The 576,716-nt window shown below is 35.7% G+C and overlaps 6 protein-coding genes and 5 pseudogenes across 20 annotated transcripts; 7 read left to right on the top strand and 4 right to left on the bottom strand.

Annotated features, from left to right (window-relative positions):
• Window positions 1-165,709: 165,709 nt before the first annotated feature.
• METTL4 (methyltransferase like 4) lies at window positions 165,710-202,069 on the bottom strand. Of its 3 annotated transcripts, none has more exons than XM_016156829.2 (9): window positions 201,983-202,069; window positions 199,713-200,115; window positions 197,708-197,770; window positions 183,382-183,751; window positions 181,354-181,423; window positions 175,592-175,766; window positions 173,852-173,958; window positions 173,287-173,378; window positions 165,710-167,421 (listed from the first exon to the last, which is right to left on the bottom strand). In XM_016156829.2, the coding sequence occupies exons 1-9, from the start codon at window positions 202,060-202,062 to the stop codon at window positions 167,276-167,278; spliced, it is 1,506 nt and encodes a 501-aa protein (XP_016012315.2). In that variant the 5' UTR covers window positions 202,063-202,069; the 3' UTR covers window positions 165,710-167,275. The 3 variants fall into 3 exon arrangements, with proteins under 3 accessions (XP_016012315.2, XP_016012321.2, XP_016012330.2); XM_016156835.2 differs by having other exon boundaries at window positions 201,893-202,066; XM_016156844.2 differs by lacking the exon at window positions 201,983-202,069 and adding an exon at window positions 201,656-201,875.
• Window positions 170,889-171,007, top strand: LOC118610620 (annotated as a pseudogene).
• Window positions 184,844-186,345, bottom strand: LOC107516769 (annotated as a pseudogene).
• A 36-nt stretch (window positions 202,070-202,105) lies between the features above and the next one.
• Window positions 202,106-240,100, top strand: NDC80 (NDC80 kinetochore complex component). The gene is made up of 17 exons (XM_016156871.2): window positions 202,106-202,197; window positions 202,949-203,058; window positions 205,890-205,967; window positions 208,806-208,929; window positions 209,013-209,185; window positions 209,834-209,936; window positions 212,299-212,388; window positions 214,552-214,645; window positions 215,682-215,788; window positions 216,538-216,682; window positions 219,213-219,418; window positions 223,547-223,699; window positions 225,921-226,010; window positions 230,795-230,887; window positions 232,111-232,241; window positions 234,151-234,253; window positions 238,164-240,100. Exons 2-17 carry the CDS (start codon window positions 202,958-202,960, stop codon window positions 238,299-238,301), a joined length of 1,929 nt encoding a protein of 642 aa, XP_016012357.1. The 5' UTR covers window positions 202,106-202,197; window positions 202,949-202,957; the 3' UTR covers window positions 238,302-240,100.
• Window positions 240,101-255,811: 15,711 nt separating this feature from the next.
• On the top strand, window positions 255,812-256,813 carry LOC118609948 (annotated as a pseudogene).
• A 3,393-nt stretch (window positions 256,814-260,206) lies between these two features.
• LOC107516991 lies at window positions 260,207-260,663 on the top strand (annotated as a pseudogene).
• A 7,901-nt stretch (window positions 260,664-268,564) lies between these two features.
• LOC118610029 lies at window positions 268,565-288,416 on the top strand. Of its 6 annotated transcripts, none has more exons than XM_036229887.1 (4): window positions 268,566-269,410; window positions 283,244-284,017; window positions 284,172-284,294; window positions 287,846-288,416. In XM_036229887.1, the coding sequence occupies exons 3-4, from the start codon at window positions 284,260-284,262 to the stop codon at window positions 288,264-288,266; spliced, it is 456 nt and encodes a 151-aa protein (XP_036085780.1). In that variant the 5' UTR covers window positions 268,566-269,410; window positions 283,244-284,017; window positions 284,172-284,259; the 3' UTR covers window positions 288,267-288,416. The 6 variants fall into 6 exon arrangements, 5 of the variants coding, with proteins under 5 accessions (XP_036085777.1, XP_036085780.1, XP_036085781.1 ...); XM_036229885.1 differs by having other exon boundaries at window positions 268,567-269,410; window positions 283,244-283,394; XM_036229884.1 differs by having other exon boundaries at window positions 268,565-269,410; window positions 283,244-284,294.
• On the bottom strand, window positions 285,772-287,849 carry LOC107516790 (annotated as a pseudogene).
• Window positions 288,417-288,657: 241 nt separating the features above from the next.
• On the top strand, window positions 288,658-421,827 carry SMCHD1 (structural maintenance of chromosomes flexible hinge domain containing 1). Of its 2 annotated transcripts, XM_016156884.2 has the most exons (48): window positions 288,658-289,023; window positions 295,642-295,717; window positions 296,381-296,542; window positions 300,694-300,776; window positions 301,433-301,563; window positions 320,555-320,669; window positions 320,791-320,910; window positions 324,695-324,861; window positions 326,711-326,801; window positions 327,498-327,708; window positions 329,783-329,903; window positions 329,982-330,165; window positions 332,424-332,618; window positions 334,135-334,248; window positions 334,793-334,899; window positions 335,583-335,665; window positions 335,829-335,942; window positions 347,405-347,482; window positions 347,558-347,677; window positions 350,289-350,433; window positions 357,202-357,298; window positions 358,650-358,722; window positions 360,965-361,104; window positions 361,743-361,877; window positions 363,656-363,883; window positions 366,637-366,785; window positions 367,701-367,789; window positions 368,274-368,392; window positions 372,786-372,953; window positions 375,517-375,642; window positions 377,463-377,542; window positions 377,768-377,925; window positions 379,649-379,764; window positions 380,859-380,923; window positions 386,758-386,842; window positions 387,776-387,907; window positions 388,778-388,930; window positions 393,008-393,134; window positions 393,308-393,427; window positions 394,482-394,567; window positions 395,192-395,314; window positions 398,359-398,549; window positions 400,286-400,395; window positions 400,659-400,729; window positions 404,163-404,334; window positions 414,498-414,656; window positions 414,946-415,060; window positions 421,631-421,827. In XM_016156884.2, exons 1-48 carry the CDS (start codon window positions 288,847-288,849, stop codon window positions 421,653-421,655), a joined length of 6,006 nt encoding a protein of 2,001 aa, XP_016012370.2. In that variant the 5' UTR covers window positions 288,658-288,846; the 3' UTR covers window positions 421,656-421,827. The 2 variants fall into 2 exon arrangements, with proteins under 2 accessions (XP_016012370.2, XP_036085776.1); XM_036229883.1 differs by lacking the exons at window positions 288,658-289,023; window positions 295,642-295,717; window positions 296,381-296,542; window positions 300,694-300,776; window positions 301,433-301,563 and adding an exon at window positions 303,382-303,598.
• Window positions 421,828-447,895: 26,068 nt separating this feature from the next.
• On the top strand, window positions 447,896-501,483 carry EMILIN2 (elastin microfibril interfacer 2). Of its 4 annotated transcripts, none has more exons than XM_016156939.2 (8): window positions 447,896-448,201; window positions 448,692-448,814; window positions 468,946-469,121; window positions 472,949-474,877; window positions 488,865-489,275; window positions 490,483-490,515; window positions 491,176-491,304; window positions 492,940-501,483. In XM_016156939.2, the coding sequence occupies exons 1-8, from the start codon at window positions 448,068-448,070 to the stop codon at window positions 493,275-493,277; spliced, it is 3,273 nt and encodes a 1,090-aa protein (XP_016012425.2). In that variant the 5' UTR covers window positions 447,896-448,067; the 3' UTR covers window positions 493,278-501,483. The 4 variants fall into 4 exon arrangements, with proteins under 4 accessions (XP_016012425.2, XP_016012415.2, XP_036085774.1 ...); XM_016156929.2 differs by having other exon boundaries at window positions 488,862-489,275; XM_036229881.1 differs by lacking the exons at window positions 447,896-448,201; window positions 448,692-448,814 and adding an exon at window positions 455,376-455,779 and having other exon boundaries at window positions 488,862-489,275.
• LPIN2 (lipin 2) lies at window positions 496,641-575,884 on the bottom strand. Of its 4 annotated transcripts, XM_016156962.2 has the most exons (21): window positions 550,420-550,513; window positions 535,086-535,328; window positions 528,581-528,781; window positions 525,276-525,371; window positions 522,245-522,543; window positions 516,872-516,979; window positions 516,104-516,227; window positions 514,375-514,720; window positions 512,844-512,943; window positions 509,333-509,520; window positions 507,366-507,459; window positions 506,850-506,919; window positions 505,995-506,084; window positions 505,500-505,582; window positions 503,719-503,863; window positions 502,714-502,862; window positions 502,047-502,133; window positions 501,337-501,489; window positions 500,832-500,946; window positions 500,077-500,180; window positions 496,641-499,755 (listed from the first exon to the last, which is right to left on the bottom strand). In XM_016156962.2, exons 2-21 carry the CDS (start codon window positions 535,185-535,187, stop codon window positions 499,611-499,613), a joined length of 2,799 nt encoding a protein of 932 aa, XP_016012448.2. In that variant the 5' UTR covers window positions 535,188-535,328; window positions 550,420-550,513; the 3' UTR covers window positions 496,641-499,610. The 4 variants fall into 4 exon arrangements, with proteins under 4 accessions (XP_016012448.2, XP_016012457.2, XP_016012440.2 ...); XM_016156971.2 differs by lacking the exons at window positions 535,086-535,328; window positions 550,420-550,513 and adding an exon at window positions 575,768-575,884; XM_016156954.2 differs by lacking the exon at window positions 535,086-535,328 and having other exon boundaries at window positions 550,420-551,114.
• Window positions 575,885-576,716: the final 832 nt, after the last annotated feature.

Below are 576,716 nucleotides of genomic sequence, written 5' to 3'. Positions count from 1 at the left end.
TCCCCAAATTTGCCAGGGTGCTCTATTCTGCCAAAATGAACTACTTCAAACTCACCCCTTTTGAATTCAGAATCATTTAACTTAAACAAAAATAATCTACTTTTAACTATATTACAGACATGAAAACCAATATCAGAGAGAGAACATGATGAGTTTGAACCATTAAGTCTGGTATATCATGACATCTTAACAAATAGCAATGATATGGACGTGATTTAAAAAGTAATAATCACAGAACTAAACTATTCATTTATGTGAAGTTTGAGAACAGATAAAGCTAGTTATCATGATAGAAGTCAGAAAAATAGTTACCTCTTGAAAGAGAGTCTTTTTAATTATTAAGGGGAAAGAAGGAACTTTTAGGGTTATGAGAATGCTCTTTAAATCATCTGGATCTGGTTAATGGTTATACTTAAGATTTGAGCATTTTATTGCATGTAAATTATGCCTAGATTTTTAAAATTCAAAAATAAAAGAGGATAGACAGAGTTTGAGAACTGATTCATTTGATCTGTTTCTGGTTTTCAAATATGTTTATCCTTAACCACTCAATACAGATGAATACATTGAAATTTTTTTTTGTCTACAAAGCAGATATTCCATCTCTCACCATCAAATCCTACTAATATTACTTAGTAAAAAACAAAATTATTTAGTTAAAGTCAAAGAAAGACAAAATTTTCAAAACATTTTCTTCTCTGACCTAAAAAAAGGAAGCAAGCCTAGTAAGATCTGGCAACTGGCAAGAATAAACTAAATTCACTCACATTTTTTGTAAAAAAATTCAATTATATAAATCTGGCTACATTAAGGTGATTGATATAAATTATAGTTGACATACAATATTACGTTAGTTTTAGATGTAAAACAAAGTGATTCAATATTTATATACATTCCAAAATGACCACCACACTAAGTCTAGTAACTGCCACTGTATAGTTATTATCATATTATCGATTGCACTCCCTATGCTGTACATTATATTCCCATGACTTTTTTTTATAACTTGAAGCTTGCACTTCTTAATCCTCTTCACCTTTTATGCTCATCCTTCCATTTCCTTCTCTCTGGTAACCATTAGTTAGTCCTCTGTCTCTGTGACTCTAATTCTGTTTTGTTTTGCTTTACTTGTTCATTGTCTTGTTTTTTAGATTCTACACATAAGTGAAATCATATGGTATTCGTCTTTCTCTATCTGACTTACATCACTTAGCATTATAGCCTCTAGGTCCATCCATGTTGTCACAAATAGAAAACTTCATTGCTGACTAATATTCCTGTGTGTGTGTGTGTGTGTGTGTGTGTGTGTGTGTGTCACATCTTCTTTATCCATTTATCTATCAATGGACACCTAGATTGCTTCCATACCTTGGCTATTGTAAATAATGCTGCAGTGAACATAGGGGGCATAAATCTTTTCAAATTATTGTTTTTGATTTCTTTAGATAAGTACCTAGAAGTGGAATTACTAGGTTGTGTGGTAATTCCATTTTTAATTTTTTGAGGTATCTCTATATTGTTTTCCATAGTGGCTGAACCAATTTATAATCTCACCACAATGCATGAGAGTTCACTTTCCTTCACATCCTCACCAACACTTGTGCTTTATTGTCTTTATTATAATAGCTGTTCTGATGAGTGTGAGATAATCTCTTATTGTGGTTTTGATTTGCATTTCCTTGATGATAACAATGTTAAGCATATTTTTCATGTGCCTGTTAGCCATAATTCTTTGGAGAATTATGTATTCAGGTCCTCTGCTCATTTTTTAATCGAATTGGTTTGTTTGAGATTTTTTGATGTTGAGCTCTATGAGTTCTTTATATTTTTAGGAAATTAACCCCTCAATGGATATATCGTTGCAAATATCTTCTCCCATTCAGTAGCTTGCCTTTTTGTTTCATTGATGGTTTCCTTTCCTATGCAAATACTTTTCAGTTTGATGCAGTCTCATTTGTTTGTTTTTGCTTTGCCTGAGGAGACTTATCTTAAAAAAATATTGCCAGGAAAATTGGTAAAGTGTTTACTACCTATGTTTTCTTCTAGGAATTTTATTTATGGTTTCAGGTTTTATATGTAAGTCCTTAATCAATTGGAGTTTATACTTGTGTATAGTGTAAGAAAGTGGTCTAGTTTCATTTTTTGCATCTGTCCAGTTTTCCCAATACTGTGTATTGAAGAGACTGTCTTTTAACCACTGTATACTCTTGCCTCCTTTGTCATATAGATTAATTGACGGTTATAAGCATAAATTTATTTCTGAGCTCTGTGATCTATGTGTCTGTATTGTGACAGCACCATACGGTTTTGATTACTATAGAAGTTGGTTTATTTTTGCTTGGCCATCTGTAGCCAAGCATTAGTTAGAAAGAAAATTTTTTAAACAAAATCTCAACATCGTTACGATCTCTTGATGTTCTTAAGTTTTCTCCTCATTATGCTTTTGTCCCCTACCTCAGACTTTAAGTGTTGCTTATTCCTTATATCAAAAAATTTAATATTGCATTTTTAACTATAAATACAAATTACTCTAAATACAAATTACTTTGAGAAGTTCTGTTAAGACATTAAAAACAATTACCAGTTACTTAATTACATTAACTATCATACAACTACCATATAGAATCACTCTGTGGAACATAAGATCAATGAATTCAATGTCTTTGTGGGTATCATTTCGAAATGACAAAAGAGTAAAATTGTGTTAAGCTAAAGTAAATGGAAACAGTGCATTACTTAATAATGTATGAACTGAATTATGATTGCTTGCATAAACACTCATCAATCTTACCATCTTCTAGGGACACAGAGGATAAAATTCCCTATTACCTGACACAAAATAAATATGAAAAAGTCTTCTATAAATTTTTGGTTTTCAAGTAAACTAAACAATTGAAAATTGAAATGTAGTTTTCAATTATTCTTAGAATTGGATTTTGTCACAAGATGACAAGTTAAATTTAGAGTATAACAAACTATTGGCTGGGGCTGGTGAAGTTGTTGTAGCAATCACTAGATTTAATTTTTAAGGGCTTTTTCTCCTCCTCATATCTTTCTCAGAAAAATAAGGTAAGGCTTGGCCCTAAATTAAAATTTTGGCATTGCCTGTATTTTGTTGAATTAGTAAACAAATTTAAAGATAGAAATTCTTTTTCATCATGTTTTATAAGTTTGAGGTATGAATAACTTGTCAAAGAAACTACAGAGTAAGTCTAGTTATAGAGTTAAAATAGAGTGTTGTCTTCGATACAAACTCCTTTTCACTTTTTTAATGCAGATCATTGTGACCTTGTAACAACCCAGCATTAGTGACCTCTCTATTCCAATGAAGCACTTGTTAAGACTATGGTAATTATTTGTTAATGTGTCTTCACAATTGGAAAATTGGCTCCACAAAGGAAGGGATGTCTTTTACATATTTATATCTCTAAGGCAAAGTGGTCTGATATGTAAAGGATTTCCAACAAATAGATGATGGAATAAGTGAATTATCCCTACCTCCTCTATTTTTCTATTATAATACCTGATTCTCTCCCCCCAAAAAATTACCACTTTATTTTTCATTTTTCCCACAATGTCTCTAACAATGACTTTCTCTTGCAAGTGTATTCCATAACATTCTTAGGACCTAGACTCTAGTTTTAATTGGTGTTGCTTTCATTCCATACTAATTTCATTAAGTCTCTCATCTTACTAACCTGTAGTGTACCCTTCTAAAGTGGCCTTAAAATTGTAATCATTAAGTCAAATCTTTTCCACAAAATATTAGAATCTGAAGGCTGGAGAAACCTTAGCTATCATCTAAGTCCACTCCTTCATTTACCAGGAAAGAAAACTGAGAACTACATAAAATAAGCAACTTACCTCAAGTCATACATTATTTTTTCTCAGTTTTGCTTTTTTTTTTGGTCAAAATTACAACTCAATACTTCTGTCAAGAATTTGTCTCATTAGAGAGATAAGAATTAAAGGCTAGACAAAATGAAAGACAATTTGGAAATAAAGCTGCCCTCACAAATAATAAAAATGAGCAGCAGCCCTCATTACGGTAAGCCTAAGACAAGTACACTGTGTAAGGTAGCGATGCCAACTGCATGCCTAAGTGCCTGAAGTACTCCAACAGGAAACTAAATAATGCCTTAGTACTCCAAAATGTTGACTACAGTAGAACTTGTGGGTTTTTTCTTCTTTCTTTTCCAAATTTTCTATAATCAATAGGCATAATTTTTATGACTAGATAAAATTAACTCTATTTTTGATAGGCTTTTTAAATGTTTATTTCAGAATTTCCTATTAAATGTTTATTCACCCATTGTAGGATAAACCTCTTGAGAGTCACAGAACACCTCACCAGGTCACTTGCCAACTAGATTACTTATGGAGCATCATTCTGAGAAAACAGAATACTAGAGTGGTTTGGGGGAGTGAGAATAACAGCACATGTGAAGAGGCTAAAAAGAAACAGAAAGGACACACCAAAGATAAACTTTACTTGTCTTAGAGTTTGGCCTAAAGCAGAAGATAACAAAAAATGGCCCAAGGGCCAAATCTAGCCACCAGCCATTTTTGTAGATAAATTAACTACAACACAGTCATGCTCATTTGTTTACATATTGTCTATGGTTGCTTTCTTGCTGTAATAGCAGAGTTGAGTAGTTGAGACAAACCATATAGCCTGCCCTTTACAGAAGGACCTATGGAATCACCATCCAGATAATGTGGCCTCTTATCCAAGGTAACCCCATCCTGTGGGCTTCAAAGAGAATACCATGTCTCTACTCAGTGCATAAAGCATGCTGACAGAGGCCTTCCTTTACACATATCTGCCCTAAATTTTCAATAACTTTCTTTTTTTGTAATGATATTCTAATTGATACACTAATACAAAGGCTTATGAAGCTAAATAAAATATTTGACCTATTTGCATCACAATGATGTTTTAAAAGGCAAAATAAAACAAAAAATCCAAATGCTTTCTTTTACCTCCCTTGGACACAACTATTTGTATATTTCTCTATAGCCTGTATGAACTCATTCTAGAATGTTTCCAAGAAACTGAGAAATACATTAAGCTATTCTTCTTTTTTTAGTTTCGTGGTACTCCATTAGGAACCATCATTTATACAATTAATCCTCTGTTGATGGATAGCTGGATTATTTTTAGTCTGTAACTATTACAAATGATGCTGCATTGAAAAACTTTATGCATTTGTCATTTTGCATTTTTTTCTAGCATATTTTGGGTTATGTAACCTAGAAATTTTTCAGTTGCCTTTCAGTATCCCAAGCTTAAATGGGATATATGGAACTACATAAATAATATGGCTTACTTTTTCAGTAGCTAGTATGGCAGATCGCTCTTTGAGACAGAACTAGCTGTCCAACTCTAAGGAATGTGGTTAGTTAACAACTTCTGTTTCCTCCTTTGTGCTCAACCTGGCTTCTAAGCCATGATCATGTTCCTCCCCAGGCTCTCCCAGCCAATGAATGAGAAAGACGTTTTAAGAACCTGGGCATTTTGATGCAACAAGACACTCTTCTAGTTTGAGAAGGTTTTGCTCTAGAGCTCCCCCGTGGGCTGGCAGAGGCTTTGTCAGGTCTGTATTGTGGTCCAATAGCTCTTCTGGTCCAATTATATTTCTTTCCTTTTCTTCCACCAGTGTTACTCTTCAACAAACCTTTCATACTTCTAACTCTGTATTAACATCTATAACCTAGAAATCCCATCCAACAAAGCTTGATGCTAGAGCTCCAAATAATGTGACCAGAATCTGATTATTCTCTCTTTATCTCTTGGCTCCAACATCCTCAGCTTTGATGTCATGCTGAGAATCTATGTGGGAGCAAGATGGCTGTAGCGCTTCTTCACATATTCTCTTGTTCAAGTATAGCAAAAAAAAAAAAAAAAGACCCCTCTTCCTGAAGTCTCATAAAAAACCTCATTGTTTGGGTCCTATTTTTATCTCTAAACCATGACCAGGGGGATAGCATGTGCTCATTGGTTAAGGCTAAGAAAGGCCCATTCCTGGAACTAATTTGGAATCTGCTCACCCAAACCACATGGGCTAAGAATGGAATTCTCCAAAAAAAAAAATTGGGGCTATTCAAAGTTGCTGTTCCCTCGATGTGTGTAGCCTTCTTGCCCCTATGTGACCTGGGACTTCGTCACACTAACATTCCTCCCAGACTGTGCTGTGGAACTCTGCCACAGAACCTCAAATAAGAGACTTTTCTTCCACAAGGCAAGTTCTCTTTTACCAACTGTGTGCCTCCACCAGGGACCCATTTCACACTCCTCTGAAGTAATTCTGCCACATATTTGAGAAACTCTTCTACTATCACTATCAACTTCCTGCAGCCAATGCATTTATCTCAATCCTCTCAAATTCTTTATGGAAGAAATAAGCATAAATTTTGTGGTTCCACCTGATCTGCTCCAAAGCAGAAAATCATTGTGTTCTTCACACAATGGCAATGTGAGTTTCCACTAGTGTCTGTCTCAGTTTCAAGGAACATGAGTAAGAAAGTTGAAATAGGCCTGTCCCCAGAAATTCCCCTCTTCAGCTCTCAGTAATGCAGGAGTAAGTTGCATTATTATCATTTCCTTGATATTAAAAGTAATCAATAAAAATATGTTAATTTTAGCTAGTTAAATTGAGCTTCAGGGCTTTTACTTTGTAAAAGAAACACTGAATCTGGACTAAAAATAAAGAAATATTTTTTAGGCTTTGAGGCTATTTTTCTCCACATGTTTGGAAACACGTGATTTTATTGTTTCAGTAATAACTAAGTTCTATAAGCAAACTTAGATCCAAGAGAAAAATGTACACCCTTAGAAACTAATCAAACTACAAATTTAATTGTGTTGCTTATTATGGCCTGAATGATCAATCCTATTGTCAAAATATATCGATAGTGAATTACTAAATCCTACTTATTTTCCAATTAACAAATATTTTAAATCAATAGGAAAAAAAAAAAAAAAAGCTTAACTCAAAATGTACACAATACTCCGTGGTCTTGCCTGGAAAGGGAGAAAGAGAGTGAGATGAAATTTGCTAGGGGACCAAGGGTAAAATACATTTACATAGAATGCTTTTGTACCAGGCAACAGCCTACTCTCTATTGTCTTTCTACATTTTATTTACTTGCTGACCAGCTTGTTTGCCTGTTACTTAACAAAATGGGAGGATAAAGCAGGTAATGGTTATTGTTACAGTAATTTATTACATGGGGATTGTGAGTTTATTTGCCCTTGTGTGAACTAGATTTGAATTAAATTACATGTGTGTAAAATGGCTCTACTAGTATTAAACCGCAGAAATGTAAACAACCTGTTTTGCTGAACTGAAAATGTTTACCCCAAGAGTGAAATTGTTTTAACCAATAGTGATAACCAGACACCCATGCGCCTGGCTGATAAAACACTGAAGACGTCACCGCTACACATAAAATCTCCAGGACTCTCTGCCTGAATCAGAGCACTCTGTCTCACAAGAGCATGTCTCTCTGTCCCTTGATTTCCTTCTTGACCCAAGACTGTCCATCCAAATGAGAGGCCTCTTCGCCGATCGACAGTTGATCGCCCGGCAATTGACCCAGCATTGATACGGCGCCGTTACTGCTCACCGTGTGTCTGTTTCAGCCAGCATCGCCGGGTGGTCTGCTAGGACTGAAAACCATCAGGATCTGCTATGAATAAACCCTAGCATGCTTGCAATCTTATTTGTTTGTGTGTCTGCATCCTTACTTAGTTGTTGTCTCGCTGGGCTCTTCATATTTAAGTATATTAAGCAAAGTGCAATCACGGGTTCGAACTGGCTTAAGGGCCTTAAGGAACAAGCGAAGCCACTTGTGCATAAGTCCAAGAAAGAGAGTAACTTGGACAGTTATATTTGAAATATTCCTCATCAACCTAAAGAAAGGTGGTAAATCTGTAATGTGAAAAAAACATTTTTTGAACAGGGAAAAACATAAGTTTTTAGTATGACTTTATTTTTTGATTTTGAAATCAATTTATGGACTATTATTTTAAAACAGATTTTCCAAATACAAAAAGCAAATTATTTTATTCAAAAATAGACATACCAAGAACTATTACAAGGTAATTTGTTATGATTGTGACTAAACAAAGTTTTAAATAGGACTCACATAATTCTTAAAATTTAGCTGGCTCTCCTATGTATTCTCCTGTTTATCTCTTACTCTCTCACACAACATCTCTCCCAATAGGGAATGTTGATGGTTAAATAACTGTTCCGCAGTTTTCAAACTCCTTAGATATTTCTGCTATTGTTTTGTGAAATCACCTTTTGCTCCGTGCACTTGTCATGGGGACTGAAATAATCTCCTTTTGGCAAGTGATGGCAGATCCCTTCCGCTACTGACATCTCCAAACTCTAGCATCACAGCATACCTCAGTCTCTCTGGACTAAATGCATTCTTAATTTACTCTCTTCGTCTCTTATCCCACCTCCCCTTCTCCCAATGGATTGTTTTTCTCTAATTAGAGTCTTGGAATTATCATCTGCTATTCTCTCATGACCTGTGCAGCAATAGACAATATTTATAATTTATGAATTGAAACATCTTCAAAGACTAAATGGAACCCAGGGTGTAATCCAGGCCTCACATTTGTACAACAGGTTAGAAAGTCCCATCCCCTACTCTTCCTCCTGTTGGTATGCGCAGCAGCCGGTCCTACCACTCTGTCAAGTGACACACTGACTTTGCTGATCATTTGACAGTTTACTGCCAAGGCAGGAAAATCCAGTCAAAGGTTTCAGATGATCTGAGCACCCATGTAGGATTTTGGAGCAGCAAGGTTAGTTGTTATATGACCTCGCCTGTCTTTAAGGTGATTGACAGTCCAGAAAATTGAGTTGCCTCCACAAGCTGATTCATAACCTGCCCCATGTCTTTTGGTACTGTCAGATAAAGTTGCCAGCACATAGCAATTCATAAGTAGCCATCTCAAATACTTTGTGGGAAGTTATATAAAGCACCTTTTTTCCAAGAATCTCAGGGAACTGCTCAAAAGATATATCCTAAAATATATCCTAACAGTAGCATTCAAGTCAGATGTTACTTCTTTACTTGCAGGAAAATATTAAACACATTGAGGTGAACATTAAGCTCACTTCAAAGACATGATTCATATAATTAATAATGGGAAATTATCATACCAAAAACCACAAATGTAAAATCTCTTGCCATGCTATCATCAGATTATCTCTAAGTGCAAATAAATAAACTGTGACAAGTAAGACTTTTTGCCAGTTCCAGTTCTTAAAATTTAATGAAGTTAGCTAGAAAAGTTGGGATTCATCTAATAATGAGTAACTTTGAAATTCTTAAAGATGTACCCAATTGTCAAAAGTTACAGTTTTATAATCCATTCTGAATCTCTTTTCCATCAATATTTTACCTTTTAATTGTTGATGTCTATAAAGGCCATAATGTGAGGAATATCTTACCCAAGTCCAAAGAACTTAAAAGTAACAGAAAGTAAGTTGCAGTAAAGCTAATAATGTATACACACAATTAGATGGGAATGAGCTTCGAGACTTTCAGCCCCTCTAAGAGTAATCCAAACACTGTATAAATGAATGACCAGAGAATTTGCAAATATCTAACATTCACTCTAAATGGACTGAATGAAATCTCCAAATGAGAACTAGAATGTGATTGGAAGTTAGTAAACAGTAACAACCCATATGATTGTAATTAATCTGGAGGAAGATGCTAAGAACAAAATTGCAATGGAGAACTTGTAACATAGAAAGTGGAATAAATGAGAACTTGTTTATACCTCACTATCCTGAGAAGAAATACATAATCCAGGAAAAAACAAACTACCCTTAGAGAGATAAAATACTATAAAGAATGTTGGCTTTGGAATCCGATTGCCTGGGTTTGAATCCAACCTCTGAAATTTGCAAGCCCTGCAACCTTGTGAGAGTTATTTAAACTCTGGCTCCTCTTTTCTCATCTACTTAGTGGGGAGGACACCTTCTAGGAGTTGCTGGGAGCATTTATGAATCAATATAAGTAAAGCATTTATAATGTACCTGACAAAGTGATTAATAAATATTATCATATATTATAACTCCATTGTGGCTCAGGGACGATTCAATAGTCCTCATCAGCTGGTTGAAATCTCCAAAATTACCCACCACCCTTTGCTTTAATTCCATGATTACCAAACAATCTTTAAATTATTAATTTGGTCTCCTAGGTATCCTGATGCAACAAAGAGGGCCCCCTGGATGAGGCTATTGATATTCCTTCTCATCTCCCCCTACTCCATTGAGATATGATAAATTAGCAGCCTTGTTTTGTGTATTTTAGTCTCTTTTGGAATGAGTAGCATGAGATCTCTCAGTCAGCTCAACTCCAGCATGCTGACAAAACCAGATAAACATCAACTTAATGCCAAATGTGGGGTCTCTGTGAGAATATTAAACCTTCACTCCTTTCCCTGAAAACATTCAAACTAACATGCTTTGGCTTTTCTACCTGCAATGTCAGTTAAAATATCCATGCTGTAGAATAAATGTAACATTCTTTATGCGTTACTGTGAGTTTATTTAATTATAAGATTGTTCAGCTTGAACCCTGAGATTAAGCTTAATTTAAATCTGAATGGATGCTTTATATCTTTTGCTTAAAAACAAAATAAAATTGATCCATCATACTGAAAAGAGGCACTTAGAGCTAATTTTACCGATTAATGTAAAACTAAAAATTATACCTCATTAGGCAGAATGAAATAAAGTAGGAAAATGCAGATGCTATGGTAAAATCTTTAATTTTAAAGGTAATATGTTTTTAATAAGTTATCCTCAACAATCCCTTCTGCTTTTCTATATTTATATATTTTCACAATGGTATTTCTTGGAGAGTCCAACAGATATAATAAAATAATATTTTCTTTATCAAAAAAATAAATATTTCTAAACTTTATTATTCATTCTTCCTCAGTTTAGGTAAAAAAAAAAAAGAAGAAGAAAGAAAGAAAGTCTGCCAATATAATTTAATTTTTCTTGATAGATCAAGGATTGTCATTGTGAATATTAATTATTGTGCTATGCTGTGCACTATAGGATTATGATATATGGAGTTGATTATTCCTCCTCTGAACCTTCCCCCAAAACTGAGCTCTTTTATTTTTCCTTTTTCTTTCCAACTTCACGTTTGCTATTTACTGTCTTCTTTTCACCTTCTATCATTTCATGTTTAATTTTTTTAAGCTATATAAGAAAAGGAACATAGTTGAGTCAAAACATAATCTCCTCTTTTTCCCAACTTACTTCTGAACCAAACTGATCAGAAAAGTATATATAAATGAATAATCAAATATTGCTTTTAATATTGATATCACTGATATTCATGAATGTAATTTAGGTTCTGACAAACCTGAGATTCTTGAAACTGAACTTCAGAATATAACAGACTTGCTGATCAATACTAGGCTGTGTTCTAGGTGCTGACCCTCTGAAAGGTATAGGATAGAGGGACAGACCAGAATCCAGCTTCCTGTAAGCAGCTAGTTCTCAAAAAAAAAAAAAAAAGCTAAAATTTTGCCTTCAAATTAACGAGTAACTTCTAAAAGGGTGTAGGGTATAGAAGGTCCAATGAATATGTTTATATATGAATCAATTAACAATGGGAAAGGAAATTCCATCCCAAAAGAGCCAAATAGGTAAAGACTGGAACCTCATTTCTACCAATAGCCATGTGAAGATGATTTCAATCAAACTACCAAAACTTACTAATCCTCAATTTTTTTGTCTTTAAATTATACACACACACACACACACACACACGCATGTATGTGTGTATGTATGTATGTATGTATGTGTGTATATATATATATATATATATATGTATATGCTGTGCCTCTTTCAGTGAGTTATTGCAATGATTAAATTAAATAATGTATGGCAGAGTAAAGGCTCTTCATAATTGTAGCTGCCCTCCCTCCCCCCACCTCTTCTTGCCTGTTCCTTGGCTTTGGTACAAAGGAGATATGCCATGAGTAGCCTCTGCAAACTAATGAGCATATCATTCTATTAGTGACTTATCAGTTACTTAGGTCATCTTAGCTTTGGCTCTTCTTGTTCATCATACCTTGTGTTTAGAAGCTTTTCAGTCTTATATTATTTGGAGGCTATTTAGAGGTTTATTGTTACTGGGTAGCTGGTAGCAAAATCCCTCATTTGCTACTTTTTAAATAGAATAGCAAATACTATGTCCATGAGTTTACAAAAATAGAAAACATAATCCCATCTTTTCCAGAAGCTCAAAACCTAATTTAAAGACAGCTATAATAATCGCTTCAACTCTAATACATTTGTAGTGGACAGTACAGTTAGAAGAGCCAACTTAATCGAATAAAAGCAACAATAAAAGGTTGCTGTTATGCATCTGATATGGGAGGGAGTGAAAGAGAGTCTAAGTTCAATACTGAAGTTCAAAGTCTATATTCACAGGGCCAAAATGGAGATGGAAACACTATCGAGATTTTAGAATGACAGAGTTTCTTAACATTAAATAAATCACTATATCTGAAAACTGGTAACTTAAATAAAGTCATAGAACCTAAAACTGGACAAAAGTCCCTGAGGAAGAGGCTAGCATGATCCAGATGACAAGTATAGGTTTCCTAGTCTGGGGACTGAGATTCAGAGCCAGATTCCAGGCTTCAGATAGCTAGTAACAGGTGGGATTTGGGCAAAAATTGTCACTTGAACACTCCAGCCACACCAATAGTAAGTTAGGTTCAGGACAATAGACCAACTCCAGGGTGATCCCAGGAACAATCAGTCACTTAAACATTGGTTAGCTGACTATTTCCTAGGCTAAGATGAGTAGAGAAAGAGATGCTGCTCATACATCCATAACTCATTTGTAAATGCATGCATTCATTTATTCACATGAAAACTCTCTACAGAGCACACTCTTATAGAGAAGGCTTTCAAAGTTAGACAAGTCCGAGTCCAAATAACAGCTTCCCACTTGTATAGTCATTTGATGCGCAACATTTGTTCTACTTTCTTTTCAGTTTGACTTCTTGTCCTGAAAACCACTTCTCCCAGTTTCCCTTGCAACTAAAGTTCAAGAGGTGTTTTAGCACTTATGCAATATTTAGAAAACAGATGTTTCCAGAAACCACTTCTGCAGCTTCTACTACTTCTGCTGCCATGTAGAGATATGAGGATCACAGAGATTTTGTTTCTCTAAAACAACATTAGCAAAGGTCTGAGTATCCAGTAACTAGCTTCGTTGAAAGGCAGGAAGCAGATTATCCATTTTGCTAGTATATGTGTTGCAGGCTTGGCTTGGCTCTGGAGCCCCTAGTTCTGATGTCAGCATTTAAACCCCAGATCACAATTATGACAGTATGGTATTAGAGCAGCAACTGACATAAGGCTTCAAAATTCTTACTTGCCCAAATGCGGTATGGGTGAAAGTTCCCTTGGCTAGATCGTGCTGTGGTGGTGTTCTGGGGGTCATTCCAGGATATCCAGGTTAAGGGATGCTGCTTCAGCTCTTTCCATAATTTTGTAAACATCTAAATTTTTTAAAATAAATCCCTTTTCATTTAAAACAACTCGAGTGATTTCTGTCCTCTGCAACTGAAACGTCATAAGTTGTTTTCTCTCTCTTAAACCCAGTTTCTTCATGTAAAAATAAATAAAATGCCTCTTATCTTGCAGGCCAATTACGATCATCAGTGATAATTCATTTCATGTTGTGAGTAGAAAGTCAATAAAAGTAACTGAAGAAGGCTATATACAGGTCTGCACATGGGTCTTCAGCACTGTGGACAGTTCTGGCTTGGCCAAAGCTTGTGCAACACATCTCGAAATGCAATTCGCCAATCTTCCCACTCCTAGAAATCTTATTACATTCTTCAAGATTAAGTACTCTCCTTCTCAGATCAACCATTTCTTCCCCAGGTAGCTGACACCATGAAAAATTTCACTCCTCTGAAAAGCTCCATAACCCACACATTGTTCCCTCCACAACCCCAATCACCAAAATACTATAGCATAATACAATAAGCACAACAATATAACAAGATTTATAAACAAAAATTAACAAGACAGTCATTTCCCTACAAAGTGTATTACTCAAGAATTGAGCGGAGCCTGATGTACACTAGGTATTAAATACTTTTTTAATAAATAAATGACAGATAACATGCATGAATAAGCCAACTATGTTAAAAATTATTTTGGATCTTTATATTATTGTTTTCTACTACCATTTTAGCAATAATCCAAGTAAAATTTTCTCTGTTCAAAGAAAATTAATTTGTTCTATGTCATGCATTAGTTTAAAGGCACATTGCTTTTCTTCTCTCTTTAGGGTATTTAGTTGTTTTAATAAAAGCCAAAATAAATAAATGGGACTTTATCAAACTAAAAAGCTTCTGCACAGCAAAAGAGAACATCAACAAAACAAAGAGGCAAACAACTGAATGCAAGAAAATATTTGCAAACAACACCTCTGATAAGGGGCTAATATACAAAATATATAAAGAACTCATACAACTCAACAACAAAACAATGAACAATCCAGTTTAAAAATGTGCAGAGGACCTGAACAGACATTTCTCCCAAGAAGATATACAAATGACCAACAGACATATGAAAAGATGCTCAATTTCACTAGCTATTAGAGAAATGCAACTCAAAACCACAATGAGATACCACCTCATATCTATTAGAATGGCTATTATAAACAGGACAAGTAATAACAAGTGCTGGAGAGGTTTTAAGGGGAAAGTAACCCTCATACACTGCTGGTGGGAATGTAAATTGGTATAGGTGCTAAAGAAAACAATATGGAGGTTCCTCAAAAAATTAAGAATAGAGCTACCATATGATCCAGCAATTCCTCTTTTTGATATCTACCCCCCAAATTTGAAAACATTTATAATAAAGATATATGCACTCATATGTTCATTGCAGCATTATTCAAGGTGGCCAAGACTGTAAACAACCAAAATGTTCTTTAATTGATGACTGGATAAGGAATTTAGCCATAACAAAAGATGAAATACTGCCATTTGTGGCAATATGGATGAATCTTGAGATTATCAACCTAAGCAAATAAAGTCAGACAGAAAAAGTTGAGAACCACATGATTTCACTGAGATGTGGGATATAAAAATGAAAGCAACAATGAACAAGATAAACAAACAGAAACTCATGACCACAGACAACAGCTTAGTGGTTCCCAGAGGGAAATAAGGGAGGGGAGAGGTATACAAGGGTAAAGAGGATCAAATATATGGTAACAGAAGGAGATCTGACTTTGGGTGGTGAACATATAATCCAATAGACATATGATTTATTATTGAATCATAATATCTATATAATTTTATTAACCAATATCACCCCAATAAACAATTTTTTAAAAAGTGATGGTTTATCTCAGTCACAGTATCCTGAATACAGACAAGTTTTAGGGTGTTTGTAGCACTGGTTCAGCTCATTCATGGTGCCTCAAAGCAAAAAAAGAGCCATTTTAAGAGTTCCTGAGTTAGATGCCCTAATCAATATGACCTACATATCATAATCCAGAGAACCTTATTAAATTTCATTATATAATTCCTTGTTCAGAACTTCTAAAATCCCTAGTTCTCCTCATCTTATGAAGAAAAGAAAAAAGAGGAATGCTACTGGGAAAAAGGTTTGTTACTTCTAAGTTGTGAGTATTAGTATGTCTAAGAACCAGTGCTATTAATTTAAAGTCACAAATCCCAAGTAAAAATTCAAACCATTATTCTCAAATATATATCTCATAGTACCACATTACAATGAAGTCATCACTGTAAAATCTCTTGTGTCCCTGGGACACTGCAAGGTAGAAGCTTGACAGCAATTAGAGAATAAGGTATTTTACAAATCACGTTTCATAAGTGATACTTGGGGCCAATGATCCTAAGGAATCTCTGTTTAGTATGTGATTTAAAGAATATGCTGTATTTAATTATATGCAAATATATTCATGGTATTGATGGTGTAAAAGACTAATTATAAAACAGTAAGATTTCATGGTTATTTATATATATTATTTAATTACACAGAAAACATCCTGGGGAGTGCTACATACTAAATTAGTAATAGTTATCTCTGGATCGTAAGATTGCAGAACTTTTTTTTCTTTTTTTCCGTGTGGTTACTGGTATCTTCTAAATGTTCTAAAATGAGCTTGTTTGTCTTATAAGAATAGACCATTAGTATTTTGAAAGGTATATGTGAAGAGTGGACTTAATCCTTCTCTCTATCTGATTTCTCTGATCACTTATCACTCTGTTAATTCACCTGATAGTCAGTTCCCACCCACACCATCCACACTACAAGAGTTGCTTTGTTACAATGAACACCAACCGACATTAATTAATCCTAAGTAAAGTTTGGAAATTTGGGTCATCTTAAAGACATATTCATATACAACATAAGCATGTTCCTGAGCTTATAGAATCTCATCTGCACCCTATAAACTGAGACATTCTCAAGCATTTCAGTTAAAAGGTACAGTTATAACGAGCAAATATGTTTCAACTTCTCAGTGATTGAACTGAAAATATACATTTGTATATAAGGCAAACTGAAGGCCTGGTTCATAACCAAATTTAGAAGTGTTCTGAAAATATAAAAACTAAGTCCATGAGGGTAAATAAATGCTACTTCCACCCAAAGTCTCCTATGATAAAGCAAAAGTCAGCACCTAAATGATAAGAGTAAAACTATTCCCACATTTAGATGCATATTTCTACCAGTTTGTGGGGACACCTGATTTAAAGGGTGCTGTTGTTGTGTACAAAGACTAATGCTTATTTAATTTAAATATCCAAGGGTAAATGTCACGATGGCCTCCATTATGGTGTTATATTTATGTAGGTAACCTCTTTTCCCTTATGTTACTTTATTCTTTTTAACGAATTTCTTATTAATAGAAGGCTACATGTTCATGAATTCAGAATTGTGACACTCTGCTTTCTGTTATTTATCAACCACCAGCAACCTTACTGGGTAGTCACTTTAGCCCTATAACCTGCTTTCTCCACTATAAATGACCAGCGTGCACTAAATAGCACATTTTCCTTTATTAATTTCCTTTCATAATCAATGAAATATCTTCAGTCTATCCTTAGTTCCTTCATTTCATCACTTTACCCTATATTATAAAACAAAAACAAAAAGCTTTGTATTTCTTTGTACTCCTAAATACATTATCTTACTTGTCCCTCACCACAATCCTGAGAGGTAAAATGTCTCTGCCACAGATATCTCTGCAGATATAATGGATAGAACTTAGAAGATTGGCCAGGCATTGGATTAATATTTAAGATCCAAGGACCAGTGATCTGAAGTTCCTGGACTTATCTAGCAAAGCATTTGTAGACAGGTAGCATATTTATCATTTCTAGCTAAATGGCACAGACACAATATAGCGTAACATGGTATAGCTCACCCTTTTTGTCCTGGCAATCTCCTTTAAAATGATCTAGTCCAACCACCTTATATTATAAGGGAAAATTTGCAGGTCTAGACTCTTTCCCATAAACACAGTTCAAAGCATTTTCTCTTTTCAATCTGAGTCTTCCTTCCTCAATCAATTGTGCCCATCTAGAATGAATAATTTTCTCTAGAGGCCAGGGAAATAGATGGAGTAAATTCCACTGAATCTCTTTGTAAATGGTGTGTAGTTTATCTGGTTGTCAGGTCTTTTTTTTAAAGGTCACTCTTCCGTGGTAAGAAACTTTCAGATGTTCTTGTTAAAAATAAACTGAGTTGTTTGGAGAATGAGGAAAATATAATTGTACATGAATGCTTTTTCTCTGGAGGTTTTCTCAATTTTGGAGATTTTACATATATATAAAATTTTATTTATATATATATAAATATACACACACACATGCACAAATATATAAATATATATTCATACAAATATATACACAAATATTTATATATATAAAAATTTTGAGATAAATACATACACAGATATATATATGTATATGTACAAATTGATCATGAAACTTGAAAATGCAGAGTATGACAAAATAAATATGATATATGGCAAGTTGTAAGTAATATTTTATTTATTGTTTTATCAATACTTTAATGTATAGAATAAGCTTGTCCTATGGATAATTTTGTGTTTTCCTATCTAACAAAGGTCATTTCTGATGTTTAACCCAAATACCAAGACTGTTATCTTTGTTCTGATCTTTCTTGTATTCCTCACAGACAACAAGGGATCTTCTTGTTCAGCAGGGATCTTAACAAAAGGCGGCCACCCAGTAGAACAAGCCCCAGTCTACAAGGAATGGACTGATAACAATAACTAAAATATATTGAGCATTGGCATTTTAAATAAGTGCTTTTATGAATTAATTCATTTACCCTCACAGCAGCCTCTGAGCTAAGTATAATATCAGAGGTTATGGAGTGAATGCTACTAAGGAAAATGTACAAACCCCGGAAAACATACCACTGGAGACGGAGACAAAGGACAAGCTCCATATAAGATAGTCAGAAGTACACTGTGAGGTAAAAAAAAAAAAAGTAAGGCAGAAAAGAAACAGATACATTCCTCACATGGTCCAGTTCCCCTTGTATACCTACCAGTAGAGTAGCTAACACATAGTGAATGCCAATAAAATTGAGTTGTATGAAAAACAGTGTAATGTCAAAGGTCCGTTTATGAACCATTGATCAGAGAAACTAAGGTTATGTATGATCTTCAAGGTCACCTAGAAGTCATCCATTATACCCCTGCTGTGTTGTCCTTTCTATACCTAAACATATACCTTTAGTGATTCTAGAGTGCTCTTTTAAAAAAACTATACCTACCAAAAGGCAATTATATGGGAAAAAAAATCTTGCATTGTGTTTCCAAAATTGACAGAAAAGAAAATTGGCAATAGAAAACAATGCAGTAAAAAGAAGTCATTTATATTGAATATTACATTATTTGCAATAAACTTACTCCTCATTTTCATATTTATGTATGAGGCAACTAATACAATGTTTTTTCTGTAGTATGTCCTGATGATTATTAGAATAACTCCTTCAGCCTCTGCTACTAAGTGTGTTGGGATCTTAAAAGCAAGTAGGAGAGATGAGACTATATTAGGATGGGTGGAGCAAAGGCCAAGAGGAAATAATGTAAATGCCTCCACAGACACAAATCAATATAGTGCCCTGGATCTTAAAAGCAAGTAGGAGAGATGAGACTATATTAGGATGGGTGGAGCAAAGGCCAAGAGGAAATAATGTAAATGTCTCCACAGACACAAATCAATATAGTGCCCTGGATCCAATATAAGTGAATGTCAATATCCAAAGTGCCTAGTATGGAGAATAGAGATCAGAGCAGCAGGAAACTGTGTAAAACCTAGAGGCAGGTTGTAAGGGACAAATTCTGGATAAAAGGTAATGTGCTCAGAATGAAGCAAAACAGAAGCCAACAGCTGGAAGCTCTGGAACAAGAAGTGCCTGTCAGGGGGAGTTGCTAGGGGCCCAGTCTAAAAGAATTCAAGTTCTAGCCCAGTTACATAGCATGGATATACGCAGGGGTTTTGAGGATATTGGGGGCTAAGGCTATAGCTTTCCAAGAAGTTCAAACTTCAGACATTTGACTAATTCCTCACATTACCTCCTAGAGAAGGTAAGGTACTAAATATCCTTTCAGATTAGTTTAGTATTGACACAAAGACTGAATGTAGCTATTTTTCCCAGCTGCAATTCTTTAAGGGTTGATGCTGAATAGGGCTAAGGGAAGCTGGGATTGACATACTCTCTGTGTGTGATAGAAATGACAGATATGTGGCCTTTGGTTTTGCAGATATAACTGATATTTATGGAGCCTCTTGCTATCTGCCTTTCAGGTTATGTCTAGACAGAAAAATATGCCTGAAGAACAGTCAATCCAAAACTTAACATTTTAAGAACAGAATTAAATAAACTGCTATCAGATGGATACATTATGTCTAATCTAATCCCAAAACGATCCTTTCTTACCAAAAAAAAAAAAAAAAAAAAAAAAAAAAAACCAGGGGAGGGGGGAATTATTCTCGAAAAAGGTCAATTCTATTGCACTGTGTGGTCAAGGCAAGAAATATTTGTATCTTAAAATCTCTGCTCCAAAGAAATATTTACAATTATGGTCACTCACTTGGACAACCTGCCTCTTCCTGTTGCTTCCACATAAGTCAGAACCATTATACTGTGGTAACATGTATCCCACAACGGCAAAAGTTTCTTTCACAATTTCTAAAACTTTCCAAACCATGTCTTTCTTAGCTCTCCAATCCATCATGAAATCTACGTCTCATTTCTTAATCACTTGGAAAAGCACATCTGTTCTTTAGTCTTAAACCTACTCCCTTAATTTCAAGGGATTTTTAAAAAATGCTCTTTTTACAACCACAACCCTGATTGAGTAAATCCATTGGTTGTATTAACAATGCTCTTTTCTGGGCATGTGATACCCTGCTCTGACCCTTAGAGCTGCCCTAGCTTCAAAAAAGGTTCCATTGTTCTTGTTAATCTTGATTGTTTCTAAAACAAATTTCCTTAAAATATTTAGTTTCATTCAAAACTTTTCTGCCCTAAAGTTGCCCTGACTCTTCATTCAATTTCATTACTAAGAATAACATCTAAAGAAGTAATCGTAAAGGAGCACAGAGACTTAGCTACAAATATATTTGTCAAAGGGTTATTAAAAGAATTAAAATGACCTAAAAGTCCATGTATAGAGTTCAGTTAGATAAACTATGGTTTATCTACACTCAAGAATCTGTACAACCTTTAAGAATAATATGGAAGAATATGTAATAACATGAATCTTATTCACAGTATACTGCTAAGTCATATAAATCTGGTAACAAAACAGAATGTATGATATCTTTATTTTATGTTTTAAAATCATATATATCTACATATAATCACTTTTTGTATAACATATTTTATATACATATATATAAAAATCATTTTCATATAAAATATGAAATAACACTTCCATACTGGCTTCAAAACATTTTCATGACAGAAGCCTCTAAATTAAAAATGAAAAGTAATATAATTATCATATGAGTTACAATTTACTGGAAAAAAAGGATTATTTAATTCTTGTTTGAGTCAAATAAATGGTTAATATGCATATTCCTCATCAACCATTAAAATGAACAGGAATTAAATAACCGTTTTTTTTTTCAGTCATATTGGTTTGAGGCAGATAAAAGCTGCACCAGTAAACCATCTTCTGATACAATATACATATAGATAGAGTGTTTATTACATTTCTCATAGCAAAAATAATATTGTGGATCATTCATCCTCCTTTTTAAAAATTCTAATAACCTTTTACCCTCATTTACCTCCTCCATCTCTTGTTGTTCAATGGCAGGCCAGGAAATTTCATGTCTTCTCTAGCTAGCAAAGAATGATAAAAATGGGAACAGACTCAAGCCTCTGATAGCTATTGCCATATTTTCTCTAACCTATCTAAATCTCAAGACATTTACTTTATAAATTTAGCAGTGTAACAGAAAGATAAAGTTCTACATAACATGTTCATTAAAATACGTATTTATACACTCATTGTGTAAACATGATATATAGTTTCCCAACTCTGAGGCAGCTATGTGACATATATGTATATATACCTACAGCCTCAGCTTTACAAACTATATTCCTTGGAAGTAACAGTGGAACCAACAACTAGGTACACAGTCAATAATCACTTTTATCTTTCTATTTTTATTTACTCTTTAAGAGATTCATTAAGAAGAAGAATGACAGCAGTATTTTGCTAAGCCATTTTGATTACTTTCCTAATTCATTTATTATGACCTTAGGAACTATTAGTTTAGTTTTTGCCTTTAGGTCACCCAGTATCTTGTTTTATTAAAGTTAAAAGAACCACCCTCAGGGTTCTTTTCAAATGAGCCTTTTGGCCTAAACACTATTTAATAGAAGAGACATATGGTAGAATTTTTCTTTTATAAAGACACACAAGTGTGTAATATACAACTGAGAGTTAGTATACATGTTTAAAATTGGTATTGGATTACTCATAAACTTTTTTAATAGCTATTCATTTTGTAGTCTCAAATCTTTCCACAAAATGAAGAGCTAAAGGAAGCAAAAAAGGTAAATAGTGTCTAATATGGGGCACACATATCACAAACTAGGTGCCATTACATATGCTATGTCATTTAACTCTCATAGCAACCCTGCAAATATAGGTAATATTCCACCGGTTTGAGAGATAAAGAAGTTGTTACTCAAAAAGAATAAGTGACTTACACAAACAAAATAACAAAATAACACTGAGTTTAAACTAATTACACTATGTGACTGGTGCCTTGTTTTGCTGATCTTCTCACTTCTCCCTTCTCAAACCTAAGTACCTAAAGTTCTGTTATATGTTAGATATATGACTCACTAGTATGAAATAAAGGTAAAAGTCCACATCACTTATGCTGTTCCTTTAGCTATTCCTTGGAGGAAACCTATTATTCTTTTACAAAGAATACCAATCTTTGGGAGGCTAAATGTGCAAAAAACTTACTTTATTTTGTGGCTGACTTAAAGTAGAAGTTTAATTATCAGAATATAAGCTGTTCATGCTCTGCAGAGATACTCTCAAGAGAGTGATAAGACAAGTCACAGACAGGGAAAAAATATTTGCAAAAGACATTAGAAAGAGGGCTGTTATCCAAATATACAAACAACTCTTAAAACTTGAACATAAATATCTCAATTTAAAAATAAACAAAAGATTCTACTAGATACCTTGCCAAAGAGGATATATATTTATACACAAACAGCTCCCAACTTACAATGGTTCAACTTACTTTTTTTGACTTTACAATGGTGCAATGCATATTCAGTAGAAACTGGCTACGCTTAGCTATGATGTTTAGTAGGTTAAGTGAATTAAACACATTTCTGATTTACAATACTTTTAATTTACATGGGTTTATCAGGACATTACCCCATCAAAAGTCGAGGAACTTCTATACATGGCAAATAAATAAGAGGAAATATGCTGTATATCATATGCCATTAGGGAATTGGAAATTAAAACAATAATGAGATACCACTATAAATCTATTAGAATAGCCATAATCCAAACCACTGACAATACCAAATGCTGGTGAGAATGTAGAGCAACAAGAATCATCATCCATTGCTGGTGGAATTAAAAAATTATACAACCATTTTGGAAGATATTTTGGTGGCTTTTTACAAAACTAAGCATAATACCACATGCCAGCAATCATGCTCCTTGGTATATACCTATAGGAGTCAAAATCTCAAGTCCATTCAAAAACCTGAACAGAGATGTTTATAGCAGCTTTATTCATGATAGCCAAAGCAACCAAGAAGTCCTTCAGTAGGTACATAGATAAATAAACTGTGGTATATCCAGACAGTTGAATATTATTAATAATTAGTGGTTGTTGGAAGTGACACCAGAAAAATGATAAACCAAGAACTCTCAACACTTATCATCCCCACAAAAACAACGAAAACAATAAATAAACAACTATGAACTGAGAAAGCTCTGGATTTCAAAAAAGAAACATCAGAAATACTCCGAAGCTCAAAAACTGAGAATGGCCATCTAGAAAAGTGTAGGAAGCATTTTATCTGCACCACCCCATACCCTAGTCTTGAGCAGCTCAGCACCAAGGGGGAGCCCTTCAGAAGGATTTTAACCACGGGAAAAGAAAGGAGAAACCTGGCGAGCCTCACTGCCATGGATGTTTTCAGCTTTTTATTCCTGAAGACCACCACAGTCTTTATCAAAACTGAACCTGGCTGACAGAGCTACACAGAATCCCTGTTATTGCACCTCTTCCTGAAGGATGTTGCTGAGCTGTCACTGCAGTAAGACCTGCTCACAGGTGCACCAGTAACAACTATGCCAGACACTATAAGGCAAGACACCACAGAGTCTTGACATCTAAGGGACTGGAACCAGCACTGTTCTGCACCTTGCCCTGGGTCTTAATTCAGGGCTTTGACCCACCATAACTGCACTGCTGCTGTTCTGTGTCCTCCCCCTGGGTCCCAAATCATGCTTTGACCCAACATTACTGGTGCTGAGCTGCTAATGCTCTGTATCACACCATCTGGGTCCCAAGTTAGAGCTTTGACTCTCCATCACAAGGCCCATGTTGCTGCTGCTCTGTGCCCCATCCCTTGATGCCATGAGTCAGAGATATGGCCTAGCATAACCAGTGCCCAGCTACAGCTGCTCTACACCCTGCCCACTAAGGACAAATCAAAAATTTAACCTGCAATCTCCAGGGCATGCTATTCCTGCACTTTATTCCCTGGGCTCAAGCTACCAATATACCCTGTCATCTTAGGGCCAATGCTGATAATGCATGCCTCTCCCTGGGCCCAAGTCACTACATAGAGCCCCAGAGCCCCAGACCCTCATTCCACAATAAATATTCATGCAGCCACACCTCAGACACTGGCACCATGCCACAGCAAGTACTCCTGTGCCCCAGGACCCCAGGCCCTGTGGTAGTTTCATATTGTACTTTCTTCCAGGATACCAGCTCTGCTGACACTTTGAGTGTCAACACACTAGATCTGATGTCAAAACGGATGCCCTTGGCAAAAACTGCCTCCAACAGGTGAAAACGGAGAATAGCAAGCAGCCTTTGCCTCTGAGAACTCCAATATCCATAACTGCCATATCGAGTATCTTTTCTGACCACAGTGTGCTTAAACTAGAAGTCAACAACAAAGGAAAGCTGGAAAATTCACAAATTTGTGGAATTTAAACAACAAATTCTGGAAAACAAATAGGTCAAAAAAAATGAAAAAGGAAATCAAAAAAAATATTTTGAGACAAATGAAAATGGAAACGACATAGCAAAACATGGGGTGCAATAAAAATTCCAAGAGAAAAATTTATAGAAATGAACGATACATTACTAGTTAAAAAAAAAAAAAAAGATCTGAAATAAACAACCTAACACCACACCTCAAGAACTAGAAGGTGGGGTGGGGAAAAAATGGCGTAGATGATAAAGGCTTTGTTCACCCCTGTGGTGACCAATTCAAAGTTGTGAAAGAAACAAGGAGGAATAGCAAGGAAAAACTAGGAAAAAATCCAAGAAATTGCCCTGCAACAGCGGAAGGTAGGATGGGGTGAGAGGACATGGGACTGCCTGGTCTCAGGCAGCTAAGGGAGAGAAGCTGTAGCGCGGCAGCTGCAGCAGCCTCTTAAAGGGGCCCCGTCCACGATCAGATTTTTGCAGTGATGGACCTGCTCGCTCTGAGCACCAGTGCCAATTCAGCTATGCACAGGGGTAACCAGGAACTTACAAAGAGACATTGTCAGAGTGAGGGCATAAGCAAGACTCGCTTTGTACAGAAGTACCAGCAGTATCCATTGTTCCTGGTTGAGCCCTCCCCGCATCCAGTGCACTGACACAGTGCACTATAGCTGTGACATCATCAAACTGGATAACAGGGGTCACCTCAGCCCAGAGGATTCCCTGAAACCCCTCCTCCCCCAACTCACAGCCCCAGCCAAGTCACATCCAGGTATATCCTCAGCGAGTTAGATGCGCCTTGCTGAATAGCGCTTTGACTCACACTGGAGGCAGCTGGCCTTGGTTTCTAGTGTGGCCTTTTGAGGCAACTATAAGTACAGCACCTGGGGATAGCTTGCTGAATCTTGACAGGTGGTCCGGGGGGGCAGAGGCTTGGGCTAAATTTGGCCTGCAGCTGAACCCCTCTCAGGACTGTGCCACTGGACACTTACTTCACAAATCCACAATAATAAGACCAGGAGACTTAGGAACTTTGCTTAATACATAGAAACAGACACAGAAAGGCAGCCAAAATGGGAAGACAAAGAAGCAGAAACCATATGAGAGAACAGGACAGCGATCAAGATATAATGGAATCAAATAATCTAAGAGATGCAGAGTTCAAAACACTGGTTATAAAGATGCTCAATGAACTTTTGGAAAGTAAATTCAGTGAGAACTTCAACAAAGAGATGATAAAAAAAACACATAGAAATGGAAATGGAAATTATAAAAGGGAACCAGTCTGAAATGAAGAACACATTTTCTGAGATGAGAAGTATATTAAATAGAATAAACAAAGGAATAAACAAAGTGAATAAAGAAAAGGATCAAATGTTCTATCAAGAGGATGGGAAAGCCAAGGACATGTAATCAGAATGGCAAGAGATAAGATGCCGAGACTATAAAAATAATTTAAGGAACATATGGGACACTATTAAGGGTCCAAATATCTGTCTGATCGGCGTAACTGAAGAAAATCAAGATGTTGAACAGCTATTTAAAGAAATAATGATAGAAAACTTTTCTAACCTGGCGAAGGACATGGACATAAAAACCCAGGAAACTCAGAGAATTCCAAAAATCAGGGATCCAAAGAGGCCCACACCAAGACACATCATAATTACAACGCCAAAGGTTAAATCAAAGAAAGAATGTGAAAGAGCAGCAAGAGAAAAACAGATAGTTACCTATAAGAGAAAACCCATAAGACTGGCTAGTGATTTTAAAGAAACTATGCAGGACAGAAGGGCATGGCACAAAATATTTGACAGGATAAAGACACAGGATCTACAACCAAGAATAATCCAGCAAAGCTGCCATTTAGAATTGAAGGGCAGATAAAGAGCTTCCCAGACAAAAATAAGCTAAAGTAATTTATCATCACCAAGCCATTATTACAGGAAATGTTGGAGGGACTTCTTTAAGAAGAAAAAGCATGTATCGAAACCAATAATAAAGAATGGTAACAACTACAGTCCTACCAATTAGTTCCACAAATGGAAAAGAATTAAGTGTTCCAATCAAAAGATAGAGTGGCTGAAAGGGTACGAAAACAAGACCTCTACATATGAAAAGGAAGAGGATGGAAAAAGATAGTGCTCTGATGGACCTAGAAGAGCTGATGCATGAACACAGAGATGGGGAGCACAGCATAGGGAATGCAGCTCGCATTAATACATTGGCTAGTTGGAGGTTCGGGGGTGGGAGGGAGCAGTTGGAGGGACCATTTTACAAACTATATAGCTGTCTAACCAATATACTGTATACTTGAAACTAATTAAAATAAAAGATAATTTTAAAAAATAGTCACATGGATGTCAAATACACCATAGGGAATATAGCCAATAATATTGTAATAACTCTGCATAGCGCCAGGTGGGTGCTAGACTAACTGGGGGATCACTGTAAGTTATATAAATGTCTAACCACTATGCTGCACTTCTGTAACTAATATAAAATAATAGTGAATGACAACTCTAATTGAAATATTAAATTTTTTTTAAAAAGGAGTCATAAATATACAATGGGGTAATGACAGTCTCTTCAGTAAATGGTTTTGGAAAAACTAGGCAACCATATGCAAAGGGATGAAACTAGACCACTATCTTACACTACACACAAAAATTAACTAAAAATGAGTTAAAGACCTAAACATAAGACCTGAAACCATAAAAATCCTAGAAGAAACTTAGGAGGTAAGCTCCTTGATATGAGTCTCAGTAATAATTTTTTGGATTTGACACAAAAAGCAAAGGCAACAAAAGCAAAAATAAACATGTGGGACTATATCGAACTAAAAGGCTTCTGCACGACAAACAAAACTATCAACAAAATGAAAAGGAAATCTACAGAATGTGAGAAAATATTTGCAAATCATATGTCTGACAAGAGGCTAGTATCCAAAGTTATAAAGAACTCATACAACTCAGTACAAAAAAAAAAATCTGATTAAAAAAAATAGGCAGACAATCTAAATAGACATTTTTTCAGAGAAGACATAGAGATGGCCAACAGATGTAAGACAAGATATTCAATATCACTAATCATCAGGGAAATATAAAGATGAGATATCACCTCACACCTGTTAGAATGACTATTATCAAAAGACATAAAATAACAATTGTTTGCAAGAATGTGGAAGAAATGGAACCTTTATGCATTTTTGGTGGAAACGAAAGTTGGTGTAGCCACTATGGAAAACAATATGGAGGTTCCTAAAATATTAAAGATACAACTACCATGTGATCTAGCCCTTTCATTTCTGGATATTTATCTGAAGACAACAAAAACACTAATTCAAAAAGATACATGCACTCCTGTGTCACGGCAGCATTATTTACAATAGCCAATATATGGAAGCAACCTAGGTGTCCATTGATAGAAGATTGGACAAAGAAGATATATATAAAATGTAATACTATTCAGCAATAAAAAAAGAATGAAATCTTTCATTTCAACAGAAAATTTCTGTTGTCAGAATATAAAAGAAAATAACCTTTAGTGTATTTTTATCTTTTGCTCAAGATTAAGATCTATTTGCAACCTTTTAGTTCCCCTGTTGGTACTAATCTGACAACAGCATAGAGGCAAATAAGGCCATTTATCCTGTGTTTTTATAGAATTAGTTCCTGTTTTCAAGATATCCAGTATTTGTGCCAACAGATGTTATCAGTCAGCAAAGTGATAATGTTTACAAAATAAATTGAGCAACGAGAAAATCACCAAGCCAGATAGAGACTAAGAATTTAGAAATAACTGTAAATTATTTACAACAAAGCACTACAAACTAAAGAGATATATTTTAATGCATTTATTTAATTATTTTGAATCATAGAATTTTTAAATTCTATTGAAGGTATTTTAGTTGATAAGTATCAAGTACAAAGTCATTAGCGACTAAACCTTAACAATTCGTTCAGTACAAAGTTGGAACCAGATAAAGTCCCTGATTTCAAACAGTTAGCAGATGGGTAAGGTAATTATTTTGGTCCTTGCTAGGGTAGCAAAGGGTAGTAAATCATATTGGGAGCCCCAGGACTCCTTTAAAGGGAGGTGATAATGAAGAGATTTAATGGTAGAGTACACATTAATTAGAAAAACAGGTGGTGGGAAGATGTTCCAAGCAGAGGGAAGAGCATATGGGAAGTCATGAGAGCATGACAGAGTATGACCTAATATCAACAATGCTAGCAGATCCATAGTTTTAAAGATGAGTCAAGAGTGGGAACTAGGAACCAGATAATAAAGGCTGAACTCAGTAGAACCTTTATATTGATAAGGATGGAATATTTGGGGGGCCATATCAAAAGAGAAGTGTCATGTTCAGCTTTGTATTTTAGTGGTGTGCAGGTTGGTTTGAGTAATGGGAAAGGGGAGGCATCAAAGTAAGTAAAAAGAGACATTAAAGCTATTACAATAATATAGACTAGAAGTAAATAAGGCTTAACCTAAGATAGTGACAGAAATTTGAGATAGTCAGATCCAGGAGCTATAGGATTTCTGAATTAGATGATAAGTGAACAGTAATGGTTTCAGTGACCAGGATAGGGAATATATGAGGAAAATGGGATTGGGGTTAGTAGGTGATTTTCAATTTTACATACACTGAATTCGAGATGCCAGAGAGTTATCCAACAGGAGATATTAAGTAGGCAGTTTAACATAAAGATATGACTCAGAAGAGATTACCCCAGTTTGTAGTTGTCTGAAAGGAGAGAGCAATCTGTTTGATTTGCTTCTCTGAACCCAGAGCCTAGAATAGTGCATGGAAAATAGTGTTTTTTTAGTAAAAAATCAGAGTCATTCACCTATTTGTGATTGTTTATATTATATATAGTTGAAAAAGAATTGGTTTTCAGTCAAAACTCATACCAGCTGAGACATCTGATAAAGGTAAGAACACTTCTAGTAACTTAATTCCATCATTTGTAAATAGGAATATAATGACTACTTCACCAAGTTGTGGCACTACTTAATTAAAAAGTTCTATGAAAACACTATAAATTCATAAAATGTTATAAAGATATAAGGTTTGATAATGTAATATTTTTTAATATAGAAATTTAAAATATCACCATTTATTCTTCAATGTAAAGGCCCCCAAACACCAATTCTAATCTAGATTATAAAAATATAAAGAGCAGGGACCAAAAATATGGACCACAAAATGAATTAGAAATAGTTACATTTGCTATTACATACTCCTCATATAAATTATCCACAGATTCTCTCCATTTTCAACATATCTTTGGTATCAGGGTACCTCACATAAGTGAAATCGATCCTGTATTTGTTCTTTTCTGACTAGCTTATCTCATTTAGTGTTATACTTTTAAGGTTTATCCATATTATAACATATATCAGAATTACCTTCCTTTTTAAGGTGAAATACTATTCCATCATATGTATATTATCACAATTTGGTTATCCATTCATCTGTAGATGAATATTTGGGTTTCTTCCACATTTTGGCTATTGAGCATAATGCTGCTATGAACAGAGGTATATAAATACCTCTTCAAGTCCTTGCTTTCAATTCCTTTGGGCATATACCCAGAAGTGGAATTGCTAGATCATACAACATTTGTTGAAAAAACTGTCCTTTCCCATTGAACAGTTGGCACCCGTAACAAAAAAACATTTGACTATATACATAAAGATTTATTTGGAGGCTCTCTATTTTATTGGTCTGTATGTCTGCTAGGACCAAAATGTTTTGATTACTATAGATTTGTGGCAATTTCTGAAATCAAGAATTTGAGATCTCCAATTTTTTTTTCCAATATTGTTTTGGCTATTTTGGGGTCCCTTGAGATTCCATATAAACTTTATGATGACTTTTTCTATTTCTGAAGAAATCATTAAAATTTTGGTAGGGATTACATTGAATCTGTAGATTTCTTTGGGTAGTATTGCCATCTTAACAATATTAAGTCTTCCAGTTCATGAACACAGGATGCCTTTTTATTTATTTAGTGTCTTCTTTAATTTCTCTAATGATCTGCTATTATTTTTCCAGTTCAGTGTCTTATAATGCTTTTTACTAGATTTTGCATTCTACCTCTGTAGTGTTTTGAGGCCTTTTAAACTAATACGTAGTTTGATCCTATTTGATATAAAATTTCAGCAATTTGAACTCTTCAATGTATAACATAAGGAGTAATGGGCTGTAGTAGTAATTGGATAGTCTAGAATAGTTGGTGACATCATGAATTTTACTACCTAAATTGGTAAAATTATGCTTATGCAATGATGAAAAAAAAATAAATCTAAGACCTCCTAAAAAGCATCAGAATCCTCCCATCCTATCTCTTTTAACAAGGGCTATAACTATTCAAAAAGGAATATGAGTTGTTATGGAGATGACAGAAAGTATAACTGGGAGCACATGAGATAAGATATAACAACAATAAATAGAATAGCATATAAAATTTTTTAAAATTTCCTTAGGCTTAAGTTTGAGTATAGCTTGTTTTCCTAATACCACTAACCTTCCAAAAGTTTTCAGTAAATTTCTTGAGATTCCACATGACTTTTGTTCTCTTTCCTATGTCCTCTAAGGAGTCATGAACCCTGAGTTTCCAGCAACAGATTTTACAAGGTATTGGAAACTGACAGCCAGTATATAATAGGCCATGAATACATGAGAATATCTGGTGCCCTGTGAGATACCGAAGTGACAAATGGCCTATTTTAAAGGGGACAATCTGAATTTATCCGATTCTTAATCTCTGGAACTGAAATTTGAAATTATAGAAATGTTCCGGCAATTAGGAGCAGGAACTAAAACAGAGAAGCTACAATGAAAGGGGTTTTGAGCAAAAAAATAAAATAAAATTAAGTTGGGTTACACAGTAACAGAAACTAGTAATAATCAGAGTTGTTAGATAGATGAGAAGATACAGAATAGAGATAGTAGGAAAGCTAATTAGCAGAAAAAAGAGAAGACACACAGAAAATGCAGAGACCATCATAGTAGCTGAGTGCATTAATGGTAGCATCCAAGTGACCGTCCTAGATTTTTCTACTGCTTGAGCCTGTAAAACCCACAGAATCCAAGTCATCCTCATCTGGCCCTGCTGTACTACGGTATCTGCTTTTCCTAGATGACTACCTATATAACTAAGAACCCCATTTTTTTCTCATTCCAAAATAACCCCTCTTGTACTTGAGGTAACTTAAATGATTTCTTATTCCTTTCAACAAAAATATCTTAAACTAAATATACATATTTTTGAAAGATGAGAAAGCAAATCAGGAAGGAAATATTAAATAAAGTAAGAAGATAGAAGAAAACGCTAGTGGTTCAGAATTTCTTGCCATTTTCTCTTTTCTCTCTGTACCTGTGTGATTGCCTTCTCCTCCAAAAGTTCATCTTTAACATCCATGTTACTGACCTTATGGTGCCTCCTCAGAGCTCTATTCTGTGTTCCAGACTCTATAGCTAATTAATTGCCTGCTGGACAACTCCATCTGGATATCTTCCAAGTGCTTCAAACTCAACCTCTCAAAAATTTCCAAAGTCAGCTTTCCCTTTAGTATTTCCTATGTCAATTAATGATGCTACCATTCATCGAGCTTCTCAAACTAGGGAGTGGATGGCAAAAAGGTTGGTATTAGCCTTGACACAGTCTTCCTAATCTTCCATATCCAATCAGTCGTAAAGTCCCATGATTCTGTTTTATTGGTATATTTAAAATAAGTGCAATTTTTAAATTTTAAATGCCATTCCATCATTCTCTCCTACTAAAATATTGTAACAACCTCTAATTGGTCCCCTCTGCTTCCAGACTAGCCCAAATCCTATCCATATCCCATATTATCATCAAAGGAATCACTCAAAAGCAGATCCAGTCAATTCACTCAACAACTTAAAATGGCTCTTGAAAATCTTCTGACTGAAGTTAAATCTCCTTACAGGAGGATCCATCATGAAAGGCCCCTCTTTGTCTCTCTAGCTCGCTCTCTCACTGTTCCCACTATTATTATCCCACAGCCTCAATGATTCAACCATACGCTAATACTTAACATTTTCTAGTATTGGTTATGCTCTCTCTCTCAGCTCTTGCCCTTTGGATGTTATTTTCTATCTAAAACATTCATCTCTGTCTCCTCTCCTAACAAATAACTCCTACTTATCTTTCAGGGCTCAAGACTACATCTACACTGGGAACACCTCCTGAGGGCTCCATCAGTGTTTTCTCAAATTATTTATTTGTTATCCAGCAGTGAAGTGTAATGTAAGCTCCTAGAGTATTGGTTGTCTTTGCCATTCTATCCCCAGGCTTAGCACAGTACCTGACACATAGTAGGAACACAATATATGTTTGTCAAATGAATTCAGTATTTCTTTTACTAAAAGTCAGACTTTCAGGTTGAGATTTAAAAGAAAATCCAATTATAGCAGCTTACAAAGGAATGGAAATGTAGGAGTGTCACAATTATGAAATTAAGTAGGATTGAAGTTAAACAAAGCAGGGGATCACTTTGTTTGACTACAAGATGCCCTGCTATCCTCCCCCCATCCAGTCTGGATTATGTTTTTCCCCAAACCCCTCACCTTTTTCGCAACCCTAACTATACTGTCATAATGTCTCTGAGTGGTTTACCCACTACTCTGTGAGACAGTGACCACATCTTGTTTATCTTTTTGTCTCCAGCTCTTTATAAATGTTGAATGAATGAATGAGACAAGGTCACAAATCTTTAGCACTAAATGACATAACATCAAAATATATAAAGAAAAACTTATAAAACTTATGAAAGCAGAAAGGACAGTTATGCAATCATGAGATATTTTAGCATACCACTATCAATCTATGACAAATCAATTCAATATAAAATAAATAAGGGCATAAAAGAATTGAACTATATAACAAGATTACATTAATATTGCTGAACTTGTTACCCTAGAAATAGAAAATGCTTCTATAAATCAAACATTTACAAAAATGAATCATGACTAGGCCACAAAGAAAACAACTTATCCCACACAGTGCAAATGCTACAGAATGAGTTCCTGAAGGAAATCCAAAAACAAAAAAGAATTAAAATAGAAATAACAGAAATTTAAAAAATACCCAATCATATGGAATATAAATTATATTTTCCTAAACGATTAAAATATTCTGCTAGAAGGAACATTTAAATTTAAAGACAATGAAAGTCAAATAAAAGCAAGTGAATAAATATGAGTAAATAAAATTTTAAAGTTAAACAAATTAAAAAATACAGCAAACAAAATAAAAAAGTAAGCAATAAGCTCTGAAAAATATTTGCCAAAAACATAAAAATTAACATCCTTAAAATCAAAGATTTTACATATTGGTGAAAGAAATACCAATACTAACATTTTAATGGTAAAAGATATCAATATACAATTCAATAATAATTAAATTGAAAGGAGTTATTAAATAATTAAATAGCCTAACCTCACTAAAAAAGAACTGCAATTTAAAACAAAATGTCATTTTTGCCTATTAAATTAGCAAAATATTTCAATTTTTTTTTTGTTTTGGTTTTTAAATGCTTGTTTCCAATAGTGATAAGGTATAATAAAAAACATACTCTAAGCACTCTATTTAAGGCAATGTCAATTTATTCAGTGTTTGTGGAGAACAACTTCGAAATCTTCCATGATGGCCATATAAAGAATGACATTAAAGCAATAATTCCCTTTCCAGATATCCAGCTCAAGGAAGTAATCCTAATTGTTTCCTCAGACTTATGCATAAAAATAATTCATAGCATTATTTATAATAAAGAATCAAAATAGGAAATGGGAAACTATGATGCATATGTATAATATCATATTCTGAAACCATCACAATAATGTTTTAAAGCTTTTAATGACATTAAAATATTTATGATTTATGATCATTTCAGTAAGAGTGCTATAAAACAAACCATGCAAAAAATCAATGCCTTAAAACAATTTATATTTCTCACAGTTCTGTGGGTTAAATGTGGCTGGGATCCTGGGAAAGCTGGAAGTGACCACCCTCATATTCCTAGACCTTGGTTCTCTTCCTATGAGTTGCTCCATAGGTTCCTTAGACTTCCTCAGAGAACTGGAACTGGAATCCAAAAAGAAATGTTCCAAGTAGCAAAAGTAGAAGCAATGGATCTCTTAAGGTCTAGCCCTTGAAGTTATACAGCAGCACTTCTGCTGCATCTAATTGGTCAAAACAAGTCCTGGGGCCAGTCCCCAATTCAAGGGAAGGGAAGAGAAATTGTCTCTCTCAGTGGGAGGAGCAGCAAAGAATATGTGTGCATTTTAATCCACCACAGTAATATGATATTAAATTAACAAAAAAGGATTAAAAATAAAATATACCAATATAAACTCAACTCTGATATGTAATATTTATACATATTTATATATGTTCTATGAATAAGAAGGCATATAATACATAGATTTATATTTTATTTATGATAAAAAAAAAGACTAGAGGATAAAATATCACAAAGATCATCTCTAGCTAGCAGAAGGAGTGTGTTTATGATGTTCTTAAATTCTGGTCTTTGCAAAGGAATTGGAATGTCTTAATTTTTCAAGTGGAATGTAAATAAAATTTAAAAGATATTTTCTTCCCACGAAGCAAATTTAAAGCCATTTCCTTAAAAAGAAAAGAAAAGAAAAGAAAAAACTAGAAAGCACTAGAGAAAATTGAATCAGAAATGAAGAAAAACTAACATCAAATTGAAAAGCCAAAAAAGTAAGACCTGTATAATTCTTTTCTTGACTGTACAGAATATTGAGACATTGGAATCCTCAAACATTTCATAGTAGGTCTATGACCATACTGAACAAACATTTAACTGATTTTTATCTTTCATTATACTTACATTATATAGTGAATATTTTTGTGCCTCCTAGAAGAAAAAAACAAAGCAAACTTTGTTTTCTCCACATAGATCTAAGCCAAGATAAAATAGGTGCAGCAGAAGCCTTGAGGTAAGACTAATAAAACTTGAAAAATTTTAGCAATGTACTATAACAAAATCTAAAAATAAAATAGACATTATCAAAAAAATAAAGTTTTACTATTATTTCTCCTGATTCTATGATTTTACAAAGTTAAAACATGAGATTTTTGTTTGTTTGTTTTTAACAAAGTCACCACTATTTCAATACAGCATCATGAAGGAAAAAAGCATGTATTCCTTATACGACCCTTTAGATAGATGTTATTTTCAAGGACCCAGAGACGCCATGCTATTTAATAGCTTCACTAGCTTTCGCAGAATTGTCAGAAGAGCCCAGTTTTCATCTTTGCACCCTGAAAGTTGGAAGGTCTAGAAATATTCATGGCTTACACCAAAATTTATGGATTTGAGGAAATAATTCTTTCCACTTCCAGAAAGCAATCTGTGCTCCCACACAATTTAAAAGAAGGAGAAATACTAGAAAAGCATTAGCTCCCCCCTCCCAAAAAAAGTGTGTGTGCCTGCTGCTGTGCTGTTTATAGATGTGCATCTACTGAACTTCAAAATATCACCCCTTCTCAGTTGCTTATAGACATACACCAGGTGAAGCCTCTTTGCCGAAACCTGAGGTTTCTAACCCCAGGCATTGAGTAACCCCCACCTTCATCTCATAAATGAATTTTTAGCATCTTTCTCAAAACACTTGTATATGCTAAGATATATTTTATTTGTGATAAAAAAAAAAAAAGACTAGAGGATAAAGTTGTTCGAAGTTGTTCCCCACAAACACTGAATAAATTGACATTGCCTTAAACAGAGTGCTTAGAGTATGTTTTTCACTATACCTTATCACTACTAGGCACCAACCAGTAATGATGCATGCCATGTAGAAAATATATGTGACATATGAGATTATTTTGAAATCATGAAACATAAAGCTCTTTCCCAGGGTCATCTGTTCAGAAGAAAAAATCCTATCAAAGCTTTGGTAATACATATTTTAGCTTCAGTTAAACTGTTTCAAACTCTGATACATAATTTCTGTTGACTAAGAGGCATTTCAGCCTCTTTAAACACTAATGAGATCTCAAGAGATTATCCTAAAAGACCTCTAATCCTTCCCTACTGTTTAATCACTGGTTCATATATAATTCTTTTACTTTCATTTAGCTTCAAATTTTTTAAAATAATTATTTTAGTTGTCAATGGTTCTGGATGGTTTGTAGTAGAAGATAAAACCACAGCTTAATTTGATTTTGTTTGTTTGTTCATCTTAAGGATTTATTTTAGATCTTTGAGATGTTTTCAGTTTTCATGGCTGATCAATCTCATTCAAGTTCAAATTTTTATTGACTTGCTACATCTTGGTAAGAGGAATTTAGTGTGCATTGGATACTATTTTGTTTCATGACTGGGTCTTTCTACACCTAAAAGTAGAAATCAAAATTAAAACTTTATGACACATTCAAATAAATTCATTTTTACAGACAAACCTCAGAAATATTGCAGGTTCAGTTAAAGACCAACCACCATAATAAAGCAAATATCATAATAAAGTCACATGAATTTCTTGGTTTCCCAGTACATATAAAAGTACGTTTACACTATACTATAGTCTACTAAGTGTGTCTTAAAACAAAACTTCCTTGCTAAGAAAAAAAAAACAAACAAAAAAAAACGCTAATCATCATCTAAGCTTTCAGCAAGGCATAATCTTTTTGCTGCTGTTGAGTATTTCCTGGATGTTGTTGGCTGCTGAGGGATCAAGGTGGTGGTTGCTGAAGGCTGGGGGGCAATGGCAATTTCTTAAAATAAGATTAAAATAAAGTTCACCACATAAGTTGACTCTTCATTTCACTTGAACACTTAGAGGCCACTGTAGGGTTATTAATTGGTCTAATTTTGATATTGTTGGGTCTCAGGGAATAAAGAGGCCCAAGAAGGGGAGTGACCGATAGGCGGAGCAATTAGAACACATACATTTATTGATTAAATTTGCTGTCTTATATGAACATAGATCATGGGGCCTCGAAACAATTATAATAGTAACATCAAAGATCACTGATCACAGACCACCATAACAAATATAATAATGATGAAAAAATTTGAAATACTGCAAGAATTAACAAAATGTGACAGAGACACCAAGTGAGAAAATCCCATTGGAAAAATGCTGCCAATAGACCTGCTCAATACAAGGTTGACACAAACTATCAATTTGTAAAAGCATAATATCTGCAAAATGTGATAAAGTGAAACATAACGAAACAAGATATACCTGTAAATATTCCTCTAGGTTCTATAAGGCACCAAGATTTTTTTCACATTCCTATTCCACATTTCTGACCTGATCCACATTTTCCCCATATATCCTGTATATTAAAAACACACACACACACACACACAGGGAAAAATAAATAAAAATTAAAAAATAGACAATAAAGGGGAATGAAAACCTACTGAAGCAACATAATTTAAGCAAACCAAAAGGAGATGGCTTTGTAATATGACAAGGAACCTGGGTTCGCTAGATGAGGCTGAATATCAAACAAGCTTCTGAAAATTTAATCTAATGATACTCAGCTAAAAATTAGGTCTTTCTTAGTCTCACTCTCCTTCCACCTTTTTCTTTCTATCAAAAATACACAAATAATCTTTCTTGTCCAAAGTTTCAAATTTAGCTAACCAAAAACTTTGACTAATAAATATACCCCATTCCCAAATCAAAGGAATAAAGTAGTTCCTGTTTTCAACACTTGAAGTGGGAGCTTTCTTTTTGTATAAGTTTCTTAATAGCTAGAGCTTTTGTTGTTAAAAAAAAAAGTATCATTTTCCATAAATTAAGAACATGCTCAAAAAGAGTTCACTTTAGTGTTACAGATAATGACAGAAATAAAAGAACTCCCACTTTTTATAATAATTTCATTGTCTGTCATACAATCTTTAGACTCCTTTTGTATGGATATATATATATATATATATATATATATATATATATATATATATATATATATACACAACCATCTTATTTCCACAAAAAGAATAGTTCCTTACCTTTGGACAGCAAAATATAAATTTGCATTTAGAAGGTAACATTTCTGGATGTTCTTCCTCAACAAAATGCTTTTATGTTTGACTAACAGCATAGTAGTACTTTTGGAGTTAATTATGTATGACAATTTATGTACTAATTTCAAAGTATTTTATAATATTAAATATTATCTAAATGCTCCTTAAAAGGTATTATATTTAGGGCATAAACTTCATAATCCTTTTCTTTCAGATTATTGTCATTTTCTTTTTAGCAATGAGTTAGATGTCCTTATTTCCTATCCTCTGGTAATTCAATGAACACTTAAATAATGTATTTGCATATTGGCTTATCGACAAAACTTGTGACTTTGTTCCTTTGGAGGTGCTCTTCAAGCTACTTAGACATGCATTCAGGTATATCCGTGAGTCTTTGGTCTACCCACATTTAAAAAAAAAAAACTACAAAGCAGGGACAATGTCATCAACATCAGTGCTCTATAATTATTTGTGGGGAAGGATTGGTAATTTTCTATTATTATTTCTAATCTGTCACTTCATATGGCTAGTACACAGTTCACACATGCAGGTTTACTAATACACAAAATGATCTATACTCATTTGATAAGACAGCCCTGATCCAACTTTGAATGTCAAGTCGCTGCAAAATTTTCTAAGTACTTATTCTTTATTTCTGTATTTATCTTCCTTCAGGCCAATAACAAACAGTTCATGGACATTGAGTAGCTCTGATCTACATTTTCCATATAGATCCATGACTTTAGAACAAAATTGTGACCACAGGAGGAGCTGTTGCCTAACAGAATGACTCTTCAGAAGGTAACTCTCAGCCTCATCAACTACATACCTTCTTCAATCGCTGAGCCTTCCAGTTCATTTCCTTGCTGTTAACATCTACTTTACTTCTTTTATATATAACATATGTCCAAGGGTGAACATTTTTAATGTAGCCTTCTTTATAATTGAAAGACATCTCATTTAAACGAGATGCTGTCTCTAACTCAAAATTAGAAGCTATATAACATTAACATGGTAAAAGTGTCATAAAGAACAGATGCAACTTACATCAGTGGTTAACAACTTAAGTGAACAACTTAAACCAATACAGTTTATACTACAGAAGTCAAACATATAAATATTTATGAAATATATGGATCTAAACCTTTGCTCCCTTACAGTACAAAAGGTATAACATAAGCATTTTTTTTAATTTTAAAAATAATTAGTAAAAGAATGAAAGTAATGGTGGACAGCTTCTAAAGCAGCATTATCTTCATTGTCACTAACTTGAGAAAGATAAATAAAAATGTTAGGGGAATGTACTATTGCTTTCCTAAAATCCTCCTCATGGTCCAAGAAGGCTACTGAAGGTCCTAGGTGGTAACCTTGGATGGCAATGGCAGGAACACTATTACTCTTTCCACATACCTCTTCTTAAAAATGAATTTTCTGAAATTCACTTGAATTTTAGACTGAGATTAGCCTAATTCTTTCTTTGTTTCATAAAGAGTTAAGAGTCAGAAAGATGTCCTAAGATCTTGCATCCCAACAAGTATGCACCTGATGAAAATTATATATTAATTTATCATTATTATAAATTGCAAAGAGAGCTTCTCAGTATCGACTTGAATGATAAAGGAATAACAACAAATACAACCGAATTTTTAAAAAGTAGCTTTTATGGGAGACATTGCAATGAACAGATTTGACATTTCTTTCACCAGAGAGTAGTCTCTAATATTATCCTCCAAGATCAGATCTGTAGGGAGATAAAAATCAGAAGATTATTCAGGCTCATAGATCATCCTCCTATTTTGAATGCTGAGTGTTTTGAGTACAATAAAACAAAGTTGCTTCAGATTTGGAGAATATTGTTCCTCATTTCTATTTAATTCATTCCTTTCCTAAATATCACTGACTCATTTACTGGACCTTGTTACTTGTTATTATTTTTACTTTTTAAAATCTCCTTACTATGGAAATAAAATATACATGTAGGAACCCTGGGCTGAATTTACATCAAGCTTCACTGGTTGTCATATTACAAAATAAATCCTGATATACAGACTTGAAAGTATAGACAGTTCTATGAAGTTGAGTTTCCAATTTATCTCTTTCCTAGAACCAGCCCTTAAGCACACATCTCCGCTTTTGTTTTATTTATACAGACTTTCAATCCTCTTTGCTATACTCAAAACATAGATATCAGAGCCAAAATGCAATTCAGGGTATTTTATGAACCTATGCCTTGCCTTCAGAAAACAAATATCTATTATCAACAACCACTGGTTCAATATTCACCTCTGAGGAGACTTAGAGACAATGAAACTATACCTCTTTCTATTACTAATAGGGAGAGATATTTATCTAAATATTCATATATTTCTCATTATACTTCTACTTTTTAAATAAAATATTTACTTATATGTCCTTTTAAAAATCTATCTACAGTCCTTTCTTCCATTTACAACTCAGACTTTCATTCTTTCCCCTCAGTCTATATTTCTTTTTTCTTTTGTATGCATTATCTCTGAAACAACATAATTGAAAGTATATGCTCTTCTGTTAATTTTTAAATCTCTCTTAGAATATGTAATAATATAAAATTAATTTTTTCCTTTCTAAAAAGTGTCATAATCCCTTGCCTAATAGTCTTAGCTACTATTTCCCAGAGGAAAACTGGGATTTGACAACAGAAATCTGGCTGGACCACATACATGTTTTTTTAAGCCAAATGTATTCTGAATGATTTGTCAGGCAAGTTCATAGGTAAGCTCTCTCTGAACAGTATCAACAAAATCAACTCATTAGGCCACATGTTCACAGCTGCATCTGCCCTGTGACATACAACTGTACCTGTCCATCCTAGACAACTCATCAGAAGAAAGAAGGGCAGCCATTAAAGTGGGGTGTGGGTGGGGCTGTCATCGTGAGGTGTAACAGGTGGAAACTGAATGGGCTATTCATGGATACTGTAGCAAGATGTCTGCTAGAAATGCCCAAACTCTGCTCTGTCATTCACCATTCCTCCCTGAAGAGTTCTCAAGAGAGACATACAAGAGGAACATTAGTAAAGAAACCAAAGTATCCCTTGATTATTAATGGAGACAGAGCAAGAATCTCTGATAAGAGGTTGCAGTACATACCTTTGTATCCAAGTAGGACCATCTATTTTCCTTCTGTTCAAATCAGAATTTGTGAATCTTTCACCTTCTAACCTGTGGGAAATCAAGGCAATGATTCAAACTCTCTGCTATATGGCAATAGAAAAGAAAAAAAAGACAAGATAACTGGCCCTCATGCAGGACCCTGACTCAACCTAGCAACTCTGCCTCCTAGAGTAAAAGAGAAAAAGAATATGTGTGGTGCATGCTCTGTTAACATCAGTTACCTTGGCCACCTGCAAACAGCCAAATCAATCCAACTGAACTTTAACAATCTAAATGTCCTTCTTTTGTTTTGGGAAAGAAATCGGATAAGAAAGAAAGGTAAACACTAGTGAAAGCCTGGTTAAAGCATTCTGTTCCCTACAGGCCCATGTGGTGGATTGAGTAATGTCACCCAAAAAATTCCTGGTTCACCCAGAACCTCAGAATGTAACCTAATGAAGAATAAATGTCTTTGCAGATGTAATTAAGTTAAGGATCTCAAGATGAGATCATTTTGGATTTAGGTGAGTCCTAAATCCAGTGACATGTTCATATAAGAGATAGGTGAAGGAGATTTGAGATACATAGATACAGGGGAGAAAACAAAGAAGAAGCTATATAAAGATGGAGGCAAAGATGAGAGTGATGTGTCTATAGGCCAAAGAATGCCAAGGATTGCCAGCAATCACCAGAAGCTGGGAGAGAGACATGGAATGGATTCTCCCTCAGAGCCTCCAGAAGAAACCAATTGTGTGATTTTGGTCTTCTGGCCTACTGAACTGTGAGAAAATACATTTCTGTTGCTTTAAGCCACCCAGATTATAGTAATTTGTTACAGAAGCCCAAGGAAACTAATATACTTATTAACACCCCTCTACTATATGATCATAAAAAATATATCCAGTTGGTTACAAGGTAAATTAGACAAGAAAATATAAATCAAGGATATAAATCATTCATCACAACCAATAAATTATATTTAGAATTTGTATCCTATTGGTGAGGGAGCAATAAAATTATTATTGGATGTATAATGACTTAATACAGAAACCCGGGTTTGAAACCTAGCTTCACCACTTACTTGCTATATGTACTTATCCTATGTCTCAGTTTCTTCATTTGTAAAATGAAGGTAATAATAGAATAACAGTATGTACCTCAAGTGATTATTATGTGAATTAAATGAGATAATATCCTAGCACATGCCTGGAACCTAGTAAATGCTTTAAAAATGTTTATTATCTCTTAATGACATGCTTTTAACCACTAATACATCAAGAAACAAAATGAGTATTAAAAAATCTATTCCAACATTTCTAAAGAGGAATGTCACAACATTTAAAGTAAGGATAAGTTATAAGTGGAATCTGAATAGGGCCATTGGAGAAAGAAAAGCCATATTTAGTAACAATAAACTATTAGCAAATTATGAGATGATGAGACTTATCCAGCCAGATACAAAGTAGTACTTTCCTCATGTGAAATGATTTTCTTTTCCAGACTTTTAAGGCAGTTTTTTATTCACACACACATACAAATAATGTGTTCTGAAACAATGCAAAAAATTTTACTACTGAAATTTTAGAGGTCTGTAATAGTTTTCCTAAATGATAAAGACTTAACAAATTGATTCAGTTGATGGAATAGCCTTGGCAATATCTTAAGAGTTTAAAAGATAGTATCAGAATTAGATTTTTCAAGTATTTATCTTGAACTGGTTATAGTAATCACCCTTAAAAATTGGTTTTGTTTTCTACTGTTTAGACTAAAAATTTTCTTCATTAAATAACTTTTAAAATAGGCTGATGGTATAAAATGTATATAGAAATGCAGAGAAATTAGAATATTGAAACAACTTTGAAAAAGAGTAACAGAGTTGGAGGACCTACTAGTCCCAAATTAAAAACTTACTATAAAGCTTCACTCATCAAAACAGTGTGGTATCGGTAAAAAAAAAAAAAAAAAAAAGAGGAACAAACAAACAAACAAACAAGACAAACAGAGACTCATGGACATGGACAACAGCTTAGTAGTTACCAGAGGGAAGAGGGGGAGAAGAGGAGATGGATAAGAGTAATGGGGGTCAAATACATGATGATGAAAGGAGAATTAAATTTGAGTGGTAAACATATAGTATAATATACAGATGATGTATTATTGAATTGTACACTTAAAACCTACGTAATTTTATTAAACAATGTCACCCCAATAAATTTAATTTTTAAAAAGATAAACTTTTTTAAAAAATGTATCAATGAAACTGAATAAACTATTTCTGAAACAGAAATAGACCCACACATATATGTTTTTAATAGTTCAGGCTGCCCTAACAAGATACCACAGACTGGGTGGCTTAAACAACAAACCATTATTTTCACACAGTTCTGGAGGCTAGAAGCTTAAGATCAAGGTGCCAACAGAGCTGATTTCTGGGAGGCCTCTCTTCCTGGCTGCTATGTCCTCACATGGCCCCTTCCTCTGCTGAGGAGAGACAGAGATGGAAAAAGAGAGAGAGAAAGAGAGAGCACACTCTGGTGTCTCTTCCTCGTCTTATAACTTCCTTTAACTTCAGTTACCTCCTTATAGGCTTTATGTCCTAAAATGTCACACTGGGGGTTAGGACATCAACATATGAATTTGGGGGAATATAATTCATTCAATAACAGTAATGGATTTATTTTTTATGAAGTTATAAAGAAATGTCAGAAAAGGTAGTCTTTTCAATAAATGGCGCTGGAACAATTGGATATCCACAGCCAACAGGGTGAAATGAACATGTTACAAAAACAAACTCAAAAATGAATTAGAAACAAAAACTAACCAAAAAATAATAATTACAGACCTAAAAAGAAGACCTAAAAAGAAGACCTAAAACCACAGAACTTTTAAAGACACGATTTATAAAGTGAAAAGACAAACAATAGAATGGGGAAAAAATATTTGCGAATTATATATCTGATAAAGACTTGTATTCAGAATATTAAAAACTCTCAAAACTGAATAAGAAAATGAACAATCCAATTTTTTTAATAGGCAACAGATTTGAACAGACACTTCACCAAGGAAAATATGTAGTTGTCGACTAAGCACAGGAGAAAATGTTCTATATGATTAATCACTAGGAAAAGACAGTTTAAGACCACAGTAGGATAACTGTACACCTATTAGTATGGCTAAAATTTAAAAACTGACTATACCAATTGTTGGGAATGGAGCATAACTCTGTTCTATTACTGTCTACCCAGCATTTGGTACAGTGTCTGGCACCTACATATACCTACCTACGTACGTAACTCCTCTTAAACTGAACTGATAAGAGAAAATTATATCAAAGGAGGAATTGTCATCAATGTCAAATGCTGCATGGATGTAAGGTAGAATAAAGAGAAGAGCCAAGCTATAATTTGTCCTTTTTTTTTATTTTGTGGATCATACTTTTAGTGTCTTATTTAAGAAACTTTGGTTTAATTAATGTTACAAAAGTTTTCTCCTATGTTTTCACAGATGAGCGTGTAATCCAAGCTTGATAAATGAAAGTCAGATCTGAACCCTCTTCTGTGATTGATGCACTCTCTTTCACTGAGATTGATAAATTGGTAAAATAAGAACTTACATCTCATAGGGCAACCTTTACTATTGCCCTATTAGACTACAGAGTTCTGACTTGAGAAAATATATATATATATAAGATCCCAAGAGAGAAAAAGAGGGACTTTCTGACTTTACCTGCCTGGAACCAACATTAAGTTCTACACTTTTCATTTGCATAACCCAATGTCTTCTCTTTATTTATGGAAATTTGAGTTTGTTTCTCGTATTAGTAACCAAAAAGTTCTGAAGAAAAGAGTGACCTTTTCTGACACAACTTCAATATAAACAAAATGAAATTTCTAATACCTATCCATAAATTACTGCAAGGAAAGAATGATAATATATGTCATTTGCTTAGCCCCACTCCCGATAAATATCAATCACTGAATAAATGTAAGTGTCTGTAACCACACTGCAGTAGGTTGAAAAGAAAATGGGAGATAAGAATAGAAATGAGTATAGGCAAGTATTCAAGTATTTTTGCTATCAAGAGATATGAAGAAAGGAGATAAGGCTGACAGAAGGTGATCTGGAATAAGAAAGTTTTAAGTGGAACTTCTCTTCTTGAGGTATTTCATTGTAGAAAAAAAATTGGTTTATCATGTTCACACAATATCATACTAAATTTAATTTTGGTTGTTTGCCTAATACCTTCAGATTCTTAATTATTATTGCTCTGAGGCTCACTGATTTTATAAAATTTTATTACTTTAAGAGAATACATGAGAAAAGTACAATAAAACATTTATGAATTAGACCTTTGGATTGAAGACTTTAATGAAACTTTCTTTAAAATTAGTGAAATATTTTCTAGATTTGCTTCTATTGATCCACCTTTCTCTGATATTGTTAAGATACAATTATATTAAGATGTTATGTATTATTCTTTGGTGCCCAAAGTGATCACATTAGAGTCATATCAAGTTATCGTTCTATTGTAATGAATCCAAAGCTCAAAATTAGAGTTTAGATTGATAGATATGACAGTAAACATGTCTCTAAGTTATAAGAATATTATCATCTTGATTCTTACTTCTTTATTATACAACGTTAATTATCAGTGAATCACAAGTCATTTTGTTATTCCTCCTAAAAAGGCATTATTTGAATTTCAATAATGGACTCCGGTATACACAATGTCTCATTTTGAAATGCAAACTCACTAATGGTATAGTTTATGACACTATATTAGAAACTCAAAATATGTTGATTTGAACCAAACTAATGTTACATGCTTCTCCAATTACCGATATGAAAATATCTTATCCTATATATAATTTTACAGTTAGTGTTGCTGGGGAAAATGGAGCATGTCAAAATATGAACCAATTAAGCAGATCTATGATAACTAAATTTTTATTTGTATAACACCAAGAATTATAGCAACATAACTAAAAAGTATTGCCATCCATTTTTCGGCACAATAACAGATAATTTATTCTACTTTCTATAAACCTCTAGTAAAATTTTCTAAATTGTATTAAAGACAACTAACATTTGTATCTCTCATTGCTTATACAATCCTTTTACATAAGTATCTCATTTGATCTCACTCAACTCTGTGAAGTAAATAAGACCTTTCAAAGGTGTGGAAAGCTAAAGTTCAGAAACATTCATTGACATATAAAATGAAGAGTTACTAAAACCTGAAACCAAAATTCGAACTCATCATTCAACTCAAAATTTTATTTTGTTTTATTTGTATATGTATGTGTGTACACACACACACACGCACACACACACACACACAATCTCTTCTAACAAGAAACCAAATGAAGTTCTCTCATACAAATTTTAAAATAATAAAAATGAGAACACCATAAATTCTTCAGATCAGATCAAGTTTCATATTGATCTTCTGTCTCTTGCAGTCAAAGCTGTGCTTTCACAAAACATCTTTTAAATTTTGATTCTCTATTTAAAAAAAAAAAAAAATCCAAGGGCATTAGTCTGATCCATGGCTGTGGGCATCTTCCAGAACACATTAACCAGAGCACGTCCCTCTTTAACTTCAGAAGTCTGGGAACACGGATTGTGACTGCTTACCTCCTGCTAAGCACCTGAAACCTACTGGGCTCCAACCTTTGCTGCAACCAGCAGGTTTCTCTGCTCGGATTGCTCTTTTAATGAGCAGAACCAGATGGTAGACAGTGAGTTTACCAGACAACAGGAGCTTCCTTTTCCATGAAGTCTGACTGAGTTTTCATTAAAGAAACACTATTTCTTCTTTTCTGTACCTTCCTATAAACTTATATTCTTATACATTTAATCCTAAAGAAATTTCTAAAAACGTTTTGCATTCAAAATGAGTTTTATATAGATGTAAATTTTTATGTCATTACATGTGTTCTTACTTTCTCTCAACTAGATTACACAAATTTTAAACTTCAGGGATTGAGACAGGGCTGGTTTCCTCCTTCTCTACCCCTACTAAACTGATTTATCCTTTATACACACTCCCCTGGTATGTTCTTTGATATTCAGTAGGCACTTAGCTAATTGTACTAGTTACATTGTAGACTGGGGTTTAAAGCAGACCTACACTCAAGGAACATAAAATCTAAACAGATAGCATTAGTTTAAAAAAAAACCTACAAAAGAAATTCACTAGGGAATTCCATGACCTGCACGGCTAGGGGGTTAATATACCTGAGAAGAGAGCAAGGGAAGGATTGAGGAAAACACAGAGACAGGATATACAAAAGCTGAGGCCAGGTGGGACAGTGCACTTTACTCAGATACAGTGACCCCAAGGCAAGCTCAGCACATTTATTACATACTTTTGAAGGTTGAGGAGGGAGTGGGAGTCTTTTTTTCAGGACTTGAAACTTGCTGGCAACAATAATTTCCTAAGGCCTGTCAGCATTGGTTATCTACGCTGAACTAGAAGCAGCTGTCTGTTAACTGTTTCACTTCTCTTTGGCTGAATGCTACACAGGCAAGCATGGCTTTGCCAATGCTTCAACCAGGTCCCGCTCATATTTGGCTCTCTACAAGAGATGATTTATAAATGCACTAGGAAATTCATTTTAAAACATTATTAGAAGTATGTCCACTAGGGAGAGGTATCTCTATTCAGGTCTCCCTAGAAGACATACAAATGGCCAACAACAAATACATGAAAAGATGATCCACATCACTAGCTATTAGTAAAATACAAATAAAAACCACTATGAGATACCATCTCACACCTTTTAGAGTAGCTATTATCAATAGGACAAGTAATAACAAGTGTTGGAGAGGATGTGGAGAAAAAGGAACTCTCATACGCTGCTGTTGGGACTGCAAATTGATACAGCCACTATGGAAAACAGTATGGTGGTTCCTCAAAAAACTAAGAATTTATCTATCATATGATCCAGCAATCCCTCTACTGGGTATTTACCTCAAAGACTTGAAAACCCATATCCGAAAAGATATTTGCACACAGATGTTCATAGCAGCATTATTCACAGTGGCCAGGACATGGAAGTAACTGAAGTGTCCTATGATAGATGATTGGCTAAAGAAGCTGTGGTACATATATGCAATGGAATATTACTCAGCCATAAGAAAAAATGAAATACTGCCATTTGTGACAACATAGATGGACCTCGAGGTAATCATGCTAAGCGAAATAAGCCAAAAAGAAAAAGTTGAAAATCACATGATATCACTTATATGTGAGATATAAACCTAAAAGGAACAAATGAACAGGACAATCAAACAGAGACTCATGGAAAGGACTATAGACTAGTGATTACCAGAGGATAGGAGGGATCGGGGTAGTAGACAGGGTAAGGGGGTCAAAGTGTGATGACAGAAAGAAATCTAACTATGGGAGGTGCGCACGCAGTGTAAACATAAATATGTCTTACTGTTAAAGTGTTCAGCTGAAACTTATTGAATTTCGTTAACCAATGACACTATAAAAATAATTAATTAAATAAAAAAAATAATTTATAAAAATTTGTTTAAGAAAAAGACATTATTATTATATTTAAGTAAAGGATTGAATTACTACTAAGAGACTGTAAATAACTTACTTTATTGCTATGTATACCTAGGGAAATAAAGAGTATTTGTATAGGTCTGAGATAAGCTACATATTAAAGACAGGAGTTTGGAAGAAAGGGAAAATGAAAATGAAGCTATGTTAATAAAGGACATTCCAACTTTTAAATGAGTCCTAGGGAAAATCTTAGAGGCCCAAATAGGATTAAAGCTCCTAATTAACATGCTCCAGGTTGAACTTTACAAAATTGACATTTTTCGTTTGTCAAAAATGGTCAAATATTGAAAATTTCAGATTGTTTCTCCTCATGAATATAGTCATCAAGTATACTCATCATATAATCATAACTTATTCAATAAACATGAGTAAATGTCTATCCCCAGAAAGAGAATATTGATGGAAGAATTCAACAAGTGACTTGATAGGCCATATAAAAAGGTTATCCCAACATTAAACAGAGTTGAGCAGTAAGTTTTTGTAAAGACAATATTTGTAAAGTAAATATTGGAACATAATAATCTCTTCTCCCTTCAGTCCATTTGTAAATTATATGCTTCTCTAAAGGTAAAAAAAATAAATCATTCTCCAGATGATGAGTTGACAGATTTCTTACAAAAAAAATTAGACATATATAACATGAGGTTATAATTGATTTTTAAGTTCAGAAAAAATAAGCAATTATTAGATTATCATTTGAAAAATATCAAATTCTCCATTAAATATCACTAGGGATCACTCAAAATATTACTTTTTTTTTTTAACTCAATGAGGACAAGAGGTTAAATTATGCTTTCTATTTTTACATCTTTACCTTTTCCCACAGTGATGTTTGTGTATGTGTGTATGTGTGAATGATTGCCTCATTGTCCAGTTATATCTTATCCAGTTCAACATACACACACACACACACACACACACACACACGCATATACACAAAGACACTTCAGAACAATTTAATTCCTATTATAAATAGCTTTCATTGCACCTTGTTTCTATAGCTGAGTAAATAAGATGCATATTTACCTATTTCTAAATGAATGGACAGATATTTTTTATTATATGGTTCAATTTCACAAGTTTTACCTTTTTAACATTAACCTATAAATTATGGAGCCCAGTTTGGAGAAATGCTCATATTTTGACCCATTAGCCATTAGGCTTAAATTTAATGTATATACATATCCTTGATATTTTATTATTTAGTTAATAAAATGGATATTACTGCCAGCTCTTCCTCTGCAGATTGTCACACTTCCTTATATTTTCTGTTTATTCAATTTTAAGATTTCTAAGCTGGATTTGGACAAATTTCTTTTGAAAGATTAATAAAAATAGTCAAGAGAAAGACTTTGCTATTTTTCTCTGCAGTATATATGGTAGGGAGTTCCAATCCATATTTCTTTAATGATATTTTAAGAAGTTATTGATTTTATCATACTTAATTTTAAGCATAAGAGTACTATTATGGCCTACGTATGAAATAAATTTCATGCTGTCGAAGTTTATTCTAACTAAATGACAGTTATAGAATTATTTCCTAAAGACAGTATGTTACTAGCTGTAAAAAGCCATTAAAATATTTTTAAAACTTTAAAATTTTTTAAAGAATATTACTATCTTTTAAAAAGATAATATATAAGAAACTTCCAGCTATAATGGTGTGAAGAAGTCAGTGAACTCTCTCCACAAAAATAAATAAATAAATAAATAAATAAATAAATAAATAAATAAATAGATAGATAAAGAAAGAAAGAAAGAAATACAAGTATGCCAGAGCTCTGAAAATTAATCAAAATCACACAAAAAATGAGAATAATTTATTCTTGAAAAATTGCTCAAACTTTTGTTAAGAACGGCACGAGTCAGTAGCCTTTTTGTCTAGTGCTGCTTGCATTCACCCATCTTAGCCTTTATCCAGCTCAGTTGGCAAAAGCAGTGGCTTCACTAGTGTGGGGCTGTCTGAAAAAGACAGCAACTTTACTACCAGAGGGAATGTAGCAGTGATAAAAAGTGATAAAAATCAAGAACCTACAACCAAGAATACTTTACCCAGCAAAGCTATCAATTAAAATTGAAAGTGAAATTAAGAGCTTCCTAGACAGAAAAAAGATAAAGAAATTCATCACTAACAAGCAAGAATTATAAGAAATGTTAAGGGGAACTCTGTAAAAAGAAGGGGAGAAAAATTCATAAATATGAATCATAAAACGGCTAAAACTACGTACCTATCAATAATCACTTTAAATGTAAATTGATTAAATGCTCTAATAAAAAAATATAGGGTAGCCAAATGGATTAGAAAACAAGACCCATACATATGCTGTCTACAAGAGACCCACCTCAGATCAAATGACACATACAGACTGAGATATTTCATTCCAATGAAAATGAAAAAAAAAAAAAAACTGGGGTAGCAATACTTATATCAGATAAAATAGAAATTAAAACAAAGGCTATAATAAGAGACAAAGAAGGGCATTACACAATAATAAAGGGATCAATACAACAAGAGGACATAACCCTAGTAAACATGCACATCCACCTTGGGAGCACCCACATATATAAAGCAATTATTCACTGAATAAAGGGAGAAATTGATAGTAAGACACTCATAGTAGGAGACTTGAACACCCCATTGACGCCAAAGGACAGATCTTCCAGAGAGAATACCAATAAGGAAACAGCAGCCTTAAATGACACACTAGACCAGATGGATTTAGTTATTTTCAGAGCATTTCACCACAGAGCAGTAGAATATACATTCTTCTCAAGTGCACTTGAATCATTTTCCAAAATAGACCACATGTTAGGCCACAAAACAGGACTCAATAATTTTAAGAAGACTTGAAATCATATCAGGTGTCTTCTCTGACCACAGTGGTATGAAACTGGAAATCAACTACGAAAAAAAAAAAAGTGTAAAATACACAAACACTTGGAGGCTAAACAACATGTTACTAAACAATGAATGGCTTAACAAGGAAATCAAGGAAGAAATCAAAAGATACCTAAAAACAAACAAAAAAGAAAACACAAGGACTTAAAATCTATGGGACACAGAGAAAACAGTCCTAAGGAAAAAATTGGAGAACTATATGATTTCACTCATATGTGGGATATAAAACTGAAAACAAAAAAAATTGGAAAAGACAAACAAAAACTCATAGACACACATAATAGTTTAGTGGTCCCCAGAGGGAAAGAGGTTCAAACACATGGTGATGGAAGATTTCATTTTCAGTAGTGCAATATACAAATGATGTATTATAGAACTAGACACTTGAAAGCTGTATAATTTTATTAACCAATGTCACCTCAAAAAATTTAATTAAAATTTTTTTAAAAATAAAAAAATTAAAGTATAAAATGAAATGAAATACAAAAATAAAATAAAATAATAAATAAAATAAAATAAAATACTTTATGACCCAGCAATTCCACTTCTGGATATTGATCTCTAGACAACCAAAACACTAATTCAAAAAGATATATGCACCCCTATGTTCACTGAAGCACTATTTACAATAGCCAAAATATTGAAACGACCTAAATGTTCATTAATAGATGACTGAGCAAAGAAGTTGTGGTTCACATGCACGATGGATTATAACTCAGCCTTAAAAAAAAATTGAAGCCTTACCATTTTCAACAATGTAGATGAAGCTAGAAGGTATTATGTTAACTGAAATAAGTCAGACAGAGAAAGACAACTACCATATGATTTCACTTATATGCGGACTCTATAGAACAAAATAAACAAAGAAACAAAATGGAAACACACTCCTAGACACAGAGAACAAACTGGTGATTGCCAGATAGGAGGGGGATTGGGGAGCTGGGTAAAAAAAAAAGGTGAAGGGATTAAGTACAAATTGGTATTATAAAATAGTCAGAGGTGAGAGGAGGAAAAAATGACATAAATGATAGAGGCCCTGTTCATCCCTCTGGCGACCAAATCAAAGTTGTGACAGAAACAAGGAACAGCAGCAAGGAAAAATCATACAACTAAGAAGAAATCTAAGAAATCACCCTGCAACAGCAAAAGGTAGGACGGGGCGAGGACGCGGGGCTGTCCGGTCTCAAGCAGTTGAGTGAAATGGAGTCTGTGGCAGCACAGACGCTTCTTAAAGGGGCCACGTCTGCAAGTGGATTTTCATGGTGACAGACCTGCTCACTCTGAGCACCAGTACTGATTCGGCTGTCTGCAGAGGGCACCGGGGACTTACAAGGAGACTTTATCAGAGTGAGAGCCAAAGCAAGATACACTCAGTACAGAAGTGCTGGCGGTGTCCATTGTTCCCTGTTGAGCCCTCCCCGACTACCACTGCAAGGACTCAGCAGCTACCATAGCCATGACATCATCAAACTGGATAACAGAGGTCGCTCTGCCCAGAAAACTCCCTGAAACCCTGCCCCCCACCCCCCATCTATCTACCTCACCGAAGCTACATCCGGGTACATCCTCAGCAAATCAGGTGCTCCTTGCTAAGCAGCGCCTTGACTCACACTGGAAGCAGATGGCTTCCGTTTCCAGTGTGGCCTTTTGAGGCAACTATAAGCACAGCACCTGGGGATAGCTTGCTGAATCTTGACAGGTAGCCCAGGAGGAGCAGAGGCTTGGGCTAAATTTGGCCTGCAGCTGAACCCCTCTCAGGACTGTGCCACCGGACACTTACTTCACAAATCCACAATAATAAGACCAGGAGACTTAGGAACTTTGCTTAATACATAGAAACAGACACAGAAAGGCAGCCAAAATGGGAAGACAAAGAAGCAGAAACCATATGAGAGAACAGGACAGTGATCAAGATATAATGGAATCAAATAATCTAAGAGATGCAGAGTTCAAAACACTGGTTATAAAGATGCTCAGTGAACTTTTGGAAAGTAAATTCAGTGAGAACTTCAACAAAGAGATGATAAAAAAAAAACACATAGAAATGGAAATGGAAATTATAAAAGGGAACCAGTCTGAAATGAAGAACACATTTTCTGAGATGAGAAGTATATTAAATAGAATAAACAAAGGAATAAACAAAGTGAATAAAGAAAAGGATCAAATGTTCTATCAAGAGGATGGGAAAGCCAAGGACATGTAATCAGAATGGCAAGAGATAAGATGCCGAGACTATAAAAATAATTTAAGGAACATATGGGACACTATTAAGGGTCCAAATATCTGTCTGATCGGCGTAACTGAAGAAAATCAAGATGTTGAACAGCTATTTAAAGAAATAATGATAGAAAACTTTTCTAACCTGGTGAAGGACATGGACATAAAAACCCAGGAAGCTCAGAGAATTCCAAAAATCAGGGATCCAAAGAGGCCCACACCAAGACACATCATAATTACAATTACAAAGGTTAAATCAAAGAAAGAATGTGAAAGAGCAGCAAGAGAAAAACAGATAGTTACCTATAAGAGAAGACCCATAAGACTGGCAAGTGATTTAAAAGAAACTATGCAGGACAGAAGGGCATGGCACAAAATATTTGACAAGATAAAGACACAGGATCTACAACCAAGAATAATCCAGCAAAGCTGCCATTTAGAATTGAAGGGCAGATAAAGAGCTTCCCAGACAAAAATAAGCTAAAGTAATTTATCATCACCAAGCCATTATTACAGGAAATGTTGGAGAGACTTCTTTAAGAAGAAAAAGCATGTATCAAAACCAACAATAAAGAATGGTAAAACTACAGTCCTACCAATTAGTACCTCAAATGAAAAAGAATTAAGTGTTCCAATCAAAAGATGGAGTGGCTGAAAGGGTAAGAAAACAAGACCTCCACATATGAAAAGGAAGAGGATGGAAAAAGATAGTGCTCTGATGGACCTAGAAGAGAAAGATAGGTGGGTGCTAGACTAACTGGGGGATCACTGTAAGTTATATAAATGTCTAACCACTATGCTGCACTTCTGTAACTAATATAAAATAATATTAAATGACAACTCTAATTGAAATATTAAAATTTAAAAAAACCTTTCATCATAAGAAAAAAATTATAACTGTATAGTGATGAGTGTTAACTTATTGCGGTAAACATTTCACAATATATACATATATCAGATCATTGTTGTACACTGAAAAAAGATAAGTACATTCATCATAGCATCAAAAAATGAAATATTTAGGAACAAATTTAACAGAAGTATAACTCTGAGCTCTGAAAACTAAAAGCATTGTGTTTTAATTTTAAAATAAATTTTTAAAGTATAGAGTACATTGGTTAGACATTTATGTAGTTTATGAAATGATCCCCCTAATTGCTCTTTCTCTCCTCTGGCTCTCCACCTAGCCATTACATTAATGTAACTGCATTCCTTTTTATGTGTTCCCCATCCCCATGACCATCTATCAACAAAAGAACTGTTTCTTTATATTTGTTTATATTATCACGATTAACATTTGATATTTATTAAAAATGATTATTAACCGGGTATGTACTTTACTAGTTATTCTAGGTAGGATGTTGGCTATTATATAGTTACACTTATTTTTTCCTGTGTCTTTATCCTGTCAAACATTTTGTGCAAGAACTAAACTGATTAATTGTTGTATACAACCACTAAAATGAAATATCATTTCTTTTACTGAAATAAACTATCTGTTTATGAGGTTTTCTATACACTGAAATGAATCTCAATAAAATACTAAGTTGTTTAGTTTAAAAGATGATAAAAATGATTGAAAACTAAAGAATACCTGTGGAAATCATATATGTAAAGCTGCCTCTGTATGGCTAATATTTCACCTTTTATTGAAGGTAGTCAGAATCAAATTAATCTTACTCAGATATGCCTTTGTATCAGACACAACTCCTGATCCTTCTCTCTGCCAAATGCAGAGAAACGTCATTTCCTGGCAACTAGAGAATGCAAATCCCTAACACTGATTAAATTGCCTAGCATATACTAGGCATCCAAGAACTTTTTTATGTTTCAAAGTTATTTCTCCTCTAGAATGCAAAAGAGAAATTGCTATAGTTCAAATGATGACTGCACAGAAATGTGACCTAAGTAGAAAATGTAACATGCAGTTTCCAAGCATCAAATTCTCCGACATAAGCCTTATAGCCAAGTGAATACTACTCATGATAAGTTCACAGAAAAGGAGAAAATTGCTGGGATGTTAACAATGTGGTTTTATTTTAGTTTTCTAATGCAAAAAAAAAAAAAACAAATCCATATTGGTCAATAATATTTATTATGTGTGTTATAAACTAAATTGGGGCTATGTTCTGGTAAAGATCATAGTTACTTTACCCCCTTGACAATCTGAGAGATCTGTAGGCTGTGCTTAGTTCACATTACCACAAAGGGAGTAGAATAGAAATATAAAAGGAAAAGAGGAGTAGAACTAAAATCTGACTTTCACTGGGTTATCTGGATGAAATCATTTATCACTGATTGGAACTTCAAAATGTTCAGAAAGCACTTTTAGTTCATGGTAGAGAATACCTAATTCCTAGAAGATAGCTTATATAATGCACCTTGTCTTTGAATTTACTCTAAAGATCAAAAATAAAAGGTATAAGGTGGTCATAAAAAAGTTTTCCTAGACATCTCCATTATATATCCATTGTCCCCTTAAAATACTTTGGAAAAATGACAATGAAACTTGGGGTTATTATTTTTTTTTTAACCCTATTGGTGAGTACCGGAGTGAAGCAGAATGTCATCCCAATGACTCTAGGAGAAAAATGCATCCATTATACACTACTATTTTGCTGCTTTTGGTTCTGTTGTTACTGTTATCTGAAACTAACAGGTCATCACTCTCAACCCAATTAGCAGTGTTAGAGCCACTTTAGGATGCTGTGATTTCCGGGTGTTTGCTAGCTGAGCATAACCTAGCCAACCTGAACTGGTACACTCTCTCTTTAAAGAGACTGTGTATATATTCTTTTTGCTAGCAACCCTATTCTGAAGGACATACACATAGTAAACTGAGCAACTGCCAAGTCTGTCACATCTTCAAATAAACCCTGGTGATCAATGGAGCAGTAAATGTCACAGTTAAATCACCTTCACTTCAAAACCAACATTATTATCCCCAACTCAGACAGTGAAAGGTTAGATTACTTTTTAGATATTTCCAAAAGCTCAAGGAAGGATTTAAGATATCAATATAGCTTTCCTAATCTCTCAAAGAGTACCCTACATCTACATTATCTGCTTTATGTTTTTGTAATAATGCACAATTCGAAATATGATTCACACTGTTCTACTATCCTCCTCCTCAAGCCTCAAACTTCTCTTGAATCAGTGAAAACATTTTCAAAAAGTTTTGATCTTTTATTTTTTCAATCTATTTGAAAGGAAACTCCCCCAAAACGTGGGACTGTATTTTCTGGGCATTGTGTGGGCTGCTTTGAACATTATATAACAAAAGTTATTCATCATCCTTACACATGCTTCCCTCAAATTAGTATAGAATTGATTGTAATCCAAAGTCCTACACATGGAGTCAGAGACTAAAAAAAAAAAAGAATACAAGAAAGAATTATTTCCTCATTTGTGTTAATATAGATAAATCTGTTCAATATGGAATAGACAATTCTTCACGGCTTTTTGCCATTGTATGATTTTAAGAGCATTGTGCATTAGTAATAGAAAAATTGTTTTCAACTTACTTTATAATTAAAACTCTCTTTTTACTTCTTTTCAAACCTAAACTTAGGTAGTGAAAGACTATGCACTGAAACTGAATAAAATCCATCTCATTGAAGGTCACATTTAGAACTTTGAACCTCCAATTGTTAAATGTTTCTTTTACTCTGCAAATACTGTAATCAGATAAAAAAAAATCTTAACATTATCATGTGAATGATAATCATTATTCTACTTGGCAAAATACATAAATATCTGAATTGACAACCAAGGTCAACAGCTTTTTTGCACAGTCCAAGAATAAAAATTAAGCCTCAACATTTTGATGCTTCAGAGAGAAAATTCAAAACACATTTTTAAGTTTAGAAAATCATACATTTTATAAACTATAACTGTGATTTTGAAATATCTAGTTCTTCTGTTTTTTCATAAATTCTAGAAAAATATTTCTAATTCCAGTTGAAAACTATTCTTCATTCCTCTACCATTCAATTAAAAAGAAATGATGAGTTAGAACACTGTTTGCTTTTATTTATATAAATCAAGAATGATTCTGAGTAGGTGCTTGTTCTTCTAAAAGTGATGCAGTTGGCTATCCATATCTGTAATTCCACATCCATGGATTCAACCAACCGTAGATCAAAACTATTTGAAAAAAAAAAATGTTACATTGTTTCTGATGTGTAGTATGTAGTTAGCCTATGCAGGGTTGCTTCTGTGCTGCATTATTCCCTAAACAATACATATAACAACTATTTATATAGTATTTACATTGTATTTGGTATTATAAGTAATTTAAAGATTATTTAAGGTATATTGGAGAATGTGCACAGGTTATATGTGAATACTATGTCATTTTGTATAAGGGACTGGAATATCCATGGATTTTGGTATCCAAGAGGGTCTCTGGAACTTATCCCTGTGAGATACTGAGGAGCAATTGCATTTGTTTTCATATATCATTTTTTTGCTCTGATGTTAATATTTATACCTATCTCATTTCACATTATATTATACCCTTTTCCTACAGTTTAGGAATCTATAGTTATTATTATTACAAGAGGTAGGATGTTTTTTACACCACCTTTTATTATAGTCTACAATCAAGACATTCATTTCTCAGGTTCCTTTTTAGCCTTCCTTAACCAATAACAACAATAATGTTTGAAATGAAATGATCCTCCTTAATTAATATTATTTGTGATAATCTGTTAAAACTCAGTTTTTACTGAACTTTGCAGTAAAGCCTCAAGTTCAGCATATGTTTTTCTATACTGAATTAAACTAGAAAGAATTCACAAATTCACCGGAGCCCCACTATTGGACATTACCCATAACAAAACAGAGAGTCTCTGTATAACCAAGTCTTCCTTACTCAGTCTTTCCATATTTCCACGTGCATGTCTGTTTATAGTCCTGCCTGTTGATTAATTACAACAGCCCGATAATAATGGCAGTTTGCTTTATTTTGCATTGAACCAGATTGGCCTGGAGAAAACAGTGAGATCCACATCTATGGGGGCTCTCAGACAATATCAAATATTACCAAATAATGTTATTGCATTAATGCCATAACAACATGTAAATGACTAGTAAAAGCTATTATATGTAGTAAAAACCTAAATCTAATGTTTACTCATGCTTATGTGTGCATGTGTGCCTGTGTGTGTAAATGATGTATGTAACTGGTATGTGAATGCCCTTGGTGTCACATGTGTGTGTTTGTGTGACATCTGTGTAGGGTATCTTTATATATAATGTCCATGGCGTCTGTGTGCATATGTGTGTGATGTCTATGAGTGTCTGTGTGTGTGTGTGCATGGTATGTGTGTGCATAGTGTCTGTTGAGTGTCTGTGTGTATCTCTGTGTGCATGTGTGATATCTGTGATGTGTGTGCATGTGTGTACAGGAGAGGCATGCAGGACGACAAAAAAATAGGAATGAGAGAAAAGGGAAAAAGATGGATGGTAGAAAGCCAAAGATCATTTTCCTTCTTTCAGAGCTGATCTCTCCTACGGGATCAGGGAGTTTTGGAGGCTATAGGTATGGAAAAATAGACATTTTAAAACCAGCTCATGTCACCTAAGCAAGTGTTCCGATGATGAAGAAAGCTCTGAAACTCCAATCCAGAGTAGCACTCACATTCCCAGTACAGCTGCATAGTCATAGTTTCTTTTTAGCAGTTTGATTTTTTTAATTTTAATTTTATAGTGCTGTGTATATAAGAAGGTATAGATGACAGAAGGATTGAATCTTTAAAAGCTTGAAATCCTACTGAGTATAAACAAAAAAGAATTCTGTCGATGTCTATTATAGTTCTCTGAGACTGAAAAAAAATAAAATTAGCAGCAAGGACATGTATTTTAGGAGACAAGAAGTAGGTTTGCTACTGAACTGCCTTGATCAACTTTTAAATTAATATTTTATATGACAGGAAAGAATCTCCTCTTCCCCACCTCCAGCTAAGGATTTTTTAATAGCTCTCCCTCAAGACACCAGCTGGAAGTGTGACCCAGAGGTATAGGAATTTCCCCCATCCATTATCTATCGAAGTTTTCTCTTATAGCAGTAGCTATAAACTGGCAGATGTGGAACAAAATAAGTTCAATTCAGAATTTTTCCCACTAACCTATATATTACTCTATGAAAAATTGTCTGTGTGTCAGTAAATCCAAGCTGTAAAAATGTTCTATTGTTTCACCAGCCTCCAATTCACAAATCCAAATTAATAAATAATAATAAAAATAATAATAATAATAATAATAATAAATTTCACTCACATAGCCCTGTACTTCCCTAGGGATCTGCCCCAAAAGATTATCAGAGGAGACCATGAGAACAAGTTTCCATATTTGGGCTGAAGTGTGCCAAAGTAGATCATGTTCTACCCTAAGGAGCACACTTCTGTACTCCACAGACTGTTTGCACGGCATTCCCACTATGAGCCAGGCTGCAGGGTGGCTTTGCCACTCTTTTCATACCTACAGTCCTGATATTTCTTTCCCAAAACCCCTGACTGCATGACCAAAGGTTACTTATGATCACTTGATTATCGCCACATGGAGACAAAGTATAAAGAGAGAACACAAAGGGGAAAAGCTGCAGAATTCAAAAACATATTTTGTTTCCTCAGCCTTCAAAGTATAACCACCAAGAATGAGGTCGATTTAGAGAAATAATGAAAAAAAATTATTGGAAATAAAATTTATTGGTAGTCCTCTAGAATTTATTCATCTTGTATAACTGAAACTTTATACTGTGGAACAGCAACTCCCCATTTCCTCCTCTTTTCAACCCTGTCAACTACTATTCCACTGTTTCTATGAGTTTGACTATGAACATAGGATTGCATATATCTCTTCAAGATACTAGTTCCAAGTCTTTTGGATATTTACCCAGAAGTGGGATTGATGAATCATACGATAGTTCTATTTTTAATTTTTTGAGGAACCTCCATACTGTTTTCAATAGCAGCCACACCAATTTGCATTCCTACTAACATTGTACAGGAGTTCTAATTTCTTCACATCCTCACCAATATTAATCAACTTTTGAGTTTTTGATAATAGCCATCCTAACCAATGTGAGGTGGTATTTCGCTGTGGTTTCAATTTACATTTCCTTGATGATTAGTGAGTTTGAACAGCGTTGCACATACCTGTTGACCATTTCTAAGTTTTCTTTGAAGAAATTTCTAGTCAAATCCATTGCTCATGTCTTAATTGGGTTTTATGTTGGTGTTTTCTTATTGAATTTTAGGAGTTTCTTATTTGGGGGAATATTAACCCCCTATAATATAGATAGCTTGAAAATATTTTCTCCCATTCTGCAGATTGCCTTTTTACTCAGTGACCTTTTCCTTTGTTTACAGAGCCTTTTAGTTTGATGTCATTCCACTTGTTCATTTTTGCTTTTCTTGCTTGTGCTTTTGGTGTCATAGGGTTCTTGCTTTAGGATGAATTTCTTTAAGCCGTATTACTGCCTCAAAAGCTTTCTTTGTTAAAGCTTTTGTTGTATATTGGTAAGTCACATAAGCTTCTAATTCATACTACCGGAAACAATGACAAATCCTCCTACTAGCATCGATTATTATTTTTAATGCAACAAGAATATAATAACTTTTTATTCTTATTTCACTTTATATTGCTCTGAACTAGAAAGCATAAACATTTTCTTTCCAGTCACATTCTCTTATAGTCTCTTCAAGTAATTTGTAAATGGTCTTCTTCTTTGTCAATTTATTTTTAACTAGATTGTTGTGTTTTAATTGATATTTATTTTTTAATATAGTGAAAATATTAGCTTTTTGTAACATGTACATGTATATGCTAGTTGTTTTATCTAGTTTTTTATTTGATTTTATTTTAGGATTTTAATTTTTCTTACATAAAAGGTCTTCTTATTTAAGTAAAACCCATTTAATTTTTCATGTAATTTCTTCTATCAGTTTAAGACTAGGAAGTACTTATAGATACAGATATAAGCTATTTATGCATGTATTCTAATTTTTTACAGCTTGATAGTTTTTAAAATAATTTTTAATTTTTGAATTACAGTTGGCATACAATATTATATTAGTTTCAGTCATACAACATAGTGCTTAGACATTTATATAACTTACAAAGCAATCATCCCAATAAATTCATTACCAATCTGACATATATAGTTATTACAATATTATCGACTATATTCCTTAGGCTATACTTTGCATTCTCATTACTATTTTATGAATGCCAATTTGTCCTTCTCAATCTCTTCTTTTTCACCCATCTTCCCAACATTCCTCCCATCTTGCAACCATCAAAATGTTCTGTTTTCTTTGTTTGTTTTGTTTTCTAGATTCTACACTCGAGTGGAATCACATCGCACTTACCCTTCTCTTTCTGATTCACTCCACTCGACACAATACCATCTAGGTCCTTCCATGTTATTGCAGATGGCAAGATTTCATTTCTTCTTTATGACTAATATTCCACCGTATATGTGTACCACCTCTTCTTTATCCATTCTTCCATCGATGCACATCCAGGTTGCCCCCATATCTTGAGTATTGTTAATGATGGTGCAATGAACATAGGCTTCTCATGTCCCTTCAAAGTAGTGTTTTGAGTTTCTTCGAATAAATATCCAGAAGTGGGATAACTGGGTCCTTCTTTATCTCTTGTTATAACTCTTGTTTTAAAGTCTATTTGCCTGGCATAAGCCTTGCTACCCCAGCTTTTTTGTTTCTTTGTTTCCATTTTCATAAATCATCTTTTCTATCTCTTTACTTTCAGTCTTTGTCTTTTATCTGAAGTGAGTTGTTTGTAGGCAACATATAGAAGGGTCTTATTTTTTTATCCATTCAGCCATGGTATGTCTTTTGATTGGAGCATTTAATCCATTTGCATTAAAAGTCATTGTTGATAGATACGTAGTTATTGTCATTTTATTATTCACATTTTTTATCTTTTTTTTAATTCTTAAAGAAGTCCCTCCAACATTACCTGTAATGCTGGCTTGGTGACGATGAATTCCTTTAGGTTTCCTTGTCTAGAAAGCTCTTCATGTGCCCTTCCATTCTAAATGATAGCTTTGCTGGGTAGAGTCATCTTGGTTGTAGGTCCTTGCTTTTTATCATTTTGAATATTTCATGCCAATCCCTTCTGGCCTGCAAAGTTTCTGTTGAAAATCAGCTGATAGTCTTATGGGAGCTCTGTTGTAGGTAACTAATTGCTTTTCTCTTGCTACTTCTAAGATTCTCTTTTTGTCTTCAATTTGGCATTTGAATTATGATGTGTCTTGGTGTGGGCCTCTTTGGGTTCATCTTGTTTGGAACTGTATGAGCTTCCTGGTCTTATATGTCTATTTCTTTTACCAGGTTAGAGAAGTTTTCCATCATTAATACTTGAAATAGGTTTCAATTCCTTTCTCTCTCTCTCTTCATTCTGATATCCCTATGATGAGAATACTGGTATGCTTGATGTTGTCCCAGAGGTTTCTTAAACTTTCCTCATTTTATTTTTGGATTTTTTTCTGTTTTTATTGGGTGTTTTCTAAAACTTGTACTCCAAATTGCTGATTTGATCCTCTGCTTCATCTAATCTATTGATTCCTCCTAAGGTATTCTTCATTTCAGTCATTGTATTCTGCACTTCTGCCTGGTTCTTTCTTATATTTTCTATCTCTAATTTTTATGTTTTCTATCTCTTTGTTAAAGTTTTCACTGAGTTCATCTAAACTCTCCCTAAGTTTATTGAGTATCCTTATAAGTAGTGTTTTAAACTCTGAATCTGATAGATGCTTGTCTCCATTTTGCTTAGTCCTTTTTCTAAAGCTTTGTTCTGTTCTTTCATTTGGGACATATTTCTTTGTCTCCCCATCTGAGCCACCTCCCTGTGTTTGTTTCTATTTATTAGGTAGGGATGATATGTCTCCCAGTCCTAGTAGAGTGGCCTTATATAATAGGTGTCCCGTGGGGACCAGTGGCACAGTCTCCCGGCCACCTGAGCTGGGTACTCCAAGTTCATCACTTATATGCGTTGTGTGTTCCTTCCTGTTGTAGTTGAGCCTTGGTTGCTATCAACGGGAGGGATTGACCCATGGGCTGATTGGTTGTGATGACTAGCCAGTGACTACAGTGGAGGATCTGTTGCAAAGAGGCTGTCCCTACAGAGCAGGAGTCACTTTAGCAGGGTTCTGGTGCTTGCCCAGTCTGTCCATTTGATGCGTCATCCTTAGATGTGGCTCTGGGTTGTGCTCTAGCTCAGATCAAAGTTGGTCACTGAGTGTGCCATCCCTGGGGCCTCCAGAGAGGGGCCCTGACATAGGCCAAGGTCTGCAGCAGTCTGTGTCTTGCCTGGAGCCACCTGGAATGAGCCACCAATCAATTTGCAGATGGCTATGACACACAGTGGTGTTGGTGGTGCCTCAAAAGGCTAAAAGAATTGAGGCCGGCTGCCACTAAAGCTGGGCTTGGGTCTGCTCAGCAGAGGTATGAGGCACACAGAGACTAGATATTCCTTGTTTAGGTTTTGCAAACCTTTAAGAGACTTAAGGAAAGTTTTCAGCATAAACCAAGATAATGGAAAGTCTACTGGAAGTGGCTTGTGTGAGCCCACAAGTTCTTTGAGGCAGGGTCTCAGGAAATCACCAGGGCAGGGCAACCAGTGTTAGTCAGGTTGATGGAGACTCAAATATGGTGGTCGACTGTGTCTGCATGCTGGGAGGGTGGAGGGCTCAACAAAAGAACAATATCTTCTGCCAGCACTTCTGTCTGGGAGAAAGCTGCCCCTCCAGCCTTTGCCTTGAAGCCAGACAACTTAGCTCCTCCTTGTATGTTCTCGGCACCTTTTTGAGCCGCTGCCTCAGCAGTGGAGCTCAAAGCAAGTGAGTCCATCACTAAGTCCACACATAAACCCCATAAGAAGAATGTCTGTGAAATCAGTGGTCCTCTGTCTCACTCAGCTATAATCTCTGCTGGTTTTTATAGTCATAAGTTGAGGGGATTTCTCTTCTCAGCACTGGAACCCTGGGTTGGGGATCCTGAGGTGCGTTCAGGACCCTATGCTCCTCTGGTGGGACCTCTGCAGCTAAGATAACTCTCCTGATTCTTAACCACCACGTGCAGGTGTGAGACTTGCCCATTCTGCATCTCTGCCCCTCCCACCAGTTTCAAGGTGGCCTCTTCTGTATGTCCCCAGTTGTAGGATTTCTATTCAGCTAGACTTCAGGTGACTCCCTATGCTGTCTGTCCTGGGGTTTAGTTGATGTGGTTGTGAAAGGAAGCAAGCACAGTGTTTACCTACTCCTCCATCTTAACCAGAAGCCCTAATTCATTTTTTTATCCTGATTTTTACCATGCATTGAGAGGAAAAACTTCTGATTACATCAGTTACATAAGAGATTTCCTAATATGGTTAGCTAAAGAAAGAAAAGAAAAAAAAAGAATTTGATGAAAAATTTGAAAAGTTATAACACATAGTACAAAGTTCAAACTAGGGCTATTTAATGAGAAGAAAGATTTCCAGAAATCTCCCTTTTGGAAGAGTGAGGAGGGACTTCCAGGGTAGTCTGACAAAGTAGTCAGAATAGATTAATCGAAGAGCACCTGCAAAGAATTATTGTTGTAAAATAATCACCCTATGTAAAATAATCAAGACATCTAAAATTTTATCATTAGAGTAACCTAAGGATACCCCTTCTCATACTCTCATTGAAAATGTAAATATTTCCAGGAGAAGTAACCCATATAATTAAACTCTCCTTGTGATTTATTAAGAGCTTCCTTCTCATGAGAAAAATTGAACATGTGAAAAGCATTAGATCCCTGAAGAAAAGAGAGTTTAAAGGAGTATGAATGATACCAAAACTTCAGTTAAAAGATGATTATTCCTCAGACTGGCATTTTACTGATTTTTTTCTAACCCATAATTTTCCTCTCTTCTCATTTTCCATCACCATCAATGTTTCCACAAAAACCTGAGCTCTAGTTTTATTTTTTCCAGGAACAGGAGGTACAGCTAATATCCAGGCCTTAATTTTCTATAAATTAAATATTTTAACAAAATGACCACTTTGAAGTTTTACAGTTTATAAGTGTTGAGATTTTAATGCTGTTTTTTAGGGGTAAAGGTAAAATATTCTACCAACTGTATTGATTACTGAAAGGCACAATGAAATTTTAATACTTTCTTTTGAGAATGAAGGAAAATAAAAGCGCTTACTGTCTAATCTAAAGCAAAAATGAAACATCCTGAAACCTGACATTTAATTATGGCATATTGAGTTGCTATTTTTGGACCATTGGACTTGAGAAACTAAACAAAATGTACATTGCTCTGTTTTAAAAATATTTTTTTCAGGCTGGTAATCATATGGAAGGTTGAATACACACAGTTATTTCCTCTCTCTTGTAATTCTCCATTAACAAAATTACAAAGATTTTTATTTTTTAAAAAAAGCATAAATTTACAAGCATAAGGATACCTGGAAAAAAATCATTGTCAGAGGTTGGGGAACAGACAAATGAATAAATGAAGTTCAAAGGAATTTTAGGGCAGTGAAACTACTCTGTATAATAAATAGTAAAATGATGGATACATGTCATTTTTCCAAACCAGAGAATTTACAACACCTAGAGTGAATCCAATAGTAACTATGGATTTTGAGTGATAATGATGTGTCAGTGTAGGTTCATCAATTATAACTAATGTAACTCTGAAGTGAGGAATATTTATAATGGGAGAGGCTGTGCATATGCAGGGCAATGAGGTATATGGGAAATCTCTATACTTTCCACCTAATCTTTCTATGAACCTAAAACTACTCTAAAATTGAAGTCTATTTTTTTAAATAACAGTAACATTTTGGGAGATGCAAAGCAAAGCATGAATGGATATTTACTTTGCAGACTGGAAAAAGCTGAATCCTAAGTTTTCAATGAAAAATAAAACTAAGCAAAAACCTAAATTACAAACTAAAATCTTCAAAGATCTCAGAAATCAGCATCTCTAGGAAATTCTCGTATTAAAATTAAAGGTATATCTAAAACTGGAAAGAAAGTTAAAAGTTTAAGAAAGCCCAAATGAGCTTCCTTGCTTTGTTCAGCTGAGTGACTGCCGCTCCTTCACCCCACAGAATGGGAAAATAGAGATCCTCTGGACCGGAACACCAAGTACAGTTGAAGTGAGGGGTACTCATAGTGAAGGCTTGAAGGGATACCATACTGAAGGAAACTGAATGTTGAAACCCTAACTGACAGGAGACTAGAAAACCCTTATATGCAGAATCTGACCACTGCACAAAAGAGAAGCTAAAGATATTGGTATTTTGAAACAACAAAGGGAAACAATTAAAATAAGCTCAGCCTGATGTGAAATCCATTGTCAGGATCCCCTACACATGCAATCAGCTTCTTAGCAGACCACACTTAAATATTAATTCACAGTCAAGAATCAACAGACTTAGAAAAAAGACTCTTTAGGAAAGAGATAAAACAACGACAGATAAAAGAAGTTGAAGAAAATAGAAACCTCCCTTGTTTCTTTAATTAAAGGAACATTTTAAATTGTACTATCAATTTAAAGAAAAATAATACTTTATATCAGTGAAACATAAATATAATACTGTAGAAAAGAAACTTTCAGAAAACAGAAACAAGCTTTGAGAATTTTTAAATGATCGTAGAAATGAAAAACTCAATCGAATGACTCAATGATAAAGGTGAGGATATCTCTCAGAAAGTAGAACAAAAGAAGACAAAGTCATAAAAAAAAAATAAGAAAGAAAAAAGTAAGAAAATTAGAGGCTAAGTTCAAGTGGTCCAACAGACATCTTTCCAGAATAGAAGGACAAAGAAAACAGAACATTTTCCAAAACTGAAGGATGTGTTTTCACACTGAAAAAATCCACAAGAACCCAGAATTGGATAAAAATAAACTTACTATAAGGTATATCGTCAGAAAATATTAGAAATCTAAAACAGAGAGACTGCTCTTAAAACTTTCAGAGAGTAATGAAAATCAGTTTATGCATAAAGGATTAAGAATCATTGGATTACACTTCTCAGTAGCAACACTGGAAGCTTGAAAGACAATGCCTGCAAAATTATGAGACAAAATTATTTTCAGTCTAGAATTCTATATCTGACCAAAATATAATGAAGTATGAGTCAAAAATAAAGGCATTTTCAAATATATCTCAAAAATTTGTCTCCCAGTTACCTCTACTGAAAAAGCCACTAGATGAATAAACCAAGAAAGATGAAGACATGGGGCCCTAATAAAAATTATCCAACCAAAAAGGACTTTCCCATAAAGTAAAAGAGGAATGAGCTAAGATATCAGCTTTGCAGAAGGCCTACAGAGCAACTAGTCTAGATAAGAGCAAGTCAAAAGCTTCATTTGGAAAGCATTTGGGGAAGATGGTAAAGTAGGAAACACCAGGAATTCACCTCCCCACTCAGATACAAATTACACTGGCAGAATCTATCTGATATAACTATTTTGGGACTCTAGAGTCTACTGAAGACTTGCCAGAGGAAAAATTAGACGGTAAATTTCAGTTAATTTTATTCAATTTTGATTTCAGCTCTTAGCTCTGCAGCAGCTACGTATCCTCCAGTCCCATGTCAGACAACTATATATGTACTCCTACAACAGCTTGCACATAGCTTGAGGGATATAGGGCGAGCAATAAGGGCACTATCCTCCATATATAAAGAAGTTATCATCATTAGTATTAATTTTACAGAAATAAAAAGAATTATAAGAGTGTACTATGAGCAAATGTATGTCAACAAATTGGATAACCTAGATAAAATGAACGAATTCCTAGAAACACATACTCTACCAAGATTAAATCACAAAGAAATTAAAAAAAAATAGACCTATAACTAATAGGAGATTGGATCAGTAATCAAAAACCCCCTGACAAAGAAAAACCCTGGTCCCGATGGATTCACTGGTGAATTCTACCAAACATTTAAAGAACTAACACCAATTATACTCAAACTGCTCCAAAAAAATTGAAGTGAGGAAAACACTTTCTAACTCATTTTATGAGGCCAGCATTACTCTGATAACAAAGTGAAACAAAAATACACACATGAAAGAAAGATAAACCAATAGCCCTTGTAAACACTGATGTAAACTACTCAACAAAATAATAGCAAACCAAATTCACAAGCATATTAAAAGGATTATACACCATGACCAAGTGGGATTTATTCTGGAATGCGAAGTGTTCAACACATGAAAATCGATCAGTGCAATACACAATATTAACAGAATGAAGAAAAAAACACAATATCACCTCAATTGATGCAAAAAAGCAATGGACAATATTCAACACACTTTCATGATTAAAATACTCAACAAACTAGGAATAGAAGTAACCTATCTCAACATTGTAAAACCCATAGACGAGAAACCCACAGCAAACATCATACTCAATGGTAAAAGACTGAAATCTTTTTCTCTATGATCAAGAACAAGACAAGGATTCCCACTTTCGCTACTTGTATTCAACATAGTATAAGAAATTCTAGTCACAGCAATTGAGCAAGAAAAAGAAATAAAAAACATCTAAATTAGACAGGAAAGAGTAAAAATGACCTCTGTTTACAAGTGACGATATCTTATGTGTAGAAAACTCTAAAGGTTCCACACCAAAAAAAGTTAGAATTAATAAATGAATTAAGCAAAATATCAAGTTTCAAAGTCAATACACAAACATTATTTGTATTTCTGTACAATAAACAATACAAAAAAGAAATGAAGAAAACAATCCATTTGTAATAGCATCAAAAAGAATGAAATGCTTAAAAATTAACCAAAGAGATAAAAGACTTTCACAATAAAAACTAAAAAATATTGTTCAAACATATTAAAGAAGATATAAATAAGTAGAAATACATTCTGTGTTCATGGGTTGGAAGTTAACATTATTAAAATGTCAAAACAACTCAAAGCAATCTACAGTTTTAATGTAATTCTTATAAAAATATCAGAGATGCTTTTTATAAAAATAGACCATCGTAAAATGTACATGAAATTTCAGGGAACCTCAAATAGCCAAAATAATTTTGAAAAAGATCAAAGCTGGAAGACTAACACTTCCTGATTCAAAACTTACCACTATGTTAAAGTAATTACTACAGTGTGGTTCTGGCATGAAGACTGACATATAAACCAACAATATAATAAAGAGAGCTCAGAAATAAATCATGCCATATGTAGTCACATAATATTTGACAAGTGTGCCAAGACCATTCAATGGGGATAGGATAATCTTTTTAGCAAATGGTGCTGGAAAAATTAAGTAAACATATGCAAAAGAATGAAGTTGGGTGCTAACATTATATATAAAAATTAACTCAAAATGTATCAAAGGTGTAACATAAACCTAAAACTATAAAACTCTTAGAATAAAACATAGAGAAAAAAGCTTCAAAATATTGCATTTAATGATTTCTTCAATGTTAAAGACATAGGCAACAAAAATAAAAACAGACAAATTGAAATTCATAAAAAAAATTTTTTTAATTTATCCATCAAAGGTCATTAGAGTAAATCTACCAAGAGTAAAAAGGCAACCTGCAGAATGGGTGAATATATTTGTAAGTCATATATCTAATAAGGGATTAAAATCTAGAATATATATAGAGAACTCCTAAAACTCAATGGCAACAATGTTTTTAAAATTCCAAAATAGCCAAAGACTTGGATAGACATTTCTCCAAAGATATACAAATTGTCAATAAGTACATTAAAAGATGCTCAACATCACTAATCATTAGGGAATTAAAAATCAAAACCACAGTGAGATACTACCCCACACCCATTAGGATGGCCACCTTAAAAAAATATATGATAAAACAAATAAAAACAAAACACGCAGAAAATAACAAGTGTTGGAGAGAATATGGAGAAATTGGAACCCTCATACACTATTGGTAGGAATGTAAAATAGTACAGCCACTGTACTATGGCATTTCCTCAAAAATTTTTAAATAGAATTACCATATGATTCAGCAATTCCACTTCTGGGTATATAACCAAAAGAACTGAAAGTAATTTCTCAATGAGATATTTGTATACCCATGTTCATAGCAGCATTATTTATAATAGTTAAAACATGGAACGAAACCATGTGTCCAATGATAAATGAAGAGATAAGCAAAATGTAATATATACATACAATGGAATATTATTCAGCCTTAAAAAGGAAGGAAATTCTGACATAGGGTACAATATATATGAACCTTGAGAATGTTATGCTAAGTTAAATAAGCCAATCACACACTCATACACACACACACACACACACACAAATACTGTATGGTTCCACTTACATGAGGTACTTAGAGTAATCAGAATCATAGAGGCAGGAATATAATAGTGGCTGCAAGGGGCTGGAGGGAGGGAGGAACAGGGAGTTATTGTTTAATGGGCATAGAGTTTCAGTTTTGCAAGATGGAAGAGTTCCAGAGTTGGATGATAGTGATGGCTACACAACAGTATTAATGTGCTTAATACTGAGTTAAGAGTTAAGGATAAATGTGCTTAATACTGAGCTAAGAGTTAAGGATAAATTTTATGTGTATTTTATCACAATTTTTAAATTGAAGAAAAGAAGCTCTGATAGGAATATCTCTAACAGATGACATAGATACATTATTTGACTTTTTTGATGAATTAAGAGGAGATTTAAACTTTTGAGGGATAAATTGAGGATAAGACATAAGTACAAAGAAATCAAAGCAAATGGAAAACAAAATAATTATGAATCCCAGCAAAATAAATTTGAAGTCTGTGTAAATAATAAAAATAATTACATGGCTGAACTAGGCCCACCTCTAACATTTTGAGGATCTGGACAGATAGGGTAAGATAAATGAAGGCCTATATATCACATGACTATACATTTTAAAAATAGAAATCAAACTTAAAAAAGTATTAAATAAAACATATTCTATCCTCCTACCTAGGTAAATGACTTAGAAGGCCAGGATTGAATTTAAAATCCTTATACTCCTCAGAATTCCACACAAGAACTTGGCACTGAAAGAAAAGCCAGCCACTGGCATAGACAGAGCCCACTCACTTCCCTTTAAGCATCAAGGTCATCCCATACACTGAAGAGCCCTGTGGCCATGTATCTGGACATCCACCCACAAGCTCTGACCTTTACAAATTTCCCCATGGGTGCACACACAGGTGGCGCCATCCGCCTTTAGCAGAACACATGAGGATGGGGTCTGCATGGGTCATGGAAGCAGCTTCGTGATGATTTGGGCAAGAAATTCTGAGGTCTCTGGCTCCAGAGTAAGATCTGGAAATGGAGCCTCCTTGGTCCTGTGAATTCCCTTCCCTGGAAGAAGAGACAGAGCAAAAGCTTCTAAAATGAGTCTTGGAAGACAAGGACCCTTTTGCAAGTGTCTAAGGGTAGCACCACCAGGTTCAGCTAAAATAGTATTTATGTAATCATGGTAACACAAATAATAAATATTAATTTAAAATGTTAACATGAAATATTTAAGAGGATGAGGATAGAAAACATGTACTGCAGTACTTGGTTAAGAAGAAGTGGGAAAGTATTAAAGAAAGATGAAACCTAACCTTTTATATTGGGAAGTCAATAGATAATGCCTGAAAGTGAAAAACTTAAAAGTTGCAGTACTGTCATGTTATTGACAGAGATGAAGAAAAATGAAAAAAGAAATAACTAAAAGTCATTTAGCTCTAGGAAACAGAAAACGAGGAAGAGCAGAGTGGTAGGGAGTGTTATTCTTCATCATAAGCATTATGGAACTATTTGACAACTAGGAACGTATTAACTTTAATACTAAAAACTAAAAAAGAGCATAGTGAAAAGAATAATTTTGCAAATGTATTAAATCAATTCCACATTAATATGAGCTCTGGGAAGCTTTTCATTAACCTGATCCTTCCAGAATAGCAAAAATGTAAGAGGCAGAGGTTTAGGGGAGAATATTAATACTTAACATGTATGATGAACATTGGTGATAGGAAAATGTTTCAGATAAACTAACATCCTTTTAGGATTATGAAGGCATTACATATGTGAATTAATTTATTTAAGATATTTATTGAATATCTATAAAAGTCATTGTGCTAGAAGGTGAAGATACAGAAATGTGACAAAAATGTTAAAAGACATGATTTCTGCCCTTACAATATTTAATATCCAGTCTAAGTGACATTATTGAATCAAATATTCATTCAATGAATATAAAATATCAACTGTGATTGTGCTATAAAGCAAAGTTCTTGGTGCAAGACTATGTAGAACAGGTAAACCTGGCTCAGTGAGGAGTATGAGAAAGTTTTCCCTAGAAAAAAACATTTGAATAACAATCTTAGGGATAAGTTCATTAGACAAATTCTGTGAGAGCTGAAAAAGGGGAAGGCAAAAGTATTCTGGGAGGAGAAAACAGCATTGCCAAAAGCACATTTGTTGTTTCCGGTTTAGTGGTTTGGCTTGGTTTGGTATGACATAGTTCAGTTCGGTTCAGTTTGGTTCCGTTCGGTTTGGTTTGATTGGGTTTGGTTTGGGGCTTTGTTTGCATTTTATTGACAAACTTCCATATTTTGCTTTGAATCTTCCTTGGTTGCTACTTTTCCAAAACATGGGAAGAAAATGGGCAATTAAAAAGAACTAAAGGGGGATAAAGTAGGTGGGTTGCAAAGTGAGATTCTGTCTATATAGGTTGGAGAGGTCTTACATACGGTCATCAAATTTTCTATTTTTCCTATGAGAGTACAAATAGGAAGGCTTTGCTGAGTATTTGCAGTAGTTCAGGTGCTCAAGAAAAGACACTACGTTGGGATTAAATATACAAGGATTTTATTAGGGGATACTCCTATGACAGGAAATGGGAGGGAGGCTAAGAAGCATTCAGGCCACAATTAAATCTGATCCTTACTGAGTTAGTGAGGAAAGAAAGATTAGGTGGAAGAATTTGTATGGGACATGAAACTAAAACAGACTTGGGCACACAAGGAAAGTTGGTCATGTTGGGTAGAGGTGTCCTAGACTGCCATACAGTTTTGGTAAGTCTATCAGAGAGGCTTTGAGCCAAACTAGCCTTTCAGAGGTGTCCTGTGTGCCCCAAGAAGGGCTTGCTTTGGTATCATCCTGTCGTTCTCAGTTATGGGCAAGGAGTAGCTCCAAGAAACTTAACTTTGGCGAAAATGTAGTAATGAAGTTAAGAGGGCAACAGTTGAGGCCCTCAGGCAATTATATACCCTGCAGATGAATATCTGTGAAGTACATCTTCATAGTCACCACAGTATTGGAGGACTTGTTGAAGAAAGAGGAAGTAGCACAGCAGATCGTTTTTGTAAAGACTACCCTGGCTGAAACATGAAAATAAATTGGAAAGATGAAATAGAGGTCAAGATGGCATAGTAGTTAAATGCTATGCTTGCCTCCTTCATGACCACATTAAAATTACAACTAAATTATAAAACAATCAACCTGGAGAACCATCTGAAAACTAGCTAAACAGTAGACCTATAACTAAGGACATAAATAAGAGGCAATATGAAAACTGGTAGGAAGAGTAGAGATGCAAAACAGACTGGCACTGCACCCATGTGTGGAGGTTGATAATTAGGAGGGCTATCTTGGCTGTAAAGGTACCCCCTGGAGGAGCGAGGAGTCCGAGCCCCATACTGAGCTTCCCAGCCCTGGGTTCTAGTGCCAGGAAGAAGAGTCCCCACAAAATCTGGCTATAAGGTCAGTAGAAATTACAACCATCAAGGTGAGAAGGAAGGCAGCTAGAAACCCAGACCTCACACAGACTCACTCTCAGGCACTCAGCTGGTGCTCCAGTGGAACAGCAGCCACTTAGGAAGCACCAGGGACATATAGGGAAAGACTGAGTTGTGTGGCTCCAAGATGAGGGCCAGAGAAACAGTAGCCATTATCCCTGTGTTAAGCCTCCTCCTGGGCACCATCTTGCCTATTTTGAGCCCTCTGCCCACACAGTTGAATCTGAATCTGCATTGGCCTGGTGAAATCTGCTTACTCCACCCTCTTAACTCACTGGGACCCTGCCCAACCCAATTCATGAATTGTTCCAGGCATATTTGTGGCTAGGAAATCAGCCCCATCCCACCCTCTCAGCAGAAGGCTCTTTCAACAACAATCAACAGGCCTCTGGTAACAGGAAACCAATCCAGACTAAGCTGCAGTATTTCTTAAACAAATCTTGGGGGTCTGTGGGCCTAAGAAAGGTAGTGGGTAGACTCGATGTGATCTGAGACTTTTCCTAGTGGGCACAGGCTCAGCACTGGCATTAAATCGGCATTGGCACTCACCTGGGGAACATGATGTGCCAAACCTAGTGACTTCCTTGGAGTCTGCATCACCCAACTTGCATATGACTTGAGGATTTCTCAGCTGCTGAGCTTTATGGGCAGGCATTAGGCAGCTATATGCCTTCAGGTGCCCTGAGCCTTCAGCTAAGCTGTCCCAGGCACTGAACTTGTGGCAGGCAGACTTGATTTGCAGGGTGGGCTCTCCCACATGCCTCCAGGTCCAGCATAGGCAGTGATCAACCACAGTTCGCTTTGTAGCTCCTTATTAACAACCCTGGGCCAGTCACAGGCATCAAGTGACCTTGGCCCCATGGGAGCCCCTCCCAAGAGGCCCCAGAACTATCATACCCAGAGGCTGGGATCAGACCACAACAGAGCACCACCCAACTAGCCCCATAAATGGCACAACCAAAAGGTGGTTTTAACAAGTACACCAGCCCACTGGAGCGAGTCGCATTCTGTAAGGTCAGCTCCCACACAGCAGCTGATAACCTGTGGGTAAGGCCAATCTTCACAGCCAGTCAGTCTGAGAATCAATCGCACCCACTAATATGCCAATAGCAATCAAGGCTTAACTATAACAGGAGAGTGCACACAACTTACACAAGAGACACTCCTGGAGCATCCAGTACAGGTGATCAGAGAGACAACAACCCAGTGCATCTACTACATAATGCCACCTGGCCAAGACTGGGAGACATAGTAAATCTACCTAATACATAGAAACAAACACAGAGAGGTAGCCAAAATGGAAAAACAAAGAAACATGTCCCAAATTAAAGAACAGGAGAAAACTACAGAAAAAAACTACATAAAATGGAAGTAAGCAAACTGCCAGACACAGGGTTCAAAACACTGGTTATAAAGATGCTCAATGAACTTAGAGGAAGAAGAAATGATCTCAGTGAGAACTTCAACAAAGAAATAATAAACATAAATAAAGACATAGAAACCATAAAAAGAACTAGACAGAAACAAAAAATACAAAAACTGAAATAAAGAATACACTAGAAGAAATCAACAGTAGATTAGATGAAGCAGAGGATGGAATTGGCAATTTGGAAGACAAGGTAACAGAAAACACCCAATTGAAACAAACAAACAAAAAGAATCCCCCCAAAATGAGGAAAGTTCAAGAAATCTCTGGGACATCAACCTTTACATCACAGGAGTACCAAAAGGAGAAAAGAGAAAGCAAGGGATTGAAAACATATTTGAAAAAATGATAACTGAAAACTTTCCTAACCTGGGGAAAGAAACAGACATACAAGTCAAGGAAGCATAGTGAGTCCCAAACAAGATGAACCCTAACAGGCCCACACCAAGACACATCATAATTCAAATGCCAAAGATTAAAGACAAAGAGAGAGTCCTAGAAGCAGCAAGAGAAAGGCAGTTAGTTATGTATAAGGAAGCTCCCATAAGATGGTCAGCTGATTTCTCACAGAAACTTTGCAGACCAGAAGAGATTGGCACTAAATATTCAAAGCGATGAAAAGCAAAGATCTACAACCAAAACTACTCTACCCGGCAATTAATTGAAGATGGGGTAAAAAGCTTCCCAGACAGGAAAGAGCTGAAAGAACTTATCACCACCAAGCCAATATTACAAGAAACATTAAAGAGACTTCTTTAAGGAGAAGAAGGATGGGTAAAAAACATAAATATAAATAATAAAATGGCAATAACTATGTACTAAATAATCACTTTAAACATAAATGAATTAAATGCTCCAATCAAAAGACATAGTGTAGCTAAAAGGATAGAAAAATAAGATCCATACATACACTGTCTAAAATGTCCATACTAACTAAAGCAATCTATAAATTTGATGCTATATTTATCAAAATACCAATGGTATAGAACTAGAAAAAAATAATGTAAAATTTATATAAAACCATAAAAGACCCCAAATAGCCATGGCAATCTTGAGAAAGAACAAAGTTAGAGGTATCATGCTACCTGATATCAAACTATACCACAAGGCTATAGTAATAAAAACAGCATGGTACTGGAATAAAAACAAATGCATAGATCAATAGAACAGAATATAGAGTCCAGAAATAAATTCATACCTACATGGTCATTTAATTTATGGCAAAAGAGGCAAGAATATGCAATGGAATAAAGCTACTCTATTCAGTAAATGGTGTTGGGAAAAAATGGACAAATATATGCAAAAATAAAAAATGAAACTGCATCAACTTCTTATACCACATAAGAGAATAAACTCAAAATAGATTAAAGACAAAAGTAAGAGTCAAAACAATAAAAAAAAAAATAGTAACCTCTCTGACATTGCTCTTAGTAATATTTTTCTGATATATCTCCATGTGCAAGGGAAACAAACAAACAAAATAAATAAATGAGACTACATCAAAATAAAAAGTTTTGCACAGCAAAGAAAACCATCAACAAAACAAAAATATAGCCTACTGAATGGAAGAAGATATTTGCCAATGATACATCTGATACGGGGTTAATATCCAAAATTTATGAAGAACACATGAAACTCAACACCATATAAACAAACAATCCAATTTAAAAATGGGCAGAGTGACTGAATAGCCTCATCTTCAATAGACAAATGAGAAGATTCTCAATTTCACTAATCATTGAAAAAATGCATTTTAAAACTACATGAGATACACTTCACTCCAGTCAGAATGGCTATCATCAATAAATCAAAAACAAACAAACAAAAAAAAAAAACAAGCACTAGTGAGGATGTAGAAAAAAGGAAACCATCGTGCACTGTTTGTGAGATTACAAATTGGTACAGCCACTATGGAAAACAATTTGGAGTTTCCTCAAACAAATTAAAAATAGAACTACCTTATGACCCAGCAACTGCACTTCTGAGTATTTACCTGAAGGAAACCAAAACACTAATTCAAAAGATATATGCACCCGATGTTCATGGTAATGCTATTTATAATAGCCATGATATGGAAGCAACATTAGTGCCCATCAGTAGATGATTGGATAAAGAGGAAGTGGTACATATATACCATGGAATATTAACCATAAAAAAAATGAAATCTTATCATTTGCAATGACATGGATGGACCTAGAGAATATTATGCTAAGTGAAATAAGTCAGACAGAGAAAGACAACCACCATATGATTTCACTTATATGGGGAATCTAAAGAACAAAATAAATGAACAAACAAGTCGAAAACAGATTCATCGATACGGAGAACAAATTAGTGATTGTCAAATGGGAGTGAAGGTTGGGGAGTTGGGTGAAAAAGTTGAAGGAATTAATAAGTACAAATTGGTAGTTACAAAGTAGTCATGGGGATATGAAGCAGAGTATATGGAATATAATCAATAATATTATAATAACTATGAATAGTGCCAGGTGGGTACTAGACTAATCGAGGAGGACCACTTTGTAAATTATATAAATGTCTAACCATTATGCTGCATACCTTAAATTAATATAAAATAATATTGAATGTCAACTCTAATTTAAAAATTAAAAAAATTTTAAAAATAAATTAGAGAGGGACAACGGTAGATGCAAGTAGATTATGTAGTAGGCCTAAAATAAAAACATTACAGATTGAGTGTATGAAAAGAAATAAATACTTTAAATGAGTACTTTAAATGTTACATAGTATATTTTATTATCTCTGATTTAAATTCTTTCAGTTAGGATTTTTATATTACCTTAAAACACAATATCTTTGAAAGGCATTTAACTAACTACTAAACCCATTAAGAGATTTTTTTTCATTTTATACCAATATTTATTACCAAGTGGGTCTTTAACCAATAAGTTCAATGATCAGAAATTGGTAATAACAATAAGCAAAAGAAACATCTAATTTACCTCAGAAAGGCCAAACTGGCCTCTCATCTGTTTCAGTGTTCTCTTTTTTTCAGATTGAGAGTAGTGTGCTGCTTTTATGGCTGTGTTCGCTTATTTGTTTCCATTTCAGGGCTTAAGAAAGAATTTTCTGGTAAAATTCTTAAAGATGTATAATGCCATGAGATTGAGCTAGTTTTACAGCCTGTTAATTTTCTTCAGCCTGTGACATATCATATCTATAAGACCACTGCTTTATGTTTTGTAACACAGACCAGCAGGATAATATCCATTTCGTTTTTGTTTATTTTCTCAGAATCAATTATTTTATGGGAATAGAGAAGATATTTCACTATTTGGAAGTTTTGGCAACTGTGAAAAACAGATTTTAGTATCCTACCCTGCAAACTTTCCTACAATGTCTTATTTCCATTACCTTAAGTTACAAATTCAAAAACAGACTTGATTTACAGTTATCTGCTCTATTCTAAATAACCCTAAATGTCTAAGATGTTCTGAGTTATTTTTGACAAGAGGCATGAATAAAACACACAATAAATTAACTTTTCTAACAAAATGCTACTCTGCCCACTATATTTTCCATGACCTCTTCTTTATTCTTTTAATCTACAAATTCATTGCATCTTTTCTCACACCAGATTCACCTTTTCAGACTTAAATTCTATATTTATACTTAATCTACTGTTCTCAATAGTCAGTCTATCAATGTATGTTTCACTTATTTTTATTAACATCCCCAAAAAAATCCATCCACTCTTTCTTCACTGGTGATCAGTGAATACGTTAGTAAGAAATAATTAGTATTTCAGTATGAAGACTCCCTATTCCTTACTAATTAACTTGCAGGCTGCCTTTTGTCATCTACCTGCCCCATGCCTCATGAATTCAATATAAAACAAAGAAATACTTGACCTCTACTCATGCATGAAAATATCAGAACTTATCATTTCTGACTTTCAGCAATAGGAACAGAGTAATTGGAAAATAAATAGTTCTTATAACTGAACAGCAGATTTGCTGTATGTTCTCATAAGGCAAAGAAAAAAGGTCTATAGAGCATAGAACCACTTGCAAGTGGCTAAAACAAGACCATTCATTATTTCGAGGAGAATTACATTAGTAATGAAAAACATTGTTCACACCTGCTGTGAAGGCATTTAAAATATTCTCAGTTTGGTACCCTGGTTCCCAAATTATGTTTCAAAAACTGAAGCAATTCTTCTTGGTATCTATTTACATGCCATAAAATGAACTTGTGACCAGTATAGACAATCTCAGTGGAATGAACTATAAGAGATTTTCAGAATTTCCAAAGTATCTGCCCTAATAAGCACTTAAATTTTGTCCCATGCATAATGTAGACATTTAACCTACCTGCTCCCCTCATTTACTATGTTGCGCATCTCTTTATGAAAGCCTTCTCATGACTAACCACTATCTCTTCCTGTGTACACTTTGTGCATTTACTAAATCAGAACAGCAGAGAACAGCTCCTCACAGTTCTTCAGATTTTTGCTATTGTCCTTTTTACCTTAACTAAGATATGGGCTTTTTGAAGGCATAGTACCTGCTTTTAAATTCTTTTCTAATATTCCAGTCATTAACCACACACACACACACACACACACACACACACACAAATCTCTTGCACAAGCTACACTTGCTTTTATTACAGAATTACTCAGCCTCTACTAATTCTACTCCAGAGGTTCTTCTATATCTGTACATCGGTTAATGAGCTCTGTTATGTTAGAATCTTTTAGTTAGAAGTAAGGAGGCAAAATCTCATATTGGAGTAAACACAAATGTGTTTGCTATCCAATTTAAATGAAAAGTCTGTACTAACTTCAGGTATGGCTTTATTCAGAACTCAGATGATATCATCTATTTTCTTTGCTTCCTCTGAGTTGACTCCATTTTCAGATTTCCTGCAGTGGTTTCTGCAACTGCAGCTTCCCATAACCATCATACACAATCCAGAGAGAAAGTCCGACAGACGCTCATAAAAAGTCTTAGAGTCTCTTTGGTTGAAATTGAACAGGTTGGTAGTGTTGACTGGCTTAGCTTGATTATGGGCTCCACCTCTGGAGCCCAGGGGTAGAGGCAGCTCCAACCCAAAACTTGTAGGCTAAGAGGGAAGGCAGAATGGGCTCAAAACAAAATTGTCGTAGGGAATACATGCACAAGGTAAGACAAAAGCACTCCAGAGCCACTTGCAGTGCTGCATCCACTTTTGACTTTCAGGTGATTCAGTATTATCTTTTCTGGTGATAAGTTTGATCAGAATAGTAATCCTCTGTGGGATCTGTGTTATAATACCATTATGTTTCCTAATGGCAAACACATTATACAGAGCTAACAAATGAAATTCTTATTTGTTTTTCCAGAAACAATTTCCAAATTTGTATAACATAAAAATAACAAATATACTAATAGTGCATCTAGACGCCCGCTGTCTATTAGTGTGCTCTTCTACAGCTCTCAGTTTAACAAAATTGTGCAATTTTTTTCATAATCTGTTTTGTTGATGTATGAACAACTATAACACCATAGGTAAATACCTTGTATTAATTTATAAAGCCTAATTTTTTGTATTAGTTGCCTCCAGTTCTTAATGGGGGTTCTAAAACATTCCCTTGAGCTAATAGTTCTTAATTCATGGTTTTAGTTATCTTACCCTTTTTAACATGGCACTAAAAGTTCCCCATGGCAAAGAGGAATGTGTTAAAACTCTCCAGTTAATATCTCCCCTGTGCCTAGGTACTTTCCTTAAAAGGTTCATTCCTTTTAGCACTTTCAAGCCAAGTAACTATGTTTATCAGTGTCACTGCCTTTCTCTCTTTTGTAAACACTTGAGAAACATGGGAAATGTCATTCTATCATTTCTTCACCCACTTGCTTCCCTTAATATTCTTTGATAGAAAAATTTTTTTGCCAAAACTATATTTGGCCTTATTCATCTATTAAAATTGAATCTTTGCATACTGTGGAATATTTTTAAGCAACACCAGAGTTTTTTCAGTTTAGTTAGTTTGCTTGTTTGACCTCTTGTCAGTGTCTTCCTACATTTATTCATTTTCATAAAATTGACAATTTTCATCCAAACTTTTGTCATATTTTTACTTGTTCCTTCTTTTCCTTAAGACATGTTATAGTACTTTCTTAAAGATACCTTCTCCAAACAACTCTTCAAAGGACTAGGATCCTGCTTAAACCTAAAACCACCGTTTAAAAAATATTTTTGTTTTTTATTCATATGTCAAAAATGCAAACTGAAAAAAGTCATAAAATATTCTTAAACTTATTAATTTTCATATTTACATATACAAATACTGTGAGTCCTAAAATAGTAGGACTTTTGTCTATTGATTTTAATTAAATTCACTTTAGGTTGTCTGAATTTCAAGTAAGAGAGAAAGGAAAAATAGACGGAAAAAAAAGTCACGAGCAAGCTTTTTATCTCAGCTCTTGGGGGAAAAAAACTAATAAGCTGCCTCCACAGTGAATTTCTAGTGAATCATTAACCAGGGATTTGTTGCCTTGGTTACTGAGCCAGGTAGAGATCCCAGTAAAAAAGCAATGTGACCTATGAGCTCAGGAAACTGAAGAAGTGAAATTTCTGCATGATGATATTTGCAGTTTCTAAAGGAAAAATGAAAAGAATAAAAAAAAGTATGTTAAAAAGGAAAAATAATACCTTGATTTCTCACTCAATGTCAAGGCATTTACATACACACTTAATAGCACTTCAGTGTTCATTTGCTTGTGAGATTTTACAAAATATAGAACATTTCCAATATATAAAACATCTCCCATTCTAGAAAACAAAGCACTTTTCTTATCAGTAGTCACTGGACATTCCATTGGTAGAGAATATTTTGTTAACAAAACGTTTCTAAAACAAGCATTCCAAAAGCAGAATAATTCAGTAGATTTCCCAAGAAAAGTATCTCTGTGGCTTTTTCATTGAGTTACTGGTCTATAGTTCTTTATATTACACTATATCAAAATAAAAACCACATGAATATTGTTAACAAACCTAAACCAAAGGCAAAAACAAGAGGCAGAATTTGAAGGCATGACTTTAATTATTATTTTATCTTTATTACTAAACTCAGGACACGTTGAAGATGTTGATAGTTTACTTAACATCCAATGGAGGCAGAAACTATGATGGTTCATTCTGTTCTGTTTCTCTGGAGAATGACAGAATCCAAGCTCTTCTTCTCATTCTTTCTGGCCAATTCTCCAAGCCACTCTAGTTTATGTTAAAACCAAGGCCCAAAAATAGAGAGTAAAGTGCCTACAGATTCACAGCTGCCCCATGGAACAATGGGTATTTAATAAGAAACAACAAGAACCTTAAATTCTACCAGCAGTTAGCTAACAGGATGGGGCTTTGATATCAGTTCGTCTGGGTTTGTATTCCAGCTGTACCACTTATTACTGGGCAGCCTTGAAAGTGAAACTGACTGAACCTCAGTTCCTCAGATATGCATTGGGAATAATCATAACTACTCCAGAAAATTGATTGTTATCAAAATTCAGTGAGATAATACATGCAAAGCTTCTAGCTCAATTAAAATTAGTAACTTTCTTTCTTCCTAAACCTCATCTGGCTCTCTTTTCCATTTTTTATTTAAAAAGTTAGATTTCCTGAAATGCTTAAAGTTGAGATTCCAAAATTTAGAACACCCTCATACACATTCTTTAAGTGATATTTTTTCTTTAAGTGTGATATTATTATTAGCTCTCTTAGTCTGGACCCCTTCTTCAATATACAGAAACAAATACTTTGAATCAAAGCTGGAAATAAAAGTTAAAAGGATAGGCTTAAAGTTCAGATTATATATGTAAATTCATATAACATACACATTGTCCAACCTGTGTCCAAACTTGAATGCAGTCACACAGAGCTCACACTAGGTCTTACAGTCCCAGACACGAAGTATTCATGATCAAGATATATTCTTAATCACAAATTACTTTGGATTTACAATCTTCCCACTATCTTGCAGGATATCTTCCCACTTTCTTTGACCATCATTAATCCAATTTGGAAAATGCTTAAAATACTCTGTTTGAGCTTAGAGCAGAACTAAATTAAACGAGATGAATGGCATCTGCGGTTTATTGCAAATTCAACAGAAGAAGCTGAGATTTGCTTTATTCCCAACCTGGCTTTATTTAGGCTTATTTAGTCTTTTTTTTTTTATGAACATAATGAGCTTTCTGCCTTTATTTCCTGTCAAAGTTCTTAGATGTTTATTACTTGATATTTATTTATCCCTTACCTTTCAGAGATAGCCAAATCCTAAGATGTTTAAATATATTGCACAGATTTTGAATTTTTTAGGATTCATTTTCATCTTACTGAAGACAACAACAAAATGACATAAATACTACTGGAGCTTTGAGTTATCTGCCTAGTAAAGTTTTTTTCTTTCTTTCTCCATAATTCAAATAACCACATTATATTTCATATTAAAGAAATTATTTTTAAATATTAGCTAATAAGATTGATTTAATAATAATAATTGAAGGTATCCACTTTACAATGAACATTTTTATTTTATGATTCCTTATATTTTCATGTAGAAATTTGTTATATGAATGTGGACTTTTGGCCTATTTTATGTCCGGTACTAAGGTAAATATAACAAAAAATATGACATGGTTCCTACTTTCAAGCAGTTTACAGTCTCCCAAAAGGAACAAGAACATAAATAAGTCATTATTATATTGTCTTGCCAGAATTCCCTGAAAAAACAGCCTGAGGCAGGATGAGGCTCTAAGGATATATTTGGGGCATACAATCCCCAAGGGGCAAGAATAAAAAAAAATAATAATAAGTAAAGCTGGAAAGACGGGAAACAATGCAAAGTAATGTATGACTGTGCTGGCGATTCCTTTGCAGTAAACCCTGAAAAGACACAGTCGGCCACTGGTAGTGCATTTGTTCATCTACTCAGATGTTTACACAGAAACCCTCTGTTTAGAGGAAGAAGTTCATGGAAAAGAAAGAGAGGACATAATAATATATAACATCTAAGTCTTAAGCCTATACTAATGTGGTGCCTTTCTCTAACAAGAAATCTCAGCTCCCCTGGGAACAATGGGCTTAACAAAGGATTGGTTCAGGAGGAACCAATAAGCCCATTGATTGCTACCCTTGGACATGTCGGAAGCTTTAGAATCAGTTTCCAGTGGCAGAAATTAATAGTTGTCCTGTTTCATCTTCTATGGCAGGTGATACGCTCTCTTTATTGTGTCTTGCTCATTGCCCTTGTGGTATTTTTAGCCTTTTTCAGATAAATTCCTTCAGAAGAGAAGAGAAGCAAAATCAAATACAGGGGTGATAACTAATCAAACTAAGATTTTTGGTTTTATGTTTCTATGATTTAATGTAAGCTGTAGCTTTTAGAATTCAGCCTCTATATAGGCTTCTGGTGAGAATTCAATTTGTGAATCCATTTACTCAGTCATTTTCTCACTCTATGGACATAAAAGTATAAGTAGATTAACAAAAAAATAGATATCAATGTCAATTTTATTCATTGACTATGAATGGTTTCATTCTGAATATCTATATCTTCTTCATGAAAGTGATTGTCTCATTAGATTTTTAAGATTTCAATTTAAATTCTTTTCAGTAATTAATACTATGCTTATTAGGCATCTACGTCCTTTTCATTGTTCTTAACATTATATGTGGTTCCCAAACAAATTAATCTCTCCTTTTATTCAGCTCACAATTTCATTAAGAAGACAATCTAGAATCAGAATTTCAAGGATGGAAGTTACTATGAAGATTTGTTAAGGCCAACACATACACCTGAAACAGTTAATAACTATAACTATATAAGGTAAAATGAACAAAACAGATCATTGTTATAATAGTTCGAGAGAGAAATCAGTACATTTGAGAATCTGAAGAATCTGAAGAAGATTGATAGAGGAAGTGGTAAATGAACTGTTACTTGAAGAAGTCCCAGACTTTAAATATGTAAAGCAGAAAGGAAAAGAACAGTCCAGTTATAGGGAAAGAGCATGAGCGAAGAAACGTAGAAATGAGCACAGCAAATTCTTAGGACAGTGGGATGAGTAGGAATAAGAAACTCAGTAGAACAGAGGGTACCAGTTGGAGAGAACAGGAACTAAAACTGGTATGGTGGCAGAGATTTAACGTCCTAACAACACCATAACATGGATTTTTAAGTACACATTAAATTCTATAGCCTAATTCTCCACTTAACTTTGTTCAACCTTGATAACCTTCTAGAAGTCCAAGATAGAATTACTAATAATCTAGTGTGTGGCTAGACCAGAACTAAGTGCCTGAAAATAGGAAAAGCCTATATAATTCCAATGAGACAGCATGAGTCACACCACATCATCTAGAATATGCACTCCAGTGTATTTTAAGTATCCCCCAAAATGATGACATATATATTCATAAAGCATAGATTTTTAACCAGAGGTTACCACTTTTCTTCCCCAAACACATACACATGCCTTTTGAGGAAAAAAAAAAAATGCACAATACCATTTCCTAACATGCAAAATATTCCCTCTCTTATGGCATGTGGAAAATTCCATCTGTAAAAGACTTTTTTCATATTTCTACAGCTTTTATTAACAAAGTATCCAAATGAATTATCTGTAACCACAACCTAAACTTTTATTATTTTCTTGGGATTTTTATTTTCTTATTAATGTTTTCTTAGTTGTTAGAATCAAGGAGGAACTGAACCCAGACAGTTTGATTCCAGAGCCCCTACTCTTTAAACCTTTGTTTAGAGTTTGCAAACTGACCACCAATCCAGAAGAGGGATTTGAGCCTGTACAGCTTATTTTTGAAGGGTGGAGGACTACATATTTTCAAAAAGAAATGTACTCTGAATGCCTTTAGGAGGTGTGCATCTTCATTACATTGCAGTCCTTGGAGCCTTCATCCTTCCACCTTTATCATGTAATTTACCTGCTGTACCAAGTGCATTCAAGTTGTTGAAACTTTCTCTACTGTGCTTCTTCCTTCAGTCTTTAGCTTGGCATGACTCTAAGGTCCAAAATACATATTCTGTTTCTACACACACACACACACACACACACACACACACACTACCAGCAACAACAACAACAGCACCATCAGGAAAAATAAAACAAAATAGGCTGTCCTTTCTTTCCATCCTTAATACTTTTCCCTGCGGTGATCATTCATAATACCTAAGGTTCTTACCTACATTTACATCTCCAAACTTAATTCAAGTCCAACTTATACAATGTAGGACAATTTTATTTTATTAATTATTATTATTATTATTATTGCTTAGAAGCACAGGGCTATGCTCTGATCATGTCCTATAATGGGAGAGACTCATCCTCCAAGAGATGCATGATCTCATTATTTGTTTGATTTCATTATATTGCTTATCTCTGAGCAGTAGCCTTTGACCTATATATGTGATTTAAGTGCAATTAAATTTAAAAGTTTTATTTTGAAATGGCAGTACCTCTACTGATAAGTGTTGCGTTATGAATTCATTCTTAATTACACATCCATATTCAGCACATAAGAATATTTTCTTAAATTACCTGTATCAGGAAATGAACACATTTCTTTTACTGTTTCTGGCTCTTGAGTACTAGGAAAAGCTCTGTGGTTATATCTCTTTTTTGGATTTGGGCAGTGGGAGGCAAAATCTGAAGTCTATGTGTAACCATTTTCTTTTTCCTTTAAAGAAAGTAGGAAGACATTTTAATAAAATCCTGTTTGCCGTTTTAAAAAATAATAAAAATGTTATTTATTTGTGAATATAAACTCTTGGGAATATTATCTTAGTACAGTATTAAAACTAGTTTTTTTAGAAGCTTCTCTTTGTATTGTAAGTACCAACAGAGCAGAGATAAAGACAGGAACTGAGCACTAAATTGGGCCAGCTGTGCTACATATTGAATGGGCTGGTGTTTGCACCTGGGGCAGTGAAAGAGCACATAGTCATTAACTTCTTGGAGTTTTTTGTTTTGGCAGACAAAGAGTTGGATTTCTCTTCCCTTTATACATTTTTACACAATAGATTATTTTAGCACTAAACCTAAAGAGTCACCTACTAAATGTTTAAAAATTAAATTCACTAATTAGAACTCCAGAACTTACAGTCACTTAGAATGTATTAAATACTTTAATATAATATAAAAATAATATAATATAAAAATAACCAATGTGCTCTGCTGACTTTACACACACATTAACAAATATAATTCACAAAATAATTCCAGTAATAAATAGCTATTACTATTATCCCCATTTCATATGTGAGGAAACTCTGAGAACAAAGACGCTTCCAAGATCACACAGCTGTAAGTGATAATGGAACAGGGACACCAACTCATGTCTTATCATTCCAAATCCCATGTCTTTCAATGAGTTGGCAGTCCCTGTTTTTTGACTGCCCTGATATTGGTGATAGACTGAATAGACCGGTAGCCCTCTCTCCCACCACTCGCAGTCAACAATCTGTATTAGAAATGGGTTAGGAGAATGAAAAATGCTCTTCTTTTCATCACCTGAAAACTTTCCCTTTGTCCACATAGGGATATAAAAAGCTGCAACAATTTGTTCCTAAACTGCTAGGCCAACCTTCTCCACAGAACTTTGGCTCTGCCAGGTGTTGCACATAGAGAGGTTTTGAGATCACATTTCCTCTTCTTTCAGGACCCTCAGTGTGTCAAAGACCATGATTCTCCTAGAAAAGGATATAATATAAAGTGTTTCCCTAGTGTATTTCACCACATAACCCATTTTATAGAGTCACTGGACTGGCTGGCGTACCACAGATGCTCTTGGAAAGCCACTATTCTTGTGAAGCCCTTCAACTTCTTAAATTCTGGAAAACTTGTCCTGGGAATCATCTCTCATAGCTTGAGAACCCACTGTTTAAGATGGTTAGTAGTAAACTTACAGAGTTCACTTTCAAAATTTGAAAAAGAACAAAATATAAATAGATTTAGAACCAGCTCTGAACAAATTTATGAATGGCATACTTATCATAGCTTACCAAAGGAAACTAGGAATGGTACAATTCAACATCCAGGCAGGTGTCACAGATGTCACTTAGCCTGTTTCCAACCTGCCCCTCTGTGCTACTCTCTGAGATTATGTTCCAAATTTTGTGGCCCAGGTCCAACCCAGGATCACAGCTTTTGTATTCTTAACTCTAATTTACTTCAGAGTGGCAACCTGCACTCTATTCATTCTTGTTGGCACTAGCAAGATGAACTCAAGGCTTAAAATTAATTGTGTTTAAATTTAAACTTATCTATGTTTAGAATCTTTCTCCAAATCTCAATATATTAATGCTCAAGCACTGCAGTATTTCAGCATATGGAGAATTCATGGGCATTCATGGGCACTAAATAATGGTAGCACCACCTTCATCATGACAATTCAAAACACATTTTCTCCTTAAGAAAATGACTTCTAAGCATCCATTTCTCCCCCTACTTAGAATCAGTGTATTAAAGAAATTTAATCACACTATCTAATATTAAACCATACTATAAGGTTATAGTAATCAAAACAGCACGGTACTGACACAAAAATAAACATAGAGGTCAACCAAACAGAACAGAGAGCCCAGACATAATCCATACTTATATCATCATTTAATCTATGACAAAGGCATTGAGAATATAAAATAGGGTAAGGACAGTCTATACAACAAATGGTGTTGGGAAAACTAGACAGATACATGCAAAAAATAAAACTGGACCAACTTCTTACACCACATACAAGAATAAACTCAAAATGGATTAAAGACTGAAGTGTAAGACCCAAAACCATAAAACTCCTAGAAGAAAATATAGACAATAACCTCTCTGACATTGTTCTTAGTAATATTTTTTTCTGGTATATCTCCTCACACCAGGGAAACAAAAGAAAAAATAAACAAATGGGACTACATCAAAATAAAAAGTTTTGCACAGCAAAGGAAACCATCAACAAAATGAAAAAACAATGTACTAAACAGAAGATATTTGCCGATGATACATCTAATAAGCGGTTAATAGCCAAAATTTATAAAGAACTCTTAAAACTTAACATCAAAAATAGCCAATCAAAAAATGGGTAGAAGCTCTGAACAGACCTGTCTCCAAAGAGGACATAAAGATGGCCAATAGACACATGAAAAGATGCTCAACATCACTTATCATCAGAGAAGCAAATTAAAACTGCAATGAGATATCACCTCACTCCTATCAGAATAGCTACCATCAATAAATCAAAAAACAAGTGTTGGCGAGGATAGGGAGAAAAGGGAACCCTTATGCACTGTTGATGGGGTTACAAATTGGTATAGCCACTATAGAAAACAGTTTGGAGCTTCCTCGAAAAAATTAAAAATAGAACTACCTTATAACCCAGCAACTGCACTTCTGGGTATTTATTTGAAGAAAACCAAAACACTAATTCAAAAAGATATATACACCCTTATATTCACAGCAGTGCTAATTACAATAGCCAAGATATGGAAGCCACTTAAATGCCCATCAGTAAACAACTGAATAAAGAAGAGGTGGTACATATGTACAATGGAATATTACTCAACCATAAAAAAAAATGAAATCTTACCGTTTGCAATGACATGGATGACCCCGAAGGGTATTATGCTAAGTGAAGTAAGTCAGACACACGAAGACAAATACCATATGATCTCACTTATATGTGGAATCTAAAAAAATAAAGAAAGAAAGAAACAAAATAAAAAAAGACTCATAGATACGGAGAAGAAACTGGTGATTGCCAGAAGGGAGGGGGTTGGAAGTTGGGTGAAAAAGGTAAAGGGATTAAAAAGTACAAATTAGTAGTTACAAAATAGTCAATGGAATGTAAAGTACAGCATAGGGAATATAATTAACAATATTGTAATAACTATGTATATTGCTGGGTGGGTATTAGACTAATTGGGGAGATCTCTTCATAAATTATATAAATGTCTAACCACAAAATAAACGATTGAAGTGTAAATTTTACATAGTATAATTTTATGGTATGTAAACTGTATCTTGATACACCTGTTAAAATTTTTTTAAAAAGAAATTTAAGTAAGAAGCAATACACTTCAGTTACTTCCTTGAAAGATCATTTTGGCACTTCTGTGGGTAATGAATCAGAAGGATAAAGGTAGAAACAGCAAAACCAGCCCAGAGGCCCTGCAATGATCTGAGCCTAAGATGCTAGCTACAATTCACTGCTACTGATAAACAAATCTGTCAGTCTGCTCCCTCTGTCCAGATGCTATTAGACATCTCTATTTGAATTTGCTGGTGATATGTAAACTATTTCAATTCTTGAATTAAATTTTAGAATCTCCCTCATTCTCCTGCAATAAACAAGCATCTCTAATTTTATCTTGATGTCAATCTTACAAGTCTTTTCTGCAGCATCTCTTGAATTGTTGCTTTGTTTTATATCAAATCCCAGCCTTGTTTTCCATCTAGCAAAAATGATAAAAGTAGTAATAGTAACTATTTCATAAGATTGTTCTGAGGAGTGTATGAGTTGTTATGTATAAAACACTTGGAATGGTACTTGACATGTAATAAGTATTTTTCAAGTATTAGCTGTTATTTTATTACTGCAGAAAAGTTTATACTTTAAGCAGTTTAAAATGCCTAATATATATTTAGGAATATAACATTTTATGAAATTAGTAGCCATTTTTAATAAAAATATGCAGCTTATTTATTTATAGCACTTATAATATCATCACAAAATTTTTTACAAATTAGCAATAGTTCATAGGGTCTAGAATGAAGGGAAGATGCAAAAGCAGTCAGGGTCCATTCATTACTTTTATAGAATATTTGTCACACTTTTAAATGGCTATGAAATAGGCCTAATGAGATCTTTTAGAAAAGCTGAGTTCTCAAAGTATGCTTCTTAAGAAACCTAATTTTATTTTATTGATGGCAATCTTTGGGCCACTATAGGAACTTTAATTTTCACTGAAATAACCAAAAAATTGCAGTACTAAGGTTCTTTCCCTTTCAGATCAGAAATGAAGATTGAGGGAAAACAAGTTTTTACTATTTTCTGAGTAGGTTACTCTCTCTGGAACCAAAAAAAAAATATCTTTTTTGATTCTGCTACTAAAAGCATATTTCAGTAAATGGGTATCAATAAAACATGCAGTTATTTTTTTAAAGCTTTTTGGTTGAAACTTTGGAATAATAATTACACAACAGCTTCCATAAATAGGCTCTTTATACAATAAACACATTAGTGTTTGGGTTTATATGTAACAAAACAAAACTTTATGTGGATTGATGCTCTCCTTGGTTCTTAAAGAACATAACACAATTGTAAAGAAGGAACAAAGAAAAAAAACATCAGATATATCCCAGAATCCCTTCACTGAAGTAGAAGACAATGGAATGTCATTATGTAAACTTCTTATAGACGAACATCATGTAGCATAATCTCTGAGTCAGGGCAGAGGGAAAATTTGAATTCACATTTTCACCTGCCAGACAACAACAACAAAACGGAAATTTGGTTCTGTTCCCTATATGTTCAATGATTTGTCTTAAACTCTCACTCAAATGTCCTGAAGTCTACTAAACGCTAGTGCCTCGTCATTTCCCCCAGACTCTACCAAGGTACTGGACACTTCTCAGAGATAATGGCCACTTTGAAGAACCCAAGAAGAGGTAGGATACTGGCCTCAGTTTCATCTTAAAAGGATCCCAGCAGAGGTGGGATTGTTTCATCAGCCATTTTTCTGTGATACAGACCTCGGCAGTGAGAGGCCTGAGCTCTACAGAGTCGTAATGGTAAAGTTCTGCTTAAAAACTCCCTGGTTTCCAAGAATAGTGTAATCAATCCCCGCCCCGCCCCCTGCCCCCAAAAAGAGCTATGATCTGGGCAGAACTCACACATGCAGTCTGGCTCAACCTATGCCCCCAGGGGGGCTTTTACTTTCTGTGTATTCCTACAGCAAGTGCTTTTAGTTTGCAAATTTTGACCATTATTAAAACATGCCTTTTAAAAATTAAATTTATTGGGGTAACATTGGTTAATAAAATTATATAGGTTTCAAATGTACAATTCAATAATATACATCTGTATAATGTGTTGTGTGTTTACCACATAGTCTCATCTTCTTCCATCTCTATATATTTGACCTGCCTTGAATTAATTCTTTCCTGAGCAATTTCTTATCAGAAAAATTGTAAACTTCTTTCATATATTAGAATGTTTCTTATAAATTCTGTTGGAGCCTAACATATGCATGTACTAAATCAACGTCAAATGAATGAATGAAGTTATTGGTGAAGGCCTTAAATAGCTTACAAACATTCCCTGTATCCCTGCAGTTTGATAAAACATCTTTATGTTTGTCTCTGATAAATAAAACAATTTAAAATGTTTTTTTAATTAATTCACTCAGTATTTAGTGCCTGCCCTTCAAGGGGAGAGATGCAGTGGAAGGTAAATGCTGAGTCCAGGTGCTGGACAATCTCGAACACCATCCTAAAAAAGCAGGTCAAAAATCATTGAGGACTCTTGCATGGTATGAAATGGTCAGTTTTGCTTTACAGATAGAACATGCTGATGTGAAAGATGGATTTGAAGGGCAGGACTAGAAGCAGGGCTAGGTGCAAGACACCAGAAGAGAAATGATGAGGATTTCAACAAGGGCCACAGTCTTATGGATATAGAAATGGCAACAGGTATAAGACACAAAATAGGTACAATTTGGTGGCTGACTTTTAGGGGTCAAAATTCAAGAATGACTGTCAGGTTTCTAACTTGGATAACTAGGTGGTGTGGTTTAGAAAATATGATTGGTTTCCTTTCTGATAAGAACCCTATACTTTTCTAATGCTTCTTTAATAATACTTATCACACTGAACAGGCCATATTTGTCCTTTCTGCTAGCCTATAAGCTGCAAGAGGTCCTGGACCACTCTGGATACTTACCATCTCTATCACCTGGCACAGGCTCCAGCTCATGCTAAACGCTTCATAAGTACTCCTTGACTTGAAAAAGGCATATTGATTTCACATAATTTCTATATATCTAGGAAGAAGATCATTTGGGGGCTGGGAGATCTCTTTTATCCTCTTCTAGCTCTGAGCCTACATGAGTCAATTTCAGTAACAAAAAATACATTGTTTTCATTGTTATCCCCTTCAGAAATGAAATTCCACAGTCTCTCTAATTTAACATTTCTATAGTTAAGAGATTTCACTATCAAAAATTCTTCCTAAGATATGGTACAAAATCATTTTTCCATTTAAATTATAATTGTATTTCATAAAATATAACTAGATTAGCTATTTTTTACGCAGTCTATTTACAGGAATCAAGAAAGAGTTGAAAGCAGACATACCTCCATAACGAAAAAAATGAAAGCTAGTACTCAAGCACCAAGCTGTTGGCTGCATACACAAAATTTTTTTTCCTTAAGAATGAATTCATAAAACCATGAGAGTTATATAGTCTTTGAAATCCTAACAGTCTTCATTTAATATTCTTCTAAGTAGTCATAGAAAATAATATTGCTATTTTCTTTTTTTGTGAGGTTAAGTGTTAAACATTGATCCAATGTAAATCTACCAACATTGTGTGCTTAATACACAGATCCTTAATAACTTTGCTTTCTAATGAATTTTTACCAATCAGAGTCACAACAGGAAATAGGCAGCACACTGGAAATAGGCTAATTTGAGAGGAGTTTATTTATAAAGGGATTAATTACAAAGGCAGCATTATTGGAGAACCACAGAAGAGACACCCAGGGCTGGTAGTAGCCTGGCTGTGACCATTTCTATGCCATAGTAAATGAGGGAGGCAGTGGTTACAGGAATCTGGAAGGAGAGAGTCAAATAGAGAAGAAACCCAGAGAAATAAATACCCATCAGCACTCTCCTCCCTTTCTCTGATCTTTTTTACCAGAGCTCTCCACTGGCGAAACCTTTCTGAAGACAGAGGGAAGGGGAGCCATATAGGTCAGCCTCCTGGGGTGGAGAACAGAGTGAAGAAAGGAGGAAAGTGGATCTAGAGGGTCAAATAGAAAATATCACTCAGGGTTACTCATTTGAGCTTTTGTGCCTAGAAAATACTACCTTCGTCCATTTTCCAGAGTCCAAAATATTTTCTATCACCTCCCTTTAGCAGAGGGGAAATTTGAGGGATTTGCATTTAAATTTCTAAATATAATTATCAATAAACCCCATGTTTCTCAGCTTTGCAACAGAAAATCCGAAAGTTGAGTGCAATTCTAGAACAATGGCAAAACAAGTACAGAGAAAATCCAAAGGGGAAAACTCAGTACAACTATATATATATATATATATATATATATATATATATATATATATATATATAAAATTATTTAGAATTCTTTAGAAAGTCTCTAGGAATTAGGGGTGGCCTTATGATTTGTGTCACTTGTACATATCAGGACCTTTGGTGCTAAAAGCATCGTTATCTCTTTTTGGAGATATAAAATCTGCTTATCTATGGAACTGTACTACAACAGTAATCTTCTTTATCAGTGCTTAGATATTTCTGTAAAAAGCAATGTTTCACTCTTAAAAATACCATTTTATTATTTATTTCTACTGCTTACAATAATATAAAATTTTTTTGTCATATATGCCCATTTGTCAAAATATATCCAAAGGCATTAGATTTCCATTCAACATTTTCTTGAACTATTGATATGTTTAGTACAGAGCATGACACTTAGTAAGTGCATAAAGTTAGCATAATGGTAGTAGGTAGTTGCTCTATGTGTTCTTCTTTTGAAGATATAGTATGTTTTTTCAAAGCATGGATTCAAATATGCACTCTTAAACATGAGATTAGAATTGAAGTTCTGTTTTACAATATAAACTGACGTGAATGTAAAATGTTTTTTTAAAAGGCACTATTTTCTCTTAATGAATATCTTGAACTTTAGGGTAAAGACACTAAAATCCAATGGACTACAGGGATTGTAGGTACAGCCAGATTGGCGAAGACTCTAAAATCAACCTCCGAATATAGTTTTTATTTATTCACTTACATCTGCTTTCTGCCCAAAAGAAATGAAATGTTTCATTGTTATTTTTGCCTTATTTTCCCTCTTTCTTTAGATTAGAAACTGACAGCTTAGATCACATTCTGTCAGAGCAATGAAACCACAGCTCAGCCATATTTTACTTAAAGACCTGGATTTCATTCGCCATATGTGAAGTTAACTGAAGTGAAAGAGCCTGATTTATATCACTGGGCTGCCAGCAGGATAAAGATCATAACCCCTGCTTCCCAGATAGACAAGATCTCTATAAAGGAAGCTGAGCCTCTATCTTTCCTCCAGGGCAAACATTTTACACAGTGCCAACTGACAGAATTTTCAAGAGCATAACTTCAGCCTGTAAAACATAAAGATCCCTCTAAGATTTTTAGAGAATAACTGGTCAAAAGATAGAAAATATAGAAAATACATGTTCATAGCATGACTTCTCTCAAATACTAGACAGGTAATAAGTGGAAAAAAAATTGTTATTTGAACCTGATATTGCTAATGCCATTCAGAATGAGTTGTATTGGTTAAATTTTCATTTGAAATACAAAGTTTAAAATGCTTATCTTATTCACTATTTCATGAGATGTTCATAGTCAGCCTACATACTCATGGTCTTCATTGTAAGAGTGCTATTTTCTTTATTAAAAATTATTGGGATGACATTAATCAACAAAATCCAATAAGTTTCAAGTGTACAATTCAACAGTATGTCTATGTGTACGTGTGTGTGTGTGTGTGTATAGTGTGTATGTGTGTGTGTGTGTGTATTGCATTGTGTGTTCACTGCTCATAGATTTCTTTCTGTCACCACATAGTTGACCCCTTGAAACCCTATCTTCTCCCTCCTTCTTTCTGGTAACCACTAGTGTACTGACCATGTCCATAATTCTCTGTTTTTTGTCATGTTTGTTTGTTGCTTTTAGAGTTATATCCCACTTATGAGTGATATCGTGTGGTTTTTAACTTTTTCTGTCTGACTTATTTTGCTTAGCATGATTGTCTCAAGATCCATCCATGCTATCACAAATGGCAGTATTTCATCTTTTCTTATAGCTGAGTAATATTTTATTGTATATATGAACCCTGTCTTCGTTATCCAATCATCTATTGAAGGACACTTTGGTTGCTTCAAAACAATTCCTTTTGCAATTGCAACAAAAAGAATAAAATACCTAGAAAAAACAAGGAAATATGTGAAGGACCTATACAATAAAAATATAAGACTCTATTAAAAGAAATTGAAGAAGACCCAAAGAAATGGAAAGATATTCCATATTCTTGGATTAGAAGAATCAACATAGTTAAAATTACTTTATTACCTAAAGCATTATACAGATTTAATGCAATAACCACCAAAATCCTATCAGCATTTTTTAAAAAAATAAAACAAAAAGTCATCCAATTTATATGGAAACATAAAAGACCTCTGAAGAATCCTAAAAAATAATAATAATAATAATACTGGAGGTATCACTTTGCCCAACTTAAAATTATACCATAAAGCACTGATAATCAAAACAGCATGGTATTAACAACAACAAAAAAGAGCAGATACACAGAACAATGGAACAGAATTGAGAGTCCAGAAGTAAACCCCATTTATAATGGGCAAATAATTTTTGACAAAAGTGCCAAAAACGTACAATGGAGAAAGCAAAGCCTCTTTTTAATAAATGGTGCTGGAAAAACTGGAAAGCCACCTGCAAAAGAATAAAAATAGACTGTTGTCTATCACTGAACACCAAAATTAACTAAAAGAAGACACGTAAGAATCCTATTTTAAAATATGACAATTTCCTCACCAGTGGTTATACTAGTCAATGTCTGTCTTAATTAGTCCTCTACTACAGTGGTCCCCAACCTTTTTGGCACCTGGGACCAGTGCTCCTATGAGAATCTAGTGCCTGACGATCTGAGGTGGAGTTCAGGTGGTGATGCTAGTGCTGGGAAGCAGCTGCAAATACAGATGAAGCTTCGCTTGTTCACTCGCTGCTCACCTCCTATTGTGCGGCTCAGTTCCCAACAGGCCATGGACCAGTACCAGTCCATGGTGCGGGAATTGGGAACTCTTGCTCTACTACACTGCTTTGAATAACACTCTGAGTGTAAATATTGCCAAAGCACCTTTAATGAAGGACTTTTATCAACCTCTTTCTTTTTATTAAAGGTATCAAATTAAATTCTACAACTCCATTTATACTTATTAAATATCATATTATAAAAGAATATGGCTCCTCCCATAACAAAAAAAAACCAGATAAACTAAAAAGTATGCTTTTTTAAAAAAGCCATTAAAGAAAAATGGACACAAAGAAGTCAAAATTCTAGAGGAGAGACAGCCCTTTCTTGGTGAGTAAAGACTGATGACTGCTTTTGTACCTGGGGAATATGTCTTATTTTCTCTCTTTCCCCTTTTTCACCCTTCTGCAACTCTCTCTTCACCCCTCCCCCCATCAGCCTCTGGAAACAGTTTGTACTCTGTATCTATGAACTTGCTTCTGCTTTATTTCATTGATTCATTAATTTTATTTTTATTTCTGTTTAATTACTCACTGTAATATTCTCTAGGTCCATCCTTGTTATTTCAAATGGCAAGATTTCATTTTTTTTATAGTGGATTAATATTTTATTGTATGTATGTACCACTCCTATATCCATTCATCTATCCATGGACATCACAGCTTGGCTATTGTAAATAATGCTTCAATGAACATACAGTTACATATATCTCTTTGAATTATTGTTTTCATTTTCTTTGGATAAATATCCAAACCTGGAATTTCTAGGTCATACAATAGATCTATTTTTAATTTTTAAAGGAATCTCCATACTGTTTTCCATAGTGACTACACTAACTTACAATCCTACCAACAATGCACAAGATTCCCTTTTCTCCATATCCTTGCCAACACTTGTTACTCATTGTCTTTTTGATAATGCCCATTCTGACAGGTGTCAGGTGAGAGCTTACTGTGATTTTGATTTGCATTTCCCTGATGATTAGTCATATTGAGTATTTTTTCATGTATCTGTTGTCTATTTGTATGTCTTCTTTGGAGAATTGTCTATTCATGTCTTTTGCCCATTTTTTGATTGGATTGTTTATTTTTTTCATGTTGAGTTGTATGAGTTCTTTATATATTTTGGATATTACTCCCTTATCAGATATATTATTTGCAAATATATTCTCCCATTCGATAGGTTGCCTTTTCATTTTGTTAATGGTTTTCTTGACTATGCAAAAGTTTTTTGGTTTAATGTAGTCCCATTTGTTTATTTTTGATTTTGCTGCCTCTGCCAAAGATACATATCCAAAAAATATTGCTAAGACCTATGGCAAAGGATTTATTGCCTGTGTTTTCTTCTAGGAGTTTTATGGTTTCAAGATTTACTTTTAATTCTAATTCATTTTGAGTATATTTTTATATGGTGTAAGAATATGGTCTAGTTTCTTTTCTTTTCTTCTTCTTCTTCTTCTTCTTCTTCTTTTTTTTTTTTTTTTGCATGTATCTGTCCGGGTTCCCCAGCACTATTTATTGAAGAGACTGTCTTTTCTCCTATGGTATATTATTTCCTCCTTGTTGTAGGTTAATTAACCACAACACAGCATTTCTTGCTCTCTATTCTGTTCCATTGATCTATGTATCTGTTTTTTATGTCAGCACCATAAAATTTTTATTACTATAGCTTTGTAGTATAATTTGAAACCAGGGAGAGTGATACCTCCAACTTTATTCTTTCTCAGGGTCGCCCTGGCTATTCAAAGTTATTTATGATTCCATATAAATTTTAGGATTATTTGTTTTAGTTCTGTGAAAAATGCTATTGGTATTTTGATACGGTTACATTGAATCTGTAGATTGCTCAACAATGTCAACAATGTATTATGTGATTTACAATATACACAAAAGAAAAATATATGACAATAATATCACAAAAGGTGGGAGTGAGCTAAATGAAATATACCTTTACAAGTTTCTTACATTGCTGTGATAAGTTAAGGATTTTTATTATAATTCTTAGCGTAACCACAAAGGAAATATTGAAACACATCAAAAAAGTCAACAGAGCAATCAAAATTTTTAAATATTTGATTAAAAGAAGGCAAGAAAAAATCACAAATGAAAAAATAGCAAAATGCTAGATATAAACCTGACCATATCAATAATTACATTATATGAATATGGAGAATGGCCAAGTAAGCTTTCAATTTGTTTGGTTACCAAATCCTTTTTGAAATAATATCTAACTATCATCCCACATATTTTGAAGGATAGATCTAGTTCAATCCTACAGTTTTACACTTTAATAATTATTTTCAAATCGTTATTTCACTTCAACCATGAGCATTTTAAAAGGAACGATAAATCAAGAAGACATAACACTTATCAATATACATGCTCCCAATCAGGAAGCATCAAAATATATAAAGCAACTACTAACAGAGCTAAAGGAAGAAACTGACAAAAACATAATTATAGTAGGGGACCTAAATACTCCAGTGATAGCTATGGATAGATCACCCAAACAGAAAATCAAGAAGAGAATAACATCCTTAAGTAACACATTAGAACAATTGGACATAATCAACATTTACAGAGCCTTTCATCCCAAAACACCAGGTTATACATTTTTGCCTAGTGTATATGAAACATTCTCCAGGGTAGACCATATGATGAGACACAAAACTAGCCTCAACAAATTTAAGAAGATTAAAATCATATCAAGCATATTCTCTAACCACAATGTTTTGAAATTGGAGATAATTACAAAAAGAAAGCAGGAAAAACCACAAATATATGGAGGTGAAACAATGTTCTACTAAAGAATGAATGGGTCAAAGAAGAAATAAAAGAAAAATTAAAAGATACATAAAAACAAATGAGAATAAACATATCAAAACTTTGGGATATAGCAAAAGCCATAACAAAAGGAAAGTTTATATCATTACAGGCCTATCTCAAGAAATAAGAAAGATCCCAAATAAACAACCTAACATTACATCTTTAAAAACTAAAAAAATAAGAACAAATGAAGCCCAAGGTCAGCAGAAGGAAGGAAATAATAAAAATTAGAGCATAATTAAATAAAATTGAGAATAAAAATACAATAGAAAAAATAATGCAACAAAGAGCTGGTTCTTTGAAAAGATCAATAAAATTGACAACCCTTTGGCTATAGTCACTAAGGAGAAAAGAGAAAAAACACAAATAAACAAAATCAGAAACTAAAGAGGAGAAGTTATAATGGATACCACAGAAATACAAAGGATCATTCAAGAATACTATGAAAGACAATATGCCACCAAGTTCAATAACCTAGAAGAAATGGACAAGATCTTAAAATATACGACCTTCTTAGATCAAATCACAAAGAATTGGAAAAAGCTAAATTAATCATTCAATCGTAAGGAAATTGAAACAAGCATCAAAACCTCCCAGAAAGTAAAAGTCTAGGACCAGATGGCTTCACCAGTGAATTCTACCAAACATTCAAAGATGATTTAATACCTGTCCTTTTTAAACTCTTCCAAAAATGTTGAAAAAGAGGCAATACATCCTAACTCATTTCATGAGGCCAACCGTACCGTATCAAAACCTGGTTTATATTCCCAAATATTCCTATGACTCTCTCTGCCATCCCATCTCTTTTAGATCTTTGCTCAAATATTAGCTTCTTAGTGAAAATGTCGCTGGCCATACTATCTAAAATTGCAAGTTCCACCCAACATCGCTTATCCTTCTTCTCTTATTTCCTTTTTGGCATTCATCACAATCTAACATAATTTAGATTGTACTCATGTGTCTCATTTCAATATTTGTTTGTTTTTTATGTACATAAGCTCCATGAAGGCATAATTTTTAAATGCTTTGTTCATTATCCTAATTGAACCAGTTGTGGCTCATAGTACCTATTAAATAAATATTTTTTGAATGCGTGTATAAAAGAACGACTTTCCAACTTGGAATCATATCAGAAGATAGATTCTCTGCCTGCAGAGTGCCATGAAATGTCCTAGGTAACAAATGCCCCCACTTAAACTACCAAGTAATAATAACTCCTGTACCTATATGAGTGTATAGTGATAATATTCTGGTGCTAAACACTTCTTACATGTCAATTTCATCCTTACAGCAATCCTATAGGTAGGTATCATTATCCGTTTTATAAATGATAAAACTAAAGCTTAGAGAACTTAACTAAATAGACTGAAGTCAAAGAACTAGTACGGATAGAGTTGGATTTCAAATTTAGATTTATGTGAGTACAAAGTCCTAGTTCTTCACTACCATGACAGGTTACCTCCCTTTAGAAAAAAAAATTACTTAGGGCATTACTCATGCAATATGTTTTACTACATCAAAATCAAGAATTTGAATGTAGATTGATTATATCACACTGTGTTAGGCATAAAACAAAATAATCTTATGTAAAATGATCAATGAGCAAAAAACTGTAAGACTCTTTGATGTTACCACTTCTCAAAAAAAAAAAAAAATCGCCTTCCTGTATATGCTCATCTGTGTCCTAAATCAAGTACTACCCCAAATAAAATATATCCTTTTCATTATTTGCTTCTATAAATTATTTATTCCAAAAATATTAACTTGAGATTTTTAGAAGGAAAAATTTGCATTGCCTTATCAGTTAATTTGATTAATTTTGTTGTTACCTTTTGTTTTATGTTCTTCTCAGGCATGACAGACCATTTCGTTTAGACTGTGGGGAACTTAGCATTATAGTAACATGGAAGCAACCGAACCGTCCTACAGTAAATGATTGGCTAAAGATGCTGCAGTATATATATACAATGGAATATTACTCGGCCACAAGAAGAGATGAAATACTGCCATTTGTGACAACTTGGATTGACCTCAAGATAATTATGCTAAGTGAAATAAGCCAGAATGAAAAAGTTGAAAATCACATGATATCACTTATTATGACATAAAACCTAAAAACAACAAATGAACAGGACAATCAAACAGAGGCTCATGGACATGGACTATAGACTAGTGGTTACCAGAGGATAGAGGATGGGGGAGGAGTGGGGAGGTAGACAGAGCAAAGGGGGTCAGATATGTGGTGACAGAAAGAAATCTAAATATGGGAAGTGAACACACAGTGTAAATATATATATGCCTTACTGTTAAAGGGTACAGCTAAAACTTATTGGATTTTGTTAACCAATATCACCATAAAAATAAAAATTAAAAAAAAGAAATGCAAAAATAAATTTAAATTATTATGCATAAATGAAGTATACACCATTTTCTTCTGTTTTTTATTAGCAACTTATGAATAATTTCTGATCCTAATGATAAATCCCATTCTCATCAGAGTACCTAAAGATTTAGACTTAGATTTACAGTTCATCACATAATAAAGTATTTAAATAAGCTAAAGAAAATGTTGCATAAGCAACTATTGTAAATACATATCTTTTAGGGAAAAGAGATGAAAAACATTCAGAGAAAAGTTTAAGACCGAGTACAAGTACAAGTACAAGACCAAAAGCAAACAATAATTAAAAGAAAGCACTGGAAATACACAAAGTAAAAGTGAAACTCCTTTAGTCTTCTTTCAGTTAAAAGAAGTGAATGTTATCTTCTCTTTTATTCTTTTACACGCAATTCAATAAGTACATTCAGGAGTTAGAAGAATGGATTAGAGCTATAATGCTGACATAGAAATATGCCTGTTATCTTTCATTAAGTGTGAAAAGAAAACTGAAGAGCAACATATATTTATAAACACCTTTATGGAAAAGCACTTTTAACCAAAGCAGTATATCACAATGGTATGTAAATGCATGGGAAAGTGTTTAAAAGAATGCACATCAAACTGTAAAAATGGGAGAGAATTATGATTGACATGGGGAAAAGAGAAATGTGATATTTATTCTAGGTATTTCTGTGTTGAAATATTCAGTAAGAACACATTTATATATTACAAGCCAATTTATTACATAAAGAATACAAATAGATAAATGTTTAATATTATGCACAACCTCTTCTTTAGTGGATAGAGCTATAGACTAATCCCACTAATCCCAAATGTGATTAGAATTGTGACCTTAGAAAAGTTATCAATCTGAACGAAGGATTTCCAATGTCCTCATCAGTACAAAAAGGACATTGAATTCAGTAATATCATAAGCTCCTTCTTACAAGTATTTATAAATTTACAATGTAAAGGAAGATTCTATGTCAATAAAACTGTTCTACTATCTGTTCTCTTGATAAATTTTTTCTCCAATCAAAGCTCATAATAGCTTATATAGTTCAAAATGCTCCAGTTTTATATAAACACTCATACTATTCACTTATATGTACACACATCCTTCAGGAGGAGCTCAAGACCAAGGTCACCTTCTGCACACCTTTACGTCCTTAACTGCAGTATTAAAAGAAATAAAGTCTTAGCTTTGTTACCGTATGTGAAGAAGTAATGATTAATGTTTATCTTTATTCACTCCTATTCTGTTTCAGCCCCAACTGGTGTACTTCAATTCATTCTTGGTATGAACCACCTAGAATTAACACAGACCCCACAAGTTAAAGGGCCAATCTACAAGACTGTCATCTCTTCAGACCAAGTGGCTACAAATTTGGGGGGTTTCCTTAGCCCTATGATATTTGATAATTCATTAGAATGATTCATAGAACCCAAAAAAGCACTAAACTTATGATTACAGTTTTATAAATGATACAACTTAGGAACAGCCAAATAAACACATAGCGTAAGGTCTGGGAGGGTCCCGAATGCAGAGATTTTGTGCCCAGTCTTCATGGAATCAAGACACATCACCCTCCTGGCACATCATTGTGTTCATCAACCAGAAAGTATCACTAAGCTTTGGTGTCCAGAGTTTTTACTGGGGTTTCATTATTTAAGCATAGTTAATCAAATCATTGGCTGTGATTTAACTCAAACTCTCCACCCTCTAATCACACGGTTGGTCTTTCTGATAACCATCTTGTAGTGACCTAGGGACTCACCATGTATTCCTTTATTAATCTAAACTCATATGTAACCTAAGGGATCATGAATAACAAAGACACTTTATGTTATCAATCTAAAAATCCCACCAATATAGCATCCTTAGATTATTTATTCCATTGATTAACTGACTTTCAGCAAATAATTTATACTTAAAATTTGTAGTTGCTTTATCTTTCTACAATCCTGACAGGCAGGACAGCATTTTGGTTAAGTACTATAAGCTCTAGAACTAGATTTCTTGGGTTCAAATCCAGGGCTCTTCCACATCTCAGTTCTCAGGCAAGTTATTCTACCTCCATGTGCCTCTGCTTTTCCATCAGAAAATGAGATATAAAAATTACACTCATCAGTGATAACCGTGATGATTAAATATGATAATATATGCAAGATGTTTAGAACAGTACCTGGGACTCAATAAACGTTCATTATTATTGTTATAGTGGAACTAGTAAAACCTATTTATTGTTTTATCTTGGCTTTAATGCTATACAAATTATTATTAAAGTTGAAAATCCTTCCCCAAAAGTGCATATATCATCCAGCTCCAAAAATAAAGGGTCTGAAGGTCTCCTCCAACTCAGAAATGTTACAATATATAACCGGCCTCTTGCCATCTAAGAGTTCTATGTAGCCTAATTGGTGTGACACCTTATGCATTCCCTTAATTTCTCTGATGCTAAAAACTGATTGCGAGTGATCATGAAAGAATTCTAATGTAATAATTCAGAACTGGTTTTTCAGTATTGTTTATTCAATGTATGAAGCAGGAATCTCTGCCAATATATCCCAGACAGGCTCTAATTCAGATCCGGAGATATCAGACAAAAGTTAAGAATACATCCGGATCTTCAGTCATCTATTAAAGCAGAATAGAGCTTTTAATTCTTTTCTACAAAGGAAAATCCACTTGATCCTTCCCCTGCTTGGGAGCAGAGAATAGAGCCTACCATCTGCCAAACTCATCCTCCATTATTAAGCAATACCACTCTGTGTTTGTCTTTCACTCATCTTCTTTTTTCCCATCTGGAACTGGTTCACAGCACTTGATGTGACAGATCCTAAGAATTGAATAAAACCATTTAGAATTTCTAGCATCCTGCCATCTCTTTGCCTCTGATCTTTTCTTATTATTTTACCCATAAGCAAGAATCCCAGAAGTTACATCTAGATAGGAGAAAATTAAACAATTTCTCCATTTCTATAAATCAATAATTTGAAGATAAAAATAATGCTTTGTTTGGTTTATTTAGAAAGCTAATATTCAAATGTTAAGAACCAATCAAGCTTAATGCTTAAAAGGTATAGTTCTTAATTCTCATATAAATAATAATTATTAATTTCCTTTGGGTATATGTATATGTATCAGCATATCTGCAATTATGTGTTCCATTTGATAGCAGAGCAGAGAGTAATGAGAATAAATCAAGAAGTAGTTTGGGAGGAGATGACAAAATAGCTTAATTAAACATAAATGAAAAGAATAAAAAAGAAATTAGGGAGAAAAATATTCTAATATTTAAGAATGTAGTACTATACTGGGAGAATGCTGTCTGTATCCCACACCTTGATTTTCGACATCTCCATTAAATTCTGAGCTTATTGGTTCATGTAGCTAAAACACAGATTTGGGCTACATGAGACTGGAGTTCCATGGCTTTGTGACTAGCTAATCTGCATGAAGTAACCATAATATTAACTAATGGCTAAATATCCACTTAAAGAAAAAAACTTTGTGCCAGGCCACAGGACTCTGACCTTGCTCCTGTCTCATTTAACAGTTTGTAATTTTTATCCAAATGAAGACATACTGATATCTTTATCATATTCTAATAGAAAGCCAAATAATAGTGTTGATGTGATGATTGATGGTTCAATATTCAAAATTATCTTGGAAGTTTGAAACAACAACAACAACAAAAATAGACGTAAGAATAAATGTAAAATCCTGCATTTAAATTTTGGGATTTTTTAAATTGCACAAATATAGCATGAGGAGATCCTCTTTAACCATATTTCTTATGAAAATTATCTGCTAATTTGATTTCAAATTATTTGATTTCAAATCATATGAGCCAACAGTATAAACCAGCCTAAAGAGGATAATGAAAACTTGAGCATTATTCCTAGAAAGAAAAAGTGGTCCAGATCAAGAATTTGAGAACATTGTGTGCTCATGATGTAGTTGGGGTTCTATTTAGATAATTAATGTAAATCATCAAGAGATACTATCAACCACTGAGAGTATTTGGATTTCCATTTCAGAAACAGGACTAAGGTTCTTTACTATTTATTCTGCCATAGACAGTTTTTTCCCAGTGCTACTTAGGAATTCAACAACAGCAGTCTATTTCTCCTCCATCTTCTATTTATTCTGAAACACAAAAAGAAAGAAATGGGGAGGGGGAAGATAAAGGTCATTGATGACTCCTCCTGTTCTTAACTTACTGAGCAAAGGTCAGAGATGTCCACAGAAATTGGAGATGAAAATCATCTTCGAAGTTGCTTCATCCTGGAATAGCTTCTCAGAGGATTTTATCTTCTACGTTGGATGGAGTAAGCTACCTGTGCTGTCTTTCCCTGCCAAAATGGATGGTTTTTATGTGGCACCACAGATTTCCTTTTGCTTTTGGCACACAATGTCATTCCCCAACATGTGTGCAATATTTTTATTTAACAATCATTGATTTCATCCTCTTAGTAGGTATGAACTTGCGCTACACAGATATTATGTATATTCTTAATACAGATGATTTTCTACTTTATAATTTTACTCACACAATTTTACTCATGAACTATATTTGCAAAGCATTCTCAAAGAGGAAGTAATTTTAAAAGGAATTGGGTTTATTAAAAAGAAGTGAAGATTACAAGTTTAAATTTCCCTCATAATCTTTCTCCAAAACAGAGATTACAAAGCAGGAAAATGTGAGTGGAGAATTAGGTTAGATATAACTCTTCAAATTGTTAAGATTCTCAAGGAAGAGGTAATAGGCATACTTCCATTATATTAACTAATGAGCAGAAATGACGATGACAGCTTTCTATCCAATTAAGAAGAATCTTCAACAATGAAAAGAACTTCAGCCAAAATAGTGAGTTCTAAGTCAGTGCAAGAGTTCAAGAAGAAGTTGGGTAGTCTTTCAATGATATTGTAAGAAATAAAATTAATGGAGTTCAAGGGTGACTAGAGGATCTTTAAGAAATATCTATCATTTAAGGGTCTGTGATCTCTGCTTATAATAAAGCTCAAAAATTTTTATATGAAAATTATCAAAGGGAAAACGTTGAGATTTTGCTATGTAGGTTTGCAACCACTGTACCCAAAACATGACTATCACTGATGAGTTAAACAATAGTAATGTTAATAGCAAGTATGCTGCAGTACATGTTCTATAATTTTAAAGACTGAAGTAGTATGAGCATGGGCCTTGAGAAAGGATGACAAATTTGTGAAACATTCTGGTTTTTTGTTGTTGTTGTTGTTCAAAAGGGAGATAAAATGGAGAGATAAGACAATAGATTTAAAAGTATGTTTAATGAGCTGGGGGGAAAAAAGAGCAAATAAAACTAAATAAAAGCACATGAACACAATCCTTCTTTAAAAGCTCATAGACAACAGTTTAGTGGTTACCAAAGGGAATCAGGGGAGGGTAGGTGGATAAGAAAACAGGGGGCCAAGTACATGGTAATGAAAGGAAATTTACCTTTGAGTGGTGAACACAATGCAATATACATGTGATGTATTATTGAATTGCGCACTTGAAACCTATAAATCTTTTTTTTAACAGTAAGGCATATATATATATATGCACTGCTTGTTCACCTCCCATAGTTAGATTTCTTTCTGTCACCACATATTTGACACTTTTTACCCCACCTACCTCTTCTCTCCTCCCCCAACCCCTATCCTTCGGTAACTACTTGTCTATAGTCCATATCCATGAGCCTCTGTTTGATTGTCCTGTTCATTTATTGTTTTTAGTTTTATATCTCTCATATAAGTGATATCACATGATTTTCAACTTTTTCAGTCTGGTTTATTTCACTTAGCATGATTATCTTGAGGTCCATCAAAGTTGTCGCAAATGGCAGTATTTCATCTCTTCTTGTGGCTGAGTAATATTCCATTGTATATATGTACCACAGCTTCTTTATCCAATCATCTATTGTAGGACACTTAGGTTGCTTCCATGTTCTGGCCACCATGAATAATACTGTTATGAACATCAGTGTGCAAATATGTTTTCAGATATGAGTTTTCAAGTCTTTGGAGTAAATACCAGTACAGGAATTGCAGGATCATAAGGCAGATCAATTCTTAGTTTTTTGAGGAACCTGCATACTGTTTTCTATAGTGGCTATACCATACCAATTTGCAGTCCCACCAGCAGTGTATGAGAATTCCTTTTTCTCCACATTCTCTCCAACATTTGTTATTATGTGTCCTGTTGATTATAGCTATTTTAATAGGTGTTGAATGGTATCTCGTTGTGGTTTTGATTTGCATTTCCCTAATAGCTAGTGATGCTGAGCATCTTTTCAAATATTTGCTGGACATTTGTATGTCCTCTAGGGAGAAGTGTCTGTGCAGGTCCTCTACCCATTTTTTGATTGGATCATTTGCTTTTTTGTTGTTATTGAGTTTTGTGAGTTCTTTGTATATTTTGGATTAGGTCCTTCTCGGAAGCATTGCTTGCAAATATATTTTCCCATTCGGATGGTTGTCTCTTTACCTTATTGACAGTTTCTTCTGCTGAATAGAAGCTTTTTAGTTTGATGTAGTCCCATTCATTTATTTTAGCTTTTATTTCCCTTGCTTTTGAGGTCAAATTCATAAAATCCTTTTTAAGTCCAAGGTCCTTCAGTTTAGTTCCTATGTTTTCCTCTATGCATTTTATTGTTTCAAGTCTTATATTCAGGTCCTTAATCCATTTGAGTTAATTTTGGTGTGTGGTGATAGACAACAGTCTAGTTTCATTTGCAGGTGTCTTTCCAGTTTTCCCAGCAACATTTATTGAAGAGGCTTTCCTTTCTCCACTGAATGTTTTTGGCTTTTTTGTTGAAAATTATTTGCCCATGTAAATATGGGTTTACTTCTGGACTCTCGATTCTGTCCCACTGGTCCATGTGTCTGTTTTGCTGCCAATACTATATCGTTTTCATTATTTTCGCTTTGTAGTATAATTTGAAGTCGAGCAGGCTGATGCCTCCAGCCTCCTTCTTTTTTCTCAGGATGGCTTTGGCAATTCAGGGCCTTTTTACTTCCATACAAATCTGATGATTTTTTAAATCTATTTCTTTAAAAACTGCTGATGGGATTTTGATGGAGATTGAATTAAATCTGTATAATGCTTTAGGTAATATGGCCATTTGAACTATGTTGATTCTTCCAATCCAAGAACATGGAATATCTTTCCATGTCTATGTATCTTCTTCAATTTCTTTTAATAGGGTCTTGTCGTTTTCATTATACAGGAACTTCACATGTTTCCTTAAAATTTATTCCTAGGTATTTTATTCTTTTTGCTGCAATTGCAAAAGGAATTAGTTTTTTCACTTCTTTTTCTGACACTTCAGTTTTAGAGTATAGGAAAGCTATGGATTTTTGAATGTTGACTTTATATCCAGAAACTTTATTGTATTTGCCTATTGTTTCTAGGAATGTTCTTGTGCCGTCTTTGGGGTTTTCTATATAGAGAATCATGTCATCTGCAAATAGTGATAGTTTGACTTCTTTGTTTCCAATTTGGATGATTCATATATATATATATCTTGCCTGATTGCACTTGCTAGGGCCCGAATGTTATATTGAATAACAGTGGTGATAGTGGACAGCCTTGCCTTGTTCCTGATCTTAGAGGGAAGGTTTTTAGTTTTTCACCATTAAGTGTAATGTTGGTTGAGGGTTTGTCATATATGGCCTTAATAATGTTAAGGTACTTTCCTTCTATACTTATTTTGTTAACGTTTGATCATAAATAGATGCTGTATATTGTCGAAGGCTTTTTCTGCATCTATTGATAGAACATATGATTCTTATTTTGAAATTTGTTTATGTGGTGTATCAAATTAATCAAATTGCATATGTTGAACCACCCCCATGCCCCTGAAATGAAGACCACTTAATTGTGGTGTAAAGCTTTTTCATATGTTGCTGTATTCAGTTTGCTAGTACCTTATTTAGGATTTTTTTATCTATGTTGATGAACAATATTGGTCTATAGTTGTGTGTGTGTTTGTGTGTGTGTGTGTGTGTATGTGTGTGTGTGTGTTATTTTTGCCTGGTTTTGGTATCCGGGTAATATTGGCCTCATAAAATGAGTTGGGAAGCATTGCCTCCTCTTTGATTATTTGGAAGAGTTTGAGGAAAATAGGTATGAAATCTTCTTGGAGTGTTTGGTAGAATTCACTGGTGAAGGCTTCTGGTCCTGGATTTTACATTTGGTAGGTTTTTGATGATTATTTCAATTTCCATACTGCTGATCAGTCTATTTAGATTTTTCAGTTCTTGATTCAGTCTAGGAAGGTCGTATTTTTCTAAGTACTGGTCCATTTCTTCTAGGTTTTTAAATTCGGTGTTATATACTTTTTCATAGTATTCTTAAATGATCCTTTGTATTTATGCAATGTCAGTCAAATTTCCTCTCTTTCATCCCTGATTTTGTTTATTTGTGTCCTTTCTCTTTTTTCTTTAGTGAGTCTAGCTGGGGGTTTGCCAATTTTACTAACCTCAAAGAACCAGCTCTTAGCTGCATTTATTTTTTCTATTTTTTTGTTTGTTTGTTTGCTTTGTTTTGTTTTCAATTTCATTTATTTCTACTCTAATTTTGATGATTTCTTTCCTTCAGCTGACTTTGGGCTTCATTTGTTCTTCCTTTTTTAGTTTTTTAAGATGAAGCATTAGGTTGTTTATTTGGGCTGTTCTTGTGTTTGGAGATAGGCCTGCAATGATATGAACTTTCCTCTTATGCCTGCTTTTGCTGTGTCCCAAAAGTTTTGATATGTTGTACTACCATTATAATTCATTTTTATGTATCTGTTTATCTTGATTTTTATTTATTTTCTGACCTAGTTATTCTTTGGTAGCATGTTGTTTAATCTCCATGTATTTGTGGTTCTTCCTGCTTTCTTTTGGCCGTTGATTCTAGTTTCAAAGCATTATGATCAGAGAATATGGTTGGTATGATTTCAACCCCCCTATATTTGTTGAGGCTATCTCTGTGTCCCAATATGTGGTCGATCCTTGAGAATGTTTCATGTGCACTACAGAAGAATGTATAAGCAGCTGTTTTGGGATGGAAGGCTCTGTAAATATCCATTTTGTCCAGTTGTTGTAATGTGTCATTTAAGGATTTTTTTTTCTTACTGATTTTCTGTTTGGATGTTCTGTCCATATCCAACAGTAGGTTATTTAGGTCCCCTACTATGATAGTGTTTTGATCTGTTTCTCCCTTTAGTCCTGTTAGTAATTGCTTTATATATTTTTGGGCTCCCTGATTGAGAGCATAGATATTAATAAGTGTTATGTCTTCTTAGTGCACGATCCCTTTATCACTGTGAAGTGTCCCTCAGTATCTTTCTTTACCTTTTTATTTTAAAGTCTATTTCATCCAATATTAGTACCGTTACTCTCACTATTCTCTGAATGCCATTTGCTTGAAATATCATTTTCCACCCTTTCCCTTTGAGTCTATATTTGTCTTTGGAGCTGAGATGTGTCTCCTGGAGGAAGCATATGGTTGGGTTTTGTCTTTTGATCCATTCTGCAACTCTGTGCCTTTTTATTGGTTAATTCAGTGCATTTACATTTAGTGTGATTATTGAAATATGAGGCCTTCTTATAGCCATTTTATCTTTTGCTTTCTGGTAGCTCAGTGTTTCCATTGCTTCCTTGCCCTTGTATTTCTGTTTTCTTTATTTTGGTTGGCTTTTGTGAGTTTTTCCTCTAGTCCTTGTTTTATGTTATATACTTCAGTTCTGAATCTTTGATATGTGGTTACCATTACAAATATGTAAAGGATAGTTATATACATACGGTCATCTGTTTTCTTCTGCATGTGCCTTATCACCATTCCCCTTTGTGAATTTGGGTCTTCGAATCTTCCCCTTTTCAGTCATTGTTATCTCTCTTTGTCCCTATGTGTGCTGAACATTTATTACTATCTTGCTATAGCAAATCTCTTATTATTATTTGAGCTTATAATGCCCTGTTCTTAGTAAGGGTTGTACTCCTCTGCTTCTATCAGCCTGCTACTCATTTTACTCCTAATTATGTATTTTTTATGTGTGTCATTTTGTTTTAGGTGAGCTGAACCTTTTCAGTATTTCCTGTAATGCAGGCCTCGTAGTGGAGAATTCCCTCAATTTTTGTATGCCTGGAAAGGTCTTAATTTCTCCTTCATATCTAAAGAGAACTTAGCTGGATACATTACTCTTGGCTTGTAGTGCCTTTCACTTAATAGTGTGAATATTTGATTCCACTCCTTTCTGGCTTGTAAGGTTTGTGCTGAGAAGTTCGTTGATAATCTAATGGCTTTTCCTTTATAGTTCACCATCTTCTTTTCCCTGGAGCCCTGAGAATTCTGTCTTTGTCATTGATTTTTGATAATTTTCATACAGTGTGTCTTGGGGAAGACCTTTTTTGGGTTGAGATGATTGGATGTTCTGTTGACTTCTTGAATTCCAAGCTCCAGCTCATTCCTTAGACTTGGGAAATTCTCACCAACTATTTGTCCGAAAATGCTTTCTGAGCCCTGCTCCTTTTCCTCCCCTTTGAGAATGACCTTTATTCTTATGTTTCCTCCCCTGATGGTATCAGCTAGTTCTTGTATTTCTCTTTCATTATTTTTCATTCTTCTGTTTCTTTCTTCTTTCTTCTGATTCATTTCTTGGTTTCTGTTTTTGATATTGCTGATCTTTTCCTCCATTTTCTGAACTCTGTTTTCCAAGCTTACTACTTCTTTTTTCATCTCTTTTAATGTGTTCCTCATCTCCAAAAGTTCTCTTGGTTCTTTTTGAAGGTTTCATTATCTTTGATAAAGAACTCATTTGGCTCATCTAGCTGATTTTCAAATTCCAAAATTGTTGATATGACTCATTTCAGAACTCACTGAGTTTTTTCAGAAGTATCATTCTGAATTCTCTGTCATTTAAGTCACATATTTTATGTCTGTAAGCTTATTTTTTTGGAGATTTTTCTCTTTCTTTCTGAGATGACTTGCCACTTTGGTTATTCACAATGTTTAATGGACTATTTCTCCACCTGGGCATTAATGGCTGTGTATTCTGCTTTTTTTCCCACAAAAAAAAAGTTTAATTATATAAAGGCCTCTCTAGCCTGTTACAAAGAAGACATTTTCCTTTTGGTTTCCAGTGGTGGCGTCTAAGCCTCTTGGATTCCTGCTTTATATAAAGCCTTAATAATGCCTTTTTATTTTCTTATAGATATTTAATCATGCTCGCTACCCTCAGTCTCAGTTTCTGTCAGTGTTAGTGACAATTTTGGTAGATTTGTTCTACTTTCCCTGGGGTTCCGCATTGTTCAGTCTCAGAGGATGGGGGCATGTGCCCTCTGGGTTGGGAGTTGGGGGCTACAGCTCAACCTCGGTTTTACCACTGCAGCTGGTAGAAATCAACTGTTATTTCACTGCTGTCTTTGGTTCTCTGCCATCCCTACTTCTCTGCTTTATGCCATGATGACTGGGCCCTGCCACCCGCCGTGTGGAGCTCACAACTCTCCTAGGTAGGGCTGTTCAGGGAACTGGCTGCACCTTCTCCCCTCCCCATCCCCCTACAGGGAGCTCTAGCTGTGAGAGGCAACTTCTTTGTTTCTCCCAACATCTGGAGTTCTGACCTATGGTAGCTCTTATGCGTAGATTCCATGCTCAGACCTGTTGGTGTGCAGTTTGGGTGTTTTTTGTTACGGTTTAGATGTTCAGCTTATTCTTATTTCAAGGGGAGAGATATGGGAACATCTCTGACTCTGCTATGTTTCTGATGTCACTTCCTATAAAATTTTATAACCGTCACCACAGTAAATTTAATTTTTAAAATTTTGAATAAAAAGAAATAAATAAAATCTACTGAATGAAAATTCCAATCAAAGAAAAGGTGAATAAAAATAAAGAACTCTAAAATGAAGACGCTATGGTAAAATAATGATTAGTGCAAAACTTTGAAATTATTTAATTAAATGCAGACCAAAATATAAATAACCATAGTGATTATGGCTACATGTAAAAAGGAACCTTCCTTATGAGGAGGATAGAAGACATCTTTATCTCCAGAGACAGGGAATTTAGGACCAAGAAAACCGTATATAAACAAACCTTGTTAAACTAACCATTCTCATCCTAGTTCTTCACCATTTACTACGCATAGCCAAATCTCTTTGTCTTGTCCATTCTTCACAAATTTATTGTTTCTTTGTCTAAAAGGTGTAAAAGCTTCCTGCTGTGGCCACTTCTGCAGCTGATTATTCTCTTGTAAAGAGTCCCATGCACATGTAAAAATTCAATAAAATATGTATACTTTGTTCAATTAAACTGTCTGTCAATTTAGTTCTCAAGCATAACCAAAGACCCAAAGAGGATAGAGGAGAAATTTTCCTCCCCTATATAAGTAATTCTATGTGAATATAAATTCATTGCTCTTTCCCCCTCTCCCAGGTTCTTTGATGTTGGTATTATAAATAAATGATTGCTCATAATTTTATGAATTTTTTTTAAATTATGAGTCTTCAATATAAACGTTTAAAGGGTATGCCAACCTTGATTCATTGCAAGACAAATAATTCACTAATTATATCTGGCAACAGACCATTAGGATTTTCTTTGGCAGGACTTCCATTATGGTAGAATTTTAAGGTATTACCGTCACAAGATAATGATAAACATTATTCACAGTGTGTGAGGAGGTTGTTCATAATTTAAAATGAAATTCCTTGTTCAAAGAAAAAAGCTTTCATCTGAGGTGCTCAAGGACCCTTCAAAATGTAAGAATGTGCTCATATGAACAAGGGAAAAGAGAAAAGTGACAAGTGACCAGAAGACCTAAACCAAAGCTATCGCTGGGGTCTTGTTAATGAGGATAAAAATACAATAAGTTTGGGACTTAATAACTGGCTAGATAACTGAGATTGAAGAAAAGAGTGATACCTGGTAACTACAAATTTACATTCCTGAAAGTAAGAAGGATGGCAGTTCTTTAATCAAAATAAAATTATGGGTAACAATCTGAATGGAAAGCTTGGTTCAAATCATGTTTTGCTTTTAGAGGGTCGGGAGACATCTATGGACAGCTATACTATAGATAGCAAGTAGTAGAATATTCGAAAGAAAATGGGGGACAGGGTCAGGATTAGAGAGGTATACTTATGTTTCATTGTCATGCCAGTTCCCGGCACCCACACACGCGGGCATTATAAATCTATGACTAGATTACAAAATCCACATTAGCTACAAAAATATCAATTGGTTTAAGGGCAAGAAACATTGAAAGAAACCAGGAAGAATAATTTCTTTCCATATTGTCTTTTAAAGATACACACACACACACACACACAGATTTTTTTTAATAAAAAACGTCTCCGGTGTAGCAAAATAGATAAACTATGACCTTATAATGTGATTAAGTCCATTGGCACTGATAAAAAATGGCAACACTTAATTACACAGTGCTTTCCATCTTCTAAGCTCTTTAGAAGTTATATATTAATTAACAATGGAAACCTGATGATTTTCGGAAAAGTGCTGTTGTTACTTTTTTCACCTTTTGGATGAACTTTTTTAAAATCTTGAAATATAACATACACAAAATGGGTGATATTTGAACTTTTCAAACTAACAATTACAGCAAGCAATTCATTTTCTTAGTCTTCAGAGCTGAATTACAATTAAAAAAGATATAGGTAAACTATCTAAAAAGAGAAACAACTTTACTGGCCCATGAAAGCCCATCTGGTGAACACTGATAATTGATGAAGCAGCAGTAATATGAAGATGTTTACTGTTAGACTATGGCTTCTACATCTTCCAGAAGCAAACCAGTAAAGGACACACATTCCCATATGTATTGAGCACTCTGGTGTGGGCACACAATTGAAATTGTCTCCTTCAGCTCCAGTAGTTTTAAAATTAGTGATCATCAAGTATTTGTCAAAAGAACATGGGGCGAATACAGTTTGTCCTCTTTGAAGACATGTGGTTCATGAAAAAGCCTCTTAAGGACTCATTTAAGAATCTAGATCAGGATGTGAAGCTATTTACTCATTCAACTAAAGGGTATTAAGTACCTATTATGAACAAAACCCTCCAGGGAGGGTTGGCCTGGTTTAGAGTCCCGTAGACATTTCTCTAGTCACCTTAAGAGCTGGGTGATTGGTCCTGTATCTCTCTAATTATCTAAGAGATGGGTGATTATCGTATACTCCTCCTGTCTGCCCAGGAAAATCCTGTCCCATTCTAGAGAAAAGCAGCATGAGATAGGGAAAAACAAATAGACTTGTATTTATATATGGGGTCTGCATATACTGTTCCAGCAGTAAAAATTTACAAAGTTATTTACCTCCTCTAGACTTCTGTTTCCTGATTTAAAAAAAAAAAAAAGTGAGAATGATACCTTCTCACAATTGTATAAGAGGGTGTATTAGAGTGTAACTGGTTTAGTTCTTCTGATTTTGAAAAATGCTTTTCCATTTCTAATATTATTAACTGTGTTCCTTCTTCATAAATGGTTGAGGTTACTATGTAAATTATAAATAATAATAATTTTTTGCAAGCCTATAGTAAATATTAATTAAAATAATGTAAGAAAAATACCTAGCCAACATTATAGTAAAATATATAGGATTTGGAGTCAGGTAGACCTGGTTATAAATCCTGATTATAACATTCAGTGAGTAGAAGCCATGTATTATGCCTTTCTGACATCTCGTAATATCTTTTACAATGCTAAGTATATAGAAAACATTCATTAAATTATTAGCCAGTCAAGTGAAATACACAGAATACAAGTATACTTTATTTGCCTTCCTTCAGCCATACAGTAACAGGCAGGTTTCAGCAGAGTCTATGAATTCTTCCTGGGTAAGGTTAGACCTAAAGTTACTAGAGTCAGAAAGAAATCGACACCTTTGTTTCTAAAGTACACAAATTCTCAGTTCAGCAGCTCCAAAATGAACTCCTAGGAGCAGTAGAGCCTGCTACTTCTCTTGTGATCTGAGCTTTAAGAATACAAGTATAGCGAGCTTTAGATATCTAATAATTATCAGTCTATGTATTGTTCCAACTCAGATATCTAAGAAATATTCTTTCTGATCTCTGCTTATGTGCCCTTCAGTAATTTACTTCAGAGGTCATGAATTACAAAGGCATGGATTATAATTCTAGTAAATATTTTCTTAGAATTCTGCTTTTTTCATTCTTCCCAGTCATCCTTTAATCAAAATAAGACCTGAGCAAACATGCACAAATTCTAATTTGTCTTATCCAGACAAATTTTAAATCCCTCTTGCCTATTTCTAACTTTGTTATTGATATTTATGATATAATATAAACTATATCTATACACATCTAGTGAAGAGCAATTGCAAAATTTATCAAGAATTCTCTTCAGAAAACTGTTCTCAAGTGCAAATTGTTAGCATCTATCACCATATGATGTAATCATATAAAAGCCTTTTCTAGCCTCATCCCCATAAGGTACCTCTCTATTACATTATAATGATAAATTGCAAAATATTTTGTATGACACTTAAACTATTACACAATTCTAGAGGGAATGCTATGATACTACTAGAGTTTTCTGATAAGTAGCTACAGCTAAAAGTCAGCCTCACATTCTTAAATCAACAGATTTCTTTCACAATATTTAATTCTGAAAAATAATTTACAGTTGATCATAACTATAGCTTAAGGTCAACACAAACATGTATCATAAGTAAATATGCCATTGTGTGTTTGAGGAGATAATATTTAAGTATTCAGCTTGGAAATTTGTTTCAGTTGAGACTAGTCTAAACCAGTCATGTTATTCTGTCCTGCAATGCAGCTAACTCCCAATTATCCCTGATGGCTGGATATGAGTAATGAGGATTCATAGATAAAGCCCAAATTTATATTAGCCAATAGTTAAATCCCAACCATTTGATGCTACTTAAAGCAAACACTACCTTTGAGGTAAATATAAATATTAGGTAATTTGTCCCTAAACTTTTCTTCTATTTCTTTCACTCTCAAATCAGCTGTTAAATCACAATTTATTCTTTTTTGTATGATGTTATTATTCTATTTATTTTCAATTTATAATCAATTTATTTAGTGGAACCTAGTTTTATTATGTCTCTTTGATTTTTACATTAACAAAAATTTTTTTTAAACAAAACATTCTATATATTCATTTTTGAGAATGTTCTACATGCTGTGCATCTTGATTACCAGACCATTTTTTTACTTTTGTGACTCAAGAGTGAAAATCATGAATACTTACAAAATTATTTATTTTTGAGAAACTTTTTTTTTTTTTTTACCAAATCCAGCCAATTTGTATACCTTCTCTGGAGCTTTTGTTGGTATTCTCAAATATAACAACTATAATATCTAATATTTATTGGGTATGTAATCTGTGCCAGCCATTGTGCTCCATGCTTCGCATCCATTACTTATGTAGCCTTGGGCAAGTACCATTATTATCCCATTTTACATATCAGGCAACTGAAAGCTAGAAAGGCTAAATAATTTTGCCAGCTTAAGCCAGGTACTAAGAGATGGAACAGAGAGTCATGCTGAGGCAACTGATTTCACAGCTTATGTTCTCAACTTCTTCACCATATTTCTTCTTTGTAGCTGCTTATATTTCAGTCTACATCCATATCCTTACTTAATACGTGTCTGGGATATAGTTAAAATAATTATATTAATAAAGCATCTACTTGCTTCTCAAATCAAGCTGTGCCGAAAGGCAGCTTAACCAATAAGAGGCATAACAAACAAACAAAAAAACATAACAAAAAATTCAGTGGTAGGACAATCACCAGAACCAAGGTGTTTTACCCTCCCTCTCTGGTATATCAGTATTGCCTCCTCTCATGGTCCAAGAGGCTACAATTCTAAGCATCAGGGGTGACAAACAGCATTCAGTGAAGAAGAGGGGCATTACACACTGGGCATCTGATTTAATTTTTTTATTTGTTGTTTTCTTTTTGAGTTAAAGAAACCTTTCCCAGAAGCTCCCAAGCTGGTTGACACTTAGGTTCCATTGCCTAGGATTGGGTCACCTGTCTATCTTCGAATTAAATAGCAAGGGAGACAAGACCATGTGACTGACTCTTTCCCATGTGTGGATAGATATAGATATACATATACATACATACATATGTACATACATACATATATGTATAAAGATAATTAGCACAAAACGTTATCTTCCGTCACCATAAGATAATCATATGAAAGTATTTCTAACCCAAGTATCGGGAGAGTCCTGCTCCAGGGGAATTATTGTTGCCATCCACCCAGTGAAATCAATATTATTCCCTTATTTTGAGATAAGAAGCTGTTAAGAATTACAGTGAAAGCTTGTGACCTGACCTGACAGTTAAGACTATTTTGAGAATCATAACAGAGACACTATTTCATTAATATTATTCTAGAAATTTCACTGAATTCCACTAGAATTTCAAGGCTTGTTATCCTTATTTTTTATTAAGAACATGCTCTCACCCTTGCTCTCTAAAAAGCCTTATACTCTTTGTGCTAGGCCTTCTCAAGAAAGAAGCAAAGACAAGTAGTCTGGAAACCATGAAAGTGTTGAGACAATTGCAAAAAATGACATTGGACAGGAAGAAGGGCATAGAGAACAAGAAGAGGCAGAGGAATTGAGATGGTTTCAGGCAAAAAGAAGAGAAGGAAAAGGAGTTCGAAGGTCAAGGAAAAAAAGAATGCCCTCAAAACCTCCAGTCCCTGCCTCTACAGACCAGAGGGCTTGTTTTAGAAACCACAACCATTACACTTTCCACAGGAAGCAAATTCAGTGCTTGTAGGTAATACCAAAAACCTTTCTCATTTCTCCTCTTCTTTTAGCATACTCTTAGCATATTCCCCACTTCAGATCCTGTATTTCTGATCATTATCTCAGTATTCCTCCTTCAGACCACTGACAACCTAAAGTAATACTTTCTAATGACATATATGTGTCAAATTCCAGCCAAGAGGCATGGCAAACTGAAGCATCCAAAGCAATTACTGATAGTCATTCCACTTCACAGTGTGTTTTCTCTTCATCACCAGAGCAAATACACTTAAACGACATAGTCCTTAAAACTATACCATATTCATATATTTATATCTGTAGAAAGTTTTTTTGCAGATAAGCAGCTTTCTGATTGTGTTCTTCTCAAGCAGCTAAGATGAAGAATGGAGGTTGAATGGAGGTACAGATTCATTTCTACAACCAGAGAAGAAAAAGTGGAACACTGTAGTTGGGGTTTCATGGCAATACCGAGCAGTTAGAAGGACTTTTTCTTACCCAATGCTCACAAGATCTCAAAAAGCAAGAGTGTGTGGAGTAAAGACTCACATAGCAATTAGAGAGTAAAGACTGAATGGGTGGTTGAATGGAGAAGCGCACATTAAGAGCCCACATTTAGGTTCTCAGAGTGGAGTCAGAAAATGGCAGAGTGAGTGATGTTCCCAATCTCTCTCCCTGAAAGAACAATAAGGTTTACATCTAAAACTCAACCAAAGACACCCAACCTGCACACCAGCACATCTGAGTGAGGGAATAGGAATAATCACAGGTCAGAATCCCAGGAGTCTTCGGGTGATAGACTGGGAGAAACAAAGAAGCTGCCTCTTGCAGCCAGAGCTCCCCATGGGAGGAGGGGAGGGGGACGGGAGAAGGTGCAGTGGGTTCCCTGAGAGAGCTATGAGTTACACTCAGTGGAAGTGCCCGGGGAACAGGGTAGAAAGCTGAGAAGCGGGGATGACAGAGAAGCAACAATTGATGATTACCAGCCTACCAGCCGGCTGAACTGCAGCTCTCAACCCCCGGCCCAGAGGGGCCCTCCCCCATATCCTCCAAGACTGAACACCACGGAGCCCCAGGGGAATCTGAGCAAATGCTACCAAAACTGTCGCTAACAGAGACTGAGAGTAGTGAGAGGAACTAAATATTTATAAGAGGGGGGAAAAAAGGCATTTTTAAGACTTTATATAAAGCAGGGATCCAAGAGGCTTACACGCCACCTACTGGAAACCAAAAGAAAAATGCCTTCTTAGCAACAGGCTAAAGAGAGAACAACTGGACATAATTGACATTTCCAAAGCCATCATCCCGAAACAGCTACGTATACATTATTCACATTCCCCATCAATTCTTAAATAAAATAACATACAAAGCACACTTTCCTGTACCTTACTACATCCTAGAGATCTTTCCATAGCAGTGTATAGAGATTTTCCTCATTTCTGTCTATATCTACATAGTAGTCCATTATATAACTATACCTATATTTATTCACCAATCACCTATGAATGAACAATTGTGTTGTTTCCATTTTTTCTATTACTGATGGTGCTGAAATAAATTTTTTATTTTGTGTTTTTGCCAGTAAAACTTAATAGATATTTAGAAGTAAGATTGCTGGGTCAAAAAGCAAGTGCAAATGTAATTTTGCTATATATTACCATACCCACCCCATAGGAATTATATAACTTTGCATCCCACCAGCAACATATGAGAGGCTTATTTTTATCCAGCTTTTCCAGTAAAATATGATACGAGTATCAAATAGTGATATTTACAAAGGTAGTTACTTTTGATAGGTAAGAAAAGGTAACATAATTTTTATTTAAATCTCAATGTGAGCAAGGTTGAATATCTATTTATATGTTGTAGAGCATTTTTGTTTCTTTTCCTAATAACTGCAAGTTCAAAGTCTGTGCCAATTTTCCTATAGAGTTTCAGTACTTTTCTTCTCTATACTTTAAGTTCTTATATATTATATAAATTAACTCTTTATGATGTTTATTATAAATTTTTTAATTTTTATTATTATTCACCCCTAGTGCCTAAATTACATAGATGTCATTGTTTGTACTATCAATTCAGTTATTATTAAAGGTTAATTTCAACCACAAAGAAAACTAAACATTGGCATTATAACATTTATGGCACTGTGAGATGTAGTCCCATTTTCCACTCTCTCCATTTAATTTCTGCTTTGATCTCTCACATTAGTCTGCTGTTTATCCTATACCACAAGTGCTTTGGGACAAATTCAAGATCCCTATCATAAAATAGAGCTTCCAGGTCTCACATATCTTCTAGGGAAGAGAGTGCCTTTTCCACCAAGATTAGACAGTCCAATCAACCTAGATACCAGTCCCTTAAGTTACTGGCTATGAAAATTAAAATACACTTTTTTCCTGGAAAGATTTTTAAATGCGCTATAAAGGAAGGAATGATTTATTTGGGACCTTGATCCTGAATAATAGAGTCAGGAAGTCAAGACCATGGAGAAGACTGGCTCCTGCAAGGAGTGCATACAACAGCTGACAACTCTAACAAGGGCTCTTTCTGATTCATAAAAAAGGAGTCTCTGAATGGGGGAGGGGAACAGGGATACAACATTCCTGTGTTGGCTCCTGAGGGCCAGAGCATTCCTTCAATCTTCAATCCTTCAGGTTCCAGGGGATTTTCACTTGTTGTGAGGCATAAGTATCATGAAGAAAGGATACATTCTCTGACTGTATAATGGGCAGTAAAAAATTAAAATCAGTAGGGAAAACAATGGGAAAAGTTTATAAGCAAGACCTCTTAATTAACTAAGTGAATGGATACAAATTATAACTTCTCCAATTGACTGAGGTTTTTGGAATTTGTTTTTAATGAGAGCAACACCTTTGATTTCTCCACTTGTGGGGTGGGGGGGTAAGACCTATACATGTAAATATTCTCAGAGAGGTGATTCTGTGCATTATTGACTGATGAGTCATTAAGGATATCATTCTTTCCTAAGAACAAGTTTTGATTTGAAGTAGGCAGAGGGAGAGCAGCCGGTGAATGAAGATAAAAGGGAAATAAGAAGGGAAGCAGCGAGGGGGGAAAGAAACAGAAAGACAGCCTGGAGGCACTAAAAATCAACTTCTCAGCTTCAGTGCTTTGCCTAGAGCAAGCCCTGGGTTTAAGATTTCATGGCCTGCCTGAAAAAGGAAAAAGAACTTCCCTTGAAAGCTTCATTAACTCCAAAAGCCAGTGATTACAGTAGCTTTTAATAGAGGAAGAAAGACTTTCCTTTTCACTGAAACCTTAAGAGAAGACACTCAAGTCAACTTTAGAAATGACTGCAGGAGAAGAAATGGAAAGGAGCAGAAGAGAGGCAGAGGGAGAGGGAAGAGGGAAAAGGGAAGAGAAAAAAGGATAAAAGGGGGGAGAGGTAAAGGGAGGGGAAGCATGATACAAGTCTTTGAGAAGAGTAGGACACCACAACCATATTTGAGTTTAAGGGGGATAGCTAACTCTGAGACAGCCCTTAATAAAGCAGATTAAATTCCACTAGTTAATTATTACAGATGGCAGAAAGTCGAGCCACAACATTCAAGAACAAAAGCTATATTGGTTAGGTGTTATTCTTTTTGGCTCCTAACTGCTGAACCCTCCCTCTTCTTATGTCTTGGGACTCCTCCACCCTATCGATCTTGAGGAAAAGCTGAGCAACCTCCTGCTATAAAAGCTGAAAATGTCTGCAACTAAATTTCCCAGCCTCTTTGGCAGGTACGGACATGTTACCTAGACGAGCACTTTTCAGACTTTAGTGCACATTGTGTACTACGTTCAAGGACTTCCCAAACCCAAATACCCCCAGAGATCCTGACTAAGTAGGATAGTGCCACCACATAATCTGCAATTCTAGCAAGCTCTCAATTTATGCCAATGCTGCTAGTATTTGGAACACTTTCGAGTAATCTGACAGCTGCCATTAATCTGATGAACCCACCTCAGGCTTTGAACTGGGCACTAGTGATACAAAGTAGAAACTGAAAAGAGTTCTCTCTGGTGACAAAGAAGATTTGTGGCAGGTCCAAGTTTCCAGGACTACATGGGTAGTGATGGTACTGGTGGCTTCCACCTCCCTGAGTCATCGATTTTGGAAGTACAAGTGCATGTGGGTAAGGGATAGAAGATTGGGGGAGGGGAGAGGCAAAGGTGTCTTCGCAGAATCACTTCTGTGGCCTAGACCCCAAGTCAGCTTTGCAAGACTTTCTGGTGGTTTTGTGAGCCACCAAAACATTTTTTCTGCTAAAATCTGTTGGTTACAAATAGGGCAATAGCCAAGACATGGAAAAAATCTGTGTGTCCACTGACAGATGAATAAAGAAAGTGTGAGATATATGATAGGTAGGTAGATAGATAGATAGATAGATAGATAGATAGATAGATAGATAGATATAAGTATCCAGTCATAAAAAAGAAGGAATAATGCCATTTGCAACAACATCAGTGGACTCTTAGTAAGGGGAAGAATAATATGCAATTGTTCACCTATCATTCGGGAGAGAGGAAAAAGATATTATGCTAAGTGAAATAAGTCAAACAGAAAAAGACAAATACTGTATGATATCACTTGTATGTGTACTCTAAAAAATACTAAGCTCATAGATACAGAAAACAGATTCGTGATTGCCAAAGATGGAGGCAGAGGTGAGAAAAATAGTTGAAGGTAGTAAAAAGGTACAAATTCTCAGTTTTAAAGTGAATAAGTCTTGGGGATGTAATATACAGCATAATGACTGTAGTTAGCAATACTGTATTGTATATTTGAAAGTTGCTAAGAGAATATATCATAAAATTTCTCATTACAAGAAAAATGTGTGTGATAACACATAGTAACTAAACTTAGTGTCATAATCATTTTTCAATGTATACATATATTATCATTATGTTCTGCACCTAAAACTAATACAATGTTATATGTTAATTATATCTCAATTTTAAAAAAAATATTAATTAAAATAGCAAAACCTCTAAAACATTTTGCTAAAAAAAGAAAATTCAGGAATAATACTTGGGCCAAGAAAAGATGGCTAGAGGTTCTTGGACCAACTGATAACCTTATCATAAGGATCACTACTGGGCTTCACTGGGACATTAAAATGAAACACATATAGAGAAACCACACTTTGATCAATTTAAAGTTAAGATTTGGTATGGATGTAACCCAACTCTTCTATCATTTTTAAGTAATATACAGTTACGAACTTCCTTATTGAACGAGCAGCCACTAAACAAAATCATTTTTCTGCCAACTAAATTAACAGGAGACTATGGTTTGGGCTTCATTACACCATGGTGTGCCCAAAAAAATAGAACCCCACTATCGAATGTCAAACTCTCCCTGTGGAATAATGCAATGCAAAATAGCACCATGATAGAACTTTAAATTCTAAACAATATTCAGTATTGTTTCCCTAAAAATACCTAAAGTATTATTGAATCAATGATTATTGAGTCATTATTTCTGTTGTGCATGTAGTCAAGATTAGTACTTCACATATTCATTATCTGATCAAATACAATCATTTACTTAATGACTCTTTCAGTGACTTTCATGACACCTTTATACCTACAAGACATGGTTCAGACATCTCACGGAGGCCTTTCGACAGCTGGCCTTTCTCTACCATTCTAGCCAAATTGAAGGGACATGTTCTCTAAATAGTACTGTCCTTTCATACAATCATGCTAACACAGCCCCTCCCCTTTATGAGGAAGGTTCTTTCATGTTTGCTCATTTGATGACCCATCATTTAAGGCTGGACTCAAATGTCATCCCCTCCCTCTACTTCCTCAGTAGGACTTCATTCCTTCCTTCATATTTCCATATTATAAGGTACTTATGAGCTATTTTAGTATGGTTATTACATGCCTATCTTCCCTAGTAAACCATAAATTATGGTATGGAAAACAGTACAAAGGTTCCTCAAAAAACAGTACAAAGGTTCCTCAAAAAATTACCATATGACCCAGCAATCCCTCTTCTTGGCATTGACTCCAAAAAAACTGAAAATGTTTATCTGTAAAGATATATGCACCCCAATGTTTACATGTTTACAGCAGCATTATTCATAGCGGCTAAGACATGGAAACGACCAAAATGCCCTTTGATAGATGACTGGATAAAGAAGATGTGAGATACACACACACACACACACACACACACACACACACACACACATACATGTACACAATAGAATTTTACTCAACCATAAAAAAAGATTAAATGCTGCTATTTGCAACAATATGGATGAATCTTGAGATAATTATGCTAAGTGAAATAAGTTGAGCAAAAAATGAACAAGACAAATAGAGACTCATGGACACGGACAACAGCTTAGTGGTTACCAGAGAGAAGCAGGAGAGGGGAGGTAGATAAGGGTAAAGGGGGTCAAATATATGGTGATGGAAGGAAATTTAATTTGGGTGGTAGACATACAATACAATATACATATGACATATTATTGAATTGTACACTTGAAACCTATATAGCTTTGTTTACCAATGTCACCCTCAATAAATTTAATAATTAATAAATAAATAAATAGATAGATAGATAGATAGATAGATAGATAGATTGTGGTGGCAGAAGCAATGTCTTATTTATCTGTGTTTCCCCTGCATATGGTAGATCACATAGGTAACTTTTCAATAAATCAAAATGCCAAATTTTATTTCATTTAGAAATTTTTTTCAAAAAATGTCTCTAGTTTCTACCATTATTTTAAACTACAGATTTTTTGCCAAATCAGAACTCTTGAGGTGACATGAGAAATAAGCTCAGCAAAACTTTAAATAACTTTTTCATTTCTGATAATATATAATTTCACTATAGAAATCTGAGAAAACACACTATGGTACAAAAAAGGGAAAACAAAAATAAATAACCTCATAACTCCGAAGGTATCCATTTTACATTTTATTATATTTCCCACTAGTATTTTTTAATTTACTTATGTGATGTGATTTATGTAATTTATTTATGTGATAAATCTTAATTTATTTATATTATACTCTACAAATGGTTTAGATGTCTGAGACTTTCAGCCATAATATTATATCATAAGAGTTTTCCATATCATTAAGAAAATTTTCAAGACAATTTATTAGATTCATATCTTGTGTTGGATATGTGTACTCTTCCATACTTTTTGCTATATTGAATAACTATAGGAGAAATACTTTTACACACAAATCTTAGTGAGCACTTATTACTGCCTTAGAATGGAACTATGTCCTTAGAATTTGAATTACTGGTTATGGATATTTTTAAGGCTCTTAATCCAAATTATTAATTTGGTTTCCAAAACCTTTGCCCCAATTCATAGTCCTAGTCACAGTAGAGAAATCTTATCCCACCATCTCTTCACCATATAGAATATTGTCATGGTTGCTTTTAATCTGCACTAATTTATTGGGTGAAAATGATAAAATTTGTATTACTTTAATTTGCATGTCACTGATGACTAATAAGGATGAATAATTTTCATTTCCATTAGCCATTTGTACTTCCTGTCTGCATATTTTCAATTCATTTCCTGCATTCTAATTTCAACTGGGTCTTTATAGTTTTTTTTTTTATGTGTATGTGCTCTTTTAAACTGAGGACATTAATCTTTTATCATATAATAACAAATATTTTTCTTAATATGCCATCAATTTTCCCATTTTGTTTATATTTTGATATCCTAAATGGAGAAAGAACCATAATTAATTACTTATTTGGAGAGAGGTCATAAACTCCTTGAAAATCTAATGAGTCTCTCATCAAAAAAATGAACATATGCACACACACAATTACAAACAATTTTAAAAGGCTTACAGACCTCTTGAATTCCAACTATGGGCTCTTTTAATTACATTATTCCTTCATTACTCTTTCATCTGGGTCCTAACCATCTCACAACCCAACAGGGTGATAGAAACTCATTGCAACTTCTTAGCAATTTTGATATGTGAAAAGGATGTAAAGTATGTTGTATGTAGTATTGTGCTGGGAAGAGGTGGTGTGCAATGAAAGAAGAAACTGTTTTAGGGTTCAGAAATCCTGAACTCTCATCCTAATTTTGTCACCAGCTCAGTAAGCTGAGAAAAGCTACTTAATCTTTGTCTCCAAATCTTCATCCATAAAGTATGTACAAATATATGTATTTACTCATGTGCATGTGTGTGTGTGTGTTTGTGTAGTGTAGGGTAGTGTAGTGTAGTGTAGTGTAGTGGGAGAATTAACATTCTCTAAAGTCCTTTCTATTTCTAAAAAGTACATATTTTATATGGAAAAGTAGTGCTCTGTTAAACGATGTTTTTATTTTGAAGTTATTAAAAACCATCCTGAAGAAAAGGAATGTAAACTCCAAACAACACAGTTGTGACTATTCCACACTCCTTAGTTACAAGTAGTTATACTACTATTTACTGGTGCTATTAAAAATGCATTGTCACCATAGTAACTGCAACATTATAAGACACAAAATCTTTTCCTGAAATACTTATACTGAGCAGCATACATTGTTTTATTTAATAGTTGCTTCCACCTTTTATTTTTTATTTTTTTAAAACACCTACAGCACTTGGTATTCCTAGGTGGTCTCCCTTCCAAGTACTAACCAGGCCTAACCCTGCTTAGCTTCCAAGATCAGATGAGATTGGGCCCACCTTTTATTTTTTTAACTGAAAATGTATAGCTTTCCCTTCTTCCTCAATTTATTTGTAACCACAAAAAACAATCGAGAATCTGCTTTAAAAAAAAAAAAAAACTTTCTGATATCTGGCAATATACAGTACCAGTTGTCAACAATGTCACTATTTTGTAGACTGGGAAACAAAAATGTTCCCACCAAATTCTGATGTAATCCTCCTCTTACCACCTTTTCATCTTTTTGTCCTTATTTTTTCTCCTGTCACCCTTTGCCTTTTAGCTCTGTTTTTATTTTTTAACTCTCCCATTCTGTCACTTGTACATCCTATATCCTATTTCTCCCTGGGTGGTCACTAGAAACTAAAGTATTAGTTGATTCAAGAAATGAACTCACAAGGTTATTTGCATTTTAAGAGGAAAATCTTTAAGGCTACAAATCTTTCAAGATTCAACAAAGTAAAGCTTAATCGTGGGACAGATAATATGGTCAGTAATTTGGAATACAGGAGCCCAGCCTCATGCTCCCTCAACTAACCCTAGAGGAGCTACCTTCTTCTCCATTTACTTTTGAGGTCTCTCTTTTTTTTATTAAAAAATGTTTGTTGAGACCTACCCAGTGCTCTCCTAGGCACATGGGCTACACCGTCAATAAGACACACAAGTGCACATCATATATTTCTACCTAGTTCAGAGGGAGAAAGAAAACCAAAGAGTAAACAAAAAAGATAAATTCAGCCCTGAAGATCTAAAAGAACTTTCTAAGTAAGGGAGCACATCGGTGCCAAGTCCTGAGATAGGGAAGAATTCTACGTGTTTTTGAAACACTAAAAGGTCGGTATGTCTAAAACACAAAATATGAAGAGGAAATTGGTTCAGGATGAGGTTTGAGAGAAAAACATGGGCCAGTTCCTGTAAGATCTTGAAGATGAAAATGCAGATTCTGGATTTTACCCAAAATTTAATGGAAAGTCAGTGAAAGATTTCAATGAGGGGAATGAAATGACTCTACTTATTTTTTCAAAAGATCACTCTTGGCTACTATATGAAGAATAAACTGTAATAAGAGACATAAAAAAGAAGAGACAAATCTGAGGAAACTGCAATGCTCAAAGTCAGCTTTGGTGGTGGTCATAACTGCCAGCAAGGGCAATGGCATTGGTGTCAGAAGCTTCTTTTCAATTAAAATGAAAGCCTTTCTCCAGGATGTTAGGAAGTTTTATTTGCTGTCAAATCCCCCCAAATGCCATCATGACTGCTTTTATAAGGTACAGATTCTGAAGGACAAGTGAAAAGAACTCTCCCATACATCTATTTCCTTCCTTTCTTGATTAGATTCCACCACTTCTTTCCTACTACAGAGCATTGCTCCTGCATTTGTCCCCATCTGTCTTGACTCACCCATTTCCCTTTCTAACTAGAGATACATGTACATTTATTCATGATTCTGCAGTTTAAGATGGGTTCAGGTGGGCAGTTCTGATGTGTCCACTTATGAGGTTACTCATGTGACTGCAGTCACCTAACAGGTTAACCAGAGCTAGACATCTAGTTAAACCTCACTCCTTTGCCTGGTGATTAGCTAGAGATGTTAGCCAGAGTGTTTTATGGCCTCACTTCTCTTCCACATTGCCTTTCTAGCAAGACGGCACCAATTTCTAGTACAATGGTGGAATAGTCTAAGAGGAAATGAACAGAAACCGCAAGACATCTTAAGACCTTGCTGAGAAGATACAAATCATTTCCACTGCTGTATATTGGCCAAAGCAAGTTACAAAGTCAACCCAGATTAAAAGGGAAGAGAAAGACACTTCATTTGTTGATAGGAAAGGCTGCAAATAATTTGTGGTCATATTTAATCCAACATAATCAAGGTAATTAAGGAAATGTCAATGTCTCATTTGCTGAAAGCAAAAAGAAGGCTCTTTGAACACTATCCTGCATCTTCAAGTGTTCTTATTAAACCTTCAGAGAAAGAATTATGCCCCAGGTTGGAGCTATATTAATCATGTTCTCCCAGAGTTCCACTTCTCAGTAACTTGGAAATAATTTTACAGAATTGTTCTTTCTTCCTTTCCAATCTCCCACCATTTGGTGTTAAAATGCACCACCAATTGAACAGCAAAGTAGTTGCCAAGAACAGTCGAGGGAATTAGAGAAAGGTAGGATTGAGGAATGGATTGCTAAATATGATACACTCATTTATTTTGAGTTAAATAAAAGTCATTTTAAACAACTGACTCAGTTAAATCATAAAATATGTAGAAATGGTAGAATTTCAAAGGTTTTCAATGAAAAAAAACAAATATTCAGATTATAATTCGTCAGCTCGGGATATAAGTGGTAGATTCTGCTGAGAGGTGTATCTAGGTTTCCACAGAATACTGAGTGGACAAAGAAAAGTACTAATATAAATTAGCTACTTAAAATAATATGTGTTGATATTAGGTCTTGAAAATGATAGTAGGGAGGTTAGTTAATGAGGAGAACAATCTAAGAACATTGCAGTGTTCTAATGTGGAGAAAATTGAATTCTCTTAGCAGTTAATACATAAATTCCTTTGTAGGGAAGAGCATCACTTTGTTAAGATGCTCTGATGAGTCCCTTTCAATAGGAGCAAATTGGCTGGGGCTGGGCTTTGGTTTCTTGAAAAAGAGAAAAAGTAGTCAGCAAGGAGAGAGAAGGGTGGGGAGAGGCAAGTGAGGAGAGGCTGTGGGCATTGGGGAGGTGCGGGGTGCAGGGTAAAGAGAAATGTCTTGCTTGAGTGAGTGGAGAAGAGAAAACCCAGGGTTGTTGATGCTAATAGGGGAGGGATTCTAGAGGGAGACACTGGTCTCATGGGAAGGAGAAACCTTGGTGCAATAACAGGCTGGAGGAAGATATTTTAAGGAAAATGTTGAGTGCAACCTCCTTCCAAAAAATTAAAAAAAAAGCAAAGTCTACTAAAATATATAAAATACTGTATGCGACTGAATTTTCTTTCTTTATAGACTCTTTAGGTTGCATGTGAGAAAAAAATCCTAATCCTAACTAGTTTAGGAAAAAGGGGGGGAAAGTAGGAGAAAGGGTATAAATGAGTCTTGAACCAGAACTAGAACACATCAATCTCTCCATCTCTCATCTCAGCTTGTCTTTGGATGCCAGCTTCACCCCTATCATTGCCAGTGGCAGGGAATAAGATGCAAACTGTCATCCTTTTGGATGCTGTTATTGCTCTAGGGATGGACATCTTACCCATGCTGGGCCAGCAATAGGAACAACTCTTGTCTCAGTGGGGTGCTAAAGCTGTGGAATGTGGGATGTGGGGCCTGGAGCTGCTGAGGGTCTTATTCTGTAAGAAACAACTTAGAGATGTGGGCAGAAATCTCTGTGTCAATATCCCTCCTAATAGACTCTTTTCTCCAAAGACTGCTGAAGATTTTCCATTTAGCCACTTTGAGAGAAATACCCTTAAAGGTCATTAACTTAGTCCATTCGGGTTGCTATAATAAATACCATGAACTGAGTGGGTTATGAACAACAGAAATTTATTTCTAACAAACAGTTCTGGCCTCAGTGACTGTTATAAGAGAATGGGCATGTGGCCTATACCAGGTTCCCATTCTCACCTGGACTTTTCTAACTGAACCCAAGATAAAGGATTCTTTTTCCTCTTGAATTGGGATGCTATTAGCCTCTAAGCCCAGCATTGCCTAAGGTTATGTGTCCTCATACATGGGAAAAGCTCATGTGAAATAGGAGAAAATTAAGTAAACAGCTTGAAAGAATCAAAACTAAAAGATGTTGAGAGTGCTTTGAAAACTGATTATCTTGGTCCAGTCATCCTTGAGATAGCTCTCCCATACCCCTTTCATAGTTGGCTACACAAACTAATTAATTCCCTATTTTTGTTAAAGTTTGTGCAAGTTAGGTTGCTGAAACTTCGAACCAAGAAGTCCGTACTAATATTTTCTATTTTTATACATAGATAAAGCCAGTCGTAAACACATTTTTCTGTATAAGATCATGGGTGAATTTAATGTTGTTTCACTGAATTTTGTATTTGAAATGAAGATATCAGTATTTCCTTTACCACATTTAGTTGAGAGTATGTTATTCTTAGCATATCTTCCCCTCAAAATGAATATATAATAGCACAAGTCACTACTACAACAGAGAAAAAAATGATTTTGAAAACCAAATGCTGTGTCTCTTTCTGTATTTTGAATGGGGAGATGGTGATGGGAAAATCTCTATTTCACTCTCTTCCTCCTGAAGGGCCAGATAGAGAAGGATGAAGAGGTGGGCCCAAAGTTGACAGCTCATTGCTTAGCATAAGCCTCATAAGGGTCCTCAGACACACAATGGACATCCACGGCCTGAGTTTGTAGATAGGTGCCATAAAAAGCTGATCTGAGCTGTACATAAAAGGAACAGGAATTAGGGACAGAGAAATAAGAAAAAGAAGGAAAAGACTAGAAGAGAAAAGAAGAGAGTCATACCCATATACTGGGAAACTGGAGCCACATTGGCCTATAAGGCTTTTTTGAGAACAAGGAAGCCAAATGTTAAATTTGATAAGTTATCTGCTGCCTGAAGTTATATATAACTAGAGCAACATGTAATTTATGACCCAAACTCGGGCACTTTGAGAGCAAAAAGGGGTGGTATTAATAACTATGCAGTGTCAACAAATATAATCTAGGCATGGGCAAACCAGACCTATTGTCCCATCCAGCATAAACTTCTTGTCATTATTCTCATTCAGTGAAGTCAGCCACACCCACGTGACCTGTGTGAAGTTTTCAGAGGGAAATTTAAAGATAAGAAAAAAGAACTCTGCTTCAGTTTTTAAATGTGAGTACTGAATAGGGACAACTATCTCATGATTCCAACACTCCATCCATTGCACTGCCCCAGTGGGGAGACAACTGAGAGCTGGTCATGGTGACAGAGAGAGGTCAGGTGGGAATAGGGGGCTCTCACCGCATGTGGATTTGGAATGAGCCAGTCATCTGAACCCTGGCCAACAAATTGGCTATACCTTATGCCATCTTTATTGCACTTTCTTTACACTTAGAAATTAGATAGGATTTAAATGCATTCTCACCTGGAAAACTAAGTATTTTAATTTTAATTTTAAAAAATTATCTGATGCTTCTTTCCCTATGGCACCTCTGGCTAACTTCTATGTCTTCTCCCTTAACTCATAAAAATAAAAAACAAAATTTTGATATGTTGCCAGAGTTTCCACATCTACTGAGATGACTACATAGAGTTTCCAGTGTGTTAGAATATGGTGAGAACATTCCTTGTGGCTGACAGTGTACGTAGCTCTAAGTCTTATGATCTGTACAGAAGACACAAGGCAGAAAAAAAAAAAAAAGTCGGTACAATGACTATCGCAAGTCCTGCTTCCTCGTTCTCAAGTACGATGATATAAGTATGGTAGAAAGAATTACGACTTTCAATTCAGACAGTCCCAGATTTGAATCCTAGTTCCATCATTTACCACTATTAACCATCACATTAATTACCTTCCTTGAATCTGCTTCTTCATCTTTATAATGTGATGATAGCATCTAAGTCATAAGGATATTATAAACACTAAATCAGTGTATCAGACACCTACTCTGCCTGACTTCACATTGTCTGGAAACAACTTTTTCACTCTAGCCATTGTGCAGCTTCACACAGTGTACCAGCTTCATGCAAAATAATCCAACAGCTGAAGAGAGCTATATAATTTTTAGAGCCCAGTGTGAAATGAAAATGAAAGGCCCCTTTTTCAAAAAATATTAAGAATTCTAAGACAATAACATGAGTGAATTAGACCAAGTGCAGAGCTGTGTGACTGCACATGTTGCGTGCCCATGGAGCTGGTCCCGCTTCTCCTCCTCTCTGCTGTACCAGTCAGCTGTCTCTTTCCACCTCAAGGCTTTTCTGACATGGTGGCATTTGTACATGTGCAATCTGGAAGCCTGAGTAAATTCCAACCCACGGGCAACCCTGGAGCAATGGAGGACAATAGCCAGTGAAAAAATTCCACCCTCCTCTGTCACCCAGGTGGACAATTCAGAGATGTATTCCACATGGCTCCTCAGAGAGTCCAGTAGGATCCAGCCTTAGCTATCCACAGTGGAAAATAGCCTGATGATGAACCCATAGATTAACTTATCCCTTTTCCGCATCTGCACACAAGTTTTTCTCTGAGGCTCAGACCAAGGCATACTTTGGATAAAGCACTTTGTAAAGACCTGGCTCATCAAAGCCCTCCCTTTCACCTTCCGAGTTGCAAGGGTCAGTGACCAGGAAAGAGAAGTGAGGACTAAATTCTGACCATAGTGCAGAAGAAGAAAACAAAAAGAGGCCTTTCATTCATTATGCTCATTCCACCCTTCCATCTTTTCAGTTCACCCCTCTCCCTAAATCATTGATCTCTCTTTGCCTCAACACCATATACTCATATTTTCTTTAAAACCCATCCAGCTTCTCCTTTGTACAAAAATTCTAGAAATTCTATTTATTGGTGTTCTGTTTTTCCTGACATTCATTTGGCCTTTATCCTGTAATAATCTCACTGCAAGAGAAAACACGATCATGACTCAGGATCTAAATGAGGAAGGAGAGCAACATTCATTATTTTACCAATAATACAATAAAAACATTTAAAGGAAGTAAAGCATTCTCAAGACGCCACTTTAAAAGACAAAAGGGCAATTAGATTCGTTGCTAGCTAAGAACCACATTCTGATAACTATAAAAAAGTATACATTTTACTTGCTTTGTATTATATGTTACAGTATTGTACTGTGTTCTCCCATAATAATATTCTTTCTTTCATATCTGTTATTCATCAGAATAATTATTCCATACCATCTCTAAGGAGCCATATTAGAACAACAACAACAACAAAACTATGTAAAACAGTAAAATAACCTTGGATGACCATACTGGCTGACCCGCCAATCTGGGTTCTGCTACCTACTAGACACCCACTCTTAGGCAAATTTCAGTAAACAAACAAACAAACAAACAAAAAACAATAATCCATCAGGGTCCAAACTGATACTGTACCTGTATCAGTATTGGATTTTTCTAAACTACTGAGTTAATACTAATTTGTTACAACTACTGATCCCATAGATATCAAAACATGTTTTCATCATCAAATATACAATATAACACTATAATATTTTATTATAAAAGCATAGTACTATAAGTAGCCAACATAATAGAAGAGAACTGAATAGAATGGACTGTCAATATGCTAGTCAATCAATATGATAAAAAGCAAAAATATTAGTTTGATTTTTTTACAGTGTACTTATTGATATGTTAGTATATAAAATAATTCATTGCAGAAGATTAGGGTGCAAACTATCTTCATTAAAAATATTTATGAAAACTTTTAAAAATTACTATACTATAACCTAAACAAGTTTTTTTTCACCAAAATCGTAATATACTATTTACACTAAATTTAACTTATCTAAATGTATTCACACATTTATTCATTCAATAAATATTTCTTGAAGACTACTATGTAGTAAAATAATACATAAAAGAAAAATGTATTCCAGCCTTCAGGAACTTATAGTCTAGTAATGAAAACAGACAACAACCACTTAGAATATAGAACAATGAGCTGGGCAAGAAGGTACACAGCATGAAGGGGGAAATCCAATCTGCTTTAGCAGTGCCTAAGAGGAGCACTGAACCCATACTTGAGGGGTCAGGAAAGCTTCCGAGAGGAAGGGACAATTAATCTGATACTCATAAAATGAAGAGTAAGGGTTGACCAAGGAGGAGTATAGAGACGGTGAAAATTTAAGGCAGAAAATCTATGTTCAAAGGCTTACAAGCAAGAGAGCAAAGTATATTCTTTGAGGGACATCTATTTCAAGGTTTTACAGTATCCAAAATTTTAAATGCTTTGTATTCCTTAATATGAATAAAATGTACTTGTATAAATTAATTTAAAACTCTCCTTTCTGTTGTGACTGTTCCATTGAAGAGATGGATGTAGCATTGATGTACTGATTCATTAATGGATTGACATCATTAATGCACTGATGCCACGATGCCAAAAATGTGTGGATGCATTGATGCCATCGATGCAGTCCCTCAGTGATCTTCAACCAGATGTCACCAAGAGAAATTCTTTCCTTTCCTCTTTGATAACTGTTAACTGATGTTATTAAAAGAAGTTCTGTGCTTTTTCTTAAATAAATTATTAACTATAATTAATATACCTTATTAATTATATAGTTAGATGTACTATTTCAGTAATATAATTCATCAAATTTTAGAATCATTTATTTAATTCCAACTTTATTTACCCCTGAGCTTTCCCCTGCCCCTCTTCCCCATTCACATATTGTGGCATATGTGGGTAATAGTTTGAATAATTTTTTCATCAACACCTCTTGGACAATAATGATAATTGATCATTTGTCTAAATGCAGTATATTTCAGATATTACTATAATACCAAGTTTATTTTCCTCCTTGTATATACTTTTATTATTTTCAGTTTCTAAGGTATCACCAGAAAATCTTGTTGCTCTGATTCTATCAGTTTACCACTGAAATCTATAACCACAGGTTTGAAGAGTTGGTTAAAAAAGCTGAACATAAGGATTACCTAGCTTATTTTCAAATAGAAAAAACTATTTTTGACTAAAACCTAAAATACTCATATCTACACTATAGATTGACACACTCATATGTTTTTGTTTTATTTAACTTCTTCAATCCTCAGTTTTGGTTTCCTCATCTTGTCAAGCGGGGAGAGTAATGTTTACATTCTTAACAAATGATGAGTGCCTAGTGTTAAAAAATATATAAAAAAAATTAAAAGCTGTTTCATATAGACAGAGAACAAAGCCTGAACCAATTTTTAATTAAACAAAATGAACTTTCAAAACTAAGTGCAAATGCAGGTCCTTAAGAAACTAGTATTCCCTAGAGAAAAAAAAGTTTATTTTTCCAGATGGTTGCAAATTTTTCAGCACTCATATGTTTCCATTCATTAAACCACAATAGAGGGCTTCTCTTGAAATGAATCCATAGCAGTTCTGAAGACTAAACCAACTAGAAATAAGCTCTTATTATAGTGTGCTGTTATATAAATTTCCTTTTAATAATTCCTCAACCCTATCAGATATAGTCAAGGGAAAAAAATTCTTGCCCTCAATAGATATAAGTATTCAAAACTAAATTTCTACTATCTTTTTCGAAAGCAAAGAGTGTGTCCTAGTCTAGTGTGGGGCACACATAATAGGATTAACAGGAAAAAATCACAATGTATCAAGTTCACTAATTTAGAAAGAATTTCCAAAAAAAAAAAAAATGATAAAGAAAATATCAGTAAACTAGTAGGAAAATGGTCCAAATATATAAACATTTCACAGAAAAGAGACAATTGCTCTGGAGTATATAATGTACAACTCCACTAAAAATAAGAGAAGTGCAAATTAAAATAATATTCAACCATCATTTCTCAACTATTAAACAGATATTGACTAAAAAGTTTAATAACACATTCTGTTGGTAAGTATATGGGGAATAAGCAATATCATATTGCTGGCAGAAATATAAATTGATTCAACCTCTATGAAGTGCATTTTGCAATGTATATTGGGCAATCTACTCTTAAACACACAGAATTCCTTTTGTATGAATTTGTCCCATACATATATCAAACATGTACAAAATGATACAGGTACAAAATATTTAACTGCAGCATTTTTGATATAACAAAGACTGGAAATAATTTACATATCCATCAATAGATGATTGGTTAAATAAATTATTATATATCTATTCAAAGAAATATTTTGTGGCCATAAAAATCAATGATGATTCTCTTTTTGTAATAAAATGAAATGATTTCAAATGTTGAGTTTAAAAACCACACAAAGAGCAAAATCATGTGAAGAGAATGCTACCATTTGAATGAAAAGAGAAGAGGAGAATATATATATTCACAATTGCACAAAATACTTCTAGGAGTATATTTATAGAACTGATAGCATTGTTTGCTCCCAAAGAGGTGACCTGGGTGGCTGACGAATTGAATGGAAGAGAGATTTTCATCATAAGCCCTTTTGTAATTGTTGGATTTTTTAATCACGTTGGTGTATTTCCTATACAAAAATAAATAAATAAAATTTAGATTAAAAAAAAAAAAAGACACCGTAGGCTTAACATCAAGAGTTCTGATGACTGGTTTTATCTCAGCCTCCAAATCATTTCCTTCTCAGTGGCTTGCTTTCGCCTTCAAAAAATAGGAATTTAGAGTGGCAGACCTCCAAGTTCCCCTCTAATTGCAGAGTTTTAGGTATATGTAAGAAGTCATAGCTTCATGGAAAAAAATTGAATAACACTTTTATGCATTTCACATATAAAGCTTAATGATAGCTCTGGCTAACATAATTGTGAGTCTTTTCTTTATCATCATATAGCGAAAGCCCAGATTCCATTCAAATAGTCCCACTCTCTTCTTACAAACACATGACAACAACATGGTCTTTATGGAAACTGGAGATATATATGCAGAGCCCCTGTAACTACATGCCAAGCAAGTTCATATCTGTCATTCTCCAACTCAGGACTCCTAAAGACAAGCGGTTCTCACTTTTTAATGCGGCCAACTTAAGGAATGCTAAAGACCCTAAAGACCATCCATTTTACCCATTCTCACTACAGTGTACATCTGCTTCATTCACAATGGAAATATGCTAGTCTATATCTGTGCATACACAACTTAGTGGTGCATATACAACTTAGTGGTTGGTATACACGATAATATATATATATATCAGTTATAATATGTATGTTATATGCATATAATAGATATTATATGTATTTATGTTAAGGAGTGTGGTATTGTTTTTAGTTGGTACTATTTTGCTTTGTAATCACAAAGTATTGTTAAAATATTGTGAGTCATTTGACTAACCTTATAGTGTAGAGTGCTACACAACAGTTATTTCAAATTTGCAGCATTCAACACTGCAAGGTTAACCAAACTACTCACAATATTCTGGCAATAATTTAATTATAGAGCAAAAATAACACCAACTAAAAACAATACTATATTCAAGGAAACAGGGATGAAATCTAAGGATTTCTCCTAGCTAATATGGGAATAGCAACTATCCACATGGGAACAAGTACAATAGGAATTTTGTGAACTTGCCAAGAACTACATAGTAGCCAGACTCTTTAGCCACAAATATACTACATTAGAGCCTTCTAGTTACCTATTAAGTTTTCTTTATGAAAGTTTAATTTTAACCAACTTGAATAACTCATCTAATGGATTATTGGTAACTAGCCCTTACTCATAACTCATTTTTGAAGTCTATAACATGTCATTTGCCTCCGCCTCATTTGTAAAATAGTAACAATATTTATTCCTATCTCACAGGATTATTTTAAGGATCAAATTACAAAAAAAGATTGTAATGATATTTTATAAACTGCTATGGAGTTGACATATTTTACAAATGTAAATTATTATTATTAAATCCTAAAATGGCCCTGGCTGCAATAGCTATGCAACCTTCATGGACAGTAACTGTTGAATTGTTAAAGGTCTCAAAGTTTCCCTTGTAAGACTGGCGAATTTTGATAAATGTTAATGTTTAGTTGAGCAGTTAAAATTAAAATCATTTCTAAAATACTGATTAGAAAATTATATGTTGAGGGTGAACTGATTTGTATAATATACATATATTCGGTCATTATAAACAAATTTCCTAACAAGTGTAATTTGCTGGTACACTCTGTAGCTTTTGATAAACAACTGCTGAGGAAGCAAAACAAGCCAAATTCTCACATTCTCCACTTGGTAAATAGGCCCTGTAGACATTTAATAACACATTTCTGCTTTTTTGAAATCATTATATTAGTCTATACAAACTTACCTTCAGGATCTGTTTTAATTACAAATGTTTTATGCATAAATCATGTGGCATCATTTCAATATGTTCATTATCTTTTGCCTCATTCTTCAGTTCACAAGGCAGATTTAATTGTAGTATATTCATCAACTCTTCTTTAGTCTTTAAGACTTCTGCAGATATTTGTTCAGCTGAAATTTATAGAAAATAGTCCTCTGGCAGGTCACACCTGATCGGATTCTACTTGAGAGGACAGCATACTAATCAATGTACTGGAAAACACTTAAGCACCAAAGCCACATTAACTCTATGCACCATCCCATAGGGTGCTGATTATGGAAACAGATCCACATATTGTAGTGATAATATAAGCAGCCACAATTGTTTCTCAAATGAAACCCTAAGCTGTCATACAGATTAGCACCAGTTTAACATTTTAAAACTTTGTTTTTAGTCGGGCTTCAGAGAAAATGATTGCAGCCTCCCTGCTTACTTATTCTTCCTGCTTCACTAGGGTAACATGAAGCTTAATTAGACTTATGTTAAGGCTATTTGCTCCTCTGAAGTTTAAGTTTCCACGAATGTTGAATCATTAAATAATTGCAGTGAAAACATTTTTTAAAAAAATCCTTTCCCCAAATCAAAAGAGATTCAAGAAATCCCAAGCTACCTGAGGCTAGAGGGATTGAAATGTAATTAGTTGGCAGACACACTAATATTTATTTGAAATGATGGACCAGAAGTTGATTCTGAGATGAGAAGCCAAAATAAAAAGCCATGGAGATTGAAAATAGAGAAGCAAACTTGTAAAGAAAGCTAGAGAACTTTAGGAGAAAAACAAAAGTAAAAAGTTATTAGAATTGGGTAATGGTGTTAAACATCAAAGGCATCTTAGGTGATTTTTTATAAGGGTTAGGTGCCCTGAGGAGAAAGGGTCTAATTGAATTGGTATTGTAGTGGCTGAAAGGAAAGCAATTTTGACCAGCCATCAAAAAGTGGTCTTGAGACCCAGATGAAAAAATTAAAAACCTTTCTTTCCCAATAAGGAAAGATGAGACCAGAGAGAAATAGTTCTGGCCTTGTTCTAAAGCAACTGTTTGGTATACTTTTTTCCACCAAGATACATATGACAAATGATGATTCCATTTAAGATACATCCCCCACAAGCACAAAGAAGCTGGGATGTTCTACATGTGCAATTTGTCACCATATTTTATCCTTCTCTCTTCAGTTTTAGAACTGTAATATGTGACTGTACCATCTTTGTGAGATAAGCACTCTAATGTGTAGGAAAAGTTAATTATTCATTACTTGGAATACACCTCACAAATGATTTGGACACCTCAGGTCAATACCATACCCAGGTGGAGGAAAGACGAATTAGAAAGAGTAACTGTAAATCCCTAGAGAAGGCCAAAATATCTATTTACCTGTCAATAAGCTCATGAGAGCACACAGGTTAAAAAAATTTGATATTCCCCAACGACTCACTCATTACCATTTCTCCATACCAGGAGCCAAGATATCTCTACTGAACTCAGAATAAGCAAAATCCAATCTAAATATTTAAAATTATAACCAATACATTTTAAATTTTGGAAACCTTTTGAAAATCTATCAGCTCACTCCCTCGCACACACCTAATATTGAATTTTCTAAACAATGCTCTATAAAGGATGGATAGAGAACAAAAAGAACTTCCTTCTGATTTGGATCTAGTAAAAAATAAGAAATTAAAAACTCACCACGGAGTATTGAAATATACAGAAAAAGATCAAAAAGTCTTTCTCATTTCACATCTTTTAGGAAGCTTATTTTGTACATATCTCTTTCATCTGAGATGTAGGACTTATTGTAGTTACTATTCAGACTGGTATTAAATCACATACTCTCTGCAGGTTTCTTTAATTTTTCTGCCTTGTCTTATCTCTCCAATTATATTGCAAGTTTCAGATGATCAGAATTGTACCCTTCTCAGCCCTTTGGGCAATGCCAGGCACCAATAAGTCATTCTGTTAAATTCTTATATGATTAATTATGCAAATTAATTAATTCTTACATTTCTCTAACTTTGTTTTCTTGCCATCTATTATTCCCTGTGGATTACTTAACTGTTATTACAATTAAAGTAAAACAAAACAAATAAGTGTGTGTGTGATACCTAAAGGGACTGGAAAATGTCATGAACTGAGCATTAAGACAATCTCTGCCTTTAATCAGATGCATCATCAAAACCTGAATACACTTTTACTCTTGGAGAGCAACTGCTTTTAGCATGAGAATGTTGGTGAACTCTTAAGATAAATTTTTAAAACTCAAATTTATGTGTAGCTATTCATAAATTATAAAACTTTAATATGAATTTAATAAAGCAGCACTGAAAGAAAAAAAGATAGATCAAAAGGAATATAAAGAATCTTTTTGTCCTATATATTAATTCCTAATGATATAAGTTGTGCTTATTTCCTATATCATTCTAATGGTTTTCTTTTGCATCAATTTTACTATTAAAAATTATCTTCTTCTAGAGTCATTTCCTTAAAAGCTCTTATTAGGATAAGTCTGAGAAAATATAAATCTAAGCAAGACAACTTAGAATAATTAAATTATAGAGATTTGTTTTTCCAGTCACATTATTAAATTCAAAATTAAAGGTGAGCAGTGCCTTATCATGTGTCTCTGACTAGTTTTGCAGAAATCCCAATCTAGAAAGCCAGCAACTTGATTTCTAATGTTATGCTCATTACAGGGAAAATTACAATGAGGAAAAGAGATAAACAAAAAGCCATGTATTGGTAACCTGAATTCTTCAAGGAATAGAGAAAAATATGAGGTTAGATCAAAGTTTCTTGACCCTCACTGAAAACTGAAACCTGAGAAGCTTTTAAGAATGGAGAGCACAGCATAGGGAATGCAGTTAGCATTAACGTAATGGCTAGGTGGAGGGCCAGAGGAAAAGCAATTAGGAGGGGGATTGTTTTATAAACTATATAAATGTCTAACCAATGTATTGTATACTTGAAACTAATAAAATAAAATCTTAAAATAAATAAATAAAATACTTAAAAAGAATACCAGTGCTCGGGTCCCAGCTCCAGAGACTCTAATGTACTTTGGGAGGATCCCAGGCATTGGTAGTTTTAAAAGTTCCTCAGATAATGTACAACCAGAGTTGAGAACCATTAAGTAAATTATACAAGATTACAAATAAGCTTTCTAAAAAAAAAAAAAAAAAATCATTACATTTTTCCTCTACTTCCAGTGCTAATTCAGGCAAAGTTTAAACTATGCTTTACGTACAGCTTGCTTTATGCAGACATAAACAAAAATACACACAAACAAACTTGAAAGCCATCTTTCAAAATTATACTATCTGTAACTAGAGCCAAAATAGTAAAGACTAAGTTTACAAATAATGTTAACTCTTTAATTATACTGCGTCTCCATGGAATCTTTTCGTCCGAAGTGGAAAAAGGGAGGGACTGGATTTATCAACCAATAACTAGAAAGAACTGTAATTGATTACTAACCACACTAGATCCAGGGTTCAAACAATGTCACCACAACTTGCTTTCTCACTCTCTCTCATTCTCCTTTCTTCTCATTCTTAGCTATGCTGCTCTCTAGATATTGGTCTCATTCTTTCTGTCAAGGAGTATTCTCCAAGTAATAGGAACTCCAGGTTCACATCTTTGCAGCATCCTGACCTGAAAGTCAAAAGATAGTCTTTCCTACTTCTCCAGAAGAAAAGTCCTATACAGTGGCTGTGATTGCCCTAAACTGGGTCATAAGCCCATTCTAAAAATTTCAAAATAGTATCTATTTACGAATATATCACTTGACAATCAAATTGAGTTTTAAAACATTAATAGGACTGGACATGAGAAAAAGCAGAGAATAGAAGACCAATATGAAGAAATCTACATTTGTCTGAAGTAAAATATACTTTACAGAAGATACAGCAGTTGAATTACTAAAATAGTCAAAGGTCATGTCAAGAACAGACTTTTATCTTAAAAGGATTAATTTAACTTTTATTCTGAGAACTAAGAGGGACACAAAAGGATTTCAGCAGAGGAATGAGATGATCAAAACTGTTTTAGAAAGATTATTTTGGTATGTGGGGATAGATTGAAGAGAATGCATTTTTTAAATAGAAACCAATTAGAAGGATATTGCAGTTATCCACAATAAAAGAAATCAAACTTGTACCAAGGCAATGATAAGACAATTAGAAACATCAGGTGGACTCGAGAGAGTTTAAGGTAGTAGTATTTACAATAACTAGATTGTATATGAAGTGCTCAGAATGGAAGAGAATTCAGGATGACTCACTGATTTCTGACTTGGGAAACTTTGAGGAAAGCAATGCTATTAACTAATAGCATTCAGGAACAGAGGCAAGTCTGGAAGAAATAGATTATATATTCAGTTTCATATGTTAAACTAGAATTATCTATAGGATAAAAATAGAGGTTGATTCATACTGTGAATTCAGATGTAAGATCAGCTTTAATCATAAAGTCATGTTGTTAGATGATTAGTACATAAATGTATTAAAATCACTACTTAGGACAAAGGTGGAACTAGGAGCAGTGAGGAGGATGATAAAACATATGACATTTTTAATACATGTGTAGGAGGGGAAAGTTAGTAAATTACCCCAACTAGAATGCTGTAGAGAGGGTATTCCAGTCATATGGCAAGATCCCCAAAGGAAGTCCAACATGAGAGGAGGAAAAAAGGTTTTAAACTGGTAGTAAGAACAAAAGAGATGCTGACCTCACTCCTTCCCAGATCTGTGATTCCTAACACTGAAGAGGAGCCCAGTCACTTGGTCAGGATGCTAAAGGGTAAAGACTTTGGATGAAAGCCAGGTGCTCTAGTGAAGATTTCTTTCTTTTTAGCTCCCCAGTATCCAAATCATACGTGGGGGACAGGGTTTGGCCTTGGGAGGAAAGAAGGTACCAAAGAAGAAGACTCTTCTTCCTCAGTACATGTAAAGGGAGCATTCACATGCCTCCCAGGTTCAGCCACGTCCATGTTCCATGCTCCACCCTGAGACTGTCACATAAAGGTGCAGCTGACTTATAAAATTCTTCAAGGCACAAACAGCTCTTTAAATGACAGGTAGGACATGAGGTATATTGTAAACATTAAGTGTTCCAACATACAATAACACCTGAGCAACAACAAGATAGGAAAGGACTCACAATACTCACTAAAAACACCATTTTCTGTCATGTAAATATATTCTTTTGTCTGTTCTAACTTGACAATTGGGCAAGGGAACATGGCAGGGAATAGAGAAGTATGACAACTTGAAAAACAGCAGCTGGTATAATTGTAAACATAAAATTCAGTACTTTTCAACTCTAAAATATTAATTTCCACATATATTTTATTATTAAACTAGAGAACATGGATGGTTGAGAGCCCAATGGTAGCAGTGATGGAGGTTGTGACCCAGTGGCAGTCCTCAAACAAACTATCCCAGTGCCAGACTTGGGCTGTGATTCCAGCTGTAGCTGCCCAGCTTCCCTTGGTTCTTACCAATTTTCTGAGCTTGGTTCTCAAGCCTTCCCATTATTGAATATCTTTGCAATAAATTTCTTTTCTGCTTAAATAACCAAATTGGTTTCTGTTACTTGCAACAGCTACAGTTGACAAGCACTTCTAGTAGCAAAATAGAGGATATAGTATGCTAGAGTCCCCAGCACTGTTAAGACTCCTAAATTGTAGAATTAGGAGTTTCATAGCGTTTCTAAACGTTACAGAAGAAAATCCTCTGGAACAAAATCAAGCATACCAACATTTGCATTATAGGGATACCAGAAAGAGAAGAGAGAACACCAAGAATTGAAAATCTATTTGAAAAAATAATGACTGAAAACTTCTCTAACCTGGTGAAGGAGATAGACATACAAGCTCAGGAACCTCAGAGAGTCCCAAAGAAGATAAACCCAAAGGGGCCCACACTAAGACACATCATAATTCAAATGCTAAAGGTCAAAGACAAAGAGAGAATCTTAAAAGCAGCAAGAGAAAAGCAGTTAATTACCTATAAGGGAGCTCCCATAAGACTTTCACCTGATTTCTCAACAGAATCTTTGCAGGCCAGAAGGGATTAGCACAAAATATTCAGTGATAAAAAGCAAAGACCTACAACAAAGATGACTCTAACAGCAAAGCTATCACTTAGAATCAAAGGACAGATAAAGAGCTCCCCAGATAAAGAAAAGCTAAAGGAGGTCATCACCGCCAAACCAGTACTACAAGGCATATTAAAGGAACTTCTTTAAGAAGAAGGAAAAAAAAAAAAAAAGAATAATAAAATGGCAATAACTATCTATCAATGATTACTTTAGTGTAAATGGATTAAATGCTCCAATCAAAAGACATTAGGTGATTGAGTGGATAAGAAAACAAGACACATATGCCGCCCACAAAGACTCAGATCAAAAGGCACACACAGACTAAACATTTTTTAAATGGAAAATGATTTTTCATTAAAAAAAAACCTGGGTAACAATACTTTTACCAGACAAAACAGACTTCAAAGGCTTTAACAAGAGAGAAAGAAGGACCTAGTAATTCTATTTCTGCGTATTTATCTGAAGAAACCCAAAATACTAATTCCAAAAGACATATGCATCTATATGTTCATTACAGCACTATTTTCAATAGCCAAGATATGGAAACAGCCTAAGTTCCATCAATAGATGAATGGATAAAGAAGAAGTGGTATATACATACAATGAAACATTATTCAGCCATAAAATATCATGAAATCTTGCCATCTGCAATAACATGGATGGACCTAGAGGGTATTATACTGAATAAAATAAATCAGACAAAGACAAATACCACATGATTTCACATGTATCTGAAATCTAAAGAACAAAATAAATGAACAAACAAAATAGAAACAAACTCATAGATACAGAGAACATTTCGTTGATTGCCAGAGGGAAGTGGGGTTGGGAAGATGGATAAAGTGGGGGGAAGGGATTAAGAGGTACAAATTGGTAGTTACAAAATAATCGTGAGGATATAAAGTATAGCATAGGAAATATAGTCAATAAAATTTTAATAACTATGTATGGTGTCAGGTGGGTAATAGATTTATGGGGGTGATCACTTCATAAGTTATATAAATGTCTAATCACTATGCTGTACATCTGAAACTATAAGAAATCCACTTTAAATATAAAGATATACATAAGTTAAAAATAAAATTATCAAAAGGATATTCATGAAAACAATAATAAGAAATTTGGAATGGCTAATAAATATCCATCAAATAGAGTAAACATAAAGACAAGCAATATTAGCAAGTATGTTTAATAATGATAAATGAAATGTTTACACATCCAATATTAGAGTTTCAAAATTCATGAAGCAGAAACTCACAAAAATGAAAGAAGAAATAGACAAATCAAAAAGTATACTGAAATGTCAGAAATTGATAGAACAAGTAGACAGGAAATCAGTAAGGATATAAAAGACTTAAACAACACCATAAACTAGTTTGAACTATTTGACTTTTATAGAACACTCCAACCAACAAGAGATGAAAACATATATTTTTTAAACACATACGGCATATTTGCCAAAATAACTCATATCCTGGGTGATAAAACGAGTCACAATGAATTTATAATTAAAATTGAGCCCAAACCTTATCTGCGGCCTTGACAAGTCATTTCATTTATTATTACCTTTGTAAAATAGAATAACAATATTGTCTCACAAATTTCTTAAGGATTAAGTTAATTCTTAAATGAAAGCTCTTAATGAGAGCTTAACACATGATAGCTGATATTATTGATCATGTCATTGTCATTATTCTTAACCTGGAGTAGCCTAAAGACCTCCCAAAGTAGGTCAAAACTGCTTATCAGATGATTCAAAATAAACACCTTCATCAGAAGGTAAAGGAGAAGGGGGAGGGAGGAAGTAGACAGGGTAAAGGGGGTCAAATACGTGGTGACAGAAAGAAATCTAACTATGGGAGCTGAACACATAATATATATATATATATATATATATATATATATATATATATGCCTTATTGTTAAAATGTACAGCTGATATTTATTGGATTTCATTAACCAATGTCACCATAAAAATAATTAATTAATTAGTTTGTTTTAAGAACACCTTCATATATATATATATATAGATGATATATATATTATCATCTTCATTGTTAACCTAATCTCAACCAAGAAAGAACTAAAACACCCGAATCTTCAGGTATCTATCATCAATGTTTTAGCCAATTAATTCCAATTTTCACAGCTATATAAATGATACAAACACTTTAAACAACATAAAATAATATAAAATATTTGTTTACAAGTCATTGCAGATAATGCAAAAGAAAAGCTAATCCACTCAAGATGAATCAGGGATTCTCATTCCCAGCACTAAAGGTCCCTGTGCTCACATGTCAACTCCAATTTTGCAGCTAAAAACTTTTTCCTCAATTTAGAATACATTGTCTTTAATGTTCCTATCAATCTAAGATATTCAAAAAAAATAAAAGGCTATTTAGATTATATTGCAAATGAGAAGGGAATAATAAGCAACTACAAAATGCAATGGCTAAAATACAGTAAATACGAAAATAAATAATTGTTGGAAAATTACTTACAGATATCACATCTATAAGTAATCCTTTGTAATTAAACCTACACGGTGGAATTTCATGTAATACAGTAAGAGTTATATTCCATAAATGTCCTGATTATTCAGAGTTGCCATTTTACTGATCCTTTAATAATGTCTCTTACTGTGGCTTGAAAGAAAACTAACTGAATTATTTTATCCACTTGTCTGCTTTATCAGGACAGATGATACTTCCCAGCTCTCAGCTGGTCTCAAGAAATGCACCATATTTCTCAAGATTCTAAATTAAAGTAATGATATCTGGAGGTTGGCATTTCATAGATGGCTAGTTAGTAAGAGCAACAACAGCACATATCACCTCCCCATAAAGACCAGAACAAAACAGATACATGCTGATTCATTCTCATATTTGTAACCAGAAAGTGCTAAACTTTATACTAAAAGAAGCATATTCTGGCATGACTTACAGCAACTGGCACAATGACCAGTACGGATGGATCTGGATAGTGGATATTAAAGAGTTTAGACTTTTGCCTGCTTGGCTTTGAATTCTAGTTCTGTCACTTACTAGCTGTGCAACCTTGGGTAAGGACTTAACATCCTTGAATCTCTTATCATCTGTAAAACAGTAAATATAATAGCTACTTTTCAGGGTTGTTGTGAGACTTAGAAATGATTATGTGGGACATGGACCTCATTTTTAAACTAGTTTTCTTTAAAAACACAAAATGTTCTCATCACTGGAAAACAGTTAAACAGAACTTAAAACAAAATGGCATTTATATTCTATGCTGAAATAGGTTACTTCTGTGTTAGGCTAATATAATCACAATTGAGTTATGTTTCAAAGCAAATTCATCCCTAAAATGTTTAAACAAAGTATGTCTCCTTTCACTTCTATCATTAGGTACCCCTTCCTTTCAAAAGAAGCTTCACAATGTAGCTGAAAGTAAAGTAATCTAGGCATTGAAACCCTGGAGTTCAGATTTCATTACTTATTAGCACTGTAAGCTATAGTCAATGATTTAACTTCTGAAGATTCTAATTTTCTCAACTAATAAGTCCATAAAATAACCCCAAATTCAGTCTATCTCAAGAAATACAAGGAAAATAAATGATATATGGAATCATAAATCAATAAAGTCATCAGTTTTTCCATACCTGAGAAATAGTGACTACACTGAGAAAATATTCAGATTATTTAGTAAAACACATTGCCCAGTTCACGCTTATGAAGACAGTAACCAATAGTACCTTGCCCTTTTTAGCAAAGTAAATTTATCAATACAGTGTTTTAGTAATGGTAAGAATATTTGACTTGAAATTAAGAAGTTTAGATTAATTCCCATTAATTAATACACAATAGTGCCTCGTTCATTTTAATGTACAAATAATGTATAAGAAACATTATTCATTTATTTATTTGTCCAACAAATATTTATTAAACACTATGTGCCATTGCTGTTCTAGGCACTAAGGCTAGAACAAAAACAAATTATTATTTATTTTAAGGAGTGTATCCACACATACATATTCTCATTTTAATACTCGAAACCACCAAATTAGGTGAGCAGGTGAGGTTCAGAAATGTCAATACACTTTACCAGGATCAATAACAAGTTGTGACAACTTCAATCCAGTTCTAACACTTAACACAGATCTCTCAATATACAATATTTTCTGTGAAAGGCTAAATCCTGATTTTTCAAAGAACTGCACTCTACTTAACTAGATTATACTATCCTCAGATCACCAGAACCCATATTTATTCCCACTAGCTCTTCAAGAACTAAAAAGTTTTATTCGTAATGAAATAGCAAGACTTTTGAAATACTGCTTCCAGTAACTGTTCCATTTTTCTGCTTTCTTTGTAACAGAATTTCTTAAATGAGTGATTTATATTTAGTCTTTATATTCTTCCTCCATTTTCTCTTTAATTTACTCCAGCTAAACTTTTATCCCACCACCCCACTAACGTAACCACTGTCAGTGTGACCAAAAACTTCTCCCTTGTCAAATCTGATGTGCATTCACCTTATTCCAAACATACACAGCATTGATGCTGTTGGTTGGTTATTTACTCCCTGTTTAAGCATTTTCTTTACTTGGATTCAGAAATCTCAGTCTTGTTCCATCCCTTCCCAGATCCTTTCCATTTTCCATTTTCTCATCTTTTCCCATTTTCCTTTTCCAACTTCTTTTCCTGGAGTAGGAGAATTAATGGCGGGCAGAGGTACAGAGTAGGGAAAGGGCATGTAAAGCATCTTGACAGCATGCCTACTGGAGTCTAAGGATGTGGGATATGAAGGAGTGAATGAGAGAAGCTACACGGAAGCATAATTTTAGCATACTCAACAGTGCCCAAGAATGCAGGATACTGCAGAAGTTAGGGGAAGGGCCTGGACAGTGGCTGCCAACACAAAGATACACTGGCAAGTGTCCCCATATGAATGGATTCAATTTATCTCAATCAATACTCAGTAGGTATATTTATATAAATGGGCAATCTTGTTGTAAAATGTATATAGAATTTCAAAGTACCTAGAATAGCCAAAATGACATGATAAGTAAAATAAACTAGCACCGAAAGAGAAATATAGTATGACCTCACTTATATGTAAAATCTAAAATAGTCGAACTCATAGAAACAGAAAGTAGAATGGTGGTTACCAGGGGCTGAGGAAAGGGGAAAATGGGGAGGTGATAGTCAAAGGACACAAAGTTCAGTTATTCAAGATAAGTTAAGGTCTGCAGATCTACTGTACAGCATGGTGCCTATAGCTAACAATACTGTATTATACACTTGAAATTTCCTGAGGACAAACCTTATGTTAAATGTTCTGAACACAAAAAAATTAATAAATAATAATTAAAAATAAAAAGAAAAGAAAAAAAAACAAAAAAAAAACAGAAAAAGAAAAAATAATAATAGGGTAAGGTATGAAGAAACTTTGAGAGGTGATAAGATTATTTTTATGGCCTTGATGGCAGTGATGGTTTTACAGGTGTACAGTTATCCACAAACTCCTCAAGTTTTATACTTTAAATGTGCGCAGCTTTTTACTAAAAAGTTTTACTAAAAAAGTTAACTAAAAAGTTCAATCACACCACAGTAAAGTAGTTTAAAGATAAATAGATAAACAAATAAATAAGTAAAAGCATAGCTTTCAAGTGAAACAAACTGGGGTTTGGATGCCAGTTTTGCCACCTGTGTGACTTTGACCAAATTGTTTAAACTCTCTGAGCCTTACTTTGTTCATTTGTAAAATAAGGACACCACAGATGAAACAATATACTGCCTAGAATTTTCTTTTTAACAGTGTACGTGGGAGTGAGCAGGGATATGAATTGTTCAAAAAAGGCCATAAGTTGATCATTGTTAAAGTTGGATAATGAGCATATAGAGGTTGATTATTTAATTGTCTCTATTTTGTAAGACTAAAGAAAAAAATGGTGTTGTTTTAAATCTCTAAGTTTGTGGTAATCTGTTACACAATAGAAACCTGATACATATTTTCGTACCTGGAAGTCGGGTGCTTTGATAACAAATACCTAAAATGTGACATTGAAATTGGGCAGTAGGCAGAGACTACAAGAATTTTGAGGAGCATAATAGAAGTCTTGAATACAGTTAGTAGAAATAGGACATTAAAGATGCTGCTGGTCAGGGCTCAGAAAGAAGGAACATGTCACTGGAAACTAGAGGAAGAGAAACCCTTGTTAAATAGAGACAGAATATATAGCAAAATTATATCCTGCAGTTATGTGGAAAGCAGAATTCAAAAGAGACGAACTTAAATTTTTAGCTGAGATCTCTAAACAAAATGTTAAAGGTGCTCCCTGGTTTCTTCTTGCTTCTTATAGTAAAAGGCAAGAGGAGATAAATTGAGGAAAGAACTATTAAGCAATCAGAATTTGCCCCCAGGTCTTCTGTCAGCCTGTGCCTCCTACAGCTACAGCTTCAGCCTGTCCACAAAAATGGCCTTGGTGCAGCTTGATCCAAAGACTCCCCACAGCCTGAGCAGGCTCCAGATATCCCTTCACAGAGGCCCTATGCAGTTTGTCCCAGGATCTCTCTGTGGCCCATGCCAGCTCCAGCTCCAGTTCCAGCTGGCCTTCTAAAGACACCCAAGACATTCAGTCTACAGAGTTGAAGCTCCTACACAATGTCACTGCTTCAAGACTGGGGGAGGTTGCTTTTATGCCTAATTCAAAAAAATAAACACAGAGATAAGGCAAAATGAGGAGACAGAAAAATGTGTTCCAAATGAGAGAACAATGCAAAACCCTAGAAAAATATATAAATGAAACAGAAACAAGCAATCTACCAGATAAAGAATTCAAAACAATTGTTATAAGGATGCTCGACAAACTCAGGAGAATAGATGAACTCAGTGAGAACTTCAACAAAGAGACAGAAAATATAAAAAGAGAACCAATCAGAATTGAATACAATACCCGAAATTAAAAATATACTAGAGAGAATCAACAGCAGATTAGATAATGTTGAAGAACAAGTCAGTGAGCTAAAAGACAAGGTATTGGAAATCATCCAATTGAAACAGCAAAAAAGAAAAAAGAATCCCCCACAAAAAAGTTTGAGGCCCCTGAGACATCAACATAGTGACATTCAAATTACAAAGGCCCCAGAGTAGAGAGAGAAAAAGGGACAGAAAACTCATCTGAAGAAATAATGACTGAAACTTTCCCAACCTGGAGAAAGAAACACATATGCAAGTCCAGAAGCACAGAGTCACAAATAAAATGAACGAAAAGAGGCCCACATCAAGATATCATAATTAAAATACCAAAAGTTAAAGAGAGAATCTTAAAAGCAGCATGATGAAACAGCTAGTTATGTATAGGGGTCCCCCATAAGATCATGGGCTGCTTTCAACAAAAACTTTGCAGGACAGGGGAAATGACATGATATATTCAAAGTGATAAAAGAAGGAAAAAAACAAAACCTATAACCAAGAAAACTACCCAGCAGAGTTATCATTCAGAATTGAAGAAGAAATTCCCAGATAGGCGTTCATCATCACAAAACCATATTTTAAGAAATTTTAAAGGCATTTCTTTAACTAAAAAAGAAAAAGCCAAAATTAAAAATAAAAAATACGGAAAAGATAAAATCTCACTGATAAAGGCAAACATTTAGTAAATGTAGTGGATCAACCAATTACAAAGCTAATATGAAAGTTAAAAGACAAAAGTAGTAAGACCATGTGTAACTACCAGAATAAACTAAGAAATACACACACCAAAAAAAAAAGATGAAAATATGATCTCAAAAAACATAAAACTGGGGGGGGGGGGGGGTGAAAAAATGTACTGCTTTTGGGATGCATTCAAACTTAAGTGACCATCAACTTAAAATAGACTGCTATAACATAGCTTGTTATATATGAATCTTATGGTAACCACAAACCAAAAACCTATAGTAAATATACAAAAAAAAAAATGAAAAGAAACCTAAACAAATCACTTTAAAAAAATCAATGTACAAGAAAAGAGAGTAAGAGAAGAAGGAACAGAGAATAACCAGAGGAATAACCAGAAAACAATTAATAAAATGGCAATAAGTACCTACCTATCCATAATTACTTTAAAAATAAATATACTAAATGTTCCAATCAAAAGACATACGGTGACTGAATGGAAAAAGAAACCAAGACCCATAAGAGACTGCCTATAAGAGACTCACTTCAGATCAAAAGATAGAGACTGAAATTGAATCAGTAATCAAAAATTCTCAACAAACAAAAGTCCAGGACTAAACAGCTTCACAGGTATTCAAAGAAGAATTAATACCTATCCTTCTCAAACTATTCCAAAAATTTGAAGAGGAGGGAAAGCTTCTAAACTCACTCAATGAGGCCAGCATTACCTTGATGCCAAAATAAGGCAGACACCAAAAAAAAAAAAAATTACAGGTAATAATTTTTGAACAAGGATGCAAAAATCCTCAACGAAATACTAACAAACCAAATTTAACAGTATATTTAAAAAATCATACACCCTGATCAAGTGGGATTTATTTCAGGGATACAAGGGGGTTCAATATATGCAAATCAACCAATGTGATATGCCACATAAACAAAATGAAGGATAAATATCATATGATTATTTCAATAGATGCAGGAAAAGCATTTGACAAAATTTAACAATTTATGATAAAAACCCTCAACCAAGTGGGTACGGAAGGAACATATCTCAACATAATAAAGGTCAGATATGGCAAACCCACAGCTAATATCATACTCAATGGTGAAGAGCTGAAAGCTTTTCCTCTAAGATTGGGAAGAAGCCAAGGATGCCCACTCTTACCACTCTACTCAACATAGTGTTGGAATTCTTAGCCACAGCAATCAGACCAGAAATAGAAATGAAAGGTATTCAAATTAAAAAGGAAGGAGTAAAATTGTCACAATTTGTCATTTTAAAAGCAGAAAAGTTTATCTAGATGGCAGTACAAGACGAAGTCAATGAGAGTTGAAGGGTAAATATGACTCAGTGTGCTATTCTGACTTTGAAGATGAAGGGAGCCACAGCAAAGGATTGGAGAGCAGCTTCTAGAAGTTGAGAGTTGACTCTTAGCTGACACCCAGCAAAGAAACAAAACCGAATTCTGCTATTGACCCAAATGACCTTAAAAATAGATTCTTCCCTAGAGCCTCCACATAAGAGCTCAGCCCAGCCACCATCTTGTTTTTAACTCTGTAAAATCTGAAGCAGTGAACCCAGCTAAAACTGCCCAGACACCTGGCCTCTAAGCTAATAATGACTATTCTTTTAAAGCCGTAATGATTGTGTTAATTTGTTATGGCAACAGTAGAAAACCAATACATAAATAGATAAGCTGTGGTGTGTCTACACAGTTGAATATTACTCAGAAATAAAAAGGATAATTGATATGCACCAAAACAATGGAAGAATCTCAAAATAACTATGCTAACTAAAGGAAGCTAGACAAAAAATAAAAGAGTACATGCTATATGATTTCATCTACATACAATTCTAGGATATGAACACAACCCTATAGTACAAAAAGCAGATCAGTGATTGTCTCGTAATAGGATGGATGGTTAGGAAAGATATATTTACGAGACATTATGAGAAAATCTTAGGAGATAATGACTATGTTTAATATCTTGTTTGTGATGGTGGCTTCATAGGTCTCTATATAAGTCAAACTCATCAAACTGTACATTATAAATAGTTGCAATTTACTTACATCCATTATACCCCAATATCACTATAAAAATAATAAAAATAAGCCTTCTAGACAACTAAAGGTGCCCAAATAACATTTTCATTCAAAAGATGAAGAATGCAGAGAAGCAGGTAAGAAATCTTGTTAATTTAGACTCTAGTTCTGTTAAATTGATAAAATAATATACATTAATCTCTTTTCTATTTTGAGAAATAATTTTTTAAAGCTTACAGTCTAGAAAGAATAAAATATTTTCTTTATAACTTCTAACCTCATACATTTTAGCTTACTACTGTCTAGTAACATCATTACAAGCCAATACGTAGAGTTAGGAAATAAACCAAAATTTAATCAGGATGTGGTACACACTCTTCATTCCTTATATTGCTTAGTGATCTCTAAGTAATCTGCTTCTCTAAACTTCTGCATCACTTTCTGTCTGTTTGCTTACCGTTTGACTGTATACCATGGTTTTTTATACTCTAATGGTTTCTTCCAGGAGTCTTGTCTACTCGATTGAATTCAAAGATATTTGAAAGACAAGAATCAGTTCATTCATTCACTAAGTATTGGTAGTTTCAGGTACACTGGTAGCACAAACATAAATAAAAATTTGTCCTACTTCCCATAATCTATGGAGACAGAAGATATGAATTCTATTATTAAGGGAATTAAAAAGAGCCACGTATAAAATAAACCACTGTCTGTTTACACTGTCTGTTTACAAACCCCTATTTGAATAATCCATATATGTGAAAAGTGGCTCTAAAAGCAATAAAAAAGCTTCCCCCCCCAAAAAAAAATGAGTCTTGAAATAAGTGCTGCCTTAAAGATATTAAACAAAATGATTTTAATACTGCAAACAACCATTCATCTGCCTTAGCTGTCATCCACAGTTATCCCATTGTAGTGTCACAGTTATTTGATAATTAGGCCAAAGCCTAATTGGAAAAAGTGGATGAAAAAGTTTTTATGTTCTCTACTCCTAGAGACCAATTTTGTCTTTATATGGTGCCAAGGATTTGGACTAATACTGAAAAAGTCCAAGAGGTTCCACTCAAGTTCACAGATGCACAGAAGATCTAGGTTAACTCCAAGGAATATTTGGAAGAAAAGTCTGGTAATGAAGTTATCATGGTATTCTGATTTGCTTTCAAGCTGGAGTAGACTGGTCGACAGAGCCATGAATTTAAGACCCTCTTTGGTCCACACATCTAAATATTGACAAGAGAGTACCATGGTGCATAAAATAATTTGCATCTGTACTTACCTTAATCTCTCCTTTCTAACCATTTAACAGCCTTTTTCAAGTCTAAGTCTATATTTTAAAGAAAAATTTCCTTAAAATGTGAACTTAAAGTGGCTAATCTAATTGAGGAAAATTTAATTGTATGGCTTATCTCAAAGGGTATAGCAGTCCATCTAATTCTGAGTGATCCTGAGTTGTACTCAGGCTATCAGTTCCAAATAATGTCACTAAAATCTCTAATGAAAAATATTGCATTAATAACCTAAGATTGGTAATACTGTATACTGGAAAATATGTGTTTGGATAATAATACATGAACCATTCTAAATTTGCATTAATCCGCACAATGGATCCTCTATTAGTAGCTAATGAGCCTATTTTTAAGATATCAGGTTCATTAGTAAACATGGTACAACATAAAGTGCCAAAATTTAGGAATTGGAATAGAATCTGAGTCTTGGTTATCATTTATTAACCATTTCAGCTAGTCTCTATAAAAACTGTTCCCCCATTATAACTACAACTTCATAGGATTGCTTGAGGATAAAGTGACATAAAGAACTCTGATAACCACAGAACTATGCAAACAATGCTATGGCATTTCCCAGGTGTGCAGGACAGTGGTATATAATATGAGTCAATGAGGTGAACTGCACAGCATCTTCAGGGAAGGGAAGGCCCTTTAAGGTGATTATAGTCCTCCTCTGAATCACAATCAATAGAAAACCCAGTGTTTCACTGAAGCTGAATGCGTTAACAATTCACTAAAAATATGACTCTGGAGTACCAAGCCTGAAAAAGTAAGATTTGGGGTCATAGAATTTTCTGGTAAGAATGAGTCTGAGATAGAATTTGGAGGATTAGAATAGGACGATGTTAGATGGAGCCTTCAACAAAGAGAGAGCGAAGGCAGCAACTAAAGCCAAGCCTGGATCTAAGTCATGGATTAGCCTCTCTGTCTCCCTCCAAGACCACCAGCCCATGGCAATGTTGGCTTGCCTCAAATGTTGACATCCAAGAGGAGAAACCTATTGCCCACTGGTGCCTTTTCAGACCATATGAAGAAACAGGCCTTATTTATTTGATCTGTAGCTTATCAACTGGAAAATCTCTTGGGTGGCTATCTCAGTCAGTTCCAAGTGGCTTAAACAAGCATTTATTTCTCATAATTCTGGATGCTGGAAGTCCAAGATCAGGGTGGTTGGGTACTTGGCGAGAGAACCTCTTCCCAGTTATGTCTTCATATAGCCTTTTCTTGGTGCTTGTATGCAGAGAGAAAGAGATCTCATGTCTCCTCCTCTTTTTATAAAGGCATTAGTCTCATTATGAGGGCCTCACCCTGATGAACTAATCTAACACTAATTACTTCCCAAAGGCCCCCACCTCCAAAAACCATCACACTAAGGGTTAGAGTTTCAGCATATGAATTTTAGAGGGACACATTCAGTCCATAGCTGTTACACATAAAGATCAAGTTCCTGACATCACCAGCAGTGTACAAATTTATTTTGAACCAAAATAAGTGTGGCATTAGCCTAAAGACTGAACATAGTCGTGTACTGCATAACATTTCAGTCGGCGATGGACTGCATGCATATACAATGGTGGTCCCATAAGACTTTAATGGAGCTGAGAAATTCTCATCCTCTAGTGACATGGTAGCCATCGTAACATAGCACAACACAGTACTCACGTTTGTGGTGTAAAAAACTACTGTACTGTCAGTCATATAAAAGTACAGAACGTACAATTATGTGCAGTACATAACACATGATAATGATATAAATGTTAGTGATTTATTTACTGTACTATACTTTTTATTGCTATTTTGGAGTGTAGTTTTTATTTTTTTAAAAAAGTTTGCTATAAATCAGTATGCTGTGCTACACCGGCAGCAATCTCTCATACATCTCGTGTTTACTGCATCTTTTGATTCATCATTTTCTCTTGTACTTTATTTAATATTCTGTTATTTTGTTCATCATGGCCCCTAAGCATATAAAATCCACTGCTAATGTTGCCAGTAAGAGGCCACAAAGAGTGACTGTCTTGGAAACAAAATCAAAAGCAATTAAGGGCTAAAAAGATAGAAAATCAGTGATAGTTATTGCTCATCAGTCAGTCATGTGCCATTCCACTATAGCTACAGTCTTGACAAATAAGAACAAAGTAATGGAAGTTGTTAAAGGATCTGTTTCACTGAAGGCAATAAGACTACTGAAAATTTGAGAAAGGTCTATACCGGGCATTGAGAAACTTCTAATGACCTGGACTGAAGAGCAGACACAAATATATATCCCTCTCAGCACCATGATGATCATGGCCAAAACAAAAAGTTGGTTTATGATGTTGGAATAATAGGCTGGACTTGACTGTGACATTGAATTTACTGCTAGCTCTGGGTGGCTTAAACGATTCAAGAATCATTATTCATTACATAATGTGAGAGTGGGTGGTTAGTCTGCAAGTGCTGATGAGAAGGCAACTGAGTGTTTGGAAACTCTAGATAAGCTGATTATAGGGGAAAATTGCTTGCCAGAGCAAAGATTCAACACGAATGAAACCTCCCTATTCTATAAACAGATGCCTAAAAGAACTTTCGTCCATAAGGAGGCCAAGTCACTGCCATGTTTCAAGGCTTTTAGTACGTGGTAACAGTATTGCCTAGGGGCAATGTTGCAGGTTACAGATTGAAACCCTTTGTAATCTGGCACAGTGAGAACTACAGGGCCTTCAAGCATAGCAAGCACACACTGCAAGTGAACTACAGGAGTTATAAGAAGTCGTGGAAGCTGCTTTTCCAAGATGCCCTCCTGAATTGCTATGCCAGTGAAATGGAGAAGTACTGTTTGAAGAGTTACATAACATTTCAAGATTTTGCTTATTGTTGAAAATACTCCAGGGCACCCTCCTTTTATTGATGGTCTTCATCCCAACATCTAAACACCATCTTTTTGATCCAACCAATGGATCAAGATGTTATAGTAGTCTTTAAGCCTAGTACTTGAGAAGAACCCTCACCCAGGCTATTGCTACAACTGAAGAAGACACTGAGAAGACACTGATATAATTCTGGAAGGATTACAACATCCATGACTGCATCAAGAACCTTGCTTGGGCTTGGAAGAAGAGACTCAAGAGGTTTGTCCATGACTTCAAAGAATTTGCCAACAATGAGGAGACTGCAAAAGTCAACAAGGCTGTGCTTGAGAGGGCAAAAAACTTTAACCTGGGTATGGATGAGGATGACATTGAGAAGCTCCTAGTGGTGGTTCCTGAGGAACTGACTAATGGAGTTGTTGCAACTGGAACAGGAATGCATAGTTGTAGAAGAGGTCCAAGAAAAGGAAACTGCAGAAGAGAAAAAAAAAATTCACAGTGAAGAGTTTAGAAGCAGCTTTTTGCGAACCTCAACCTCAACGAGCTCCTTAGATGTATGAAAATATGGAACCTAACAAAAGTTTTCATTAATAGAAAGGATTGTGCATGATGTATTATCTGCTTACCAGCAAATCTTTGATGAAATAAACAAACACATCAGCACAGACATACTTCTAAAATGAGTGACATCTCCTCAAGAATGGCCTCAGGCAGGTCCTTCAGGAGGTATTCCAGAAGGCATTATCACAGAAAATGACAGCTCCACACATGTTATTGCTCCTGAAGACCTTTCAGTGGATAAGATGTGGAGGTGGAAGACAGTGATACTGATGATCCTGACCTTGTTTATTTAGGCCTAGGTTAATGTGTATGTTTATGTCTTAGTTTTTAACAAAAAAGTTTAAAAATTAAAAGTAATAAATAAAACATTCAAAAATAGAAAAAGCTTATAGAAAAATATAAAGCAAACATTTTTATACAGCTGTACAATGTGTTTAAAGATAAATATTATTACAAGCGTAAAAAAGTTTACAAAAATTTAAAAGTTTATAAAGTAAAAAAGTTACAGTAAGCTAAGGTTAATTTATTATTGAAGAAAATATTTTTTTATAAATTTAATGTAGCCTAAAGTGTACAGTCTCTATGGTAGTATACAGTAATGTCCTAGGCCTTCACATTCACTTACCACTCACTTACTGACACCTTCGGCAACTTCCAGTCCTCCAAGTTCCCTTCATGGTAGTTCCTTATACAGGTGTTTCATTTTTTATTGTTCATAACTTATTTTTACTGCAGCCTTTCTATGTTTAGATATACAAATCATACCGTTGTAACTGCCTACTCAGTACAATAAAATGCTGTACAGGCTTGCAGCCTAGGAGAAATAGGCTATCACATCTAAGTGCACTCTGATGTTCACACAACAATGAAATAACCTAATGATGCATTTCTCAAAACATATCTCCTCAGTCAAGTGATGCATGGCATACAGAAGGAACATCAGAAAAGGCTGCCAATTAACCACCCACAGAAACCATCAAAGAACAATGTGGAGTACTATGTAGCTATGAGTCAGCATGGCAGAATGCAATCAAGAGTTGAATCCCAAAGCCATATGTAGCCTTTGTTTCAATTTTTTTTTAATTATTTGTTATTAGGTGGAATCATAAAGGAACAAAAAAAACCTCAAAACGTCCTCATGCATAAAATCAGGTACAAGAAATCTGATTTAAGAAAAAGATTAAGAAAATATAACATTTATACAGTAAAACTCTACGGGCAATATTTAGGTAAATCCCCTGAATTAGTACAGATTGTGATAGAGAAATTTTTGACCTGACATTGAAAAATATGCAAGGGGTTCTAATATTTATTGAGTGCTTAAAATATTCTAAGCATTGTCTAAGTGACTGACATGTATTAACTCATTTAATCCTCACAACGGCTCTATGAGGTAGGTACAATTATTGTCAGTATCTGTGGATGGAGTAGCTAAGGCTTAGAGACTCAATTAACTTGCCCAAAACAAAAGCTAACAGTTGAAAAGGCTGGGTATCAAACCTTGGCAAGTTGGCTTCAGAATGCACTGCATTCTGTGCAGTCTGTTCAGTTCTGTGCAGTCACTGAACTTATTAGTAGCCTTATACACAAAAAGACCCTGCGTGCCTACTGTGGCCAAGAGAACTAAAAGAAACTAAATCAAACTTTGACTAGAGGGTACAAATAAAGGCTGAAAAAGATAGGAAGATGAACGTCAAAAAAAATCAAGTTGAAGATCTGCTTCCAAAAGAGTAGTTAAATGTTCTGTGATTTTACTCTAATAGACTCTCATTGTTAAGAGAAAGGCCATGAATTCCAAGGATGCAATCTTGAGAAGCAAAGTTCTCCAAAGTTTCTCGACTGGTGTCAGCCATTAACCATGTAGAGATGAAATGGCTGGGAGGCTTTTTGTGCGAGTTGCCCAGGATGTCCCCTGCGACTGCATGGCCCCTGGGTAAGTCCAAATTAAACCAAGCGCTAGGCCTTGGAGGAAAGAGGCTAGAATGCAATATCACTTTAGAAATCCATAGTCGTTTGCTTGGTTTTCCATATTCTTATATGGAATACAGCATGACTTTTGGAGTCAGGAAGCTATACATTCTAATTCTAGTTTCAATACCACTTACATGGTTTTAGACAGAATAGTCTCCTTAACCTCAGTTTTCTTAACTATTAAATAGAAATAATATCTCTCAGAGCTGTGCAAGTATTAAATGCAATAAAATATGTTAAAAGTATAGCAAAGAGTAATACACGCTACTCAACAAAAGTTAGTTCTATCCCTTTTCCTAGGCATTTCCAGGAATCCTAAAGACCTTATACCTGTAAAAACAATATGATAGAAAAAAAAACCCACACACACTCTCAAATTTCAAAATCAATATAAAAAATTGTGAAGGAAAATATAATATTAAATAAATTGAATAATAAAATTAAGTTGGTTGGTTAAAACTCAGTGGCAATAAAGTCGAAATTCAATGCTCTTAGCCAGGGCTTTTTGTTCTCACAAAGTATGTTACTGTTTTCTTTTACAGATTCATCCTTTATTCAAAAAAAGAGCCCAATAATTAAACAGGTGTTATAAACAAGGCCCAGAGGTTATATAACTTAGGAGTAGAGTTAAGACTGAGAACGACTCCCTATTGAATGCTAGACTCTGTGAATAAAATTTTCTTTTATTCTTTTAAGTATCAGTCTTTATGATACAAAAATTAAAAAGTCCAACAACTCGTTGAGGATGTTTTCACAAACTATACAAAATCTATAACTACTACAAAAAACAGAAGAGTTTCAAATGAAGTTGTGAGAAGTGTGCTTCAAGTTTAGTACATTTCCCTTTTAAATAACAATCTAGAATTCCTTTACAAACACTAAATTAAGCCTCTTATACTATACTCACACATTTTAAAAAATTAACATTATTTCCCTTTGGCAAAAAAAGTAAATAAACTGGTAAGCCTGTCAGATAATCATTTCAATCTAACACTTTACCTAGTAGATAAATATTTGTAGTAAATCTGTAAATAGTATAAATATTTTTTCCAAAATATTAAGTGAAAGAAACCAGACACAATAGATTACATATTCCATAATTCCATTTATATGAAATACTAAAAAAGGAAAAGTAACAATAGAAAAAAACCATTATCTGTCAAGGACCAGGGATGGGAGGAACGGGTTAACTGAAAAGGGATACATGAGTTTGGGGGGTAAAGGAAATGTTCTGTGTCATGATTATGGCGGTAGACTATGTTTTCAAAAATTGATGAACTTCTATACTGAAAATTGAGGAAATTATGTGAAAATTATACCTCAAAATTTTTAGAAGTTTATATAAAATAAATCAGCATGCTTTTCAAATAATCGCTTCAGTAAAATATTGTACTTAGTAAACAAATATTTATTTGGAGAAAATCGGTAAATAATATTTTTTCATAATCATGAGTTGTGTCTACTTTCTGACATTTTTATAAGATATATTTTTAAATTTTTTCTAGAAAAACAAGTAAACTAAGAAGTACTTGAAAAGTGACCTTGAATGCAATTTAAAACTCTCCAAAAATATTTCCTAAATTCAGTATGAACTTGGCTGATCTCTGACTGCTTTTCCCACAATGAAACAGTGTAACAGAGTATGTATATTCGAGTTGTACAGGGGCCAAGTAGACAATGTGAGTGGCATGGAACAAATATCACTGTCATAAAGTGGAGAGTACAAAACATTTTTCAAAAGAGCTGCCACCACTGAGTCCTCAGAGTACACCAGGGAAAAACATGCCTCAGTGTAGCCAGAGTGCCCAAAGTTTAAAGAGAAGCAGAAACTTGGACTTTTATGTGAAATTTCCTGACTTTTTTAGAATGATGGTTCAAATTTTTTTTACAACATTGTGTAGGTCGAACAAAACACATCCATATGCAGAATTATTACCTCTGGTCCATAGTGTATGGTTTGTAACTTTTTCAATAACAAAGTCTTGTTATCTTTCTAATGGCTTACATCTTTTTTGAGTGAGTCTAGAATAATGTGAAATACTAGTGCAACTGAAGTAAAATTCACCTCACAATTACAGGAAGGCTAGTTATTTCTGGCCATTTCAGTGAAAATACAAGTCCTATTTACATTTCTAAACATACTGGTTGGTAATAAAAGAAAAATTCAGTTAGAATGAAGCAAGAAGGGATGAGGAAAAACTGAAGAAAATCACAACTTTAGGATCAGAGTCAGCTTCTAGATGCTAGAGCAATAAAGTAATCCACATGCTGAAATTTTAGAACTTCATTGCCCCAACTAGTCCAACCTGGCTGTAAATTTCGAGCAAATAATTCCAAATACTCCCCGTCTGGCTTGATATAGTCTTTTAAAATCTCTGTTCAAAAAAGAGAAAAAAAAACACAAAAATTATTATTAAGAAAGGAATCAATATCTTTTTACCAGTTAAGAGTAAGAAGAAAAGCGAAAATGTTTCCTTAAAAAAACAGTAAATTAATTTCAAAGATTTCATCACAGGCTTTCCTATGTATAGTTACAAAGTCATTTGAAATAAGCACCCTTGAGATTGGGAACAATATCATCAGAACTTTAGGCAGTCCTAATCTATCGGTTTTCACTTGTAGATGAGAAATGAGGATTTTAATACCCACACAGGTGACTTTTCTGTTTTCCAATACTGCTGACACACTTCCTGCATACTAACTTATTTTTTAATAATTATAATCCATGCATGTTCTATAGGAAAAATAAAAACACAAACCCACTTTAAAAACTAAAATAAAACATATCTCTACAAACATACTTCAGTGAAAGAACAGTAAACGAAAAGCTGGACACAGAAATATTCAGAACATATAACTACAAATAACTATACCCGCTTAGCTATAACTTGATAGTACTAAAGACATTTCTTCATTTCCAAATTATAGACCCTTATTTACCTAAAATTTCACCATATTATTTCCACAGTTAAATATTCCTTATTCAATGCATTAATAACTATGAAAAGTCGTATTTTGTTGGGGAAAAGGTATTGGCTAAATAGCTGTGATCTACACTAACAGAAGAAAAAAAATACCATTGAAGCTTTTTTTTAAGCACATTCCCATTTAGATGACAAATATTTAAATCACTTTAACCTTGATCACATTGCTAGTTAACTATATTAACTAATTACAGAAACTGGGTATGAAAATAATTCAGGAATAAAAAGTCACTAGAACAAGTAAAATATAATTCTTAATTGCTATATAAGATTGAGCTCAGAAGAAATCTATCAAATTCCTTTTAGGAATGAGAAGGGTTCCTTAGGAATACTTGATATAGGTAAGGTTTAAGAGACAACCTATCGAAAATTTTATGTTTCATAATGTTCTTCAATTGCTCTCACAGCAAAATGATTGTTTATTTGTCTGAACGCTCTGGTCCTGCTTATCAAAAATCAAAGGATTAAAAGTAATATATACCACTCAACTGAACTCAAACTTGAGCTTTGCTAGGTTCTAGGAGATGCTGACATGAAGACTTCTAGTCCTTTCATAAGTATATAATTAAATGTTACTAAACTTGAAAGGGAAAGATTTCCCTAGAATTTTAGAGGACAATAAACTTACATCACTTTTCCATTTTTTCCCATGAATTCAATGTTTTACCAGCCTCAATTCACTTTTAATGTAGCCTAAGGTTATACTGAACCAAGGTTTTGATTTTTGTGTTTCTTTTTTTGATTGTTTATTCAGTTTTTTAGTAGAAAGATGTTAGCAACTAGATTTTAGAACTTTAAACTGGAGTTTAAACTGGAGTCAGCCAGTTAAAAATGTTTACTATTCTAACCATCCACTATAATCAGTGCTATAGAATTTAATAAAGGAAACAGATATCCATGTTTCTAAAAGTTCACAGTCTAATAGAAAAAAGATAACCAGGTACTTGAAGTGGAAAAATATATACAACCTAAACGCATTTACCACACTACCTACTTTCTCAGCCTAACACATTCTAGCATGATTTCTTTTTTTTTCCTAGTTTATGAAAACAGAAAATCAAGGAGTAATGTCTTTGCAATGCAAAATGTTTAATTTCAAAAACAAGGCAAGAGATATAAAAGCAAATTAATAGAAATGTTTTATTCTACTAATTTTAAATATAAACTTAAAAATAAATGCAAGATCTTAAAAGTTCTCTTTACAAGAAAAAAAATTTTGTAACTATGTATGGTGATGGTTGTTAACTAGACTAGTTGGTGATCGTTTCACAATAGAGATGTTCCTCAACTTATAATGGGATTATATCCTGATAAACTCAACATAAACTGAAAATATCATAAGTTGAAAATGCATTTAATACAGCTAACCTACTAAACATCACAGCTGAGCCTAGCCTACCTAAACATGTTCAGAACACTTACATTAGCCTACAGTTGGGTAAAATCATCTCATATTAAATACACTGTAGATCATCAGTTGTTTATCCCTGTTACTGAGTTGTTGGCTGAGAGGTACAGCTCACTGCCACTGCCCAGCATCACAAGAGAGTATCGTACTGCATATGACTAGCCCAGGATAAGATCAAAATTCAAATTCAAAGTATGATTTCTACTTAATGCGTATCACTTTCACACCATTGTGAAGTCGAAAAATCATAAGGAGAACTATCATAAGTCAGGTACCATCTGTACATACATATACTGAATCATTGTGTTACATACCTGAAACTAACATGTTATATGTTAATGACTCAATTATTTAAAAAAATTAAATGCAAATATATACATTTAAATATGCGTATGATATGTACATACTTAGATAATCACATAACATCTGGCATTAGTAAAACATACTTCTAACCAACAGAGAGAAAGGAAACCATGCATAGCCAGTCATTCTCTTTTTGCTCTGGGGGCAAGGAGCAGGGCTGGGGGAGAAGTGGCTCAAACTGTATGTAGAATCTCATCAAATTATGTTTTCTATTCATATAGGAACTGTTAGTGAGCAAAGTAGTAAAAAGGAATAGAAATTCCTCTGTGGTAAAATATTGAAAACAAAGTTTAATTCAAATACTTTTATTTCATTATTTTCCTATTAAATCTTTAAAATGAAAAATATACATTTATAGTATTAGGTTTTAAGTCATAGATAGCTATTGATAGCTTATCTTTTAATCTAAGGAGGTAACTTCAAAACTTAAAAATAGAGTAAATGTATCATTTTGAAATGGAATATGCTGCTAATTTGAAATGGAATATGCTGCTAATTTGGTCTTTTACATTTTGCAGCAGAAGTAATTTATAACTTTTCAAAATATCTTGGTGTTTCTAAACGCAAAAGTGAGGATATTTCATTTATGAATTTGCATAAAGCAGTTTAAGAACATTTACATGTAAAAGTTCTAAGTGTTATATCTATATAACACGTTTATCTCAAATTCTAGAGCTATGGTTTCAGAATAAAATACTACAAAAATCTGAAAGTTGCTTTCTGGTGGCTTTAATCTATATGGCTCTACACCTAAATACAAGCTCTTGCTATAGAGTGACATGAACACAAAAATAAAGGATTACAAATATTTCTTGTCTACCACTACTTAACCAAAACATAAGGATTACATATATCATGTAATGCAGATTTTTTTCCCCAAAAATCTAACTTGTTTTTAACCATTCTCAAGCCTAAAAATGTGTTTGTACTGCACTCTACTGGGAACATGGCAGAACTGCATTTCATAGATATAGACTGCAATACTAATTTCTATTAGTATTAATAAAATACTAATTGTCTTAACTATTTTAAAACTCTTAAAACTAATCTGTAAACATAATTTTATTCTATTTAAAAATGATTGATAGTCTGTGGCCATGCTACCCTGAACAAGCCAGATCCCATCTGATCTTGGAAGCTAAACAGGGTCAGGCCTGGTTAGTACTTGGATGGGAGACCACCTAGGAAGACCAGGTGCTGTAGGCATAAAAAATAAAATAAAATAAGGGATTTAAAACTGACAAGGTCCTTGCAATGTGTGAGGTCAACCAAGGGTTGCCTTGCCTAAAAAAGTAAATAAATAAAAAATTAAATTAAAATTAAAGTAATTGATAACTAGTTTAACAACCATTTGAGAATGAAAGGTTTCAAGTCTTAGCTTTTGGATTTTTAAAAGTACAAAAATAAGCCCTAAAGCCAACACTAAATTAAGCTTTGCTACTCACTGATGGATAAGGAAAATTTGAATGAAAAGAACACAAATTATATTTCTTCCATCAAGTATAACTGGCACCAAACAATTTTTTTCAAAGAAGAGTACGATCTCACATTTCATTTAAGTCACATATTTAATGCATTAAAGAACCTATGATAGTCCGACGTTTAAAGATAATTATTCACTGAGAATTCTTCTAAATCAAAGAATGAATCATCAGGTAAACATCTATTTCTCAAATGAAGTAACACTGTAATGTCCCTTCTGCATAAGCAGTTCACAATAACAGAAACCCTAAATTTTATCAATAAAAATTCTTTTGGGAATTTGTATTCACTTTCCCCTATATCCTAGGTCATATTCCCTAGGATAAAATACCCCATATTCCACAAAATAATATGGTAGGCTAGTGACCTGTAGTTTTCCTGAGTGAAAGTTTGAAAGTTGGGGTGTTTTTAAAGCAGGGATCACTCCAAATTAATAAAATATATATTCCTGAAGAAATTATTTGAATACTGAAATTTGAATATCAAATTAAATATCTCTGAAGGACTAACATTCCTATTTTTTAAACTCACTTGAAAAATTTAGCATTTACTGACCTTCTACTACATGCTACATAATTTGAAATATATTATAACCAATCCTTACAACTATGAAAGATTAAATATCATTATTCCTTCTTTAAATGAGGATTTTGAGGTGGAAAGTGATTAGAATAACTTACTCAAGTAGCAGGGTAAGGATTCAAACACTTGTCAGTAAATCTCCAAAGCCAAATCTTTCTACTATTCCTTGCTGCTTAGTCTCACTGAGTGATGAACATTATATATACTAAAGCATTAAAACTGGTAAGAATTGCAGGCTTTAGCAATTACCTTTTTAGCAGTTCAGAAAAGCAAACTGAGTCTCTTCCAAATATCAAGGGAATTCTAATTATCTCTGCTACTCTGAGCTCCTGGTTTTAGAACAAGCAAGGGATAGAGTCCTGGTAGCAAAACAAAGCCCCTCAGAGACTCCATCAGTCTTCATGCTGTTGGTGAAGAGATGGGGTAGCAACCAGTAGCAAGGGGAACACATTAAAAAATGGTGTTAAGAGGAAAGGCTGAGGTAATATAAAACTATCTATGCAGTGCATCCAGTGGTCTGCTGATCTCTCTTGCTTCAACAGTGTTTGGATGAAAGAGATCCAAAGACTTCCCTTCTTCCAGCCCCAACCACCCTCCAACCTCCTTTCCAGTCACCTCTGGGACCAAAATACACCGTTTTTTATGGTTAGCTCCTTATTGTCAACCAACCATAAGCTCCCAGATTCATCAAAATTATTCCAATGAGGTAGAGGCCATCATCAGCCACCTGGTCATCCTGGATCTCCAGGGCTCCTACATCTCCCTCCCTCTCTGGACTTCTATTTCCACCACAACAAAATGGCTCTGGAAGATGTAGGTCACTTCTTACAGAAGTTAGCTGAGCTCTCTTAAAGATGTAAAACCAGCAAAGCAGCAGCACCCTCTTCTGGTATACGCAGAAGGTGTCCCAAGATAAGTGGATGCCATGGAAGCCTCTATTGCCTTGGAGAAATATGTGAATCAGGCCCTTTTGTATCTGCCTGCACAGACCCCCTTCTCTGTGACTCCTTGGAGAGCCACTCCCTAGATGAAGAAGTAAAAATCATCAAGAAGATGGGACCTGACTAACCTTTGCAGGCCAGCTGGCCTCACCTGGAGGAGTATCTCTTCAAAAGGCTCCTCCTCTAGCACAACAAGGAGCATCCTTTAAGGGGCCCCTGCCTGAGCCTCTCCCTGCAGCCATTGGGCAGCTTTTTAACCACCTAGAGCCTTCTTCTAAGCCATGGACCAAATAGAAAAATAAATCTTTTTGCAGGAAAAAAAAAAACCTAAGTCATTAATTTTGCCATAAAATTTTAGAATGTTAATTAAAATAACATATATCTGATTTAATTTCTAACTTTCTCAACCATTCAAATACTAAATTTAATTCTTTTTTCAATTTGACAGACGTCATAACAATTCTATTTATAAAAACATACCAGCAAGAGGTGGCTTATGTGAATGAAGAGTACAGGGCACGCTGACAATTAATTTGTGATCTGGAATGGAGAGCACTTTTACATCAGCATTCCTAATTAAAACAGAACAACAAAGTAAATTATATTTTAAAGAACTTTATATATATGTGTGTGTGTGTGTATGTTATGTGTATATATGTATATATAAATATGTGTATATGTATATATATACATACATATACAGATACATACATACATACATACCACAGTTACCTTAACTTTTTTTCACCTTTTAAATAGTATCTGAATTTAAAATAAATTTCATAAAAATGATAATGGAAATCAACAATTTAAGTACTGAGACATTTCTAATAATTTCCTTTTCTACAATGACAAGTGCACACTAGATAAAACAAAAGAATATAAATTTTCATATGCCATATCATTCATACTTTTCTGGTGTGGGACACTTTCAGATGTTCAAAAGTGTAAAAATTAGAGAAAATCAATGATCGTTGTGTTAATAATTTTTAAAAGTCTAAAAATTAATACATTTATACAATGTTTTAAAAATCACCTTTCCTACCTTAATGGTAAAGCAGTTTCTTCTCGAATTCTCCCCAGTATAAGAACTTCATAAGGCTTTTTATGTGGAGAATCTAATGGGAACACAAACTCTCCTGATTTGGTGATCTGATAGAAAGAAGTCAAAAAAAAAAAAAAGAAAGAAAAAAGAGAAACCATACATCTGTAAATATCCAGAAAAGGTTTTTTTTTCCCCTATCACTATACAGTTACCACAAAGAAAATGAAATTATTAAATCTCTAGGCTAGTGCTTTCCAATAAAAATATAATGTGAACTACAAATGTAAGCCACATATGCAATTTAAATTTTCTAGTAGTAACATTTAACAAAAGTAAAAAGAATGTGGTGAAATTCATTTTAATTATATCTTCAATTAAATGATAAACCAAATTATCATTTCAATATGTAATCAATTCAAAAAATTTACTGAGATATGTTATATCCTTTCTTTCATACTAAGTCTCTGAAATCCACTATATATTTTACCTTTAACGCCACATCACAATTTGGACTAATCATATAGTAACTACCATAATATTTGACAGTGCAGCTAAAAGGGACTAAAAAACATTTTAAGTATCATTTTATCATCTTGTACACAAAAATCTCTTCTTTTCATTAACATTTATTCTTGGAAACCATGCCATCATTAACTCATTTATTCATTCATTCAAATAATACTTAATGATTACTGGCAATGTGAATAAGTAGGTTATAATATTTTCCTTTATTTATATAAAACAGTGTCATTAAATACTGTAAGAGCTAAAATTAATAATGAAAGAAGTTCAGGGTTTGATGAGATCCTTGGCATTATATATCCAGAAATTCAATTTTATCATTCTACCCTGGAGTAATCAGACTCTCAAAGACTCACTTAACCTAATCAAATTCAAAACAAAATTTATAACACTATCAATTCATTAATTAACCAGGGAGATATATATTTTCATTATCAGAATATTCATATCTTCTAAGTCCCATAAAATAGGTGTAAATAAATAATATACACAGCTTTTACAAGATACTCCAGTAGGCTACAAAATACAAAGCACATAAAAACAGAACTCTCCTATGTTTATCATGAATATACCAGCTCTGACTGATGATTTATTTTTCTGTATTTTTTGGTATCCTTATAGCAAGCAGAGATATTGATCATTCAACCAACTGGAAAATTGGAATCATTTCTTTCAAAAATTAGCAGAGCAGCATATAAAGCACTGAAGTTAAGATTTAAAGTATGAAAGGTTCTTGGTTCTAGCACCTTTCCACCTCTTCCACATTGGGTTACTTTGCTATTCTCCCTCCCACCCCCAGCAACATAAGAAAAAAAAGAAAGAAGTCACGAAGGGTGACTAAAATTGTGGATGTGTAAAGAAGAAGAAGATGAAGGGTAAGACTAATGCTATGTTTACTGGTGGACAGATTTCCCAAAGTTTTTGTTTGCTGTTTTTTAAACTACAGATATCAAAGCTTTTGAAAATATCATCCTCATATCTCTCTGAGTGATTTATTAAGGCCAACAGTTTTGGACTCTACTACAAAAAAGACACAAAATAAACAGGTATAAAGCCTTGAAAATAAGATGAAAGTATTTAGCAGCAAAGTAAAAGTTTCAATTAGACCATGTTGAAGTAGTTGAACAGTGACATGTTAAGCATTAAAAAGTATAGATGCTACCTTTATGTGATTATATTTAACACTATATTAACAAATAAGTTAACTTCTGAACTTACTTTTACCCAGTGCCATTCAGCAACTATCTCCACAGACCACGAAGGATAAAGTTCTTCCTTCACAAAACGTAGGTGCTTCTGTCTATTGGTCACCCAAGTAATAACAAGACAGTTTGGAGCAGCCAGTTTAGGGACAGGTATCTGCTTTATTTGCAGTGGTGATAAATAACTGTACCTAAAAACAAACAGGAAAAATATTAGCAAAATTTGCTGCAAAGAAAAATAAGCAGGGAGAAGACCTGTATCACACTGACTCTACAAACACAAAGCTCCTATATTTATTTATATAACTAAATATGAAGCCACAGCGACACCCAATGGACACTTTATTACATGCAAATCAGAAATAACCCATTTTTCATTTTTACTAGTTTAAAATTATCAGGTTATATCTTTACCACTTCTAAATTCAATACGTTTCAATAACTTTATTAATATTTACAACATTCTTTTTCCCATTAGAAATTAAGCAAACATTGTATGGTTTTCATAATTGTGCATTTTACAGGGACTCTGTCACAGTGAGTCTTGACACTACTATCTAAATATTCCACTGTATTTTCAACCTTCAGTCTATCATCCTATTTCTTTCTTCCTTTCCAATCTATTCCACTGGCCTCTCTGAAACCCTTATGCTTTCATTACAAACAAAAATAAGATAAAATAAAATAAAATAAAAATTCTAGCCTTGTACTTCCTGGCCATTAAGAGTGCGAAGTCTAGTTTCTCCTGCTATTGTAGAGTAAAATGAACGTGGCCCTTTCTCCAACACCTAATCCACAACAGGGAGAGGAAAGGTCAGCATTCTCTCAGCTCCCCTATTGCTGCTTCCAGAATATAACTCATTTACCTTTGCAAAAAATCTCCTCTCTTTGAGAGGTATGCTATCCAGCTGTACTAGCCTCTAATGTTTCTTACTGAAACCGTTTAATCTTCATTCTCCATATTCAATGAGTAGTTAAACTCTGAGATCCTTCTATCACTAACACAAATCTTGCCATTATCTTGGGCAATCTCAAAGCATAGTCCACATCATGTGCATACTTCAACTATTCTTCCCTTAAATAAGTACCCAATTCAATAATCCATTGCATTGACTATAACCTAGACCTTGTCATCACTTACACTTGCTCCATCTCTGAAACCATGAACATTGATTTCTGATCATAAGCTCCTGTCCCTCACCTATTCTTTGACCTTATCGGAGCACTACTCAGTGCCCCATTCCACCACTTTACTGAGTTTCTATCAGCTTCTTCCTGCTTGTGATTGCTCCTCTTCCTAACAAACTATCAATCACTTCATTGCCCTCTCACTAGCACCCTCGATTCCCACCCCACTTTTACCCTTCACCCCACAGCAACTACAAACCTCCAATCTTAAATTCAGTGCAATTCAACTCCTTCATAAGGGGAAAATTAAGTGTAGAAAAATGCAGAACTGAAGAATTGGATCAATGAAATCCATTCTCAGACTCTCAAAACTACTTAATTTTTACTTATCCTTGGTCAACTACTACAAACTGCCATCTCTTTTCAAGTCCACTTTTGGCAGAAAGACCACCAGACTCCTTCATCTACCTAACCTCTCCTCACTCCTTATAGCACCTTCCCTTATATAGTTCTACATATTTCCTCTTAAAGGAAATGGCATGGCTTCGCCTATTTAAATCATATACCTGAAGTTTTGAGAAACATGGCAGAGTGAGACATGCCCCCAAATCTCTCCCCATGAAATAACAATAAGCTGAATATCTAAAACTCAACAAAAAACACCCAAACTACACACCGGCACATCTGATCATGGGATCTGCACATAAGAGCTACCACAGGTCAGAACCCTAGGTGCTGGGCATTGGACCGGGAGAAACAAGAAAGCTGCCTCTCACAGCCGGAGCTCCCTGTAGGAGGGAGGGGAGAAGGTCAGCAAGTTCCCTGAACAGCCCTGCCTGAGAGAGCTGTAAGCTCTTCATGGCCGGCAACAGTGCCTAGTCATCAGGGTAGAAGCCAGAAAAGCGGGTACAGCAAAGAAGCAACAGTTGATTTTTACCAGTAGCGGTTGCAAAACCAAGGCTGAGCCACAGGCCTCAACTCCCAACCCGGAGGGCCCCTCCTCCCGTACCCTCCAAGACCTAACACTGTGGAGCCCAGGGGAATATAAGCAAACACTACTGAAACTGTTGCTATCACTGACAGGGACTGAGACTAAGGGTAGCGAGCATGATTAAACATCTACAAGAAAAAAAAGGAATTATTGAGGCTTTATACAAAGCAGGGATCCAAGAGGCTTAGACACCACCTACTGGAAACCAAAAGAAAAATGTCTTCTTTGCAACAGGCTAAAGAGAGACTTTTATATAATAAATCTTCTTTCTGGGAAAAAAGCAGAGAAATAGTCCATTAAACATGACGAACAACCAAGTGGACTAAGCATCTCAGAAAGTGAAAAATGTCCAGAAAATAAGCTTACAGACATAGAAATATGTGACTTAAATGACAGAGAATTCAGGATGATACTTCTGAAAAAACTCAGTGAGATCCAAAATGATTCATATCAACAATTTCAGGAATTAAAAAAAATGACTAGATGAGCAGAATGAATTCTTTAGTAAGGAGACTGAAACCCTCAAAAAGAATAGAACTTCTGGAGATTAACAACACACTGCGACTTAATAATAACAAAAACAAACAAAGAATCCAATCAAAAATGGGCACTTGAACAGCCACTTCTCCCTACAGGACATACAAATGCCAACAAATATATGAGAAGATGTTCAACATTGCTAGCTATTAAAGAAATGCAAATCAAAACCACAATGACATATCATCTCACACTTGTTAGAAAAGCTATAATCAACAAGACAAGTAATAATAAATGTTGGAGAAAAAGGAACCCTCATATACTGCTGGTAGAGCTGCAAATTGGTACAGCCACTATGGGAAACAGTATGAAGTTTCCTCAAAAAACTAAGAATTGATCAACCATATGACCCAGCAATCTCCCTACTGGGTATTTAATCCCAAAAACCTGAAAACACATATCCGAAAAGATATTTGCACACCGATGTTCATAGCAGCATTATTCATAGTGGCCAAGACATGGAAGCAACCGAAGTGTCCTATAATAGATAATTGGATTTAACTGTGGTATATACATGCTATGGAATATTACACAGCTATAAGAAGAGATGAAATACTGCCATTTGAGACAAATGGATGGATTCTAGATAATCGTGCTAAGTGAAATAAGCCTAATGGAAAAAGTTGAAAATCACATGATATCACTTACATGCGGGATATAAACCTAAAAACAACAAATGAACAGGACAAATGGAGATTCATGGTCATGAACAATAGACTAGTGGTTACCAGAGGGTAGCAGGGAGGGGGGTGGGGGAAGTAGATGGGGTAAAAGGAGTCAAATATGTGTGACTGAAAGAAATCTAACTATGGGAGGTGAACACACAGTGTTAACATATATATGCCTTACTGTTACAGTGTACAGCTGAAACTTACTTGATTTCGTTAACCAATGTCACCATAAAAAATAAATTTAAAAAAATTATAAAAAATAAATTAAAAATTCCCATCTTCTAGTATATTGTAATACTATTACTGTCCTCTTTCTGTATTTTCAACCTCTCGAGTAGTTCCTTACCATCAACTATAAATATGCTTATAGTATCCAATTTTAAAGAAAGAAAGAGGAGAGAAGAAACAGAGAAAAAAGAGAAGGGAAGAGAAAAGAAGAGAAATTCCTTCAATTTGGTCTCCTTCTGTCTATAGCTAATAACTGGTATGCATTTAGCCTTTCTACTTTCTCTTCTTTATTCCTCAATGCACTACAATGAGGCTAATACTATTATAACTGTTCTGGGAAAAGTAAATAACATCAAAATGGTCAAATGCAATAAACACTGTAATCCAGCTCTAACACATGGCAATTGTATGATGTCAGGAAGTGAGCAATAAATATTTCTTAAATAAACAAATGAGTAAAACAATTCTGATCTCATGCATCCAAGTGTCCTGCTATCTAGACCATCATTCTTCTAGTAGACTGGAATATTTTGTAATTAAAGTGATGAAGTTTTAAAAATTAAGTTTGCCACAGTATAAAGAACATCAGCTCAAAAATTTGAAGATTGATGGTCCCAATAATTGCAGATTTCTTGACTCACTTAATTTTATTTTCATTTTATTTAGTTAGGTTGATTGTAGAGAAGAAGGATGAAATAGCTATACGTCATTTTCTAGTTCTTATCTGGAGACCACTAAGCAAATCCCAAAATATGCATCTTTTAAGTGTTGCAATGGAAAGTATGCAATATCACCTATGTAGCATTCTTCCTGAATGTTTAGCCTGAATCCAATCATGAATAAATAATCAGACAAATCCAAATTATGGAATATCTGCAAACAAGGGGCATGGACTCTTAAAAAAGAGTCAATATTCTGAAAAGAGAAATGACTACATTAAAGGAACTAAAGAAAAATAAAGACCAAAAGTAATGAGTGATCTTTGATTAGACCTTAGGTCTAAACAGCAAAAACAAAAACATAGCCATACAGGATAGTTTGAGGATAATTGGAGAAATCTGAACATGTAATATATATTTGATAATATTGTTGCCAATATTAACTTTATTGGGGGTGATAACATTATCATAGTTATATAGGAGAATGTCTTTGTTTTCAGGAGATGCATACTAAAGAATTTGTGGGTGAAATTATCATGTCTGTAAAATCAGATTAAAAAGCAGAGAAATGGAAAGAAAATACACACAAATGTAAAATAAAAAAAAACTGGTAGTTCTAGGAGAAAGATAATTTGATATTTAAATACTATTCTTCCAATTTTTCTCAAAGTTCACAACTTTTTTAATCAAAAGTTGAGGGAAAGAAGTAATACAGCAAATCATTACAATGAGGAGCTCATAAATGTACACCTACAAAATAAATGGGAAAGAAAACCAAAACTTTTAAAATGTACTGCATAAAACTATCATAAAATACTTTAAATGAAGGAGTCCATTATTCAAAATTATAAAAATTTGTCCCCAAAATGTTGCTAACAAGATCAAACACGTTTACTTTTTAAAAATTTCTATAGAGTATTCCAGAATAAGATGTGAAAAACTATTAATTTTCATTAAAATAAAAAGCAAGGAAATTTAAGCTAGATTTTTTAAAAATAATTCTTGGAGAAAACTGGAACACATTATCAAAGAATATTACAGAACTGGCCTCACTGATTCTTTTGAATTTAGCAAAACTAAAATAATAATAAGCAGTGGAGAACAAATAGTCTTTTAAACAAATGATGCCCATTCTCCTACCTCCTCCTCATCCCCACATACACATACACTAAACAAGGACAATCCTATCAGGTATGACATAGATTACCTCCCAGAAGCTAAAGGCAAAGGCCAGATTATTAAGGAAAATAACATTTTGGCACATATTTCTACAGTTTAGAATTTGATATTAAAGAAGTCAAAAATGCTCCCTTTACTGTTACAGAAACGTCCCTGAACTGGTTCAGTCAGTAATCTTAGCTATTAATAGGTATATTACTTATAACATTCTTACACCTATATATAGTTCTAGTTCAAGAGAATTATTTAAATAAAATTTTAAAACTAAAGTGTTTTAGTAGTTTCAGACAACCTATCATAAAGTAGTGCTTTTAGCATATGTAACTAGAATGTACAAAGGACAATAGCTTTTAGAAAGCATATCTAATAATTTACTTATACTTACCTGTTGCTTCTTTTAACTGATTTGTTCTGCCATGGTGGATCTATCACAATCACATCATATGTTTTCTTATCTGAAAACAAAGACATAACTTCAGAAATTACCTCTGCATATGATCACTTTAAAACTAAACATCTTCAAAACTGAAGTGCATTCAATACATACACAAATATAATGGAATGGATGGAAGGTTTGTGGCATTTATTTAAACAGAATAGTTTCTCTAAAAAAATTAAGATATTTCTCCTATAATTTAGTAACATTTGGATTGCAACATGACTTTACCTACTATTATTTTTACAGAGATGCCCTGAAAATAACTTCAGCTCACTTAGCTGGACACCAATGATTTGTAAAATGCCTGATAAGTCTTTGTAGCAACATTAATATGGTCCTTTTGAACCTCAGTTTTTTGCTTTTTTTAACTTCACATGTGAAATAAACTTTAAGTCTTATAATTAATATATTTGCCATAATAATATTTCCCCAACTGTCTACTAGTGTCCTTTTTTCTGATCCAGGATCCAAATCAGGATCACACATTTCATTTAGTCGCTATGTCTCCTAAATCTCATCTGGGAAAGTTCCTCAGTTTTTGTCTTTTATGACCTTGACACTTTTGAAGGACACTGGCCAGTTATTTTATATGTCCCTCAACTTGGGTTTGGTGTTTCCTCATGATTAAATTTAGGTTATTAGTTTTGGCAAGAGTATCACTGAAGTTATGCCATGTCCTTATCAGAAAATACAGGATATCTCATTATTCGTGATAACACCTTTGACCACTTGGATAAAGTGTCTATTCAGTTTCTCTAGTTTTCCCTTTGTAATTAATAGGTATCTTGTTGGGGGAGGTACTTTAAGACTGTGCAAATATCCTGTGTTTCATCTTTTCACACGCCATTTTGACATCCAAATACTATGGTGTTTGCCAAATGAAAATTTTCTAGGTGCATCATTCCATCCACATTTATTAATTGGAATTCTACTGTAAGGAACAGCTGTCCTTTCTCCCTTTTTTATAAACAAAGGTATATTTTTCTAAGTATATAATCTCATCAGTAATTAAAAGAAAGCAAATTAATGAGGAAGTAAGTTTTAAAACTATTAGAGTAACAAAGGTCAAAAAGAATGAGGAAAAAAATGTTCAAACATAGCATGATTTTCTCATTAATTTGTTATCCTGTCATTTACCCTGAAGAATTTATGATACTGTAACATGAATAACCACTCATGTGTAAGATGGCTTGACAATAATTAAAAGAAGCTTTTAGTTAATGAGCTATGTTTTTTAATAACTTAAAATTTTGAAATAAAATGTCCAAATAATAATAAACAGCAGATTAAATTCACCTTGATCAACGTCTTTTATCTACCTCATCCCATAGAATATTATAAATTGTAATGTATCAAAAACATATAAATCGCTGAACTCCTGATGCAGATTATCTCATTTAATCCTCAAAACGGCCCTCAGAAGTAGGTATTATATTCATTTTATAGATTAAAAAACTGAAGCACAGCTTTGTGAAGTGCCCAAAGGCTCACAGTTAGTTAAGCTTCAGAATCTAAATTCAAATTCAGGTCTGTGTGACCCTGGACTTCAATATTTAGGTTTCTTAACTTTATTACAGGAAAATATTTTAAGAAATTTAAGACAATGAACTTGAACATTAGCTTAAAACGTAATCTAAAAGGCTAGGGATGGTTTTTTCTAATTTGCTATGAAAAAAAGTTATTTGGTCAAACCCAATTATATCCTGAATTCCTAAGCACAAAACAGTAACTACATTTGCTCTCTTGAGGACTAGTTAGTGTTTGACCTTTTGTTCATAAGAATTCAAAATTTTTTTAAAAAAACAAAAGTCTGCACATTAAAAATGAATTTAAAACCAAAATTACACTGAGAAAATTAAGTGTTTACCCTATCCTCATAAAATGTTTGCCCTCATTCACTATTCAGACTAACTCTTGACTTTTGAGGCTGCAGAAAAATTATTTTTTCTAATAATAAATATAACAATTACTTACAATTCAGAAGTGGGTGCATACAAGAAATGTCAGACAAAAGAAAACTGCTTTTTGGTGGCAGCAGATATTTCTGTCCCATTAAAGTAATCATTTTTGTAAAGCTAGAATTGTTTTCAACAACCTGTGAAAATAAATTCTGCTCTGTAATAGACACATCATCTTCCATCAATTGTAATGCTGGAAGTTCCATTTCATTCAGAGAAGGCAAATGCTTTGCCATTTCACATAATTCTGACAAATTGCAGGTATCAACTGGTAAAGTAATGGGATCACTACTTTTGTCCCATTTTTCAGAAGGTGGATGAAGAAAGCCACTTTTAAAACCTTCTTGGATTAACTGTGAAGATCCATCCAAAATCAGACCCCTGATCTGTAAGAGAATTTTTAAAAGTATGTTAAAAGGTCACTGACATTAAAACAACTTTCTAAATAATGAAATTCGTACTATGCTTTGAATAGTTAAACTTTAGGATTGAAATCAACATTCCTAAGGCTTATAAGAAAATAATTTTATACAATGAAAGAATGTGTGAGTATACTTTAAAACTGCTGTTTCCTAATTGGAGAGTCAAACTAACTTCATAAACACACTGAAAATTAAATCACCAAACATTATATATGAGAATATATCCTTAAAAAGTTATAAAATGAATTTGATTATATGTTTCCAGAAGAAAGGATAATTTATAATTTGTAAAGAGAATCAAGTTTAAAAAAGATTTAACCTCAAAATTTTCTAGTGATTTAATTTTATAATAAACATACCTTTGCTTTTATAAAATTTCCTTGCATTATTAAGAAAAAAGTAACTATAAAATAACGTTTCGCTATAATACAACTATACTAATCATAAAAATAAAAGCCAAATTCTGCTTTTGGATGGAGTACCTTTAATCTGAAATTTAAAGAAAATTTAATTTTAAGTGCATATTTAATGTACCTAAAGAAAAACAAAACGAAACATCTGACAGTAGACTGGACCATTATAACCTTGAAAATGTGAAAAAAGAAAGTCTGAATGAACATGAATTTCCAAAATGAAGGCATCTACTACATTTTGCTGATTCTCAAACACTGTTGGCTGGGAAGGGCACAGAAAACTAGAAGACGATACCTTTCAGATGAAAAATTTTAAGTGGTTATCAGAGGGTAAGGGAGGAAGGAGGTAGACGGGGTAAAGGGGGTCAAACATGTGGTGACAGAAAGAAATCTAACTATGGGAAGTGAACACACAGCGTAAACATATATGTGCCTTACTGTTAAAGCGTACAGCTGAAACTTATTGGTTTTTGTTAACCAAAGTCACCATAAAATTAAATAAATAAATACATTTTTAAAAAAAAGAAAGAAAGAAAGAAAGAAAGAAAGAAAGAAAGAAAGAAAGAAAGAAAGAAAGAAAGAAAGAGAGAAAGAGAGAAAGAGAGAAAGAAAGAAAGAAAGAAAGAAAGAAATTTAAGTACAGGCGAACCAATGCAGCGAAGCAACTTTTAAGTTCAAGTTATGATATATAAGCACAGAAACTCTACTTTCGAGAACTACATTTTTTAAATAATTTTTTAATGAGGAAGAGTTCCTAGTGATTGAGAGAAAAATTGAGCCACTGACTGATAACAGGGAAAACTAATTCAGACCAAAGGAAATAATGCAAAACCTCAGCATCAAACAGACCAGAGTCAAATCCTGACTCTGCCATCTCCCACTGGTGTAACCTTTAGCAAGTTTCTTCCTATGCAGAATGAGGATCATAAGGCTCACCTCACAGAGAGCTGGAAGAATTCAATGAGAAATCAGGTACAAAATGCCCAGCATGGTGCCCAACTGATGGTAGGTACTCAATAAACATTAGTTCTCTCCCACTAACTCCCATGCCATTTTTATCAGTAAGCATCATGACAGGGTTTTAAAACTGCTAAAATACATTTCCTCATATCTGGATTCACAAACTTATTAGTCTGTTTACAAGCAGATCTCTGAGATAAGCTTTAGATGCAAAGGCCTAAGATCTGGTGAGAAACCTGACCTTGATCAGTGTGGAAATCTGGTTCCCAGGCCAATGCCTAAAAAGCCTATCAAGGCCCAGAATGCAGCATGAGTGGCCAAGAGACAGCCAGAAACCAGAGCAGCCAAAAAGGGGAAAGGTTATTTGAGCTTCAGTTCCTGTCCTTCACCTGTGTACTGTCAACAGATGACCCCAATCGGGTCTTGCAGCCTTGGCACTGGTCATTGTCACCACGGTCGTTGGCAGCAATCTGTCTTGGCTCAAGTGTAGGGGGAGGTAGATGTCAATCTTCTTGGTTACTGTTGTGCCTACATGACTCTTGCTATCAAATCTGGAATACTTGTTAAAAGGGTTACCGAGCTGCAGAGCACGCTGCTCCAAGCATACAGATAATATTGACTGCCTTCCAGAACTTAGAGGTTTCCCTTTGAGGGACTTTTTTTCAAATGGTGCTTTTAATCCTGGGCTGATTGCTTAGAATTTCTTTCTTTCCACTGAATATTTTTGCATTTGATCTGGTTTTATCTCCTTTCAGAGTGACTCCAATCTTTGAGCTATATGTGAGCATCTTCTAATACCAACAGAGGTGATTATCAACTGAATGGGCATATACATAGCCCTGAGTCTCACCACTGCTTCCCTTAATTTCTGACCCACTGTCTCCAGGCATCAAATGAAGATGAATCTTCTCTAAGTCAACATAATGATCAATGAGAACAATCTCACACATTCCTGTCATCACTGGTCACATGTGACTGTAGAATATGAGCTAAAATGATAGTTAGATTTGTCCAAGAAGGCCATCCTTTCTGTGGGCCAGTTTCCTTAACTCATTTCCCATTTTCCCGGAGAACACTCGCTGGCAGCACTTGTGGCTGTGGCATTTAAAATAATTTGTGGGTATCCCCAAAGTTTGCCACAAAATATCTCGCTTTATTATTTTCGCATTGCTGCAGTATATCAATAGTCTTTGGGAACAAATGACATCATTCTATTTATAGTATTCTGTTTTTAGTAGTGGTATGTCCATTTACAAAATATAGTTAATTCTTGATCACTGAAAATGTCAAATCCTAAAAAACACATAGCATTCCTACACGTGATGTTAACATCATTCTCGAAGAATTATTAGTCGAAATTCATTTGATGAATCCAATATATGTATACATTTGTTATGTTAGGATTAGAGATAAGTTCTGTTTAGAAATAACTCCAAAATAGTTTTTATATTTTATTTTCATATTGAAAACCAGTCATATTTGCTTCAGCCTCAAAGAGCATGTTTATGTAAAATAAAATTAATCCTGGCAGTGAGCTGTATGTTTTTTCTAAATGAGAAATGGGTTAAAAGACTATTTTATCCTCTTCATATTTATTCACAGGCTCACCTACTTTTGCCATTATCAGTGATTCTCCACCTTGAATCACTTTACTTCTCTAAGCTTCAGTTTCAGCATTAGCAAGATGGAAACAGACACAATATCCCTGTCCTAATAACTGGGTTTGAATGCTGCTCTGTCTGGTACCAGCTGTGTAATTTATCCAGAATCTTCCTAATCTGAAGCTGCTGCCTCACTATGGGCCAGGTTGGCCCTGGGACAAATTCTTTGGGGAAAACTCAGCTCCCCCACCCCTCCCAGCCCCTATCCCAAGGTCCACACTCTCAGAATCCTCAGGGACTGGTACTCCTCCTAGCCAGCTCAGCTGCCATTTTTCAGAATCGCCTTCATGCGCCCGTTGCTCACCTCTACCCATTGGCTGAGCAGCACCTCTGTTGCCCCCTAACTCACGTCACAACCCATAAGTCTAAAGAAGAAAAATTCTTACAAGGCTTTCAGACCTTGGATGGATGTTAAGCAGTGCAGAGCAGTGGTCTCTAAAAAAGGAGAAACAAATGATTTCTCTAGATTACTGCTTTGAGAAAGTTTCCAGGCAGCAACTTATGGAATGAAACTCATTCAGAATCCAACGGCCTCTCTGAATTGAAAAATAGAGCTGGGTGTCTGCAAAAGACAAGCAGCTAAAATTTGTAGGGCAGGATACCAGAGAGGAGAGAGCTGAACAAAGAGATTTTGAAAGCTGCACAGGCTTAAGTCGCCAGCTGAGCAGTGATCAACACATACATGTGATGAAATTACCCAATGTCAGGGAAATAACCAGATGAAATGATCAGAGAGAACAATCCCCAGAGCTCACACAGAACTGGGAACATTTAGTGTTCTATCTGGCCAAAATGGAAAGGTAATTCACAGGACATCAAGAAGATGACTCAGAAGAGTATTGCCTCAGCAATTGGGGGAAAAAAAAAACAGCTCTAGACTAAAGTCTGCTCTGGTCTTAACTACAAAAGTTTAAAGGAAATCTCAAAAAGGTCAACCAGTTTCAAAGTTGACTGTGTTCAAAAACAAAGTTCAAGAATACTTATAGGAATATGAAAATATCCAGTACTTAACAAGCTAAAATTGAAATATCTTACCAAAAAAATAAATAAATAATTAACAGGAATAGAAAGAAGTAGAAAAATTCAGCACATTATAAAGGAAAAATCACTCAATGGAAACAAACAGGAATGAATAACACAAATGACACAATTAGTAGGAAAAGGGGTAGGTTTACTTGCAGCCCATTTAGAAAGATTAGAAAAGGGTATTAAAACACTTATCATAACCATATTCATATATTCAAAAATGTAAAGAAAAAATGAGCATGTTAAGAAGAGACATAGAAACTATAAAAAAGACCAGATTGAGTATCTAAAGATAAAAACTACAATATAGAAATGAAAACTACATTAGATTGGGTTAACAGATTAAATACTGATTAATGCACTTGAAAACAATGTAATAAAAGTGTCAGAAGGAGAAAGAGGAGGAGATAAAAGAGGATGAGGAGATTACGTTAAAGAATATCCATAATCAAACTTCTGAAAAACAATGATAAAGAGAAAATGTTCAAAGCAGTGATAGACTTCCAACTCCACTTCCAACCAAGATGGAAGGGACAACAGCTTTCAAGACACTGGACACTAAGACTATAAAAGATAATGAAAAAAAATTAGGTAAGCCCTATGACTGTCCCCCACTAACTGCCTGGAAAGTTTCCAGATGATAGAAAGAAGGAATCTGGGTGGAGCCTAGAAGAAATCCAGAGGAGAAGAGACAGAGCTGAGAATATGGGCTGGCTAAGAACATTAGAGTTCACAGAACAGACTACCAGAGATAAAAGAGCTACACAGAGGGAGAACTATATACCTGCAGGTAGTCACACTAGAGAAATTCCCTTAAGAAATGATCAGCTAAAAGTGTGTGATGGAACTACCCACGGCCAGGACAAGGACAATTGAAAAGGACTAGAAGAAACAGTGCCTGGAGCTCCTGCAGGACCAGGAACAGTGCCTGTTTCCAACATTCAGACTAGAAAACCTTATGATTTACAAGGCAATTGGGAGACAATTCACCACGAGTCTCTTTGAGCAGAGACAATGACAACTTTTGATCCAGAATAAATTTTCAAAGATATCTATATAACATGGAAGATGGAGACTGCATCTCCCTCCAAGGCAGAGGGCAGATTTGTTTTCTGTTGAGGTTGAACAAACCTGCTTGCAACTCATTTAAAAGACTGGGGTTTCCTAAGTTTGGAGTTCTTTAGTTATGAGTCAAATCTGCACGCACAGCATCCAATGAGGCTGCTTGGCCTTGTCCCCATGGGACTTGGAGTACAAGAAAAGTCTATAAACAGAAAGCACATGCTTCCTGCTACGCGGGGAGCAATAAAATCCTTATTTTAATAAAATCTGAGGTCTAAACTTGCTAACTTGCTAGCTTCCAAATAGGGTAAAAGCTCAGACAGGTCACAGTTCTTGAAAGGGTATTGGGTAGATCACAGATCTTGTGTGAGTAAACAAGAACATTAGCTTTAGACTAAACACTAGTCTAAACTCAACGAAAAAAAAAAAAAAAAGAATCTTCCCACCAATTGATACATCAATTAAACCAAAAATCTAAAGACACAGAAGTACTGAACAACACTACCAACCAATTTGATCTGACATTCACAGAACATTGTATCCAACAATTACATAATACATATTCAAAAAGAATATACAAAATGATATAAAAAGAGCACACACGTACAGTCAACAGTAACTCATATGCTGGACCATAAAACAAGGCTCAATAAATTTAAAAGGACTGAAATCATCAGAGTATATTCTTCTTATACCCCAACAGATTTAAGTTAGAAATAAATTACAAGACAGTATCAAGATAAACCTCAAATATCTTGGAATGAAATAGCATATTTCTAAATAATATATATGTTAAAATGAAATCACAAGAAAAATTAGAAAATATCTGAAAGTGAATGAAAGTAAAAATATAAAATATGTATCAAAATATATGGAGTACAACTAAAGCAGTGATTTGAAGGAAACCTACAGCTTTAAGTGCTTGTATTAGAAAAGGAAAAAAATCTAAGTTTACTAACCTAAGGGTCAACTTTCTTGAGTTAGAAAAAGTAGAGCAAAGTAAACCAAAAGGAAGAAAATAATGAACAGATATTAACAAAATATAGAGCAAATACACAGTAAAGAAAATTAAAAGCTGGTTCTTTGAATACACTTGGTGAAAATTCCAAGATTCAAATCATGGCTTGATCTTTCTGGTGATCATGCTCATCTAGGAGCCATCCGGGCTCCTATTGCTCTTAACGCTTAGGAATGTACAAGAGTTTTTAGAACCCCTAAGTCAGGGACAGGGTTGAAGACAATGATTAGAACAAGAGATACTCTTAGTGTTCTTATATTTTAGGAAATAAGAAGCGTTTTAGGAACTCTGTGCCAGGAACCAGGGGCAGAGACTAATATATATATATTTTCTGTTATCTCACATGTACCATTCCCACCAGCAATGCACAAGGGTTCCAATTTCTCCACATTCTCGTCATCACTTGTTTGTTTGTTTTTCTTAATAGCCTTCTTGATAGGTATGAGTGATAATCTTATTGTGGTTTTGATTTGCATTTCCCTAATTATTTGTAATGTTGTGTAATGTTGAGGATCTTTTTATGTGCTTTTTGGCCATTTGTATATCTTTTTTGGAGAAATGTTTATTCAAGTTCTTTGCTCATTTTAAAATTGGGTATTTTTTGTTGTTGTCCTTGAGTTTTTTAATATATTCTGGATATCAATTTCTTGTCAGATACATGATTTGATATCAAGTATAACTTTATACCAATAAATTTGACAACTTAGATGAAAGGACAAATTTCTTGAAAAATATAACTTGCCAAAATTGACATAAGCAGAAATAGAAATCGTGAAAATCCCTGTTATCTATTACAATGAACCTAATTTTGTTACTAAAAACCTTCCCCAAATGGAAACTCCAGGCCTAAATAATTGCACTGGTGAATTAACATCGAATATTCAAGACAGAAAAAACACTTATTCTATACACACTTCAACAAAGAATACATATAGATGTCAAATGGCATATGGAGATGCTCAACATTATTAGTCATTAGGGAAACACAAATTAAAACCTCGATAAGATACTACCTCACACTAACTAATATTCCTAAAATCAAAAACCTGATGACCAGCAAGGATGTGAAGCAAATAGAACTCACACATTGCTGGTGGGAAATGCAAAACAGTACAGCCACTCTGAAAAGCAATCTAGCATTTTTTATAGAGCTAGACAAACATTTACCAGCAATACCACTCCAACACAGAAATTTAAAACTCTATTACAAACACACTTAAGCAAATCTCCAAAAACTATGATAATATAATGAAATTTCATATCATGACAATTAAAACACAATGTACCAAAACCTATGAAATGCTGCAGTGCCCACAGGAAAATACATAACATTGAATACCTCCAATGATTAAAAAAAAGAAAAAAGAAATGAATTAAAACAACTTAGAAAAAATATGTATTAAAGCATAAATTAGAAAATTTTAAAATTTCGAAAACTAATAAATGAGGTACACAGTCAATCTATTAAAGCTTTATTTGACATGATCCTCAAGTCTACATTAGACATCCATCCCATATACCCTCATAATATCCTAGAACTCCCTGAAAAAGTGTTTTTTACACTACACAGTAGTTTAGTTTGTCTGTGTCACTCAAGAAGATAAGTTCTGTGATAGAAGGACTATATCTCAACCTCAATTGAAGTCCTGGAGCTGACACAGTGTCTGTTATACAGCTGGTATTAAATGAATATTTGCAAGTCAATTATGTTAATTTAATTAATGAGTGAAATGAATGATAAATGGATAACTAAATAAAGGAACTAGAGAGGAAGGAAAAGAGAGGCACACAAAGATTTAGAAAAAAAAAATTATATAGCAAATTCTACTCCAGGCTTTTCCTTAATATATGTTCCTTAAAGTCACCTACATATCTTAGCTTTTAAGTCTTTGTACCAAACTTTTTAATAGTTCATTCCTGAACATTACATTAGAGCAAAAAGATTCCAATTTCTATGAAATGTTTACTTGATAATAAAATGGCCATATATTACCTTTATTCAAATTTGCTAGTAAAAAGACCTCTGAATTATATTTTGCAAATATTTTGACTTTTTAGAGTTTGATTACATTCTGTAGCATACAAATGTTTCATAATATATAGTTTTCATAAATGGTCACAAGTATTTTATAATCTGAATACACATGAATTTAAGAAATTCTATCTAATTTCATTTAACATTTTAAAGTAGAATTAATTTCCTTGTACAATATCAGATACTGGATTTTTGCATATTTCTACAGTTAATCTTGTAAATGGTATATCCAGGCAATAGCTATATTTCCAAAATTAACAAAATACAGTAGACTTTTGGTATTAAAGGATTTAGAATTTGTGTATTCAGTCATCCTCAATACATTTAAAATCTAATGTATTAATGAAAACCATAATGAGATACTGCTCTATACCCATTAGGATGGCTGTTATTAAAAAAATAGTAACATTAGGATTTTCCAATCAAGATGGTGAATTAAGTAAATGATGTGTTTATATCCTCTCACAACTATATCAAAATTATAACTAAAATACAGAACGACCATCACCAGGAATCACCTGAAGTCTAGATGGACAAAAGTCCTACAACTATGGATATATAAAAGCCACTTTGAGACAGATAAGAGAGCCGGAGATGTGGAATGGTTTGGTCCCATACCCATGTTTGGCAGTCAAAAATTGGGAAGGATAGTTCTTGCCCCTGAGGAGGAGGGAGGGGCCACAGTGCCACACCAGGCTCTTGAGACCAGGGTTCCAGTGCTGGGAAATAAGTCTCCAAAACTTCTAGCTGTGAAAACCAGCAGAGATTGTAGCTGAGTGAGACAAAGGGTCACTTGAGTACCAGGCACTCCTCTTAAAGGGTCCATACATGAATTTACTCACTGAGGGACTCACTGAATCTGTGCTCCAGTACTGGGGCAATAGCTCAATAGCACCTGGCTTCAAGGCGAGGGTTGTAGGGGAAGCTTTTTCCCAGACAGAAGCACTGGCAGAAGATATTGTTCCTTTGTTGAGCCCTCCTCTCTCCCAGCAGATGCAGGCGGGCACCTTATCTGTGTCTCCATCAACCTGGCTACCACCTTGGTGATTTCCTATGACCATGCCTAACCCAACTGGAAGGCTCACCTAAGCTATCTACAGTGGCTTTTCCATACAAACAGCCTGTCCTGGCTCAGGCTGCAGACTTTTCTAAAATCTCTCAAAGGTTCACAAACTCCAAACAAGCAGCATCTAGCCTCAGCATGCCCCGTACTTCTTGCTGAGCAGCCTCAACCCCGGCAATGGCAGCAGCCAGCCTTGGTTCAAGGCTTGGCCTCTTTTAAGCACCTCCAAGCCCAGCGCAGATGGTGGTCATCTGCAGATCACTCTGCGGCTTGTACCAGGTGGCCTCGGGCAAGACACAGGTAACAGCTGAACTTGGTTCAGTGGTCAGCTTCAAACCTAGCCACCTTCACAGACAACGCACCAAAAAGACAGGTGCCTGAGACCTGCTAAAGTAAATTCTGCTCCATAGGGTCAGCCCCAACATGATAGTCAGTCCTCGTAACCAATCAGCCTATGGGTCACTCCCTTTCACTGACATGCAAACAGCAACTAAAGCTCAACTACAACAAGAGGACACACATAACCCACACAAGGAACACACACTTGGGGTTCCCAGCTCAGAGGACCATGGAGACTATGCCACTGGGCCCCACAAGACACCTACTACATAATGCCACTCTACTAAGACCAGGAGACATAGCAGCGCTACCTAACACATAGAAACAAACAAGGGAGGCAGCCAAAATGGGGAGACAAGAAAGTCCCAAACAAAAGAACATAACGAAGCTCCTGAAAAAGAACTAAACAAAATGAAGACAAGCAATCTACCGGATACAGAGTTCAAAACACTGGTTATAAGAATGCTCAATGATCTCAGTGAGAACTTCAACAAAGAGCTAGGACACATAAAAGTGGAGATAGAAAATATTAAAAAAGAACCAGTCCAAAATGAAGACTACAATAACTAAAATAAAGAATACATTAGAGGGAATTAACTATAGATTAGATGAAGCAGAGGATCAAATCAGTGATTTGGAAGATAAGGTAGCAGAAAACCCCCAATCAAAACAGCAAAAAGAAAAAAAAATACAAAAATATGAGGATAATTTAAGGGGCTTCTAGGATAACATCAAGTGTACCAACACTCACATTATAGGGTACCAGAAAGAGAGAGAGGGAGAGAGAGAGAGAGAGAGAGAGAGAGAAAGAGAGAGAGAGAGAGAGAGATCGAAAAATTTGTTGAAGAAATAATGACTGAAAACTTCCCTAACCTAGTGAAGGAAATAGACATACAAGTCCAGGAAATGCAGAGAGTCCCAAACAAGATGAACCCAAAGAGGTCCACAACAAGACACATCATAAATAAAATGCCAGAGGTTAAAGAAAAAGAATCTTAAAAGCAGCAAAAGAAAAGCAGTTTATTACCTACAAGGGTGCTCCCATAAGACTGTCAGCTGATTTCTAAATAGAAACTTTGCAGGCCAGAAGGGACTGACACAAAATATTCAAAGTGATGAAAAGCGTGGACCTACAATCAAGACTATTCTACCCAGCAAAGCTATCACTTAGACAAGAAAAACCTTAAGGAGTTCGTCAACACCAAACCAGTATTACAAGAAACGTTAGAGGGACTTCTTTAAGAAGAAAAAATAAATAAATAATTTAAATAATAAAATGGCAGAAACTACATATCTATCAACAATTACCTCAAATGTAAATGGATTAAATGCTCCAGTCAAAAGACATAGGGTGGCTGAATGAACAAGAAAACAAGATCCATACAAGAGACACTTCGGATCAAAAGTCTAACAGAGAAAGTAAAGTGATGGAAAAAGATATTTCATAAAAATGGAAACAAACAAAAATACTAGGGTAGCGATACTTAGAAAAAAGACTTTAAAACAAAGGGTATAATATGAAAAGATGCTCAACATCGCTAGCTATTAGGGAAATGAAAATCAAAACCACAATGAGATACCATCTAACATCTGTTAGAATAGCTATAATCAACAGGACAGGTAATAACAAATGTTGGAGAGGATGCAGAGAAAAAGGAACTCTCATACACTGCTGGTGGGGCTGCAAATTGGTATAGCCACTATGGGAAACAGTATGGAGGTTCCTCAAAAAACTGAGAATTGATCTACCATATGATCCAGCAATCCCTCTACTGGGTATTTACCCTACAGACTTGAAAACCCGCATCCAAAGAGATATTTGCACACTGATGTTCATAGCAGCATTATTCACAGTGGTCAGGACATGGAAGCAACCGAAGTGTCCTATGATAGATGACTGGCTAAAGAAGCTGTGGTATATATATATAATGGAATATTACTCAGCCATAAGAAGAGATGAAATACCGCCATTTGCAACAACCTGGATGGACCTCAAGATAATCGTGCTAAGTGAAATAAGCCAGATGAAAAAGTTGAAAATCACATGCTATCACTCATTGTGGGATATAAACCTAAAGGCAACCAAGGAATAGGACAAAGAGACTTAGAGACATGGACAAAATGGACTAGTGGTTACCAGAGGGTAGGGGGTGAAGGAAAAGGGAAGAGGTAGATAGGATAAAGTGGGCCAAATATAGGGAAGTCGGGGGAGGGTGAAGAGGGTAAAGAGAATCAAAAATATGGTAGTTGCAGGAAACTAGACTCTGGGTGGTAATTGCATAACAGAATATATAGATGTCAAATTATAATGTACACCCCAAAATTATGATTGTATTAACCAATACTACCCAATAAATGTAAAAAAAAAAATTAACATAAAAATATAAATAAATAAAATAAAACAAAGGCTATAACAAAAGACATAGAAGGACCCAGTCAGTAATTTCACCTCTGGGTATTTATCTGAACCCAAAATGCTATTTCAAAGGGACATGCTCATCCAAATGTTCACTGCAGCATTATTTACAATAGCCAAGATATGAAGGCGACCAGGGTGTCCATCAATGGATGAATAGATAAAGAGGTTGTACATATACACAATGGACTATTAGTCCACCATAAAAAAGAATGAAATCTTGCCATCTGCCACATGAATGGACCTAGTGGGTACTATGCCTAATGGAGTAAGTCTGGCAGAGAAAGACAAATGCCACAAGATCTCACTTACATGTGGAATCTAAAGAAAAAAATAAACATACAAAATAAAAACAAACTCATAGATACACAGAACATTTTGATGGTTGCCAGATGAGAGGATTGAGGGAATGGGTAAAAAGGGAAAGAAATTAAGAAGTAAAAATTGTTAGTTAAAAATAGTCATAGGGATATAAAGTATAGCATAAAGAATATAGTTAATAATATTTTAATAACTATGTATGGTGTCAGATGGGTACTAGGTTTATGGAGTGATCACTTCATAAGTTATATGAATGTCTAATCACTATGTTGTACACCTAAAACTAATACAGTATTATATATCAACTGTAACTGAAAAATAAAAATTTACCTAAAAAAAGAAATCACACACAAAAAAAACAAACTACAAAATAAAGTTGCTTAAATACAAACACACACACACACACACACACAATATTGGTGAGAATGTGCAGAAATTGGAAACTTTGTGCACTGTTGGTGGGCATATAAAATGGTACAGCTGCTTAGAAAACAGTTTTTCGGTTGCTCAAAAAGTTAAACATAAAGTTACTATATGATTCAGCAATTCCACTTCTGGGTATATAGCTGAAAGAAATGAAAGCAGCAAATAGATACTTGTACACGAATACTCATAGCAGCACTATTGATAATTGCTAAAAGGTAGAAACAACCTAAATGAACAAATAAATGGATAAATGAAATGTAACATACATACAATAAAATACTATTCAATTTTAAACAAGGAATGAAATTCTGATACCTGCTGCAACATAGATGAACCTTGTCAACATTATGCTAGGTGAAATAAATCGGATACAAAAAGATAAATATTATATTGTTCCACTTATGTGAAATACCTAGAATAGGCAAATTCATAAAGACAGAAAGTAGAATAGAGGTTACCAGGGGCTAGGGGATAAGGGGAATGGGGAGTTATTGCTTAATGTATAAAGATTCTATTTAGGATGATGAAAAAGTTCTGGAGACCAACAGTGGTGATGATGGCAAGATAGTGTGAATGTACTTAATACCACTGAATTATACACCAAAAATGGTTAAAATAGTGATTTTGTTATGTTTGTTTTACCACAAAAAGAGGGAAAAAAGTATATCCCACCGTCACGTTAATTCAGCATTTCCAAAATTGTACTATCATCCCTTCTAAGCCAAATTACAACCTCAAGTTTCCCATTTTAATAAAAGATCTTTAGAGAGTTAAACTTAAAAAGTTATGTACCTTCTGTTTCCTCTCATTTCTTTAACTTCTAGGTGATACTTATTTTTAAATTCTAGAAATATACCCTTCGCATTATTCATGCTTTCTTCTGCCACTATCTTAGTAAGTCATTTTACCTATGAAGAGGCTTTTATAACATTAAATTTCTAAACTTAACCAATATAGCATAAGTTAATTTATGTTAAATTTACAAGTACATGAAGCTATAAAAAAAAGCTGTTTAAACTGTTCATTACTATAAAAGTAACAATAAATTACTCCACTATTAAATTCTAATCTGGATCAAAATGACTGCTTGATTTTTAAGAACATCCTTATTTATATTGTCCATTTATTTATACTACCTCACGTTAATCTTCCAACGCATCGATGAACATTTATACTTTACCTTTGTATGATATTCCATAGCATCCAATTCACCTTGATTGAAAACAACACATCTTTTACGCTTCTAAAAAGTAAATTACAGAGAGAAAATTATATAACCATCTATCACAATATTAATATTTGAAATACATTAGTATTATTTTTCTTTAGCACATTTACCATATTGTGTATCTCAGTCTTCAAAAGGTATAACTGACTATTGAGGTCAAGCTCAGTGCAAAGGGTATGGCCTACAGAGGTAAGCTTTCCCAACTAATATTATTATTATTATTATTATTATCATCACTACTACTACTACTACTATTACTACTATACTTATGGGTGATAAAAGGTCGCCTTGGCCTTATTAGTAAGAAACTGCACCAAATGATAAAATGTAGCACTGACATCCATGGAACACAAGGAAATTGTGACATTGTATGAACAATCACCAGTGGCATCTATCAGTTGTTGTACATGGTATAATTATTCTGAACATTCTTCATCTCTGAAGAAAAGAATCATCCATGTATTATTATTTTTTAAAAATTCCAATATATTAAAAGCTGTATACAATCGATATGAGGGTTAGGTACAAATCAGGTATATTAACACTGTTCTATATCTAACTCCACAGCAAAGAACATGCAAGACAGTGCAATACAGAGCACTGTACTTTTTATTGTTGAAACCTCAGTGCTTACAAGGTGGCAAACTCCTAGTAGGCTAAAAATAAATGTTTATTGACTGAATAAATGGACTTAAGGTTAAATTACTTTTACAATTTGCTTTAGCATATCAGAAATAAGGTAGGGTTTTTTTTTTTAAGATAATATTCTTTATGTTATCTTAAATATAACATATTTAAGATAAATGCTCCTCTATATTTTTCCATATTAAAGTGAGAAATTTACCCAATATAAAAGTCTAAACATTAAAAGATAATGCCCATATTTAATAAACTTTAAAGTCCTTTACAAGAGCTTATTATTTTTCTGAATTAGTAATAGTATTGGTAAACTACCTATATACTATTTTACTCAAACACTATACATTTTCTTTTGTACCTGACATATAGCAAGTAATTAATAAATACGTTAAGAGAAAAATATGTACAGTAAAAAAATTAAAATATTTTAATTACCATTTCATGTATCTATAAGAACGTAATAAATTATCTCTATTGCCTTCCTTATTCTAATTCTTAACATGCTTCTTAATCTTTTTTCCCCACTCTAGGACCCATGAGGGTAGATTGTATTTATCTCCTCTCCTCACTCTACGTACAACAGCACATAGAAAGATCCCAGACATTTACTGGATGAGGAATGAATGTTATTTCTATTGCTAACAAAAAAAAAACGTTAATATAATCTACCTGAAACAGACTTTATGTAATCACCTCTGAACACTTCAAAGACATAAAAAGTATTAAAGCATAATTAATTTGATCCTATATGGCATTCTCAAAACTTCACTACAAGATTGCAGCAGTGTGTATGCAAACATGTATAAGAGCATATACATTTTGCATTGTGGCTATCACTAGAAAACTTTCAAAAATATCACCTTTCTTCCAAACTTCTACATATATAAATAGAGATAGAGATATAGATCTATCTTTATCTATCTAGTTATCCCCAAAGGACATCTCTAAAATTCTTCTCAACTCCATATATTACAAACATACGGATTTTGCAGAGAAACATGTTTTTGAGGAAAAACAGGTATAAAAATATGTAATTAATAAAAATGCCTAAGCAGACAGGATTTTTTGGGTTTCCTTAATTTACAGAGCATTCACCTCTGAACCAGTTTTGCTTACTTTTGAAATATACAAATATTATCTTCTAAAAATAGTAGAACGTTAACAGAGTTAAAAATTACTCCGGATATGCTAAAGTCTTCTTATGCTTTACCAATTTTTCTTTATTCTTAGTAAATCACGAGATAACTTTGAGATACCGGAATTATAAGTTTCTTTTGTATTTCCTGTAGAAAAAGAATAATTTCTCAAAACTTTCTACCTTCCCAATAGTAGAAATGGAGATTTCTTTCTTAACATCATTCATAAGATCTTCCTTTTCATTATTTTGTTGACATTCCTTGTGAATACCTGAAGTTATATAAGGTATAGTGACATCAAACAGTTCAGATCGAAAAACATATTTCTGTATGAATATTTCACAATTTCTTCCATCACTATTCTCTGGCTTAATGGTAAAATCAGAAGCAATAAGTATCGCAGAGGATCCAAAAGAGGACACAGAATTCACGTGACGAGAATCAAGGTGGACAGATGAAGTGGGCTTATTTTTACTGCAACAAGGCTCAAGATACTGGTGAACTTGATAGTTTATCTTGTTAATGAAAGAAAGATGATCCAGTAACCATCCTGGTGACAGCTGGTGCACTACAGACATTACCTTCCTTTAAAAAAAAAAGGAAAGAAAGAAAAAAAATACTCTGAGAATTAGAGACTAGAAGTAAAACTCAACTTTCCAGATTAGGTTCTTAAATATCCTGTATTTCAATAAACATATACTTCACACACAAAGGTAGAGTTGATGTGCAAGTACCTAAACTTGACATGTACAAAGAGAATTAACATCCATGGTATATAGCAGTTCTAAGGAAAATTGTTGTTTTACTCTAAACTTTTCATTTCAGGGTTGATAATTTTCAAAATGTTCAGCCAATTTGGCCGAAGAGGAAAAATCTGATATTATTCTGGAATCTCAATTTGATCGTCCTGTCCTCCTGAGCCCTGCATGGTACTTGGATATAGCCACTAGGTCTACATATTCTAAATCAGGAAGTCACTGATTCCTTTAAAGTTCTCAGTGTCCTGTCAAAGCAAAAAATACTGTTTTACCTATGTGAACTCATCATTTTTAATGAGATAACCCTAGCGAAGATCACAATTTCCAGAGTTGTTGTTAGCATGTCAACTCTTGCTTTTTCAAACTACATTTGCCATAATATGTCAGCCCACCTTCCAGAATCATTTCCCTACTTAACCACAGGTACCAGTGGAGTGCAAAATGGGTAAAAGCAGAGCAAAATGCAATTTTAACAGCACATCAGAGGCGCTAAACCATAGCAAAATTGCAAGGTTACAGAGTCCAGATATGTATTTGTTCTGAACAGTCCTTCTCCAGCAACTAGGTTTTTCAGAACTTCCTAATCTTTTTTCAAAAGATTGTTTTCAGTTCTGGGTAATGCTTACTAAATCTAATGTAGTGGATAACTTAAGGAGTGGACAGAACAAGATTTACATGTGACTTATAGCACAGTTAATACTAGTAACATTTAGATTCAAACTTCTAACTCCATGTATTAGCTTTATGACCATGGACAAGTTATCTCACTGAGCCAGTTTAGAGAATTTAATGAGATAATCTATGTGAAATGCATAGTGACTGACACAAAGCAATTGCTCAATAAATGCTGATGGTGATGGAAATTTTGGCATTGGTCCTCCCTGATTTGGAGTCACTACTTATGGTGAGAAGGTCTTGTAATGCCGTGGTCCTCAATCTTTTTGGCACCAGGTACCAGGTTCCCCTATGAGAATCTAATGTCTGATACTCTGAAGTGGAGCTGAGGCGGTGATCAGCTAATGCTGGGGAGTGGCTGCAAATACAGATGAAGCTTCTCTTGCTTGCCTGATGGTGGGGGCTAGGGAGAGCTAGCAATTTAGAAGGGAAGACCGAAGTTCAGAAAGGACATCCAAAATGACAACTCTAGTTAATGACACCATTGCTACAAGACCCATTTATCTAGACTTTGGCTCTGAGTTCTTCTCCCACCCCCACCACTCTCAAGGTATTAGGCAGTGTTTTGCCTCTGAGTTCAAACTCAGAGAACCAGGAATGCTATATTTCAGCAAAGTAATTTACTATGTTCAATGCACCTCTCTATAATACTCTCCTGTTCTCTACTTCAAACCAGCAAATTAGGAACCTACCGCGACCTCGGAGCGACTGCGCCTACACTCAGCAGTCACTATCTCCTACCTCACCGCTTCCCTTGTCAGAAATTGCACGCTGCCTTCCCAGACTTGCATCACGAAAACTGTACCCATCTACACAGTGGTCATGAAAAACACATTTTCAGCGCACAGGGGGAAAAAAAAAATCTTTTCTAACAGCCATAGGACGCGACCATGTTGCTGTACGGATAAAGCGTTTCCGGGGGCACTTACAGCACTCTGCCGCTATTCAGCGGATTTAGAGAGCTAGGATCTTCATTGCTAAATTTAAGGGTCGGACGAGATTTCGTAGGGGACGCTTACAGTGCCTGGGAAATGCCAGTAAGCCTGGCGAGGAGGCCCGTAACACAAACGCAGATTTCCGGCGACGAAGAGCTCCGCATAGGAGAGGCGCATGCGCGCGCACGCGCGCTCGCATTTTACGTGATGACGTCATCGGCGGAGATTTTAAAATTCTAACGGCGGTAGCGGTTGAATAGAGGTGCTGGTGTTTTAGCCGCAGCGGTGTTATCTATCTGGTAATTGCACGGTTTATGGAATTCGGTTTTGGGGTCCCGTCAGGAAACTGCAAGAACAGTAACTAATGGCTTTGGATTAATTTTGTTCTGGCAGTACTGGTTTGGAGGGAGAAAGCAATAGCGCCCACAACTTAGAGGCCCTGAGCGGCAACGTTTTAGTGTCTGCTGTTGTGAGAAGCCTCTGGGCCAAATCTGCTAGGCTCTGGGTTCCCGGTAAATTTCTACTGGCAATGATTTCCCAAGGGAGAAGGGGAGGACCTAGGGGGCCACCGATGGAGAAAAGAGAGGCCAGAGACAGGAAAGGGAGCAGGGAGAGGAACTGTTTGTTGTGTTTGAGATACTAGTGTAACACCTCGGTGACCGTGTAAGGAGTATATCTGAAAGAGATTGGGTAGACACATAAGTGAAAGTGGAAAAGTTGATTAGGTGTAACAGCGTGTTGAAGAAGAAATCGGCGGTCAAACCAAGAAGATGACAAAAATAAATAAATTTCCAAGATGTTCTAAGCTAAATTAGAGCAGCCAAAGAGAGGAGACAGAACAGAGCCTCTTAGTAGCTATGGACCAACTGACAGAAGACTGCTCAGATTGATGTATCTCTCTTGGAATTTCGGATTAACTTCCCAGGGAAAAATTATCTTGAAGAAACAATGAAATTTGGCTGCCTTTCTGTTTGAGAATAAAAATAATAGTTGGTGCTTAATGTGCCATCTATGTCTGGAAAGATTTTAATACTGAATTCGTGAATGCAGGTCAGAAGCATGAAGCGCAGTTCAGTTTCTACCGGTGGTGCTGGCCGCCTCTCTATGCAGGATCTAAGATCCCAAGACTTCAATAAACAAGGCCTCTATACCCCTCAAACGTAAGTACCTCATGCCTTATCATCTTGGTCAAAGAAATTGCTAAAGGTGGTTAATAGAAAGCTGTAATATAAGTGATGTCAGGATGAATCTTGTCTGTTTCCAGTGGTACCTAATTTGCAGTCAGTCAGTAAAGCTAAGAGTGGGTATATTACTAGGTGTGTATTTTATCTAATTTGATCCTTAAATTTTCAAAGCTATGTCTTTTGCCAAGGACTGTTAATGCCTTTCAGTGATCGTTTTTTTCTTCTTTATTCTAGAGCTTGTTTGAGCGGGCTACATGGAATAACTTTCAATTTACTGAGGTGTATCTAACTAGCGAAATTCTCAATCGAAGCTATTATTTGCTCTGACAATAAGCTGCTGTTTAGTAGCAGCCTACAGAATACCACTTCTCCAAACTATTTCCTCAAGATTCCCTGGAAAAAGGTGTCCAAAAGAACTTGCTATTGTAAACTAGTTTTTCCCTATAAGTGATTTCCTTCCAAATAAGAAAAGGCTTTTAGTAAGCCACCATAGAGCTGTATCAATCCATCTCCAATACCAAGTGCCAAAAAAAAATTCTGAAATGGTCTAAATGAAAATTACATGGGCCTGAAAGTGAGAGAAAGGCAGAACAGTTAGCTGTGGGCCAGCTCTGACAAAAGATTGCTCACATTCCTATATATATGTTAAAATTTAGGATTAATTTCCAAGTGGCTATTTCTGCAAATATCCAAAAGAGATAATAGCTAGGTGCTGTCAAACCCCAGGAGCCTCCACTTGTTATTTCCACATTAACTTTCCAATCTGCTACCCACAGCTAATCCACAAAAGTAGAATATTTTTCCTTGCTAACTGTACCTATCCTAGAGCTGGCCCCACATCAGCTTCTACCATCCCCTTTCCCTATAGCTAATGTAAATTCTTTCAGAGCAGCTTACATCTTCCATCCACAACCCCCTACTTGATGTACAAAAATGCTTAACAATTCCAAGACTTCGCATATGTTGTCTTTTCACCTAGCGTGCTGCTGGTAGTTCAGACTTTATGCCCACGACCTGGTCTTTCTTGCTAACAATAGCCTAATAAATCTTTTTTTTTTTTTTTTAGCTCTTTAAGCCACAGAAGTTAAGATTTTTATTTAATACAAATTACACATTATTTGCTAACTCTTTTTCTTTACGTTTTTAATTAAGTTTATTGGGATAACATTGGTTAATACAATTATATAATTTTCAGGTGTATATTATCATTTGACATCTGTATATTCTATCGTGTGTTTACCACCCGAAGTCTACTTTCTTTCAGCTACCGTATATTTGATCCTCTTTACCCACTTCACCCTCCCCCTAAACCCTATATTTGACCCCCTTTTACCCCGTCTACCTCCCTCCTCCTCCCCCACCCCACTAGTAACCACTAGTCTATAGTCCTCTGGTAACCACTAGCCTATAGTCCATGTGTCTCTGTTTGTTTGTCCTGCTCATTTGTTGCTTTTAGGTTTATATCCCACATATAAGTGTTATATGATTTTCAACTTTTTCTCTCTGGCTTATTTCACCAAGCATGATTATCTCGAGGTCCATCCATGTTGTTGCAAACGACAGCATTTCATCTCTTCTTATGGCTGAGTAATATTCCATTGTGCATATATATACCACAGCTTCTTTAGCCAATCATCTATCATAGGACACTTCGGTTGCTTCCATGTCCTGGCCACTGAATAATGCTGCTATGAACATCGGTGTGCAAATATTTTTTTGGATACGGGTTTTCAAGTCTTTGGGGTAAATACCCAGTAGAGGGATTGCTGGATCATATGGTAGATCAATTCTCAGTTTTTTGAGGAACCTCCATACTGTTTTCCATAGTGGCTATACCAATTTTCAGCCCCACCAGCAGTGTATGAGGGTTCCTTTTTCTCTGCATCCTGTCCAATATTTGTTATTACTTGTCCTGTTGATTATAGCTATTTTAACAGGTGTGAAATGGCATCTCATTGTAGTTTTTTTATTTTTATTTCCCTAGTAGCTAGCGATGTTGAGCATCTTTTCATATATTTGTTGGCCATTTGTATGTCCTCTAGGGAGAAGTGTCCAGGTCCTCTGCCCATTTTTCGATTGGATCATTTGTTTTTTTGTTATTGAGTTTTCTGAGTTCTTTGTATATTTTGGATATTGGGCCCTTATTGGAGATGTTGCTTGCAAATATATTTTCCCATTCGGGTGATTCTCTCTTTACCTCATCAACGATTTCTTTTGCTGTGCCTACTGATCTTAAATTACTTAGGTTTACATAGTATGAGTTTCTGATACTTTTAGAAATTTGAAATATTTATATTTTTTCTTCTGAAATCAGAAAAAATTTTTGTACTGTTGCACATTATGTACACCAAAAGATTTATCTTGAATTCTGTTAAAAACAAAAGACTACCATTGTCAATGTTTTCAGTCTGTAATTTAGGTAATGTATGTTCTTAAATGTTCTGCTTAAGCATAAGCCTTAAGAGAAAAAAATTTTAATGTAGCTATCATTCTATGATTGAAAATACTTATTTTTAAGTTTTTTCTTTTCTTTTAGAGTTATTATCCATAAATGTCCATATTTTAAGATAATTGAAATGTAGATAGGGGGTTTTTTTATTCCAGCTTTCTTTTTACCATTTTAGCATTATAACCTATACTATGTTAGCATAATCCATTTATAACAGTTGCAATTGTTGCTAAAAGTTTTCATAATTTTGAATCATTTTTATAGGTAATAGAGAAAAGGTGTTGGTTCCAACATATTTCCAAAAGCTTCTTTAACTAATATTTATTTTGAAGAGTTTGTTTTTCTCTTTTTCTTAAAGCAAAGAGAAGCCAGCATTTGGAAAGTTGACTATAAACAAACCTACATCTGAAAGAAAAGTTTCTGTATTTGGCAAAAGGTAATGATCTTTTTTATCGTTCTAATGTAGTGATTCTTAAAGCTGTGCATTGGGCTAAATGCTCTCAGAGTACAAAAAGTTAAAGGGCATGGTCCCTTTCAAGAGAAAGTTATAATTTAGTTTTCTTCTATTTTAAATGGTTAAAATGGTTATATCTGCTTTAGATGATGCTAAGAGATGTATCAGTACCTTCAACCACTATTTCATTGTTATGAGTGAATAGTGAATTGAAAATTCTATCCCTAGCTTTCTGATACTATGGATTCATAGCATTTAAAATTAGGAGGAACTGTCATTTGTTCAAAATTTTAGTCCCAGACCTTTTTATACACTTAAATAAATAGTAAGGACTCCAATAATCTTTTATTTTGTGGACTGTATCTATTGATATTAGCCATATTAGAAATCAAAACTGAGAAAACTTTAAAATATGTATTAATTTTTAAAAAATTTTTTAAAAAACAAAACTATTTCAATAATAAGAATGTCATCGTTTTACATTTTGACAAATCTCATTAATATCTGGCTTAATAGAAGATAGATCCTTATATCTGCTTCTGTATTTAATCTTTTACAATATCATTTACATCATATAGCCAACCTCTGGAAAACACTGTACACTCATGAGAGAATGAGAATGAAAGGAGCAAATAACATCTTAGTTTTTTGTTTGTTCTTTTTTTCAAAAATAGTTTTGACTTCTCAGATCTCCTAGATCACACTTTGAGAACTACTGTCTAGACCAGATCATTGGTAGCCTGTGCTGGAGGTGGGGCAGGATTGACTGTTAAGGAGTGTAAGACATTTGAGGTAGATATGGGATAGAAATGTTCAAATATCTTATTGTGGTAGAGATTACACAGGTATATACATTGTCAAATTTTATCAAACTATACACTTTAAACAGGTGCATTTTATTCTAAGCAAATTGCACCTCAGTAAATTCAATTTTTAAATGAATTGTTCAGTCTCAAAATTGATAAAATAAACTTCTTTTATCTCACCAAAACAAAATATAACTTTAAGACAAATATGTTTGTTCAATTATTTTGAAAATATTTAGAGATGAGATATTTGTTACCTTATGAAAAGTCTTTGCCATGACACCAAGTCAAACTGTTTTGGGTAGTCATTTCATTTGATGAAAAATCTCAAGACATTTTTGTAATATAACTTTCATCTCAGAGGTAAACTTCAGAGATAATGATAATTGTAAAATCTAACATTTTGCAGACATTTTTATAAACCAGACTTTATTTTAAGTGCTTTATCTATATTAACTCTTAATCTTGAGAACGGCCCTATGGGTAGATCCTGTTTTTGTTTCCATTTTATAGATAAGGAAATTGAAACAGAGAGGTTAAGTAATTTACCCAAGGTCATACAACTAGTAACAGAGACAATTTGAAACCACAGACTGGTGCTAGATTCTATGTTCTTAAACTATAACCTGAATGATATAGTATTTTGATTGGTTGGAAAATTCTCTTATAATTTAAAAAGATATGTATTAGTATAGTTTTATATAAAATAAGAGCTGAGTCTATATATGTATTTCTTTTATGGTGAAAAAAATAAAGGTTAAACAATAGCAGTATGAGGAAAAGTGGTTCAAATTAGCAAATTCTCAAGCTAATTAATCAGGGCAATGGAGTGAGAGGGCCTAAACTAAAGAACTTTTTAGAGCCTGGTCAAAAGAGAACTTGAAAGCAGCAAGCAAACTTGCAGAGAGAGATGAAGTGTTGATGAACAGAGTTCAGATATTACAGCAATATTCATTGTACAGTCATCCCTAGGTATCTTCTAGGGGTTAGTTTCAGGACCCCCTGCGGATAACAAAATCTGAATATGCTCAAGTCTCTCATATAAAATGACAAAGTATTTGCATGTAACCTATGCGTATCCTCCTATATACTCGAAATCATCTTTAGATTACTTATAATGCCTATATCATATTGTTTAGGGAACAGTGACAAGAAAAAAAGTCTGAATATATTCAGTACAGGCAAAACCATTGTAAGCTTAACTACATAGTGCATGTCAGCAACAACATAATTTTTTGTTGTTAATATTTTCTATTCATATATGGTTGAATCTGTGGATGTGGAACCCACAGATATGGAAGGCCAACTGTAATTCACTTTTCTGGCATCTATCCGATAAAGAAAACTATCGTTTGAGGGAACAATAAACTACAATGGTGAGCAAATTTGGGCCCCATCGGTAGGCAAAAGGAACCACTATAAAGATTTAAACAAATAAGATTTTGTTTTGGGAGAGAGTCTTAGAATGAAGCACATATGTTGTAACCATTAATGACTAAAAAATAGCAACATATATGTTTATGGTAAATTAACAATTAGACATGTAATATTGCATGACACAATTGTTAATGAGAAAAAGCATGTGTAACCTATTTATCATCTCAAAGGCAATTTTCCCACAAGAAAGAGTGGCAAATAAAAGGGTTGAGAGTGAAGGAGCACTCATGGAGTGGTATATAGGATGGCGAAAAGACTTAGGATATTGAATACAGTTGGAGAATTGTTTGTGCAGAAAATCTAGTGGACTCGAAATGCTCATTCTTAGAGAATGGTGTATGTGCTTGTGTTAGTAATGCAAAGCACCAGAAGTGTATTTTTCTTCCCACCTCATTTTATGCTTTACTCTTCATTATTTGTTCTGCCTTGAATATGAGAATTTTGTTTAGTTAAATAAAAATTAAAGTATTATTGAACTTCAGTGTTTGATGCTGATGTTAAAATAAAATTACCTTGAAATAATTTAGATTTGACCACGGAAGTTAATATTTTGACTGATTTTTAAAAATGTTTCCAGAACCAGTGGACCTGGATCCCGGAATAGCCAATTTGGTATATTTTCCTGCTCTGAAAAAATTAAAGACCCAAGACCACTTAATGACAAAGCATTCATTCAGCAGTGTATTAGACTACTCTGTGAGGTATTTTATAATTTTAATTAGTCTAAATTGTGACTATTAAGTATTTTTTAATAATTTTTCTATTATAAAATGTTTGATATTAGTTTCTTACAGAAAATGGTTATGCGTATAGTGTGTCCATGAAATCTCTACAAGCTCCTTCTGTTAAAGACTTCTTAAAGATCTTCACTTTTCTTTATGGCTTCCTGTGCCCTTCGTATGAATTTCCTGACACAAAATTTGAAGAAGAAGTTCCAAGGATCTTTAAAGGGCTTGGGTTTGTATATTATATTTCTTATTCGCCTAGACAGAATGTTGGAACATAGAAGAATCAAACTCAATAAATTTATAAAGATTTTGAGTTAGAGAAATAATGTGTTTTAGCGTGGTCACTGTGGGCAGCATATTCGGAATAAATTGAACAACCATTTGGAAGTCGTTACCAAACTACAAATCATAAGGCCCTGAACTACTGAAATGACAATAGTTAGAATGAGCTGGATACCACAGATTTTATAAATGCAAAAAAAGACAGGATTAAATGCCTGGTGAAAATGGGATGAGATAAAGTCAAAAGGGCTGTGAAGAGTAAGCATGGGGAGCAGTGAATTTGAGAATGAGGAGTTGTATACATGTGGATTGTTGTATATTTAATTTGAAGAAACAAACGATCTTTTAGGAGAGAAGTCTAGCATATTGGTTATAAATCAAGTTCTGTGGCTCAGGGATATATAATCACAGAGAAGAAACAAAAAAATACACAAAATCATTTGCGAGTAAGATGACTAAGGACAGAATCTCAACAAATACTTCTAAAAAAGTCAAGACCGTTGCTATATACATGGAAGATTTTTAATATAATTTCTTGCTTAACTTAGACATTTTTATAATATTATGTTAGCTTATTTTTTCTAATTTTTCATAGGTATCCTTTTGCATTATCCAAAAGTTCCATGTATACAGTGGGGGCGCCTCATACATGGCCTCACATTGTGGCAGCCTTGGTTTGGCTAATAGACTGCATCAAGGTATTTAATTTCTCATTTTAAAATGCATACATAGGAAAGATTATTTTTCCTCGAGATATTTCTTTGTCTCTCCAAATCTTGCTTTTGTCATTTATCTCAAAGTCTGCATCAGTGTACTTTTTTCAGAGCATGTTTGATTTTAAATTCTTCAAACTGTTAATACATGATTCCAATGGTGACGGGAAGGAAGTGCTACATTGGCAAGGAGATTATATGTTTTCATAAGGTTTTACAGCTCAAAAAAAAGTGAGTTAGTAGGAAGTTATTTCCCCCACAACATTTATTTCTCTTCCTTTTTAAATTAAAATTCTTATATATTGCAAAAAGATTGGAAAATACAGAAAAGTATACACAAAAGGTGATGTACCCATATCCCACAATTCAGAGACAACTTAAAACATTTCCTTGAAATAAAGTTTTACACGTACATTTTTGCTTTGAAAATTATGTCTATTTTTTAAACTTTTGATGCATGTTAATAAATTTCCCTCCAGAAAATCTGCATAAGTTAAAGGTTTTTCAACAATGTATGAACATATCCATTTTCTAATACTATATGCATTATTTTTTTAAAATTTTTACCCATTCGTAAGGTGAAAAATTGCTTATTTTAATATCTATTATATTTCATTTGCTTCTGCTATTTGAACTTTTACCTGTTGAATTCTTTATATATTAATTAAGCTTATTGGTGTTTTTAAAAATTAACAACACGATAAGCAAACACAATTTTTTCATATTTGCATTTTTTTGTTTTTAAACTTGAACATTTTTCACATTTATTATTACTGTCTATTCACGTCTTTTGCATTTTTTTCCTTATTGATTTGCGAGAGCACCAAAAATACATCAAAAATAGTCAAATTGAAGAAATTACCTCGTGCATATGGTGCAAGAATTTTTTTCCTTTTTTTTTTTTTTTGATTTATATGCTGTATTTTGACTGTTGAGAAGCATAAGTTTTTATGTAGTCTAATGCAGTCTCTTCCTTTTGCATCTTCTCAGTTTCCTGTCCTATTTATTGCTTGAATCCTTAAAACTAATGTTGTCCTCCTCACATTCTTTTGGCCATCAGCTAGCCCTTAACTAAATGTTGGCAGGCACTGGGTCGATGGATTTTGAACCAGAAGACATCCTGGTACATTCAATTCACCAATTGTTAAGATGGGAGTAGAAATCTAATACCATAGTCCATTAATACAACCCAAGTTTTACTGAACCTTAATATACAGCATTTATGTATTCAATTTGTCTCTCCTTAGTGATACCCATGAACATTGGGTAACCACCGCTCTGCTCCTACCACCAAATATCCCTGTTGTCACTAAGACACTTTATCTGTGCCTAAGTAGCATATGACATTGTCGTGTGGTTGGGAGATAGTATTTCCGCAGTGATACAGGAGCTTGTGGATTACCTGTTGTGGCTTCTGTTGGCAAGGGAGCTCTGAGATGCCTCCAAGTCTGTTATATGTGTTGAAATCTCTTCCTGTCTTAGTTTGAGATGGTGGAGCTGAATACACTAGCAATTTAAGAATCAGTGAGAGACTCTCCATTCAGGAATCATATATGAGCACTAGAATAAGAAAATTTAATGAAATATTTTCAGCAGAAACTGAGTTCTTTTACACTCCTAATGCATTGTTTTTTATCTTAGAAACTTTATGTTCATTATACTAGATATACATTGATATCTTTACATTTTATAGCAATTTCATTTAAATTTTCTATTTTTCATTTTGAAAGGTTATATTTTTTAAACAAGGTATAAAAACAATATTGCAAAATGAAATTTCTATGCATTAAAAACCTTTAGCCATTTTTCTTTTAGCTTGTAAATTATGAATATCTGAATGTTTTTCTATAATTTATTATCTGTAATCACTTTCAAGGTTAAACAGTTGTATTTCTGAAGATTTTAAATTATAAAATTTAACCTAAATTTTATATTTATACATACTAAAGGAGTCAATACATTTGAGCACCAAAATTAAGTTCATATAAAAGAAAAATAATTATTATTGCTTCACCTTTTATGTGGCACATCTGTTTTGGATTCTCAGAGTTGCATTAAAATGTGTGCATATGCTCTCATAGAGTTAATGAGCGTAAAGTTCAGCATATTTTTCTGTATAGAATAGAACTAAATGTGGAACCCATTCTTTTTTAATCCTAAGGATTTAGTTACTAAAATATCAAAAGGAGATATATTTTAAGGCTCAATAGAATAATAACTTCTGAAGAGACTTTGAGTCATTCAGTAATGTAAATGATTCTAAAAACGACACTAAAAATTAGTTAACAAAACAAGAAAGCTATGTGTTTTTTTCATAAACTTAATATCTTGCTTGTGTACTAATTAGTTGCATACTGCCATGAAAGAAAGCTCACCTTTATTTGATGATGGACAGCCTTGGGGAGAAGAAACTGAAGATGGAATTATGTATAATAAGGTACCTTACATTGTTGTAAACATTAAAGTTATCTTGATATTATTAATTTTTTTTAAGTTTATTGGAGTAACATTGGTTAATACAATTATATAATTTCAAGATGTACATTATAATTTGACGTCTATATATTCTATTGTGTGAATACCACCCAGAGTCCAGTTTCCTTCACCTTCCATATCGATATTATTAATTAAATGTGTCACGATTAAAATTAACATATTCTTTTATAGAATTGGTCTTTTGCTTTCTGAAAAACTTCTACAATTGATTTTTGAAAATATTAGTCAATGGATTTACTCTTGGTATCACATTGTAATTTCCTGAAATTAACTAGGCACAGAAATTGGAAATGTTAAGTAAAGAAAAAATACAAGGCAATTGGAATTAAGTCATGACATGTTATTGTTAACATATACATATAACATTTCTTTTCCCCTCCTTTTAGAATGAAGATACCAATACAGCAACATTATTTTAATTTAATTGTTAATACAAAATATAATAGATTGTGTCTTAAAATAGTGCATGAGGGTTGTTTCTTCTGTTTTGCCCGTTTTAGTTTGACATACTGCCACTTAGATCAGAATTACTACTTATAAAACTAAACAAACAGTCTAAATTGGTTCCCAAACCACACTTTATTCAACCCCAAACTATATAACTCACCTTCCCCTATTTCCTAAAATTAACGTAAATTACATATATCCTAATGGACCAAACTTCAAAGAATAAAATTATAATGTTAAGGTTACACATTAGTGTCCCATAGCATATGTAAAAGACTTATTATCATGTAGGTTCCTAGGAAGAAAAATCATTATCTGCTCTAATTCTAATCTTCACTCTTTGGAGCATTTTTTTTATAAAAAGGAAGTGAAATAACTTTAGTCTCATCTTTTATTACTGCCTGAGAAATAGTTCAAAGATGTATCCACTGACTGACATGATATCATTGGCTTTTTTTATTAACTTAAACGAAGAATAACCATACCCCTTTGCTATTTAGCGATGATCTCTGATGGAGCAGTAGCTAGAATGAAACTTCTCCTCTCATGTTGCTATATGTGTACTGGACTAGATTTATTTGTACCTTAGTTTTTACCCAAATATATTTATAACAACACCTACTAAATAATAAATTTTTCAACATTCATTTTAAAGCTTAAAGCAGTAAAAATTATTCTTGCTATTTTAACAATTATTTCAAATGACAATATATAGAGAAGCGTTTTTAGTAACCAAAAGTGCTGTTTTTAAGAAGTTTTAAAAGTATCCAACTTCACCAGATTCTGAACTTTGTGGGTCCAGAAACTCATTTCTTTTAATCTGCACAATCAATATTGACCAAGCTTAAAGAAACTGATTCACTTTTATAAATTCACAAGAGACAGATCTGAAGTGGAATGAAAATGTTAACATCAGTAGCACACCTTTCCAGTTACAGGCATATACATACTGCCTATTCACAATACCCCTTCCATGTCAACCAAGTAATAAGGTTGCTTAGTAAGGAGAGAATCAGTGCAAAGGGAATTGGTTTGTCTTGAGGGATCTTTACCCCATTTAGGCTATGGAAAATTCTCATCAGCCATCCTTGCCTCCTAAAACAATATGCATCTTTAGCGACCAAAACAACTCATAACTGCAAAATGTACTGTTACTTTCTCCTGAATAAATATTAAGAACGATAGTTTTCTACTGTTTAGATCTCTACTAATCATGCCATTTTTTAGCCTGAAGTTACAGTGTAATTATAGTCTTTATTAATTACATTCTTGTTTTTATAGCTAGACTTTGTCAGTTTAATTAAATTTATTTGATTAATGATTTATTTACATTTTCATAAAATAGATTATCCTTAAAGATAATTAAATTTGTGCATTTTATGTTTAATTATATTTATTATTAATCTTTCTTGTTTGGCCTTCTCAAAATTCTGAAGGTAGGGATTCTTTACTAAATGACACCTTTATCCAAATTTAAGTGTTGTTTTCATCCTTAGTATTCACATTAGAAACAACAAACTGAATAAATCTATGCTGCATAATTAACGATATAGTCTAGGTTCATTTTTTAAAGTCAGATTTAAATTTCCACTTTGAAAAGTGAAATAAACTAAATAGAGAATCATGGCTTTGTTTTAAATCTGCTTAACCCAACCAGTTGTTCTTGGACTACACCATAAAATGCTATGAAAGTTTCATGACTGGTGCTGACAGCTTTGAGGAGATGAATGCAGAGTTGCAGTCAAAGCTGAGTAAGTGTTATTCCTAGTGTGCTTGCTTTCGGTCATTCATTTAACTCTGCCTGTGGAGTTGTAATTTAGCTTACTATTACCCAATGTTTTTATGAGCTACTCACTTTAAATTATTTGGATGCCTCCTGAATTGTGTCTTCATTGTGAAGAGAAGTAATAGTTAAGCAAAAAGAATACTGGCATTGGAGTCAGACCTGAGCCATTACCCCTTACTGGCTATATGACCTTAACAAACTACTTGTAAACAAAGTTGTGCAAAATTAGATGGCCATGTATATAAAGTATCAAACACAGTACCAGGAGCACAGAAGATAATCAGCAAATGTAATTCCTCTTGGAGAATAACATTTCTTTGATATTCTTGCTTTACTATTTGAGAAATTAAAGCACCAATTAGTTGGGAGACCTAAGGCCCCTTTCAAAATTTGTGACAGTTAATTGGCTCTTATATTTCCAAAGAAATATAAGAATAATCAGTCTAGTGACATTCAGTATTTACTGGCTAACTAGAGGTGGATATTTTACATTTTCATTCCTTTTACTGAAATAGCTTTGTATATGAAATGCCAGAGTAGTAGGTAAAATAGGTAAATGTAAGATGCGTAAAGCTATTTATTCCTTCAAAGCTAATAAAATCAATCAAAATGAGAAAATCACCTTGCCACTATTAGCACAAAAAGTGAAAGCAATCCTTTATGTCCCCATGGGCTGTACCTTCCTGAAGAGTAAGCAGGGTAATTCTAGCTTCCCCAAATGAGAAAGGGAACAAGATGAACAATGTTTTGTTTTAAAAGAGGACAGTTCATAGTGATCTAACACAAAGCATCTACAGAGAAAAATAAAACAAAGTATGGAGGTACAGAGTATAACAGAGAAAAGGAAACAGTTTGCTATTTGACAGAAAATAGGTTGTCCTTCACTGACAGGGTTTTGCCAGAGATCAGAAGGAAATGAGGGAGAAAGCAGTGGTGAAAGCCTGAGGAAGAATGTTCCAGGAAGATTTGAGATCTTATAAAGTTTTGGGTTTTGTCTCCAGAGGATTTATTTAATGTAGATGCTTTCAAGCTGGAATCATTAGCAGCAAAAAACAAAGCACTGAATGAACAGATTGCAAGATTGGAACAAGAACGAGAAAAAGAACCGGTTAGTAAGCATGCTTATCTTTAATAGGCTTATACACTTACTTATCTCTTAGGGACTCTTGGATCACCTTATCAAATACCAGCTGTTTCTTTATCGGAATTAAAAGATTAATTTTAAATAGATTAACAAAATAGACTTCTTAAAAGTTAAAATTTTTTTACATATGATAGAATTCCCAAGGAAAACATGTTTGGTGTCTCTGAAGCTTTATATTCCCTTGTGATCAATCAGTTTTAGACTAATGATGTTCAGAATATGATGAAAGAGGCTTACCTATTTACATAAAACCAAAAAGATATTTTGAATAAGGTCCCCATGTTATACACCTCTAGGGAGCCCTATTTACAAGAGGCTCTGAGTTTTTTAGTGGAAAGGGTATGGTAATAAACGGGTTTGTATAATATATTGTATCCTAAGGGCTTTCTAATATCCAGATATCTAATTTTATTTTGTGTGTTATATTACTGATGCACCTAGACTGTTATGTAAAATATAAAATTTTAAATGTCTGTGCTTTTTTATTCTGGCCCTTGACATTTTCTATTCCAAACTTAATTGTTGAAAAGTACTTTTTCTTATTAGGTAATAACAGTAAAGTCCCCTTTTAGTTCTTTTGACTCCCTCTAAAAGTGAAAGGAAAATTCTAATTTACCTTTCTCTAAAGTGAATTTAAATAATATCACTTTACTTTCAAATAAAGTATGGAATTATTATTGATGAGAGTAATTTAATGTTCTTTTCTTTTAAAGAATCGTCTAGAGTCATTGAGAAAACTGAAAACGTCCTTACAAGCAGATGTTCAAAAATATCAGGCATACATGAGCAATTTGGAGTCTCATTCAGCCATTCTTGACCAGAAAGTGAATGGTCTTGATGAAGAAGTGTCTAGAATAGGTAAGCACAACTAATGCTAAAAGAGGTCATTCAGATTGGAATAGGGACCTGTGTGGGATTTATCACATATAGAGACAGCTTTTTCATTAATGTCTTTTTTCTTTTAATGGTAAATAGCTGTTGCAAACTACCTAGTTTTCAGTGCCTTCTGTATTAGTTCTCTGAGGTTGCTGTAACAAATCACCATGAACTTGGTGGCTTAAAAACAACAGAAATTTATTCACTCACAGTTTTCTAAAGGCTAGAAGTTTTCAATCCAACTGGGCTAACTTGCTTCAGGTTTTCAATCCAGCTGCGCTTACTTGCTTCAAAGATCATTCATTCTTTGCCCCTTTTAGCTTTTAGTGTCTGATGGCATTCTTCTACTTGCGGCCATGTCACTCCAGTCTCTGCCTCCACTTTCACTTTGTGTTTTCTGTATATCTGTCTCCAATCTGCGTTAATTTCTGTTTGCCTCTGTCTTTTAATGACATTTATGATGGCATTTCAAGCCCACTGAGATAATCTGGGGTAGTCTCTTCTCAAAATACTAAACATAATCACATCTGCAAGTCCCCTTTTCCAAAAAAAAAAAGGTGATGTTTGCAAAATCCAGGAATTAGGACTTCCTATCTTTGTGTGGCCATTATTCAATCTACTATTCCTTCTAACATGTTTTCAGGCAACTGATTTTTTTGAAGCCAAGAAAGACCTAATTTAAGAACATATGCTGCCTAAATAAAATACACATTTTCTTTTCCACCTCGTAATTGATAAGCCAAATTCTTAAATCACTGCTGGCCTCATTCTGCTATAATTATCCTCCATCACTACCTGCTAAAATACTCAGCAGCTTAAGCTGACTAAAAATACAATGAAAAGATGCAAGCACTACAATTCTTATGAAGCAAAAAGCAAACTAAAGAAAGTTTGTTTATAATGTGTGTGTTCCTAATCTTGTTTTCATAAACTCATAGATCTTAATCATAAAACTCTGAAAATACTGTGATACATAAATTGATCAATACTTCTCTGATGCCAGGAGAGCAAAGGAAGTTATCTACAAATCACAGGGCATTGGACAGCAGTCACAAAATAAATAACTATGTGGACCTACTGTATACTATTTTCCCAAGTCTTTGCCTACTTCGATTTGATTCTTTTAGGATTTTACAGACTGCATCTGTCCCACATAGGAGTTGTGTAGATTGTCCTTAAGATATTTGATTTAACTTTTAGTTTATGGGATAGTGATAATCTGCCCAGGATAATAATTATCTGGGTTATTGGCTGAAACAATTTTTGTCCAGATAACTCTGATTATGTATATTAGATTTGCTGTAAACCAACTCTTTAAACAGTTTACACTTGGCGCCTAATGTTTGTTCACCATGACGACAAGAAACCATAGACTAATTTCTTATAGCAATGTTTGTCATGCAAGTAAATCAGCACTTTATAATAATAATAAATCTGTTTTTTATTGGTATTTAATCAAGAGAATTTTTATACTTCTATTTTTTTGTGAGAATTTTTTCCCATCAATTACAAACTGAGTAAGAAATACTTCAGCAATAACTTGCCACTCCAGAGTGATTTAGTTTGAGACAAAAATTTGACAACTGTTAACCTAAAATGTTTTTATTCTGAGTATTTTAACTCTATTGATTATTTAAAGCCTTCATAGCTAAAAGTGAATGAGACATATTTAAACTGTACGGAAACTATGTTGCAGATTTTTTTGTGCAGATTCCTGTATAAAGTTTTACTTAGGCCAACCATTAATTTATTTTGAGCTCAGGTGCAGAGCTTTCCAACAAAAGTGCTGCAGAGAGCTGACAGTAAAGCTAAGATCTTGACACCCTCATCCATTTATCCCACCTTGCTTAAAAATGCTATCATATTCTTTATAAGCTATGAGTCACAGAGGTTAGAAAACACTATTCTATATAACCCCAAATATTTTAAATATGATAACTTCTCTTCCCCTTTGCATGAACATTTGTTCTTTGCACATTCCATATTCTCTTGATACAATGTAGTTATTCTTTATTACAAATTTTGGTAAATAGACAAATCAAGAGCCTAACCACTATAGTTAGTTAATTTCTGATGAAACCACTGAAATGTCAATAAAATAAAAATAAACATGTATTTTAATATAAATATTTTTATGTTTGTGAAATATTTTACGGTTTTTTGGCTTATTGCAGAGAATCATATAGGAGTATAAAAAGTATTTTAATGGAACATTGATAGACTATCCATTTCTAAGTGTAGCAATTCTTAATTGTAATTATTATGTGTGGAATCATATATTTTTTTTCACGTTGCGCTTTCTGAAAACCATAGCCAGTAGGGAAATAAGGTGCACATAAAACAATTGCATCATCTTTCAAGAACGTTATTAACAAAGTGGGATCATATAGCAGTATCCAAAAGAGAAAAACATACATGTACATAACTTGGAAATTTAAACACCTTAATCAACTCTACTTAATTTCTTTGTGGGAATTGAAGGAACTTAACAAATTTGTTTTTTTCAATACAGAACTAGAATGTGAAACAATGAAACAGGAGAATACTCGACTACAGAATATTGTTGATAACCAGAAGTACTCAGTTGCAGACATTGAGAGAATAAATCATGAAAGAAATGAATTGCAGCAGACCATTAATAAGTTAACCAAGGACTTGGAGGATGAACAACAGCAATTATGGAATGAGGAGCTAAAATATGCCAGAGGCAAAGAGGCGGTATGTCATACCACTTCCAGAGCAGCAGCTCACCAGAGCTGACCTTTGTAAAAGTCTACCCCAATTAAGTACTGAGTGCATAGAATAAATTGGCTAAAGAGGTAAAAAAAATTTTTAGCATGAACATTTTACTAAAACACATTCATTGTTTTATGTCAATTCAGTAACACCCCAATTTCTCTCAGTCAAATTTAAGGTAGCCCTTTTTTTCAAACAGTGAACCAAGAAACAAGCAAAAAAGTCTTTTAGGCCATGAAAATAATTTTCATATATCTCATGCCTTTGATTTCAGAAGAGGATGTGAATTACCTCTTCATTTACCTATTCTCTGCTCAAACATTTACTTAACATCAGCTGTGTACCACATACCATGCTGGGCATAGAAGAAATAAAGGTAAAAAAGAAATACATTCTCCCCTCAAGATATCTAATCTAGTCGATAGTTTTCTATCATGAGTTCAAACCTCAAACAGGGTACTAAGGGAGCATGTAGTATACCTAACCCAGATTTAGTGTGTAAGGTGTGGGGAGATAGATAAGGTGATTTTTAGAAAAGCTTCCTTGAAGAATTATCACCTGAACTGAATTGAGAAATATACAGGAAAGTTAGCATAGCAAGGATAGGGTAGTCAGCCATGCTCAGAGAGAACACAGAGTAATGCACTCTGGTATCATAAGCATTTCATATGACTGATGCTTAATAGCAAAGGATGGGAGCACAGGCGAGACTCAAGAGATGAGTATAGACCAGACGGTGAAGATCTTTTTCATGTTTAGAAGTGTGGACTTTATCCAAAAAGCTCTAAGAAGCCCTTAAAGTTTTTAAACATATATGAAATGATCACATTTCAGAAAGATAACAGTTTTGGTAATGTGAAAAATGGATTGGAAGGGAGCAAAACACTCAGATAAGGATTGTGGCAGTCATGTGCTAAGGAAAGGCAAGCTGAATTTGGCTAATGCTACTGCAGATAGAGAGAAGTGGGTGGATTCTGGCTACTTAGGAGACAAAGTGGAAAAGACCTAATGAAAGAAGTGGGAACAGTAGTGGTATCTGGCTTGGGTGATTGAGCAAGCAGTAGTGCAACTCCCTCAGCAATAAAAGAGAAGTTGCCAATCAGGAATGGGGATGGTCTGCTGGTCCTATTGTGTCCACCAGGCATCCAACTGAAAGAATATAGTAGGCTATTATTATATAGGTCTGGTTCTCAGCATAAACTGTCTGGCTTTGCAATGTAGATTTGGTGAAAATCAGTATGCAGTATATTGTGATTGAAGCCAAAGAGTAGATGAATTCACCAAGGAAGAATATACAGGAAGATAAAACTCTGGGAACACCATCTTTGAGTGGATAAAGGTCTTTTAGGACAGGCCTAAAAGGAAACTAAGGACTCACCAGAAAGGTCAAGAGAATAGAAACAGAGAGAAAAGATTCAGGAAGGAATTAGCATTATCAAATGCAATTAAAGGATTCAAAAGTTTCTGTCAGATTTAGTACTAGCAGTCACTCATGACCTCCATCAAACCAAATTATTTGACTTCATTTTAATTTTATAGGTAGTACATTATCATTTCAGCCAACATTTTTGAGAAAGTAGGCTTACTTTGTGAATTTCTAGATAAAATTTGTCCTTATTTTTTGCAATCTTTTATAAATGTTCTCTACTTCTGCCTTACTTAGCTATACACTATTTACTCCTTTAAATGTAGTTTTCAGTGTACATGAACTTTTTCTTAACAATTCAGCATAATCATGGACATGACACCAGTGTGTTCTAAAACAATATAAGTTAACAGGTTGTCTAGGGACATTTTTCCTATCAGTTTCATAGCAGTCTTCTCTGCTACATACACTATTTTCATTCCTAATAAAAGTAATATAAGGCAAGACTTTTTTTAAGAAAAGGGAAAAAAAGCATGTCTTTAAAAAGGGATTTTTTAGTAGAGAAAAACAGACTAGAAAGTTTCAAAATTGAGTTTTCATTTGAAGTTTTTCACACTAATATTTTCAGTTTATACGTTTATTGGTGTAGGTTAAGTCTGAAATTTTAACATCATGGAGGAAAATTTCGTCTTTTAGTCTAAAGTAATTTTTTGTTGTTTCTTTGTTTTGTTTTATTAATCCTATTACTTGCAGCACTTTCCTTAATACAGTATTTCTTTTATTTATTACCACTGTTAAACTGAAAAAAGTAATCCAAACAAAGCAGTTTTTTTTTTTGCCTAGGGGGGCAATACTGCTTTTTCATCCTGTTCACATTATAAAGTACATTATAAACATAATGCAAATAGTTTCTTAATCAGATTTACTTTTGTGTTATTAAAAATCTGTATTTTACACACCCACATACGTAATTCTTAATATGAACTAGACAGTATGAGAAATAAGCATTACCTCCTTTTTTGTCAGTATTTCACTATACTTTTGCTTTGCCTTAACCGTCTATACTCCCTCATCTTCCTTACTCTCTATATAATCTCTGTTCTTGAGTGTTAAAAGAGAAAAATATACATTTATAAGAAATAGCTTGGGGTACTTATCCATAAAGTTTTTGAACCTAGAATTTGGTAAACCTTTGTTTTAGCCCTGAATTTGCCACCCCATGCCTGCGTCACCTCAGTGTGTCATCCAACTTCATAGCCTCAGTTTTCTTATTTATAAGATGAAGTGTGATTAGACTAGATTGGCGAATCTGAAATGAGTTTCTTCAACAGTTATTAATGAGTATATTTTATCTCTTAAGCACTATTTGGAAAAGGGGAGGTTAGAAATCTCTGAACTAAATCAACTCTGAGTTTAACTAGCTAAAACTAGCTGTACTAAAAAGAACGCTATTTTCGACTTGGAGGAATAGACTAGAAAATAAGATTATCTAGGAATTAGGTAAGCAATGTCCTAATGAGAAATCAGAGTAGGGCCACGGACAGTGAAAAGTAAGCCTTCGCTTAGTAGGTAAGAGAGATATTAAAGAATGATCGTAGAATGCAAACGTTCAACATAACATGAATTTCATCCATCATCTGCTGGACTAATTTTTATTCCACATGCCACCTCTGACTGGTGGTAGCCTTCTGGAGCTCTTTTGAGATAGACATTGAGTATGCATCTAGACTCTTCAAGAAAGAGTGTGATCAGTTAGTTGTGGGAAGGAGAAAGTAGAGACACGTGTGCCACATATTTGCTCTTTCTGCAGTTAGGTATGATAAAGTACATGGTTTGTGAAGGCTTTTTTCATTAGATAAATAAAATGCTAGTAAAGAACAGAAGAAACTACCCCTAGTACCATTTTAGTATTAGTATAAAACAGACCTTACATACCTTGGTAGTCCCTAGAAAGCTATATAACTAATTATAGTAATTGAAATGACTTTCTGATTCATTAATAAGAAATCTTATATTTAATAAGTATAATTTTTTGAGAGCTGATAAATTTTTGGAAACAGCAAATTATTTAAGCAAGTTCCAATGGGTGCTTTTGCCATTGCATTTTTGCACTCAAAGTATTTTTATGGATTGGTAACAGCAATTCGAAACTAAGAATGTATTAAATGGAGGAAGTGGTATGAAAATAAATTGCCAAGATTCTGCAAACTTATTTCTTTAATCAAATAAATATTAAGTGTCCACTATATGTCAAGTACTATTCTAGGTCCTGGGGATGCAGCTGCTTTAATGAAGCTTACATTCAAGTAGTGGTGATAAAAAAATAAATAATATATGTCACAGAAATGAAAATCCTTAACAAAATTTGCCAACATATTATCTTTGGTTTTCAGTGGTTTGACTACGATCGATGTACCTAGGTTTGGTTTGCTTCGTATTTTTTCTTGATGTTTGCTGCACTTCTTGGTTCTATAAGTTATTTATTTTTTTTTTTTTAAGGAGGGGAGTGAATTTTCATTAATACCTAAATGTGGACTCTTCTTAACCATTTGTCAGATAAAGAGAAGAACAGGAGTATACTGTTTAATAATTATAGTCTTAGAATTATCCTACAAATTTAATGTGAACAAAATCTTTGCATTTTGATTTTTGTGTAAAATTGCACACAAATGCCTGTTGAAAACCATATGGAATGGTGCAGTTTAATTGTTTTTAACATTTCTTTTTGTGTTTTATTCTTACAGATTGAAACACAATTAGCAGAGTATCACAAGTTGGCTAGAAAATTAAAACTTATTCCTAAGGGTGCTGAGAATTCCAAAGGTTATGATTTTGAAATTAAGTTTAACCCTGAAGCTGGTGCCAACTGCCTTGTCAAATACAGAGCTCAAGTTTATGTAAGTAATTATGAGTACTTCAAAAGATTTTTAAATGATAAGAATGATGGCTGATTCAAAGTTTAAAAATTTAACATGTCAGAACTAAATAAAAAATAAAAAACTTTTATCTTCCTTCTTGGTAGTAGAAATCTTCTCTATCATATCTTACTCTTGGAATTATAACACCTTTTCTCCTCTCTACCTATTTTATCTATTTGACTAGCCAATTAAAAAAATTTTTGATTTGATATAAAATAGACACCAAGATTATAAAGGTAAAAATGACCTGACCCTTGCTCTCAAGTTGCTAGTAATCCACTCAAGGAAAAAAGATATAAATAAATATTTGTGCTTTATTAGCAGTCTTTATAAAGTATGGTAACAAGATCAATTCATCCCAGAATGGAAAGAAAACTCTCCATGGAAATGGCAAACCTGGAACGAAATCTTAAAAAACTTAGTTTTCAAGTACAAGGACACACGTGAAAACATGAAATATTTTATAATGGAGTGTTACGTAACTCCAAAAATCATTGATGAGAAATCTACACCTAATTTTTAAGTATGTCCAAGAGTTTGGGGAAGAAAATTTTTTAACTGCTCTAATGCAACTTCTCAGTTATTCACAAATTTTAGTAGTTTAATGGCCTCCAAAAATGTTTGTTTCTAAAATACTTAATTTTTGAATATAAAAGTGTTATTTAAATTCAAGACCTATGTATTTTTCCCTAGAGAACTATTTTTTCCTTCAATAAATAATTTAGTGTATAACATATTCCATATCAGCTAGGTGCTAGAAATAAAATACCTAGAAAGATACAGTCCCTACATTCCTAGAGATTACAGTTTATTGGTAGATAGACTTTGATTAAAACACGGTAGACTCATTTTCAATAGAAAAAACATGCATCAAGTAAACATTTAGTCTTTAACTGAATTGTTTCTCAAACAATAGCTGGGGAAGGTAGGTAAACAGGCAGAATTTACTCACTACTATTTTGAGTAGTTCGACATGACTAGTGCAAGAAAATAATTACTTAAATAACTGTAAAAAGATTACCCATTGCAAAAAGAATACATATGCTCAGACAAGGAAGAAAAAATTTCATCGATCTCTGGAAATAGTTTTACATAATAATAGAGCAATAAAAATAGAAATAGCATAAAGAAGGTGCCACTCCAACTGCTAGAAGTAGTATTTGAAGAAAAGTTCTTAAAGAGATTAAAAGAGGTCATTGCATCTTTAGAAATAAAGCAGCCAAAATTAAATCCAATAACTTTAAAAGGTATACTGAAAACATGGTAATGTACAGGTTTTCTTTATGGAGTGATAAAATGTGATGGTTATACAACATTGTGAATTACTAAACGCCACTGGATTATATACTTTAAATTAATTTTATGTTAAATTTATTTTAACTTAATTATTTCCTTATTTTAATGCATAAGCTTTACCTCTACCAAATAATAATAATAATGGAAACAATGAAGTACTGTGTTAAAATAAAATTAATAGAATAGACTATAAACATAAGAATTACAAGCAGGTAAAAACTTCCAAGTAGATGAACATGTGGAGATCCAGGGAGAGTGGCAAAGCCAAGAGAGCATGAAAGCTTCACACCCCTTCCCAAATACCTTGCCCTGTGTATCTCCTCCATCTGTCTATTCCTATCTACTCTCCACAGTAGTAAGTTGAGCTCTTATTCATTTCAATTGCAACCTCAAAGTCCTCCATTGTATGGCTTATTCAACCAGTTCTTGCCCATGGACATTTGGCATGTTCAAGTCTTTTATTATTATAATAGAATTAGAATAAATAGCAAAAAGGAAAACAAAAGACAAGCAGGTAATTCGAAGACTAATCCTTTGAAAGGATTAAGAGAAATGATGCATCTAGAGAATATAGCATAAAAACAAATCCTATTCATAAATTGTTTCCAAGATTGCATTAAATTAAGTGCACTTATAAACTGGTAAATAATAACTGAATTTCAAGAATAGGTAAGCAAATCTAGAATTTCACATGTATTCAAAACTAAAATTTATATTCTATAGTTATAGAAATTACATTAAAATTGGTTTTATATTATTATTGATATTGTGCTTATTTAAAAATTCATGGATTCACTGTTTTTCTCCAAAAGTGTTTTCTTCTATCACAATGTGTAGATGCCTCATGAGAAATTTTGTAATTCACGTATGTCATATGTAACCCACATTCCTATATATTTTATAGGTACCACTCAAGGAACTCTTGAACCAAACTGAAGAAGAAAGTAATAAAGCTCTAAATAAGAAAATGGGATTAGAGGATACTTTAGAACAAGTAAGTAACAAAACATAGTCATTAAAAGCAAAAATAAGATATTTATAAACTTAAATATGATTTGTAGTTTCTGATTGTTAAGGAATGAAATTTTAATATGAAAAGAGAGTTGGGTATACCCTTGATTTAGAAATATTTGAAGTAATTTTTTAAGTAACTTAAACATATCATTGATAATAAAGGGATATGTAACTGAGTAAATTTCCCTTTGCTTTTAATGGCAAATTGCCTCCTTAAACTTGGGATAATTTAATAATATCCCTTTTTATACTAAAAGGGATTCGAAGTGGCTACCTTAAAGTAGGTATGTATTATCTGTAGGTAGAGGCTAACTAGCTATGATAAGTTACATTTTTTTTTTTACCAAATTTGTCATTGTGGGCGATGGAATTCAGGAGAACTCAAATTTAAATGCCTGTAAAAGTCTGTTTCCAAAAGTCATTTTCAAAAAGTTCTTGGTGTCTGAGATACTTGAAACATATAACCAATATCTCTTAAAGAGAATACTACTATTATATTTAATAACCATTAGAGTAAATATTGTTACAGTTGATAAAGTTAAGAAGATACTCAAAAGCAAACAAAAGGTATTATTGATATGGCACTAAATAAAGGAGACTTCTAGTTAATTCAAGAACTATTATGTTCTGGCTAGCAAATTTCAAGGTACAGTTGTTCCCCCTTACCCATAGTTTCTAAAGTTTTAGTTACCTATGGTCAACTGCAGTCCAAAAATACTAAATGGAAATTTCCAGAAATAAACAATGTATAAGTTTTAAATCGCACTCTGTTCTGAGTAGCATGGTGAAAACTCAAGACATCCTACTCTGTTCCTTCAAAGTTGTGACTCATCCCTTTGTCCAACCTATCCACTACTCACCTATTAGTCACAAAGCCTTCCTTTAGCCTGCTTCAGTTTGATTTCTCTCTTTTGTTGGAATGGGCAACAAACCTTTCAAAAAGGTATGAATTCCAAGGAGGAACCTCGTGACTAAAACATCTTTCAAACTGATAGTGAAACTTTTTGAAGGCTATAGGCAGGAAAACTTGGGCTAGGGAGGAATTATAAGTTGCCCACTATAGGCTAGACTCAGTGTTCCAAAGATAAATATAACTGAAGTTTCTGTGAAATATAAACTCTTTGGAGGAAAAGACTGGCATGCAGTTTTGCTAATCAGATTTGCATTTTTGCAAAATCATTTTGGGCTTAGAAAAAAGTGAATTAGAGGGGAAGCAACTGAAATTGCTAAGAGGTTAAACCAACTTATTATAGTGGAAATAGGAGGAGGGAGACAGGTTTAGGAAATGATGAGGAGGTTGAACCCAAACATTTCATGGCTAAACGTAAAACCTAGAGAGAGAGAAAGAAATATCATCAGTGACTTCTGTTTTTCCGGCGTGGGCAACCTAGAGGAAGAAAAATGAGTACAGGGGTGGCCAGGACAGTTCTGGAGATGTTGAGCTTGGTATTTATGGGACATAAACATCCAAAAAGAAGTTGAAGCGATAGATTCAGAACATAGGAAAGAGACTGAGTCTGAAAATATAGATTTCAGGGTCTTTGGCATTATAGGAAGCCACATTGAAGCCATGGATGTAAATGATATTATTTAGACTTTATAAAAGAAAGTGGCAGAGGATTGAATCTTAAGAAACAGCAACACTTAAAGAATTGGAAAAGGAATGAGACTAGGAAAAACATAGAAATGGACAAAAGAATTGGAGAACAATCAGAATTTTAAAATATGCTATTAAAGCCTAAATAGGGAAGACTTTCAAGAAAAGAGTGATCTCAACTAAACTTACTATGCTAATCATCTCACAATATATTACGTATCAAATAATTGTTATACACCCTAATCAATGCAATGTTATATGTTAATTATATCTCAGTAAAACCAGAGACAAAAAGGAGTGATCAGTAATGTTATATGCTTCAGAGACTAAAGACAAACTATTTTTTCAATTTGACAATCTGTTTAATCAAATTAAGATGGCATTAAGGTAAAATAGCAATTTGAAATAGTAAAGTTTAAACAGAAATTAATAAATTAGAATAACAACTAATCAATCTGAAAATGACTTAAAATAATCACCAAAAACATTCAAGAAAAAGCAGGAAAATACAAATGAGAAATAGATATACTATTAAGATGGAGGGAATTTATTTGAATTATGAAGTAATACAGTGTAAACAAAAATTTTTCCTTAAAAACTTCATTTATAAGGCTAGTATATATAACCCTCATATTACAACCTGATAAAGACATCACAAAAGTAGAAAATTAAACCAGTCACAGCTCTGAAAATAAATGTAAAGTTTAAATATTAACAACGGAAATTTATTCAGCACATATTTTGAGAACCTGATATGTGTCTGGTGTTATTGTAATAGATGTTGTGAACTCTATGTCAAGTGGGAAGAAGGGCATGAAAACAATCACTTTTACTGTAAAACTTTTTGTAGTGTAAATACAGCATGCCATGGATTCTCATAATACAACTAAGATAAGCACAAGTTCTTTTGAAGGAAGTGGTAGCTGAGCTGAGTTGTAAATAACAAGTAGGTGTTGGCCAGTGGATTACACAGGATGCACACACACTCACACCCACACACACCCACCACTGAGGGCCCAAAGACCGAAGAGCATAGCAAGTTAATGAATTACCTTGAGTATAAGTAGGATAAGGGAGAAGCCTGAAGTAACAAGAATTGAATTATGAAGGGGTTTATTAGTTCTTGCTTACTGGTTGAATTTTTATTCTATAGACAGTGGGGACCATTGAAGATTTTTAAGTCAGGAAATAACACCTGTGTGTTTTAGTAAGCCCACAGTGTTGCCGTTTTGGAGAAGAGAGACATAATTTAAGAGACCTAATAGTACCCTGAGTGATAAATGCTAAGGACTCAAACTAAGGCTATTATAGTGAGGATGGAGCAAAGAAATTTAAAGATCAAAACAGCATAATTTAGTGGTCTATTTGAATGTAAAATTTAAGAAAAAGAGAAATCAAGAATGTTCAGGTGTCCGGTTTTAGTATAATGGTGTTAAAGAAAAGTTATTCACAATACTTGTTAAAGATAATAAGGTAGACTTTATTCAATGGGGGCTATAAGAATGAGTTTTTGTAGTAAGCAACAGAGATTGGACTCAACTTCAAATACAACAAAGAAATGAAATTGATAGCCAAGGAGCAGGGTGGGATTCAGTGGATAGAAAATTACTGAGAGGAAACAGCGGGGTTAAGGGGAGATTCTAGCTAAACCAACCTAGCGGAGTTCTTACTGAAGGCAAGAACATTACCTGGGAGTTGGGATAAGGGCGGTGGGGTGCAGGTGGAGGATGAGGAACCTGATCACATATTGAGGATGAGAGATTCTGGTTAAAATGACTTAGCCGGATTCTTGCTTTGAAAATCCAATAGGCAGCTGGAGTTTGGAGATATATAGCTAGATAGTTATTTCCTAATATGCAGGTAATTAAAGCCAGGAGATCTCCCACGGGTGAGAATGAGAGAGAGCTCTCCCAAGTGAGCAAATAAGAATACAGTCAAGTTGAGAATCCTGGGAAAACATCCACATCCAAGATATAATGGACAAAGAGAAACTTAAAAGGGAGAATTAGTAAGACCTCCCAAAACTTAAAAAGACTTAGTAATTGCTTCAGAAGTAAAATATCTTTGGCCTGGAAGCAAAGCTTATAGCTTCAGTAACCCTAGTATTTAAAATAATTAGAAAGGCAGGTGGTATAGAAAAAAGTCCTTGGAGTTAGAACATCTAGTTTTGATTTCAGGGCACATGCTAGTTGCTTGATCCTAAGTACATAGCATTCTCCCCAGCTTAGTCTTCTCACTTACAAAATAGAAAAGGAATGTCCCTTACCAGGGACTTTTGATGAATGAATGAGAAGTATATGCAAGTTTCTTTATTAAGTGTAGTCATTTTATCATCCTGTCTTTTGTCAAATAACATCACTAAATTTTTCCCAAAACATATATATATATATAATTTTTTTTTAATTTCACATATATGTAGAATCATTCCTTTAAAGAATAATGTTAGCTTATTTATACATTTACTATTTTCTGTGTCCAGAGGGAAATATTTTCCTCTTGGTCTAGCTGAAAAACATTTTGTGCTCATTACTAATATCAACTGGTATCAGCACTTGTCAACAGGAAATGAGCTTTAGAAACACTTTTTCTTGGTTTTAGTTTCAACAGATCTTAAAGCTCAAGCTTTAACAAGATTAAATTTGTTTATTTTCTCTTTATAGGAATGCGTTAACTGTAACCAATTAACAAATGTTAGGCGATAAAATTCCTATGAATAGTTCTCTGTAATATTCCAGAAAGTAAACACACAAATGAAAAACCTAGATAACTGAAGTAGATAAAATCTAAAAACTAGAGAGCACAAATTATATTTCTTAATAAAGTAATATAAAAATGTTAATCGTATAATATTTATATAATAAATGAGAGTTAATAAAAATTTCCACAGCTAAGAGTGAAAAAACAGACATGGGTATCTTTATTTTACCGAGAATTACCTTACCATACCCCTCTGCATTTAAACACATTACACATTACAAATTTCCTTGAAATTAACTTCTCTTTGGAGAATAATAAATTTTTAGGACAAATGATAGGTGAGTGTCCAAAAGAACTAGAAGAAATAACATGGTTCAATTACTTAATTGTTAATATAAAAGTTTTATAACTCATTAAAAATTTTTTGATGTAATAGTTATGATTTCTCACCCAAAATTTTATTCCCCAAGTTAAATACAATGATAACAGAAAGCAGGAGAAGTGTAAGAACTCTGAAAGAAGAAATTCAAAAGCTGGACGATCTTTACCAACAAAAAGTTAAGGTAAGAACTTTGCCATAGTTTGTGTAGGTTAGCCAAAGCTGTCATAATTAATTGACTAAGCACCTGTTCTGACATTAATTTAAGCTATATTCAATAACCTGTGTTTTATTTTCATCTTCTCTTCCAAAGTTTATTGTAAGGAATTATTTTATTTGTTCTTTTAAATGACTTTTCCTGGACTTTGGCTATTTCACCATCGAACATGTTAATTGTTCCATCAGTGTTTTATACCTGTGTATCTGATTCAGTATCCTTGTCAGACCAAAATATGTTTTAAAGACCAGTCCAAAGCATAATCTCTTCTACCTTTTTATGGAGATTTAGTGTTAAGTACTCCTAAACCTTAAACCCCAATAAGGCCTTTGCATATGCCTATTAAGATTCATTGCAAACAATATCCCGGTCAAATTCCAGAGATCATTTACATGAAATTTAAAATGTGGACAAAATAATAAGATTCATTTCCCACCACCCCTAACCCACCTTCTAGCCAGTGTTTTACTTAGGGAAGTACTCAGATGACTCTGTTCATTACCACTTATGCAATTTATATGAAAATTTTAAGCACACCAATATTTTTTACTTAGTTATACCAACAGAGTATTAGGATTTGAAAACTTTTCTCTTGCCCTATATTATATTTATAACTTATACATTCTTAAGCAGTGTGAAATTTTTAGAAAATACATCACAATAATATGATCTACATGTAAAATATGAGGCATTTGATAATCATTTTTCTTTTTCATGTGTTTTCTGTGACAATACTTAGTTTTTTCTTTAAAGCACTTAAGTCTCTCATATTTTATCTTGAGAAACCTAGGAATTGGTGAATTTTGGGTTCCTTTGCCTGTACATTATTACTACATATGTGAAATAATGGTAGTATAAAAGTTATCCACATTTTTACTTATATAAAAGGCCTCTTTGATGCTCAATTAAAAAATATTTAAATCAGAGTATCATAAAATTTCCTATAGTACAGACTTGAAAATACTGCTGACTAAATTTTATACAGGCCTGTTGAAAAGTCACATGTTTATAGTATAAGATTCCCAAAGGAGCATTTTAATATCTCTTTAATGTAAAGTAGTAAACATCCTGAGAATACAAATGATGATGCAGCCTGATTTTTAAAAATGCTTTACATTTTTTAAAATCTACCTGGAGTATATAGAATGTGAATTTCAAAAAAAACTATAACCATGACTTTATCCTGATAGGAAGCTGAGGAAGAGGACAAAAAATGTGCCAGTGAGCTGGAGTCCTTGGAGAAACACAAGCAGATGCTGGAGAGTGCTGTTAATGAGGGCCTCAGCGAAGCTATGAATGAGTTAGATTCTATTCAGCGAGAGTAAGTTCATCTCACCAAGATTTATAATGTTTATTTTTAGTTTAATTGTTTAACATTTCTATAAAACTAGATCTATGTTTATTTGCTTTAATCTATATTGGAGAGCTATTTGGGGGATGAGGATGTAGTGACTAGAACTTAAGCAAAATAGCTTAAAACTTGACGATACTTTTCCTAAACAAATACATTCTGCTTTGAATGTAGCTATTGCCCCCTTCATTTTTAGTTTCAATTAATAAATGGCTTTTAATCCCTGAAAACAATATAAAATTTTAAGTCAGTTCAAATAATTTTGGCTATTTGTCAGTAAATTTTCATAAAATTCCACTAAGTTTTAATAAACTCTACTAAGCTCAGATTTTTAAGATATATTTCCTAGAAATTAAGTATATCATACAATTATACTATAAATTATACTATAAATTAAACCATGTACTATAAATTATAGCCAGTGTTCTATAACGTAACATGCCTTCATAATAATCACTACACTGTACAAAATCTGCAGTGAAAATCAGAGGACTTATGGGGAAATTGTGATGGAGCACAACACTTAAAAACTCTGTCAGTGATATGTAAACAAAAGACAGAAACCTAATGAAAATGCTAGCACAATGGTAAACATGTTTAAGAAATACGTAAATACTATGATAAATAATGGGCACCTTCCCTTAAAAAGGCCTGAAGTTTGGGTGAGGAAATGGGCATTCAAAGGGTTGCAACTTGTGAATTATTGAGGAGAGATAGAAAGAAGGTTATCTGAAATCAGATACAAAGTTGTAGCACCAGATATGGATGCTTGTGCTTATCACATCTAACGAACTGAAAGAGGTGCCCATTTGAGATGTGTACTTATGTTTATGTATTTTGTATTTTATTATTTCTTTGCATCTGGATTCAGATGAATATAGTTTTCTACATTCACCTCGTGTTTCTCAAGTAGCAAATTGGTATAAGCAAATGCAAAATTCGCATTATGCTCAAATTGCTACCTAGTATATCAATCCAGTTGAAATAAATACATGCTTCAAAACAAGCATTATAGCAGAACTAACTGTATATTTATGTTACATTTCTTAGAAGTTCTTCATTGTCAAATTATACATTGTCAAGTTTTCCCTATTGGTTTCCCTTATAATTTTAAAACTTACAAAGGAAAAATGTTAGATACGAAATGTGGTATGTGATCATCAAAACTAAGATCAGTGACATACATCCCTTAGTTATAGAAAATTCTGCCTTTGTGTAATTCTCTCATGCAACCTATATAAAATCCATATACTGAATCGTTGATCTATAGGTTCTGTGTACATTTATATTAAAATTACTTTTTTTCAAAGTCTTAAGTGGCCTTCAAATAACTAAAAAAAAATCTTACTTTAGCATTGGAAGTACAACCCTTAAGAAAATCAGTTCATTTCCTCATTTGAAACCTAAGCATAGAAAAGTCAGTTGAAGGTGTTATCAACTTGCAGTTTATTTTGGATTTGAATGCCTAAAACTAAGACTCCTACTCTCCCATTCTAGCGTACTTAATGTTTTGCCCTTGAAAACATTTGTAAAGAGGTATTTCTACTACAAATGCTATCATGCATGCTAGTCATAGGAAAATATTTGATCAAGAATCAATTTTACAATCTTATCAAAGAGTTAGGTAAGACCATTTCCTCCCAAGCTTTGTATGTTAAAGTGTGAGGTGTTGCTGTTTTGTTTTGTTGCTTGCAGAGAATCTTTGAAAATGTTTTTATATCTGTTTTAATGATTGAGAGCTGGACCTCTGATAGAGCAAGCAGCACGTATACTAATCACAGCCTGGTTTTACTGAATATGAAAAGGAGAAGTAAACTAACTAGAACTGGTATATTAGTTGTTTTTCCCTAAGTAACTAAAACAAGTTTTTATTCTACAGATACCAACTAGTAGTGCAGACCACAACTGAAGAAAGACGAAAAGTAGGGAATAACTTACAGTGTCTTTTAGAGATGGTTGCTACACATGTAGGGTCCGTGGAGGTAAGTATGTGAAGGTCTCTCCTAAATTCTAAGAAAGCTTTTTAAAACTTTGAAATATTTCCGTTTTATTTCTATCAAAATTAAATGATAAATTTTATTTCTTTCAAAAATATGATCTAGTATAAATTTGTCAGAAGAATCCTGGCTAGCAGTGTGGTAAGGGGACACTGGTGCCTCTTATAAAGTAATCTATTTTGTTCACAAAAACAACAAACAATATGGATTATATCAACAGCATATATTGTGTCACACCACATTCTACCCACCGAAAATGTTTTACTACTTTTAAATTTTCATTAAGATTAAGATGAAAGGGCATGTGTTCTAACAAATATTTTTCCTTTCCTTTAATTTCATATAAATACAGAATAAAGTATTTCTGAAACATGAAGTTTACCTTATCCTCACCTTTTGCATAGATTGAAAATTCAACAATAAAACTATTCCTTCAACCTGTTGTACAGAACCCAAAAGCTAAAATACATTACTAAACTCCAAAATTCCTGGATAATTTATTAGCTGATAATATATTTCCAGTTGTGAATGATTAAAGGAAAGAAAACGCATATATCACATTAACAGGCTTCCATGTATTGAAAGCAGAGCATGTAATATCCTACTTCCCCTCATCTCTCCTGAAGGCCATTGAACTGCTACTTTCATACTTGCCATTGCTCCTCACTGCTTATTGCTAACGGCTAAGAGAAGCACACTGCATACCATACATCAGAAAACCTGGGTCCCACCCACTACTCCTAATTCAGCCACTTAATAGCTTCATAACCTTTCTTTAATGGATCCTTTTTCAGCCACAGACCAGAAAATGATTTGAGTGTTAGCCTTCTCACTCTCCCAAAAATGATGTGTAATAGTTCTGTTCTAGGTGCATAAAAGAAAAATTCATTCGTAATATACAATTTTGGCTTAGATTAAGAAAGTCTGCTTGTATGTATCATTTTGCTTCTTTTGGTCTTTACTTTCATCATCTTTAAAATGAGATTATACTAAATAATTGTCAACATCCTTTATACCTCTATCTATTATAGATAACTATTAGTCTGACTTTAGTGTTAATCCAATAGTGATTTGTCACTACAGATTTATGTGAACAGTAACCACAGCTATTAAAGTTTTAATCAGTTAATGTAAAATTAAGTTTGAAACTCTACTGATAGATTACTATTACTTGGTATTACTTTATATATACTTCAGTATTGTTCAAGAAGATCAGACCAAATTCAACTCTTTCCGAGCACTTATTTTGGACTATGAGAAATTCACAATTAGCCAGTGAAGTGTAGGAGCATGGTAAATCAACCAATCATCATTTAAGCCTAACGTGGGGAAATTTATGAGTGATGAAATTGTACTAAAGAAAACAGACACATTTGGATCTAATGGTATCATAAGATGGTATATTTTTTCTATGGAACAAAGTGTTTCTTTGAGCATTTCCTGGTAGAGCCCTGTACAGGTCTAATACATAGCTCGATATTCTAGACCAGAGGACAGCAAATTACAGCCCGCAGGACAAAATGTGCCTACAGCCTGATTTTGTGAATAAAGCCACTTTATTCACTTCCATACTATATGGCTGCTTTCCTACTACAACAGCAGGGTTCAGCAGGTGAAACAACAGCCATCTGTCATGCAGAGCCTAAAATGTTATTAGTTGGTCTTTACAAAAAGGCTTGTTGACTCCTATTCTAGATTCCTACCTCAATGACGGGCACAAAAAAAAAAAAAAAAGTTATTTTTTTTGGCTGTTTAGATGCTCCAAAAATTATTATAAAGTTATAAGAACCAACACATTGTAGTATTGATGCATTCAAACCAATCTTTCTGATTAAGAAAGAGTCCAGTTAATAGATGCATGGGCATCTATAGGAAACCAGTATATGAGAGAGGTAGTATTACAGAATAGTGGGGAAAATTAATTGTTCAATTAATGGAGTTGGATTCCTACTAGACAGGAATCAGTTCCAGATGAATCAGGAAAATAATATGAGGATAAATTTTTATCTTTTAGAAGAATTACAAGACTATTTTTACACTTCAGGAATTGTAAAGGAGTTCTTAAATCAGATACAAAAAGTACAAACCACAAAAGATATTATGTAAAAATTCAGTTTTATTAAAACTTAGATCTCTACATCTAAAGATATAGAGATTAGAAAGACAAGCTGCAAAATGGTAGAAGAAGCTTTTAAAAACAACTGGTAAAGGATTCAGATATATAACAACCTCTGAAAAGTACAGAAGGTGGACAAAAGACTTGAATGGGAATTTCACAAAGAGCTAATATGGCAATAAACATATGAAAAGATATGCCATTTCTCATCCTCAAAAAATTGGCAAAAAATTAAAGTTTTGATAATACTAAATGCCAACAAGTATGTGGAGGACTGAGAGTTCTCATATGTACTGCTGGGGTTATAAATCAATATGACAATTTTAGAGAAAAATTTGGTGATCGCTAATAAACCTATGCAGTTCCACTCTAGGTATTTAATTAACTTTTTACACTGTCTGCTAAAGTACTGTACTGGGTTAAATAGTATTCACCCCAAAATACATGTCTTTCTGAAATTTCATAAATTAAGCTAATTTGGAAACAGGACTTTGTGGATGTAATTAGTTAAGATGAGGTCATACTAGATTCAGGTAGACCCTAAATCTAGTGACTAGTATCCTTATAAAAAGGCCATGTGAAGAAGGAGGCAGAAATAGAGTGACTCGGCTACAAAAAAGGAATGCCAAGGATAGCTGGGAACTGGTAGCAGCTGGGAAGAGGCCAAGGATTATCAAGAATCACTAGAAGCTGGAAGAAACAAGGAAGGATTCTTCCCTAGAGACTTCAAAGAGAGCATAGCCCTGCCAACATCTAGATTTCAGACTTGTAGTCTCCAGAACTGTGAGAGAATCAATTTGTGTTGTTTTAAGCCACCTAGTTTGTTGTAATTTGTTATGATGTAATATTCGAAATGGTAAAAACCAAATAACTTGTTGTATTAGTTTCCTATTGGTACCATAACAAATTATCACCAATTTAATGTCTTAAAGCAAGACAAATTTATTTTCTTATATTTCTGGTGATCAAAAGTCTAAAATGGGGCCTCTGGGCTGCAGTCCTTCTAGAGGCCACCTAGAGCACTTAGCTTGTGGCCTCTTCCTCCATCTTCAAAGCCAATAGCACAACATCTTTTATCCTCTCTGTTCTCTCTTCTGTCCTTAGATCTTCTCTCTCCAGCTGTCACACATTCCCTCTCACAAGGACCCTTGTAATTATGCTGGACCTACCAGGATAATGCAGAATAATCTTTTCTCAAAATCCTCAACATAATCATACTTGTAAAGTTTCTTTTGCTGGGAAAGATAACACATATTTATAGGTTCTGGAGATTAGGACATGGACATCTTTAGAGAGGCTGCTATTCAGCCTCTACCATGCCTTGGAACAAACAAAAATTCATTAACAGTAAAATGTATAAGTAAATGATATTATTCAATAAAATACTCTGTAGCAGTATATGAATAAACTGTAGCTATATGCATTAACATGAATGAATCTTACCATGTGAAAAAAATAAATCATGGAACATTACATGTAAAGTCATTCAATAAATATGAAGGTTAGAACCAGGTACCACTAAACTACTATATTATTTAGAGGTGGAGTATGTATGTGCGTGTGTGTAGTAAAGTATAAAGAAAAGCACCATTCAAGAGAGTGGTTGTCTTTGGAGATTGAAAAGGGGATATGATTAGGAAAGGGCACAAAAGGGGCCTACACAGTGACACAAGAATGTTCCTTTTATTCCTTTTTTTACAAATGTCTGTAAATTTCACAATTAAACACTTTAAAGATATTAATGTGTTTACATTAACAATTGCTAATTTCTTCCACTAGAAACATCTTGAGGAGCAGATTGCTAAAGTTGATAGAGAGTATGAAGAACACATATCTGAAGATCTCTTGGAAAATATTAGAGAGATTGGAGATAAGTATAAGAAGAAAGCGGCTCTAATTAAGTCTGCTGATGAATGAAGATAAAATATTATCTAAGCAAGAATTTTATTAACAGTGTAAATTTTGAAATGTTCTTTGTAGGTTAGAAAAATCTCTAACATATCCTGTACCCTCCTTACAATGAAGTATCATGACCACATTTTCTCATGCCTGTAAAATATTTTTATAGCTTTTATAAATCTAGTTCATTAACTTAAAGTATGTATAACCTGAAATTATGATAATTTGTTGGTTCGCTAACCTTAGATGTGAAGGACCAATTATATACCAAAAATGTTATCAGTAAAGTGTCTTTTCTCTGATTTCTCTGCCTAACATCAGATGGTTAGAAAGATATTTTGATCTAAACCAAGTCAACAAACTAACTATGGTCCAAGTCCAGTCATACCCATTCATTGACATATCAACTATGACTGCTTTCGCACTACGATGGTAGAATTTAGTATATGTGACAGAGACCATATGACCCACAAAGTCAATAATGTCTACTATCCTGTCCTTTACAAAAAGTTTGCCAATCCCTGGTATATACCATACAAAGGTTGGTACTACTATTCAACTAAAAAGCTTTCTTTATGAATCTGGACCAAGAAGCTAAAGTTCTTTCAGGCTTCTTGCCATCTGTACTCTGAAATAAGCAAAAGAATATGGAACGTGAGAGCCAAAAGAAATAATAAAATAATCTAATTCAACCTCTTTTTTAGAAATGAATTCATTTCTAGAGAAGTTCTGGTTTGCCTCAGATCACACCTCTTAGTGGTGGAAGCCACACAGGAACTTAATTCAGACGGTACCCTGTTGAGTACAGTCACAAGAACCATGAAATATGAAATGTGCTGAATGGCAAGACAGGTCTAAGTTGTTAGGAAACTCCTCCTTAAAACTGAATTAACATCTGCCTTCAGTAGAACTTTCTATTCTTCGAACTTTATTTCAAATCTAATGCAACTCATAATGAATAACATGATAAAATGAAATCTAGGCAATATACTATTAAAACCCAAAATGGAATTCTAGTAAAGCTTTTTGAAGGGAGAACATTCAGCCTGAAAAAGTGGAATGAACAAAGATGGATCATAAGTGGGAGATAAATAACAGGACAAGATTAATAGTTACCAATGTATTTAAGAATCTTGACTGCAGACATCTAATAGAACTTTCTTCAGTGATTGAAATATTCTGTCAGCACTATCCAGTGTTGTACAGCCATATGTGTTGACTGCATACTCGAATGACATGTAAGTGACAAAAAAATACAACTCAGAACTTTGCCACTGAAAACATCATGGGAACAGCAGTGGCATCACCTGAAACCCCATTAATATACTCTTAGCCCCACCCCAAATATACTGAATCAGAATCTGTACTTCTTATAGTTTATTGACTAATTGTACATATTTAAGTTTTTTTGTAGGTTTATATATATATATGTACATAAATGTATATATACGTTCATAAAATCATCACAAACTAGTGAATATATTCATCACCAGTAAGTTTTTTCATGGCTCTGCAATTCTGTGTCTTGCCCCTACCTAAAGCCCTACATGCACCTCTAGGCAAGCACTGATTTTTCTGTTACTATAGATTAGTTTGCATTTAAATAGAATCATACAGTATGTATACCTTCATGGCTTATATCAAAATATTTTGAGATCCATATTGCACTGTATATCAGTAATTTGTTCCTTGTTATTGCTGGGTAGTGTCCCGTTATATGAATATATTGAGTTTACCAATTTACCTGTTGATGGACATTTAAGATGTTTATAGTTTTGGGTATTACAAATAAAGTCATTATGAACATTCATGTACAAGTGTTGTATGGACATATGCTTTTTTTTCTCTTGCATAAACACCCAGGAATTGATATAGAATAGGTATATATTTAACTTTTATGAAACTTAGAAAATGTTTTCTAAAGTGGTTGTACCACATGTTCCTATCTGCAGTATGTAAGAGTTCTAATTACCCACTCTTGGTATGGTCAGTCTTTTTACTTTTAGCCATCCTAAGGGTATGTGGTTCTATCTCAATGTGATACTAATTTGCATTTCCTAATGACCAGTGGTGTTAAACGTTTATCTTTTCACGTGCTTGTCAGCCATATATCTTCATAGTGAAATGTCTCTTCAAATATTTGCCTATATTTTTCCCAGATTGTTTTCTTATTACTGATTGGCAAGAGTTTTTATATATTCTAGATATAAGTACTTAGATACATATTTTGTAAATATTTTCTCCCAGTGACTCGACTTTTCATTTTCTTCATAGTGTCTTTTGAGGTGCAGAAGTTTTAAATTTTGATAAAGCCAAATTTATTGTTTTTTATGCTTTCTGCATTTTGTATAGTATTTAAGGAAACTTTGCCAAGCTCAAGAAATCTTTGCCAGCATCATTATGATTTTCACCTATGTTTTATTCTAGAAGTTTTATAGTTTTGACTACTGAATCAGAATTCAAATCTGCATTTCGAAAGGTCTCCAAGTTGTTCATATGTCCTTTAAAATATGAGATGCACTACTTTAAAAGATATCACCTTTAGTCAAGTATTATCCATATCGTAATACTATTTAATAGTTTAGGAATGACAGAAAAATTATACTAAGTTCAAAGTGATAACCCAAGCACAAGTTGTAACATGTTTAACAGACAAAAATGATCAGTGTACTTAACAGAGCACTTTTCACTTAACATTTTTTACCTCACTCCACAAGTTTTCTGAATTCCTATGGACATGCTTTTGTCTTCAGAGCTACCACTATTGAGGTAGATATTATTTTAGTTACAAATTCTAAGAATCCTAGAGTTAGAAAAGACTTTAGATATCATACAGTTCAACCTCCCAATGAGGAATACCTCCCTTTGCATTTTTGTATGTGGTTACCTAATCCTTGTTTAAATGCTTTGAATGATAGAACTTTTAAATTATCATTACTTCAAAGTGTTTGATGGTTGAACAATCTTGCTTGCCAGAATGTTTTATCTTAAATCTGCTTCCATTAACTTCTTCAAGATCCATTTTTGTCATAGAATAGTTGGGTTGTTATAGTTTGCAGTTCCATTTAGGGATGTCAATTATCTATTTATCTTATGTTTGAGCCTATGTTTGATTAAATCAACCTTTTCCTAATTGTTTTAATCTTTGTTTTTTTATCTTGTTTTCAATGTCACTGCTTTAAGCCTTTTCTATGTAGACTTTTTCTTTCATTTTTAATTTTGAAATAATTTGTCTTTAAAAAGTTGTAAGACTAATAAAAATGATCTTCACACAAATTCCCTAGCTAGTATTTCACTAAATTTATTTACCATTCTCTCCCCTTGCCCTATTTATTTATTTATTTATTCATTTATGTTGACTCACTTGTGAGTAAATTGCAGACATGATACCCCTTTACCTCTAAATATTTCAGTGTATATTTCCTAAAAACAATGACAACCTCACATAAGACAATTATCAAAATCAGGAAATTAATATTGGTATGTTAGTATCTAATCTACAGAACTTATTCAAATATTGCAAATTGTACCAATAATGTACTTTATTAAGATTTTTTTTTTTCTGGCCCAGGATCCATTCCAAGAGTACACATTTCTTTAATTGTCATATCTCTTTGATTTCCTTTATGTCAGAACAGTTCCTCATTCTGTCTTTAACTTTCACAGCCTTAGCATTTTTGAAGAATTTAGTAATTTTTAGACTGTCCCTCCCTTAATTTGGCTTAATGTTTTTTGACTAGAGTATGCATTATTTGCTGGACACCAAAGAAGTGATGTTACATTATTTTTTAGCACATTGCATCAAAAGGTGCATGATATTTATTGGTCTCATTAATATTAACTTTAATCACTTAATTTTGTAGGTAGCACCTGGTTTTGGAAGTTACATGGAGGCAGATTTTAGCCCAATATAAGATAAAATTTTCTGGCAAGCAGGGTTGTTTAACCACCAAATACTTTAATGACAATTTGGAAGTAGTTCTATCATTCGAAGTATTTAGATAAGGCTTAGAAAATATAAGTATTCTAAGTTACTATTTTTACCTTTGTAATTAAGAAGTAAGGAGGATAACTTTGTAAGTATATTTATTATCAAGCTTTCTCATAATAATTTTAATATGTCTTGAATAAATTTTTACTATGACGGTCGTGTAAAGTGGTTTTTATTGATATAATTTACATATACCATTATATAAATTTCAAGTGTATATATTAAAAAATAAATTGCAATAAGTCTAGATAACATCCATCACCACACATAATTACAAACATTTATTTTCAGCAACTTTCAAATATACAATACAGTATTATTAACTATAACCACCATGCTGTACATTAAATGATATTTTAAATTTCTAGTTATGGTAATTTTATGTGCCAAAAAGAAATTTTGAAATTTCTAATTCTGTTATTCATTTCCTCTACATTAGTCAGTTGACATTCTATTGTAAGGAAGAACTCTACCTTTTCCACTAGTTCTGTGAGCATGAACCAATGGGTTCTTTTTAATCAATGGGTTGTAATCTATAACTATTATTACTTATTTTGATGTTTAAATAGCCCCAGATTTGATGAGAAGAAGCTCCTTCAGGCTGGCTCCTGTATCCTTTTTGACATTTATCCATCCTTCTTTGAGCATTTCCTTGCTTTCTGGCAGAACAAGATGTTCTAGGTCCATTCTGTACTTTCCTTGCTCCATTTCTGGAATCATCAGGTTTTTCAAGGATGACTGGTCACTTTCAGTGGACAATAAGATTTAGAAACCAAAATCTGAATACTATGTGGGTTCATTGCTTCTAAAGTGCCAATACTTTCATTCCCTCTCCATGGACAGAGCTAGAAAATATAAATATTCATAAACATACCTACAACTATATTTATAATTCTGTGTGGATATATTAAAAACCATGTATTCATAGTGATAACTCCAGTTCCAATGCAACACTATACAAGTGCTTGATCATGCAGACCAGAACATAGGCTCAATAAGCAAGAATGCATTGGTTTAGGAACACATTTTTAGAATAAAGGATATAACACCATGGAAAGGACCCCCAAAGGATGGGATAAACTCACTATTGCATGACCCTTATGAAGCTGGATAAAATGATGGCTAACTCTCAGCAAAGTGGAAATGTCTGAGTTACCTAGGCAGAGAGTAAGAGGAAGGAACAAAAAGGCTGAGGGAAGAGAGCATATTGGGATACATAATAAAAAGCCAGAAAAGCCCCCCCAGTGTTCCAAAGGAGGATCCTGAGGACACTGCATGCATTAAGGCCAAGAAGACTGCCCTTAGGAGAGGGCAGCAGTATCACTAGGAAGTTCAGTGGTGGCTCCTCCACAGGCCGAGATGACTGTGGTTAGAGATAGGCACAGAGCTGAGCTTGTGAACATCTGTGGGGATGATGGAGCTCTGAAGTAACAAAAGCCAGAAGGCTGCTCACAGTGATGGGCAAGGGCAGAACAGTCAAAGGGGTCAATCTGAAGAAGTCATGGGAATAGTTAATAGAGATGAGAGATGCTGTCCTTATAAGCAAAAAAGAAAGACAATTATGTTAACTCTCCCACCCTCTGTCATAGTATAGTCCAAAGAAATTTGAACATTACACTCATCCAACAAGGGTAAGGGATTTTTTTATCTTTTTTTGTTGTTTTATAATGGACTATTTGTAGAGCAGTTTTAGGTTAACAGAGAAGTTGAACACAGGTGCTTTTAATTCTATAATCAACAAATAGCAAGAATGTGCAATCATAAACCTAACAGTGGTCATCCTTACAAAATCCTTTGCTCAGTTCCCAGGTGACTGATGAAGTAGTTGAGTATCTAGAAGGAAGGACCTAGCAAGGACCTTGGGCAGTGCACACTGTGATGAATCCCCTAGCTCTTCAAAGAGACCTGCAGTCACTTGAGCAATTGTACACTGTGGAAAGGAGACTAACTAGACAATTTTAGGATTATTTGACACAGGCTCTGAGTTGACAATGACAAAAAGCACCACTACAGCCCCTTTATTAGAGTGGAAACTATAAGGACTAAGTAACCGATAGAATCCTGGTGAAGATCTGGCTAACAGCATATCCGTTAGGTCTGTGGACCAACCCAAAGATCATTTCCTCAATCCTCAGATACATAGTTGAAACTGATATACTTGGGATTTGACATATACTCTACATTGGGTCCCTGATATGCAGAATAAGAGCAATTACAGTGAGGAAAGCCATATGAAAACTTCTGAAACTGCCTGCTTGACCAGTATAGTAAATAAAAATGACATACCAGGGAGGATGGCAGAGATTACTGCTACCATATAAGGCCTAAAGGATTCAGAGGTGGTGAGCCTCATTATATCTTCATTTAACTCACCAGTCTGGTTCTTTTAGAAACAGGATGGATGCTAGAGAATGACTGGGGACTACCAAAGACTTAACCCAGTAGTAGCCTCTATCCCATCTACTATTCCAGATGTGGTATCATTGCTAGAGCACATTAATAAGCCCTCAAGTATGTAGTATGCAGTCATTGGTTTGGTGATTATATTCTTTACCATGCCAATTAGAAAAGAAGATCAGAAAAGTGCATTATTGTGAAATAGACAACAGTATTCATTAATAGTCATTTACAGTGTTGTCACAGGCTACATTAACTCCCTTGCCTTCTATCATAATATATCTGGGCCACCTGGATAGCATACTGATCCAATACATCAATGACACCTTGATTGGACAAGATGGCTAAAAGCTACCTAGGATGCTGGTGGTATTGGTAATCCCTAAAATGATTCAAGACCTACCACTCCAGTGAAGTTTTTAGGAGTCTGATTGTTAGGAACATGCCAGCATATCACTTCCAAAGCAAAGACAACTGCTTCATCAGGCATTCCCCATCATGAAAGAAATACCAAAAACCTGGTAGATTTCTTTGAGTTATGGAGACAACACATTCCACACATGGGAATTTTTTTCCACCTCATATATTAAGTGACCTGAGAGGCTTAAGTGAGGCCAGGAATAGCAGGTCCAGGCAATGGTGCAATTGGCCCTGCTTCAAGAGACATACAATACTGCAGATCCTATGGCGTTAGAAAAGATATACTACGGAGCTTATGTAAGTTCCAGTGAGAATCAAGTGGCAGTTCTCTGTGGTTCAAGGGTAAACTCATATCATCAATGCAAAGTAGCACATACCCTTTGAGAAACATCTTGACCTGTTATAGGGCCTTGGTAGAGACAGACACTTGACCATGGGACATTAAGTGACTGCATATGGAGCTTCCCATTGTGACCCACCAAGTCATAAAGTCAGACAGGCCCAATAACAGCCCATCATAAGATGGAAATGGTACATGTAGGATCAATTTGGGCACAAAGAAGCTGCCCAACCAGGCAGTTAAGGCCCTCATGTCACCACCAGTTGCACCAGTGCTCCTGCCTGTTTTCACCTGTAGACATAAAGGTTACCACATAACCAGCTGAAAAACGAGGAAAAATCCCAAGGTTTACTTATAGATGAGTCTGTTTATATGTGGAGTCCTAAGGGAAAATACTCATTAGATGCATTGCAGCCACATTCAGAGGTAGCTCTGGAAGACCGCCAATGGAAGATTTTCCTACTGGGCAGAACTTGGAGTGATGCACCTGGTCGTCCACCTCATGTAGAAGGAGGAGTGGGCTGAGATGAGAATATATACAGATTCAAACACAGTGACAATGGCTTGGCTGTCTGGCCAAGGCCTAGAAGGCAGGGCACCAAGTTATCTAGGGTGGAGCCATAAATGAACATATGTGAGTGGGTACCAAGTGTGAAGATCTTTGTAACACCCACTGGAAAACATCTAGTACAGAAGAGGCATTGACAAAAATCACTTGGCCAATTGAAGTTAGACAGAACTGATGTGGTGGGCACCTGAGGGGAATAGCCATGCTGTCAGAGATGGAAGCTCTGTGTAGGCCCAATAGTAGGGACTTCCAGTTCCCAAGATTGATCTATTTACTGCTACCTGTGAATGTCAATCTTGTCATCAACAGAGACCAACACTGAGTCCCTGATACAGCACTATCCTTGGAGGAGACCAGCTGACCAGTGGGTGGCAAATTGACTATATGAGGCCCTGTCCATCCTGGAAGGTCCAGTGCTCTACTCTCTCAGGGATAGACACCTATTCTGGGTAAGGGTTTGTCTTTCCTGCCTGTAGAGAGCCTCAACCAGCACCACTATCTGGGGCTTATGGAATGCTCGATCCAGAGGCATGGAATTCCAAACAGATAACTACTAATCAGCGAAAGAAATGTTGACATGAACTCATGACCATAGAATCTACTTGTCATGTCATGTACAGGAATACCCAGAGGCTTTCTAGAGTGCCTTCTAAATGTGCAACTGAAATACCAACTTAGAGGAAACACTCCGAAGAGATAGAGCCCCTCCTTTAAGACCTAACATATTTATTAAATCAGAGATCTCTGTGTGGAGGTGTGTCCCCGAAAGGAAGGCTGTGTGGAAGTGGAATTCGAGGGTTAGAAACAAGTGTTCCTCCACTTGTCATCACTCCCTGTGACCCATTGAAGATTTTTATGCTTTCCACTCCCCAACTCTGCAAGGTTAGACATCCTGTTCCCATTGTGGGCACATTCTTGCCAAGGGACACAGATATAGTCTCATTGCACTATCAATTACAACTGCAACCAGGACACTTTGGACACCTTAGCTCAAGGAGCAGCAGGAGAGTAAAGGAGCCACCATTATGAGAGGGACAAATGACCTGGCTCAACAGGAGCAGCTAGAGATGCTTCTACAAAGTGGTAGCAGAGCCAGGTGATCCACTTTGGCATCACTTAGTATGCCCCTACCCCATTGTAATCATGAATGGATGGTTCAGTTTTGGGGTGCAGCAACCCCAAACTGAGAAGGAAATGACTATCATGTATTCAGGTCCTTTGTGTGTGAAAGCTTGAATCACAGCACCAGGTAAGCCCAGGTAATAGTTGAGGACAAGGAGAACTTCAAATGGACAGTGGAGGAGAGAGAGGGTGAGTACTATGGCTCTGAGATCAACCACTATATCAGAGACTGCTGTTCTTCCCACTAACCTTATTCTTTCATTCCCTCAGGAAGAAATATGCATGAGAACCACAGAGGAGTTAATCCCTAAACCTGTGTGAGAAGTAGACTTGTGTCACACAAGGGGTAAATGGTAGAAGTTGTAAGGGTAGCTTTATAGAACTCCTGCTACAGGGAGAGTATTGACTTTGGCTCAAGAACCCTGACAGCTTGTCCAAAGCTCACACTATCCATCCAACCTTCTTTCCCTCCCTCTTCATAACTTTGGGGTCTGACAGCTATCTCAGCCTTCCTTGACTCCCTCTCTATTTCCTTTCACATAGCCTTTCCCCTTAATAAAAATCTTGCACGTTTAATCCCATCGTGGCTTCTACTTCTAGAAGGACCGAGATTACATGATTTATAAATTACATTATGGAGATTCTTTATCATCTGGTTGTGGTTTCTGCATAAGAAAGATATTAATTTATACATATTTATATAACTTGACACTATTTTATGAGTTGTTTATTATTCATTTTTGTTGTTGTTGAGTCACTTGAGTTTTCCAGTTATATAGTCATGATGCCTGCAAATACTAATAGTTTTACTTACAAAGTCCCAATTTTCTTCTTTTGTCTAATTGTATTGGTCAGCAAATCAAACACAATATTAAATATTTGTGAGAGTGGTTATCTTTGTCTTGTTTCTAATTTTAAAGGAGAATGTTTGATGTGTTTTCCCACTAATTATACCAGCTTTTGTGCTGAATTAGATATATCATCTAAGAAAGTACCAATTTTTTCCTTATTTTATTAAGCTTTTTTCTTAGTAATGATTGTCAAATTTTTCAAATTTTTTAAAGCATCTGTGAAATTTAATCTATTATTTTTCACCTAATATTTTCATGTGATTGGTTTCCAAACAAATAAACATCCTTGCATTCCTAGAATACGTCCCGCTTGGTCATAATGTATTTATTTCTTTTTTTCTTAGTTTTTTTATATGCTACCATATTCTCTGTGTTAATATTTCATTTAAGATTATACTTTTACATTTATGTTCATAAGTGAGAGTGGTGGTCTGATGTATATTTTGTCAGGTTTTGGTATCAATATTGTATCACATCAGAGAAAAAAGCTAGACATTTCCTCCTTTTAAAAATTTCTCCGGAAATAGTTTTAGTATTAGCATTAGAGTTGCATGCTTTTAAAGTTTAATAGAATTCCCACCTGTGTGTGCTACTTTCTGTGGATGTAGCTCTTTAAGAACATTGCCTATTTCTTCTACAGAAATCAGTTTAAATATTTATTTTTATTCTCTTCTATAGTTTTTTTTTACTAAATTTATTGGGGTAACATGTTAATACAATTATATAATTTTCAAGTGTACATTATAATTTGAAATCTGTATATTCTATTGTGTCTTTACCACCCAAAGTCCAGTTTTCTTCAGCTACCATATATTTGATCCCCTTTACCCCACCTATTTCACCCTCCTCCCCACTCCCACCCTCTGATAACCACTAGTCAATGTCCATGTGTCTCTGTTTGTCCTGTTCATTTGTTGCTTTTACATTTATATCCCAAATATAAGTGATATCATGTGATTTTCAATATTTTAAGTATAGCTTATTTCGCTTAGCATGGTTATCTCAAGGTCCATCCATATGGTTACAAATAGCAGTATTTCATCTCTCCTTATGGCTGAGTATTATTCCATTGTTTATATGTACCACAGTTTCTTTAGCCAATCATCCATCATAGGATACCTCGGTTGCTTCCATGTCCTAGCCACTGTGAATAACGCTGCTATCAACATCAGTATGTAAATATTTTTTGGATATGGGTTTTCAAATCTCTGGGGTAAATACCCAGTAGAGGGATTGCTAGATCATATGGTAGATAAATTCTTAGTTTTTTGAGGAATCTCCATACTATTTTCCATAGTGGCTGTACCAATTTGCATTCCCACCAGCAGTGTATGAGGGTTCCTTTTTCTCCTCATCCTCTCCAACATTTGTTATTACTTGTCCTATGCATTATACCTATTCTAACAGGTGTAAGATGGTATCTCGTTGTGGTTTTGATTTGTATTTCCCTAATAACTAGTGATGTTGAGCATCTTTTCAAATATTTGTTGGACATTTGTTTTGTATGTCCTTTGTAGAGAAGTATCTGTTCAGGTCCTCTGCCCATTTTTTGATTGGATCATTTGTTGTTGTTGTTGTTGCTGCTGCTGTTATTGAGTTGTATGAATTCCTTGTATATTTTGGATATTAGGCCCTTATCAGAGGTGTTCCTTGCAAATATATTTTCCTATTCAGATGGTTGTCTCTTTATCTTGCTGACTATTTCTTTCACTGAGCAGAAGCTTTTTAGTTGCATGGAGTCCCATTCATTTATTTTACCTTTTACTTCCCTTGCTTTTGAGGTCAACTTAGAAAAATCCTCTTTAAGACCAAGGTCCTTCAGTTTAGTTTCTTTGTTTTATTTTATGCATTTTATTGTTTCAGTTCTTATATTCAGGTCCTTAATCCATTTTGAGTTAATTTTAGTGTGTGGTGATAGACAACAGTCTAGTGTTATTCTTTTGTAGGTACTTTCCAGTTTTCCCAGCACTGTTTATTGAAGAGGCTTTCCTTTCTCCACTGAATGTTTTTGGCTTTTTTGTCAAAAATTATTTGCCTATGTAAATATAGGTTTACTTCTGGACTCTCAATTCTATTTCACTGGTCCATGTGTCTGTTTTGCTGCCAATACTATGCCATTTTGATTACTGTTGCTTTGTAGTATAATTTGAAGTCGAGCAGACTGATGTCTCCAGCCTTGTACTTTTTTCTCAGGATTGCTTTGGCAGTTCAGGGCCCTTTGTACTTCCATAAAAGTCTGATGGATTTTTGATCTATTTCTTTAAAAAATGCTGATGGTAATATGGCCATTTGAATTATGTTGATTCTTCCAATCCAAGAACACAGAATATCTTTCCATTTCTTTGTATCTTCTTCGATTTCTTTTAATAGGGTGTTGTAGTTTTCATATAGGTCCTTCACATCTTTCATTAAATTTCTTCCTAGGTATTTTATTCTTTTTGCTGCAATTGCATAAGGAATCATTTTTTTCTACTTCCTTTTCTGACACTTAATTATTAGAGTATAGAAAGCTATGGATTTTTGAACGTTGATTTTGTATCCAGAAACTTTACTGTATTTGCCCATTGTTTCTAGTAGTGTTTTTGTGGAGTCTTTGGGGTTTTCTATATAGAGAATCGTATCATCTGCAAATAGCGATAGTTCGACTTCCTCGTTTCCAATTTAGATGCCAGTTTTTGCAGCACCATTTATTGAAGAGGCTTTCCTTTCTCCGCTGTACGTTTTTGACTTTTTTATAAAAAATTTTTTGCCCATATAAATATGGGTTTACTTCTATACTCTTACTTCTTTCTGTTCCACTGGTCCATGTGTCTGTTTTGCTGCCAAACCATGCCATTGTGATTACTGTTGCTTTCTAGTATAATTTGAAGTTAGGCAGAGTGATGCCTCCAGCCTTGGTCTTTTGTCTCAGGATGTCTTTGGAAATTCAGGGTCTTTTGTGCTTCCATATAAAACTGATGTTTCTATTGTTCCAATTCTTTAACAATGCTATGAGATTTTGATGGGGATTGCATTAAATCTGTATAATGCTTTAGGTAATATGGCCATCTGAACTATGTTGATTCTTCCAATCCAAAAACACAGAATATTTTTCCATTACTCTGCATTTCTTTTAATAGGGTCTTATAGTTTTCATTATATAGGTCATTCACATGTTTCATTAGATTTATTCCTACGTATATATTTTTTGTTGCAATTGCAAAAGGAATCATTTTTTCTACTTTCTTTTCTGACACTTCATTATTAGAGTATAGGAAAGCTATGGGCTTTTGAACACTGATTACATATCCACAAACTTTACTGTATTTGCTTGTTGTTTCTAGTAGTGTTCTTATAGAGTCTTTAGGGTTTTTTATATAGAGAATCATGTCATCTGCAAATAGTGATAGTTTGATTTCTTCATTTCCTATTTGGATGCCTTTTATATCTTTCCCTTGGCTGATTGCACTTGCTAGGACCTCCAATGTTATATTGAATAGGAACCCTCATACACAGCTGTGCCTTGAGTATAGGTATTAAGTCTTCTTTGAATGTTTGGTTGAATTCACTGGTGAAGCCATCTGGTCCTGGACTTTTACTTCTTGGTAGGTTTTTGATGATTGTTTCAATTTCCATGACTCTGATCAGTCTATTTAGATTCTCCAGTTCTTTTTGAGTCAGTCTAGGAAGGTTATATTTTTCTGAGTACTGGTTCATTTCTTCTAGATTATTAAATTTGGTGTTATATAGTTTTTCATAGTATTCTTGTATGATCCTTTGTATTTCTGTGATGTCAGTCATAATTTTTCCTCTTTCATCCCTGATTTTGTTTATTTGTGTCCCTTCTCTCTTTTCTTTAGTGAGTCTAGTCAGGAGTTTGTCAATTTTATTAGCCTTCTCAAAGAACCAGTGCTTTGTTGCATTTACTTTTTCTATTTTTTTGTTTTGTTTTGTTTTCAATTTCATTAATTTCTGCTCTAATGTTGAGGATCTCTTTCCTTCTGCTGGCTTTAGGCTTCATTTGTTCTTCCTTTTCTAGTTTTTTAAGACGAAGCATTCGGTTGTTTCTTTGGGCTCGTTCTTGTTTTTGGAAATGGGCCTGTGATGATACGAACTTTCCTCTTATGACCACTTTTGCCTTGTCCCAAAATTTTGATATGTTGTACAATCATAATCACTTTTTTCTATGTATCTCTTGATCTCTCTTTTTATTTCTTCCCTGACCCAGTTATTCTTCAGTAGTATGTTGTTTAATCTCCATGGATTTGTGGTTCTTTCTTCTTTTTTTACAGTTGATCTCTAGTTTCAAAGCATTATGATCAGAGAATATGGTTGCTATGATTTCAACCCTCTTATATTCGTTGGGGCTATCTCTGCGTCCCAGTATGTGGTCAATCCCTGAGGATGTTCCATGCGCGCTGGAGAAGAATATATAAGCAGCCATTTTGGGATGGAAGGCTCTGTAAATGTCAATTATGTCCAGTGGTTCTAATGTGTCATTTAAAGATGTTATTTCCTTATTGATTTTCTGTTTGGATGATCCGTCCATATCTGAGAGTGGGGTATTTAGGTCTCCTACTACGATAGTGTTTTGGTCTGTTTCTCCCTTAAGTTCTGTTAGTAATTGCTTTACATATCTTGGCTCCCTGATTGGGAGCATAATATTAATAAGTGTTATGTCTTCTTGGTGCATGCGTCCCTTTATCATCATGAAGTGTCCCTCAGTATCTTTCTTTATTTTTTTTATTTTGAAGTCTATTTTGTCTGATATTAGTACCACTACTCCCACTTTTCTCTGAATGCCATTTGCTTGAAATGTCATTTTCCACCCTTTCCCTTTGAGTCTATATTTGTCTTTGGAGCTGAGATGTGCCTCCTGGAGGTGGCATATGGTTGGGTTTTGTCTTTTGATCCATTCTGCAACTCCGTGCCTTTTTATTGGTGAGTTCAGTGCATTTACATTTAGGGTGATTATTGAAATATGAGACCTTCTTATAGCCATTTCATCTTTTGCTTTCTGGTAGCTTGGTGTTTCTATTGCTTCCTTATCCTTGTGTTTCTGTTTCCTTTATTTTGTTTTGTTTTGTTTTGTTTTGTTTTTTTGTGGGTTTCCCCTCTGGTTCTTCTCGTTTTATGTTATATACTTCAGTTCTGAATCTGTGGCATACGGTCACCATCATGAATATATAAAGGATAATTTTATATATACAGTTGTTCCTTTTCTTTGCATGACTTATCTCCATTCCCCTTTATGAATCTGGACCTTTGAATCCTCCCCTTTTCAGTCATTGTTCTCTCAATTTGTTTCTATGTATGCTGAACGTTTATTACTATCTTGCTATAGCAAATCGCCTCTTATTTTTAAGTATATAATGCCCTGTTCCTAATAAGGATTGGACTCCTCTGCTTCTATCAGCCTATTAGTCATCTTACTCCTAATTGTGTTTCTTTTCTGTTTGTTTGCTTTAGGAGAGCTGACCCCTTACAGTATTTCCTGTAATGCAGGCCTCGTAGTGGAGCATTCCATCAATTTTTGTATGTCCAGAAAGGTCTTTATTTTTCCTTCACATCTAAAGGAGATATTAGCTGGAAACGTTATTCTTGGCTGGTAGTTCCTTTCACTTAATAGTTTGAATATGTGATTCCACTTCTTTCTGGCTTGAAAGGTTTGTGCTGAGAAGTCTGGCAATAATCTAATGGCTTTTGCTTTATAAATTACCGTTTTCTTGTTCCTGGCTGCTCTGAGAATTCTATCTTTATTGTTGATTTTTGATAATTTTAGTATAATGTGTCTTGGGGAAGGCTTTTTTTGGGTTGAGGTAATTGGGTGTTCTGTTGACTTCTTGAGTTCCAAGTTCCAGCTCATTCCTTAGATTTGGGAAACTCTCCTCAACTATTTGTCTGAAAATGCTTTCTAATCCCTGTTCCTTTTCCTCTTCTTTGAGAATGACCTTTATTCTTATGTTTCTTCTCCTGATGGTATCGGCTAGTTCTTGCATTTCTCTTACATTAATTTTCATTCTTAGATTTCTCTATTCTTCATACTGATTTATTTTTAGATTTCTGTCCTTAATATCACTAATCCTTTCCTCCATTTGGTCGACTCTATTTCCCTAGCTTGTTATTTCACTTTTCACCTCTTTCAGTGTGTTCTTTATCTTCAGAAGCTCTATTTGGTACTATTTGAGGGTTTCAATCTCAAACTCATTCTGCTCATCCAGTTGTTTTTTAATTCCTGAAATTGTTGACATAATTCGTTTTAGAATTTACTGAGTTTTTTCAGAAGTGCCATCCTGATTTCTCTGCCATTTAAGTTGCATATTTCTATGTCTGTAAGCTTATTTTCTGGAGATTTTTCTCTTTCTTTCGGAGATGCCTTGTCCCCTTGGTTGTTCATGGTGTTTAATGGACTATTTCTCAGCCTGGGCATTAATGTAAGTATATTCTGCTTTTTTTCCCAAAAGATTTATTATATAATGGTTCCTAGCCTGTTGGAAAAAAAGGTATTTTTCTTTTGGTGTCCAGTATGTGACATCTAAACCGCTTGGATCTCTGCTTTATATAAAGTCTTAATAATATCTTTTTTTATATATATAGATGTTTAATCACGCTCGCTAATCTTAGTTTCAGTTTCTGACAGTGTTAGCAATAGTTTTGGTAGTGTTTCCTTTGATTTCCCTGGTGTTCTGTGGTGTTCGTTCTCAGAGGGTATGTCAGGAGGGGCTGTCTGCATTGGGGATGGGTGATGCTGCTCAGCCTCAGTTTTGCTACCAGGTGCAGTAAAAATCAACTGTTGTTTCTCTGCTGTCCCCACCTTCCTGTCATCTTTGTTTCTCTCCCTTCTGCCCTGATGATGGACACTGCCATTGGCCATGAGGAGCTCACAGCTCTTCTAGGCAGAGCTGTTCAGGGAACTTGCCACACCTCCTCCCCTCTCCCTCTTACAGGGAGCTCTGGCTGCAAGACGCAGCTTTTTCGTTTCTCTCAGTCCACCGCCTGACACCCAGTGTTCTGACCTGTGGTAGCTCTTATGCGCAGATCCCATGCTCAGACGTGCCGGTGTGCAGTTTGGGTGCTTTTTGTTGAATTATAGATGTTCAGCTTATTGCTGTTTCAAGGGGAGAATTCTGGGGATTTCTCTCACTCCACCGTGCTTCTGATGTCACTCCATAATCCTTTTATTCATTCAAGTTGTTTTCCTGGGATATCTCTTTTTCTCCTACTGAATGTTTTGACACCCAAGTGATACCACATGGAGAAAAGTCTTATAAACACCCATGAAAGTCAGCAAGGTATAATAGTTAAGAGTGAAGTTCTGAAGTCAAACTGCCTTATTCCAGCTCTGCCATTTTCTAAAGAACTTTACCATTTACTATTGAGAATTTAGTAAAATTACTTAACTTTTCTGGTTCTCAGTCTATCAGAGATAAAGTAAATAAAAAATAAGTAAATTATGGAAATCTTAGTAATTAATTAATATGGTAGATTTGATTAATATATCAAACCATATGTCCTAAAAAGAGAATAACTTTTCTTTCAGTTGTCCGTGAACATTTACAGAAACCATTAAGCCACAAAGAGAAACCTCAGCAATGTCTAAATAGTAAAGAGCTAAGACAGCATTCTTTGATCACAATGCAATATAATAGAAATTAATAAAAAATTAAGGGAACAAAATTCTATCTATGTGGAAATTTAAAACTATTTGAAACAGTGTTACAACAAAGAGGAACCACCAACTGAAATTGTAGACAATGAAAACACAGTGCACATAGACTTGTGGAGTCTCTTGCAGGCACTCTCCCATGTTTCTGTGCCTCTGCCCCCATGCTCCTCTGCTCCCAGTCTCTTTGGATCACAATGCAAGAAGAAATCATGTTGCTCATCATTGACATTGGCTTTGGCATATGTAAATCTGGCTTTCCTGGTGATGATGACAGAAATTCATGTTTCCGTCTATTGTTGGGTTGCCCAGGGTGTCATGGTGGGCATGGGGCAGAAGGTCCAGAGCAAGCATGGCATCCTTACCCTGAACTACCTTATGGCATAGTCATCAACTGGTACACTCATGGCGTAGATGTGATACCATATATTCTACAACCAATTGTGTATAACCCTTAAGGAGCATTCAATGCTGTTGACTGACAACCCACTGAACCCCAAAACCAGCAGAGAACATATTCGATACCTTCAACACCCAGGCCATGTTCATGGCCATCCAGGCCTTTGCTGTCTCTGTATGCCTCTAGCCACACCACTGATTTTGTCTTGGATCCTAGAGATGGGATTATCCACATGGACTATGCTGCCCCATACCATCTGTGTCTGCACCTGGCTGGTTGGCCAGGACCTTATAGACTACCTAATGAAGATCTTCATAGAGCATGGCTACTGCTTCATCACCACAATTGAGTAGAAAATCATGCCTGACATCAAGGAGAAGCTCTGCTATGCCACCTTGGACTTGGAGCAGGAGATGGCTACCACTGAGTCCCAATGGTTCTGTTCCCTGTTGTCCAGAGGTTTTCATCCAGCCTTCCTTTCTGGTATGGGGTCCTGTGACTTTCAAGGGACCACTTTTAACTCCATCATGAAATGTGATGTTGACATCTGGAAGGAGCTGTATACCAACACAGTCCTGTCTGGTGCAAACAGCATATACTCTGGCATCTTTGATAGCAGACAGAAGGAGATCACAGCCCTGGCCCTCAGCACAATATAGGTCAAGATCATCACTGCTCCTAGATGCAAGGGTAGATCAGGGACTTCACTCTGGCCTCGCTGTCCACCTTCCAGCAGATGTGGATCAGTATGCAGGAATATAAATCAGGCCCCTCTACTGTCCATTGCAAATGCTTTTAAATGGACTGTAAGCAGATGTGTAGCATTTGCTGCATGAGATAATTCAGAAGTATACATTTGCCTCACCTCATGCTAGCCTCATGAAATTGGAATAAATCTTTAAAAAGAAATTTGTCCTCGAAACCTGTATCTGATACAAGCTGGATTGTAGAGCTTGTTGTGGATTTTGATTTTGTATTCAAGTTAACTGTTCCCTTGGTATATGTTTAGCACCTTACATATACCTTTGATTTAAACCCTTAATACATGCAACTGGGTCAATTCCTGACTGAAGTGAGAGAACCTTTAAATGGAAGAGAAATCCATTGTCTTGGTGAGTGAGAATAAGCGAAACTATTAAATTCTTGATCTGTGCAGGGTATTAATGTGTAAGAGCTGGCTATTCCAGGATATCTCTAGAGGCTGGCAGGAGATCTTGAATCAGCTGTCATTTCTGTCTTACCAGTCTAACAGTGTTGGGAAAGTCCAAGGCTTTGGACCCAGTTTCCTTTTTTACCTGAGGGTTTCCACCAGAATCGTGGGGTATTACTTGCCTCAGATTAGAGAATTGTTTACATTTACACCTGTAAATTTATCCATCCTTTTAACTTATGTAAAGTTTTATATGTAGATCTTAACCCATTTCTCATCTGTCCTAAGACTACTCACAGGTGGCACTTGCAGCTGCTGCGTTTACCCCGAGATAACTTGCAGATTACAGTCCTAACCTTTACCCCCAAAGTTTGCACTGAAATAGCTCACTTTTATGATTATTTCCCCATTGCTCTAGTATGTCAATAGCTTTGGAAACAAATTACATCATTCTATTTATAGCATTTTGTTTCTAGTAGTGGTATTTCCATTTACAAAATGCAGTAATTTTTGATTGCTAAAAATGTCAAATCCTGGATGTTCTACTTTGTACTGTTTTGTGTTTTGAAATTTACCACACACACAGAAATCATTAAATACTGATCATCATATACATTTCTATTACATTAGAATTAGAGACAAGTTCTGTTTAGAAATAACTCCAAGAACTATTGTTATATTTTATTTCCACACTGAAAAACAGTCAGATTTGCTTCAGCCTCAAAGAGCGTGTTTATATAAAATTAAATTAATACTGGCAATGAGCTGCATTTTTTTCTAAAGGGGAAATGGGTTAATTCTCTAAGTGATGACAACGAATTTTTATTTTCTATCATCAGGTTAGAACATTAGGTGCCATTAGAACATGTCATTGTGTGAAGAAAATCAAAAGCTTAAACAAACAGAAAAAAACTTGTGGAATATTACTAAGGTGGAACCCATAGGAAAATTCATAGTCTTATATACTTACAGTAAAAAAAAAAAAAAAAAAGAATTTAGACTAATTAATTAAGAATCTAATTCAAGAGGGAGTTCCAGTCAAGATGATAGAGTAGATAAATGCTGTGTATGCCTTCTCCCATGACAGCATTAAAACTGCAACTAAATTATGAAACAGTCAACATAGACAAAGAGCTGAAGACTAGCTGAACAGAACTCCTATAACTGGAGATATAAAGAGGAGACTGTAGCGAGACGGGTAGGAGGGGCAGAGGTGTGAAGTGGGCTGGTCCCACACCCATGTGCAGTGGTTGAGCATCAAGAGAGATATCTTGGCCATGGAGGCACCCCTGGAAGAGTGAAGGTCTCCAGCCCCACACCAAGTATCCCCACTTCAGGATTCCAGTGCTGTGAAGAGGAGTCCCCACAAAATCTGGCTGTAAAAATCAGTGGGGATTCCAACTGTCCAGGTGGGATGGAAGGCAGCTGAAAACCCAAGCATCCCTTAAAGAGCCTGCACATAGACTCACTCCCTCGCAGGCACTCACCCTGGGCTCCGGTGGAAGGACAGCAGCTTGGAAAGGTGCCAGAGACATGTAGGGAAAGACTGAGTTGTGTGGCATCAGGGCGAGGGCTGGAGGATAGCTGCCATCATCCCTTTGTTGAGCCCTCCTCCTGTGCAGCCTATATGCAGGTGCCATCTTGTCTCTGTCGAGCCCTCTACCCACACAACCAAATCTAACTCTGCACCGGCTTGGTGAAGTCTGCTCACTTCACCCTGGTGACACCCTGGGACCTTGCCCCATCCAACTCATAAATTGCGGGAGGCATATTTGTGGCTATGCAACATACTCCACCCTGCCCTCTTGGCAAGAGACTCTTTCAGCAGCAATCAACAGGCCTAGGCTCCTGCACCTCTTGAGACAACTCTGGTGTCAGGCAACCAACCAGTCCTGACCTGAGCTGCAATATTTCTTAAACAAATCTCTGGGGGGTTATAGGCCTGATGTAGGCAGTGGCTCAACCCAGAACCCAGTATGATCTCAGACTTTTGCGAGTGGCCACAGGCTCATCACTGGTACCAAATCTGAATCTGCACTAACTGATGAATAGCACTCACCCCATCCTAGTGACTTGCTAGGACTATGTGTCACCTAAGTTGTATACCACTTGAGGCCCTTTTAGCTACTGAACCTTAAAGGTAGCTGGCAGACAGCCTCAGGCCTTGGGATGCCCTGGACCATTTACTAAGCTGCTCCAGGCCTGATACTGGTGGTAGCCAGATTTGGTTCGCATAATGGCCTCCCCCATGTGCCTTCAGGCCCAGCACAAATAGCAACTAACCACTATTGCTTTGTAGCTTCTACTAGGTAGCCCTGGGAAGGTCACAGGCAGAGGCCAACTTTGGCCTACATGGGACCCCCTCCCAAGGGACCCCAGAACAAATACATCTAGAGACTGGCATTGGACTACAACAGAGCACTACCTGGTTATCCTCACAAGTAGCACATCTAAAAGGTAGTCTCAACAGGCACATGAGCCCACTGGAGCAAATCCAGTTGACTCTGTGAGGTCAACTCTCACACAGTAGCTCATACTGTATGCACAAGGCCAATTCTCACAGCCAGTCATCCTGTGTGTCAGTCTCACCGACTGACTTGCTAACAGCAATGAAGGCTTAAATATAATAAGAGAGTACACAAAAACCACATAGGGGACACTCCTGGAGGATTTGGCACAAGTGATCAGGGAAACTGAGCTGCTGTGCCACACAGGGCACCTACTATACAAGGCAGCCCTCCCAAGATTGGGAGACATTGCAAGTCTACCTAATACATAGAAACAAACACAGAGAGGTGGCCAAAAGGAGAAAACAAACATGCCATAAATGAAACAAAAGGAGAAAACTCCAGGAAACGTACTAGATTAAATAGATGCAAGCTATATACTGGATACAATGTTCAAAACACCAGTTATAACACTCAGTGAACTTAGGGGAAGATAGATGAGCTCAGCGAGAACTTCAACAAAAGGATAGTGAGCATTAAAAAAGGGCATAAAAACCATAAAAGCTCTTTTGCTTAGACCCATGGTGCTGACAGGATGGGCAGGTGTTGCAGTCTTCGTACTGCCAGGAGGCTCCAGAGCCTTTGACAAGATCAGAAGTATCATGAGAAACTACAAAAAAGCCCATTTGTGAAGAACTGAAGGCCAAGTCTTTTGGAGGCACCTCCCACACTAAGGTAATTGTGCTAGAAAATGTAGGGGTTGAAGTCAAACAGCAAAATTCTGCCATCAGAAAGTATGTCAGGGTCCAGCTAACCAAGAATGGCAAAAAAAAAAAAAAAAAAAAAAAAAAAAAAAAAAAATTCACAGCCTTTGTACCAATGATGGTTGTTTGAATTTTACTGAGAAAAATGATCAAGTCCTGGTTGCCGGATTTTGTCACAAAGGTCATGCTATTGGTGACATTCCTGGAGTTCGCTTTTACGTTGTCAAAGTAGCCAACGTCTCTCTTTTGGCTTTATACAACGGCAAGAAAGAAAAACCAAGATCATAGTTTTGATAGTAAAAATACAGCAATAATAAATTTTCATATGCTGAAAAAACCCATAAAAAAGAACCAGTTAGGAATAAAGAATATGATAACTGAAATGAAGACTACACTAGAAAGAATCAAAGGTAGGATAGATGAAATAGAGCAGCAGTTTCCAACCCCTGGACTGGCACTGGTCCGTGGCCTATTAGGAACCGTGCCGCACAGCAGGAGGTGAGTGGCGGGTGAGCTAGCAAAGCTTCATCTGTATTTGCAGCTGCTCCCTAGCGCTGGCATCACTGCCTCAGTTCTACCTCAGATTTTCAAGCATTAGATTCTCACAGGAGCACTGGCTTCTGGTGCCAAAAAAGTTGAGGACCACTGAGTAGAGGATCAAAAACAGTGATTTCAAAAACAAGACAGCAAAAACACCCAATCAGAATAGCAAAAAGAAAAAAAAGAATCCTGCCAAAATGAGGAAAGTTTGAGAAACCTTTAAAACAACAGCAAGTATAACAACATTTGTTTTATAGGGGTACCAGAAGGAGAAGAGAGAGGGAGCAAGGAATTGAGAACCTATTTGAAGAAATAACGACTGAAAACTTCTCTTAGAAGAAGAAAAAGACATCAAAGTCCAGAAAAAGCAGAGAGGCCCAAAGAAGATGAACCCAAACAGGCCCACACCAAGACACATCATAATTCAAGCACCAAAGTTTCCAGACAGAGAATCCTAAAATAAGCAAGAGAAAGGCAGGCAGTTACCACAAAGAAGCTCATATAAGGCAGTCAGCTGAGTTCTCAACAGAAACTTTGCAGGTCAGAAAGAATTGGCATGAAATATAAAAAGTGATGAAAAACAAGAGCCTTCAACTGAGAGAACTCTACCCAGCAAAGCTACCGTTTAGAATCAAAGGACAGATAAAGAACTTCCCAGATAATAATAAGCTAAAGGAATTCATCGCCACCAAACCAGCATTACAAGAAATGTTAAAGGGATTTCTTTATGAAGGAAACTTTTTAAAAAAGATCACAAAATGGCAATAACTACATAACTATTAGGAATAATGTAAATATAAATGGACTAAAGGTTGCAATCAAAAGTCATAGGGTGGCTAAATAGATAAGAAAACGAAACCCTTACATATGTTGTCTACAGGAGACTCACTTCAGATTGAAAGACACATAGACTGAAAGTAAAGGGATAGAAAAAGATACTTCATGCAAATGGAAATGAATAAAAAATCTGGGTAGCAATACTTATGTGAGAAAATATAGACTTTAAAACAAAGGCTATAATAAAAGAAAGAAGGACATTACATAATGTTAAAGGGATCAATCCAACAGGGAGACATAAACATTTACACACCCAACATAGGAGCACCTAAATATATAAAACAAATATTTACTGTCATAAAAGAAGAGGTCAACAGTAATACAGTCACAGCATAGGACTTGAACAAGCCACTGAAACCAAAGGAGAGAGCTTCCAGACAAAAAATCAACAAGGAAACAGTGGCCTTAAATGACACATTAGACGAAATGAATTTAATTGATGCTTTTAGAGCACTTCACTCCGAGCAGCAAAATATACATTCTTTTCAAGTGCAGCTGGAACATTTTCCAAGTAGGCCACATGTTAGGCCACAAGATGAGTCTCAATAAATTTTTAAAAATTGAAATTATATCAAGCATCTTATCTGACCACAATGGTATGAAACTGGAAATCAATTACAAAAAAAACTCCTGAAAAACACACAAACACATGGAAGCTAAAAAACATGCTGCTAAACAATGAATTAACAATAAGATAAAAGAAGAAATCAAAAGATAACTTGAGATTAATTAAAACGATAACACAATCATTTAAAATCTATGGGACATTGTGAAAGCAGTCCTAAGAGGGGCAGTGCAGGCCTACCTCAAGAAATAAGAAATATCTCAAATGAATAATCTAAATTACACTTAAAGAAATCAGAATGAGAACATTAAAGAAAGCCTAAAGTGAGCAGAAGAAAGGAAATAACAAAGATTAGAGTGGAAATAAACCAAAAAGAGTCTAAAAAATCCCAAAAGATCAAGAAAACTAAGAACTGTTTCTTTGAAAAGTTGAACAAAATTAATAAATTTTCAATGAGATTCAAGAAAAAAAAAAAGACCTAAATAAATAAAATCAGAAATGAAAGAGAAGTGACGACTGATTCCATAGAACTACAAAAGGTTATAAGAAAATACTACGAGAAATTATATGCCAAAAAATTGGGCAATCTGGATGAAATGGATACATTTCTAGAAATACACAATCTTTCAAGAGTGAGTCCAGAAGAAACAGAAAATCTGAACTGAACAATTACTACTAATGAAATCGAAATAGTAATAATAAAAAAAAAAAAACTCCCAAAGAACAAAAGTCCTGGACTAGATTGCTTTGCAGGTGAATTTTACCAAACATTCAAAGAAGAATTAACACCTATTCTCAAACTATTCCAAAAAAATTCAAGAGGCGAGATGGCTCTCATTTTATGAGCCACCATTATCCTGATTCCCAAACCAGACAAAGATATTACAAAAAGAAAATTATAAACTGATATCTCTGATGAACATAGATGCAAAAACCCTTAACAAAATATTAGCAAACAAAATTCAGCAAGACATTAAAGAGATTGTACACCATAATTTAGTGGGATTTAGTCCTGGGATGCAACGTTGGTTCAATATCTATAACCCAATGAATGTGATATAGCACATGAACAAATTGAAACACAAAAATCATAAAATCATATCAATAGATGCAGAAAAGTGTTTGAAAAAAATCCATCATTTATTTATGATAAAAACTCTCAGCAAAATGGGAATAGAAGGAACAAATCTCAACATCATAAAAGCCATATACGACAAACTCACAGCTAACATCATTCTCAGTGGAAAAAACTAAGTGTTTTCTTTAAGATCAGGAAAAGACAAGGATGTCCACTTTCACCACTTTTATTCAATACAGTATTGGAAGTCTTAGCCACAGCTAAGGAAATCAGACAAGGAAAAGAAATAATAAGCATCTAAATTGGAAAGTAAGAAGGAAAACTTTCATTATTTGCAGATGCCATGAAACTATAAAGAGAGAACTCTAAAGATTCCACCAAAAAACTATTAGAACTGATAAATGAATTTAATAAAGCAGTAGGACACAAAACTAATATTCAGAAATTGGTTGCATTTTTATACACCAATAATGAACTCTCAGAAGAAGAATTTAAGAAATCAATCCTATATTCAATTGCATCAAAAAATTAAATATCTAGGAATCAATTTAACCAAGGAGTCAAAAGACCTGTACTTAGAAAATTATAAGCCATTGAAGAAGATACAAATAAATGGAAGCCTATACCATGCTCGTAGATAGAATTATCATCATTAAAATGTTCATACTATCCAAAGCAATTTATAGATTCAATGCAATCTCTATCAAAATATCAATGGCATTTTTCACAGAACTAGAACAAATAATCCAAAAATTTACATGGAACCACAAAAGACCCTGAATAGCCAAAATGATCTAGGTTGTATTAATCAAAACGGCATGATACTGGTACTTAAACAGACACATAGATCAATGGAACAGAATAGAAAGCCCAGAAATAAATTCATGCCTATGTGGTCATTTAATCTATGACCAAGGAGGCAAGAATATCCAATGGAGTTAAGACAGTCTATTCAGCAAATGATGTCGGGAAAACTAAACAGATACACGGAAAAAAATAAAACTGGACCACTTTCTTACAACATATGCAAGAATAGACTCAAAATGGATTAAAGACTTAAATGGAAGACCCAAAACCCTAAAACTCTTAGAAGAAAACATAAGTAGTAAAATATTTGACATTGTTCTTAGTAATATTTTTTTCTGATATATCCCCTCAAGCAAGGGAAATAAAAGAAAAGATAAACAAATGTGACTACATCAAACTAAAAAGGGTTTGCACAATGAAAGAAACCATCAACAAAACAAAAAGACAACCCACTGAAGGAGAAATTTTTTTTGCCTGTGATATATCTGATAACAGCTTAATATCCAAAATTTGTAAATAATTTATACAACTCAACATCAAAAAACCAAACAATCCAATTAAAAAATAGGCAGAGAATCTAAATAGGTATTTATCTAAAGAAGACATACAGACAGCCAACAGACATATGAACAGATGCTCAACGGTCACTAATATTAGAGAAATACAAATTAAATCACAATGAGACATACTGCACACCTGTCTGAATGGCTATCATTAATAAATCAAAAAAAAAAAGTGTTGGCTTCGATATGGAAAAAAAAGGAACCCTCATGCACTGTCAGTGGGATTGTAAATTGGTGCAGCCACTATGGAAAACAGTTTGGAGATTCCTCAAAAAATTAAAAATAGAACTACTTTATAACCCAGCAATTCTACTTATGGGTATTTATCTTAAGAAAACCAAAATGCTATTTTGAAAAGATAGGCACCCCTATATTCACTGAAGCACTATTTACGATAGCCAAAATATAGAAGCAGCTTAAGTGTCCATCAGTAAATGACTGAATAAAGAACAGGTGGTACATATATGCAATGGAATATTACTCAGCCATAAGAAAATGAAATTTTATCATTTGCAACAACTTGGGTGGACCTAGAGGGTATTATGCTAAGAGAAATAAGTCAGACAAAGACAAATACTATATAATCTCACTTATACATGGAATCTAAAGAACAGAATAAATGGACAAACAAAACGGAAACTTATAGATACAGAGAATAAACTGGTGATTGCCAGGGGGCTGGGTGAAAAAAGCAAAGGCATTAAGAAGTACAAATTGGTAGTTACACAATAGTCATGGGCATGTGAAGTTCAGCTTAGGGAGTATAGTCAATAATGTTATAGTAACTGTATATAGTGCCAGATGGGCACTAAACTAATCAGAGGATCACTTCATAAATTATGTAAATGTCTAACCACTATGTTGTACACCTTAATCTAATATAAAATAATATTGAATGACAATTCTAACTGGAAAAAAAGAATATAATTCAAAAAATTAGGAGAGAGAAACAACAAAATAAGTAAAAGGAAAGCAGAAGGAGTTACCTAGTTTAAAAAAAGACAAAAATCAATATTAGAAAATAGAAGTAGTAAGTTAAAATCTAATTTAATAGACTATTAACTATTTGATTCTAGGAAAAAAGGGAAAGAGAAAAAATATACAATAGCATAATGCAGGAGAGATAACCGTAAAAATAGAAAATAAAAAAATTGTAATAAACTACTTTGTTTGGTTCTATACAATTAGTTTGAAAAATGATTAAATAGAAAACTATCTAAGATAATACAATTTACCAAACCATAGAAGTTTTTTACAAGGAAACTTGATGGAGTGAGAGACTTCCCCGGGTCTCTCCCTTTGAAACAACAATAAGCTGAACATATAAACTCAACAACGACAACAACAACAACAAACCCTAAACTGCACACCAGTATGTCTGAGTGTGGAATCTGCCCATAAGAACTACCACAGGTCAGAACCCTAGGTGTCGGGTGGTAGACTAGGAGAAATAAAGAAGCTGCCTCTGGCAGCCACTGGAGCTCTCTGTAGTAGGAGGGGAGGGGAGAAGGTACGGTGAGTTCTCTGAATAGCCCTGCCTGGGAGAGTTTGTGAGTTCCAAGCAGCCAGTGGAAGGGCCCAGTCATCAAGGTAGAAACAGAGAAGTGGAAGGCAGAGAAACAACAGTTAGTTTTTACTGGCTGAGGCTGCAAAACCAAGGCTGAACTGCAGCCCCCTACTCCCAACCAAGAAGGTCCCTCCCCCCATACCTTCTGAGACTGAACACTGCAGAGCCGTGGGGAAATCTTAGCAAATGCTACCGAAACTGTTACTAACACTGACAGGGATTAAAACTGAGGGTAGAGAGCATGATTAAATATCTACAAGAAAATAAAGGCATTATATAAAGGCATTATTAAGGCTTTATATAAAGCAGTGATCCAAGAGGCTTAGTCACCATCTACTGGAAACCAAAAGAGAAGTGCATTCTTTGCAGCAGGCTAAAGAGACTACTATATAATCAATATCCTTTCTGGAAAACCAACTTCCATTAATAATTCATTAAACACCATGAACAACCAAAGTGACAAGGCATCTCAGAAAGAAAGAGAAAAATCTCCAGAAAATAAGCTTAAAACATAGAAATAGGCAACTTAAATGACAGAGAATTCAGGATGGCACTTCTGATAAAGCTAGTAAATTTCAAAATGAGTCATATCAACAATTTCAGTAATTGAAAAAACAAGTAGATGAGCAGAGCAAGAAGATTGAAACTCTCAAAAATAACCTAATAGAACTTCTGGAGAAGGAATGAAACCTGACCGTTCTCTATCACTAATCACTACACACTAAAATTAACTCAAAATGCATTAACGACTCGAATGTAAGACCTGAAACAATAAAGTGCATAGACGAGAACATAGAAAGTAAACTCAAGGACCTTGGACTTAAAGAGGATTTTATGAATTTGACCTCAAAGGCAAGGGAAATAAAAACTAAATAAAATAAATGAATGAGACTACATCAAAGTAAAAAACTTCTGCTTGGCAAAAGAAATCATCAACAAGGTAATGAGACAAGCATCAAATGGGAGAAGATATTTTCAAGCAATACCTCCAATAAGGGCTTAATATCCAAAATATACAAAGAACTCATACAACTCAATAACAACAAAAAAGCAAATGATCCAATCAAAAAATGGACAGAGGACATACACATGGCCAACAAATATATGAAAAGATGCTCAACATCGCTAGCTATTAGGGAAATGAAAATCAAAACCACAATGAGATACCATCTCACACCTGATAGAAATGCTATGATCAACAGGACAAGTAATAACAAATGTTGGAGAGGATGTGGAGAAATAGGAACACTCATACACTGCTGGTGGGAGCACAAATTGGTACAGCCACTATGGAAAACAGTACAGAGGTTACTCGAAAAACTAAGAATTGATCTACCATATGATGTAGTAATGCCTCTACTGGGTATTTAGCCCAGAGACTTGAAAACTCATATCCAAAAAGATATTTGCACACCGATGTTCATAGCAGCATTATTCATAGTGGCCAGGACATGGAAGCAACCGAAGTGTCCTATGATGGATGATTGGCTAAAGAAGCTGTAGTACATTTATACAATGGAATCTTATTCAACCATATGAAGAGATGAAATACTGCCATTTGCAACAACATGGATGAACCTTGAGATAATCATGCTAAGAGAAATAAGCCAGACAGAAAAAGTTGAAAATCACATGATATGACTTATATGGGTGATATGATATAAACATAAAAGCAACAAATGAACAGGACAAACAGAGACTCATGAACATGGAGAATGGACTAATGGTTACCAGAGAGTAGGGAGGAGGGAAGAGGTAAAAGGGGGAAAATGTTTTAAATTATTTCTTCAATTAAAAATAAATAAATAGATAGATAGATAGATAGATAGATAGATAGATAGATAAATAGGATTAGGAAGACTTAGGAGTTTATGAAGCAATTTTGAAAGATATCTGAGAAGTTAGGTAATTCTTTCAAGAGTTAAGTAATTTTACAAAATATAATAAGACTAGAGAAAAAGGAAATGCAAACTGCATGGAATATTGGCCAATGAGGTTGCCAAGAGTGTGGTCTTCTTAGCAAGGGTGTGGTGTGTTTGGGCAGGGAGGGTACAGTTATATTTGGGATAATACATGGGTAATATCAAGCAACTAAGTAAACAGGGGACGAGCTCCACCACCAAAAGTGTAAGAGAGTTGTGATCATGTAATGGTTTATCACTTGCAGACCTTCCAACCTGTGACTGGGGAGGAAAATATCATTTCTGGAGCAGGAGAATCCACCAGACAGACAATCGCAGGGTTAAACTACAATGGGTAATGCCCCTGAGTTGTTTTGCCCATGGTGGGAGGTGACAGCTCTGTTGTGGAGGAAGGTGGGGCAATGAGTAGCTCTTACTGGCTTCCTTCAACTCCTAAGAAAGGAGAAAGGTGTCTGTGCTGAAGCAGCTAGTTCTGGTCATTAGCAGAAATAAGTCTACCTTAAGGAGGTCTTTGGATATTATGTCTAAAAGAGGATACAAACCTGAACATTGTCTTGCATGCAAAAATTACTCCCTGCATATCTTTTGGCTTCAGATGTAAGAAAGAGTGTCTGTTCTCCACAAATTAGAGAATAAGTTAGTTGCCTAGGCCCTCAGGAGAAGACCCTCAGGTACTTCGCTCACAAGGATAAAGAATGCAAAACTTTACCAATATGCTGGAAGATAAATGGAATGGTTGTAAAACCAGTTCCTTAGGTATCTGAAAGCTTTGGAAAAAGGAAGATGAGATTATGTCTATTAAGAGACTTGGTTTTCTAGGTACCAGAAGGGTCAAGATCCAAGTTATTTGGACCCAGGGAAAGAAATTCCAGATCTGCTTTTATACCTACATCCTAATGCCTCACATTCTAGAAGAGGATATGGAGAGGTGAAACAACTGGTTATTTGAAGCTTTCCACTCTCAGGTGAGCAAGGAAAGATGTGGAATTAAATTGGGCCAGAAATAAAGTTGGCCACGGAGAAGGCGGAAGATTGAAGTGGCTCTGACACATCAAGCAGGAAACCTCTGATGAAAAGTTGGCGAGCAACGAGTGATACTGAAGACTGCAAATCCCAAATCCCCTGTGGTGTATGTGTTCAATCCCCTAAGGAGAAGGTGAGTGATTGGGTGACTGGGAACTAAGAATGGTATATCTTGGTGACTTTCCTTAAAGAAATCTCTATCCTGGGGCAAAGAAAGGGAATTGAGGAGTTTCCTAAGTAAGAGAGAAATGTGGCTTTTAGGGGAAGAAAAATTAAGGAGACTCCAATTCTATGTGACAGTCACTCGAAGACTTGAAGAAGTTACCCAGAACTAACAAAAGCCAGTGAAAACCCCAACCAAAAAAGGCCTCCAGGCCATATCTCTAGAAAAAAAAGTTTATGAACTTATAGTGAAAAAGAACTGGTAGTGGGATGTCTCAGTAAAACAGAGCAGGGTTTGGGCTCAGTTGGTTCTAAAAATAGATGACTTGCTAGTCATTTTTGCAACTGCAGTCTAGTGTTGTTTGGTTAGAAACATTGTTTTGTCGGCTTGTCTGCATCCTATTGAAAACATTGTTTATCACAGTCTGACTGCTAGCAGAGTTGCTTTACACTTCCTTAGGCTGTAATTAGAGGTTAATTGAAGATCCTGGTTGGGGGAAATAATTTGGCTGACTAGAAGGCTATGGAAAAGCCTCAGTGAATTTGTGACTCTAGTGGAGTACTCCAGGAAAAATTCAGCTAAAGCAGAGGAAAATGGAGAATATGGCTTAAGTGGAGGTAGGAGGCTGCTCAACAGCTGGTGAAATATCTAAAGTGAAACTTAACTCACATAACCAGAAGTTATTTCCTACACTTCCATGGATACTCCATTCTGTGAGAAGACTGAGGCACATGGGGAGAGAAAAACAAAGTTATACTGAATATAAGATACTATGTACTTCCTCTTCCTGTTGTGGTTGGCTTTGAGCTAGAACACCTTGAGGAATTTAGCTTTGAGTTGCAAGCAGTTTTTCTCTTAGGCTAGCAAAGTAGGAGACAATATATTATTTTGTATAAACTTCTCTTTGTTCTGAAAAAGTGGCAGGTTTGGATAAATTTAGTTTTATAATGTAAAGCAAAACATTCTCTAAAATAGAAAGGGTTGAGATACTGTGAATCTAAAAATCTAAAATGTTCATGGGACCCTGTAAAGTGTGTGTGTGTGTGCGTGCGTGCATGCGCACGCGCGCGCATCACTTTGTGACTCTGCTCAACTTCTTTCTTCTTTTTTGAGAAGCCTGTTTTTAGGTTTAGGTCAGAGGAACAGTAGAAGGGACACACCCAACAGCTGTAGGAGCAGGAAATATCTACTTGAAAACTGAAGAACAAAAACATGCGAATTGAAAGTATTTGTGCATATTTTGTTCCAACTATCTTCCATGAAAAATCCACATTTGATATATGTACGATTGGGAATGGGGATGATTGGCTCTCTTTGTACAATATATCCAGCATGACTTAGGCAGTTCTATCTCTACAAACTTATTATTTCCTTTGGAGAGTATTTCTTTTCTAGATCACATTCCACAAGTATTAGGAGCTAAGTCCCACAGTACAGCAAGGGGGAGCAATTACAGGAATGATATTCACCTCAAACTGGACGAGGGTGTATGAAGAGGGACTGGCCTGGGCTTGACTAGATTCAACTTGAATCAAACTATTTATAGGAGTACTTAGAACTAAAAAATATGGACTTTGAGGAATGTAAAAAATGCAAACTATCCTTGTTTTTCATGATTTAAATGATTATGTAAAAGTAAATGAGCTACTTGCTATAATATCTGTTTATCTCTTGTGGGGATGCTGCACTCTAAATTTAGTAACAGGCCAACTTCCCTTGAAGGGGAGAATGAGCAGTATCTAGTTCTCAGGGAAGAGCTTGGTTCTCCATTAAGAAAGTGAAACTAGATAGCAAATGGAAACTTAATCTATGAGGGAAATTGTGTTTCTCTCTGGGTTTTGGAGACTGTCTTTGATATAAGGCAGACATATTTGAGGGACCACTGATTATTAGTGGAAGATAATCTTTGCCCATTTGAAGGCAAGGACTGTAAGCTGCAAATGACTTAGCCGTATTTTTATAAATCAGCCTATATATTCTTTTCAGCATTCATCACACTTTTCGTCTCCCTCGGTTCAGTGTTTCTTAAAATGTGGTATTTGAATTGCTTTCATTAGAACCACCTGGAAGTTGTTAAAAATTCCTAGTCCTGAACTCAGCTGATTCAAAATATCTGGTCTTGGAACATCCCTCACAGGTTATTCTTATGAATGCTCCAGTCTGAAGTCCCCAGCAGGATCTCAACTAAGCTGCCAGGAATTAAGGAAGGGGTCTGTGGTCATGAAAGAGTGACAGAGTCTTAAAGATGGAGGTGGCAGTGGCAACAACAAGAATCCCAAGTGGAATATTGGAGCTTCAAAATCTAGCTACTCTATAGAGTCTATAGAGTAGGCTATTTCCTTCTACTGTCGACCGTGGAGCCTTTAGACTGTTATTGCAGGAAATAGTGATTTCCTGTAAACTTTGACTCTCTATAGAGAAGCCTCAAAATACTTTATTTATTATTTGCCACCAACTGAGGCTTCCAAGCTGGGCTGCTGTTAGATCTTTAAGATGGTGATCTTTGAGCCAGGCAATATCTTTCTGCAACCATCTGAGTAGGATCCCCTTTGGGTGTTTAGTTCCATTTTCTCCAAATTTTGCAATGACTCCTTACCAATGTTTTATTTGGAACCTGAGTCAAAAGTTGGGAACTACTGACTTACCTGTCGTGTGGTATGACAGGACCTCCAATGCACTTGGTAATCAGACAGGAGCACCCAGAACAGTGAATACTTCCTCCTTAACTTACATGCCTGCCATGCCCAGCCCACTAAATACTGTCAATCTCATCTTTTCTGCCACCTTTACTTCCTTGAGCATGTTTTGTTCTGTTACTAATCTCCTATTAAAGCAAAACTGATATTTTGTTCTTCTTCCAGTATGATTAAGCAGGTCATATACTACAGTTTGGAACAAAAATCTATTTTATACTCTTAGATAAACTGAAAATAGTAGGCCCATCCCAACTAGTTCTGCTTCTAGAATAATAAACCCTGGGAAATTTCATATAAACCTGGACTCTCTAAACAGTGTTATTCCTGATTTTTGCTGTGCTGATGTCTGAAGACATGAATGATTTTTGTAAATATGATAGTTGTGTAAGAGTTTTTTTTCACTATAAACAGACTAATGTAAACTTGGTACATAATAATTTTGCCTTTCTTTTCCTTTAAATGCTTGTGTTTTGAATATGGTGAGCCAGTCTTTCTGGCTTCTTCAGAAAAAAGTCTGACACCCTTGCATTGATGACACATAAAGTTTGTCTACCCTTTCCTAAATGCCACAGTCTCTTGAATATTTTGGGGGTGCTTTCAGCCCTTTTTATTGTGCCTTCCAGAACCTCTTCATTGCAGTAAGATCACTTATATTCTTACATTTCTCCCCATCTTAATAAAAAAGCATTATCATCTACCCAATGGTCACCCAAAATCTGGGAGTCACCCTAGACTCCTACTTCTCATTCTCTTTTTTTATCTCCTAAAAGTTTTTCATATCAGTCTGTAACACAACCATGACTTCATTCATTCATTCATTCAAGTGTGAGAGTTTTTTATGTTTCAACCTGTTGCTTTTTTGAAAACATCTTTATTGACATATAATTCACATACCATAAATTTCACCCATTTAATGTGTACAATATAATGGTTTCGTGTATATTCACAGAGGTATCCAACCATCACCATGATCTAATTTTAGATATTTCTATCACTCCCCAAAGGCAGCACCCATTAGCGGTGAATCACAGTTTTTTCCCTGGGTTTCTGTAACAGCTTCCAACTCATTATTAGTTTAAGCCCTTGTGATCCATTCTCCATGTTACAGTCAGCAAGAACTTTCTAAAGAGCAAATCTAAGTGTGTCCCATCCTAGGTTAAAAACCTTTGATCGCTTCTTACTCCAATTGTTTTTTGAGTACAAAATCCCAAAGGCCTATAGGGAATCTTACCACTTTTCTCAATTCATGAATATACAGTATTTCAGAATCATTTGGGGATGATGATGGACAGACTTCAGAAAACTGATGAACCCCAGGAATGTGTAGGCAATAGTTGAAATGTAGTTTCATATGTCTCCCCATGAAGAGAAGATGCTAAATTGCATTCAATTTTCCAAGGTTGACTATTTGGAAAAGCAGTTTAATTATATATAGTTTTACCCATTTTATAGTTTTACCCATTTAATAGTTTTACATAGTTTGTATTTTCATTTTATCTATGGATTGGGAAACACAATCATATTTTCAGAGTTTGAGGTTTCTAAAGATCATTCTGGTCCAGGGACTGTGGAGTAGGGAGAGGCAGCCCAGGGCAGAAAAGTCTTATTTGGGGGAATAAGGTCTAAATTGAGCTCAGTTAGTTAAACCAATGGTATAGGGAAGTGGTTGGTAGAGAAGGAAAGAGCCAGGAAGGGTCATGGAAAGGAGAGAGAGAAGTCATTGGAAGAAAGAGTGAAATGTCCATGCCACAGAAATCTGGTCTTTATTCCCTGGGCCACTTCCTCCTTGGGAAGATGGGAGGGTGTTGGTGTTTTTTCTTGTTTTTCTTTGAAGCCCCAGCACCTGGCGCACAACAGACATATGACTGGCAACAAAAGTAGAATGGATTAATGAATAAATGAATGAACACTTCCAATAGGTCATCACAGTTATTTATGTTTCTATGTTCTTTTTTTTTTTTTTTTTCATCTCTACTTCATTAATCGTGTGCTCAGTCTTGTTGAATTGGTCTTAGTTGCATAGCTAGATAAGGGTTAGGTTTGGCACTTGGAAGCACCTGTTCTTATTCCTAGCTCAGTTTTCTTGTTCCTAACATCATGTTGCCTCTTTAATACTGCATAAGTATTATAATATGCTCCTGAGTGCTCTGAGTGTTTCTCAGAGGCTTGCATTAGTTTCTTTTCTGATAATGAGTTTCATTTCTTTTAGCCACACCTCTTACTGGTAAGCAACATTTTTTTAAAGCTCTAAGTGCATAACAGTGGTTCACAAGCTGCAGTTTCTTTTCAGACAGTCACTTTTATTTCTTTTCAGCTATACCTCTTATTGATAAGTAACATTTTTTTCAAGTAGCAAGTGTCACATACTTAAAGCCATCACTCTTTTATTCTAGGTAACTATAGATGCTTTGTCTAATTTATTTAAAAGAGCACCCAAAGTGTGGACTTTCTAATCTGCCATGGTACCTAATGTCTCAATGATCTGATGAAGAGCCTGGTGTATTTGCTAATACAGCACTTTGCTTTCAACTTCTAATTGATCAAAGAGATCTACTAAAACTGACACTTTCAGAAAAACAAGGGAAGGGTGAGGGAGAAAAATAAAAAAGTAAAATGTTAAAAAAAATAATAATTTTTTTTGAAAAATAAATGAATAAAACATTGAGCTCATAAAACAGAATAATACTAATACTTAAAAGTTTTAAAAATAAATAAAACATTGAACTCAAAACAAACAAAGAATATCCGGTCTTGCTCAAATTTCAAACAATACTAAGAAATACTAGAATTTTTTGAATTATATTTATGGTTCCTACCAGATTATAAGTTTTCAAAACAATGACACACTTTAACATTTCAGTACTAAATTCTACACTTTTAGAGCATTTCAAGGAAATTTGATACTTATGATACTTCCTATACAGAGCTTACATAGAGAACTAAATTAATGGAAAAGTGGCTCAATACACTATACTATATGAACCCCAAATGTACTTATCTATAGTGTGTAACTGTCCAGGCTTTGAAGCTAAATATATTTGGATTTTAGTCCTTGCTCTGTCAGTTACTAGCCATATGACCTTGGCCAAGTGATTTATCCTTTATGTTTCAGTTTCCTCACTTCTAATATAGGAATAATATCTACCTAGCAGAAGTAATTGAAATAAGTGCCTCAATCACTCAATGAATGGCAATTGTTATTATGACAACATTCACATTGAGGATATCAGTTTTTAAATGTATCATTCCAGGTTTTTGTGACAAGGAATAGAAACCATCTCAAACTTTTCAAAAAGTAGAAACAGTACGTTTGACTAGGAAACTGTGTAACTTTTGGATTTGCTTGGTGATTAGCAAATTCCACTTGAAAGCTATGTAGCCAGCAGCCTACTTCAAATCATGAACTGGTTCATGAGAACACCATTGCCAGTTGCCGTTTGCACAGTGGACACAACTCCACCCTGGGAAAAGGGTGCCTTTGCTGTCTCCACTACCTAGCTACTATAAATGCTGCTCCATTAATATCTGATTGGTCACATGTGTGCATCTCAGCAGCCTGGGAGACTGCAGGGAGGAGTTTCTCACATTTGCAACCACACTTTCAGTCAGAGATGTGCTCTGTCTGGCACCTAGATTTGTATGATGGGAAATTCTCCAAACTTAGGAAGAGATTGAGAAGCTGGGTAGTCAAATATATGCCAATATGCACTTACACTTCCCAGGGAGCAACAAGTTTGGCAATCAGCTTGACTCCTCTCTTTTTCACACACCCCACATCCAATCCATTAGCAAATATGCCAGCTTCACCTTCAAAATATATCCAGAATCTGACCACTTCAACTCAACTCCACCACTACCAACCTATATCAAATTCTTATTATATCTCTTGCCTGGATTATTGAATCAGCCTCCTGACTGGTCTGATGATTTCTACATTTGGTTCCTTACAGTCTATCTTGAACATAGAAGTTAGAGTAGTTCTCTTAAAAAAACAAAAACAAAAACAAAAACAAAAACAAAAACAAAACAGACCATATTACCTCTCTGCTCAAAGTCCTCTAATACTTCCCATTTCATTTAGGGTGAATGCCAAAGTTATCACAGGGACCTATGAGATCCTTTCCACTATTCCTTCTCTCCCACATTTATATCTCTAGTCTCATCCTCTATTTCTTTCTAACACAATGCCAACCATATTCAAAATTCAAGATGTTTGCATTTGTTTTTCTTCCAGCCAGGAACATGTGTTTCACAGACCTTTAAGACTTGCTCCTATACCTTCTTCAGCTTTCTGCTTGAATGTCATGCTATCAAAAAATGTTCTCTGGCCACTCTATAAAATCGTGACCCTCTGGCCCTGGGACTCCCTTATTTTAAAAATTTTCTCCATAGCACAGCAATTGCCATCAGACATTTTGTATATTTAATTGTTAAATTGTTTCTTTCTCCCTTTATAGAATGTGAGCACCAAGAAGATAGACACCAATTTGCATCCTCACCATCTAGCTGGCATACAATAAATATTTAATGAATAAATGAATAATAGATTTTTAATAATTGTCACTTTTTTATCATTTAAATAAGGTATAATCTGTACATAATGGTGTATGCACAAAATTGTGTCCTTTTTAAACACTGTTTCCACTGTAATATTTTTAGGACACGTTAATTATGCCATTTACACATATAAAATTTTTCTGTTGTTTCTGACTGCTAATACCCATGGTTCTCAATTTTGCGTAAGAGGGGATAGAGAAATCACAAGATAAAGTAGTACATACTTCAGTCCGGAGGGAAAAGTTTCCAATTTTATTCCTCTTAAAAAGTTTTGCCACATGCATGAATGTGTGTGTAAATGTGTGTATGCAAAATCAGCAGAATCATGTTTTCAATTTAGTTCAGGGTGAAAATCATGAAAACTGAGGAAGGAGAATTGTTGTTTGTTTGTTTGGGGTTTTTTTCCAAAATTTTTTTATTTAAGATAGTAAACTTTAAAATTCATGTAACTTTCATATAGTTTGAAATATACTCTTTAAAAATTTTTCCTCCAAATATTTAAAAATGGGATTTAAAATTTGTATTTTATTATTTATTTATTTATTTATTTATTTTTATTATGATGACATTGGTTAGTGAATTCCAGTAAGTTTTAGGTGTACAATTCAACAGTAAGGCATATATATAGTGCATTGTGTGTTCACCACCCACAGTTAGATTTCTTTCTGTCACCACATATTTGACCCATTTTACCCCATCTACCTCTCTTCTCCCCGACTCCTCTCCCCTCTCATAACCACTAGTCTCTTGTCCATGTCCATGAGTCTCTGTTTGTCCTGTTAGTTTGCTGCTTTTAGCTTTATATCCCACATATAAGTGATATCATGTGATTGTCAACTTTTTCTGCCTGGCTTATTTTGCTTAGCATGATTATCTTGAGGTCCATCCACATTGTCAAAATGGCAGTATTTCATCTCTTCTTATGGCTGAATAATATTCCATTGTATATATGTACCACAGCTTCCTTAGCCAATCATCTATCATAGGACACTTTGGTTGCTTCCATGTCCTGGCCACAGTGAATAACACTACTATGAATATCGGTGTGCAAATATCTTTTTGGATATGGGTTTTCAAGTCTCTGTGGTAAATACCCAGTAGAAAGATTGCTGGATCATATGGTAGATCAATTCTCAGTTTTTTGAGGAACCTCTGTATTGTTTTCCAAAGTGACTGTACCAATTTGCATTCCCACCAGCAGTGTATGAGAGTTCCTTTTTCTCCGCATCCTCTCCAACATCTGTTATTACTTGTCCTGTTGGTTATAGCTATTCTAACAGATGTGAGATGGTATCTCACTGTGGTTTTGATTTGCATTTCCCTAAGAGCTAGTGATGTTGAACATCTTTTCATGTTTGTTGGCCATTTATAGGTCTTCTTTGGAGAACTGTTTTGTTCAGGTCCTCCACCTATTCTTTAATTGGATCATTTATTTTTGTTGTTGTTGTTGTTGTTGTTGTTATTGAGTTGTATAAGTTCTTTGTATATTTTGGATATTAGGTCCTTATCAGAAGTATTGCTTGCAAATATCTTCTCCCATTCGATGCTTGTCTCATTACCTTGTGGACGATTTCTTTTGCTGAGCAGAAGCTTTTTACTTTGATGTAGTCCCATTCGTTTAGTTTAGCTTTTACTTCCCTTGCCTTTGAGGTCAAATTCATACAATCCTCTTTAAGTCCAAGGTCCTTGAGTTTTCTTTCTATGTTCTCTTCTATGCAATTTATTGTTTCGGGTCTTATATTCAGGTCCTTAATTCATTTTGAGTTAATTTTAGTGTGTAGTGATAGAGAACAGTCTAGTTTCATTCCTTTGCAGGTGGCTTTCCAGTTTTTGCAGCACCATTTATCAAAGAGGTTTTTCTTTCTCCACTGTGTGTTTTTGGCTTTTTTGTCAAAAATTATTTGCCCATATAAATATGGGTTTATTTCTGGACTCTCAATTCTGCTCCACTCATTTTTGTGTCTGTTTTTCTGCCAAAACCGCACTATTTTGATTATTGTCACTTTGTAGTATTATTTGAAGTCAGGCAGAGTGATGCCTCCAGCCCTGTTCTTTTGTCTCAGGATGGCTTTGGCAATTCAGGGTCTTTTGTGCTTCCATACAAATATGATTTTTTGTTCCATTTCTTTTAAAAAATGCAGATGAGATTTTGAATGGAATTGTATTAAATCCATATGGGAAGGAGAAATTTTTTGAATAAGCAGCAAGCGATTAGGAAATTTGGTCCTTAAGTGCTTTGGGGGAACTTAATTTATTAGTGCTATAATTGAGTTTGAATGCACAGGGTAAGTTCGAGCAATATGGAAAAGGATTTGTGGGATTTCATAATGAGCTTGATGTGGAGGCAATAGCAGTTTTTCGAGCACAATACTAATCAATACAAGTCAGTTTTAAAAGCTTGTAATATACTAAGTTGCTTATTAATCTATGGGTTTTACTATTATGGAAATGCTGTTAACCACAATCACAAATGTCTCTTAAGTGAGAAAACACTGAGTAAAAAGAGGAGGAGGTCATCATTCTTGCAGCGACACTTAAAAACCACTACATGACACTCCTAAAGAAGAATAAGTTGAGATGGTTTGCTCTATAGGTTAACAAAATATAATAAAGTTAGACAATTAAGGCTGTGCAATATTAGCAGAGAGGAGAAAAAATAAACCAGAAGAACAGACTAGAAAACCCAAGGATAGAAGCATGCATTTATGGAAATTTGGTATGTGAAAAAAAAGTTACACAGGACCTAGCAGGGAAAAGATAGACTGATTATTCAATACATAATGCTCAGACAATTAATTCTTCATTTAAAAAATGAAATTGGATTCCTTTTCAGTATCATACATAAAAATCAATGCCATACAAATTAAAGACTTAAACTTGAAAAATGCAAAAAATTAAACTTTAAAAATAAAATTTGTCTGCAACCTCCAGTCCTGGGCTTCCTTCCCTTTGTCCTGTGCCTTTAAGGGCAGAGTATAGTTTTTTGGAAGTCCTGTTTTTACAACTAGGACCCAGGGAGCCTCCAGAGTGAACATCAACCTGGCAGAGGGCCTGGGATGAGTGGGGGCCAGAGAAGCCAGTGAGGAGGTGAGTGCAACAGTTTAGCCAAGAAGTAATGCCAACTAAAAAAGAAAATTGCCTTCCCAACACACAAGTCACAGAGGCTAGTGGCCACCTATGCCTTTGTCCCAGTGAATGCAGACACAAAACTGACAGCACAATGCTGATATGAAGGAGAAGCAAGATTTACAACCAAAAGTATCCTTAAGAAGGCTGGAGAGGTGGGAAAGTGGAGAAGGGAAAACAAGAAGAATGAAAGAACAAACCATGCCCCCATCCCCACTGTCTCAATCCCCACATCAGACTTGAGCTGAATAGGAGGAAGAAACTTTAAAGTGGCTGTGAGATTCAAGTCTGAGTTTAGATTTGAGCTTTTATTATCCCCAAATGGTACTGTTCATTCTGGTACCTGGAAGTGATTAAGGTCTTGAGATCTGTCTGAAGAAATCACCAAAGAACAAGAAAGAGGTCAGACAGAACTCCTTTGAAGACTGTGGTAGAAGAAAAAAGCTAAATTGAATCCTACCAAGTTAAGCTTGCTCAATAAACTGGTGGCATGTGTTTGAGGAAATAAATAATAAAAATAAAAGTAAAATTTCAGAAAACCTTGGTAGTAGAGGAATTTTTAAAAAGAGACAAATCATAATGGAAATAATTGGTAAATTCAAGCATATCAAGATCAAGTACTACTGTTTATTTAAAAATCTCGGAAAGAAAGAAAAAACGCAAGCCACAAACTGGGGGAAAATGCTAAAATGTATAATCAACCAACATTTAGTAGCCATAACATATAGAGAACTTCTTTGAATCAATAGAAAAAGCCAAATAAACTCATTGAAAAATGAGCACAGAGCATGGACAGGAATTTCACATAAGAGGAAACACAACTAGGAAATAAACATATGGGAAAATGCTCAATCACATTTATAAGAAGGTAAATGCAAATTACAACTACAATAAGCTACTATTTTACATCCGCCAGACTGACAAAAAAATTTTAAAGGAAAATACTTCTAAGTGTTGACAAAGAAATGAAGCAGCAGTAACTCTTGTATACTGCTGGGCAATAATTTGGCATTATATGGTAAACTTGGAAATACACATACTCTATTACAACTAACATATATACTATACAATATAGCCATCACATAAGAACATCAAGATAAAACACAAATATTCAGAGAAGATTGATTTTAAAAAAGCAAAAGCAGACAAACAAGAAACCCAAATCCTGGAAATAATTAAAATGTTCCTTGATAGAAGAATGGAAAAATTGTGGGGTATTCATGTCAAGAAATACTATTTAGCAATAAAAAATGAAATAGTTACGTGCATCAACATAACTGAGTCTCACAAATATGCTAAGCAAAAAAAAAATAGTTGTAGACGTATAAATCTACAAGTGATATTGTGATTTACAACATAAGGTATATATTTGGTCTTCGTTCCCACTTCCTGTCACATAGTCCCCAAATCCTTGGAATTTCTTAAATGATAACAAGCCCCTTTCAACCACATCTGAGTTTATGTCAATGAGGGCATTTTTGGAAAGCCCCTAAGGCTGGAGGCTTATTGTCAGGAGAACCAACTAGGATTAGAGGGTTGGAAATTTTCGTCTCCCTACACCCCCACATCCTTGAAAGGGAGAACAACTGGAGGTTGAATCGGTCGCCAATGGCCAATGTCTACATAATGAAGCCTCCACAAACACCTGAAAAGACAGGTCTGAAGGAACTCTACATTGGTCAACACATGAAGGTTCTGCAAAAAGGCAGAGAGCCCTGAGGGAGCATGGAAGCTCTATGCCCCTTCCCCTATACCTTGTCCTACTCATCTGTTCTATCTAACCGTTCCTGAGTTATATCCTTTTGTTAAAGAGAAACCCACAGGCTCCAAATGGCATTGCTCATGCTGAAAGCCCATGTTACCAAACCTGCAAACCATATCTAACTGCAGTTTCAACATCTCTCAGAAACATAATCTTAATCAACCAGTCTGAAATTTTCTGGTCAACGCCAATGAGGTTATTTGTCATGTGGGCTCTTTCCATTCCCACCTCCCCCATCCCCTGAAAGAAAGAAATCTATTCTCCCCCAAATCCTTTCTTTTCTTTCTTTAATAGCTCTCTTACCTCACCTTTCTTTCTATAAAAATCTTCCATTTTTTTCAACCCCTTGCAGCGCCCTTCTAGTTACTAGATAGGATGATGCCTGATTCATGAATCACTTAATAAATCCTATTAGATCTTCAAGTTTACTTGGTTGAAATTTGTTATTTTTTAACACTTTTATAATAAACCTGTAATCTAGTAAGTAAACTGTTTTCTTGGGTTCTGTGAGCAATCTAACACATTAGATGAACCTGTGGAGTACACTGTGCGACCTCCAATTTATAGTCATTAGGTCAGAAGTACAGGTAACAACCTGGATTTGCAATTGGGCAAAAGTGAGGAAAAGGGACATGACACTCTCTCTAAGTAGATAGTGTCAGAATTGAATTAAGCTGTAAGATGCCCAGTTGATGTCACAGAATTGCTTGATATGTGAAAATCCACACATCTGGTGCCAGAAATGAAGTAGTGTTATAGTAGAATATTGAGTAGATGAGACATGCATAAGGAGTGCATTGTTTTTCCTTTATTAACATACATTCAAAAACTTTCAAAAACTGAATTATCTATTGTAATCAGAAGACAAAAATACCTACACATTTCAGACTAGAGATTACCTCAGTAATAAAAAGATGGAATTTTGGGAGGGGCATACTGGAGCCTCCAAAGTATGAGGAAAGCTCTTTTTCTTAAGTTGGGCGGTGCCTACACATGTGTTTGTCTTTTAACAGAAATTTAGATAGCATATACTCTTTTAAATTTATTAAATATTTCATGATTTAAATATAAGAATCTAAAAACGGATTGAATAAGAAAACGCAGACTTTGTAGAAGTAGTGGCAATTTAAGAACTCAAATGCTAAGTATCATTTTTCATATATAAAGAAAACATTCAGCTACATAGATTGTTAAAGGAAAATAATGTTTTACAAGCAGAAAGTGAAAACACAATTAAACAGGTAATTAAAACATTTTAAGATGTTTTATTCAAAATTAGTTCCTAAAGCTACATAGAAATTAAAGCTAACGCATCAGAAGAAAGTTGGCAAAATCCTACATGGCTAGAGATATATTTTGTGATATTAACATATTTTACCATTTTCCCTCCTTTGATTTTCCCTTAACTAACCCCACCAATTCTTTACCCAGTTCAAGAAAATTATAGGGTGTGCTTTCTTGTCTCTTTGTCACAGACTATAACTTAGGTAGCCCCCAAAGAACCATGCTTCTCATATTCTTGCCTGTTCTGTAGTCCCTCTTCTTCAATCTACGTTGGCCCTGTGACCAGCTTTAACCAATGGAGTATGACAGAAGCAATGCTGTTCCAATGCAAGTCCTGAACCTTAAGATAGTTTTCAAGCTTCCACTTTTGTGCTCTAGGGGAAGGAAACCAGGTATCATATAAGAAGTCTGACTACCCTGAGACCTCTCAGTGAGAATCCCAACCTAGCCATGAGGAGAAGTATGGGAAAAAGATCTGAAGGCTCCAGCAGAGCTCCCATGCAACAACCAGCACTGACTTGCCAGCCATGTGAGTAAGGCATCTTGGAAGTGACTCCTCTAAGAACTGCCCACGCTGATACCATGTGGAACAGAGAAGGTCTATTTCCACCAAGCACTGCCCGAACTGCAGAATCATGAGCAAATAAAGAAAATGGTTGTTTCAAGCTATTAGGTTTTGAGGTAATTATACCGCAATTGATAACTAAAACTGGTTGCAGGGTAGAAAAGAAACTTTCCTCCTGGGAAAGTCTTTTTTTTTCTAAAAACTTTAGAGTGCCTTGCAGAAAGATGAAGATGAAAGGGACTTTAGAGTGCCTTGAAGAAAGATGAAGAGAGAAGGATTTTGTCTAGATTAAAAAAAAAATTCCCCTATGGCTGGTAAGTACCATCTCTATGGAATTCCCTACTCCCCTAAATAGCTGTATAATAGCATCCAGACAGAAAGGTTCAAAAGAAGCTTCGCAAGTGATTCCTATGTCCCAAGTGACACCAAAGCAACAGGAAGTCACCAGATCCAACGGGGCCGTGTAGACATAAATGAACCTCTCCCCTCACCACCCAGAACTTGGAACTTGTTAAAATTGGAAACAGAAGATGTTCTCTACCAGTCTGGTAGACTGGGGTTCAGAATCATAAACTGTATTACAGAAAGTAAGTATTTTTGCTGTTAAAGTCTGAACTCCTGGCACCAGAATTGTCCTTACATTTTCCGGGGGAGGGGGGGGGGAATGTATACTTCAAAAATAACAAATTTAAGAAGACAGGAGAATTTAAAAAATGACTTTCTTTGCCTTTTATTTTCTAGGTATTTTTATTTGAGGGAAATATTATCAGCAAATCCTAAGAAGACTACATTTCCCCCCCTTCTTTCTGCCTACTATCCTGTATTTTTAATGCTTTTTCAAGCTGGCGTCATCACAGTTCACAGGTATCAACACTCTCCAAATCAGCAGCATTTTCTTTAAGTTTCTATCTGTTGTTGGGAGGGAACCACTCAAGAGGTTGGCTATGTAACTAGCTTTGGCCAGTGATATCAACAAAAGTGTGGCAAGCAGAGCTTTGATAGGCACTTGTGCATTGGAGCTTTTTCTTTTGAAATTCTGTGACAGCCAAGTAAGAAACTAAGCTATTGGAGATGACTAATAGAAAAGAACTAAGCTTCAATTATCAACAGCCTCAGCTAACTGACAGCCATGTGAGACCATCATGGATCAACCATGGTCAAGCTGCCAAGTGACTGCTGCTATTTATGTGATCTCAGGTGAGACTGGCAAAACTGCCTAGTTAAGTTCAGCCCAATTTATGGAATCATGAGAAATAAATGGCTCCTGTTTGAAGATACTAAGCTTTTTGTTTTCCCATGTAAAACTATTTACTGAACATTGTTCAATTTACAATAAAGTAATATACAGTCCGATCACATTCCGATTACTATGAAGTTAGTTTTTCCTGATTTCTGCTGAAACTGTAACACAAATACTGAAAAGACTGAGCCTATATATAAGGAATGTGTTGGGGAAAAAACCGAAACATACAGATTAATAAGTTAGATTGCAAAAGTTTGTTCACTAATTAAGTCCACTAGATGCTAAACAGTAGCATCATGATTAGTTTCATGAGCAAAGACATTCCATGAATCATGATCTTTTAGTCAATATACATAGCATAAGGATATCAACGTTTTGTAAAGGAATGGTTCTCTAGAAGGAAATTTAAATGTCCATTTAATCCTTGTTTGGCTAATTAGACACACCAGTATTTGTTTAGTTTCCTTGTCTGAGTGGAGAGGTTGTTGGTAGTAAAAATTTTTCCTTTCTGGGAGTTTTGCAAATAAGCTTACATTTTATGACTATAGTTGTAGGTAGGAATTCTAATAAGACTGCTTTAAATTGTCCAAAATAAATTATTTACATCATATTTAAATTATCAATTAAACTCTTAATATTTAAATTGTCCAATTAATTACATAATTATCTTTTTTCATTTGAAAGGTTATATCTTCAGGAAGATTTTCATTTTAACTTGAGGTGATCTATTTCTTGTCTTGCTCAGAGTGATGGAATCCCCAAACAATATAGACTTGCTCATGTTGTGAAATGTCACTTTGTTTTGGTGAATGTAAAAAAAAAAAAAAAAAACCAACAGCAACCATCTACATATGTATTTATGCATACACACAAAAACAAATAAACCCAGAATGGTTAAATGTGAGTTTTGACTGAGTAACGACTATGAAAATTTTCTAACATTTAAAAAAATTCTTCCTAATGCAGATAACATGCCATGGTATCAAATGTTCTTTTCTCATAAATGAAGCAACTACAGAAAGCTTTTATTTGTTCAAAGTAGCTATTGCTATTGCTGTGAACAACAGCAAAAAAAAAAAAAAAAAAGCAACCCAATAATCCCCTCAATACTATTCAAAACGAACATATCAAACTTAATTTTCATTAGAATGTAATTATTTTTCACACTAATAAATTGTAAAACCATATACATGTATGTTTATATAAACAATTATTGAGCATCTTCTGAATGAGAATGCCAAGTTTATCTCTTCATAAAAAGCAATTACAATTTGAGGACACTTTTATATTTGCCTCTTTGCCAGCACCAAGTCTACTTCATCTGCATATTTCCATTTCATAGGAAACATTAATTCTCCAGTACTCTCTATGACACCGATTATTTGTTCAGGATCAAAAATGCTGTGAAAGTTTCTTGGTTTGTCAGCAGCATCTCTTCTTTGATTAGCTGTCATTAGATTTACTGTCAAATAAAGAATTTTTTTTTGTACCATCTTTTTCTTTACCAGTTTTTGAGAATTAAATACTTCATTTAACTCTGGACCATCTAAATTTTCTTCATGTTTTCAAGTACTGTCAGTATCTGTATATATCTTCCACTTAAGAAATACTTTATCTTCCCATGTACTACACATCAGTCCTATACATTTTCCACTGCAAAATTTCAGGGTCTATCTCTTTGACTTTTTCACTCTTTTCCATTCTGTTTCCTTCCCATTCTTCACAATGTAGTTTTATTGGAAACCATTTTTAATTGTGGACGTAAAGAGCTATTATTCACTGCCTCGCAGCACCTCTGATCTGGGTCTGTGGTATGTCACCTCAAAGGGGCCACATCCTGGGGAGGGAAGATCTGGGGAACTGTGCAAGAAGACATTAGGTTTTGGGGTAGGTTGTAATGCAGCAATAGATAACTGATACGGTGACATAAATATTTATTTTCTATGTAAGATGGCTAATGAAACTAAAAATTAATTCAATAGAGAACTAGTTTTGGAACTGGGTCATTTCAAACTCCTATTTGAAGAGTTTCTTTGAGAACAAAAGTGACTGGCAAATGGTTCCGAGGCTGTTTCAGACTGCCATACTGCCATAAAAGACACCAATTAAGACTTGACTTCTCAACAAATAGACATCGTTTCCACCAATACTTGCTCATAATGTTGTAGTACACTCCTCTGGCAGCATTTTGGATCTCTCTCCTCCTAGGAATTATCCTGAAATCTCTTCTAAAGACAAGAGTTACTGTCTGTAGTCATGTATTTGTATAATTTAGTGTTGCAGAGAAATGAGAAATTGCTGGTGAACTTCCAAACCTTGTCCCGATTTGATGAAATAGAAAGGCAATTCATTTTATCCATTAAGATTTGTATTTTTCTTGAGTTATTTAAATCAAACACCATTACATAATGGAACAGAATGTAAAGTTTATATTAATTTGAAAGGTAAAACATGAGACGTGTAAGAAATCCCATAGGTGCTGAGAGTTACTTTGATTTTTGCCTCACCCCTAGCTTCCCTTCAGGAATATAAATGGCATTTGGCCACAACTTACCCCTTCTTTTTTTTTTTTTTTTTTTTTTATCAACTTGCCCAATTTTGTTTTCCACTACCTATTGCTCCATTCTCCCCACTTCCAGGTCTATTATTTGTTCACCCAAACATACGCCTTTACACTTTTGTTCCAACTGTGTGTTCTACCTATATAATATCTTTGTCTAGCCACACAGACTGATTCTGGAACAACTTTGTATAGACAAGCAAATCTAGGTTTCCAACATTCAATAATGATATGAAGACTACCCACGTAACTAACCATGAAGATTTAAGCAAACCTAGTAAACAAAAATACTAATTACCCAAAAGTTCCGTTTGGAGAATTGAAAAATACCCCACTCTGCTACCCCTTGGACTTAGTGAATCTGCATAGTACCCTCAAGTACAAAATATTCACTAAATGTTTTTAAGAATTGCCGGGTGAATGACTAAACCTACAACTCCAACGATGACAGTATTTTGCCTAATTAGGACACTACACGCCCACTTTAAGGCTATTTAATGAAACACAAAGGCTTTTATTCAAAGTATACTATATGTTAAAGCATTTTAAGAATGCTGTCTAATTAAATTCTAATAACTCTTAGGCATAGGTGTTCTCATTTACAATTTTCAGCAACAAGGGAGCGGAGGTGGAGGTAGAGGCGAAGGCATATAGTGGGACGATTCAGATGCAGAAAGATACCCCAGCCACGGGAACGCTGTCAGCGCTCCGGACCCCTCGGAGGCCTCTCGAAGGAGACTGCGTTGGTCACAGAACCTTGGTTCCGTCGTTCTCAGGGACCAATTTTATTTGTATGGCCCACAGTGGAGCCCACATAAAACCGCTAGGAACTGAGGCGGAAAAGGTGTTGCAGGGTCTCTCGGCCTGTTTTCTGTCCTTGAGGATCCACGTGCTTGCTGTGGTGCAAGTTTCGCCCAGCGAGGCCTGTGAGCCTGACACGTCCTGCCGCTGGATTCACGCGACCCGGCCGCAGAAGGCACAGCTGAAACAGCGCCGCGAGCTTGAGGCCGTGCAGGCTGGGTTGAAGGAATAGCGAGGCGGGACCCTTTCACTCGTGAGAAAATAGTCGTCGGGACGCCACCCCTGCAGCTCCTGATACTGCCTCTGCCGCCTCAGCTATTGGGTCGCCCCCCCAGAGCGCAGGCGCCCACGAAGGCCCGCGCTTCCCTCCAACTTCGCGAGGACGAAAGAGGCGGGCCAAAGCCCCGCCCCAGCCCGTGGGGTTCGCCCCGCCTCCTCGAGACGCTGGCGGCCTCTCTTCCTCCTGCGCCACAGTTCGGGGCGGCGGCTCAGGCCTCGGTTCGAGCTGCGAGACTCGCGTGGGCGGCAGCAGGCGCCGGTCCCGACCCTACGAGGAGCGCGCCGCGCGCCCCCTCCTCCCTGGGAGCGGCGGGCCGCGGAAGTGACGTGGTGTTCGGGCAGGAGCTCGTTTGAATCGGTTCCCGGGTGATCCTCGCGCTTGGGGCTGCTTGGCCGCCGCCGCCGAGGGAGGAGCTGCAGCGCGCCGGGGTTGAGGCCTCGCGCCACCCGGGGGACTGGAGCTGAAGGCGCCGCGCGGAGCCAGCACTTGGGCCTGAGCGCCGACGCTGCTGTTTTTTCTCCTTCCCCCCAATATGGCAGCGGCGGGCAGCGGCGGGCCCTTGGTGGGGACTGGACAGGGCGGCGGAGGCGACGGCTGCAGGACGGTGTACTTGTATGACCGGCGTGAGAAGGAGTCGGAGCTCGGTGACCGGGTGGTGCAGGTCGAGGAGCGCTCGGACTACGCGGGGTTCCGTGCCTCTGTGTGCCAGGTACGCGAAGGGGCGAAGGAGGGATGCGCGGGGAGAGTTTGGGTTGGGAGGGTGAAGAGAAACCCAAGTTTCTCACTAAGGGCAATAAACCTGTCACCTGGCCCTGGTCCGGCAGCTTGGCTTCTCTCTCCCGGGTGCCCGCCATCTCCGTGGCCGGGCGGCAGGAACCCTTGGGCAGGCCCTACGCCGGGTCTCGGAGTGCAGGGCCGGCTCCTCCGTGGGCCTCCTCCTGCCCCCGGCGCTTTTGTGGGAGGTCTCTCTGCACAAGGTTTGAGCCCTCGGGTTTAATTGGTTCGTGGCGACCTTAGTACTCTAACGCCTAAGAGCTCATCTTCCAGGAGAGAAAGCCACTTGTGTCTCTTTAGAGTGAAACTTTTAAAAATTTTTTTTAAGAAGAGAGCAGAGTTATACCTGATGGTTCAATTTGTGTCGCGATGGTTAGACCTTGTGAAATTCCTGGAGTCGATTTACCTCAGGTTCATTAAATGATGCAGTAATTTCCCGGGTCATCCTGTCAAGAAGGTTTGCAACCCGCGCTGGCAGGGTCCTTCATTCGTGGGAACACTTGTTAGAGTCATTCTCGCAGGTGAAGCTGCCATTCTGGTTTTTGAACTCGGGCCCTTGGGAGTTCCTGAGCAACGCGAAGGGTGTCCATAGGTAGCTATGGAACACCAAAGGACGGGTTAAAAAAATATATACACACAGACACGTATACATATACCGTACAAATGTGTGTATGTATACCCACTATATTCGTTTGCTTTAAAAATTAATGACCGTGTAGGAAAGCTTTAAATTGTTAAGTGTTTTATAGATTGGACGTGGTGGTGATGCCTGAGCTTTAAAGAAGGGATATTGTCATGCCCTCCATTGAGGTTCTTGTTAAGCTATCAAGAACTCTTAGTTATCAAGGAAAATGAAGTTTGCATAAAGCTTTTATCTTGAGTAGGCTGATGATTTAGTACTGTTTTAGAGACATAACTATAGTTGCCGAAATAATTGAAATCAAACCCAAAGTATACAAGCCACATGAGACCAGGGAGTTTAACTTGTTTACAGCTGTATTCCCAGTTTCTAGAACTGTGCCTGGCTCATAGTAAATGCCGAACTTAGAATGAATATTTGAATGAAGACAAAAACGTATGAACTTGGTTCATTCCTTGCCTTGATACTGTAGATTTCCATGTGTTTGAAGGGTGAATGAAAGAATGCTGCTTTTTTCGATGAATGTTTTGTTTTCAGAACCATCCAACAAAAAGGAAACTCTTTATGTTTATTATTTTTATTGTAAAAATAGCAGCACATTATAGAAAATACAGAACCAGAGAGACAATTAAACCTTTACTCCCTGTAAAATTTCTAATCACTGTTAGCACTTGGGGTTATTTCTTTGAATCTTTACCCCACATTTTTTAATTGTTAAATTTATGGGGTGACATCGGTTAATAACATGTTTCAAGTGTATAATTCTATAATACATCATTTGTATATTGCATTTTGTACTCACCACCCAAAGTCTATACCATTTTTTGGTGGTTACAGTCTATTTTTTTTTCACTTAATATTGTCAATACTTTTATATTTCAATGCAAGCAGTCTTCATAAAGTTTGAAATGGCCTGTTTAGTATCACTGTTTACATAACCAAATCTCTTTTTGTCGACATTTATATTATTTTTAATTTTAAGTAATGACATGATAAATGTCTTTGAATTCAGTCTTTCATGTCTTTATTTTTCTTTAGCTTAGAATCTTAGAAGTGAAATTCCTATATCAAAGATCAGGAACATTTTTAAAGCTCTTGATACATTGTTTTAAATTGCTTCTCAAACAAGTTGTACTAATTTACCTTCCCTCTAGAAATAAATTCTTCCCTGTGAGAAGTCTTAGTAACTGTTAGATAAAAAGGTATTATTAACCTCTTATTACAGAAGTGGAAACTCACTTTTGGAGATGACAACTCACTTAAGTCAAATAGTACAGTCAGTTTAGCATTCAGACCCAGAATCCATATACTTTCTGTTACAGTGCCTCAAATGAAGTTCTTTGTTATGGAGAACAAGTATATTTATTCCAGTCTTTCAATATTTTAACTTGGAAACCAAGGAAAATATTTCCTTTGACTAATACTTTACCTTCTTCCCACTTTTTTCTGCTAGAACAGATGGTTAAATTTGATTAGCGGTGAGGGAAGAGCTACTAAGAAAAAGAAAAGGAAGCTCCCTTTTTTTTGAGAATTTGCTTTTTAAAGCATCTTTAGATGATGCCACCTAATCCCATAACCTTGTCTACATTACATACATGAAAAACTGAATGAAGTTACTGAATTAAAGTCCAAGGTTATACAGTTAATGAGCAGTAAAATTGGGATTGGAATCTATGTATGTTTGAGTCTAAATCTTGGGTTTCTTTTTTTTTTTAATTTTTTAATTTTTTAAAAACATCCACAATGCTCACATGATCTACCAAAGCCTTCATTTTCCTTGTTGGGTGGAAGAGGAAAAATAGTGCGCTAAAATAAAGTTTTTCATTAAAACATAAACCAATAATGTTTGTAGTGCCATAAAGTATTATGGATCCTAAACTGTTATTTGGGGAAAACTTACCTAGTGGAAAAAGGGAACAATCAAGAGGAAGGAACAGGAAAGGGCAAATCTGGAAGAAGCCTTGACTTGTGGTAAGCAGCTATTGATTCACCTGAGCCCTTGTGTCCTTGCAGAATCAAAGGTCAGAAAATGACTCATTAGGTTAGTTCTTAAATATGTCCAGACATTAAATCCCTTATATCCAAACCCTCCTCTCCAACCCCAATTTTGAGGAAATGCCTACTTTTTCCTTTGTATGGTTCCTCTATACATTGTTACCCTACCCTGGCAGTTACACCATTGTACTTCTTTTGTACCGTATGCTCCTCGAGGGCAGGAGCCTTACCTAATAGTTTATAGCTATTAATCTCTTCCTTCAAAAAAAAATTTTATACATGGGGTACATTTTGTTAAAAATTCCATAAGATGAAAGGGGAAAAGAGTAAAAAAAGATGTCAGAAAGAATGGAATAGTAACCTGAGGAGAGTTAATAAATGAGAGCTCATCTTATAATATCTTAAACCAGTGCTGAGCCATGAAACAGGTTTGAGTTTCTTAGAAGTCAAAACAAAGAAGTGAAGATTATTGTTAGAAAATCTACAATATCCATAAAATAAAAAAAACATTCCCACTTCTAAGGCAGCAAAGCTTTGATTTGAGCAAAATTTCTTTCTAGATTCCTCACAAATCCTGAGAGTTAAAATGGACAACATCCTTACAGATAGAGAAGGCTGCTGCTTTTCTTGTCCTTTAATGCAAGTTAGGGTATGTGTTATTTAGGGTAGTGCAAGCTGCTTTAACCAGTTACTGCCTGAGGTTTTGTAGAGATTTCTCAAGTGATTCAGGAGCAGAGCCGTTGAATATAATGCCAAAGCACAAATCATTAAAAGCTAGTTTGCAGTTTCATAGCAGTGCATTGAAGTATACAGTTTCCGACTGACTTAATGCAAGGGTGAAATTGACTTTTGAGAGAAGTTAGGCATCAGATAGCTTGCAGTTGACCGAAAGACATGAAGGGCAGGTACTTTATATTATTCATTAAAGGCAGACCCCTATGCTTTAACAGCCTAGAAGAAGGTGGATTTGAAGTGCTTTTATAAAAATGAAAAAGCCTTATCAAGACTCTTGCGCGAATAGAATATTAAATTGCTTTCATGTAGAGAAAGAAGTATATCTGTAATCAAGGCCAGGTTAGTACAAATGCTTGAAAGACTAGTTTATTTCTGTAAAGATAGATTTTAGATCAAAAATATGGAAAGAGAAGGGTATATCTTGAATAAAAACTAAAAATATTTTGTCAGCTGTCAGCTATAAAAATTATGAATTCAAGAAATAATTTTTATACAGAATTATAGGTAAAGCATATAAAAAGATAGCTTACATATCATAGTTGAATAATAGAATTGTGGCGAGATTGTATGGAATAATTAAATATAAATACTTTTCAGATGTGCTGCATAGATCTTAAAAATTCAGTTTGGCACATAGTTTTATAGTGACTAGAAAAACAAATTTTATTCTATAGGATGCAAAAGCATATAATCTAACAGTTGGGACATTGTAGAAATAAAGTCCTAGTGAACTAAAAAGTAGAGATTACACAAAAACTTAATAAAGATCTGTCATGCAGTTTTTATTTTTATTAAACAGAATTTTTCCTCTATTTATATCCATAGCATCATTTCTGTAGGGCGGAATTGCATTGAATATGAGTATCTTTAATTTTACTTAGGTATACCAAATTGCTTGTTGATACAGTTGTGCTAGTTTTCAGTCCTATCAGCAATGTATAAGTCTAATTTCCCTATACAGAGGTCTATATATTATCAGGATTGAAAAATTTTGACAGCCTCATGAGAATGATAATTGAGTTGTTTTAATTTCTCTTAACTAGTGAGGATGAGCATATTTTCTAGTTTTTTTCTTCAGAAAACCTTTTATCTTCTAAAAATTATCTCCCTATTTTTTTTTTTTCGGTAATTTATTTTTGTTTATGTTGCGATAGAGATTTCATTTTACCTATGTCTATGAAGTTAACTGGTTGTCTCAGTATCACTCATTGAGTAGTTTATTCTTTCCCTACCAATTTGTAACATCACCTCTCCTGTTTGCCAAGCTCCCCAGGTGTATATGTGTGGGTCTCTAATCTCTCCCACTGGTGTATTATAGTATATTTTAAATTAGAAATTTTTTAATAAAAAGCTTCAAACTTATATAGCAATAATAATATAATGAAACCAAATATACTCATCACCTAGATTCAACAGTTACTAAGTATTTACCACATTAGCATTTTTCTTTTATATTCCAAGTTTTTGTTCACTCCTATATACTTCAGCATGCATTTCTATTATCGAACCATCAAAAATAACATTTTAAATATTATCTAATAACTCAATCCTTACTCGGATGTCTTGATTATCTCAAAAATGTCTTTTTATCATTGGTTTGTTTAAACCAGGATCCCAAGAGGGTCCTCATATTTAACTTTATTATTTTTCTTAATTATTTTAAAATTTAGTATATTTGCACAAAACCCCCTTTCCCCAGTCTCATTTTCGTTTTACCTGACATTGATCTGCTGAAGAAATCAAGTAGGTTTTTCTTTAATATTTCACATTCTAGATTTGTCTGTGCTCTTTTATGGTGTACTTGAACTCGTTCTATCTCCATATATCCTGTAAACTACAAATTATTTTTAAAGGCTTGTAATCACAATTTGGGTTCAACTTCTTTGGGGAAGCCGAAAATTCTTCATAGGTGGTTCTGGTACTTCATATTACATCACATCAAGAGGCACATAATAAATGGATATTTCACCCCCTTTTCTCAATGCTAAGATAGATTTAGTGGGACTCAGGTGGTTTCAGCTGGATCCCTCCTTAATATAAGTTTTAATCTGATGGTCTATGCATTGATAGTGATATTCTGATTGTTGTTCTCCTGTATTTATTAGCTGGCATTCTTTAAAGAACAACTTTGCTTCATCGACTAGAGCTGTTTGGTTACCCTGAAATACACTTAGTATAAGAAAGCAGAATAAATGCTTTATCCTTTCTCTTCAGTTTGTCAGTAGGAATTGGCATCAGTAGTGACAGTTAAGTTTTTAAGTATTACTATTGAAGACTTGAATATCATTAGTCTAGATTTTTTTAGTTGTCTTCGGTGGTAAGGTTGTCTAGATTAACTAGTCCATTATTACCTGAAGCAGAAATCAGCCTTTTCTCTTTTAACTGTGCATTAGATTTTAGAAAGATCCTATGTTTTATAATTTTAAAGATGTGCAAAATTTTAATGAAAACATTAACTCGTTTTTCTAATTTTCATTTTCTTTTGGTTGTAAAATTTCAGTTTTTCATATGTTCATTGGTCATTTATTTGTTTTCTCTTTTTGGTTGTTCATGTGTTTTTACTCTTTGCTGATCTTCATCTTGATATATGAAAACTTTTTTTTCCTAAGGATGCTGTCTCCTCTTGAAACCCTCTTCCCCCATAATTTATAATTTGCCTTAATTTTTTAAAGTTATTCTTTTGGAAGGGTAAGTTATAATAGATAAAGATTCTTTAATACAGACACCTTGCATAGCACAGTATTTTTACCTCAATATTATAAAATAGTAACCTGTTTTCTTCTAGTGTTTTTTTTAAAACATATTTAAATGTTTATATGAACATGTATTATGTTAATGCTTTGCTGCAAATAAGATTACATATACATTGATGTGAAATAATGTCCTGTTTCTGGGAGGCCCTGCTGATGCTAAAACGTTTCCAAATTGTCCCACCTCTTCACTTGTGGTCTTGGGTGGCATATAATAGCAGAAAAAACAACCTTGTTAAGCAAATAGGTAAATTATGGATTTGTACTTAATTATGAAAAGGCAAATTTTTAAATGTGAAGACATGTTTCTTGGGCAAATAAACATAATTGTTCCAAGATTATAATATACTATCAATATTTTCATGTTTTTGTAAACTCGATTGTTACATTTATTTCCTTTGGTAATTATTGATTTTATTCCTATTTTGGATAGACACTTGGCATTTCACCTGAAGAGAAGTTTGTTATTACAACAACAAGTAGAAAAGAAATTACCTGTGACAATTTTGGTAAGCAATGTTAAGTTCATACTTTTATATTTAATATGTTCTAGTACATTATAGGGTAATAACTTTGATTTCATAGATAAACCTCTAAAAACTCGATGATTTTGGTTATTTCATTGGAATTAGGGAAGAAACTGTATATATGTTCACATTTTGTGCTGAGGTCATATTTTTCCAGCCAAATTATAGAAAAAAAGTTGATAACATTTAAGGCAACAGAAGATGAGACCTCACCCAACACCTAGCCACAGGTCTTCGTGGAGGCCCTCAAGAAATGAATTCTCCTAACCAACTTGAATTCTTCCCTTATCTTTTTTTACCCAATTAGATTCTAAGACCTGCCAGTTTTTCATGCCAGATTCATTTTGAATTTAATTATTCTTCTCCTTTCCTGTTGATAATACTCTAAAGTAGTTCCTCATCTGATTTCTGGTGATAATTTAACTTACCAAGAATCGAGAATTTCAGATAGTGGAAGTATTTGGGCCTATTCAACTTATATTTTTAACAAAACACCACCGAATTTATAGATTGAGTCAGTGTTTGGAGGTTTGCCTGTACCATCTTTAAAGATATTTCATAGGTACAATTTGCATATTTAGAATTTTAAATTCATTGTGTTTCTGATTCTAGCTTTGCACTTAAAGTATTGCCTTTTGATTACAGATGAAACTGTTAAAGATGGAGTTACTCTATACCTGCTACATTCAGTCGATCAGTTATTACTAACAGCTACAAAAGAACGAATTGAATTCCTACCTCACTATGACACACTGGTTAAAAGTGGCATGTATGAATATTATGCAAGTGAAGGACAAAATCCTTTGCGTAAGTATTCCATTTATACTAATTTTGATAAACGATTACTTTATTTCCTGATTACATGTTCCATTCCTTCACTTTAAAAAATTCTCTTTCTACTTTATTAGAAGACTGACAAGTCATTGTGAGCTCCCTTGCTTCAACTTCTTCATCACAATATAATTCTTTTTCTATGTCATCTTACTTCAAAGTAAAGATACCGCTCCTTTAAAACTAACCTAGTATTAGAATTCATTCCTTTTCAACTCAGAGATCTTGAACCTACACATTTTTTTATCTCATGTATACTCTCCGGAATTCTTCTTCCTGGCCTCCTATAGACTTCTCCCAAATGAGAAAAATAATTGTTTTATCTTGCAAATTTGTATAGCTGATTTGTACAAGTGGTTTGTGTTCTGGTCTCCATTTCTTTTTTTCTTTCTACTTATTGCTTGTCAGTTTTTATCTTACCTTTGGATTGTTTGCTAGTGATCTTTTGAAATCAGAGAGTCTTTTCCATCTGGACCTTGCCAAAGTGTTTAATACTACTTAGATGTTCATTATAAACTTTCTTATTAAAAACTATTTTTATTATAGATGCATTATAGTTCGTAGGAAATTAGAAAACATAGTAAGCAAAAAGAACATAAAGAATATCTGTATCTCCACCATCCTGATATAACTACCACTAACACTTTGGTATTTCAGACCTCTGCAAAATTTTTTTCTATATTAGTGGTTTTTATATGATGCATACTACTTTAGTCTACTTTTTTTTTGTTTAAAATAAAATGAACATCTTCAGTATATATGGCAATATGTGATTATATTTAATAGTTAAACACTTTAGATAATAAAATATTGAACAATTTTATTAGGTATTTAAGTTATTTCAGTTTTTTTTTTTTTAATTACAGATGACTGATTATTCTTGTAACTAAGTCTTTGCGCACATCCTTATCTTAAGTGCTACTAATACTATTACTGCTCTCAGCTTCAGTGCTACACACTATGCCAAGTACTTTATGAACATTTTCTCATTTAATCCTTGATCTTATGTGGTACCTAAAGTTAGATAATGACCCTGTTTTAAAGAAGAAACTGAGGCTGAGAGATTTTAAGTAACTCGCCAAAGGCCATCCCACTTGTAAGTACTGGAGCTAGGATTCGAACCCTAGCAGAGTGACTTCAGAGCTTGAACTTGTAATCAATATATTTATTACCCCTGACCTTGTTCTTTTCATACCAAAAAAAAAAAACCCTCTTTATTTCTCCAATCTTAAAAACATCATGATCTCATGTCTTTCACCAGCTACTGCCCAGATTTTGGTCCTGTTTACAGTAAAATTCTTAAGAGTCGACTGTTCACTGTCAGTAGTGCCTCTCTACCGACTCTCTCCTATTCACTGTTCTGTACTTATTCATTTAAGGTTACTAGTGACTAAATCAGTGATCAATTTTTAGTTTTCATTTTACTCGAGGCATTATTTGGCAGTTTATCAGTTTTGTCTTTTTGATAAATCTTCACTTGGCTTTTGAGAGACATTACTCTGTTTTCTACCTCTAGCTGTCTTTTCTTCTCTTTTCCCACCTTTTAAAAAATTGGGATATAATTGATATATCTCCCCACCTTCTTAATGTTGAAGTGCCTCAGGGCTTACTTAGTTGTTGGTCCCTTATCTTCTCTTCCTTGGTGATTCCATTAAGTCTCAGACTCTAAATACCATCTTTATGACTTTGACTCTCAAATGAAAGTGATAAGAAATGGTTATTTCTAGTTAAATGTTGAAAATGCCGGACTTACCTCCTGAATTCCAGTTTTGTCTATCCAACTGTCCATGTGGCATCTCTACTAGGATATCTAAGATGGAAACCCTGATCTGTTCACTCAACCCTATACTGCACATAGTTTTCCCATCCAAATTGATCATTGCTCTGTCTTCATAGTTTCTTAACCCAAAAATCAAATTGATTCCTCTTTGTCTCATACATTTCATTCAATCTGTCAGAAAATCCTGTTGTTACTATCTTCTGTCTTTAGAAATGACCACTTCTCACCACTTCTATTGCTCACACCAAATCTGAGGCACTATTGTATCACCTAGATTATATACAGACCTCTTAATTTGTCTTTTTTCATGTCCACATAAGGGCTGAGAAGTAAGATTGTGTTATTGTTCTACTGAAAACATCCATGGCTCCCACTTCACTAAAAGTAAAGCCCAAAATATTTACAATTACATACATGACATTGGCAACTCCTCTTTATACCTCTCTGACTTTGTTTCCACAACACTTCTTGCTTGTTCATGCCACTGCAGTGCTAGCTTTATTCTCAGCTTAGGACCTTCTCTTGGAATGCCCTTTCAGCCTCTGTCTCATTCCCTCACCTCTTTCAGGTCTTGTTTACCTGTTACCTTCTCAAAACTTACCCTGATCACTCTATTTAAAATTGCAACTGTGTTCCCTCTATGCCTTTACTTTTTTGATCTCTCTTTTCTGCTCTTTCTTTTCTCCATAGCATATTCCACCTTCTAAATTTATTATGATTACATTTGATTTCCCATCTTCCTCCACTAGAATGTTAATTCCATAAGAACAGGACTTTTTGTCTGTTGTGTTCAGTTCATAGAACAAGGTCTGGCAAATTGTAGGTGCTTAAATATTTGCATGAATCTTTAATTCTTTGGGGATAAATTTCTAAATGTACAATCATGAAGTCAATAGATATATTAATTTCTAAGACTTTTGATATAGATTAATTACCTTCCAGATTGGTTATACCAGTTTTATTACTATCTTTGTATGAATAAGTAGAGAATCTCACTGTTCAAACTCTTGCTTTGTTTTTTGTTACTTTATATTATATTCCTGGGTCTTTCCCTGCCTCTCTTTCCTTTGCCTTTGGTATTAGTTCTGGTTATTCTTGATCATATGGTGGACATTTCGTCAAGTCATCCTGATCTTTTTATACTTTTCTCTTATTGAACTGATCCAAGCCTTAACTATTCTATTTTAATGAAGCAAAAACCTTTATCTCTGGCTGTCTTTATTCTCTCAGTTAAGCAAAAAATCTGTTCCAGCACCCTATGAAACACATCCACTCATTGAACTTGATATAGTGGTAGGTCATAGCATCTAAAACTGAATTTTTTTTTCTTCCTCTCTAAAGTTTTCCTTTGTGGGAAATATGGCCAGTTAGTCTTCTGAAGCAAAGATTCAAAACCATCTTGGATTTCCTTTTCTTTCTCCTTTTATATCTAATCAAATACTAAATTTTACTAATTTTTTTCTTCTAGATTTCTCTTCTTTTTCTCCCATTTCCTACAAAAGTGTTCTTTCTCCATTTTTTAGAGTTACTGCCCTTAGCCAGCTCCTTATATATTTCTGATTACTAGCTGGTTTATAAACATAGCCATTCTGTGAATGGTCAGAGTGGGGAAGTGCTTACTGGAGTGCTACTCTGTAGATTAATTACAGTTTTAGTTGGGGTAAGCTTCAGTGGAAGTAAGAGGCATAAGTTTGGTATGCTCCCCTTTTCGATTAAGGGAATAAAAGTGGGAAATAGTTTGAGTAGTGACCCTAAAAGGAAAATATTAGGAACAATGCAGAGCCAGTGATAAATAGAATATCAAGTTGGTTGTGTAGTAGGAAATGAATAGTAGTTCTATGTCAGTGAAGCAGACATGTTCTGCCATTTGACAAGTTGCTGTGAGTCATATAAGATTTCTATATTTAAATTAGCTTTTAATAGACACTTTTATAGTTGCTTTATATTTGCCTCAATGTCTCTATGTATGCTTACTTTTAACTTCTGCATGATCTAATTACATACCACAGAGTACTGTTTGATTTTAAGGTTATGGTCTTCTGTCTTTTATGTCTGTCTCTCTTTAGAGTATAAACTCTGTAAGGCAAGAATCATGGGTGGTCAACTCATGCCATATAATGCTATACAAATACTGGTCGATGACTGCTTTTTTATGCTAGTAGTGATTGGTGATGTTGCCTGTAAGTATATATTACATCATTAGGATCAGGATAGTACTTTAATTCTCGTTCTTTAGAAAATAAAAGTGATGGCTTAAAGTACTTCAGAGTTTCTTCTACTTTGAAATTTTGTATCAAGCGTTTAGGAGGGAAATTTTAAGCAATAATGTTTTCTCATTCTCTTCCAGCATTTGCTTTTGCCGAATTAATTGACAATTCATTGTCTGCTACTTCTCGTAACACTGGGATTAGAAAAATACAGATCAAATTGGTAAGAAAGTAAAACAGTTTAACTTTTCCTTTTATAGAAGTAGTACAAGTTTATTGAAGAAAAATTAGAAAATAAACTAAAAGTAATTATCTGATATCTTCATCCATTGTTAAAATTCTTTTATGGGCCATTTTTTCTGTGCATATATGTATACATATATGTGTAATCATAGTGTACATTTTGTTTTTTTATCTTCTCCTTTCCCTTAACAATAAGTATGTTGTAAACATCACCATATTATGTATATTCTGCAATATAGTGTACCATTGCTTCAATTTGGTTTATTGGCTATAATATAACATAAATTATAATTTACAATATAATATAAACCAGCCTACTATTGTTGAACATTTAGATTTTTTCCTATATTTTTGCCATTGTAAATAATGCTGGCATAATGAACACCCTTATAGGTCTTTATACATGTTTCCAGTTAATTCCTCAAGTTCTGAGAAATAGAATTTCTGGGTTAAAGGACATGAAGAATTCTAAGGGTTTTGATTCATACAGCTGAAGTGCCTTTTAGATAATTGTATTAATTTACACTTTCACCGACAATATATGAGTGAGCCTATTGAATCACTTTTTCTGTATTTAACTTTTTACGTTTTTAATATTGATTTGACTTTTTCTGTCTTTTTGAACTTATTTCATAGCATTTTGATGAAACACAAGGAAAACCTGCCGTTGCAGTGATAGATAATGGAAGAGGAATGACCTCTAAACAGCTTAACAATTGGGCCGTGTATAGGTTGTCAAAATTTACAAGGCAAGGTGACTTTGAAAGGTTAGAAAACCTTACTCACTTTTTATGGGCAGCTGGGTGTTTTAATAAGGATAAGAACTCATATTTCTTTAGTTCTACATGATACATTGGAGGTTTTGATGTTATCAGCATATTAGATTTTTATATTATGGAATTTTTATGGTCAGTACTTAGTTTAGAAATAGTTCAAACTATAAATCATATTGTGTCCTTCTATTGAATAATTTTTTTTTTTTTTTTTACATTTCCTGAGGTATGTAGGAGTTGAGATGTTGAGTACTTTGGAGGTTTTCCCCCTATCTTATTAAATTTGATAAAAGCTGTGTGGCCTCTAGAAAAGTAGAATGATTTTAAAAATAAGCTTTAGAAATCACCTGATACCACTTCGAAACTGTCAAGTGAACCGCATGTAGTTCTTTTAAGCTCACTGTTCTACTTTCAGGGCATTTACAAAACATTTATGGCTGTTAGGGATTAGAATCTAGTCAGGAGTTTTGTTTCAGAATTCGTAGAAAATATCTTGAATGAAAACATCGCAGGGGAACAAAATAAACTAGAAGCTATCAGGTATGTAAAGATTTAGGTCCTTGGGCTATTATCTGAATTTTGGTGCCACAAGTCTTTTGGTATTTTAAGCTATATTGTGTACTTTAGGAAACATGCTTGAGAAGTGTCTATTGGCATTCTTATTAAGTAGTTAGTATTTGCTCATTTCCTGTTTCGCTCTTCGTTGTGTCAAGGAAAGTCATCCAGATTTAAGGATCATTCTAAATGTGTTAAAAATTAATGTGTTTAGCATATTTACCTTCTCATTTCTGAAATGTCAGCATGCTCAGAATTTTCATCAAATTTGTAAAGGTTTACAGTGTCATGGTGAGGGGCAAGATAGGGAAGAACAAGGGCTCTGGAATTATTTGGCCTGGTTTGAGTTCTAGCTTTATTAATTGTATGACATTGATCAAGGTACCTCTCTTTGTCTCAGTTGACATATCTATAAAATGGGGATAATACCTCATAAGGTTTACGAAGACCAAGTGAGTTAATACATGTAAGATCCTTAGGATAGAGCCTGGCGTATGGTAAGCAATCAATGAATATAAACTATCATTTTAGTTATTCTCATTTTTGGCCTTATACTTTTCTACAGCCATTCTTTTTCAATATTTTCAAGAGTACATCCTACTTAGTATTTGTAAAATACTCATGGAGAAGCATACGATAGAAATATTAAGTGGAAGAGAAAGGAGAACAGATGGTAGTTTGGGCTAAATAAAGGTCAGAAAAATGCCAAATGGAAGAGTAGAAGTAGAGTCTACTGTTTATTAAAGTTAAATCTTAACTGGATTCATGGGACATTGATTTTTATCTAGATTTTAACACAATATAAACTTTTAAATTTAATGCAAATGTTAGGGAAATTTTGCTTAGTTTTGGTAGGAATCTACCTGTTGTTGGCATTGGCTCAGTAAATAATCAGATGTTGGTATAGCTATTATGTACTCATACTGTCCATGAGTCCCTTGACCAGTCCAATTTCTGTTAGCATCAGGTGTACTCCCTCACTCCCCTGGCTTCTCCTATAGAAAAAATTATCAGTTGCTCTACTGCTTCCAGTTTAGTTTTACTGGATACAAGGATGGATGTCATAGGAGACAAGCTGTGGAAGAAAAGGAAGGACATCCTAAAAGTACAAAACAACTGACTGTCTTGGCATGTAGCTTCTTTTGTCATAGAGAGAAAAACAAGTAAACAAAAAAAATTGTAGTCATTTCAGTTATTGATTATAGCTATTAAGAAAATACTGAGTAATATTTTAAAGACAATGGCCATATTCTTTAGGTAAGGTGATTAGAAAAGAGGGCGGCTTCTTCGAAGTTATGTTTGAGTTGAGGCTTGAAAGAAGAAAGTACTCAAATGAAGACATAGGTGAAGAATATTCCAAGTAGAAGGTCTACCAGCAAACATAGAGACCCCGAAATTGTGAGCAGCTTGTTTTATTTGAGAGACTGCTGTGGTTAGACCACAGTACATGAAGGGGAAAATAGAGGTAAATGAGGTGAGTTTGAATCTGACCATGTTTTTTATAACTATCACTCACCTTGGTACTATCCTTTCCTCCACCCTTTTTATTTTGAAAAATTTCAAGCCAACAAATAAGTCGAAAGAACAGTATTAACACTCATATCCTTCACCTAGATTTAGCAGTCAGCATTTTGCCACATTTGTTATCTTTTATCTCTACGGATATACACACATATACACAGTCTTACATTTTTTTTTCTTTTAAATCATTTGAAAGTAAGTTGCAGTATCTCCTCCACAGGGAAGTTCTCATAAATTACCTTAATACCATTATCACACCCAAGAAATTTATCAATTCAAAATATCTGATATAATGGCCTTATTTAGATGTTTTTTCCCTGCTATGTCTCTCTAGTTTCTTTTATTCTTTCATGAAATTTTCATTTTTTTCCCTAGAGTTTAGGCTAGTTATAGAATGATTGACAACCAGGATCTGAGTGTTTCCTGAGCACAGTTCTTTTCTGAACATTTTCTGAACATTTTCCATCATACAGAAAAGTTGAAATTTTTTAGTGCCCAGATCTACTCATACCTAGTTTTTACCATTGACAGTTGCTTTGCCACGTACCTATTTATCCCACTAACTTTGAGTTCATCTTAATTTTCGATCGAGTTCAAATAAATTACAGATACCAGTAAACTTTCTCTTAATGCTTTAAGCATTGATATCATTATTTAGCATTCAGTTTTTTTCTTTTGAGGTGTAATTTACATACAGTAAGTGCTCACATCTGTCTTAAGTGTATCTTCATTGAATTTATTTTTTATGGCCATATAATTCATATGCATTAAAACACACCATATTAAGCATACAATTCCATGGTTTCGAGTATAGTCATAAAATTGTGCAACCATCATCATTAATTTCAGAAGATCTTCATTACTCCAAAAGAAACCTCGTACCCATTTATAGTCACTCTTCCTCACTCCTGGCAATCATTAATATATACTTTCAATAGTTCTTCATCTACTTTTTTAGTTTTTCTAGGGATTACGATTAGCATTTTAGTTTATAACAGTCCAATTTGGCCTAATGCCAACTTAATGTCAATACACAAAATCTTTGCACTTACATAGCTTCATTCCTATTATTTTACTATTTTTACATAAATAACATCTTTATACATTATAACCCTGTCAGTACAATTTTATAGTTACCGCTTTATGCAGCTATCTTTTAAACAAGACAGAAGTGTTATAAATACTAGATTTATTTCATCTTTTTCTATTTATATAAATTACCTCTGCTCTTTATTTCTTCTTGTATTCAAGTTACTTTCAAACTTCCTTTCATTTCAGTCTAAAGGATACTATTTAATATCTTCTGTAAGGCAGATCTGATGATAGAGTCCTTCAGTTTTTATCTGGGAATGTCTTAATCTCACCTTTTTTGAAGGCTACTTGTGCTAGATGATTCTTGGTTAACAGTCTTTTTCTGTTGACACGTTGAATATGTTAGCCCACTACTTCCTGGTTCCATGGTTTCTGATGAAGAATCAGTTGTTGAATATCCCTTGTATGTGACCAGTGCTTTCAAGATTCTGTCTTTTTCTCTGGTTTTTGAAAGTTTTATTTTGATGTGTCTAAGTTTGGAAATTTTTCAGTTCATCCAGTTTGATGTTGAGCTACTTTATTTGTAGATTAATGTTTTCATCAAATTGGGGAAGTTTTTGGATATTGTTTCTTCAAACATTCTCTCTCTCTGGCTTCTGTTATTCATATATCGGTATGTTTAATAATGTTCCATATTTCTCTGAGGCTCTGTTCATTTTTCTTCATTGTTTGTCCTTTTTGATTTTCAGACTGAATATATCTGTCTATTTTCATTTTAAGTTCACTAGTTCCTATGCCAACTCAGATTTGCTCCTGACTTTTTCATTTCAGTTATTATTTTTCAATTCTAGGATTTCTATTTGATTCTTTTAAAATAATTTCTCTGTTGATATTCTCTATTTAGTGAAACACTGTTCTCATACTTCACTTCATTAAACATGATTTCTGCTAGTTCATTAAATGTATTTACAATAGCTGATTTAAATCTTTAGTAAGTTCAGTGGCTATGCTTTCCCTGGGATGGTTTCTATTGACTGTTTTTTTTCCTGTGTGTGGGTCATCCTGCAATATTCTTGGTGTGACACTCATAATTTTTGTTGAGAATAGGATATTTTAAATAATGTGGCAGCTCTGGAATTCAGATTTGTACCCTCCCCCAGGGCTCATTGTTTCTCGTTTTTGTTGTTTGTGTAGTGACTACCCTGAACTAATTCTGTAGAATCTGTATTCTTTGTCTTGTGTTGCCACTAAAGTCTCTGCTCAGTTAGCTTAGTGATCAGCTAATGATTTTCTTAAACATCTAGAACCAGTACATCTCCCAGTGTTTGCTGGGAGTTCTATGTGTATTTTGGGCTGTGTTTTTAGTATTCCATCAGGAAGCTCACAACTTTTTCTTAACCTTGCTTGTACAGAACCTCAGAGTCAGCCAAATATGAGTGTTAGGGCTTTCCCAATTCCTTCTTGAGCATGTAGATGTACATGCTCACATGTGAGTGTGATCTTCTCAATTCTCATGAATATATTGGAGCTTTTAAAAACCACTATGGATCTCTCATCCCCATCTTTTTCTTGTAAGGGTTTGGCTGTTTCTTGTTTTCTTCCAACTGTTTTCATTGGTTTAGTCAGCTGTGATAAACAATTGCTACTGGTTGTTTTTGCCAAGTGGCCCAGGGAAAAAGCTGTTGACAGTGAGCAAGTTCTGAGTTAGGTCAAATGAAGACAAACCCTGCGAGTGGAGGTTTCTAGGGAACTGTCTGATTGAGTAATGACAGTTCTATGAGGTAGGCACTTTTGGGGAACTCCAGACTTATTCCAGACCTAAGTTGCTGGTTTTCACCAGGATTGCAGGGCTATTGGTTTTCAAGATTTCTGTGGAGCTGGTGAGAGGGACACGGGGGCATGTTAGCACATTATAGAGCTAGCTAGCTGTTCCTGCCGAGATTCAGTCATATGTCTTGAATAAACACTCTGGATTATTGTAGGACTTTGGTTAATCTTAGAATTATTGAAAAGTTGATTTTGACAATATTTTGGGTTCTTGTTGCTTTTAAAAATGAGTGGATTTTCATAGGTCCTACCTTCATTCTGGAAGCGCTCACTGAATTAACTGATTTTTGACAAATATATACACCTATGTAATCTAAACTACTATTAAGATATAAAACATTACATGAATCTAGAAAATTTTGTCATGACTTGGCCTCTATTTTCATTGCCTTAGAAGTATAATTAGAGGGCTAGAACATAGTCGTAATATTGTATATTCATTGAATTATTTTGTGGAAGAAAAAAGGGTGACATTAGTTAGGTCTTCTGGGTGACCATAATTCAGGTGTGTGTTGTATCAGTGCTACTTTCAGCATTTTCAACTTGCTCAGTAATTAAAAGGCTCTCAGCTCAGGGAGCCATTTTTGGGAAAATAAAAATAGCATACCACGTGACCCATTTCCCATGGCATTTTTAGGTCGCAAAATTGGACTCCCAACAGGATATTTCCCTAATTTTCCTAAAGAAAAAGCTCCTCTGACTTTAGTATTTTTCTACAAATTAATATGAGCTCTCTTTTACTTTCTGATATTTGTGTTTACTTGAATTTAAAAAGTGTAATATTGAGGCATCGTACTTTAATTTGTTTTCATGGTCTCACAGATTTATTCCAGGGGTTCTGTAGGGATCTATGGCCATTTGTCAGTTTTGTTGGAGGTGAAACTTTCTTCATTGTGGCTTTTTTTCCCCTTTTGTAGATTTAAGTGGTGAGATATAAATAAATACACATAAGTAGTCACTCTACTGTATTTCCTGGAAGTTACTTACATTGTTTTTAGTTTCTGTTGCTACTGTGATCATCTCTCCCGTTCCTGTTTCTTATTTTCAACATTTTTTTTCTTGTTTCCATGCAGATTTTGCTTCTCTCTTCTAATTAACACTCTTTGTTTTATAAAGACATAGTAATCACTACTACTGTATCAAGAATGTGAACGAGATATTTTCTGAAATTCTTTTGGACTGTGATATAAATTTCTTACTGATAGAGGTGACTTTCTGAATTCTCCAAAGGATTGCTTCTGTGATGCAAAATTGTTTCATAAGGTCTTATATTATTTTTCTGCTTTTACTTCATGAAGGTATATTTATATATCCCTTTCTGGGCTCACATAAGCCTGAAACTTACTGTGTTGTCAGCCTTATTTGCTGTGATACAGCGTTTTTGCTTAGGTTGGGTTTGCATGGATGGTTTGAGTTGAAAAAGGAGACAGTGCTGGGTGATTGTGTTTATTTCTAATCAGAGAACAGAATTCCTTAGTTATCAGATTAAACATATGTGTTATTTTCTCTCTGAGCCCTCCTCTCCCTCCTAAGCTTTTGTATACTTTTCCATATGTATCATGAGAATATTTAGGAAAGGATATTTTCAGCCTGTTTTCTAGAAGTGTTACCATAATAATTATAGTCTTGCAACCCTTTTACTCCTACTCTTCTTAATAGACATTAGGCTCATAGAATTTGATTAATTATAATTCTTGGTTTATAACAATTTATCAGTTTAGGCTATGCCACTTTAAAATTTATTTATTGAAAAATTTCATAAGTTGAATAAGCGGAATCTGCTGCCCAATCCAATAAGTAGAATTTTTTTTTTTTTGTAACTTACATCTTTGTGCTCCTCCCTTACTCTGTTATCTCCCCACCAAAGTTAACCACTTATTTTGAATTGTTTTTCTCTTGTTTTTTAAAAATGTACATATCAAATTTTGCTTTTTTTTTTTTGATGTTACAATAAAAGGTAATCATGCTTTATGTTGGTCTACAAGGGATTTGTATTTTCACTTAATATTAGGTTACTAAGATTTCATCTTTATGTGAGTCTGTAGTTCATTCTTTTTTATAACCATATACTTTTTTGTGTATAGAAAAAGAAGTCACTCTGAATTTATCCAGTCTCTAGTCAGTGGGCATTTGCCCCTTACCCCCACCAAGTTTAACAGTTGTGAGAAGTACTGTTTTATATGTGGTCTGCATGTGTAGTGGTGTATTATATATATTTCTTGGTCCAAATCTACATAAGTTCTTAGGTATATACCTAGGAGGGAATTTGCGGGTCATTAAAATGAAGTTCTGATTTATAAAGTAATGGCAAATTGTTTTCCAAAGTGATTTATTTATATGTCTATCACTTAAGAAAATTTGATAATCTTAGAAAACTATTTGGGTCTGGTATGTTTTTTGTGGAAGGAATTTTAAACTATTGCTTTGAATTCTTGAACAGAGTTATAAGAATATTTAGACTTTGTTTCCTATTGATTTAGTTTTGGTAAGTCATTTTAGTAGGAAATTTCATTAAATTTTCAAGTCTGTTGGCATGTAATTATTGATAATTTTCAAAGAACTGGTTTTCACTTTGATAAATTTTCTTTGTTGGTGTTCCATTTTCATATCCTTTGATTTCTACTCTTTATTATTTATGTCCTGCTTGCTTTGGATTTATTTTGCATTCTGTGGTATGTGGAAGTGGAATCTTACTGATCTGAGACCTTCTTTTCTAAGGTGAATATTTTCGTGTTATAAATGTTCTTCTTAGAACTACTTTTACTGCATCCCATAAGTTATGATAGGCAGTATATTTACTTTCACTCAGTTCATTGTAATTTTTATTTTCCTTGCAACTTGCTCTTTGATCCATGGATTGTTTTAGGAATGCATTGTTCAATTTCCAAGTGGTCTCAGTAGATTTTCTTTATATTGATTTCTAGGTTGATCTCATTATAGTCAGAGAACATACTCAATGTGCTTTCAGTTGTGTTAGATTCTGTTAGATTTGTCTTATGATCCAGGATATGATATATTTTGGTGAATTTTCTGTCTTTCCTTACAAAAAATATGTATTTTGTTGCTGATGGGAGGAGTGTTCTGTAAATGTCAGTTAGATTCCATCGGTTGAGAATATCATTCAGTTCTTTTACACCCATGCTGATTTTCTGTGTAGTGATGACTAAGAGAAGAGGTAGTGAAGTGCCCCACTTATATGCAAGTTTGTTTATTTTTTTTAGTTCTCTGAATTTTTGCTTTGTATATTTGAACTTGTTATTCTGTTTATATACTGTTATGACTTCTTGGTGCACTGATCCTTTTATTACTATGTAATGTTCTTTTTGTCTCTGATAATTTTCTTGCCCTGAAGTGTATTTTATGTGATATTCGTAGCCACTCCAGCTTTTTTTCATTCATGTTTGCATGATATATCTGTTCTCATCCTTTTTTTTATTTGGTTATGACTTCTTGGTGCACTGATCCTTTTATTACTATGTAATGTAATAATATATCCGTTCTCATCCTTTGCATGATATATCTGTTCTCATCCTTTTTTTTCATCCATTTTCTTTTAAACTACCTATGTTACTATATATCACTATACTGATATGAGCTTCTTGTAGGCAACATATAGTTGGGTCATTTTATAAATTCACCCTGCCAATTTTATTTAGTGTATTTGTACCTTTTATTGTAAGTATTGATATATTGGGACTTAAGTATGTCATGTTTTAACTTCGTTTTCTTTATTTTTCATTTCTCTCCTGCCCTTTTTTGGTTTACTCAAACATATTAGTATACCATTTTTCTGCAGTTTTTTCAGTGAGTCTTTTTTTTTTAATCATTACTCTAGGGAATACTGTATTCATACATAACTTACTATAGTCTACTAAGACATTTTACCATTTAAAGTGAATTGCAGAAATCTTAGCCAAATTATTTAGGTCCTTTAACTCTCATTGATAATTTAGTTTTCTTAAGTATTCTACATACATTGAGAACCCCATCAGACAGTATCATTTTGATTTCAACAGTCTAACATGATTTTTAAAACTCAAGAGGAGAAGGGTGGTCTGTTTTATATACCCGTATATTTGTTTCATTGTTCTTTCTTCATTTCCTGGTGACAGTCTTTTTTCTACTTTCATGTTAATGAAGCTACTCCAGCTTTCTTTTCATTTGTGTTAAAATGGTAACTCTTTTTTAGATTTCTTAACCTATTGTCTCTTTATAATTAGAGTTTCTTTTAGGTATCATATAGTTGTGTATTAAAATTTGACAATTTCTGTCTTTTAATTGGGATGTTTAGACAAGTTATGTATAATGTGATTATTGGTGTGTTTGGATTTGAATTTACCATCTTAGTTATTTGTATTTTATTTTTTCTGTGTTTTTCTGTTTTCTTTTTTTCGGCTGTACTTTAGATTAAGTATTTTGTGTACATGTGATTTCATTTTATTTCATTTGTTGTCTTATTAGCTGTTACTTTTTTTTTTTTTTTGTCTTACTGTTAACTTTGGGGTTCATAGTATGCAACTTGAACTTAATCCATCTATTTCAAGTAACATTATACTATTTTACATATAATTAAAGCACATCACAATGGTACCATCCATTCCATTTACCCTGTCTTGTTCTTTGTGCTTTTATTTTTATACAGTTTGTGTTGGTATATATTATAAATATCAAATATGGTCTGTTTATTTTGCTTTAAACAAGATTCCTTCTATCTAGTTAATTAACACATCAATCACCTCACATATTTATCTGATTTTTAAAATGAGAACATTTGAGTTCTACTCTCTTAGCAGATTTCAGTTAGTTATGTTATACATTAGTCCTCACATCTCATTGATCATTCAACTGGTTTGTACCCTTTCACCAACCTCTCCTTTTTCCTGCACTCCCTAACCCCAGTCAACCAATCACTTTTGTACTCTATTTCTGAGTTTGCCTTTTTTATAGTATTTTTTAATTGTAAAAAAAAGAAAAAAAAGAAAATTTGCCTCTATGACCACTTTAAAGTGTACAATTCAGTGGCATTAATTATATCTACAGTGTTTATAACCATTACCATTATGTATTACCAGAATTTTTCATCTCTCCCCTCCGAAACCGAAACTCTGTATCCATTAGACAATAACCTACTTCTAGCTACTGGTAACCACCATTCTACTTTCTGTCTCAATTTCCTATTCTAGGTACCTCATTTAGGAAGAATCATGTTTGTCATTTTTGTGTCTGGTTTGTATCACTTAGCATAATGTTTTCAGGGTTCATCCATGTTGTAGCATGTAACAGAACTTCATTCCTTTTTCTGGCTGAATTGTGTACAGCTGTACTAAGTTTTGGATTTCATTTATAGGTTAATGGAGACTTGGCTTATTTCTAACTTTTGTCTATTGTGAATAATGCTGCTATGAACATTTATGTACAGGTATCTGTTTGAGTCCCTGAGTCAGTTTATATTTACACACATATTTACCATTTCTGGTGAGTTTCATTCCTTTGTGTAAATTGATCTAGTATCATTTTCATTCCCAAAGGTCTTTTAATAGTTTTTATAATTCAAGTTTGCTCTTGATGACTTTTCAGCCTTTTTATTTGTGGTAAACTCTGGATCTCTCCCTCTCCCTCCTTCATTTAAGATATTTTTGTCAAGTATAGAATTTTAGATATCATTTTTTAAAAATTTCAGTATGTTAAAAATGTCATTCCATTTTTTTTACTGCTTTGCGTAGTCTAATGAGAAAGCTGTTATCATTCTTTGTTTCTTGGTATGTGTCGTGCCTACTTTCTCGGATTCTTTAAAATGTTCTTTTTATTGTTGGTATGTGTATGTTGTGTGGGGTCAGGGTGTGTGTTTGTGTTGGGCAGTGTAAGTGTGTGGAGTGTGTTTTTTGTATTGCATGAGGTGTTTTTGTGTGGAGGAATTTTATGTGTATTGTAGGGACATTTTTGTGTTTGTGCTTTTTTTAGGCGATTCAAATATTATTTCTTTTTATTAAGTTTATTGGTTAATACAATTATATAATTTTCGTTATAGTTCGACATCTATATATATGCTATTGTGTGATTACCACCCAAAGTCCAATTTCCTTAAGCTACCATATATTTGATCCTTTACCCACTTCACCCTTCTCCTATCCCCCTATATTTGACCTCCTTAACCCCATCTGCCTCTCCCCTCTTCCCCCACCCCAACCCTCTGGTAACCACTAGTCCATTGTCTATGTCCCTAAGTCTCTGTTTGTCCTGTTCATTTGTTGCTTTTAGGTTTATATCTCATGTATAAGTGATAGCATGTGATTTTCAACATTTTCAGTCTGGTTTATTTTGCTTAGCATGATTATCTCGAGGTCCATCCAGGTTATTGCAATGGCAGTATTTTATCTTTTCTTATGGCTGAGTAATATTCCATTGTATATATGTGGCACAGTTTCTTGAGCCAATCATCTATCATAGGACACTTTGGTTGCTTCCATGTCCTGGCCACTGTGAATAATGCTGCTGTGAACATCGGTGTTCCAATACCTTTTTGGATATGGGTTTTCAAGTCTTTGGGGTAAATACCCAGTAGAGGGATTGCAGGATCATATGGTAGATCAATTAGTTTTTTGAGGAACCTCTGTACTGTTTTCCATAGTGGCTGTACCAATTTGCATTCCCACCAGCAGTGTATGAGGGTTCCTTTTTCTCCACATCCTCTCCAACATTTGTTATTACTTGTCCTGTTGATTATAGCTATTCTATCAGGTGTGAGATGGTATCTCATTGCGGTTTTGATTTGCATTTCCCTAAGAGCTAGCAATGTTGAGCATCTTTTCATATGTTTGTAGGCTATTTGTAGGGAGAAGTGTCTGTTCAGGTCCTCTGCCCATTTTTTTGATTGGGTTGTTGGCTTTTTTGTTGTTATTGAGTCATATGAGTTCTTCGTATATTTTGGATATTAGGTCCTTATGGAGGCGTTTCTTGCAAATATATTTTGCTATTGAGATGGTTGTCTCTTTATCTTGTTGATGATTTCTTTTGCTGAGCAGAAACTTTTTAGCTTGATGTAGTCTCATTTATTTATTTTAGCTTTTACTTCCCTTGCCTTTGAGGTCAAATTCATTAAATCCTCTTTAAGACCAAGGTCCGTGAGTTTAGTTCCTGTTTTTTTCCTATACATTTTATTGTTACAGGTCCTATATTCAGGTTCTTAATTCATTTTGAGTTAATATTGGTGTGTGGTGATAGGCAACAGTCTAGTTTCATTCTTTTGTAGGTACTTTCCAGTTTTCCAAGCACTGTTTATTGAAGAGACTTTCCTTTCTCCACTGAATGTTTTTGGCTTTTTTTTTGGTCAAAAATTATTTGGCCATGTAAATATGGGTTTACTTCTGGACTCTCAATTCTGTTTCACAGGTCTGTGTGTCTGATTTGCTGCCAAACTATGCCGTTTTGATTACTTTCGCTTTGTAGTATAATTTGAAGTCGGGCAGAGCGATGCTTCCAGCCTTGTTCTTTTTTCTCAGGATCGCTTTGACAATTCAGGGCCTTTTGTGCTTCCATAAAAATCTGATGATTTTTTGTTCTATTTCTTTAAAAAATGCCAATGAGATTTTGATGGGGATTGCATTAAATCTGTATAATGTTTTAGGTAATATGGTTATTTTAACTCTGTTGATTCTTCCAGTCCAAGAACACGGAATATCTTGCCATTTCTTTGTATCTTCTTTGATTTCTTTTAATAGAGTTTTGTAGTTTTCATTATATAGGTCCTCCTTCACATGTTTCGTTAAATTTATTCCTAGGTATTTTATTCTTTTTGTTGCAATTGCAAAAGGAATTATTTTTTCCACTTCTTTTTCTAATGCTTCATTATTAGAGTATAGGAACACTGGATTTTTTAATGTTGACTTTTGTATCCAGAAACCTTACTGTATTTGCTTATTGTTTCTAGTTGTGTTCTTGTGGAGTGTTTAGGGTTTTCTATATAAAGAATCATGTCATCTGCAAATCGTGTCAGTTTGACTTTCTTTTTTCCTTTCTGGATGCCTTTTATATCTTTCTCTTGCCCGATTGCACTTGCCAGGACCTCCAATAATATGTTGAATAGCAGTAATGATAGTGGACAGCCTTGCCTTGTTCCTGATCTTAGAAGGTTTTTAGTTTTTCACCATTAAGTATAATGTTGGCTGAGGGTTTGTCGTAGTTGGCATTTATAATGTTAAGGTACTTTCCTTCTATACTGATTTTGTTGAGTGTTTTGATCATAAATGGATGCTCTTTCTTGTCGAAGGCTTTTTCTGCATCTATTGATATGATCATATGATTCTTATTTTAAATTTGTTTATGTGATGTATCACATTAATCGATTTGCATATTTTGAACCATCCCTGTGCCCCCGGGATGAAACCCATTTGATCGTGGTGTGTAATTGTTTTTATGTTGCTACATTTGGTTTGCTTCTATCTTATTTAGGATTTCGCATCTGTCTTCATGAAAGATACTGGTCTGTAGTTTCTTTTTTTGGTATATGTTATCTTTACCAGTTTTTGGTATCGGTAATATTGGCCTCATAAAATGGGTTGGGAAGAATTGCCTCCTGTTCGATATTTTGGAAGAGTTTGAGGAGAATAGGTATTAATGTTTGGTAGAATTCACTGGTGAAGCCCTATGGTCTTGGACTTTTACTTCTTGGTAGGTTTTTGATGATTGTTTCAACTTCCATACTACTGATAGGTCTGTTTAGATTTTCCAGTTCTTTTTGAGTCAGTCTAGGAAGGTTGTATTTTTCTAAGTTCTGGTCCATTTCTTCTAGGTTATTAAATTTGGTGTTATGTACTTTTTCATAGTATTCTTGCATGATCCTTTGTACTTCTGTGATATCAGTCGTAATTTTTCCTCTTTCATCCCTGATTTTGTATATTTGTGTCCTTTCACCTTTTTCTTTAGTGAGTCTAGCCAGGGGTTTGTCAATTTTATTAACTTCCTCAAAGAACCAGCTCTTTGTTGCATTTACTTTTTCTATTTTTTTGTTTTCAATTTCATTAATTTCTGCTCTAATGTTGAGGATTTCTTTCCTTCTGCTGACTTTAGGTTTCATTTGTTCTTCCTTTTCTAGTTTTTTAAGATGAAGTGTTAGGTTGTTTATTCGGGCTCGTTCTTGTTTTTGGAAATAAGCCTGTAATGACATGAGCTTTCCTCTTATGACTGCTTTTGCCATGTCTCAAAATTTTGATATGTTGTACAATCATTATCACTTTTTTCTGTGTATCTCTTCATCTCTCTATTTCTTTTCTAATCCAATTATTCTTCAGTAGTATGTTGTTTAATCTCCATGTATTTGTGGTTCATCTTTCTTTTTACAGTTGATCTCTAGTTTCAAAGCATTATGATCAGAGAATATGGTTGCTATGATTTCAACCCTCTTTTATTTGTTAAGACTATATCTGTGTCCCAGTATGTGATCGATTCTTGAGAACGTTCTATGTATACTAGAGAAGAATATATAGGCAGCTGTTTTGGGATGGAAGGCTCTGTAAATGTCAATTATGTCCAATTGATCTAATGTGTCATTTAAGGATGTTATTTCTTTATTGATTTTCTGTTTGGATGATCTGTCCATATCTGACAGTGGGGTTTTTAGGCCTTCTCCTACTACGATAGTGTTTTGGTCTGTTTCTCCCTTCAGTTCTCTTTGTAATTACTTTACATATTTAGGGGCTCCCTGATTGAGAGCATAGATATTAATGTGTTATGTCTTCTTGGTACATGTTTCCCTTTACCATTATGAAGTGTCCCTCAGTATCTTCCTTTACCTTTTTTATTTTGAAGTCTGTTTTGTCCAATATTAGTACCACCACTACCACTTTTCTCTGAATGCCATTTGCTTGAAATATCATTTTCCACCTTTTCCCTTTGAATCTATATTTGTCTTTGGAGCTGAGTTGTGTCTCGTGGAGGCAGCATATAGTTGGGTTTTGTTTTTTGATCCATTCTGCAACTCTGTGCCTTTTTATTGGTGAGTTCAGTGCATTTACATTTAGTGTGATTATTGAAATATGAGGCCTTCTCATAGCCATTTTATCTTTTGCTTTCTGATAGCTCAGTGTTTCCATTGCTTCCTTGGCCTTGTGTTCTGTTTTCTTTATTTTGCTTTTGTGGGGTTTGCTTATGATTCTTGTTTTATGTTCTATACTTCAGTTCTGACTGTGGTGTGTGGTTACCATTACAAATATGAAAAAGATAGTGTGTGTGTGTACACACACACACACACACTCATCCATTTTCTTCTGTGTGCCTTATCTCCTTTCCCCTTTGCGAATTTGGGAATTTGGATATTTGACTCCTCCCCTTTTTAGTCATTATTGTCAGTTTGTTTCTATGCATGTTGAGCATTGATTACTATCTTGCTATAGTAATTCTCTTATTATTTAAGCTTGTAATGTGCTCTTCTTAGTAAGGGTTGCACTCTTCTGCTTCTCTCTGCCTGATAGTCACTTTACTCCTAAGTATGCATTTTTGTTATTATCTTGTTTTAGGTGCACTGACCCCTTTCGGAATTTCCTGTAGTGCAGGCCTTGTAATGGAGAATTCTCTCAATTTTTGTATGTCTGGAAAGGTATTAATTTCTCTTTCATATCTAAAGGAGATATTAGCCGGATACATTATTCTTGGCTGGTAGTTCCTTTCACGTAATAGTTTAAATATTTGATTCCATTCCTTTCTGGCTTGTAAGGTCTGTGCTGAGAAGTCTGATGATAATCTAATGGGTTTTCCTTTATACATTACCATTTTTTTCTTTCTGGCTGCCCTAAGAATTCTTTCTTTGTCATTGATTTTTAATAACTTTAATACAATGTGTTTTGGTGAAGGCCTTTCGTGTTGAGAAAATTGGGTGTTCTGTTCACTTCTTGAATTCCGAGTTCCAGCTCATTTCTTAGTTTTGGGAAATTCTCGTCCACTGTTTGTCTGAAAATGCCTTCTAGTCCCTGCTCCTTTTCCTTGCCTTTAGTAATGCCTATATTTCTTATGTTTTTTCTCCTGCTGTTATCAGTTAGTTCTTCTATTTCTCTTTCACTATTTTTCATTCATGGGTTTCTTTCTTCTTCCTTCTGATTTATTTCTAGATTTCTGTCTTTAATATCACTGATCCTTTCCTCCATTTGGTTGACTGTTTCCCAAGCTTGCTATTTTCATTTTTCAACTCTTGCAGTGTGTGTTTTATTTATCTCCAAGATTTTTATTTGGTTGTTTTTGAGGGTTTCAGTCTCCTTTCTCTACTCGTCTAGTTGTTTTTGCAATTCCTGAAATCGTTGATACGACTCATTTTGGAACTCACTGAGTTTTTTCTTAAGTACTATCCCGAATTCCCTGTCACTTAAGTCGCATATTTCTATGTATGTGAGCTCATTTTCTGGAGATTTTTCTCTTTCTTCCTGAGATGCCTGTCACCTTGGTTGGTCATGGTGATTAATGGACTATTTTTCTGCCTGGGCATTAATGAAAGTGTATTCTGTTGTTTTTCCAGAAAGAAGATTCATTATATAAAGGTCTCTCTTTAGCTTGCTGCAAAGACTCATCTTTTGGTTTCCAGTAGGAGGCATTTAAGCCTCTTGGATTCCTAACAGTTTCGTAATGTTTGCTCAGATTCCTCTGGGGCTCTGCAGTGATCAGTCTCAGAGGATATGGGGGAATGGGCCCTCTGTTGGGGTTTGGGGGTCGCAGCTCAGCCTTGATTTTGCAACCATAGTCGATAAGAATCAACTGTTGTTTCTCTTCTGGCTGCTTCTCCACTCTCTGTCCTGATGCCTGGGGCCCTGCAGTCAGCTGACCATGGGGAGACCACAACCCTCTTAGGTTTAGCTGTTCAGGGAACTTAGAGCAGGAACTCGCTGCTCCTTCTCCCCTCCCCCTCCTTTTACAAGGAGCTCCAGAGGCTGGGAAAGGTAGCCTTAGTCTCCACAGAGTTTGCTCATATTCCTCTTGGGCTCCGTGATGGTCTCGGAGTGTATGGGGGGGAGAGGCCCTTTGGGTTTGGGGTTAGGGGCTGCAGTTTAGCCTCAGTTTTGGAACTGGTGCCGGTGAAAATCAACTGTTGTTTCTCAGCCATCCAGTCCCGCTTCTCTGTTTTCTGCCCTGATGACTGTGCCATGTTGTCAGCCGCTAAGTCCCGGCACTTCCAAGCAGGGCTAATCTGGGAAGTTGCCACACCTTCACCTCTCCAACTTCTCCTGCAAGGAGCTCCGGGGACTGCGAGAGGCAGCTTCTTCATTTCACTGCCTGGTTTGGGGGGGATGGGGGCGGGGAAGGCGGGAGGTTCTGACCTGTGGTAGTACTTATGCACAGATCCCATGCTCAGACGTGGTCCTGTGTGCAATTTGGGTGTTTGTTGTTCAGTTTTAGATGTTCAGCTTATTGTTTCAAGAGGAGAGATTTGAGGACGTCTCTCACTCGCCATATTTTCCCAGAATCTCTGTGCTGTTTGGGTTTGCATGTGGTGGTCTGTTGTATGTTGTGAGGGGGCAGTTTATTTTTGTGCTTTGTTTTGTAAGTCTGGTATTACAGTGTCTTACCTGGTCATTGTTGTCTTTATGTTAATTTAGATTATTGATATATGGGTAAAGACTTTTTATACCAATTAAAATATTTTTATTTATCTTATTATTTTTTTTAAATTCGTTGCATCTTTGTTATTGCTTTTTAAAATCTTTTCTCACCTTTCTCTTTAATATTTTAGAATTTATATGTTTACTTTCCTGGTTGTCTTTGAAACTTTAAAATGTATATTTAATTTTAGACTTCAAAATTTAAACTATTTCCTTCCTCCTATGTTAAAGAATTTGGAACACTTTAGCTCTGACCACTTCTTTCTTAAAATAATACTTTTTGTTGACTAGTGTTTCAAGTGTGACTTTTTAGAAGTCTCACAATTTATAAACATTTTTTTCTAAAATGTTTAGAAAAACATTTAACACATTTTAAAAATTACCTTATTATAAAAATTATCATATTATAACCTTGCATGTCAGATTGTGCTTGTAGAAACATTCCTTTAGAGCAGTTCTCTGAAGGTAAATTCTTGTGGTTTTATCTATACATTATTTAGCTCTAGTTCACAATTTTAGGTGAACAAATTTTCTCTGGGCACTTGGAAGATAATATTCTACTGTCTCATACTGTTACCATCAAAGCCTGCTAACTTCTCTCTCAGCCTGTTTTCTAGTTCTTCATTTTTGTTTTTAGTGTGTACTGTGTTGTGGATTTCTTTTTATGCATCCTGTTTGGGCTCTTTTGGTCTTAATTTGTAGAGCCACGTCTTTTAGTGGTTCAAGAATATTTGCAGCTGTTATCCATTCTCTCTCTTTCTAAAACTACACTTAAACCATGTGAGATATTTTCAGTTCCTTTTCATTGTTTCTTATGGGTAAGTTCTTTGAATGTATCTTTGTGTTCTCTAATTCTTTCCAGCTATTTTCACCTCTCTCTAACCTTTCCATTTGGCGTAATAGTGGTTCCAGCCTCACTCTCATTTCTATTTCTGATATTGCTAAACGATGTCCCTGGAGACCTTGCGTATATTCTGAGACAACAAAGATGTCTACTCTCCAATATGGTTCAATAGGCGGGTTACTTAGAGCTCTCATTTGTCACAATACATGGAAATAAGACTCTCTGTTGTAATTCCCATTATTCTTCAGACTGTATTTTAATGAGTTTTGAAGCAGTAAACAGTTTTAAAGGGAAGGTTGTAGAGTTATACATATGTATGTATGTATATATATGTACAGATATGTATTTAGTACTTTTTTTTTTTTTTTAAATTTTCCGACAGTGGGATGGGCTCAAGAATCTGCATTTCTTAGAGTTTCCAGGTTATACTGATACAACTGGTCTGGGGAATAAACTTTGAGAACCGCTAGACTAGATATCTTGAATTCCTACTATCTTTTTAAACCTTTGAATAGGGATGTCTGGCTTGGGGATCATTTTATTAACAGTCAATAAATAAAAGTGCTATAACAGTTTCCTTTTGTGCTTAAGTAGTTCGTTTTAAATCTGCATTAATGTTTTATTTTAGTGATCATTCAGGATATGTTCGACCAGTGCCAGTGCCACGCAGTTTAAACAGTGATATTTCCTATTTTGGTGTTGGGGGCAAGCAGGCTGTTTTTTTTGTTGGACAATCAGCCAGAGTAAGTAAAAAATTTATTAAAATGAAAATCGATCAAAATATTTTGTGGTTGATGGTGTCAAAATGTATTAGCCACTTTAAGTTTTAGGAATTTTTTAAGTGCTCTTTTTAATATTTAACAGATGATAAGCAAACCTGCAGATTCCCAAGATGTTCATGAGCTTGTGCTTTCTAAAGAAGATTTTGAGAAGAAGGAGAAAAATAAAGAGTCAATATATAGTGGATATATTAGAAACAGAAAGGTACAATACATTTTAACTTATTAATTGTAAATTTATTACTTTGGATAGATGACAGGATGAGAGGGTTTTTTTTTCAAATTCTAAGGTACTAATGTGGCTTTAAAAAACTTAAATGTACAGAATTTTCATTCTTTTTCCTTTAATGATGCAAATAGCAAAAGTGATCATTTACGTGCTTTCTCAGGCTGGAAATCTTTAAGCTGTTGTTTTGGGTTTTGTTTTGTTTTGTTTTGTTTTTTGTTTTGTTTTTTTTTTTTACAAAGCCAGGTAAGCCTCCTGAAACTTGCTCCTAAGATTAACTTTCTTCCTTGCACTGAGTTTGAGTTTTTATATCTTTATTGTATATTAATTACAGAACTGGAGAAAACAGTGATAGGGTAATAGGCTTTTAGGAAATCAGAGCTTTCGAGAAAGAAATGAGCAATTTATTTGTTACAAATTTGCTTTCAAGTTCTTATTTTAATAAGCAGAATGTTAACAAATTTGAATCTTGGTCATGTACATATTTTTCATTCAACTTTTCTCTATTTGAAACACCTTAGAATTTTTTAACTAAAAATTTTAAAGTAATTTTGAGGTATCTAAAAATTCTTTCTGATTCTAAAACAAATGGCAAAAAATTTGTAGGAAAGTATAAAGAAGTAATAACAGTTTCAAATGCCAGACAAAAGTACTTACATTTAGTTGAATTTCCTTCTAGTCCTTTTGGTTAAATACTTATAGTTTGAGCCAGCATTTTTTAAATCAACATTTGAGTATTTCTCCATTTTATAAAATATTTTGGTGTACAGACTTTTAATAGCTTCATAGTATTTCTTGGGCTGAGTGTACTGTTACTATTCCATTGAACATTTAGCTTATTTAAAGGATTTTGCTATAATTATAAAGACACTACCATAAATATCTGTCCATACATTTTTGCCTGAATTATAATTTTAGCATAGATTGTTAGAATTTTAACGGCTGCAACAACAAATATGAACTTTATAAATGCTTGTATTATGTATTACAAAACTGCTTTTCAGAAAGATTGAACCCAAATTAAATACACTTAACCGTATATGAAAATGTCTCTGGTCATTTCCTTATTTTTAAAAAGGAAAGATGGGGCAGCAAAATGTGGGCAATTCGATAGGTAAAAATAATACTTTTTCTTTCATTGTTAGTGAGCTGAATAGTTTTTTCATGTTTATTAGTATATTTGTTTTTTCTATAACTTAACATTCCTTTATGTCTAGGAAATTTCATTTTGCTTCTCCACTTTTTTCTCTTTAAATTCATTGCATTTTTTTTAACAGCTTACATACATATCTTAATATATCTACATAACAGTATTCCATGTTACCTTTTCCTGTAAAGTATTTTGGTGGAAATATTATTTGCCGTGTTAAAACTGGTGAAAAAATAGAAATTGAAAATTTAGGTGATTTTCAAAGCTGTATACTACATATAATAATGCTTGAATAGAACTGAGATCTCTTGGGTCCTCATTTCTACCAGCTTTTCCTGTGTTTTGTGCTTAGTTCATCTCAACAGACATTTCATGGGTACCTAGGTCATTTTTTTCCTGACCTGCCCTTTCTAGCCAACTTTATTTTTTGGTTCTTCCTGTATCCCTGAACTGTTAGTATTTATTACAATTGAGTAGGGTTGATGGCTCTAGATCTAGAACCAGCAATCTTTCTTTTTCTATGCATGTGTGCACAGAAAACTTAATATCATTAGTTCTCAAATCTGTATTTCTTTGTCAGGAGACTTTTCTCTTTAGATTCAGACACTGAATCAAACTGAACTCGATAAAGGAAACCATTCTAGGCACTTTAAATAGAAAAGGATTTAATAAAGGGAATTAGATACTTACATGATTATTGGAAGGGCTGAAGGAATGAACTCTAGGCAGAGCCTTGTGGAATGATGCCAGGACAAAATGAATTGACTCTCAAGGAGTGCTGTAACACATGCTATAATCACATAGCTGGAGGATCAACACTGCATCTGTAATTCAGAAATACAGTGCCTTATCTATGATCCAGGATTGTAAAGGCCTTGCCACAATTGCTCCAACACAGAAACACAATTTCTGGCTGTGATCAGAGCTGACACTTGAGCTGGACCCAGAATAATGGTCTTTCCAGTACTCATGATAACAGAAAACCTTTAAGAAACCTTAGGAAATTGCCTTATTGCTTCATTTTTCTCTTCTAAATCTTTGGTTACTGCATCTAATTGACAAAACCTAATTTGTATCTACAACCCCAAAAGTAAAGGCATCTGAGTAGACTTTTTTGGCTTTCCATCCTCTGGAGCCAGGAGGAGACAATAAAAGGTGGTGTGAACAGGTGGCTGAGTATCAACCGATTATATCTAGCACATTGATTTTGAATTTCAGCTAGATGTCTTCAGGTGTTCCATAAATAACTACTTTTGGTACATCTGAAATCAAACATCTGTAAACCTTTCTTCTTCTTTTCTCTCCCTTCCCCATGACTACCCTTTTCAATTAACTGTCCAAGCAGTTAATAATTGTAATCCCTATAATCATTCACATTTAATTCTGTCTTTTAACATAGTTTCATCTGTTTCTCTTTCACCCATTTCTGCTACTTGAGTCAGTCTTTCTAGCCCCATCTTTCATCATATTCTGAACTACCTTATTTCCCCTTATACTCTCCAATCCTATGTGTTCTCATTGGTCTGGAATATTTTTAAGTCATTTGTTGGGTGAAAGTCACCCTTTTTAACTCTGTAGCTCTTGGTTCATATATTTATAATGGTACATTGTTTTGTAATCATTTGTTTCTCATTTCTTACTAGATGCAATTTGTAGGAAGGGCGCTGTATTATTTATTTTGAACCTTATCATCTTATGTGTAGGTTGAGTCATAGGACTTGGAAGGTGCTTGATAAATATTTGAATAATGAACCTGCATTGTTAGTAAACTCGAGCTAATCTTACTCTCAAAGTTTATAAAATACTACTTGTATATTGTGTATTGTAGCTGTAATATTAGTGAGTTAGTGTGCAGGGATGATTGGAATGGTTTTGCAGGGCTTATTTTGTATTTTTTATTAAGAAAGTAATAATACATGCTTATAAAACAAAGAAAATCAGCCAGTTTCCTAGACTTGATAGTTCAGTGTGTATCTTTATCTTTACAATTTTTATGTACATGGCAACATACCTAGCATATATATACATAAATATACATGCAATTTTTAACACACATAGACTCATAGTAAATGTTGAGAAGTTTATAATACTTAATCCTCAAATACTCCCCCCACTTCCCTTCTGTAAGTTATAGATGTTCTCTGAAAATGGACTGGGGCCCAGGATTTTCCTCCCTATTGATAAACACAGTCACCATTGTGCTAAGGCAGCTGGCTTCTGGCTGCATCCTAGTTTTTTTAAACATAGAGGACCAGGCATTGGATTTGACCAAGTTAAATGGTAGGTGTCCCAAGCAAGGACTTATTCTACTCTAGGGTAAATGTCTTTAGTTTTTTTCTGGCATTTTAAAACTCAATGTTTGTTTTTCTTTATGATTCTAAAATTGATTTAGCATTATGGTAGGACACTCCTTTACGTTTGACAGTTTAGCAATCTATGTAATAGTTTCCCTGTCTTCACAGCATTGTCACATATTCAGCTGAATAATGTAGTGGGCCATTTTTCTCTAAGTTTTTTTGAACCCTGTGTTTGAAGCTATCCAGGTGAATCACGTTAAATGTTATTTCTATAATTAAGGTGTATATAATGTTTTATTTATATTCATTTGTGCAGCCTTCTGATTCTGTTCATATTACAAATGATGATGAACGATTTCTACATTATCTTATCTCAGAAGAGAAAGAAAAAAATAGCTTTACTGCTGTGATTATTACAGGAGTACAACCAGAACACATACAGTACTTGAAAAATTATTTCCATCTTTGGACAAGACAGTTAGCGTAAGTAATTATATTTGATTCAGGACATGCTACTATTTACCTTTTTTAAGACAGAAAATATTAACAGATACACCTTGTATCTATTACAAATACAGTCTCTTGGCTATCTGCTTTGGTCCTGTCTCATTTCTTTCACTATAGTAACCAATACTCTAATGTTAGCATTGTTTATTATTTGAGACACAGGCTTTTTGACACCTTTGGTAAAATTTAAAATAAACCAGAATTTATCAAATTCAACACTATCATTCTCATATCACCTTTTTGTGCTTCTCTATAGGACTGTCATAATCTTCAGTATATTTTACTTATTTTTTATCTGCCTTCTCCCATTAAAATGTTTTTTTTTTTACGCACTGCTATTTCTCCATTGTGTCCTGTTACATAGTAGATGCTCGATAAGTATTTATCAAATGACTGCAGTGAGTCTTTTAATATGAAAAAATGTGTCTATGTGCCTATATGCCATATTAGTAATAATGAAAATAAAACTTTGTATCAATTCCAAGGAACCTTTTAAGGAATGTAGATTCAATTAGACTAAATCAGAGGAATATTTAATGGCTCTAAGCCTTTTCTCTGTAACTATAAAATATAGGCCATTTATTGGATTGTTTTTCTAATTTGTTTTAGTTTGAATTATGGTCTTGCAAAAATGTATGTCTGCAAAAATAAAATTCATATTTTTGAAAAAGCTATCTTTTCATCTTTACCCTAAAGGCTATTGTACTTCATTTGAGATTCTCTATACATAAATATGTATTAACAGAGTTAGAATTTTTTTCTTTTATAGGAAAATAAATTTGATATTAGGAATATCATTTTTTTTCTTGAATATTGATGTTTATTGGACGTATAACCCAAAATTTTAAATAAGACTTTGGAATTTTTCTTCTCTAAGTATGTATTTTATCAGTAATTAGAGGAACTGTGTACATAACACACAATTAGGACATTCCCTTACTCTAGCAAAGAATAACATATAACTTTTACTATTCATACAATTGCTAAGCTAGTAATATCATTCTCTTAATACATGATTGTAAACTTTTAATTATGATGTTAACACTTCTGAAATATCTGAAGGTCTTAAGATTTTCAGTGATTTCATTTTATCTCAGTAGTGCTTTAAACAATAGCTAGGATAATTATTTTTAAAGTTAAAATTCATGTGAAAAATATTGCAAATTCCTGTTTGAAGAATAACTACAGATATGATATGTCTTAGTTGTGAATAAGGTTACCAAAATACAGTTATTTTTAGCCTTAAAAATAAAGTAGCAAAGATTTCTGAAGTAGTGGTTTTCGATGGGATAATGTTGAATGCATTAGTTTTGTTTGGGGAATATTGGGATAAGATTATTTCAATGCTATAGCAGAGGAACAGTGAGAGTTATAGAATATTCTCATGTTGCACAGATAACGATATCTAAACCTATATACTCCCTCATATTTGAGTTCTTTCTAGAACATTCCTCACAAGTAGAATTATAGCCTCTTCTAGTATTTTTTTTTCGAACTATACTTTTTGGAAACATGATGTATGTGGATTCGAAGTAGGAAAGGCCTGGATTGAAGCTCCCCTCTCCCACACTCTAGTTCTGTGACCTTAGATCAATTATATAAACTTCGTGCACCCCAATTTCTGTATGTGCAAAATGAGGTGTAACAATAGCTGCATCTTAGGATTGTTTTTACCATTAAATGAGATACTGTGTTTGAAAATGCCTAATAGAGTGCTTGGTACCTGATAGGTACTGCCAAATAGTTATAAAATTTTTTAGTAGAAGACTATATGAACTATAATTTTATGTGAATTGAAAGTATAAATTACTCTTTTATATTTTAGGCATATTTATCATTACTATATTCATGGCCCAAAAGGAAATGAAAAACATACATCAAAAGAAGGTGGACCTTTCAACAACATTGATATTGAAGTAAGATAAAATTTCTTCTTTAAATGTTATAAATTATCAAGTGTTCAGTTCCAAGTGACTCTGGATAAGAAAAAACAGTCAATAAATAGACAATTTCTCTCTCCTTTTTACTAAAATTCTTTGGTAATTTGATGCCCAAGTAAAGATATCATTCCTAGATGTTTTTTTCTTGAACCCTCATTTACAATAGTTGGTTTCTTTTTTCTCTGTCTTTTATGGAGCTGTGAGTTGTTGCTGAATATCACGTCTTAAAGCAAAGAGGAAAAGGGACATAGTTTCCCTTTTGTTCATAGAAGTGTTATGATGGTGAAGTAAGATTTAGAAGCACAAAACATTTGAGCGTTGGGTTCAATATCTTTGCGCACACGATAGAAACTATTTCATATACATCATTGTCCCACTTCTACCTTTAGCAAGAAATCTTGAGTTAAATATATTCATAATTTATCTCTCCTTCAGCTCTGCTTTGCTATTTCTTTGCTTGCTTTCTATTTTTAGTATATTTTTATTGCGACACTATACTACTAATAGTTATTTAACTCATAAATATATATATATATAACATATATATTTTTTGTTAAGCTAGATGATTACTTATACAAGTTAAAGTAGTTTTTACCTATTCCTATGTTGGATCATAGCTAAGAACAAAAGTCACCATAGAATTTAATTATTTTTGTTTTATTTTTATTTTAGATTTCTATGTTTGAAAAGGGGAAGGCACCTAAGATTGTCAACCTAAGGGAAATACAAGATGACATGCAGACGTTGTATATAAACACAGCAACTGATAGTTTTGAGTTCAAAGCTCATGTTGAAGGAGACGGTGTAGTGGAAGGGATTATCCGATATCACCCTTTCTTATATGATAGAGAAACTTACCCTGATGATCCATGCTTTCCATCAAGTATGTCAATCTGTTATCATAGCTACAAAATGTGCAGTTGTGATTCAGGATAGTGATTTATTTCTTGTAATGATTATTATTGGGCTATTAAGTTTAGATAAATTTTAAAACCTTTTTCCTTATACAAATCTTTTAAAGTTGTTAGGTATTTGTATTTTTTATAATTCTTGATTTTTGTGTATATTCACTTCCAGATAAAGCACTGGCTTTAAGAAGCATTATATATTCTTTTATCTTAAATCTCAATTGAACTGAACTTTTAGTTGTGTACTGCATATTAATTTTTTATATATTCCCCATATTATATCCCCATTATCTTTGTAGATATTTATAAAGAAGTTTTAAACTTTGGTCAGTTTTTGATTTCTGATTTTGTCTTGCTGTAGAAAGTCTTTTTATACCTCAAGATTATAAAAAGATCCTGTAGTTTTAAAAAATTATTTTATGTTTAGATCTTTAATGCATCAGTAATCTCCTTTTTTGTGTGTAGGATGAGATAGGGCTTTAGTTTAATATTTTCCATGAAGATGTTTAGTTTCCTAGCTCTGATTGTATTGAAGGTCATGATTTTAAAATCGTTGAAATATCACTTTTATAATAAGTTCCCATATGTATATGGATCTGGTTTCTTTACTATAAATCTATTTTATATTCTCATACATGAGTAATAATATTCATAACTTTATACTGTGTGTTGATGTCTACAGGGCAAGATACAATTCTTTTTTGAGAAAATCTTATTAATCTTTTACTTTTCTATATAACTTTGGAATCGCTTTGAACAGTCACTAAAAAATCCTAGTGGGAGTATTGAGATTGCATTGAATTCATAGATTAAAAGTATTAAATTTTCTTATTCGGAATATTTCCTCAGTGTATCCTTAGTGTTGCAGGTTCTGGAACCAGATTTGCTGATTTGAATCCTGTCTCTGCCACTTTCTCGTGTAAACTTTGACAAATTACTGCTTACCTCAGTTTTCCTTATCTGTGAAATGAGGGTGGGTAATAGTTCATACCTCCTAGAGATGTTGCGAGGGTTAAATAAGAAACTGCTACAAGTCTTTGAGTGCCCAATGTTATTTATTCAGTGCTCATACATGTTACTACTCAATGGCTCTGTCTCCCGTGATGTCTCTGTCCCTTTTTGATTTTTGTCATATCTAGTTTGTGTATGCTTGTAGACAAAAAAGATAGTTCTTCAAATGATATCTTAAAATAAGAGCCAATAAATTGATGATTAGAAGAGTTCTCAAAGAACAAAGCAGTTTGGTTTGATTAAAAAGAACTTTTACTTTAGGACTCCTTGTGAAAGATTTTTTAGGAGGAAGAAGGCTTTATTGTGGGGGATGACTTACTGCCAAAATAACTGAAGTGTTGCTGTATCATAATTATTATGTTTGATCCTAATTTATCTGGAAAATATGAAAATGTATTGCTAACAAAAAAATGCCAGACGGTTGTGCTAATTATGCATCTGATGCTTTGTAACATGTTATAATTACCTGTATCACCTGAATCTGATCTTCAAAAATTTAAGTTTATAAAAGACAAACTTAGTAGTATTGATTAATTTGCCCAAACTAGGGAAACCTTCTGCTACTAGATACTGTAGATTGCCCAGATAATTTTTAGGCGAACATACTTGTTCTGATAAAATTGTGAAACCTGTGTTTTAAGTATAGGATTCAAGCTCCTGTATTTGTAGGGAAGAGAGCTTAGACATAATCTCTTTAGATTTATGACTATTTGCTCAATGAACAGATTTCAGTGATTGCAGGTTTAGTAGTTAGTGTAGTACTAACACAGATTGCCTAGTATACAAATAGTTTTTGACTGTTAAATGAAGAACATCATTGGTAATGTAGAACCACTTTGGAAATCTGCCTGAGGCCAAATTTTAAATAAAGCCACCTTTAAGTTTTATAGCATGCAGTGTTAACGATTTTAGGAGTTTCTGCTGCGTTTCTCTGAAGCAACTTTACCATTTTACTTACAGAAATTAATTTCTCAGTGATAAAAATTGCATGTATTTCATAGCAGTAAACATTTTGTTTCACTTACTCCTGTGCTCTAGAATTAAAGGATGAAGATGATGACGATGATTGTTTCATACTTGAGAAAGGAGCAAGAGGGAAAAGACCTATTTTTGAATGTTTTTGGAATGGCCGACTAATACCATATACATCTGTTGAAGAGTAAGTTTTGATTTTTGCTGAAATTATATCGCTTTATAACCTAATCTTTTTGCTAACTAATCTTTTGTTCTGTTTAAGCTTTGACTGGTGTACTCCTCCTAAGAAGAGAGGGCTTGCACCAATTGAATGCTACAATAGAATATCTGGTGCATTATTTACTAATGACAGATTCCAGGTCAGCACAAATAAACTGACTTTTATGGATCTTGAGCTAAAATTGAAAGATAAGAACACCCTTTTTACAAGGATTTTAAATGGACAGGTATGATTTTAAATATCAAGTTTGAATATTTACAAATGTTCTATTTTATAAACAACAAAAGTCAGTAGTATAGATTTATATGACATTTTGCATACTTTTCATTTTATTTAATCAAAAGAGTTTGTATAAATTATCCTCATGAGCATTTATGTGTTCATATTACTCAAATTTCAAACTGGTTTAACCATGTTTGGATAAAATTTACAGATCTTTATTATATCTTGTTATCAAGACCTTGACATAGTAAACAGAAGCTACAGAAGCAAGTATTTAATGAGAGCATATAGTACAATTTACCTAAAACAAGGGGTATGTTTGTATATTAATAACCGAAATATGTGATTTTAATCTCATCTCGAAGGTGAAGTTGAGGTAGAACAGTGAAATACTTTGGGCTAAAAGGTTATATGTTATTGATCAGTATTAAAATACATGCTTTGATTGATAAAACAAGAATGATAAATTTTTTTAAAAGTTGAACTAGTGTACTAGTGTAGTTTTATTCTATCCAAATACTTCAGAAACTTTTACTTGATAAACTACTCTTTTGGCAATTTAATGTTGAGTTGCCCAGAGATTGATGCATTTATTGTAAACCTAAAATTACAGGTTAGTAACTATATAGTACACAGTATTTTTAATTGGTCATTCCTACAAGATGTTGAAATTCATTTGGCTGTTAATAAAAGATTCTTAATCATGAAGATTAAAATATTTATAAAGAATTATTCACTGAGAAAAGTCTTATTTGTAGTTAGATATGATATACTTGGTATTAATTATCCAACATTTATTGAATAATTTGGATTTTCCAAAAGTTATCTACAATAGGTTAATTTTATTTTTTTGTTACATTGTATTTTTAAAATATGTTATTTCTAATTTTGGGAAATTTCAAATACACAGAAAAGTTCAAAGAATATTGTAATGGTCACATATTCTTCTCCTAGATTAACTATCATCTTGCCATACCTGTCATATTGTCCTTTGACACATTAGTGAATGTCTTGATTTGATTCATCTGATAATTTGCATGATAATGAATCCTGAGACGTCTTAACGTTTTAGCCTAGAATCATTTTAATCAGTTATATAAGGGCTGTATATTGAAAAGCAGTATAAAAATTTGGTAGACTAACTGTTCCATTCCTGGTTAATAATTTTAATATCCTTATCAAGTTTACAAAGTGACAACAGAAAGGAATCAGTATCTGGCAGCAGACTTAGGGGCAAGTTTTCTTTGAAAAACTATGCCATTTTTGAGTCTTTACCAAATACATGTATTTCTTATTCAAATAACTTTTTAAAGTCAGTTTTTGTGTTTTGATGAGTAAGATATTTGCCCCCTAACTGTAAGCTGTAAAAACCTTCACTGAAATCATTTTTAATTTTGCCTCATTTTCATTTGGAAATAGTATATTATGGTGTAAAGTATGTAGAAAGGAATGAACTTCTGTAACTTTATAAATTGTGTTCTGTAAAAGCATAAAATGTGGAGATGGTCTTCCCTACTCATCCTCCTAAAGACAGGCATTAAGCAAATATAGAGCAGTTTATGTTTGAGTATAAATCTCTATACTCTTCCAACAGGGTGAAGAATTTTAAGCAATAACATTTTATTATTAGAAGACACATCTTTATTTTATGATTTAATTTTTCGAATAAGTTATGTGTATATATATTATATTCTTAAAAGGAAAAGTGTATTTTGCATAGCAGTGTTTCTCAACCTTTAATTCTCACCCTCATAAGAAATCTTTTGTAGACTTTTCCCTAATTGCTCCCCTCATGATACTTTAATACCGTGGATATACCATATATATGTTTATGTACTGTATGCATGTATAAACTGTTCTTGATACATAAAAAGAGATTTTTATTGCCCTGTTGAGAATGTGCCTGAGTCACAGTGAGAAGGTTTTCACTTAACCCTTTCTCATGGCCAGATAGTCTTTTTCCTTTGCCACCACTGTTCATCATTTTTTGATGTACCCTAGGATTTAAAACAGGTAAGAAAAGCTTTCTTATTGATACTGACCATTGAGACCTCGGTTCAGTGGATGATAGCACAGAATTTCTTTCTTCAGTAATGGTTTTGTTAGAAATATAAATTTATATGGAAGAAAGATCCAGCAAAATATTTGTTTTTTTATTAGGTTTTCTGGGGTGGGCATATGGAAGGAAAAACAGAATGAATGACTAGTGTCAATGGTTATATTTGTTTACTGTATGTCATAGAACATTTTAAAATTTTACAGGAGCAGCGAATGAAAATTGACAGAGAATTTGCTTTATGGCTGAAGGACTGTCATGAAAAGTATGACAAACAAATAAAATTTACACTTTTTAAAGGAATAATTACACGTTCTGATCTTCCTTCTAAAAAGCAGGGCCCCTGGGCCACATACTCAGCAATAGAATGGGATGGAAAAATATACAAAGCAGGACAGCTGGTAGGTTTAACTTATCTTTAGATTCAATTTTTAGTATAATTTGATATTATATTAAATGTATCAGAGTTTAACAGCAGCCAAAAATAATGTATGTATTGGTTCCTCAGGTGTCAGGAAAAAATGAAAAGGCTAAACTGATTTTATTTAGATAATTTAGCATGGCATTTAAAAAAAAAAAAAACTTGTTTGTTGCCTAAGGCTCAGTTAGCAAGGCTTTTATTGTTTCTTGCAATAAACTTTACTCAAGTAGAGATTCTCAGTTTTTTTTAATGTGATATGAAATAATAATTTTTTAGCATATTCTTATTGAGTACCCTGCTTGTAAGTTACTGTGCTTATTGACTACACTAAGAAGAATGCAGAGATCTAGGAGATTTGCTTTGTCCTTAGGGATACTGCAGCCTAAAAACAGAGAAAACATAAAACAGAAATAATAATAGGTAAGACGGGGTAAGTGGTATGAAAAGAGGGTGAATAGTGCTTGGGCAGTTTAGAAAGAGAGGAGAGAATTTTCTGACTAGCTAGGCCTAGGAGAAGAGAGTAAAACATGAAATTCTTTGGGTAAGAAAGGGCATTTGTGTGGACCTCGAAAGAGGTAGAGGCTCAGGTTTACACAGATTATTACAAAGTAGAAGGGCATCCATTCTGCATAATTCTGAGTCATTATCATATATTTAAAGCTTCAGAATTAGGTGCTGTTACCCAGAAGTAATGAGTGCAGCTAGAGCCTTGCTTTTCCAGCATTTAAGGGTTAAAATAAGCCCCTTGCACTGGCAAAGGAGAATGAAAGGGCTAGCTGGTGAGACAGAAGAAAACTAGGGAAATATGGTATTCCTGAAGTCAAGTGAAGAGTTATAAGAAGGACGGAGCAATCAGTTTTGTGTGGTGGTTAGTTAAAAAATGCTTTCTCAGAGAAGATAATTTGAGCATAGATGGAGACTTAGGTAAGTTCAGGGAAGCAGCAGGTAGTAGATTTGGGTTGTCTTGCAACCTGTGATGTGTGTGTGAAGAGAAATAATTTAGAAACAAGGCTGGAAAGGTAGATTAGATGTAAACTCTTGTAGTCTGTAGTCCTTTCCAAAGTGCTGAATTGGGCTAGTGGAAATTACCATTTTTTTCCAAGCCATGTTAAGTTTTGAGCTAATTTTTCAAGGAAATAGCTTACCAGCATTTGTATGTCACTGTTTATAGTCTCAAAGCAATATTTCATGGGGGAAAAGGTTTGTGGTACTTTGGCATTCACAATAATTTGCTTTGAAGAAGTTATGGACCTTTTAAACACATGCATAGCTATGACATTTTTGTATGGAGAAATCGCCATATCTTTACAAAGATATGTTAGGAACAAGTGGAAAATTTCACAAATACAACTGAATTAGAATATTAGAATACTTTTTTCATTAATTTTTCTAATAATGAATTTTCTTTGTATAAAATGGTTCTGTTAAATAATGTTAAACCTATTTCTGTTAGTATATATTACTATCAAAGCCTTTTTTCAAAACTAAAACATTAGGTCAAGACAATCAAGACACTTCCTCTCTATTATGGAAGCATAGAAAAGTTTTTTCTTTATGGTGATCATGATGGAGAAGTATATGCTACAGGAGGAGAAGTTCAAATTGCAATGGTAAGACAGAAAGTAATAAAAAATATTTATCGAAAGTTGTTGGTACTACTTATTTTTGCTTAAATGTAGAAATAAAGATACAGTGTTTTGTTTGAATTTGGTTTTTCCTTTGGATATTGTTAGCATGAATTTTTATGTTTTATATGTGGTGTTTTTAGTCATCTATAGAACTCAACATTTGTATGCTCTGTGTTTAACAGACACATGTTATTGCTAGTTATCACAGTAATTTTGTAAACTGCACATTTAATACAAAGCCTACAAACCAGTAAACATTGGAGCCAGAATTCTATCTTGAGAATGAATGATTCTAAAACTGGAGTGGGTTTTTCCCTACTCCATTCTGCTAATATTTAAATGGTATTTAATTAGGCCTAAGGAAGTGACATAAAAAATGGAAATAAACCTTGAGGTCTAATATAATAGCTATTATAATTTATATACTTAATTAGGGTAAAATATATTTCTTTGAAAAAAATGTTTTTCATTGCAGCTAAATTTGAGTAGTTTTCTTTGAAAGACTGTTATAAATTTATTTATTTAGGAACCTCGAGCACTATATGATGAAACAAGAACTGTGCCAATTGCAAAGCTGGATAGGACAGTTGCTGAGAAAGCTGTAAAAAAATATGTAGAAGATGAAATGGCAAGGTAATGTACATTTCAATATGCATGATAAAAAAAATCAAGTGATTATTAGTAATGCTTTTAACTGTTCTTGAGTGTGGGACATTTGTAGTCTAGATATAAATATATGACAAACCAGAAAACTTGTAAGCTCTAGTTATAAAAACAGAAATGCTATATTTGTTTTATAGAAAAAGGAGGACATTTTATATATTTAAAGAGTCACTGTTACAGGTACTATGATTGTTATGTTAAAAAATAAACTTTGGTCTACAACTAGAAGAAATTTGTAGCAACCGCTGAAAGGCAAAGCTTAGTACAAAAGAAATAAAAGGAAATAGAAAAACAGACGTCTACTTGTGACTCTTGTTTAGCTAATGATGCAGTCATTTTGATTCTTATTGTATCTCACCGATAATTCTTAGAGTTCATATCTCCAAAGGGTAACTTACACTATAAATGAGTAGAAAAGTCACGAAAAATTGACATTTCTTGACTCTTAATACCAAAAAGTTTTGCCTGACTTTTTCAGTAGCCTCAGTGATGGTTAAGGAGGAGAAAACTTTTAAATTATTAGTCATATAGAATTTCAGATTTAACCTTTTAAAATATATGATAAATATTAAAGTTTCTAGTAACTTCTGTTTTTCTAATTAAGGTCAAATTAACAGAGTTCATGAAACATTAATATGCTGGTTTCATAATAGGCTTCCTGATAGATTGTCAGTAACTTGGCCTGAAGGAGATGAATTATTGCCAAATGAGATTAGGCCTGCCGGAACCCCCATTGGTATGTTTTGTTTTTTCTCCTTAATACTGAAGAAAGGTTTTTCTTGTGTCTTGAGTTTCCAATATGTAAAAGACCATGAAAAATTAAAATGCAGTGTAAAGACCTAGCAGATTCATCAGATTCTTTGGGTATAACTAAGACATTCTTACTTTTGGACTAATAGGTGCATTAAGAATTGAAATACTGAATAAAAAAGGAGAAGCAATGCAAAAACTTCCAGGACCAAGTCATGGAGGATCAAAGAAACTCCTCGTTGAGCTCAAAGTTATATTACACTGTAAGTATAAAAACTAATTTGGATTACAGATCTGTAAACGTGTAATACAGATTTTAATATCTTCACATAATTAATGAGCTAGCAATCTGATATACACATTGGATTTGATTAAACTTAAGAATTTCAGTTGTATTATGAATAATTTGAATTTTTTAATCAATAATTTTCTGAGCTTTTTTCTGAATTTTCCATGTAGGTAACTGTGGACTGAAATAAAGATATGCTGTATATGTGCATAAGCATTTAGATAATCTTTTAAGATCCCTTCTAAGTAGAAAATTCTGTGACTCTGTGGGCCAAAAGTACTTGGTTCACATAATAAGGCTGATCCACTCTTTGGTAAAGAGGAAAGAACTTGGTATTACTGCTCATCTTGTGTTTTCCTAAGTTGAATCACCTTGTTTGTTAACTGTTTTATTCATTGTTTTTATCTTGACTGTGTAAAAGTATTTTCACTTCATACTTTAAATAATTGTTCTATCATTATATACTTTTGTGTCTGGTGCATGGACTTTGAAGATACAGTATTTTATTCAATGTGTTTATTTATGACATTTAAAAACTAGTCAATGAAGGTATATACTTTCATTATATAAATATCTTATTAGAGCTCTCAGCAGCACTAAACAGTTTGACTAATGCATTTTACTAAAATACTCCTACTTTTGGCCTCTGACACCCTGTATTTGTCCAACTCTTTGTTTGGGATTTTTTTGTTTGTTTTTGTGATGTGAAACAACATACATTTGTTATCTTAGAGTTCTCTAAGTCATACATCCCAGACAGGCTTCACTGGGCTAAAATCATTGTCAGTAAGATTGCATTCCTTTTGGAGGCTCTAGAGCAGCAGCCTTGCCTTCTCTACCTTTTAAAAGCCATCCACATTTCTTGGCTTGTGGTCTTTTCCTCCATTTCCAAAGCCAGAAGTGTAGCATCTTCCAGTCCCTCTGGAACTCTGGCTGTCCTGTCTCCCTATTATTTTTTTAAAAAGTAGTTTTTTAGTTTAAAAAATATATTTTTATTGTAGTAAATTATATAAATATAATTTATACATAACCATTTTTATTTTTATTTTTTAAATTTGTTGTTTTTTTTATTACGGGGACGTTGGTTAATGAAAATCCAGTAAGTTTCAAGTGTACAATTTAACAGTAAGGCATATATATATATTGTACTGTGTGTTCACTGCTCATAGTTAGATTTCTTTTTGTCACCATATATTTGACCCCTTTTACTCCATTACCACCCATCTTTCCCCTACCCTCTGATAACCATTAGTATTATTGTCCATGTCAATAAGTCTGTTTGTTTGCCCTGTTTGTTTACTGCTTTTAGGTTTATATGCTTTTAGGTTTAAGTGATACTATGTGGTTTTCAACTTTTTCTGTCTGACTTATTTCGCTTAGCATGATTACCTCAAGGTCCATCCAAGTTGTTGTAAATAGCAATATTTCATCTTTTATGGCTGTGTAATATTCCATCGTATATTTGTACCACAGCTTCATCCAGTCATCTATTGTAGGACACCTCAGTTGCTTCCATTTCCTGGCCACTGTAAATAATGCCGCTATAAACATTGGTGTGAAAATATCTTTTTGGATATGGGTTTTCGGGTTTTGGGCGGTAAATACCCAGGAGAGGGATTGCTGGGTCATATGGTAGATCAATTCTTAGTTTCTTGAGGAACCCCCATACTGTTTTCCATAGTGGCTGTACCAATTTGCAGTCCCACCAGCAGTGTATGTATGAGTGTTCCTTTTTCTCTGCATCCTCTCCAACATTTGTTATTACTTGTCCTGTTGATGAAAGCTATTCTAACAGGTGTGGTTTTAATTTGCATTTCCCTAATAGCTAGCAATGTAGTCTCTTTTCATGTGTTTGTTGGCCATTTGTATGTCTTCTTGGAAGAAGTGTCTGTTTAGGTCCTCTTCCCAGTTTGTAATTGGCTCATTTGTTTTTTGTTACTATTGAGTTGTATGAGTTCTTTGTATATTTTGAATATTAAGCCCTTATCAGAGACGTCGTTTGCAAATATATTCTCCCATTCGGATAGTCGGCTCTTTATCCTGTTGAAGGTTTCATTTGCTGAGCAGAAGCTTTTTAGTTTGATGTAGTCCCATTCATTTATTTTAACTTTTACTCCCCTTGCCTTCGAGGTCAAATTTATAAAATCCTTTTTAAGTCCAGGATCCATGAGTTTAGTTCCTGTGTTCTCTTCTATGCAATTTATTGTTTCAGGTCTTACATTCAGGTCCCTAATTCATTTTGAGTTAATTTTGGTTTATGGTGATAGACAACAGTCTAAGCTTCATTCTTTCAAAGATAGCTTTCCAGGTTTCCCAGCACTGTTTATTGAAGATACTTTTCTTTCTCCACTGTATGTTTTTGGCTCTTTTGTCAAAAATAACTTACCCATATAAATATGGGCTTATTTCTGGACTCTCAATTCTCTTCCACTCATCTGTGTATCTGTTTTTCTGCCAATATCATGCCATTTTGATTATTATTGCTTTGTAGTATAATTTGAAGTTGGAAAGAGAGATGCCGCCAGCCTTGTTCCTTTTTCTCAGGATGACTTTGGCAATTTGGGGTCTTTCGTACTTCTGTACAAATCTGAAGATGTTGTTTTATTTCTTTAAAAAATGCTGATGGGATTTTAATGGGGATTGCATTAAATCTGTATAATGTTTTAGGTAATAAGATCATTTTAACTATGTTGACTCTTCCAGTCCAGGAACACAGACTTTCTTTCCATTTCTTTGTATATTCTATTTCTTTTAATAGGGTCTTATAACTTTCATTATATAGGTCCTTCACATGTTTCATTAGATTTATTCCTAGGCATTTAATTCTTTTTATTGCAATTGCAAAAAGAATTATTTTTTCTACTTTTTTTCTGACAGTTCATTATTGGAGTATAGGAACAGTATGGATTTTTGAACATTGATTTTGTATACAGAAACAACTGTTTTTGCTTATTATTTCTAGTAGTGTAGAGTCTTTAGGGTTTTCTTTATAGAGAATCATGTCATCCGCAAATAGTGACAGTTTGACTTACTCATTTCCTATTTGAATGCCTTTTATATCTTTCCCTTGCGCGATTGCACTTGCTAGGACCTCCAATATTATATTGAATAGCAGTGGCGATAGCAGACAGCCTTGCCTTGTTCCTGATCTTAGAGGGAAGGTTTTTAGTTTTTCACCATTAAGCATAATGTCGGGTGAGAGTTTGTCATAGATGGCCTTTATTATGGGCATCATTCATCTCTTTCTTGTTTCGGGGGATAGGCCTGTATGATATGAACTTTCCTCTTATTAGCACTTTTGCCGTGTCTCAAAAGTTTTAATATGTCGTACTGTCATTATCATTTGTCTATGTATCTCTTTTTATTTCTTCTCTGACCCAGTTGTTCTTCATAACATGTTGTTTAATCTCTATTTATTTATGGTTCTTCATGCTTTCTTTTTACAGTTCATCTCCAGCTTCAAAGCTTTATGATCACAGAATATATTTGGTATGATTTCAACCCTCTTATATTTGTTGAGGCTCTCTCTTGTGTTCCAGTATGTGGTCAATCCTTGAGAATGTTCCATGTGCACTAGAGAAGAATGTATAAGCAGCTATTTTGGGATGAAAGAATCTGTAGATGTCAGTTATGTCTAGTTTGTTGTATCATTTAAGGATGTTGTTTCCTTATTGATTTTCTGTTGGTATGATCTGCCCATATCTGACAGTAGAGTATTGCCTACAATGATAGTGTTTTGGTCTATTTTTCCCTTTAGTTCTGTTAGTAATAGCTTTACATATTTCGGGACTCCCTGATTGGGATCATAGATATTAATAAGTGTTATGTTTTCTTGGTTCATGATCCTCTTTATTATTATGACATGCCTCTGAGTATCTTTCTTTACCTTTTTTATTTTGAAGTCTGTTTCGTTCGATATTAGTACCGCTACTCCCGCCTTTCTCTGAATGCCGTTTGCTTGAAATATCATTTCCACCCTTTCACTTTGAGTCTGTATTTGTCTTTGGAACTGAGATGTGTCTCCTGGAGGCAGCATATGATTGGGTTTTGTTTCTTGATCCAATTTGCAGCTTTACCTTTTTTATTGGTAAGTTCAATCCATTTACATTTAGGGTGATTATTGAAATATGTGGTTTTCCTATAGTCATTTTTTTTTTCTGGTAGCTCTGTGTTTCCATTGCTGCTTTGTGTGTGTGTGTGTGTGTGTGTGTGTGTGTGTGTGTGTGCGCGCGCGCGCGCGCGCACGTGTGTCTTAAATTCTGGTTGGGTCGTGTGGATTTTCCTTTTAGTCCTTGTTTTGTGTTACATACTTCTGAACCTTTGGGCATATGAATAAAGGATATTTATAAATATCCATTTTCTTCTGTGTGTGCCTTATCTCCATTCCCATTTGAGAATTTGGATCTTTCAGTCCTTTTCTGTTATTGTTGTTTTAATATATATATCCCTGTATGCTGAACATTCATTACTCTCTTGCAATAGTAAATGTCTCCTTATTGTTTAAGCTTATAATACCCTGTTCTTAGTAAGGGTTGCACTCCTCTGCTTCTATCTGCCTCCTAGTCTCCTTACTCATAGTTCTGTTTTTTTTGTTTGTTTGTTTGTTTTTGTTTTTTGTCATTTTGTTTTAGGTTAGCTGACCCTTTTCAGTATTTCCTGTAATACAGGCCTTGTAGTGGAGAATTCCCTCAAACTGTATATATCTGGAAAGGTCTTTATTTCTCCTTCATATCTGAAGGAGAGCTTTATTGGATATATTATTCTAGGCTAGTAGTTCCTTTCATTTAATAGTTTGAATACTTGAATCCACTCCTTTCTTGCTTGTAAGGTTTGTGCTGAAAAGTCCAACAATAACCGAATGAATTTTTCTATATAGATTACCATTGTCTTTTCCCTGTTTGCCCTGAGAATTCTTTTTTTGTCATTGATTTTTGATAATTTTAATACAGTGTGTCTTGGTGAAGGCCTTTTTTTGGTTGAGATAACTGGAAGTTCTGTTGACTTCTTGAATTCCAACTCCCGCATATTCTTTAAATTTGGGAAATTCTTGTCTACTATTTGTCTGAAAATGCTTTCTAATCTTTGCTCCTTTTCCTCCCTTTCAAGAATGCTCATTATTTTTATGTTGCCTCTGATGGTATCAGCTAGTTCTTGTATTTCTCTTACATTATTTTTCATTCTTCCATTTCTCTTTTCTTCCTTCTGATTTATTTCTAGATTTCTGTCTTCAATATTGCTAATCCTTTTCTACATTTAGTGGACTCTGTTCCCCAAGCTTGCTATTTGTTTTTTCATCTCTTAGCGTGCTCTTCATCTCTAGAAGTTCTATTTTGTTCTTTAGAATTTCAGTCTTCTTGCTAAAAAACTCATTTTGCTAATTTAGTCATTTTCCCAATTCCTGGAATTGTTGATATCAATTATATTGGATCTCACTGAGTTTTATTGGAAGTATCATCTGAATTCTCTGTCATTTAAGTTGCATATTTCTCTATCTTTAAGCTTATTTTCTGGAGATCTTTCTCTTTCTTTCTGAGCTGCCTTGTCACCTTGGTTGTTCATGGTGTTTAGTGGACTTTTTCTCCTCCTGGACATTAATGGAAGTGTATCTTGCTTCCCGCCACCCCCCTTTCCCTGCCACCGCCTCCCCTCCCCCCCCGCCCCCCGCCCAATAAAGATTTATTATATAAAGGTCTGTCTTTAGGCTGTTGCTAAGAAGGCGTATTTCTTTTAGTTTCCAGTATATGGTGTCTAAGCTTCTTGGATCCCTGCTTTATATAAAGCTTTAATAACTTTTTTTTTCTTTTAAATATTCAATCATGCTTGTTACCCTCAGTCTCAGTCCTCGTCATTATTAGCGACAGTTTCTGTAGTGTTTGCTCATCTTCCCTCGTGGTTCAGCCTTGCATTTTGCAACAATGGCTGGTAATAATAAGCTGTTGCTCCTGTACCATCCCCACTTCTCTGTTTTCTGCCCTGATCCTTGGGTACTGCCGCTGCACGTGGAACTCCTAGCTCTCTGAGGCAGAGCTGTTCAGGGAACCTGCCACACCTTCTCCCCTTCCCTCCTACTGCAGGCAGTTCCAGCTGTGAGAGGTAGCTTCATTGTTTCTCCTGGGTCTACCACCTATCTGGCAGTTCTGAGCTGTGGTAGCTCTTATTCACAGGTCCTTCACTCAGACGTGCTTGTGTGCACGTTTAGCGTTAATTGTTGAGTTTTAGATGTTTCACTTATTGTTATTTCAAGGGGAGAGATCTAGTGACATCTCTCACTCCGCCATGCTTTCAACATAACTCACACTTAACCATTTTTAAATGTACAGTTTAATAGCATCGAGTTTATTCACATTGTTGTGCAACCATTGCCACCATCTATCTCCAGAACTGTTTCATTATCCCAATTGTAGTAACAACTCCCCATTACTCCCTTCCTTCATCCCTTGTTCTGCTTTCTGTCTCTGTGAATTTGACTATTTTAGGTATCTCATATAAGTAGAATCATGTAGTATTTAAAATTAAATGATATTCTATTGTATGTATATACCACATTTTGTCTATCCATTCATTTATCAGTTGACACGTGGGTCCTTCCACATTTTAGCTATCATGAATAATACTGCTGTGAACATTGGTGTACAAATATCTGTTTGAGTCCCTGATTTCACTTCTTTTGGAGATGTACCCAGATGTAGAATTGCTGGATCATATGGTAATTCTATGTGTAACTTTTTGAGGAACCGACATAGTTTTCCACAGTAACTACCATTTTACATTTCTGTCAGCAATACACAGGGTTCCAAAATCTCTGCATCCTTGCCAACACATGTTATTTTCTGTTTGTTTTTTTGTTGTTGTTGTTTTGTTTTTAATAAAAGTTATCCTAATTGGTGTTTAGTGTTACCTAATTGTGGTTTTGATTTTCATTTTCCTAATGATTAACAAATTTGAGTATCTTGTGCTCTTTGGCCATTTCTATATCTTTGGAGAAATGTCTGTTCTTTTGCCCATTTTATAATCAACTTTTGTTGTTGCTGTTAAGTCGTAGGAGTTCTTTATATGTTTTAAGTAATTCTTATCAGATACATGATTTGTAAATATTTTCTTGCACTGTGTGAGTTGCCTTTTCACCCTATTTATGGTGTCCTTTGATGCAGAAAAATTTTTAATTTTGATATAGTTCAGTTTGTCTACTTTTGCTTTTGTTGCCTGTGCTTTTGGTGTCATATCCAAGAAGCCATTTCTAAATCCAATGTCATGAGCTTTTCTTGAAGTTTATTTCTAAGAGTTTTGCAGTTTAATCTTTTACATTTAGAATTTGATCCATTTCGAGTTAGCTTTTATATAGGTTAACTTTTTTTATATACGGCTAACTTCTTTTGCATGGGAATATTCCGTTTTCTCAGCGTCATTTGTCAAAAAAACTGTCTTTTTCCCAGTGAATGGTTTTGGTATCTTTGTCAAAAACATTTGACTGTCTATGCATGGGCTTCTTCTTGGTCTCTCTGTTATCTTCTGTTGGCTTATATGTCTGCCCTTATGACAGTACCACATTGTTGGGCTTTTTCATTGATTTTTAATTTTTTATTGACGTACATACAGTATCCTGTTAGTTTCAGGTATACGTCATAAATGATTTGATATTTATGTACATTATGAAATGGTCCCTATGATAAATCTGGTTACCATCTGTCATACAAAGTTGTTAGAATATAATTGATTATTCTCTATGCTATATACTATATCCTGTGACTTTTTACTAAAATTATTGGGGTAACATTGGTTGATAAAATCATATAGGTTTCAAATCTACAGTTCAATAATATATTGTATGTGTATTGCATTGTATGTTCACCACCCAAAGTTAAATTTCCAAACTTATTTTATGATTGGAAGTTTGTGCTTCACTTAATCCCCTTAACCTATTTCGCTCACCCTCCAACCCTTCTCCTCTTGGTAATGACCAAGTTTATTTCTTGTATCAATGAGTCTGTTTCTGTTTTGTTGTGTTTATTCATTTGTTTTGTTTTTTAGATTCCACATAATTCTACAAGTGACATTTAACGGTATTTGTCTTTATTTGACTTATTTACTTAGCATATAGCTCCATCCATCTTGTTGCAAATGACTAAGTTTTATTTTTTTATGACTGAGTAAGTATCACATTGTTTAGTGTGAGTCCTCCAATTTTGTTCTTTTTCAAGGTTGTTTTAGCTGTTTGCATCCCATGAGATTCCATAAATTCTTAGAATGGGTTTTCTGTTTCTGCAAAATATAGCATTGGGGTTTTGATAGGGATTATATTGCATCTGTAGATCAGTCAAGTATTATTGTTTCAACAATCCATGAATGTGATTTTGTATTCTGGAAATTTGCTGAATTTACTAGCTCTAACATATTTTGATTGAATCTTTAGGGTTTTCTACATATAAGATCATGTCACCTATAAACAGATAATTTTACTTCTTTCCTAAATGGATTTTTTTCCTTCCTTCTTTATTTCCCTCCTTCTTGCCCTCCATTTCATCATTCCTTCCCTTTTTTTGCCTAAGAGCTCTGGCTAGTATTTCCAGTACTATGTTGTACAGAAGTGATGAAAGCAAACATCCTTACCTTGTTCCTGATCTTAGAGGTAAAACTTTAAGTCTTTCATTGAGTATAATGTTAGCTGTGGGCTTTTCATAGGTCTACAAGGCTTCACACATGATCTAGTCCTGTTCCTTTTTCAACTCCACCTCATACCATTTTCATCCTCATTCCTCATATAATCGTATTCTTTTTGCTCTCATACAAGTCCAGTTTTCCCACCTCTGAACCTTTGCATGTATTTCTTCTTCCTAAAACTTTAAAACAAATCTTTGACAAGCTTTTTATTTCTCAGGTTTCAGATTGTCATTTTCTCAGGGAGGCTTCTAATAGTAATGATATTTTTCTATTACTTTTTTTCAGTTTCCTATTTCCTGAAATTTGTTTTTATAATTGGAAATTCTGTTATTAAATGTATCTTTGCTCTCTAGAACAAGGGTGGCAAAGTATTTGTCAAGGGTCAGGTAGTAAGTATTTAGGCTTTGGGATGTCATAAGTTCTTTGTCACAGCTGCCTAACTGCCATTCTAGAGTGAAAGCACCCATGGGCAATAAAGTAGCTCATAGAGCCCATGAAAGCAAAGATATTGTTTATATTCTTCACTTTTTTTTAGTGCTTGGTATATAGGAAGTAAATAATAAGTGTTGAATAAATACATAAAAATCAGAAAGTTGATCTTTTTTAGAGAACTTGTGATGGTGGTTTACCATTTAATTTCTGTGTAAACTAATAATTGCAACTCTTTTAAAATTAAATTTTTTATTATTAGTGAAACGAAAAAATGAAATTACATAATTGGCCCTGATATATATCGGTTAACCTAATTCAACATGTGTGTGGTTTTTTTGTTTTTTTTTTTTTTTTGTGGTTGTTGAATTGCAGGTGTGTGCATCTCTAAAAACATGTGTTTTCAATTATGGTATTAATCCCTTGGTATTATCTAATACCTAATCCAATTTAAATTGCCATGATTTTCTAAAATGATCACCTTTTATGTTGTTTTTGTCTGTGATTAGGCACAATTATTATATAATTATTATAGGTCTTTCTAAGTCTTTTTTCATAGTAGAGCCTCCTCCTTTTCCATGCCAGTGATTTGGCAACAAAATCCAGTCACTTGTACTATATAGTGTTTCATATATTTCTGTTTACCTCTTTGGGATGTCATTGAACTCGTTCCACTATTTGTTCGGTATCCTGAAAACTGGAAGTTAGCCCTAAAAGTTTGACTTGATTTAGGTTCGCTGTTTTTTTCCTAAAGCAAGAATCATAGCTAATCTGTGTTTATTATGGTATTTTATCACAAGAAACATAATATCTGATTGTCCTACTTTTAGTGTTGATGGATCATTGTATTCACTTGTCCAATATGATGATAAAGTTCTCCTTTTACTCATCAGTTAAAGATTTTTGCTTGAATTAGTTATTTGATATACAAAATGGTGATTTTATCCCCCAGATTCTTTATTCCTTCTTAATTTATTATCCAGAATTCATCTGAGAAGAAATTTCTTTTGTTAATTAGGGTCATTGGTTTACTCTGAAACACAGCTTTTATAGGAAAGGTGATATCATGGCTTGATTCCTTTTCTTTAATTGAAAATTACCAGTCAGTACAATGATGCTAGTGAGCACTTTTGGGGTGGTTTATTTATTTATTTATTTTTTAATTTATGATTTTTTAAAATATATGTTTAATATACCTCATTCATTTTGATATGCCATCACACTGGCTACTCTGTCTTCTTAATATGAACTTTTTGGTCTTTGATGCAAATTTTCTTATTTTCTGGTTTGAGATTTCCTTTCAACGAGGCCACAATTTGAGTGTTAGTATTGCTCATTGCCACTGGGTAAAATTGCTTCTAAGTTTTTTCAATTGATAACTAAACATGACTGTTTTGGGAAAAGAAAAGAAAAAATTCATATTGATGTTCTGGGTTTTAATCACTTTGATCTTATGCTTTTATTTCATTTCTTTCATATTGAAAATCTTGATTCTTAACAATATTAACAATTACTTATTTGCTTTGTCCTACAATGTGTTTAATTTCAAAATAATACTAATATAATTACTACTAATAAAACTATTGCATTAAATGTCTTCTTTGCAGTTCTATTTGTCCTTAATATATTTCTGTCTGTATAAATGGTTAAAAAAAAATTAGTCTCAAGTTACTTAAAATGTTTTATTGTGATCATATCACCTACTTGATGTTTTGGTTTTATGAATTGTTTTGTTTTCTGTTTTTTTGAATATTTAACATAATTCCAAAGAAAAATATAATAGGGAATATTTCAAATAAGTGATATTATCCCTCTACTCTGTTTTCTTCCCCTTTCTTTAGTAATTTTATTAGTTTTGGCTTATCTTTCCTGTTTTTTCCTGGTATAATGCTAAGCAAGAACAAATGTGTTCATATTTCTTTTCCTTCCTTAAAAAAAGGTAGCATATTTTATTTATATAAATATATATGTTTGTACTCCTTGCTTTTTTTCCTCTTAACAATAGATCACTAGATCTCAGAGTTGTCTTATATAAACTACGCTCTTTTAATTTTCTTGGAGAAAACTTTTAAGGAACATGATTTTTAATATAAAAAAATATATAGTTTTGTTTGTACTATTTAAGTTTGTTTACAGATAAATTTTTAAGAATTGAAATAAAGGAATTTTAGTGACCTGAATGAGTAATGCTGTTCACTTGCATAGGAGAGCTTTAGATATTTTGAAGTTTCAAAAACAGTTTTTTAAATGGACAGCAAAAGGGGATATTTGGTGCCATTGTGACATTTCATATTCATGTTCTATATTCAGTTTCACAAGGTAAAAATGCTTCTTTTTTCTTTTATTAAGCTTCAAGTGGAAATAAAGAAATCATTTCACATATTAGTCAACATGGAGGAAAATGGCCTTACTGGTTTAAAAAAATGGGTGAGTTATTCTGAATGTTAAAATTGTATCAGTATTATGTTGACTCGATTCATAATTTCATCTTAATTTTTCCAGAAAATATTCAAAAGTTGGGGAATTACACATTGAAATTACAAGTTGTAGTGAATGAAAGTAATGCAGACACTTATGCTGGAAGACCACTACCATCTAAAGCAATTAAGTTTTCTGTTAAAGGTAAGCAACACACTAATATATAACTATATGCTAAAGCTGACATTTTAAATCAAGGAGGAATAGATGGGTAATTTAGTAACAGATGTTTGACCAGTTATTGAACCATCTTGATTTTAAAATGATTTTGTTATTCTTCTTGATAATTATGTTCCTTCTAAATTTTGAAGACATCATTGTTTTCAAGCTTTTTTTATTGTTGCTGGTGAAGTCTAAAGCTATTCTGATTCCTGACCTTTGCATGTGAACCCCTCTGCCCTGTCCTTCCCCCGAACCATCCCGTTCCCTAACCCCCAGATGTTTGGAGAATCCTTTTTTGTCCCAGTGTCTGCAATTTTAAATTCTAGAATTTTCTTTGAATTACTTTGATTTCCTACTCTGTTCATCTTTCAATAATATCTGATATTAAGATGTTGGACCTCTTGACTGATGTGCTAATATTCTTTTTTCTAGTTTCCATCTCTTGCTTTTAATTTTCTACTTTATGAGAGATTCCCTTAATGTGATGCTCTACACTTTTAATTGAGTTTTTTCTCCCTGCTGTCATTTTTTAGTTTCTAAAATATCTTTTTTATTCTTCGGTTATTTCCTTTTAGTATATTCTCTTCCTACCTCATTGATTCAGTATCTTTATTTTCTGAGCATATTAATAAGTGGCAGTTTTTCTTGAACTTTCTAAACTCTATTCATACATAGTTTGTTTCCTTTATGTTTATTTTTGTGTTTGCTTTGGCTCTTTCATATTAGGTACTCTCTTACATGACTGGTGATTTGCTCACATTTAAGATTTAAAAACTTTTATTTCATTTGGGGAGATTATGACATTGACATTTTTAGGTTTTTCCCTCTTTGTTCAGATTTCCCAGAGTGGAGCCTTCCAGTCTCCTACGAGGAGGGTAAACACCTGGCTGCCAATATTTTGGGAGCCAAGCTGGAGAAGACTCTTGCAAGTCTCCCATTTATTATGTAATTTTTCACTCGATTTTCCTATTTTCAGTAGGCTATGACACCTTTAGCAGTTCTGTGTCTCTCCCTCCTTAAAAGTACTCTTTTTACCTTTCCCAAAGAATAAACCATCTATTGCTGGGGCTGACCGAAGAGGGCAATTGACTGGCTCTGTGTATTGAGAGGTGCTCATCTTTAGACTGCTTCTTAAGCAGACTTCAACAGATCTTCATTTTTTTTTGTTGTTCGTTTGTTTCATTTTCACTCCAATTTGATATAGCCATTCCTGAGATTTTGGGGTGTTCTATAGACTGAATTAGATTGGATCTCTGCTTGCTTTCTGATGATTGAAGATTTGAGGTTCTTGGATCTTTCTAAGTTAGTTACACGTGTCTATATGTTCTCCAGCTTTTAAATGCTGTTACTCTTTTTCTTCATTGTTTTCATAGGTTTAGGCCTCTTACAAAATCTCTGTAGTGTCATTATTATCGAGTTTTTGGAGAGAGTTGATCTAAGTGCCTGTGATCACCTTGCCTTCTATAGTAAGAAGGGCCACCATGGAGATCTATCTTTTTTGTACATATAAATCTTCATAATCTTTTAATGGCTGTGGAACACATTCCATAGTATGGACATGCTAGTTTAAGCAATTTTCTGTTGATGAACATTTACAGTTTTTTAATTTTTTGGTTATTATCAATTATATTGGGATTTGGGAAAATAAATTATGCTGGTTTGTGTACATGTGCCAGAATTTCTCTAGGGTAGATACCAAAAAGTAGAATTGCCAGGCTGAAGTACATGTGCTTTAACGTTTTAAACATATTTACTGTCAAATTGCTTTCCCAAAAGGTTATGCCATGATGCCCTCGCCAATAGACTGCGAGAGTTCCAGTTTCCCTGTGATCATTCCTGGCAAACCTGTATACTTGTTTAGCCTCTTTGGCAGTTAAATTATTTCTTTTGTTATTACGTTGTATACCTCTTTTAGCCTTTATTGGATGTTTTTTGTCCTCTGCGAAAGCCTGTTCATTTGCTTTGTCCATTGCAATAGTTAAAGATGTGGTTCGCAAATTTGAGCTTGTATCTGAATCACCTGGAAGGCTTATTAAAACGGACTGCTGGGCACCAATCCCAGAGTTTCTGACTCAGTAGGTTTAAGACGAGCCCTAGAATTTGAATTTCTAATAATTTTCCAGTTTTAGCTGAAGCTGTTAGACTGGAGACCACACTTGGAGAACAGCTAGTTTTTGAGAGGTTTTTTATATCTTGGATTTTAATCCTTTGTTGCATGTGTTGTGACTATTTTCTCATATAGACCTTCCCTTTTAACTTTTATCTTTTAAAGTTTATCAAATCATTTTATACCTTTTTAATACATGTTTGATAATGTTTTGTCTTAGTTTTTCCTATGGTAAGATTATATTGTATTCTTTATTCTAATAATCTGCTAGAATTTTATTTTCATGTATGGTGTTAGGTAGAAATCTAACATCATTATTTTCCCAAGTAAATTATAGTTATAATTTACGTAATTTTTTGCATAGATTTAAAACATTATCTTTATCATAGTCTAATTTCCCATACATAAATGGATCCGTTTTGGACCTACAATGAATTTTCTGACCAATGAATTTGCTTTTCATTTTTATCTTTTTTTTTTAAAAAGAGGGTAAGCCGGAGAAATTTTCATTTGGTCTTCTTGATCCTCCTTTTCGTGTTGGAGTTCCATTCAATATCCCTCTGGAGTTTCAGGATGAATTTGGTCATGCTAGTCAACTAATAAATGATATTCAACCAGTTCTTGAAGCAAGGTAATTTGAAGTATCAATTTGTATTCGACTTTTTTATTTGCTAAGCATTTACTCTTCCTTTATAGCTTAAATTTGTTATATGTGGTTAACTTCAGTATTATTAAAATGTTTAATGAGTTTTTATGATACCCTGGTGATTTATTTAGCCCAAATCTAAATAAATGTGACTACAGTGTCATACATATATTGGCTCCCAAAAATTGGTTTTGACTAAATTCATTGTTAAGGTTGTTTAGATAAGACCTATTGCTCTGTCTTACTCCATTTTTTTTGCAAGTATGATAATTGTTAGTAATACCATGTTTATTTTGTTGTTTGCTTAGAAGTTGTGGCCATTTAAGCTGAGAGATACTGCCTACTAGTAGGTTTCGAACATCCTAATGCAATTTAGTTTGGTTTGTTTTTAAAACTATAGAATAAAGTTTATGCTTTATTCTATAGTTTTTATGCAAATTTGAGTCATTCCTTAGAATTTGCTTTTACTTAATAGCCTTTTAAAGTGGTATGATTGGCTTATATTAAGAAATAGCTCTTAGAAACTTAACAGTGTATCTAATGATGTAATTGAGGATGTTCATTATTTTACACTAGCTCTTTTTGTGGCACCTAGGTAAAAGTTCTTTATCAGTTTAAAGAGCATGAATGATAAGTATTTCTTTTTTTGCGCTGGCTGCCAAATTTGTCTTTTCTGCCCACGTTTCTGTTCTTACATAGGAAGTCTATCATATACATATATTGGTAGCTAAGATGGACTTAAAAAAAAAAAATCTTGGCAGCATGGCTATGCGAGTTTATCTTAAATAAAGTAGAGTGGGTTTTTTAGAGGTTATTTTTATGTTTCCTATATTTTAAAAAAATTATTCACGTATATCTCCTAAAGAATCAAATCATTTGATAAGGCTTGTTATAAAAAAGAGCACTTGTGTCCTCTCCACCCAAGCCGTAATCCATTTCTCAGTGAACCACTTTCAACTTTTTTACTTGAATCGTTTAACTGCTACCATATTTCTAAATAACTTTTATATTGCTACTTCTTGATTGTTTACTTTTAGGCATTATTTCTTGACTTAATGGTTATGGAAGATGAGAACATACTCTCTTGTTGCCAATTCTATTACAAATAAACCTCCTTTCTTTTCTCTCATTTTCCAGTAAAGTTACATTCTAGCTTGATCAGCATTTTCTTTATTACAAGTATATGTAAATGCTAGTTACTTTATTGCACAACTTTGTTTTTTGTTATACTTTTTCTTTGCTAAGTTTATTACAGATTGAACCCTAATTTCTCTGCTAATTGATCTCTTCTTAAAGTGTTCAAGTACAGAAACATCTTGGAGACGTCTCTTTTGGAACTTGTGATGTGTTCCAGTCTAGACCAGTTGTTTTTATGCTCATTAACAGTTGTCATTCTGTTTCTTCCTTTACTTTCATCCTGAGGATTTCCTTTGTCTTCTGTGTTTGGGAAATATGATTAAAAACAAAAGTTATTCCCAGCCTAGAAAATGTCTTCACAAATGAGGGAAAAATACAATTTTATAATTAAATAAACATTAAACTAGAATGTGATGTGGAGATAAAGAGATTGCAAAAACTTTAGGAGATCTTACTCATTTATATCAATAAGTGGATACAACTCATTATATTCCATGTTTTCAAGATTAATTGCTGTGTCTCTGTGTCTGGCTGTGGGATTCGAAATTGGGAGTCAGCTGACCACAAGTTAAGACCAGGAGACTAGGAGGTAGGGCTCTATCTTCTTTGATGATTACACTAAAGAGATATGGCTCTCAGATACCTGAGGAAATAGTCCCAAATTGTGTGAATCTGTTAAGTGGCTTATTTAGCATTTAACCTTTCGTATATCTCTTGTTGTTTTAAAGAATCCCTTTTGCTGAAGCATATCCTTCACTAGTTTCCTAAGAAAGGATACATTTGACATAAAATTACTGCTCTAAAAAATGTCTTTATTCTTCCTGATACTTAATTGATTTGAATCAAAAGTTAGACACTATTTTTCATCAAAATTGTGAGCATTACTTCATTTTTGCCTTTGAGCTTTCACTGTTGCTGATAAATTTAAATTTGGTTAATTTCCATTTTTTATGTTTCCTATGTCTTTTCTCTGGAAGTTTATAGGATCTACTTTTTATTCTTAATTTTATTTTATTTTGTAGGTTTCTTCATTATTTGAAGTACTTCATTCTCTACCTCCGCATCATCACTGTTTTCTCTTTCTGGGATCTTTATTTATTTGATATTGAACCTTTTATCTAGACTGGTTCTCTGATTTTCCTAATTTTTCTGTCTTAATCTTTTTATGTTTGTTCTTTACTTTCTTTATTTTTATAACTTTTTCATTGAGTTTTCTCTGCTGTACTTTTAATTTCCAAGAGTTCTTCCTGATTTTCTGAATGGTCTTTTGTAGATCCTGTTTGTTTCATGAATGTAATTCCTTTTTTTAACTGATAAATAAATGGTGGACTTAAAAAAAAATTTTTACCTGCACAGATAATTTCTGTTGTCTCAGTGTTAGTTGCTTTTTGTTGGTTTTTCTCTTTTTTTCCAGTTATCTGGTAATCATTTGTTATCTGCTTATAACTTAATAGAGAACTAAGTGCACTGGGAGACTCAGTGTGGGATAGGCTGTTCACTATAAACTCCACTGAAAGATGATCTGTCTGTAACACTCTGTTGAGGGGAAATCCTGTTGTCAGTATCTTTAAGTCTTTTTTCTTGGGTTGGAAAGTTTTCTTAAAGAAAAATCTTTAGTCTCTTGCCTGGAGGGGAATATTTTGGTTCTCCAGGTTCCTAGCCAGTCCAGGAACAAGGCTGGGGTGGGAATGGAAATGGAAAAGTCTCAACGTCCATATGCATTCATTCAGGATTACCCCTTCTCTTCTTTTTAGCACTTTATCCTCTCCTTCAATTTATCTGGTTTTCCTTGGTTTCAGAGATTCTCTACTTTAACCTTTTTCAGAGAATAATCTTTTAGTCATCTGCCAGTGGCAGAGAGGGGATATCTGGCGATAAAGATTTTGTTTATTTTTGCTTTTCTCTTTTGACCCCACTTCTAAAGGTACCTAGTACTACCAATTCTGAGTAGTACCTGGGAATTCTGTGAAATAGATTGTTTTCCACATTTTTCCATTGCTATTTTTAAGCACATTTTAAATTAAACTATAATAGACAATTAGTTGCTCATATTTATACTGTACAATTCAATGAGTTTTTTAATTATAGTGGTGTACAATAATAGTTTCAGTTGTACGGCATAGTAGTTAGAGATCTATATAATTCACAAAGTAATCCCCCAGTAAATTTTGTACCCCTGTGCCCCTTACATATTTATTACAATATTATTGACTATTCCTTATGCTATACTTTATATCTCCATGACTATTTTGTGGCTATCCATTTGTACTTCTTAATTCCTTTTCTCTTTTTCACCGTCCCCTCCCATCTACTAACCCTCAAAATGTTCGTATCTATCAATTTGTTTCCAGTCTTGTTTGTTTTGTTCTTTAGATTCCACATGTATGTGAAGTATTATGGGATTTGTCTTTCTCTATCTGACTTACCCCATTTAGCACAATAACCTTCTAGGTCAGTGGTCCCCAGCCTTTTTGGCATCAGGGACCAATGCTCCTATGAAAATCTAACGCCTGCTAATCTGAAGTGGAGCTGTGGTGGTGCTGCTGTCGCTGGGGAGCAGCTGCAAATACAGATGAAACTGCTCACTTGCCTGCCGCTCACCTCCTGCTGTGCAGCCAGTACTGGTCTATAGCCGAGCAGTTGGGGACCTCTGCTCTAGGTCCATCCTGCAATATCTTTTCCTATCCCCTTTTAGTATGTGTGTGTGTCTTGTAATCTGAAGTGAATCTCCCGTAGGCAGCATATGTAAGGGTCTTGTTTTCTTATCCATTCAGCCACCGTCTCTATTGATTGGATAACTTAATTCTTTTTCATTTGAAGTACTTTTTAATAGATATATAGTTATTGCCATGCTTTATTTGTATTTTTGATACATGTTTTTTCTTCTTAAAGAAGTTTTTCCAACATTTCCTGTAATGCTGGCATGATGTTGATGAACTCCTTTAGCTTTTTCTTATCTGGGAAGCTCTTTATCTGTCCTTGGACTCAAAACGATAGCTTTGATGGATAAAGTAATCTTGGTCATAGATCCTGGGATTTTACCACTTTGAATATTTTGTGCTAAGTCTTTCTGTCCTGCAAAATTTCTTTTGAGAAATCAGTCTTCTGGGTGCTCCCTTGTAGGTAACTGTTTTTCTCTTGCTGCTTTTAAGATCCTCTCTTTGTATTTAACTTTTGGCATTTTAATTATGATGTCTTGGTGGGGGCCTCTTTGGGCTCCTCTTTCTGGGACTCTCTGAGCTTCCTGTGGTTGTGTGTCTATTTCCTTCACCAGGTTAGGGAAGTTTTCCATCATTATTTCTTCAAATAGGTTTTCAGCTTTTGCTCTTCTCTAGTACCCCCATAATGCGAATGTTATTACATTTAATATTATCTTCATTATTTTAGATTCTTTTTTCTTGTTGCTGTTCTGACAGGATGTCCTCTGCTACCCCATCTTCTATCTCGGTGATTCAATCCTCTGTGTCCTCCACTATGTGGATTCCCTCTAATATACTCTTTATCTCAGATATTATATTCTTCATTTCTGAATGGTTCCCTTTTATAATTTCCAACTCCATTTTTGTGGTTATCTCTTTGTTAAAGTTCTTACTGAGTTCATCTATTCTTCCTCTAAGTTCATTGAGCATCCTTATAACCAGTGTTTTGAACTATGCATCTGGTAGATAGCTTGACTCCATTTTTCCTGGAGCATTGTTCTGTTCTTTCATGTAGGACATACTTCTTTGTCTTCTCATTTTGGCTGCCTTTCTGTGTCTGTTTCTATGTACTAAGCAAAGTGCCTAAATCTCCCAGTCTTATTCACATGGCTTTGTGTAGTAGGTGTTCAGTGACATAGTCCTGAGAGTGGTCCAGCTACAGGCTAGTTTTATCTCCAGCTGGTACCCCTCCAGGTCTTCCTGGTAAGATTTGGCAAGCAATCCCCAGATGGCTAATATCTGTGCTGTGCTTGTAGTTCCCTCAAGAGGCCATGTCAGAAAATGAGGCTGGGTGCCATCAATTTGGGACTTGTAGTTGCTCAGCAAGGGGCACAGGGCATGCCAAGGGACTCCACTGAATACAGCTTGGGTAGGGCTGCAACTTGAGATGAGTAGAGTTTCAGGGAGTCCTCTGGGCAGAGTGACCTATGTTACTCGGTTAGATGAAATCTCAGCTATGGCGGTGCCTATGTTCGTACGCTGGAAGTGGGCAGGTCTCAACAGAGGAATAGTGGATCCCACCAGCACTCTGCCTAGGCAGAAGCCTCTCCTTTGGCTCTTGCCCTGAAGGCCAACAACTCAGCGTTCCCGTGTAAGTCCTTGACCACCCCATCCCTTCCCCAATTCCCCACCCCCTCACAGTAGATGCTGCGCTGGAGCTTAGAGCCAGCAAGTCCGTCACCGCAAAAGTTCAGTTGTGGTGGTGGCCCCTTTAAGAGGAGTCTGCACTTGCCGGTTGCCGGCTGCAGCTTTTGCAGCCTCTGTCTCACTGAGCTGCGTGGGACTAGGCAGCCTCTCAACTCTGCCATCAGAGGGTGATTTCTTATTTCTCTCCCTAGTTGTAATGCCTCTGTTCGTGCAGACCCCAGGCGACTCTGCTTGTTGTTTGCTCTCAGTTTCGTCACATTTCTGGTGTGGTTGCCAGAAGAGATGTACAAAGCTTCTAGCTCTATGCCATCTTGCCTCTCCCTCTCCATTGCTGTTTTTATTTAGGGTTCAAATTTTTGAGACTGTTAGGTCATTTCTTACTATCTATTCTCTTTTCTAGCAGCAAGTTTTGTTGTCTCTTCCTTTCCTCCCTTTTCTTATCTTTACCTTTAATAGTAGATTAAAGAAATCTTTTTTGTCCTTCCTGAGGTTTTAAGAGATAGTAAAAGTAGATGAGTGCCTTTAATGAACCATCTTTCCCAGGGAGTCTGCTTTATATTATATGCCACTTTACATCTTTTTTTCAAACAAAGCATGTTGTTTAATTTTTACAATTTTTTCAGATAGTACCTGTATATATTTAAATTTCATTCTTCAGAAAAATTAGGCTTTTTCTCCATCATGGTGTGCTTTTCCGTTTTTCTCTCATCTTACTCCTTAACAAAGAAAAATGTTTACGCTGTAAGGATCTACATGTGTTCAAAGGAGATTTAGAAATAAAATTACTCATAGTAGTAAACTAGTGATCTCAGTATATGTTTGAACAAGATTTCATCATCATAATGCTATATTTGATTGTTTGGACTTCATCTAAATGTGCCATTCAGTTTAATAAGTGCCAAAAATTCTCTAAATCCCCACTGGGTAAAAAATTTGAAAGAATTCATGGTGAAGTCTGAAGACATGCTTAAACCTGGCCCATTTGGATGATTTTCCTCCCTTAGGCCTGTATACATGGTCTAGCATTTGATTATTTCCTACTTGTATCTTTACTAATTCAGCATATGATGTTTTACATTTTACAATATATTTTATTGTTTGCAGTGTTTAGCTTACTGGTATCACTTAGTTCAGTTATTTCTTCCTATTTTAAAAAATACAATTTTATTTAAATACATTAAATATGTAAATGACATTTATGAGAAAATGCATTTGCAGCTCATTTGTAGATAATGGAGGGGAAATTAAAAAATAACTTGTTTTTTTCCAGCGGTTTATCTTTACAATATGAAGAAATAACCAAGGGACCAAATTGTGTAATTCGAGGTGTTACAGCTAAGGGCCTTGTAAACTCTTGTCAAGGCAAGGTAAGCATTGTACATAAATATTATATGTTTATTTTTTTATGGTAAAAATGAAATTGAAAATTTAAAATTGAACAACTGTTTTTACAACAAGATGACACTATGTTGGGTTCTTAGGATTGTGTCATTTGGCTTAGCATTTACATCTTTAAGAAAAATTAGAATGTTTGCCGCTGCTGTTTTTATTACACATTTATTAATTAAATATTTTTCAGCTGTCTTCATCTCCATTTCATCCAGTCTTTTCACATTCAAAACCATTTTCAGCAGTTATTCAGTACTATGTTTTCTCTTTTTTCTCCTCTTCATCTTTTGTTATCCATTCTTAAATTCTTAAAATTGAAACAAATATTTGAGAAACTTTAGCTTATGTCTATGAAATTATCGGGTTTGGTATTTGGATAAAAGGAATTATATTGGGAGGGTTAAGGTTAGGGAAGGTAAAGCCATAAACTCTGATAAGGTAATTTTTCAGTTATCTGTATAAAGCAGCTAATAGTTTTATATGAATAAAAGTAACACTGTGGTTAATAACTTAAGTAATGTGCTACTTTTTCTTTTTACTGTATCATTACCTTCAATATATATTCAAAAATTTTCCCAAGCAAATGTTTAAAAGAGAGCATGTGAGTTCTAAGTACTGTATACTGTAATGCAGTGTATTATCAAATCAAATTAAAGATCAAATTTTGTACATTTTTCTGAATTTGGATTTTCTGGGACAAAGAACTTTAATTCATGGAAAATTTGGTTTTAGCAATATAAACTTAATAAAAATTTTTAAAAATTTTTGAAAACTTTTTAATTAAAAAATAACTGTTTACTGAAGAGTTAGAAAGTTAACATAAAGAGTTCATATATACTCTTTATCCAGCTTCCTTTGTTAATATCTTATATAACCATCACATTATTATCCACACTAAGAAATTAGCATCGATGCAATACTATTAACAAAACTATGAACTATGTGAACATTTCTCCAGTTTTTTCGCTAATGTTATTTTTTCTATTTCAAGATCTAATCTAGAACACCATGGTACATTTGGAGATTTTTAGATTTTAAGGTTTTTTCATTGGACTATTTTCCCACATTTTGGAAAATGCCCATCCTGATTTTGATTACTCCTCAGAGGTTATACCTTTTAAATCCGAAGAGACTCTTATCTGTAAAGAAGCAATATATCAGTTTTTTCACCTGCATCTCTTACATACATATATGTAATTTTAGTCAATATGAAATTGCTAAGTAGATTTCTATAATGGTATGAAAATGAAAAGCAAAAATAACTCAGAATTGAGGTGATAAACTAAGTATTCATTTAAATCTTGGATTTAATTAAAATTTTTTCAACAGAATTTTAATCTGAAGGTTATTCTGCCGGGTTTAAAAGAAGACTCACAAATTTTGAAAATTAGATTACTACCAGGTAATATTATTTTAAGAAATACTCCTAATTATTTACCTTTTAAATAATATTCTTATGATAATGTATAATGATACTTAAAAAGGTGAAGTGTCTTTTGGTTTGATTATGGTCTAAGTCTTGAAAATATATTAGAATGTCAAACATAGCACTGACAGAAATGACCAATTAAAAAAACAGGAAAACATTAAGGAAGACTCTAGTGAAGTTCTAAAAATAAACTTGGGAGAAAAATTCAAATATTCAAAATGTATTGGGGAACTATTCTTAGGGTTATATTAGAACTGGATCAGTCCTTTACCTTCTCTAATATAACTGTAACTTTCATATTTTGAGAAGAAAAGTTTCTCAAGTATTTATGTTGTTAGTTTGATTTAGTGACATCAATTTGAAAATAAAGTTACATTAAAGTTATACAGGGTAGAAAATGCTAGCTAATTTGAGAAGGAAGTGTATTGTAGAGATTCAGAGTATGTTCTGGACTCAGCCCTTCTGGGTTTGTATCTTAGCTGTCACCTAGGATCTAGATAAACTTGTTCTATGCATCAGTTTCCTCATGTGTAAAATGAGATATTTACTTTCATAGAGTTGTAAGGGTTAAATGAAAATATAGGCAACCCTCGATTTGTGTGTTCCGTGGTAACACAGTTCTATTATGTATGAGTTCTCAACACAGTACTGTGCAAAGTGAGGATTGCATGTGTTTGTAAAACACCTATAACATTGCTTGGGATGTAAGTTTTAGCTCTGATATTAACAATATTAAGTACAGCATAGGGAATATAGTCAGTAATATTGTAATAACCATGTATAGTGCTGAGTGGGTACTAGACTAATTAGGGGCATCACCTCATAAATTATATAAATGTTTAACCACTATACTGTACACCTAAAACTAATATAAAATAATACTGAATGTCAACTAATTGAAAAATAAAAAATATAAAATAAATGGGAAAAAACAATATCTTGATTATATCTTTGTTCATGTATGATGATTTTTAGCATGAGCTACTCTGTTGTAGCTTGTCACATTAAAGTAAGTCTAGACATCAAACATTTTTCTACAATTGAAACCTTTGTACTGGTTTTAAGTGAAAAGAAACATATTAGCTATTTCCTTTTACAAATTCAAGTAGCTTGAAATTTCCCTCAAGCATGAATTGAAATAGATATAAAATTTGGCACATTAATAGAAGTATAATAAAAAATCATTACATATTAATAAATACTTACAATGCTTTTATTTTAGAGGTTAGCTAAAAGTGTAGATTGGAGAAGTAAAATTCTTAGTAACCAGATAGTTCTAACAATTTCTTGGAATTTGGGAAAGTGGCAAAGTAGGAATTAGCATGGTATAGAGATCATAGTTAAAAGGTTTCAAATTACAAACCAGGTCTTAAACCTGAGTCTGCAACTCACTAGCCATATGGCCTGGACAAGATAGTTAATCTCTCTATATCTCAGTTTCCTCATCTGTAAAATAGGGAAAATAGTACTACCCTATTTATTAAGTCATTGTGAGGATTATATGAGAATAGTGCTTAATTAAAACTTAGTTGCCTGGCATGTAGTAAAAAATTAATTAGTAACATAAAGTAAGTGATTCTAGTAACTGTTCTTTGTAAACTTGTGTTACCAGCATTTAGTATAAATTGAATTTTAAAATATCAGTGTTTATAGAGCACGTCAAGTCATCTTGCTGCAGAAGTGTAAACCCTCTTTTAACATTAGAAGAAGCTTGTGTTGTAACTTGCTAATGAAATCAATAGTGGGCAATTATCTGATTGTATCATTACATGAACTGGTCCTTTGAACATTATCTAAAACAGATTTATAGTTACATGTACCTGAGAAATCAGTCATTGTATAAATTAAAATTAGTAAATAAAAATGTAGTTTAGTAAATATTTACTTTTCTTCTTGAATACTTTTCTCCAGGAACTTTTTAAGATTTTATGTATTTAGGTGATTTCTAGTCTAAGTTATCACTATATCATAGCTTGTCACATAAAAGTAAGTCTAGACATCAAATATTTTTAAATAATCATGACAACTCTGGCCATATACAGAATCTATGTATTGGAGAAATAGAAATGATGAAACATGGATGGTACTTATTTTTTCTTTCTCAGCATTATTTACAGAATATCAAAACTTGAAATGTTAAAAATTATTTCTTTGGCTACTTCAGTATTTTAGTCTTGAAACTTGAATCTTTATTTTATTATTAATTTCCTGGTAGGTCCCCCTCGTCGATTGAAAGTGAAACCTGATTCTGAAATTCTGGTAATAGAAAATGGAACAGCCTTCCCATTTCAAGTGGAAGTTTTGGATGAATCAGACAATATTACAGCACAGCCAAAATTGATTATTCATTGTAAGGTAAGCTGTCGTAAGATAAAAACGTGCAGATTTTATTTTGAGTCCCATCGTAGTAAGTGGAAATGCCGTATAGATCTTTTTAGCTGCTTTATAGTAAACCTTAGCTCTTTAATGATTATTCCATGGAGAAATTTGTAGAATATTTTATTGCCATTAGTTTTCAGCATCACTAAGCCAAAAAAACTCAGTTATGCCAAGTTTCATAAAGAAATTTTGTGAACTAAGGATTCCTCCTCTCTTCTTCCAAGGTTCATTCACCTCATTTCAGATCAGGTGTTTAATTTATGAATGGAATGATAGAAATGTCCTTCAGGATTGGGGATGGATGGCTAAATGAAGATGAGTAAAGACCTTAAAAAGGAAAGGAAAACCCAAATAAGTAAAGTAAAAAAAAAAAAAAAAAATAGTGGTTGAAGAAGTAGGAATTTCTTCTAAAATAAATAAACTTTACTTAGAAGTATAGGAAATTATCTCTTTTCGTTCAGAAAGTTTCTAAAATATTAGTGAGTTCTACCTAGAATTTTCCAGTTTATAGCTGGAAATAGTAGCTGTAGCTAAGTGTTTGAAAATTTAAATAATTATTGAATAATCAGTTAACATTTTCGGAGGTCTTAAATTATTGTGTATGCTTCTAACAGTTTTCAGGTGCACCTAACCTTCCAGTCTACAGTGTGGATTGCAGTAGTTCTGGAACCAGTATTTTATCAGGATCTGCAATTCAAGTTCAGAATATTAAAAAAGACCAGACACTTAAAGCTAAAATTGAAATACCTGTAAGTTGTTATTGTTGTTCATTGATATTATAATGTGTCTTCATACAAATATTCTTTAAGAGCTTTATAATAAATTCTGTAAAGTTGTTTGACTTTTTAAACTAAGGTATTAGTGGTTCCTTTAGCAACAGAGGGAAAAAGACAATATAAAATAGTATAGTGAATAATTTAACCTATCTGTATCGAATAATAGTAATTTTCTTGATAAAATCTTTTATAATATCTATAGCTATTATTGGTTTACATATTCCTCAAATTAATTTTTCTTATATTAAAACATGACATCAGTTTATTTTTACATTTGCTTCTTAGAAAGTTAAATATTCCCACTGAAACTACCTCTGAAGGCCATGTAAACATTTAATATGTAGGTATAGCTGAAGGTGAAGCCATCCTGCTATAAGCAATTGATTCCCAAAGGAAGCTGAATGAGATAACAAATACTTTAGTAAAATACTTAAAAGTAATTTCTTTATAATTGATGTGGGAAAATGATGAGTAATCTAATTCCAGTTGATTGATGCTTTTCTATTAATTATATACATCAAATAACATACCTTGAGCCTCAGAAGAGAAAAAGACAGTTTTTATTTTTTTAATTAGAATGAGATGATTTGATTTTACTACAGTTCTTTTCTTTCAAGCTCATTATATTTAATCATCTTCAAATATTTGTTACACATTTCCTTTTTTACAATAATGTGGACAACATAGTTTTGAGTATACTATCTCACAAAAGATCAGGAAGATTTAGGACGAAAAGATTTGAATTTAGGGAGGAATCTGGCCTTGGAAGCAAGAGTAACAAATATAAGAATTATGTAAATACTGCAATGCAGCAACAGGTAAAAGACCCAAAAATCCAGGTCAGTTAAAACACAAAGATACGTCATAATATACGGTTAGAAAATGTTATTTAAAAGCAGTGACTCTTGAGTTTGAGTCAAGCAAATAAGATATGTGTATAATTGGAAGATGGATTATTTGTCTAATATTCTGTGAGATAGGAATTTTAAGTAAGTCATTCACGTGGATGGGCTTTAATGGAATGACTAATGAGAAAGATATGAGCTAAGTAAGATTGTGAAGGTAGTTTAGGCTTATGCTTATTTTGAATTCTGTATATCCTGTGGAATGCACTATATCTAGATTATGAAAATCATGGCGTAATATTTTCATTTTGGGTGCCTAACATCAATTTATGCAGATAATCCAGCTTATCTTTACTTATCTGTGGAACACTAATAAGTTATAAATATGCCAGCTTAGTCCTTAGGGTATCTGGAATCCTTATCTAACTAAAGCAAATTTGTCCACTTACTTCAGTGTATAATGCATGAAAAAGCACTAGAAACTTCACTGTAAGCTAACATCATTAAATAAGATATTTTGCAGCAATTATTTGTCTCTGATTTTATGGAAAGTTTTAAATTTCCTACATCTTGATTCTTAAATGTTGGTCACTGACTCTGTTTCATGTAATTAAAATTTTCTTACAATTAAGGGGAAGAGAATCCTTTTAAGTCCAAATATACTAGTTTTTGGTTTTAAGAATGTGGCCACTATCATTATTTATGACTTGATGGTATAAAACATAGAATTATTAATAGTACAGTGCCCTCTTAATGACAAAACCTATGAATGTTAACAGTATATAAGGTGATCTTCCACAATATTGAAATAAATACTTAAGCAATATAAAAGAGTCACCATTAAAACCAAAACTGTTTCAGTACAGATGTTACTCAGTGTGTATTTGTGTTTTCTTCTCTTCCTAGAGTTGTAAAGATGTGGCATCTGTGGAGAAGACAATTAAGTTGCTTCCCAGTAGCCATGTTGCAAGATTACAGATATTCAGTGTGGAAGGACAAAAGGCAATCCAGATCAAACATCAAGATGAAGTTAATTGGATAGCAGGCGATATCATGCATAATCTTATTTTTCAAATGTATGATGAAGGAGAAAGAGAAATCCATTTAACATCAACTTTAGCAGAGAAAATTAAAGTAAGTTTTTCAAACAGATTGGTTATTTGCAAGAATTTTATTTTATGCTTGGAAGACAGACTCTGAACAAGAAGTTTTATTGGGTAACCTCTAAGAAAAAACTTACCACAGAAATAATACTATTATTTAAAATTCCAGGCTAAATAAGAATTTTTTTCATGTACTAGTTTGAAATATGAAGGATTCATGCGTGACAGAATTATACTTAAAAAAATGATTTTGATCCTTAAACAAAATTCCAGTCATTGATGTTTTGTCATTTCCTGACCAGTTGTATTTCTGCATTCACAATCAAGATCACCACCTTACCAAAGCAGTATATTTGTAGCTATTCTGAAGGCACTAAATTAAAAGTCTGTTAAAGGTAAATAATGAAACAGTATTGTTAACTCTATAGAATAGAACCTTGATTTGGCTGTTTGAAATTGGTATAGTGCTCTCTAAAAGCATGAATCTTAGAAAATATATTGGTCGGTCCTCAGTAGCTTTAGGTGGTTCTCATCAATCTGCTTTCGATTAAATGTATTATGTGTACCCGACATTGTGAATCTATATATTGAAACTTCACCTGTCACTTTACAGAGAACCAAATCAAACCGGTTAGATTGTTATCACAAAGTAGACAGCTCTGGCAGTCTTCTTAATGGTTAATTGAAAGAATAGTAGACCATCAATGCTTGCTTCATTAAAATTACAGTCATTTCGGCTATAATGAAACACATGCATTCCCCCAAATCACTATACTATGTAAAATGGTACAATAAATATCACAGAGGTTGTGGGGAAAATGGGAATTAGAGGCATAATACTCAAACCTCATCAATTATTAATAAAGATAGGAGACAAATAAAATAGTACCAAAGACAGTAACAGTAACATATTAAATGATTAAGAAGTTTGTAAACACTTTAAATATATGTCAATTTACATATGGAAGTGAGTGCCGGAAGGGTCATAATTTGTGAGTTACTGTGGAAACTGGAGGAAACTCCACTAGATGTAAACACATGTGGCTCAGTATACATAATTAGCTGAGGTGGCTAGTAGGTGATTGAGGTTTTGTATATTCCTTCCTGCATGGCTCAGTTTAGTTGGGTACAGTTTTCTGTATAAAATAAAATTTGTTTTATACTCAAATTGTTCCCTGATATTTTAATTGCATTAGAACAAATTTGTATTTGCAAACCACGCATTATAGCAGAACAAACTGTACTTTTTTTCCTTGACATTCAAAGAGGAAAATCTTCAAATCTTGTGTGAGAAAATAATTTTCTAAATCTTAAGGTTTCTTTAAAGCAATTAGAGATTAATATCCCTTCATCCCTTTAAAGCCAATATTTGTAGACCTTTATGTAAGAGATCCCAATTAAATAAATATTTGGACATTTGCAATTGGGGACAGGATGTAGAAATTACTTTTTTGTATTGTCATATCCTATAGCCATCTTGAGCTTCCAAATGTAGGATCTGATATTTTAAAAACAAAAGTTCAACTGACTTTATTTTTAAAATCCTATTTGAAATAACCTTTGCCTCAGTCAGTTTATTTTTTCCCTTCATAATGAGGGACGTGATGATCAAGAAAGAAATAATCATGAAAGGGAAGTAAGTCATTTTTATCTGTATCAGCAGATTTGAAGATGAGTGGTTTAAAAGTGGTGCCAGGGGCCTAGCTTCTGAACTGGTTCCTTGCTGTCCTCATAACAGTGTTTCCACATTCTAGTTTCTTATCAAAGTTAAGAAGAAACATTGACTGGAGACCCTCTTTTTGCATATAATCTTCTTGCCATTCTCTTAAGTATGTGGCCTGTATTCGATACATTTTGCCTCAAATCTAGTAATTACCTATATCCTAGTTTCCAAAGATTTTAAAACATGTACCTCTTTATTGACAATAAAAGATAGTAAATACTATTTTATTATAGTTTTTAAAGTGGTTTTTATAGTTTTTAAAGAGTTCTCCAGCATTGAAGAAAGTCAACCCAAACAGTTTAGCTTGCTTCTTCCACTATTAAAATATGATAAATGAGACTTAAAAATGGTTTAAAAGTATAAAAAGGTGACTAAGGTTAGAACAGCATAAACTAGGATCAAAATATTAGAATGTTAATGATTTAAGAATCACTACTGTTGAAGGTTAAAAGAGAAGTTGAGCTAAAAATTCTTAAATAGAAAAAATTGGAAACTTCAAAGTTGGATAGAGTAATCAATTTTAAAATATGGTTCCAGTAACAAAATGTGGAATGCAAGAAGTGTAAAATTAAAATAGAAATAAAGCATTCAAGAATGGATTAAGACCAAACGGTGGCCTGGATAATAATTACATCAGTGGACATAACTCGTTTCCTCATCCTGCTGAATACGGATCCACCTAAATCTCGTTTAAAGGCTGCATTAAGATTCTTTTTGTAAAAAATTGATATCGCTCAGAAATGATCACATGGTTTGCTCTGTTATTTTTAAACTATGATCACAATGATAATCATGTGGCAAAACTCTAAAGAAATGACATAAGAATTTTTATTTTCATTGCATTGAAAGATATAACAACATTAACAGTGAAGATAAATAAGATACTCTTTTTTATCATAATAATATATGAAACACCATTCTTGTCAAAAAGGAGACTTTCTTTTTCCTCAGAGGTAAGTAGAATGGGTTATAATTTAAGAGTCTTAATTTAGTAAGATAAGTGGCAGTAGAAGGGCATTGGACTAAGTTTTATTTTCTTAAGTGTGTAATCTTTCTCTTAGGTTAATTGGACTCCTGAGATTAACAAAGAACACCTGCTACAGGGTCTGCTTCCTGATGTACAAGTACCAACATCTGTAAAAGATATGCGCTATTGCCAGGTTTCATTTCAAGATGATCATGTATCTTTGGAAAGTGCATTTACAGTAAGGTTTGTGGGCACATTTTATTTGGAGGTATTTCAGATTTCAGTGCATAGCAACAAAATACTTTCCTTAAAAGCACACATGTAAAAGTTGTTCCTAATGTAGAAAATGTCAATTTCTATGAAATATGGTAGGTTGTCTTTGGGATAAAGCTCGACTGGAAGTAGTGACTAGTTTCTTAATATCACTGTAACCCTCTGCTTAATTGGCTCCTCTAGTATCTATAAGAACTGTGCAGGCAGCAGTGAAAACACTCGCAGAATGACAGGCATGAAAAGTACAAAATATAAACTGTGATTGGTCAATGTATTGTTCAGAAGGAAAAATTCTTTCATTGATTAGTGATGATTTTCAAAGCTGAGTCAAACCATACCTAATCTATAAAACTGATAGGAAAGGTAAAGACAGGTAAATACATTTAAAAACCTATCACCCTGGCCTCTCAATTCCTTGTTCACCTCTTTTCTAATAACCTCCTTCACTTTAATTCCTCTACCTATTTTGATACTATTCCTAACAACTAGCTCCCTGTTTGAGACAAAATTTTCAGATGTGCTAATCTCCAATCATAGCCAGATCTTTTAGCGAGTTATTCTTACCTACCTTTTCTTTCTCAGTGCTGTCTTGTCATCATTTCTTTTTAATCCAGCATAGATACTGTGACTTAGCACTACTATAATTTTTTTTTTGTCAGTATTCTCTTTACAAATAGGCTTTTCTCTATTTCCTTTGGGTTAATAGTGATGTTCTATAAATTGGGTTAATAGTAATCTATAAATTGAGTATTCCTGTATTTAAGTTTTAGAAAGTGAGATATATATGTGTATATGTACATATATAACTCTTTAGCATATCGAAACTCATTTTTTTCTACAATAAATGGTGTAACTAAAACCTTTTAACTTATTAACCAATTTCAGACCCCTTCCCGATGAACCTAAACATCTAAAATGTGAGTTAAAAGGTGGGAAAACAGTACAGATGGGCCAAGAGCTTCAAGGAGAAATAGGTTAGTATGGCCTGCTTTTTTCCTTGAAATACTTATATAATATGTCCTTAAATACATAATCTGGAAGGAAAGCTTTGGGCTTATATATGATAATTGATTTAAAATCCATTGTCGGAAAATATTGAACGTTTTTTGCTATCTTTGCCTAGGCAAACATAACTGCAATCAGTTTGGCAAAAATAGTTCGTTGGAAAAATTTTGGCTTTTGTTAGAAGTAGTAATAGCTAATGTTAAAAGTCTAAAGTAAATATGTGAGTAAATTTGTGTGGTAAAAAATCTGATTAACGTCAACATTATGTTAGATATATTAATACAAATCTACTTATGTAGATTCTTGATATATTTTGTAGTGATGATAAAAAGTAATTTTTACAAAAATATATAAGGACAGAGCAAGCTTGTGAGCATAATTTTTTTGAAGTGTATAAGGATATTTATAGATATATCTTTTATTGAAAGATAACACTTTAAACTCTCTTTTTAGTTATAATAGTTACAGATCAATATGGAAATCAGATTCAAGCATTTTCATCAGATTCTTTATCTGCCTTGGCAATTGCTGGAATTGGACTTGATAAGTCACAGTTGAAAACTACTTTTCAGGTAATGGCTGCTTTTCATAACAATTAGCATATGCCATTTATCTACATATAAAAAATTTTGGGAAAACTAAAATAACTAAAACTTGATTTTAGTGTTTACAATTAAAAATCATAAAAGGCATTACAAAAACTTTTTATAAGGAAAATTTTGAATACTCAACTCCAGTAGTCATCACCTCCTCTTTACCATCTCTTTTTTAAGCAAATTCTATACATTACATCAATTCCTCCATAAATACTTTGATATGCATATAAAGGAAGTTTTTCATGCACCTATTATATAAATAAAATTTCTTAGTGCCCACACCTTGCATTAAAATAATTGTAAGTTTGCAATTGTGTAGTTAATTGATATTAGTCTGAAAAATAAGAACTGTGATACACTTGTTTCAGTTGGGTCTTCAAGGAACCTGCCAGACCAGAGTAGGTGAAAGAGGAAGAATTCTAAAACCCGAGTAAAGTTGACTCTATTTATAGTATTTAATACTTTTTAAAAGTCTTCCTGTTAGAGCCTTCATTATAGTTTTTACCGACAGAATAATCATAAGAATAGCCTCCTTGTTGCCTTTCCTAACTAGAGTTTCTCTTTCCACTGGTCTGTTATGCTGTGATTTTCTGGTGTTCAGAACGCCACTTTTACTATATCTTAGCACTGCTAAAGAACTTTTAATGATGTTTTGTTTACAAAGATAGGTTTCCTCTTTGATTTTCAGATTCTTCTATTACCTAGCTTTACTTTATGTTTAAATGATATAAGAAGATAACTGCTCCTGCTGTTATGCATGAACAATCTGCAGTCACTTTATGCAAATTCCCATCCTCTTTCACTAATTGCTCATAAATTGTAACTTGTCTTCCTAAACCTTTAGTTTTCCCATCTATTAAATAGCTATCAGCCTGTAAACCTGCTACGATATCTCTCATCTTAAAAAATATTCCCCACTCTGCTCCCCAAAAAAGCACACCAAAACTTCTTTGGCTCTGAATCCTATCCATACATGGCCTTATTTCTCTCTTCCTTTTTCAAAAGCACACCAAAACTTCTTTGGCTCTGAATCCTATCCATACACAGCCTTATTTCTCTCTTCCTTTTTATAGTATAACTCCTTGGAAGAGTGTGATTGTATATATTCTATGTTTTCCCATCCGTTTTTGTCATTCCCAGGCAGACCCCACTCAGCATGTTTTTCTGCCCCGTTTTACCTGACCAAATAAATCCATTGTCAATTTTCAGTTCTCATTTTATGCCACCTATCAGACCTATCAGCATTTTATACTATAATTTTAGAATCCATCACCGTGGCCTAAAAATTCTATTTTTACTCATTTTCAAACAATAGAAATCTACCCCTAAGTCTCTGCTGATAGAAAAAGAGCCTTACCTGACAGAATAATCACAAGAATATGCTCCTTGTTTTTTTTTTTTTAAGTAGTTTTAATATCATTGTTTCTTAAAATAATTTCTGCGTCTACATGAAATTATTGCTATTCTGAAGTACTTCCCTTTGATAATTTTAACATTAGACCTTAGTGCCTTTCACAATTTTATATTTTAGTTGTACTTAACTCTAATTTATAAAGGCACATACAAATTTTATTTTTAAAATTTGAAGTAAAACCAGAATAGCTTCTAACATGACATAAAAAAGAAATTACCTCTTCAAAAGGGCTTTTGCTGTTTCACTATTAAATTCGAAATTCTAGCTTAGACTACATATTTGAACTTTCAGTTTTTTACTATTAAATATTTAATTTGTTTTTTTCTTCATTTTTTTTGTTTGTTCGTTTTGTTTTTTTTATTTTTTTGACATTGGTTAACAAAATCCAGTAAGTTTCAGGTGTACAATTTAACAGTAAGGCATATATATATATTGCATTGTGTGTTCACCGCACATAGTTAGATTTCTTTCTGTCACTGCATATTTGACCCCTTTTATCCCATCTACCTCCCCCCTCACTCCACCCCACCCCACCCCACCCTCTGGTAAACACTGGTCATTGTCCATGTCCATGAGTCTCCGTATGTCCTGTTCATTTGTTGCTTTTAGGTTTATATCCCATATATAAGTGATATCATGTGATTTTCAACTTTTTCTGTCTGGCTTATTTCGCTTAGCATAATTATCTCGAGGTCCATCCAAGTTGTTGCAAATGGCAGTATTTCATCTCTTATGGCTGAGTAATATTCTATATATGTGCCACAGCTTCTTTAACCAATCATCTATATCATAGGACACTTCAGTTGCTTCCATGTCCTGGCCACTGTGAATAATGCTGCTGTGAATATCAGTCTGCAAATATCTTTTTGGATATGGGTTTTCAAGTCTTTGGGGTAAATACCTAGTAGAGGGATTGCTGGTTCATTTGGTAGATCAATTCTTAGTTTTTTGAGGAACCACCATACTGTTTTCCATAGTGGCTGTACCAATTTGCTGTCCCTCCAGCGGTGTATGAGGGTTCCTTTTTCTCCACGTCCTCTCCAACACTTGTTATTACTTGTCCTGTCAATTATAACTATTCTAACAGGTATGAGATAGTATCTCATTGTGGTTTTGATTTTCCTTTTTCTAAGAGGTAGCAATATTGAGCATCTTTTCAAATATTTGTTGGCCATTCGTATGTCCTTTAGGAAGAAGTGTCTGTTCAGTCCTCTGCCCATTTTTTGATTGGATCTTTTTTTTGTTGTTGTTATTATTGAGTTGTATGAGTTCTTTGTATATTTTGGATATTAGGCCCTTATTGGAGGTGTTGCTTGCAAATATATTTTCCCATTTGGATGGTTGTCTCATTACCTTGTTGATGGTTTCTTTTGCTGTGCAGAAACTTTTTAGTTTGCTGTAGTCCCATTTATTTGTTTTAACTTTTATTTCACTTGTCTTTGAGGTCAAATTTATAAAATTTTATTTAAGTCTAAGGTCCTTAAGTTTAGTTCCTATGTTCTCTTCTATGCAATTTATTGTTTCAGGTCTTACATTCAGGTCCTTAATCCATTTGAGTTAATTTTGGTGTGTGGTGATAGACAACAGTCCAGCTTCATTCTTTCGCAGATGACTTTCCAGGTTTCCCAGCACCGTTTATTGAAGAGGCTTTCCTTTCACCACGTTATGTTTTTGGCTCTTTTATCGAAAATTATTTGCCCTTACAAACATGGGTTTGCTTCTGGACTCTCAATTCTGTTCCACTCATCTGTGTGTGTTTTTCTGCCTATTTTATGCCATTTTGATTATTGTCGCTTTGTAGTATAATTTTGAAGTCTTGTTTTTTTTCCTCAGGATAGCTTTGGTGATTCAGAGTCTTTTGTGGTTCCATACAAATCTGATGATTTTTTTTGTTCTGTTTTTTTTAAAAAGATGCTAATGGGATTTTGATGGGAATTGCGTTAAATCTCTATAATACTGTAGGTAATAAGATCATTTTAACTATGTTGATTCTTCCAGTCCCAGAACATGGATTGTCTTTCCATTTCTTTGTCTCCTCTCCATTTTCTTTTGATAGGGTCTTGTAGTTTTCATTATATAGGCCCTTCACATGTTTAATTTGTTTTTCAAATATTAAAAACTTCCCCTGTATTCAACAGGCTTTTAGGGAAGATTAATTTTGATTATTTTGCAATCTTTTTATATTTTACAAACAATTGTTTCAAAACATAAAACATGAAAATTTAACTCTCGATTTTTAAAATCTGATGAAATAGATTTGTACTTAGTGAAAATTTAAGATGATGAAATTATTAAGGGTCAGTGTTAAAATGCAAGTACAGTGCTCATCCAGTATGGAATTAGTTTATGTCATTCAATCACATTGCAAAAATTACAGGCTAGTTCTATTGATTTCTATTAATATGATATATTAGGCTTTCTAAATACCAGAGATTGAGTGGTAACAAATAAAAGCCCCTGCCTTCTTGGAAATCACCTTGTAATGTGGAGAGCATGCAACAGGTAAGATACGAGTGACTAGAAAAAGCATGGTAAAGGAATAGAGTGCCGCTTTGTAGGGTGGTCAGGAGATCCCTCTGAATAAGATATCCTATGTGGAAAAACCTAAAGAAAGCAATGTAGATATCTGGTAAAGAATGTTGAAAATGGAGGGAAGGGGCAAGCCTTAAGGGTATTGGGCAAGCACCTATGGCTTATGGGGAACAGAAAGAACAGTATAAGTGTAAATAAGAAGGGAATTAGGAAAACAAAAGGACATAGCCAGATTTTTTACATCTCTTTCTCACAAAAAAATTCATTTTGTCTCAAGAAAACAAATTTTATGGTATGCCAGTATTGACATGTATGCAAGTAATTTGCCTCTTGTTTTACCTAGGAACATACCTCATCTTTTCTCAATGCCCTTTTTTTTTTTTTTATCTCCCTGTCTTTTCTCAATGTACTTTTACTCACTAGGAAAATACACAGAGTATAAGTGTAAAAGGCATCAAATTTATTCCAGGTCCTCCTGGAAATAAGGATCTTTGTTTTACTTGGCGTGAGTTTTCTGACTTTATTCGCGTGCAGCTAATTTCTGGACCACCAGCTAAACTACTTCTTATAGACTGGCCAGATTTAAAGGTGGTAAGTAACTTTTTGCCTTGATTGAAAGAATTTAATATCACATGGCTCACTATGTTCAGCTCGTCAGTGGATTAAAATAGATATTTTGTTGTTGAAGTAACAACAAATAATAATAGTAATAGTAACAATAATAAAGGGACAAAGTAATATGATCCTTATTTAATTCATCACTGTTCTCCTTTGATAAAAAATAGTATAATTCAAATCCTAAAAACATTATTATAGAAATTTTCAAATATGAGTGAAAGCAAAAATAGTTTAATGAGACAGACCCCAGTTTCAACAGTTACTGATTTTTGCCAATTTTGTTTCATTGTTCTCACTTAAAATTTTTTTGCTGAAGTTTTAAAAAGCATATCAGATACCAAGTTATTATACCCATAAAAACTTCTGTATACCTTTCTACAGAAGTGGTAATTACTATGTAAGTATCTAAATTTTAAATACTAATTTAACAAACGTCTGTCAAATCTGTTACTTCTGTTGAGTTTTTACTAAATATTTAGAATTCTAATTCTGAAGTGTTCAGATTCTGGTATTTAGTTATGATATAGCAGAGCTTTACCTGTTGATATGACAATTTACATTTTTTTTCTAAAGGAAAATGAACTCACATGATTATGGTAGTAGATGAAATTATACTACTAAAGGAGCAGATAATCTAAGAAAAGTTTATAAACTGGTGCCTTAGTTTGGGATTGCCCTTTTTGATTTATGCATTTTAAAAAAAAACAGATGGACTGGTATATGACACTGCTTTAAATTTTTTTTTCTATAATAGTGTCTTGACTGAGGAGTTTCACTAAAAAGTGCATTTATTTTTATCTAGGAGCCTTTACATACTACATATATTAATATTCTTTGTGCCTAATGATGTCAATAAAGGATTTCTTGGTTGACTATATTATGAAATAATTGTGTACCTTTAGGTGGAAATAAATCTTTGACATGTTCATCTTTTTATATGATTTTGTATGTAGAGAGGGATATCAAAAATAATGACAGCTTGTTAACTCAAACTTTATTAGCAGATTTAGTTGTAGACACCATAGAAATCCAGAAGCTTTTGAAATAAAACCTAAAACGAATTTCTCATTCTCTTAGAGATATTGTTATATGTGATAGGGCTGAAAAAGTAATCATTGAAAATCTGATTTTCATAGAATTTCCTAATTTAATTCTTGACCCACCTTCTCCTTACAGGATCTTAAATGGAAAGGGTAACTGATCAAACATCTGACCATGATAAATATAAAAAAAATATGAATATATTATATAAACATCCATATATTCCCTCATTTAATCTTCAACATTGTGATATATTATTAACATTCGTATTTTCTAAATGAGGAAACTGAAATCTCAAAATGTTCAATTATATGCCATTATTAAAAAGTGGCAGAGGACAGATTTGTATTTATGGACATTTGAGTTCAGATATTTGCCTTTTCCACTATTTCCCAGAAAACTTTATAACTAACGTCTTGGCCTATAGTCATTTACTGAAGGATATCCTTTAAAAATTGTACTATTTGATGGGTAGGCATTATATGATTAGGAATAAAATACCATGATGTGCTTATATTTGGAAAACTCAGCAATTTTTAAAATTTAAAATTTTTATAAACTGGCAGATGGCATCTAGTCAGCTTTATCCATATTAACTTTGTTCTAGTCAAGCATTTTAACTAAATCAGTCTCAAGCATATCTTTAAAAAATAATCCTATTTATAACACAGCATTAATTTTTCTCCCACTTTTAGCAACATAATTTGTTGCTAATATAATTTGGCAACCAACTACCTCAGATAATGTGGGGAATTGTAGAAGCAAAGGGAACATTATTGGTAGGAAAGATGATAAATCAGCTTTCTTTTTATTTGCTAGCTAGTTCTCTCCCATTTTCTTTCTTTCTTTCTTTCTTTCTTTCTTTCTTTCTTTCTTTCTTTCTTTCTTTCTTTCTTTCTTTCTTTCTTTTTTTTTAAAACTTTTAAAATCTGATACAGAGGACTGGACCTTTATCAGATTTCTTGCTTGACAGTGTGTTTCCCGGATATATCCAATATTAATAGCAGACAAATTCCCGGAATTACACAGAACTTACATAAAATAGGCAAAAAGCAAGAAGAGTTAGAAGCCAAGGAGACAACATAGGTTATCAGCAACTAGTCTTATGTAACTGAGGACTAAAAAACTATTACTGTTTCATGTAGAATGGCAAAGTGCTGAAAATTGACAGAGGAGCTAAACTATAGACAGCCAACACTAAATCTAAGAACCTAAGCTAAACCTCTATTCCTTTAAAATCATTCTAATATATAACTTTTGGAAATGTGTTAGAAGCCAACAATGTCAAATGTTATTTTTCCTTTTATCAAATTATTAGTCCTTTCTACAATAGATCATTTGTGACAATATAATTGACTTTCAAAAGTTTAATTGGTGAAAGAAGCCATTTGTGAATAGAACAGAGGTAAATTAATCATTTTATAAGTATACAAGTAGTAATGATACTGTTTGGCACCTATGTTTTAGTGCTTCTTAAAATATTTATGTCTGTCAGTCCATTCCAGTAATTAATGGAAGAGAATTACAGAATCCTCTCATTGTTCAACTTTGTGATCAGTGGGATAATCCAGCACCTATACCACAGGTTAAAATAAGTCTAATAAAAGGTAACAATTTAAAGGTAAGTTTTAAATGTCCTTAAATAATTTTCACTTAAAATTCTGAGCTTCATTCTCATGATAATGCCTTTAGGTATCTCATTTTTTTAAAATATGTTTTTTATTGCTTAATTTAAGTCAACTTATAGATTTTTCATAATTATTTTGAGAAAGTAAAGTTTATATCTTGCAAGCAGTATAACAAGCAGGGCAACATTCTAAATTATGAATGTTTGAGTGTTTATAATTCTAATATTTGGATCTCAGATTAGGATGAATAATGACCTGCAGTATGGGTTAAGGAACAGATATTATTAGGGAAACTTAAAGGGTAAGCAAAAAGAGTCATGTTACCTATTCTCTTGCTTACCTTATGGAGAGCTACCAGGGCATGGGTATAGCCTCTAGACTTATACTGGGTTATATTCTAGGGTATGGGGCAAACATATTGCTTGGTTACCAGGAAGTCCATGAGTATTGGGATAACCAGTTGCTTAGGATCTACTAGGAACTTTGGGTGCCTGGTGCAAAGTTAGAGGCCCTTCTGAGAGGGGAAAGGAGAAAAGCTGCCTGTCACTTATAAAGTTGCATTTTAACACGGTCCCTCCTGTTGGTTGAAGGGAATTAATTTGTCCTAGCCAAGTTGTTACTAGGCAACACAGAGTTCCTGGGGTTAAATCAGCCAGACTTGAGTATCCCTTCACAAACATTTTAATTTAGTGGATGAAAACAGTTGATAATATGTAGATATGCAGTTTCTTGAAATTAATCCATTTGTTCAATAAAAATGCCAACAGGGATTTCTCAGAACCTAACAATTTGATCTTTCAAGTGATACAGGATATTAAAGTATCCAGAGTGGCTTGCAGTTTACATGGATTTGTTTTCATAGTAAAGTAACTAGAGTGAGAAGTCTTAACCTGTCAAAAAAGACTATGATATTGTTTCTGTACAGCCTGAAATAGATTTGCTCCTCTAGCTTAGCAATGACAATTTAGGACCCAGATGTAAGAAATACTTTGAGAAAGATGAACTGAGAGGCAATGGATCAGACGGTAAATATGACAAGTTCAAACACAGGACTTTCTTATTTCACTTACTCCTCAGTTTTTGCCTCTCCAGCTATTGCTTTTTTGTCCACATGTACCATAGTTATCTCATCTTTAGGTTCCAGTTAAGCGGAAATGGGTATTAGGGTTTAGGGGAGAGTGTGACTTTTCTGTTTGCTACAGTTTACAAATTCACTTTTGTTCTTAATGTTTATGTTCAGGAAAGTTAATCAGTGATCATTTCTACCCCCAAATAAGAGTAAGATTCTAGTTTGTGGTGCTATATCTGCTAAATGATGAGAATTTTCTACCCAATAGTTAGGAAATATGGCTACTGATCCTTAATCACTTAGAAGTGAAAGCTTGGTTATCACTACGAAGGCAGTATTGCAACAGCATATTAAGGAGCACATTTCAATAAGCAAAGAGAAAGATGAAGTAACAATAGACATAGTATTATGATACCTTGACTTTGTGTATGTGTTTATGTTTATGTTTACTTATCCTGCACCATCCCCCAGTTTTGAACTAGGCCTTCAGTATTTGTGTAACCAAACTTAGCTTGACATCAGTGTTACTGAAACTAAACATTGAATTCTGTAACTTAATAATTGGTAAAGATGAGTGATTATTATCCTTTGGATTATGTGATTACATTTTATATTATTTCAGCTAGTTCATATTAGAAAATTATAGGTTTTAGAAATGTGTGCTAATATAACTTTGAATAGTAATAGGGTAAAAGAATTTAATCTCTAGAATTTTCTAATTAACCATTTTTGTTTTGTTTTTAGCTCACTCCTTCAAATCAACAGCATAAAACAGATGAAAGGGGCAGGGCAAATTTGGGAGTGTTCAGTGTTAATGCCCCTAGGTAAGAACTGAGAGTTTAATAACTATTAGTATTACAGAGATTGGTTTTTCTTATTACTTGCTGAAGAGTAATAAACTGGCATTCTATTTAGTGTTAAGCAGCAAATGGAATGAACAGGAATAGAGAAGTTTCCTAAATTTTAAACTTTGTACAAATTGTCTCACAATTTTTAGATTATAATTAATGTAATTTGAACTCCCACCTTTTTTTTTTTTTTCTTGTCAGAGGAGAATATACGATGCAGATTAAAGCCATCTATAACAAGAATACCATAGAAGGACCTATAATTAAGTTAATGATTCTTCCAGACCCTGAAAAACCCATTCGTCTCAATGTTAAATATGACAAAGATGCTTCCTTTTTAGCAGGGGGTGTTTTCACTGGTGAGTAATTCACAATTTTAAATAAATTTGTAATGATAATTTTCCTTTTACATTAGTGGAGTGAATTATTCTAGGTGTTTAGCGTGATAAAAAATCAAGCATGTAACAGCCTTTTAAATGGCAAAGAAAGTACATTTGACTTAGCTACATCTTCTCTCACCCCTATATCCTACATTTCTTTAATAGTCAGGAATGAACTAAAAGCTCATATATAAACTGATACCTTGAGATAATTCCACTTGTGTTGTTCTTTCATTGAATTGTGAAATTCTGTGAAAGAAATAACTGCTAAATGGCAAGAACTGTGGAGGGATGGGGCTCTACTAGGTATATTGTGAGGTTATCTTAAACAAAATAGAATCAAGATTGTTTAACTTGGATGGAAATACATTGCATTAGATCTTTTGAGTGAAGACATTTTATAAAAAAACATTTATTAAATACTTGCTATGTCCAGGTATGGACTGAGTTCTTAGTTCCAATAATGAATATGACAGTTTTTAATGAGTTTAGTCTAATATAGAAGACAATCAAGTAAACAGATAATTTCAGCGTAGTGTGACAAATGCCAAGACAATAGGAAATAGTATTTGCTTTATACAGGTGATTCTCTTGAAGACTTCTGTTTTCTTGAAGGGATGAGTCCTATGCAGACTAAAAAGCAGACTAAAAAGTTTAGGTTCAAAATTAACTAGTTTTGAATAATCTTGTTACATATGTGCATAGCTTTTATACTGAGTTTTAAATCTGTTTGGGGAGATAAGGCCTATTTCTTGTGATTAAAATACTGTAACAAATACCAAATGAATGTTACAGATAATAACCGTAAGGGGAATATTATATGTAATGATTGTTTATTACTGTATGCTATTGAAAATCATAAAAGAAAATAAACATTGTATTCTTGGCATACATAAAGCATATGAATTTATGACCAGTTGCTCAAATTCTAGGTATCTACAGTTTAATCTTTTTGGTCTTGCCTGGTAGAACTTACAGCGTGGCAGACTATGAAAGTAAGACAAAGAACTATTAATGTATGTTTTAGATTTCTGGAGGAGATTTTAGCACCAGAGTTATCTGTCATGATTAGTAAGTTTTATAAATTGTTGGGGAATGTGAATAAAAGAATAGCGTTATTTTCTTTATCAGACTTTTACTAACTTTTTAAAAAGTTGTATGCTTTAAGACACACAGGCATACCTCATTTCGTTGAGCTTTGCAGATACTGTGTTTTTTACAAATTGAAGGTTTTTGGCAATCCTGTGTCAAGCAAGTCTATCTGCGCCATTTTTTCTATAGGCTAATTAAAAGTATGTACAATGTATTTTAGATATAATGCTATTACACACTTAATAGAGTACAGTATAGTGTAAACATAACTATTATATACACTCGGAAACCAAAAAAACACCTGGTAATTCACTTTATTGTGGTCCAGAACCAAACCCCACAATATCTTTGAGGGATACCTGTACAATAATTCCTCACTTAATATCATTGGTAAGTTATACAACTATAAGCAGAATGATATATAGCAAAACCAGTTTTACTGTCGATTTAATTGATATACACAAGAGTTAAGTTCCTATGGCATCTCATCAGTGTTATAATTAAGTGTTGAACAAAACAATGTTATTTGAGGACCTGCTGTGCAATTATTTAGCTAAATCCATTAATTGAACTGGAAAGAAAATAATTTTTTTAATGTTCACCATGACAGATTTTTTGATTACTGTTATTTCTGAAGATGATAGTATCATTAAAAATATTAATCCTGCACGTATTTTCATGAAAATGTGGAAGCTCTCTAACAATGGGAACCGACCACCAGCAAATGTGAGTCATGGAAAGCATTTCAGAAGTTAAAAATAGCTATTACTGTTAACTTAAAATTAAATGTATTTTAAGTAAAAATGCAATGCATATATATTGGAGAATTAGAAAGTAGCTCACTTCATCACGGGATTTAAAAAACATTCATCAGAGTATGTTTCAAAATTAAGTGTTGATGCTGTTGAAAAAGAGTAGCCTATACTGTGATATTTCTAAAACTTTTAAGGTACTTTATACATTGTAGAGTTATCTTGTCTAAAGGACAGTGGCACAAGGCAAAAAGCATTAAGTATCACTAAGAGATAATATAGAAAATGGGATGAGAGAGAGATGAAGTCCAGGGCAGAGAAAGGGAGTAGAGAAGTGAGATCAGTTTGAGGGTCTAAAGCAGCATAATTCAATAGAAATAGAAATCACACATGATACTTAAATTTTTCTAGTAGCTGCATTAAAACGTAAAGAGGTAAAATAAAGTTTGATGTAGTTTTAATCTAATATATCAAAAATTACCATTCCATTTTGAACTTAGTATTTTTAAATATTTTGAGGTTTCACACATTTTATTTGTACCAAGTCTTTGAAATTTGGTGTGTATTTTATGCTTATACCACATCTTAATTTGGACCAGCCATATTTCAAATGCTCAAATAGCCAGATATAGCTATTGGCTACCATACTGGACAGTGCAAATCTAAAATAAATCTCAGATTGGAAACTAAACCTTAACCAAGTCAGAAGGTCACAATTTAACAAAGCCTTGCAGGATTTATGGTTTATTTTACTCATATGTTTAGGAAATTAGCTTTTTAAATTTATGCCATCAGTCCCATCAAGCTGCTGTTACTATATCACTACTTTAGAGATCTGTGTGTTCCCTTTAATAATAATATAATATGACTTTTCTCTGTGACTAATCTCACCATTGTGTTACATGCATTGTAAAGATATATATATATAGGTGTGTGTCTGTGTATTTCTAAATCCAGATGCGATCTGTATTCACATTTGGTGAAGGTAATACAACTTTTCATCCTAAATATACTATTTTAATTTTTGTGATTTCTCCCTCTCCCTTTCTCTCATGCTTCCTTTTCTAGGCAGAAATATTTAGTTGTAATAAAATAAAAGATAATGACAAGGAAGATGGCTGCTTCTACTTCAGGTATTTCTCAAGTTATTTCATATTTTTTTGTAAATTTTTTTACAGAGTGAATCATCCTCTGTAGGGCCAAAATGCTTATTATTTCAGTGCTTTTTCATACTATATTGAAGGACCAGTTTCTGTTTTTAAAAAATTCCCAATCTATCATAGACCAGTGCTTTCTTTTCTTTTTTTTAAAAAGGTCTCTGTGCACTTGTTCTCAAAAGCAATGTCAGATTGTTGTACATGTTTCTGAATACTCTTATATTATCTTGCTACAGAGAAGTAACAAAAGATTTATACCAGCAACTGTCTTTCCTCTGTACTTTGAATAATATTGCCTTAGGTCTTTTGGGTATTCCATTGCATGGGATTGTTTTAGACATCCTAGAAGGGACCCACTGCCTTCTCTTCAGTCTGTTAAATTACCTTTCAGTGTTTGAATCTATTGAATGTGTGGTAATTGAGCTATTTTATTGTATTCCAAAATATGTAATTTGTTTTAGTTGGATCTTATTTTATGATTCCAGGGCTTCAGTTTGAAGGAATACTTCTGTAAATCTTTTAAAAATAAGCACACATTTTAAAACTGCATAGAGGTAGTGGTTGTACAACAGTGTTTATCTACTAAATGCCAATGGAATGTACACTCTAATATAGTTAATTTTGTGTGAATTTTACCTCAATAAAAAGAAATCACATATACTGTCAGTTATACATATATAAAAATATATTTCCCTAAATTGGATATATTTGAGCAAATGAAAATATTTGAGTTCCTAATGCGTGTCAGTCACCGTATTTGGTATTCTACATATAATCTCACTTAATTTTTTAACTTTTAAAAAGCAAAATTGAAAATTCATAGTTAAAAGAAAAGATATGCAGCTTTCTGATTTCTCCCAAAGTGAATGTGCAACCACTGCTAGAATCAAGAAATAAAAGATTGCCACACCTTGGAAGCCCTTTGTGCCCCTCCTAGTCATTACCTCCTTTTTTCCTGCTGTGATGTACACATCCATATACACACGTTCTCGTTCTCTCTCTCTCCCTCTCTCTCCCTCTCCCCACTCTCCTGACTTGGTTTTCTTTAGAGTTCTATTGTACATGCATATAACTCCAAATTCTCTACTTATGCCCATTTTTTAACTTCATACATACTGTATTATTTTGTACACAGCTTCTTTTACTCAACATTGTAAGATTATTACTTGGAGCTGTAAGTTCATTCATTTTCATTGCTGGATCATGGATTATGTATATGTTTAATTTTAGCTGCTGCCAAACAGTTTTCCAAAGAGTTTGTATTGGTTTATACTCGCACCAGCAGTGTATAACAGTTTGCAATTGCTCTGTATTTTCCCCAACATTTGATTTTGTCAGTCTTTTCCATTTTAGTCTTCTGGTGGATGCGTGTACTGGCATCACATTTAGTTTTAATTTGTATCTCTCTTTTTCATCATATATCTATTAACCATTTTGATACCCTTTTGTGAAGTGCCTGGTTGTGGCTTATCCATTTTTCTACTGAGTTTTCTTTTTCATATTAATTTGCAGTAGCTCTTTAGAGATTATGGATATAAGGCTTTTGTTGGATGTCTTTGCCCATTCCATGGCTGGCTTTTGCATTCTCTTTCTTTATGATACCTTGAACAGAAGTTCTTAATTTTTATATAATCAAATATATTAATCCTCTCCTTTATAGGTAGCCCTCTTTGTTTTCTTAAGAAGTCTTTCCTGACATTTAGGTCATGAGGATATTCAACTGTATAATTGTGTTAGGGGTACACAAGACCACCCCCTTGAATTTGATGATTCAATAGGAGGACTCACAGGACTTGGCATATAGTCTTAGAGCTGTGCTTTGTTAAAGCAAAAGGATAAAAAGCAAAATCAGGAAAGGGAAGAGGTACATAGGGCAGCATTCAAGGGAAAACATACTCAGGTTTCCAAGGATTCCACCCCAGTTGAGTCACACAGGGTATGCGTAATGCCCCACAAGTTATAACACATATGAAATGTTGTCAACCACGTAATATCATTAGGGACTCAGCAGTCACAGTTTTTGTTGGGGTCTGGTCATATAGGCAGCCTCTGCGTAGCATATACCAAAATTTCAGATTCCCAGAAGAAAAGCAAGGATTTAGCATAAACTGTATTGTTTGTAGAAACAGCTTGGGCATTTTTAGCCACTCTTAACCACTTAATGGCGGGAACCTTTCTGAAATCTAAGTTCACAAATGCCAGCCAGTTTGTGCAATTATACCTGAAATTAATATTTTTATGTATGATGTGATATAATGGGTCAAGTTATGTGTGTGTATGTGTGTATGTATAGTTGTCCCTACATTACTTACTGAAAAGATCATTTTTCTGCATTGCTAGCTTTATTATGCCCATATATAGTGGAGCTGTTTCTAGACTCCCTATTTTGATTTCTTGGTCTATTTGATATATTTTGCCATACTATACTTTCTTGATAAGTCTGGTATATTGTAGAATGAGTCCTATAATCATGTTCTTTATGGGTATCTTGGCCCTTTATTTTTGCCTACAACTTTTTCAATCAGTGTATCAAATTTCAAATAGCAAAAGTACAGTTTCCATAACAAAACCAGTTGGTATTTTGTTCAGGTGGGAATTTGGGAACATCTTGCAATTTATAAATATGGCATCTCCCTGTTTTTATTTAAATTTCTTTAATTTCTCTTAGAACATTTAGTAATCTTTTGACTCAAAGTATCATACATATCTTTCTCTAGATTAATTTCTAGGTAGTTGGTATTTTTTCCAGTTTTATTGAGCTCTAATTGACATAAAACATTGTATTAGTTTAGGGTACACAGCATAATGATTTCTGTATGTATATATTGCAAAATGATTATCACAGTAAGTTTTTTTAACATTCATCATCTCACATAGCTATATTTTTTTTCTTATTTTGAGAACTTTTAAGGTTTACTCTTAGCAACTTTCAAGTAAATAGTGTGGTATTGCTAACTATGGTCACCATGCTGTGCATACATCCCCAGGACTTATAACTGGAAGTTTGTACCTTTGCCCACTTTCATTTTGCCTGCAACCACCAATCCATTCAAAATTTGCTAATGATTTTGTTTTAATTTTACTATATCTGTTTTGGCTGAGTGTGGATTTGTCTATTTCCCCCCTTGGTTCTGTCAATGTTTATATGTGTGAGGCTATGCTATTATGTACATATAGACTTAGATTATTATATTTTCCTGGCATATTGAATTGGCTATCATTACAAAGTTTTCATCTTTTTCTCTAGCAGTGCTTTTGTCTTGAAGTCCACTTTGATAACAGCATACCAACTTTCCATATGAGTGACACACACAAGCCACCTTAGGGAGCATAATACCTAGTGTTTGCATAAATTTTTACAAATTACTTAAAATAATCTTGTCTTTTAATTGATAAGTTTAGATCTTACATATGTATACTTTTTATTTTTACCAAATGTATACTTTTAAATCTACTATCTTACCAGTTTTTTATTTGATCCTATTTGGGTTGTTTTTATTTTTTAATTTATTGTTTTTAATTGTTATTTTCTGCTCCTGAAGTTGGTAGTTATACAGTCTTACTATTCTCTAAGTGATTTTTCTTTTTTTTTTTTTTAGAGATTACAGCATACATAGTTGACCAATGCATAATTACCTTTTTTACCCTCTTTTTGGGCAGTGCATGAATCTTAGAACACTTAAACTCCATTTTCTCTTTTCTACCTTACATGCTTTTGTTGTTGTGTATGTTAAACCTATCAAGATGTTATTATTTAGTATAGTTAGTGTTCATTTAGATTTACTAACTCATACTTTCTGTTAATCCTCAACTTAGGGCTTCCATTCGAGATCATTTTCTGTCATGATATCTGAGGAAATTCCTTTAGTATTTCCTCTAGTGCACATTTGTTGGTGATGAATTATCTCATTTTTTGCCTGAAAAAATGTTTTTCTACCCTTATACTTGAAGGATATTTTTTCTGGATGTAATATTCTAAGTTTCTTTCTTGCAGTACTTTCAAGCCATCGTTCACATTCCCATCATTTCTGTTGAGAAGTTATCACTCAAGTTTTATTGTTGTTATCTTGAAATGTAATCATTTCCCCTCTTCATTAGTGGTTTTGAGTTTTGTTTTCAGCAGTTTTACTCTGGCATGTTTGTGTGTGAATTTCTTTTTATTTATCCTGCTTGGTTTTCGTGAGCTTTGATTTTGTGGTTTTTATTCAGTTTTGAAAATTTTTCAGCCATTATTTTATTAACTATGCATTACCTCTTCCCTCTTCCTCTTCTTCTAGCAACTCTTAATTACATACACATTAGTCCTTCTCTCAATATTCTGTCTCTTAACCCTCTTTGCCATTCTTGTGTTACTCTTCATTGTATGTATTTTCTTCTAAACTATTATTAATTAACTAATCTCTCTTCAGTAGTATCTAATTTACTGTTAAATCCATCTTTGAATTATCAAGTCCTGTATGGTGTTTTTTAGTTGTTTTTTTTTTTTTTTTTTTTAAATAGGTCCATTTCTCTGTTAGGATTCTCAATCTTGTATTTTATTACCCTGAGTAGTAACCAAAGTCTGTCAAGAAATCCTTTGGGTTTGTTTTATCTCTTGTTTTTGTTGATTTTCATTCTAGTTTTCTTGCCTGCTAATGTACCTGGTTGTTTCTTTTTTTGTGGTTTGTTTTTTACCATACATTTTATTTATGAATGTTTATAGAAATGATTTGAAAGCTAAGATGTTATCTTTCTCCAGACAGGTTTCACGTTTATTTCTGTTCATTAGGCCATTAGCAGTCTGTTATCATTTCAGTGCAATTTCAGAGATTCAATTGACTCAAAGCTACAAGTTGCTTTTCCCTTGAGCCTGTCTGCTTTAGGTCCACCTCTACTTCTCAGCTATGCTCCCAGGAGCAAAGCAGCCTTAAATGTGAAACTCATCTCTCAGGGTCTCCATGCTATCTTATATCCTGCTGAATTATTTTTCACTTTTTCCTTGTTATCTCTCAAACACCTTTAAGCAGATGTCTTTCTAAACATGGTTGTCTTCATCAGGAAGGGTGTGTCTGCTATTTGGAAGCAGAAGTCTGTTTCATTTTCACTGTAACTTTATTAGGTATTATCCTCTTGGAGAAAACATGAGTTAGAGAAAGGTTAAAGAGTTTTCCCTAAGGTTGCATGTATGTTGCAGTACTCGGGTTTCAAGTCAGATGTGTATTCAAAGCCTTTGTTCTTTTTGCTACAAAATATGCGACTATTTTGAGACTATAATGAAGTGCAAAAGCCACATGAGCTACCTTGCACAAACTAGGCAAGGTATGCCTAGACTGTCATTCATATTTTCACTGTGGTTAAGTGTGACCAAAACACTTACCTCTTACTAGGCACTAAATACATTATTGTTAAGTCACAGTAAATGCCTTGTATATGTAAAGTTAAATATTTAGAATAGAAAAACAATTTTAAAAATCAGGATATCCCTATAATTTTGAAATGTAAAAATGTGAGTTGGAAACTTTATCACGTAGAATTGGAGCAAAATTCACTTGACATATAATTCAGCATTTTTGTGTTTACTTTGTCAGCTTTCAACTTTATCACACCCATAGCTTGGTTTCTGTATCTTTTGTTAAATAATGTCCAGGTAAGAGGGACCTGGGAGTAAGTGTAATATTGCAGGAAATATTTGTTGAATGAAGGCAAATGTAGTAGTAGTAATTCTCTTTTTATGCATTTTCTCTGTGAAAGGAACAGAAATTTTGATGCTTTATATTTCTTCCCCCTATATTTAAAAGTTGTGAATAACTATCTCTTTCTTTCTAACTTAGGGAAAAAGCCGTTCCTAATAAAGTGGGGATATATTGTATCCAGTTTGGTTTAATGGATAAAACAAATACTCTTAACAGTGAACAGGTTTGCTTACTCTCTTTATATATGACAGCTAGCTTTACATTTTCTTGCTTAGTTTAGGAATGAAATGTTTTGTGAACTAATTATTGGATGCAGAGTACAAGTACATTAGAATAGAACATATTTAAATTATGTTAATAGATATAACCTTATTCAGAATTTACTTTTCCATGTCTCTCCCTTTTTTTTTTTAAATGTGCCAGGATATCTATTGCAGAATTGTTTGAAGCGCGCGCGCACACACACACAGACTTAAAGACCTAATTTAACATAAGCATCCCATTCGTTAGTGGAATGGTTGATAATTTTAATGTTTATGCAGTCTCAATTTGGCCTCTTCTGTATGTTCCCACTTGTAGACCTTCTGTTCAGCTAACTTCTGGCGACTTCCATGATGGCTGTACTGTAGTTTAGTTGTAATTTTAATGTGGTTGTGAAAGGAGGCAAGCAGTGTTTACCTACTTTGCCATCCTGACTGGAAGCCTTTCCATGTCTCTTTATATCAAAGACTCAATTAGTAAGTCTTTTAGTGTGTATGATGGTAAGATTGCTGCTATCAACAATACATGAAAAATTTTCAATTAATAGTATTTCAGGTACTGGAATTCTGGCTAATGAAGTTTAAGGTAGTTTTAACATCCATCATCTCTATTCAATAAATCTATTCAATAAATGATAGTGTACTAATTTTTTTTTAAATTACCTATATTTTTCAGTGCCCCTAAATGTGTTCTTAGATAATTGTTAACATTCAAGAATTAGTCTTTGATACACTTTTTATCCTGAGTTTTTTTAAAGTTGATTAGTTTTGAGATTAATGGAAATACATTTTAGAAAGTAACATTTCATTTAGTATAGGCTATCATTTCTTCTTTTACTCTTGAATACTAAACCATCAATATATTGTTAATCAGAATGCTTCTTTTGTTTTGAAAGATTTTAGTTGATGTTCTGCCTAATCAACCTGTGAAGTTAGTACCTGAAATTCAGCCAGATACACCAGCTGTTTCAAATGTTCACTCAGTTACCAATAGGACCTTGGTCAAAAATCTACATCTTATTATCACGGTAATGTTTATTTGCTTCCAAAATTGCAAAGGGTAATAAATATTATTTCTAGTTTTAGGGTGCAGAATAGTTCTTATAGAGTCATCTTGATTATTCAGTCTAAGGTTATATGGGAAATTTATGCAGATGAATGAAATATCTGTAAACATCTTTGAGTACAAAGAGAATGTTTAACCTGATATATAAACTATATCCAGATATACTAATTAGTACTGACTCAAAAATGCAGAAATATGCCTTTTCTAATATGTCCTCTTAAAATTCCTTGTTTCATATATGTTTCATGGATCTGTGTCAAGTAAGTTGATTCCTCTATGTCCATTTCACTGAGGGGACAAGAGGAAGTAATTAAGTAATTATTTTTAAAAGATCTACTCTGATGACTGACTGTAGTGAGCTCAAAGTTTCTGGAGAGGACGCAGCAATAGAATTGCCAAGAATATTAACAAAAACAGATAAAACGCAGTTGTAGGACTTCCCCTTTATGGAAAATTTTGCTGGTAGGATACATAACACCTTTGTTTATTTTCCAGTTTTAGACAAGTGAGTCATTCTTCTCATCCACATTAATAGATGCCAAAAGTACACAATGAAGTGAAACTTTAAAATGAAAGTCCTTTTAATATAGAACATTAGGAGCCATTATATTAGATGGAAGCACTGGTTCTTTCATCATTTCTGGTATTATTTTCTGCCTGTGGAACACTTAATCTGAGAACTCAATTCTGTGCTTGGAGTAAAGGAGCAGCATAATTTAATACTTGGAGTTTTCTAAATATATGTCATATTTTCAATTTGTGTATGTCCTTCTCTGGGTTTAATCTCCTTACCAGTTCTTCTAATTAGTTATTTTCTGTTGTTTACTTTAAGGATGAGTACAACAATCAGACTGGAATTGATTTGGTTGGTACTGTAATAGCTACCATTAAAGGTTCTAATGAGGAAGATACTGATACACCACTCTTTATTGGGAAAGTCAAAACACTTGAATTTCCCTTTGTGAATGGTTCAGCCGAAATCACGGTAATTTTTATATCTTTTGGTAGATAAGAGTTCTGTATTTTATAGTTTATATGACAATAGTACCATACCTCTTCTTTGTATGTATAGCTATGAAGTTGTTCTAATTATAGCATTAAATTGAAAAGTCAAAAAAAAAGTCAGCCGAAATATTTTGTGATTTTGCTCTAAGCTATTACAGATTGAACCCAGGATCAGTATTACTATTAACAAGATATCTTAACTGTTTTCTCTACTTCTAGTGATTGTTAGCTTCAGTGATAGAATGTTCATTCATGCTTCATTGAAAAGCTATCATTCTGTGGAAAGAAACAGAATAAAACAAAGCCCAATTAAAACATATATATAGCTTAGAAAAATTAAATTTAATAACAGCTTATCATTGTTATTTTTTTCCAAAATGGAAATGATTTTAGTTATTAAAAATACATAGTGCAACCCCCCCCACACACACACACAGACACACACACAAAATCTGTTATCACCCTTCAGAGATAACAGTGATTAGCAATTTAGTGTATAAGCTACAGACTTTTCTGTATATACACTAACACTGCACAGATACTCTGTGTTTATGATTTATAATCAGAGGATGAAAATTTCAATAAGATAATAGAACATTGGTTTTATAAAAATATTCTTTTCTCGTTTAACACATCTTGATATATTTCTTCAGTAAGTGTAAACCAACATCATTTTATCGGTAATCATAATTTATTTAATCAATCCTAAATTAAAAATTAATTTCTATCCAAAGCTTGTTTTTTATCAACAGTGCTTCTATCAGCTTTATTCTGTGTCTATCATTTTGTATATATCTGATTATTTCCTTAAGAAATTATTGGAAGTAGAATTGGAATTAATATTCCCACCAGAAGTATGTCTACATCTTCATAATATTACCAACCCAGAATATGAACAGTTTTTAAAATTCTAACCATTTTCTATATTTAAATAAGTTTTTTCTTTGTTACTAATAAGATTGAACATTTTTCATATTTTTGATCTTCATAGGATTGTCCCTCAACTCTTTTAATTATTTCATCATTTTCTTAATATTAAAGATATTAATGTTCTTCTGTATATAAATATTTTTCTGAGTTTGTCTTTTATTAGGACTTTGTTTATATTGGGGCAGGGGGAAAGATTACATTTACAGTGCTAACTTTAATATCTCTTGCATTTAATCTTTAACTTTGAACTTTATTTTTATCTTTTTCAAATTCATTAACTAAGTTTCTTGGTATCATTTAAATTCTTCCTGTACCAGTAAACTTGAATGTCACCTTTTCTTGTATTTTTATCAGTATTTATCTTTAATACAGTGCTGATATCATTATTTTAAAAATTAAAATATAGTTGACGTACAAAACTGCATTAGTTTCAGATGTACAATATATCACATTGTTTTAATAACATTAGGCTTACAGTTGAGGAGACTGCCAGCTTGACTTGGCATAATATAGACAAGTCAGTTGGTTTGGCCATTACAGACCCTTACAGCATTTCCGTTTGAATTAGCTTCCCACATTTAAAGTTCTGAGTTTTTACATAAAAATTTACATTGCTTATTTATTTGGACAATTCTAAAGACCTTACAATACTGGGCTAAGATTCTCTTGTGACAGCAGGATTTTCGAGTCAGCTATACCTATGCCACTTCTTTTCATCTCTTGATATTGAGAGCAAGTGTCATTTGCCACTTACATTTACACTTTTTAAATTATTTTTATTGTAATGGAGAGTAAAGTTAAATTGTCTTGTACCCTGACAAAAAATTAGATAATTAAAGCCACATGTTGGAAAACAAAGAAAGGGGAAGACATGTTGAACATGCAAATTAGGTTCGTTTTGAAAAAATACACCTAGCCCACTTTATCTGTTTCCTGTTTACATATGTACTATTTCCTTGTTCCCCCTGTAGGCATTTGAAATTGCTAACCCCATTGTCCCTATTTCTGAGGTTAATATGGCTTAAACTATTCCCCTGCAGATGCATATAGAATCTAAGCTTCATGTCATACATATGAATTTCCACTAGAGGTTCCTAATACGCCACTGAATAAGGAGAAGCCTCTTAAGCCCTACTTGACTCCTGACCCATATCTATTGATTTGGTAGGTCTGGAGCAGAGCTTGGGAATATGATTTGTAAGGAGCAAGTGATTCTTATCATTAGGGCCACTTAGGAAATACTGGCCCAGAACACAACCAGTATTTGTAAATATTACACATTCACTTGAATCCGTAATTGCTTTCCTTTAAAGTTATCATCCGAATTTATGTTTTTTCAAGTTTGTTAATTGTGCTATTCAAATTCTCTATATTATTTCCCTACTCAATCTGGAAATTTCTAAAGTTTCTCAAGTTTCATTCTGATCTGCATTTGTCCGTATATTCCAAATTCCCATTTGTATTTGGATTTAATTTTGGACTCTTCAGTTCTCATCATTTCTGTTATTCTGTTTATTTTTTTTTTATTGATAAGCTATAGATCAGAGATTACAAATTATAAAACTTTGAGATAGGAAAGGCCTCCTTAAGACATAAAGGAAGATATTTTTAACTAATGAAATTTAAAACTATATACCATAAACATATCTTAAACAGAATTAAAAGAATAGTTGTATATTGATATTGTTGATACTGAATGATGGTATATATAGAGATTCATTATATGATTGTATAAGGAAGTAATTTTAAAGATGCTAAGTGGGGTAGAAATGTTGCTACATATATATTGCTATATATGTATTGTTATGTAATATGTATTATAGTGATATTTTTATGTGTAACAGAAGATTAACATATTAAACGTATTCTTAAATTCCTAAAGAACTACATGCAAATCAAAGAATAAAGACAATCTTTTAGAAAAACAAATGAACAAAGAGTGTAGATAGGCAAATAATAGAAGAAAAAGTATAAATGACCAGTAAACAAGAAGTATGACCTCAGTACCAGTCAAGAAAATGCTCATTAAAACAATAATGACTGTTTTTTAAATCCATCTTTTTAAGAAAAAATTATTTGATTAATATTAAATGTTGGCCAGCATCAGAGGAGCTAGATATTTTTATATACTAATGGTGAGAGAATAAATTGATACAGCCTTTTCAAAGGGAAGTTGGATACTACTTATTAAACTGTTTAAACAAGTCATTATATTTCTTATTATTCTAGAGAAGACACAAGTAGTGAAAGATATTTTCTTTGCTATATTATAAATAGCTAAATATTTTTAAACTAATATTCATCATCCAGTGAAAGAATATTATAGTATTCTGTGCTTTTTGGAAAAAGAATTGTTACCTATAATTTATAATTTTGTTATTTTGTGGATCGTTCTACAATGTTTTATTTAGATTTCTTGAAATTTTCTGTGAATTGTACTGTAGTCTGAAACAAAACAGGATCTATTTCCTGTAAGACTGAAAAAAATTATTTAGGTTATAAATATTTATGTTTGCATTATGTACAAGTTATATGCTATTGTCTTAAACTAAAATTTAGCAAAAGGTGTGTATGTGTGTGCATTAATGAAGAAAATAGAACTTAAAAAAATCTTTAGAGCTTTTTGGGACCTCTTGTTTGGTCACCTGGGACTGGTGGGTCTACTTCCATGGTAACAGCTGTAACTTAAACTCAGCATTGGGCTTTGAGCATTGCTTTGTGGTTGTTTTTATAACTTTCACACCATCAGTTGTTTCACACGACTTCAACTTAAAGGTTGGAATTAAGAAGATTTTATAGGTCAAGATGTAAGTGGCCATCGATAGTTCTAGTCTGAAAGAAAAGATTCTTTTTCTTATAAGTTTTCACTGTATATATTTTTTACATAATCTGTTTATTGATAAGATCATTTGGCTTTTAAACCAATACCAAAAGGTAAAAAGTTTTATGTCTCACTTGTTCCTACTTATGTTTTAATGAATATTTGATGAATCTTAAGAGTCAGTCAGTGTCTTTTGCCTTTAAAATTTACTGCTTACTTGGAAACAGCATAGTGAGATATATAATATTTATATATAGACAAATACCATTATAAATTTCATTTGTTTACTGTTTTCTCTTTATATAGAGTCTAGTACTGGCAGAAAATAGTCCTGGAAAGGATAGTACTGAATATCATATTGTATTTGAGCCTCAGCTGCCAGCTTTGTCAAGAACATTAAAATCATACATCCTTCCATTTATGTTTTCTGATGGTAAGTTTCCGGGAAAACAGAAAATTATACTCTTATGTTTTGTAGTGCCTTAGATAACCTCGTTTTGCTTTCCATTAAATTGTGCTTATTAGTTATCTATTCATGTTTATGACATATTTGAGGGAAGTAACAATTTTTAAATTGAAGTAAATTATCTAAATGTTTTTTCTTAGATGTTAAGAAGCAACAACAAATGCAAGCATTTACCAAAAAGAAGGATGAATTATCTAAATATATTGGAATGTATAGAAGTGTATTTGAAACCAGCAAACAACTTATTGATGAAATGAAGTGTAAGTCATTTTTTTATTTAAAAATAATAAAAAATTTTGCTTTTGGGAATAGTAAGGCAGAAGATTGAGACCATGAGACATAAACATTGTCTACATTCCTTGACTACAAAACACTGCAGACAGGTAGTAATGATGGCTTATAATGTTCATCATTTGATATACATACGATGAAGGGTTCCTTTATTTTAAATAAATTTATATCTTGCTTACCTACAAAAATTTGAGATTTTTTAAAATTAGAAATGTGAATCTGGAAATTTAAGGGTTAGATATAATAAAATGTTTTATATCTAGCACCAGTTTTTGGCAAAAGATTAGATGACAGTATCAATAGGGATGCATAATTTGATTTTTAGTTCGAGTATATATTTTAATTAAAATATCTGCAATGTGTATGTATACACACACACACACACACATCTCACACTGGAGTTGTACAAGGTCGCACACAGATATAGAAGTATGCAACTTATTTTTTTTAATACACAGAATGTTCACTGCAATTCTTAATAATGTTTGTATACTGTTAACACATTTGCTGTGTTGTTCTATATCATCTTTTTCTGTTTGTCAGATTTTTTCACTATGGTTTTTGGCTTTGTGTTAATTACGTCGTTAAAATTTTGGTCTATTAACTAACAAATATGTGCTGCCTTACTCAAAGTACTCACTTTTGTATATCTATCCATAGCCAAGAATATTTAGAGAATAGTAGGAACTAAGTAGTGACAGTTACTTGTAGCACTAAAAATTATTTTTATAAAGTCTTATTTGGTTATTGAAACAACCTTATGCAGTTTTGTATAATTTATGTTTAGTCATGTGGATTAAGATTAAATAATTTATCCAAGATTATTTATCGTTTTTAGTATAATATCATTAATTTGTTGCTTATTTTTGTGTATTAAATATGAACCTTATAACTTTGAATTTCTAAAATAGACACCATTTTTCATTTTAGGTCATTCATTAAAAGGAAAAAAATTGAAAACATTTTCAAAACCTATCTTTTGGGAATTATTACAATTTTTTGTTTGCTTATTTTTAATTTTAGGCCAGGTCGAAGGAGCAAAATTAAAAGAGGCCCAGTTGCGAAATGAACTAAAAACACATAATATTGACATTCCTATAACACAACAGGTACAGTTTCCAAGTATTTATGAAAGATTTATTTTTTTATTGTTATAGTCTATAATTTTTTTTTTTTACCATTTATATTTATTCAGAATGTTATGGTCACTACTGTTTTAGGTTACTAAGACATATATTATAATCTAGTTACTTACTAGACATTAAAAGTGTATGACAAAATGATAGTGCTGTTTTCAAAGCAATTGCAGTTTGTATTTCTAATGTAATGACACTAATAAGTGAAAGTAATTCTATATCAGTTTGAGAACTGCACTGAAGAGACTGTGTAAGTTATATAGTATGTAGTATATATGTAGTGGCAAAGAAAATGAGAGAAAGTAACAAGAGGCAATAGATTTCTTTAAACTTACATTCTTTTATGTACATAACTCAGTTTCAAAGAGAAGTCCTATTATAGGTCATGTGTTTCTTAACTAAGATAAAAAAAAATTCAGTGAGGTAAAAGTTTTATATTACTCTTTTAAGTAACCATACTCTTTACGTAATGCTTGCTTAGTAATGTTCTGTTTTGGGGTTGTTTAGACTGTTGATTTTTCTCTGCTCTCATTGTGGACTGCCTGGTAGGTACAAGAGTATTTGGCCTTGTAGTTAATTTTTCTTTATAAATTACAGATGCCACACATTGAAGCACTTTTGAAAAGAAAGTTGTCAGAACAGGAAGAACTAAAGAAAAAACCTAGAAGATCATGTACTCTTCCAAACTATACTAAAGGCAGTGGAAATGTTTTGGGAAAGGTTTGTTTTTATCCTTTCAAGGGGCAATGTATTTTATTATCTTGTTTTGTTTAAAATGTTTTTAAATGACATTATAATAAAAGTGTCCATTTCTTTGTACTTTTAAATTTTTTCCAATGAATTACTTGCTCTTGTTACTATACCAGGGATTTGGCAGAATTTAAAACTGAAATGCATAATTAACTTCATAATTAACTTGTTACTATTGAAGGCTATGGCAGAAATTGTTAACATGTCTTAGTTTAAGGCTTATTTCCTACTTAGAGATGCTTTTATGTCATATGGCTTTATAGGTAGCCAAGACCTTTCCATGTGACTCAGACTTTGGTGAGACAACAGAAGAGAGAGATCAGAATTTTTGAGCATTGAGTTGAATGTTGTTGGAAAATGAATTCTGGAATGCTCCTGGAACTGAATAATAAACAATAACGAATGGGGGCGGGGGGAGTCAAAAAAAAATTAACAGAACAGTCAAGAAACTTCAAGAAATTTCATACATTGTTTACTGCCAAAAGAGTGCCATTTTTCCTTATCTTCTGTTTCTTCCCTCTTAGGTTCTACCTTCTGTCAAATGAATTGTATTTTTATTCCTTTTCCTACCAACATTTAGTCCTGAACGTTCTATTTTATAGAAAGTGTTATTCTTATAGAACATCTTCAATTTTTTAATGGTGTGAAGGTTTATGGTATATGTATGTGGGCTTTACTTGTTAAACTTTGACATTTAATATACATCCTAACTTTCTGCTTTTACCTCTGTTTTAAAATTGAGGAAACTGAAACTGAAATATAGAGGGATTAAAAAAGACTTGCTCAAGGCCACATAGCAAGCAAGTGGCAGAGCCAGGATTCAAGCCCAGGCAGTCTGACTCCAAAGTCTGACTGTTTATCATTAATCTATATTGTCTTTATACATCATTCTTTCACAACCACTCTGTGAACTTTTTTAGTATTTCCAGCTTTTATATGTGGTAATTGAGGTTCAGAGAACTTGTTAATATATAATTAGTAAGAGGCAGAACTTAAACATAAACCAAAGTCTATGATTCTGAAGTCCATGATTCTTTATAAATGGTTCCTTAACATTACAAACTACACACTGAAAATAGGGGGTAATGGTTGCTCTAAAAGTGTGTAGCAGTGTTTTCTACCAAAAGCATGTTACATTATTATCCAAATTCCAAGTATGAAAATTGAAAAATTAAGAATTTAAACTTATAAACTGGAAAACAAGATGCTAATTTATAATTTTTTAAATTGCTCTTCCTTAGAACCAATTTACAGAATTTCTAGAAAGAAGCAGTCTTTATAGAAAGAAGCAGTCCTATGAGTCTAAGCATATTGATTATAATAGTCAGGTACTAACATTCCACATTCAGTACTTGCTTGATACAAAATTCTTGCTCAATATGTAAGAGTTTTACCAAAGTATAAAATAAATTTTAGCAGATGAAATATATTTGTAAATCTTTTATTCACATGTCTAATCATATGTCTTGAAAATCAGAGGGAAACCCTTGAAATATCTTTTGATATAGTTTCTCCCCTGTCTTCTCAGAAGTACAAACCCTCTCCTAAGCAGCAAGAGGAAATTTTTCAAGTCATGCTTAATTTTCTTCCTTGATTCCTTTAAAAAAATTTCTTCCTGGCATTTATCCTAAAATTAGAATTAATAAGTGTGGAATATAGTAGGGAGAACAAAAGATTTACAATGTATTTTTAACATGGTGAATACCACCATTAATTGGATGCTGCCCTCTTAATTACAGATATCTTGAAATCCCATCTATATATATATTTTTTAAAGAGCCATTCATCCCTGAGGAGGAATTGAGTAACATCCATAAAAATGGCTAGGGTAGACTCAAAACTGAAAAGGTAAAGCTAAATGACCTGAAAACTGTATGTGGTACACAAGTTTTAAAAAAGTGAGTTCATGTCTTTAAAAGGATTTTTGAGAAAAAGAAAAACAATACTGTCTATACTTTGTATCACCTGAAAAGTTTAAGGAGAAAATACAATGTTAAGGAGTCTAGTGAGAGCTTTCAATCATATCTTCACTTAGAGTTAATTACCCCATTATAAGATTAAGGTGCTTGTGAATAATCATAAAATGGACACCTCTCCTAGTACTTGTGGTCAAAATAGAATGGGATCACTTAATTTGATTTGCCTTTACTAATTCTTCCTTTGTTGGCTAGAACAATCTTTATCTGCATTTACATGTGCTAGTTTCTCTGCATGTCTGTTTTCTTACCTTCTACAAAGTTCAAGAGAATTGGCATACAAAGGTAGACATTATGATATTTCTAACAGTAACACACAACTTTCTCCTTGCTAGGGCAGATCTTTGCCACCATTTCAGGTAAGGATAAAGGGTAGATGTGACCATACCAGTGCAATGAATGAGGTTTTCAAAACTGACCACAAAAGTTCAACCTTGAACTTTGAGGAAAAATGCTTATGGGTGAGGGGGCATTTAAAAAAAAAAAAGAGAGAGAATGCTTATGACTAAAGTATTTGTAAATAGGAAAGTGACTATCCTAAGCACCTTCTTATAAGCAGAAGAAATAATTCTTATTTGTGACATTTAGATTTGTTTTTTGAAAGAAATACTATAGTATTGGAATAAAAATCCACTTAGAAGGATATGTTATGTAATAATGTTTACTTGAATCTTAAAACTTCATTTATTGCATGTGTATATTATTTAAATATATTTTTTGATTACTTAAGATACATCCCAATAGTAAGGATATTAAATGTGAAATGTGCCTCAATAATTAGCTTTCGACATTCCAAATATTTGTATTTGCTCATTTGCAAAATTTATTGGAGTTTAATCTGTGGGACAGTTTTTCCAAAATTTAACAGCTAAATAGACAGTTTGATTCAAGCCAGTAAGATTTTACAGTTTGACAATTTTTAATTCATGCATTTCAATGAACTATTTTTGCTGTTTGGATTTAGACTTTTGAAATATTTACTATCAAATTTTTTATATATTTAGAGTTTTATATTTGTTTTTTAAAAATGTGTTACAGATTGCACACCTGGCACAAATTGAAGATGACAGAGCTGCAATGGTTATTTCCTGGCATCTGGCAAGTGATATGGATTGTGTTGTCACCCTGACCACTGATGCTGCACGTCGTATCTATGATGAAACTCAAGGTCGTCAGCAGGTGTTGCCCCTTGATTCCATTTATAAGAAGACTCTTCCAGACTGGAAAAGGTTAGAAAAAAATAGAAGTAATTATTTTTTTTGAAATATCTTTTCTTTTTTTATCAAAGTGCTGAATTTAAAGATGATTTCTCTAAAGAATACCTAATACAAACTGAGAAATGACTCAAATTATCTACATTATTTTTATCCTTATCTTTATTATAAGTGTGTATACTTCATTAAGACCAGTATTGAAGTATATTCAATTATATATGCTGGCCATGTTTAATTTGCCAATTACATGTCATTTGTATATATGACACACTTATAAGCACTTGCACACACAAACCCAAAGCAAATTTTTGGTTTTTGCCACAGGAAAGATGAGAAGATTTCATTATCATTAACTATATGAAATTGCTTTATTTGGAATAAGGGTACAGATGCATGTTCTTTGTCCTGTTTATGTAATATGAAAACAAGTAGCCATCATTTAGGTAGAGAGGTCTCTATGGGAACTGCCAATAGCAAAGTTGAAATGTAAGAGATCATCTAATTAGGATGTTTCATTCTTATATTAATATAAATCTGATTTCATTGGGTAATTATTTCTTTACTTTTCAAATATGTTTTTAGGGAATAACCAAACCTATTAAGTATTTTTAATCTAAATTTTAAAATATTTTATGTGTACTCTGAGTTCGACTATTTTTTAAAATTCACTTTAAAAGACTGGAAGACAGAATAGTAAACTAAGTTCATTACCTGTCTGTTTTTAAATAAGGTTGGTTAAAGTCTTGGTTTTAATGAAGAAAAATAAAACTATTTTTGTACATACCATAAAAAAAATAAAAGACTGGAAGAAAATTGTAACAAAACAAAAAAATTAAAATACATAACAGGATTGACCAGTACTTTTATCAGATTCCTAAACAAAGCTCTTCAAGGCCTACAATTGGGTAAGAATAGAGACTTTAAGGAGAATGATAACTCATTATGAGTCTGCTGTGTTATTAAACTGACATTTCATTTTGTAATCTGAAATAGATTAAGGAAACAATTGGAATTTGAACTTATCTTTCTGCTTCTAAAATCTCTTACCCTGCTATTAGTACTTATTTTAAACAACGTGGGAAAACCTGTTGGATTATAATTACTGTGTTGATAAGGGTCATACTTTTTATGAGAGACGAATTTTCCCTCCAGGAGGGGCTTCTCTTATGTCCATAATCCCTGAAGACCAAATCAAAAATACTTGGTTTAGGGAAAGTGTGAATTTGGTATTTAGGGCTGATGTTTGATCTAGAATAGTTATCCTGTCTAATTCTGGTATTGTACCTCTTACTGGGATTGAGTTAACTAGCTTCTGGGGCCTCTCTCCTATCTTCAAGATTGGGAAAAGCTATACTATGTGAAAAGACAAGGCCCTGACACCTCAATCAGCCTTCATCTCTTGGATCCCATTGTTACCTCTGGGCTTCAGTTGTTCATTCTGTATGTTGTGTGGGAAGGAGAGAGCCTCATATGTGTCTCATATTGGGCCTTGCCCCTTCCATTCTAGCATTCCTCTCCCCATGACACAGTCATATCATTCATTGAGGTTAGTACAGATAAAACTAAGTAGATAGTTTTGTATGGTAAATATTGTTTTCATTTCCAAGTACATAATAATCATTTAAGAGTTTCACTTGTGGATAGAGAGATAATTAAATGATCACAGTAATTGCAAAATATTCATGTTTTTTATATATTTTCTAATTAAAGAGTTGTATATGTTTTGTTATTTGTTGTTTCTTTTTGTTCAGACCTCTACCTCATTACCGAAATGGAAAATTATACTTCAAACCCATTGGTGATCCAGTCTTTGCCCGAGATTTGTTAACATTTCCAGATAACATAGAACATTGTGAAACAGGTAAAGGGAGTTATGATGACTTTGTTTTATATAGATGTTACATTTGTGATCCAGATACATAAATTCCTGATTATGGAATTTATTATGTTCTTATTTAGTTTATAAGTGACAGTTTTATTAATATGTCTCTTTTTTTTCCTCTTAAAGTTTTGAATAAACTTATAATGTTAACATTTTTTGTAAGAATAATTTTCAGTGTACGTTAATATTTTAATATGACCAAAGAAAATATCATAATTTAAAAAATGTATTTAATTTTTTAGTATTTGGTATGCTGTTAGGAGACACCATTATTTTGGACAATTTGGATGCTGCCAATCATTATAGAAAAGAGGTATGTATTTGAATTCTTTCCTAATTTGTAGCTCTATTTTAATGTGTATTTTAAAATTTTAATATATTAGAGACCTATATAGAAATAATTTCATTTTATAATACATATGCAAATGACTGTCAAAACCAGCTTACATGCTGATAAGCAGTATAAAATTGGGCAAAATGTATGAATAAATGGGCCAACGTGCAAATTAAAATGAGACATATTTTTGAGCTATGAAATTATCCAGAACTCAAAACTAGTATCTGTTATTGATGATGGTATTGGAAAAAGAGTAGTCCTAGATAATGTTGGTGGAAATGTAATTTTACGTCACCCTTGTTTATTAGTTATTAGGGCCACTAATAAATAAGTACCACAGACTGATACTTTTGCCTAATTACCTCATTTTAACTTCATTACTTCTATAAATATCCTGTCTTCAAATAATGTCACATTCTGAGGAACTGGGGGTTAGGACTTCAACATAAGAATTTTGAGGGACACAGTTAAACCCATAACACCTTTGAAAGCATAATTTGGCAATATAAATGTTTCAGTCATCTATTGCTATATAACAAACACACCAAAAGTTAGTGATTTTAAAATAACAGTATACTAGTTCTCATATCTCTGTGGGTTTCTGCAAGTAGTGTTAGCAGCAGTGTTAGATAGTTGCATTTGGAATTGTGGAACTCTATAATGACTTACTCACACACTGGCAGTTGGTGCTGTTTGCCCTCTGGGAATTCAACTGGAGGAGGCCAGAGGCTCAGCTGGTGCAGTCTGCCAGGGTTATTGTTCTCACACACACTTCACCTCAGAGTGCTGTGAGATAATGCCATTAAGATTTTTAGAAACCTTTCATTTACCTACACTTCAGTTGTTTCCATTACTCAGCCATAAAAAAAACAATAAAATAAAATGCTGCCTTTGTGACAATATGGATAGATCTTGAGATTGTCATGCTAAGCAAAATAAATCAGAAAAAGTTGAGAACCTTGTGATTTCACTCATATGTGAGATATAAAACAGAAAGCAACAAATGAACAAGACAAACTCAGACGCAATGATTAAGTGGTTACCAGAGGGAAAAGGAGGAGGGTGGAGAAAGTAGATCAGGTTAAAGGGGAGCAAATATATGATAATGGAAGGAAATTCAACTTTGAGTGGCGAACATACAATGCAGTATACATATGTATTTTTGAATTATACACTTGAAACCTACATATATTAGCTGATGTTGCCTCAGTAAATTTAATAATAAAAGTAGAGCATATATGACAAAAGCAGGTGCAGTATATGTTCCTCATAATTGGTATAATACATACTGATTTCTTACAGAATTTTGAATGAAATCATATGTAATTCCATCAATTAAATGTTATTTGAAAACTTTCCTGAGAAAAGACTTTTAAGACGTCCTTTAGTGACATTGTTAGGTTTCAGTAGTCGTTGTTATTTTCTCTTCCTAAATTCTTCATGCCATGTATCCTACTTTAACCCTTTGTTTTTTCCACCCCTTGCTAGTCCCTACAGCAGTTGTGAATAAGTATTTCCCAGAGCAATAGGGCTATTTGTTCACTCACTGAATTTGCAAAAACTGTCAATACTTTTTTGTCTTAATAGCTTAGTGAGGTAGACTTGCAAGATTGAAAGATACTTTGAACACTGAAAAACTTTATAAAAATAATATTTGAGGAATTGCTGTAAAAGGGAAGCCAAACTCTCCTTTCGACCTGAAGCATTATTGTCAGTCTAACAAGAAAATAAACAAGTCTTAAATTTGAGTGTGTTTATTATTTAAGATGTTTCAAATCCTTAGAATCATTTCTGAATCCTGATGGTTCATTAATCCAGTTTGTTTTCTTAATGTTCACTTTTAGAAAACATATAAATCCAAACTGAAAGTAGGGTGTTATTGTTTGTTTTACTAAAAGGTTCATTTTACCAAAAAATTCACCACAAGTTTTCTTCAAGTAGGCATCTTATTACATTTAAATTTTTTAAAGTATTCAATTTAATAGGAAAACATCTGTAAAGTACCCCTATAATTATTTTAGAAGAGTAACTACTAGTTATGATTTTTCTATTACATGACTTATTTTTTGTTCTTAAAATATCAAGTTTTATTTAAACTTATTTTTATAAATCAGACTATTTAACCCTCAATATTAGATTAGCATAGGTATTTTTACATTGTTATAATGTATGAATTCTGTTTCATTGTGCAGATATGTCATTTATGTAACTTACTGATGCTTGTAAGTTTCATATTTTTCATTATTAAAACAATGTTTCAGGGCACATTATTTATACTTGTGATTATTTTTTCAGAATAAATTTTTAGAAGTGAAATTGCTGGGTCATGCAAAATTTAAGCTTTTTAACACGTCACATTTCCTTTGAGAATGGTTGTCCCAGAGCAGATTAATATAAAACCTTTTCTCCATAGCTGTCCCAATATTCAGTGGTACGTGTGGTGTGGTGTGTATGCGTGCATGCACATATGTGCATGTGTATATTTAACATTTTGATTAGTGGAAATATCTCATTTGAATTCTGCTTCTTTGGTTACCAATAGAAGTTGAACATTTTATTTTTTTTCCTAACTTTTTCAAAAGAACATTCTTTCATAAACATTAAAGATCATGAAACCTAAATCTAGTGTCTTATTCTCTCACTTCTCTGAAGAATTTAATTTTTGACTAACTCTACCTACTTCTTTTTGTGACTTAGGTTTTACTGTATAATTCTAGTTCCCCCAACTCTTACATACTAACTCTTTTACTTCCCACAATTGAAATTGTTGTATTGTCCTCTGAAGTTTCAGCCCTATGCTTTTCAGTCTGTATTTTTTCTTCAGTGTAATGTTCTCACTACGCTGTTCTTTAGTCATCTGGAAAATTTGTATCTAGTAGAAGGAAACTGAGCTAGTAATGCTACCTTGATATTGAAATGACTTTCAGAAGCAGACCACTGGCTTTTCCTTCTCTTCCTCTTATCTGTCAAGGTGTCAATTTATTTTTTTTTTAATTTGTGTTGTCACTATTCTAGTTTAGACTAACAATTGAGAATTATTTTTTTTTTTTAGTTTTTTTTATGGTGATATTGATTAATGAAATCCATTAAGTTTCAGGTATACATTTTAGCAATAAGGTATATACATATTGCATTGTGTGTTCACCACCCATAGTTAGATTTCTTTCTGTCACCGCATGTTTGATCCCTTATACCCATCTACCTCCCGCTACCCACTCTCCCTATCCTCTGGTAACCATTAGTCTATTGTCCATGTCCACCAGTCATCTTATAGGCCACTGGCTTATTTTGTGAAAATACTAGTATGATCATGTCATTTCTAATCTCAGGACCTTTAAATGATTTCCCCTTTCATAGAACAATTTAAATGAGTTTTATAGACTTACTGATTAATATCTGTTTACTTTAGGTTGTTAAAATTGCCCATTGTCCTACACTGCTCACCAGAGATGGAGATCGAATTCGAAGCAATGGAAAGTTCGGGGGCCTTCAGAATAAAGCTCCTCCAATGGACAAACTTCGGGGAATGGTATTTGGAGCTCCAGTACCAAAACAGTGCCTGGTCTTAGGGGAACAAATAGGTAAGTTGAATAAGTGTTTAAATAAGTTTTTCGTTTGATTTTTATCCTTTATTTGGGACTTGTGTATTGATATTCTAACATGAAAAATTAACCAGTAACAAATATGAATAATATGTTTTTGTTCATGACGTGAGACCACCACCCCATTTTACCTTCTGTAGGCTGCCTCCTTGTTTCTAGTCAGCCAACCGAACTGTTTCTACATCTAAGCTGTTAAGTGCATATACAGTTGACCCTTGATCAGTACGGGTTTGAACTGCACTAGTCCATTTATATGTGGATTTTTTTTAGTAAATGTATAGTTGGCCCTTCATAGTCCCAGGTTTTGCATCGTTGAATCCAACCAACCATGGATTGAAAACATTATTTTCGATCTGCAGCTGGGAATCTGTGGATGTGGAGGGCTGACTATATGCATTATTCTACACCATGTTATATAAGGCACTTGAGCATCTGTGGATTTTGGTATCCACAGGGATCAGGGAGTGGGATTGGTCAGCTCCCTAAACCTCCTGTGTTGTTCAGGGGTCACCTGTACTTTTACAAGAGGTCCCCTACAGGCCTTTAAAGCCTATTTGCACCTAATTTTATATAGTTGTAATATGCTTGAATATCTGCTCAGTTTTTCAGCAAAACCTAGCTTATTGTTAACGTTTTTAATGATAAATTATGGTAAATACATAGAAGACAAAATTTATCATCTTAACCATTTCTAAATGTACAGTTCAGTAGTGTTAAGTACATTCATATTGTTGTGCAACCAGTCTCCAAAATTCATGTTATTTTGCAAAACCGAAATTGTACCCATATTAAACAGCAACTACTCATTCCCTCTTCCCCCACAGCCCCTGGCAACCACCTTTCTACTTTCTGCCTCTGAATTTGAGTGTCCTCAGCACATTATATGAGTGGAATCATACAGCAGGCATCTTTTTAGAAAGGGTTTATTTCATTTAGCATGTCTTCCAGGTGCATCTGTGTTATAGCATATGCCAGAACACCCTTTCTTTTTAACAATTAATAATATTATGTTGTGTGTATATACCATATTTTGTGTTAACTTTTATTAAAGTATAATATACATATAGAAACATACATTTCGTAAACATACAGCTTGATAAATTTTCAAAGATGAACACTGCCCCTGGATGTGGAACATTATCAGCACCACTGATGTTTTCTCATGCCCTCTTCCAGTCACTGCCTAGCCCCTTTCCAAAGGCTAACAACTTTCTTAACTGAAAACAGCATAGATTAGTTTTGTTCATTTTCATACCTTATGTAAATGAAATCATGCAATGCATATTCTTGTGTATGTCTGGCTTTATTCATTCAGCACTATGTGTATAACTGAAGTTCATTTACATTGCACGATAGTAGTCCATTGTGTAAATATACCACACTTTAAGACACAGGAGCACTCAGGAAAATAAAATTTATTATATTCACAGGTCCTAGAGATAGGCGGCACCATGTATACCTTACAGGGCTACATTGAACAACACCAGGGTGGTCAGGAGGAAGAATAGTGCTTAGGCCACAACCTTTATTAGGGTTTTTGCAGGAAAGGCAAGGCATAAATAGGTTAAACAATTTAGGATTGGCTATTTTGAATAATTTCAACGGGCTTTGAGAGATCTTTTGCTACTTTCCTGGTACCTGGCCCTGAGATGATTAAGGCAGAAAAATATTACTTCTTGCTGTGCACAGACCAGATAAAGAAAGTTTCACTCAAAATTGGTTAGTTAGCATATCAAAGAAATGTTGGGGCCTTTGCTATCTCCAAGAACTGGCTAGCTCTGGGAGGAGCAGTCTCTCTCCAGCCAGAAAGGTTTTCTAAGATGTCAGAACACCAATATACAGAAAAATAAATTATCTACATATAAAAGTTCATATTTTGGTTAATGATGGCAGTAAATGCATTAAAAAATCTTTATAGATAATAAATGAACATCTAACCAAACGAATAAGAAATCAGAAAAAATTCAGTCTAGAGCAGTGAGTTAACATAAAAAGCTTCAACTCTTATCACTCTAGCACTACACTTTATTGCAGTGTTTTCAAACAAAAAGAATTAAGTACCATAAAGAAACTAATGATTCATCAATAAGAACTCAAATATTAGGAAGATGATTTTTAAAAAAATGAGACTCTTTAAGATTACCGATGTGCGTAAAGTATTTTCAATTGTAAGCAATAGCTGTCAGCCCTGACCACTTTAAGCAAAACAGTAATGCTTTGGGAAAAAGTGGGAAGAAATCACAGATTCAAAGGAGAGTGGAAACAGCCAAGACAAAAGCAGGAATGGCTCTGGGACATTTACCAGCCTGAGTGTAACCTTCACCCTGGAGTGCATCTTTTAACAGAACTCAGATCCTACAACTCCTGGGAGAGAGCTTTCCCTTGTGAATCAGCCAGCTTTCCCTTGTGAATGAGCAGATAGAAGAGAGCTTCGAGGGACCTCCTCCTTGTGTATCGTGGGATGTTTGCAGAGGAAAAGCAATTTTCAAAAGTAGAGTGTTTGTCTTCTAAATAATTCCGCCTACACAGTGTTTGCATATTGTATTTGATATGAGTAAATCAGCATAAAACAGAAGGAAAAAATGAGTACATATTATAAAATAAGACGATTAGAAATAATACCTTGGATAACATGTAAATACATTGAGTTCTTTTATTAAAAAGCAAAGACTTAAATGTTAAAAATCTAGTTTCAGGACATATAAAAGTAGGTAGCATTTATTGAGTACTTAGCTACATATTCAATAAACTAGAATAAGAATCTGTTAAAGATTGCATCTCTCCATGACAGTGCTTTATGTTCTTTATAAGAAATACCCTTCTAAACAAATACTACAAGGTAAAAATCTTAAATTAACAAAGATGTAATGTAAACATTAAATAGAAATTTTAATGCCAAAATTAAGTTCAAGGTAAAGGCACTGAAAGGACAAAGATAAATTCATTTTGATAAAAGATATATTCCATACTAGATGCACTAATAAACTTGATATAATAAATTACAGAATAAAAATTCTCACAACTGTTCATAACACAGAGATAGAAACATTGTTGTGAGAAACCAGTATTCCATGACAGGTCATTAGTCAAAGAACAAATTATAATACCAGTAGCTTCTTAGATGTTGATAGACTATGTCACAAAAATTGGTCATAATTTCAGTTGATCAGAGTGCTTAATCAGCTACAATGAGACTACAAATTATAAAAATTGAAATTTACTTAGGGTACATTTTGTGACATAATGTAACAGAATTAAAATTAACATATTCCTTTCCTCCCAAAGTAACTCCAAATAATGGACATTCAGAAACAACTATTTTGTCAAAAAAAGTTTAAATATTAAAGAGTATTCTTGAAGAATTAAGCATTACAAATTAGATCTAGGCGACATGAAGACAGTTGAAATAAAATGTAATATAAAGCTTAATGCTTTTATTAAATGAGAAGGAAAATAACTCAAATGACAGGAGGAAAAAAGTAAATTTCAAGAAACAAGTACAAGCAAATGAATTAGGAAAAAGAAAACTCATTGAATATATAATTTCTAGAGATGGTCTTTGGGCAAAAACTAATATTAAAGGAATAATGGCTCACAGGATACATTCAGGCATAGAGTTTTCTTAGGTTTTAATAATGTTATAAATACATTTATTTAACATCTCCAAATAAAATGGGCTAAGCTCTAGAAAATTGCAAATGAACAAAATTGATTTAAATAAGGCAGGACACTTATACAGACCATTACATGAGGAAGTGTGCAAAAAGTTAACTCCATCCTGTAGGTCTTTTTTTATTTTAAATATAAATCATTCCAAAATACAGATAAATATGGAAAATACAGATCCCTTTGTGAAACTAATAACAAACCTATTTCCAAAAATAGCACTTCTAAAGAAAACTAATAACTGCTCTTTAGCTGGGTTCAAGAAGTTCTTGACACAGCTAAATAGAAAAAAGAAAGCTTAATATTGAAAGGAAGAGTTTATTTTAGTGTTCCTTTTTACCTTCAGTAATTTTAACCCAGACGTTTGCATGACTTGCTTCTTTTCTTTTCAGTTCTGTACTCTGTCACACCTTCAGAGAGAACTTCCCTGATTACCCTATCTAAAATACTGTAAGAAGTGAGAAAATACAATATTTTATAGTTAATTTTTTTAAGTTTACATATAATTTTAAAGCACCATGAAGAAAATAGAAAGGTAAATAACAGACTAAGAGGAAAAATGCAACATATGGTAGGCAAAGGCATTATAGCCTTATTATTAAAAACAATCTTTAAAAATAAAAAAAAAAAAGCAAAGATTAATAGAAAAGTGGGTAAATGACATAAATTAACAATTTTCAATGTAATAGTAATAGTTAATATTTGAAGTCTTAACTTATTACCAGATACTTTGTTAAGCTTGTCACTTGAATGCTTTCATTTACAGATGAGAAAGTTGAGGCTCAGAAAGGTTAGATAACTCTCCCAAGTTCAGGTCAGTATAGGTATTCATTCACACAGTGAAGCAAAAGAGTAGAAAGAAAAAAAAAGAAGTAGAAAGAAAATTGCCTTCCTTATTTCAGGATTACATAATTGAGATTATTTTTTTCTCTTATCCTTTACTATATAGTTTTCCAGCTCTGCCTCAGTGAATACTATGTCACTTTCATAATTAGAAAAATTATTAATTTTTAATACTCAGATTCTTTGAACCAGTAATCTTTTAGGAAACATGCCTAATAACATGCCTAAATAAACAATTTTAAATACAGACAAGACATTTTTTACTTAAGTGAAAATTATAGCCTTGTTTTTGAAGCAAAACATTAGAAATATTAAATACTTCAATTGAATTTATAATCTGGGAAAGGCCTATTACAATGTTAAATAGAAAGTAGTTAGAAAATATATACAAGTATCACACACGTTAAAAATTAAACCTGCAAACTTAATAATAAAATAAAAAGACTAGAAAAAAGTAAGTTGGTAGACCTATCGGTTTTTTCCCAACCTTCCCTCTTTTTTTTTCTGTATTATCCCAGGTTTTCTATAGAGATCTCATAAGTAGGAATTCTTTTTAAAAAATTATTTAAAATATAATTATGGACATTGTAGAAGGTATGATATGGACAGAAGAAAGGAGAGCTATTAATAGAAACTGAAGAAAGGAAAATCTTTATTCAATAAGTAATCAATATGTAGTTTATAATCATGATATCGTTAACAAACTCATTAATACTTTTATTATAGTCATATATTCCAAATATGTATTATACATCTGGCCAGCCTAGACATTATTTATACTTGTGTCATTATTCTAATATAAATTATTAGAATAACTTACTCTATTTAGAGTAAATTATTAGAACAAATTACTTACTGCATAGTTAGAAAGATGTTCCTTTCTTCATTTGCTATTAAAAGCTCTCCTTTCTTTCATCTGTCTATATCCTACCTTCTACAATGTCCATAATTATTTTTTTAAATAATTTTTGAAAAAGAATTCCTCTCAATTATTACTTTTCATTGTTATTTTGAGTAAAACCATTTCTAATGTTTTTAGAAATACTGAACAAAATTATATATAAGTGCCATGGTTTTCAGGGCAAGGATATTTTTTTCTGTTTTGTTGTGGAAGTAAACCAAGTAGTAGTATGAGTTCCCATGGACCTGTCACCTAGCTACTTTTATGTCATTTATACCTACCCCTTTCACAACTTGCCTTCCTCCATTCCCTGGGTAGATTATTTTGGAACAAATCAGAGATTCAGGTACATTTTTTCACATAATTTTTTTGGTAAGCATAAGTGCTATCAGTTTTTGCCAGTGAAGTTCTTAGGATCAGGTAGAACACAAAATTTGAAGAAACCTAAATATTTTTTAATAAAGTCTACCTACCCATCTAACTTAAAGCTTCCAGTGGTGAGAAAGGCAACCTTAAATACTTGCCTAATAACAGCCCTTCAGGTATACTTTCAGTTCTTTTGTATTATTTTTAGTATTTTGCTTATGTGGTCATTCCCTAGATACATTCTGTATCTTCATATATGTATCATACAGAAATTAATGCATTGTAATTTAAGCTTTCTTCCCTTTATATGAACTAAGTTTTAAAAGTATTTTGCTATTCTCATAGTAAAACTTCATCGGTTTTTTCCCCCAGGTATTTGAAAAATTTAGACAACATACCATATAAAAGTTCTAAAATTATTTATAAACAGAATTGAATGTGAATTTCAAATTCTTCTCCTTGGCAAAATTTTATTAAATGAATTAAGAAAGACTTTTTTAGACACCATGATAAAATAGAAGTTACATTACATATACAAAAAATTGAGGGTCGATAAGGCATGCTAAATTTAGCTGCTACTGCCCATTTTATGAATAAAATATAGAACCTACTGTTAGTGCTGCATTTTTTATTCACTTTTTAAATTTTATTAGTTTCAAGTATACACTACATTGGTTACATATTTATATAGTTTATGAAACAATCCCCCTGATTACTCTTTCTCTCCTGTGGCTCTACACCCAGCAATTACATTAACGCTGCTAACTGCATTCTCTATGCCGTGTTCCCCATCCCCATAACCATCTATCAACTAATGATTTGTACTACTTTAACCCTTCACCCTTTCTCACAGCCCCTCAACTACCCTCCCCTCTGGCCCTCACCAAATTGTCCTCTATATTTGGGTCTGGTTTTGATTAGTTTGTTCTTTTCGTTCCTTAGATCTACTTGAAACCATACAGTATTTCTCTTTGTCTGACTTATTTCACTCAACATAATAACCTCTAGGTCCATCCATATCATTGCAAATGGTAGGATTTCATTTTTCTTAATGGCTGAGTAATATTCCATTATATATATGAACCATAACTTCTTTATCCAATTGTCTGTTGATGGGCATTTAGTTTGCTTCCATATCTTGCCTATTGTAAATTGTCCTGCCATGAACATAAGGGTGCATAGATCTTTGTGAATTATCATTTTTGTTTTCTTAAGATAAATACCCAGGAGTGCAATTGCTGGGTTAAAAGGTATATCCATTTTAATTTTTTGAGAAACCTCCATACTGTTTCTCATAGTGGCTGTACCAATTTGCAATCTCACCAGCAGTGTATTGAGGGTTCCCTTTTCTCCACATCCTCGTCAACACATGTTCTTTGATTTATTGATGACAACCATTCTGACAGGTGTGAGGTGATATCTCATTGTGATTTTAATTTGCATTTCTCTGATGATTAGTGACCTTAAACATCTTTTCATGTGACCGTGGCCATCTCTATTTCCTCTTTGGAGAAATATCTGTGCATTTTTTAATTGGATTGTTTGTTTTTTGTTGTTGTTGAGTTGTATGAGTTCTTTATATATTTTGGATATTAACTTCTTACCAGATGTATCATAAGTGAGTATCTTCTCATATTCAGTCGGTCGTCTTTTCATTTTGTCGATGGTTTCCTTTGCTGTGCAAAACCTTTTAAATTTGAGGTAGTCCTATTTGTTTCCCTTGCCTGAGGAGATGTGTTCAAAAATAAATTACTAGTAGCAATATCAGAGAGATTACTGCCTATGTTTTCTTTGGTTTGGGGGTCTTACATATTACTCTTTAATCCATTTTGATTCTCTTCATAAATATTTATTTTGTATTTTGCTACTTTACCGAATTCATTGATCCAGTTCTAACAGTGTTTTGGTGGAATCTTTAGGGTTCTCTATAGATAGTATGTCATTTACAAATAACAAGAGTTTTACTTGTCCTTTCCAATTTGGATAACTTTATTTCTCTTTCTTGTCTAATTGCTGTGGCTAAGACTTCCAATACAGTGTTGAACTGGAGTGGTGAAAGGGGGCATCCTTGTCTTGATCCTGATCTTAAGGAAAATACTTTTAGCCTTTCTCTGTTGAGTATGATGTTAGCTGTAGGTTTGTCATATATGGCCTTTATTATGTTGAGGTATATTCCATTTCCACTTTGCTGAGAGTTTTTATCATAAATGGATGCTGGATTTTGTCGAATGCTTTTTCCGCATCTGTTGATATCATATAGTATTTATATTTCAGTGTGTTAATGTAGTGTATCACATTAATTGACTTTGGATGTTGTACCAACCTTGCATCCCTGAATAAATCCAACTTGATCATGGTGTATGATATTTTTAATGTACTGCTGAATTTGGTTTGCTAAAATTTTGTTGAGAATTTTTGCATCAGATGTTCATAAGAGATATCAGCCTATAGTTTTCTTTTTTTGTAATGTCTTTGTCTGGTTTTGGAATCAAATTGTAATGGTGGCCTCATAAAAGAGATTCGATTTCATGTGTGGTAATCTGTCAATTCAGATTTTCTGTTTCTTCTTGAGTCAGTCTTAGGAGATTGTATGTTTCTAGGAATGCATCCATTTCTTCCAGATCGTCCAATTTGTTGGCGTATAATTGCTCATAGTATTTTCCTATGATCCTTTGCATTTCTGCGAAGTCCATTTCTGATTTTATTTGAGTTCTCTCTTTTTACTTTGATGACTCTGGTTAAGGGTTTGTCAGTTTTGTTTACTCCTTCAAAGAACCAGCTCTTGGTTTCATTACTCTTTTGTATTGTTTTTCTAGACTCTTATTTTGCTTATTTCCGCTCTGATCTTTACTATTTCCTTCCTTCTACTCACTTTGAGCTTTTTTGCTGTTCTTTTAAGTATAAGATTAGATTGTTTATTTGAGCTTTTACTTGTTTCTTGAGGTAGGCCTGTATTGCTGTAAATTTCCCTCTTAGGACTGCTTTCGCTGGGTCCCATTGTGTTTTCATTTGTCTCTAGATATCTTTTGATTCTTCCTTGAATATGCTTCTTTCTTGAGTATTTTAAAGGTAAAAGAATCTCATAACTAATTACATTAAGAAATATGATTTTAATCCTTAATGACCTGAAGTTTTATGTTGTCTTGTGAAGAAAGGCAGCATCACCGACATGGAGGTCAGGACATAAGTTTTTAACTCATTCACCTATAAAATAGGTATTATTTTATGCACAGAGAAAGCATTTCTTTACTATGAAATTGAAGAACTACCAGACCAGAAACTCAGCCTCTTTTCCAGATACCTTTAAGAGTTCCCACTAAGTCAAAGAATTAAGGAGCATAGGACCTTGTCATCACTCGGTTATATATATAGAATTTGTATTTATATTAATATACTCATGATGACTATAGTCACAGATATACATGTGTGTGTATTTACTCACTCACTCTAAATGTAGATTCCCAGAATACTGGTTAGTTTTCTTTTTCAAATGCTGTTCTTGACCATTAAAGTATAGAATACCTCATTTTATATTTCATGTTATATCTAATGTACTCTGACTCTTAATTCGTTCCACAGTTTTATATATAAACTATTTATTCACTAAATATTTGGGTGTTTGTTTATATGTCTATCCCCATGAATATCGATGATCTTTGTATGAGACTAAAGTCTCAAAGGACCAGATAGTAAATATTTTAGGTTTTGTGATCCAAGAGACAAAATTGAGGGTGGTATGAAAGTATTTACATAACCATTTAGAATGTAACCATTTAAAACCATGAAAAGAATTCTTGGCCCATGGACTATAGTTTGCTGATCCCTGAACTAAGATACAGTCACTGTATTTAATATTTAGTTTCTAGTAAATCATACAGGTGATGGTTTCAAATTTGCACAATATAATACATTTTTAGACAAATAATTTAAGGCAAGTTAAGTTTTTGAAAATTAAATATTTTACCAAAAGTGTGTTTTTGAAAGCCGTGTTTACGATGTTAGAAGCAGTGATTTTCTAGCAATATTTTTAATGCATTTATACTCTCCAAATTTGTCTATATGGAATTAAATTGACTATTGAATATCAAACAGGATGTAAACATTGACCAAGTGATCCCATTCAGAGAGCACTTTTATGTAGAAAACTCAGAAATAAATTTATTAAAGTTAAGAAATTGAAGGAAATTAAAATTTAACAAGCAACAGTCTTGTGCTGGGATCTAAACTGCTTTTTTATTTTATTTGTTTACATTGAGCTTTAAAAGTAGTGCCTACATGTTGCTGTAAGATAGTACCCAGTGTTGCTAATTCTTCCCTTAAAGTCTTTATCAGTTGTTTTAATCAAATATCTTTGGTTTCTTTGCAGATCTTCTTCAACAGTATCGTAATGCTCTGGACAAGTTGAACAATCTGACTGAGGACCTTAACAGTCAATTAGAGTACCTTCAGTCTCCTGAAATGAAGAAGAAAAAACAGGAACTTGATGAACGAGAAAAAAATCTGAAATTAATAGAGCAAAAACTAGGTATATGCTTACTTTTTGTTAATATCTACTTTCTCTGTATGAAGATAAATATTTATAATTAAAGAGGTTCAACTACAAGAAGAAAGAATGTGAATGATCCAGAGCGTCGGTCAACATTCTTAACCTTCAAGTCATCTGATAAACAGTTAAAAACTGTTCTCTCAGCAGATGTAGTATAAATTACTCAGTATTATTTATTAATTTTTTTAATATAAATTAAAATATATTTGTTTTTCTTATAATAATTCTAATCTTCTTAAAGTTAATTTTGTACATTTTCTATCTATAGGTATGACTTCCACACATAAGTGTAATGATTCATTGCGTCATCCAGCAAAGGTTGAAATAACAGATTGTCCAATTCCTCTTAAAAGAATGAGAAGAGAAGCTACCAGACAAAATAGGTGAGTCTGTTTAAGACTTGAAAGTTATCATTGGTTAGTTTATCAAAGCTCCTGGCTCATCATACTTTAAAAAATAGCATGAATTTATTTCTTATTTTCCCCTGGAACCAGAATGCGCGTGTGTGTGTGTGTGTGTGTGTGTGTGTGTGTGTGTGTGTGTGTGTGTGTTTTATTGAACGAAGTGATGGATAATGAAGGAAGAAATAATCATTATATTCTTTCAGGATATTCCAGTTTTCTAAATGACTTTTGCTAATTGTTTGGAAACATAGTTTATTTTTATGTTATGTTAAAAGTCAGTGTTAAGATTTAAATTGCTTTTCAGTTTGGCTTGACTTTCAAATACACTCATTCTACTTCATAGGATCATCAACTTGATAAGTATAGACTATGCAATACCATTTGTACATTACTTATTTAAAAATTGCTTATAGTGTTTGGTTTGGAAAATCAAATACCATTTAGATAGCTCACTCCAAAACCAACAAAGCTGTCTGAAGCTAACTCAGTAATAAGAACAGCTTTCCTTTTTAGATTAGCTATAGGGACGGCCATCACACAGGATACCGTGATACTAGGGTTTCTTGTACATTATTTCAAAAAGTTTAAATGTAGACTCTGTCCAGGTAAGTGTCTCACATTAACCTTACAGGAGTTCCTTCAAGACTGTGGTGTTTGAAATTGATATTCCATGGCCTATATATCTACATATCTACATTTATGCAGTAACTATTTGAATGCTCATTCTGTGCTGTGTGTTGCTAGGTGAATAAAAGTTGGGGTGGTTCTTGCCCCCATGATACTCTACACTTCTGTGCAGAAGGACAACTCAAAAAAGTGAACTTTTTTCTGTATATAAACATATGATAATGTTAATTTCTATGAAAGAAAAAAGGATGAAGTGATAAAATATAATGGGGAAACTATATTAGTTTTCTGGAAGGATACATTTTAGCAGAGAACTGAAGGATGGAAGAAGCCAGCCAGATAGGTTTCAATTAGGTATGTAAGCTCTGAGAAAATAACAAGTGTGGCATTTTTGAGGAACTGAAAAGACAATGCTTGTGTGACTGAAGCATGGTGGGCAAGAAGGAGAGGGTCCCAAGGTGTGATTGGAGAGGTAAATGGAAGCCAAATTATGCCCCCTCTTCCTTCAAAATCGTGTTGTAAAAAATTGTAGGACAAAATTTTTTATGTTCTAAGTCCATTGATGTCTCTTACGTACACTAACATTGTGTGGTAGCAGGAGTAAAAAAGTGTGGTAGAATAGCTGCCTTTAAATTAAAGAGGAGAACTGCTGAGATGATAATGAGATTATAAGAATACAGTAGTCACCAATATGAGAGGTGTTTTCACATTTTGGGTATGTAAATGATATGTTGTGTTTTTACTACAGGTATACAGCATTTACAAACTATTAAGGTGACCATTGAAAGTATATTGGGACAATTTAGCATCAGGAAGAGTATTTGCAGTGGATTTAAACACATAATTTTTATAAGTCATTAATTCAGAATGATGCATAAAATCCCTACTGATCATCATTGGCAGTTGCTAGGGCACCAACTCATTACTGTAAAAATTGATTTATTCATATAGAAAAGACATGTTTTATATCTAAATAATTGGAGAAAATTCTTTATAGAAGTTATTTTTTATAAAGTTCTTTAAGAATGAAATACAAGAGGCACGATAAAATTATAGCATCATGATTTTGCCACCCTTAATGAAATAATGGATCTAGGCAATAATAATCAATGGATACCTAAGTGATTAGGTAAAAAGCTGATGAGGAAACTTAATAACTTCAAATTGACATACTTGAACCCACTAATCAGTCTTAGCAACACTAGAAGCAGGACGTTAACGTGAATCTAATGAAGCTTCTAGTCATTTTAAGCACTGCAGAAAACTGAGAGACTATTTTCCCTAGAGTAGTACATAGCTGGTTATATTCTAGATGCATAGGAAGGAAGTTAATTCATTGCATACAATAGACGCTTTAAAGCATTAGCTAAAATCTCATAAATTGAGAAGGGTTCAATTTAACAAGTTTACAGGAAATAATGGGAATTTAGGGATGAGTTAATGAAGCCACCAGGAAACAGCCAAATCTAGAATGTCAAGAATGGGACATTGTACAGGAAAGATGACCGATTTTGTTAATCAGTGACATAAAAAGGAGGATAGGGAGAAGGAAAACTGTTCGTGTAAAATAAAAAAATGATTAAAAGATATAAGTTAAATGCAGTGTGCAGCCTTTTTTGAATCTGGATTTGAATCTTTAAATTGACAACTTTGAAAAAATTTGGAGACATTTTAATGTCATCTGGATATTAGATATGTTAAAAAATTATTATTTGTGTGTATAACAACATCTAATAGTATTTACATTAAAATATAGTTGGAAATATGTACTTATATGTATTCATCAGTGGTCCCCAAACCCTGGACTGCAGACCAGTACTGGTCTGTGGCCTGTTAGGAACCAGGCCACACACAGCAGGAAGTGAGCAGTGGGCTGGGGAGCAAGCAAAGCTTTATCTGTATTTGCAGCCACTCCCCAGCACTAGCATCAGCTCCACCTCGGATCATCAGGCATTAGATTCTCCTTGTAGCACTGGTCCCTGGTGCTAAAAGGGTTGGGAACCACTGATAAATGACATGATGTCTGGGATATACTCCAAAATACTGCAGGATAAAGAAAAAGTGACAGGATATCAAAATAAGATTGGACAAAATGTTATAATTACTGAAGCTTTTTAATGTGGGTTTGCCATAATTTTTAAAGAAGTGTTGTATTAAAGATAGAGAGCATTTTTCCAGTTTGCTAAGAGACCAATGAAGAAATGCTGCTGAGCAGTTCTAAAGTACATACACTTGAGGCTACATTGTAGCCTCAGCACTGAATTAGCCCAAGACCTTGCAATTACAACAGCTCTGCTACAGATAATCACTAATTTGGATCGTTTTCATTAAGATTTTGTAGCAATTCAGAGACAGTATGGTCTAAAGTATATTTCTTAGTGTATTATGTTGTTAGCAGTACTGCTATCATTTACAAAATCATACATGTATATAAACCAAATGATATTGTGTTGTAGTGTAATGTGAGCCACACATAAAAATTAAAATTTTGTAGGAGCCATATTAAAAAGTAACAGTGATATTAATTTTAATAGACTTTATTGAATTTAGTATATAAAATATTGTATTGTGTAAACAGCATGAAAAATTATTGAGGTATTTTAAATTCTTTTTTTTTTTCTTTCATACGAAGTCTTCAAAATTCTGAAAACAGTAAATCTCTATTAGGACTAGCTAGCTACATTGCAAGTGCTCTGGAGCCACATGTGGCCAGTGGCTGCTGGATGTAGAAAGAGCTTATGATGAGGAAATCTTGTATCCTATGCGTCCTCACCTTATTCTATTCCCTAGAGGCAGCCTTTGTTTTAACAGTTATTCTGTTGTTGCCTCCTTTATTTTTTTTTTTAATACATGTATATATATACTTATGTCTGTTTGTTTTACCAGCTTTCAGATAGTACAGCTCACGCAACCCCTTGGTATAGAGGTCTGTCTTGCCTGGCCCATCTAATGACTCTTGGACTAAATTGTTCTGAATTATTTTAGAACTTTTTCTTCCCCCTCATGATTTAGTTATTTACTATCTTGCAGCCACAACCAAGCTTTCCATGCTTTTTTCAAAGGGTAGAAAGCAATAAACCACATATATCATTATGACTATGTAAATATTTAGTACTAGGCGAAGTTTTGTGCTAGGATTACATTTCCTTCTCTATAATAGGTTCTAGGTCACTAGTCAGTGTTCCAGACATCAGGATTAAATAAATCTTCCATACTATATCAGTTCTTAAATTTTAATCTGATACTTATTTAGATTGTTTCTTGGATGATGTTCATTTTTCTGGAGTTTCTGATTTCCTTTCTTTTTTCTTTTACTATTTATTTTGATCACATACTCTTCCTTCTGCTCTAGTGACTAGTAACTGTGTTGGACCTCCTGGGTCTTTCTTGGCTACTGTCATGGGTTAAATCCACTGTGTCTTGGATTCCTTGTCTTTGTGTCATAGCTTTCTTAGGAAAAGTGTATACAAAGAAACTTGAAGCCCTTTCATGTCTGAAAATGTCTTTATTCTGCCTTCACATTTGATCGAAGTTTTTTGGGGATAACAGGATAGAAACAAGGCTAGAATACACTAAAAGAGGAAAAAATTAGCTTTTTATCAATCGTCTGCCAGACAGAACCCAGAGACTGGATTCAAAGAAGTCCTGCCCAAAAGAAGGTAGATGGCAGCAAAATGGAAAAGGGGAAGAAACTACAACCTAGAATATGCCAGATTTTCAAATCAGAACTTTAAAAGCTTTGTTCTCTTGTTTCCAGGCGTTACAACGGACACCACGAAGTTAGTTAATGATTAGTTAAATGTTGATATATTGGCATCAGGTATAGTGGGTAGCACCCTAGAAGCTTGTCTAATGCATCTAGGGAGCTAATACCCAGATAGTTGGCTCTCCAGCCATACACTTAAAGCGAAGCCTGACTGGCCCACTAGTCCCTACTCTGCCATGTCCCACTTAAAATTTCCACTCAGAGGGGAGACTTGATGGGAAAATAGTTTTGATTTTGTAACAGGAGAAGAAATCCAGGCCACCAGCACAATCCTTTTTCTTAAATATAATTTTAAAACCAAGAATCATCACGTTTATGAGCGGCGTTAACAACATGTGAGAGAAAATCTAAGATAAATAGCAAAACCAACCTTAGAAGATAATTTAGCCAAACTCTTTTAAAAATTTATAATTCCTTAATATGATTGAAGGAGTTAAATTCATGAAACTAAGAAGATATTAAGAGAAAGATAGAGGTAGGACAAGATTATAGATTACAGACACTGTTGCTGAAATAAAAATTCAAAGGATTAAAATCAAAGAAACTTCCAAGAAAAACAGGAAAAAAATATATGAAGACAAAGGAGACAGAGAACCAATTCAGACTATTAGGAATCCTAGAAAGGAGAAAATAAAGAAAAAAAATATATATGGAAGAAAATTTCACAGGGGCGAATGAAAGAGACCATTGAATGCTCAGCACAATGACTGACAAAAAGAGACATCAAGATAATTCATAGTAAAATTTTAGAATATCAAGGAAAGGTGGAAGAGTGTAAATATTTTCATAGAGCAAAGAGAGAGAGAACCATATTGTCAGTACAGATTTTGGTGCCAGAAAACAAACACCAAAAAGTTTACCATTGTTCTTTAGCTTTGTGTAGGCAATGTTAGAAGTTTTAGGTTGAAAATTTGGTATATTGTAACCTATGGCTTCCTCCCCTTTTGCATCCTGTTTATCTTTGGGAAATTTAAAATTATTTTAATCTTCTATTTAAAATTTAAATTTATTAATTTCTATTTAAAATGTGTTTAATTTGTTTAGTAATTGCCTCATCCCCAATCTTTATCTATACTCCATAGATCTTATATAATTCTCACACTATCTCAACAACATTAGAGCATTTGAAATTAAACTATATTAACAGTATTGAAATAGTGATCTATTTTAAATTTTAGTGATAAATTTAAATTTAATGTAGGAAATAGCAAAATAATATATATGCATAAATGTTTTTATTTATATTTATGTATGCATAACATATATTTGAAAGCTTCATAGAGGTTACATACCATATTTCATCAACTCTAAGATGTTATTATAAGAAACACCATTATTTCATGAAATGTTGAAAACACTACAGATTAACTCATGACATTAAAAGGTGGATTTCAAAGATGTTAAATGCAGAAGAACATGGGATCTTAGAATCAACAAAATATGTTTAGCAATATATAATACTACTTAGTAGACTTAATTTCTTCAGGAGAGACTTCAGTTTTCTAATTCATGTTTTACTTGTAAAGATTACAAATTAAGCTTTTTATCAAAAATGTGTATCTTCTGTTTGGAGATGGAAGTTCAGGTAACTATCATTAGAGATAAAGAATTTAAATATATCTGAATAAAAATATCTTTATAGATGTATATACCAAGATATTCACTATGGTCATCTCTATATGAATGTAATTAGGGATATTTTTTAACATTTTTTCTTTTGTGTCTTTATTTTATAATTTTATTATAATAAGCATTATAATTCCTGTTAATTTTTAAAATTGTAATTTTATTTAAGGAAAAGTGAAAGCAAGAGAAAATCTTTCGATTTGGAGTCTTAAGATATACTATTTTAAAGAACTATGGTACAAATTACCCCTTTTTCTATACATGTTTAACTGCTTTTATTTTGAGGCTTTGTCGGTTTTGCGGTGGGGGGAGGGCTTTGTTTTGTTTTTGTTTTGGAGGGGGCAGGTATACATGTGGAAGAAGTGAGTATATACAGGGATTTAATTAAATGTTTCTGCTGAGGATTATCAGAATTAATAGAACATAGTTCCATTGGATATTTAACCATACACATCTAGCGAGGGAGTTCAGGACAGGAAAACTTTGGTAGATATAATTTATTATGGTTTTTTTCCCCCACTGTGAAACAGGTCTATAACCAAAACAGATGTGTGAAAGGTGACAGAAGAGGAGACCATTATTGGTCTCAGAATGCCCTGCTTTCTGCAGCTCTGTTTCAGAAGACCAAGAAGGTGACTTTTACCACACTGCATATTTCTGGGGACTATACAGGAATCCGGGCATTCATTTCCATGTCTATTCAGATGGGACTGGAAACAACCATTCAGTTTTTTGAATCTCACTGAACAGTATGGATTTACTGTAATTATTCCAGTCATCATGCCCTTTAGTTGTCATTATCTTGCATATGTGTCAGAGGAAAATGTGCAAATATAGCAGTGACCGTAAAACTGACACACAGCATTTATTATTCCTAAAGAGCAGTATATGTACTATTTTTCAGTATGATTATTATGGCTATGCTAGAACTATTTCTTGGAAACAAACCTTTTTACTGCTTTTGTGTGAATTTATTTAACAAAACTGTTTTGTCTCTTGTGTCTAAAGAAAGTTCCAGAGGTTAGGTATTTAATTGTAAATATGTGAGGAAACTTAATGAAGAATTCAAAATAAAAGTAGAAAAAGCACAGGTATCTGGAAATTCAAATGTTAAGATACATGGAAAAATGTTAAATCAACAAGTGAATTTTTGACAGCAGTAGCATTTTAAATTTCTAAAGACATCCTGTGTATATATATAAAATATGCAGCAGCAGCAATTTTTATAAGTGTTGTTCGACTCTATTAATATTAGATTGCGTAGTCTCGGCCTTAATTCTACATTTATGTTATTTTGTAATTTTTTATTACTATTTTTAAAGAGCTAAAGAAGTTATACACTTCCACGTTAATGCAATAAGGGTCTCCTAGAATGTTACTTTGAAAACATTTGAATTGTGTATTAATTCAAGCTAATGTATGTCAATATAATGTCTTGTGTAAGTCCAGTTGTATTGGTCTGTGAAGTCACTTTGTAAGGAAATACTTTTGGTACAGTTTTGTGTCCCAGAATATGTGTGTGTTTTTTAATCCTTTCTGAATATACAGTGAGTTTAATAAAGAGGATTTTTCCCCCTATCGAATAGAAATTTTTCTTTTTCTTTTTTCTTTTTTCTTTTTTTTATTGAAAATCCCATAAAAGTTACCTTGGTAAAAACTATTACAATGTTAATGTATGTTTATAACTAGAAGTTGTTTAACTGTATTATTGAAGAAACAAAATGACAATAATCAAATTATCTAAAGGAAAAATTAGATTTCTTTAAAGTGAAACTTGTTCTTACTGTTAAATGTGCTAAAAAGACAAAAGTTCCTTCTATATTATATTTTTGAATATGATATAATTATTTACAGTCATTTTAAATGGGTGGGATTAATTCAATTATATTTTTAGTATATAATTTTCAAATATTTTTTAGTAAAAGTTTGAATTTCTGTCATTTTTATACTGCTAAAATGATTTCGGTTATCTGCTAAATATTTTCATGGAATCACCTCCCTCTTCATGGTTATGTAATTATATTTATAAAATTACTTTTATACATGTTAATTTAAGATAGTTTGGATGACCGTTGAACACATAGTATGTACCTCTTTTGACTTCAAAAAGAGGTCTCTACTTTTTAGCATGGATAATCATCCCTCAGATAAGACTCCCTGCTACCAAAATCTGAGACTGATCAAGCCCTTTATTTAAAATGGCAAAGTATTTGCATGTAACGTACACATACTCTCCCCTGTACTTAAATAATCTCTGGATTACATATGATAACCTAGAATGTAAATGCTACATTAAAAATTGTTATACTGTATTTCGGGAATAATGATGAGACGACAGGCCTGTACATGTTCAATACAGATATAACCATGATAGGCCTAACTACATGTCAGCAACAACATAACCTTAAACAGACTTTATAATGAAACGTTATTAGAGATGCAGATGGGATATTTTATATTTATAATGATAAAGAAGTCAATCTTCAGGAAAATATAAAAATTATAAACATACATGCACCTAATAACAGAGCACCAAATACGTGAAGCACAAGCTGACAAAAATGAAGAAAATTTAATAATAAGTGGAGACTATATACCCCATTTTCATTTTTTTCTTCAATTTTTTTCAGTTACAGTTGACATACATTATTATACTAGTTTCAGGTTTGCAACACCGTAATTAAATATTCATATAACTTACAAAGAAATTATCCCAGTAAGTCCAGTACCCATCTGACACCATACATAGTTATTACAAGTTTGACTATATTTCCTATGCTGTACCTTACATTCCCATTACTGTTTTTATAACTGGCAATTTGTACATCATCATCCTTTCCCCTTTTTCACCTTTCCTTCAACCTCCATCCCCTCTAGCAATCATCAAACTGTTTTCTGTTATCTATGAGTTTGTTTCTGTTTTGTTTGTTCATTTATTTTGATTTTTAGATTTTTAGATATAAGTGAAATCATGGTTTGTCTTTCTCTGACTTATTTAGCATCCGTGTTGTCACAAAAGGAAAGATTTTATACGTTGTTGTGGTCAAGTAGTATTCCATCATATATATGTACCACCTCTTTTTTATCCGTTTGCCTATCGTTGGGCATCTAGGTTGCCTCCATATCTTGGCTATTGTAAATAATGCTGCAATGAAAATAAGAGTGTATTCAAATTAGTGTTTTAGATTTCTTTGGGTAAATACCCAGCAGTGGAATTGCTGGGTCATATGGGAGTTTTAATTTTTTGAGGAAACATCATACAGTTTAAATAGTGGCTGCACCAATTTACAATCCCACAAATCTGCACAAAGGTTCCTTTTTCTTCACACCCTCACCAATACTTGTTGATGTATTAATGATAGCCATTCTGACAGGTGTGAGGTGATATCATTGTGGTTTTAATTAGCAATTAAATAGTCATTGGCCTTTTGATGGGGATTACATTGAATTGGAAGATTGCTTTGGGTAATTAATTATTTCCCTGATGATTAGTGATGTTGAGCATCTTTTCATATGTCCATAGGCCATCTGTGTGTCCTTTTTGGAGAAATCTCTATTCAGGTCTTCTGCCCATTATTTAATGGGATTTTTTTTTTTCTTTTTTTTTTTTGGTGTTATATGAAATGAGTTTCTTATATATTTTGGATTTTAATCCTTATCAGACACATCATTAGTATCTTCTTCCATTCAGTAGGTTGTCTTTTTGTTTTCTTTTGATTTCCTTTGTTGTGAAAAAACTTTTTAGTTTAATGTACTCCCATTTATTTATTTTTTGTTTTGTTTTCCTTGTGCAAGGAAACATCCAAAAAATGTCACTGAGAGTGATGTCTAAGGGTTTACTGCCTATGTTTTTTTTCTAGGAGTTTTATAGTTTTGGGTCTTACTTGTAAGTCTGTTATCCATTTTGAGTTTATTCTTGTATATTGTGTGAAAAAGTGATCCAGTTTATTATTATTTTTTTTTTTGCATGTGTCTGTCTAGTTTTCCTAACACAATTTATTGAAGAGACTGCTCTTACCCCCATTGTATATTCTTGACTTTTTTTATTGTAAATGAACCATACAGGCATAGGTTTATTTCTGGGCTCACTATTCTGTTCAGTTGATCTGTGTGTCTGTTTTTATGCCAGTACCACGCCAGGTAACATGATACCTCCAACTTCGTGTCTCCTTCTGAAGATTGCTTTGGCTCTTTGGGGTCATTTGTGTTTCCATATAAATTTTAGGATTATTTGTTCTAGTTCTGTGAAAAATGCCATTGGTGTTTTGATTGAGTTCGCATTGAATCTGTAGATTGCTTTCAGTAGTATGGACATTTTAATGATAATTCTTCCTATCCATGAGCACCATGTAACCTTCCATTTGTTTGTATCTTCATTGTTTTATAACTTTTCAAGTACAGATCTTTTACCTACTTGGTTAAATTTTTTTCTAGGTATTTTATTTATTTATTTTTGATGCAGTTGTAAATGGTATTGTTTTCTTAATTTTTCTCTGGTAGTTCATTATTGGTGTATAAAAATGCAGCAGATCTCTTAATATTAATTTTGTATCCTGCTACTTTACTACATTCATTTCTTAGTTCTAATAGTTACTTTGGTGGAATCTTTAGGGTCCTCTGTATAGTACCATGTTGTCTACAAATAATGAGTTTTACTTCTTCATTTCCAATTTGGATGCCTTTTTTTTTTTCCTGTGTGATTGCTGTGGCTGGGACTTCTAATATTATGTTGAGTGAAAGTGGACATCCTTGTCTTGTTCCTGATTTTAAAAAGTTTTCAGCTATTTGCTGTTGAGTATGATGTTCGCTGTGGGTTTGTCATAATACATTGCCTTTATTATGTTGAGGTATGTTCTCTCTACCCCACTTTGCTGAGAGTTTTAATCATAAATAGATATTGTTGAATGCTTTTTATGCATCAGTTGATATAATAACATGGTTTTTATTTTTTATTTTGTTTATTGGTATATCACAGTAATAGATTTGTGGATATTGAACTAACATTACATTCCAGATATAAATCCCACTTGATCATGGTATATGATCTTTTTAAGGTATTGCTGAATTTGGTTTGCTAATATTCTGTTGAGGATATTTATATCTGTTCATTAGGGATTTGGGCCTATTTTTTTTTTTTGTAGTGTCTTTGGTTTTCACATTATTTTCTATAATAGAACAACTAGACATACAACCAACAACACAGTAGAAGACTTAAAACACTATAAGCTAACTAGACTTAACAGACATATAAAGCATTCTACCCAATAGCAACAATTTACATTCTTCTCAAGTACATATGGAATGTTTTTCGGGATAGACCATAGATTAGGCCATAAAACACACCTCAACAAATTTAAAAGAACAGAAATAATACAGAATACGTTCTCTGATCACAATGCAATCAAATTTGAAGTAATGGAAACTCACAAATATGTAGAAATTAAACAGTACACGCCTAGATAATGAATGAGTCATAGAGGAAATCAAAGGGAATTCAGAAAATACTTTGATACAAGTGGAAAGACAATATATCAAGAGTTACGGGATGCATCTAAAGTAGTGCTTAGAAACATATCCGTAAATGACTACATTAAGAAAGGAGAAAGATCTCAAATCAGTAACCTAATCTTTCACCTTGAAAACACTGAAAACAGGAGAAAACTAAACCTAAAGAAAACAGAAGGTCAAATGAACAGAATAAAGAGACTAGATATACAGGAGAAAAGCAATGAAACCAAAAGTTGGTTTTTAAGAAAGATCAATAAAATTAAACCTTTAGATAGAAGAAGAGAATATATTAGAATAGAAAATACACTAGAATTAGAAGGGAAAGAGGTACATTGCTATTGACCTCACATTAAAAGGATTAGGTGCAAACTACTGGAACTGACTCAAGAAGAAATAGACAACTTGAATAATAAACCTATAACAAGTGAGGAGATCGAATCAGTAATAAAAAAGAAAAACTACCCAGAGCAAAGCCCAGACCCAGAAGGATTTACCTCCGAATTCCCCCAAACACTTAGAGTTAATACCAATTCTTCACAAACTTTTCCAAAAAATTGGAATACTTCCCTGATAACCAAAACCAAAGACATTATCATAAAACTACAGACTAGTATCTCTTATGAACATGTATGCAAAAATCCTCAAAATACCAGTAAAATAAATCCAGCAACATATAAAGAAAATTATATACCCTGACCAAGTAGGATTTTTCCCACGAATGCAAGATTAACATCTTTTCAGGTTAACATCTGAAAAGTAATTGATGACTATAGCATGTCAATATAATTTTTTTTAAGAATCACATGATCTAGTGCATAGATGCAGAAACACATTTAACAAAATCTAACCCGCATCATAATTTAAAAAAACACTTAACTAGTAATAGAACAGCACTTCTTCAGCCTGATAATGTTCATCTGTGAACAATCCAGAGCTAACATACTTGATGGTGAAACTGGATGCTTTTTCTTTAAGACCAGAAAAAAAATGGGACATCTGTTCTTAACACTTTTACTCAACATCATATTAGAGTTCCAGCCAGGGAATTTAAGCAAGAAATAAAATAAAAGTCATCCAGATTAGAAAGGAAGAAATGGAATTATCTCTTTATATATAATATATATAGAAAACCCTAAAGAATTAATTAAAAAATCACTAGAACTAATAAGTGAGTTCAGCAAGGTTGCAGGTACAAAATCAATATGCAAAATCAGTTCTGTTTCTATACACATGTAATGAAAGATCCAAAAACCAAATTAAGAAAATCTCATTCACAATAGCATCAAAAGAATAAAATAAATAACAAAAGAAATATAAAACTTGTACTCTGAAAATTATATAACATTGTTGAAAGAAATTAAAGATTGACAAAACAGATTCATGGTTTGGAAGACTTGACATTGTTAAGATGGAAATACGCCTAAAATTAATCTACCAATTCAACACACTCCTAATCAGAATCCAGCTGACTTCTTTGTTCAAAGTAAGAAATTGATTCTACAATTCATGTGGAATTGCAAGCAACACAGAATAGCTGAAATGATACAAAAAGAACAAAAAAAGACTCACACTTCATAGTTTCACAATTTACTAGAAAACAACAGTAATCAAAGCAATGTGATACTGGCACAAAGATAGGCATATAAGTGAATGGAGGAGGATGAGAGTTCAGAAATAAACCTATGCTTCTAAGGTCAATTGATTTTCAAGGGTGTCAAGACCAACCAAAGGGGAAACAGTAGTCTTTTTGATGAATGGTGCTGAGACAACCACATGCAAAAATATTAAGCCTGGATCCTTACCTCACACCATGTATGAAAGTAAACTCAAAATGCAATAAAGACCTAAATGTAAAAGCAAAAATTATAAACTAGAAGAAAACCTGGGTAAATCTTAATGATCTAGATTTGGCAAAGAATTCTTAGATATAACACCAAAAGCAAGATCAACAAAATGAAATGGAATAAATTGGACCATCAAAATTAGACACTTTTTTTTTTATGCCTCAAAGGATACTCTCAATGTGAAATGACAACCAGCAGGAGGGGAGAAAATGTTAACAAGTCATATATCTGATAAGCGACATATCTAGAATATGTAAAGAACCATTACAACTCAAAAATTCAAATCAAAACATTGTATTATTGGCTTAAAGAAAAGGCACAAAGATCAGTGGAACAAAATAGCTCAGAAATAAACCCACACATATATGGTCAATCATTTCATGACAAAAATGCTAAGAATATACAATGGAGAAAGGACAGTCTCTTCAAAAAATTGTGTTGGGAAAACTGGACAGCCACTCTGCAAAAGAATGAAACTGTACCATTCTCTTTCACTATTCAAAAAATTAACTCGAATGGATTAAAAACTTGAACCTAAGACCTGCGACTGTATAACTTGTAGAAGAAAACATAGGCAGTAAGCTCCTTGACTTGGTGATGATTTTTTGGATCTGACTCCAAAGGCAAAGACAACAAAAGCTAAAGTAACATGTGAGACTACATCAAACTAAAAAGCTGCACAGCAAAGGAAAACAATATGAAAAGGCAACATACCAAATAGAAAATATTTGCAAATCATATATCTAATAAGGGGTTAATATACAAAATATATAAAGAACACATACGACTCAGTGTCAAAAGGGATGGAAGGAGGAAAGAAGAAAGAAAAAAAATCTTTAAAAAATGGGCAGAAGATCTGAATAGACATTTTACCAAAGAAGACCTACAGATGGCCAACAGGTATGTGAAAAAGGTGTTGCATTTCCTAATCAGGGAAATACAAATCAAAACCACAATAAGATGCTCTCTCACACCTGTTAGAATAGCTGTTATCAAAAAGACAAGAATTGGTGAGGATGTGGAAATAAAGGGAACCCTCATGCACAGTTGCAACAGCCACTATGGGAAACGGTATGGAGGGTCCTCAAAAACTTAGAGCTACCATATGATCCAGCAATTCTATTTCTGGGTGCTTTTTCAAAGAAAACAAAATATTAAAAGACATATACACTCCCATGTTCATTGAAACATTATAATATACACACAAATGGAATACTATTCAGCCATAAAAAAAATGAAATTTTGCCATTTACAACAACACGAATGAACCATTAAGGCATTATGTTAAGTGAGATAAGTCAGAGAAAGAATTATATGATCTCACATGTGGAATCTAAAAAAATCATTGATACAGAGAACAGATTGCTGGTTGCCAGAGATGGGGAGTGAGAGGTGGGTGAAATAGGTGAAGGGGGTAAAAAAGTACAAACTTTCAGGTATAAAATAAATCATAGAGCTTAAAATGTACAACATGGTGACTATAGTTAATAAATGTACTGCATATCTGAAAGTTGCTATGACAGATTTTAAAAGTTCTTATCACAAGAAAAAATTTTTGTAACTATGGTGATGTTGACAAAACTTATTGGGTGATCATTTCACAATATATAAAAATAATAAATTATGTTGTATACCTGAAACTAATATAATGTATGTCAATTATACCTCAGTTAAAAGAAACAAAAATAAAAGAATCCTTAAAAAATTTATATCTAATAGTCCTAAAAAAGAAGAAAACCTAATTTTGGGAGTAATCTAAATAAAGGGGAAAATGAGGAAAATCCAAAAGAAATAAGAGCCAATAAGATGATTTAATGACATTTTAGTCAGGAATCTGAAGGTCATGAAGCTAAGCCCTCCCCCAGAAAACAATGATTTTTTGACTCTTAGAATAAGAGTCAAAAAAATGATTTGAGCCTTGTTATGAGTAAAGAGTGGAGTCAGGCTCATAAAGCTTTCTAGACACAGACAACTACACCATAATATCCCTAAAACATTTATTTCTGTGTTTCAAACCAGCACCCAGAGCTTTTTCTCAGGAGATGAGATGCAGATCCACATTTTGCCAAGAATGCTTCTTAAAGAATTTTCTTATTGTGGTATATTTTATGTTAATAATATGGTAATATGTTAATATATACATAAAAATATAAAGCAAGCATCCATTTAATAGCTGACTACAAGGTCAAGAGCACTGCTCTGAAAGTACCAATGTGCCCTCTGATGGCTCATCTCTCCTTCCTCTGGAGGTACTACCATCCTGCCTTGTTTCTCTCTTGCTTGTCTTTATAATTTTACCACCTACTATGCATATGTAAACAACATAGTTTAGTTCTGGCATTTTTGAACTTAACATAAATTTTAAAATCAGACTTTAACAGAAGTCTTCTCTAACTTGCTTCTTGCACTCAAACGTGCTTGTGAGATTCATTCACATCAATGTGCGTATCGGTAGTTATCCACGTTCACTGCAGTTTAGGATTCTATTATGTGAATGTGCCACAATTTATCCATTTTACTTTAATGATCATTTGACTGTTAGAAACAATACTGCTGGAACATTGCAATAAGTCTCCTGGTGCACATGTAGCAGATCTTCTAGATTATATATCTAGGGATGTGATTGATGGGTTTAGGGTATGTGCCTGTTCAAATGTAAAGAGTAATGAATACAAAACTGTTCTCCAAAGCAGTTGTGCTAGTTTAAACTCCCTCCAGCTGTGTAGTAGAGTTTCTCTCCACATTCACACTAACGTGCTATTGTTAGATTTTTAAATTTTTGTCAATATGGTAGTATGTAGGGTTATCTGTATTGGATGTTAATTAGGTATTAGTCTGCACTTCCATGAATACTAATGAAGTTGAGCATATTTTTTTATTGCCCATTTGTTTCTTTTATGGATTGCAGATTATGGTCTTTTGTCCATTTTTCAGTGGATTGTCTTTTTCTTGATTTGTTGTTGATTTATTAAATTCCTCTATCAGTTCTTTATGAATTTTATGTTGCAAACATGTGAGAGGGCCTGGAAGCACCAGGGAAAGCTTCAGAGAAAAGATGAGGATTGCGGAGGGTGGAGTTGAAGTTCTCCAGGCATGAAGAAAAGTCCACACAGAGAGAACAGTTTATGCAAAGGTTATATTTGCTTGAGGGCCTCCAATTAAAAATAACTAGAAAAAGGGAAAAAGAAGAACTACTTTCCTTCCTTAGTCCTCCTCAAGAAGAGGACTCATCTCCTGATTTGTTTCTGGAGTTAACATTCTTATTTGTGAAGACTAGTTTTGATGTGGATGAAACAAATTCATGTGTTTCTCCAGCTTGGGCTTTAGTTCTGCACTGCGCCTTTGAGGCTCATCTTAGATAAAGTACAACTTATGTCTGGGCGAGGGGGGCAAATTGGAGGAAACCATCCTCTAAGAAAACTTGTTTTCGTTGTCCAGACTTGCTCCCTTTCAAATTTTAAAGTGTCTTAAAGAAACATTTAAATCCCCAACCTAATGAGGTTATTCATAATGAATCTTTCCTTCAGAAGACAATTTATTTGTTTCTCCCTGGGAATCATTTAGGAACAGCACTTCAAAGCTTAAAATGGATTTTCCTTTTATTTGTTATCTCTGCAGTTGACAGATCTTTCTGGCTAAGCAGTGATTTGGCAATGCTTGGTTTTTAATTCCAGCTTTAAAAGTACAGTTAAGGAGAACTAAGTCTAAAGCAGCATACCCTTGAAACCTTATTTGGCCCCTCATTACCTCATTCATGAGGGTGGGGAGCACTCTGGCTGGAGTGCTTTGGCATAGGCAGAGAGTGACTCTTATTTTGTTCACTGACTGACCAGGCTTCAGAGTAGGGTGGAGAAGGACTGAAAATAGCAATTTCTTGGCTCCATCGGTCAGGCGGGAGGGCCTCTCTAAAATGGGTCCATTTACAAGCGAGAAGGAGAAACAAGCTGCTGGAGGTTAACTTTATCAGTTACAGTGAGTATAATGTTAAAGGCCCAGGGAAAATGTGACAGAAGTTTAGATTTATTCAAGTTGTTTACACTTGTAAAAAGATAAAGCCAAAATGTACTCCTCTTCAAAGTTTGAGTTTTCAACTTATTTCCAAGTTGGCATCCCCAGATCCCAGTTCTCACCTAAACCGAATGCCACTTTCCCACCTATATATTAGATATATTAATTTGGTCAACTGTCTATGTGCTTTCTTTCACTCATTCAACCAATGTTATTAAACAAGTAACATGCCACGCACTGCACCAGGTATAGGACTGAAGTATGAATAAGACGAATAAAGGTTTTCTTCAATAAAACTTTATTCAAAACTAATCGATTGTGTTGGAGGGCAGGATAGATGTAACATTTGGGAAGGATTAATGATTGCAAGAGGCCATGAGGGACCCTGGGGCGCTGGTAACAATTTGCTTCATGACGTGAGTGCTTATTGTGCGTTTACTTTATGAACATTCATAAATCACTTATGATTTATGTACTCTTTTGTAATAATGCTATACTTTGATAAAATTTATATTAGGAAACCATAATCTACAAATATTTATTTTCAAAAACCTTTGTGAAATTGGAATCCCTAATACCAAAGGAGAAGATTCTTTGAGAGTTGAAACACATTGGAACTGAGTTCTGGTGCATTTTTTTCTAATGTTTTCCCTATTTCTCCCAGAAATCCTGGCACCACTTTGCCCCCAAACAATCATTTGGAAAGCATAACCTCAGAATATTTAGGGAATATTTTGTTATTATATTTTTTAATGTTAGAGGAAAATATGTAAGAGTGTAATAGAAAACTAAGGCCCTTTCCTCCTTGCCCCCTCAGCAGTCTCTGAATTTGGAATTCTTGTCTCACCTTGTATTTTCCATTAATTAAAAAGTATTAGCAACTTTTATCTGCCCATGGCTTATTATTTATGCTGCTGTAGTCTTTTTAACTAAATGTTCAAAGATGTCAATAACACTTTGATGATGGCTGTGTTTGAGCAGGCCCTCCTCTGCTCTGCACTTTTTAAATGCACTGTTACCAGCCAGAGCATTTAAATAGAATGTTGCGCCATGGTGTGGTACGGTGTTCTTATTTAGCTCCCAAGGATGCATTTAAAAGTGATTAAGTCTGAGAAGCCTGAGCCAAGGAAAGTTCATGCAAATATCCAGCTTCATCAACAACTAAACAACCAAGTCTCTAACACTTAATCAACTTTTTTTAATAATATAAACTTCAGAAAGTTATCAAAATGCATGAAGCAATAACAGAACAGGAGACTTGTCTTGAGTAGTTATGACTTACAGCAATTCGATTCTTACTTTCTGATTTTTTTATTTGCATTGATGTTTACTAATGTTTTAGCCTTTATAAACATTTGTGTTAAACAAACATAGTGTGGCTTTCAGTTCATTTTAGGTCTCTTAAGTGACCATATTTTCCAAACACAGGGCACTTTTGAAGATGAAAGGAGACACTAAAAATAATAGTGTTAACGGATCCACACTAGGAGTAACCGGGGATTGGCCTGGGCAAATCAGGACACTTGGTCACCCTACTATCTTTAGATAAGGGGAAAACAAAAACAAAAACAAAAAATTGCTGTCTAGTGTTCCTTAACACAAGAAGGCTGTGATGTGTCTTATGAAGAAAATCTGTGTGCTAGTTAAGGCAAGAGTTACAGTGGTGTTGGCCATGAGTTCAATGTTATTGAATCAATAATATATTAAATAAGGTATCTTTAATAGAAACACATAAAACAGGGTTATGTATTGATTAGGTGACAAAACCATTGTGACCAAAGTGTTGTAGAAGCCTACCCATATTTCCCCTAGGAGCAATTCTCAGTATTCGCTAATTCAGTGTTCAGAGCAACTTTATAGAGCATACTACACTAAATAATGAGAATTGATTGTATTCAAATACTTAAACTATTGTTTGGAATTGTACAACCTGAAGTACTAGAAAAATTAATTTGCTTATGAATACTGTTCTAATGAGTATGGCCCAAGATTGTGCTAAAACTGAATAACTAACTCATAATCATCTAACTCCTGCCTATATAAAACATTTTCTTGATTCCAGAATAATCAATTCTCATTCAATAAATAAATGATGAATTACAATGTAGTTCGATGTAGCTTACGCATATGAAGATGTTATTGCCTAAACTATTATAGCTCTCTTGGAAAGAAAACTCAGTCATTTTTTGTTAGTTATTTCTTATGAAGAAGAAACGTATTCAAAACCATATCATAAGTGTGACAGCAATAAATTCTCAAATGTAGTATTTGGCCTATAGTTCGCTATAGAAAGCATTAAGAACTAAAACATCTGAAAAAAACTAATGGATATAGTGACCCAGCAATTGTACTTCCAGGTATTTACCCAAAGAAAATTAAAACTAATTCACAAAGATCTATGTACCCTTATGTTCATGGCAGCACTATTTACGATAGCCAAGATATGGAAGCAACCTAAATGCTCATCAACAGACGGTTGAATAAAGAAGTTATGGTTCATATATACAATGGGCTATTACTCAGCCATTAAAAAAATGAAATCCTACCATTTGCAACAACACAGATGGGCCTAAAAGTTAGGCTGAGTGAAGTCAGAGAAAGATAAATACCATATGATTTCACTTATATGCAGACTCTAAGGAACAAAAAGAACAAACTAATCAAAAACAGACTCACAAATATAGAGGATAATCTAGCAGCGGGCAGGGGGAAGGGGTGAAGGGTTACAGAAGTACAAATTAGTAGTTGATAGATGGTCCCAGGGATGGGGAGCATGGCATAGGGGATGCAGTCAGCAGTAATGTAATGGCTCGGTGGAGGGCCAGAGGAGAGAAAGAGCAATTAGGGAGATCATTTTATAAACTATATAAATGTCTAACCAATGTACTATATACTTGAAACTAATAATAAAATTTTAAAAAATTAATGGATATGGAATTAGTAACTAATTTTGCCTTTTTGAGGAATAAGATATTCATTAAATTGCCTGATGATCTGAGTTTATTTTTGTAGAGTTATTAATCCTCCCAAACAGGTCCCCAACCACCAGGCCACGGACCGGTAGTGGTCCATGGCCTGTTAGGAACCAGTCCACATAGCAGGAGATGAGCAGCGAGCAAGTGAGAAAAGCTTCATTTGTATTTGTAACCACTTCCCAGAGATAGCATCACTGCTCTGCCTCAGATCATTAGACAATAGATTCTCATAGGAGCATCAGTCCCTGGTGCCAAAAAGTTTGGGAGTTGCCAATCCCAAAGATTTCATTGAATTGTCCTAAATTTCTTTACAATGGAGAGGATTAAATCTCCCAAACAATAAACTCAGCTATTGTCTTCCCTTGGGGAGCAGGAGAAAGAAAACTGGACTAGAAGTCAAGAGTTCAGTGTTCTATTCCCAATTATCACATTTAGAGTCATTCTGATTAAGCATACATGTACCTGCTTGATAGCTGCTTCTTTATATTATTTGGAAAGAACTACAACAGAGGGTCAGTTTCCCACATCAGCTGGCACGACAGAAGAATGACTACAAATTGTTGCAATGCTGAAGTAGTAAATAACAATAACAATTATGAATATCCTTCATTTACTGTGTGCCAGGCACTGTGCTAAGCAATTTACATGTTCTGGTTCTCCTAACAGCCACATGAGGCAGTCCCATTTTCAGAAGAGGAAATGAAGAATGGAGAGGATTATTGGCTTGTCTACTATCATTCCACTAGCGACAGGAGGGTACCCGATTTTGAACAATACATTAATTCTTTTTCATGAACTCAAACACCACTTTTTTTCATGTGTGAGTTCAGGCATGATTTTAACTTTTCAAAGTTTTGAAATGCTCAGGTGATAATTTAAAATATATTAAGGAACACACTCCTGATCAATATAGTGAACTTTTCTCCTGGCATCTCTCGATGAAGATTAAAATAATGGCTATAATCCTTAACAATGTCACCAAATCAATCAATTGATAAAAAATGTAAGTCTTGGTGTGAGGAGAAAGAAAGATGGCTATAGTCAGTCTCCCCACCTGACACCCTCAGCAGCTTCTGAGCAGAAGTGACTCAATGCTTCTCCCACGTGCCAGGTGTGCGTGTGCAGGCTCCTATAACTTGGCAGTATGCCACTCCGGTTTCACCTGTGTATATAAAGGCACTGCTACCTTACAAGGCTGGCTGTGCCCATGCTGGAATAAAGAGCTATGTTGCAGTTGCCTACAGCTCCCTGCATTTCCTCCCAACTGCCCGAGCCTCTTACCCCTTACCTCGGTACCCTGAATCTGCAGCAATACATTTGGTGTAGTTGGCAGTATTCCCAGGTAAGGGAGCTGTCTCCCCCCACTCCCCGAAGGATGGGAGGGACATGTGGCCCCTACAGAGCATGTGGTATCTGTGGGGGCAGGATCGATGACTTGGACTTCATCTGAGCCTTGGGGACAGCTGATGGGTCCCCAACAAGTATTGAGAAGGCGCTCTGTTCCTTGGAGGAGCAGCTGCCGGAAAAAGCATGAGCTGAAGCCAGCTGAGTGTGCTAGGTGCTCTTAACAGCTTTGACGTAGAATATGGACAAAGCTCTAGCAGAGGCCACGCAATTACAGAAGCTTTGGCAAAAGGCAGATGTCTTGGATGCGAGAGTACAACTGGAAGCTGAGCTCCAAAAGAGTCCACCCTCTGAGTCGCCGTCAGAGGTGGAGGAAGATGTCCTGGAAGAAGTCTACCTGCAAGTACAGCCCATAATATATCAAAAAGAAAGCATGAACGGCCCCTGGGTCTGGGTGAGGTGCAAGCAGGTGGCCCCATGGTGACAGAATTCACCACATACACCCCATATACACCCATGGAATTGGAAGATTTGGGGAAACATGTCGGCAGCAACCTGGTGAACTATTGCCGGCCTGGTTGCTGTGCCTTTGGGACGAGGGGCCTGACAGTATCTCATGCTCCCCTGACATTATAGAGAAATTGGCATCCATATCTCTACAGCCCTCATTACAGCAGCATCTACAGAACAGTCACTGTTTGGCTCAAGGTCAAGGGGATCATACCCTGATGGAATGGCTTACTACTGCTGTGCAGACAGTTTAGAATGACACCAAAGGACTCCCGGACTACATGAGTAAATGGCAAATGTATGGTGAATTGGTGCAGATCATTCACGAGCTGGGCATGTGACAAGCTATGTTTAATTTGAATAGGCGGGGACCGGAAGATGAATGGTTTACAACTGGCATGCGGGACCTAGTGTTAGGGACCGCCCCCTCCACTACTTTTGGCTTGTTGGTTGCTATCCTGGCTCCCTATATGAGGAAACATATACATGAAGTGACTACAGCAGTGGCTGCTTTGAGGGATGTAGAGGGGAGACACCAAGAGGCAGGGGGCAGGAATGTCCGTGGGGTAATGCCCAGACAACCGACGGCTGAGAAGAAAAAGACCCTATGCAGGATCCTGTTCGGGTGACCAGAGTGCAAATGTGGACTGCAGGAGCCGATCAAAACAAGATAGAACACCAGCCTAATTCAATGTTATCAGAACTGTGGCATCAATTGAAACTTGAACAGCAATTCAGGCGTGGACAAAAACGTCACACTGAAAGAGCTAGGCTGGTGGCCTTGAAGGACTTTTTGAAACCCTATATGATTAGGGAGAAGGCTGAGGTCCCCATTTGGAAGGGATAGGCAGAGACTGGAAGCCACACGTGGAATTGGCAATCCCCAAACATGCAAAGAGACCTAGCACTGGTGGATACGGGGGCTGACTGCAGTCTTATCTGTGGAAATCCAGAAAAATTCCTTAGACCAGCTGCCTATATAAATGGCTACGAGGGTGCGATTATTAAGACCAAAGCTGTGACTTCACCTCTTGGAATAGGATGTTTGCCCCCATGTCTATATAAATTTTATGTTTCTCCAGTGCCAGAATATATCCTAAGGGTGGATGTGTCACGAAGGCTCAGTCTGCAGGCTTCTCCTGGCAAATTTCATTTATGAATCTGGGTGCTGAAGACTGTGGTGCAGGGACATACACATCACCCGCCACAGAAAGAGCCAGAACGGAGGCACATTGTCAATGTTAGGCAATATCGCTCGCCTGATGGACATGATGAAATCAGGGCAATGATTCACAAATCGGAGAAAGCTCAGATTGTGTGCCCACCCATAGTCCTTATGTTGCCCTTGTGTGGCCAGGGAAGAAACATGATGGCTCATGGAGGATGACTGTGAACTAATGGGAATTGAATTAAGTGACTCCCCCACTGCATGCAGCGATACCATCTATCCGTGATCTAATGGATCAACTGACTACAAGGCTGGGAAAGTATCACTATGTCTTGCTTTTGGCTAACACTTTTTCTCCATAGATTTAGCTCCTGAAAGTCAAGACCAATTGGCCTTCATGAAGGAAGGAAGACAATGGACTTTTGTGGTACTACCCCAAGGCTATTAACATAGGCCAGCGATTTGCCATGGGTTGGCAGCCCAGGATTTTGCAACCTGGACCTGAATGGCCACAGTGGAATTGTTTCATTATGTTGATGATGTCATGCTAACGCTGCTTTCCTTCCAGATCTAGAAGAAGCAGTGCTGGCACTGTTGCAGCTTCTGAAAACATGTGGTGGGCAGTAAATACGACTGAGGTTCAGGGACCTGGCTTATCTGTGAAATTCTTGGGTATTGTCTGGTCGGGTAAGACAAAAGTTATTCCTGATGCTATCATTGATAAGAGACAAGCATATCCATAACGCACTACAGTTAAAGAATTGTAAGTTATGTGGGCCTTTTTGGGTATTGGAGAGTGTTTGTGCCCCACCTTGAATAGCTAACATGGCCATTGTATGGGCTGATCAAGGAGGGAGCCACTTGGGACTGGGTCAAAACAGTAGAGAAGGCATTTACTCCCACCAAGTGGGTGATGCAACAAGCCCAAGCCCTACAGGTAAAAGATCCAGGTAAATCCTTTGAACTGGTTGTGTACATAACAGCAGAAAGATATGGCTGGGGCCTAGGGCAACGTTCGAAATGAACTAGGACTCTGGTGGTTTTTTGTTCCCAATTATGGAAAGGTGGAGAGAGCTGGTGCTCCCTAATAGAGAAGCAATTAGCGGCTGTATATGCAGCTTTGCAGGCCACTGAGGCAGTGACTGGCTTGCCCAAAGTGCAGGTGCACACCACTTGTCCTACACGAGGTTGGTTACACACATGGGTACAGGCCTCCAAAACAGGGGTCGCCCAAACTTCTACCCTGATGAAATGGCGTGCCTATCTGGAACAACAGAGTACCATCGCTGATAGCCCTCTGGCCACAGTATTACAGATGGTTTTAGGCCCAATTGAGTTTACCCACTGCCGATATGCTGGATGCTGCAGTTCCTGCAGATTTAGAAGTGTTCTCTCATAAAGAAGGCAAGGTGCCTGAACCCACTGATGTGTGGTACACAGATAGGTCCAGTAGCAGGCAGGGAGCAAAGTGGGTAGTTATAGGGGTGCAACCAGCTACCAACCATATTTGGTATGATACAGGTATGGGCCAAAGTAGTCAATGGGCTGAACTGTGGGCTGTATGGATGGTTAAGGCCCATGAAGATGGCCCCTCGACTATATGCACTGACAGTTGGGCGGTGTTCAAAGGCTTAGCATTGTGGTTGCCCACGTCAAAATGGCAAAACTGGCTTGTGGGCCATAGACCCTCATGGGAACAAGCCATGTGGCAAGACCTATGGGAGATAGGACAAGGAAAGGATGTAACTGTTTATCACAATACGGGTCACATCCCCTTGGTGACTCCAAGAAATGATGAGGCAGGCGTGGCCTTGGGTGTGCAATGGCCGGAAAAGGCTCCTGCCACTGACGTGGCACACTGGCTCCACAAACGATCGCGCCACAGAGGCGCTAACGCTATGTGGACAGTGCAGCAACGATGGAACCTTCTCCCGAAGTGGGGAGATGTCACAGACGCCCATGCCAGGTGTCCAGTGTGCAGACGCGATACACCACACACTCGCTGCACGAAGCGGGAGCACGTGCGAATAACAAGGGGAAGGGGCCCATTAACCATGTGGCCCATAGATTACGTAGGACCGCTTCCAAAAGCTCGAGGGGCATCTTATGCCCTTACGGCAGTGCACGTGGCTACCGGATTGTTTTTTGCATGGCCCTGTGCAGCCACAGATCAAAAACATACTATTTAAGCTCTCGAATGCTTATATGCCTTTTACGGTAGGCTGTTAGTAGTAGAAAGTGACCAGACATGAGGTCCAAACGTGGGCCAAGCAAATGAACATTCAGTGGAAATTGCATGCCCCATAAAATCCCCTGGCAGCAGGCATGATTGAGCTGTACAACGGGCTGTTGAAATAGCACCTACGAGTAACCATCAACCCCCTGGGACTGTGAGGTTGGGTGTCTCACCTGTGGGACATGTTGCAGGGCCTGAATGAGTGACCTTGAGCTGGAGGACCCTCTCTGGTAGAGCCGTAATTACATAGGGCCATGGCCCCAATTCAGTTATGGGTCGCTACCACTGAAACTCTGTTGAAACCTGGTAGCATACTCCTAACTGCCCCTACTTGTCTGAAAAGGGAAGATACAGTGCAAAAGATTTGGCCATGGAAAATAAAGGCCCCACATTGTCAGTGGGTCACCCTAATAGCCCCATGGGGCAAGGGACTAGAGGTGAACTTACAGGTATTCCTTGGGTAATGGCTGATTGGCTACCACAAATAACTGTGAGCTATCCCACCAGAGAGACAGGTGAAGAGGAAAGTACCATCCTACAGGGAACCTTTGTGTTTTCACCGTCGCCTGCCATGAATTCTCCCCCGTAGCGTCATGTTGACACAGCACGATCGGTGCCGCGAGGGGCACGGGTCTGGTACCGGCGGCCAGGCCGCTCCCCCTCAGCCGCAACGATCTTATCGCAAGATAAGACACTAGCTTGCGTCTTGCCTGATGGAAAAGACTTACCTGTGTTGATACCGTTGTCCTCCCTTTCTTTCCAACTGTGAGCCGCTTTACGCAAATACAAATACCATGACTGGGCGCGTACCTATCCCACAGTCGCAAATGTCTCACACTGTTGGATACACAACGAAGAACTCGGCATGGACTGGATAAACCCTTACTGGGGTACCTGGTACATAATGAATGGTCATGGGTATGTGCCTCATTGTATTGGAAGAAAGATGGGGTCCCGACCATTAGGGCGGGTGCCATGTCCTCTATGCCAAAACATAACTACTATCTCATCCACCACACATTGGTGGACAGGACAAAAGCATGCTGGCACCTACCCGACCATGATTTTACCCTAGGAAGCCCCTGGGCATGTGGGGCCCATGGGTGGCCCTATAGTCCCTCGAATTGGACAGGCCGCTGTTCTTGTGGACACCCGTGTTTGCCAGCAACTGTGTGGCAGATGCTCCCACAGCACCCCACAAATTGGGATGTGTATTATTCACAACATGTCCATACTAAACAAACCCCATGGTGGCATTAACCCTTAGTCATTTTTCTGCCTGCGGCAGTTAACATGGTAGTTGAAATGCAAGTGACAGCTTTGGCAGAATATACTGCTCGAGCCTTGAATTATACTCATAAAGCCCTCAGTCTGGTAACTGATGAAGTAGATCAAATTAGGAAAGTAGTATTGCAAAATCTTATGGCCTTAGACATCTTAACTGTTGCTTATTGGGGCACTTGTGCTGTTCTCCACACTAAATGTTGTATCTACATCTCAGACCACCGGCACAACATCTCACAAGCCTTAGCAGGTCTCTCCCAAGAAATACAGGAAGTCCAGCGGCTAACTGGGGATTCTCTGCAGGAGTGATGGGCAGGCCTAATGTCCACTTGGCACTGGGACTTAGCTCTCCTAGGAGGTGGAGCCTGCCTCCTAGTGGCATATTGTTGTTCCCTGTATTGTTGTTGTGGCATGTGGGTATAGGGCTCTGCCCTTCGGCAGAGATCACTTGCCAAGCCTCCATAGTGTATAGGAAGAACTCTGAAGGTGTGGAGTGTGCAGAGAAAGAAAGATGGATGCAGTCAGGCTCCCTCCCGACACCCTTAGCAGCTTCTGAGCGGAAGTGAGTCAGCATTTCTCCCCATATGGAGCCACGTGCCGGGTGTGCATGTGCGGGCTCCTATAACTTGGCAGTGTGCCACTACGGTTTGACCTGTGTATATAAAGGCGCTGCTGCCCTACCAGGTTGGCTGTGCCCTTGCTGGAAAAAAGAGCTATGTCGCAGTTGCCTACGGCTCCCTCATTTTCTTCCAACTGCCTGAGCCTCATACTCTTTACCTTGGTACCCCGAATCTGCAGCAACACACTTTGGTTCAGGAGATGCTGAGATTTTGAATCTTTACAAATAGTGTTAAAAAACTGTCATGGTCAAAGCTTTTTTAAAAAGAAAGGGTTTATTAGGCCATTGCTAGCAAGAAAAAACGGGTCGTGGGGCATGCAGTCTAGACCATCAGCAGCACAGCTACTCAGAGGAGACAATTATATCTGCAATCCTGGAGGTGACACTCTTATGAAAACAGTTTTGGGAAGAAAGATGAAAGTTGTTTTGAAATAATTTACTTTGATCAGAAAGAGGATGGTAGAAGGCAAAGTGAGGCTATTTCAGGGAAAGATGCTGGGTCCAAAAGGAAGAGAGTTTGGCTCCCGTGTATTTGTTAGACATGGGCAACATGGGAACAAAGGAACCAAGGCCCCGCTCTGTAACCATAGAAACTTCCCTCGAAGACCTTCCTTAAGGACCTCCCAGAAACACCTCCCTTTTAGGGTTATTAATTAGCCCAAATCCTAGAGCACAAAGGCCATAAAAACTGCTGGCTAAACCAGTTACAAACACATGTGCAGAAAGTGCTGCCCATAACTTAATCTTCATTGTACTACCATTATAATATCATGACTATGCCTGGAAAGTTCATGAATCTAATTATAACAGACTGAATTCTGGGTAAGCACATGCACAGTAGGCAAAGTTATACAGCAGCCATCAGTCAAGGTGACCTCACATATGGATCATGTAGGCCCTCCCATCACCCATCATGCCCCAAATATAAACAGACCTTCCCATCTCCGCATTGTTGCAGCATTCCTGGCTGGAAACCCGCCTCTCCCTTTGGGTGAACTATCTTATCTCCTAAATTCCACAGAACTGAAGCCTTTCCTAGTGTGGCCCGTCTCCTAAAATGTACTTTCAATAAATCTTACTTTTTCTCAATCTCGCCGACCTGTAATTCTTCACTGCATCAGTGGGGACAAATCCAGGAACAATAACTTAACAACGCCACCGACCACTGTTCACCTCCTCTTCTCTCATACCGCCGGGTGACCCAGGATTTCACCTCACCCCACAGTGACAGATTGGCTGTGGGCAACAGATTGGAAAATTCAAATGTAAGCAAGTAGTAGAAGCTTCAGGGTCCTGTGGCTCCGGGCTATTCTCTTTAGATAATCTGGAAACAATCAACTGGAAATTAATTCAAAGTTCCAACATACATTCAGGAATGCGAGCCTCTGTTGTTGGTTTTGCCCTGCAGTTGTGAACTGATTACCCTCTCCTGTCTCTTCCTTCCACCCTCCAACCTGCTGTAACTTAATTTAGGATGTCTCAGAATTTTCTCCTTGTCAACAGTAAATGGGGTATTTGCAAATAAGTATGTTAAGGAAAACTGAAGAGAGCAATTGTTTTTGTTCTGGTTCAGTCTACTTGAGCAAAGCCTTTAACAAGACGGGAAAGTAGCTGTAAATTTTCAAGTCTGGGGACTCTGAGTTCTGCAGGTGCCTTGTCCAATACAATGCCTATGTCACATGCAGCTACACAAAACTGCACCAACCTGTCAACATAAGAAACGTCCAACCTGTAGAGAATTTTTGAGTTTATTTGAGCCCAACCGATGACAACTGCAAATTGCCAGGAAGCAAAATCTCAACAGATTGGGAAAGTGCAGTTTTACAGTTTATTTTAATACATTAGAATCAAAGGAGGAGACATAAGAAGGGTTACATAAAACCTACTGGTGATAGATTAAGGAGGTAGGAGAAAGCAAGGTCGGGGGTTACCTCTGGGGTTGGATAAAAAGTAAAAAGAGAGATACATGCTTCTTTTACATTGCTGGGTACAGGATAGTTAATAATTAACATTTACAGCACATAGAGATGGTATGCCTGGGAACAAATTAACAATGAGGGGTTCTGTGATCTCCAGTTCTGGTGGTGGGTGTGCCCTGAGGGGTCTGGAAAAGATTACTCAAACCTTTCAAAGGTATGTTATCTTAGATGTAAAAAGACAATAGACAGGCTCACTTAAGGTGAAGATTGACCTTTGTTAAGGAAGCTACAGGCCTAGGATATGACTGCCTGCCATGACCCGCTTCTTATTAAGAATTTTTATGTTCAGACAATTCTATGTGGTTACTTTTGTTCTTTCAATGTGTAGAGCCTGCCATGCTGGTCTCCCTGAGCTTGTCAGGTTTAGTATATGGTCTTTTTGTTCACAAATTGACACTTAGCATTCTAAAACAGTGATCAAGCTAGACAGTGCAGCCAGTTAATTTTTCTCAGACATTTCTTTCTTTTTCCCTACCAACTATTTTTTTTTAAAAGAATGAAGGGCATCTTATCACTAACTTATCAATGTGTAAAACACTTTCTTAGAGTGTACTGCTTTGTAATCAAAATTTATTCCAGGTATCCAGTCTACAAGGACTATCTTTTTCCATCAGTAGAAAGGCAGCTCAGAGAAGCAGTAAAGGCACCTAAAAGTACATCGAGAATCAGGGGGAAATATTTTTGAATTCTAGAAAATGAAAATAAGGAATGAGAAGGGTAGGATGCCCAGGCTAGTCTTATGACTCTCGACCACATCCTCAATGCAAAATCAGTTCATCTTGATCAAATGTCTTGTGCCCAGATGACTGAGCTTGGGGGTGGGGGAAATGTACCCGCCTGCTGCTTCTGTAATGATCACCCATCTTCCTTCATGGAGGCATCTGAATGGGAGTCTGGGTCTACTGGGGCCCAGCTAGCTTACTGCTTCATGAGAATTGCCCCCAAGTACAGAGCCTGATGAGCATCTTTTACCATCAGCAACAGTGAGGGCATAGGTTATATGAAGAAGCAGTTCTACTTTGCATTTTTGTTTTAGGTAAGTTGGTCACAGAGTCAAGAGTGTAAGTAACTACGGGGGCACTTTTTAAAAGTAGAAGAAATTCCTTCAATTGTTATAGGAAACTGAGTTTTCAAGTGCTTGTTTAAGGTAGTTGACAATTTATAAAGAATTCACACTTGTAGCATTCTGTCAATTATGTCCAAATTATTGCTTATGGCTGGGACCAGATGACCTGCCCAAATTAGTCTGTTTCCTAAGGTGCTTAAGCTCTCTATCCTCAGGAAGCTTCTCTCTGCCTCTTAGAGGGCTCTCTGGTTCCTGAGTCTGATGTGTTCCTCTCTTCCTCTGGCTAGAGAAGAGAAAGGAAAGAGGGTCTTTTGGGATCTTAGCCTCAAGTCTTCCTGAGAGCCCACAGTCCTCTTCCAACTTCCCAGGTACAGGTTTGTGTCTAGAGAAACACATGTAACAAATATTATCTCACGTAATTGACTGTACATCAGAAACTTTATACCTTTCATTGCACAGGAATGCCTGAAAGCTCTGTAAACACAGAGACCATGTCAGTTTTGGCTTACTCATGAATCCAAACATTTTTGCACAATGCCTACCATGGAACAGATGCTCAGAATAAAATTTATTTACTGATAAATGCCATTCATAGATGATTAAATATTGTATTGTGACCATCTCATGAAAAGTTAGTCCTCAAACTCTGGGACTAGAATACGGCTTCCTAGTATAACTGATTCAATGGAAAAAAATAGATTTGACTGACTTGACCAGTTCAACTTTACTCTCAAGTTTGAGAACTGCCTGTATGGAAAAGAAGTTATGGTTGTTAGCTTTTAGTTGTGGACATACACACCTGTGTGTTTCCTCCAGTTTTTCCTTCTGTCACTTGCCTTCATTTCTGTCCTGTTTCTTCCCGATGACACTTCATGAACAAAAATTGCATTAGAAAGAGGATAGTGAAGTCACACAGAAAGATACGGATTGGTTACGCAAGACAGCATTTATTTCTTCTTCTTATTTTCCCCTCAGGGTGGCTCTTTTGAAGGCAGAGATGATGTCAGTCCATTATTTGTATGATCTTCTATTTAGAGAGTTCACGGACAGACTATATCCTTACATGGTATAATTTTCTGCTTGGCTCTTGCAAAGTTTCTACTTATGGAACTGGCTAGAGAAGAGAAAGGCCCAATATCCCCATCAAAGCATATTAGAAATAAAATGGACTAATGGCTTCGTTTAGTAAAGCAGGGAACACAGACAGCAAAGCTATATTGTCCACATAACTCACAGCCAACAGCGTCCTGTGAGCTCACAGATATTACAGTTAGTCTATGCAGTGTGCAAATAACTTCATGCTAGCGTCCATTAGATGCAGAAAGTTAACTCGAATACAAAGCTCGCTCCAATACCTTGAGAATACAACACTTTCTTCTGTATTTTATGTAATATTCTTCTGCGGAGTTGCTTCATTCCCCCACCCTATCCCTCCAAAAATTGGTAGAGATTAATGTAACTCATGAATAGGCAGAAAATATACAAGCAAGTGAAAAGACAAATGGCTAGTAGCGTCTGAACTGTTAAGAAGCAGAGGCGACTGGTGTGAAGTAAATGGCTTTAATATCGATACAGAGAGAAAGCTCAGAGGAGGACATTAGCAGCAGAGTCCGAGATTGCCTTTCAAAGATTAGTGGAGCAAATAACAGAACCCGCTGCTCCGCTCAGAAGCTGTTAGAAAGCGGTGGGACTGTAGCTTCTACTGTCCCCTGCTCCCCTTCACGTGGACTTGGAAACCGTTAAATGATGGAGAAGGCAGAGTTGGGTAAAGAAAGAGAAGAGGATCCTGTTCATTTCCCCCTAAACTCTCCTAAATCCCAATGTGGGGGAATGGCCAGTCTTGCCAGAGGAGGAAATCCGAGTCGCGTCTGATAAAGGACTGATAAAGATGTCCCTCTCACCCTAGGAAGCCGGCACCCAGGCAGGACGTGAGGACCGAGACTCACCGACTGCGGCCACTTCCCGAGGGGCTGGGGGCGCGCCAGTTGGAAGGTGGGAGGCGGAGTTGCCCGGCTTCTGGGAAGAGACCAAAGGAAAGAGTAATTGGAAATTCTGTGACAGACCCTTCTCCCAAACCCTTTAGCCCTTTCACCCCGAACCCCCTGCCGAGAGGCAAAGGGACTGGAGACAGGAGACGTGGTGGAGGGAGAGTCACGTTTCGGAGAGGGAAGTGAAATAAAGAGGGCGGCACCCGGGGGGGACCTGTGCGTCATTGAGGGACCGAAGAGAAGCGAGGGCGCACGGGGTGGAAAAGGAGAAGTGGGAGCGAGAAGCGGGAGGGGGCGGCCGCGTAGCGCGGTGGGGCCCCGCGAAGCGCCCGAGTTTCCAGCCTTCTCCCGCCGCGCCCCGGCTGCCCGCAGCCTTGCGCTCTCGCCCCGACCCTCCGCGCTTTGGATTTCGCAGGCTGGGCGCCCGCCGCGCGCAGAATGTGGCCTCGGACAGGACTCCGGCCCCGCGCGCCCTGGCGCTGGGCGCTGGCGCTGCTGACCCTGGGTGGCGCGGGGCTGTGCCACGCCGGCCCGCAGCCCAGGCACCCCGCGAGGCCCGGATCCAAGAACAAGTAAGTGCGCGGCCCCCCTCCTAGCCCCGCGGATGGCGAGGCTCCTTCCCAGAGCCCCAGGCCCCCGCCTGCCCCTCCCGACCCGTCGCCAGGCCCTGAAGCTGAGCTCTCAGGGGCGACGAGCAGTAACCAGGGGTTCCCCTCGAGTTGCCTCGGGCAGCGCCTCCTCTCGGGTGGCTGTGCGCTCCGCGGTCGGAGCGGGGTGCCGCCCGGGCCGTGGGGCGCAGGGAGTGTCCCGCAGAGCAGAGCGATCAGAAAACTCCCAAGAATTACTGGAGTTCCTGGGACTTTGGGTGATTTTCTCTGTCTCTGGTCGGGAAAAAGTGCACTCCCCAAAGGCTCACCCGCGCACCCTTCGGAGGTCTGTTTCGTGGAGTTCCCGCCTCCGCAGGGACCACGACCTCCCTGACCTTGGCTCCGTCCGCTGCTGTATCCGCCTGTCCCCTTTCCCCCAACCTCATTGTTCTCCCTCTCTCTTTCTCCACCCCAGGAACTGGTGCGCGTACATCGTGAACAAAAATGTGAGCTGCTCTGTGCTGGAGGGAAGTGAGAGTTTTATTCAGGCTCAGTACAACTGTGCCTGGAACCAGATGCCCTGCCCGTCAGCGCTGGTGTAAGTTCTGGAGCCGAGGAGCGGGCGGGGCGCGCCGCGGCCCGGACGGCGGGGGTGGGGTGGGGGCGCTGGGCTCCAGCCAGTCGGTAAATCTCTTCCAGAGCGGGAGAAAACTCCGCAGCTGAGAAGTTTGAGCTCTTAGCGGGGTCCCGGGCACGCCGGGGTATTTAAGAAGCAGAGTCGCCCTAAGTTGAAGATGCGCACGACTTGCGAGTTTGTGATCACCAGGGCACAGGAGGGGGTGAACAAAGCCCCCACCCTCACTTCTTTTTTTTTTTTTTTTCAATTTTATTACTAACATAAGGCAGCTGGACCTAATTAGATCCATATTGTGTGTACTGGGGCACATAGATTCCAAGATGTATACAGCTAAAAATGTTTAAATGTAGGGTTAGCTGACTGTCCTAAAACAGACGAGTTTTGTCCAGATGTCCCCATAAAACAGACCTCTTCCAGTGTTGTAGATCTCTAAAGCCCCCGGAATAACTTGCTTAGGAGTGTGTCGTCTTGTTTTTTTCAAGTTAAATTTCGGGATTGGCAAAGCAGTTGTCAAGAGAAAATTGTTCTTAAAGACAAGGGGAAGAATTAATCATCTTTTTGCTTATAAAGATTTCACCATCTTAAAAAAAAAAAAGAGGAAGGGATGCAATAGAGTTCAGATTTCATTAAATGCATTTCACTCATTCAATTGTCATCCGGGAGGTCTTTGTGTTTTCGCGTAAGTCAGATATCAGAGGATGTGCCATGTGAACAAATGGCTGTTGGGGAACACATGTGATGGTTGAAATTAATTGTTTTCCCCTAAGAATAAGTTGTTTGTCTTAGAGCACAGTTGTCATTACAGCAAAGAATAATAGCCAGTAGGCGGATCTGTCTTTGGCAAAGCAAAGGGACAGACTGAAACTTGTACTCCAGGAAACCTCATTCCAGAAGGTAGTTAGATGAGCCTTCAGGCATGTGAGGTGCAAGTGGCCCCTAAATCACACACCCCCTCCCACGAGCTGCTGTGGGAACTTAAAACACGAAAGGGGTAATTCCTATTAGGCCAGCAACTTAGGAGAGATCCCCACTTTTTAATACACAGAGAAGAAGCCTGAAGTGGGATCTCTGGCTGTCACACTGCGTTGCGCAGAGTGTCAGAGGTGTGCGGAAGTCATACAGCCTGCATCTCTAGTCCGTAAGATGCAGACCTCAGAATCTACGGCCAGCAGTGAGTGCAACAAGAACCAAGAGTTTTACATTGTCGTAGAGACATGTAAGTTCTCAATACAGTTTGAATGGATTTCTTCAAAATTAGAATTGTCAGTCAGGAATATTTCATTTGTTTTACACAAGAACAGCATTTTGTGGTTTGCTATACTCTTAAGGCTCACTTGTGACAACTCAGAAATAAATTTTTATTTAGGGAGGTAATGCTTTTCATTTAAAAGATTTAATTTTTTTTCTGATATTATTTTAGTGCTTAAAAAATCAAATGACTATTTAATTGTTGTATTTGACCAAAACTCAATGAAACTAATCTTCAATGGGAAACGAACCATCTTCAGATCAGCAGGTTAATGAAAGGCAGTTGGAGCGTATCTTTGCCACCCAATGGGAAGGACAACAAACACTGCTATTAAAAAAAATGACAGATGTTTCTGTTGTTTTATTAAACAAAACCAAAATAAGCGACCTCCATATTTTTTTAGTAATAACTATGTAAATAATTCAAGTGTGTTTTTACATTTTAAGTACTGCACTGTAAGTGTGAAATTCAAAAGATAAAAAGATTGTTTTAGCTGATCAAGCTGAAAATCTTGAAGTTGACTTAAGCAGCTAATTTAGTTCTTGACCTTTTTCTTTCTGTTTCTTTAGTGTTTGCTAAATTTTGAGGATTAGTGGATGAATGAAGGCAAAGGGAAAAAATATTTCTTTTACACTTAAAGAGGAATGACTTAATTAACATGGAATTTCCCAGGTGTTTCTGATGCGTTGTGTCCAGAAGTGTGAGTAACTTCTCTCAATTCATAGGTACTGTCAGGTGTGATCTTCATTATTTAATCCTTAAAACCTGAGACCTGTGGAAATGAAGGTTCTTTGGAACCTTATCCTACAGTGGCCGAGGGCTACTTTCTGAGTGGTGTTAGGAGTATAGACAGACCATATTTGCTGGGTTGCAAAGGTGCTGCGTTTTTCACAAATTGAAGACAAGACCCTCTCCCAGCAAAAAGGTTACTACTTTATTGTAATATCGCCTTATTGTGGTGGTCTGGAATTGACCTCGAAGTATCTCTGAGGTATGCCTCTATAGCAGTGGTCCCCACCCTCTTTGGCACCAGGGACCAGTGTTCCTATGAGAATCTAATGTTCGATGATCTGAGGTGGAGCTGAGGCAGTGATGCCAGCGCTGGAAAGTGGCTGCAGATACAGATCCTTTTTCCGCCACTGTGCTCCTGGTTCCTAGCAGGCCACAGAACTGTACAGTCTTCAGTCTGGGGTTGGGGAACCCTGCCGTATAGGCCTAGTGTTCGGCTGAGATGCTGGAGCTAGAAAGGCAGTTTAGTAGCTACTGATGGTTGAGTGTTTAGGAATGGCCGGTGTCAGCCAAAGAGGCCTTAATAGAGTTGTAGCAGAGCTGGGCTACTGTGGTGTGGAGGGAAAGGAGGAAGAGAAGCCAGGCCAGGGGACAGAGCAAAGGCAAGATTTTCAGAGACCCCGGAAGGTGAAGCCCAGGAGGCCGAGGGATCCAGAAAGGCCAGATGAGTTAGCCAGCAAAAAGATCTGCTTATGTGGAAAGTAGCAGTGGGGTACAGGCATGTTGTAGCTCATGTGAGATTAAGGGAATGGGTTGTGAGGAAGCCAGTGACTCAAGAATCAAATGTGTTTCAAAGGCTTTGGTGGGAAAAGGGAGTTGATAATAGCCAAGCAGGTGAAGAAGTAGTTTGAGAGAGAGAACTCTGCATGTTTTAGGAGAGAAGTGAAGAAGCCAAAGGGAGAGACTGAGTATATTAAAACTGAGGTGGGCATCAGCTAGGAAACAAGGGGTTGGAGGGGAAGTCCACACAAACCATAGGAACACATCTGTGCCTAGCCTGGTCATCGGGTGCTAAGCCTCCATGGGCATTTCTGGAAAGTTTAGACAATGTTTGTTTGCATATATGAAGAGCCTTAGATTACAGATTGTGGATTTGGGTATCAATATGTGAAACTAGGAGCAGAGAGGGTTTTTATATGGTGTGTGGGCATTTTGAACAATCATTTTTCTGAAATTTAAAGAACTTTCTGAGTGTCGGGCATTGTGTTAGGACTTTTTATTCTATATATTAGTTTTTAATTCTTGTGACAATCCTTCAAGATGAATACCATTGTCTCCATTTTACCAATGAGGAAATGGACATGAGATATTCTCTGACTTCTTTGTGGTCACGTAATGGTAAGTGGCTAAGCAGCCTCCACACATAAGGCTGTTGGCCTTTGTGGTCTGGCCTCTGTCCCTATAGCAATGGAGAAATGTGTTTTAGTGTGTGCCTTCAATAGATTGCATGGTACTCAGCTATAAAGAACATTGACACCTTTCATGGAAGGCAATTTCCATATAAAAGTGACCGAGAACTGTTTGTCCATGTGTGTGCATGTATGCACACGTGCTTGGATTTCTTAACTGAGTCCTTTGCTGCAATGCACTGCATCATTTTTCACACTGTCCACTATGCTATAGAGGTTTTATTATTTTAATAAAACACTGGCAGATTTGATTTGATTTGATTTTTCTGGGTTGTTAGGACAGTTGTTTAAAGGGAATATTAGTAAGGCCAGTGCTGTGGAGTATAACCGAATGAGCCAATAAGTTTGGCCACTTCAGGACATTCACACATATATCCCTGAGCTCAGGTACCACCCTGAGACTTGTCACAAGGGGATAGTGTCAAAACCGTGCTCCTAGAAAAACAACTCTAAGCCCATGCCTTTGAATTAGTAATGCCATTCTTGTGTGTAAGAATTATTAATTTTCCCTGAAGATTTTCTGTCACTTTGGAATTTCGAGATCTGTCAGTCTCTCTCCCTCTTTCGTGCTTGGCACTAGATGTGAGGTGGGGTCTGGGTTCCGGAGAGTTGCTGTAACAGAAACTGATTTGCCTTCCCTCAGCTAATCCTAAGGGTGGCTGAGAGGACCTGAGGAGGAAGAGGAGTTACCAGGTGGAAGTGTGTAGGGAGGGAGCAGCTGCAGTGGACTACAGTGGCACAGAGTTGGAGGATGGTAGTGATTTATTATTTACTCCTAATTAGTCTACGTATTTTTTTCCCCTCTGAGGTCGCTGTTTTACTTTATGCTTTCATAATAAGAAAGCCAAAAGTCTTAAAATTTCATTGCATTGAGGAGTTCTTCTGATTAATCATAAAACGCACTGGCAGTTCGGCGCGTTCGGCAGACTTTCACTGTCACACAGCCGCCCAGGCAGCACTGGGACGGTCCTGGCGCGTCCACACCCGAGTCTGCAATCTCAGGAGCAGCACATAAGCGTGGAGAGGGTCTGTCTTGGACAAGAGCTGGTTTGGGGGACACATTTTGGGAATGTGAGCAGCTTAGAATTCTTCCTATGGGCTTTGGGCAGGATGGCCTTAATACAGTATTCAGTATCCAGGGCCTGACTTGGGGAGAATATCTCCCTGGAATGCATAGTTGTTTGTAACTTGATGAGCGGCCTTGCATTCATTGCCTTCCATCTTTACAGCAATGCTTGGAGTTGTTAACCCCACTTTACAGGAGGGCACATAGTTACGAAGTAGCAGAGCCTAGATCTAAATCCGGTTATTATTTCCAAGACTTAGGCTCTTCCCACTCCATTCCCCCATAGCCCCTTGCTGTCTAAACCCATGCTCTGGGATGAGGACCCTGAAGGAGAGAGGGAGGGATGGAGGGAGGGAGGGGGAGGGTGTGTGTGTGTTGCCTGCCTCAGCGCGCTGTGATGCTGGCACCTCTGGTGGGAAGGGAGGAGATGAGGGCATGAGGCTTCCTAGAGCCCCTCTATGAAGGTTGGTGGTGTTTGGGTATACCAGTGGTAGAAACAGCGACATCTTTCTCATTCTTGGACTAGGCATTGTTTTCTTTCATGCATCATTCATGCTTCATGGCAGTAATTCCAGGTAGTTACATAACCTCCCACTCAGCTCGTGGTGGTCCAGGTGACTGTTGTTGGTATTGGAGGCGTTTGGGAGCGTCCTGTGTGTGGAGCAGCTGCCTTGCTGGTGCCTTGTGGGATCTGAGGATCCCAGATGTAAGGTAGCATTATTCCCTATATTTGTTTCCATCCCAGCTCAGGGCTGAGGCTCTGCAGTCTGGAGCTCCCTGCTCTCTGACACCGAAACTGAGTCAGGCTTCTCAGCATGCACCCAGCCCTACCTACCCCACCCCCTTCTTGGGTGTGCTGCATCTCAGCTGAATTTTTCCTATTAGAACTTAAAAAAACTCATCCATTGAGGGAAGGATCTGGATGGGGCCAACGGGAGGAGCCTGTGCTGCTGCGATAAGACAAACTAAGAATTTGCAAATTTGCAGCAGGTGTGAGCCCTAAGTGCTGAGTTTCCAGAACTCCTGTAATCCTCAGATTCTAAGGGGAGCAGATGGTCATTCAGCTGGAAGAAAAATTGTCGATTAGGGAGCAATCTCAGCCAGGAAAACCTTTTTCTTTTGTTTCTTCTTCAAACAAACAAACAAACAAACAAAAACACTTAATACTGGGGGGGGGGGGGGGCGGAAATAAAGGCTTACATCTTCTAGAGCCAATTCTACATTTTCTGCATCTCCAGGAACAAAATTCCATTTAATTGAAAACATGCCTCTTGTGTGTGTAGATTTGGGGGATTTTTTTTCCCTTTCAACTTTTATACAAACATCTTCTGATTAATTGGCTCCTATGATCCTTGCTCCTTGGCAGTGAAGGAAACGTGCATCAATGTGAGCTAGCGTGGGAGAACACTTGCAAACACGTGTGTGGAGGCATCAGCCCCCAAGAGCCTCCTGCCGCCACTGGTGTGTTTCCTGTGTTTTGTCAGCTTCCCTAGGCTCTCAGACCTTCCAAGCTTGTTCATTCAGTTGCTCCCCTCCCTAGGTTCCCAGTAGATAAGAAAGTATGTCGTAGAGCCTTTTGGCATTTCCAGAACGCTTCCACAATAGTTTATTTTTTATTTTTTTCTCATCACAAGCTCAGCCAGAAGATTAGGTAGGATAGAGAAGGGTCTCGGAAAAAGAACTTTATGCTTATGAGCTACATTTACTCCCTTTCTTATCTTTAAGAAAAAATTAATGAGATTCAATAGAGATTATGACCTTAAGAAACAGTTTGCTTCTTGTTAAGCCCGTTTTAGTCTTATTGATTAGTCTTCCTCCGCTGTTCTATTCTACCAGGTAGGCACTTGGCAAATGAACTAACACTCCGAGGTAGGTGGAAAAGGCGAGGTGAATGGGCCAGGCAGCCCCTGAGGTAGCCCCACCCAGGTTGGCTGTTGTGGCCAATGTGTTCTGGAAGAGGAGATAGAAAACTTGGCTTCTGGCCTGAGCCCTACATCCCCTCCGCCTCCGGCGCTGTGTAACCGCGTTAAGTCCCGAGGCCTCTCTGACCCACGGTTCCCTCATCTCTGCATTCCTGGATAGAGGACACAGCTGAGAGAACTTTGAAAAAGCGCCCTGTCGTCGTGTGAGGGGCATTCAGCAGGAATGGCTACCGAACACTCCCGTCCTCATTGCTCATTTGGAGCGTTGTTGCCTGTAGGGTGGTCTGATCTTTCAGGGCTTTGAGTGGGAAATGTATGCTTCCTGACATGTTAGAGACAGAGTGGAGTGCTAAAGAATGAAATAAATTCAGCGAACTGCGATAATAATTAAGAAGATGTAATGACTAAAATCGACTTTTAAACACGAATTAAAACTTTCAGAAACTGCTTCGGAAGCAGAGTCAGCAGTAGAGCTTCGTCAGGGAACGTAGGTAAGTGATTGCTGCGGCCTCGAGGTCCAGGCTGCAGTAGTCACCTGGCCGTGGGCGCTGACTGCTGGTTCTGCAGGTGTTGAGAGCCCGCGGTGTGTCAACAAAGAGAAGTGAGCCGATGCTCGATGCTCTCGGTTGCTGTGAGTGGTGGTGGTGAACTCTGCGGATCCCAGGCCATCTTTCACCCAGAAACGAATATGCTGCTTTAATTCTTTACTTTTAGGAGAAAAAAAGTCCTCTTCCTCATGTTGGTAATATTAAAATGTTACTAATGTTTCTTAGTATGAATAGTGCGGTAGGCAGTGTGTGCCACGGTTACAGTGCTCTACATACTGCTTTTTAAAATCTCAAACTGACAGACTACCAGTGTTCAGATTACATGCAGACTGTCTCCCAAGTGTTTGATTTATTATTAGTTATAGTACTTTTTTACTACTCAGAATTACCTGCTTCTGTTCTTAGCGAAGCAGTTTTTTGGAACTTAAAAGTAGCAATGGAACCACTTGACAAAATGATGCAACTGTGACTTCTCCTTATGAAGGATGATTTTCCTGGGAGGATCAAGAGAAGAACGTAGTAGTTTTAAACGTGGTAGTAGTTCACATTGATTAAAGTGAAAGTCACCAATGACTTTTTTCTTTCCTTCTTGTTTTAAAGTGGTAATGGTGCTGGGAGAAAAAAACATGGGGAGGGTTCAAACTAACCAAATTCCTAGTTTGAAAATACTGAAGAAGCAAACTTTTCTGGATATGTTGGGGCCCAGCTGCTATTTTTACTTTTTTCCACCTAAGAAAATATTAGAAGATTAGAGAATATGCCTAGAAGTTATTCTTTGCAATGTTAGCCTTTCAGGAGAATATATTCTACTGTGCATTTGGTTAAAAGAAATTTGGTTAAGAGACCAATGGTTTAGGTGGAGCCTTCTCACACTGGTCATTTAGATGAGAGGAAATTTGCTATGAAGTTTCTCACCTTTTTCCTAACTTTTCCGAACAGTGTCTGCTGAATGGGCCTAATTCAGTGATCTTTTATAGAGATTAGCTCACAGTCCATTCTAAAACAAGGTTCTAGAGGTTTCCCTCTTGCTTCAAGTTGTTTCCAACATCTCAACAGAAATGCTGTTAAAGGATCTTGAGATACTGGCCTAAAATTTTTCTAAACTTTTGTGGTGAAAATGCTACTTGTTTTTCTGCTAACTGAGGCTTTTCCATAAATCTTGAAAATGGAGCCCAAAAGCTGTGGCAGTGATTGCGACAGAACTCAGGGTGGGGTGAGTTTTGCAATCTAGTCCTTCACCGGGAGATCTTTTCACCATTAAAATGTTTCTCTGGCTCCGTTGCTTTCAACACAAGAGAGCTCTGACATTCTGGTGGAATGAGTGCCTCGGGCAGGGAGACATAGGAAAGTTTCTTCTGAGTATTGTGAGCATTCCAGAATTTCGAATCTGGCCTGCCGTCCTGACAGTGTTCAGGCCTGGGTTGTGTGTCAGGTGGCCTGTATCTTCAATAACTTTCAACTGGGGCAGCAACTTTACATGCCAGTCAGGGCCTTGGTGTGGTAGTGGTAAGTGATGCCCTTTTCCCATCCCAACATGTCACGTCATCTGCTGGCCATTCTCAAAATAACTGGTAGTCATTCTGTTTTATCATTTTAAAAAACAACTAGAAGAATATAGTACAGATCTCTGTCCACCGATGGTATGGAAGGGAAAGCAGAAATACTATTAGCGGCTCATTTTCTGAGCCTAATATCACGGCATCCTCTAAACATTTTTTGTCAGAAGTGTCACGGGGAAAATAATCCATGAGAAGACTGTCAGATTTTCAAAATGCTAATTTATGTCGTTGATATTTTGTGTTACTTTACACAAAATGGCAGTTTGAAGGTGGTTATTTAAAAAAAAATTCCATTCTGACTATCTTCCTTCATCATTGATCCATACCTTTAAAAGTACAAAAATAAATATAGGTCTGAATTCCCAAGAGAAAAAATAATTGATCGTGTGTCTAAAGAGTAATATGATAATTTTTTAAAAAACCCTTTAGTTAAATCCTCAGTTTGAAACTGAAAAAAACTATGTGATGCTGGTTTTGCGTAACTGAGATATATTATTGGATAGTGAAGACAAGACTTTCTAGCACTCTGCTTTCACAGTCCTAATGCAGAAATATATAGTTGGTTTTTTAAAAAAACAGCTTTATGGAGATGTAATTTATATAAACTATATATTTTAGTTGTGTAATGTAATATTTTGACATGTATATATAGAGCCATGAAACCAACACCACAATCAGGATATTGAACATTCCATCACTCAGAAGTTTCCTCATACTTTTCTTTATGATCCTTCCCTCTAGTTTTTCCCCACACACCTTGCCTCAGGCTGATCTACTTTTCATCTTTGTAGATGAGTTTTCAGTGTCTAGAGTTTTATGGAAACCAAGTCATACAGTATGTACTCTTCTATGTTAAACTTTTTTCATTCAGCATAATGGTTTTGAGACACATCCATTTTGTACTATGTATCGATAGTTAATTACTTTTTATTGTTGACTAGTATTCCTTTGTATGCATAAACCACTATTTGTATATAGTAGTTATTTTGTAGCTGAGGACTTACTTATAGTGAAATACAGTGTAGAAAATCATTTATATTGATAGTAAGTTTACCTCTCTGATTTTTCTGAAGACCAATAGAGATGGTAAATACATAACATGTTGAATACTAAATAAAACTACTATGGAGTAAAAACAATTTTTTTTCACATTTATAACCCTGGAAAATGTTAGATTAAGGCTACATAATTAGCATAAACCATTTTGAATTGGCGGAAAACTCATTATTTGAAGGCTATTGGTTACTCAGTTTCATTAAACAAATATTTTTGTGCACAGCCTGTGTCTGGCCCAGGACTAGGCCCCATGGAGACACAGCAAGGAACCCGACCTCTCTTTTGCCCTCCAAAAGTTCATGTACAGTAGGTAAAATGAGACAAACAGAAATCATTACAAATAAAAGGTGGAAATGAGAATTGCAATAAGAGAAGTACAAATAGCAGATGGTATTCAGAGGTAGAAGAAAGTGTTTCCAGCCAGGAGGAATGTGAGAACTTGTTTGTGGGTGGTGAAATCTTAGAAGGGCTTTGAAGGAAGATTTTAGTTAAATATATGCAGATGTAAGAGAACCCCAGCATAAGCCAAGAAAGAGCATGAGGAAGGGCCTAGAGGTGGGACATCACGGAAGAGTAAATCGAGGTGTCGATATGGCTGCTTTCTTCTGAGGGCTGTGAGGGAAAGTTCTGTTCCATGCCTCTCCCCTTGGCATGTAGATGGCTGTCTCCACGTCTTCTATGTGCTTCCCTGTCCAAGCTTCCTCTTTATCTTAGGATACCAGTCATACTGGATTAGAGCCCATCCCAATGATCTCATTTTAACTTGATTGCTTCTGTAAGACCCTATCTCCAAACAGGGTCACATTTTGATGTACTGGGGATAAGGACTCCAAAATATCTATGCGAGAAGAGATGCAGTTCAACCCATAATGACCAAGGTTGAGAGTTTGGGCTTTATCATTTAGGCAAAGGGGAGTCATGGAAGGTTTCTGACCTGGGGCACCATCAGAGGTATGCTTTCAGGTGTTCATCTGGCAATGTGTACAAAATAGGTTTGCAAGAGGAGAGAATGGGGTGGGCCCGAAGTGGGTAAAAGGGGCCTCGTCGGGAGACTGACCACAGTCCATGCCAGACCTGAGTAGGTGTGATGGGAGAAGCAGACCAGGCTGCGGAGAAGGTGAAAAGCAGCAACCCATTTTGAATGGCCAGGTAACTGTTTCTGAGCTTCACGTACCACAGCACTGTACAGGTTCTGAGGATATGTGGAGATCTGTCACAGAGATCTTTGTGGTCTGTTGTCAAGAGTAAAAAGGACCATGCAGTTTGAAGGGAGGCAAATTAGTTCATGGACTGTCATTTGGGTAGTATAGCAGGATTGCTTTTATCCATGGGACCATCAGGATCTCATTATTCAGCACCTTCAGTGATCAGAAACCAACTATAAGCCAACCATAATCTTTCATATGGGCAATTGAGTCCATTATTATAGAAGGAACACATATTTTTAGTCTTAATGGAAATTTTTGCCATGTATATACACTGTTTATAAGTTTCATTTATATAAAGTTTTATATTTTCACAGTTTTCACAGCTTTGTCTAATTTTGTTCCTTCAGTCTTTGGGTGGTAGAAGAGGGGCAAATGTTATAAATTCAATTTTTTTTTTTTTTTTTTTTTTTTTTAGGAAACAGGATTAGAGAAGTTTTGGGGTCTTATCTGATAAAGTTGGTCCTTGGCTAAGTTGGGCCTAGAATGGTCACTGTTGTAGTGGACTAAGAATTGGATGTTATGCTCCACACAGTCTCCATATAAGCATGACCATTTCCTATGGGAAACTATTGGCTCAAGGAAAGCCATAGTGTGGTGCCTGGGTACCACCTGGTCAGTACCCAAAGGATGTTTGCTGAATGAATGAAAAAAAGAGAGAGCAAGTGAGTTGTTTATTTTTCTATTGAGGCTTTTTTTTTTTTAATTATTTTTTAAAGAACAGTTTAAGGTTCACAGCAAATTTGAGGGGAAGGTGTAGAGATTTCCTACATACTCCCTGCCTCCACACATGCACAGCCTCCCCCATTAACAATTTCCCCATCCAGAGTGATGCATTTGTTACAACTGATGAACCTACACTGACACATTATAATCGCCCCAAATCCATAGTTTACATTACGATTCACTTTTGGGAGAGCATGTGTGTTTAACTTGTCATTCTTCCTATTGTTAAGAATCATGTGCTGAGTTCAGTTTTCAGTCATGGAGACCATAAGTTTGAACAACTGTCCATGGTTTATGTTTTTAAAATGGAAATTGTGACATACATATGTAGTCTTTGAAAAAATGGTTAATACTAAATGAAAATGAAGTGGCTTGCAGCTAAAAGAGGGATTTGGTATATGGTGGATTCCAGTTGAAGCAACCGAAGTAATGATGTAAATTGTAATTTAGATTCCTGAACTAACTATCTCAGTGTAACCTTTAAACCTTTTTTTTTTTTTTTTTTTGCCAAATTAAGTGTACATTGACTCTCTATGATGTGAGACAGCTTCATTTTGTGAAGGTTCAAGTGACATAACTGTAAAGAATGGTTTAGTGTTTTTGGGAGGACACAGTGACCAAAAATAGAATTGCATTTTGAGAAAGTTAAATACTAAAAATTTAGGGAATTATTTTAAAGATTAGTTTTGTGGCTTCTTCGAAAATACCATGCTTGCTTATGTATTTTATTTGGAAAAACTGAAGACAATTTTAGTGAAGTCTTTGAGTAGTGGGCCAGTTTACTCCCCAGTTTGTTACGAGGTTGGGAACCACTACTTACACCACAGATTTGATTGTTTTATTTATTTAAATAAAATAACAAAATAATGCAACCTATGTAATTTTTCTTTAAAAAAATAAGCATGATTTTAAAGAAATGGAAAGCAAGCTGTATATATTTTCAACTTGTTAATAGATGTCGGTTTGGCCTCTCTTCATATCAAAGTCTATATATTTGTCTCCATCCCTTCCAATTACCCAATTTAGTAATGAGTTTGTCCTTTACTCAAGAGAAAGCAATCCATGAGTCAGGGGAGTTAGTACAGGGCCTCACAGGAGCGGAGCATGCTGACCTTAAACAGATAGTCAGATATTTCTCCTGCAAAATGGGTTTATTCTGGAACAACAAGAATTACAATTCGGGACACGTGGTATAAAGGTGAACCACCTCAGAATCAGAGAATCAGAGGAGAGGAACACTCTTTTAGGGACTTTGGAGAGGCTATTGCAAACAAAGAGTCCATGGGAGGAAACTGAGTTTGAATTACAGTGACTTCTCGTTGGCTGAATTACGGTGGTCTCCCATTAGCTGAGCCGTTATGGGGCAGGAGGACTCTCTTCTTCCTCCTGCTGCAGTAGTAAAGTAATATCATTTCCTGTTAGAGATGCAAGGTACATCTCTTCCTGTGGGGTCAGTTGTGTCCATCAGGTGACACATGTGAGTTTTCTAGCCTCCCAACTCTATTTAAAATGAGGTTTCTGTTTATTTTCATAGGCAGGAGTGAGTTTTACAGAGCATTAGAAGAGGCAGTGCAGAAACGACATGATTGGCTGGGGTTCCATATCTGACCTCATTTAGAAAATCAAGGAACAAGGTAATACATATAGAGCTTAGAGTCGGTTTGGTATTTGGGAATTGGCTGACTGGATATATGGTGTTTCTGGTCAAGCGGAGCTTTCTCAAGACATGCAAGTTTGATTTGCTGATGTGATACCTCTGGCGGCAGCAGCTTCTTCTTGGGCCTAGACATTTCTTCTAACTACTCTCAATTTACAGGAACTATGGACCCCCACAAGCTTTCCTCTAGTCTGGGAAAATTCCTAAGGCATACTCTCCCATAGCCCCTTTATACCTAGGTACCGTGGGGTTGACCAAGGTAAAGAATACCTCCAAGTTCCCTAAGAATAATCCAGCCCACAAGCTTGCATCAGCAGTGAGGACTGTACTGAAGACTGTGGCAACATGGATGGCTTTAAGGACATTGCAGATATCACTAACCTTAAAAGTCCATTGGGTACCCCAAGTCTTCTTAAAGTTCCTCCTCATCTCCCATCCCCACTCAATGGCCTACTCCTCCATTACCCACTCCCCAATTAAAAGCAAATAAGTAAACAACTTCATTTTGTCTTCCTAAATAGCTCTCTCCCCCATTCTTACTTGTGTGAACCTTAAGGCTGTGGGTTAGGTTGGGGTGGGGTGTGGCAGCATCTTCCAAAGTAAAACCACTCTCCTCCTAAGTAGAGTGCAGGTGACTGAGATGTGTCCACCTCACTGTGTTAAATGTGGATTTAAAAAACAAAGTAATATTGGGTGAGCATGGATAACTGAGGAACAGGCAACTATGCTGCAACATTTCGGTCCTTTTCCCCACACTGAGGTAATAAATTAGAAAAGAAATACAAGTGTATCTTTGTTTTCAAGTCCCAGATTATTTTTGTTAACTGAGGGTGAATTGACCTGAAGGAAGAAAATGTTTTTATATCTGCAAAGAAACTCACACTGTCTCTGGGTCATCTAAGCTTCTAAGTGACTTTCAGCAAGTTACAGGTGTGGTCTGTGTAAGAGCTTGCCAACTTCCATTGTCTTTGCCCAAAAGTCTGAAATAAATACAGATGGGATGTCATAGCCAATTCTCTTTTAGCATCAGAGAGCAATATTGAAAACACTGGACGGGCTGCTGCAGGTTGAAGAGTGGCTGGAGGATGTGGAGTTGAGGAAGAGGAGAAAGCCAAGAGTGATTGACATCCTTACGAGGGAGATGTGGTTGTTGCAAATCAAGTCAAGAGAAACACAGGAAAAAAAGATTTTGAAATTATTGTGACTTTATAGGAGAATTTGAGGAAATAATTTTTCCTCTTAAAAAAAAAGAGGAAATAATCAAAATAGAGTTATTCAGTAGCTCTGAAAGGAAAGATTTGGATCCCCAAACTACGGAAAATCATATTTGTGGTGAGCATCATGTGAAAGGCTGAGGCCAGCAGACGTTCTCATGGCCTACACTTTGGGAGCGCTGAGCATGAGTCCATGGGGAGTGAAGGGAGTGGAGCCTTCTGTGACTCTGACTCCAGGAATGAGGCGGCAAACATGGTGTAAGTTTGAGGAATGGAATAGTATAGAATTTATTTGGGGGAAATAGCCTGCATCAGCGATGGCCTTTCCCAAAAGAATTCTTTGAGGGAATGCGATTCTTCATTAATCATGGATTTTTCAGCCCTGCAGAAAGCCCTCGCAGTTAGCTGGGGCCCTGGGGGACACCCCACACCTCGGGCCCTCCCCCCACTGCCACGGCACAGGCTTGAGTTTTATAATGTATCTCACAAAGGAAGGCCGTTAAATCTTAAGAATGTGGACTCATTGGAACTCATGCATAAGCTGTATTTCATGATCCGGACATGCCCTGCACTTGGAGATGATGTCATTTTTAGCAATGCAAGTTTGTCAGAAGGAGGATACTGACTGCTCTTACAATAAATCTAAGTGACAGCTTCAGTGCTGTGCAGCCCAGTTGTACCTAGCCTTGCCGCTGAGCCACTGTGGTTTTCTTCAGACACCTTTCTTAGGGACTGTAGAGTTGCTCTGCCCTCTGGGTTAAGTGGGCTTCTAAATTGTGGAGAATGGTGGGGAAAACTTCTATTTATTACACTGTGTGATCAGGGCAAACTACTGAGAAGTGAAGAGGATTTTAGGTTTTGAATTCTAACTTACCACCCTAAGTACATAAGAATTATTTCAAGAGGAAATGGAAAAATAAGCTTACAATTGTGGTTTCTCCAGCAAATATCTCCTTTGTACTGGGAAACAGACAGTCTTTTATATATACATTTTCATTTCGAACACATTGCTTTGATACAGGATCTGTCCTTTTAAAATGTACAAAGCTCTATTGTAATCTGATTTTAATCAGGGCTCATTAATCTGATTTTTAGTCATTGGATACATTTTGTATTTCAGAAATATATTCGCCCAAGTATCCTTGACCCGGGTAGGCAGTTAGTTTTCCAGGCCCATGGTGCTTCTTACCAGAGGCAATCACTTTTTCTTTCTGGCTTCCTTTTCCTTCTTCATGGCCCCATTCCAGTCAATCCTGTGCAGAACCACACATGTGGAATGAAGCAAGAAGAGTTGGCTCCAGGTTTTTGGGGCAAGCCAGTGACTGCAAGAAGGAGAGTTTACTAGAAAGTCTGTTTTGGGGAGAAATCCTGGTCAAGTGAGTGTGCCCAGTGGAGTACTGGGCTTTCAATTTGTACAATTTTAGTGCCTGTGTTAAAATTCAGGTAAAGACTAAATGCCAGGAAACGAGCCTTACCTCGTAGAACAGCTGCCTAGATGATCCTCTGCCAGCGATGTGTGGTTATTTTGCAGAGAAATGTTCTTGGGCTTCTGGGGATGTGGGAGGAGATGGACGGGTGGATGTGAGATAGAAATCCAGAGATGAACAGATAGACATGTGCCCATTGCTGTTCGCTTGACAATCTCGTGACTCTCAGTTGGCCCTTTCCAGTGGAATTTTCTGCGATGATGAAGATGTTCAAGCCTTGTGCGGCTGTCGAGCACTTGAAATGTGGCTAGTGTAACTGAGGAACTAAATGCTTAATTCTGTTTAATTTTAATTAGTTTTAGTGTAAATAGCTACATATAGATAATGGCTACTTTATAGGACAGCACAGCAATAGGTCACCTGGTGTGTGATTCTTATCCAATTCATCATGACCAGAGAACTCTATCTGGACTTTGGTTTGGTTCTGAGTATAGTCAGGAACTCACATCTGCCCGGGGTTACACCTGAGGATAACTCTGAGGCTTTTAATACGGACATTGGACTCCCTAAAACCTTGTCAAAAGTAGATCTAGTGTCATTTATTTATTATTGTTTGATTAATCGAGCACTTACAATAGGACGGACGCTATGTTAAAAAGTGGAGATGTAGAGAATAAAACCTGCAGGCATTCTCACCCTAATAGGTATGCGGGGAAGATGAACATTGAACAAGCAAATGCGGGTGTGAGCTGAGCATGTTTAGGAAAGGGGTCTTGCCTTGAATCAGCAGGAAGGAGTCTTTGTGGGCTAATGTCCCATGGAGGCAGTCATTTTGTCACATCCTGTTCAGCAGGGTCACTTACGGTCGTGTGGTCCCTGGATTCTGGTTCAACTTTCTCAATCCTTTTCTTGCCACCTTCCTTCTCTTTAGAATTTCTTTGGGCTGATCTGGTGTCTTTAACATAGGGGCTGAACTGATAAAAATGGTGAACACTTGTTTCACCCCAAAAATGATTTTGGAAAGAGTTGGGGAACATGGGTGTGGTCGAGGCAGGGGTCGAGGCAGGCTCAGGCAGTGGAGCAGCTCATTGCCACAGCCCCCAGGTGCCCCAGGGTGCCCGAGGCAGCTGTGGACTGGGCTCCACAAGGAACACGAGCTGTTACAGTCCCCACCAAGTCTGGAATGAGGGCCCAGGCTGCAGCCGGAGTCAGCCCTCTAGCTCCGCCTGACTGCCCCTTTGGCTGCTGTTCCCTGGGTTTGGCAGCCCCCAGCTGGGTGCAGTAAGTTAATTGATGCACTGAGGGCCTCCGTGTGCTCACAGCCCTGGGCCGATTTGGCTCCATTCACTTCCCTGCCTGACGGTGCAGCCCTGGCTGCTTCCACGGTGCCGGCTCCCAGGGCGTTGGGTTCCCTGGGTCTGGGGCTGTGCTTCTCAACTATAGCTGAGCTTGACAGTTTCTCAGGGAGTTTTTGAAAAGTACAGATGCCTAGGTGTCCCTCGTCCCTAAACCAATTAAAATTAGAATTTTGGGGGGTAAAGGCCTAAGCATTTTTGTAAAGCTTGCTGGCCAGGATGTTCTCCTGTGCACTGGCTAATGGGGGCAGGGGTCTGGAAAACTCATTGGGTTCTTCCCCATCCTCTGGGGATCCTCCCAGCTGGATACTATGGAAGCAGAAAGCCCATTTCTGAGGGGAAGATCCCGGTAGGACTCTGGGGCTGGACATCCCCTATCTCCTCCCCTTACGTCTCCCAAATTGAAGTCTGAGGACCCATGGCTGCCTCTGGGATTTGTGTCATCATGCACAGAGAAGTGGGAATGAGAACGTTCCCACGATTAGAGGTGGCCGCCTGATCATTTCCAGCTGTCACCAGGAAGGCCTCTTCCACACACTGGACCTGAAAACTTAAACTTAGAGATGCTGTCAACCTGAAGTCCATTGTCTGAAACCAGAAACCCTAGCAGCCAGCCGGTTAGGGGAAGGGCGGGAGTGGGGAATGTGTGTGAGGGTGGAGAGGAAGGCGAGAACTCCAGGGAGCTTTCCTAAGTTATGAGCTGGCTCCAAAATGTAACTGGCTTTAAAGAAAAGAATGAAGTGTGTTGGAAAAGCAAGAACTTTCTTACACCCAGCTCAGGGGTTAAGGCCCCCCCCCCCCCCGGGTGGGGTGAAATGGTGTCCCTCTTCCCAAGTCATCCGAGCCTTGTTTTGCTCTCCCAGTCCCGGCTCAGCCATGTCTAAGGGTTTAATATGGGCTGTCATCTGCTGGCACATGAACAAAACCCAAGAGCAAACACATTTTTACATTCGATGTTAAATGCTCAGAGGAACCAAGTTTTTCTGAGATTACACATTTTTCCAGCTTTATGCTGTACTTGAGCATGCAAAACAATGAAGTGGAGTTTTTCTTTCTTACAGTTTCTAGAACTACACAAAGGATTCTTTTGGTAGATGGCTGGTATGGGGCCGAGGGCTTGTGTGTACCTCGATTGAATTAGATGCTCAGATGAAGTTGGCTGAATGGGAATGGTGGCTACTTTCTATATCCGGATGGGTGAGGCTGTTTCAAATTTAGGGCAAGCGCCTAAGAGACTCGCTGCTTCTGCATGCTGGAAGGTTGTGCGAGGTAAGGGGGAGACCACTTGGGTTTAAATACAAGCCCTGCCCTTCCTGGCCTTTGGAACTTGGACGAGTCACTTAGCAGCCATGAAACTCTTGTTTTCTCATTTGTGAAAAGAGGACGATCCGCATGGCGGGGCCCTGGTGGGAAAGTGGAGGCGATGAGAGAGAATGAAGCACCTGGGACGGAGGTCTTACCTTCCTCCGTATCCCTCGCTTCTTAAGTAGCCCTTCTTTTCTGTTTATTGGGCTTTCTCTTCATTTCTTCTTGAAAAAGACACCTACTGGACCTTCTAAAAATTTGTATGCCTAGACCCCACCGCACACCAATTAAATCAGAACCTGTGAGGGCGAGACCCAGGCATCGGCAGTTTTTCATAGTCTGCTAGTGATTCTGATGCACAGCCAGGGTGAGGACCACTGCCTTAAAGGCAAAATGAAGCAGGGACAGCGAAAGGTGTTGGGACCCTAACCCTTGGGGCAGCGCTGTCAGCGGGGCCCCCTTGGCGTTCTCCCGGTAGTAGAGTAGATTCTTACATTTGAGGTTTCAGATGACATAGTTTTGACCCTTGTGGAAGATGCCAAAGGTCCATTACATGTAGTAATCTGTAATTTTCTCAGGAACCTAAATTTGAAATCCACCTGCCACAAGGCTGGTGCCCGAGGGGAGGTGGTTTGGCCCGTGCATGGGCTGCAGGCCACCTGGCAGCTGGTCATCCTGAACCCCGCCACACCCCCGGCAGCATACAGCAACCCTGGGGAGGTGATACAAAGCCTCTTTCTTTCTGGAAACTGGCCTGCCAAAAGACAGCCAGCTGCTAGTGCTGGCGTTCAAAACGAAAAGGGATGAGGTTTAGGAGACTCATCGATCTGGGCCAGAAATAGAAGTTGGGTTAAATTAAGGCGCCTGCTTGCATCTGAGCTGTGCACCAGGGTGCTGCTCGTCTGGAGCCATCCCTCTGAGTGCCCAGGAGCTGCTGAATTGTCACTGTCTGTTCTAGGCCTAGGCCCAGCTGTGGGTTCGGAGGACTTTATAGCTTGTCACAAAGGTCTCTACGTGATGTGTAACTGCATCAGGGAATGTATGCTTTTAAAGGGGAATTTTGAATGGTCCAATTCTGCTAATTAGCTTTATGAATAGGACATCTTTAAAGAGATCTGAACACAAATAGCTGTCTTCAAAGGCTCCCAGCCTGCTACCTTTGCTAGTTTTAGGGAAAGAGGGTGCTGAGATAAATATCTGGATGCAATGGGAAATAAGGATACCAGGGATGTTTCTTCAAAACATACAACAACCCTGAGTTACACCTGAAAACATTCAACAAAGCAGTGAATTGTAGAACAGAAATGTGTTGGTGAAACCAAAGCTCAGTTTATGAAAAACGTCCACATCCAATGGGAATCGTGGGATCAAGTTTTTCCTAAGTTGTCTTTTCTCAGGCTATTAGTTGGAGGGGAGCCGGGTGCAGGTGGATCTAAGCGTTGGAGGAAAGAGGCCAATAGGATTTTGGCTCAGCTGAAGGTCAGTCTGGAGAGAGCCGGCAGGACCCTGAGTGTCCTGGGTGCTCTTCATTAGGGTCCAGTTCTGGGAGGGCCAGAGGTACTTACAACAGCCAGTAAAGAGAGGTGCCACCCTTTTCTTACGCAGGTATCGCGTGAACTTCAGACCTAGATATGTCACCAAGTACAAGATGGTGACGCAGTTGGAATGGAAGTGCTGCCCTGGCTTTAGAGGAGCAGACTGCCAAGAAGGTCCCAGAGACCCCCCGAAGACTCCACGACCCACACCTGCTCGGCCTCGAAACAGCTTGAAGAGACCCACAGGTAACTTCTTACCTGTGCTTGGCCGTGCATGGGCACCACTATCATTTCCAGTGCTCTTCGAACAACAGGACTTAAGATTTACCTTGTTGAGCTCTCCAGGGTCTTCAAAGAACACAAATATATGCTTGCAGTATATACATGTAGCACACAAATGTATTTGCAGAAGCAGTAGCAATTGGAAGACAAACTTTGCAAGTAAACGGCTTCATTAGGCCCAACTTATGAAAGCCAAGGCCTTAGAAATCAGTGTAGGAGATGCTGATGGTTTCAGACTTGTGTAGACTGAGGCAGAGATGAGAAGATGCAATGATGCTTTGTTTGTTTTTACTTTACTTCACTCTATAAGCTCCCATAAACCTGTATTTAAAGGAATTAAAATTGTTTTTTTTAAAAATAGGTAAATAGAATCATTCTCAGTCTGTTTGAGAATATACAAAGCTAAGCCCCATGTTAGAAGCATCCAATGAGGTTGTTCTTAAAACTGGTTCTGAATTTCATTTTTTTCAAGTGAGGTAGAACAAACCCAGTGAATAGCTGAGAAAGCAATGATCATTTTCACTTATAGGACACCTTTGCTTTTAAGTGTGACATTAAGAGAGTGACTTGTATGGATAAATTTTTGTCGTCTTTTTTTCTACATCATTTTATCTTTCCTCTTTTTAAAGTTGAGTTAATAAATTTGACTTAGATTTTCTCATGAATTAAATGTTTAAGCTGTTTCAAAATGATCATATTTTCCCATGAGGTGTTTCAGTTTTGAAACTGGTAGTTCGTCCCAACATTATCTCTAAAATAGATGTTCAAATAATATTTTATTATAAAAGGAATGCATATCAATTACAGAATGTTTACAAAACATAGAAAAATATTAAGATACATAATCTCACCACCAAGTGATAACTACTGCTAATATTTTGTTACAGAACATTGCTCTTTCCTGTGTCAGCACATACATTTTGTGAAAGAAAAATCTATATTTCATAAATATTTATTGAGCTTTATCTATACTAGGTACTTGAGAAAAGGAAAAAACAAGGCAGACATAATCTGACTTCACTGAAGGCAAACATTAGACAAGTAATTACAATAAATCATGATAGGTATTATGATAGCTGGGCACACATGAAGAGGGTCTCTTGGAAGACAATAGTTTATTCCTGTTTGGTTTCAGTTTTCATTTTATAAAAGTTTAAACATGCATGTAGCTTAAAGAGTCGAGCAGCGTTATAAGGACTACTAGGAAAACAGTTATTCACCTCCTCCACTTTCCCTTCCAGGGCTAACCACTTTAAATGCTTCAGGCACTCTTTCGGAATTTACCTCCATATCTATTGACTTCTCATTATGGAAGGTGAGGATTTGACTCCCTTCATCTACTCTCCAACGCACTGCTCCTATACTTCCATCTTTTTCATACAGTCATATCATGTTTTTATTTATTCAACATTTGCTGTTTACATTGTAGTAACTATGTAGATGTTTACAGCTGTAGTGTACTATGAATGTGTTGCCTTTCATACATAGCCTTTTGATTTCTGTAGAGTTAATCATCTTACATTTTTCTTTGCTTGGTTTCTGTTTTCATCCCTATTTTAACCCAAACTCTCCTGTGATAATCAAATGTCCTCTCATTATATTCAGGTATATTAGTTTCATCTTCCTTAAGAAATCTCTCCTGGAGCCTCTCTCCTCCTCCACCTGGACTTCCTCTTCCTGGTTCACAGCTGCCCACCTGTGATCTTAACTCTCCTATTGAATCCTTGTTTCTTGTATCCCCTGCTTGCTCTTTCTCAATTAACTCCATTTTTTTTTTTTTTTTTTTTTTTTTTTTTTTTGTGATCTAGTAGTTTCATGAGATGATTGGATGGGAGATAAACTTTTTAATATTTTATAGTCTGAAAATATTTTTACTTTAGTTTCAAGATTCTAGGTTGGAAATAATTTTCCTTTAGTATTTGAAAGTATTGTTCAATTTTCTTTTAGTTTCCAATGCTTCCAAAACCATTCTGATTTCTAACTTTTTAGGTGTGACTTGATCGTTTGTGTGTGTGTGTTTTCATTTTAGTGGGATTTCAAAAGGAAATGAAAGGAAATGCTTATCTCAATCCACTATCATTATTAAGAACATACTATTTTTGGATCTTATTTTTTAACTTAATAGTGAACAACCTTCCATGTCATTAAATATTCTATAGTGTCATTTAATGGATTTATAAAATGTGATTATTTGAACACACTCCCCTACCGATGGTCACTTAGATTTTTTGTAAGTTTTCATTTTTAGAGATATTTGAAGAAGCATTTTTTCCTGTTAAATGTTAGGATTCATCCCTGATTATTTAATAGAATAAATTTCTAGAAGTATAATTGCAGGGTCAAGAGGATTCTGAGTATTTTGATACATATTGCCAAATTGTCCTTCTGTAAAGTTATAGCAATTCCTATAGTCACCAGTAGACTATGAAGAAGCATTTCCTTGCATCCTGATCTTCCCCTACCCTCCTGCCCTTTGTTTTTATTTCCTTTGCTTAGAATAGCATTTCATGTGTTTGTGATTCAAAAACTTTTCTTCTTCTACCGTCTTAAGATAGAATGCTTTTTCAGCATGGAAAATGAGATGTTCTTTACAGTTCTCTGCTCGAGAATTTGGCCATCTGAATTTGAGTCTTGGTTTTACCACTAAGTTGATTTTCATAATAGCAGTTAAGATTGTATGCAAAAGTTTAGAGGGGTTTAAAAAAAGTGAATGTTGAAGTCAAATATCTACAACATTCTAAATGTACTTTCAGTGTTCATCAGCGTCCATTGATGGATTTTATTCCGTTGCAATCTATTTTGTGTTTGACTTTGTCTACTTTAGATGACATGTCTCAATAGAACCTGCCGGCTCATTGACATTAACCCCTTGCTAGTATTCCTCAGATCCTACTGTGCATTCAAGGGCATGGTTTGCTTCTTATTCTCCTTTTGCCTCAGGTGTAGATAATCTCCTTTTTGTTTAATTTTTCTCTATATCAGTTTATTTTTACTTTATGACTCATCACAATCATTTATTTTCTTTTTCTTGGACTGTTTCCTCGGGGGTGTATTTCTCAAAGTAGAATTATCAGAAATTCAATGTTTGTATACTTTGACGTAGTGAACCTTCTCACATATGGCCACGTGGCTCCCATTGTTAGGAAATGCCAATAGAATTGGTAACTATATTTTCTTTTTGCTTTTAGTTTCCTCAACTGCATAATAATGCTAAACAATGTCTATGAAACTCTTAGCATAGGGATGTTAAGAAAAGTAAGAGAACATTTAGGTGTCACACGGAGGATAACTTACTGCTCATATGATAGATCATGGGTGGATCTCGATAAAGTGGCTTCTTGAAGTTTTACAGTGAGCAGTCAACCATTGGGGTGTGGCTATAGTTCATTAATGTGGGGATGATGTGTTCATACAATAAAGAAGATAAAGAATATTTTCCTTCAGGATGAAAGAGACCATTGAGTATCTACGATGTGCCATGTAGATATTCTTTTAACCCTAGAAGGGAAGAAAGTACCTCTGCTTTATAGAGGAGGGATTATAGTTCACAGGAGTTAATTAACTTGCTCAAGGGCAGACAGTAAACTGCAGAGGCAGAATGCAAGTGAAGGTTTGTTTGACTCAAAGCCTATATAGTCTTTTCCATTCTACCACAATAATTCCCTGTGGTGAGAGCAGATCTGGAAGTGAAGGTTTCAGTATTCCTTAAGTATCCTGTTTATTATCTTTGCAGAAACCGCGTAAAGATAGAAAATGTTAAGTCATTTCCAACTCTTTTTTTTTCATAACAGATGATGAACCAAGCCACGTCTCAGAGCCCAAGAAGACTTTGTCACCAACTCCGGCAGCAGAACCAAGTCAGACAGTAGATCCAAAGCAGGGTTCCCAAGAACTTCAGGAAAAGAAAATCCAGGTGCTTGAGGAGAAGGTTCTTCGACTCACAAGGACAGTTCTTGATCTCCAGTCTTCCATCGCTGGAGTGAACGAAAACCTCAAACATAGCATTCAAGATGATGCCAGCAAAATGCTGGCATCATGGCTCAGTAACCTGCACCCCCAGCCAGGGCCTGACAGTGCTATTGGTGGAGATACAGAAACAGTCCAGCTTTCTGGTGTCCTCAACAATAAGGAATCTGGCATGAAGGACATTAAGTCTGAATTGGCCGAAGTCAAGGATGCTCTGAGGACCAAGAGTGACAAGCTGGAAGAGCTGGATGGGAAAGTGAAAGGTTATGAAGGGCAACTCAAACAGCTCCAGGAGGCTTCCCAGGGCCCTACAGTGACCATGGCGACCAGCGAAATCTACCAAGCTTATGTTGATAGTAGGATCGATGCCCTGAGAGAGGAGATCATGGAGGGAATGGACAGAAAGCTAGCCGATCTGAAGAACTTGTGTGAGTACAAGCTGGTTGGTCTCCAACAGCAGTGCGATGACTATGGGAGCAGCTACCTAGGAGTGGTCGAGCTCATAGGTGAGAAGGAAACTAATCTGAGAAAAGAAATCAGTGACCTTCGAGCTCGGCTACAGGATCCTTCAGGCCAGTCAAATTGCTGTGATGGTGAAAGGAGTGGTGACTTTGGGCAACAGATCAAAATGTTAGACCAGAAAATTGAAAGAGTTACTGAAGCCACAAGAATGCTGAATGGACGAATGGACAATGAGTTTGACAGACTCATAGTTCCAGAGCCAGATATGGACTTCAATGCAAGATGGAATGAACTAGATGCACGGATCAATGTGACAGAGAAGAATGCAGAAGAACATTGCTTTTACATTGAAGAAACTCTCAGGGGGACCATTAATGGAGAGGTGGATGACTTGAAGCAACTTTTTGGTCAAAAAATACAGTCTTTGGAAAAGCGTCTGGGGGGCATTCTCCTAGAGACGGCCAACAGCTCTGATGCAGAACTCACACCCCCATCATCAGCCCTACCAGGTATGTCAGGGGCTGGGAATGAACAGGTCATAATGGAATTAAATCGTCTGAAGGACAAAGTTCAAGTTGTCGAGGATATTTGCCTGCAGAACTTCCAGGGAGAGCTTCATAGGATAGAAGATACTTTGCCCAATGGAGAAGACCGCACAGTGGGTGACAGTTTGAGCCTTTTGAAATCTCTAAATGACACGATGCATAGAAAGTTTCAAGAAACTGAACATATCATCCAGAAACTTCAGCAAGATTTTAGTTTTCTTTATTCTCAACTAAACCACACAGAAGATGATATGAATCATCTTCAGAATCAGCTGAGCAAGTGTAAAGAAGGTAAAAACGCCGGAGTGGGTGGATTTTCTAAGGGGAGTGAGCAAGAAAGGGCGGTGGACTCTCTCCCGTCTCCCCAGGCCCCCGCGGCACATTGCTGTGGCCAGCTGGAGGAGAGGTGGCACAGGCTGCAGAGCCAGGTCCGCTCGGAGCTGGACACTTGTAAGGAAAATACGCATGGGGTCCAGAGGGAGTTCTCCATGGTTGAGGACAGGGTTTCTCAAATGGAGAAAACCTGCAGCAAACTGGACTCCATCTCAGGAAGTCTTCAGAGGATAAAGGAAGGGCTTAACAAGCATGTCAACAGCCTGTGGAGTTGTGTCAGGCAGATGAATGGGACACTCCGGTCGCATTCCAGAGACATTTCTGGCCTGAAGAATTCTGTCCAGCAGTTTTATAGCCACGTGTTCCAGATTTCTACTGACTTGCAAGATCTGATCAAATTTCAACCATCAGCAAGTAAGTTAACCTTTACGCTGTCATTTCGTGTATGTGTCTGCTAGATTTTGGACAGTTTGTGGAATTAACTACATCACTGCTCCCAAAGTGTGCTTCTTAGACTAGCACCAGTTTGTGAATCATTTGGTGTTGGGTAGTAATGAGATAAATACCAACAGTGAGAGTAAGTATTTAGAAACTTTTAAAATAACTTGACATCCTGTAACATTCAAGTGCATGCATGTGGCCTACGTTCAATAACTATCTTCTGGCCCAACACACATCTCCTTTGTGTCTTCCAGAGTTCAATACCGACTTATGGGGTCCATAAGGACTTGTTGAGGGCCAGCTGTGTGCCCAGAAGGACCCCACTTCCTGACCTGCCCTCTCCCTATTTTCTTTTTTTTCCTCTCCTTCCCTTGGGGCCTTTATCACCTTTTTCACCTTGCTCGGCTCCGAGTATCAAAGTCCCTTATGCATTGAGGCCTGGTGTGAGCCTATAGTATTTTATGATTGGGTCCCAGTTGAGACATAAAACCTAATGAGGGGAAGTCTGAAGCATGGGAGGCCAACAAGCCCTGGCCTGGCTGGGGAGAGCGAGGTCAGGTCCTTAGGAGGCATGGGGAGGGTCTGAGGTAGTCAGAGATAAAGGGTTTATAGATAAGGAGTCACTCAGGCTACCAGGAGCAGGAAGCTGGCCAGTGTCGGGCCCACTATACCACACTATTTATAACTCTCCCCCACCTAACCAGGCCTCTGGCACCTCCTGTATCTCTGGTATGTGGAATAAAATTCACAAGACTATGTATGTTTTCATAGAATGATTGTCCCTTGTAGTGACAGTGCTGTCTGGACAGTGCTTTATAATAACAGATCGAACCAGATATTTCCAGTTGATTTGCAACTCCCAGGCAGTGTGGGATGCTGTGTTAACTCTTTCACACTTGTCTGTTGAAGTAGGAGTTAGAGGTGAATGCCTTTAAAGAGAAAGTGACTGCCAAAAGAGTATCCTTTTGGAATGAACTCATTGTCGTGAATGTGAAGTACATGGACTTTTGGGAATTTCATTGATTGCAATGAGCCAAAAAGAACCAGAGTTTTATCTGTCATTGTATAGCATCCAGGCCAGGAGTTCTGTGACCTGAGTATCAGAGGCCCATGGCGGGTCAGGAGTTAAGGTCACAGTGAAAGCCACATGTCAACTACTAAGCAAAATATTTATCGTGCACCTACTATGTGCAAAACTCTGTGTGGGACGGAAATAGCACGATCCTTACCCTCAAGGCATTTTCAGTCACTGTGGTGAAGACACACACAGTCTGCAGAGAGAGTAAATGAGACCATTGAGCAGGCCCAGTGAGCAGGGTAGGGTTTAGTCTTTCAGTTAATAGGATCTTGCTGAATGAACTCTTATTGTGTGGTAGGTAGTGAACTGTGTGTGTGGAGTATGTGGTTGACAATGTATGTGACAGTGAGAGTCTAAGGAAAAATGAACAGACAGACAGAGATGGTCACAGGAGTGGGCCTTTGGGTGCGCTGTACGTGCGGAGAAGCACCCCCTGCCACTGTGGAAGTTGGGGAGAGCTTCTCAAAGAAGCGAGCCCCTGAGCCGAGCCTCCAAGGTTGTGTAGGTCGAGGGTTCAGAGGCTGACAGGGTGAGGAGTGAGGTGCAGTGATGAGCGAAACTTCTGGAAGTTGTTACTGGAGCTAATAATTGAGGAATGGGTCGGGGTCAGAAGAGCAGCAGGAGGCAGGGCCTGTCTGGTGAGGAGTCGGTGTATTGCCGCATAACAGCCTACCCCCAACCTTGCTGGCTTAAAGCAACAATAAAGTGTATTATTTTCCACTATTCTGCAGGTCAGGAACTTGGCAGGGCTGGGCTTGGCAGTTCTTCTCCTTTTGGCGTCAGCTCCAGTCACACACTTGGCTGTAATCAGCTGGCACTGGGCCTGGCTGGGCCGGGCCGTCCAGGAAGACTTCATTCACACGTCTATACCTCAGGACTTCTCCTCTTAGTCACACGTCTATTCCTCAGGACTTCTCCACTTAGCCTTTCTCTCTCTCTCCCCTACCATGTGGCTAACTTGGCTTCTTCATGGCGTGGTGGTCTCAGGGTAGTCAGATTTGTTACTCAGCAACTGGCCATAAGGGAAGGTGAAAGCCACCGGGCTTCTTCCAGGCTAGGCCCAGAGCTGGCATGGCGTCACTTCTGCCACATTCTATTGGTCAAAGCAAGTTAGCTCTTGAGGGGCGATGTGGCTTGTCCGTGTTGAGAGCGAGGGAATATTAACGATAGTCTTCGTACCTCCCATCATGATCAAAGCACCAGGGGTGAGAATGTATAATGTAGCGGATACAGTAGCCAGGGACCAGATTGCTGGACGAAGGATGCAGACTCTGGTGTCCTCACTCAGTTCACTGCCATGTCCACGGATCCCATTCTTTTCTTCAGAAGCACTCCCCAAAAGGGGCTGAATTACCCAGGAGGCAGCCAGTAGAGGAGGAGAGGGGTTTCAGCTGATGCTCAAAGTGATCCAAATTTCTTTCGTGTCCTTCCCATTAGTGCAGATGTTTGGTTATTTGGGGGACAAAAGGTCCATGACTTTCGTCTAGGACTTGGGCAAGTGCCTACTTTCCAAAAGGTGAAGAACCACTGTATTTTTATTATTGTCTTACCTTCAGCTCAGTGAAGTGGGGGTGATACTTCTCTCCTGCCCCCTGTACACTCCTACCCATTCATTCGTTCAACGAATATTTACTGAGTCATATTCTAGTGCTGAAGTTTCACCCCTCATGGATCTTACACTATACTTGGAAAGACAGACAATGCATAACCAAGCAAATACAGATCTGATTTCAGCTAGAGATCAATGTGAGGAAAGGTACAACAGAGTAAGGTGATAGTGACTAGGGAACAATGTATTTTAGGGGAGTGGTCAGGGAGGGTTGCTCAGTGAAGATAACATTTGAGCAGAAATACGAATAAAATGAGGGGCAAGCACTGCAGAGATCTGTTGGACAAGTGTTCCAGACAGAGGGAACATTGTGTTCAAAGGCCCTGAGGCAGGAACGAATTGGCCCTGTTTGAAAGCCCCAAATGCCAGTTTGATCAAATCTGTGGGCAGGGGGAAGGTCATAGGCAGTGAGGGCAAAGAGGGGAGGAACCAGATCATGTAGCATTTTATAGGCTATGATAGAGGATTCAGAGTACAATGAGACGCTATTAGAGGATTTTGAGCTAGGAAGTGATAATTATTTCCCAGGTTTACAATTCCAGTTACTCCGTATTTTCTCTGTGACTTTGGGCAAGTTATTTATCTACCTACTGCCTTACTTTCTGCATCTATTAATTGGAAATAATATTAATACCTCAAAAATTTGGTATGAAGATTAATAATCCTAAGTGGAATATTACCCACTATTTTAAGGCTCTGTCCCGTCTAATGGATGTTTAATCTGCTTCTTTTCTCTTTCTACAGACCCCTCCACTGGAGGGGCCTGTCGACACAGGGATGCAGGATGAGAGAGCTTAGTGTTTCTCTGAGAGCCAGAGGGCGTTTTCTCCCTCTTTCCTTTTTATTTTCTTCTTTTCTAAATTAGGGGTCAGGTAAGAAGTGTAAAAATCCTAGAAATCTCCCCTTCCTAGTATTCAGGATTCATGTCCAAATGCTTTTATTGACCAGAAGCTTGACACTTAGGGCTAAATGACAGGCATTCGTAAGTCCTTCGTGCTGTCTGACGTGGCCGTCGTGGTTTGGCCCTCTGTGCTCGGACACTGAACCCTATTTTCACAGATGGGTGTAGGCACTGGTCCTTCACCCCTTCTCACCAGCACCCTCTCCCTTTCCTTTTAGTCAGCGTCCTATCCCCAAGTTGCCCAGTTTCACCCTGCTGTTGGGTAAGGAGTCTCCCTTCCACCAACAGCTCGGGCGTCTGCCCCAGGCGAGGGTGAAAGGCAGAGTTTATTTTCTGCCTGGGCCCCAGGACGGCCCTGGCCTGATTGCAGCCTTTGACAGCCCGGCACATCCCAGCCTTCTCGTGATCTGATCTGACGTAGGTGCTGAGCCTGGCTGGACTCCAGTGGCTCTGCTGTTCCTCTTACAGTTGGAAGGCGAGGGGAATTCCTTGTGTTGAGAAAGCTGGGGATGGTGGGCAGACGGATATTTCTGTGCATCAGGGAAGCTCTCTTTCCCTTTGTCACGGTTCCAAGAAGGACGTGCCTGCCTAGATGCTACAGCGTTGCAACATCCTCTAGTGACAGAGCACTACTTCCTTTTCCAAATCACCCACATCCTTCTTCTGCTCATGGCTTAGGGTAGTTTCTCATAGTACTTGAATTATATTAATAATATTACATTTAGGAGAGTTTCAAATTTAAGAATCCCCTGTTTATCAAGTTGCTTAATTTAAGATGTGCAAGATGTGTAACAATGGAAAAGCACGGATTTTACAAATAATTAACCATAAAGCCCAGCCAGGAGAGGAAGTGTAGCCTGATATGCATATTATGATGGTTTTGGCCCTCAACTTGAAATCAGGGTCAGTTTAGGTCTAAGACAGCATGGTGGACATGGAGTTTTATAAATATATAAAGGCTAAATAAACTGTGTACACTTGGACCATACTGACTCTGGACACCACATACCCTTTGACCCCGTGGGCACCTGGCGTTTGCAGTGCTCTTTAAGTTGGTGTAATAGCAGCTGCTTTTCTCCATCTAAACCTTGAATTTAGAAGTGCGGGGTTCTGAGGACTGAGATTTCCCATGGCAGCATGCAAAATCCTCTGGGAGCTTAAAAAAAAAAACTCCTGGGCTCACGCAGGAGATTCCTGCTCAACGGGGATGAGGTGAGACCCAGGAATTTGTTATTAAATTTGTAATTGAAACAATAGCCCCCTAGCTCTGGTCCTGGAAGTGGAAGGAAAGCCACCTCAGGGGCAGAAGGAGACAACAGCCCGGGACAAGCTACACCCAGAAAGAAGGAGAGAAGGAGGAGGGAAGTTAGGAAAGAATGAAATCACCGGCTTTGACACCTGCCATTGGCAAACGGGAGACTGTGCATGTGTGAGTTCATTTACTGACTCTGTTCCATTCATTATTGATCTGTGTCTCCTTACTTTTCAATTACTGCAGCTTTCTATTAAGTCTGAAAATCAGGTAGCATCAATCCTTTCTGCATTTCCATATAAACTTTAGAATCAACTGGCGAATCTCTATCAAAAAACAAATTTCGCAAGTGATGCTGATGCTCAGACAGGCAAGACCTCCCACCCCCACCCCCACTCCTGGCCGGGACTCGGATACTAAATTACTTCCCATTTCAAGTGTATGGCCACAGATTTCAACATATGCAGCTAAAGCCGGATCTATATTTCCACGTTGTGCTGTTAGGAGTGTAGCCGCACTCCCTTGTTTAGCCTGAGTCCATGGGCTTTCCGTGTGGTCACGTCTGGACTCACTTGCTTGGCTCGGCCCACTGAGCTCGGCCCTCTGGAGGGAGGGTCAGTGTGGGCCCTTCCTGGCAGAACCAGCAGAGTGCTCCCTGGGACAAGCCGGAGGGTGTTTTCCTCTTCATTCTGAAGAAGGGACGAAGCAGCATTTAGGTTGCCATTTGCTTGGAGTAGAACCATCCCAGTATGAATACATGCTTTCCCTTCCTTCGTTGTCAGAAGAATTCAGGTTTTCTGCCAGTTGTCTCCTCAGCCTGAGAACCTGTGCAAGCCCCTCAGTGCCTTCCATGTAGGGGGCACGCCCCCTGGCCTGCTTCCACCTCAGCCTTCCTGCAGGGAAGATCAGTAACTTTCCTCAAGAAGCCCATTTCCCGTGGCCTGCCCGGTGCCCATTCAGGGTGCACAGTTCCTCTGAACTTCCTGATGAACAGATATTTGTCACGCCTCAGTCAGTGGTGGTGACCTGGGGGCCGATTCCCAGGAATTGAGTTTTTGCCTCACGGTGTGGTAACCAACTCTGAAAACATCTTACGTCTATGTTCTAGGCTGCCTTATGTCAGCATTTTGATGGGGATGTATGTATATATATATATTTTAAGCCAGAAGTCCTGATTGACATCTTTAAACTCCGTCTACAGTTGTAGCATTTGGTTTGCAACACCCTCTGGATGCCGGGAAGATGAGATTTCACCTCCACTGGCCTAATGTACTGCACTTCAGTCTCGCAGTGTTTTACAGTGAGGGACGCTCACCTGCACCCATCACTTCATCTGACTGGCACTGAGTCCTGCCTGGGTGACAAGAGGCGTTGCAGGTTTGGCCTGTGGAATGGAGGAGGTTGATAACTCAGGTTTCAGTGGTCTTCCCGCAGCCAGCCCTTCAACACAGACTCTAACATCTAAGACCAGTGTCTGTCCCCCACAGCCACTCGTTCTGTGCCAAGACACCACCAAGTTGCCGGGAACATGCTAAGGAGCTTTAATTTTTGCAATTTAGATTCACATTGCAGCTGGCCTGTCTCCAGGGTTCCCTAACGGCTGCAGGAGGCAGACAACCCAGGCTCCTTCAACAGAGTGGGGGCGTTGGTCTGCTGGAAGACATGCGTTCTTAGAAGAGCAGCCTCATGGATTATTGGGGATTTTCTTAGGCAGGCCTATGTTACAGTAAAGTTGAAATGGGCTTTTATTAAGAACTTTAAAGGAGAGGGAGTGGCTTTTACTATTGGTTGTCAGGTCCATCCTCGGTAAGGCTGTGGCCCTGGCCAACCTGCTCACAGTGGCACCAGGCCACACATTGGCTTTAGGACGGCACCATGGGGCAGGTTCCTGGAACAAGAGCCGGCACATGTGTGCCTTATTCACTTCTTACCACTCATGCTGTAGACACAGGGGCAGCAATACTTGGCTCTTATGAAGACCTCAGTTCAAATGGTCACTCTCTGAATTACAAACAGATGTTCAGTTCAGAAAGATAGGGACTGCCCAAGTTATCTTTCCAGAATGAGCAAAATACTGTACAGTCTGTTTTGACTTTGTAATAAACGTATGCATCAGACACACCACGTGACACTGTGGAGTGAGTGTGAGCTGGAGAGGCCAGGGCAGGGGACCAATTGGCTCCAGGGCAGCTTTCTGTCTCGTTACTGCCTTTGCTGTGATGTGATGGGAGGTTTGGAGCATTCGGCTCTCCATAGCAGTCGTGGATGGAGTCCCCAAGGCGATAAGTAGAGGATATTTGGCCCAAGCAGTATATTTGTTCATTCTTTTCCCTCTGCCTTCCACTGGTATGGCAAGCCTGGGTGCTGAGGGAGTGATGACTATAAGAGAGAGAACTGTCACCGTTTCTGTGAACCAGGATCGCCCTAATAGGACACCAGACTGAAATCGTTGGCAAAATTAGGGTGCCAGATTTAGTGGCTGGCAGGAATTTGGGTATGGCCCACAGTACCTGCCGTACTTCCAGGCTTCTTTCATTCATCAAACATGTAAATGTCTCACTGCCACGGGCCAGGCCCTGTACATAGCCCTGAGGATAAAAGATCGTTGAAATGTGTCCTCAAGTGCTCATCACCAAGCAAGAGAAGAAAGATAAGAAATTGAAAGAAACCCTAGAGACTCAAAGAGCTTCATGGTTCAGAGGCAGGATTGTTCAAGCCCTACTGGGCAGATCCAGGATGGCTTCATAGAGGAGGTGGTATCTGAGCCGGGACTTCAGGGATGGGTGTGTTTCAGTGAGGGAGCCAGGAAAGGCCATTTAAGGAGTGTGAACAACAAAAGCAAAGGCACAAAGGAGTGAAGCTCAGATGAGAGCCGGGCACCAGCGAGGGTACTGAAGCCTGCAGGAGGAGACGGCAGGTGGTGTGAACACAGGACATCAGACAGAGGAGATTTACCTCAATTTTATGAGCAGTGGAAAACAGCTTTTTTTTTCCCCAGTGAAGAATTTTGAGCAGGGAAAAGATCACTAGAATGCTTTCTAAAGAGCACCATGAAAAAAGTATGGAGAAGCCAAAAATATTTCAGAATTAGAATCAGCTGGACTTAGCAACTGATGGTGGCGAATGTGAGTGAGTGATAAGGGAGAAGAGGACAAATTGACTGAGTGCCTGGATGAGGTGACCAGCAGGATGACAGTGGATGTCACAGAAAGATGTGATGGCGATAGGTAAGAAAACCAGGACCAGTTTGAAGGACTGGACTTTTCTATTTTAAGGTACTTTGCTAACTGAGGAAAAGTATTTTTGTTTTTAAATTTTGGATGGAGACTCCTAAACTTGGGCTAAAAGGAAGGAGCTTGTGGGGAGGAAGGAAAGAGGGATAAGAAGAGAGTGATGTTGGATGGAGCAGCTCTGAGAAGGGAAGGTAGGTGGGCGCTGGAGGCACAGGCAGAAGCATGTGCCGTGGGAGGAAGGACAACCTGAGCGAGGAGGAAGAAAGAGAAGATGGATAAGACATAGACTCGAGCATGCTTGGATTGGAAGGGGTAGGGTAGAGACAGGCCCTTGGTAAGTGTCTTTTATGATTATATTTTATAAAACTAAGTAGAACATTACTGAGAAGCTTATAATGAAAATCAGCACTGCTGCCCCCATTGCTCCTCATTACCCTTCTCACTTTCTAGGGGCAGCCACATGCAACTCTTTGAGTTACTATTTTACCCCTGATATTTGCCTCCATATTTCTAGATTGATTTATTAGCTTTAGATATCTCTATGAATATTATATGTAGTGTTTAGATATTATATTATTTACAAGACTAATATACAGACAGTCTATATATTAGGCTCTTTCATGTCTCTCCCTGCTTCCCTTTCTCTTGCTCCCAATAGTTATATCACAAAAATCAAGTCAATATTTATGCTATTATGAATGTAAACAGCTCAATAATAGCTAAATATAATTATGTCGCTTTTTATTTTGCTCTTCATAGTAGTGTTGCATTCTTATTTGCTACATTTTCTGTATCTATTTTGGATTCCTACACTTCAATACTCTCTCAACATAATTTTCCACAGCAGAAAATGTCGGATAGTTGTCAACTCCATTTTTTTCAAACCGGTGACCTCCCTCTTGGAGTTCTTTCCTCGTGATCCAATCTGGACCACTTATTCTTTACACATGCTATAAGACTTTCACCCTGAAACTTTCTTCACTACCATCCTAGTAATTTCTTGAACCTCTTTCTTATCTGTGACTCTTCACATTTCTTCCTTTCATGGGTCACTCCCTTGTTTCAGCGGAGCACATTTTCCAATAGCTGTTTAAGAAAGGGTGCTTGAGAGTTTTGTTTCGTTTTGTTTTAAAACATTGCATATCTGAAAATATTTTTATTCCAGTCTCATAATTGACAGACCTTTTGGCTGGGTATAGAGATCAAAGTTAATGATATTCCCTGCAATTTTTGAGGCAATTGTTCTCTTATTTCCTAGTTTATAATATTGTTGTTGAGAAGTCTGATGATGACCATCTCATTCAAAGTAACTTAAAAAAAATATTTCCCCTGAAAGCTTATAGGATTTTTCTTTTTTCTTTTCTTTTCTTTTCTTTTCTTTTCTTTTCTTTTCTTTTCTTTTCTTTTCTTTTCTTTTCTTTTCTTTTCTTCTTTTTTCTCGGCTTTATTGAAATATAATAGACAATTAGTTGCTCGTATTTCCATTGTACAATTCAATGAGTTTTTTTTTTTCAGTTGCAGTTGGCATACAATAATATATTAGTTTCAGCTGTATAGCATAGCGATTAGAGATCTATATAACTCACAGTCGTCACTCCACTAAATTCTAGACCCCTCTTCCCTCTTACATATTACCACATTATTAACTATTTTCCTTATGCTACACTTTATATCTCCATGTCTATTTTGTATCTATCCATTTGTACTTCTTAATCCCTTTACCCTTTTTCACCATTCCCCCAAGCTCCCTCCTATTTAGTAGCCCTCAAAGTATTCTCTGTATCTATGAGTTTGTTTCCGTTTTTGGTGTTGTCATTGTTTGTCTTGTACTTTAGATCCCACATGTATGCGAAATCACGTGATCTTTGTATTTCATCTAACTTACTTCATTCAGTGCAATACCCTCTAGGTCCATCAAGGCAATATTTTTTTCCATCCCCTTTCTTTTAGTCTCTGTGTGTCTTTGAATCTGAAGTGAGTCTCTTATAGGCAACATGTGTAGGGTCTTATTTTCTTATCCGTTCAGCCACCTATCTTTTGGTCGGAGTACTTAATTCTTTTCCATTTAAAGTACTTGCTGATAGAAATGTAGTTATTATCAGTCTTTATTCATGTTTTTAATACATGTTTTTTCTTCTTAAAGAAGTACCACCAACATTTCCTGTAATACTGGCTTGGTGTTGATAAACTCCTTTAGCTTATTTTTGTCTGGGAAGCTCTTTATCTGTCCTTTGACTCTAAATCACAGCTTTGCTGGATAAAGTATTCTTGGTTGGATCTTAGATTTTCATCATGTTGAATATTTGTGCCAAGCCCTTATGTTCTGCATAGTTTCTTTTGAGGAATCAGCTGCCAGTCTTATGGGTGCTCCCTTGTAGGCAACTAACTGCTTTTCTCTCACTGCTTTTAAGATTCCTTCTTTGTATTTAACCTTTGGCATTTTAATTATTATGTGTCTTGGTGTGGGCCTCTTTGGGTTCATCTTTTTTGGGATTCTCTGAGCTTCCTGGGGATGTATGCCTTTTTTCTTCACTAGGTGAGGGAAGTTTTCCATCATTATTTCTTCGAATAGCTCTTCAGCTTCTTGTTCCCCTTCAGGTATCCCTATGACCCAGATATTTTTGCATTTAATTTTGTCCCATAGGCTCCTTAAATTATTATTATAGTCTTGGCTTCTTTTTTCTTGCCATTCTGATTGGGCGTCCTTGGCTTTCCCATCCTCTATATAGGTCATTCGATCCTCTTCTTTATTCCCTTTGTTTATTCCATTTAATATACTTCTCATCTCAAATAATGTGTTCTTCATTTCTGACTGGTTCCCTTTTATAATTTCCATTTCCATTTTTATGGTTTTTTTTTTTTTTATCTCTTTGTTAAAGTTCTCACTGAGTTCATCTACACTTCTCCTAAGTTTGCTGAGCATCTTTATAACCATTGTTTTGAACTCTAGTTAGATTACTTGACTCCCTTATTCTTGGATCTCTGTTTTTTTCTCTCATATGGCTTCTGCTTCTTTGTCTTCCCATTTTGGCTGCCTTTCTGTGTCTGTTTTCTATGTACTAAGCAAAGCTCCTAAGTCTCCTGGTCTTATTAGTGTGGCTTTGTGTATTAGGTGTCCAGTGGCACAGTCCTAAGAGGGGTTCAGCTGCTGGCCAAGTGTAGCCCCAGCCTGTGCCCCTCTGGGGCCACCTGTTAAAATTAAGCAAGCAATCCACAGATGCTGTGCTCAAGAGGCCATGCCAGAAACCGAGGCCAACTGCCACCAGTGTGAGTCTTGGGGTTGGCTCAGTAAGGAGCACTGGACTCACTGAGGATACACCTGGATGTGGCTTGGGTGGGGCTGTGAGTCAGGAGGTGGAGTTTTAGGGACTCCTCTGGGCAGAGTGACCTCCGTTATCCAGTTCAATGATATCTCAGCTATGGTGGTGCATTGCCTGCGCACTGGGAGCAGATGAACAACGGATGAACAATGGATACCGCCAGCACTTCTGCCTAGGAGAAAGCCTCACCTCTGGCCCTTACTCCAAAAATTTATTGTCCCCCTGTAAGTCCCTGGTGCCCCCTGAGCAGCCAACCTGGCGCTGGTGCTCAGAGCAAGCAGGCCCATCACCATGACAGTCCGCTTGTGGACATGGCCCCTTTAAGAGGTGTCTGCAGCTGCCGGCTGCCACTGCTGTAGCCTCTGTCCCACTCGGCCCCTGGGGACTGGGCAGTCTCGCATCTTCGCCCCCTCCCACCTTCCACCATTGAAGCTGATTAATTATTTCTCTCCCTGGTTGTAGGGCTTCTGATCATTTAGATCCCAGGAAATTTTCCTTGCTGTTTGCTCCATGTTTCCATCCCAGCTTCGGTGTGGTCACAAGAGGGATGAACAAAGCATTTTTTCTGCCATTTTTTGGTGCCTCTGTAGGATTTTCCTTTATCCTCAGCATCTGAATATGCCTTGGTTTGGGTCTTTGATTTAATAGTTGTGCTGGAATCTTTCTTCTTCTTTACTCCTGAGAAATTGCATTGTATTTGATAATCCTCTTCTTACCACCTCATCATTCCTACACCCCAGCTTTTCTGACTTTTTTATTGTTGTTGTTTATTGAGGAGGAAAAGACTTCTGGGTTGACTTCAAATTTTCTTATGATTTTGCTCCTATTTTCTACTATTTTGTCTCCCCATTCTGCCTTCTAAAGATCTTGATTTTGTCTACTGACTCTTTCATTGAATTTTCTTATTTTGGCAAGGGTATTTTTAATCAGCAAAGGCTCATCTTTATTCACTAATTATGTCTTTTTTTTATACCAATCTATTCTTGCATCTTGATGGTGTCTTCTGTTTTTCTGAGGGTGTTCCACATTTATTTTCTTGTATTGTCTCTTTATCCAAAGTTTCTTTTCATTAGTTGGTTGGATGGCTTGTGTTGGTCTTTGCCTTTTACATCAGAGGCTTTCCTTGCACTTCAGGTGATCTTGACTGTGGTCGCATTAAAAGGTGAGGCGTAGACAGGGTTTCGTGCCTGTGGGCTTCACTGTGGAGTCAGTGTGAAGACTCCTCCTATCTCTGAGCTGAGGTGATAAACAAGTGTCCTGGAAGCTGAGCGGGGGAGGGGGCTGGGAGCCTCCTAATTCAGCGTGCAGACTTTGACTTAGTGTTTTCGGATGGCTCTCAATTCCTGTCCTTCACTGTGCCTGGTGTCCCCTTATGTCTGGAATCCCTCTGCCTGCTTCTCTGTTAGCCAGGGTTTGGAAGAGAATTAAGGCCTGATGCAATTCCATGGAATGGCACGAATTAACTTCTCTGCATCCAGATGGTATTCCTGTATTAACCTTGGGAGAGTTGAGAAAGTAATCACCTGGTACATTCTCTACAGGGCTTAATTTTGTCACCAAGCACAGGGCAGGAAAGGTTGTCTGAGAAATAACCTCCCTTTGGGGATGGAGGTGGGTGAGCAACCTGGCTCTGTGGGTAGTGGGGGAGCATGTGTTTGGTGTGCCATAGGTACCTTAGTGACTGCTAAAATCAAACTGAACAATGAGTCAGAATGCCACCACTGACCGTCAGGACAGACTTTTATAGCGTTGGAACCTGGGTACCGCAGGCACCAAAGGGACCAAGGAGGTGGGGGAAGTGGCTTTTGAGGGTGGAATCTGGCCAGTCCCAGTTATTCTTAGAAGCCTGTGGGCCCTCAGGAAGGCTGCCTAGTTCCAGGAACATATTCATTGGAGGAAAGGGCAGAGCTTCCCGGCTGTCACAGCACCATCCGAAGAGGGCTGGAAAACATGCATCAGGAGGCGCCTCTGGCGGAAATCCCCTTCGCTGGTGATCTTCAGGCCGTGGTGGCAGGCAAGGGGTGTCACTGCTCCTTTGGCACTTGTTCCTGCTGTGGACGTGTCCCGAGTTCCCTGACACCTGCTTGGGTCACCTTGGTGTCTGGACCCAGGAGGTCCTCAGCTTCTGAAGCCATCCACGGTGACGCTGAGACTGGCTTGTTTGAGAGAATGTAAGTTTGCTAGTGGCAGCAGGTTCGCTTCAGTAATTTGGGATGCATCTATGGTAGCATTATGCTCTGAAATCAGGAAGTTTTGGGTGCCGGAGCTAAGAAGGGTACTGTTTTGGAGTGCAACCATAGGGAGGCTGAAAATCCTGCTTCCTGGGCAGGGGGCTCTCAGGCCACCTGAGGGCAGCTTGCCTCAAGGTCCCCTCCACAGGTGTGAGACAAGCTGTCTCCACGCTGTGGTGGCTGCTCTCATGTTCTCCAGGGCAGCACTTCATCGATGCTAACACAGGGGCAGCCAGCCAAGCGCACACCTTTAGTCTCACAGAGGGGCTGTGGCGGAGCGGTCAGGCCTGAGGTTTTTAACTGTGTATGTCTTTTCACTTTCCAAATGCTCAGCAGAGGAGCCCTCAGAAGCGCCCCCACCTCCGCCCCGAGGGAAGGCCCCGCAGGCCCCCGAGAGGCCTCCACAGCTGCCAGAGGCCCCCACGGAGCCATCTCATCCAGAGCTGACCTCTCCATCACTGCCAAGGCCCGGCGCACCCCCACCTCTCGAGGACCCTGAACAACGACTGCACACAGGCCAGCAGCCTGTCTTGCCTAAGAGGCCCCCACAACTGCTACCCCCACCAGCATGGCCTGGCTGGACAGGGCTGCCTTTCTTGCCTGGTTCTACTGGGGTCATTATGGAGACTGGAGAGGCCGGGCCTCCGGGGAGGCTGGGCGTGTCCGGGAAGGGCCTGCCCCACGGGGTGGATGGCCACACCAGGCAGGTGCCCATTCCCAGTGCTGAAGGCTTCGCTGGAGCACCAGGTGAGTAAGGCTCACAGCTGCTGCTGCTGCTGCTGCTGCTGGACACACCTGAGCTGCAGAGGGCGAGAATATAGGAGGGGCGTCCTGAGCCTCAGGGGTCTGCTGCAGGGGCTTTGTGGGTCCAGGGACCAGCCTTCAGGGGACAAGGTCCAAAACTTAGTTCTCCAAAGGTGCTGAGGTCCTGAGGGACCAGTTTATGCTAATTGAACCCCCAGAGCCTGGGGTATTCCAGGGATGGTGCAATGAAGTACACTTAGAGTTGCCCCATGGGCTGGAATCCTAGATCATGGGCAGGCTCATTGATCTCACCAGCTGGAAATGTACCTGGGAAACCAAATGTGTACTGGGAGCTGGTGTAGCAGCAAAGACAGCTGCATGTCAGAGTGCGTGGGTCAGAAAGTTCTAGCACAAATCACAAGCTTCCTCACCTGAGGTTCAGCTCCTTCACCTGCAGGGTAAAGATAGTAAAAGGACCTCAGGAGGTTACTGTGAGGGTGGAGGAGGGAAGCCTAGTCTAGAGCTTGGCTAGGAAGTGCTCCGTGTGAGTTGTCAGCACCACTGGGGGCAGGTGGTGGTGGTGGGGGGTGATGGTGTTGGGTAAAGGGAGCCAGTATTCGTGGGATCCCCACTGCCTGCCAAGAACTGAGCCAGGTGCTCAATCTCCTGACAGCACTCTGAAGTTGATGTTAGTTCTAATTACAGATGAGGAAACTGAGGCTCAGGGCTAAGACATGTAAACGAATAGTGCTGGACAGTTCGTTTTGTTAGTTTTATGTATCATGGATGCTTATACATGGTTGGGCTATTGTCTGTGCATCCATCCTTCCATCGATGCATCCAGTCTAGCTGGAGGCAAAGCCTGTGAACAGACAACACTAGAGGGCAAGTGTGCTGGCTGGCAAGTGAGCCTGATCCGTCTGTGGACTTCTCCGTGGCTCGAGAAGCCCAGCATCCCATCTTTCTCCTTGCATTCTCCCAACTGTCATACGTTCAAGGGCCATCTCTGCCCACGATAAGTGGGTTAGGAAGGAAGCAGGCACTTTGCATATAACTATGCCTGTTTCTAGGAAGACAACTTAGAGTGGGTGCCCTTGTTCTATGTCTATTTAAAGAAATAGTGTGAGGAGCGGGGAGAAAAAGGGGGGCTCCCAAAAATGAGTTGCTGTTTAGGATTTTGTTTGATATTCCATTCTCATTTTTTTTCCAGGATACCCCAGGTCACCTCCTATAGCCTCCCCAGGTACGTTTGCTGGGAGACCAGGCAGGAGGCTGGTTCTCCTTGGCACGTCCTTCTTCCTCTCTTCGGGTAAAGACCGGGGCCCAGCCCTTCTCTACCCACCAGCCATGGGACAGGCTTTCTGCTGACTGCAGTGGACCGAGTTCCCCTAGGGTTTGCTTCCCAGAGAGGGTCGGTCACAGTCATGCCTGAGACAAGGGGTTTTCCTTCATGGATCATCCCAGCTCATGGAATTTCCTGAGAAACTGTGTGGGCTTCTCCTTGGTGTGGCCTTGATCAACTTTCTGGCTTTCTGGAGTCCAAGTTTAAGCTGCTCCCTAGATTATTCCCATTATCCACTCCCTGATCACCCCTGTCCCCCCAACACACACACAAATGTATGATGCACAAAGCCTCCCACCTCTGCACACAGCATCGCATAGTCTGCTCTCACAAAGATATTCGGCCTCAGGCCCCTCTGCCACACACACTCCCAGTGAGCGCCTGTCCAACTAACTGCCCAGCTGCCCTCACCGCTGACCTGACAAGGTCTGTCTGGCTCTAGAGTGCGAGGATGGTTTGTGCCGTGGAAGCTTTACCACTTAAGGGCAAAATAAAGCAGCGAGGCCGCCTCTCGGCACAGGCCCCGACCACCTGCCCGCGAACACGTGTCCTCTGTTCCAGGGCTTGTGGCACCTTCTCTGGTGTCTTTCTCTGCGGGGCTCACCCAGAAGCCTTTCCCCAGCGATGGAGGCGTCGTCCTCTTTAACAAAGTGCTGGTCAATGACGGGGACGTGTACAACCCCAGCACTGGTAAGTTCTGAGCAGTGTGCTGTCTGGGGTGCTGGGGCGGGAGGTGCCGCAGCAGCTGAGGACCCTGGAGGGGGCAGCTGGCAGTGTTGCTGTTCCCTGTTGTGGGTTTTTGTGAAGGGGTTTCCAGCTCACAGCCCGTAGGGAGGGTGGATGTGCAGTGACATTTCCCAGTTGTGACAGCCTCTGCCATGGGAATTATTCTTCAAGTGATTGTGGAGCTTGTTAGCTTTCCCAGCCTCGGCCACAGAGAGGTTCTTTCTTGCAGTCTGTCATCCTCATACCCTGGGACACCCCGCCCAGCCTCCTTCAGGAGTTTGTGGTCTGTGATGAACACAGCCAGAAAAGGGACAGCATTCCTTCCAGCAGGGCAGCCCTGGGTGTGGGGTCTCCTGCTCTGAAATAGAATTGCGTTCTGGATTCTGCCTGCAGCACCCATGTCGTCCCCCAGCCCATGGGAATAGTGAGGACAGAGGTCACCCTAGGTTCCTGCAGTCCAGGTTCCCTCCTTCCTGCCAGCCTACCACTTCAGGGCCTGGGCTTCTGTCCCTGGGGTCTGGAGGCACAGTCCTTTCCATCAGGCCAGATATGGGCATCTGGTCTCCTGTGTCAGGGCCCATGAGGTGTGCCTGGGGCAGATCATGGCTGAGCCCTGAGGGAGGTGCTCAGGTGCCAAGTGGCCTCCTGGGGATCTTTCCTGGGGAGCATGGAGACCTCTGAGGAGAATCTAGGCTCTGGGACTGTCAAGTGCCAGCAGATCAGGGTGCCCACACGGTGCTCCCAGGGCCTGCTTGCTTGTGACAGTGGATTTCTGGAAGGCTGTTGGCAGATGGAATCGAGTTCTTTCTGGGCAGATATTCGCCATAACCCTCATGTTTACCCTGCCTGGCCACTGTCAAGTTAAATCTCACCTGTTCTTAGGATGGTGGTTCTTAAGTGTTAGCATAAAAATCTCCTGTAGAACCTAGAAAAATGGGTCTTCCAGGCCGACTGGAGGGAAGCTCGGGACCGTTTCTAAGCCACTCCCGAGGCTCCAAGGTACACAGGTTGCCATCTAGCAAGTGCTGCTTTGGCTTTCAACTCAAGTATGGCTTCCTCTGGCACCCTCACTTCCTGCCACCTTGGTAGTGGACAGCTTGTCCACTCTTCAGGTCAGGCGATCTTTGTTAGCAGGGATGCTACTCCTCCCATGATCCTGAGATGTCTAGTACTTTTCTCATTGAGCATCCTCAGTAAAGGAAATTCTGGGTGACCCTGAGTGAGGTTTCACCCCAGGAAGACTCTGAGGGTTCATGAAAGCCAGGTGTCTCAGTAAAGATTCCTGAGACTCCTAGAGCTTTAGGTTTCTATTCAAAGCTGAGGAAGAGAGCTGGGTGGCCTAGCATTTTTAAGGGTGGATTGAAGACCTAGACCAAGATTCCTTCTCAGCTCCAGGCCCCTATTCTGTCAGCTCTTGAATGTGAGAAGCAGAAGACAGTGAATCTCACAATGAGGATTGCGTCAGTGGCAAAGAGCAGTGCATGCTAAGGGGACCTGTCACCGGGTGGGTGTGGACGGGCTACCTCCCCAAGCGTTAACCTGTTGCAAAGGGCTGTGCTGGGGTTACATCAGAACAGATGTCTGCCTTCTTTTTCCCAGGGATCTTCACGGCTCCATACGATGGGCGCTACCTGATCACAGCCACCCTCACTCCTGAGAGGGATGCATATGTGGAAGCTGTCCTGTCGGTCTCCAATGCCAGTGTGGCCCAATTGCACACAGCTGGCTACAAGAGAGAATTCCTGGAATACCACCGGCCCCAAGGAAGTTTGCACACTTGCGGGGGCCCAGGGGCATTCCACCTTATTGTGCACTTAAAGGCAGGAGATGGTGTCAACATCGTGGTGACAGGGGGCAGGTTGGCTCACACGGACTTCGATGAAATGTACTCCACATTTAGTGGGGTTTTCTTATATCCTTTCCTTTCTCACCTCTAGGGTACAGGGGAATGGGGGGAAAGAGTTGTAAGAACTGGAAAGCTTTAATATATTCAGTTTATGTATGTAACTGGAACCCTGGTCTAGGTTTCTAGACATCCCACCACTTCCCCCAAGGTAAAGAAAGGCCTTACCTGGCTGTAGAGGCTACCGTACCTTAGAGTTCCCCAGCAGGCAGCCAGAAGTTCTCCAGCAAGGTTAACATGGCCACCAATTTGTCACTCTGATGGGATAGCTGAAAAGTTGGACACACCTCTCTACCTGTAAGCCAGGTCCTCCCTGTCTCTCACACGTCTGGCTCTGTGCCGAGGGGCCTGAGCTGGGACTACAGGGTGCCAACTGTGGAGAGTCAAACTGCTACTCTGTAGGGCTGTCGTAGAATCACATCCTGATAGAGAAGGAAGAGCTGTTGGATACAGGCCCGAAAAGAGGTGGGCTGGCCAAAACTGGTACCTGTGGCTAGTCTACGAGAAAGCAAACCTGTCGCCAACTGAGTTTATTTACACGACATGCAGGAGAAAAGTTTAAACACTGAAGTGCTGAAATGGCACATGGTACCACTCAGAGACCTGAGGTTTACAGTCTGGGCTGTCCCAGGTTTGTTCACCACTGCTCACCCGAGCCTCTGCGCAGGGATGCACAAGACTGTTTGTATCGCTTGTTTGGCTCCTTGAATGACAAGTACGATTTAAGTGCAAAGACAGGGAGTGCCAATAAAGATATGAAACCACTAAACCATTTCAAGTTATTTAAATCTGGTGCCTTATGGATTGAGTTGTTACTAAAAAGCAAACTGCAGAAAGGTAATTGACTTTTCGATGGCCATTGAAAGTAAGCTTGAATAAATTAACCTCAACCATATAAGTTACCCCACAGCATCCAAGATGTATACTTGGTTCTTTTTCTGGTTGTAAAGACAGCTAAGATGTGCTTGGAGGCCCTCATGCGAGCCACACAGCGGAAGAGCGGCTCCTCCCGGGGATGCTGAGAATTCACATCTCATCAACAGCTGCCCAGGCTAATGAGAGCACTCAAGGCCCAGCCCACACAGATGCAGCTTTAACTAGGGTGTCTAGGCAACGAGAGGCCCAACATAAAGCTTGAGTACACGCTGAAAGCTGAGATCATCTGAGAAAAGCAGGCATCTTCCCGTGGAGAGCATGTTGTGTTCCAGGGAAGGCCAGGCAGATTACTCCCTTCCCAACAGCCACAGAAACCTCTAGGCGCACCAGAACCTTAGTTTCAAGGGTCTCCGCTCATCGGGTTAGTAAACTCTGTCAGGCCAGAGCCACTGGGGGAGGCGAGTTCCCTAGAGCCTCAGGGGAAGTTCTGGACTGTAGACTTGTTTCCCTGGCCTGGCCTGGCCTGAATCAAGCCACCGGATACTCTCATGCTATAAAAACTACTTTGCATTTCCAAAACTGCCTGCACATGAGATAACAGAGTGGCCACTGGACGCTGCAGAGAAGAGCCTTCTTCACTCCCTCCCTCAGCTAGGGAGCAGTGACCAAGAACCTGAGGGTTTGCTGTTTTAGTATTTTAAAGTCTGGGACTCTCTGTCGAGGAGCAGGGTGGAAGAATGGCATCCTCATCCCATTTCTCCAGCTGGGAACTGGGTAAAAGTGGCTGCCAGAGTATTGCTGGTTTCCTAAAAATGACTCATAGGAAAAACTCCAATGCAATGGAGCATTTTCAGGAAAACTCAGTTGGCATGTGCACACGCTTTAGCCCTCTTCTGCACGTCCCCTTGTAAAGACCATACTTGGTGCCTAAGGGCACACAAGCACAAGAGGAGAAAAGGGAGGGATGAAGAAGGTAGTGACTACTTTCCATTTTTTCTACTCCATAGATGGTTCTCTAGAACACCACTAACACTTGGTCCTCCTCTCTCAGTGCATCCTGATGACTCATTAACTGAAAGGGTGAATTTCAGCTGTATCTCCAGGACAGGCAAAGTAGACGGTCTAAATCACAGCAGGTCCTGCCTTCACTTCAGGATGAAACAGGATGAAAGCTGGATTGTGACTCATTTAGGAGAAGCATCTTTCAAAACGGAAAGGCAGAGAACACAAGGTCACCTGTGAGCAGCCCCAAGCTGTGTGGCTGCAAGTGAGACATGTAAACCAAGCCCTAGGACTTCATCGTCCACAGGGTTATTACCTCTAAAATAAAGTTGTTGCTGAGAAAAAGTCAGGGCACTTCTTAAGGTAAGCAAAGAGAGGACTGGGACATTTTTTCTCCCCTGCATGGAACATTAGCAAATGGCCTCATTTAAATAAAAACACAATGATCCCAGCAATAAAGAATACAAATCAATGCAGACTGCACTTGAAATCATTTCCACATTAGCACATTTAGTTTTCTCAGTGACCATATCATCTTTTCAACTGTTTCTCACAATTTGCAGTTTGAAAGGAAACAGGTATTTGTGATCAGAAACAAACCCAAATCCACACTTGTAAATCTAAAACACGGCTTTGCACCTATCTACTTTCTGAACATATATACGGGTCTTCCCTGTACTGTCCTATCAAAGGGGAAGAAAAAGGAAGAATATGTGCAAATGAAGGAGTGCAGAGTACAGCGGGAGGAAGCCGCGGCCGGGACAGGCCCTCTGAGCTCAGGGATGGAACCTGCGCTGCTCCTCCCTGAAGCACTCAAAGCTGTTCGGAGTAAAAGCCATTTCCTTTACGATCTTCTCTGAGCTCTTCCTTTGTCTTCCCAAAATCCACCCCAAAAAGCCCCAGTGTCCTTCCCTGACCTCTCACCCAGCCATCACTGGATGGCAAAGAGGCATGAAGCAAGAGTTTTCCCACATTTGCAGGCACACCCTCAAAGAGGACTTCTGGGATTCAACATGTTCAGCACATGCTGCATCTGGCAGGGTCTGCTGATCTGACACAAAGATGCTCATTTAAATAATACGTGGGATGTGGTTTTTGATCCAAGATCACTGTGACTCTAAGCTGATGAAACATCAGGATTGGTCAGTAGTACTCACCCTAAGAAAAGTTTTAATGAAAGGTGGGGTGGCTCGGAGTGGGATTCTCAGGAGACCCCTGAAAGGCTGAGGAGTAGGATAGAAATACGGCTAGAGAATACCAGTGAGAACACACCAGAAATTACATATGTATGAATGACTCATTCCCTGGCAGAACCTACAAAGCAAGAGTTTAGTTCCTGAGAGTGAAGCCTCACTTTTGGAGTCAGGTTTTATAAAAACAAGCACCCAAAATAAGTCCTTTCTGTAGACAAATTTAAGTGTCAGCAAGATCGAAATGCTAATTTATGGAAATTATCAATTTCTGGCAAGACTACAGAGAAGATGGTTTAAATGACATCTGAAGGAAAGAGTCAAATGCATTCAGTTTGTTTGTTTATTGTTGTAACATTTTGTTTTGAACATCAAACACTGCACCAAAATATGAGCCATATCTTAAGACAATTGTCTTTGCCATTAACTAAGAGTACTGGACTGATGTTTACAATTAATTTTGACAACTTAAAACTTATTAGTGGCACTGCTATCTAATAATCAAATACTTGGTCATAGAATGTAATTATTAAATTAAAAGAACAAAGTTTCCCTCTCCCTTTCTTACTTTCAAAACAAACCAAAAAAAGTTTTCACCTGGAAAGAGCACTTACTTTAAAAACTCAATTTTAAACTAGTTTCATTAAACCCAGCATGCTCTAAAACAGGGGAAAACAAGACTTCCCAGAGTAAATGATATTGAAAAGATGTTAAAAATCCTTGGAAAAGTCTGTTCTCACCAACTTGCAAAAAAAGAGAAAGTTTACTTATCTATTTTTAAAAGGTCTTGTCTGCACCTTCAAGAACCGTGTGGAAGGCCATGCGCGGTCTTACAGGGCACAAGTACTTCCAGCCATTGACTAGCTGCAGTTCCCCAGCCATTCTACCCGTGACTGTTAGCAGCTTTCATTTTAGGACATCACGGTAGTAAGCTTTCCCCTTTTCCAGTTGAAAACTATGCAGATGCGTTTAAGCAAAGCAAACACAGTACCCACACACAGAGCTACATGGGCATGCTCAGGCCCACATGTACACTTCCTAACGCCTGGGAAGATGTCCATGCCGAGGGTGCACAAGCTTCAGATGAGTCAGGCTGAGTTGGGAAATGGGAAGGGGGCCATTGGCCATTTCACCAGTGAAGCAACCAAGAGGATGACTCAGAAGGGCTCAATCTACCTGCAATCTCCCCATGATACTGTCCTGAGAGCAGTGCGTGGCTAATGCTTCTTCATTTACTATCGTAAGGACCGGTGTACAAACACACTCAAGGGCATCTCTCTTTCACAGAAAGAACACATGTCATTTGTACCAAATGGCAATGGATTTTCAGCACAAACAATACTTTCATAACACTATAGTTAATAGTAATCATCTATTTTTCAGCAAGAGGGACTCCTTTAAGGAAAAAGACTCATAATTAGTGTGCCCACTGGATCACTCTGCAGTGATGGAATGACAGTCTGGCACTTAGGACCACTGGGACAGAGGGACTGATACCCTCAGTGGAGGCCCAGGAGACCTGGGTTCCCAAGTTGGACCTGCTAAGAAGGCCCAAGAGTCGGGAGAGAAAGAAACTGTCTAGTCAAAAACCCTTTAAAGAACAACTTAAAAAGGAATACGGAAGGTGTATATTAAGGTTTTCCATCCGGCACATATGCAGAGGCTCAACTAAGCTGGTTAAATGCACGAAGCTCATGTTCTTCTAAAGCAAACAAGGTCAAGGACACTGACAGCACCTATGAGGTGAAGTAACCACATGGCCACCCTACTAGGGACTGAATTCACTACCTGGGCAGAACTTCACATAAACATCATCTAGTTTCCCTAACCTACTGTATATAAATAAACTCTTTAAACTAGTCCCTGACCCACTGAAGGCGGGAAGGTGTGCACTGGAGGAAGTGTATGTCACTCCCGCTCTGGGAACATATGCCTCCACGTTCTGCCTCTGAGATCGTGTTCGAGGCCTTCACCATGGTCTCCGCATCCAACAGCACTAGGAAAACGGCTAAGTCAGGGCCTTTCAACTCTCCAATCTGGAAAAATAACCACTCCCATTTCTCCATATTTACATTCATATTATTTTGGGTGGAGCACACTAAAAGGAGGAAAGCCCCCATACAAGTATAGAGAGAAGCAGAGCTGGAAATGGAAACCATCCTGAGCGGGGTGGTGCCTGGACCCGCAGCTCTCTGCTCTGGAACTCAGCTCACTGCCTTCTCACCAACAGACCTGTGTTTGGTCATTTTTGGTCCCCTGAAAGCCACCTAACAATTCTCTTGATTTTAATACTGAGGTGATTCTCAACTCCCTGCCTGACAGCTCCAGGGTCTCCCAGCTCTGGAAGGGTGTATGGGACAGAACTCCTCCCTGATGTGTCTGCTCAGACTCTGACACGAGCGCATTACAACCAGGCTGGGAAACTGAGCTGCCAGCAGAAGGGCAGAGAACAAGGCTTCCCGGAGCCAGCACAAGTACACACCTGTACTTCCAAGGCCTCCCTGAAAGCAGAGCTGTTCTTTGCTGTTTAACCAATTCCCACTGTTAGTCCTTTTCTTACAAACATCAAACGTATCCCGCAAAACTGTTTCTTCTGGCTAGTCCAAGACATAACTTAAAGGTCTCCCATCATGGAGCAGTCAGATGAGAAGGTGATGACCTGAGGGGCTTTTCTCCAGAAGCCCCCGTCTGCGGGGCTGGGATGAGTGGCCTAGGCCCCCACCTCGGCGGCTGTTCCAGTTCGGTGCAGCAGGGAAGGAGGAGCCCAAAGAACAAATGTGTGTGGACAGCTGAAGCAACATCACGACCTGGACCTGTAGCAATTTGGTGGACCCAGATACCCTGAAGAAAGCCCTGGTTTTAGAGAGAACACTTTCAACTGCCCAGTAGAAATGATAATACTTTACTTTGTGCAATATTTTGGTCCACTCTTATTTAGCTTCTTTCTTCCTTTTAAAGTATGCAATTAAAGGAGCATCCAGCACACAACTCAACACAAAGCGTGAGTGAGGATCGACCAGTGACAGGAGCCCAGGCCTCCAACCTCAGGTCTGAGCTCCCCTTACTTCTTCCTCTGGGGCACGAAGTTGCAATTGGGCTGAGCCCGGGAGGGCGAAGGAGATGGCAGTTCCAGCTCCAGGAGCTGTCCTGGTCCCTGCTGCTGCCCAGCTGTCAATACGGGTCTTATCCCGCACAAGTGGCTGGGAAGGGGAGCCCAATGCTCTCTGTCCAGCAGAAGTGCAGGTCACCTTCCCTTGTTGCAAGGTGAGCGACTGAGGACCTCCCCCGGAGGTGCTACCTCAGGCCAGGTCATCCAGGTCTACTTTGGGGATTGGGTCTCGCCAGTAGCAAAAGGAGCTGAACTCTGGGCATGGAAAGGCAGAATTCTGTTCCTTATTGAGAAGTGGGAACACGTGCTCCACGAGCTCGCTCAGTCTGTGATACCTAGGAGAAGGGATTGGGAAAGAAACACACAAACTGTTACTATGAAGTTGACCTAAGAGCAGATTGCAGGTTGTAAAGCTAGTAATTCAGTTTCCTCAGATGGAAAGGATCTGAGATAGGTCTCCATCCCTTCCTGGGCTACAGACTTCCTCCTCACTGTCTAGGAGAATCAGCGATCCCATAAACACCAGGCAAAGAGGAAAGCCTCCAAAGGCAGGTACAGTTCTGATACTTTGAGTGAGGCCTGATCCTGAGTATCTGTCTGTCCCTAGTGTCACCTTGGCTACAGAGCTCTAGATTAAGAAGTAGAAACACACTTACGAGGACTTGTTTCCTTTGGTCCTTTCTTGTATTAATTCACCCTTGGGGTTCACGGTGAATATTCTACAGTCTGGAACTCCAACTTGTGTATAAGCATAGACATCCTGGAGAAGAAAATACCAAGTGAGGTGATTACAGGGAGAATAAATTAGGAGCTGCTTCTCCAGTCCCTTGTGAGCTGGAACTGCACAAACAGCAGACTGTCTATGGAAAACATGCAGAGCTGGGCACTGTACAGCTTTTCACTGAAACTGAGCTTTGGACAAACCCAAACGAAGAGTGAAGCCAAACCCAGAGGGCGCTCAGGGAGTCAGGAAACACAGCCACCAAGGAGACACCAGGGGCCGTGGAGCAAGAGGGGCCCCACTGCCTGCCAGAGGCCGGGAAGCAGCCCCTTCTGCATGCCTAGGATCTGAGGGACCCTCTGAGGGGAGATGGGTCTGGGAAGCATTAATGAAGGGTGAGCACTCATGCCGTGGTTCTAGGGAGGATCTGAAGGCAAAGCTTAGAACCATGTAGAACGTGAGTGAGATCTGTCTGAGGAAATGGAACTGAAACCACAGACACAAAGAGAAAGTGCCCTTCATTATACACCAAGTACTTAAAATCTGGAACAGATGAAGTGAAAACCGATTTAACAGAAGAGTCATTTGCCTATAAAATTCATTTGAGAATTACGGCATGACTATACCCTAAGAGCACATTTCTCTGAATTTTACCCACATCAGAACACGCAGCCCACAGGAGACACTTACATTTGGACGGTTTCCAAAGGCAGCATAGAAGGGCTGCTTAGACGGTGCAAACAGATTCCTGATGTCATTGAGACACTCAATTTTGAATTTCTCTGGTTTCTTTTCTATCACTTCCCTAGGGGGGAAAGAAATTCAAATACACTCACCAAATTCAAAAATGGTAGTCTTCCCTGGTGTGTGGTCCTGGAAAGACTTAATGCTCACAACCACCCAACTTTTTAAATCCTTTGTAACTGTTATCTTTCTTTCTCCTTCTCTGCCTAACAAAATCTGATGGGGTTGGGGAAAGAGAAAACAACCACTCCTTGAACTTGACTTTCTGAGCCTGACAAAGACCAGGTGAGTTGTGACTTAGAATGGGGCAGCCACAGAACTCAGACACAGAAGTTCTTAAACAGGTACAAACCCTTCCAACGAGCCTGACATACAGTCCTCACATACAGTCCATTCAGGCCTCAGCCTCTGTTCCCCATGCACTCAGAGTGGCTGCACGCTGGGGAGATACCTGTGGAAGGCGGAGAACAAGCTGCTAGGGGACAGCATCAGAGGGCCCCGGGGCAAGATTGTGCCCTTGTCATTGACCCAGTGCAGGTAGCCACGGGTCATGTCAGCCATGCCGATGGCACGGGCAGAGCAGTACAGAAACTTGTAGCCATTCCTGAAAGAGAATATGTCCTGTTTAGCCCATTGAGCTTTGGCTAAAGGTGAAAAAGAGCACTTTCCTTTTAAAAGACCCAAATAAAGATCCCCTCATTTATAGTGAAAATAAAATTCCTGAATTTAACAGTAAAATAGGATTATAAACATTTCACCTTTCCATGGAAAACACCATGGGGAAAAACGGAGGTTATGTACAACTAGGAATTACGCTAAATTTACAAGTATCAATGTATCTTCAACATCTAGTCCATAAAAGCCAGATAATAGAACAGACAAAAAACCTTGGACTATTTTTAAATAATCTGCTATAAAGAAAAGATACAAAGGATCTTATTTATAAAGATAATTTAGAGAATGCCAAGCATTCTGTAAGCAAAGGAGCAAAATTATACCTAGGTAACTGACATGATTTTCATATTAGAGTATTTTCAACTAATGCTTAAGACACTGTAATTTTTCAAATCAATTTAACTTGTAGGTATTAGGGTCTCACAAAAGACATGACACTCTTTTCTCTGTTGCACTGCACATTAGTAGGTGGGACGGGAGACCTACTCATTGATGGAGTGGTAGAGCTTTGCAATACCCTGATGAGTCCAGTCTTTACCCAACTGTGGAAGAATCTGTCCCAAAGCATCAGACCTAAGAGAATAGAAATAAAACAATGGTATTAAGAACCAAGCATATAAAGCCAAGTGCTTTCCTTTTTAGTTGTATACCAGCTGCCAAAAAATAATGTGCGCAGGAGGGGCGGCAGTGGGAGGGCAGAAAAATCTACGAAAGTGATTCCGTCATGGCCTGTGCAACAGTGAGCAGTCTCCTGCAAACATACCCACTGAAGAACTTCTCAAAGTAGAATCAGACATGAGAGCCAGCTGCTCATTTTCAGAGACGGTTTATAATTATACTTTCTCTTGTTCTCCTCCTTAATCTTAACAGCTTTCTAGATTTTTTTTAAATGCTAAAATTTAGAGACCAAATAACTAAATCTTTACAAAGTTATTTTTGACAATACAATTGTATGATTCCACCTATCTCTCTCCATCTATAAATTGACCCTGTGTGGACTGCACTCAGGATGTCTCAATGCATTTGGTTTAAAATACACTACTGACAATGGCTGAGGGCTAGATGCCTGTTGCGGGAACCTCTCCTGCCCACCACCCCACTGCACACTGACCTACACCTCCCTCCCTGCCACCCACCACCGGCTCCTGCTTACTTGGTTATTGTTCCGTCAATGTCGGAAATGACGATCTTGTCATTCCAGTCCCACAGATAAATGGTCCCTGCACAGCGGCAAGTACCTTGATACTGGGTTGTAATACTAAACACGACATCATTTGGGCCATCTTGGAGCTTTAGTTTTGCCTTTTATAAAAAGAATAAAATCGCAGAAGCAGAATTTGAAAAATTAGGTATATCACTTTGATGAGATTACATACAATTAAAATTCTCATTTTCAAATATGTAGTCATTCAGATTGCTTAAGAAATGTTAAGCGAAAAAGGATCCTAATCTTTAAAATAGATAAATGTACATATGTGTGTATGAATACACAAAGAAAAGAAATACATTAACATGTTAACTATAAAAAAAGACAAAAGAAAATTATCTAAAAATATATAGTTTGGAATAAAGTCTAAATGTTTATAAAACACAATGGTGTCTGTCACATTACCACACACCTGGCCCAGTGCTGTGCAAACAGCTCACTCTCAGTGAGATGGGCTGAGGGAGCCATTGTCTGAATGATGCTTGTGATTCCAAGAGACTTTTCTGATCTCCCAAACACAAAACCTCTGCTTCTCCCCCATACCTAGGACTGTCCTGGGGTACACCGAGACCATTTCACAGTGAAAACAGGAGGAAGTTGTGTCTAAATAAGAAAACAATATTTTTCTATTGTTGTGGCTCTCAAGAAGACAGTAGGTGGCCCAGTGATGGGCTAGCTGTGTAAGATTCATCTGGGAAACAGGTTAAAAATACAGATTCCTCAGCTCACTCCCAGGGACTGAGATAAAAGGTCTCAGGTGGCGAATGAAGCTGTGTTTCAGGTTCCCCAGGTGATTCTGGTGGTTCCTGGGGGTAGGGTACTGTTCTACTGTACGTGAACATTTATACAACCACACACCACGTTGTGTGTGTGGAAAGAAGAGGAAGCAGATCAACTTAAACAGTTACTAATATAATCAGGCTAGATCTACATAGATCACACACTACTCACAATCTGGTCCGAGGAAAGGCGGAGAGATTTCTTATATGAGGTTGTGCTGCTGTGGCTCGGGGGCTCCATGTGGACAGGGTCCACTTTGATTGATTCTTCGAGCTCCTGTGACCCCTCGTCACTGGATGAGTCATCCTCAATTGGCCTATTGAACATCAACCAAGTTATGAAGGGCAGTAGGCTGTTTTATTAATGCGAGTTTTTCATTTAGGCTCAAGAGAAGGAAGAGATGCTAAATGCATTTTAGGGATAGGAAGCGTTACTCCCTCTGCTGCTCTCGCACATCCAGCTTCCATGCCTGAATATTCATTACATGAAGTGATAAGGCCACCTTCCTCCTCCCTCTCATGATTGGCCAGCTTTTACTTTCTGGCTGTGACTGGGCATTTTCTGCTGTGACCCATGAATACACACAGGCTACTACTAGACCTGCTTGTGAAAGAGGATGTGTATGTTTCAAAAGGTACAAATTAAATGCTTATGCTGATTTAAAAAATTAACATAAAAGGTTTTCTATACCCCTTTTATTTTTTTTTAAATTTTTATTTAAAACTTGAAGAAGTTAGACATTTATATAATCCATGAAGTGATTCCCCTCTATTACTCTAGCACCCATCTGACACTATACACAACCATTACAATATTGAATTATTTATTAGTATTATGAATCAATAATATTTACCTTTAATTTAAAAAACTCTGGAAGAAAGGAAAACCTTTATAATGCAGTACCTTTAATGGATGTCTCTCGTACCTTTTAAAAATTTTATTATCTATTAGTTTCAGGTGCACAGCATAATGGCTAGACGCTTATATAATTTATGAAGCAATCCCCCCGATTAGTCTAGTATCCACCTAACACTATACATACCCATTACAATATTATTTACTATATTCCCTATGCTCTACTCCACAATGAGAAACAAAAGAAAAATAAATAAATAAATGGGATTGCATCAAACTAAAAAGTTTTTGCACAACAAAGGAAACCATCAACAAGATGAAAAGACAACCTACTGAATGGGAGAAGGTATCTGACTATGATACCTCTGATAAGGGGTTAATATCTAAAATTTATAAAGAACTCATACAATTTAACACCCAAAACACATAATCCAACTAAAAAAATGAGCAGAAGACCTGAACAGGCATTTCTCCAAAGAGGACCTATGGATGGGCCAATAGACTATGAAAAGATACTCAAAATCTACACGCCTTTTAAAAAGAGGGTAAAGAGCAAGGAAAATAGTTTCAGACTACTAGGGAGTTAGGGAATGGAAGTTAGGGAAATGGAAGGAGAAAGAATTTGAATGGGGAAAGTACACAGATGGCAGAAACAAGAATGGGGTATATTGAGGCACTGCCTCTCAGAGCGAGCACGCTACTTCTTCCGAGAAATGAAACGGACCCACAGCAATCTTTGAGGCTCTTTTATATCTCCCCTTTGTGCCTAACGGGAAGCCAGGAAGCAGGAACACCAGGACAGTCCACCTTAGGACTCCTCAAGATTCCCCCTTCCCAAAGGCATCCGATTCTATGGCTCCAGGATGGGAGAGAGGTATTTAAAAGGCAGTGATGAGCATGTTTATGACTCTAAGCGAATAATATTTTTATCATCTGCTAGCTGAGTGGCACAAAAAAGCCACTTATTCATGTTATGTTCATAGGAGAAAGCTATTTCTGAGAATTAAACAAAATTATCAAACTCAACTTGAATGCAATGACCAAAGCAGGAGTGGCCCAACTGCTGTGAGCCTGGAGGAAGGACGGGGTGCCCCTACCTGCCACTGGCTGGCTCCTTTGCACTCGATGGTAGGTCACAGATTGGTGGCACCTTGGATTTCCCTTCTTTGGCCTCTGGCAGCTAAAAAGCAAGATAATAATGGCAAAGTGCAATTTTTTTCTGTACTGACAAACAAAAATTCATCAGCTGCCCTCTCCAGTTATGAGCAAAACTGCTTTCTGAACCTACGGTTTAAAAATGCTCAAGAAAACAGACTGTCTCTAGTTTGAGCCAAAGGACAGAAACCTGATAGAAGTCATATGCTGCTATACAAAAGCTGTCACTACAAAGCCAGAAGTAAAAATTTTTAAGAGCACCATTTCAAGTCACAAAATATAACACAACTAGACTGTTCAAAAATGGCAACTGTTGTTATTGTAAAAGAGCATTATATAGCTTTAAAGGACTTTTTTTGTGCTTGACAGTTTTTTCGAATAAATGAGATTCACTGCTTTTTAGCTCATGGAAAGGACCCTCCAGGTTGGTTACTTACCTGTTTGGTCATGCTTTCTCTCTTACGCCAAAACCACCAGCGACCGGATTTCTTTGGCATCTTATCTTTGACCCAGGACTCAACTGTGGCCTGGAAACAATCAACTTGGGTTAGTCTAGTGATCTGTCGGTCACAAAGCACCTGACTACTACTTTCTACCACTAGACTGCAGGACGGTGCCTTATCATGGAGTATGAGCAACGATCACCACACTTCCAAGACTCTATAGTTTTTAACACCTACAGAAGATGGAAAGTGTCCTCTTTTGTGGCAGTATGGCTTTGTGGCAGATCTGCGGTATGAGACCAAGTGGTCTGGCTGTGAAGGAGCAGCCCCCTCCTAGGGGGCTGGCAATTGGGCTGCTCTCATTTCTGTACCCTTAGAAAATATGGCACCCCTGAGTTATGAGGACCAACTAGGCTGATGATGTCTTCATGCGGGGCAGATTTAAAGCAAACCTGCAGGTTATACATAGAGGTTTATTATCCACAATTTGATCTAATCATACCGATGTCATGCTTCTGGGGGCCGCATCACTCTCTTCTTCCTGCTTCTTTTCATGTTAATGAGGAATTTTTTTTATTCTATATTTAACAATTAGTAAAATCTCTCAACAACTTTTACATAGCAAACTGGTATAAATATCTAGTAAAAATGACAAAGATGTGGCAGTTGAGCTAATTTCCTAGATTTTGGGCATACGATCACTTGGGCACACAGAACTCTTTAGATCTTTTATAACATTAAATAAAACTTTAAAGAGTACCTAATTTAGAAATATGCATATATGGATTCTTCTAAGTACTCTATGCTGTATACACCTTTGAAAAGGCAAGAAATGGAAGATCATCTCACCTTAGGCAAACTCTTCTGGAATACTTGCAAGCTAAGAATCATGGGAGCAGCCAAAGCCCAGTTATAGTAACTGTAAGAAATAACAATTGTAAAAAACCATTACACAAAGAGGGAAGGGAGAGAGAAAAGAGGGTAAGAATGGAGAGAGGAAGAAAAAAGTAGGAAAGAAGTGGGGTGGGGGGGCAAGGAGAAAGGTGGGGGAGAAAGATGTGTAGAAATTCCTTATTCTTTTTAGTAAAAAGATGATCAGCTAAATTTTTTGTTATATGAATAATCTTTGCTTCAAGCCAAACTTCTCTGAATGGAGATGTAGTAAAATCGACAAAACAGAATCACATTTTAATGCTTCATTTAAAAATGAAGTTAAGGCTTCACTTTTACTTCTAAGTCTTTGCCTGTTAGCTCATTTAAATGAAATGATATATTTCATAGCAAGAAAAACTGGAATAGTTAAAAAGGGCACTTGGAAAAAACCCTGCAAGAGTATTTAACAATTACAAAAACAACAGTATTTACCGGTTATATATCCGTATTACAAGGTTAGGATTGTCTATAAGTCCAGGGTTCTCTGCAAATTCATGATAAGTAATGATATGCTCCATGAATTTTTCTGCAATGTAAAATAATAATGATCAATTTGGTTAGAGTTTAAATTCCCAATATCACAATACTCTCTGCATTAAAGGGACTATAGGATAAAATAAAATGTCCTTTTTTAAAAAACTTTTTTTAATATCTATCAAAAACACAATGTTAAGACACTATCAAAAACACAATGTTAAGACACTTCTTCCCCCAGGACGAGAAAAAACACTTTCTAACCTTCCCCTTCCCTTTCCCACCACTCCTTCCCTAGTTAAAGAAGAAAGATAAGAAAGAGAGAGAGCACGTGCGCACCCCCCCCCTCCCCGTGAGCGAAGGAGGGAGGGAGAGGAGGAAGGAAGGAAGGGAGGCAGGGAGGGAGGGAGGGAGGAAGGAAGACACTCAAAACCAGGACAATGGGATATGCCAGAGACTTTTAGGAAAGATTACAGATGTGGCCAGAGAGAAAGAGGAACACACAAGCACGCATTCACATGCTCTGTAACTAACAAAAACTGTAAGTTTCATTCTTATCGAAGGAAGAAACTCTTTACTGGCAGGCAACTGCATAACTGAGGAATATTCATGGGGGTCTTACAGCTTTAAGTGCATACTACATTAGAAAAAAAACAAAGCATTTTACAACTGCTTGGAGAAAAAAACAAACATACACCAAAATTTGGCTTAGGGTCTATCAAAAAGTAAATCCTAAATTCTTGCAGAATGAATAAGAATTTTGTATGAATTTTTATACCCTAGTCCTAAACACTCTACAAGCTAAAAAAGAAAATTTTCACTGAGATTGTTCCTCCTGTTAATTTGTATATTACTTACTTGCCATTTCTACCTCCTCCAATAACAAACTCTACATAAGTTTCCAATACTTTTTTAAAGTGTAAATTTTATAATTTATATAAATTGTAAATTTTCCATTCCTCACCCCCTATATATTTTTAAATGAAGCCTTATGAAGATTATAATAAGAATGTGACCTATTTGATTTTGTCCCTGGAAGGAACCACTGGCCATAATACACTCTTAATTTCTTGCAAAAAATAAAACAAATAGAATTAAGAGTTGGGGAAGAAAGAGGCATAATGAACACCCTGTGACCCCAAGAAGAAAATTATTAGGAAAAAAAATTGTAAGGTTCAGGGCACCCAGGCTGCCACATGCGAGCCTTCAGTTGCTCTGAGGGTGAGAGAAGACAAAAGATGAGGCCGGTCATAAAAAGAAATCTTTCCTTAGAGGAAAATCAACCAAAGGCCACCAGCCGACTTGAGAAAACATTAAGTAGAGTTTAGTTTACAAAGGAAGGTAAAACCAAAAATGCCAGAGAATTTGGGACAGATGCTCAATCCACATTGGAGGCCTCTAAACTGCATCTGCTAAGCTACTTTCCTTTCTCCTGGACCAGCTCTCAACATTAAGACAGAAAGTAATCCCTTCTATTTTTTGCCAGAAAGACCATTTACTAAGTGAATAATCAATTTTCACAACTTCAAGCCCTACTCTCCTATCTAAGGCTCGCTGTTTTCCAGGACGGCAGCTGGGCCCCAGTCCCAGATGATTTCAACAACTTCACAGATGAAAAAATGACATAGCTTGAGCTGATCCTGGCTCCTCAGCAAACAAGGCAGCCTGAGACCTCTCAACCGCTTAATGTGAAGTGATTGCCTTCAAGGCACACCCCCCCACCCAAGCTATTTATATGTAATGTTACCCAATGTGAGGTATCCTAAGCAAGGGGCTATGGGTCTTACATAAAAGGGAGGCACCTGTTAACGGCACAATATCACTAAAGGATTTAATACACCGAAATGGCTAAACGGCATGTTTTCAATCAAGTGATGGCCAAACTGCTTTCTCAAGTGAATGTAGGGCATGACCGCTAAGTGTACCTTTAGAAATTTCTCCGTTCTCACTGAGGCCCCCACAAAGGGAGAGGGTGACATCAGGCAAGTCCATGGCAGAATCGGAGAGGCACTCAGTGCCACTATCAGCAGCTGCACTTCCCACAGACTGTGGGGACTGGGAGCCAGAGAGTGTATCAGACTCAGGCCACTGCCTGGAAGTGGGGTCCAATTCACTGTGGGCAGGGGACAGGGAGAGAAGAATTTGCTTTATTACAACTTCCTGTATTCCCAGCTTACTAAATGGTTCTCTGATGGCTCAAACCAAATAACATATCCCCTTTAAAAAGCAGTGGATTAATCTACAATCAGACATGTCTTTTCTTAGGTAGTGTTAGAATCACATAAATGATAGCAAAAAATAACCTATTAGCACTACTGAGGAATTAACTGTGAATATAGTTTAGTTAAGTATGTCATGAAAATCACTATTAAGTTATTCACAATAACACAAACATTTCAGCTATAGCCTTTCGGGTTTCAATTAACAGAGTGAAAGAGTTATAAACAGTTATTTACATTTCCATGAAGAAAATGACAGGGTAATTAAGAAAAATCTGATGTCTGGAAACTTTTTTTATCGTAACTTCCTAGAAAAAGCTGTGGTACTATATACATCCTATAGAAAATTACAATAGTCCAAGGCTGTATTATTTTTAAACTAGAAGACTTTTCTAAATTTATCTGTTACTCCTGAAAACAAAGAAATTAAGCCAGAGAATATTCTCAGGAGGCTAGACATACCACAAAAAGAAATGTATTGAGAAATAAACTAGAAATAAACTGTTTTTACATTAGAATGAGGGCCTCAAATAAATAGGCTATTCAATGTTTTCATTTTTTTAAATGAAGCAGGGAAGCCGGGTTTTAGATGGTGACCTTAAGAGAATCTTTTTGCAATGGAGCATTAAATTTGAGAGAAAAAGAATAAGAAAATGGCATCTTAAGTTTCTTAGTCATGAATGTTTATTGGTCTACACCCTTTAAATGTATGTCACACTGAAATACTGTTTTAGAATTTTCCAATTCTTTTATTTAAAAGCCAATATATTTAATGTATGCAATTAATATATGTAATCCAGTGTACTTATATAATCTTTAGGAAAAAAAATCTCACATTTGAGCAATAGGTGGCAGAATACAGATATGTCATTAACTAGAAAGCAGTTTCAAAAAGCTATTGTTTTGCACTTACACAAAAGATTCAGATTTTTGGAAATGTTCTCTCTCAATAGCAATGCACAGCCATATCACAATATTGAGATTTACTCAGAAGGTTCTCTTCACTGGAAATGGTAAAAAAAAAAAAAAAAAAGCCAAAGCCAATGTAAGGCAGCAACGCCTGCTGTTAGGCTGGGATTGAGGGGGAGACAAACTCCCTGGGTAAAACACAGACAAACCCCTCATGTTTCTTGGGCACACAGCTAGGTCCCAGTATAGTCAGGTGTGGCCACATGACCAGATGACTGAGTTGATGTGAACAGATGGGGTGTGCTGTGCCCTTCCCAAGACTGGCCCCTGATAACTCCCCCATGTGATCCCCTCTCCTGTTCCTGTTGAGGACCTAAGGGGATGGTGGAACCTCTCGGTAGAAGGAGCCTGTGTTCCTGAATCCCTGTGTGCATGGCCTACCAAACACCAGCACTAGAATACAGTTGACCCTTGAACAATACAAGTTTCAACTGTGCAGGTCCATTTATACAGTAGGTTTTCCCCGCAACAAATATACAGTTAGCCCTCCCATATCCCTGGGTTTTGCATTCATGGATTCAACCATCTGTGGGTTAAAAATAGTACTTTTCTGGAGAAGCAGAGGGCTAACTATTTGCATTATTCTATGCCATTTTATATAGGGGACTTACCTGAACAGGATTCTGGTATCTGTGGGGAAAGAGGAAGTGGCGGGGGTACCTGTAACACATCCACTGTAGGAGGATAACTATATTTAAGTTTTTGGGGAGTTAAAAGTTATATGTGGATTTTCAACTGCATGGGGGGTTGGCAGCCTGAACCTCAGTATTGTTCAAGTGTCAACTGTATTATCGCATGAGTAAGAAATAAATTTCTATTGTGGCAAAGTCTTGAGTTTTATCAGTTACAGCAGTTAGTGCTACTCTAACCAATGCAAACACTAAATACAGGAAGGATGCCATGGGACTCAACATGTCACCAAATCCACAAGGACATAAAGTGATGTGACATAAAGTTTAGTTATAATTAAATACTGGATATTTAGTCAAGGTAACAGTGAACATGATCATAACAAAACACGTGCTTGTATGTATTTCAACAGCCTCACTATCTTTAAGTATTTATGAAATGTCTCAAGAAATAATTCATTCATGAGGTAAGAAGCTTCCTTGGTGAAAGCAATGACCTTAAACAGTCAAATTATAATAGAACACAGTAAGGTCCCATTCATTATTCACTTGCCCCATTTTTTAAAAGGAAAGTAAAGGAAACTATCTCAGGAATTCCAATGTAAGCAAATAGTTAAGGACTGGAAAATCTGAAAGAAAACCATAATTCTAAGACAGCTCACATTTTAATTTACTTATTGGAAAAAAACTGAGCAATGGAGGAGTTTCAGTTCTCTCACCTTAAAAACCCAACTATTACTTCAAATGAAGTAAATATTCAAGACAAATTTAGAGAACGATTAGGAAGTTTTAAGGATTTTCCAAAAATATCTAAAAAATTTAAATACTTTCATATCGATCCCATCTATTTTAAATAAAAATGAAATATGTTTTCCAATAATTTATTTGAAAGCGTTTAATTATACGTGTCTATGGTTCGGTTATAGTCAAGCTATTCTTCCATGGGGAAAAGTTGTTTTTTGTAATCATAGAATGTATTATAATGGAATTCCCCTAGAAATGAAAATGAAGTTGGGAAAACAGTATGAGTATATCATATCTGAAGTTTTAGAGCTATTTAAAGAGGAAAATCATGAGGGAGAGGGAGGGGAAGTGACAAGAGGTGAGCGCTTTGGGGAATGTGGGGTGCACAGGCCCGGTGGAATGGTGGCTCCCTAGAGCCACACTTGAATTCAGAAAAAGCTTGGGAGCTCAGACTCACTGAGGGAGTAAAGGTATTCTTTGTAAAATGTTTTTTAATAATGACAGATTACCTTTAAGACACATAATAAATAAAACAAATACTAAGAAATTTTCCCAAGCATGCTGAGTTTGCATTAATGACGGTAATCAGTGCTAATCTGAAGTCATGTCCATTTGTATACCCTTATGTAGGTTTAACTAGTGTACCTCTTCTCATCACATTGAAAATTTCTTCATAAAAAGGCAAATTATTAATTTCAAATCACTACAATCAAAACAACATATGAACCATTTCTGAATTTTCCAAATCTGAAGCAATCATCTAACTTAAAGGACACCATCCTCTCACTCCTTTTTCTCTGACAAAATGTTTTGCTTTAGAAATAGCTAGAATATCTCAGAGCTGTTCACCCTTTAGTATATAAGGAATACACTACCTTTTAGGGAAATAGAGAGCTGCAACTTCAGGTTCTAGAGCCTTTAAGTCATCTAGGTAAATATCATCAGGTCCCTGGTGCTGGCTTCTCTTGTGGACACCTGTTTTTATTTAAAAAAAAAATACCTCAGAGATAAGAACTTAATTACCATTCTTCATTTACAACTTTGCAAGAAAACAAAGGTTTGCAAAACAATAAAAATGACCATGATTTGAACTGGGCTTTATTTTTTAAAATGTCAGATAACCTTTTTACTTGTGTTGGTTTTCAACCATCCATGCCAATGGAAGTGAAAATGAGTGTTACATGGGAGGTATACGACAGTTGTTCAATAAACATATGCTAATTTACTCATTCATTTGCTGTTACATGAATATTCCTAGCCCCTAAATCATTTATAATTGATAATTTAAAAGAATATTAATAGTACAAATAAGCATGACTAGCCTTGATGAAATCACCAGCACTAAGAAGCCCTTATTCTAAAACCATGAGGGAAAGGTTGGTGGGGAATAGGATATTCATATCATGCCAAAGTATTACCTTCTAATTGCAAAAGGACAAAAATCCTTTACAATGGATAAAACTGGAAGACAATACTTTAAATAAGTGATCACATTTAGCATCACTAACAGTGAGACATTATGAGATACAGTATTAAGTATCCAATATATACCATAATCTTCAATCAAAAAATAAAAAATCTAATCATTTAATTAGATCTAATTAATCTAATTAACCTCTAATCTGTACTGCCCACTACAATAGTCACCAGCCATATGTGACTAATAACTTGAACTGTCCTAGTCTGATACGAGGTATGTAAAATGTGTAAAACACAGACTTCCAAGACTTATAATAATAATGTAAAATTGCAATAGTTTTTATATTGAATTACATGTTAAAATTATAATAGTTTGGACTGGCTTAAGTAGAATGTATTACTAAACCTAATTTCGCTTGTTTATTTTTACTTTTCTAATATTAGAATATTGAAAATTATATACATGGCTCACATTACACTTCTACTGGACAGAGTTAACTTCCAGTTGAAGGAAATATGGGGATGTTACCTTGAAAAAAAATCTGATACATCCAGAATGTAAGAAAGTATACCAGACAATTAGCTGGGTTCTCAAAAGGTCAATATCATGGGCATGGAGGAGGAAAGAGGTGTAGCAATATGTATGTTTATGTATGCGGAAGTGTGTGTGTGTAGGGGGGAGGCTGTTCTAAATAAAAGATTAAACATAAAACCAAATGTAACATGTGAACTTTAATGAGATCTGTTTGGAAAAAAAAAAACAGCTAAAAAACTGTTCTTGGTACATTTAGGGAAATACAAATTTTGGTTCTTTAACTTGACAATGGTAGTATGGTTATACAGAAAATATTCTTATTCTTAGAAAGTATATCTTAAAGGAGAAATGTCATAAACAAATACAAAGGTAGCCATCACATACTTGAAACACTGGAATCATTTACTATGTAAATTTAGAGTACCTAATGCCATAAATTAAACAATGATTACCTTTTTTCTTTGATGGCGAATCTACTTTAGCTGCTGGTTTTGATTCTGAGGGAGCCTCTGCTAACGATGGGTTAGGAAGATAGTCTGTATCTGACATAGATGAAATGTGAGGTGGCTCAAAGGGAGGCTCGAGAAGGTCTGCAGCAGAAGTTGCATCGCTCATCTGCTTACACAGGGCTCTGGGTTTTGGTTTCACTATGGTGCAGACCATTTCTCCCATGGCAGCATCCTTCTCAACTTCACTTATGAGGTTGTCCTCACTGGGAATTACCCGAAAATGGGTATTTTCTGATGGTGTAATCGTAGCAGTCCTAGGATGATGGTCAGATCTCTCTCTTTTGTTGATCTAAAAAAGTTGAATTGTTTAAAAATTAAATTACTTTCAAAGGTGTTTATATAATTTATTTCTTAAGCTGGATGAAGGTAAATGTGATCATTTAAAATGATGCATTCAGTAAATACATCATTTGGTATGTGTGAACTACTTCATAATTAAAAGTGAAAAAATAACTGCATCTTGTTCAATATCATATTTGTATAGATATCTATATATCTATAGATATAGCTATATATATAAAATTGCTCTCTCTAAAATTGCTCTACTATGAAGAGTTCAACATTGAAGACTGAGGAAATGCAACAACTGTTAGATACTAAGAAGGATAATGTTCATTTTGAGGGAGAAAACTTGAGTGCTACCTGAAAATTTAGCCCTGCTTGGACTACCTCCAAGCTTTGTTAAAACAATGTAAGATGCTGATTTATAATGTTATACACCTGAAACTTTTGTTATCCAACGAATGTTACCTCCATTAAAAGAAAAAAAAAAGGAAAAGTGGGCAGTCAATTATCAATGCAATCACAAATATGAGCAAAATGTATATTTAAAAAAAAACTAGAGGGTCTAAACATTTTCTCTGCCAAGAGACAGAGACAGATTAATAATGTATGATTTCACTTATATGTGGAATCTATAAAGGAAAACGAACAAACTAAATGAAACAGAAACAAACTCATAGATACAGAGAACAAAGTGATGGTTGCCAGAGGGAAGGAGGTTGGGAGATCAAGTGGAAAAGGGGAAAGGAATTAAGAAGTACACACTGCCAATTATAAAGATGTAATTCAGCATAGGGACTAGAGTCAATAATATGGTAATAACTGGATACGACAGATGGGCACCACACTTATTGTGGTGATCACTTTGTAAGGTATATAAATGTTGAATCACTATGTTGTACATCTGAAACTAATATAATATTGCACATCAACTATAATTTAAATTTAAGAAAATAAAAAATATATAAAGCGAAGTTGGGTTTATTTACATACATAAAATAAAAGTAGTCTCTCAATAAACAAATATGAAGTGCATCTCTCCAAGTCTTTCTTCTTTCATCATGAATTGGCAAAGATGCTTTCACAGTCAATTTCCTATTTAAAATTTCAGTGTGGAAATTTCAGTTTCCTTTCATTACCTTTAAAATTTTCCTTACTAAAATGTTAATTAACAACCAATAATATTATTTACTAAATAGAAATACACAAAATAATGCTGGATTCCATCTGCTGTAAACACAGGGCAAACATGAAAAATGTTTACTTTGAATTTACTTATGTGACCACATGAGGGCACTATCATCATTTATGTTCATATTAGCTCACTCAGAATATCACTCCTTTACTCATAGATGAGAGACAGACTCTGTAGGCAAGTAAACTCTAGTACCTTGGTGGACTCCGGAAACCCACCCCACGTCCACTCCATGTGGGATTCGGATCTGAGCAGGCTCTCGGCGGGTTTTACCTCAAGCTCTGAATCACTCTTAGGACACGCTGCTGGGGAATAGGGACTGCAAACACAGTATAAAGAAATGTGATGACTTTACAATTGGGAACTTCAGTCTTGCTGAGCTTGACAGATTAAAAGAAATATAAATTTGAATATATATTGACTTTATCTTGCAGACGTATTCTATTAACGGGAACATCAATTATTCCTTCCTCTTGAGTTTAATAATAATAAAAACTATACCAACTAGTACTTATTGTGGACTTGCTAATCCCAATTGATTCTCACAAGAAATCAGAAAAAAGAAAGGCAATTTTACAGGAGAGGAACTGCATGGAAAAATTAACATAACTAATACATGAGAGAAGCTGGATTTGAACGCAGAACAAGGTTTGACTGCATGTTTCTTCACAATGTTATCCACAGTTATAGTTAACAGTTGACAATAAAAGGTTAAAACCAAAGAATTGCAGAAGACCAAATTCTATACAAATTATATAAATATATAGTGACCAACATGGTGAAAGTAAGATTAAGTTTAGAAACAAAATAATTATTGAGAGAAAAGGTCCATATTCATGTTAAAAGTACATATTCAGTACCCCTACTGTATGAGAGAAATGGGAAATATCATTAGTGTCCAATAACAGAAAAGCTCTTTAATATATTTCCTTTAAGAAATTGAGAAATCTAAAAAATACTTACTTATCCAAAGGGGACCAGTCTCCATCAGATAAGGGGTAGTGATCTCCGGAGTGGAAGAGCAGAGGCTCTTTATATTCTTCCTCCTTTAAGGAAGCATTTGAAGATCCTCTGTGAAAGGGCAGGGAAGAAAAGGACAGGAACGACGACACTTATGTCAGCTTAAAAATATTCCCCAAATCTACTAACACATTGTCTAAATGATACAAATGAAGGTGGCCAAATAATTAATAACTAACCTTTTTATAAGGAAAACATGAAAGAGAAGAGAGGGATTCACTGATGTTACCCTCATACCCTACACTACAATCACTATTTAAATATGGGATAAAGAGAGGAGGAAAGAATGTCATTACAAATTACTTTTTACATCCCTTAGAAGTAACTGATTCAAAGGCGGGAAGAAAACTAAGGCGTTATGTATATTTCATTCAATCCTTACAAATCTGAGGTAGTAATACCGTATGTTCAGTTATTAGGTAATTAAGGATCTAGAGAAGTTTAGTAACTTGCCCAAAGTAAAAAAGCTAGTAAGTCTCTGGATTCAAACTAAGTAAGCCCTTGTTCTTTTCACTATATTCTCCTGTGTATTACAAAAAATAGAATATCACAATGGACTAGTGGCTACCAAAAGGATGGGAGAAAATAAAAAATAAAATGTTAAAAAATTTAAGTATATATAGTATGAAAAATAAATAAACCAGCATTAAAAAAAAAATAGAATATCAGCTGAAGACACGAGCTATGGCTCAAAATTTAAAAATACCTCCAAAACTCTTAAAAATAAGAACTTATTTCTTGTTTAGCCCAAGCATTACCTCAGAATCTTTCTTTACTTAGAATCTACATGATGTGCGTTGTGAAAATGATACAAAAATATGATAAATGCTTTTAAAATTCACACACAGATCTTAGAACTTTAAGTGGCTGAACTAATTTTAACAAGGTTTTAATTAATTTACCCTTTGGTTCTCTTGAATTTGCAGAGTTAATGTAACTAACTTGCCATATGAACTTAAAACACCCCTCAGAAGCACCTTTAGTTGGAAATTTATCACTTGTTCTATTTCACAATCAATGTGAGATTCATGTGGTGTGCCATGTTGAAAGCTCTAAATCTAAAAAGTATAAAGTATAAAGAAAAACTGAAAAGTATAAAGTACTATACTGTACAAGTTTAAGAGATCTCATAGAAAATTCAATGTTCTACCAGGACAATGTTAAAGGTAAAATGAGAATATCTGTATCACTTAATCTGCTAGTCTAAAAATAAGTCAGGGCAATATATGCTGTCTGTGAAAAGTCTTAGGCTACAATGAACACGGGTACATATCTTTATCAATAACAGTTTTCATATTTTTAGGGTAAATACCCAGAAGAGGAATTACTGGGATCATGTAGTAATTCCAATCTTAGTTTTCTGAGGACTCTCCATACTGTTTTCCATAGTGGCTGCACTAATTTGCATTCCCACAACCTCTCCAACACTTGTTATTTTTTGTCTTCTTGATTGATAACAGCCATTGTAACAGGGGTGAATGGGTATCTCACTGTGGTTTTGATTTGCCATTCCCTATAACTAGTGATGTTGAACATCTTTTCATACGCTTGTATGGTATCATTTACAACAGCCAAGACATAGAAATAATCAAAGTGTCCATTGAAAGATGACTGGATAAAGATGTCACACACGCACACACACACATGAATGGAATACTATTCTGTCATAAAGATGAAATACTGCCATGTGCAACATGATGGATCTTGAGGTTATTATGCTAAGAGAAGTAGACAGAAAAAAAAGGACAAAAACTATATGATTTCACTCATGTGGAATATAAAACAAAAAGGAACAAATGAGCAAAACAAAATCTCCATAGATACAGACAAGAGAATGGTGATTACCAGAAGAAACAGGGTAGGAGTAGGGCAAAGTGGGTAAAGGGGGTCAAATATATGGCAATGAAAGGAAATCAGACTTTCTTTGAGTGGTAAACACACAAAAAAGCACACAGACATTGATTAAAATCTTGCACACCTGAAAATCGTATATTATTAACTAATTTTAATAAATTTAAAAAATTTATTAAAATTTATTATTATTAAAAAATAAAAGTCTTAGGCTCCCTGCATTTAGCTCCCAGACATAACTTGTAAGGAAGTCTGCTTTGGTTGCTTAAAAGTAGAGGCTCCTTTCTGACACTGTGGTCTCTAATCCTCCATTGTTATTGCTGGGTATTTTAAGTATTTCCATCAGTTATGTATTTGCACTCAAGACTGTGCTACCGCACCATCCATTTTGAAAAGCCTCTTCCCTCCAAAAGGCTATTTATGCCTACATCCACGTTTTGAATACACATAAATCCACCCATCCTCTGAAAGGACAAACAAGACTTCTGTACCATACTTAAGGCAAAAGTCCAACTTGAGGAAGAAGGCACAGTTTATACAATGCCCTGTGTAATTTAAAGCTCTTCTATTTCAACCAATGAGTTTCTTCTAGCTTGTGCAACAGTAATCTGCTTTAAAGCATGATTCTGTCTTTTATCTGCCTCCTTCAAGGAGCCTCCATTAGCCTTAATCCTATGATACATGGAATTCCTGAAAAGTAAAGAGTTTAAATAGAATGTTGCCTAGCAAAATAAAAACTTATTTTAAGTATCTTCTCTGGAAACAATTTCTCTCCTAAATGGTAGAGGCTGGGGAAGGTAAGATAATTTGAGTTGCAAATTCCAATACCAAATAATTCTAATCTCACAACTGCGAAAGCAGACTTTCTATTTTTTCTCTCTGATTCTTTAATCTGCCATTTAATATGCTGCTAATATTTTTTTACCCTAAATATCTTCCACCAAATTATTTTAGAACCTAAATACTGAACTGGAAGGGGCCTTGCAAACCATGTAGTTTAATTCCATTATTTCACAGATTAAGAAACAAAGGCCTGGAGTGACCAGGAGACCAATGTTCCACAATTGGAAGTATAACTGGTTCAGTCTCCTACCTTTTGGCTCAGTGCTTATTTTAGTGCATATAGACCTGAACTGGTATGACTGTTACATCTTGTCTTTTCTAAGTCTTAATTTTTATTGGCTGCATAATTAAGTAGATCCTATTTTAAGGAAATTTTAGGAAAGAATTCCTCCAAGTGACAGCATCTATGATTTACTGGTAACCTAAAGAAAAAGCAAACCGCCAAGCTCATGAAAATTATTACAAGGCCCTAGTTTACATGTGTTCTGACAAGCAAGATTGTGGCTCAGAGAGAGAAGCTGGCATCCATGTCGCTGTCAACCAAATCAGTACACCGACAGATTTGGTTGATGCAGCATTTCACACAATCTGGAAATGTAAGGCATGCACTAATATTTCTGCAATGCACATTCGCTTGCAATATGCATTTACAAAAACACTTCAGAATAATGATCCCTGTGCATTTAGTAGATGACTGCCTATGTTTCAGAAATGTTCTAACTTTCCAAGCTAAAACTGCAGGTTGTTCGGGCATTCTAAACTTAGCTCTATTATGTTATATAACAATAACAAAAAAACTTTTTAGGTAAAAGTTTTACTTCAGTGTCCTTTCCGGTGGATCTTAAAAGAATTTTAGTTGACAAAAAATACCACAAATTAAGGCACTTAGGGAGTATTACAGTGCTAAACCAAATAACATTTAGATGCATACTTCAAGTTTTTCTCAAAAGAATGTTTCTTGCCCACTAAATATTTTAGGAACTATTTACATGTTCCTAATAGCACCAAAATCAAGCAATAAAACATCTCAAAGAGTCTCCTAGTATACTCTCTCCTAGGAAAGGGAAAGATAAATAACTTTTAAGAGACTAAAAACAGGAGAAAAGAATAATAAGAGTTTGTTTTTAAGAAATTGTGGTACTTTTTATTAGCTTAAAATTCTTTGGGACTCAAAGATATAAAAGGAGAGTTTAGAGCATTTTAAAGCTCTTCCTAGATAGTACTTTGATACTGACAAAAAAAAAAACAAAACCAAATTTGTTAATTTATTTAGGATTTAAGATTTTTATAAGTATAGTTTACACTGGTCTGGAAAGTCTAAAGTACTTTTTGCCTTTTGTTTAGTTCTAACACTAAACAAGAATCTGCACTCTAGAATTGAAATTAATGTCTATATTCAGTGTTGGAGGAGAAAGAACATCATAAATATGACAGTTGATGATGAATAATAAAAGATAGGCAGAAAAAGAGTTCTTGTATTAAAAATTACTATCAAATGAAGAATTTTGTTGCAGTATTTACAACTCAGAAAGTTTTAGAAAATGAATTAATGGTTTTGCCAAAAAGGGATTACTACATTACTCATTAACAGTATAATTATAATATAATAATATATTAATAGTGTACATTTTTTTTTTGCCAACTTGACCATTTAAAACAAAAGTTTGGTAAATAAAGCATATACTATTAGCTCAGGGTAGAGTTTACACTTGATATATATTTGGTTTCCTTAACTAGAGAAAGAAATTATTTTCTCTCTTTTCTATGATGAATAGAACTAATTTTAGCACTAATTTTCCCATAAGTAGGGTATGATCTCTCTTTTCAGCAGGTGAGGTGAAAGCATACAAGTGGACCAGCATACATGTCATAACGCCATCCTGCTCCCAGCCCAATTAAAAAAAAAAGTCTAGAAATTCAGGGTCATTTGTGAGCACCAGCTTTTTGTCCAATGGTCACCAATGAAGATAAGCACCCCACTGACACACCTACAGTCCTTCCAGTGCTATTTACCAAGGCAACCACTGAGTGGAACAGGTGGAAGATTATCTCCAAAAAACTGAATATGGAATGAAAGAAAATATACGCTCTATCCCAACTTGTTACCTTTAAACCCTAGACAGAGCTGACTTGAAACCTGGCACATATTTTGAGCTCTTCTACTGAGCTAATACATATGTAGCGATCAAGATTTTCACATTTAAAAAAAAAACCAAAACAAAAACTTTCTTTCTTCTTCAACTTACTAGGATGTTTTGACGATAAACTCAAAACAACAATTCTACAACTCCTCAGGAACAGGTGAGATACCAAGCACAAAGACCCACTGAGTTGGCAAATACTCCTGATGTTTATACCTGCTCACCCAGGGGCAAGTCACTAGCTCTGATCCTTCTTGAGTTGCTTTACTTAGCTTTTGGAAAATTACTGTATGAAAAGACACATTGCCAGTCTGTTTTCAATGATATTTTAGCACCAAAGCAGGATGTCTGATGGCAAATTTTGTACAGTTGCAGAAAGAAAAAAAAATGCCACAGCTTCTCACTTCACCTGCACTCTTTCTATAGCATGCAGACACACCTGGCACCTGCACAAGGAGTCCTCCCAGACCAAGAGCCTTACCTCACTGACTGGGCCCCCTTGTCATCATCAGAGCTCAGGTCCACATCCATGGTATCTTCTGCAGGAGAAGCAGCCTGATCTTCCTTCTTACTGTCCTGTTTGCATTTCTTTCTTCTTCGTTTCTTCTTTTTCACAGAACCTGGAGTGAAAACTGTCTCTGTTTCCAAGATGTGTGATATGTTGGAACTCTGAGATGGTCTTTCATTTCCATCTGATTTCTCCAAAAGAGTGTCAATATCTTTAAAGAACTGATCTTCAGTAGGAATTGGTGAAGTGGCAAGGTAAGCAGGAAGTTTTTCCTTAAAGAGAACATGGAGAAAGAAAAGTTGTCCACGACAAACTGGACAATGAATCAAAATAATAATGAATACTTTGCATATCTAAATACTCTGCATATTAGGGAATACATAGTTCCTAAAAGTAAGAAAGTCATACGGAACTAGGGCACTGCCTACTCTATTCGAAATAGGTCTTTACTCTTGCACACAGCTCAGCGTTAGCTCATTTTGGTTTACATAACTCAATACATTTGGAGAAACCATTATGCCAAGTCAGCATGGAACACGTGAAAGTTATAATTAAAGCAGAGCCAATTAAATTTCTATAAAGAGAAGTTCAAAGCAGCAGCATTCTCAGGAAGTGTTACAAAGTACTCTGTCAAGAACTTGCAAAGAATAGTTAAGAACAGGACAAAGTAGAAGGCAAGGATCAGGAACAACACCCTATCAGATAAGGAGCAGAAGGACAGGTAAGTGAGGAACTATGGTAAAATTTAGAGTTAATGCTTGTGTTTGTGAAATTGAGGGTGAGAAAGGCAACTGTAACAGAGACAATACTCTGTACTAAATGAAATTAGTGGATTTTTAAATCAAAGTATTTATTGTTTTAGGAATTCAAAAGAAGAAAATAAGTCTCAACAGTTAGAAATAATTAAACTCTTATTTTACTATTAAATAAATAATCAAATCTAGTCTAGTGTTCAGGGAATTCTTAATCATTTGCTTTATTCCTTTGTATCATGGACAAATTGAAAGGTAGATATAAATTAACCTTAGATGATTCGGGATACTCAAGTTTTTACACAACAGTCCTGAAAATGAGTGGGTTTCCATAACCGTTTTAAATTTGGCTTTGGTAAACATATTACTCTGAAGCCAAAGTTTTATTTATCCAAGCAAAATCTGTGCTCGCCAGCAACATACACCTAGAGAGAAACTGTGACAATAGGATATTATTCTGCAAGCTGCTAAAGCACCCAGGTAACAGGCTGTGGCCTCTGACTTCCATGGCCTTTTAATTCGATGGTCTTTGTTATAAAGTTTACTTGTAATTCTTAAAAGCTGTTTTGTCTCTGGTAATGGTTCCTAGTTCTATTATAGCATTGTTTGTGGTATAGCCATACTATGGAATACTGTACAGCTATTAGAAGGACAGAGTTAGATCTGGAACTACTCACTTGAAAAGGATATTAATGACATATAGTTAAATGAGAAAAATCTGAGAGAAACAGAAAGCAAATAAATGGAAGCCAGATGGGTTTTGGTAGTTGACCCCTCTTTAAATCATGAACTCCTAGAGAGGGGGGCATACTTTATTCATAGTATGTGGTATAGCGTAGTGATTTCAATGTTGTCAGATGAATTAACTTTATACATTTTTTTTAATTTTAAAGAGTAGTACACTTTACTAAAGAAAATGTGGCCGGCCCATCAGGTTACACATGGTATAGGAAGAAAAGGCTAGAAAGTTAACACTCTCCAAGCTGACTTTGCTAAATAAGCATAGTTTTAAATGTAATCATCAGAACTGATCATGAGAACCAGTTAATAGACTATCAATAACCAGTCCTCTTCCTTGTTGATTTATGTAAAGCCCAATCGGTGTTATCAATTATATGTGATTTAAGAAACACATCAAAAAAAATCTTATTTCTGTAATAATTCAATCTTTTATTCTGCCTTTTGCCTCTTTCTCTGATGAGAGAAATTCTGTTTAGGCCAAGTAAATGCAAACAAGGTTAATAAAAACAGGTAATTAAGGTACTAGTAAAATACTAGTCTGGTGAGGTTCCCCTCCATAATCATACTGTCTCAATGTTGCTTTACATAGTAGTACTAAGGTGTTGACTTCTCTCTAAATTAACAACGATCTCATTCTGCTTTCGTTTATTTTTTAGAAATTTTTTTCTTTGTTGATTTGACATCAAACTGGAAGATCATGTTCAAAACCAAAAAAATAGTAGTCCTGTATCCTTAATAACTTGAAGTTTATCATTTTTGCTACCTGAGATTTTATTCTTTCTGATGGAAGATATAACATTGCTTTCTAAGTATTTTTTAAAAAGATTCACAGTAAGTCCATCAAGAACAGTTCACCACGATTCAAATCGGTGGATACAAAGGAAGGAAAAAGTAAGGGAGAGATTGATATTGATATCGTGTGTGTGTGTGTGTGTGTGTGTGTGTGTGTGTGTGATGGTGACAACAAACTGCTTTCTTGCTGAAAGAAGCCAAACATGCAATTATCTTAAAGGGTACAGGCCAATTAATTTAAGTCCCCTGAGAACATAATAAATTCACGTGACTATTCATGTTTTCCAAGTTTAAAGGTCACATGTACACAAATACACAGTGTTGAGAGATACAAACACCTTAATTACTTAGGCAAAACTCAAATGTATTCAAGTCAAGGTGTAAAGTGTAACAGAAAGAAAGCTCATTAAAGTAGATGAAAATATGTGCCTTTCCTTTTACAAAAAGATGTTCCTTTTTTTTTTTTTTTTTAAACAAAAAAAGCAAATACAAAGGCCTTCTGCATTCTCTCCATGCTCTGAACCTGGCATGAAGAAAAGTTCCTCACTCTCCCATCTCCTATCTGACAGCTTAGTTCTTTCAACCTAAAACTAAAGGTTGCCTAAATCAGCAATAACCATCTGTACAATTAACCAGGAAAACTGAACATTTCTATTTGGGGGCATGCACCAGAGGCACAAACAAACCGTGTAAAGTGAATGTGACCAACCAGGACTTACATATTCCTCTTCGGTCTCCTCCACAAAGAAAGCTTCTCCATTGTCACCTAATTTCATGTGAAGATCCACTGCATCGCCATTGATTTCTATATCAATCTAAGAGGAGAAACGAATTTAGCATTAAGAGTCTTTTATTGGAGCTAAACTAAGCCTCAATTCTGAGTTCTCAAACCAAACTTAGTATTAAGGTTCCTAGAGTGACAGCCCTGGAGAAACACTGTTACCTGTTTCATATCCCTAAAAAACCAAACAGACCTTGGTGGAATAGGATGGGGATGGTAACCAGGGACTGAAAGAAAATGCTTTATCATCTATTTTTATAAGTTGTAAACATTTTTAATTATTTAATTCCCAAATGTCATAAAATGGGGAAAACATCTCTGTCAAGAAACATCTGAGCACTTTCAGGGTTATAGCACAGGTAGGTGTCATCTTGTGTGGTTCAGATAAACACAAAATAGTCTTCAGGCAACAAAGGAAAAAATATTAAAAACATTTTGAGAGATGGCATCAAGTTGGAATAAATGTTTCCCAAGGTGATTATTTTAAAGAGGATATTCATTTTGATATACTACTTCTAGTAAGCTAGTTTCTAAAACAGCACTCATTTCCATATATTCTTACCTCCCACACTGCAGCTTAATCTTGCTAAACATATATGACAGAGATGTTAAAATAGAATTGATTTACTTTTGAGAAATATTGGCTATAGTAGACATTTGACTTCGCATGCTATTCTTTTGGTAAGAATATCTCTGGTGTCCTATGGGTATCTATCCATCCCCTATTTCTGATCATCTATTTCAGGTGTAGCTTCAGAGAGTGTAGGTGGGGCTATTGTCCAAGCCAGGCCAATCAATATATTCCACCCCCAGCTATAGTGACTGGTCTCCAAGATATATGTACTCTGAAAAGGAGACTAAACACTGACACTTTTTGGAAAGAGAAGCTCTCTTTCCGCTAAGGCTGTTAATAGGAGTAAACCTGCAGGCTATCTTATGTTAGAAAGAACAGACACCAAGGAAACCAGAGCTGAGAGGTGGGGGAAGAGAGAGTTCTGATAACACTTTTAAAGACTCTAAAGAAAATTCTGATTAATTCAAATGCTCCTGGACCTTAGTTATACAAGCCAATAAATTCCTTTTTGCTTAAGCTAGTATGAGGTGGATTTTTGTCATCTACAATGGCAACTGCATTATCTAATACACAGGGTTATTTAACTTTGATAAGTAATCAGTTATTTAACTTTGATAAGTCATCGGTTTTGTGTTAAAATCAACAAAATATGTAAAAATATCAAGTACAGGTTTATCTTCTGAAATTAAACTCCTGCTTTACGAAACATACTGGGAGTATTGGTGCTCTATCAAACGAGAACATACCAGTGGCAGTGGGGGAACTTATTATACTGCATCTCTCTAACAAGTGGTTTTACAGTGATTAGGATTTCAAGTTCACTTTATAGGTATGAAAATTGGGGTTGTAGTTTAAAATCAATGAATTGCTTTCCCCGATCAAAACTGACCTAAAATAAGACAAACAGTTGATCCAGATTTGCCACAGTATCTCAAAGCAGACATAGTTTCAATTTTACGGTCACTGAAAAGCTGTGTTTTGGTCAAACAGACGAATTTCTTCCCAAACATACCTTTTGAGTTTCTGGGATACCAAAAGAAGTGGAAAAGAAGAAATGTTCTTTGTTTTTTCTGTGTCTCAACAATAGACTTCAATTAAATTCAAGGGTTTGACAAAATATTTAATACAAAGATTTAACATTGTACAGAAACTATATTACTTTCCTAATGAGAGGCCTACAGCATGCAAAAAGAGGTATCTTACCTGCCCAGCTACCATTGCAGATACACAAATGCTTATTATGTATGTATGTATAAGTTCTGTTTTGAAAGCCCAGAAGACTTAACAAATTTGATCAAAAACCCAGATCACAGCAAATAAACAAACAAATAAAGCCTTGTAAGTTGTTTTACAAATAAATCCTTGCACAATTAATGGCAAGTTTCAGGGATTAAACAGCGTGCTGCTGATCCTCCTAAATCGGATCCAGTCTGAAAGTACTACAGCTTAGTGTTACTGGAAAGAAAATAAATTTCAAAGAAATTAACTGTGACTAAACACTGTTTTGCAAAGGATATTTTCAAAGTCACTGAGTAAACTGCAACTGCTTTTGGTTTCCAAAAGGTGACTGTGAACAGAAGCTGGACCACACAAACCCTGCTCTCCTGAAATATGGCTCTCCAGTAGAACACTGATTTTGTTATAGAAAAATAAGATGTTTGTTTTGGGTAGGGAGAATATCTAGTTTGTGAAAGCCAGAAAAATTTTTGTTTCACTCTCAAAATAACCTAATTAAAATAGAGGGAAATCTCTATTTTAAAGAAGAAGATCACCAATGTGACATAGCCAAAATCTGAAAGTAGATGTTTTTAACTTATACCTGTGGTCCTCTAATGCTTCTGTTCCAGAAAATGGTGTGGATCTTTCGTTGTGCTTTGAAATCCTGACAAAAATCTCCCTCTGTTGTTTAAGTAGATACTATGGGGCAAGAGTGGCAAGAAAAATACTACTATTTACCTGCAAAAAATTTTATTATTAGCTCAATTTTCCGACTTGACATCAGATATCCTAACAAACTTTCTAGTTGCTCCATTACCTGAAGGTAAGAGAATGTAAGAAAAAGGAAAGCCAATAGGATTACCATCTTTGTAAGAAACTCTTTCAATAAATAAAAGATAACCAGCCTATGGCCTGGGGGTTTGCATTTCAGTCATATTTGAAGAAAAGTCTTGGTATCAACAAAATTTAGATTACAAATATTTTACAGCTTTGTCAAAACAAATCTGGCATTAATGTTGTTTAAATAAATGTTATGTATTCTAGTCCCGGTCTATTCCATTCAGAATGGAATAATATAATTGTTATGAAGGCAATCCCCTAAATATTTTAAAGTGCTATGTAAGGTAAAGGAAGTTTTTCTAAATATACACAACATCCCTATTTATAACTCTAGTTTCTCTGTTCTGCTCTTCTAAGCTGCAATACACAGCATTAACAAAATAATTTTCAGCCTTTTTTTCTCTTGGAGAGACTTCCTGTAGTAGGGCCTTTGAATTTAGAAGTGATGTCAAAAAGCAATACATAAAGGTTGACTTCTCATACCAATGTCTTTAACATCATACAGGTTTAAAATAAATAAAAGGCCCAGAAAGCGCACAGTAATGGTTTGTTTATTCACTGCCACCACCTAACTTCACCCTCTGGGAAAACAGGCTGTACCATGTACTCACCACTTTCTCTTTAGATCTCAGGACTCCCAGCTTCCCAAACCTAACGTGAAAAGGCGAACACTGGTAGGTGCCATCCTGCTGCCGCACCACAATGACGTCGATACACCCAGACAAAGTGGCTTGGTTAATGCCCTTGTAGAGCTCCTTCACAGTGACGATCACCTGCCCAGCCAGCTGTCCCACATAATTCATGGTTTGAGACTACAAAAGACAAGAAAAAGTGAGATGCAATGTGGAACCAATGACAATGACAAAGAAAAAACCAAAGTGACACACAGAATTGCTCATTTGTGTACCAGATTATGTATCATTAGTAACCTTGGTGATTTTGAACCCGGTAGTCTCATGCTACCACTGCATGGAAAATCCCAGATTTTTTATATCTGAGCAGTTGTCCTAGCCAGGGCATGAGGCATGCAAAAGTTACCTTTCCTTTCCCATCATCAGTGATAGTGCCAGCTGCCATCAGAGTTCAGAATCTGCATAGAACTACCAAAGAACCCAGACCACACCACTGCCCTCCTGCCCAAGACTCTTGGGAATTCACTATTATATTCACTCTAGACACAGCAGCCAAGAAAAAAAAATGACTAAAGAGTATCCTCAAGAGGAAGCTGCTGAAAGATGAGAGCTGGGTTTTCTAATAGGATATTATAGTTCAGACAGATGCTAGATTAAATAAACTCTAGGGAGCTAGACTGGGTCTAACCTATTTATAACATTACTTTTAGGGAAAATCTCTTCAATGCTTCAGCACAACTCACTAGAACATACATTCTTGTTCCATAAAGTTAAAGCAGAGAAAAGGGTTTTAATCTTGTTCCTAAACCACAATTCACTATTCAAATAAGGATCATCAGGCTAAAAATGATTCTCCAGAAAGGGTCAAAGAAGGAGGTAAGTGCATTTGAGTAGGACTACAGGGCCAGTAGGATTTGCTTTCTGTCTCTGTGCCCCATACTGGTATGGTTGCAGCGAGAGCTGGCTTTATCTGACCACAGGATGGAGTGCCAGCCATTTCTTATACAAGGAGGGCCAGTGGGGAAGTCTCTTCCACAGTTAGAAAAAGTAGCCCCCTGTGAGTCTTAAGTTTTTCAAATTTCATTTCCTGTTACAGAGTACCACCACATTTCATTCATTAGACTTGGTATTATGCCAAGGCACAATTAAGCAAAAGTCATTCTCAAGGGGGCAGGATGGATGCAGACCAAAGAACAGACCCTCTCTCTACAGCTATGGCTAATCCAGAGGCTGACTTTCACTGAAACAAAGAACTTACTGATTATTCTCTAGGTTATTCATCAGAAGCACAACTGTCTCTCCAAACCCAGCTTTTGAGGTGCCTTGAGCTCGAAATTACATGCTCAGACAAGTTCCCACAGATCACATTCTATGTTATCAGATAAGTCCAGAGCTAAATTGGAAGTGAGAATGTCGTGCCCTTGGGAAAACTTAGAGGCCTGCCAGGGCATCTACCTGTAGAGAAACTCACCGCACTCCACAGGTGAGTACCAAATGACAGTACTCAGATTCTCCTCAAACATTTTTTTGCTCTTGTACACAGATGAATGTGTAATCAAGGCCTATTAGTTTTATACCATAAAGCAGAACTACAGTAATTTTACCCTGGAAAATTTTTTGAATATTTTAAAGCTAATGTTACCATGGCCTCAAAACATGCCTACAGAAAAGCTAGCTTTGAGTGAAGTATACAAGCTGGGGAACTTACTACTCAATAACCAAAATAAGGTGGTGTCCTCTATGTGGTAAATTCTAAAACAGTTACAAATTGGTGATGATACTGGTTTTAAAATAACTGACTTGAACTCAATAGTAAGGCCAAATTAAGCACATATCAGGGGCTCAATAATTATTTTTTGAATGAATAAAGGAATGATCAAATGAACCATCAACAAATGCGTCTATAAAAATAAGGAAAGTGTGGGAAGAAATTGTTTCATCAGAATATTTGTATTACACCCCATTATATTTTTTAAAATTAATCTTTTTGAGATAATTGTAGACTGATATGCATGTAGTTGTAAGAAATATGCAAAGAGATCCCCTATTTCCTTTACCAGTTTTCCCCAATGGTAACATCTTGCAAAATTCTAGTATCACAATCAGGATACCAATACTGATTCAGTTAAGATTCAGAACATTCCACCACCACAAATATCTGTCCTATTGGCCTTTTTATAGACACACACCTAACTTCCCTAACGCCCTCACTCCGTCAATCTCTGGCAACCACTAATCTGTTCATTTTTATGATGTTTGTCATTTTAAAGAAAGTTATATAATAAATGGAATCATGTAGTATGTCACCTTTTGGGACTGCCCTTTTTCATTCGCATTTCTATGAAGATTCATCCAACTTATTGTATGCATCAACTGTTCCTTTTTATTGTGAAGTAGTATTCCATGGGTGTACCATAGTTTGTTTACTCATTCACCTGTTGAGGAATAGCTGAGCAATTTCAAGTTTTGGGCTATTATAAAGAAAACTGCTATAAGCTCTTATGAATAGGTTTCAAGTGTGAAAAGAAGTTTTCAGATGACTGAGGTAAACACCCAGGAATGTGACTGCTGGGGTAAATGGGAACTCCATGCTTAGTTTTTAAAGACACTGCCACCAGAGTTGTTGTACTATTTTACATTCCCACCAGAAATGTCTGAGATGCAGTTTCTTCTCATCCTTGCCAGCATTTGGCATTGTCATTATTTTTTATTTTAGCCATGATGACAGATGTGTAGTGGTGCTGGTTTTAATTTGTATTTTCCTAATGGCTGGTGACATTGAACATCTTTTCACATGCTGATTTGCCATGTGAGCATCTCATTAACTTTTGAGGAAAAGGGAATAAACATCTCGTTTGTTCCTTATTTCTGGGGTCACAGAGTACAATTTTTATATATCAAGAATGTTTCCAAAAACAGAAGTGAATTTTTTTTCACTCTTTTACCAAAAGTATTTCCCAGCAATTTAGAACAATCCGTCGGAATTTTCGTATTCTGTTAAGTAATATATGTTCATGACATGCTTTTTGCTTTCCCAACATGTACGTTAATCAAACAGCATCCAAGTAGTCAAGCTTTGTATTATTGCTTACTGATGGTGGCAATTTTAAAACGAGTTTTGTTACAAATTTTATAAAAATTTGTAAGTAATTACACAGGCCTTAAAAGAAACTGAAAAATGGTAACTTTTATGTATCTACAGTCAGCCATAAACAACAGTCTTATAAACTAAATGTGTAATAAGCTTACATTAATTAGAACATCGAATCTATAATTAAGTGTAACTACATCTATTCAGGATGATTTTAATTACCATGGTTAAAGGATATGCTGTTACACAAGATACATCTACTGTGTAAATGAAAGTTGTTAAATGTAGAGAAACACAGGCTATCAAACAACTTACTTTCTGTTAGCCTATAGATATAAAACAATTCCGTTTATGTTACGAAGGCTTGGGGGGTGGGGAGTAAAGGGAGGCCTGGTGCTTTAACATTTACTACACACAGGGAATGATGGTGCCCCAACCAGCTTGGGGGAGGGGACTTCCTCATGGTGTGTCTGGGAAAAAGCGGTTGGTCATTGTATTCATGATAAGTTAAAACAGCTTCCTCTTTAAACAGAATCTGGCTCCATTAAACTTTACTGCGCAAGCCATATTAAAGTTCAGTGAGAACAAAGTCAGGCCTGTCCTGGTCATTGCCTGGGAAAGCAGGACTCTGAGCAGGGGCAAAAAAGATACACCATTAGGTAACCCAGTCACATGTAGGTTAAACATACCACCAAAGCCACTACCTTTTGAAATAAAACAAACATTTTAAAATACAGGAAAATAATATACATTGTAAACTATTCATACAATGAATGATGAGGAAAAAACAGAAGAGAAGGAAAAATGAATTCAAGAACATAGACTGACAGAAACCAAGGGAGAAGGATGCAGAAAGAGAAAGATGAAAATTTAGAGAAAAAGCAAAGACAGAATAAAAGTTCATAACACAGATAGACATAAATATACCCACATAGAAAGATCACACAGAACTGAACAATGTTCACAGAGCAACATCCCTCTCTTTGGGCTCACAAGCGCAAAGGAAAACATAAAAATACGTTTACTGATTCTTAGAACTGGAAGAATTTATCCAGTGTAGTCTTTCAACAAATACCAAAAATGCTTCTAACACATCTCTGATATATGGTAGTTAACAATCATCACAGTAGCAGCAACTACTTTTTTTGAGAGCTTACTATATATCAAATTCTTAAGCTTTTACATGCATTATCATCTCAGAACCACCTTTAGAGGTATTATCTGTTTTTAAAAATAGTAAAATTGAGGCTTAGAAAGGTTAAGCATTGTTATGGACTGAATATTTCTCCTCCCAACCCCCAAATTCATGTTGAAGCCCTAACCCTGGAGGTGGAGTCTTTGGGAGGGAATCAGGTTTAGATGAGGTCATGAGGGTGGGGCCCCTATGAGGGGATCAATGTCTAAATAAGGAGAGGAAGACACTAGAGCTCTGCCACCCCCTTCTCCCCACCTCCCACCATGTGAGGACACAGTGAAAATGCAGTTTTCACAAACCAGGAAGAGAGCCCTCACTGATGTGCCAGTACCCTGATCTTGGACTTCCCAGCCTCCAAAACTGTGAGAAAAAAATGTCTGTTATTGAAACCATGCAGTCTGTGGTATTTTGTCATAGCAGCTTGAGCTGACTAAGTCTTAAACATCATATGCTATATACTGCTTTTCAATTTTGGGATACTTCCAGTTGACAGAAACACATTTCTTTCACCAAGAAGTTCACAATAGTATCAGACAGCCCTAGTTATAATGTCCACCAGAAGCACACTGAATATGTACCACCCTCCTCTAAATGCCACTACTACACATCGAAGAGTTTATTTTTATTGTACTACCACAATAAGCATTCTTATTCCTTAAAATATCTGAAATGACTATGTTTACTTTTGCTTTAATGACAAACTGAGAATTGTGTATATCTTTTTTTTAAGGGTAAAATTTAATCTTTACTTACAGGACCTCACTGCAAGATGTGAAATACCACATAAAAATAAACTCACTGAGAGAAGCTTCACACAGTGTGAACCGTTTGGAACCATCCAACTACAGTTTCATTGTAAAAAGTGGTACAATAACAAACCATATTTTAAAATAATTGGTAGTAGAGAAATAGACAAATTTACACCAAACATAGTATACAACAAGTAACTTTATGCCTCAGCTGTACAATCTAAAAGTTAAAGTTCTCTGGAGTGCCATCCTCAACTTGGAACACATAACCTTCGAAGAGTTTCTGACACATTTTGATCTTCCTCTTCTTCTACAGGGAAATACTGCTCAATAAAGTTTAATGAAGCTTTGTACAAAGACTCATTTTCATGGTTTTGTAGAGCTTCAATTTTGTCCAAACTTCCACATTCTTCAATCATACTTAGGTTCTCGGTTTCACCTAGTTTCTTAGCATCCTGAAAGATATTTGAAATGGCACCTAGAATAACTGAATTATGTTGGTATCTTTCATAGTTAAGTGGTTCATCAATGGTTCTATTATGCCAGTGACCTAGGTATACAATCTGTTCAACTGTCCACTACTTGGATAGTCGGTCACAGCCCATACTGCTTCCTTTTGTGTCTTAAAGTCTGCCTTACAGAGAACGTCAATGAGGAATGGGACTAATTCATGATTCACAGCTTACTGTGTCTGGTCTTGGTGGCCAGCTTCCTTCTGAAGATCAGTTTTAGAGTTCATTTGCAGGCTGGGAAAGACAGCAAGTGCTCTTGCATCTATTACAACCTCAACCTGTTCATCTGTCCCAGTGATAATATTTCCTATACTGTTAGTGCAGGAGTCATGATTGATAATTCACTAGCTCCTAGGAGCTTCACAAGTTGGGGTATAACTTCTGTTTTCATGACTATTTTAATCCACTCATTTGGACCATCAGTAACACAGGAAATGGTCCAGCAGGATTCTTGTTGCAACAAAGGTTTGAAAGTGTCCAGGCAAGATTACATAAGTAACGACATGCTATAGATGACATATTAGGAACTGCAAGAAGAGTCAACAGTGGCTCAACTGCACCATACTTAATTACCAAGTCTCAGAAAACTGAACCATCACATGCAATGTTTCCTGGAGCCCATACAGCTTGCTCACTGACATGAGCATGGAGCAATATCAATAAAGAAATGAATGCTGGGATAGCACTTCAATCTACTGCATGAAGCCACCTCAATCTTGGTCTGTTCTGATGTTCTGGAAGCAATGTTAGTGAGGCCCCAAGCAAATTAAAACTAAATGGGACTACAATCAGTTCTACCCCCAAAGCACACGCATTTTGGAATCAAACTAGCCTGGATTATGTTGTCTGTATATGGGTGGCTGTTTTTCCCTAGAAAGCAGTTTCCTAGCAGCTTGACTAGCTTGGAGCTGGCTTTCCAAATTGTTACTATTTATACCTTTGACAATGTCCTCAACAGACCAATCTGCAGAGTGCCCTGGTTGTTGTGGTTTTCCTGCAGTGAAGTAGCATCATCAGGAAATGAGCTTATATTTCTCATTCTTTGGTTTTGTAGAGCTTCAACTTATATTTCTCATTCTTTTCAGCATCTGGTCAATCTTTCTTCCCTTTTTTCAGCTCCACGTTAACTTCTATTTGGCGGTGCCTCATTTCTGTACTGACTTTCCCCTTGTTCTTGAATCTGTTAAGGTGGACAGTCGGTGAATTGGCATCCTTATTGGCAAGCATGGTTATAAGACAAAAGGAGAAGGCTACATAGCTGGCTCCAGCTTTCACAGGAGATGGTGTGGAGGTGCACAGGCTGCAGGTCAGCTACCCAGAAAATGTCCACCACAGATAAGCCTGAAGATGGTATGTGTATGTCTTTCTTTAAATGGGAGATCCAAAGCTAGACACAATGGAGCAGATAAGCCTGACGAATATACTGTGTACACAATGCACAGTTTGTGTTTGGGTCTAGGCAGTAGCCCCATGGGCTAGGTTAAGTTTTGGGAGCCTCCAAGAAAAGAAGACACTTATTGGTCACTAAACTAAAAATGGAAAGAATCAGTAATAGCAATCAACTAAAATACTTATTAAAGGCCAAATGATGGCTCTTTCATGCATGAAATTCAATGGCACCCACTACCAGATTTTTCTTATCAAATACTTTAAACATATACTAGCGCCTGGAATAAATGGATAGCTTTCAAATTTCAATTATTTACCAAATGTTTAAAGATTTTTTAGCAGCTTTTCCTGAGCATCAGAGAAACTGAAGTAAATGATCACATGTAGTAGATATATAAATGGAATGCATCGGTAAACAGGTTCAAATATAGATCTCTATCCTACAAAAACTGCCCACCCAAATTACTTAAAGGTGATGTTCAATCAAAATGTTCAATCAAAAATAACTTTTGTTAAAGAAAAGAGTAACTATAAAGATACAGGTTGCTATTAAAATAATACAATTTCTAAACTCCTATCAATACAAAATACATTCTAAACCACTTTTATATAGATCAAAACCTGTTTTCTAAGTTTTAAGTTTACTTTCATATATCTATTCTATACTGCATTACTAGTTAGCAGTACTTACTACTAACAAACACAACTACAGTTGTTACTCATTCATCACATGTCAAGTGCTATGTTAACATGAACATTATTTCATGTAATGTTCACAACTACCCATGAGTTTGGTATCAACATTCCCATTTATAAGGAACTTGGAGTTCAGAAGTGTCCACGGTCTCCACACTAAGTGGTAAAGCCGATATTCAAACTCGAGTCTGATTCTAAAGCCTATGTCCTTACCTGCATCTCTAAGTGACAGAAATGCCCTAAGCCATAATGATAAAAGCCTTGATGAAACCCCCAGATTTCCTGCTGCAAGTGGGCTTCTTTAGCAACTGGAATATTATTTTTTGCTGTACCCAGCAAGTGGTAAATCCTGCCATGTCCAGCGTAGCCCTGGAAAATAAACCTGAGTGGGAACGGTGGGAGATTGAGAAAAGAAAAAAGACGGGAAGCTGGGATCAGGAGGTCCACTGTCCACTAATGGTGGAGCAATGGTGCAGTTTTATTTTTGCAAGTTGCTTTTATACAAGAACATACAATTACTGCTGGCTAAGATAAGATTATCCTCACCCAACCCACACCCTGCTGTGATCTTTTGCAGTTTCATCTGTCTGCTCCTGGCTAGGAGTGTACTCTCTGCTTCGGAGCAACACTGCATTGTTCCCCGATCAGTTCCTACTTCCTCATTCTTAGGAGGGTTCCTAGAGGCGAGGTATCACACGGATTGCAAGGACCTTGTCGGCAGCTCTCCACAATTTTTACTTAATGCTACCCAACCACATAAATATTATGTCCAAAGAAGCCATATCCACCCTCCAAGCCTCCTCTGCACACTGCTACAAGAATTAGCACTGATACTAATCCTTCTACTAGACCTGAGGTTCATTGCCAGGAGGTGGACTTCTTGGGGGATGACATGTGATTGGGGCTTGTGGACAGAGATAAACGGCTTCTACCCAAGAACTTGCCCTCAATATTCCATCTAAGTTTCCGCTCACAGACACAAGAAATGGGCTATGAAGAAACAGAAACTTGTAGATACTACAGGAAACAAACATCAGGCCACTGTTACCTCATACACAATCCAGCTTTCACCTATGCTCCTGGACCAAACTCCTCCAGGAGCCAAAGCTTATATTCTGTATTTGAGTAGCACTTATTATTTTTCAAGAACGTCTCAAACATACCTCATTTGATCTTCAAAATGAGAATTTAGGTTATGCAAGGCAGACATTATTCATTTTACATTTAAACTGAGACAAGAGGTGTTTACTTTCTATTATCATTCACTAAAACCCTGCTGTACTTTGACTCAGGGTCCCAACCTCTCTGCTACTTTCCATTTGTGGCTTAAATGATCACACTCTCAAGGTCAGCTAGTGTCTCTGAGGACAAGAGATCTGAGGGCTGATCTCAAGTTGTACTTAAGTCCCTATAGTTCTCCAAGGATCCAAGAGTCCCCTAGAGGAGGGTACCACTCAGCCTGGCTGGGGATTTTACTTCCTTGAAAGTAGGTAATGAAAGGCAGCGAGGGCACGCATGGTAGCACATGCTGCAAGCTTCCACCTGGTCCTGGAGGGCAGGAGGTGAAAGCACCCCACATTTTATAAAACATTCACCATGTGCCCTGCAGACACTATAAGGATCACAATGATCTAAAGGAGGTTACAACTTAGACACACTGAATGAATGGAGAACTATACAAAAGAGGTGCAGTCTTTGAGAAGAACATAGTGCTATAGTCACTTGATGTTATATGCCTGACAAAGAACCCAGCTTTTCTGGAGAAGCCAGTCTCAGCTACTTAAATTCAATTAAATGCCTTACTTTGCATCTCTCAGTTTTTTCTTTTTCTCATCACAGCAGAATGCTAACTTTTAATTTTAATTTTATATTAACTGCCTTTTACTCTTTGCTTTACAAAATAAGAAACAGGAAATAGCAGCACACACACACACAAAACAGCCCTTGTCTGAATGGGGGAGATGGCCCCCAACCCTAGGAGCTCCACAAAGTAAATGGTCCATTAAACCCATCTGATCTCCTTGAATCTAAAGTTCTTGAAGAAATGCTGACAGTTGCACATCTAAAATGCACTGCCCCAAATGTCTGCTCAAGAACATGGCAGGTGTCTTTCTAGCCCACGGTGCATAGTGGCTGTTGGAACAGGATTCTCCTTCATTTCTAGAACCATTTAGTTCCCCATCTACATAATCTGTAAACCATAACTCAGTGTCTCCCAGTAAACTTCCTGAATACACCAAGTTCTTCAGACAGCCTTTTTTTTTGGTCATAATCAAAAAGGAAGTCTATAAAGACGTTATTCAGGAAAGGTCCTTCAATGCAATACCTCTGCAGATTTAATTTAGAAACAACCACAAAAGAAGACTATGTAATTCCTTCAAGGCGTAAAACAAAGAATTTGTAATCCACCTACCGAATCTGTCCGTTACACTGGGCTGTATCTGATAGGATTTATTTTCATATAGTCAAACAAAACTGAGCACCTGCTTCATGCCAAGTATCACAGTAAGTCCTGATTATACGTAAATAAAATGCTGCCTCCCTTCTCTCAGTGGTCCCTGGCTCTAACAAGAAAAAGACACATAAAGACTGTCTTCATTTACATAATGCCTATGATAATGCTATTTTGGTGGGAGAAAGGAAGAAAAAAATCTGCACGGGAGATTCAAGGAAGGCTACAGGAAGCAGGAAATATTTGTTGTAGCGATATAAACGTGTGTGAGGGGTCTACTAGGCCAAGAAAAAGAGATTCCAGTGGGCAGTCCTAGGAAAGAGAGAAGCGCACGTGGAAAGGGCATGCTGAGTGTGAGGCAAAGGTGATATATGATGCAAGGCCTTGTAACCATTCCTCAAGTGTAACCCGTGGGCAACAGGCACGGGCAGCGGTTGCAGTCAGAGAAATGACATACGTGATGACTTGGGAGTGGGGAGGATGAACTGGAGAAGAGAAGGCTAAAAGCAGAAACCACTTCCGAAACTAATGCAATCCATTCGAGCAAGAGATGGCACAACTGTAAAGGCAGAAGAGGTTCAGTCGGGACTGAGAATCAGTAAGTCCTAATGACCAGCCCAAGGCAGATGTTAATGGAAAGGAAGCAGTTGGTTAGGATCACCCCACAATTTCTAGACAAAGCTAGAAATACATCTTGCACATAGTTGGGATTCAGTAAATATTGCTCAATGAATGGACAAAGCAACTTAGATATGAAAACAAAAAAGGCCAATTTGTAGTGAATTTCCTGTCAAAGCTGAACTTCAAGACTACTACTTATTCCACTGGTTCAAATTGTGTAGACATAAAAAACATTCTGAACATTTTTTAAAATGCAAATTTCCTTGGATATTTTTAAAAGTTTAACAACTGATTATGAATATGAGTCAAGTTAGGGAAACAGCTCCATATAAAAGCAAGAGACCATCTGATAATGCATATTCTTGCTATTTCCAAACTTAGGAATAAAATGGACTCCAAGGAGGCAGAAAGCTTTGGGGATTCTCCTGTATCTTTCTTCAGAGAAGATATATAGGGGAGTTCTGAAAATCATTCTGAGCTGGTGTCTGGACTCAGAAGATTCCTTCCTGCGAGACTGAGACTTAGCCAGGATGAGGTATTCTTTGGAGGCTCTGTGGTTCTAGTCAATTCCACGTAGGTTATGAGCTATCTTTCTTAAGAAAAGCAACCCCACCATCTCTTCTGTTTGAAGGCACAGTCAGGGACTTTTCTATATCTGATCCAATTCCTGTTTTGGAATTTGAACAGATACATGATGCAATGGCTAGTTCAGAGGGTATTAATAGGGTTCCCTGGATCACAATGATTTCCTCTCTGAAACTCAAACACAGGGGGTAAACTGTCAGTAGCCATGTCTGTCATAAAGGACCCAGACACTGTCATCAGCTGGCTGATGGGGTGGGGAGACATCTGACCCAAAATGGGCAGAACAGTTCTTGAAGTAAGTAAAAGTAATCAGAAACCGGTGGGGCTGAGCCACCTGAGTGGTGATCCAGAAGGCTCACTAGCTCAAGACACCAAGGTGCCAAGTAGCCCCAGCTCTTGCCCTCCTCTCTCATCATCAGTCTGAATGATAAAGGTCATACAGTTTTTTTTGTTTGCTTGGCTTGTTTATAATCCAATTCTGATGTCTGCCAACAAAGGACTTAAAGACATGCTAATACTGATTCTGACTTGATAAAAACATGTGGAGAGCCCCTCATCACCCCTCCAAAAAACACCGAGAAAACTGGAAGAAAATACCCCAAAAAAACCCAGTGAAAGCCTTCTTCTACTGAATTCAGGGTTTTATTGTTGTTGTTGTTGTTGTTTTTTAATGATAGGACATGAAGCTGACCTTAAGATTATCTGTCAAGGCTAGTAAGTTCATAAATTCAGATTTCAAATCTGTCACAACAAATTTGCTTTAAGAAAGTTTGGAAGCACGGATTTCTGCTCAGGGGGCTTACTGCTCTATGATCTCACCACACTCTCTACAAAATAGATGAACAATTACCTTGGGCTGGGTAAGGTTCGAATAAGGGAAGACACTTTGCCACTACAGCAATACATATTCTTTCACAAGTGGTGGCCCCAAGTTTTACTTAACTATTTGCTTTGGCTTTCAGCAGTTAAAACTAAGGGAAGACTGTGTCACCTATCATATCTTCAAACACCACTAATTCCATGCCCTCCACCTGTCACTGGCCCAATAATTTTCAGAACAATCCTTCAAAGGTCAACACTAGTTTTCTTCTCAATCCATCAATTACTGTTGACTGTTAATCTAATGTTTTATAAGAGTAGCAAGGATATTTTAGATGAGATTATGGGAACAAAAGAAGTATGCCCCCAACAGACTGTGAGCACACACAGCACAATCAAAAATAACAAAAAGGGATGGAGTGAGGAAGCATGGGGTCAGTGGTGAGAAGCAAAAGGTGGTTGGAAGGGGTTTGTGGCTGCATGCACCCATGGTACTCTGCCCTTTCCTACCACAGCATGCAAGCACTCACCAGACTGCAGTAATTTGTTTATTCCACCTCCAAACTGACAAAGAAAGGAGAAGTGTTGCATGCTTCACTGTTTCCCCAAAGCCTGCCTGGCACAGTGCTTAGCAAGTTCTTAACGAGTATTTTTGGATCAATGAATGTATGAATTCACAAAAGAATGAATTCAGGATCTATTGGACAGAATCAATGAGGAGGAGAAGGAATAGATACAATGTTTTGTATGTAACCTGAAAGGAATTCAACAGGCAAAAGATATATATGCAGACATCGTCCAGCCACCCCTCAACACACAGGACCAAACATTACCAAAAAATGCCAATAACAGTAAAGGCCAAGCCAATGTTCCAAAAGCAATATTTTTCCAGATATTTAGAAACCAATGTTTTTAAACCAATGTTTTTCTCCAAATGCTAGTGAAGACCCCACAGAAAAATCTGCAAAAATCTAATGTGACAATTAAAAAGGTACCCATCTCAGATGAGTAAATCTAAAAATAACCCTGAGAGAACAAATGACATCCGTGCTGATCGCTCTGAAGAACACCAAGAGGCCTTACAGTGACTTGTGGCAGGCGAGACACTGTTGGTCTGTCAGGGGAAGTAAGTGCCAGGAAGTCAGCTGAGATGGAGGCAAGGCTGAAAGTGATAATGGTCATAACATGACCAAAGACTATTACAGAAAACAGAGTGAAAGAGAACAAACTTATGTTATCATATCCTACCAGTCAGCCTATTTATATGAAAATGCCCAGCATTATAATTCTATAGGACACAGCATTCAAGGTAAATGGTATGTGGAAATAGTTTCATTTTCCTAATGCTCAGCAATGTACCAGAATATTTTTTCTTCAGCAATAGAATTGGTACAGAGCAAGGAAAACTAAATGTTACTATTACACATATCTTTAAATTCCACTATACATAATGTGTTCCTCAAGTAAATCCTCAAGTGGCAAGAAGCACATCAGAAAAAGTGGGCCTCAACTTTCCTCAAGCCCCATATGACTCCCGTGAACAAACTTGTTACAAACTATCACAGCTCTATAAAATTTAATGGTTCTCATTACTATATTTCTCTTCACTGCTTCTGTCTTCATTTCTCAAATTTCTGGATAACGCCTTGTAACAAAGCTTTCTAATATCTTTTCCTCTCATGACTGTAATATGCCCAATTCTAGTCTACTTGTACATGAAGTGACAAACCATATACGTATATGTTACAGGGAACATGTAACCTGACTGGAAACTGGAAAGAAGCACAGAAGTAAAATCATAATAACATGCAATGAGTTTAAGATTCTGTTTATAATTAACCTTTGTTTAATGGTTATACCTATCGGCATAGAAAACTTCTAAATGTCCATGTAAACTCTGCTATGAAATGCAATAACATTTCAAATAACTACACCTTGAAGTATTCAAAATATTACCTTTAGGTAAAAAAAAAAAAAAAAAATTTAAGGTGTACTTTACATACAGTATAATTAACTCTTTTGTAGTGCAGTTTTAACCAGACAATCATGTACCATAATCAAGGCACAGAATTAGATCAAACCCAAAACACCCCTATCCCCCTTTGTGGTCAATCCTTTTCCCCCATCCCTTGCCAACTACTGATATGTTTTCTGTTCCTTAGCCTAGCCTTTTCCAGAATGTCATATAAATAGAACCATAAAGCATCTAGCTATTTGAATATGGCTTCATCCATTTAGCATAATGTATTTGAGATTAATCAATATTGTTGCAGGTATCAGTAGTTTGTTCCTTGGTGTTATCCCGTTATATATGGATGTACTAAATTCTGTTTATCCATCTGCCAGCTGAAAATTTCTGGGTTGTTTCCAGACTTGCGCAATTATAAACAAAGCTACTAAAAACATTGTGTACAGGCTTTTGTGTGAACAAACTTTCATGCCATTTGGATAAATACTTAGGAGTAGTATTACGTAGATATATTTTTGCAAGGTTAATTTTGCAGCTATTGTTTTTAAAATACACTGAATGCACTCGGAGGAGTTTGCTGTTAAAATAAATCTCTCCTAAAATTATTTTACAAAGTGGAGGTAATTTAACTGATTCACAAATTTGTAATTTTTTATGTGGGAGTTACATTCACTTATACTGGTGAAAACTCAAACTCTTCATTTATTCACGCCATAACATTTTAAACTATGCATATCTTTGACAAACCACATATAAGCTAAGCTACAATTCAGATGTTTAACTCATTATTCCTCCTAGTGTTAGCCATGGAAAAGTGATGGGGGAAAAAAGAGAGGGCGCTAACATTTATCCCTTCCAAATGCCATTTTATTTACCTCATTTCATTTAATCCTCATTTAAGACCTCAATTAGGTGAAGTAAATGTTATATGCATTGTACTAGCAAGAAAACTGGCTCAGAGAAGATAAGCTACTTACTTGGAGTCAAACAGTTACACAGTGGCAGGCACAGACACAAGCTTGGGTGTGTCTCTGTCATGCCCATACTCTTTTCATTCTATCTTGGGACCACAAGCTTCCCAAAGCACAAATGCTAAGTTTATGTAGATTTTAGGGTTATGTGTATATAAAAATTTCATAAGTACATTTATAAGGCATAGTGATTCTTTCACATGCAATCATACATGAAAAATGTTAAGCTTTTATTATGAGTAGCCCTGTTTTAGGGAACATGTTCTCATCCTAAACTTTCTTGGATAAGAGTTGTGTGGCTAAACTATATTGATGGTGATCACTGGTAACCATAAGCAACTCTATAATAAAACAAGAAATCTGAATACTGGCTCACTTTCACATGTGGAAGACACACAATCTTAGCAGGTTTCTATGGAAACCATCATAGTATTTTCGGTAATGACTATCACATTACTCCAGACATTGGTAGGCTATAATTTCCTTTAAAACATTCTGACTTTATTTGAAATTCTATTTACTCACTGACTTAGAAGTCAAGGACTGACATTATGACTCATCTATAGTCTAAATTACAGTCATGAGACTGGGAACAAATGAATATATTCCTGTAGTTTGGAGGTCTGGGAAAAGACATGTTAAAACTTCACTCATTTTCCTCTCATTCTGCCAGAAGAATGTCTGTTAATATCACAAATGAACTAAATTGAAAAAGTTTAAATTTTAACCAATTGTGTTAATTCCCTGGGTTGAAAGTTCCTCATCATATTACCTGGTTAAGTTCAGTAGGAACAAACCAGATGAATTACCCCAGTGGGATTTGAAGGTCACTGCACTTAAGCTTAAGTTAGCTGCTAACTTCATAAGAACATGCAGGCCTTAACTTCACAAACCAAGCACCCTCAACAACCCAAGACTGAAGGGTTTCTTATCAAGAAGGCTGACAGATAAAGCACTTACTTTAGAAAGAAAGCAACACTTTAGAAAAAGAATGCAGACTACTTTATCAAAAAGAAGATAATTCAAGGATTAAAATAAATTTGTTGTTAGTGAAATTCTGTGACTGTCATTTGTTTGCATGAGTGGGCTGTATGTATATTAATAAACACACGGCCTCTCTGTGCATTCAAATCATTAAACGCTACCTGAAGTGTGCTCCATTTCTCTTCACAAATTTTTGCAAGAATCTGGACATGAAATTGGACTGGTTTCCACTCCACTACAAGAAAAAAGGACTTTTTCTTCTAGGAGGCTGAGTTCTCTTAGTTACAAAGGTTAAGAGTGACACACAAATTCTTTTTGGTGTAAGAAAAAGAAATGTTGACTAACCCAAATATGGAAAATAACAATTCACTAAGAAAGAGATGTTTCATCAATGATGAGAACTTAACAAAGCCAAAAGGGTCTTTGGCTTTGGGACCACAATGTACCTAACAGATATATATCCAAAAGCCTTCATTCTCCAATTCTGAGTAATCGCAACCACCAGAGAAGTATCTAAAATTACAACTTCCTACAGAGAAGGCTTAAACAACCCCTGTGGTATTGATTTGGAATTGAAAATCTCCATGGATAGATGCACAAATATTGACGTGCCTATGCCTGGGCTACATATTCAATAGTTGGGCTTTCTCTCTGCTAAGAGGATCTAGAATCAAGGATACTCTAGAAGCAATTAGCACACCTGGAGGCCAGATATTGGTTTCTAAATACCATTCTCCAATTTAAAAAAAAAAAACAAGGCTTCTTGTAGAAGAGGTTGATCCCAGAGCTGGAGGCAGGTAAATAGTAGTTCCAGAAAGTAGGAAAGTGTTCAAAATCAAAAGAATGGAGCATGTTACAGGAACACAGCAGCCAACATGTCAAGAGCTCCCAATGGCTACAGTTAGAACAATATGAGCAACAAGATGATAGGTTAACTTACAGACTAAAATATTCATGAGTTCACACTGATAAATTAATAAATAAGTAGGGAGAAGGGACAACTTTCTCTTAAAAGATGATTCTAATTAATAAGTATAGAATGAGGAAAACAGAAAACCACCATTAGAACACCTCAGTAATAACTGTGGCAGGCAATGGATGTTAAAAATAAAAGAAAGTTTGAAAAGAAATAGGAATGTTTGCATATTCTCCAAGTATCTTCCCCAAGATACATATTCATTACAAAAAGAAAAACAGTAACTTTACGGTAGAGAAAACTGCAGACACCACCTGCAGCAAGTGATCCAGGGAAGCCTCACCAGTAATAAGACATCAATATCAGAGACTCCTGGTATGAGTCATTGAAAAGAGCACAGCACATGTATGGTGTTCTTGCCAAAAATACAGGACCTCCATCTAATTAGGAGACATCAAACTAACTCAAATTGGGGGCAATTCTACAAAATAACTGGTCAGGACTCATCAAAAGTGTTTAGGTCATGAAAGATAAAGAAAGACTGAGGAAATGTCACTTGATTGAAAGACTACAGTAAAATGACAACTAAATGCATGGTGGGATTCTGGATTGGATGCGAAACAGAAAAAAAGGACTTCAGAAAATGTCTGAATAAAGTCTGCAGTTTAATTTTAAAAACAAAATAAAACAATTCCTGGACTCCACTACCCCCTTTAATTCTGATTCAGTATGTCTAGGAAATTTGTATTTTATATTTAAAGCTCGGCAGGGGTTCCAATGATGAGTCAGAGTTTGGAAATCAATGTCCTTGAGAAACCATCCTTGGCTGCCTCCAGGATCACTGAGAACTCCAAAGAATCCCAATGCCCCAGGATAACAGGTATAGTATTTTTAAAACTCCCAAGTGACACCAAATGGCAGCTTATCAAGCTATGTCTAATGGCAAGTGGATCAATTCGCAGTCCCCTTAAAAACTTCAGTGTACGAGGAGTGAGGAGAATTGGAGTGTATACTCCCTGCTCCTTTTCTGCCTCAGTTACTCTGAAGAAATTACTTTTCCAATATAATTTCAATCTATGACTATCAGTTTATAATGGCTATGACTTCATGCTGTTAGAATATAAAAGATGACAAATGACTTTTATAATCTCAGCTACTGCCCCTTGCCTTAACTGAAGATAGTCTCTATCTGCATTCAGTTTAGATAAGTCTCAGAGAACACAATAACATTCTAGAGATTACACAGCTCTTCCTTCTTGTTTTCCTAGGATTTAGGGAAATTTCTGATGAAAGCCTTTTCTATACAGATATGGGCTAAGGTTAAGATGGTACACCAAGGGCACACAAAGTTCTAAACATGATTTCATTATAGAGTTAAAACAATACTCTATAAAAGATCAGCATACTGTATTTCTACACTTCGAAAAATACCTTCTCAACAATAATTAAGATGGTAAAAAAGAAAATCAAATGCCTTACATAATAAAGTCCTTGAAGCAATCCTACAAGGAAAAAAAATCTCCAAATATCTGAAGAAAGAGTTTAGACAACGGTTCTAGGTTTTGCAATAGGTTTCAGATGAGAGAAAGAAATATTTTTCTAGATCAAGCAACAAAACAGAAAAAAAAATAAGATTCATTTTCTCTGCTTTCAATTAGATAAGTAATGTACAGCACTCAAAAATTATCTACTCTAGGATTGGTGTCTATAATTTTCCTTCAGTAGAACTGCATTGATTTTGAATATTTTACATTAAGGTATAAATGTAAAACACAGATTATATAAAAAGATAAGCGTTTTTCAAAGAAAGTTAAAAATTTTATTTAGATCCTTTCAGATAGCTATGTCCAATTCCTCTAGACTGGACCCTACACATCTGACTTTTTGAGACGTCTAAAGACACAGTGAAGAGATTATGACTTTTTTCCTTGCACAAAACTAACTGACAAGTACCTAGACCAGACGTACAATACTGGGTTTTTCCCGATTTGTTGAATGAACTAGCTCAGCTAACAGAGACCAAGTATCTGGACAAACTAAAAAGTAGTAATTATATAGCCATCTGCTGGATATCTGTTCAATTAAATTTTTCACAAAATCAAAGCAGCAAACAATTCAGACATTTTAGTAAGTGCAGACAAAAAAAATATATGAGCATCTAGCAGTCTCAATGTGGCACAATAAATATTTGCTGAAGAAAATATCATTTTCTTTAAATTTATTTTTCAGTCAGGCACTCTATAGTGTTGTGCAATAGCTGTGTATGCCTGTGTTTTAACTGTAAGTCAACTCTTTCCTTTCTGAAAACAAATGAGGGCATACATATAAAAACGTGTAATAAATATTCACATTCCCGGCCACAACCTCTAAGTTACTCTCCTCAAAATACCTGAGCTCATCTGTGACATCAAGATTAAAAGATGCAAGCAAGTTGTGAAAACAGAAAAGATTTTATGAAAATTTACTCTCCTCCAAACTGCCTAATAACATCACATTTCTGTGAGGAAAAGAAATTCTATGCAACTAAATATTTAATCAGTTTTGTGAACACTGTCCACATTGGATTGGAGAAAAGTGTTTAGTTTTGGACAAATTCACATAGTGCTGTTCTAAGATTTGGGGAAACAGGAAGCAATGACAAAGGTGCTATGGGGGGAGGAGGGACTTTTCCACCCTCACTGAGGTTTCCTCAGTATAAAACACAATGCCCCAAGCCACACACACACTCCTCCTACAGTGACTTGCTATCTTCTACCACTGTTTGTTACTAAGTCTTTCCGTAAATAATATACAAAATTCTCTGAAAAAAGTGGGTGGTGGGACTCAAGCGCACAGGTGCCCAGGTCCTTTGATAAAAGAGAGCAGAAAGACAAGGATGGAGAAGCACTGCCCTCAGGGCTTCTTCGAGTCCCCTGCAACTGGTGAGGAGGTGAAGACCCAAACAAAGGCACTTCTGCCTCCTGAATAGGTCTCATAACCTCTGTGCATGGGGTTCTCATCTCCAATAAGCATGGCTAGATGCCCCAAGAGACTCTTCCAGCTCTAAACCACAGAGGCTCAATTCTAGAAGCATTTCTTAGTATTACAAGTTTGGCTAAGAACTCCTAATGTACATTTTGCCCTAATTAAAAAATACTATCAAGGTTATTTAAAATAAGTGAGGTAAATAAGGCCAGCAGATTATTTTGGAACTTCAGGGTATTTAAATGAAATAATTTGGCTTTTTCTTTACCAAATAAAGGCATCACCTTCACTTGTTAGAAATTATGGAAATATGATTTTTAAAAACTTCTCAATTTCTAACAAAGCAGTTTTTTTTTTAAAAAAAAATTGTAAGATGTATAAATTTACATTCTAAACACATAAAATCATCTTTAAGATAGAGACTCTGATCTTCCAACAAGTGTGTCCAGACAGCATATGACTAGTAAGGAATGTCCAGATAACTGAAGGCCTAGACTCTGAAAATGAGAATTCCTCTTCTCCCTCTTGTCACACACACACCCAGGTTATAAAGTCTAATATAAACCAGCACAACTTATTAAGCAGATATCAAATCCAGTGTTCTGAACACTAGCCATTCAGAAAATTCAAGTTTCTCTTGGGACAGGTAGGTAACCCACAGAACTTCAATGGTCTAACATTATCATAAAAGGGAAGTGATAATAAAATGTAGCAAATCAAAATACCTATTGTCCTCTAGAAAACACCAGCAGCAAGAAGTGTAAGAACTGCTTCCTGTGATGGGTGGTTTGTGGTAGTGCTATTCACTAACTGAATTTTTAAAATATTTCAAGAGTCAGCTATGGTCACTATTTTCCCTTCTGATTTTTATAACAAAAGTGCATAAGTCTATATGTACACACTGTATACTATTAAAATGACTTCCATTCATATTCAAATGATGTCCATATTCACACAATGTCCAGTTTCAGAACCATGAAAACATACACTTTTCCAACAGATCCAAAAGCAAAAAGCATACAAATGTGTTAACTTTTTTTTAAGACGATAAATTTTTTTTTATAACTTTAAAACTAAAATCAACCTGATTATAAGCCACAGTTTAAAAATGGTCTAATTTTTGTCATTTATTTTACACTTTTCATAAAAATATACGCTCTTAATTTTCTAAAAAAATATTTTACTTCATTGTATTTACTTCAGATTATTTTTTAAAGGAAAAGGTTCTCTAGGTGGAGTTAAATTACATTGCCTTTAATTCACCTGATTTTGTTTCCTTAATGAGGACACGTGGAACTTACACTAAGTTTATGTGACTTGTTTTATATCTTATTAGAGAGAGAAAACTAGATTAAAAAAACTCAAGATAATAAGAATTTTCCCCACATATTTCAAGCTTACAAAAATTTTTTGTTTGTAATCATAGGAGAAAAAAAAATACAGTCACTTTTCTCTATATAAGAATAAAATGCGAGTTTTTAAAATATTAGTTTTAGTTTAAAAAAAAAATTTAGAACCAAAAAGCCCATAAAGCTTTTAAGTGTAGTTTATTCCTCAATTACTGCACTTTGAAACCAGATACATTTAGCTTGAAACTCGGTTTTTAAAAACTTTTCAGTTTAAAATATCAACTTCATTTTTCTTCTAGGCAGAAAGTTATGAGTTGTTAACTAATACATAGAAAAAGGTAGAAAGATGGTGTAGCGTGAATGAAGGAGAGCAGGGGGCCAAAGATTTCTGCTGAATCTAATATTTAAAAGTTAATAAGATCCCTTACAATGATACATTTTCCAAAGAAAAGGCATTAGGCACTTTCTTTTGGTGGGTGCTCTTTCCTCTTCTCTCAGTATTATCCAGATTGAGCAATCAAGCAAAGTGACCAGGACATGGGTAGAGATAACTCACCAGGATACCAGCAGGAGCCTTTCCATGGTAAACATCTTCAGCTTTACTTAAAAAGCCTTCATAAGCCTTCTTCTCAACGTCACTATCATCTTCTAAGTAAAACATACTAATATTGAACTACCTTATTAAGCATGTCTTCTTTCAAAGACAAAAACACTTCTAAATTATCAAAACTGAAAGCTGCTCTGCTGACAAACTGTTGGCAGACCAGTAATATGGTTAGAACGGAAATGAAATGGTTCTTTAAAAAAAGAGCAATACATACACGACTTTACCAATAAGATTTGCTCAAAACACACAACCCCTGCTCTCTGACGGAGATAAGCAAGGGCATGGGACAGCCTGTGCCATGTGTTTACACTGATAGGTACCAAGTCCTGCCCAATCACATGACAGGTCAATGCAGCTTCCATCACAGAACAGGGATTGAGTTAATTAAGGTAATGATTCTCTAAATCAATCACATCCTCGTTTTTGGAAAACCAGCTATATATATGGAGAAGAAATCTTATATAAATTAATCATGTAAGGAAAAATTGTATCTTTGTAAGCATCAATGAGCCCCCCAAAGACAGCCAGGTTATATATGCTTCATAAGAACTCAATTACTAAAAATTTTTTGTCATCTGGGCATGACCCAATATATTTTCACAGTTCAGGAACGGAGTCTGCTCAGCACTGTAAATAGTAAAGAAATAGTAATAATAACTCATTAATATGTAAACATAATAAATTATATTGTTATAATATTAATGTTATATATTAATATAATGAACAAATCATTTAACTTAAGTAGTAAACAGTACAATATTGTCAAATTCAACCATTCTTGGTTATTTCCTTTCTAGCTCTCAGTAAGTCAATATATAGTAACTTCAAGTAAATTATTTAAAATGCTTAAACACTTAACACATGAACAAAATATATTAATTTTTAAATTAAATATACTATTTTATTCATTAGTTTCATTCATTACAAATAGCCATTAGGCATATGGCTATATTCAATGTGGCTAGTACCAACTGAGATGTGCTATAACCGTAAAATACACACTTAGAATAAAAACAAAATATGCGATAATCTCAATTTTTTATATGCTGTATAGGTCAAATGTTGAAATGATAATATTTTAGGTATAAAATTAAATGATATTATTAAAATATCTGCTTTTAATTTTATCTGTTTTTCATTTTTTAAAAATGTTATTAGAAATTTTAAATTTCATATGTGGCTCTCATTACATTTCCATTGGATGGCACTACTTTAGAGCCCTGAGACAAACCTGAGAGCCATAGAGATTAAAAAAAAAAAAAAAAGGGACATTCAGCTAAAGTTCTACTGATGAAGAACTGAATACACAATTTTTCACCATTCCATAAAAATATTTAGGTAATTCATCAACAATATACTAGCTCACCCTCAGATATTTAATTATGTTCACATTATTAAACCTTTTTTTCTCTCTCTAAACATCACAAAAAGACAAAAGTTTCAAATATTTGACCAAATAAACGGGGGTTGGTAATGTTTACTGCAGCGATATACCACCAAGAAACACAATAAAAATATTAAATGGCAGAGTTGAAAACAAATTTCACCAAAATTAGAAACAGAAAAATCTACCCTGCATTCAATGTGTTACACTGCTTGCTGTCCAGCCTACCACATATTAATGTGAGCCCGGAGTACATGAAGGACCCACAAGCACTTGTAATCTAATTTAATGTACATGATGTACACAAATTCCTTTCAAAAGAAGTAATTGGGCCAGGTGGGGTTTAAATATTATGCAATGTATAAAAATTTAAACCTCTTCCTCCATGTCCTACTATAGCTCCTGATCCCTGGCCTCAGATGATAGTAAGAAAAAACATACTGGGGTGATGCTTGTGGGGGAAAAAGGAAGGAGAAAAGAGGAAGAGAGAAGAAAGCAGATTAAGGAAAAACTACATAAGAAGATGGTGGGGAGCAGAAGAAATACAACTTGGAAGAGATGAGAAAATATGCAGGTGGGATGACAGGAGAAAGGGAAAACTGTAAGTAGGAGGGTAGATGAAGGGATGAAGATACAGGGGAAAAGAAAAATGGCAGAAAACCTCATCCATTTTAAATGTGAGGCAACTGAGAAAGAGATCAGGAATTATCCCCAGGTCACCTACTTAGATGAAACCAGATTTCCGGTTTGGTGCTTTTTCATGATGCCAGGTTGAGACCACTAGTGAGTGCTAGGGAGAAAGAGGATGATGATTGATAGGAAAGGAATAAAAAAGCCTAAAGAAAAGAGAGGTGAGATCCAGGAGGGCAGAGATTAGCGGGTATGAACTCTGTTCTGGCAACCTTTGCCTCCAACGCCTCTTACACAACAAGTAGGCCCCAGTCCAGTCACTTGTTTACTGCTAGTATGATACTGTTTCACTGTTTGGATCGATGACTCAAAACATTCTGAGTTCACCAGAGCACACACCATGAGACAAACAGAGGGTGAGCTCACCTTCCGAACATCTATTTAGCCAAGAGGGACACAACTCCAGCTTCTTCCTGTGGATAACCTGACCTCCAGGCTGATACCCAAATTCTAGTTCCAATACCATCACCTGAGTGGTGGCTTTTCGGACTTGGTAGATAAGAGTTAAAACTAAACCAACAAGTCTTAATCATCTACATGATTTTTCAAAGAAAAATGTTACTGTATTGTCAAACATGTTCTCTATAGGCTAAGATAAAAATAAATGGTTGGCTATTGAGAAAGACTACTTTTTACTTTTGCATAGCACCTTCATTATCTTTTTTTTTTTAAAGGTGGGTAAATGACATTTTTTAAAGAAACAGAACAACAAAAATATCATCAGATTTGTATGAAACCACAAAAGACCCTGAATAGTCAAAGCAATCCTGACTAAAAAGAACAAAGTCAGAGGTATCACACTCCCTGACTTCAAAACTATACTACAAAGTGACCATAATTAAAAGAAGATAGTATTGGCAGAAAAACAGACACACAGACCAATGGAAAAGAACTAAGAACCCCAAAATAAACCCACATATACATGGGCAAATAATTTTTGACAAAGAAGCCAAAAATATACAATGGAGAAAAGAAAGCCTCTTCAAGGAATACTGGAAAGCCAGGTGTGAAAGAATGAAACTAGACTGCTATTCGTCGCCATACACAAAAATTAACTCTAAACGAATCGAAGACCTAAATATTACACCTGAAACAATAAAATTCATATAAGAAAACATAGGTACTAAACTTAAGGACCTTGATCTTAGAAAGTGTTTTATGAATTAGACCTCGAAAACAAGGGAAGTAAAAGCAAAAATAAATGAATGAGACTATATCAGACTAAAAAGCTCCAACACAGCAAAGAAAATCAAAGAGGCAATCAATCAAATGGGAGAAGATATTTGCAAACAACATATCCAATAAGGGGCTAATATCCAAAATATACAAGGAACTCATGCAACTTGTATAACAAAAAAAAAGATCAAATTAAAAAATGGGCAGAGATCTTAACAGACATTTTTCCCAAGACAAATGGCCAATAGATATATGAAAAGATTCTCAACTTCATTAGCTATTAGGGAAATGCAAATCAAACCCACAATGAGATACTGCCTCACACCTGTTAGAATGGCTACTATCAAAAAGACAAGTAATAACAAGTGTCGGAGAGGTTGTGAGGGAAAAGGAACCCTCATACACTGCTGGTGGGAATGTAAATTAGTATAGCCACTATGAAAAACAATATGGAGGTTCCTCAAGATATTAAGAGAATTACCATATGACCCAGCAATCCTTCTTCTGGGTATCAAAACAAAAATTTGAAAACATTTATCCAAAAAGAAATATGCACCTTGATGTTCACTGCAGTATTATTCACAGTGGCCAAGACATGAAACAAACTAAAGTGTCCTTGAATAAATGACTGGATAAAGAAGTGGTACATATCTACAAGGGAATATTACTCAGCCATAAAAAAAGATGAAATACAGCCACTTGCAGTAACAGCATGAGAATATCATAAGTCAGATGAAAAAAGTCAAGAACCATTTGATGTTACATTGGAATATAAAACTGAAAGCAAAAACAAAGACAAACAAACATTAACTTAGACACAGACAACAGTTTAGTGGTTACCAGAGAGAAAGGGAAAGAGAGAAAAGGGTACAAAGAGGGTCAAATATGTAGTGACTCAAGGAGATCTGACTTTGGGTGGTGAGCACACAATGCAATATACAGATGATGTATTATAGACTTGTACACTTGAAACCTATATAATTTTTGTTAACCAATGTCACCCCGATAAATCGAAAAGGGGGGGGAGGAGAAGCTGAATGCCTTTTTCCAAGATTTTAATCTCTCTGAAGAAAGTCTAGCTTAGGGAAACAAAGCTAAAATGCTATTCAGGAGTAAGAATCTGTTCAGATTCCATAGTTGATGATGATGCTAGGAAAATACCTTCTTTTTTTCCTACTAATAATCCCTTAAGTATATAAAACTAGGTATAAGACATTTTTTAAAAAGATGTAAAGATTTAAAACTTCTTAACCTGAAATTCACTTATTTGAAGCCAGGCTAAATTGGTTCAACAGAAATACCTTTATGCCACAAATTATATTCTGATTTTACCACAAAACATGAAAATAAACCTCCCCCCCCAGTGGTCATACTGTAGAATAGCAACATATTTCTACTGAACTACCAATGAAGAGGTAAGAAAACTATTTTCGATTAGTAAAAAATCATGATAAAAATTTATTTTAAAGCCTCAGTCACAAAAAATTCACAATCTCCACCATAATTATTCTATATTGAAGGAATTAATCAAGTGCCTTTCTGCATTTTTTAGGCCTACCCACGTATTACAGAGACTTACACACCAAAGGACTAAAGCCCACCTGAAACAGAGTTCCTTGAGCCAGATGGCTCTCGTATTTCCTACAAAGTTTTTCTTCTCATATCTTACAATTCACTGGTTACCTACGCAAACAATTCGAAAGTGACTCAAAGAGAAAACCAAGAGAAAATTCCTCTTGAAACCACTCTAAGGATTTTCCAACATTTGTAGTTAAACTGCTTATTGGATAACGGCTATCTACTTTATTCAAGTCCTAGTGTTTCATTATATCCTCAAACAATCCCAAAACTCTAAAAAGGATAGCTACTGACTATTTCGTTTGAGCTGTGAACAATAAAATGCCAACAGGTCTTTCTAGAAACAGAAGGGGAAAAAAGGGTCTTCTGAGGTCAGAAGGCCCAGCTTAAAGTGACTCTCCCAAAAGTAATCTTCTTGAAGACTTATATTTTACCTTTAAAATCAACACATTTTGCATTCTGTTCTGATATGTCTATTTCTTAACATAAAAAACGACTAACTGGTTAAAGTTCAAGGGTTAATGTATGATGCTTACTATGTGACCTAGAATATCCTCAGTGTACATATCCAGGTTTAAGGAGTTTAGGACTAAACAACCTCTGCAGTCTAAATCTCCTGACACTAATATTCTAGGTCAAACTTTACGCAATATTTTGAGACCAGAGAGACAATATCAACAGCTGTCTGGCTGTAGCAATCAAGTCTACCTGCTTGAACATTAAGAGAATAAAGCTAAATAGCCCAATCAAGGACCAGAAGAGTCATGGCTTGATTTATCACAAATTCTGGACAATATTTCCAACAAAATAAAGCCAAAACAAGTGAGAAAATCTCTGCCCTGCTCAGAAACCCCATGGCGGCTGCCTCACTGTGTGTGTATGTCCGTGTCTTGTTAATGGCCACTGTTTCTTTTCTGTTTCAATGTCTGTCTTTTTCTTCTCGCATTTCCCCAACTAAATACCAGTTTGCAATGGTCATGTCCCCCATGCTAACACTCAGGCGTGACCCTAAGTATATACTTAACAATTTTATGTACTAGGGTTTTGTCATCCCATTTTTGCATATCAGAACACTGACCGAGGCCAAGTGAGGGTACTCTGGAAACAATGTTGGGTTTCTCCACTCCAGGTCAGAAAGTAAGATGGCTTAAAACAGACAAAGAAAACCACAACAAAAAACAAATGAAATGAGCAATAGTTCATGATATCATTAACAAATTCTAAAGAAAAATAAGCAAAAATTATCACAAATTATGAGATCGACATCATGTAGGGACTCAAGTCAGTCCTACTCATACTTTCTTTGACTCTTCAGAGGTTCTGCACATTTCTAACTAAAAATTTTTTGGACTTGGAGAACTGGTGATTGTTGTTTTAATTATTCTGTTGCTGTGATTTCACCTCTTTCAAACGATTACAATTAAAAAATATATATATTTGCAATTAGCTGATACTCTCCCTCTTTGCCCTCTTCTTCCATATAAATGAACTGTGACCATAATGTTGACTACATACTTAGAAACCAGGAATTCAGCAATAATCTCTTGGATATGCAGTTTCTTGGGGAGAATGTAAAAATTCTATCATACATAAAATTCATACAATAACACATGAGGATCTAAAGAGATTAGTGTATAAAAACATAAACAACGGACATCTCATATACATAACTATCATCAAGAGTGAGAACCTGCTCATGTCTTACAGCTGCTACATGGCGAAGCCTGGCTATAAATCAAGTTCTGTCAGACTCCAGAGCCTTTGCTTTTAACCATACCACTGATGTTTAATTTACAATTTGTCTGCAATCATATTAGCAGGCTTAAAGAAAATGCCGCCTAAGCGGTTGGGACCATCATTTTAATAAAGAATCACCATGAGTGCTAAGAGTCAGCTAGACAGGACTGAATGGGTGAGAGAATAAATTACTGATTTGTAGTCTTAAATGGACCAAAAGAACCTAGCAACTCTGCAATGCTTCTGTGGTCAACTTGTTCTCCTAATTATTTCCTTTTCGAACCTTCTGTTTCTCAGTCTGACTATATCCACATCGCCCTTCCCTCCCCATTAGAATTTGCAGCATTTCACATTCATCTATGCAGGTTCATGTGTGTTCTTCGGGAAATGAACAGGAAAAATGGATAAAAGAGTAACTTAAGAAATTTACTTTTTCAATACTTAGAAAATTCTAATGTTATATCTAAGTCTGTTACCAGATTTTATTTAACTGGTATAATTTAAACACAAATAATTAGAATTCTTAAATTATTGTCTTTCAGAAACTGAGTCTGCCTACTTCATCTAAAAAGTTCCCCTAAGATGTATAAAGAAAAGAGAAAAATAGTAGCACTGGTACCCAGACTTATACATGACAACAGTTATATTACACACATGCAGATGAACACAATTCCAAGATAGCAGTAGTAGTTGCATTCTCCACTGAGGGTAAACGCTTAAGTCAGCTTTGTTACTCTTAGAGGTTAAATGGTGGCAATTTCTAAAATTTAATCTTGCAATGTCAGGGCACAATATAGGATCTGGGAAAGCAATGAGGCATCTGAAAGGAACATTAGAAGAAAGGTTCCCCTCTTCTAAGGACATAGCACCAATGAAATCAGAACGAGTGTGACATTTGATTACAATTTATTTTTCTTCCAGAGTCAATATACTTTATAAGGCTCTCTGAGGAACAGGATATTTAATTTGTGTGAAAATTATTAGCCTTTCCAAAAAAATTAATTTTACTCAAGTATTTAATATGTACTTTAATCATAAAACTTCTGGATCTGAAAATAAGCAGAGGTAATATAAATGTTCATGAGAAACTGTATAGTAAACCAGTATTTATACTGAAACCATTTAAGAAAACACAATACTGGCAGCCTACTATTATTTATCTAGTATTTAACTGAGTCATACTCTGGGGCTAGTCCTTTGTATACTATTACCTCTGATCTACACAACTTCCATGAAAGACATATTTGCTTTATCCTTGTTTTTAATAGATGAAGAAATACTCACAAAGATTATTTGATACATACAAAGGTTATCAGCTAGTTTTAAAAGTGACAAAGCCAGTTTCAAACCTCAAGCTGTCTCCCATAGTACCTTCTAGGACTTATTTCTTAAGATGGAACTCAGATTTAATGTGATAGGTATTTTTAAAATCTCAAATACAATAAATCTAAAAGAATAAAATATCCAGGAATACATTTAACCAAGGTAAAAAATGCATATTTAAAATTATAAAACATTGCTGGAAAAAACTGAAAATTACCTAAGTAAACAGACATTTCGTGTTCATGAATACAAAGACGTAATACTGTCAAGATGTCAATACTACCAAAACGATCTATGGATTCAACGCTATCCCTATCAAATCCCAATACTTTTTTTTTGCAGAACTACAAAGCCAATTCTTGTACTGATATGGAATTGAGAAGAGCCAAAACAATCTTGAAAAAGAACAGTTTCTGATTTCAAAACTTAGTACACAACTACAGTAATCAAAATAATGTGATACTAGCATAAAAATAGACATGCAGACCAATGGAATAGAACTGAGAACCCAGAAATAAACCCAAACATCTATGGCCAACAGATTTTTGACAAGGGTGCCAAGTTCATTCAATGGAGAAAAAATATGTCTTCAATATACAGTGCTAAGACAACTGGATTTTCACATACGAAGGTATGAAGCTGGAGCCCTACCTCACGTCTCATAGAAAAATTAACTGAAAATGGATCAAGGACCTAAATATAGAGCTAAAACCATAAAACTCTTAGAAAAAACAGTAGGAAATATGCATGACTTTTGGTGTGGCAAATGATTTTTAGATATAAAGCCAAAAGCATGAATAACAAAAAGTAGATAAATTAGATTCCCTCGAAATTTTAAATTTTAATCTATTTTTTTGTATCAAAGGACATTATCAAGAAAGTGAAAAGAAAATATCTCCAAATCATATATCTAATAAGAATTTAATATCCAGGATATAAAAATAACTTCTACAACTCAACAATGAAAAGACAAACCACCCAACTACAAATGGGCAAAAGCTTCAATAATTGGCTCTTCAAAGAAGATATACGAATGGCCAATAAGTACATGAAAAGATGCTCAACATCAATCATTAGAAAAATGCAAATCAGAGGAAAGGGAGGAGGGGGTAGATAAGGGTCAAAGGGGTCAAATATTTGGTGGCAGAAAGAAATTTAACTTTGGGTGAACACACAATGCAATATATAAATATGATGTATTATTGAATTGTACACTGGAAACCTATCTGATTAACCAATGTCACCCCAATAATTTTTTTTAAAATAAAAATGCAAATCAAAACAACAGTAAGATACTACTTCACATCCACTAGGATGGCTATAAAAAAAGAAACAGAAAGTAAGTGTGTTTAGGATGTAGAAATAATGAACCTTTGTGCAACTGAAACCTGGTGGGAATGTATAATGGAACTGCCACTATGGAAGATAATTTGGCAGTTCCTCACAAAGCTAAAAATAGAATTACTCTATGATTCGGTAATATCACTCCAGACATATATCCAAAATAACTGAGAACAAGGATTCAAACAGATACTTATAAACCAATGTTCATAGCAGCATTATTCACAATAGCTCAAAGGCAGAATCCATCTTAGCTCCTGAATATACCCTCTTTACAGAAAGTGTACACACGAGCGGTATGCATGTATATCCACAGAACCACGATCTAATTTTGTGGTTTGAGGATCTGATGGAAGGAACCCTTCTATGGCTGGTATGTGGACCCTAAGTGAAGAACACTCCTGATTCTAATCCAAACTGCTATTTGAAAGATGAGAACATGCAGGTACTACAAATTAAATTACTTCCCTGCTAAAGAAGATAAACATGTTCAATCTAGCCTTACATCATGTAATAATCACCCTTAAAATAAAACAGTATAGAATGAGCATAAATGTCATTCATTCATTCAGAAAGAATGCTGTTATGAAAATATTTATTTAACAAACATTTTCCCAGTATCTACTATATGCCAGGTGCCAGTACTGTCTTTAGCCCTGGGCAAGAGGGGCCTCTGCCCTGGCTCCTGCACTTTATAAGGCCCTGCAATATCATAAACCCAAAATAAAAAGACAGCATTTGTTTTTCTTCTTCTTTTCAGACCACTAGGAAAGTTTTTTGAAAATAAGTTAGCTGAGAAAACAGAAAGGAAGCACAACTCAAACTGCCCCTAGACCTGCACCTCGTACTTCCCCAGCAGATCTGTGCTAGTGCTCAGGCTCTCATAGGATGGGACAGCACTGGGAAAGGGCCCATTGGTGGGAATGTTAGCCAGGCTGTGGGGATGACTGGAATCATAGTTTTAATAGTTTAGACCAAGGTTTCTCAGCCTTGGCATAGCGATATCGAGGTCAGATCATTCTTCCTGGGGTGTGGAGGAGTATAGCATCCCTGGCCTCCCACCACTAGATGCCAGTAGCACTTCTCCCAGTTCTAACAATCAAAAAATGTCTCCAGTCATTCTGAGTGTCCCTTGGGGGCAAAATTTCCTCTCTTTAAGGACCACTAGTTTAGACACTATGTGGCCATATATTTATACCCCTGTTCTGGCTGGGCCCTCATGAATGTCAGGGATAAGCCAATGAGGCACGGAGCTTGGTTTTTAATCTAGACAAATTAAATTTTAAATTGCAGCTCTACCACTTACTAAGAGTATCCCCAGCACTTAAGCTGTCTGAGTTTCAATTTGATCTGAGCTTCATATGACCACTGCACAGAGCCTGGGTCACAGTACCTACTAGGGAGGACTGCTTCCAGGTTTCAATGAGACAGCACCTGGAAACTACTAGCTGCTTAATAAATATTAGTTCTCTTCCTTCATTAAAAAAAAAAAGTATTGAATAGCTGCAAGGCCTATGCCACATAGATGCCCCAACACCTATGGTATGCTAGGATCCATGCCATGAAGGAGTTCACTACTTAGGGACACAGGTAAGTAATCGAATGACTTACAATCTAATTCCCACTTCAATCAATAGCTCTTTTTAATCTGTTTCAGCTTCCCAAATCATTTCCCCATTCCCTAAACCCCATCCAGCTGAGGTCCACCCTTCAGCTTATTTGTTCAAATAGTATGAGTCTAATTCACATTCCAGCTCCAAACAGCCAAAATAAGACTAACATGCGTCAGAAGAAACCTAGGGGAGTATGAAATGGTCTTAAGGTAAAAACTACTGGATCCACCTACTCTGAGACCTACACCCTACACCAGGTCCAAATCAGACCAGCCTCCCCAAGACGCATAAGTAAGGCATCTTTCCCAATGTATTCCTTTCTTCCATGTTTTGCTGTAAAATTGTTAAGTCATATCAACACTACTAAACTCTAACATGAATGCTGTCTTTTAAATTAATCACCCCTGAAGGATACAATCAATAAATCCTATTGATATGCCACTGTTCAGCATGTCATTAATATTCTTTTTTTCCTGAAATGACTATCTTTAAAGTTAGATGCTACACAGGATCAAAACTAATATTATGACTATATGGTCGCAACTCTTAAACAGTACAAAAGTAGATATGATTCATCTTTCTTACACCCATGATCCACTAGATGTTGCTCTGAATGACTTCCGGCTATTTCCAAAAACCTACTCTACATTGAAGGGTAAAGATCTTCCACCACTGAGTATAAAATGATATATTTTGAGCCCCTGAAACCAATTTTAAAAGTAAGTGGTATTTTAAAATGTTTTTGAGAATGACTGCATCACTGAAATGCACATCATCCCTAACGAGGGCAATATACATTTGATTGCATAAGCCTTTTGTCATACTCCTTCACGGGTACACTTTTTTTAAATGATAAAGATTTATTCAAGGGTCTTAGAGGATGCAAACTGGAAACATAGCTAGGCAAAAACCCAGAAGTGTTCCAACAAAGAAAGAAAGGTTAAGAGTTTTTTACTAAAAGTACTCTCTTAAGAATTATCAGTCCTATATTCATAGCCCTAGGTCAGGATGACAGGTGCCAGGTGGTCCAGAAGATGGGGGCCAGGAGGTCTGGTCATGTCTGGTGGTCTGGATGATGGATGTCAGGAGGTCTGAATATGTAATCAGAGAGTTATCTGGAAGTTTGGTGTATGTCCAGAGGTATATCCAGGCATTAACATAAGACTAGAAAGTTAAAAAATTTAAGTTTCTAGGCTAGTTAGAATAAGAGTAAGTCTTTACTCATGCCTCAAGCTTCATAATGTTAAATAATTTTAGCAGTTTGGTTAAAGTGACTCCATTTTATATATTTCCTGTCTTCACTTTTCCCTCAATATCATGGCTATTGTACAAAGTAACACCATTCGGCACAGTGGTTTTCTATTTAACACTATGAATACATTTTGCAATTAAAAAAAAAAAATACTACAGCTAAAGTGAAAAGGAAACAATGAAATCTCTAGCACTCTATGTCTTTCACTTTTACCCCTCTTTCTTATAATCTTTCCTCATAGAAATTACTTTGGTGGAATGTAGTTTTATGAAGAGTTCAGCAAAATATTTTTCAATTGAATTTACTGGGGTAACATTGGTTAATAAGTTTCAGGTGTACAAGATTATAATTCAATACCTGTATTTCTGTATATTTGACCCCTTTAACCCATTTTGCTCTCCCCTAATCCCCTTTCCCTGGTAACCACTATTCTATTTATCTATGAGTCTGTTTGTTTTGTTTGTTACTTTTGGTTTTATAATCCACATGAGTGAAAGCAGACAGTTTCTGTCCTTTTCCTTCTGACTTATTTCACTTAGCATAATACTCTCAAGATCCACCCATGTTGTCACAAATGTTAATATTTCATGTTTTTATGGCTAGGTAGTATACTGCAGTTACATTTTTTAATAGGAGTACCAACAGTTTCCTTATTATCCACTTGTAATGTAGCACAAAACTGAAGAACTTGGGGTAATTAGATTTCATGGGTAAACTTTAGATTTATTAATAACATGTTGTACCTGTTATTTAAATAGCAATATTTTTCATCATCAATGATCATCTACCGCCCCACCTCAATAAGCACTGTGGGGCTACAGAGAAGAACTATCTGCTCATAACCCAGGACAGAATGTATGTATGTATGTATCGAACATCATATATATATCCCAGAACAACAGAACCACGTCCCATTCCTAGTTCCCCATCATCACACACAGAATCATTTGGTTTCACAGAGACCTTGCTACAGATACCAAGTTCTCTAAATCTGCTAGGGACTCCAAAGATGATTATAAACTTTCGCATAAGAGGTACCAGATTCAACACTTCATGAATATGTATTCTTCATTTTTGGAGATTTGTATTTTTCTAAACCTAACTGGAATTCAAAGAAATATTAGTGAGGTCAAAGCAATAGAAATCACCTTCAGGATGTCATCAGAATGCCAAGCCATTGTGCTTATAACCCTTCAGTGTGCCAGGATAAAATCAAGACAGAGCCATGATACTAGTTTGACTCTGACAAACAATATGACTAAGCTTATATTTTGCATCAATCATCTTATGGCTCCTGTATATGAAGAGGAGGATCATCCCTGATTATTAGCAACACACTAATTCAAAAGAAAAGGAAATGAAAAAAATAAGTATCAATCAACCAGCTTACTTAACTGATGTAATAAAAGTGACTAGAATTTCTCAGTTCCCATAACACAGTTTTTTCAAATGCCTCCAATCTCTCTTGCATTTAACTCTCAGGAATTCAGCCCCACAGTTTCCCAGAGGGAAGTCTTCTACATCAGGAAGCACAAATTCACTTCTCCACCTTTCTCTTTTGAACTGCCTGGGTTGACCTGTCTCAATTAAATATAACATGGCGACCGAGAGGCCAAGAAGCAGGGATATGAATTCCTGTACAGCCATGCAGAGATCCTGCTCACAACCCCAGGCAACCCTGGGAGAAACTGCGGAGACAGGTGAGTCTTCTGTACCAATGCCAATTAAAATACAGCTTGGATCTCATGTCCTGCTTTATTCTGCACAGTGCCTACTGGGACCCCAGTAGAATTTTAAAAAATATTAGGAGAGAGACCTCCCTTTCCTGGCTCTAGGAGGACATTTGGGTGGATGAAAGGAGAAGCTGTAGAGATAGCAGCCAAGTGCACCGCTACTGTCGGCGCCACCCATCATCACTCTGGTTTGAGCTGTGTCCTAGTTATGTGTACCTCTGCAAAACAAATGTCAGGTAAGGCTGCACTTGTGTGTTATTGCAAGCCAACTTGCAAAATGAGCTCTTCAACAGGAGAGAAGGACTTCCAAGAACAAAAGCAGGTCAGTGAAGCAACATTTGGAATGGGGGAAAAGAAAGCCTGTTTCACTCACTGATCTTTTTAAAAGCAGCATCCACCCACTTTGATGTGCCAAGCACTATTTTGATTCTGTCCTAGGTTCAAGCAGTGAACTTGCTTGACGAGGTTCCTGCTCTCATAGCACTTAGATTTAACGGAGGGAGAAATAACAAATAAAAAATAAAATTCTAGGCTTTTATGAAGGAAATTAAAGAAAGTGGTGCTGTTAGAAACTAAGGTAAAGAAGGGCAGGAGGGGGCTACTTTCGGTAAAGGGCTTAGGGAGCCAAAAACAAACTGAATGATGGAATTTTAAAAAACAAACTCCAAAAAGGCTCACATCTGAAAAAGAAATAGGATATAATTAACATGGAAGATAACAGCACTAGAACCTGGCTATTGTGTTCACAAAACTATGCTGTGATATACTTAGGATTTACTTTCTCATAAAATACTGCTGCTATTCTTTCTTTAGTCATTTTGCCAATCTTCAAATTACTTAAGAAACAAAACGAGAGTGGAAAATGAGGTGACTCAGATACTAAGTTAAACATTCAGGAAACCAGTAGAAACTTCCTCAGTCACACGAGTCTGAACAAAAATCTTCAGTCATAATCTAAAAATTACTTTCTGAGGGTTGCTTTCTGATCTTCATTTAAGATAAATGTCACTAAAAGCATCTTAAAAAATATTATTATGACTAGACATTCTGCTGAACACACTAGATGTCACATACTCCACCTTTATTCCCTCTTAAAACTCACTATTATGAATTAAACTGTGTCCCCCAAAATGGTGAAGTTCTAACCCTCAATAGCTCAAGATGTGACCTAATTTGGAAACAGAATCTTTATAGAGGTAATCAGTTAAAATGAAGTCATTAGGGTGGGCCCTAAACCAATATAACTGACTTCCTTACAAAAAGGGGAAATGTGGATGAAGAGACAGACACATATACACTGGAAGAATGCCATGTGAAGATGAAGGCAGAGATCAAGGTGCTGCATCTACAAGCCAAGAAATACTGAAGATTGCCAGCTAACAGTCAGAAGCTAGGAGAGAAGAATGAACAGATTGTCGCTCACAGTCCTCAGAAGGAACTAACCCTCTGGCATCTTGATCTTCAGACTTCCAGCCTCCATAACTGTGACAATAAATTTCTGTTGTTTAAGCCACTCAATCTGTGGTACTTTGTTATAGCAGCTTTAACAAACTGATACACTCACCAACATAACAGTAAAGAAATATACAAGGGGTAACTCACAAGTACAAACAGAATGGTTAGAAGAAATGAAAGAGATTATTATTGAAGGATGAAAAATAGATGAAGAAAAAAAAAGACCAGAAAGTAAGGAAGTGCTCAAAACAAAAGCCCACATTAGTGGAGGTATGTCAAAAAAACATGACAACTATAAGAAAATTTCCCAGAGTCAAAGTCATGATTTCTCAAATTGAAAGTTCCCATCAAGTGCCTAGCACAAAGGATGGAGCGGTACCTACACTGGCTGTGGGTTCCACCATAGGCAGTCAGGAAAGAAGAATGCCAAAAGACAATGTTAAAGGTTACCAGGTTTTTCTAAGGGCAAAGGATAAGAAATATCCATGATGGCAGGGCCATGCAAAGCAAAATGCACATTATGCTTTCAATCATCCCTGTAAAGGCCACACCTCACCAGGTCTGAGAAGCACCCACTCAGTACATTCTATTTTTATGACCTTCTGAACTACAGAGATTGGTGACATAACTGCCTGCTAACCAGGTGCAAGTGTACAAAACAAAGCCAGGACTATGGGTTCACCAGGAAGCCAGATGAGGAAGGCACTTCCCAGGTGTTCCAGTCACTCCCTGACCGTGAATAGTCCAAGGAAAGAGGCTGCAAATCATAAATGAAGGCAGTTTATCAAGAGATGAGAAAGTAAGAAGAGACTTTAAAAAGAGATGTAGTAAAAGGTACTAAAACAACAACAACAACTTGGGAGAAGAGGAAATGAAGAAGGAAAAGAAAGAGAGAAATTTAAAAGCTTGGGACTTCTCAAAAAAAAAAAAAAAAAGAAGCAATTTCTCAAAAGAAACAATTCGAAATTCTAAAGGAAAACTATTTCTATTCTAGTATTCTACAGCCAGCCTAACAATTAAGTATGAGGCTAGAAAAAAATTCCATACATGTAAGATCTCAGAGAAATGACCTTCCGTGAGTCCTTTCTCAAAAAGCTAAAGGAGAATATGCCTATAAAATGAGAAAGCATGCAGAGAGAGGAATATCTAGGGAAGAGGACCCAATACAGGGGAGAAATTAACAGATTCAAGCGAAGTGTTGACTGCACTGAGGAATTTTGTAGTAGTCAGAAATTGGGGGCTTGATTTTGTGACTGGTACTGAGAAATGAGAACCAACAAAAGTCAAGTCCAGAGAAAACAAAAATTTGAACCGGTGAAGAAATTAAATTACTGCATATGCTTGTTTTGAACAATATTCAGTCATGAAAATAAATACTGAATATTGAAGACATAAAAAATTATGATAGTTATGTTGGGAGGACAGAAGGAAATCTGTGTACAGAGGGTTATATAAGAGATGAATCCTCATTTTGTATAGTAGGAAATCCATAGACAATGTCTAAAATCGAAAAACCATAGATGATTGGCTAAAGAAGCTGTGGTACATATATACAATGAAATATTATTTGGCCATAAGAAGAGATGAAATACTGCCATTTGCAACAACATGGATGGACCTTGAAATAATCATACTAAGCAAAATAAGCGAGAAAAAATTGAAAATCACATGATATCACTTATAGGTGGAGTATAAACCTAAAAGCAACAAATGAACAGGACAAACAGAGACTCATGGACCCAGACAATGGACTACTGGTTACCAGAGGGGAGGGGGAGGGAGAAGTAGAAAAAAAATAAAGTAAAAACTTCAAAAAAAAATTTAAAAAAATGAGATCAAAAAACCAAGCTATAGTACTATAAGCATATGGACATGGAATTACATCCCACAAGAAACCGGTAAGAGAGGTGAAAGCATTTGCTTCTAATAAGCAGTAATCAGCAGTGAGGAAGAGACTGGTGTTTTTCACTACATATCTCAAAGTATTATCTGAATTTTTGAAATATATAAAAAAACTTAAAAATTTAAAGATGAATTGAACTATCATGAGATGCAGTGTTATGAAAAAGAACTGTATTTACAGAATCCAAACTACTAGAGAAAAGAAAAAATAAACACGTAAATATGAGCACTGTGGGTTTTGTTTTGTTTTGCTTTAAATTAGAAAAAGCTCTTTTCCAACTCTCAGCATCAGCATCTGTGGTCCATTTGCACTTTAGGTATATCTCATTAACAAGACATAACAAATGAAATTTAAATATTACCAAAGTTCCTATTAAGTTATCTAGTCCACTTACTTGGGGTAAGAAAATGTCCTAACACAAAAGCCCTTTTCTAGTCTATGGCAAGGATACCAGCAAAAGATTTAGTCAGCATTTAAAACGATGACATTCAGAAGATTAAAAAATCAGCCACCGTCACAATACAGGTATATTCGTTTTTTAACTAGTGGAGACTAAAATTTCATGTAATCTAGGAAATTTTTTATAAAATCAATTACTAGAGTTTATAGAAAACTGTTAATTACTTAATGACTTTATGAACAAGTTGGCAACAGGATTTTTTTCCTTCCAGTTAAACGTTCATCTACATTATATACACTATAGAGAAGACAGCTCTGCTTTCTAGATACAAAGATATGGCTCCAACAAAAGGCCTAGACAACAAAATTCTCAGATGAACTTTGATGGCAAAATTCACAAGGCTTATATTTATTAGACTTGTATACAATATCACTAACTCATAAAAGTGTGTTTTCTATTTTGAATCTATAAAAATAAAAATTCTGGGTCAAGATAGAAAATTTAAGCAAGCACATGAAGCAATCATATTTTTGAGACATAAACATCTTTCAATTAATCATACTCTCATGCTAAAAATATAAGCACAGAAGCTTTCTCCAAGATATTTTCTGTGACTCGCTTTCAATCACTATTGCTAGTACTCCCTTCTCAATCCCTCCCTACCACAGTTTTATAAAAGTCTGCTTTATATAGAAGTAGACTTATTTCCTTTACAGTACTATAAGCTACTTCAGGGCAGGAGAGATGTTCTATTCACTTTTTTCTACTTTGCCCCCGAGCCCTTCCATACTGTCTGTCATCTGGTCTGGTCAGAGCTCCTAGCCTGTCACCCTGCCTCTGGATCTCTAGAGAGCTTGTGGCTCTGGTTTAATGTACACCCTTATCTAATCCTCAGAATTGACCCATCAGTAGGTATTGTTATCGCCACATTATAAATGACACAACTGAGTAAAAGTGTATGCATGAATTTGGGAATTCCTAAAGGTCTATAAATGTATTTGTTTAATGAGAGGTTATTCTGTATTAAAGAATTGATAAAAAGCAAATTATTCTTTTTCTTCAATTATAGTAAGTAAAACACCATTAAAACTCTAATAAAGAGCCTATTATCTACACATGTAGTTACTGAGTCAAATGATACAGTGAAGGAAACACCAAAAACCAAATCAGTTCAAAAACTCAAGCTCAGATGCTAAACAATATTAGAGGTTTCAGCTTGCTACCCACAGTGTGATGGGCCAAGGGCTCCTGAATGGAATAAGAAGCCAGAAGCTCTGTTCATGTTGTAACTCAGTGCTCCTACTTACAGTCTGGTCTCATGTAACCAGTGATTGTGGAGTACAGTTCTCAAATCAGAAATAGTCAAAAATACCAGGGAAAATTCTGGAAGAAGGTATCATGTTGGATTATGACACGTCATGTCTCAAAAAGTCCAACTGAGTCCATTCCTCTTTCCTAACACTAAACAGAAGAACTGCTTTCCTCTCAGGCTGAGCCTGACAGCAATATTTAGCTAGAATTCAGGGACCAAGTTTTAAATACTTGGTCCCAAACAAGCAGTGATGTGCTTACACTGTGGAAGGCAGGCAATGGAACCTTGGGTTCACTCTTTCCACAGCAGGCACCAAGTAGGCATGGTGGGACCAAATCACCTCCACTGTTTACTTGGCTGTTATTTCTCTCTCTGGCACAGCTGGATTTGCATACATAAATGATTCATAGAAATCCAAGGACCCTATATAGCAGGTGTTATTCTATTAGCAGTTTATAGATGCTGAACTTAAGAATTCTCTAGTTCTAGCTAATAAGTCAAAACAAAATCCTAAAATTGATTTAAGCATGTCTAATAGATGCATAAGAATTCTTATAATTCCTGGGCAGTGTGCTGGCACAGGAGCAGAGGCACTAGAATGAGGCCACTGCCACAATACTGTTGTGTGCCTTTGGCAAATCTCTTTCAGCTTCAGTGTCTTCACCTGGAAAATAAGGATATTATCTCTACCTTGCAGAATTGTTGTAACTTTTGAGATAATTTATGTAAAACACAATGCTTTACCCAAAGGTGTTCAATCATGTAACTATAATGACAATCTTTTGCAAACATTAAAAACTTCCTAGAAACATTTAGTGTTCCTACAAAGTATCAGCATCATTTTACAGACTAAAAGTCTCTGTGGATAAAGTAAATAAAGGTTATGTCTATCATGTCAAATTGATACCTATAATTCATCCAAAAAAACATTAAGAGAGCTTAAAGAAATATATGTGGACAGATGCTTTAGTATATTTTACAAAGAAAAAAATAATTATACTTTGCATCCTAAAGTAAACAGAAAAGTATATTCCTTGGTTCTTCAGTAAACCCAAACATTCCTTGACTTTTGGTAGTTCAGAAGAAAGGCATCACTTTACCAGGATCACAAATTTACAAACTCAACTTTTGGGGAAAATACCATACCACATTCGAAGAGCATCAATTCAGTTTTTAATTCATGTTAACTATCTGAAGGTTTTGCTGTCTCATAGTTGATAATACAAAATCATATCAAATTATCACATATCTTTATACCGAACAGATTATTCCAAAACACCTTTTAAAGTATTCTGGACACTTCTCTTAAAATGAGTTAAATGTCAAGTCTATTCCACAGCTGGACACATCTATCTTGCTAGGAGCAATAACAGTCACTTCATAATGCATTAAATAAATTAGAACCATCCTGGTCATTGTATAACTCCTTTGTTTATTCAGAGTTATAACAAGGCTTTTAAGTAGATTTCAATTCCAGATTAACCAATGAACTTTTTGTTTATAATTATGATACTTTCTGTTAAGAAAGCATCTTACTATAGATTTAAAAATAGATGTTTAAATTAATTATCCTTCCTATTATATTTCAGAAATAGGTAAATGCAGAAATTCAATCAGTCATTAAAGAAGTTATTTGATATCAAATCTGTATCTTTTTTCTTGCAGTAAAATCACTAGTTCCAACTTTAGTGTTTCTGAAAGATGTTTTCCTTATCCTCAGCTTCTCCGCTTCATCTAATAACTACTTAGTTATAGCCACCAAAACCGAAAATAAATTTAAACCTACATCCTGGTACTCCTCTCTTTGAAATATTAGTCTTTAATAATCATGTTTCTTAATATTTTCAACTCTATGTTCCTTTACACTCTCTATAATGTTACTTAAAATTTCAACTAAATTAACAAGTAATCAAAAAATTAAAAATCAATACAGTGGAAGAAAGCATACTAGACCCGTCAAAGTTTCCAATGCACTGCACAATAGGCCTCACAGCTGCTCCTGCTTATTGTGTAGCTCCCTCTGCACATCAACCTATTAAGATTCACCCATTCCTCTTTTCCTCCTTTGTAGTTACTTTAAAATCAACAGATTCTCTGTCCCCACAATACTCAAAGGTGCCCACGTTTAAACACTCCTTCCTCCTCTCCTCAAATTCTACTTTTTCTACTAGAATCTAGCAAACCTTTAAAGCTAGCTTCTTACTATTTCCATTCAACATTCTCCATCTCTCCCATACTCCTCCTCTTAGTTCAATGTTTACAGAAAGCAAAGGAGGAAAAGTGGCATTGATGTAAGCCACGGGAGCGCCGAAAGTTAAGGAGAAAATAGTTATTTATTCTAACACCGATTAACAGTGAGAAAAAAGTCAGATGACTTTAGAGCGGGCATAAAATTACAACATCAACACATGTAAAGAGGCGTGCCTCCTATAGCTGTAGTTAATCAAGGAAAATAAGAATGAAGAAAATGATTAAATGTTTGAGGCAGGTGGAAATGGTAGGGAGAAACTGAATTGAGAGAACGGAGGTGAGAAATTTAGATTTGCTAAAACAGGTGAGAATACATCACTGTAGATTCTTAAACAAAAAAGATTAAAAAGATGCTAGAAATTGAAAACAACTTAGCATTTATAAATCACTTTATATTTTATTTATACTCTGCCTGGTTGAAAAAATAATTTAAGGTAGTTCAGACAAATATACATACTACTAAACAATAAAATTAAGACAAGGGAATTAGAACAAAAAGTGAATAAGAAATGAAATAAAGACAATAGAATCAGTTACTGTTTATAAAATTAACTAGAGAAGTCTTTCTAAACTGTTCAAATATGCCCAGTAAGTCAGATAAAGGCAATCCACCAGCTGCCCAAACGTCACAAGGTATATTCTTATGAATCAATGTTTCTCTTCCAAAGCTGTAGAAGAGCCTAATGTGGATGATTCATGTTAAAAATATATGACAATAAAGTTCTAAATTCAAAGATTACAAAAATAGGTACCACATTCTAACTGGATTTTTATAAGATCACTTTCTAGGAGCTCCACCTCCCACTTTTCTAATACATTTATGCAGCCTTCTCAATTATATAGTCGACCTAAATAATGTGAAAATAATTTTTAAAGATCCCACTTCTAACAATCATATAGGACCTTGCCTCTCAGCCACACTCTTTGTGCAGAGGTGAAATGAAGGTAGAAAAAGGAGCTAATGCTGACTGTTTCACTATGCTTTACAAGTTTAATGATTTCTGGCTCCTTTCTTCCTCATTTCTTAGTAACAATTTTAACAACACTCTAAATTGACAAATAGGATCATTGAAATTTAGCACTAAAAGGCTTTAGAGGAAAAAAAAAATCTAAATTGTAGTCAAGTGAATCAAATGAGAAAAAAATATACACTTTATCATCATTCTAATCCTAAAAGTCACATTAAGGGCTTTATAAACATCGCAGCACAATTTATCTCCTAATGGATTCTTTTTGTTGTTCTCTCTTGATAGACTTGAAAACTTAGAGTGGAATCATCCAGTTGCAGGATTTCAGATCAAGGGCAGACCTGTCATTGGTCAGGAACAGCTGCCAGAGGTGAGGACTGCAGAACTGGAGTGGCCCCACTACACACAAGTTGCCACTGACTCTGGAAGATACCTAACTACTTCATCCGGACCCCAGGAGCGTGCAATTTTCCCTCACAAGTTCGTCTTGAAGAGTACAGTGCTGTAAAGTTTAGTGTTTATAATAGTGTGTTACTAAAATAATCAAGCAGAAGGCAAGGGAGGTGGATTCTAAAAAGCACAGCTAATTGCTAGCAAAGACACCAAGACAACTTATCCAAATGCCTTCTTACCAAGATATAGCCATTAAGCTTACTGCTACAGCCTGCAATAAATATCTTCAAAGTTTTAATAAGATCATTTATATAGTTCTGCCAACTAGAGGCTCCACCTACCAACTTGTGAGTTATTTCATCATGAAGAAAGCAAATGGTAGGTCAGAAGCCTCCCAGACTCAGCCAGAAGTACACCAATTTACTTATTAATGATGGGAATAAAACAGATAAAAACAGGCTTTCAAAAAAGGTCCCAAACCACTGCCCAGTGATTCAGGGCAAGTTAATATGTGCACATGTACATACACAGAGTGACAGCTGCTGGGGTCAGAGCAAAAATGAAAGGATTTAAAGATGGTCAGACTTAAGTTAGATTTAAATAAAAACTTCTTGATTTAGGTTGCTAAGCACCTAAGAGAGGTAGCTAAAACTACCTCCTAACAAGACAAAGCTTCAGGCTAAGTGTTGCTGTGCGGCTATATATGAGGAAATTTGCATACAAAGAAGCATACCCAGAGGAAATAGCTATTGATGAAGAACCAAGCTATATTGAAACTGAATATTAATATTTAAACTAAACATTGCAAAATGTTCATTGTAATAATCATCAGCTTAATTTAACATTTCACTACGACTAATGCTTGGCACCGCCACGATTATTCATCCAAAGTTCACAATTCAGTAAAGTTGAGTGAACTCATTCAGGAAGTGCCACCAGCTCTCAGGTCACTGGTAAGGACAACCCATCTGCTGCTTTCTACCTTTATTCAAAAAACCAAGGCTCTGCTAAAAGCCCCCTCAGCATTTGATACCAGGCAGCAAAGTCAGGCCTTCAACGACTGACTCCTGGTGTAGTGGAGAACACAGTCCAATCAGTAAAGCAAAAATTACAATACAGGGTGATGAGTACCTTTATTGCTACAAGAAACCTTAGTAGTGAAGGACAAAGCCCCAGCTGACTCTGCTATTTGCTTAAGAGTGGCTTTACTATAGAGTTCAGCGGTTTTTTCACACTCCCATTTCCAGTTCCTCTTAATTGTAAAGCTTCTCTGTTGGTTCTGAACAGTGCCATCAAATACTAAAACAGAACCTATCATCTTTTGTAGCATTCTATGGCCATCTCTATCAACATTTGGACACGGAGTTACTTCAGTCTGATATACCACAACAAACTGCACATTTACTTAAAAGAAGCCATATATATTGCCCAATGGCTCTTTCACAGGTTGCTTTAGACTGCTTTTCACACTAGAGCCAGATATGGCCTAAAGATGACTCCCTTAGGGAAAAGTGAGAATGCTACACTAAAGGACCAGCCAAGGGAGGGCTAAGTCACAGGAATCCTCCCCAAGAACCATGCTGTGGGCTCTGCCGATCTCCATCTCAGCATCACCTGCGACTTTTTATTCTTAAGGTCCTAAGAACAACCCATATCAGACTATCAATTTAGAAACCATTATGGGTCACTAAATAATTTGTAAGTATTTCAAAATATATTTCAAAACTGACTGTATTGTCAAAGCATTATGAACGAGTGAGGCCAAGTTTTAAGAAATGGTAACATCGAGCATCTCTCTCTACTGGGCAAGGAGCTTCAACACGGGCTGGCTTGACATCAAGGTAAGAGACTCTATCAATTAAAAAAAAAGTATGAAAAATAATCCTCAAATATGCATTTAAAATTATTTAGCGATTGTTAAATAATCCTTTAGAGCATTTCCAAATAGCCAAGAGTTCCAGCACTTTCTGTAAGGAAGTATGATCTTTTCCATCCTCTTCTTCATTAGCATGCCTTCAAAATGTCACCTCAAATTTTCAGTGAGAGAAGTAGCAGTCTAAACTTATTCAGTCGAGTGGAGAAAACAGTGACCCGCCGGGGTTAAAAATTTCGAGAGAAGCCCTCAGTGTAAACTGTATTTCATCAAGTTCAATACACATTAAGACACTCCGAGAAGAGGGGGTTTGAGAAGAGAAAAACAACTCATACCCAGATCCGGTCTACAACCTGGAGCCGGAGACGCGGGGCGAACAAACGGCCCCAGAGCAATAACAGCAACTCCCCAGCCCCGGCCTCACCGCTGATCACGTGCCACAGCCGCCCCCTCCCCCAGGGCCGGAGGCGGGATGAAGACCGGCCTCCCGCTGCACTTTCCTCGCCGCGACCAGACTTGGCCAAGCCTCACTTCGGCCTCAGCTTGAGCCTCCACGCCAGAAACCTGAGCGGTGGGGTGTCTAAAGTGACCTTTGCCTCGGGAAGCGGCGGAGGCATCCGAATTTTGCAGCCTTCCTGTCCTCCCATCGTGTTCACCAGCCAGCCCCCGGCTCGCCCCTCAGCCCAGACCGCGAGCCCGTCCCGCCACGGCGCCGCATCTACGTGTCGGCCAAGGCGCGAGCAGGAGCCGCTCGGCCCGTGCTGCCCCGGAGGGTCCCGGCCTCCAGCAGGGCAGTCCCGTGCCATGCTGGAGCCCCCACGTCACCCCCGAGCGCTGACACGACGCCGCCGCGGAGGCCGACCCGCGGTGGAGGGCGGTGCGAAAGCGCGAGGACGCCGTCCCGGCGCCCGCTTACCTGCAGCGGCTCGGCTCCTGGCCGGCGCCCGCGGACAGCCGAAGGGAGACGGCGGCTGGACCGCGACAGCGAGGACCAGCGGGACAGGACGGGCTGACGGGAAGCTGAGGGGGCGGGGCTGCCCGGGAACGCACGGATCTCCGGCACCCGCCGCCGCCGCTACTTTGGGAGCCGCCTGGGCCGCAGCCGAGCCAGGCGGCCCGCATGAATGGGACGCGGCGGCAGCAGCGGCCGAGAAGCGGGCGGGCGGCACGCAGGCCCCGCCCCTATCACGTGACGGCCGCGCTACACCGCCCCCTCCCGGCTTCCCTCCTGGGTCCGCAGCAAGCTAGAGCGGCGACTCCGCGGTCTACCTCCTCCGATGACTGGCCAGGGCCGTGACCTCTATCGTGCTCCCACGAACCTGGGCGTTACTTTTCTAAAAATAAAGTTTCTTCTGGTCTCCGTGGCAACCCTGCGGCGTGTCACGTGGAACTTCGTGCCCAGTTGCTAAAAAAGAATATTAACGTGCAAAAAATGTATGTGGCATGAATGTTTTATCATCTAATTTGATCACCAGTAGCTCCTTTGGTTTCTTTCTCCTTCCTCCTAACCCCGCCCCCCCATTATATTACATCCCCTTTTAAATATATACTTTTTAAAGAAATGGATTGCTATCGCTATATATTATTGTTGCACACAGGTTTTTATCTTTTTCCAGCCTAGTCTGTTATGAACAGAAGAGCATGTATTACAAATGCAGTTTAATTTCTCGATATGCATCTTGTGGATAATAATTTATACAGCTTTGAGGATATTGAAAAGTGGGCATTTATATAAAGCTCCTGTATGATGAGCCCAGCCACAGCACAATTTCTTCCCACAGATAAAGCATGGTGTGACTGGACTGTGCTAGGACCAGGCAACCAGCTCCCCTTCGCTGGTTCTGCAGAAGGAACCCAGCAACCAC

This window comes from Rousettus aegyptiacus, unplaced genomic scaffold (genome assembly GCF_014176215.1).
Source record: "Rousettus aegyptiacus isolate mRouAeg1 unplaced genomic scaffold, mRouAeg1.p scaffold_m13_p_12, whole genome shotgun sequence".
NCBI classification, from domain to species: domain Eukaryota; kingdom Metazoa; phylum Chordata; class Mammalia; order Chiroptera; family Pteropodidae; genus Rousettus; species Rousettus aegyptiacus.
The sequence above is the reverse complement of the archived record's forward strand: the minus strand, read 5'-3'. Positions and strand labels throughout refer to the sequence as shown.

Bases quoted from the DNA above. Each gene is read 5' to 3' on its own strand.
- METTL4 (XM_016156829.2), bottom strand. From the start codon at position 202,062: ATGCGGAGCTCTTCGTCGCCGGAAATCTGCGTTTGTGTTACGGGCCTC. The intron at 197,771-199,712 runs GTAGAAAGTTTT...TTTACTTTTTAG, and splicing joins CCATTTCTACTATTGGGAAG to AAGCGTAAAAGATGTGTTGT. The intron at 181,424-183,381 runs GTAAGTAATTGT...CTTTGTTTTCAG, and splicing joins TATGCACCCACTTCTGAATT to ATAAGAAAACATATGATGTG.
- NDC80 (XM_016156871.2), top strand. From the start codon at position 202,958: ATGAAGCGCAGTTCAGTTTCTACCGGTGGTGCTGGCCGCCTCTCTATG. The intron at 226,011-230,794 runs GTAAGTAACAAA...TTATTCCCCAAG, and splicing joins TAGAGGATACTTTAGAACAA to TTAAATACAATGATAACAGA. The intron at 232,242-234,150 runs GTAAGTTCATCT...TTTATTCTACAG, and splicing joins TTAGATTCTATTCAGCGAGA to ATACCAACTAGTAGTGCAGA.
- LOC118610029 (XM_036229884.1), top strand. From the start codon at position 284,095: ATGTATACTTCAAAAATAACAAATTTAAGAAGACAGGAGAATTTAAAA. The intron at 284,295-287,845 runs GTATCAACACTC...TACAATTTTCAG, and splicing joins GGCGTCATCACAGTTCACAG to CAACAAGGGAGCGGAGGTGG.
- SMCHD1 (XM_016156884.2), top strand. From the start codon at position 288,847: ATGGCAGCGGCGGGCAGCGGCGGGCCCTTGGTGGGGACTGGACAGGGC. The intron at 330,166-332,423 runs GTATGATTTTAA...AAAATTTTACAG, and splicing joins CAAGGATTTTAAATGGACAG to GAGCAGCGAATGAAAATTGA. The intron at 393,135-393,307 runs GTAAGTTTCCGG...GTTTTTTCTTAG, and splicing joins TCCATTTATGTTTTCTGATG to ATGTTAAGAAGCAACAACAA.
- EMILIN2 (XM_016156929.2), top strand. From the start codon at position 448,068: ATGTGGCCTCGGACAGGACTCCGGCCCCGCGCGCCCTGGCGCTGGGCG. The intron at 448,815-468,945 runs GTAAGTTCTGGA...TTTCTTACGCAG, and splicing joins CCCTGCCCGTCAGCGCTGGT to GTATCGCGTGAACTTCAGAC. The intron at 469,122-472,948 runs GTAACTTCTTAC...TTTTCATAACAG, and splicing joins CAGCTTGAAGAGACCCACAG to ATGATGAACCAAGCCACGTC.
- LPIN2 (XM_016156954.2), bottom strand. From the start codon at position 550,524: ATGTTTTACTTAGAAGATGATAGTGACGTTGAGAAGAAGGCTTATGAA. The intron at 525,372-528,580 runs GTGAGTACATGG...TTCTCCTCTTAG, and splicing joins TGAGATCTAAAGAGAAAGTG to ATTGATATAGAAATCAATGG. The intron at 516,980-522,244 runs GTAAGGCTCTTG...GCCCTTTCACAG, and splicing joins AAGGGGGCCCAGTCAGTGAG to AGGATCTTCAAATGCTTCCT.